Raw genomic sequence first — 576,716 nt, 5'->3', positions numbered from 1 at the left:
TCCAATGGGATAATGCTTATATTTTAATGATGTGTTTTACAGAGAAAGCTGATTCGGGAGAGGGGGGAAGAAGAATGGCTTTATAGAGAGATCTATTGTAGAGAATGTGTTGTAAGGACTTCACTTCTGGTTGTCCCCTGCGCGGCTCACCCATCCCTCCTTGTGTGACATTGAATGATCCTCAATGCAGCTCTTCCCCCTTGAATCTCCCTTATCTTCTGACTAATCTACGAAATGCCGTCCACGGAGAGCTACCGTCAGTATATAATTGCTTTGGCAGCTACCGAGAAGGTTTCCTACCACTTGGGAGACCTTCTGGATGTTTATATGGGGTTTACCCCAAAATAGCGAGATAAAAAAGGCTGAATGCACATTTAGTATGTATTCAGCCTGGAACAAAAGATCGAAGCCCATAATACCGAACAAGCGTTGAGGGGGTGTCCCCCGCCCCTGGTTCAGTATTATGGGCTGTGGTCGTGTCCCCTCATACATTAAGTGCCCAGCGAGGGGCAAATAAACGAAATCCCAAAAGCTTGAATTACAAAATGCTAACAAGTGAGCTTCGCAATTTTGTATTTCGAGCTTTTGGGAATTTTTTAAAAAACTTAGATCCGTTTATTAGTCGATGTTGCACAACTTTAGTGAATTTTATGTTTAACAACTGTAATGTTAGTCAGAACGTTCATATCTGTTGTTACAGGCAAGCTGCAACTACTACCATTATCGACTGTGTAGACAGCATCACTATGCAGGGCTTGACATTAAGATTGGATAAGCAGGAGCTACAAGCGGCTCCAGGGTATCCAACAGTAACAATTCAACAGGAGCGCCACTGGGGAACGAGAAGCTCGTAAATAGTGTTACGCAAATGTAACTTCCACATAAAATGCAAACATATGATTGCATCCATTATGTATGACCCCTTATGCTTTAAATGTCATATAGATGTGTCCTAATGTGTATTTATAGATTGTCTCAAATGCACAGAGTTAAATTCTAATAGTTGTGTTTGTTCGTCATCAGTTGGCCTAGGGAGACAAAAGTAGCTCCTGGTAACTGTTGGTTTTAAGCTAAACAGGCTCTTTTAGGCTACAAGCAGGAGCTAAATAGCTCGAAGCACCCCTCCATTTCGAACCCTGCACTATGTCCTCTGTCATATGTCATAATCCACCCATCCTGACTTCCCTACCCACTTCCCGTAGTCCCTTGTCCCTTACCTGCCTCTTATGGGATGTCAGCTGTTGCCTCTAATTGTCTGTGACCCAGACTGTAAACATACACTCAATTTGTTGTGTTGTGAAGCGAACTACCTATATGATGGATGGAGGTGTTAAGAGATTGTATGTTCTGCAGCCAATATCCATTTTATGGTATCTTCAGAAAACCCCAATAAAATCTGTTTAGCAAAAAAGCTTTCTAACCAGTTTTCCCCACTTGATTATTTAAACGTTTTTAACCATGGACAAATTACTAAATACAAGTACACAGCAATATATTAGACCAAAAAGAGTTATTTTTAGAGGTATGGTCTACTTTGGAACAAGAAGGTCTGGATTATAATCGTGGGCATAGTTCCACTAAAGAATTTTGACACTTATGTTATTGCATGAACCCATTCTGGAATGCTTTGCATCCCCCCTCGGATTTAATCAATCTGATTACTGATGTATGTGATTTCTTTGAAAATATTTCACCTAATTGAGATTTCACTGAATCCATTTCACCGAAAAAAGAAATAAACGTTTTACTTTTTCTACTTTTTTTTATAATGCGGGGGGAGGCCCCTGCAGCCCCCCTCACCCATCTCTACCCTAACTTATACCCTTACCCCATGCCCCACCTATTATGCATTACACATATACCATTTCGCCTACCATTTCGATGAAATAAATTCAGTGAAATCTTATTAGGTGAAATGGTATTCGATGGAATCTACGGTCAATAGTATGCCTTTGGATTTTGGAAGTTTCAATGGTTGGATGTTGGTGCCATTTATCAATCATTGCTCTTTCACATGCTGCAGTGCCAAGTTTGTAATAAATATTGTTTAAACGCATGCACTGTTCCTTAATCGGGTTCAGGCTCAACTGATGCTCCTTCCTGTGACGAGATTGAGGAATCCAAGAGTTATGTGATATCTCTTTCCCTACTTGACAAAAGTGGTTTGTTATTTGGCTTCTCCCTGTGCTAGAGTTCCTTTATTTGCCAAATATTTTGTTTTTCCGACAAAGAAATCTAATTCTTCGTTGCACATTAGTGTGCATAGTTTTATATTTGTTTGCTGGCCTATTTGTTTGATAGCCTGCATATGTTTCCTGTCCATGTCGAGCAATATAACCAATATATGCAAATACTTGCAGACCTAGCCAAACCACACCAATTGGTGCTAGCTAGGCTGCCCCTTCATGTGTTTGATGAAATTTATGGGATGGGAAGTGTGATTTTCATCACTCTGGGTGTGTGCTCATTCGAACCCTTTAATATAAGGATTGCCCTACAAGAAATATTTCCACTATGTGTGGGGAATTTCCCACAAAACTGGTTTCCCAGTTGGGGCACAGTCTGTGCACCTGCTCAGCCTACAATTAGACCAAGCATTGCTTTACTGGAAGGGTTTTTGGTATGAAGCTCTCGGTAGCTCAAGCTCCTACACAACCTACAATGAGTTTAAGCTGTTCCCTACTTGCGTACATTACACATTCCTAATCCTATTACAGCACTTTGTCAAGCTATACTAGGATACATTCCCATGGAACAGTTCTAATCACACATCTGTGGCAAGTCAAAAGAAGGACGCAAACAACCGGAGGACATGGTTCAAAAGATTATTATTAAAGTAAAGGATTAGACCTAACTTTCCCTATTTCTGCGGGTGGTTCCTGCCTATATTCCTAACTAAAGTGCTTGTCAGTCAGTTGTGAATCTCCAAAGGAATAAGTCTGCTGTCCAAAACTATCTGCCAAGGAATGACTCTGCGATGACTATGAATACCTCCGTCCCCAAGCACCGGCCAGGGAGGAACTAAACCCACACCCTAGCCAGTTATTGAAGCCACAGATGACGAAAGCAGGAACACTGCTACCCAGGCAGCTGCAAAGGAAACCATCAATCACACATGAGGCCCCAAAAGTAAGTAATACAATGTATAACCCCACAACTAAGTAAAATGGAATGACACCTACCAGTAGACTGCCTGAGGATGCTATGTGGATGAGGATGATCCCTGTGTCTCCCTCACTGAGATGGAAAGAGGGGGGAACCCAGCAGCAGCAAGGTGATTGCAGCAGGTTGATAGCGATCTGTGATGTTCAAGTTCCTGCAATTTCTGATGTTAGTCACCAGAGCTTGGATAGGTAAGTAACAGGTGTCCAGGATCAAGAAAGGAGTCTTGACAAAACAAAGTCATTGGAAGCCAGAAGCCAGATGTCCATCCAATGTAACTTCGCCAAATGAGTATCCAGATGCAGTCCGTAAGTCCAAATGCCAATTATTGAGAAAAAACCATGAAGACAGTGGGCTGAAGTGTCAGATCCAAAGGAAAAAGCAAGGCAAGGCTGGTAAGCGAAATGCAAAGTCCAAAATACCATGAGACTGAAGATCAGTATTCCAAACACCACTCGCCACAAAAGAAAACAGCGGAGAAGCGCTGTTTAGTGCGGCCGGCGTTCTTTTATGTCCGAGTATTTCCTGATTAGTCACGTGAGCGAGCCCTCACGGGATCACGTGAGCGGAGCTGCGTGGAATCACATGACTGGGAACGAGGAGCGATGACGGACCGCGGCTTGATGCGGATGCCCCTCGAGAACCATGGCAACCACCAACGCCGTCGCGACCACAGCCGCCATGCCCTGGGACACAGTGATCTCTTTACCGACTGATGGCAGTGGCGAGGATTTGCTTGGACACGTTGTTGCTGCTGGGAGGAGACCCGGGTACAGGTATCGTGTCGTGATGTATGTGTTGATGAGGGCATGACACTATCCTATCTGACCTTACAAGTATGAAAATGAACTTGTATGAGGGTACTTCTGGTACCAGTCTGTAGGATTCTTTATCAATATCCTTGGTCCCTCGTGACTTCTTGGATCAGTTTCTGTAATTCTTCCGATGTGCTGTGGGGTTTTCCCCTCTCCTTGGGAGTCCCTCTTGGGGATCTTTTACATGCTCTAGATTCCTGGTTACTTTTTCCAGCGTATCCTGGGAAGACGTTGTTATTTGAATAGCCTTTCTCTCTTGGCCAGTTATCGATTGGTTTGCTTTCGGCTACTTGATTCTTTACTTGGTTCAATTGTCTAGTTCCTCTGAACTCTCCCTCAAAATATTCTTTGCTTTTGATATTACAAAATGTCTAGTGACTTTCCGATTTTCCCTGGGTATTGTTGTCCTCCGCTCTTTTCTCTTAAACTTTAGATTCTCAGTATTACTCTCTCTGATAATGGAGGCAGGCTGAATAATAGGGTGCTTGTGTCACATTGTAATCTAATAACGGCGACCCTGTGCCACTACCTACCGGTAAGATAGCAAGATCTGTATTCAAAACAAGACAATTTCAGCGCCATAAAGCAATGCTTTGAAGTGTGACATGTAGTAGGCTGATCAACAAGAGTCAAGTTCCTGTGTAATACATAAAGCATATTTTACAGAAACAACCTGCGAAAAGATATGTATTACTAAGAATATTCTTTTACACTTGTACGAGTGAAAAAAGATGATAAAGAAACAAAGAAAACTGAATACATGAAGTTTCCAATCAACAAAGATAATGTAGTTGAAGATGAATTATTTTTTTGCACATATTGTGATGGGTTGTTAAATGAATTTCCTCCTGATGAGCGCCTTATAATAGTAACAAAAGACAGAAACACGTTGGCATTGTGACGTTATGAATTTGTCAAAAGTGTATAAACTCCTTCATAATCGTGTGATGGAATAATTCAACTATTGAGGAGTTTTGTAAAATATCAGTAATTTAGGAACTGAAAATGGATGCAACCATGATTGAAGTTTTTAAAGTTTATATATATTTTTGTATGATGTCGTTTTTTTAATATACTGGCTATGTAATAAATAATATTGATATTAATTTGTATATGAATGCAATTGGTTACTATTATTGCCTAAATTGGTTTCCTCCTATAAAAACAACATTGGATGCCAGTACATATTTAGTTCATTTTTAATAAGTAGGTATAGCACTGGCCAACCTACCAGCTTCTGTATGCTCAAGCTTTGCATTAGCCATCTCTAAAGTTGTGTGTAGGTTGGAAATGTTGTATCTCAGTTTAAGATACACAAAGGATCGTTTGTTTAAATGAATCGTTTTTATTATTTGCATTAGGATTTTACAGTTTAAGTATTTAGGGGGTCTTTGTTTGCTATGTGTGTTTTTGAGGCGGGGGAGTAGTAACTTTGTATTGCATGTTGTGGCAAGCCGGAAGGAGGACTCGGATCAGAGAACATGTTTGATTAAACGCTGCACTGACCCTACTACTAAAAGGGAGCTCCCTTCCTGACCAAACTAAACTTGTCTATGGTCAAAAATGAAAAAAATGTCCTTGATCCAAACTTATCCACTAAACTGGCCATCCACTAAACTGGCCATACCCCTAAGCCAAACACAAAAGAAAATAGGTTGAATGCCATGCACTCTCGGTTCTTTTCAACAGTGTCTCTGGCTGTGCCAGGAATCCCTCTTGGGCCTGGATCAAATGATGTGCTGTTATAACAGTTATTGTCAAAGAAAACTGTTCTTATCAGTCTTTCAAAAGTTCCCCAAAGTTCGAACAAAAAGTATCAAGTTCCCGGAAAAACAAAATGTCCATACATTTTTATGTGCAGGGATATTTCCACCAGCTTGGTCAATCCTTCCCCACTTCGACCAACAGTCAGGAGCCTCTGTGCTCCTTCGATACCTGCTTTTCACTCTGTGTATTGTACATCTGGGGCTTCTTTAGGTTCCCCATACCAAATAGTTCACTTAGTTCTTTAAGGTTCCCGTGACACCTCTTTGCTTGTGGCTGTTTTAGTTTTCTTGGGTCCCCGGGATCCTTTGTGAGGTTTATGCTGCTTGGGTGTCTCAGGCCCCTGTAACCCTTTTGTTTGTCTCATGTTCTCTCTTCTCCCAGATCCCTGTGACCCTTGGATGGGCCTAGGGTAGTTGGTCCCCCTTACCCTTTCACTGCTCGCTCTTCAACTTGGACAATTCTCCTCCCTCCAACCTGGGCAACCCGCGTACCTGCTGTGTTGTGGTGCTTGCTCCATTGATGGTCCATCTCATAAGCAGCGGCATCGTTCACCACGGCTTGCCACTCTTCAGCACTGGATGCTAGCATGCTTTGTGTTCATCTTATCTGTGCGTTCTCTCTTTCTCTTTCTCTCTCTCTCTCTCTCTCTCTCTCTCTCTCTCCCTCCCTCTCTCTTGTTGTCTCTCGGTCTGACAGTGGAGGACCCAGTCCCCCCTTTGACCCTGGATTCGGCATCTGTTTGCTGGCTCTGGGCCCACCACGTCCTGTATTTGGTTGCACCTCCAGGTCTGATTTTCTTTGTGTGGCCTCTGCCTCTAAGGCCTTGCCCGCTTCCTCGTCTGCAAGATGGCATCTTCCTCGGGCATCAGCCTCCTTCCGTGCTGCAGCCAACTCCTCTAGTCTGTGCAGATCTCCACCCCTTGCCGATGTTCTCACTGAGTCTCACCTCGGCGTTGAGTTTCGTCACGTCCATTCAAGGGTTGTTGGCCCTTTATTCTTGCTGCAATATTCAAAAGGGGCATATTGTTTACCACTGCCTGTGAAGCATGTGGAAAGTTCAGCATTTCCTTGAGCCAAACACATAGAGGTATTTTAAGTATTTGTTACTCCCATGTACGCAGATATTACTCTAGGTAGATGGAGGTCCGCATGGCAATATGAATCCTTGTCCTCTAAAGGGGAGTCGCACCCAGTGAGGTCCCGCTTTCCCAAGCCCCTACGGTGGGTTTTGCGTAGTGGGCTCCTCTTCCTAGTCTCAAAGGGACGGACAAAGTCTCAGGATTCGTCACAATGTGTAGTGTGCTTTTCCAGGACTGGAAAAAAATATGCCTATTGGTGCATGTAAATTCTTCGACCAACACATGCACAGCACCAATCTCTTCATACTACATACACGTTAATGGCTGCAAAAGAATGGTGTCCCTGATAGTTTCCCTTTCAAAATTGAGACTTTGCTCTACCCCCACCCTCAACCCCAAGACACCAACACAAAACACTTCCCACAAAGTTCTATGCATGGAGTTCACATAGAAAATGATCCCCTTCTAGAACATTTAAGAGGAAAAGACTTGCATATTTTAATTTACTATTCTAACTTCAGTTTTATGAACTTTTCAATATTCAGCTGGAATATATTTAAGAAGCACTACGTCAAGCACTCATTGGAATGGCCATCTACGGCACCAACTCGCTCCGAGTGCTCTCTTCGGCACATAAATCTAATTCGTTCTTTCGGAGCCATGTGACCTGTACACCATACCCCCCAAAACCATATTGTAACCTAATTGTCTATCAGACATACTACAGGAAGGAGCCTGGCCTCCAGACTGCATTCCTGGTATTGAAGCTTTATTTTTCTGAATATTATTGAAATAATTCCCCACTCCCAGCTACAACCATCTCACTGCCGCCACTCTCCCTAACCAACTCTTTGCATCCTCTTTGGAATTCCCACACTGCAATTAAGGTGCAGGAAACCATGACCTGAACCTACCTACAGCCCCAGGTCCATGAGGGCAACCTTGCCCGGTTGCCAAGGGTGATTGATTACTCTTCACTGGCTCTCAAACCTCCCCTGCTTCTCCACACTCCCCATACTCCCTTCCGGCCCAGATATTCTGCCGCCTGACTTCCTGGTGCCACCCGGGACAGTACAAGTCCCTGCGGCCCCGGAAGTCAGGCAGTGGCGGAGAAATGTTTGTCCCCATTCCTGTGGAGTCCCATAGGGACTCGGAAGCACCAGCACTGTTGCTAACGGTGCTGGTGCTTCCATGACAACTCTGCTTTCTGGAAAGCAGAGTTGTAGTCTGCCAGTCTGGAAAGGATGCTGGTACATTGCTACCGGAACCCTTATTTCTGGACCAGGAGACTTGTAATGAGGCTAACAGACCGGTTATCAACCAGGAAAGTATCATAACTTTAAAGCCCCCTTATTCCAGGAATTTTCAAATATATAAATGCTCCTCGATGTGAAATATGTAAGTTGGTGCATCCCACTGTGATATTTTCTCCTACGTTCAGCCCAATGTGATAAATGTCTACTGAGATATTTGCTCCTAGACACAATTCCACTATGATATTTGTCCACTGTGATCTCTGCTCCTCAATACATATCAGTGTAATAACTGTGATAGTTGCTACTATGTACAGCCTACTGTGCATATATGCCCCCACTTTTCACTCTGTGATATTTACTTATCTACGCCCACTTTTTAGTCTGAAATCTGGTCCCTAATTGTCCCTCTTTGATGTCTGCTCCCTCGTAAAGCCCACTATAATACTTACTCCTTAGTATGGCCGACTATGTTATTTGTTCCTTGCTATACTTAATAAAATATTTGCTCTTTGGTATGTAATCCTTCTGCTACTCGCACTGTGGTATTTATTGATATGATCTCTGCTCTTCATCCTGTAATATCTGCTATTCTTTCTGCGAGATTTGCTGTAGTATCTGCTCCTTGGTAGAATACTGGTAAACCCACTCAGTTGCATCTTGGTGAAGTCCATTATAACACTTTCCGCCTGGTAAATTCACTGTAATGTTGGCCTCTGGCTATTCACTGTGTAATATTTGCTTACCACTACTCACACTATGTTATTTGTTGATCTGCTTCCTGCTATTCTCTTTGATATAGTTGCTTCCTGCTAATTACACTATAATAGCTCATCCCCACTTCGCACTCTGTAATAAATATCTGTTCCCGGCTACCTGATTTGTGGCAACAGCTCCCCGATATTTCTGTACTGTGATACTTACTCCTCTATAAGAACCGTAGTCTGTTTACACCCTCCTGGAGCATACTGATGTCTGACCGCTTGCAGGGCACAGCTATTGGGTAAACCAGTCTCTCTGCGATCTTATTTGTTTTACTTTAAGAACAACCACATACCCTCTGCGGGAACTGTGACGAGTCAGAAGGAGGACACAGATTCTGATAAGTCATTTCACTATGAGGTTTATTCAAGAAAAGGAAAAATGCCTATCTTTCCCTATGCTATAAGGCGCCCATACGTAACAAAACTAGCTATGATGATTGTCTGTGTATGCCTTAATCTGTCCTCTGCCCAAACTAAGCCTAACTGACCCTACCACTATAGCAACAACTAAAAACAGGAGAAGGACTCCCTTCTGCTGTTGTCTTTGCTTCTTGCAAAGTTCTGTTTCAATAACTGATTTTCAGATAGTCTTTGGTGACTAGTTTAATCAGTTCATATAGATCATTCAACACTCTACTGTTCTTTTGTTTCCTCTCTCTCTTTGATTCTTACTTTTTATGGTTTTATTATTCTCCTCTTGATTCTCTCTACAAAGAGTTGTTATTCTCTCTTCCCATGATAAAGTTATTCAATGTTTATAAATCTCTCCCTTTATAGTCTCTTTCGTTCCATGTGGTTCATAATATTTGATCCCTTTTTGATGTCTTTCTCTAGACATATAATCTGACTAAGCTTTCTCTTCTGCGTTTTCTCTTGGTCCTTTCCTCTCTCCTTTCATTCTACTTTCTTGGCCTTTACTGATACAAGTATGAATATTCGAATAGTGATTCTCATTTACTTCTTGAGGCTTCACTATTTGGATTTCTTTAGCACAATTGCCCAAATATGCTGCAAGACCCTTCCAAGATGGCTGACGGCTTCCTGCTCGGCATCAAGCCCCTCCTGGGCTCATGCAGCCCACAGAACCAAACCCCCAGCATTTGGGCTTCCGATTGGCCCATTGAAATCACAAGAGCCTCCAATGATGAACTCAGGCAGATGGAGCCAGCGACGTCCCAAGGTCGAGACCTAAGGCTTTTGAAGCCGGTCTAGGCAAGTTCGGGTGTGCCCAGGGCAGCCAGCGCTAACTCATCCTTGACTATGTCCTCCTCAACATCCAGTTCCTCCTCCTACCATCCAATGCTGGTCGCCAGGAATGAGGATGCATTCACTGCAAGACTCAGTCCGCATACACTCGAAGGTAAGGTGTATATCACCCATAATCCCTGTCTGTAGCACACCGTTGTGTTAAAAGCCATTGATGACCCATACCAGTCTCCTTCAAACCTCTTCCTACCCCCGCTTCATAGAACACCTGCATCACATAGTCTACCTAAGATCGCAGTGCTCAAGCCCCCACACATATATACCCCACCGATGCACAGGAACGGCCACACAATACCCCTAAATACTAACCACATCCACCATGCCAAATCTCGTGTCCCCCCTACCGCCAGCACCACTGACAATTGCCGGCAGCCTGACTGTACCTGACTAGAGCTCCCTGCCAATCAGGACTATTCTCAGCCCCCAGCAAAGCTGCTCGTTCTATCCATGGCCAACATCCTTCTGCTACATGCGGACATCCCGCAATCAGCCATTTGCCCAGTGGCCACCTTCCCCCAGATCAACGACAACACCCATGCTAATCCCCGCCTCACAACAACGCCACAGCTAGTCACTGAACCACTGATCACCGGCCCGCGGCTCTGCACAACGGCTACACTCATTTCATTGCCAGGATGGCTCCAGTCCATGTCCATACTCAGCCACCTTACAGTCAGTTTGCGCAACATCCGATTAGTCTGCAGCTGTAGCCCAAGCTCACCCGGCTCCTCAGCAGACTGCATCCCCTGTGTCCGCACAACCGACTGTGAGGTTCCTACGCATCGCCCCATACCATGCCCCCAGGCTGCTCCACGTATCCACGTAATAGTGTGAAGCAGCCTGCAACTGCGCCACACTGCTCTGTCTGGCCACCAAGGAACAAACCTTGGCACACTGTTCCATGTTTAGCCAACATGAGGCGCAATTGCCTCTCTTCTAGGACGCCACCACCTCCTCACCTATCGGCCACCCCCAGCCCAAGTATCACCCCCTACCATGCACCTAGGCTGCTCACTGCATCAGACAAGCACCACACCCCTCTGGTCAGCCAACCATCGACAAGCCATATCATGCTGCTCGATGTCGGGGCAACATGAGGTGCTTATGCCTCTCCTCTAGGACTCCTCCACCTCCTGACCTATCAGCCTGCCCTCTGCCCCAAGTTAACAGCACTAAACACAACAAAACATTCACAGTCAGGAGTTTTATCCACACCTCTCATCAACCTAATCATGATGCCACATCATCCATTCCAACTCTTAAGAGCCAGACAACCACCTCAGACAAGCCTAAGTTCCCACCATTCAATTCCCTTACTATTGCTGCCGGCCCAGCCCTCCCCAAGAACACTATGAACACCACAGTGCTAACTTTAAAAGATGCCCTAATCAACGCAAGATCCACCCCAGCACACGCCTTGGACATTTCCAACTTCATTACAGCCAACAATCTAGACCTGCTAGCCATAACAAAAACCTGGCTGCGGGCCGCATTGGACCTTGCCCTATCCCTAGCCGTGCCTCCCATGTACACTATCTTCAGGAACGACAGATTAGACACCAGGAAATTAGCGTTGCTCTTATTGCCAGAGACTCCTTACTTATCTGGGAACCTACCACTGTCCCACTCCACTCGAGTAAACTCCTCACAGTGAAATTAACTATATCGAGCACAGCCACAATCACCATCCACATAGTCTATTGACCGCCTGGCCCTCCCATCGCCTTTGAAGAGGATATCACAAAGCTCTTTTCCACCAACACCATACCCAACTCGCAGACCATTCTCTTGGGAGACCTTAGCCTGGGCTTCAGGAATAATGCCGACTCAGATGCCATCTCTGTGGCCAGTGCTATCGAAGCCATAGGCTTCTCAAGACGCATCCTTAAACCTACCCACTCCAAATGACGCTTACTAGACTTGCTTTTGGACCTGAACTGCAACATCAAAGTCTCCAACTCGTCCAACCCCTGGTCTGATCATAATGCCATAGTCTTCACCCAGCACCTCACAACCACTACCATGCACAAACCCGCCAACACTAACTAGAAACTCCAGTAACATCACCCCTGCCAGCATCCTGCCCCTGCTAAATAATCTCAAAGACACACTACCCTCTTCCTTTGACCCAGCAGTCCTTGTAGACATCTACAGTTTTGTCCTTACAACAGCCATTGACTCTTGTGGCATCCCTAGTCCACCTATAATCCCTGTCTGTAGCACACCGTTGTGTTAAAAGCCATTGACGACCCATACCAGTCTCCTCCAAACCTCTTCCTACCCCCGCTTCATAGAACACCTGCATCACATAGTCTACCTAAGATCACAGTGCTCAAGCCCCCACACATATATACCCCACCGATGCACAGGAACAGCCACACAATACCCCTAAATAATAACCACATCCACCATGCCAAATCTCGTGTCCCCCCTACCGCCAGCACCACTGACAATTGCCGGCAGCCTGACCGTACCCGACTAGAGCTCCCTGCCAATCAGGACTATTCTCAGCCCCCAGCAAAGCTGCTCGTTCTATCCATGGCCAACATCCTTCTGCTACATGCGCAATCAGCCATTTGCCCAGTGGCCACCTTCCCCCAGATCAACGACAACACTCATGCTAATCCCCGCCTCACAACAACGCCACAGCTAGTCACTGAACCACTGATCACCATGCCCGCGGCTCTGCACAACGGCTACACTCATTTCATTGCCAGGACGGCTCCAGTCCATGTCCATACTCAGCCACCTTACAGTCAGTTTGCGCAACATCCGATTAGTCTGCAGCTGTAGCCCAAGCTCACCCGGCTCCTCAGGCAGACTGCATCCCCTGTGTCTGCACAACCGACCGTGAGGTTCCTACGCATCGCCCCATACCATGCCCCCAGGCTCCTCCACGTAATAGTGTGAAGCAGCCTGCAACTGCGCCACACTGCTCTGTCTGGCCACCAAGGAACAAACCTTGGCACACTGTTCCATGTTTAGCCAACATGAGGCACATTTGCCTCTCTTCTAGGACGCCACCACCTCCTCATCTATCGGCCACCCCCAGCCCAAGTATCACCCCCTACCATGCGCCCAGGCTGCTCACTGCATCAGACAAGCACCACACCCCTATGGTCAGCCAACCATCGACAAGCCATGTCATGCTGCTCGATGTCTGGGCAACATGAGGTGCTTATGCCTCTCCACTAGGACTCCTCCACCTCCTCACCTATCAACCTGCCCTCTGCCCCAAGTTAACAGCACTAAACACAACAAAACATTCACAGTCAGGAGTTTTATCCACACCTCTCATCAACCTAATCATGATGCCACATCATCCATTCCAACTCTTAAGAGCCAGACAACCACCTCAGACAAGCCTAAGTGCCCACCATTCAATTCCCTTACTATTGCTGCCGGCCCAGCCCTCCCCAAGAACACTATGAACACCACAGCGCTAACTTTAAAAGATGCCCTAATCAACGCAAGATCCACCCCAGCACACGCCTTGGACATTTACGACTTCATTACAGCCAACAATCTAGACCTGCTAGCCATAACAAAAACCTGGCTGCGGGCCGCATTGGACCCTGCCCTATCCCTAGCCGTGCCTCCCATGTACACTATCTTCAGGAATGACAGATTAGACACCAGGAAATTAGCGTTGCTCTTATTGCCAGAGACTCCTTACTTATCTGTGAACCTACCACTGTCCCCCTACACTCGAGTAAACTCCTCACAGTGAAATTAACTATATCGAGCACAGCCACAATCACCATCCACATAGTCTATTGACCGCCTGGCCCTCCCATCGCCTTGGAAGAGGATATCACAAAGCTCTTTTCCACCAACACCATACCCAACTCGCAGACCATTCTCTTGGGAGACCTTAGCCTGGGCTTTAGGGATAATGCCGACTCAGATGCCATCTCTGTGGCCAGTGCTATCGAAGCCATAGGCTTCTCACAACGCATCCTTAAACCTACCCACTCCAAATGACGCTTACTAGACTTGCTTTTGGACCTGAACTGCAACATCAAAGTCTCCAACTCGTCCAACCCCTGTTCTGATCATAATGCCATAGTCTTCACCCTACCTATACCCAGCACCTCACAACCACTACCATGCACGAACCCGCCAACACTAACTAGAAACTCCAGTAACATCACCCCTGCCAGCATCCTGCCCCTGCTAAATAATCTCACAGACACACTACCCTCTTCCTTTGACCCAGCAGCCCTTGTAGACATCTACAGTTTTGCCCTTACAACAGCCATTGACTCTTGTGGCATCCCTAGTCCAATGTAAAGCCAAAGCCTCCACACACTGCAGCACCCGGTACACCGACAAACTGAAAACCCTACATGTAAACAAACGTTCAGCTGAAACACACTGGAAAAATAACCCCTCTGCTTTCAACAAAACCAACTTCACCTCTATAGTGACATCCTACAAACGAGCAATACTTTTAGCCAAAAGCTCCACATACAACTCCAGAATCACTAAAGCTAACTCAAACACACAAGAGCTCTTTGCCATCTTACAAGAGCTTGAATCCCTGGTACTGCCTATCACCAACGGCACCAAAGACAGCTTATGGTGCTCCAACATTCAGAATGCCCTCATAAACAAAATTACCTCTCTCCAATGGGAAATTCAACTAAAGAACGACTCCCAGAATAGTCACACTCCCAGCTACTCAGAACCGACAGCTCCCATGCAAAATCACCAGTTGTTCAGCTTCAAGCCAGTACCTATACCTGAAGTCATACAAAGAATCAATGGTCTTAAATCCTAAAAATGCCAAGGAGATATCTGCTCTGCCACTATTATTACAGACTGTGCTGAAGCTCTGGCCCACTTCTTATTCTCACTTATTAACACATCATTTGCATCCAGCTCTGTGCCCACCAGCCTAAAGGATACCTGGGTCCTACCACTACTGATAAAACCCACACTATACCCAGCCATTCCCACCAACTATCGCCCCATTACCACAATCCCATTCCTACTCAACATTTTGGACTGCACAGCATCGCTCCAAATACAGTCTCGCCTAGAATTCACCAACCTCCTAGGCATGCTACAATCTGGGTTTAGACCAGCTCACAGCACTGAGACAGCCCTGCTTGACCTAAAGATTTAAATGGACGAACTCAAAGATGCAGGGAAGGCAGCGCTCCTCCTCCTCGACCTTTCAGCCGCCTTTGGCCTCGTGGACCATCACATTTTATACCAACACCTTAGCTCAGCAGCTCACTTCTCCACCAAAGCCATCTCCTAGATTGCCTCTTTTCTCTCCAACCGATCCATGAGTGTTCTCACCTTCTTCTGCAGCCCCACCCACCCCGGTTACCTGCAGAGTCCGCCAAGGCTTTATCACCCACCCTGTATAACATCTTCACAAAGCCCCTCTTTGATCTTCTAGACTCCTAAGGCATTCCCTATACTAACTACGCCAACAATACACAACTACTCCTTCCTATCACCTGCGATTATGATTCCGGCTCAAACCCACTTCATGCAGTCTACCTAATCAACCAGGCATGGATGGCATCCCACCAACTCTGCCTTAACAATGATAAGACAGAGATCCTCTTTGTCGGCTTGCCTACCACACTTAACAAACTGGACAAAGCATACAAATCCTTTGTCATTGATGACCTCACCATCACAGTCTCAAGCGAGGTTAAGACCCTGTCAGTCTACCTTGACCCTAATCTCTCACTCACGAGACAGGTCAACGCTATCTTATCCTCGGCAGCTTACACCACCAAACTGATTAACGCTTGCAAACCCTTCCTCTCCACTGACAGCTGCCTCAACATCACCAGGGTCCTCATTGGATTGAGGCTGGACTATTGCAATGCACTGTTTGCTGGCACTTCTGGTCGTAACCTTAGCAAGTTACAGGTGACATAGAACAAAGCTCTTAAGTCTTCTTTGAACATATCCAAACATGAACATGTCCCATTGGCTGCCAATCAAGGAGCACATCCTCTTCAAAACATTAGCCATTACACATAGATGCCTGTCAAATTCAGCGCCATTGTATCTGTCACAGAAGTTTGACGAAGCAAAGACCACAAGGCACACCCGCACCACCCACATGCACCATCTTGTCAACCCAAGATTCAGGTGACAGAGATCCGGGAGTATAAGCTTCCCAGTGATTGCCTCAAAAAACTAAAACACGCTGTCACTGCAGCTGAGAAATGAACAGTCACACTGGACATTCCTCAGGCACCTGAAGACCCTGCTGTTCTCACATGAGATAACTAGCAGCCCCTCCTTTCCCAAGTCTGCCTCCCCTGCTCACATGAATACATGAGTCCTAGGGGCCCACACCTGACACTGACTCTCTCGAGCAACTACATTTCGATGTCCTACCCTTCTCAGAACTATGTCCTACTCCTGCAACATGAATGCTTGTAACCCGCGCCTAGATGCCCCCGGGCTTGGTGTGCTATACCAATTAAATAAATAAATGTATCTTGACTGAGATGAGTATAATTGGTTTCATAACTATTCTCATTTACTACTCTGGATTTGAGTATCACAGTCTCTTTACTTTGGCTGGGACGAGTATGATTGGTCCCATAGCAGTTCTGTTACCCTCTGGGTCTCCCTGTTTCCTGGTGCTCTTAGGGATAACGTCACCAGGGCTTCTACTTGCTTGGGGTTTGCACGCTCTGTCACCAACATGATCTCCCGTGTTCTTGCAATGTCATTTCTCTCGTACCGTCGTCTTGGATGGTCACACAGAATGTCTAATACCACTAGATTTCACATCTCAGTATTCCAAGTGGTTGCAGTGTTGTTTATTGGACTCCTGGTTCACCATGAGTCTTTCGTGGTCACACCACCACCTTCTCCGTCTCTCTCTCTCTCTCTCTCTCTCTCAGGACTCCAGGACACTGCACGTCTAATTCTGCTTTGCGTTCCTTTCTGGTCACAAGACATTGCAAATCCAGCTCTCTCTGCATCAGGCAGTTTGCCCGTTTTGTAACTCCCTTTTTGTGCATGACAGAGCATTGGGACTTCCCCGGCGTACGTCCAGGTCTTCCTCTTTCTCTTTCATGTGGTTCCTCTCCTCCTCCATATGTCATCCTCTTTGTCCCAGTTAAATGGGATATATTTACAGTTTCTGGATGACAGTAGCACCTATTAATTTCTTCTTGATACATTTTCCCATATGAGATGTTCAAAGAGGTATTGTTGGGATGTTTCAGCTAGGTGAAAAGTTTGAAAGAAGTGTGCTATTGAGGATAGAAGCATGAAACCTGGGGCACATATACTAAACTTGGAAAGGTTTTATTTTGGCTATGATGCCATCCCAGATTTTCCCCATAACAGTAACCGCAGACATTCAAAATGACAGCCTCGCAAATTTGTTAATCTGCTCTTTTGTATGTTATATGATGCTGTTAATTTCATATTAAATGTGAATTTCCGTGAATTTAACAGCGGGAAATAAACTTTTATTTGTTGGGAAAATTACAGAGGTACTTGGCAGGAGAGTGAACCAAGTCTACCAGATAGACGGAGAAAGCAGAAAGTGCGAGTCTGGGATCTGCACCCCTACAAGTAACAAGAAACATTCTTGTTGCTAGTTACAGTACCCGGCTGGAGAGTAAACCAGACTGACTGTGCCTGGAGAGCTAAGAGAAACCAGGGGAAGAGAGTCATTCCCCCTTGTTTTGATGACCACCACAAGAAAATCCAAGGGAAAGGAAATCATTTCCTTGGCATTTTGAAAAGCCTGAGAAGTCAGGGTAAGAGAGTCATTCCCCCTGGTGTTGATAAAGACTGGAAGAAAAGCCAAGGGAAAGGAAGCAATTTCCTTGGCATTGTGAAAAGCCTGAGAAGGGCCAGAGGAAGGGAGTCATTCCCCCGGGTGTTGATGGATGGTGGGAAATGTACCAAGAGAAGGAAGTCATTCTCTTGGCCCTGTGAAGAGTCAGAGAAAAGCCAGGGAAGGGAATCACCCTGTCCTGGTGTTTGTGAACATTATGTGAGAAGTTATGGAAAGGAAAGTAATTTCCTTGACATTGTGTGAAGACCCAGAAAGACCAGGGGAAGGGAGTCATCTCCCCTGACATTGAGAACTACTCATTAAAGACCAGGAGAAGGAAGTCGTCCTTCCTGGCACTGCAAGAAGCATTAAAGAACACTGAAGAAGGTTAGGATGAGAGGGAGAACCTCCCCCAACACTGCAGGGATATGAAACTTTCTTTGTACATGTGCATTGGTGGAGTGCCAAGTTAAGCTTGATTTTGAGACTTTTTAGTTTGACCCTTTTGAGGTGCCTTTCCTTTTCCCATCACCTCAAAGTGAACTTTGAACTATCCTCCAGAAGACGGGAGCCATTCTTCTGAAGCAAGAAGATCACCCAGTTACTTAGTATAGTTTAGAGTGTAAGGGAAGGAAATAGGTTTGGACACATGACAGTGGACCCTTTTGTTTGATGGACATCCTGACAGAGTCCTTAATATTTTGGTTGAGGCAGGGAAACTCCTTTTAGTAATAGGACCAGATAGGGTTTTCACTTTTATTTTAGTACAATAACCAAAAGATGCCGTCTGTGTGTCAGTCTCCTACTTCTGCACTCTTATATATGGTGTCAGAAGTGCCATCTGACCCAGTTGATACAAACCTGCAGACCCTTAGGTTCACTAAATTGAGTGAATGGGCCACCAGCCCCTCGATAGCCACCAAAGAGTCCACAGGTATCAACCTCTCCAGTAGCCGGGAAGGCATTCTAGAACCAGGAGAGAGGCAGTTAATTCCCGCAGATTTGGTCCTGTCCCCACCCAAAGGGACCTACACAGGATTGGCCTCCAAGTCAGGACTTGCTTGGAACCATTGCCTAGATGTAATGGCCGGGGTGGTAGACCCAGCCTATATAGGGGATGTCAAGGTACTGTTTCAGAACAATAGCAAATACTCCTATCACATCAAAGTAGTGTAAAAGGTTGCGCATGGTATCCTCAAGCACCTTATTTCCTAAATTCGTAGAGATACCTGAAACCGATACTACTTGGAGGGTGAACCACAGGTTTTGGGGAAGCTTATCAAGAACCTGCGACAAACCCGGAGACCCTAAAACCCACCTCTAGTGAAAACAAAACCCAAATCATCCCCGATTTGGCATTCGAAGAACGTAATGAGCCTATGTTGGCAGAGGCATTCCTGAAAGCCACTTCCAAGGATGAAGGGAGTAAAAAAAAGGGTCTGTTTATTTTCATAAGACAGGGATTATTGCACAGGGCAGATACCAGGTCCAGAGGGGACCCCTCATTCTCAAATATTAGTACCCAGAAGCCATCGAAGGATGATGTTGGAAATTGCTCATGCACCTCTTACAGCAGGACGTCTGGGGGGCTACAAAATCCCAGAGACAAGTTGTAAGCCGGTTTTACGGCCAGGTGTATACGCTGACATAAGAAATGTTGTGTAGACATGCACCCACTGTCAGAAAACTGCCCCACACACACCTCCACCAGCCCCCTTAGAACGTCTCCAGCCATTGATGTGCCCTTTTACCAGATTGGGATGGATATCGTGGGACCCTTGGAACCATCCAGGTTGGACAACTGATTTATATTAGTATTTATATTAGTAATATTATAGTATGTCATTCGCTAACCCAAGGCCTTTCCCAATGCAAAACAACACCTCACAACAGACACTCAAACATCTCATCACCTTCTTATCCAGGGTAGGTTTCCCTTTGTAAATCCTAATGGATTAAGGGACAACCGTTAAACAAATCCTTCAGATAGAAAACCCTCAGAATGTCTGTTTACCATCCTCAGAGGCATGGTCTAGTGGAACGATTTAACAAAACACTAAAATGTGCCCTTAAGAAGTTGGTCGAAGCCGATGGGAGGAACTGGGATACCATTACCTCCTGTACCTAATTCGTGATCTGAAAAGCTCCTTAATCCTCCCCAGACTTTGCACCTTTTGAATTTCTTTATGGGCGAGCCCCACGAGAGGTTTTACTTATTTTGAGAGAGACCTGGGAGCTAAGTGTAATGAAACCGATGGAGTCATCGCTGATTTCCAGTGGTGATCTCCTCCCATTTGGCCAGGGGATGGCAGCCGATACCTGATCCTGGGGAGGCTATATGGTGGAGGATCACATGGGGGGAGACAACCTCTGGGGATATGTCATAGCTTCATCGAGTGACATATTCTCTTGAAAATGACCCTCCCGTGTCTAACAGCCTCATGGCCTATTGTTATGCATCCACTCCACTCCTTCTACCATGACGAATAGGGAAATCACACCACCAATCAATCATACAGGACTCATTCACCATTTAAGACTACTGGAAATGTTTATTCAAGTTTTCCAAATCAATTCTCAAAACTGGACTTCCTTTCCCAGAATGACCAAAATACTGAGACGAGGAAGAGCAATGCAGAGCAAAGAAGGCCACAAGCACAACAAGCACTCTAGTGGTTGCTCGCATACACTTGTACCCTGGAAGTTTAAAAGGCAAGTGAAGCAGGGTATCAATGTCTGCTGCTGGCGGGAGAGAGCTGCGTCTCTCCGTGAGGTTGAAGAAACCGAACCAGCATGGTGCAGCCAGGCAGCTCACCAACGAAGAAGGTAGAGGCTGCTGTGTGGGAAGCACACACTGCAGGGATGCCAAGAGCCAGCGTCAGACTCCTGGGCGTTCACAGTGGACAGAGAGCAGCGCTTTACTTACAGAAGCCCGGAACGAAGCAGGCATGTCAAGTGGAAGCCACCACTGATGGTCGGAAACACTTCTCTGGTTGACGGCGGGCGAATCCAGGAACGCCAACAAGAGCCGGTGAGTCCACCCAGAGGTAGCGGGGACCTTGGGGCAGTTGGGTGGGTTTTGTGATCTTTATTCAAGTGATAGGAGTAGTCAATCGACATGTGTAAAATGGGCTGACATCAGACGAGTTGGATAGTGTATGCTGATGACTTGTTATTACTTGATCACTCTCCTACAGGCCTCCAGAACTTGATTTCAGCACTAGGCGAATATGCGGGGGAAAATGGCCTCCTGGTAAACACTGCGAGAAGTAAAATAATGACATTTTCTCCTAAGTATCGACTATCTAAGAACATAGTATGTAAACTAGGTGGCCTACGATTAGAATGTGTTTCTTCGTATAAATATCTAGGGATATATATATACAGAACACTCTGAAGTGGACAACACACTGGGCCCAAAATAAGATTAAATGCAACATAGCTGTTCGCACACTTTGTCTATTTTTAGGCTGGCAAGATGGTATTTCTATAGAAACTATACTCCTGTTATACTTTGGGAAAATACGGCCCATTCTTTTTTTATAGTATTGAAATTTGGGGCCATTGCTATGTTGCAGCACTGAAATGTTTTGAGAGCAAAATTCTGCATATTCTGCTATGTCTGCCTCAAGTGGTACCGATTCAAATGTGTACCTTGAATTTACATTAAATGGGATTGTACACAATCTTATTCGGAAAACTGTCATGTTTTAAGAACACCTTAGATGGTTCCACAATAGAACTATGATGGTTACCTTTTTTAATGCCTTCTTTGACCTGGATAACTGTAACTCGATTGGCACATTAGGATCATTGCTTGCTCTCCATTCAAAGTGGTGTGATGGGTGTCTTCTCTCTACTCGAGATGGTGACATACAACTTGTGAAATCAAGGCTGAAAAACAGACTCACAATGACTAGTAAAGAGCTACACTTGGTAGTATTAAATACTAAACGGAATAGTGCAGAGTTTTGCGCATACATTTCTGCATGCTCCACAAAACCGTTTTATAGTGTGGCATACTCAAATAGCTTCATAGCAAGACAATGGGCCTCATTACAAGGTTGCCGGTCCGGTAAAATTGATGCCGGTATTACCGTACCCGCATTGTTTACCGGACCAGAGTATTATGAGCCGCGATGCCGGTGTCACCGGCATCAGCAGAGACCCGCCGTGGGCGGCTTCACCGTTGCCGTTATCAGCGATGATACGCGGCAGCCGTGCCAGTGACACTGGCATGCTGCTGTCAAGTGCACATTAAGAGGTGCACGGACATGCAAATACCGACATGGACATGCCGGTAACAATGGATACAATGATGCCGTAAACCCGGCATCGCAGTGCAGGCATTAATAGGAATCTGGTGTGCAGAAACCTGCCACAGGTGCCCACAATCAGCCAAGGTGGAGGCAATGGAGTTTGGCACAGCACAAAAGGAGCACTCCCACACACCACACCCCTCCCAAATCAACAAATCCTACAATTTGCACTAGCAGTACTGAAGCTGGAGGACATGCATGCACAGCTACTCCTGTAATCCTGGAGGAGGCAGTGAGCCAGAGCATGCAGCGGATGCGCAGGAAGAGAAGGAGGGCAAGATTGGCCCAGCATATACCCAATGTGCAGGCAGTTGTACCCTGCAGGCAGCCACCAATCCCTCACCTAAGGGCCAGCCCATTCAATCTAACCCCTGCCCAGATCCACACCCTCTACCGGCTGTACAGGGACACCATCACCACAGTAGTGGACCTGATACATGATGACCTGGTGAGCCTAATCAACATCCAGACAGACACCCCCCCTTGCTGAAGGTAGTGTCTGTGCTACACTTTCTTGCGACAGGCACCTATCAGCACACAGTGAGGCAGCTACATGGGATCTCCCAACCCTGTTTCTCCTGTGTGCTCACCCAGGTGCTAGATGCACTCCTGTCCCATGTACGTGGCCACATAAGCCTGCCACGGACTGCAGTCATCGGTGCGCTCGACTGTACACATGTTGAGCTGGTTGTCCGCCATGCTGTCGAGGTAGTGTACTGCAACAGGAAGCTGTACCATTCCCTGAATGTACAGATGGTGTGCGATGCATGCAAAATAATCACCCATTGCTGTGCAAGATTCCCTGGCTCCACACATGACTCCATGGTGCTGCAGAACTCCACGGTGCCCTGCTACATGGCACGACTTGCTGGACAACATACCTGGCTGTTGGGTGGGTCTAAGCACAGGGGCATGATGGGTCTTGATTGGGGGGGGCTGTTAAGAGCATAGGCAACCTGTCTGCTGGGTGAGCCATGAAGGGTGTTGATTGGGGGGGCTGTTAACAGCATAGGCAACCTGTCTGCTGGGTGAGTCTGACCACAGGGCCCGAAGTGTTGTCGGAACATAGCATAGGATAGCATCAATGAGGAGCACAAGTGCATGCATACATCCATCAATACACCTGGAATAACCTGTAAACATTACCAGGAATAAATTGAATTGCAGAGAGACTGGGTAGGGCAATGCAGGGCTAGGTCAGATGAGGAATTCGACCTAGCAACCACATCATTCGCAAACAGCCGGACATGAAACCACACAAATGCAATGGAACTACACCATACAAACCGAACTGGGTGCCTTCAACTGTGACCATTGTAAATAAACAGAATTTGCAACACAACTGAAGCATGCAGATGTGTAAGACCTTCACAGCTGTGTCCACATGCAATCAACAGACACAGTGCACACACCGGCACATGTATCAGGGACATCGCAAAACATGAACCACATGTACCACAATGCACCCCTCTGTAGTGAGAATGCATGAAATACATGATCTCAGCAAAGCTATTCACGAGTCATGCTCCCTTGCCAGAGAGAATACCATGTGCCACACAGAGAAAATCAGTCACTGCACTCAATACACAGGTACACCTCAGATCAGTATGCCTGTCATGTCACCTTAAGGGACACATCCAAGTACAATGGGTCAAGTATGAACATTTGAAAATCCAACATAATTGGCTAGCACCAAGATATGATTGAGAGGTGCAGGACTCATCCAATGTAGCTCGGTTCCACCATACTGACACCCACCCAGCCGTATTACAGTAACGCAACCCTTCACCCGTGAAACATGCCACCAATGCATATCTGACCTAGTCAAATGGGGGAATGTCGATGGATGTGTACATGGAGACCTGTATATGTAGTATGCATACTGGGGATACCACTGTATTGCATGAATCAAATTCGGCATATGTGTTAGTTCCCACTATATATGCACCGTCCATTTGCATTGGTAACACATCAAGTAATATGACACCATTGTGGTCTGTTGTGCTTGAATTGTCCATATTCAACGGGCTTTGTAATGAGGGAGTGGGGTGATTATGTGCCACTGTTCGGCAATGGCGGTCACCAACCTGTTGATGGACTCCAACATGCTCGACATCACACCATTCCCCTCCCGCACATGCCTCGCCACGTGGTAGATGCCCTCTGTGGCCCGGCCAAGCATCCGGCCCATTTTTCGCATGGCGTCCTGCATTGTCTGCCATTGGACTTGCGCCTCAGTGAGGTACTGTGTCATCAGGCTCTACATGGCCTTCTGCCGCCCTTCCATTCGCGTGAGGCACCCCTCAATGTCCCTAATATGTTGGAGTCCTGGCAGTGACAAGGGGAGGTGGGCTCCGAGGGCCTGGGGGAGTGAACACAGCTCTGTCAGAGCCATCTGTTGGTGTAGGATTAATGTTTTCCTGCCTGTTTTCCTGCCTGGGTGCAGGGGATTGTGCCTCCTCCGGCTCACTGGGCACTGGTGTTTGTGCCTACTCCAGCTCACTGGGCACTGGTGTGTGTGCCTCCTCCTGCTCGCTGGACAGTTGTGCTTTTGCCTCCTCTGACTCGCTGGACACTGGTGATTCAGCCTCTTCCACCTGATATACCGCTTAGCCGCAGGTGTTGTGGTCGATTTATGGGGGGCCTCGCTGCCAGATGTTGTGGTTGACTTATGGGGGGGCCTCGCTGCCAGGTATTGTGGTCGATTTACAGGGGGCCTCACTGCCAGGTGTTGTGGTCAACTTACGGGGGGGCTTGCTGGCTGGTTTAGTGGTTTCCTGCCGGGGCTCCATGCTGGCAGGTGTTGGTGGGTGCTCTGGCTGCTGGGCTGTCTGTGTTTCCTGGTGGTGCGGGGGCTGTGCTGTAGATGCTGTGGCACACTCGTGTCTTGCCGTGGAGGTGCCTGCCACCTGGCTGGAGTCGGTGGTTTCGTGGCGGCGGCGACGTGCAGTGGTGGAACAGGGAGTGGTCACTAGTTCACCCTCGCTGTCAGATGAGGTGCCTGTGGGGGGCAGTGAGGCAGGGCATTAGTGATGGGTGTGCATCTGTGAGACCCGTAACACAATTCCTACCATTGTCTATCCCCCTCTTGGGCAACCATGCACGGGTATTGGACAATCTTAGACAATCTCCTAGGGGTGTGTGTATCACTATACCCCCCCTTGCTTTCGTATGTCAGGGCCTTTGTGCACTGTGTTACTTCTAGATTACTCCTAACATACTCCTGTAGACACAATAACATAAGACACAAAGGGCCTCATTACGACCCAGGCGGTAAGGGGTTTACGGCAGCATAAACAGCGCTGACCCTTACCGCCTTATTCCGAGGTCCCTTAGCGCCATGGAGGATTTAACACCTGCTTTTAGCAGGTGTTAAAATCCATGGCGCTAAGGGACCTTGTTGTTAATTACGCCACCGTAATTTACGGTGGCGTAATTAACGCCTTCCCCACTCCCATTATGCCCTATGGGGCAAAAATGGGAATGGGGAAGGGTAAATGGGGATTGGGGACTTACCGCCCCGCCAACCTCGGAATGGGGCGGTAAGTCCGCCAACCACCATGGCGTAAACATAGTTTACGCCATGGTGGTAAAGGTACGACCCAGGCGGTAACTTACCGCCTGGGTCGTAATGAGGCCCAAAGAAAACACATGAATCGATTCAATTATAACAATAGAATACATTTATTTATGCACAGCAAAGCATGATGCAAACAATGCTAAAACTATTTTAAATATCGAATTTGCACCTTTTATAGTTTTGGTGTAAATCTACAATGCAGTGGATAACTATAAGCATTACAGGCTTCTAATGCAAGCCTGTGATTCTAATGCAATATACATATGGCAAGTGTCATATCAGCATTCCTCTCCATTCCACACCATACTTCACACTCACTCTCTAAGACAATCCCTGTCTGATTTCCCCTTTCCCAAACCCAAAGCTCTTTGTGTGAGTGTCTGTTCTAATCAATCAGTTCAGTTTAGGCCATAAACCATACTTCCCATTTGCTCCCCTTGGTCTCCATTTCTGTGTCTCTACTCTCCCGCTACTCTGCAACCAGCCAGTCAGGTCACTCGAACTGCCTCAAGCCTTTGCCAAGCTCTCGATCTCCCAAAGCCATCAGATTCTGCTGCACCAAGACACCTCTCCCTCAATCTCAGAACTGCATCCATACGTCCCTCGATCTAGATCTCAGAGAGCAGCTCCATCCAAAACTCCATCTCCAACATCTAGAACCAGTTTGACCGAACTCCATCAACATCTCAAAACTCCCCTCTCTAGCTCTCTGGTTATACTATTCCATGACGTATAGAAATCCCTATGGTTACATGCATTCTCTAAGCTAAGAATGTCTCTTTCCGTCTGTCATAGTTCCTATATTCAGGCAGTGCCTGAATGTCTGTGTAGCATATACTTTCCTTTGCAATCACTCCGTGTTCTGGTCATGTTCTGTGTCAATGTGACATTGGACATCATATCTCTATCATGGCCTTCTATCTGCAGTGCCTCCCTCCTATTTCTCCATTCATACCCATTCACTCCACTGTTGGCATCACGAAATCCTCTTTCCTCCAGAGAACAAGCCATCTCTCCTCTCATGCAAAAGCACACTCTCCCATTCTCCATGTGGCGCAGCCTCCATGGCCCCCACCTTTTCTCTCTCTGCGAACACCAAGCCATACTGATAAGGCCTCCTTCGCTCTCCTCTCGGAAAAGGGTAGTGTTATCTGTCTCTGCCTCCCAAGCAACTATTTACGAATACCTTCTTTCACACTAATTCATAACAATCTCCGCACAGAGCCCAGTGGCGCTTCTCTGTCTCATTCAGTGGAATGGCTTCATAGGCCTCATGCTTTCAATAGTGCTTACTCTTTCTCTCGCAATGGCAAGCGCTATCTAATATAAACTTATTCAAGGTGCACGGTGTCTCTACAATGCATACATGTATACATGTAACTACAAAACATAACGTGTCTCTAAATGGCTCTACATGGCTCTATAACAAAACAGTGTGTCTCTAAAGCACTACATGGCACTTCAAATACGACAGTGTGTCATTCTATTGAAAATGGCTAATGCATACAAAGTGGCAGTCTAATAATGTAATGTGGATAGTATAATGATGCTATTTCTGCATGTACTAATCAGAATATATGATAGATAACTAAACAGGATGCAATAATGGAATGATTCCATAGCAAAGAGTAATGATTGGGTAATTACGAGTAATGGTTCTGTAATGATGAGTAATGATAACAAATCAGGCCTCTCCAATTATCAGTTTCTACAGATCCATCTGACATTCATGAATGTTAGTACATTCTGAGTCACGTGCATTGTCATGTGCATGTTGGTGGGCCTGGCATGGTGCACACAGGTATGTGTGGGGGATGCAGTGTGGTGGCATCCTTGTGGTACAGCCATGGAGTGTGCAGTGTCTGTTGGCTGGGGTACTGGTGTCTGGTGGCTTGGGTGTTGTGGACATGCCACAGGGGCTATGTGCCATGTGGGGTTTGATTGTCAATGTGATGTAGGCTTGGCGGGTATGGACATGGTGGGTATATCAGGTGTGCGACTGGTGTCATTGATGTGTGCATCTTGCCATGAGGTGGATTGGGCCATGTGGTGGCACAGCGGTGACGGCAGCTGTTGGACAATGATGTGTGTCTGTGCATGCAGATGGCACGTGTGTGTGCATTACAGGGGACATGTGGTGTGTGTCAGTGGGGTTTGCTGCCTGTCTTCCTGGCAAGTACTTACTTGCATGCAATGAGTCTGTCAGTGGGTGGCAAGGCAGCAGGGATCTGGTGGCACTGACCTGTCATTTGGACTTGACCATTGGCATTGGGGATGCTATGTGTGTGATGTGACTTTGGAAATTTAGTTACGGCCACTCACCAGTATCATCAGATGACAATGCTCCTGTCTCTGCATCTCCTACCCCCACGATGGTCTCCATGTGGAGGGTAGTGCTGCAGGTCTCCTCCCATGGCTGGAGTTTTATGGGTGATGGCGGACCAACTCCTGTGGCCATCCCTTGGCTGTGCTCTGCGGCAAGGATGTTGCGGACCTGGTGACGTAAGTCATCCCACCGCTTACAACAGTCTCTGATGGTCCGTGGGGTTGTCCCACTGCAGACACTTTGGTGGCCACTACCACCCATATCACCTTCTTCCTTAAATGGACTTGGCATGGCAGATCTGCTCCAAATACCACATTGGCATGCTCCACTAGTGTGTCAGCTAGCATAATGAGCTCCAGCTCACTGAAGCAGGGTTTGCTCAGTGTCAGTGTACACTTGGTATAGCAGTAGCACTCCTGTAGGATGGGGATTGCAATGGATTGTGATTTTAAAGATGGGTGCCAGTGCATTTCCCATTCCGGCACAATGACGTTGTTTCCGGTGCCTGTATTACCGGTAGCAGTAATTACGGCATCGTGGGTGCCTGAGTCAGTGCCTGCGGCATCGAGGATGCCGGTATCTGGGGTTTGGGGGCTGTTACTGGCATGCCGGTGCTACTGTTTCTGGCATGCGGGAATGCGTGTGCACGCTTACTCAGAATCTACCGTAGATTCTGGCAGCAGTGCTACACGGACACGGTAGGACCGGCATGCCGGTAATTTCTTTTTTTACCTGCAACCTTGTAATGAGGGCCAATATATGCTACTTAAGTTTAACAACAGCAAAGCACTAATCACCCAACGTGCCCACTATGGTATAGCCCGTGAACCTGGACACTGCCGATTATGTGGCACAGTAGCCATTGAAACCATCCAGCATCTGCTGATTGAATGTGAGAGCTTGCAACAACTGAGGAAGAGCTCTTAGATCGTACAATAATAGTGGCAATCCCATTGATCCATCTCTGTTGTGGTCATTGTTCATTGAGGGACACAATCTCAACTTGATATACTACATGACCAAATTTTATTTAAAATGTGCTAACATCCTTAAAGAATTATCATTGGGGGTTTTAATATTGTAAAAACACTGTATCTTAGACTGATGCACCTGAGGTAAGTCTGATTTTATTAACGTCTTCAGTAATTTTATCACATCGAAAAACCCATGTTTTTAGCTAGTATGTGTTTTAATGTCGTATTTAATGTATGTTTTAATTGTTAAAGTTTTAATGTTGTATATACAAAGCCGTCCGCTGTAAGCATATCAATAAATAAATAAATAAACATGTGTTTTGACCTCTCAGGGTCTTCATCAAGGTTGAATACATTTGTGGATATTCGTGCACATAGTGTGATACTTCATGTCAGTGGTTATTCATTCATTCGTGGTTATATATATTTATGAGCATAATAATAATCATAGTCATATAGACATGTATCATTTCACAGAGAATACAGATTATGGGCTGGTATCATGTGTCAAAATAGTTTTGTTGATATGGCAATTCCACATATTTATACGAGCATAGTGGCTTATATACATAACTTGACAGGGTGGAATGGGAGAGATGAAGAGGCAAGAGAGAAGGCAACATATTTAGTTATTGCAGAGTATTAGTCGTGTGGTATATACACTTAAGGAGCCTTGTATAAAGGCTGGAGAGTTGCTTGGCCTGCCACGGACCACCATACCTAATTGGTGGTTCTGTATGGCTATGTGGCGAACATGTAATGGTTATCATCCATTTATTTTGGTGCTGTCTGGTGGTTTCCTTCTGTTTCCTACTGTTCAATTTAGACATGAGCCTGGGTGGGCAGTGGGTGTCTGGAAATAAAGGTGAGGTGAGGGTCAGCACGGGTATGGAAGAAGTTCCATGGTGGTTGGGGACGGTGGGTGTTTGTGGTGAGAGTGCACCACCTGGCATGCACATGGAAATATTATATGGCCTGTGGCATTGTGAGGACCTGTGAAGGGGTCACTGGGTTGAGTTAGTGGGGCAAGGTGCCATCAGGCAGTGATCATGAAGATAGTCATTTACAGTGATTGAGGAGCTTTTTAACAGCCTCTGCTGTATCACTTACCTGGTCTGTTTGTGTCACGTCCCCGGTCCTGCCCTCCTCCCGTCACTCACCAGGCACCATTCGTTCCCATACCCACCACCCACACCAACGGGGAAGACACGGCAGGCGGGATGTCCGAGGGGGCAGAACCGCCTCTTTCCGCCCATTTCCGTGCTGGCGCTTGCCATGGCGTCTCATACATGCCCGACGGCTCCGGCGTCGGCGGCTCCAGCTTCCGCGCACGGGGGAACCTGATCGTGTCTCGCTCAGACGATCACGTGACTGGTCACGGGATCGCTGGTAGCCGACGCTGGCGTCCACATCGGACGAACACCAATCACTGATGGCGTCCGTCCATCACGTGACGCTCCTGTGCGGTCACGTGCCCTGTCACGTGATCTACCTTTCCTTCAAAAAGAGCTGAGAGGAAACACTCAGTGCTTCACAGCTGTTTCCACCAGAGACCTGTTCGGCATTACCCTCGTTCTTCTTGATACACTTTGGAACTCGACCACGGACCGTTACTTGGACTTGTCTTGGATTGCCCTTTTTGTTTCAACGCATCTTCTGGACCCTTGGAACTCTTGACCACCCTTTTTCTGGCCCTGGAATTGCTCTGGATTACCCTTCTGTTTTGGCGAACTTCTACCCACGCTCCTGGCGATCACGTTTTGTCTCCTGAGTCATTTGGGGTTCACCACCTGGACCTTGGATGGACTTGCTATCTGGTCACGCTCTGGCTACCGGTGTGAGTTGGAGGAAGTGCTGTACATCCCCGCCTGCTGTTGGTCTTCCCTCGTTGTCTATTCAGGTTTACTACCTGTCCTGTCATCCCCAGGGTAAGCTTTGTCATTTTTTCCTTGTTTGCTTGCACTGCCATTATTGTTCATAGTATACCTGATCCTAACCTTTGCCTTACAGCACTCAGGGGTCCTTCCGGTGTTCCGGGTATCTGATTGACGACGCCACTCATCACCTGTGGCCTCAAAGATTGCTGGGGCAGTATTCTTTACCTGCTCGAGCGGTACTTGGGGACGGAGGTAGTTTATAGCTGCACGACCATCAAGGCGGATCACCAAGATCAGAACAGACTGTGAAGCCTATTGGTCGTCCAGCTATGGACACCTCAGCCGGGGACCCCGTGACGGCTCTAATGCAGGCAGTGACAGCACTCAGGGTCGACATGGCTACCGCTACTGCAACCCTACGCGCTGATATGACCGCCGCCACCACCGCATTACACCACCGCCTCGACACGGTACTAAGTACACGCCATCCCTTACCTGCAGAAGCCGAATTTGACGAAACCATTCCTCCCCAAAACCCTCCTCCTATCATACCCCCTTCCTTCCCGGGCGCTCCTGTGGTGATCCAAAGCCCTTTCCCCTTGGCTACTCCCGAGCGATACCAGGGCGACCCAAAGAAATACCGTACTTTCATCAATCACTGTAAGCTCCATTTCATGTGTCGCCCTCAGGCTTTCCCCGATTCCGTATCAAAAGCAGCCTTTCTTCTCTCCCATCTATCAGGGGTAGCCGCCACATGGGCCAATCCACTGCTGGAAAACAACCACCCTGCGTTGTACGATTTCGAATTGCTGACCCAAGAGATGGCAAAAGTATTCGACACCAGGCACAAAGCGCAGTCTAGAGACATGGAATTCCTAGATCTCACACAGGGTCGCTCAACCCTCATAGAGTACATCACCAGGTTCAATCAGCTGTCTGCGGAGACCTCCTGGCCAGAAAATAAAAAGGCTGTGGTGTATTACCGGGGTTTATCTGGGGCCATGAAAGATGCCTTGTCCGTAGTGCCTACGCTTCCCACAGTATATGCTGATTTGGTGGACTTAACATTGCAAGTCGATGCCAGACGATCGGAGCGACGCGGAGAAGGTTCATCCTCGTTCCCACTCCCATCCACGGCCGTTGCCACCCCCGAACCCATGCAGATAGGCGGGATCCGCAGCCCTATCTCTCACGTTGAACGAGAGCGCAGGAGAACGGACAATGCCTGTTTTTACTGCGGTCTTAACGGCCATTTCATAAAAGAGTGCCCTCGCCGTCCAAAAAACAGAAACCCGGGTTTTCAGAAGGCTCGCCCCTAAGATCAGAGGTGGGAGCGAGTACTATCCGGAATACCTCTGAACCTACCTTTGGTCCTGTGCGACCCATTATAGTACAGGCCTTTCTGAACCATGCTACTGGTTCTCACGCCGTGTCAATAGTGATAGACTCAGGTGCTATAGGCTGCTTCATCGACATAGCCTTGGCCGGTTCATTGAACCTGCCTTTGGTCACAAAGGATTGTCCCGAACCGGTCCAGGCGGTGGATGGTACGTCTCTTGCCTCTGGCCCGATCCGGCAACAGACCGCTCCCTTAGAGCTGGTTGTTCAGGAAAACCACAAAGAGACGATATAATTCGATCTCATCTCTACCCCTCAGTTCGGAGTAATATTAGGCATTCCTTGGCTAAGACTGCACAATCCCCTCATTAACTGGGGGACGGGTCAGGTTTCATTCGAATCCGAAACATGCCAACACTACTGCCTCCTGGCAACACCTCAGTTCTCCAGTCCAGCGGGCATCCTGGGAAGCGTCACGTCCATGGCTATAGGGGACAATACAGACCACCATGATACGCACACAGTAGGGGCTGTCACGGGGGGGATACCTGCTGTTTACCACGATTTCCAGGCGGTATTCGATAAGGGTTCGGCAGAAGGCCTACCCCCGCATCGACCTTACGACTGTCCTATCGACCTGATACCTGGCGCATCTATCCCGAAGGGTCGTATCTACTCCCTTACTCAGGTGGAAGAGCGGACCTTGCAGGAGTATGTCCAACAGGCTTTACGGCTGGGACATATTCGTCCATCGACTTCTCCGGCCGCAAGCCCTATATTCTTCGTTCCAAAGAAGGAAGGGGACCTCCGTCCCTGTGTCGATTATAGGCGCTTGAACGCCGTCACAGTAAAGAACCGCTACCCCATACCTCTGATCACTCCCTTGCTGGACAAACTCACCCATGCCACAATATACACCAAACTAGACCTCCGCGGGGCATACAATCTTATACGCATGCGTGACGGTGATGAATGGAAAACGGCCTTCTGCTCACGACAAGGCATATTTGAGTATACTGTAATGCCTTTTGGCCTATGTAACGCCCCGGCTACCTTCCAACACTTTATGGACGATGTTTTTAACGACATCTTGAACACTTATGTGATTGTTTATCTAGATGACATTCTGGTGTTCTCCACTTCCCTTGATGAACACATAAAACATGTCAGAGAAGTACTGTCACGACTACAAAGCAACGCCCTTTACGCCAAACCCGAGAAATGTACGTTCCATGCAAATCAAATCGAATTCCTGGGGTTCCATATCACGCCCAAGGGACTCTCTATGAATCAATCCAAGGTACGGGCGATCGACGAATGGCCCACTCCGACCAATCTCAAGCAGCTGCAGTCGTTCCTAGGATTCGCGAACTTCTATCAGAGATTCATATCAGGGTTTTCTTCGGTTGCGGCTCCACTTACGGCACTCACTAGCCCTTCTGTCCCCTATGTATGGTCCACGGCTCAGCAATCTGCTTTCGACATACTGAAAACCCTGTTCACCTCCGCTCCGGTATTACAGCACCCTGATCCCGACCTTCCGTATATTCTGGAAGCAGATGCCTCGTCCTATGCATTAGGTGCGGTGTTATCCCAGACCTGTCCTACCACCAACCGTTTGCATCCGGTAGCATTCCACTCCCGCAAGTTCACGACTACCGAACTACACTACACGGTTACAGAAAAGGAACTACTGGCTATTAAGGATGCACTACAGGTCTGGAGACACCATCTTCTAGGTGCCAAACATCAAACCACGGTGTTCTCCGATCATAAAAATCTCCAGGACCTTGCTTCCTTGAAGTGCACCAACAGTCGCCAGGTTAGGTGGCATCTGTTCTTTGCCGCTTATGATTTTGTGGTCAAACACAGGCCCGGTGTTGGGCACGGTAAAGCCGATGCCCTGTCCCGTTCACCTAGGGGGGAGACCCTTTCCTTTTTCCCGGACACCCTGTTGGGAAAGAATCACGTTATCTGTCTATGCACACCAACTCCCTCCTTGTTGTCCACTATCCGCCAATGGGCCTCTCGGTATCCGCAATCATTGGCGGAATGGGACCCAGTCATGCAAGATGGGTTGCCTTTCGTTCAGGGGGGTAAACTCCTTCTACCCACAAGTGAAACCCGGAACCAAGCGCTGACCTGGTCCCACGACGCTGCCGTCAACGGTCACCCTGGACAGCTTCGCACCTTAGATCTCCTTAAGCATTGGTGCTGGTGGCCTACGATGAAGCGTGACGTACGGGACTATGTCAACACCTGTGCGGTGTGTGCCCAGGGCAAATCGCGCAGGGGTCGGCCTTTGGGTCTGCTCCTTCCTCTCCCAATCCCTCCACGACCTTGGCATACGATCTCCATGGATCTGGTCACTGATCTCCCCCGCACTCATGGGTTTGACACTATTTGGGTCATAGTCGACTCGTATACCAAGTTTGCGCGTTTTATACCCTGTAAGGGAATTCCCTCAGCCCCTGTCTTGGCCAAACATTTCTTCAAACATGTATTCTGCCTTTTCGGATTGCCCCATGTGTTGGTCTCTGACCGTGGTTCCCAGTTCACCTCCCGCTTTTGGCGGGCCCTAACCGCTCTGTTGGGCATAGATGCCCGGTTTTCCTCTTCGTATCACCCGGAGAGTGACGGTCAGACCGAAAGGGTCAACCAAACGATGGAACAGTATCTACGCTGCCTAACACTTCAATACCAGGACACATGGCTCAATCTGCTACAAATTGCGGAGTTTGCCTATAACAATGCTCTGCACTCGGCTACCGGTTACTCACCTTTCTTTTCACTCTACGGTCAGCATCCTCGTGCCCTCCCCATTCCAGACTATTCCTCTTCCGACACCCCAGCCGCATCGGCTTGTGCACGAGACATCGTATCTGTACACGCTCAGACCTTGGTCCACTTACGTGAGGCACAGGCTTCTATGAAGGCCGCTGCTGACAAAAAGAGGGCTGTTCCGCCCGTTTACGGGGTGGGGGATAGGGTTTGGCTGTCCACTCGTCATCTACATATCCCTGGCTGCCGCAAGCTGTTGCCTCGTTTTGTGGGTCCTTATGAAGTAGTCAAGGTTCTGAACCCGGTGGTGTTGCGTCTGGCGGTTCCCCCCGCCTGGCGGATCCACCCGGTATTCCACGTTTCTCTCCTTAAGCCTTGCCCTGGCCCTACCCGCTTGGTTTCTCCTCCTGCTCCCGTCTCTGTCTCTTCTCCCGATGTGTTTGAGGTCCGGGCTGTTTTGGGTTCTCGCGTTCGTCGGGGTGTCCTGCAGTACTTGGTGGACTGGTTGGGTTATGGCCCGGAGGATCGTTCGTGGGTGGCTTCCCGGGATGTTCATGCCCCCCGTTTGTTGGCCCGTTTTCATCATGATAATCCTATGAGCCCACGCGGTCGTGGGCCTTTGGGGGGGGCTCTGTCACGTCCCCGGTCCTGGCCTCCTCCCGTCACTCACCAGGCACCATTCGTTCCCATACCCACCACCCACACCAACGGGGAAGACACGGCAGGCGGGATGTCCGAGGGGGCAGAACCGCCTCTTTCCGCCCATTTCCGTGCTGGCGCTTGCCATGGCGTCTCATACATGCCCGACGGCTCCGGCGTCGGCGGCTCCAGCTTCCGCGCACGGGGGAACCTGATTGCGTCTCGCTCAGACGATCACGTGACTGGTCACGGGATCGCCTGTAGCCGACGCTGGCGTCCACATCGGACGAACACCAATCACTGATGGCGTCCGTCCATCACGTGACGCTCCTGTGCGGTCACGTGCCCTGTCACGTGATCTACCTTTCCTTCAAAAAGAGCTGAGAGGAAACACTCAGTGCTTCACAGCTGTTTCCACCAGAGACCTGTTCGGCATTACCCTCGTTCTTCTTGATACACTTTGGAACTCGACCACGGACCGTTACTTGGACTTGTCTTGGATTGCCCTTTTTGTTTCAACGCATCTTCTGGACCCTTGGAACTCTTGACCACCCTTTTTCTGGCCCTGGAATTGCTCTGGATTACCCTTCTGTTTTGGCGAACTTCTACCCACGCTCCTGGCGATCACGTTTTGTCTCCTGAGTCATTTGGGGTTCACCACCTGGACCTTGGATGGACTTGCTATCTGGTCACGCTCTGGCTACCGGTGTGAGTTGGAGGAAGTGCTGTACATCCCCGCCTGCTGTTGGTCTTCCCTCGTTGTCTATTCAGGTTTACTACCTGTCCTGTCATCCCCAGGGTAAGCTTTGTCATTTTTTCCTTGTTTGCTTGCACTGCCATTATTGTTCATAGTATACCTGATCCTAACCTTTGCCTTACAGCACTCAGGGGTCCTTCCGGTGTTTCGGGTATCTGATTGACGACGCCACTCATCACCTGTGGCCTCAAAGATTGCTGGGGCAGTATTCTTTACCTGCTCGAGCGGTACTTGGGGACGGAGGTAGTTTATAGCTGCACGACCATCAAGGCGGATCACCAAGATCAGAACAGTTTGTCTGTTGAGTGCTGGGGATTCGCCTGCCTGTTGGCCCTGCTTGTGGACACTGGTTCCGGCTCTATTCAAGTCTGTTTGTGAGCTGTAAGTCGTGGGAGACACTATTCCCATTTACGCATGCACGCAATGCCGCGTTTTGCAAGTCATGGTGGTCCGTGTTCCGGACACTTTTCTCTCCCGTGTCCCGGGCACTTTTCTCTCATGGCACGGCACATATGTGCTGATTCTATGGCACGACAGGAGGCTTCATATTATGCATTACAATCTTTACTTCTGAAAGCACAGCAGCAAAGAAAAAACTTTTACAAACAACAATGTTTCAAAACAGAACTAAATAGAGTTCAATGACAATGTTAGGGGAACTCCCCAATCCATCATGGAGGACAGGTCATGCCCTGCAGGAGACCAATGGGCAGTGACCCTCCTCTATATATGTCCTTTACTCAAAACCCAACCCCTCTTTCTTTGCTGCTGATGCCACAGCTAAGTCACTCCTCATAGTCCTTTGATACTGTGCCTTTGCTATTTTGTTTACAGTGTGTTACTTTCTTGGCATAGCGTCCTCTTGTGAGAAAGTGTACTAGTGTTTATATCATTTCCCCAGGGAGACTTTATTGTTTAAGCGCACCCGCGCCGTTACCTCTGAGCAGCTGCCCGCCGTGCGTGCCGTGCCTTTGAAGCCCTCGCTCCAGGCGGTCGCGGGCGGGTGTTGTTTGTTTACCGAGAACACTCGGCCCAGCGTGTTCTTTTTCTTTTCCATAAATTATGACACGCTGCTCGCATGTTGGTTTTCCTGATTCCCTTATCAGCAGCGCGTCACTGTAATTCGGTAATACACGCTGCTCGCGTGTGTGTTTGTTTGTTTGTCTTTGTTTGGATTCCCTTATCAGTGACGCGCACGGCCTGTCAAGAGGATAGGATTCCGGCCTGCAGCGCGTCACTGTAATTTCTTTGGAATACAGAGGGATTTTATTGCACGCTACTCGTGTGTTTGTTTCTTTTGCTTGGCTTCCCTCATCAGTGACACGTGTGGCCTGTCAAGAAGCTAGGCTTCAGGCCCGAAGCGCATCACTGTAATTTTGTAATACAAAGCGAATGTATTGCACGCTACTTGCGTGTTTGTTTGTTTTTAGCTTTCCTTCATTTTTAGTGACGCGGGCGTATAGTTACATATATATGTATATATGTATATATATATATATATATATATATATATATTTTAATGGGTCTTAGGAAGTCTGTGAAGCCTCTCAATATTTTTAGTTTATTTTTATTTTATTTTTATTTTATTTCAATGTATTAATGTGGTTATGGTTCAGGGGTACCAACCACCCCTGCCCCAGGTGCAAGCCTTTCAGAAGCTTTGCTTCAGGTTTCGCACACGGGCGGGGGATTTCTAAAAGCAACATTAGGTCTTGGAAGCAAGACCACACAGTACGACTGGGTGTGAATCCATACCCGCGCGTAGAAACACAAATGGCATGGGTAGGCGCGTTTTTAAGAAGATAAATGTATTTATATCATTATAGCATTTTCTTTCTGGAAGATTATTGGCACAGCTGGTTCGCCTTGCTGTAGGCATTCCATGACCTGCTTGGCTTCAGGCTTTGCCTGATTTATAGTGCGAGGTTACCTCCTCGTTTCCTGCTGAGTGCCACACCCTGCTAGGGGGAGCAGCTTGGATGTGCGCCTGCGCAGTATGTTTTTTCTAAGGTTTTCTCTGTTACAACGAGAATATGAGTGGTGTTGGAGGAACATTAACCCTTACCTGCTGGGGTTGTGCTTATATTAAGTGCAAATAATAACATTTTTTCTTTTCTTTTTCTAATAAAAATGAGAGTTCAACCATTGGTACCGGTGGACACTGTGGGTCAATCCTTGTTTTTCTCACTAGTCTCACCCTTAGGTGCCTATTAAAGAGATTTTTTGACTTAAGCTCTCTTTAAGTACACTAGTTAGCAATCTTGCTACAGGAAAACTCAGTCCTTCTCACATCATCCCCCGCCCCCTCCCCCATAACTCCGCCCCTTTATCTTAAGCAGGGAAATGCGTAGGAGTAATACTGACAATCCCTGTCTGTCACTTCTTGGATCTGATAGCTATTACCCGCAGTTCCTTTTTTCTTCCTTTGATAACCTAGTGGCCTGGGTTTTGCCTCCAGAAAAGGGCTAGTTAAACTTAGATCTCCCATTTGCCTCCACCAAAAGGGCGGGGGGTGACATTGTTCTTCTGTTTTTCTTTATAAGGATGGCCCTCTCCCTGGATTCGAACGCTTCATGGTATCCTTTGGGTCCAAAATAAATGGGACAGACCCCAGAAAAGGGGGGTAAATAATACCTTCAGGATAGTCAGGGAAGGTTATCGAATGTGTTGGGTCAGATCGCCCAGACTTTGGTGCTGGCTTTGCCGGTTGATGTGCGAGTCCTGCGGAGCTGTACCCTAGGGATGGTTTGCCTGCTCGTTATCACTAACGCCTTTATTTCTACAGAATGGAGTAAGTCTTTTTTCTCATGTGACTTCATCCCAATTGGCCATTGGGCAAGGTTGCTTTCATTAAGATGTGTGCCCTTCAGGGGAATAGAGCCTGCTCCTTTCACTGTTTTTCTCCCAGGGCTCTACCCATCCTCATAAAAGCACATCAAGAGGTGCGCACTATTACTCCTCTGCTCGAGGGGATTGAACACAATTTTGTGGCTCCTTTGGAAAGATTGTGCTGGCAGGGGTCCTGCTAGACCTAGGGTATCTCCTGTTATGCCTCTTGGGCTGGTCAGAGTTTTTTTATTGGAGGGCGTTCACCTTCAATCCCCAGGGGTTTAAAGTAAGTTAAATATTTCCTCAGTTTTTCCCATGCCTCCTTCCCCAGGGTTCAGTAGGGCAAGCAGAGTATGATAGTGGAAGTCAGTGACCTTATAGTTTCTAAATTGTGAATGCAATAAATATGCTCCCGCTACATGGGGGGTGGGGGGAGGGGCTTTGCCCAATAATAATAGTTAACTTGCAAGTTCTAACATCTATTTGTTACATCTTCAAAATGGAAGGGTTTATTATTATACTCATTGGCGCCATTCTCCTGGTGGACTGTATGATAAAGTTAGACCTCAGGGATGAGGGCTAGGTGGTTCCTGTTTTTCCTCCTCATCAGGAGTTTCATTTTTAGTTCCTCTGGTGGGTCCACACTTAACAATGTCCCTCCCTTTCGGTTTGCTTTTTTCCCTTCGGCCCTGTGCTTCACCAGGTTAATGAAGGTAGTGATAACTCGGGGTTTTTGGAAAGATTTCTTTGAAGTTAGTTGTCTTGTTATAAATACAAGAGATTAAAGCTCTGCATCTTCATCCTTCCGGATGACAGACTCTCCTTCATAGAATGTAATCCATCTTCTTCCCTTGAAAGGGAGGTTTTCCCTCAGTTAGCTAACATGGATGGGCAGATGGTCAGTTCCAGCCAAGTTATAGTTCCAAATGTCCTCGTAAGAATCTGTCTTTCTCGCAGTTGGTTTCTGTTCCCTAAGGCCACATTGGTGATCCTTCAGTGGCTCAGGCTCATGAATGTCCGGCTCTCTCTTGTTTCGGTTCCTTCTCCGGGTGTCTTACCGGGCTCAGATAACAGCAGATTGGGCTGTAGGTGTCAGGATAGGAGTTTTTTCTTTTCCCAGGCAGAGGTGGTCCACTTTAGGGAAGAAACTGCATGTCAGCAGTCTGGAATTGTTAGCAGACTCTCTTGCAGTCAAGAGCTTTTTTTTCCTAGGTTCAATGCCACACATCTCCAGGACAAGAACACCATAATGTTAGACAGGACTCTCTTTGCCAAGATCTTGTACGTTTGGGTTGCAATTTAGTGGTTCTCTTTCCCGTGTCCCTTATATGCTAGGTTCCCTGGCTCTGCGGTTAGAATGTGGATCCCAGCGCACTACCTTCAGACTGTCTCCTCCAGGATTGGTCGGTTTCCTTGTGGTATCGTTTTTTTCCTCCTTTGCCATGATAGCAAGAGTTTTTGGTTTCGCTACGCATGCAGTTGACATAACTAGTGTGGGATAGTTCCTCTCCACCCGTGACCTATCTCTATTCCGATAAAATCTTTTCTCTTATGAGTGGCCCTTTTGGACCCCTCTCTCTCTTACTTATTAGAACTCTTTTCATATCTTCCTGATACTTCCAAGGGTTTTTCACAAGACTCTAACTGTGTCATCAAGGGCTTTGGGGGCAGCCTTTAATAGTCTGGGTACCTTTCAGCTGGCAATCTCTGAGTTAGTAAGTGTGTGGCTCTATGTTCCCATAACATTACATGTCGATGTATATATTTCACTCAACATTATTTCAATGAGACACAGGGTCATTAAAGGAGTAAATGGAGGATAGGCAAGCCTTGGTCTGCAGGGCCTTCAGGTCCAGTGTCATTGGGGTTTCACCTAAGCTAGGTGTTTTTTCTTCTAGGGGACGTTTACATCATGTGGGTTTAGCGTGTTTGGTTTTCTAAGGAAGGGTTGTCTGGGCTACAACTGTTTTCCAAGTTAACCAGGTGGTATATTTCTTCCTGTTAAAATGTTTTTTCTGTTATCGGTTCATTAGATATGGGCAGTTAATGTTTCTCCCCAAGGGGGAGGGTCATTTTCTTTGTTGCCAGAAGGGGCAGCGTAGGGTTTCCTCCTTCTATTATCCAGGTTTCCAGAACATTTTAATGTATGGGTTATTAAGTGTTTTAAAATGTTTCAGTGGAATAAAGAGGCTCTTAGTCTCCTGATACCTCTCCGCTGCTATTCCTGTGGGAACACTTTTGCGGGGTCCCTTGCCCCTTTCACCATTTGGATTTAGTAAGTTATGCGGAAAGAGGGAGTTAATTACTCCTTTGGTTCTTCAGTTAAAGATACTATGGTGTTTAGGATGTTCTCCTGGGGGTTGGGGGAATTATCAAAGTGTCACACCGCGCGCTCGCTCGCGGGCGCCACTTACCTGTCCTAGGGTCCCGGGTCCACGGCCGCAGCGGTCTCCTCCTTCATGGAGGCTGTACCCGCGGTGGCGTCTTTCCCCACGCCGACCCGCGGTCCGGATAGGCTCCGTGGATGCCGCCATCTTGCGAGGATCTGCGCATGCGCGGATCGTCAGTATCCGACGTCCCGCGCATGCGCAGTGTCGGAACATGCGTTCCAAGCCTCGCTTTGATGCCGGGCTTTAAAAGAGCACCGCATACACAGGGGCAACGCGTCTCAACACGGTTGTTACTGTGTATGCGCTGCTGGAGCCCTGGCGTCCGTGCCTCAGCCTCCCCAGTTCCTTGCTCTGCCTTATCCTGCCTTGTCCAGCCTCTCCTCCTTGTCCTCTCCCTGCTCCTTAGTCCTCCTACCCCTTGCTTCCCAGTTTTACTTGGTCCTTGCCTGCCTCCTGATTAAGGGTAAGGGGAGGTCCTGTCTGGGTTCCTGGATTGCTTCCCTTCTGCTAGGATAGTAGGATTCCCCTGTCTGTTCTGCTTGTCCTTGCAGACCTTCCTCCTTTACTTGTCTTGTGCCCTGCCGGTACCTGTGCCTTGCTGCCTTCTTGGATGTTCCGGAGTTCAGCTTCCACTATTATCGGTGTCTTCATCAAGCCTTCTCTGCCAGTGGAAACACTGTCCCGACGTCACGTAAATACTGAGAAGTGCCACCCGTGGCGTTGGGAGTTGGTTCAGTGCCATCCTGTCATATATCGTCAGGAGGGTATTGGGCTAATTTCTCGCGCTACCCATTCATCGGCAATAGATACTCCGACAGACTGGCAACCTCAACTCCACGGTCTCCAAGAAGAAAAGGTAACCAGCGATCTCGTGAAGACTCGTTTAACACAAAGCAGCTGATTGGTCAAGGGAATAATAATTGGAATCATTTTATTTTTTATCACAAGTGTATTGATCATGTTGGGGTTAAGGTGATGCAAGGGCTTCAAACTTGCATAATATGAAGCCTCCTGTCATGCCATAGAATGACTAATCCCCCGCACTAATGTGAGTCAGGGTTTAGATTCTATTAAAGACAGGAGGCAAGCATTATCCCTCGTGAAGACTCGTTTAACAGATTGAGACGCCTTTCCTTCAGTCCCGACATGGACGACATGCAGGAACTACGCGAAGAAATGCGTGCCATGCGTCTTGAAATGTCCACCCTCCGCCAGGAGAACGACACCCTTCGACAAGCGATGGGCGGAGTTTGGCTAACCCCTCACAACCAACTACACCACCTGAGAACTCCATGGCTTACACTACTCCAATGAAGTATGATGGTGACCCGCGTCGAGTGGCAGAGTGCTGTACACACTGTCGGATCCATTTCCAGTTCAGGTCAAGTCATTTTGGTCAAGACAAGGCTAAGATCGGGTATATCCTTGGAAACCTAACCGGCAATGCACTTGCTTGGGCCGCACCTTTGTTCTCTACCAACAGTCCCCTGTTGGGTGATTTCGCTGCTTTCGAGAAAGCCTTTTTGGATGTCTTTAAACCGCCCAATTTGGGAGCCATGGCCCAGAATCAATTAATGGAGATCAAACAATGATCAGGTGGCATAATCCACTACATCAGTCGGTTTCAACAATTAGCAACCGATTCACAATGGCCCGAAATCACTCAGAAAACCTTGTTTCTCCGGGGACTACGAGAAGAGTACAAAGACAAATTGCTGCACATCCCGGAGCCAGAAACGTTGCCTGCATTGGTGGAACGAGTCTTACGCATTGACCACAGGTTAGCTGAACGACGGAGTGAACGTCGCAGATCTGACAGGTATCACTCGGTCCTTCCGGTACAGAATCCCAGACCAGCTGTCTCTACCGATGTGGGCCCAGAACCCATGCAGTTGGGTGCCATCCGAGGCCCGTTGTCCGAGGCCGAAAAGAAAAGAAGACGACAGCAAAACCTGTGCTTGTATTGCGGTGGTTCTGGCCATTTTCTAGGCACCTGTCCGCTACGCCCTCTGAAGAAACAGGAAAACTAACAGGCCCGTTGTTTGAGGCGAAGGCAGCAGCGGGCCGCCTCTCTGAATCTGACCTTCCTCCTATGAACCCGGTGCCCTTGTTGATCCTGAAAGTCGGTGTTGCCTGGCTAGGGAAGTGTATGAAAACCTGTGCCCTTCTGGATTGTGGAGCATCCGGCAACTACATCGATGCCTCGTTCGCGATTGCCAATGGGATCCGTTTACATTACAAAGAACGACCAACAGTGGTCGAGGTGATCGATGGTTCTGCTTTGTCTTCTGGTCCAGTCTGCCAACAGTCCGATCCCTTGTGGCTCTCTGTGGAAGGGCATCTCGAACGGATTTCGTTGGATGTCATCAAGTCTCCCTCTTTTCCGGTGGTGCTGGGCTTACCTTGGCTGTTATATCACAATCCTCAGGTCGACTGGACCGCTCATTCCCTGGTGTTCTCTTCGACGCGTTGTCCTCGGGACTGTGGACTTCATGAAACCTTTCCTGCAATTTTGGAGTCCCTCAATCCTGCTGACGTATCTGCCCGTTTATGTGCCACTCAGTTGGTACCTCAGGAATATGCCGGATACCACAAGGCGTTCTCCAAGCCTGAGGACATACCATTACCACCCCACCGGCACTTTGATTGTTCCATTGACATCCTGCCCGATGCGGTCATTCCCCATGGCAAGATCTATTCGTTGACTCAACTCGAGAAAGCCGTCCTACAGGAGTACATTAAGGATTGCCTCAACAAGGGCTACATAGTGCCGTCCAAGTCCCCCGCAGGATTCCCGTTATTCTTCGTCAAGAAGAAAGAGGGCACTTTGCGCCCTTGTATCGACTATCGTCAACTAAATGAGATCACGAGGAAAGACAGGTACCCATTACCACTCATCCGGGACATCATCGAATCCCTGAAATCCACACAAATCTTCACCAAGCTGGATCTAAGAGGGGCCTATCACCTGGTGCGGATTAGGAAGGGAGATGAGTGGAAGACGGCCTTCAAAACACCTATTGGTCACTACGAGTACAGGGTGATGCCGTTTGGACTCTGCAACGCCCCGGCCGTCTTCCAGCGGTTCATGGACAATGTCTTTTCGGACCTTATTGGAATATCTGTATGGGTATACCTTGATGACATCCTGGTTTTTTCTGACACTCGTACTGCACACGTTGCGCATGTTCAGGAAGTACTCCGTAGAATAACAGCTAACGGCCTGTATGCCAAGGTAGAAAAATGTCAATTTCATAAGGAAAGCATGGAATTTCTGGGCTATGTGATCAGCAGCACGGGAGTGCAGATGGATCCCGCGAAACTGCAAGCTATACGAGAATGGAAACCGCCACATGGCGTGAAGTCACTTCAAAGGTTCTTGGGCTTCGCCAACTTTTATCGACGCTTCATTCCACGCTTTTCTCAACTTGCCAACAGCCTAACCCGCCTGACCAGTACCAAGGTGCCGTTTCTCTGGGACACGCAGGCCGAGGAGGCATTTCTGGAATTGAAAAAATCCTTCATGTCGGCTCCTGTTCTTAGACATCCAGATGATGAAAAGCCTTTTTTGGTTGAAACAGACGCTTCGGACTACGCAATTGGTGCGGTCTTACTACAGCAAGATTCAGTCACGGGAACAGAGCACCCGGTGGCTTACTACTCACAGAAATTGTCAGCGAGCGAGAGAAACTATGCAGTGATTGAAAAGGAATTACTGGCTATGAAAGCAGCTCTCGAGGAGTGGCGACATCACTTGCTGGGTGGGAGGTACCCGGTGGTGGTTCGCACAGATCACCGTAATCTACAGTTCCTGCGCTCTTTGCAATGCAGAACCTCCCGTCATGCTCGTTGGGCCTTTTTCTTTTCGCAGTTTGATTTCACCGTCACGTACATTCCTTGTTCCCAGAATACGAAGGCTGATGCCCTGTCTCGGTCTCTGGAAAACAACGTTGAAGGTGCCAAGGAACCGGAGCCTCTGATAGCGTCAAAGCATTTTCTATCGATGGTGACTCCCCAGCTCCAACAGTTGATAGAAGCCACACGAACGGATCCCTCAAGATCACAGATACTACAACGCTCTGACATCAGAGAACGTGACGGCTTGTTGTTCTTTAAGGATCGTCTGTACGTTCCCACCTTGGAGCTCCAGAAGATCGTTCTACAGAATTGCCATGATTCCGTCGTTTGTGGTCACCGTGGAGGCCGCACAACACAAGAACTGGTTGCACGGCAGTACTGGTGGCCTGGATGTGCCACGCTGGTAAAGCACTACGTGGATTCCTGCCCTGTATGTGCCCAGACCACGATTCCTCGCAAAAGGCCCATTGGTCTCCTGAAACCCACGCCTACGCCTCCGTACCCTTGGCATACCATCGCCACGGATTTCATTGTTGACCTGCCCCTGTCTGGTGGTTTCACGTGTATAATGGTGGTGGTGGACTGCTTCACCAAGACTGCTCATTTCTTGCCCTTTCCTAAACTGCCCACTGCCTCCCAGATGGCACAACGTTTTCTACACAAGGTGTATCGTCTTCATGGTCTTCCGGAGAAGATTCTATCGGACCGGGGATCTCAATACATCTCATCTTTTTGGGACCAACTGTGTCGGCATTTGGACATTCAGCGAGCCCTGAGTTCCGGCTATCATCCATAGACCAATGGGCAGACGGAGCGCACCAATCAAACCCTTGAGCAATACCTACGTTGTTATGCCAATGCCACTCAAGACAACTGGTCGGAATGGTTGGACACCGCGGAAGCGGCTTACAACAATGCTGTTCATTCTGCTACCGGACTCAGCCCCTTTTTGTGCTCTACCGGTCTTCACCCCAGACTACTGCCAGTTCGTCCTACATCTTCCAGTGCCGTACCATCTGCAGATGCCCTGGTATCCCTGATCCGCAATCAACATCGCCTGGCGGCTGGTACCTTGGCAGTGGCACAAGCACGTATGAAGGAACAGGCTGACAAGAGACGGAGCCCTGAGCCTGTCCTTCATGTTGGGGACAGGGTATGGCTGTCCTCCAAGAATCTACTGGCACGCAATTTACCAGTGAAACTGGCTCCCCGCTTTTTTGGTCCCTTTCGCATCATTGGGCGTGTTTCTTCTGTTGCCTTTCGTTTGTCTCTGCCTCGTTCTTGGAGGGTCCATCCTGTCTTTCATGTCTCTCTTTTGAAGCCCTATGTGCCCGATGTTATGGGTCACACCTGTTCCCGTCCTGCCTCGGTTTTGGTTCGGGGGGTCCCTGAGTTTGAGGTGCAGGAGATATGTGATTCACGGATTTGGCGGGGTGCTCTGTAGCTCCTGGTCAGCTGGAAAGGTTATCCTGCTTGTGACCGCACTTGGGAACCGCGCTCCTTCGTGCATGCACCGCGCCTGGTTCGGGACTTCTATCTCCGCTACCCTTGGAAACCCGGTGCTCCGGGGTTGTCCGGGAGGGGATATGGTGTCACACCGCGCGCTCGCTCGCGGGCGCCACTTACCTGTCCTAGGGTCCCGGGTCCACGGCCGCAGCGGTCTCCTCCTTCATGGAGGCTGTACCCGCGGTGGCGTCTTTCCCCACGCCGACCCGCGGTCCGGATAGGCTCCGTGGACGCCGCCATCTTGCGAGGATCTGCGCATGCGCGGATCCTCAGTATCCGACGTCCCGCTCATGCACAGTGTCGGAACATGCGTTCCAAGCCTCGCTTTGATGCCGGGCTTTAAAAGAGCACCGCATACACAGGGACAACGTGTCTCAACGCGGTTGTTACTGTGTATGCGCTGCTGGAGCCCTGGCGTCCGTGCCTCAGCCTCCACAGTTCCTTGCTCTGCCTTATCCTGCCTTGTCCAGCCTCTCCTCCTTGTCCTCTCCCTGCTCCTTAGTCCTCCTACCCCTTGCTTCCCAGTTCTACTTGGTCCTTGCCTGCCTCCTGATTAAGGGTAAGGGGAGGTCCTGTCTGGGTTCCTGGATTGCTTCCCTTCTGCTAGGATAGTAGGATTCCCCTGTCTGTTCTGCTTGTCCTTGCAGACCTTCCTCCTTTACTTGTCTTGTGCCCTGCCGGTACCTGTGCCTTGCTGCCTTCTTGGATGGTCCGGAGTTCAGCTTCCACTATTATCGGTGTCTTCATCAAGCCTTCTCTGCCAGTGGAAACACTGTCCCGACGTCACGTAAATACTGAGAAGTGCCACCTGTGGCGTTGGGAGTTGGTTCAGTGCCATCCTGCCATATATCGTCAGGAGGGTATTTGGCTAATTTCTCGCGCTACCCATTCATCGGCAATAGATACTCCGACAGACTGGCAACCTCAACTCCACGGTCTCCAAGAAGAAAAGGTAACCAGCGATCTCGTGAAGACTCGTTTAACACAAAGCAGCTGATTGGTCAAGGGAATAATAATTGGAATCATTTTATTTTTTATCACAAGTGTATTGATCATGTTGGGGTTAAGGTGATGCAAGGGCTTCAAACTTGCATAATATGAAGCCTCCTGTCATGCCATAGAATGACTAATCCCCCGCACTAATTTGAGTCAGGGTTTAGATTCTATTAAAGACAGGAGGCAAGCATTATCCCTCCCACCCACCCTTTTTTCTGTTTCTTATTCCACCCACCCACCCTGTACTGTTTCATTTTGTTTCAGCTTTCGGATTAGAGGTCCTATCCAGGGCAACTTCATCATAGCTTCAGATTGCAGAGAATTTGGGATCCCTTCAGTTTCGCTGGATCTTTTTCTCCACGCTACGTAGTTGGATCGTTGCAATGGGTGTCTAGTGCAAGACATCTGCAGAAAGAGGGGTTGGGTTTTGAATAAAGGACATATATAGAGGAGGGCCACTACCCATTGGTCTCCTGCAGGGCATGACCTGTCCTCCATGATGGATTGGGGAGTTCCCCTAACATTGTCATTGAACTCTATTTAGTTCTATTTTGAAACCTTTTTGTTTGTAAAAGTTTTTTCTTTGCTGCTGTGGTTTCAGAAGTAAAGATTGTAATGCATAATACTCGCCTCCTGTCTTTAATAGAATCTAAACCCCCACTCACGTTAGTGCAGTGGATTAGTCATTCACGGGCCTCAGTATAGTGTTCCGGTCGAGCCTGTTTTTTAGACAACCAGCGCGTGCTCTCCTTGATAAGAAAGCGCACCGCGCGTTGCATCTCTGGGATGCTGGTTACAGTATGTTTATACTGTACTATCGTATATTCGAAGCGCGTGTTTGCTTATATCATGAGTAAAATATAGTGACCCATCAGTCTTGCCTCTTTGAACTTGCTGTGCCTATGTTTACAGCACACATTGGAGGTATTTCATGCTTTCAGTATGCCTATACTGTGCTATATTTGATTCAAAGGGTGTGTTTGCTTATAGCATGAGTAAAAAATAAAAATAGAATGACAACCCAGTCAGCTGTGCCTAGCATCTTGGAGATGTCTGTGTCTGTGTGCTGGATGCATAGGGGGTATCTCATGGTCTTGGTCTGGTTCATGGATGGATGTATCCTGGTCCTGTCAGGATCATGCTTATACTGGTGAATAGTAATGGGCTCAGGTAAGATGATTAATATCTATCATAAGCCTCATGTTGTGGGGCACATCCATTTCTGGTGCCGCACGTTGCAACTGGGAAATGTGTGTGCCTCTGTTAGGGGCACATAGGTGGGTCTAAGTCCTTGTTATGATCACGGTAGTGCTTGGCTCAGGGTGAGCTGATTGTTATCAGACTCGGGCCTGATGTTATGGTGCAGATTAGGTGTTACTAGGTTTGATACAACTAAGGCCAATCTATGGTGTGGTAGGCCCAACCGGATAAGACTTGGAGATTAATTGTCTGTTGAGGCAAATATGACAAAATATGGTGGGCATGCAGGGCCATGTCTATGGCTTGATGTCTATGTGGGTAGAGTAGTTCCGTGTCAGGGTCTGCAACTCTCCTAATTTATAGCGTTTTACTCATCCTTTACAAAAATACATTGAATTCATGATCTGAGTTGGCCACACATCTGAACAGGCGAATTAATTGTGCTTCTTGTTGCCTTAACTTTAGTTTGCAGTTGACGCCTTGTCTGCCGCACGTGGCTGTTTGCGGTCCTACAGATGGAATGTACTTTTTGTAGTGGAGCTCGTGTTTTGTTTGCCAATGGCTTGCCAAGGGCAATCTTGAGTCCTTTGATCAAATGTTCTCTGATGTGTGTTCTAAGCTCACGGATGGTGCTGCCTATGTAGATTTTTTCACATAATTCAATTGCACAGGTCACATATTTACTGTGGCAGTTTCTATGCTCTTTGATTGTGAATTTGTTACAGTTTTTTAATTGAACAGTTTGTGTGTTCATTACATGTGAGCCCATTGAGCATGTCCCACATTTTGAGAAGTTTTTGAGTCTTGTGTTAGCCAGTCTGAAGGGGGCTGAGGGCTCTTGGGCATAAATGATGGGCTGAGTAATGTGTGCAGTGTTCGTGGTCTGCAATATGACAAGGATGGATAGCTTTTCCGGGCCTTGTTTGATATCTTCATCCGATTAGTAGAAGTGGCCAGTGTTTTTTAAGTATTCTTTGGAATGTAAAACTGTGGAGTTAAATCTGGTCACAAATCTTACATTTTGTCACTCAGTGTCTTGTTTCTGGTACTAGCAGTGTTTGTCTGCTTAGGTCGCAGGCCATTCCTTCGGCTTCTTCTGGGATGGCTGTCTTGTATCCTATGTTCTACTTTAAAACATTTTCTTTTCAATACATAGCATACAGTGGTGGTAAACATCATCAATCATCCAAATAAATTATTACAATAATACAAACCTAAATATATCTGACATATAATTAACAACAAAAATAAACTACCAAATTATAACTAAAAGAATTCAAGAAGAGAAAAAACAGAATAGAAGGAAGAAAGGGAAAGAAAATGGAAATAGAATAAGGACAGAGAACCATAAAACAATTCTATCAATTAACATTTCCTACAATCATTAAGTCATTAAACAACAACCCTGAAATGGTGAATATAAACGTCTTAGCAATAGTATTAATCATTTCCAAAGGCACTACATTCAAAATAAAAGATCTAAATCATCCGTAGACCTCAAGGAAACTACTCCAAATGTCCCAGAACTTCCTAACGTCACCCGCATTCTTGTAGATGGCTTTCTAGTAGGTTGAAATAGTGAGAAGCTCCTCCACCCATTCATCGACATTAAAGGAGCTGCTTGACTTCCAAGATCTCAATATCATCCTCTTTGCAATCATACTGGCAGGGAGCAGCCAAGTCTTCTGTCCAAAGGTGATGTCATCCATCACAGATACGTCTCCTAGGATTAGTAAGGGGGCTGAGAGGGATTAGTAAGGCAGCTGATAGGTGGACTGTACAGTTCAAGACCAGCCCCAACCTCTCACATACACTCTCCCAGAACTTTCTTGTCTTTGGACAAAACCAAATTAGATGACTGAGGGATCCTTGTGCGCCCTTGCATTTCCAACAGAGTTCATTGTCCATGAGTTGTCTCTTGACTAACCTACCAGGTGTCCAGTAAGATCTCCAAAAGAGCATTTTTGTTTGTGACGCCCTAAGGCCCCAGTCCAGACTCACCAGTCGAGTATTCTCACAGATCAATGTCCTCTCCCAGCTCGGCAGCCTTGGATCAGCTTTTCTGCAAGCTTTTAAGAATCCGTACATCGTAGCAGCCAGGTGAGAGGCACTCGAACATGTCTGTAGAGCAGACCAGGTGACATTCTGACTTGGCAATTGAGGCACACCAAGGCAAGTAGCAACAATCGCCTTCAATTTCCTGTACTCAGCAAATGTACAATCAGCCATGTTATGAGTCTGACTCAGTCGAGTGTAAGAGATCCAAATTCCCCCATCTATCAGATCACGGAAGTATTTCATACATGCCAAGAACAATTCTGACCAGATAAAAACGTTACCATGACATTTCAAGGCCGGATTAAGCGAAATGGAGGCATCCATGTGCAAGTAAGGATCGGCATTCATGCATTTGGAAATATAACACCAGCAGTCTTGTAAAAAACTGATCAAAGGGTTTGCCTCTCTTGATTTATTTTTTTTAGTACTTAACAAAGCTCTGGGTTCCAACTGGGATACAGCGCCACACTCCCATGTCAGACATTGCGAACGCTCATTATCCGAATCAATGATCTTACATGGATGCTGGGTGGAAACTGATAGATGGTAATGAATGAAGTTTGGTAAGTTCATCCCTCGTTTTTTCAATGGGAGTTGTAATTTCCAGATTGTGAGCCTTGGGGGCTTTCCGTCCCAAACAAACTTTTGCATAAGTTTGTCTAATTCTCTGAAAAAATGGCCTGGTATCCTGATTGGTAGCATTGATAAAATTTAATTTACTCGAGGTGCCAGATTCATCTTTATACAATTAATTTTCCCCCATGTGGACAAATTTAAGAGTCCCCACCTCTCCAGGTCAGATCTTAATTTTGGGAAGAGCATTCCAAAATTCATCGCTGGCAGTTTCACCACCTCAGCACCAATCCAGATGCCTAAGTATTTCATTTTTTCACTACACCATCTGAACTGGAAATGAGCACATGTACTATGTTGACACAGATTATTGAGTGGTAAAATTTCAGACTTACCCCAGTTAATTTTATAGCCTGAGACTGTTAAGAATTGCTGAATGTCTTGCATCAAATGGGGTATACCATTAGCTGGTTCCTGGAGGGCAACCAAAAGATTGTATGCATACAACCAAAGCAAATTATCACGATCGCTACCAATTATCGGCTTGAGATTGACATTCGCTCTCAAACACAATGCCAACGGTTCCATTGGTAGGATGAATAACAAAGGAGAGAGGGGACAGCCCTGCCTCGTGCCTCTGCTGAGTATCAGAAATTAGGCCATTAGTAAGCACAATAGCGGATGGATCTCTGTACAGTAGCTGCACCCATTGTTGAAAGTTCTGACCAAATGTCATTCCCTTCAGGCAAGAGAACAAGAAGGCCCATTCCACACAGTCAAATGCATTCTCGGCGTACAGTGAGATAACAGCATTGGCTACTTGCTATGTCCTTTTTCAATTGACAACAGCAGGTGTCTCATGTTATCAGCAACCGCCCTACCAGTAAAAAATCCTACCTGGTTTTCATGTATCAGAGCTGTAATTACTGATTCCAAACGTATAGCCAACATTTTTGCTAGAATTTTACAATCACAATTAATTAGGCTAATCGGCATTTAGTTCTCACATCTTGTGGGGGATTTATCCTTTTTTCTTATCACAGTTATTAATGCATGCCGCATTGTTTTTGGTAACGTGTCCGAATCAAAAGTGTCTTTATAAACATCACATAAGAGCTGTATGGCCAAATCTGGTAGAATTTTGTAAAACTCACTTGGAAGGCCATCCATTCCTGGTGCTTTATCTCCTGCAAGTTTCGAAATTGCCAGTCGTACATCCTCAACTGTAAAATCTCCATCAAGATTTGCTGATTGATCATCTGAGAGTTGAGGTATGTTATAAGTGTTCAGATAATTTTCGATCTCTGTCACATTACAAGTCAGTTCAGATTCATAAAGTTTCTCATTGAAGTCACAAAACAATTTGTTTATTTTTTTTTGTTGAGTCTCCATGGTTCTATTTTGATTCTCAATAGCAGCAATGAAGCGTTCACTCTCTGCCACCTTTAATCTGTATGCCAACAATTTTCCAGCTTTCTCTCCATTTTCGAAGTAGTTTATTTCTGTCTGAAAAGGGCGTAGTGCACCTGGCTCGATATTAGTTTATTCAGTTCGTACTTTGCTCTTCTCAGTTGAGACTTGGTCACTTCATCTCTGCTGACTCCGAATAAGTTGTGAAGTCGCTTAGCTTCAGTGGATAATTTCTGGATTTCTTTTGCCTTTAATTTCCTTTGTTTGTCGGTTTTAGAAATCATTACACCACGCACAAAGCATTTCAGTGCTTCCTATACAGCTGAAATTTTAACATCATCAGTCCTGTTTAGTTGAATAAAGCTTTCAATTTCTTCTATGATCTACTCCCTGCTTTGTTCATCGGCAAGAATGTTTGAATTCATCCTCCATCTTATTGATTTGATTAAAGTATGTTGCAGTGAGAGGATTAAAGACACAGGAGCATGATCCGATAGGGCAATGAGCCCGATTTTGTAGTCAAAACAACTATAGGTCACTGGTCCGGATGTTAAGAAAAAGTCAATGCGGGAGTATGTATCATGACATCGAGAATGAAAAGTATAGTCCCTTTCACATGGGTGTTCCAATCGCCAAATGTCTGCCAGGTTGATCTCTCCCATTTGACTCTCCAATGATCTTTTGCTTTTTTTGGAACTCTTGAACAGGCCCCATTTGAACGATCTGGAGCCGGATCCAACACCTGGTTGAAATCACCTGCCACCACAATTGAATCCACGTTGTAGCTTTGAAGTAAAGTAGCCAATCCATGAAAAAAAATTGGGTCATCCAAATACAGTGCATACACATTACACAAAAGTATTTTTGAATCTTGTACTTTAAGTAAAACACAGACGACTCTCCCTTCTTTATCCGATTTACTAGAGATGATAGATATTGGCAGATGTTTCTTAACAAGTATCGAAACTCCCCTTTTACTGGCTGTATAGGTTGAGAAGAACGTTTCACCAACCCAACCTCATTTCAGTTTTTCAGCTTCAAGAGTGTCTAGATGTGTCTCTTGGAGGAGGGCAATATCACATGAATTAGCTCTCAGGTAAGATAGAATTTTGGTTCTCTTTGTCACAGTTTTAAGTCCATGAGTGCCGAGATGTGAAGGGGAAATGAGATGGGACAGAGGGAGCGGGGTGAGCTATAGTGATTCTAGAGTTTTGGCCATGGTGAGCACGGGCAGGAGTGGAAGTATTGTCAGGTGTGTGTACAAGAGTATGTGTGACACCTACAAAATGGCTTAATCACTGAATCCAAATTCTCAGCTGGAGCCTCTTTGATTTTCATACCTAAAAAAGACATTAAAGCGTTAAGGCTGTGCATTGACTACCGAGGCTTAAATCTGATCCCCATCAAGGACAAATATCCTCTTCCTCTGTTCCCCGATATACTAGAGGCTGTCAGGGGGGCTTCTTTATTCTCTAAAGTAGATCTCAGGGGAGCGTATCCTCTCCTTCACATTCGCACGGGTGACGAATGCAAGACAGCTTTCAGAACTCCTTTCAGCCACTATGAATATTGGGTAATGCCATTTGGATTGGCTCATGCGCTGGCAATTTTACAAAGATTTAGGGATCATCTATTTGCTGACTTGCTATTACATTCCGTTATCATCTATTTAGATGACATCTTGATCTTCTCTAAAACCTTGGAGGAACATTGCAGTCATGTTTCAGAGGTTTTCACCCATCTGCAGAAAAATCATCTGTGCACCAAAGTGGAAAAATGCTCATTCCATCAACCCTCTATTAGCTATTTGGGTTACATCTTGTCCCAAGAAGGTGTTTCAATGGACCCTGGAATAGCAGAAGCCATCCAACACTGAAAGGAGCCATCTTCTGCCAAGCACATTCAGAGGTTTCTCGGCTTCACAAATTTTTACCAGAAGTTAATTCCAAATTTCTCAGCTAAAATCCTACCCTTGACAGCTCTTTTTAAGAAGGGATCACGATTATTCTGGAACGACTCTGCTAGAAAGGCTTTTCAGCTACTCAAGGAGCTCTTTATCAAGGCTCACACTCTTCGTTTGCAGGATCAACAACAGCCTTTCATATTGGAGACTGATGCTTAAAATTCCGATGTAGGAGCAGTTCTGAAACAACTCTTCGACTAGAAGTGCGAACATCCCATTGCCTACATGTCAAAAATTACTGACGCCCTCGGAAACAATATTATACTGTCCTAGAAAATGGGCTCTTGGCAATAAAGAAGGCTTGCACTGAGTGTCAACATTTGCTAAAAGGAGCGAAGCATCAAGTAACTATAAGAACCGATCACTGCAATTTAAGGGTTCTACAACAACAAGAATGCCAAAACAGCCATCAAGCACGCTGGACGTACTTTTTTTTCGCAATATGATCTATTGTTTACATATCTGCCAGGTGTCGAGAATCAGATGGCGAATGCACTCTCTCGATTATTAGATGAGGGGATCCATTTGAACTCTGAAAGAGAAGGAGTTCCTTTTCTTCCTTTTTTTGTTCAATGGCATAATGCGCCATGTTGACATTCTATATAATCAGCTTCAGAAGCGAGATATTGATTCTGTGTATGTGCAGAAAGCTACTGCAACTTGTATAAAGTGCATTGGCAGAGTACGTGAAAGCACTGATAATTTGGAAGCTAAACCTCCACCAGAGGCAACTTTTGCATGCCGCAATAGAAATAGGACCACTTTAAATCATTTGGCAAAAGAAGTATGTAATATCATAGTTACACAAGCCCAAGAACGCTTTGCATTTACTACCACTTGGAGGGTGCCAAATTGTTGCAGAGTTACCTATTTCAAACACATGGACAGTCATTTCCCAATGATGCACTGACTGCAACTGTCCATGCTAACCCCATTTTAAACAAGGAAAGACTGCACACTGAGCTTTCAATTGTTTATAAGAGACCGGAATTCTGTAGTGCAAGTGGGGCAATTTCTTTATTAAAATTGTTAATTGAAAACAATCTCGAAGAAGCATTTTGTGAGACAATGCAGTTATTAAAAATTCTGATTACCACACAGCGGACAACAGCTGAGTCTGAGCGCTGTTTCTCAACCCTCAAGCACGTTAAAACATTCTTGAGAAACACAATGACTGAGTATCGTCTGAATGCTTTGCCATGCTGTCCATGGAAAAAGTACTCATTCAAGAGATCCCTGACTTCAATACACAGACTATTGATACATTTGCCTCTCTGAAAAAAAGACGTGCACAATCTCTGTACAAACTTTCAAAAGGATTGACAGGGGAAGGTTGTTCTGTCATGAGCTATTTTGTAGTTATTTTGTGGGTTATGCCTTCTTTGGTTTAATTGTTTCAATGTCCTTACATGTTAGGATGTTGTGTAAGGTTGCAGTGATCTATTTGACAGAACAGTGAGAAATGTGAAGTGTGTTTAGTTGTTGATCAGATAACAATGTTCTGGTTGTTGGTTGTGATAATAAAAAACTGAAAATAATAAACTTGGTCAACTATTTCTGTTGCATTTTTTTCTCCATGCAATATGTATGTGCTATTTCTGTGACCTGTGCATTCCACGTGTTTCAACTTTGAGCAACTGAAGCAATGGCGACTCATCGACGCAGAAGGCCATTAGAGGTAGGGCACATGTGGCATTAATTAAGTGGTTAACAAGTAATATGTTAGCTTAGTTTCTCCCCTTTCAGAAAAAGCCTAGAATCCCACCTTAGTAAGAGGATGAACGCATATGAATGCCAGTAACAGCATGACAAAATTATATTTTTCCATCATTACTGACTATATAATGAATTTCTTTATGCATACACCATAGTACCAGCTATTCTCAATACAAGCTGCTGTAAAATACACCATCACACTTGCACACATACTATATACCACCATTAGTATGTAAAACCTAATGCTTTTTATGTCATATTTCGGTCGGTTTCGACACTAAATTGCACATTTTGGAGTACATTTTTCAAAAATGTTCACCGGGGAAATGCACGCCCCACCAGCTTTCAAACTCACCAACCGCCACTGGTGGTAAGGTACCACAAAGTAATTACTGTCAGCAAAAGAACATGGAACCCTCCACTTCCCCTTCTGCCCATCTTCCTCTCCCTCTACAATCAGTTTTCTTCTTTTCCGGGCAGTGCCCCCATGCCTTCCGTTTCCTGTCTCCTACTCCTCCACCTGGACTCCCCCACCCACTACCCCTGTGTTGCCCCATCCCCTCCCACTCTTGCCTCATCTAACTCTGGTAGTTACCCATACCCAGGCCACCCCTACCATCTCTTAGCCGTCCTCTCAGTTCTCTTCTGGATGGGGAGGGGGCCGCACCCCCATCTCACCCCATCCTGTCCCCTTGAACTCCACCCCCCCTTCTCAACTTACATGCGTTCCCCCCACCTCACCTTAGATATTTTGGTCCCTGCTGGTTATTAAGGGGTTGATTAGGCAGACAGTACCACACCAGTCCATTGACGACTTCATGACAAGCACATCTCCCAACGATCACTTGGGAGTCGAGCAATTGACCTTTACTAAGAAATCCTGAGCAGCTCATGCTGATTGCTTCTACTTACAAAATAAAAGCACTTAAAACAATATTGCGTTGTCCGAGGGTATTGATTTTTGTTGCAACCTGCCGCGCACCACTTCATTCAAATCCAGGACTGCTGACTTGGTAAGGTGATCCGGCTTGAACAATGGGGGTTTCAATCACTTGGTATGGTTCAAACCACTTGGAGCAGAAGCTCAATGGGGCTCGTTGCAAGTTTTGCAGTAGTGGCGGTCAATCAAAAATACTGTCATTTTTTACCATTCCACCAAACAGGGAGTTTCAACTGAAGCTCTTAAAAACCACCCGCTTTCTGTGAAAGAAATGACCTCCACAAAAAAGCATTACCCATGCAGCAGGTATTAGCATAATTGACCTAAAAACATTTGCCCTGAAACATTTGATCGAATTTTTGTTGACATTTTTTTCGGTCAAATTTAATTAAATATCTGTATGGGGGTGGGTAAGGGCATAGGATAGGTTGAGGGGAAGTGGAGGGTTGAGGGGGTCAAATGTTTTAGGTCAAGTAGACCCAAATCGTGCAGCATTAATCGAGCATGCCCCAATGGAGATTTGAAGGTGCACTAAAACCAGGAACAAAGGAGTATTTGGGTATTTGGGTTTTGTGGTATTTACAGAGAAAATGCCAAACTAATCAGGCAAAAAGAAATGGAAAAACTCAAACCCAAATAGGACCTGTACGCTGAACCCGTCTCAAACATGTGTCACATTTTCTGTTTTAATTGAAATTCCTTTAATGTGTATTGGTTTTACTTGATGTTATGTGAAATGATTCTAAAATCACACCTATGGTTCACATTAATTCAAACCACAAGCAAGATATCTGGGATTTTAAATATCAATTTGAACCCCTTCTCAAGTCGCCTTTATTGAGTTTTGGCTTATTCCAACTAATATTTTTAGGAGTCGTGTAACTCCAGTCCTTACCTCTCACCAGAAAACCCATCACCTCCAGAAGAACCAGGAACAGCAATCATGAACTTTTGGACGATTGGGTTCTCAAAGGATTCTTCTCAGCTTTTCCCTCAAAGGCATGGTTCGAATCCATCGAACCATATCCACAGTAACAGCCAGGTGCCCTCAAGTCTTGAGAGGATAGCTCATGGGCAACGTGCTCGCCTTAGCAGCAAGGCGACGCCGGAGCAACCCAGGTTCGATCCCCGCGTCTGTGCTTAGAAACCTCTGGGTATTAAGCGTTATAAATAACCAATTACAGTTACTGCTAACACTCTTTATACATTTTAACCAATCCTAGAAAATTCGAGCTCTGATCTGTGACCACTCATCCATCTCAAGAACCCATGTGTGTGGCCCTTAGCAGCCACCACAACTAACACAACAACAGCCCTAAGCTGTTCTTATTAACAGCACTCAACTTCCACCCCACTCAGAACACATGGACTACTGATTGCAGCTCTGTGCTCTCACCGCTAGACCACACCTGCCGCTAGGTTGGCCTCATGGCTTCACATCACACTGTCATCACTTTTACAGACCTGGATTCTATTAAAAAGACTGCAGCATTGAGGAAGCTTTAGTACTGATTTGCTTCAACTGCCTCAACTGTACTACTGTAAAATGAAAGCGCAGGACTGGAAAAAGCATCCGGAAGGCATGGTCTCATCTGGCCATACGGTCTATACCTCGCAGCCAGGTCTAAATACCCACGACTCAAGGCTTGCATGCTCAGTCCAAGATCACACTGATCAACTACAACAAGGCTCCTTACTGAACCGCATCGACTCCATGACAGGCAACATGCAGAATACTGCCTGCAAGCACGTATCTTTTTGCATGAGGCCACTCCAGATTCTAGTAAATATAATTGTATCCTGATTGACTCTTGCCAGATCATCGACCTGTTAACACGGCTCTCTCAACATTCATTGTGGCATCCATGGAAAAGTCTGGAGCTAGTCAACAAAGTGTTGTTGCTATTTTCCCCTCACCCACATTGTGATTTATGCATCTCCCTTCACTGCGATTTCCCTAAAGCCCCATCTGATATTTTAAAGTACGTTAATTGTCCCAGGCTTATTATTCCAGTACTACTGATGATGGCTGCGTCCCTTTTGGGTTTTCGGCCCTGGAGGAGGCGACAGAGGCGACAAGGCATGAAACTCGAGGTCTCGCAGGACTAATTAGGGCAAGGCTGGTCGACCTGGCGACTTTGAGGCAAGCCACGCGCATTTCTCAGAAGGCTTTGTGACTGGAGGTGGTGTGTGCCAGTCTACACATCTAGGGTAGCTTTAATGAAGCTGAAATCTGACGAGTATCTTGTGATATAGGCGCACGGCGGGGCCATCTGCAGGGCCACCGTAGCTGCAAGGCTGAACACTGTCAAGACCTGCCTGCCTCCCCCTACCACTGCCCAGTTCGCCCTCTGTCCAGGTGAAGTTTAACCAAGCGTCACATTTAGAGCGAATTGTTAATTTTAGCCATTCGTCACACTTAGATAGAATTGCGATGTTTACACATGCCTCACACTAAGATCGAATTGTGAAGTTTAGCCATGCATCACGCTTAGATAGAACTGTGATTTTCAGACATGCATCACACTTAGATAGAATTGTGAAGTTTAACCATGCGCCACACTTATATAGAATCGCGAATTTCAGCCATGCGTCACACTTAGATAGAATTGTGAAGTTTAGCCATGCGTCACACTTAGATAGAATTGCGAATTTCAGCCATGCGTCACACTAAGACAGAATCGCGAATTTCAGCCATGCGTCACACTAAGATAGAATTGTGAAGCTTAACCATGCGTCACACTTAGATAGAATCGCGAATTTCAGCCATGCGTCACACTTAGATAGAATTGTGAAGTTAAACCATGCGTCACACTTAGATAGAATCGCGAATTTCAGCCATGCGTCACACTAAGATAGAATTGTGGAGTTTAACCATGCGTCACACTTAGATAGAATCGCAAATTTCAGCCATGCGTCACACTTAGATAGAATTGTGAAGTTTAGCCATCCGTCACACTTATATAGAATCGCGAATTTTAGCCATGCGTCACACTTAGATAGAATTGTGAAGTTTAGCCATGCGTCACACTTAGATAGAAGTGCGAATTTTAGCCATGTGTCACACTTAGATAGAATTATGAAGTTTAGCCATACACCAGACTTAGATAGAATTGTGAAGATTAGCCAGGTGTCCCATTCAGATAGAATTGACAAGATTAACCATGCATCACACTTAGATAGAATTGTAAGTTTAACCGTGGGTCACATTTAGATAGAATTATGGAGATTAGTCATTTGTCACAACAGATCATACTGTGTAGATTAGCCACATAGAAGAAGTTAGCGAGTAGCCACAGCACTAACCACCCCACTTCTACTTCCTCAAATACACCACCTAAACACTATACACACCCATTGAGCTAGCCAGCCTATTTCCTAACACACACCCAACAACAGCAACACACACTTACAACAACCAAACTCGGACACTGGACCTTACCCATGCTGACACAACAAGCCAGTGCGCACAACCGTAAACACCTGCCAATCTACAAATAAAACACACATACACACCCCAACATAACATACAATCACATAAAAACATCCCAGGCATTGGATCTTACCTGTACGGAAACAAGCCAGTGCGTACAACCCTAAATATCAGCAATCTACACATAAAACACACAGACACACCCCAACACAACAAACAGCCACACAGAAAAAATCCCAGGCATTGGACCTTACCCGTACGGATACAAGCCAGGCCACGCCACCTGCTGTCATTGAAGCTTTTCATAGATGCAAGGTGTCACAACATGAACTTCAACAAAAAATTACTCTGATTTTCAGGAACACCCCAGTTCATCAGTCCATCCATTTCTTCCTTGGGCTCTGCCCACTGGTGGTCCTAAGAGTCACTGGGCCTCATTACGAGGTTGGCGGTAGCCATGCCATTTATACCGGCATGGGTACCCCCAAACTCGGATCCGGCTCCGGGTCCGGCGAAAGGGGAATTACCAGGCCATTCCAACCTTGGTGGGCCCGGTAATTCCCCTTTCATGGGACCGGAGCCTGTACATCCCCATTCCCATTTGAGGCCCCATAGGGCTCAATGGGAATGGGGAGGATGGTAGCAGCGGTCTGACCAGGCATGCAGAGCGCCACCCGCGAGCAGAATTCGTAATGTGGTGGTACAGTGATAACGGCACTGGCAGCACTACCAGTGCCGTTACCACTGTACCGCCACTGTTGTAATGAGGCTCACTGAGCCTTTGGGGTTTTAAATATACCAACATTTCTTAATTTGCAATTATAGCAGATGGCCAGTCTTTCATTGCCTTTGTTAGGATGTCTTTTCTCCTTAAGATTGAAAGTTGTTGCCCCCACCCTTGTTGTCTGGAAATCTCTGGCCTTGGGCCCACCATTAGGTCTTGGTTAGACTTGGCCAGTGCATTGTCTCCGTCTCTGCTGACTTGCCCCAGGTCCTCGGTCTTAACCACCGAAGTAGAACCCTAGCTGTTGACCTTGCTGTGTCAATCTCCTTCAATATCCTCTCTTCCCCTTGTCAAACCTGACTTAATTTCTTTCCTCCTCAACTTGTCTGCTCCCCCTCTCGCTCTAAAACCTCTGTCCTGCACAAATGCTATAACTGGTTTGCCTCCTTCCCTCCTCCTCTGGTTTCTAGTCACTGTGCAGTCATCGTTCTTATTTCTTCCCTCAGTGTTTGGTCTCGGGCTACTTCTATTGGCCTCCTTCACCTCGGCTGTTTCTCTCATGTCCCCGCCCCCCTTCTCTCTCTCTCTCAACGTCCTCTCTGCAACATTTCTTACTACCTCCTCTATTATATTTCTCACCATTTCTTTCAACATCCCCTCCTCTAACTATTCAGAATATTGCGAGTCTGGGGCCCGCACCCAAAAGGATAGCGTCCATGAGAGGACAAGAGTTTGGCAGGAGAGTAAACCAAGCAGTTCTCGAGTTGGGGACTCGCGCCCAAAGAGAGACAATCCATGAAAGGACAAAGGTTTGGCAGGAGAGCAAACAAAATCTTTTTTAGTACTGCAAGTCTGGGACCCGCACCCAAAGTGAGAGAAGAATAATTAGTAAAAAGGAATCCCATGCTTGGTAGAAGGAGTGTGCCAAGTTACTGAGATTAAAAAGTAGAAATCTTAGAAGCATATTCTTGCGAACTCCCTATTGCCATTCACTTAAGAAAATTCAGGTCTGAGAAGTCCAGAAGGAGAGAAAGTCAAATAAAAAGGAATCTAGGGGAAAGGATTGCGACCCTTCCCTTGGGGTCCTACATTTGTGAACATTTCTTTATTTTCCCCAGTTTGTTACCCGAGAGACTGGGAACTTTTCGGTTGGTTGGATCTACAAAGAACACTTTACTTTGGGAAGAGGTCATCCTTGCACAGTTGCTTTACGTTATTAGCGTTAGGGACAGAGGTAGGCTTTTTTGAGACACGACAGTGACAGGCTTAATAGTTTTGGACATTCTGACAATTGCTTTAGTTTTCTTTGAGGCAGGGCAACCCCTCCTAGTTTTAGGGACAGAGAGGCATGTTTACAACCCATTCTTGAAAAATACAAATCTCTGCCCAAAAACATACCTCCATTGTGTCTGAGTCTTACTTCTGCACCCTCACAGAACGCAGAAATTACTCTGAGACGTTTAATGGAATGGGGAGCCTTGTAAATCCCCTGTGTACCTCCTCCAGGCCCTACATCATGGAGTGGGTAGTGGCACACAGCCCCCGAGATTCATCCCAGTCCTATCACCCAGCCTTCAAGATGGGTTTCCTCACAGTGGGCAGGGGTCGTGAACATAGATTATACAGTGACTTATTTAGCCCTACTCTTTAACTTTGGCAACAACACCAACCAAGTACAAGTTTACAACCAATTATCCAGCTTATTTCTGGATGCATAATGACTCTTGAGCTAATGAAAGTACCCAGGCTGAGTCCCACTAAAAAGGGGAACAAGACGAATCCCAGGGTATCGTCACTGCTCCCATATGGGAAGCTCCTTCCCATGAGGCCAGGGAGGTGAGGCCGATACCCGATAGTCCGACTGGGGGTGGTACTCAGTGGGTGGATCTCATGGGAGGGGAAACCCCTGTGGAACCATTGATCATATTGGCAGAACGTGGTACCCCTGCCACTCACTTAACCCCAAACCCCCTTCCAATTACCTTAACAACAACCCCTTCCCTAAGAGGGTCATGAGTTATAGTCACCTTACCATTTCCCTAGAAAGTACTGGGACTATGAAGAGCATGACGAACCCAAGGGAGATCAAGGGTTGAAAGGCTGGGACAAGGAAGAATAGGGTGGAGTTGAAAGATATACTATTGATAACCACTGAGACGAAGAAGATGAGCGGAGCAATGCAGAGTGCCCCGCGGGACCAACATGAGCGGTCTAGACAACTTGAAATAAGTACAGTCATGAAGAGTACGCCTACGAACCATAATGAGCAGTCTAGTTGTTGCCAGCTGCTCATTGGTCAATGTAGAGTATAAAATGAAGAGAGACTCAGGAAGTAGTTGTCTAGTCCTCTCTGGAGGAGCTGCAGGAGCCAACACGGTGCAGGAAGGTGGAAGGAAGAAGACCAGGATGCCAAGAGGGGAGCTGGAAGGACAAGTGCAAGTCCAGAGTAAGAGGATCAGAAGGCAAGCTGGCAGAGAGAATCTCCTGGTGTTCTAAAAGCCTGGGAAGCATGTAAAGGGAAGACTGTGCTGTCCAGAGGAAGATTGAGACTGCAATCTTCTCAGCTGCACCACAGTCCATTGCAACATTCACAAGGGGTAGGGGAGCAAACAGGCTGGCTGGTGGGAAACTAAGAAGGTGCAGTCAGCATCATCGTAATAGTCACAGTGCCTGGCAAGTGAACCAGGGCTGTCCCGCAACAAGAGAAGCTTAAATGGTCTGGAACCAAAGGGCCCCAAGTATCCTAAGGCAAAGAAGAGGTGTCTGAGACCCACCACTATATGAGTACAACACAAGTCATCTTCCTGGTGATGGTACTTGGGAGGAAAGGCCCCCAAGTATTCAAAGGCTGGGAAGAGGGGTCTGGGACCCACCACTATGTGAGAACAGCACAAGTCATCTTCCTCGTGGTGGTACTTGGGAGAAGAGGGCTCCAAGTACCCGCACACACAAGAGGGGTCCAGGACCCACTACACGAGAACCACATGAGTCATCTTCCTTGTGCTGGTACTTGGGAGAAGAGGGATCCAAATACCCACACACAAATAAGAGGGGTCTGGGACCCACTCCCATGAGAAGATGGGAAACCACAGAGTAATTTACTAAGGACCATACTTGGCTGGGAAGTGAACCAAGTTGGCCCAAGCAGAAAGATAGAGAAGCAGAGGTCTGGGACCTATGAGAGACATTTACTAAGGACCATACTTGGCAGGGAAGTGAACCAAGTTGGCCCAAGCAGAAAGAGACAGAAGCAGCGGTCTGGGTCCTCGTAGATCCTTTTACCAAAGCCCATACTTGGCAGGGAAGTGAATCAAGTTGGCCCAGGCAGAAAGAGAGAGATGTAGAGGTCTGGGACCTCCAAGAGACTTTTTTCTCTGGATCAAACTTGGCAGGTAAGTAAACCAAGTTGGTCTAAGCAGAAAGAGAGAGTAGCAGAGATCTGGGACCCATGAGAGAATGGCCAAGCGAAGGAACCAGGGCAAGGGAGTCCGTGCCCCGGATTGCTGTGTTTCAGGAAACAGAGAATTGCTAAGAGAAGGAACCAGGGCAAGGGATTTGTTGCCCCCGGTTGTTGCGAACCTTGTGTTACAGAGAATTGTCTAAGAACTTTAGGGAACTTTATTTTATATTTAAGAAGTTTGGGTTTGGAACTTATTTTCTTTGGAGCTCCCTTGAAAAGAGGAACAGGGTCCGAAGAAGGGAGACATTCTTCCAGAATGACTCTTCCCCTACTTTGATTGGATCTACAAACTAGTCTTCCGAGTTAAGAAGACCTTTTGTCCTTTGTAGTATTTTCAATAGGGTGAGGGATGGAAATAGGCTTTGGACTTGTAACAGTGGACTATTTAATTTAGACAAAGAAATCCTGACAGTTTCCTTAGTTTTGGTTGAGGTGGGGAAACCCCTCTTCGCTTTAGAGAAAGGTAGATGTTTCCCCAAACCCCACCATTTACGATCAAGAAAAGTTTATTCCAATCAACATGAGCCCACTGTGTCTGAGTCCTACTTCGACACCCTTACACGATCAATTTCAGAAAAAGCATCTCAGCTGGCGGGAACACATTTAAAACCCCAAGAATGGATCTCACCAAATATTCCTGCCACTAAGAGAAATTAACTCAAGCATTTAAATGCCCGTGGACATTTGACCACCAAACAAACTGGTTTAAACTAGCAAGGACTCTGCTTTTTGGAAGGATATTGATATTTTATTTCTATCGCGCTCGTACACAGGTGTTTCAGAGCGCGACAAGGCAAGGGAGGGGAACAGGGGAGAACAAAACAACGATCTTACTAGACCCAGTGACATTGAGAACGCGCAAGGATGCAGTTTGATTTATCAAGCTGAAGGTAACATAAAAGGAGTAGGGAAAGTGATATACCAGCTGCTGATGCCAAAACCCTTTGAATGCATTGTAATAGAAATGGCTCATTCCCACCTCATAGTCTGACGAGAACCCTGGACCTAGCACTTAGCCAATTCATCTTTCCAGGAATATATAGCCAAGGGAAGGAATTTTGTGCTACTTGTCCTATGTGTTAAAAGCCTTCAGAGTTGCAAATGCTTCTAAAGACTCACTTTAGCCACTACTGATTCTCAATGTCGCCTTCAGAAGTATATCCATGACCAATGGAGGCTTGAACTACTGGAACCATCGACTGGAACCATCTCGAATAAGAACCAATATAAACCGCCTCACCTGGACTACGCCACTAAGAAGTAACTCTAGTTAAAACATTCTTAAGGTCTTTGTGCCAAGAGTGTAGTTCCTGACTGAGATCTTAATGGATCAAGAGATGGGGTTCATGTGCAAAGTGATTGGAGAAATTAAAGAACTAGTGAAGATCAATTAAGGTCTTGAGGGCTATGGTTTATCACACCCAAACCAGAGGTTTGGTAGAATAACCTTGAAAAAACACACTACCAATTACTACATAAGTTTTTGTATAAAGATGGCAAAACGGTGGCAAACCTGTTCCTTGGGCCTTGTTCATTATTTGGAAGGCACCTTGGACCTGCACTGGATTTTCACCATTCAAGCCAGCCTACAGTTGAAATCCCAGGGACACCTGAGACATGCTCAAAGAACAATTGGAGGACAATAATGAGTGAACATGGCCTAATTCATTCAGTCTACCCCGGAAAGACTCTTGTATGAGAACTTGTGAAGAAGCATCAGCTAGATGATGGTACTGTTAGCTACCGCCAATAATAAACTGTTAGCCCTATTGCACAAGCCTTACTTTGGCACCGGGGCTTTGGGAGCACTTAAGTATTCAGTTTAACAAAAAGATAAGAGGAAAAAAGAACACATTTGCCACAAAAATTGGCTGAAGGCATGGTGAGACAAAACTAACGACATATGGATGACCTACATTCAGAGTCTGAGAAGGCACTGTGGCTCACTGAACATGGAGGGCTACAGATTCACCAAGAGCAAACTACAGGTAGACTTATATTGATTGTTTTGCTTTCTTGCAAAAGGCATTCTCTGTGAAGTTGATTTCCCATTAGATCCAAACACTCACTGCAAAATGAGTGCTTTTAAGAACATATTTGCTCCCTTTTACAGAAGCCCACGGACAGAGGCTTATACGAGAGCTTAGTGATTCCAGGCTTTAACTCGATGACGGCAACCAAAGTGTTCACAGCAAATAACCTATCACGCAAACTGCAAAGGTAATTTCCATGCGATAGATACCATAGGGATCTTCCACCAGCTCTAAGCTTCCCCTAACTTACTTTTTAATCCTTAGGTACTCGCCCTTCCCCCCACTCCCGTGTGACTACATAAAGCCCCTTTGTTTATTCCCACAGAGATTACCTGAGAACAGGGAGAGCCTTTCAGCCAACAATCCCCCCTCTTACCAGAGACACCATGTCTACCATCAAAGCCTTCGAGGATACACCGTACAATATGTCTGACAACATCATGGTGACAATGGACATAAAGGGCTTATACACTAGTATTCCCCAAGGAGCAGCTCTCGATCATGTGAGGAATCACCTCACACAGCATATGACTCAACGAAGAGTACCTGTGACAGTCATCTATATGGCAGAGTACGAAAAAGCCTATGTCCTTAATGAGATCAACCCATTCCTCAACAACATCACAAAGTGGATGAGGTACATAGATTACATCATTTTTATTTGGAAGGGTTACTCTACGCTCTGAACAAATTCTGTACCTGGCTCAACACCCAAACTCTGCCATCAGCAGTAGCCCTGTAGCCATCAACTTTCTTGACTTAACCATCATGGCTCAAGATGCCAAACTAGTCTGTACCTCATAGGACACAGATCGGAACATACTGCTTCATTGCAGGAGCAGTCACCCACAGAACCTAAAGGATAACTTACCTTATGGTCAATTCCTGAGACTAAGGAGAAACTGTACCGAGACTTCCCAATACAGACTTCACGCCCAGCACCTGGAGTCCAGGATGCAAGCCAGAGGCTACCCTAAAATACTTCTGAAAAACACCCTTAAGAAAGCACTTTGCACCCCAAGGGAAACCAATCAAACACCAGGGTCTCTGACAAAGACATCATTACCTGTGTAACCACCTTCGGCGCGGATACGGCCAAGATTAAACAAATAATCAAGTAGTTCTGGTCACTGGTCCAACTCAGTCTTCCAGCCAAACCCAGCCAGAGTTTGGCTCTTAAGAGATCCAAGATCTCAGTGACTACCTCACCCATGCCAGGCTGACCAAGAAGCCAACCCGAACTTCGTTTTGGAACATCAGAGATATCTCAGGACACCACCCATGTGGGTCATGCTCTACATGTAAATTTACAAAGAATATTAAAGTGTTTGAAGTGGCAGGAAAAGATTGGACCCTGAGACACTTTTCCAAATGTAAAACCATGAACGTCATTTATGTCAAAGAATGCCCATGCGGCCTAAGATATGTGGGCCAAACAACAAGGCAAGTAAATAAGAGGATTGGGGAAGACAGCTCCAGGATACAATTCAAGACACAAGCTGCCCATCTGGTCTCCCACTCCATTGCACCTCAACATAGCCAAGATGACATTAGATGGTGGGTGATCGACAGAGTACAAAACAACACAAACGTCAGCAATGCATTAAACAACAAGGAAGCATGGTGGATGTTTAAACTTCAATCTATCTCTACAGGACTCAATGAGGCAAGGCCATTGTGTCCATACAGATGAACATGACCGTAAATATTCCTCAGCACATTTTAATTCCTTACAGCCATAACGGTCATGCTTTGCTAACATAGACGTTTCGCATTCCCCCTGTCTCTCCCTCTCTCTCTTTTTTCTGTCAGCCCCTTATTAGCCCTGGGGGCCCTTAGATAGGGCCGACCGATGCATGGATAGAAACAGAATTTACACAATTTAGGCACGTCACCCCGAGTTCATGGTACTCGGTCTCTGCTCTTGCTTCTCAACTCTTTTTGACTGTTTACTCTCTGTTCTCCCCTCCTCTCCCTTTCTCCCTTTTCCTATATCCCCCCTCCTCCCCTTACTTTCTTCTATACACTTACTTTATCAGAATTTTCTCTGGACCTAGTATGATAGCAGCCATGTCTGTCTCCTCCCCCCTCCCATTACTTGTTCCCCCCCACCCGCTCCAGCACTATCTGAAATGTCGTCAGGCCTAGTACAATAGTCGCTTGTTTTGTTCCTCCCCTCCCTTTCTGCACCCCTCTCCCTCATCTTTTGTTTTCTCCGGCTCGACCAGAAATGACGTCAGGCCTAGTACGGTAGTCGCCTGTCTGGTATTTCCTTCCCACTCTCCCCCTCCCTTCCTTATTTATGTCTTAGCTCTTGCACTATCTGAAATGTCGTCAGGCCGAGTACGATAATTAATTTCACATCCTTACTGTTCATGGCCTGTAAGAATGTCATTGTATTTTCCCTTGTTCCCTCCCTTGAAGCACTTTGAAACAGATTGTGTATAGGGGTTATTTAAATAAACTATCATATCATGTCATACCGTATTGAAATCCACTCCATACCATCTAGGGATGGTTACTATGGCACCAGCTGAAACAGGGTCCCAACGCCCTCCTACTGGGTTGCGCATGCACGCTTCTCTTGCCTAGTTGCCACTAACGCTAACCCTACACGCATGCACCGCTTTCACCAACAGCTCCTTTTCCGTAGCACTGGTCTCTAGGTGCTCGCTCATAGCCGCCAGCACCTTCTCGCCTCTCCACAACCCTCGTAGAGAAGGTAAACTCTTGCATATTGTACCCTCCAAGGTTGTCCCCCATTAGCCGAGCTACATTTCTACAGCTCTTTGCATTTTTTACAGCAGCCCACGGGCAAAGACTTATACGAGATCTTAGTGATTCCAGGCATTGACTCAACAGCGGTAACAAAAGTGTACACAGCAAACAATTTAGCATGCAAACTGCAAAGGTAATTTCCCCACAACAGATACCATAGCGAGCTTCCACCAGCTCCAAGCTTCTCGTAACTTACTTTTGAATCCTTAGGCACTCACCCTTTCCCCCCGTGTGACTACATAATGCACCGTTGTTTGTTCCCACAGAGATTATCCGAGAACAGTGAGAGCCTTTCACATTCCCCCCGGGGCTACATGTTCTTCGATCTAGCGATAGCGACTATCCGCCCAGCTGCAATGGCTCACTGAAAGCCCCCAGCATCTAATAGAAACAACTCCACGTTCTATCCCTCCCTAAGGGAGAACTCACAAGGTCAGTGATGCTTAATAAGGAAAAAGTGTCTTCCTTACTTTTACTTATATATATGCTCATCCCCCAAGAGCCAGCTTCTTGGGTATTGTCTTGGGTATCGGTTCACTGCATGAAAGTCATGGTTTACAAATGTGGTAAACGGCATGCAAACCTATGCAAACTATAAGTTCACAAAGGTTTACGAGTGTTTCAAACATTTTTGTAAACGTTTGTTTTACATTGCGTTTACACATAGGTAAACCGTGTAGTTATGCAAGTCCATTTGGACTTCATGTTCCAGAGATTTGTAACCCTAAGTTTGCCAGGGTTTACAAATCATGAATACATTGTAAACCTAATGTTCACTTAATGTTTCATGCACAATTGAACATCTCATTCACAAAGAACGTATTTGTAAACCTAGTGTACACCTCAATTTTGTCAATATTAGTAAACATTTGGTTTACAGAATTTACAATGTGTGTAAACCTTTGCAAATATTCAGTTCCGTCTTTTAAGTGCACTTTTACTTTATTAAATAGAAACCCCTTAAAACACAATGTTTTAAAGATTGCGTTTTAGGTGTTTACTAACGAATCCTCGTAAATACAGACCTGGAATCTACTGAAGTAGCTGTTCTCCCCTCTCTGCAGTGACTTAGAAAAGGCACATATGATTTAAAGAAAACAGCTTGATTGTGCATCCCTGGCAGCTCACCTAAAAAAAAGTTATACAAATATTTAAAGCCTCTCAACCGTGTGACTGCATGTTAATATGACATTGGAGACAATCACCAAAGATGTAAATCCATTTGAAAACATACAAAAGAATAACAGGGTTCAAAAATGCCAGGAGCTGGGAGCTATTTAGCTCCTGGTGATAGCCAAGGAGAGCCTGGCTACCTTGAAACCAAGAGCTACCAGGAGCTACTTCTGACACCCCAGGCAAATGGTGCCATACAAACACGGTTATGTTGTAATATTAACTGGGTAGGTTTTGGTATGTGTATAAAAGAGAATCATGGGCAAACTTAAGAGACATTTAAAGCATATTGGATAATATATAAATGGACAAAAAGTTAGAGTTTATGTCTTACGCAAAGGTTACATTTGCTGTACTCTATGCACTAGCTACTGGTTCCCCTGGTGTAGCTCCTGCCTAATTGGCGATGCCCGATACAAAGGGGCTGAATTTTGCTCCTGGTCATGAAATCCTAATTTCAACCCCTGCAATAGTAACCACCAATTTTCTCTAGGACGCTAGACTCTTGCTACACAACACCTACATGTCTTATGAATTGTTGGTTATCCTCCAATTATGGCTCTATACTTGTCTTTTTTAATCTAAATTCACCAGTCGCTCGAATGTCATAAATGTCCTGAGTGTGCTAGAGTACCAAACATAACTTTCACAGGGCAAATTAATGTAAGCAACAGCTACAAATCATGTTTTCAGACATATGAACCAATAGGTTAGTGGGTTTAAAAGTTAAAGAAACTGTTGTATGCTGACCATTAGGCATATGGTGGCCACTGGCAAAAAACACTGATGAAGCCAGATGAGGTCCTACAGCACATAGAAGAGAACTATAGGTGAAGCTAATGTATGCTATATTGGAAACCCACAATAAAAGCATTTTGAAAAACAAGGTTATATATTTAGACAGGTCCAGCAGTTGCTTCTCCTAGCCTGCTAAAGTGCTGGTGTGCACCTCAACCCTGCTTCGACGCAGAGCACCAGCTCTCACCTCACAGAGGTTTAATCAAATGCAATTCTAATCCCAGACAGTAGGCCTCATTACAAGTTCGGCGGTAGCCTTGCCGGTAAAACCGGCAGGCTGCCGGCGAACTTGCAAATTTTTCCGTCGCCTGGCATTGGGGAAATACATGGACATTACAGCCCTGGCGGACCCTGTATTTCCCCATTAACAGGCGCCGGAATTCATTACTCCCCATTCCCATTTGAGGCCCATAGGACTCAATGGGAAGGGGGAGGCCGGATGCACCGGCACCATTCATGAATGGTGTCGATGCATCCGTAGAGGTCCGCTCGCGGGTTCCGGTACGCCCGCCAGGTCAGACCTGGCGGGCGGGAAGGCACCGGCGAGCAGAACTCGTAGGTTGCTGGTCCAGTAACAGCAGTACGGGCAAGCTTACCAGTACCATTGTTACTGGACCGGCAAACTTGTAATGAGGCCCAGTATCCAAGATTATTTCACATCCTTTGATTGTAGTAGGGAAATCTGACTAAAACGCAAGCAACTTACAAGGCACACGCTTTCAAAACAGAATAATGGCAATTACAATGTGTGTGACTGTGGTCAAGTAGTTGAACAAATTAAGCCTTCCAGGTATTGGGGCATGTTGAATGCGGTCATTAGAAATATAGAAACAACCCTATGGGCAGTTAGACTCATCTGCTCTGCCAATTCCCTGCTGCAGCAGCAATATCATCAGCTTAGCTTCGACATCAGTCACTGATGACTTGACATAGTCCATAAAATAGTAATATTAACCACTTACAAAGCAAAAATAGCTAAACATTCCATCTTGAGTCTTAAAGTGTAGAGAGTATTCAAAGGTTTTTCAGAAGAATAGTTCCTGTTTGCAAAGCAACATCATTTGTGGTATAAAAGGCATTAGAGATAGTGATTTGACTAAGATCAGAGTTTTGTCACGTTGGGTACTTATAAATACAGTCTGCTAATTCTCCAGTTTATTGAGGCATGTCACTTAGTCCTTCAGAACCAGGTGTCCACAACAATGTGTTCCCCATACACAATTTGTAAAGTTTGGACTCCCCATTGTGAAGGTCTTACTTCTTTGTGCCCTCATCATGGAGCTATGGTTCCCTTAGCCACTTTGTGAAGCCCTGTATCTCCCTTGTGGACGTGGGTATGAAATGAGCATGGTGTGAATGACCACACACACATGCATAACTCAAATTCTAAATAAGCAAAACGAGGGCTATTAGCTAATTGTGACATACGGTCTAGGCCAATTTTACCGAAAATAAATGGTCACAATGGCCAAAAGTTCTAAAAATACTACCACAAAAGGTTTGAACACCAAAAGTTCGAACCTTTGGTGGTAGCATTGTAAAAAAAAAAAAACAGGGGCTGCGGGGGTGTCCCCCGCATTGCCCCGCTCACTATACTTCATAGTATATTGAGCAGGGGTTGCGGGGTACACCCCCGCAGCCTTCCGTTTAAATAAAAACAAATAAAACGGGGGCTGCAGGGGTGTCCCCTGCATCGCCCCGCTCCCTACACTTCATGGTATAGTGAGCGGGGGTTGCAGGGGACACCCCCCGCAGCCTCCCATTTAAAAAATAAATAAATAAAACAGGGCTGCAGGGGTGTCCCCCGCAAACCCCTGCTCACTATACTCCGGACACGCCCACAGCCTTCTGTTACAAAAGAAAAGAAAATGACCCTGCAGCGCCGGTTCCCGATCACGGAAGTGAAAGGGAACTGGCGCTGCAGGAACCCAGCGTGAAGATGAAGGTAAGTGGGGTTTGTTAATGTTGGGGGTGTGGGTGGGGGTGTGCTGAGGGTGTGGGTGGGGGGGTGTTTTGGGTGTGTTGTTTGTGTGGGTGAGAGTTTGTATGTGTGTTCGCATGAGAAAGGTGCAAACTTTTGGTAGTTCGCACCTTTCTCATGCAAACGTTTCACTCGCGGTACTTTCAACCGCGGGCAAATCACTGCAAATCGTGACTTACTGCTTATAATGAAAAGGAAGGAAGAAAGAGAGAGTGGCAGAAAGAAAAAAGGAGAAAGAAAAAGGCAGATAGAAAGACAACCATTAGCACAGAGTAGCAGACCGCTTTACAGCGAGCGCCTCCTCCATGGCAGATTGTAAGAAAGTAGGCTAACCATTAGCAATGAGTGGCAGACCGCTTGGAGCAAGCGCCTCCACAGTGCCTTTGATTCAAAGAAAGGGAGAAGATGACCATTAGAATAGTGTGAGACTGCTTAGAGACAGATATTTACTTGGGATCCAAGAGAGTGGATGGAGGACAGAGAATCCCAAGCTGGAGGTGAGAGATAATTGCACAAGAGGGCACAATCAAGACCAAGTTTTAAATGCTGGTCTAAATATTTTCACAATTTGAGACAGTGGTGCAGTTTAGGTCACTAAGCCTAAATGCCTATGCATTGTCAGACTTTGAGCAGCCTTGTATTACAATAGCCGTTTATTACTGCTTTGCATGCGTGTGAAGTCTAAAAATGTCTAACACATTCCCCTTAGCCCCTTCATTTCAAGTTAAACATTCTTCAGTGAAAGATGTATTGTGCTTTCAATCAACTATCAAGAAACTCATACCTAAATTCGAACACCCTTCCCAAAATAAAGAGGATTTATTAACAATCCTGGGGTTAGCATTACAATCCATCACCAACATATGTCTGTGTGGTGCTGCTGTTCCCTCTGACCTAATCAGATTTACAGAAACCCAACTCATGCTTGTAAAACACAGCAGGCCAAAACCCTGGCATCTTTTTTCCAAGTACCCATCCTTACACTAGCGGTTGTCTAGCTCTCTTACCGGGAAGCTGGAGTGGCATAGAAGTAACTCTTGGAACACAGACTGGGTTAAAGGCTATCTGGCTTGCAATTCCAGTCATCTGACCATCTTCTACCTGTTATTACCAGCAATGAGGTTATGAGATTGTGAGTGGGGACATGTTCTAATAAAATAAAGATTTGATGGGCAGGAGCAGCTCCAAGGTATCTGGCATCACCTAGTATACAGGAAACATATCTGGAGAACTAGCAGCGAGTATATGGCATGCCACAAATGTAACTATAATTTGAGATCCAAACTATTGTCCATTATATGTGCCTCATTGTAATGTGATTGGAACTGTGTTTGATAATGTTTTTCTTTATTTTATGGAGTGATTGTTTTGTGGGAAGTTTATTTTAAGTTATACACTAGGTTTTATTATTAATATTCTGCATTTTACTTGTAAATGTCATATGTGTCATAATGCTCCTTTATACACATTCCCATAACTGGTTCTTTTCACATAGGTATATTTGAATGGCACCGGATCGACTAGGGAGTCAAATGTAGCTCCTGGTATTGCTTGGTGCCAAGCTAACTGGGCTCTTTGAATCTACAAGCATGTGATAAACAGCTCTTAGCAATTTCACTCGCTGCATTCCATTTGAGGAGGACAAAAGAGGACGAAATGTCCAGTCTTGCACATTCTGCCAAAACTTTTCATATGGCTCAAAGCTTTGCACTTTCCATAATGCAAAATTCATACTTTATTTATGCATTTATTGCTTATTTAAATAGCGCCTATACATCAAATGGAGTTTCAAGGTGCCACGAGACAAAAAAGTGTGTGTCATTCGGATCGAGCAAGTGCAGTAACAAGGATTGCAGGGGGAGGAGATAGGGGAGGGGTGCAGGTAGGGGGAGGGAACATTCTAGGGTAGGAGGGAAGTACGGGGTAGCATACATGTACAATGGGGGAGGAAGGGAATAGGAGGGCCCATTCAACTCGACAAGTAGCAAGGGGAGACCAGGTGGGCAAGTGCCAGGGGATAAGGACCACATGCTAAGTGTGAGGACAGGGTTGGACCAGGCTCGGTAGGGATGCATACTTGTCAGGCTAGTGAGGGGAAGGGGGCCGGGAAGGGCAAGTGCACAGGTTAGGGAGACCGGAGTGCTGAGGAAGACTGGGCGAGGAGGGCCTGGTGCCCTGTAGGACTCAGAATGGACCAGGCAGCCAGTCCATGGGCATAGCGGGGCATTAGCAGGGGAGGGTGAGAGGAAAGGAAGAAGAGAAAAGGAGGGTCTTGAGAAGCTTCTGGAACTGAGATCCATCTCAAGCCTGAGAGGGGCAGAGAGGCACCACAGGGAGGTTCCTGCCGAAGAGAGAGATCTACCCCACTCTCTGCTTAGAAAAGCATCTGATCTCTAGAGAATTGGAGCTAGAAAACAGAAGGGCTCGAGCAGGGAGGTATTTAGGGAGAGCTATTTGGATGTAGGGTGGTCCCATACCCCAGAAAACCTTGTGGATGATGTAGAGAGTCTTGAACTTGATCCTCACAGCCACAGGAGCCAGAGATTGTAGGGCTAGTACTATCCTGGATTAGGCGAAGGTGGTAAGGGAGCATAAAGGTAGATTGAGGAAGAGGCTGTTGCAGTAGTCCAGTTTAGAGAGGACCGGAGCTTGTGTCCGGTACAGAATCTCTTTTTAATCCTAATCCTATTGGCTGTGTCCAGATGATTAGAAGAGATTAAGGAACATTAGCTGCCCAATAATATCTTGCAACTGTCTGTTAGTACTGGGTTAATACCGCTTTTGACATTTACAGGTTCAGAAGACCCCTCGGCTTTCCGAGGGGTATTCTGAACCCATAAATGTCAAAATCTCTTCTAATCATCTGGACACAGCCAATAGGATTAAAAAGAGATTTTGTACAGGATGTGTTTCTTCACTAATGAGAAGAATTTCTTAATAATTACATGCCAAAATACAACGTGCTGATTTGGACATGGTAAACTTTGTTTACAGAGAATACGGCCTTGAGGACGACTAAAAGGGTCGAAACACATGCCGGCTGAATATCTTATTTGGATACCAATAAAGCAACACATTAGTATAATGTGACTGGAAGATTCAATTATTTAATCATATCAGATTACTGGACAATTGTTTGGGAAGAGCACAGATACCCCATACCCAGTGAACGTCTATTGTTCACTAGATTTTAGGCCTGTACGGACGGTCTATGGGTTTGGAGTATGCAGCCTCCCACTGTTGCTAGTTCACAAAGGCCTGAGCGCATTCTAGTGAGCATCATACCCGTATACACTTTGAATTTGAATTTAACTTGTGTACATGGGGACAACAACATCTATCCTAAAATACCAGTACACATAGAAATCCGGGGCAAGACATGTAAAATACCATCAGCCATAATCCCAGGGCTCCCTGAAGAAGTTCTGCTGGGGCGACACTTCTTCATCTTCACTACTCTCCTGCAGGAATCTCTACCTCCCTGTGGAGATTTCCTGTCTCACAGATCCTGACAGGAAAATCACAACTCCCAAAACTCTCCAGTATGGGACTGCGAAAACTCAGAACCCATGAAACCCAAGACAGCCTTTGAAACCCAATTGGTAGGTTACTGTAGAGAGTCAGATAATACCACTTCAACTCTACCTATTAAAACCGATCAGTGGAATATGTGAGAGTGCCTGGACATCTGTCACCCCTGTTCTTTGGTCAGTCTTAAGGACAGGAAATCTAACAAAAAACAGGTTTATCCACCTTGCATAGGGTGGGATATGTGAGAACCCTGAATGTGTCTCCCTGGCTAGTCCCCAGGTATCTGTCATCCAAGTGGCCAGGACACAGCCATCGCTATTGGATCCAGTTCTTGGGGGAGGACCAGTGAGGGAGGATCCCCTGGATGGGGGGTCCTTGGGGGGTGGGAGTGGGACACTGACCGGTGAGACGCGGTATCCCCTTATTTCAACACATTTTCTCCATCCTACCACATAGAATATTCCAAAATACTGCCCCCCCTTTCCGATACGAATACCTTCGCACAACATGAAAGACAACGGACTAACACCAGAGCCGTTTACCTGACATGTCCCAATACCAGAGTAAGGCAAAGTCGGGCAATTGACCAGAACCACACACACCTGACGACCCTTTCCCTTCCCCACAGGGATAAAAGGTGGAGCACGAGAGCACAGGACGAGCAAGGCAGACCGCGCAACATGAGGGCTAACTCAGCACGGCAGTTCAAGAGGAGGCAAAAGACAGCAAATACCGAGAGGGTGGCAAGGAGAGAAGTGACCTTGCCCTGTCCAATTCAGTCCCTTGAAACCTCTGCAAATAGAAACATAAGACCGCGAACAAAGGCCAGCACATGTTGCAGATGTCTATGGTACACGAGACCCTCCTCTGCTGATAACCAAGCCAAGGAGAGATGCGGGTCTCTGTGGTACCAACCTTGACTCGAAGCAGAAGAAAGCCAAGCAGTTCATCACAACCGGTGAGTCGAGGGAAAAAGCGATAAGAAACCGAACTGTGTTGAATGATAAATAGCCAGTAGCCAAATTGAACTTTGAAAAGCTAAATAGGGGGAAAACCAGCAATAGAGGAGGCCGGCACCATGTGGGGTTAAGGCAGGATTAGTCTGGGCGATTACCCAATGGTAGAAAGACTACCGTAACCAGAAGCCCTAGGGAATAGGCGAGAAGAGTACAAAAAAGGTAGCAGGTGCCCCTCTCTTGAAAGAACACGGCATGATAACCTGTTCAGTGGTTATTAACCACTTTGAGAGTTCGCAGCCATCTGCTTTTTGCTCACTGTACCTTTCACAGATGGGAAATATCCATTTGCATATCCGTCTTTGTCCCGCCCACATGGGCAGTCCAGCACCGAAATGCTATGGCAATTCTCTTCTGAACAAGAGTACCAACAGCAACTCCATACACGTGTTTCAGCCTTGTTGGGCCTCATCAGTGAGGTGGAGCTGTGACTCTCTGAGCACAGTGAGCAGGAAGTCCACGTCTGGTTGCCCTCTATGAGTCCAACAGCTGATGCGGAACTGTCGGCTTGTGCTGAGAAGGCTCGAGCATGTGCTGTGCTCCAAGGTCCCACATTGTCCCGTGCTGAAAATGTGGGGAAGGTAGAACACCTCGCAATCACATCCTGACTTATTATTTGGAACACTTCTTTCTTTATTGAAATCCTAGCCTACACTCTATTCTGTAATTAAGGAATTAGCAATTTTGACACAGCGCAACTAGGACTGCCTTATTTTTCATTTGATGGTCGACGCTTGCGCCCATCTTAGATTTAGATTAGGCATTTTTCTACGCTGCATTCTTTGTTCAATAATAATAATAATCATCTGGGTCATTCAGAGTACTAGCCCAAATGAGACTAAGTGAAACTCTTTGCTACGCCAGGTTATCCTATGTCATTGAGTCTTGCATTACAGACCTTCACCCTTTAAATGGTTCCTAGAAGCTTTACGATCTGTAAGCGGTTGGCAAGGGGGCCAGAAGACCTGGGCTGGGCAGGGCAAGGATGGTTTGTTGCAATATAGAGGTGCGCAACGGTGTGCAGTCATAATGTTGAAACAATAATGTCGAATTACAAAAATGTCTAAAACATAATGTTGAAAAAAAAGTCTAATTTTTTATTTTTTTATTTATTTTTTTTGGGTTCCGGGGGTTAAAAAAAAGGGTAAAACAACAAAAATTACAAAAAAGGGGTTTGGGGGAGAACCCCCCCATTTCGAACAAAAAGCAACCAAAAAAAGAAATTCGACATTTTTTTTCGACTTTATTTTTTAGACATTTTGACTTTCGACATTATGACATTCGACATTATGACATTCGACTTTATAACTATAAACCGTGTGCAACATCTGCAAAGATAAGGCTGTCTGTAGTGCGAACATTTTAGCTATTTTGTGACTTGTCTAGAGCATTGGTTAATTTGCAGTCCAGATTGCTAACTTACATTGTGTGTGTGTTGGACTGTGGTGTCTGTCAGAGTGGTGTTTAAAGAGTGTGGGGAGTTGGCTGGTGTATCTGTGGTGGGTTAGTGAGGTATTTAGGCATATTTAGGTAGATATTCAGGGTTGCAACTATACTAAAACATAGGGGGGCTAACCCATCAAATATTGGGAGAGGGGCTAACTTCAGAGTCTCAGAGGGGGTCAAACTTATTTGTGTTGGAGTGTTCTCTGCCAAGGCATGTTTGTGGGATCTAGTATCAAGTTAAGAGCAAATCGTGTAACACACATAGGTCCATTGACACTGCCTCTGATTACCTAAAAGTGTATGCAAACGAGCAGTTGCTAACAATGAAATGCTTAACAGAACTAATTGCATGATATGATATGATAGTTTATTTATAACGTGCTTAATACCCAGAGGTTTCTAAGCGCAGACACGGGATCGAACCTGTGCTTAATACCCAGAGGTTTCTAAGCGCAGACCCGGGGATCGAACCTGTGTTACTCTGCGTCATCTTGCTTCCAAGTCGAGCACATTGCTCCTGAGCTATCCTCCTGAGACGATGCATTTGTTAACAGCGCGTTTATCATCTGTGCCCTGTCCTGTCAGCGCGCTGCAGGCGAGCAAGGTCAGGTTAACCTGACTCAGACTTTTGAGAGCACAACATGGTTGTTAAGCACCTGTAGACATTTATCATCGGGTGGTATCTGTTCCATTGTGAAACCTATGCTGTTGTGCTACTGCAGTCATGTGTCACTATTATTGTTGGGCTGGGAGATGCTATGTCAGGTGTCACTATGCCGTGACACAAATTCAGGGACCGCAGTATCTAGTCAGTTTCCTGGGATCTCCCTTCTAAATGCCCAGTGATACCCCAAAAACACTGCAGCTGCAGATCCTCTGAGTCTTACATCTGGTTATGAAACAATTTAACTGGATACGCATCATGTACTGACAAATGCTACCATGCAACACAACATAACCACAACAATACCACACTTGCATTGAAGAGCTCCTTAAAAGACTTTATGAATTGTAGGAACTGTACATTTATTGTTGCAAGTTTTAATACTTTGTGATTTATGTCATGAATATGTTTTAAATCCTTTCCAAACACGTGAATTTGGTAACTTGAAAGTTCTTCTATTTTTTTTATACTACTGGTCTATTTAAGGTTTTAATTGAAAACCCTTTCACAATAAAAAAAAATACCATGCTGGCAGTTACTATCAAAAAGTGCATTTTGTCTTTAAAACAAATCATGTTTCTGGCCAACATCACTGGCCTCAATGGATATTAAAATGCACCATTGGCTGCTAATTTGACATTAGTTCCCAAAAACATTCCTTTGGGACAACGAAAATAGGGCACGGCATAAGTAAATATGCCCCACCCATACAAAGTCTCTGAAAGTAGCTCCTCCCCACCATTTGACACATTAGTCACTCCCTCCAACCCCCCGCACAACACCACCTAAAGTTACACTCTAGTTCAGGGTTGTCCAACTCCAGTCCTCGAGGTCTGGATCCATGCCAGGTTTTCAGGATACCCCTCATTAATATTCATGAGATACATTTGCATACAATGATTCTAAACGTATGCACGTTTTTCCTCATGAATATTAACGAGGGCTATCCTGATAACCCGTCAGGATTCTGGGTCTCACCCATTGCTGTTTCAATGGTAAGCATTACTTTATTTTTGTTTTTTCTGAGCACAAGATGCCTGTCAGGCTCACATTATTTTCTTGTTTTTAGTGTTTGCTTACTTTTCACCCAGATTGTTTTTCATTGCATGCTGCCACAATACCAGGAACTCCAATGTTGGTTCCATGTCTTTACAACGACACCCTAAATAACGACATACTTTAAAAACGACACCTCAATAACCAAAAAAGTGATTTTAAAAAAAAAACAATTAATGTGGGGATCCCCCAAATCCTTGTTTCTACTGCCTTTTTACCCTCCCCAGCTGCCCCCACCCCTTTTAATCCCTTACCCTACCCCCAAATACACTTTAAATAAAGAATTTGATTTACTTAGGTGTCGTTTAGAAAGTGTGTCGTTATTTGTTTCTGATATAAACACTGCATACCCGATGTTATGATTCTTATCCTTTTGTGTACTCTTTTTGATCAGGATGCAGTCTCTACTTCTCATCTCCACTCCACCAAGGATCGAAGGTCGTAGTGCTGCACTGTAACCAACGACAAAAGCGCTACCTCACAAAAGGCTCAACACACTGCCAACAGATGATACTATGACCAAACTCAATACTACGGATTTTATGAATGTTGTTAAATGAAACGCTGTGTCAGCACGAGCTTGGTGGGTACCTCTGACCTACAGACTGTATGCTTCCTTTGAACGTTACCTCCCCTACCACACACCCAAAGCCAGGCCTATTTAACTGTATTACCTCTATGGCAATGCTATATGCAGACTTCTGGTCATTGGTGTGTGCTGTCGGCACTTATACAAAGGCGGTTGGCAGGGGGCATACAGTAGGACGTTTTTGTTCACAGAATGGGGAATGGATGCCTACAACCAGGGGCGTTGCTAGGGGGGGGCTAAGGGGGCTATAGCCCCTTATCTTTTGGTTGTAGCCCCGGATAGAATCTCAGGAGCTACAGCCAAAAGACTAGCTAGCCCCGAGTCCCAACAGTTCCGACATCAGCGTAGCCCCGGGTCTTTTCCAGACCTAGCAACACCCCTGCCTACAACACCTTCAGTCGAAGCTGTAAAAACAGAAGCAGGAAATGAATTTGCCAATTAATTTTAAAAAGGCCTGGGTCAGATACAAAGGACCAACTGTACTGAAGAAAAAAACGTAAACTCTACAAACCACCTATGCACAGTGTGACAAAAGGAAGCAGAAAAATGTCCAGGCTGGATGTGTATGGGCTCAATAATGAGTAGCAGCGCAGTACTGAGAAAGGGAGGATGAAGCTGGAGACCACCAGGTCAGGGAATGGTCAGGCTGAATGGGCCTGGGAGACAGACACACACGCGAGCAACAGAACAGAGTGCACAGTATGCAGGCCTGTGTGGGCGTGTGGCAGAGCAGTAGCAGGCAAGATGAGGACCATAAAGTCTGGCTAGCAAGTACTCGCTACACAACAGGAAATCTGAAGACTGCGTATGATTGTGTATGAGTCCTGAAACAACCCTGGTGCTCTTTATCCCCCACAGAGTTCTAAGTGAGCGAGAACTAGCGGGATCTGAGTTCCATAAGCCTGGAAGTGCTTCCAGGGTGTAACAGATGACATCAATGACAGTACCATAATGATGAGGCCTGACAACAAAATAGGGTGGAAGAAAATCTGGCCACAAGCTTTACGGTATCATGATCTATGTGCAAAGAAACCCAACCAACAAAAACATAATGAAAACAACACCAATATTTTGGGGAACAAGGGATCGGGTGAGCGGGACCCTACTCCCATGAAGGGCCAACTCGGGCTGATCCCTGCCGCCCTCCGTAGAAAAGCTTGTGACATTCTGTGGACCCAGCGTATGAGCTGTGCCCGGTTTATCTTCATTAGTTCCAAGTGACATTCTCAAATTCCATCTCCATTGCTTTGCAAACGGCATTCATTTTCCTTCAAGGTTTGTTTCAATGTGCCATCCTGGTGAGGCGTTTGCCTTTTTCCTTTCTTTTCTGTGTTTTTCACCATTTTGGTGATAGCATTTTTAGCCTTTCTTTTAATATATACTCCCTTTTTGGGATTGGCCCCGTGAGAGGCGTTATTATTTTCTCACGGTTTCCCGTTTTTTATGATTTTTTCACCATTTTGAGGCATGTATCAGCCTTCCTTTTGATATATAATCCTAATTTAGGATTGGCCCCATGAGAGGGGTTCATTTTTCCATGCTCCTTGATCTGTTTCCTTCAAGTTTCCAAAGGCTCTGTTTTTTATTTGCCTCTTGCGAGGCGTTAGTAGCTAGTTGCTACTTAGCGACTGGCTTTCTCCTTCTGGCCAGTTCGTTATGTCTTAAATGTTTCCGCTTTGTGAGGCGTTTGCCTTTTTGGTTACTTCGTGCCTTTCCTCATAATGGTGGATTACTGGGCTTCCGCTTTCACCCTACTCACCTTAAGTTCGGCACCCTGCCCGTGTGATCTGGCTATTTAAATGCCTCCTGCGAGGCGTATGATAACGTCTTCCCTTGAGTATTTCTGTGAATTATATATTTTTTAATTGGTGCCTGCTCTATTCTGTGAATTATATAGTTCTTAATTGGTGCCTGTCCTATTTCTCTACTTTCCTCTGGTCGGTAGTATGGCTAGGGTTGTTTAAATAGGTGCTACCTATGCCTGCTCCAATTAGAGGGAGGGAGGTGTTGAATTTTGTTCGCCTCTCGCTCAGAGGACAGGGGTGAGCACTTCTCCTGCGAGTACTGGGGAGAGGGGAAAGATGAATGGGGGCTGCCTTGCCCTCCTCAGATATAGGCCAAAATTGGCCTGAGGGCAGGTAGCCCCCCTTTGAAGTATCAAAGGCCCGTTGTCCCCCATCTATGCAGATGGGAGCGGGGCCTTTGATGTGGGTGTCAGAACCCTTTTGTCACAGAGGCCTGATGTCCCACTCTACTCACCTGGGTGCTAATGGGCAGGCACCTTGTAGGTGCTACACATGTCGACTTCCCCTGCAATTCCCACCTCCCATTTTATGCCCCTGGGCCTTCCACCTCCGGGAGGGGGGGGGCCAAGGGGGTTCATGTAAACTACTTTTGTTTTTTACTGTTAATAGTGCCACTACTTTTTAAAACCATTTACGCAGTCCGGCGACTGTCCTTTTTGACCTTCGAAGCATACCTCTTCATTTTACTTGAACTCGTTTTAAAAACCTTCGCTTCATTTAGGCTTCTGCTTAGCTGGCAAGCAGCGAAACAATGTTTAAGGATTGGAAAACTTAAGCGTGGGGGAAAACCAAAAACCCATATGCACATCGAATCTCTCTTGAGCGAAGAGAACAGAAAAACCAAGAAGAAAAAAACCTGGGAACTAGTTTCGTTTGAAAAAGAAAATGGTGTCCTAAGAGGGGGCGCCATTTTCTTGCTCTTCAATTTCTCAACTCCTGTCACGGTTGTTCTACCTCCCCTGCACCCAAGTTTATGTTAAACACTTTTTGAATCTCAATTGAATTTTCTAAAACGGTCACGGTGTGCACTGAGAGTTATACTACTTGTTGTTACACTTCTACCTCTGAGCCGCCATCAAATTGTGTTTTTTAGTCAGAGTACCCCCACACACAGGAATGTTGGTGTGGGCTCCCATCCCCACAGCGGCCGACAATCCCATTCGTGAAGGACCCCAAAAGGATCTTAATGCAGAGGCCTGAGTCAATCTCTTTTCTGGCGCCCATCCTCACCCTAATTAAAAGGAGTGTGTGGTGACGCAGTTTGGTGCACTGGCTATGCCTGGTAGCCTGCATGCTTACCTCCGCCCACTCCACCACCTCCGCTCTCCAGACCTTCAGAAGCTGAGCAAAATGCCAACGCTACACACAGTCTCTGCCGACTGTAATCGCATCAGCATCGAGAAGGAATTTTAATTGGACCCCCAGAGGATGCTTTGTACCTGGCTGCACGCTCCTCTCGGCTCCCTTCCCTCTCTCCGTACCAGGAACACCTGGGCCCTTCCGCCGCACAAGCACCGGCCTAGCAAAGAATAACAAGACTCAGGACGCGTGGTGGCAGCTGCCCGAAAATAGGTGCCGCCATTTTAAGAGAAAAACACCCGCCATTTCTTCCTGTTTCGGGATTTTGGAATCACTATGCATTGGTGCCAGATGGGATTTAGTGCAAATTAGCCCCGCATGTATCTTCAAACTAGGAATTCAATCTCTGTTTGCTGAGTATAGATTGGGATTGGACAGTTCTTAAAGTTTGGAGCGTTTTTTGAAAAAAAAAGTTTTATTTGTTGTTTTCGATTAAAACAAACCTTAAACAGTCTTCAATTCCTTAGTTTAAAGATTTAATTAGATAATTAATGAAATTGATTTTAGTGATGTATTTGAAGATTGATTTGCTGTAAGATTGTTTTATTTATTGGTTTTCTTTTTTCTTGTGTGTTGTAAATTAATGGTTTTCTTTTTTGTTTTGTCGTTTGTGGAAATAAGTCAAATTTTGACTGTGTCACAATAAAAAAAAGTTTCAAGTTCAACTGAGAATAATTTATAACATTCCCATGTCAGTTACAGTGCAAGTTAAATAGGAAAATAGAACAACACACAATACACAAGCGCTTATAAAAACAGAATCCTCCTTTAGAGAGTAAAAAAAAAAGAAAAATAAAAGGTCTCTTTCAAAAAGATAAAACTTTATTCGAAAAGTGGAGTGCCGCACAGCTCCAACCATAGTTACCAGTAGAAATCATAATATGTTGCCACACAATGCTGCTTGAAAGCATTCTAAAAGGTGATTGCCGTGTTTTTTTAAAGTGAAAAAGACTGTATTTCACTCACTTTTTCACAAAAAACCTGTTGATAAAATGCAGGGAAATGTTGAGCCCGTCTATTGATTTGGCAGCATTAATAATACCCAAAACATGCAGCCCGCCTACTTCCGAGAGCAAATATCTTACTCCCCTCCCTGGCACGCCAATAGCATTCTGACCATGCCCCTGTCTAGCACACCCTTCTGCGGGTATCATGGCATCCGCGGCTGCCATCTTCTTTCCCTCTCTTTAGCCTGAGCAGCGTTCCGTTCTAGATCAAGAGCGACGCCAGCGAGCCAGCCGTCCATGGTGCCCCTATCACGGAGTCACCACACTACACAATGATGCACCTAATGCCACCCAATTGTCAGGAAAGGAAGCAAAGCATGACTTTGCCTAGGACAGCACTTATTCTTGCACCCGCACAAGGCCAGAACTTGTGTGTTGCAGTACACGGTCACAGCAGCTAAGTGAACAAGTGTCATTTTGGATGCAGGCATCCTTCGAGCTCCCTGCTCTATCAACTGACCACGATAGTCAAGTACTGAAAATACCAATTCTAGATTCCCGCATAGGCATTCCCCCATCCCTCTTCTGCCGGTCCTCCCTCCCCCGACGAAAGAGGACGATGAAAAAGATGCAGACAAGATGTGGCAATATAAAAAAACATAAGTGCAATTAGCAAACTATCATTATATACGCAATCCATGAATTGACCATGGATACACTCCTAGGAAAGAGAAGGAAATGGAATTTAATATGGAGTTCTCCAACTACTGAGTGTGAGGAGCGACCTTTCACCTTCTCCTCACTCAATTCCCCAGCCCTCTTCCATGGTTCCTGCTTCCCTGTTTTCTACCAACAAACCTTAAAACGATTCCCGTGGGGCCCCCTTTGCCCCATTTCACAACCGCCACATTCTTTTTCATAACAGCACTGCGGAAATTACCCATGAACTTATACCTTCCCTTCTCCATTATGGTTCCTCACCATGGCTTTCTCCTCACCTTCCATTTTATGTTGCATATCTTTATGTCAAACCACACTGTACTTGTCTTGCCTCTCCCTAATTCGCTCCATGACCGACATCCTATTTACCAACGTGCTTATAGCTATCTTAACCAACTAGGCAGTAGCCAAGCACCTGGCCCCCTGCCTTTCTGCCAAACTGAGAGACCCCTGTGGCACATTCCCTGAACAGGCTATTTCACAATCCACTCTTGGCCACCAATACAATTGCCTTACCCTACTTTTCCTCATATTCTTGGCAAAATGCCCTTGCCTTGATGAATAATCTCCACAATTAACCACTGCAATCCCAAAGAAGACAAGGCCCCCCCGCTCCATTTGGCCACCCCTGCAACCACATTTCCTTCCCATGTATCAGCATTTTCTTCATCCTTAGTTCAAGGCATCACCACAAGGTATCACCACAAGCCGTGGCAAACGGCTGCCAAATATACTTCTCCCTTGGTTGATAAACCCCCTCGAAGGAGCAATAGTGATAATGGACTCAACGTACTATCAAGATAGTTGTTTACAACTACTGAGGGATGAAGCTACCAACATCTTGATAGACCATGACCCAATCACTGAGATTAAGACAATTGCACAGACAGTTGTAGACAAGGCATTGGAGAACGCCTGGATCACAGATAAAACAAGGAGGTTCTTCCTAAACCGATTTCCAATCACCCCAGTCTTCTATGGTATCCCCAAGATACATAAAAACAGAACAGCCCCCCTGCTCAGCCGAAAGTAGCAGGCATAGAAAGCATCTTTAACCGCCTGTTCATCTATGTGGACCTAATTCTACAACCGCTGGTCCAAAAGATACCTACCTAGTTACATAACACAAGAGATTTCCTGAACAGTTTTGAGAAGATTGAGAACCTCAATCAATGAAGGCATTGAAGCCATAGAGTGGATATTGTTGAATTCAGAGAATATGAGAGGTAATAAAGTATTAATTATCGAACTGGTCACCATTATCTTGTTTAACAATTACTTCAGATTCCAAGGTAAATTGTATGCCCAAGCTTCAGGAACATCAATGGGGTCAGCAATGTCCCCTGCATATGTGAACATCTTTATGTTCTGGTTCTAAAAATATTTGTCCTGGACAAACTTGAGTGGGGTGACAAAATTGTCATCTGGAAGCGCTACATCAATGACATTTTCAGAATCTGGAAGATGAGTAAACAAGATCTCATAGCCTTCTTTGAACATCTGAATGAAGTGCATTCCCGCATTAAATTTACTCTAGAAATAGGTGACCTATCCCTACACATTTTGGACCTAGAGTTGACCATAAATGACAACAAGCTAATTACAACTGCTTACCAGAAACCCACAGACGTCAATAATTTACTAGATTATACAAGTTTTCACCCTGGGGCTTTGACTAATAGCCGCCTGTACAGTCAGACCCTACGGCTTAAAAGAAATATCCTTGATCCAGAAACACTACATTTGGAATGTGATAACCAGAAGGAACACTTCAAGAAAAGAGGCTATCCTGATGAGGTGCTAAAAGATGCTTCTAGAAGAGCTGAACCACTCTCCAGGTAATCTTTATTAAAGGTTGGACACAAAGAAGCAGACACACCACTTTTATATGTGTCAAAATATTCGAGGCAGAGCTTTCAGATCAATAGAATTTTGAAGAAAAACTGGAATATTTTACAACATGATCCCCAACTGCAAAAAATATTCCCTAAACCTCCAATGATGGCCTACAAACGGGGTACCAACTTTAGGGATAGTCTAGCACGAGCAGAAAAAGCTCCTAAAGACAGACAGACAGCACTGAAAGCTCGTAAGAAGGGCACCTTTCCCTGCTTGGGATGTCAACATTGTAATACTGTAATGAAGGGTGTGATGATTAAGTACCCACACACAGGCAAAGAAATCAAAATCAAAGATTACTCAGATTACTCTACATGTATGACATCAGGGGTGATCTAACTCATAAAATGTCCACACAGCTTACTGTATGTAGGGCAAACAGGAAGAATGGCTAAAGAACGTTGGACAGAACATGAATCAAATGTTCGGGTAGGTAATATGAAGTCTCCAGTGGCAAGGCATTTCAAAGAAATATGCCATACACTTGCACAAATTTTATATTAAATAGTGGAGGTAGTGAAAACACTACCAAGAGGAGGCGAATACAATTTCCGACTTTTCCAAAGAGAAATGTTCTGGATACACTTACTGGGGACGGTTTATATGAAAGGAATGAATGAGGACGTCAGTCTGAACTGCTTCATTTAGCAATAGACGAGGAAATGTAAATATAAAGATGTGTGTTGACTATGTGGTGTCGAGAAATGTGTATTCTATGAAGCACTTGTGGCTATCTGCAAAGTATAAAGATATTGGCTCATAAGGTTGGGAGATTCCAATAGAATGCATAACAATGTCCATAAAAGAGAATGCCCGATACAGAATCAATGTAGTATATGTAAATGAATTGTATGAATATGGGTGCTCCATGAATATGCATTAGGGACAGATTTGTTGAACGATGCATTTATAATTGTTGTAACACAGAACAAGCATACAAGTTCAGGGGAAACGATACACATTCAGGATACATGTAATAAACCGACTAGCAATGTAAAGAGTCACTACCCATGGTTGCTCCTTGAGCCACACGTAGACCGCGTGTTGTTGGAATTGGATCACGTAGCGCTTAGCTCCATACTTAGTGCACACTTCGGTATCAATGAGGTTTATCACTTTAAGTAATAGCGGAAAATATATTTAACGTGAAGGCAATGTAGGTATTGAATCAGTGAAAGGGGCCCAGGTGGCGTTTAAACACTGCATTTTCAAAAAATGTATAAGTGTGGTACATACTGCCATAGAACAACATTCTGAGGGAATAGGGATCTTGAGATTAGTTTTCATAAATCTATTAGATTACATCAATAACCGTGCCTACAAATCCATTCTGTATACAGAGAGGTACCCAGACAAAGATGGCCGCTGAGTTTTCAAACCAGGGCAGTAGATTAGTCCTAGAGTCAGGAACATTCATGTGACCCACGCGCGGGCCTATTTAATTGTATTGCTGCGACATCCCTTCGACTGGAGGTTGGATACAGAGTAAATTGTGGCTTTATATCAGAGAGATATCTTGGAATACCTTAACGTAAGAAAGTCACAACACACTGTTATGCAACACTCAGCTATCTGAGCTACGTGAGTTAACCGATGTAGCTACAAACCTCTATGTCTCTATTGTTTAGAGACTCCGGAAACAGAAGTAGGACTGCATGCACTGAATTGAAGAATGCTAGCCGTGGTTCATCTATCTTTTTGACTTTTCTGATCGATCAGGATACTATCAAAGGTAGGCTTTAAAGATAGATATCCGCATAGGATATGGGTACTAAGGAGTAGACAAGCATACATTGCTTTCTCATTTTACAGTTCCCAGTATAGAGGGAGTTGACTAATCGAATTTAACCACCAATGAATGGAGTGAGCAATGCCTTTCCCCCACGATATCGATAATAGGTACGTGGACAGGGTGGGTCATGCCTACCGTGAATTAGTCTCCACAGGGGGTGGCCTTGAATGTGGTGAGTAGAAAGGCTTTAAGTCACTGTGGTGCACCCAGGTGCCCCCTGTACATTAACATGCAACAAGGCTGTTATACAAATTAGAGAGAAGCAGTGGTGGAGCAATCTGCATGGCGACCCTGATAGATACTTATGAGATTGTACATATATGAGCAAAATCTGCTATTTCTGAACTTAATACTCTGACAGATACAAACTAGATTGTGAACCCGTGGCATATCACTGGATTGTATTCTTACACTGTGGTCATGGATTCTGAAAGTTTGTGGAAGCTTTTGAACGTACGAGTAAAGTCTATCATTTCTTAATTTGATTTAGCTCTTGAAGAAGGGGGATTGACCCCCTAAACACGTTGAGCGACATCCATAAAATGGTGTAAAAATTGTATTTTTGTTTGTAGAATGAAGAGAATATATAAAAGGATATGTGTTTGCATTGAAAAGTACCCATAAGCAAACTATATGACTATACTATTGTTCAAATAACCCCATTTAGCCAGCTATCTGACATTGTGGTGTGCAGGGGATTGGAGGACCCACAGACTGGGCTCTAGTCTCTTTATTTATACTTACTGCTTCATGTCAGGGCAGCCATTTCTCCTCTGCACCCTAATATTCGTAATGTTACAGAATATGATTCTTGCATTTACTTTTCATTTTAAGTGTGCATGGTAACAATCAATGGTGAGTTGTTCGCTGTTGCCCCAGGATTGGAGGAGTTTCTATCCCTTGCATTCTATATGCAGATGATTTAGTTATACTTCTGTTATGATGTGCTTCATGTGTTTGTGGTGTTGTTGGAAAGGAGGGAGATGTGTTATGAAGTACTTGTTCTGTATGGATGGAATGCTGATGTGAGGTAGTGGAATGTTTGGTGTTGAATGTAGTGTCTGGGTTCCAGCTTAGGTCAGTTGAGCCTGGGTGATGGGACCCAGTGGTTCTGTGTCTAACAGCTTGTTGTAACCTGTAATCAAGCCTATGTAAGAAGCTACAGAAGACTACAGAGTTACTTTATTTCAACTTCATCATACCTACAGCGGTGGAAGGGGGATGTTTGGAGCACTTTACTCAGATGTTATGAAAAACTAATTGGTTGTCGAATTGGATAAAACAAAAGTCATGCTGGTTTTAGTCCAGAAGGTCAACTGGCCTATTTTCTCAACAAGTTTGGGAACCCTTGAATATGTGGACACATATCCCTATATGGACCTAGAGATGAGTCCCAGTAAGACCTACACCCATATAATAGAGGATAAAATTAATAAGGCCCGACGTCTGACTAATTTGATGGATATATTCAACAGACAGACGGCTGGTTACTCTATAGAGGGTATAATTATTCTCTATAGACAAAACTATTGTCCTAGGGCCCTTTATGGCCTTGATACAGTTGCAATGGGGGACCTGAAATGGTTAGATAAGATAGAGGGCTACTTTTGGCGAAGGGTGCTAAAATTACAACCCTCGGTTCCAATATAATATCTTAGGCTTGAGTTGGGGCTGGTTTTCCTGAGGAGCTTATTGCATCTTAAACAAGAAGAGCTCCATATGAAAGCCAACTCCAATCCGAAATGCCAACTACTAACTGCGGTAGGGAGGGATAGTAGGTCTGAATTGGAACATGGGGGAAGACAATGTATGCTTATGAATAATAAGATATATGAGACCGTAAATTGGCATCCTAACTTTAGATGGGGCACAAACTATGGTACACTGAAAGCTTTACTCAGGAGGAAACTCGCACAATGGGATCGGTGTAACAATAATGTACGTTTATCGACTTTGCGATCGTACCAATATTTTTCCAATGTCACCCACAGTTACCTAAAAACTCAGTCCTACCTTCGAGAGTGTCCTAGCCGGCCGTGCATAGCCTTATACTTAGATTGTGCACAAATCAACTCCCCCTCTTGGTGTCCAGGGGTGCCTACCTTAAGATCCCACTAACTCAGAGAATATGCCGGATATACAAACTTCCAGGAATGATAGAGACAGCAAAACATGTCTTCACGGAATGAAAACCGCTGGGTCCAATGTACATGAAGATGTTTGGTAGATACCTGTATAGTTATGACTCAATAAAAAGTGAGGCGTTTTGGAACTATTGCCTAAACTCTGAATCAGAAAGTTTGCATATAACGTTGTATTGGTTGTGGCGTCACATAGTAAAACCTTTAGAGCTAAATAGGGAGACTCCTCCTTAATAAGGCTCTTTGGTTAAAACGCTAACAGTACACAAAAGTCTAGCTGTTTGATTTAATGTCGTATATTGCGTTGTGTTGAGTCGATTTCCTTAAGCTTGAGCATCTTAGTGTTGAAATAAGTGTTTATTCCGTTGAACATGGACCATTTTTAATGTCAAATCCCTTTTTAAATTGTTTTAAACTGTCTTAAATTGCTGTAAATTGGTTTCTTAAACTGTTTTATTCGTTTTTAAAACTGGTGTATTTTTCTTAACTTTAACACTTATTCTGAAGCTTGTATTTTTTAAATGTGTGTTATATGTACTGTATAATAACTATTAGGTAAAACGATGAATTGTATCTTTTTAATAGTATTTTATGGAAAGTATTCATTTGAATAAAATATTTTGTAGAGGTTCTTTAAGAATCCAATAAAAAATAAATAGATAATAATAATATTCATATGAGGAGTGAGGGACAGGGAAGCATCCAGGTAAATTCCCAGTGTCTTCACTGTCGGCGAGACGGAGATTGAGATGCCGTCAATGGTGAAAGAGGCATATAGGTGGTTGAGTTTTTTGTAGCACAGCAGGAGGTCCCACAAGGAGTATTTTCAGTTTTTTCATCATTGAGGCAGAGAAGGTGCGTAACCATCCAGGCCTGGATGATCGTAATCTCTATGAGTCGGTCAAACAATTGCCAGAGAGAGGAAGGAGGATTTCCATGCTATTAGCTCGACATACTTCTATAACAATTTAGACATTGTCCAGTTAGTTTAAATGTAATTTGTGCATGTTTTAAGTCACACTATAAAAAAAGTATTATTAAAGCTCATTAATGTTATGTTATGCTACTTTGCATTTATATAGCACTTATGCACCATTGGTATGGTCTGAAGGCGCTGATAGGTTGAACGTCCTTGGGAACCAAAGTTCAAGCAAAGGTGCGTGTGAGCACCGGATATGTGTGCAGCTGGTGTGGCATTTGTGTAATAGCTGCTTCTTAGCGTTAGGTGTGGTGGTTGAGATCAAGAGTATGTGTTCGTTCTGGCAGGATTTATCCAGACCGATAGTGGCTGCATTAGGCCTGAGGAGAACGCCTGGCTGGGGGGGTCTAACCAGCATTGTTTAGTTAGAGTGATGGGGAGTACGCGGTAGATGTTGGTATGAGAACATACCGAATGGTGTCATAGTATCTCTGTGTTCTAGTTGAATGGTGGTGTAAAGAAGAGAGTAAGCCTGGTGTTGTTATTTGATGGGTTACATGCTCTTTCAAACGTTCCATGCACTCCAAACCATTCCATGCGCTCCAGTGCACTCCACGCACTTCAGTCCGCTCCACGCACTTCAGTCCGCTCCATGCACTCCAGTCCGCTCTACGCATTCCAGTCCGCTCCACGCACTCCAATCCGTTCCACGCCCTCCAATCCGTTCCACGCACTCAATCCGTTCCACGCACTTGAATCTGTTCCATGCATTCGAATCTGTTCCATGTACTCCGATCCGTTCCGTGTATTCTAAGTTGTTTTATGCACTCCATCCACGTATTTCACCCATGCCATCCACATTCCCTGTACCTTTCACATATTACACTAATACCTTCCACATACTTCATCCGTTCCACCCACATATTTCACCCGTTCCGTCCGCTCTACGCTCTCAATGGCTCTACGCACTCATCTGCTCTACGCACTCATTCACTCTAGGCACTCATCCGCTCTAGGCACTCATCCGCTCTAGGCACTCATCAGCTCTACATGCTCTTCACACTCATCTGCTCTACGCACTCATGGGCTCTATGCACTCATTAGCTCTACCCACTCATCCGCTCTACACACTCATCTGCTCTACGCACTCATGGGCTCTATGCACTCATTAGCTCTACCCACTCATCCGCTCTACACACTCATCTGCTCTACGCACTCATCCGCTCTACGCATTCATCCGTCCTACACACTCGTCCGCTCTAGGCAATTGTCAGCTCAAGGCACGCGTTTGCTTTATGCCCACGCACGCTCTACGCATTCACCCACTCTCCTCACTCACCCGCTCTACGCACTCACCCGCTCTACGCACTCATCTGCTCTACGCACTCACCCGCTCAATGCACTCACCCGCTCTTACGCACACACCCGCTCTTACGCACCCATCCGCTCATACTCACTCATTCGCTCATACGCACTCATCTGCTCCATATACTCGTCCGCTCTACCCACTAGTCTGTTCTACGCATTCATCAACTCTACACACTCCTCCGTTCTTACACACTCCTCTGCTCTAGACACTCCTCCACTCTGCACACTCTTCCGCTCTGCACACTCTTCCACTCTGCGCACTCTTCTGCTCTGCGCACTCTTCCACTCTGCGCACTCTTCCGCTCTGCGCACTCTTCCGCTCTGGAACACAGTGAAGGGTGGCTTGGCAGAAAGTGCCTGCAACTCACTCACTCTGTGGGCGGAAGTAACCGCAACTAAAAATACAGTTTTAAAGGACAATAGTCTCAATGGACAAGAATGCAAGGGCTCAAACGGAGCTCCCATTAGGAACTTTAAAACAAATTCAAATCCCATCCTGGCACCTGGAAAGGCGACAGTGGAAACACATGAGTTAACCCTTTTAGGAACTGAGAAATCAAAGGGATTTTAAAATAAGAAAATTCCTCAGACAAGCACTTAAATATGGACAGCGCCGCCAGGTAACCCTTAATGGTACCCACATGCAGGCCCTTGTGGGCTAAAGAAAACAAAAAAGACAAAACCAAAGGAATGGAACATTGGAAAGGATCCACATTCTGCACCCTTCACCAGTCGCAGAACTTCTTCCAATGGCAACGGTACAGGGATTTCGTTGCAAGCCTTCTGGCCGAAAGCAACACCTCCATCACGTCTTCAGGGAGGTCCCAATCATTATATCTCAGCCTTTCAGATACCAAGCACGAAGGATGAGAGACTTGACCTCTGGATGGAGAACACAAATGTTAAAAAATATTCATATGAACTAAAGCTGGTAATATATGTAGCCAAGTTCATACATCGCAGACTGGGCCCAAATTGCAGCTTCACCACTTAAACAAAGGGTGTGATCCTGGGCAAATCCTTAAATCTCTTTGAGACTGATCAGAGTCCCTGGAAGTGGTTCAGTTGGCATCTTTTGCAATATTGAGCATTCGTATTGCACACCACAAAGCCATCAGACTCTTGGCTTACTCATGGCAGCTTCTTGCAATGTCACATTTCATGATGTCCTCTATTGCGATAGAGTTTCCATCAGTCTATTGCGGTAGATTGACGACACTAAGTGCAATACCCTTTTCTAATACGTCTGCAAATTAGGCAGGTTGCATGTCCTTAACTTCACAGGCTTATGTGATGCAGGAATTTACTGTGGAGAATACACGGAATGAGGGGCTTTGGAATGCTAATGGCCCTTTCCCAGTGAGCTGTGACTTGTCAGGCAAAGGGGCCATTATCACTCTCCATTTCACACTTGTGCCCCAGGCCAATAATACAAGATAAGACATCAAAGAAACAGACTTGGGGAATCACATGGGCCTGTGAAGCCCAGCTATGGCTCTTACCATCACAGTACTTCAAAGCACTGGTTAGTGCCAACCTGCAGTTTGCTACAAAAACACACCTTTTGTTAGGTTTTCAAAGAGGCAGACCTCCCCGCTTACACTTCCAAACCTTTTTCCACGTTTTTGGGGACGGGGATGCGTACCACAGAGCAGTTTAAGTGCCACCACTGAGCTTCAGGGTCAGGGCCCGCTTTAGGCCCGGGCAACCTGTGCAACCACCCAGGGCCCCACATTACCCCCCCCCCCCGCCACGCCAGCTCCCCCGAGCTGGTGTAGTGGGTGAAGGTCAGCGGGTGCCCTATTGTAATAAAATGTGCCCGCTCTTGTGATGACGCCGGTGTTCCAGCACGAGAGTGGGGCGCATTTAATTACAATAGGGCACTGATGCTTTACCATCGGCACACTATTGCAGTAATTACCCCCTCGCTCCGGCAGGGGAGCGGGGCAGTTTTAATTACAATAGGGCACTGATGCTTTACCATCGGCACACTATTGCAGTAATTACCCCCTCGCTCCGGCAGGGGAGCGGGGCAGTTTTAATTACAATAGGGCACTGATGCTTTACCATCGGCACACTATTGCAGTAATTACCTCCTCCCTCCGGCGTGGGAGCGGGACAGTTTTCATTACAATAGGGCGCTGATGCTTTACCATTGGCATCCCTATTGTAATGTTTGCCTCCCGCTCCAGCACGGAAGCAGGTGGTTTTCATTACAATAGGGTGCTGATATTGCAGTTTGGCATTGAAAGAAAGAAATGTGGCTCTCCCTCTCACTTCCCGGGCCCTGACCAGGGCGGGATCCAAATTCTTTTTCATTGCCCCGTGCCCAGGGCGCTGCCACCACTAAGGCCGGCCCTGGTCACAATGATCCCATTTTTTGGAAGGTTAGGTAAAGAAGGGAATTCGAGGTAAAATGGATTTGCTCATAGGATTGCCACCTGGCCGGATTTGAACCAGACGGACTGTATTTTTCGCGTCTGTCCGGTTGTCCAGTTTAGATGCAATCCAGATCCAGATTTTATGTCTCCTGGGACAGCAGCAATCTGACTTTCAAGAAACAGAAGCCAGAGAAGTTGCAGCAGGAGGTGCCTGTGACCTTTTATTTATTGTTATTTATTTATGTATTGTTCACTTGTTAAGTGCTTATACAGCAAGTAAATTCTGTTTCAAAGCGCCCAAAGGGCAACAGGGAGGGGACATGAGAAAGAGAACACCTTAAAATACATACAAATTAAATACAGTTGAGGGCAAAAAAAGGACAAACCTACTATGCCTAGTGAGTATTCAGAACGTGCAAGTGCAGAAGGGAGGGGGCAGAGGGGGTAGGTGCTGGGGTGCCCGTCCTCGTGGGTGAGCAACAGATGAAGTGCATGGTAAGGTAAGTGCGAGCCTCCAGGATGGAGAGTGTGCCGAGGAAAGTGCAGAGGATAGACAGAAGCTGCTGGCGATTTTGTGTGGGAGGTCAGGGCCCAAAGGATGAACAAGGGCCCCGGTACCCAATCAAAGCAACTGTGAGATTAGCAGAGTAGAGAAGGGGGCAAGGAGGAGGTAAAGAGGAAAATCTTGAGGAGCTTACTGTAACGCTCACCTGATTCCCGTAGAGGCGCCGGTCTTGACTGGGCGTATACCGTATCTTCAAAGGTGATGTGTAACACACGGCTGGCTCTTTGGGCTGGACCTCTGTGCACTGTATGTCTGACTCGAAGGGTAAGATGTCTGCAGATAGAAAATATGGGATTAATGAACTGGGTTATTGAATGTCTCTCTCTTCTTCCCTTTCTCTTCTCCTGTAGAACCCCAAAGGTTAACGCTCTCACCTTAGGTAAGTGAACGCCGTGCTCTCCATCTGCCTCGGGGCAGGGTGCTGTAACCAGTTTCTTCACTGGATAAAGGGAGCAGGCCTCTTGACTTCAGAGGACTGCTGTCCGTCGTTTACTGCACGAACGGTAAGTTTCGAGTAATTCTAATGTCTTTAAAAGTCTTTAGTAATGATGTCTCTTGTTTTGCAGGGTTCCGGCGATGGCAGATGACGGGCTGAAGTGAGTTGAAGATGGAGCCCGTGTGATGAATAGAAGCGCCTGGAAGCACGTAAGTAAGCGCTTGTTGCCTGCTTCACGATGCGCTCTAACTGTCTTTTTATTTTGCAGGTACAAGTTCGGAGCGGCTGCAGGGTGCCGGAATACCCACTGGGTTAGATGTGGAAAGGAGTAATGGCACGTGAGTATTAAAGTTCCCCAATGTCTTTAAACGCACCTTGTTTTGTCTTTCAGATGCGGGATGCAGCGCCGAAGGCCTCCGGAGCGTGCAAAGAGTTGGTAAGCTTTTGTCTTTCAGATGCCGGAATGCAGTGCGAAGACCTCCGGAGCGCACGAAGAGTAGGTAAGCCTTTGTCTTTCAGATGCCGGAATGCAGCGCGAGGCGTTGGTGACAGCCGATGGACCAGGTAAGTGAAGCGCTGTCACTGAAGACCGTAATGCTAACCTGTTCTTTCTTGTCTTTATAGGTGTTGCTGAAGACTGGATTCAGGATGGTAAGCCTTTTTCCTTAGGCCCAGGATCAGATGCAGAAGACACGATGAGCGTTCTGCTGCAGAGGATGCAGAATAACGCAAAGCAAGATTCATCCATCGGGTGTGGTTTAAATAGCCTCCTGTAGTGCTTAGGTGTCTCCTTCCACAGCCGCGCCTAGGTAAGAAAAGAGTTCCTGCTTTCCAGAAGAGTTCCAGTGTTCTGAACCTAGGGAGTGGCTCCTGCCCCACCCAACAGGAAAAGTAGTTCCAAACAGAAGAGGATCAGAGGCTCAACTGGCAGGCAAGTAAGCAGCATGGTCTGCTGCAGGTAAGTCCACCCAAGCATTATGAGCCCGGCGCTTCCAGCGCTGGGACTGGGCATATTTATGAGCCTGGTGCCACTGGCGCCAGGACTGGGTCCAAAAGGTCCCAATTGGGACTGGTTGGCACTCGGAACCTGGGTTATGGATCTGCTTCCAAGGGAGTTGGGAAAACCCTGACCTTTTGGAAGCAGAGATCATGACAGTACCCCCCCTCAAGGCCCCTCCCAAACCGGGCTTCTCCGGGGGTTTTGGCTTGTCAGGAAATGTTCGGTGAAATCTTTTGATTAGGCGAGGAGCGTGGACATATTCAGCAGGTTCCCAGGATCTCTCTTGGGGGCCGTAGCCTTTCCAGTCAATTAGGTAAAATAGTTTAGATTTGGAGATCTTGGAGTCCAGAATGCTTTTGACTTCAAACTCGAGTTCTCCATCAACTAGGATGGGTTTTGGAGATTTAGTTAGTCGGGTTTGAGGTTGCACGGGTTTTAATAGAGAGACGTGGAAGACCGGATGTATCTTCATGTGCGGGGGCAAGTCCAACTTGACCGCTACTGGGTTTACTATGGTAGTGATGGAATAGGGACCAGGGTATCTTGGGTTGAATGTGCGTGGCCCTTTTAGAGGTAGATATTTGGTGGATAACCAGACTTGATCCCCTACTTGATATTGAGGGGCTTCCTTCCGATGTTGATCTGCTCCTTTCTTGTATTGTTCTTTAGCGCTTTGAAGGTGAGAAACAGCTTCCTTAAAGGCTTGGGTGATTGTAGAATGCAGGTAGTCTACTGCTTGTGTTTCAAGATCTTGGAGGGGATCCAACTCCGAGGTTCGAGGGTGACTGCCGTATAAAAGAAAAAACGGGGTTTTCCCAGTTCCCGAATGGACAGAGTTATTGTAGGCATATTCGGCTATCCAAAGGATGTCTTTCCAAGTTTTTTCAGTTTGTTGCAGCATGCAGCGTAAATACTGTTCCAGAGTTTGATTGGTCCTCTCGGTTTGTCCGTCGCTCTGAGGGTGGTGACTGGTCGATAGTCTCACATCAATTTGAGCCGACCGACAGCAACTTCGCCAAAAATGAGAAATAAATTGACTACCTCGATCCGAAATTAGAACCGAAGGAAAAGCGTGCAGTCGGACGATGTTTTCGAGAAATTCTCTGGCCAGAGTTGCTGCTGTTGGCAAGCCTTTGAGCGGAATGAAATGCGCCATCTTGGAGAATAAGTCCACGATTACTAGAATCGTATTGTATCCGGAGCATGGAGGTAGATCGGTGATGAAGTCCATAGAAAGCGTATGCCAAGGGCGAGGTGGGATGTCAATAGGGCGTAAGAGGCCTGCTGGTCTTTCCTTTTGACTCTTGTTTTGGGCGCATACTCCACAGGACATTATAAAGTCTCTGATATCTTTTTTCCAAGACGGCCACCAGAAGTAGCGCTTGATCTTTTCTGAGGTCTTGGCCATACCGGGATGTCCTTCCATTAAAGAATCGTGATAACAAGAGATTACTTTTTTCTGTAAATCTGTGCTGGGCAGGTATAATCATTCTTGGAAATACAATAAGTTTTCCTTTACTGCAAAGTCCTTTCCCTGCAGATGCCAATTCTGTATGTCTGCTGGAGTTACAAGTAGCCTGGCTTGATCCTTAACTTCCTCTATGGATTGTGTGGCGATTACACCCAGAATTCTTTGTTCGGGAATGATTGGTACAGGTTTAGGGTTGATCAAGTGTTCTTCCACTCCCATCCGAGAAAGGGCATCAGCTTTACCGTTTTTTGTACCAGGTCGATAGGTAATTATGAAGTCAAACTCGGCAAAGAATAATGCCCAACGGAGTTGTCTAGAGGATTGGGCTTTTGCGGTTTTCAAATATTGCAGGTTTCGGTGATCCGTAATCACAGTAACGGTGTGTCGGGCCCCCAGCAGATAATGCCACCAAGCCTTAAAGGCAGACTTGATAGCCAGAAGTTCCTTGTCAGTAATCGTGTAATTGATTTCAGGAGGCGAGAATTTGCGGGACCAAAATGCCACGGGATGCAACTGATTGGTTACCGGGTCCTTTTGTGATAGAACTGCCCCCATGGCAAGGCTTGAAGCATCAGTTTCCACGATGTAGGGGAGTTCGGGGCGAGGGTGTTTTAAGATTGGTGCAGAGATAAATTTAGTCTTCAAATCCTGGAAGCTTGTTCCGCCTCGGTAGACCATTCAAAACGTTTGTTTTTCTTTAACAAGGCAGTGATGGGCTGGACTATTCGAGAAAATTCGGGGATAAACCTGCGGTAAAAGTTAGCGAAGCCTAACATGCTTTGCACACCTTTTACGGAGGATGGTGATGGCCATTTGAGAACTGCATCGACCTTCTTTGAATCCATACGCACTCCGCTAGGTGATAATATGAATCCCTAGAATTCAACTTCAGTCACGTTGAAAACACATTTTTCCAACTTAGCGAAAGGTTTGTGTTGACGCAATCTTTCGAGGACCATTTTCACGTGTTTCCGATGTTCAGATTCCGATGAAGAATAAACGAGGATGTCGTCAATGTAAACAACAACACACACATCTATGAGCTCTCTGAGGACATCGTTCATAAAATATTGAAAGGCGGCCGGGGCATTGTAAAGTCCGAAGGGCATGACCTGATATTCAAATAGCCCATATTTGGTGCGGAAGGCCGTCTTCCATTCATCGCCCTCTTTTACTCGTACCAAGTGGTAGGCTCCTCTAAGATCCAGCTTTGTAGATATGCATGCTTTTCTGACTTGGTCCAGGAGTTCAGGGATCAAAGGTAACGGATATCTATTCTTGACGGTGATCTGGTTCAGGGAGCGATAATCTATACAAGTTCTAAGGTCTCCTTCCTTTTTTGGAACGAAGAACAAAGCTGAAGAAGCAGGGGACTTGGAAGGACGAATAAACCCATTTGCCAGGTATTGATCCAGGTATTGTCGAAGGTGAAGGTTCTCAGGCTCGGTGAGGCCATAAATTCTACTACAAGGAGGAGTAGATCCAGGTATCAGGTCTATCTGGCAGTCATAAGACCTATGAGGAGGTAGAGAGTTAGCCTGATCCTTCCGGAAAACATCTTGGTATTCTAGGTATTCGGGAGGTAACTGGGGAGTCTCTGAAGAAATTGCTGCCAGTGCAACACCAGGTGGAGGGTGACAAGTAGAGACACATTCTGGAAACTGGACCGTTCTTGCTCGCCAATCGATCAGAGGATTGTGTTACTCTAACCAAGGTATTCCTAGAATAATCTGAAACTGAGGAGCCTTGATCACATCGAACACGATCTTCTCATGGTGTCCATCTTGACTTACTAGCGTCACTTCTTGAGTGGTATGCGTTACTGGTCCGGAGGCTATCTCCGTTCCATCCACCGTAGTAATGACGTCCTTTACAGCCTTGGGACAAAGAGTTAGATTCATCCTCAAAACCATTTCATGATCCACATAATTGCCGATGGCACCGCTGTCGACGTAAGCTTCAATTGCATGTAATCGATCCGGATTATCAGGGCTAATGAGGACCATAGGTATCACGAAATGCGAGGTCACGGAACTGGTTTTCACGCTCGGCAAGAGGACCTCTATTCTTGTCGGGCGAGGTTGTTTCCCTGCTCAGAGTTTGTAACTTTGGTAACTGCAGCTCCTACTGCCTTCTTGGCAGGTTTCAGTGGACAGTCTCGAAGAAAGTGCCCTGAGTTTCCGCAATATAGGCATAATTGCAACTGTTTTCTCCTTTCCCGCTCCTTTTGTGTTAGAGGACCTTTCAGGCCCCCTATTTGCATGGGTTCCCCGGAGTCTACTCCTTTGGAAGGAGTTGGCGGTTTGGAAAATACTCGAGCATCAAACTTGGAACGATCGGCCTTCCTGTTCTGCAGTCTGTGATCTATTTGAACGACTAAGTCTATATAGTCCGAACAATCTTGTGGGGGATTCACTACTTGGGCTAACACATGTTTGAGCTCTCCACGTAGACCTCTATAAAACAGAGTAATCCTTTTGTCCTCAGGCCATTGAGTTTCCACTATCAGTCTGTTGAAAGACGCAATATAAGCCAAAAGGTCTTGATTACCTTGTCGCAACGAAAGAAGCTCATTGTCCAAGGCCTGCCCCTGTGAATGTCTTGCGAACAGTTTTTCCATACTGAGCTGAAAAGCTTGAAAATCATGGAGGACCGGATCATCTTGATTTACTAGAGGGATCGACCAGTCTGCCGCATTGCCACTAAGGTACGAAAGCACGAAAGCTACTTTAGCTTGATCAGTTGGAAAGGCTGCTGGCCGGCATAAGAAATGCAACCGGCACTGATTGATAAATACTGCAAACCTCTTTGGGTCACCAGAAAATCGTTCGGGCGGAGCCAGAGGTACATTCCCAGGTAGGTTGATCTGCACTGGATTCATAGAGGATGTAGAAGGAAGATTTCCCCCAGATGCGGGTAACGGGGTCTGTCCGGCTTGTGACTGTAGCAATTGTCTAGCGAGATCATCTGTTCACTCCTTGGAAATAATCAGTTCCCTTCTTAGAGCGTTTGTTTCCTGACGGGCTGCATGCACTTCTGCCCTTAGTTCCCCAAGTAACTGGGCTAGCTGGTCGGTATCCGAGGTTTCCATAGCGCCTGGATGGGAGTTTTGCGGTAGTCTTTGCGTTCTGTAACGCTCACCTGATTCCCGTAGAGGCGCCGGTCTTGACTGGGCGTATACCGTATCTTCAAAGGTGATGTGTAACACACGGCTGGCTCTTTGGGCTGGACCTCTGTGCACTGTATGTCTGACTCGAAGGGTAAGATGTCTGCAGATAGAAAATATGGGATTAATGAACTGGGTTATTGAATGTCTCTCTCTTCTTCCCTTTCTCTTCTCCTGTAGAACCCCAAAGGTTAACGCTCTCACCTTAGGTAAGTGAACGCCGTGCTCTCCATCTGCCTCGGGGCAGGGTGCTGTAACCAGTTTCTTCACTGGATAAGGGGAGCAGGCCTCTTGACTTCAGAGGACTGCTGTCCGTCGTTTACTGCACGAACGGTAAGTTTCGAGTAATTCTAATGTCTTTAAAAGTCTTTAGTAATGATGTCTCTTGTTTTGCAGGGTTCCGGCGATGGCGGATGACGGGCTGAAGTGAGTTGAAGATGGAGCCCGTGTGATGAATAGAAGCGCCTGGAAGCACGTAAGTAAGCGCTTGTTGCCTGCTTCACGATGCGCTCTAACTGTCTTTTTATTTTGCAGGTACAAGTTCGGAGCGGCTGCAGGGTGCCGGAATACCCACTGGGTTAGATGTGGAAAGGAGTAATGGCACGTGAGTATTAAAGTTCCCCAATGTCTTTAAACGCACCTTGTTTTGTCTTTCAGATGCGGGATGCAGCGCCGAAGGCCTCCGGAGCGTGCGAAGAGTTGGTAAGCTTTTGTCTTTCAGATGCCGGAATGCAGTGCGAAGACCTTCGGAGCGCACGAAGAGTAGGTAAGCCTTTGTCTTTCAGATGCCGGAATGCAGCGCGAGGCATTGGTGACAGCCGATGGACCAGGTAAGTGAAGCGCTGTCACTGAAGACCGTAATGCTAACCTGTTCTTTCTTGTCTTTATAGGTGTTGCTGAAGACTGGATTCAGGATGGTAAGCCTTTTTCCTTAGGCCCAGGATCAGATGCAGAAGACACGATGAGCGTTCTGCTGCAGAGGATGCAGAATAACGCAAAGCAAGATTTATCCATCGGGTGTGGTTTAAATAGCCTCCTGTAGTGCTTAGGTGTCTCCTTCCACAGCCACGCCTAGGTAAGAAAAGAGTTCCTGCTTTCCAGAAGAGTTCCAGTGTTCTGAACCTAGGGAGTGGCTCCTGCCCCACCCAACAGGAAAAGTAGTTCCAAACAGAAGAGGATCAGAGGCTCAACTGGCAGGCAAGTAAGCAGCATGGTCTGCTGCAGGTAAGTCCACCCAAGCATTATGAGCCCGGCGCTTCCAGCGCTGGGACTGGGCATATTTATGAGCCTGGTGCCACTGGCGCCAGGACTGGGTCCAAAAGGTCCCAATTGGGACTGGTTGGCACTCGGAACCTGGGTTATGGATCTGCTTCCAAGGGAGTTGGGAAAACCCTGACCTTTTGGAAGCAGAGATCATGACACTTACAGGATTTAAGAAAGTCCTGCTCAAGGCGCAGTGGGAGGGGGAGGCCGTTCCATAGAAGGAAGCCAGCTGAGGAAAGAGAACGACCTCCTGCCCTCTGTTTAGCAAAACACTTTACACACAAAGAGTTTGTGCCATAGGAATGCAGAGGTCCAGAGGGGGAATATTTATTAAGAGAGAGTTGCAGATAGTGTGGTCCCCAGCCCCAGACAGCCTTGTGGATGATGCAGAGGGATTTGAATTTAATCGGTGAAGCAACCAGGAGTTAGTAAAGACTTTTTAGGGCAGGAGAGATGTGGTCCCTGGGCTTGAGGCCAAGGATAAGTCTTGCTGCCCTATTCTGGATTAGCTGGAGGGGTCGCAGAGTGGAGAAAGGTAGATTCAGGAGGAGGCTATTGCAATAGTCCAGCCTAGAGAGAACCGGGGCTCGGGTAACATTGAGCTTCTGGGGGAAAGTGAGAAACGGTGGAATTCCTTTGAGAAGGAATAGCTGAAAGTGGGATTTCTTGGCAATGTCCTGAGTGTGAGGGAGGAAGGAGAGAGAGGAGTCGAAAATAACTCCAAGGTTTCTGGCTTCCGAAGAAGGAGAAGGGTGAGAGCCCATGAGAAAGGCCAGCATGAAGGGACGAAGGCGGGAGCAGGGGTCCCAATGGGAAGGTTCTCAGTTTTGGTGGCGTTGAGGCAGATAGGCAGTCAGGGATGATGGAAGAGGGTCAGCAGGAAGTTTAAAAAAAAGTTGTGTGTCATCTGCGTAACACTGGAAGTAGGGGGAGAAGGAGGAGATAAGGAGTATCGCTGAGTAAGATAGATATTAAAGAGCCAAGGGGAGAGGATAGAACACATCGCTGAATGGGCTTTCTGCAGTGTTGCTAGAGCTATGATTTACAGCTCTGGTGTCAGAAAAGGGCAGCTCAGCAGGCAGAAATGAATGGAATCTGGACAACCCACACCACAGTCTAAACAGGTATATAGAAAATCAATGTATAGAGTAATCTTGGGTGCAGGGGAGGAATAGCGGCCATGACACGAAGCTGCTGCTAAATATGAACTCTAAAGTGTCCAATGTATGGACGGGAGTGGCCGTAGATTGGACACTTTAGAGTTCATTAATAGAAAGTGGGTCATGGGGGCAAGTACACCTCCAGTGACCCTTTCACATGCAAAGTGCTAATGCTGGGGCTGTTCATTTTGATGGGCCATATGCATTTTAAAGGCAAGGCCAGACAACAGGTCTCACAAGCTAGCTGTGAAAGAATGGGTCAATCGTATATTTATATAAGATTTACAAGCCTGCCTGCTTGCTTGCTTGAAAGCACACAAAAAGGTTTTGTTTTAAAAATCGTACATTTTACTTGCACTTTTACAAAACTGTATGCTAGATGCCTGTTTTCAAAAATGAAATAAGCAAGAAACCTTTATTAATAATACAACCAACCCACAGCAGACATCAGACGCCTCCTTGTTGCAGTGTCATGCATGAATAGGGCACCCAGGCATGCCTACTTTTTTGCATTTTGTCACTTACAGCTCTGCAATGAGAAGCAAAACTACGACTACCAGAATGCAGAGAAACACTCAGCACTGGATGCACTATTTACACCTGACCTACACGGTGCGACGGAATATGCATCTCTGCTTCACAACCACCAAATAGAATATGGAGGCCGTGGTGGGAAAGAAGCCAACTAGCTGTCAGTGTTTGCTTTTTAGCCAATGCCAATCTGCATTGGCTGTGTGGTACACACATTTGGGAAAAGCTGAACTACAAGTCCCAGAATGCAAACCACTGTTGAATGAACAGCTAGGGCTGGGTGGGAGGTGTCAGACATGTTATGGGACCACTTCTCAATGCTTAAAGCTTTATTGGAATGTAGTCCCTTCTCTGTAGCCCTATCAAGCTAACCAATTTCTAGTGAGAGTGACACCATTCATGGATTCCCGGCCAACATCAACCTTCAGGCCTGCTTCTTGTAGATCTGCGTTCACTATTGTGTAAGGGAGCAAGATTTCTGTAATACTGCTGTATGATATGCTTACCCAGTACAACAACAGAGATAAACTGGGGAGATTTAATAACAGGCAAGGGGGAACGGGGAAAGTCAGTCGCAAGTCAGTGTACCCTGCGCAGCCTCTTATCTCATCTCACAAAATGGATACGATTCTGGTGGAAAATATTATCTGACAGTATTTTATGACTGATTTGTGCCACTGAAATGTTGGTAAGGTTTCAGAATAGTCTGCGTAATGCTAGATGTACCTTAATCCGCATTTAAACATTCTTGCTCCTACAAAATCTGTTTGCTTGGGCAATATTCGCAATATATCTTAAATATGACAGCAGACCATTCTGTCATTGGTGTGTGCTTTATAAAATGGTTGAAGAATTACTCTCACCTTTGCTCGCTTTGGATTTCTTTCGGAATGTTGGCTTGGTTGCTTAACGCATCAGCTTGTGATTTATGTGCAACCTGCAGCTAGATCTCTGCTGCAGGTTCTTAACCCACTGAGCTATTCTAAGGAATTACTGACTTTCAAAGCTTAAAATAAAGCTTCTAGGAATGATTTTACAGCCTGTTCTAAAACGAATTTTATTTTTTTGATATTAAATAATCAATGCCATCTATTGATCTGGCAAGATAGACCAATGGGTTAATGCACAGCTTGATAAAGGCCTGGATTGGACCGGATACATACTTGTCAACACGGCCCATTCCAATCTGTAGGTGTTTATCCAGTCCTGCTTTTTTCTTTGCATTCTGGGACCTGTAGTGCTGAGTTTTATAATGGATAAAATAGAATTACAAGTCCCAGAATGCAAAGAAAAAAACAGGACTGGATTAGCACCTACAGATTGGAATGGGCCATGTTAGCAAGTATGCATATAATTTGTGTATTTCTAGACTTCCTCCAGGGAGGGAGAGAGAGACCTACAGATTTCTGGTGTGCACAGCTATCTCAGTTGGGGTGCAGGGGGATTAAGCTATAAAGCTTGGATCCCCCACCGCCAATCAGAGCATTGCAACGCACAGTGTGATCAGCTCAGTGAGAGGAATGGTCCTATCTCGCACGTTCAATATGACATCAAGTCCTTAAGTGGTAGACTTGTCTCAAATCCTAGCTTCATCTTTTAAATAAACAGTGTGATCCTTAACAAATCAGTTTATACTTCTGTGCCTTATCTGTGGCACATCTAATGTGAACTACATAAGCCCTGTGTTTCCATCAAAAAAAGGAAGATGTAATATATATATATTTAGATTTGCCCAGATGAAATGAATAAAATGTCATGATTATAAGTTACAATTGTTACATTTTTGGCAATGGCAGAACTTTTAACAACTATGAGCGGTGTTAGGCCCACGCCACAAATACCAAGTGTTTGATTTCAACTGTGGGCAGGTCTGGCTTGACAGCAGCGGATCCATTTTTGTTCGATCCAGGTCAGCTTTTCATCATTCCAAGGTAAAAAAACAAGTATGGTATATAATTTTGGGAAATGTAATTTTAGCCATACATAATTCTTTTTTATTTTAATAATGCAGATTGCTTTTAAAGAAACGAATATAGGTCAGTTAAAAACCTATCTGCTAGCATGATTTTTTCTTTACCCTTTCAGTTTTCTAATCTATGAAAGGGGTATGTCAAGTGGTGGGACTTCTGAAATGTGGGCATGGCTAAAAGTCAGGTTTTGCTTCAAACAAAGGTGGCAACCCTATTTGCTCATGAATACAATGTTTGAAACGGGAAGCAGGGATTTGAACTCCGGTTTCACAGTTTACAATTTAGACAGCAGAGTAGTGTGAGGAGCCAGGAATGAGACGTGGACACAGAGGAGTCATGTTTGTTGCTACAAACCTTTATTAAAACAAATGGGGGTTGGAAAATACCTCACTATCCCTAATCTAGGAGGCATTTCCCTACCTCAACGAAAACTAATGGGTCTGTCTGGTGTCAAGATGTCCAACAAAAAGTATGTCCTGTGTCCATAATCTTATTCCGGCCCTCATACTCGAAATATGCTCTACGGTGTTAAGGATATTGCTTCTTGCTTTTCAAAAGTGCCCAAATGTTTAAGTTCAACCCAAAAGTTCAAATCCAAAGAAAAGGTTTCCAATGAACAATGTTCAAAGTTCCAGAGAATAACTTCCTTCCTCAGATTCCTTGTTCCAATACCACAAGTTCAAAAAGAATATCAGGTTCCAAGAAGATTTCTCTCGCCCCTTGGTATCTTTGCTTTTCTTGGGGAACTGTTCCCTTCCCCAGGCTTTGTTTTCACCTTTTAACACATTGCAAATCCTGAGGGGGTGACTCATCCTAAGGACTTTCCTTTCCTTTGTAGCTTTTCACAACAGTTCATAATCCCAAGTGCATTACCTTCCTTGAGATTATTTATTCCTTATTTCTCTATTGATCTTCACCTGGTACACTCTCCTGCTGGGAGTTGTTACACCAACGCTTCATTTTACTATCACCTGGTACACCTTCCCACCAGGACTTTGTTACACAAAATCCTATCCTCACCTGGTATACTTTCTTGCCAGGACTTTGTCACACATATTACTTTCTCTTTAGAGCTAGGGTTCAATGGCCCAATTGGGACTTGTTTTACAAATCCTTTTATTGCTTTCGCAGTTTTGCTTTTGGCCTCTTGTTGTGTTTTCAAGAAGCGACTAACTTTACTGGGCCATCTTTTAACCCACTTGTGCACTCCGGACTCACTGGTATCTTCTGGTTCCCTTCAGTTTCTGTTATTCCTATAGAGCGCTTCACATGCGTTGGCAACCCGGTAACCCTCTTATTCCTCCCTGGGCTTACCGGTTGCCTTCAGCGCTCCTTTGCTCCCGCCTGCTTCAGCGTACCGGCTTTGTGTGAACCCAGTTAAGCAATGTACCCTTGACATCTCTCTTTCTGTGGTGCGCAGATTCCATTGCTCTCTCCCTCTCTCAGCGGCGAGTCGCCCATACCCAGACTTCTCCTTTTCTCGTTCGGATCACCTTCATGTTGTCTGCCATGGCGTGTTCTCTCCCAGCGTGGTACTCAGTGTTACTGCAGGTCACGCTGCGGTTCAGCATCTGCAGCTCTCCTCTCTCCTGCTCATTTTCATTGTCAGGTGTAGCTGGGCCATATTTAAACTTCCCGGCTGCATTATTCATCTTCCAACAACTAGACCACTGCGGGTCTCCTAATCTTCATTACTCTGTGATTCTTTCTCGTGGCAGTGGTCCACATACTATCCCTCATTGGAGTTCTGCTAGTAACAAAAGTATGATCTAGATAGAAGTTGGGGAGGAGGGTAACTGTATGCCATTATGGCATGGGGCATAGATGAAAGGGAACGTGGGGCATGCAACTTTCCCCAAAGATGTCATCTGGTCTCACCGAGAGTCACCTCCCCCAGGTGGTGCTCCCTCATATAGCTGCCCCCACTGTCAGGATCCAGTAGCGACTGCCGTCCCCTGGCCACATAGGGGGAGACTATCTCAGGGAAAGGAGTGGCGACACCATCAGATTCATCACAGGTGACATTTCCTCCTGTTCCAGCTTCAGTTTTAGAACCAACACTTGCTTTCTGCAGAGTTGCTTTTCAAGGGCTAAACTAGTTCCTTCATCAATACCGTTGACTTGCAAAATATCAACTCGCATGATAACCCAACCCGATAGTATACTAGAAATAAAATAAAAATGAGCAGACCTCTATATTAAGATGATGAATGCTCCCACCAATCCTCTCCTAAAAAGTATGGCGATCGATGAACGTAGACAGCAAGAGAATACGCCTTTGAGTAAAAATACGACTGCACTATTCGACGCAATAGGTTGGAATCCTAATTGGGGCGAAGACTACATTAGCATGAAGTTTACAATAGGAAAATATGTTGATCTTTGGGACTGGAATGAAAACTTTCTTTGGCTGGGGCGACTGAAAAGTTGCCAATTTATTCCTGATGTATCATATACGTTTAAAAAAAAACAGATGTATTTGAATGTTTGTCTATCCCTTAGTCTTAGAAGATGTATCTTGTTGTTACGTATTAACCATCTACTGGTATTGGCTGCTGTAGGTCCTGCACGTTCAGTCGAGGAAAAGGAACGCTTGCGTCGTATTTGGCATAATAAAGACCTGCTTGAGACGGCTAAGCATGTTTTGACTGAAGGCCCCTGTTTAGGCAAGACCTATATATTCCATCTTGGCAGATTTGTCCATCAATTGGATACAATCAGGGACCAGTCATTCTGGAAACAGTGCAGACACTCCAAGAATGTGAGTCTCCTCATGGCCTTATACAGGATATGGACGATACTTGAAAGACCTATTATTAAATCTGTATAAATGAAATAAGAACTGTAGTGCTAATCTGAGGGCCAATAAGGCCTTAAAGGATAGTTCCGGGACTTTTTTTTTATTGTCCCTACGGTTCGGCCATGTATTTTTAAGCATAAATCGGTAGATCGTAGAAAACTTTCCTATGGACCATACCCGACTTTTCGTCCATTAACGCACTCGAAATCAGCCGCCATTTTCTGATAATCCTATCACTTGCCACATCGCCCTGGCTCACCTGCTTTTGCGGCACTAAATCAAATCCCCCGCCCCTGAGCCTGACATCAGCAGACGCGTACCGCCCATTTCCCAACGCCAAAGCACGTTTCGTGTCAACAATCGCTGCGCCTCAGCTAATGAAGTGTCGCCATGGAAATGGCAGGACGCCTCTTTCCTCAATAAGTATAAACACACCGTTTCACAACACACAGCAGCAGATTTTCGATTCCATTACTCTCGCTGTGTTACTTTGAGTATTCTGTGACTCGTTTCTGTGCTCTGGTCAGCTACCTTCGCCGCTTCTAGGCCTTGTGAACACCTGTACCATCTCTGTAAATTATTTTACTTTCTTTACCACACAATGGCTACAATAATGCCGTATATGTACGAGCCCGAGTACACCGAGGAAGAACTACTGGAAAGGCAAGCACGCGAAAACGATGGGGATTCGGACGGCAGTTGGGAGGACCAGTCAACGGATGAAGAGCCTGGACCATGTCGCATGGACGGCGTCTCCACCTGATGCACATGCAATCGGTGCGAGCTAATGCCAACTGAGGAGGAGAACTGCTGCTGCCGTGAAAATTCCGGGTGCTTGGCCTACATTTCGGAAGGCGAGCCAAGTCCGCAATGCATCACCGAGCTGCCAGAGTTCAGGGAAGCCTGCCTCTCACGGACCGTGTTGAGGATGATGATGGTGCTTATGCACGAACTTCGCGGCACTGTTCGTCCGCGTAATCCGAGTAACGAGTAAGTATACTCTAGTTGTGATGTCAGTGATGCCACTACTATTTCATGGTCGTCTCCCACATATAAAATTACATCTACATATCATTCGAACGCATGTAAATTGGTTCCATATTGTGCATTTTCTAGATAGAATTTTTTTCAAAGCAGAATGACATTTTTTACCTGAATCGACAGTGATAAGAAAGTTTTGTCATTTTAATACAGTTTGCATCTTTCATTTTCACAGGTGGTACAGGCTGGTGGCCTATCGTTGCTTCACTTGGTGGCTTCACGGGAGGCTCGGACACCGCGTTCGGAGAGTAATACCTGCCTGTGCGGTACTTGCCATTAGACAACATTTCCCCAGCGACAGTGGACAATACCGCGGATTTTCCCTGGATGTGCTGCAACCGGAACTTTACAATGTGTAATGTTTATTATTTATGTTCTATTGAAATTAAGATCTAAAATAAAACCCAACATATATTTTAACAATGGTTGTTTTGATTTTTTAAATGAATCTAGTGTGTCTCCATTGAATAGTCTTCCTGTGCCTTGTCTTGTCACACCACATGTCTCCGGCCAGCATCCTCCCTCACGCTGGCCGCCCACCTTCAATCCACATAACCGTTGAACCCATATGCAGCAGACATACATATGTTATTTTGCGGGTTGGCATCAAGCCTCCCGGCCTTGCCTCCTCCCCCAAAAATACTTACCACACCACTTTGTTCAAGCGTTGGCAATAAAAGGCCGTTGGATTTTATTGATACAAAACATGGTTATAGGTAAATAATCAATATGGTTGATCATAATAAATCATCCTTTTGGGCACCGGGTACAGAGATGACCCCCTCTGGCCCGTGCCGCCTTGCCACCACAGGCCAGCCTGCTGCTGACTAACTGCCTAGGCATCCAGGGTCTCCAGGGTGAACTGCACCCATATATTCTCCTGGGAGGGTGAGGTATTTATAAACTCACCCCCCTGCCTTCCATGTACTAGATCCTGCAGCCTGCCTCTTACATGCAGTTAGATGGCCTCTCCTTGGTGAGGCCCTGCGGCAAACGAGTCTTGTCTGCACGACCACCACCCGAATCCACCCCCCCGCCCTATCAAAGGCAGTTCGCACCGGGGTACTTGTGCTGGCAAGTGGAGCTGTCAGGGAGCGATAAAGGCCAAGAGGTGCCAAAGACCATGTACACTTCAAAGTGGTCTATAGAGCATGGGTTGTTGTTCCCATGTCTACCTCCAGACCCCGTGTCTCCTGCCAAGCATCCCCCCTCACGCTGGACGCCCCCCTGCAATCCACATAAGTGTGTCTCCATTCACGAGTCTTCCTGTGTCTTGTCTGCACGACCACCGCCCCAATCCACCCCCCGCCCTATCAAAGGCAGTTCGCACCGGGGTACTTGTGCTGGCAAGTGGAGCTGTCAGGGAGCGATAAAGGCCAAGAGGTGCCAAAGACCATGTACACTTCAAAGTGGTCTATAGAGCATGGGTTGTTGTTCCCATGTCTACCTCCAGACCCCGTGTCTCCTGCCAAGCATCCCCCCTCACGCTGGACGCCCCCCTGCAAACCGCATAATGCCACGACATATACACGTCATTCATTCACAAACACACCCCTGTTTCGAATTCTTTATAACCCACTTCATATTTCTAATGAGAACTTCTTTGCGCTTTGCTAGTCAACCCGTGAAGGTGCTGGTTATCTGCTCTTCGTCTCTGTGAACTTCCGTGACCACTTCGAGGAAACTTGTCAGTTTGCAACCTGTGAACTGCTCCCTGTTCTACGACAAGAAACTACTCTGATCCCTGCATCTAACTGTTTGTTCGTCAAGGTAAGGCCATGTACCATAATCATTTTGCGTCCAATTTCTTTTCGTTCAAGACAGTACATGCAATGAACTAGTCACATGTTCTGAGTTTACATTGGTATTCATAGAGAATTGTTGATCTTTACTTTTCAGAACTTTCCACAATGCCTGCCTGTTCCATTGGCGGTTGTCCTTCGAAGACCCATAATAAATCTGAAGGTACTATAATGCATGTTTTCCCTAAGACAATAGATCAGATAAGAGAATGGGTCCGATATTGCGGATATCCACCGTCTGAGCTTGAAAGTAGAGTCCTAGAAGTCTTTGCGGACAAGAGGGGTGATCGATACCGCATCTGCAGCAGGCACTTTAGCTCAGACATGTACTCCACATCATTGCTAATAAAGAAGAACACACCGCGAGCGAGGCGAAAATTGCTCTCAACCGCTATTCCCACTCTATTCGTCCACATCCCTCCACTGGTGAGTCAAGTTTATGTATTTATCTCTCGGCCTTGCGGTAGTGTGTAGCATTAGCTAACAATAATTTCCCCATTTATGTATCCACTCAATATGAAGGCGGAAGATTCTCCATCCGTGTCGTTATTGCAGTCATCAGCCACTTCAAGCGCCTATCGGGTAATCTTACTTGGCTATTCTGCCACTGACTTGTTTTAGGCATGTAAATCAATAGTTTAATTTATCGTGTAATTATTTTACCTAATGGTACACCCTTGTACTCGTCCTCTAGTCTTTGTTTTCAGTTATAATTATTGTTATCCAAAATAATGCAAGTACTGTCTTTCAGGGAGATGCTGAGGAGTCCAACGTATTGACGACAACCGTTGATGTCACTCAGATGCTCGAGGTACGTTTCCGGACAGTTCCATCGATGGAGATCATCAGATCTTGCATTCTTGTAGCGTGATTGTTACACACAATGTTTCTTTCGTTTTTAGCCATTGATATGTCCTTCTGTCGTCGCCCTCCTATGTGTCTTCTTTTTTCAATATTGTGTTCATTACTAATGAAAGTCCTATGTTTCAGGGAGTCGATGGAGCATTAGTCCAAGAAGAAGGGGGAGCATGCAGTTACGGGTCGGCGCAACAGCTTGCAGAAGTGTGCACCGCAGTTACATCGTCCCTTGATGTTCTTATGCATTTCGAGGTATGGATACTGACAGTTCGATCAAGCGAAATCATATGACGTGATTACATCCGCTATACTTCCTTCTTTATTAACGCAAGTACTATGTTTCAGGGAGATGACGGAGCTTCTTCTACAAGAACATCACCCCTAGTAGTTGATGCAGATCTCTGGGTGGTGACACTTCCAACGATCGAGCAAATCGAATCATATTTACATATCCATTATTTATTTTAGACAACTGATCATTTGTGCAGGTCTATTTAGATGAGCTGTTGACGCCTGCACAAAGTTTATGTTCTTTTTAACAAAATAGAAAGCCATACTAATGCAATTAATCTGTTTCAGGGAGTTACTGAAGCATCATCTTCAATAATATCATCAATGGAAGTCTATGAGGAGCCCGAGGTATGGATCTTGACAGTTCCATCTAACTAGATCAACTATGCGTGAATAATTGTCGTTTGAATGTTCTACACAAAGCGTTCATTCGTGTTTTGCTATTGAGATGTACGTGGGTATTGGTCCCCAAGTACATTTTGTGTTTTCAATATTATTATACATACTAATGAAAGTTCTATGTTTCAGGGAGTCGATGGAGCGTCAGTGCGTGATGGATGTGCTTATCATGAAAATATAGTCGTTGCAGCGCAAGAGGAAGTGGAGACATGCACACACGAGTCGGAGCAACAGCGTCCGGATGTTGAAGTTCGAGGCAAGAAAGTTTCAAAGAAAAGAAAGCAAAAGAAGGTTAGTGTCCTGGTCACTATAATATGTTGTTTTTCACTGTTATTAGTTCAATACTGTAAGTTGTGTTTAAACTGAACATCCCTTTTCCAATCTGTCCTATAGTTGCGAGTGGGTGTACGAACTAGATCTACACAGACAGTGAAGCGAACGAGAGATGTTGCTTGTCAAACCTTTTGGCAGGGACTTGAGACTGGAGATGCATCGTGCCAATGGGAAGAATATGAAGTGATTGACAACGGAGCTATACCACCACCAGCCATTGATAGTGAATGTCCTCCTGGTAGTTTGGATGCAGTCGGAGATCAATTCACAGAATCCACACCCGCAAAAACTAAGACCGCGAGAAAGTTGAAGAAATTGTTTTATTCACCCATCGACGGAGAAGGAACAGATGTTGCAATGGAAGAGAATGAAGTGGACGACAATGAAACACCATCAATATCACTGAACATAGCGGAAGACGATATCAGAGATTCTACCTTTCATGTGAGTGACATGTCCTCAACGTTACAGGCCGAACCAGCTGGGATGCAGAGTGACAGTATAAGGAAAGAGGCCAAATTCATTGTATTCGATAGTTGTTTGATTGATATTATTATTCGGATGAAATATGGGCATTCGGTTGGTGGGGAAGTATGTGGGGAGCCATTGATTAATGTGACTTGTGCAATTCGAGGCACTAACCTTAAAATACATGCCACCTGTACAAAATATCATCCTTTCTCATGGTCTGCACAACCCATGCTGGGGCAACTGCCAGCAGGCAATCTACTTTGTGCAGCGGCTGCACTTTTTAGTGGTTCAAGTTTTAAAAAGTTAGAGTCTTTCTTTCAGTTTGTGGGAATCCATTTCATTGCGAAAACTCAGTTCTACAAATACCAAACCGATTATCTATTTCCAGCCATTAGCGAAGCTTGGAGAATGGAAAAAATGTCTATTGATAGTACATTCGCGGGCAAACGGTTCAGGCTAGCCGGTGATGGACAGTGCGACAGCCCAAGATTTTCAGCCAAGTACTGCACCTACCACTTTCAGGACATGGAAAGTAAGAAAATTGTGAGTTTGGTGGTCGTGCAGGTGTCACAAAGTACATCCTCAGTGGCCATGGAGAAAGTTGGCTTTGTAGCATCATTGCAAGAACTACAATCGCGGGGAATGGTGATCGACCTGATAGCCACGGACAGACACGTTTCAATTGGCAAGACAATGAGAGAAGAGTACAAAAATATAAATCACCAATTTGACGTTTGGCATCTTGCAAAAACAATCAATAAAAAAATGTCTGCTGCAGGTAAAAAAAAAGAAACGCAAGGTATTTCACAGTGGTCCAAGTCAATCAGCAACCATCTTTGGTGGAGCTCAAAAACATGTGGAGGGTCGTTGGAAATTCTACTGGAAAAATGGCGGTCAGTAATGCTACACTGCACAAACGTTCACCGTTGGAACACAAACCAACATTTCCACAATTGTGAACATGGCCATTTGTCCACAGAGGAGGCACGGAAGAAGAAGTGGTTGATTCCTTCATCACCCACTCACAAAGCGATTGAAAAGATTGTATTTGATAAAACTATAACAAGAGATTTGAGGGGACTCACGGAATTCTGCCACAAAGGAGATTTGGAGGTGTTCCACAATATGTGCCTAAAGTACAGGCCAAATCGATTGCATTTTGGCATGGAGGGCATGATAAATCGGACTCTTCTAGCGGTCTTGGCACATAACCATAATGTTGGACGTCAACAAAGTAGGACGACCGGAACTTTAGGGACGCTTCGCTACAATAAGGCCTTCACTAAAAGAAGTAAACAATGGGTGATCAAACCAGTGTTTGAGGATATGCAATATGAGTTTATTGAGAGACTTATTGTTGACGTCCTAGATAGGCACATAAATGGAGTTGTGAACGAACCTGTGCAGGGGACAACTGCATTGCCACCCAACATTGCCTCTGTTCCATGTCCACCTAAAGAAGAGCTCATTGAGAAATACACATCACGGTTTAAATGATTGTAATTTGATTGTCTGTTCTCTCGAGTCTCCTCATGTCGCAGGCCCATTGAATATGTGTATCTATGTAATGTGTAAATTAAAGTGATTGCTCAGTGTACATGCAATGTGTCTATCCAACCTTGTTCATCTGCGCATAAAATTAAACCAAACAGTATTATAAATCATTTTTCAAAAAATATAGAATGTCTCCATATTTATGGTTCTCTGGGGCTGCAAAGCACGCAGACAAAATGCAAAAATGGAGTGTAAATTTCAAGTCCTGTGAGATGGCCTTACACTGAATGTTGCTAAATAGGAATGTGCGCTCGTTCAAAGTGAAGGTCAGCTGCTTTGATTTTTTGCTCGGGTGCCGGAATGGCCCACGACTCAGTATAAGGTTGTATTGTTATTTGACCTTGACAGGCCGGGACCATCCCGAAAGACTTCTTTTTGGGGGTGTGGGGCAATATTGTAAGAAACGATAATGAAGCCATTTCATGTTCGTTCATTAGAAGAAATAACATCGGCATAGAAGGAGTGGTATTTCGGGGCTGCCCTACGCACAGACACAATGGAACATGCAAATATAATGTAAGTAACTCTTTAGATGAGTTTATACCGCAATTTAATTACTATACAGTAGCTTTAAAGACGGGTTAAGTTGTACTTGTTCGTTCTATGTGGCATATTGTTTTGTACCGCCACTATCTTGAGGAGAACCATCTCCTTTTACGGAAGCACCTCAAAACCTTCCTCTTTGCTTCTGCTTTCTCTCTCCCTCTCCCCTGCTACAACTGGTCCACTGTCTGCAACAGTGGTCCTGGGCCCTTCCACTCTCCACCTGCACTGCCTCCCTGTCAACCCCTGCACTGGGGGACTGTCTCAGTATCCTACAGCCACCCCTTGATGTATAATACCCAGTTGCACTGTCCTAGCTATGAAATAATTTCCCGACCTAATAAATAAAATGAATAATTTTAATAAAGATCTGATGGTGAGACTAATTTCATTTTTTATGTTTTTCAAACAGGTACATCATGCATTACTGCATGTGTCACGAGTACCAGACACCGTTGTTGTATGCTGCATCTACTATGGATGATTTATGTGACTTGCTGACTGTATATATGCAATATGTATCATGTGCTATGTATTATGAATTATTAGTATTTTGTGAGTGTATGCTGTTTTATACATGTATTCCTAGTAATCAAAATTTGTGTATACGTGTAAAGTTTTTTTTAAAACTATATCACATTAAATTTAAAAAAAAATAGTATACTAGAAATAGGATTCACTTGTTCATGAAAAAAAATAAAAGCGGCTGAGTCAGCGGCACACAGATCCAAAAAGGTGCAGGGCAATGCAGGTTACCTACAGATTTCGGGAAGAGCCACTCAACCTTTGTGCCTCTTGTCTCAACCTTTCAAGAATTTATCATCAGAGGTCATCCTGCGATGCCAATATCTCTGCAATGCAAACAGTGCAGTTCCTGTTAACTTAAAAACAACATGGTGTTTAATATCCAGCAACACCAGCAATGTCTAGACTCATTCAGTATGTACAGTCAGAAACAGACAACTGTCCCTGGCAAAGGGAGGCTCCTGTCCCTGTTGCTAAAGACAAAAGGGGGCAGTTGCCCCCCATGTTTGGGTGCTGGCAATTTAAGAGCAATTAAAGAAACAGTTTCATTCAACCCATAAGGTATGAAAAAGTCTAGCTTGGCCCTTTAAAAGTCCAACAATGCTGAATCCATATAAGGCAATGGGGTTTGTTTATTTGTTTGTTTATTTATTTGGTAATGCGCACCAAACCCTTGGGTAACCTGGCGCAGCAATGTACATGAAGACTTAAGCTTGTTACAATATTTGGCATGAATATGGCGAACACAAGGCAAAAAGAAATATATACAGTAATACAATATTTGGCATGAGTATACCGAACACAAGGTAAAAAGAAATATATACAGTAAAGTATACAACATGTGTGCAAGTACAAGACATAGCTTAAAGGAGTACGAAGCATTCTAGCAAGACTGTTTAGTAGCTGAATATATGATTAAGTTTATAGGTCAAACTATAAAGCTAGGTATCATATACTTGTAGGTGGGTGTTAGTCAGGTTATGTGTCATTGGCCCGCAACCAGTTAATTATTTTGTGTCTAAATTTAGCGTACGGTTGTTCAGTTCTAAGGTCGAGAGGTAACTTGTTCCAACAGTGAGCAGCTTTGACTGGGAAGCTAGCTCCTCCCGCGGTCGATCGCTTAAACCGGGGAGTTTCTAGTTTAAAGGTATTGGCCGATCTGATGGGTCGCGTGGAGGTTTTCCTCGTAATTTTTTCCATAAAATACAGGGGGGCTAGGTTGTTCAGACATTTAGAGATGATGGGAGCTGTTTTGAGTAAGATTCTGTCCGTTATTTTTAGCCAATTAACCTCTTTTCTGAAATTGGTGACGTGCTCTCTGTGGGGGATGTTTAGTGCTGCTCTCAAGGCATTGTTCTGCAGTCTTTGAATTTTGTCTGTGATATATTTGTTAGCTCCTGAGTACAGGGCATTACAGTAGTCTAACCTAGACATGATGAGAGCATTAGCTAGAGTGATGCTGCTAGAGCTGGAGAGGTACGGTCTGGCTGCGCGGATGAGTTTGCAGGTGTAGGTGGTAGAGGAGGCCAGGGAGTTGACCTGCTTCTTGAGAGTGAGGGAGGAGTCCAGATAGAATATCCAAGGGTTTTAACCACAGGCATCACTTTGATAGGGTTGTTATCAATGCTGAAGGATGTGTAGTTTGGGCCTAGTTTTTGGATATTAACTTCGGAGCCTAGGATTAGTATCTCGGTTTTATCGTCATTCAGGCAGAGGCCATGTGAGGCCATCCATGCCTGAATGAGGGTGTATATCTTGTTCACCAAGGCTGAGTCTGTCTCGTGGTCGCCCGAAAGGGGTATGAGGATCTGGGTGTCATCTGCGTAGTTCGTGTAGGTGACACCCAGTCTGTCCAACTTGTCAAACAAAGGCTTGGTGAAGATGTTATACATGGTGGGGGAGACACAAGATCCTTGTGGGACACCACAAGTTATTTTGATAGGGTCAGCCGAGTCAGAGGTGGAGAAGACTCGCATAGTGCGATTAGCTAAGAAGGATTGGACCCAAGCAATGGCATCTCCAGTGAAGTTGGCGGCAGATTCGAGGTGGTTGCATAGGACTGCATGGTCTACCAAGTCAAACGCTGTTGACAAGTCCAGTAAGAGGAGCAGGGCTGTTTTTCCAATATCCTTTAGTTCCTCAATTTGTGTCTTGAGGTCTAATAGAGCTGTTTCCGTCCCATGGAGTGGGCGGAAGCCAGATTGCCGTGAGCCAAGCAGGTGGTTGGCTTCCAGGTAGTCCTGGATTTGTATGTAAGCGGCTCTGTCTAAGATCTTGAGTAGAAACGGCACAGTGGTGATAGGTCTGTAGTTGGTAGGGATAGTGGGGGCTAAGGTTTGTTTTTTCAGTAGTGGGAGGACCCATGATTCTTTGAGGTTGGTAGGTACCGTGTTGGATTTAAAGGAGGAGTTTATGAGCTTGGTAATGAAGGGGGCTAAGTCCCTAGCTGCGTCCTTTATTATTTGTGCAGGGCAGGAGTCGCCCTTGCAGTTGGATGGTTTGAGGGACAATATTATTTTTTCTGTGTCAATTATGGAGATAGTCTTGAATCTGAAGGGTGCGGTAGACTTCTTCTCCTGAGGTTGGGGTATTTGTTGGTCAGAGGGTAACAGTGTGGCCTTCTTTTTTGCAATTTTGCTTTGGAGCAAGGACATTTTGTTAGAGAGGGCAGTTTGGATGTTGGTACACCAGATTTTGTTTTTGGGGGCATTGTCTGTGGGTTGAATGGGGGATTCCAATTCGCAGAGGATGGCCAATAGCTCTTTAGTATTAGAGTTAGCTTTCTCAATCCTATCGTTGAAGGTGTTCTTCTTGATTTTGATTATTTCTTTTTTGTAGGCTTTGGCAAATTCAGCTAGAGTATTTTTGTTACTTTCAGTGGGTGAGTGGCGCCAGATAGATTGGAGTTTTCTTTTTTGTAGTCTTAGAGATTTGAGGTGGGGCGTAAACCAGGCATTTAGGTGGGCTTCCTGTTTTGCTTTGCGCAGTTTGAGTGGGGCAGTAGCGTCTAGGGCTTTAATCATAGCACCATTGAAAGTATTTACTAAGGCGTCAGGGTTGTTACTTTCCAGTCCCGATATGGCTGGAAGGAGGAGAGGGATAATATTTTCAGCAGTCATATCCTTCTTGCTTCTAGTTGAGAGAGGAGGAACCGTGTAGTTGATTTTGGGGCTCAGGAGATCTAGTGTGGCGGAGAAAGTTATTAGATAATGATCAGTCCATGTTTGAGGAGCAATATCTGTAATACTGATATTACAATTCAGTTCAGATACCCAATCGAGGGTCCTTCCTTTGATGTGGGTAGGGGAGAGGACTTTTTGATCAAGCCCATGGTCTTTGATCAGGGCTGCGACTGACTCTGCATGTTTATTGTCACTTTCATTAAAGCCAAGGTTGAAGTCTCCCAACAGTAGGGTTTGGGAGTGATCTTTAGTATTGTTGGCTATGAGGTTGGTTAGATCGTCTTCAGAGGTGCCTAGCGGCCCCGGAGGTCTATATATCAGGTGGATTGAGAGCGTACGATTATTAGAGAGGGACATTTTGGCTGTGAGTGTTTCACAGGATGACTAGGAGGCTGGAATGGCGGGTCTGATGGGATGGGTAGATTTGAAGATGATGGCTAGTCCACCGCCTCTGGCATTTGGCCTGTCAGCTCTGAGAATTTGGTATTTGTCGGGCACTGCTAACATTAGTGTTGGTCCTGCTGCATCGTGAAGCCAGGTCTCAGTTATGGCCAGTAGGTCCAGATTGTCATTATTTAGGATGTCAGCAATTTCTGTGGCGTGGGCCACCGCTGATCTTGCATTAATAAGGGATCCTATTAGTGTCAAAGAGTTGTTGTGTTTAGTAGTTTGACAAGTTTTAGGTAGTATGGTCTCTAAGGTTGTGGGTACTTTAGTAGAGGTTTGAGCGCCGGTATAAGTGGATTGCTTGACTAATCGAGGTAGGTTTTTGGGCTGGGTATTAGTACGTCTATTGGCATTATTCGGATGGTTACTTACAGGTTCGTAATAACTGGGCAGTCTGGACCGGAGTCTCAAGTTTCTATCCTTGGGGGGGCTAGTTTTGATAGTAGCGGCCATTATGCTAAGTATAGCGGGGATGAGTGTTAGGATTAAGGTGACTGTGATAAGGCAGGTAGGGGACATTTCTGTCTAAGCAGTGTTGTGTCTTAAATGCTAATGCTTGGGGCACTAATGACTAGGGAGTACAGTGAGCTAGCATACAGTACATTTAAATTGTAGAAATACACTGAGGATGTGCAAGCATACTGGCATCTAGATTCAATTTTAGCGCAAAATGCCTAAAACACTGGCGACTGGACAATTGTAGCTGCAAGGTCCAAGTACAATGTGCAAACAGGTGGGAGCAGCTGTTGCAATCAGCAATAAGCAGGTGTGCTTTTAACTAAGGCAGTGCACAGATCACAATAGGCAGGTTCAAAATCGCAGGCAGTACCCAATCAGCAATAAGCAGGTGTGCTTTTAACTAAGGCAGTGCACAGATCACAATAGGCAGGTTCAAAATCGCAGGCAGTACCCAATCTGCAATAAGCAGGTGTGCTTTTAACTAAGGCAGTGCACAGATCACAATAGGCAGGTTCAAAATCGCAGGCAGTACCCAATCAGCAATAAGCAGGTGTGCTTTTAACTAAGGCAGTGCACAGATCACAATAGGCAGGTTCAAAATCGCAGGCAGTACCCAATCAGCAATAAGCAGGTGTGCTTTTAACTAAGGCAGTGCACAGATCACAATAGGCAGGTTCAAAATCGCAGGCAGTACCCAATCAGCAATAAGCAGGTGTGCTTTTAACTAAGGCAGTGCACAGATCACAATAGGCAGGTTCAAAATCGCAGGCAGTACCCAATCAGCAATAAGCAGGTGTGCTTTTAACTAAGGCAGTGTACAGATCACAATAGGCAGGTACAAAATCGCAGGCAGTACCCAAACAGCAATAAGCAGGTGTGCTTTTAACTAAGGCAGTGCACAGATCACAATAGGCAGGTTCAAAATCGCAGGCAGTACCCAATCAGCAATAAGCAGGTGTGCTTTTAACTAAGGCAGTGCACAGATCACAATAGGCAGGTTCAAAATCGCGGGCAGTACCCACTGAGCAATAAGCAGGTGTGCTTTTAACTAGGCAGTGCACATATCACAATAAGCAGGTTCGAATTCAGTGCGGGCAGTACACAATCAGTAATAAACAGGTGTGCTTAACTAAGGCAGTGCACAGATCACTATCGGCAGGTTCGAGGTCAGCTAGGGCAGTACAATACCAGCATAGAGTAGGTGTGGTTTTAACTATGACAGCACGCAAATAGCAGTGGGCAAGTTCACTATAGTTGAGCCAGTTTAAGAAACAGCAGTAAGCATGTACGAATTGGCCCAGGCAGTACACAGTCAGCAGAGAGCAAGTGATGCTCTCTGGTTGATAGGAGCCTACAAACGACAATTGTAGTACATAGCCGAATAGTTTTGTAGATTGTACTCAAGTGTGCAGGACGACAGTTCAGAGTAACGGATGAAGGATAATAGGCAGGCAGAGGTGTGCACTGACGGAGCTGTGTGGGTCTTTCTTCCTGGCAATTGCAGGGGGGCTCGGAATCAAAACTGAGGTGCATTAGACAGATATGTGTGGCCCTTGCTAATGGAATATTCAGAACTACTCTGAAGCAGGATTGGGTGCAATGGCAGAGCTGTGCGGGTCTCATGAGTGTAAGAGCAGAGGGTGCTCCAGGCTAGGATTGAGGGGCACTGGCAGAGCTGTGTGTGAATTCCAGTAATGGAGTGGCAGGGGACAAGCAGTGTATGTCCCAGTACTTAAATAGGAAGGAGTGCTGCAAATCAGGGTAGAGGAAAATTGACCGAGCTGAGTGTAGGTCCCAGTACCGAAAGTGCATTGCGTGCAGAACATGTGGATAGAGGTACAGTGCTAGACCGTGCTGGTGCCAGTACCAAAAGTGCATTGCGTGCGGAACATGTGGATAGAGGTACATTGCTAGACCGTGCTGGTGCCAGTACCGAAAGTGCATTGCGTGCAGAACATGTGGATAGAGGTACAGTGCTAGACCGTGCTGGTGCCAGTACCGAAAGTGCATTGCGTGCAGAACATGTGGATAGAGGTACATTGCTAGACCGTGCTGGTGCCAGTACCGAAAGTGCATTGCGTGCAGAACATGTGGATAGAGGTACAGTGCTAGACCATGCTGGTGCCAGTACCGAAAGTGCATTGCATGCAGAACATTTGGACAGAGGTACAGTGCTAGACCGTGCTGGTGCCAGTACCGAAAGTGCATTGCGTGCGGAACATGTGGATAGAGGAACATTGCTAGACCGTGCTGGTGCCAGTACCGAAAGTGCATTGCGTGCAGAACATGTGGATAGAGGTACGTTGCTAGACCGTGCTGGTGCCAGTACCGAAAGTGCATTGCGTGCAGAACATGTGGATAGAGGTACAGTGCTAGACCGTGCTGGTGCCAGTACCGAAAGTGCATTGCGTGCAGAACATGTGGATAGAGGTACAGTGCTAGAACGCGCTGGTGCCAGTACCGAAAGTGCATTGCGTGCAGAACATGTGGATAGAGGTACAGTGCTAGAACTGCGCTGGTGCCAGTACTGAAAGTGAATTGCGTGCGGAACATGTGCATAGAGGTACAGTGCTAGACCGCGCTGGTGCCAGTACTGAAAGTGCATTGCGTGCGGAACATGTGCATAGAACTACAGTGCTAGACCGTGCTGGTGCCAGTACTGGAAGTGCATTGCGTGCGGAACATGTGCATAGAGGTACAGTGCTAGAACTGTGCTGGTGCCAGTACTGCCATAGCAGGGGATGCTTGTGGACAGAAGCTGTGCTGGTGCCAGTACTGCAATAGCAGGGGATGCTTGTGGACAGAAGCTGTGCTGGTGCCAGTACTGCCATAGCAGGGGTGCTTGTGGACAGAAGCTGTGCTGGTGCCAGTACTGCAATAGCAGGGGATGCTTGTGGACAGAAGCTGTGCTGGTGCCAGTACTGCAATAGCAGGGGATGCTTGTGGACAGAAGCTGTGCTGGTGCCAGTACTGCAATAGCAGGGGATGCTTGTGGACAGAAGCTGTGCTGGTGCCAGTACTGCAATAGCAGGGGATGCTTGTGGACAGAAGCTGTGCTGGTGCCAGTACTGCAATAGCAGGGGATGCTTGTGGACAGAAGTTGTGCTGGTGCCAGTACTGCAATAGCAGGGGATGCTTGTGGACAGAAGCTGTGCTGGTGCCAGTACTGCAATAGCAGGGGATGCTTGTGGACAGAAGCTGTGCTGGTGCCAGTACTGCAATAGCAGGGGATGCTTGTGGACAGAAGCTGTGCTGGTGCCAGTACTGCAATAGCAGGGGATGCTTGTGGACAGATGCTGTGCTGGTGCCAGTACTGCAATAGCAGGGGATGCTTGTGGACAGAAGCTGTGCTGGTGCCAGTACTGCCATAGCAGGGGATGCTGATGGACAGAAGCTGTGCTGTGCCAGTACTGCAATAGCAGGGGATGCTTGTGGACAGAAGCTGTGCTGGTGCCAGTACTGCAATAGCAGGGGATGCTTGTGGACAGAAGTTGTGCTGGTGCCAGTACTGCGATAGCAGGGGATGCTGATGGACAGAAGCTGCCAGAGCTGTGCCTGCTGTTCGCGTCCTGGCATAACAGGGCGTGCTGCATGTTAGCATTTAAGTGTGTTAGACTTGAAACTGGAAGTTGGGGGGTTGCTAGTTCCGTGTAACCCTCTCCCGCTGTTCTGTCAAGGATGCCCCCTCAGGGCCCACAGCCACCTCTCCACCCACTCCTTTGACTGGTACCCATGGCAACCCATCACCCTGGGTCCCTCTGTGGAGGAGAGTGAAAGCAGGTAGCAGGAGGCAAGCATCTCAATTAATGATAATTACTGGCCCTCCCCCTGCTCTATTCCCCCTTGACCTCCTCCACTCCACCACTGCAGACCTGCTGGAAAAAGAAAGCCCCCGGGAGGGAGCTTCACAAAGATCTAGAACAGGAAGCAGTCTGAGAAGCTGGGTGTGCATCAGTGGGTTACTGTGCCTGTTGCGGAGATCTGTGTATAACCTGCAGCTCACAGATTCTAATCACAGTCATATAGCTCGGTGGGTTAATGCACTTTCTGCAGAGATGTGTACGTTTTCCGCAGCGCACCAGTCCTTGCCTCAGGGAGCATATGCATCCTTCCAAGATTGTACCAATAGCATCAGTTTCAGTGGCATATATATATTTTTTAAAACATGTTTTCATAGTATGCGTTAATTTTTATACTGAAGGCATATTTCAAAAAGAAGAAAGCTGCTTAGAAAAGTCATTGCAAGATCCATGATAGAAATAAAAAGCGGCTATTTTCTGAAACACAAGATACTAATAATGTAATTTTATGCCCGTTTCTTGTACAGCGCGTACTTCTCCCGAAGAAGCGTTAAAACTGTGTGAAGCTACACGAGATGGAATGATTGAAAATAATGCCCTGAACAGCTAGTTATTCTTCATTAAACCTAGCCCTACTCTTCCTCGTCTCAGTGCTTATTCTAGGAAGGAGCTCACCTTCCTGACTACCTTCTGTCAAAGAATTGACTCCACCCCTCAAACCTCAAAGAGGACGGGCACTCACCTGCCAATTCCTGCTAAATATCAAGAAATCCGGGTGCAAACTGTCCTTGCAAGTACTGGGGCGATAAAGAGCAGGTCTAGGAGTAATGAAGATTACCAGTAAATTGTTAAGGGCATTACCACCATCTCCCTCTTCCTCGTCACTTACTCACCTTACTCTATAAAGTATACCAAAAACCAACAGCCAAGATGCTCCGACAGAGAGAAACACAGGACACAATGATGCTGCACACCCAGTAAAACTTCAACACGCTGTGTAGTTGCAGGAAGCAAAACACTGGCCATCCTTCCCCGGAAGTAGGAGCTGAAAGTGTTGTACAAACGTAAAATCATCATCAGGAGCCTAAGCAGGTGCCCTGCAAATACCTAAAATATATGCCCCCCTAGCTTCCGCATAAGAAGCAGGAACCCCCGCTCCCTCCCTCTAGTATACCGACCCATGATACGCAGAGGGTGTTGGGCAACCCTCAGAGTGTAGGCCAAGTGATTGTTTCCTCCAGCCGTCATAGCGGCTTTTCACACAGGCCCGGCTCCATGAATGTTTATTTGGGTGCATCAGGTTTGTGATCAGGAGTGCCCAACTTCCATTGTGTGTGGGCTTCGGAATACCCTAAAAATTAAAAGTGCTTTGTTCTGTCAAAACATTTCTTCCTGGATCTGAAAAACTCAACGAAATTGGAAATACACGTGCATTTGATCCCTCTGTCTTTGGCATGCTGCATCGTATTTGAACTTCTAAATTGTGGACCGTTGTCACTCGCAATTTCCTGGGGATAACCTTCCCTGCAAAACGTTTGTTCGAAAAAATCTGATGACCTCGGCAATAGATGTACACTTCACCAAATTTGCTCCTTGACATTTAGAAAATGTATCATATTCTTAAACTGAATCTCCCTGTTTTATGGCAGGGGTATTCAGTTCCCTCCTTATGGCAGGGAGATTCAGTTTAAGATTGTTATGATAGATCATTTTGTGAAATGTTTAGTGGTATATTTGGAGAAGTGTAGGTCTATTGACGAGGTCATCACGTTTCTGAACAAACGTTTTGCAGGGAAGATTGTCTATGAGGCATACTAGAAGAAGGACTTGGTCCAGAAGATATACTATTAGTACAGGAGTTTTATTTAACTTAAAGAAAATGCCTTAGTGACTCCATTGCTAATAGATCAGTTCCCTACCTAAGCAAGGAAACTAAGGGTGCTTGCGAAAAGTTGCCAAAATAATGAACTTGTCCTGTATCCAAATCCTAACGTCTAAACTGGCCCTATCTCTTAGAAAAACAACTTAAAATGGAAAGCAGGAAATACAGGCTGTGCTCAGTGTTTTTGTCTCTGCTGTCACTCAGTATTTCAAATATCTCCTAGTCTCAGTTCCCACAATAATCTAATAGGAGACAGGTCTCCTGACGTTATCCGTTCTTGTCCATCTTATCAAAGTTCCAAACAAAGAAAAGCTTTTACTCAGGTATATAGCATAAGCTCTCAAGTTCCCAAAAAAGTCATTTCTCTCAGTGGTCATAGATGCAGCAATATCTCCTTACCCCCCCTCCACAAACTACGTGTGTCTCCCCCCACGATTCTCCAGTATTGTTTGATTCTGATTTTCCCTTGGGACGATTCCTTACTTGCTTTATAGGGCCCTCCATACGCCCTTGGCTCTCTTGGTCACAGTTTCTCACTTGATACGTAGGGATATGTGAATCCCCTCCAAATATATCTTTCTCTTGGGTTTTGGGTGTGGCTTGGGCCGTTTGGGTGATTCCAAGTTTCGGGGTTTTAGGGCTCCCATAACCACTCATTATTTATCTCCCTATGTGGACCTGGTAGCCCCTCCCAAGGATTGAGACTCTTGGTTCCTTCTCCAGTTCTCACGGTCTGGTCTCTGTGGCACCCTCTACTGTGAGCAACCCATATACCTTCTCCCTAGGAGGTACTGCCCCAGTGCGGTGCCTTTGACCCAATGACACTGGCATTCTTAGCAACCTCTCCTGAACTGAATGTTTCTCTGCTCATCGCTATGTTGCTTTCTCTCTGGTTTTGGTTTCGCTTAGTGCCTCGCCGACTCTGCACAGCCCTGTGCCTCGTCAACCACGTTTCACGTTCTCTCCCAGTTTCTCTCCGGGTCTCCCCCTGGACCTCCTTCTGGGTCCTTCTCCGTGCCATAGCCAGCTCCGCCTCCCAATGGCGTCGGTACGTTGGAGGCTCACCTCTGCATATCGCTTCTCCTCCATTCAGAGGGGAAGTCCTTTTATTCTTGCTACCAGTTTCCAAAGGGGTGTGTTTAACTGTCAAGCCTATTGAGAGGCTAGCATTGCCTTGAGCCAACTGTTCAAATGCACTTTCTACATTATTTGGAGTTCCATAGCTGATAGCCAGATCCACTTCTGGTATTCCCATGTATGCAGATAATGCCTCAATTAGAGGGAGTTCCTTACCAGAATATGAGCCCCTATCCCCTGGTAGGGAGTCACTCGCAGTGAGGTTTTGTTTTCCCAAAACCCCGAGGGTTTTGCTTAGCGGGTTCACCCCCCTAGACTCAAGGGAGGTTAAGGGGATGGTTACCTCCAAGGAAGAAGGGACGAAACCTCAAAATTCATCACACTAAGGTGTGTTAGGGGCTCAATATTGCTATACCCAACCATTTCCAAGGTTCATCTGGAAGCAGAATTGAGCAGAGACCTTTCTTACTTTTTTTGATTACTTTATCTGTCTGAATTTAAGCACGGCCAACACATTCTCACTGTGCACTCCACAGCCAAGTCAACGCCTGGCCACTGATACTTTTCTGTTAATCTCTCTTGGTTCTTGTATTTTCCGGGTGCCCCTCCTGCGCAAATGGATCAATCTAGTGTGGGAGCAAAAAGTTGTTGGCCGCAAATGACCATTCCCTACTTTACGGATAACTGGTCTTTAACCTCCCAAAATGGGGATACTTCATTACTCACGCTCTTCTGATCTGGCCAACTCTTGCCCATGTACATATTTGGGCTAGTACAGCATGGTTGTATGGGATATTATTGCTGTTGAAACATTGTTTTGTAGAAAAGTCATTGAAAAAATAAAGAGTCCTTAAATATTGTGTACTGATAAAAACAATGGCACATTTAAAAAATCACTCTTAAAATATAATCGGAAATCATTGTTGTACTGGGAAAATCAAATATTGGTTATTTTTCTAAGCCCTTAAGTGAAAACAAGGAAATGTCATACAAAGATGAGCCGAGCAGTGCAGCTGAAAACCGGGTGGAAATGTGTAACTGCTTATTACACACGTGAGATGAGAATCGCGCCACTTCAGCCTAAGGCAGGTCTGCTCTAGGAAGGGAGATCTACAATCCCAGAAACCGCAGCTTTGCAGCCATATTTCCAAAGGCAAGAAGTGATTAGCTTGCATGAAATGCAGAGTTTCCGACCAGTGAAATAAAGCCTGCAGCATTGTGCTTTAAGCTGTGAAGTAGTTCTTTAACATAGTTAATTGGTTTCATGGCAGAAGTAACGGAATGCGAGGCACTCACAGAAAGGAGGGAATGCAGTTGGTCTACTTACCCTTTCAGAGGGGCATTCCCTGAACTCCTGCCCTCCTCACTTAGTCCTTCCCCACCGTCCCTTGGCCATGATGTTGTTTTTTAAACAAAATATAGAACAACATTATGTGCCACTATTATTGAATTCCTTCATTATGTTTGTGTCTCTGTGAACAACATTCTGGGAAAGCGGCTATCACTGGCTACCATACAGCATCACCCTCTAAGTCCTTGCACCATTCATCCATGTACACCACAGCATCGTACTTGTGGTTCATTGTCTTAACTGTGCTTGCTATAACTTCTCAACCTGCATTCCTGTAATCTGAAAGTTAGCCTGAAGATACCTTTTACAGTACCACTTCAATCAGGGACCTGCGGTCAGTGCAGATGTAAAATGGCTTTCCCCAGATGTACCACCTATAATGCTCTGCCCTCATACACAAGCCAACAGCTCCCTCTCTATGACTGAGTATCTTCCTTCTGTTTCCGTCAGCAACCTTGAAGCATAGCAAACGATTCTTTCTCCCCTCTCTGCCACTTCTAAGAGTACCACTCCCAAACCTTTGCTACTAGCATCTACAACAGTGAGTATGGTCAGCTTACTAAGATCAAACGCACCTAGATCGGGGGTCGTGCTTATCTCTTCCTTTATAGTTTCCCAAAGACGTTCACACTGATGATTCCATGAAGATTCTGAATCTTTCTCGAGCAGCATCTGTAAGGAGTAGCTCAACTCTGCAAAGCTTTTTATCAACTTGCTATAAAATTCCACCAACCCTCAGTTCATCTTTATCGGTGCATCTAGGCACCTTCTTAAGAGCTCTCAAGGTATCATCCTTGGGTCTATATCCTTTCCCGCTAATGATGTATCCTAGATACTCTACTTCTGGTGATATGAATTTGCACTTATTAATCTCAACCCACTGTTTCCAAGTTTTTCTAAATCCATATGTAGCCTGAGGTTGTGTTCCTGACCCCTCCACCCCCTTCTCAAATATCAAAATGTCATCCTGATACGCCAGAGTCCCTAGTAATCTCTTCATAACAATTTGGAATACTGCAACTGCTGACACCAATCCAAATGGCATTCTGTGGTGGTGGAAGAGGGTGATGACCCGTGCCCTCAAGGGAATACCAGGAACTCCTTATTTTTCATCCAACAAACTTGCTAAAGGATTCATTAGACCTTCTACTTCTCCCGCAGGAGCCCCAATCCTTTTTATACCCAAATAAGATTATGATGAATTACGACCATTTATAGAGTATAGTCAGATGAATGCATTACGGTCAAAATCCAAAACTCACTACCTCTCATTCCGGTACTCATTGACCAGGACCAGGGAGCTCAGATATACACCAAACTGGATCTAAGAGGTGCCTACAATTTGGTCCAGATCCATCCCGGAGACGAATGAAAGACAGCCGTTCATACATGGACAGGACACTATGAATACCTAGTGATGCCCGTTGGGCCATGTAATACCCCTGCAGTCTTTCAGTTCTTCGTTAATGATATATTCCGGGACATCCTAGACAACTTTGTAGTCATCTATCTGGATGACATCGTAGTGTACTCACAGGACAACCCCCAACATGTCCTACATGTTCTTGAAGTACTCAAGAGATTACGGAAACATTGATTATATGCTAAATTAAGCAAATGCGCCTTTCGTCACGATACAGTCACCGTTTTAGGACACGTTCTTTCTCCTCAAGAAGTGGACATGGACTAAGAAAAGGTCAAGGCTATCCAGACATGGAGTGTTCCCAAGAATATCAAAGAATTACAAAGGTTTCTTGGGTTTGCGAATTACTATCGCTGATTTATCAAGGAATATTCTCATCGAACTCTAGCTCTTACACGCCTACTCAAGAAGGACATTGTCTATCACTGGAACACTCAAGCCGAATAGGTCTTTACCAGTTTTAAAAAAGGCATTTACTAGAGCACCTGTCCAAGTAATGTCTCCAATGGAGGAAGGTTTCCCGAATGGCTAATAATTCTTTATCGAATATGGTGTAGTTAATTTCCAAAGGTGTGAGTTTGCGCGAGTGATATGGGACTGGGTGGATTTCTCTAGTGGTTTCTTGTCGTTGTCAGGTTCAGCGATCCTGGGTCGTGATGCAGGATTGCACCTCCTTTTCTGGTGGGCAGATGCATGACCACAGGCAGCTTGACCGAAGTCGACACTGACAGGCTGAGAAGGTCCGGGTACCAAATCTGCCTCAGCCACGCTGGGGTGATGAGTATTATCCTACATCGGCACTGTTTGAGTTGATTGATAACTCGCAGCAGGACAGGCAATGGAGGGAACACGTACAGAAACAGGCCCCCATGCTCCCCGATTGCTGGAATCCGCTGGCAAGCTTCTGGCACTTGGAGTTCGCCGCCATCGCAAACAGATCGATCTGGGGCCTGCCCCACCTGATAAAGACACAGTCCACCTGGTCCTGCCGAAGTTCCACTAGTTCCACTAGTGGCAGGAGCACAACTTCCTGCTGAGGGAGTCTGCGATGGTGGAGGGAGTCGGCAATAGTGTTCTTGACTCCTGCCAGGTGAAAGGGGATGAGGAACATCTCTTGTCCAATGGCCCAGTGCCACAAGACCTGCGCCTCTTTGGAGAGTGCTTGGAATTGAGTGCCCCCCTGCTTCCTGATGTAGAACATCTTGGTGGTGTTGGCCGTGAAGATCCTCACCACTTTGCCCTTCAGAGACAGAAGAAATTACTTGAGGACCCAGAACACTACCTACAGTTCCAGGATATTGATGTGAAGATCCTTCTCCTCTGCCTGCCACAGGCCTCTGGCGTGTAGATGACCGGTGTGGAAGCATCTGTGGTGACCGTCTCCTGGTACGGGGGGCTTTGGAACCCTATGCCCTGGGTGACATTGGGGTGAACGCTCCACCACCGTATCGCCCGACGGAACTCGAGCACCCAGGAACTCCCGAAGAGGTTGCATCTGTAACCCACAGAGCCGGATAAGGTAGATGCAAGACGACATCATGCCGAGAAGCGACTTGATGATCTGCACCGTGGCGGTCTTCAGTGACAACAGTCATTGCACTTTCCCCAGAATGACTGCTACCCTCTCCTCTGAGGGTGATGCTAGGCAGGAGACTGCATTGAGTCTGGCTGCTAGGAACAGCGCGTTTTGTGATGGCGTCAAGCAAGACTTCGGATAATTAATGGAGAATCCCAGATCTGTCAGCAGCTGGACGGTCGTCTCCATGTGTCCGACGGCCAACTCTCACGAACTGGCCCGAATGAGCCAGTCGTCCAGGTAAGGGTACACATGTATTCCCAGTAGACGCATATGGGCTGCCACCGGTGCCAGGCACTTCGTAAACACCAAGGGGGCCGACTTCAGGCCGAAGGGGAGGGCCTTGAACTGGTAGTGCCATTCCTGCACTATGAAGCTTAGGAGTTATTGGTGCTTCTTGAGAATGGGGACGTGGAAGTAGGCGTCCTCCAAGTCCAGCAACGTCAAAAAGTCTCCTTCCTCTAGTAGGCTGAGCATGAGCTGCAACGTGACCATCCTGAATTTTTGGGACTTCAGGTACTTGTTGAGACGCCACAGGTCTGGAATGGGCCACCAGCCCCCGGTTTTCTTTTTGACTAAAAAGTATGTGGAATAGGCTCTGGAGCCCCGGAGTCATCTTGGAGCCAGCTCTATTGCCCCTTTTTGTAGCATGGCCGTACCTCCGCCAAGAGTTGAGGGATGTGCTGCTCCTGCTGGGCCACCAGAGGTATCCGCGGACACTTGTGCTGAAACTCCAGGGTACGTCCATGGGCGAGAGCGTCCAGTTCCCATCTGTCGGTGGAGATCTTCTCCCACTCAGTGATGAATCCCATCAGCCGGCCTCCCACCGGGGTGCATGGGGGGGGTCCGACATCTTGGCCGGTTCAGTCCTGCTTAGGGGCTGGCGACCTGCCTTGAGGACAATGACGGTGCGCAGCACCTCCACTGTAGGCCTTGGAACGGCCTCTGTAGGCCTCCTGGATCGTGGACTTGGAGGACTGGTGGTACGATGAGGAGAAACCTTTCGTCGACCAGCCCGAGTTTCCTCTGGAGGCACGAAAGAGAGTGGTGTTGCTGGAGCGTGCCCAGGGCACGGGCCGTCTCTGTATCCACCTTCATGGACTACAAGGACTTGTCAACGGCCTTCCCAAAGAGGCTATCCCCGTTGAAGGGCATGTCCAGTACCTTTTCCTGGACCTCCTGGTTGAAATTCGTGGCATTCAGCCAGCCTTGACGACGGAGGCAGACGCTGTTCCCCATCTGCCGGAACCCTGTGTTTGCGATGTCCAGCGCCACTTATGGCATGGTCTGAAGCCACCTCTCCCTCCTTGAAGAGGGCGATTGCCTCCATCCTTTTGTCATTGGGAAGGAACTCCAGAACCGGGCCCAGCTTGTAAATATCCTTCCTACCCATGGCGTCCAACTGCTTCCCCTCACTGTCTGGAAGGACAGAGGATGATGAGGAAGGGTTCAACGACCTCTTCCTTGCGGTTGCCGAAACCACTGAGTTCGTCGATGGTTGCGACCTAAGACACCTGGGTGCGGACTACCGCACCCAGTACTTTTTCTCCAGTCTATCCAGCTTGGCTGGAGCCGTGCAAGGATTCTTCAAGAGGGTCAGGCCCTCCTCCCACACATCGTGCATGAGGGGTACTGCCATGATGGTCTTCCTCTTGGCCTTGCGCTTCTGGTACAGGAAACCCTCCTTCTTGGTTTCCTCGGCCGTAAACTGGAAAAACTCAGAAGCTTTGGCGACCATGGAATGAAATTACCCCACCTCATCCGGTGGGGACTCCCACAGTTGCAGAGATCCGCCCGCCCTGACGATATCGCCATCGGACGGCGCTTCCTATTTTTAGCTGGAGGCTGATCGGGGGCCACAGGGACCCGGGACCTGCGGCATTCTTTTCTGGATTTCTGACACCAACGTGTGTTGGGTCGATAGGATGTCCAGGGATACATCTCTTGGCTGAACTGGTGTGGTCGGAACACTAGGCCCCGCGCCATTGCCGCTGTCCTTCTCCACATCCTTGTCTGTGGACAGAAATTCCAGGGCTTGGGACACAGCCTGTGGATGGCTTGGGACTTCATCACTCCCCCCCCCCCTTTGGCACCGTGAGGGGTCGGGCCGGACTCAGAGACAGCATCCTCTTCTCCAGAGTGCCAGCGCGCTTTGCCACCTCCCCCACTGAGGCCTCCCGCCTCGGAGGCAGGGACACCGTGGCACAGTAGGGGTTACCTTCACGGGGTCAGCCCCTTTGGCCTTTGAGAGAGCAGCTGCCACCAGCTCAATCATTGACAAAGATGTCTATTGCGCCGCCTGGGCCTTCTTGGGCAGGGCAGGGCAGCCGCCTTTTTCTCTGCCCTGGGCTTCTCGGGCTTCTCCCACAGCTTAGCCGGTTTGGACGATTTCCTTTTTGAGGAGTAGCTCGATCGCTGACTGGTGATGTTGATCGCACCCTGCCCATCAAGGGACACGCTTGCGCGGCGTCCCCGATGGAACTGGACTTGCGGTGCTTGGCCTTGTCTTGGGCCCCCACGTATGGCGCGGCCTCAAAGGACTTAGAAGCCTGCTTCTCGGACCAGCCGGTTCTGGGTGAGCCATGACTCTGCTTGGGGCACTGGGCAGAGGCCTTGGCTTTTAGCCACACCGCCAGTCTACTGTGTCGATCCTTCATCGTTTTCTTGGAGAAGCTGAGGCAGATCTCGCACTCTCCTTCTTTGTGATCCGGATGAAGACAGTAGCGGCACTGAAGGTGTTTGTGTGCTCCACAAACACACAAACATGTTCTGTAGTCTGCATCTGGTGCAGAGCTTGAAAAGGGATCTTCCTTCCTTCTTCTCCAGCATGGCCAGAGGTGTGGAGTAGGCCCGGTAGTCTTCTGGAAACTTCGAAGAAACTTCAACGATCCTTGCCCTTTCGGGGCGATGAAATTCACCGACAAACGGGTCACTGCTGTCAACAGATGGAGAGAAGAGCACACAGGCTCTTTTTTGACAAAAATAGAAACTTTTTCTGTCGAAAAATAAAAACAATTTAGAAGTAGCTCACAGAGCAAAACTCGAGGACTCCGAACACTTGAACGTGCAGTAGAAATCTGAAGATGGCTGCCAGAGTAGGGGCTTAGGGTGAGGACAGTCATTGGCTGGGGGCAGTATGACCCGGAGTACAGTGATTGGTTTAGAGGAGAAATACAGTTTGCAAGTGAAAGTGAAACTGATTTTTCTTTTACCGAGGATTCCCAGCCTGACGACGGGGAATATTAATGAGCATGTGAATCCATGCCAGACCCCATGCTGGAGAAGGATGTTAAGGATTATGTCCACGGATGTGAAGTCTGTGTGAGGGCCAAAAGTCTATGGAAAAAACAGTTTGTTTTCTCCAACCTCTCCCCATTACACCATACTCTTGTCACTCTTTCAGCATGGATTTTATCACTGATCTCCCTGAATCCAATAGATAGAACACTATTTGGACTGTAGTAAATTCGTTTACTAAGATGGGTTTCTTTGAACCCATGATAGGATTGCCTTCAGCAGACGAACTTGTCCATATGTTCCTTTCAATATTTAGGCACTATGGACTCCCAGAAATAATCGTTTCAGACTGGGTTCACAATTTACTTCCCACTTCTGGAAAGCTTTACACCAACACCTAGGGGAAAATCTGCATTTATCCATGGCTTATCACCCACAAGGTGATTGGCAGACTGAAAGAATCCATCCAAATATCGAAAAATATTTCTGATGTTATTATGGCCAAAGGCAACAGGACTGGGCTAATTTTCTCCCATTGGTTGAGTTCACATATAATAATACCATTCACTCATCTACGGTGATGTCCCATTTCTTTGGGTATACAGCGTGTCATCCAAAAATCATTCCGTTTGATACGATTGATTCTTCTTCGGTTCCCACTGCAGATGAATGGATAAGAAAGATACAAGAGGAATATATCGTTATCCATGATAATCTCCCTCAGAGTCAACTACAAGCACAGGAATATGCTAATCGCCATAGGCAAAAAGGACCCTCCTAAACCATTGGACAATCCACCAAGAATTTGAACATTCCTGGAATATCCAGAAAGTTCTGAACCCGTTACATAGGACCTTATGTCATTGAAAAAAAACCATCAGTCCAGTGGCGTTTCATTGGATTAAGATACACTCAGTGTTCCATGTCTCGCTACTACAACCCTATCAATAGAAAAGACCTTCACATTTGAATCTTCCTCGCCCACCAACGGTGATTGTTGAAGCAGAAGAAGAATACGAAGTGTTACAAATCATTGATTCCAGGTGGCAAAAGAACAGATTGTATTACTTATTGGACTGGAAAGGATATGGTCCAGAAGACTGTCCCTGGGAACCTTCTTCCTTCATACATGTACCTGATTTACTTCAAGATTACCATCCGCAGAATCCCCACAAACCAGGACCTGGGAAAGGCCCTAGATGGGGACCTACTGTAAGGAACTTGCCAACATCCCCACTCTGTGGTGAGATCAGCTCTGAAGCCTGTGACTCTTCTCCCGCAGGGCGGGCAGTGGCAACAGACATGCTCCCTGCATCACGGGGACCTTCCCTAGCCCTTGACTCCTTCTCGCCAACACCAGCAGCCAACCTGCTTCCTGCAGAGCAGGAAGCTCCCACAGAACAGGAAAAATCCAGGAGCCTGTACTCAAGATGGTGGATTTGGAACAGGGTTAGGCCCGGGATGTTTGCACAAGAGAAAGGGAAGTCCAATCATCCCCGGAAGCAGGTATGAGTATAAAAGAAGCACTCATCCTACATCCTGCGTCCGATCAACTGCCCAGGAGTCAGTATCCAGTGACCACGAGTTTGAAATCAAGTACGTTTATTTAGTTTAGGGAAAGCCAGGCCTACCTTATGGAAAGGTCTCTTAGAGAGTATCCTACACTCCAGTTTTCACCTTGCCCCTTTTAACATCAAGACTCTTCACAGCTAGGTGAGAGGCTAACTTAAGTGCACCACTCATTATGTGTTTTTGTCATTCTAGATCTTGATGAGATGATACAAACCCAGAACACCTCAAAGCACTAGAACCATTTTTCGTAGTTGTGGACTGGACAGGAGAAGGGGGATTCTGAGTGTATTCACTAAGAGCCTCAGACACTCTGTCTCTGGTTGGGTTTACAACAATTACACCCTGCTGTGGGAGGCCCCTGTTGTCTGGGAGGTGCACTCAGCCTGCATGTGCAAAAGACAACGCTTGTTAATTGCATTCCCTGAGCTAGATTCAACTGAGACTTCTTTAGCTTGATGAGGAACCCATCCCCCCTCAAGATCCCCCAGGCCCTGACCACTGTGAGAAACCTGAAGGTGTCTCTCTGACTAGTCCCCGGGGATCTGTCATCCAGGTGGTCAGGCAAGGGCCATCGCTATTGGATCCAGTTCCTGGGGGTGGACCAGTGAGGGAGGATCACATGGATGGGGGGTCCTCACGGAGTGGAAGTGTGACACTGATGGGTGAAATGCGGTATCCCCCTTCTTATAACACCTTTTCCTCATCCAACCACATAGGATACTCAGACACTCTACCCCTACCCCCCTGTTCTGACACGAACACCTTCTTACACCATGAAATAGAACAGACTAACACCAGAGCCGTTTACTTGACATGTCCATATAAGGGGCAGGCAATTGACCAGAATCACACAGACCTGATAGCCCTTTCCCTTCCCCACAGGGATAAAAGGTGGAGCATGAGAGCACACTACAAGCAAGGCAGACCGCACAGTGAGACAGCTATCCTAGTACAGCCGTTCAAGAGGAGGAGAAAGGCGACGAGAACCGAAGAGGCGATAAGGAGAGAAGCAACCTTGCCCTTTCAGGAATTGTAAGACTGCGAACAATAGCCAGCGAGTGCTGCATCAGATGTCAACAGTATACAGAGCCCCCCTAAACTGATAATCAGGACAGGGAGATATGCTTGCTACCGTGTTACCATCCTAGACTCCAGAGACAAGAAAAGCCAAACAGTTCATCACAGCCGGTGAGTCGATGGGAGAACCAATACGAAGTTTGCGAATGGCAAATTAAGGGAAAACCAAAGAACTGTTAACTCCTCAGGGGAAAACCAACTGCAGAGGGGTCCGGCACCACATGGGTGCTCACTCGAGAGACTCTGGTTGATCCCCCTTTTGTTGAAACTACTGATACCAGAAGGCCTTAGGAGAGCCGCATGGAAAAGGTCAAAGTGGTCATACACGGGTCCAGCAAAATCCTCTGTGCAGTCGAAAGTCTTTGACTGACAAACCATTGGAAAATTAAGGGAAGTGAATCCTGCGTAGTGAGAAAGTAGAAGGAACTGTAAGGCTGGCAAACGTGAACCCATCAGTGGGATGCCTGCAAAACAGGGCGAAGTATGAGGCCCCAAGAAACATTGTGTTGACAAGAGTGAACCCAACAGAGGGATGTCCACAGTGGATTGTCTAAAAGGACATTAAGACTTGTGAATGCAACAGGTGGAATTGTTGTGGGAAAAGCTGTACGTAGTGAACCTGATGGAGAGAGGCTAACATTCGAGAAGGGTCTGAGCCCGGAAGAGGGGGTTCCAGGGGTGACAAGTCATCACCCAACGTACATACAGAAAGGAACATTTTGTTTGTTATTTTGAGCACATCAGATCATTGGAGGCAAGAGACTTTTGTAAAAAAGAGACTTAACCACTGAAGGTCCTGACACTTGAGAAGGGAACTATATTCTTGTGCTGGGAAAGCTCGAGCGTGTGCTGTGCTCAGGAGTCCTGCCTTGTCCCATGCTCAAAACGTGGGGAAGGAAGACCCCCGGCTACCACATCCGGACTTATTATTTGTGAACACTTCTTTCTTTCTTGTGAACACTATACCACACACTTTTTTTGTATTTAGTTGTAAGGATTGGCAATAACTTTCTTTTTTAGTATAGGCCCTTTTATTTGACAAGACGCCACTAGGTCTGCCTTATTATTATTTGATGGTCGTAGCTTGCTCCCATCTTAGATTTAAGTTTAGATCAGGCGTTTTTCCAACCTACCTATACAGTTTAATAAACACCTTTGAACTGTGATCCCTTGTGTCTCTCTTTACTGTTGCCACCATGAGTTCCTTACATCACACTGTTCTGTTTCCAGGTGTGAGACCCCTCAATAAACCAATCATGCAGATGAGGGTAAATGCTTATACTTATGCTGCAGCAATACCAATACTCAGAGTAGGCGCTCAATGCCTTACTAGGAACCGGGTGTGTGCACTTTACCTGCTGCGCCATTTCTCCCATACTTGCTCTTACCTTCCATGTCAGACGTAGGCCCTAGCTTTCTGGAGTGGCTTTACCGGCACATGTCTAGGTCCCAATATGCTACGTGATATTTCTCATGCCAACCGTACCATGGTGTGTTTCCTTCTAAAGTTACTCACTGTCATGTAGTGGGTGCTCTGAAATACGTAATCTCGTTTTCTCACTGCACCACCTGCTTTACGCAAATTGCCTGCATCCCACCGGATTTGAGCTTTCAGCCTATGCTGTATTATTAACTTTAACTTGTTTGGAACTTACCTGACTTGACCGGGCAGACGTGTGCTGTACTTGTATGTTTATCTGGTCTCTAATCAACATTCAACATGTTTTGACCTTGTCCAATGTAACAAGCGCCTAGATGCTCTTTGGGTTTTGTCAGCTGGGATAAATACAAAACTAAATAAATAAAGCATCACAATCTTTGTGGGGCTCAGCCAGTACCAGAAGCCTGGTAAATACCCATTGGGCAGAGTGGAGGCCAATGGGTAACACTCAGAAGTGAAAATTCTCTGACCCCACCACAAACCTCAGGAACTTGAAGGATAAGGGGCAGGACATGAAGACAGGCATCAAGGATACGAGAAGAATGATCCTCTGCAGGGTATCCATCTTGAACAGGATCCTCTGATGAACCAGTTGACCTCCTTGATGCTGATCATTAGACAGTGACCCAAGGGCCCTTGCCAAGTAAGAAAACGAGGGAGTAGCAGCCCAAGCCCGGCTCTCCTCTGGGGGACCATCATGATGGCATCCTCGTTAAGAAGTGTCTGGGTATATGTAAGTAAGGCCATATTCTGACTGGATACCTCAAAGTAGGAGTGGCCAGAACTCCACTCCTTCCCAGAGGCACTGCAAACTCTATTCTGTACTCCTTTGGAACTATGTTCAGCACCCATAAGTCTAATACACTGGATTCCCATTGCTGACCAATTTGAAAAAGCCTGGCTCCCACCTGAGGAGTGTCAGCATTGTCAGCAATTCTGAGTCTTATTGAGGGGGGCCATACAATTGGTATGAGGAACTTAAGGACTCCTGCATTTACGTTAGGAAACAGGTGAACCCTCTCGTGCCTCAGCCCTAAAACAGGAGCTACTAGATTGCTTCTTTCTGGATTTCCCAGCATGGTATATAGACTTGCACCTAAGGGCACCCACATGCTTATCTTGCTTGTGCATGTGGTCCACCTTAGCTTCCAGATTGTGCCCACATAGATTAGACGCCAGGAAGAGCAAAAGCAGAGCCATCTTTTTTGAGCATGGTCTGTCTTCCTGGCCAGAGTATGTACACGTCACCTGACTGCAATGGAGTTTCCCATAATCAAGGCCTCAGCTCTGACCCCCATCTTGTCAAATATGACAATCAGCCTGGAGATGCACGCCCTTGATGAACTCTGAGCAGACAGCCTTCTCCTCCATCTGCTTATAAAGAAACCGAAAGTCCTCTAATAAAGACGTGGCTGTATAAGAAGCATAGGCCCCCATACTAAGAGAGAAGAGGGCACCAGCAAGGTTCTTCTTCAGGAAGGCATTAGCCGAGCAATGAATTCGCTCCTTGATGGCAGCGTTCTGGGATACCGTGGAGGACCGTTGCAACAAGCTAGCCAAAAGAGTCCACCTCAATTGAAGTAGATAACTTTGCCTCCTCTACCAAAGGGTACAGTTTATGAATAATCTGAGGCATCCACAGTCCTTCTGAATCTTCACAATCTTTTAAAAGCTTCATCCGAATTGTCGGCATCAGGGGAAGTCGCTTTGTGGACTTTTCTCAAACTGTTGGATTGTGTGATCTTCCTCTACATCCTCTGGGGCTTGGTCTTTAAATTGCATGCAGTTCAGGACCCTTCCCACATTCTTCTAGTCCATGAGTTTACCTCTCAGTTTTCCCTCATCCCCTGATGAGGGGGACATGCTAAAATAGGAAGGTTAGGACGAAGGGGAATCCCTCTTGCGTGCAAGTCCCTCTGTTTGGCTGCCTTTGCGCCTTCTTCCTTAAGGGTAATCTTGATGATCCATTTACTAGACCTGGAACAACCCCTCTTATTCTTCTTAGGAGGGTGGGATCATCAGAATTAGTAGAGGAAGGTTTTACCGATGTCTTCTCATCTGCCTGTGTTTACCCATCATGTGGCTTGAGCACCAGCGTCTACTAGCAGGAGGATCTCAATCTGAACAGTACTCCCATGCAGTGTCCCACCACAAATGATCACTGAAAGCGCTCCATCAAATCCCTAAGCCTTGACAATGTATACTCAGCAAGCCCTACTCCTATAAATCTGAATTGGAGCACACCACCCAATCATAGCACTGCCTTCACAACTGGCAGATGTCCACCCTTGGCGTTGGAAGGTTCCTAAGGCAAGAAGATTGAGTACCTATTGGGCAAATCAAAGCCCCTTTGGAGCCCCCACTGAGCCGCAATGAAGATATGGTCAGAAATTAACTTCCACTGCTACAAGGAAGCAAACCCAGTGGTGCCCCTCTTACCGGCAAGTCCAAGATTTGTGCTGGCCCCCATGTCGCGAGCCACAATGTGCATTTAACTGCCAGTGGTGCCCAGCTGCTGTTGGCTTTATCCTGGGGGAGGGGCGAGGCTCCGTACCACCCACAGATCCTGGATGTGCTCGGAATCCAGAAGGAGCCCCATCTCCCCTGGAAACGCCCCCCCCCGCACCTGAATGTAGGAGTGTCAAACCTCTGCCTCTTAGGTTGGGATTATGAGAGGCACAAAATGGAGGAACAAGCGCAGCAGGACTGCCCACAGCCATCCAGCGGACAGAACTAAAAAGAGGTTGTCTCGTGTGAGTGCCTGCCCTTTATGGGGGTGGGGTGGAAATCAATTATTTAAGGCAAGGTATTACGACGAATTTTGGGAAGGTGATGCTTCACCCTAGAGTGAGGAAGAGGGACATGACGTCACTGTAAAGACTGGAGGGGGGGTCTGTACTTCCGCTCTCTATTGGATAGAGGAGAGACACAGAGACCCCTGCCAAGATTCTCTAGTATTAGTAGTTGTGGTCGAGCAATCAAGGCCTAGCTTCTCAGGAGGTGATGCAAGCTGGTTCTTAAGTACAGTGTAGTCCCCAAGCACCCACAAAGGAATGTCCACACACTGTATCGGTTAAAACACAGTCTTTATATAATTAATATTCAAGGTCATATACACGATCACGATAACTCACTTTGTACTCGGAAATCAACAATGGCAAATATGTACAGTTCTAAAGTGGTACCGCTAACGTTATCATATATCATTAAAGTGCATACGGTCAGAATGACACACAGATCAAAATAAAGAGGAAACCAGCAGTAGAGAGAGGAAGGAAAGCAAGATGGTTGAGCAATTGGCAGAATACTGGGAACTACTGTTAAACACAGTTCTGTGTGGAGATCCCCCCACCTGGGCAACCTGTAGAAGATACAAGCCCAGTCCATATATTGTTCACACTAGAATTTCCAATAGTTCTGCAACCCCAAAGTACCTGGCGTTGTAGCGTTCCGCGTCGGGGAATCAACGCCCCTTCTTGAGTGCCCTCCCTTTCAGGCAGGAGTCACGGGTCATCAAACATCCGATGAAGAACAGGTCGAGCTACGACGGTAAAAGTGACCGCGTCGTTCCTAGTGGTGCTCGTTGACGGGGAAGCGTAAACGTCCTGCAAGGAAGAGGCGTGCGGGGCACCTTGGTGTCGATAGTTCTGGACTGCAAAAGAGTTGAAGAACTGTGGCCCAGCAAGGGCGTCGAGTCATCGGCATCTCTGTGGTCTTTGGGTGGCGGGAAACCCACCGGTGGATGCTCCTCGGCGCGTCGACGGTCAGGCCTTCTCCAGCAGGATACATCGGCGACAAGGCGGACGAGAGCGTCCTTGGATCAATTAAGTTCTTAGGCAACGGGAGCACTGCGGCTCCAGTCGGCGACAGCGGTCGTCGACAGTGGCAGACAACAGTCCGGGCGCTTCTCCTTGGAGTTCCGCAGCGATCCCCGTATCAGGTCGGCAGCCTGTCAAAGGTCTGTCTACCAGGGAGCTTAGGCAAAGATCAGTTGTGCACGATGGTCCCTCGTAGCTCGGAAAGAGGGCACTTTACCAGGTCCTCTCTGGGTCAGTCCTTGGAGGCACAACAGCTTTCAGATTGTGAAGGAGAGCAACAGCAATTCTTCTCGTCCAGCAGGGCTTCAAGGTCAAGCTTCAGTTACTCCAGTTACTCGTCATAGTGGACTTCAGCTTCCGAACACGATTCCTAGCAGTGAGAGGTCCCCAGATATACTGTTGATCTCCCATTCATTCCGCTGGGTCACACTCAAGCATCCAATCACGACTAAGGGCATTCATGCAGGCAGGCAGCCAATCAGGCACAAGGTGCATTCAGGCCATTCACTTCTCTCCAGACACTCACAACAAGTTATGCGTATTGGGAGAAGTACAGAGCCATTCAACACTCCATACTGCATTCATACCGGTTTCGGGCAGGGCTGTCTCAACCATTGTGTCAAACACCAGATACTAGACAGCCACAACATAGAATGCGTATTCGTCACACACTCCATTCACCCAGGCCCCACCCACAGGTGTACCCAGAACATACGGTCATTGAGAAGGCTCCAGCTAGTCTGGTCGGCACTTCCCCACACTACCATATACAGAACTTCCACCCAACAGCCAGTCAGGCGGAAGGGACAGAGGCAGGGCTTGTCGGGACTTCGGGAAGATCAAGGTAACAGGTGATGAAAGGCAAGAGGCCATGGGGGCCATTTTGTCTCCATCAGGAATCTACTGATTCCAGTGACAGGGCCTGGGCATCCCAAAATGGAGGACGCTCAGGGCACCAGTCATTTCAGCACAGAGCTGCCACCAGCCCGTACCCTGCTCTGTGGGTCACACACAGGTGCCCAAAAACATACACTAGGGGCACAGGGTTGTACCCCTACCCATGGGTGCCATAAGGGTATCCCATGGGTCTGTTCACCAAACCAAAAGAGAGAGAGCTGCACCGCCAGGAGTCCCACATGAACTCCTGCGCTCAAAACACGACAGAACACACAATACAAAGCAGTAAAGAACAAGGATACGGAGGCCCTGTCCCTCCGATGCATTTCCAGCATCACAGTCACTATACTTTGTCATTTTAAAACACTGCTCTTTTAGCTTTTTATCTTTTTCTACTTTTAGTTCTTTCCTTCCTCAGCTCTTTACAGTGCCATGATGCAGTAAGTGGTGAAGGTTGCACGCTATAAAAGTTATTAACATAACAACATAACATGCAGGTAATGAACACTCGCTCTGCATAATGCATGTGATGAATAGTGTGGGCGAGCTTGGAGATTGAATGGCGTTTAGTGAACAATAATGGCAGCCTGGATGGACCTGTGGATTGTATGGTTAGTACTAATGCACATGACGGCATGGGTGTAGAGATCCATATATTGCAATGTCATTAATGTCACTGAACAATGCACATAGAAAGTTTCCCTTCCTAATGGCTCCTGTGTTGACTATAGCCAGAGAAACAGTTAAGAACATATTTTTTTTTATTTTCTCTGTAACAGTTTTAATATTTGTACAAAAGGTCTGCCTGAGCAACCATGCTTTAACAGTAGGGACAGGTCAGAAACAGCTTTGTTTGCTTTGCAAGACAAAAGACCAGCTACATCTTCAACTAACAGGAACTGGCCAGTGTGGCCACAACAACCTGAACAGCCCTCCAGGTCTCCCACCATTATAGATCAGATGTCAGATGACTGGTTTCAAAACTAACACTGAAAATCACAAACTAGACCTTCTGGTGGTAAACCTCCTCCATTCCAAATGTTTATAGTCATTCATTCACAGGAGTCCATAGTTGATGCAGACGTTTAGGTGAGGTGTCACACGGCATGGTCCTTCCGTGCACTTACTGCTGAGGAGCTCTTCCACCTCTCCCATTGAGACAACTCCCCTTATCCATTAAACAGTTCCTTTCTTTTTTTTTTTTTTAGCATTTCAACAAATACATTTTATTTCAATATGAAACAAGGGTTTTAAGTTTTTTGTAGAAACATAAACACATTGTTTAACTACATTTCAATAAGTATATAATTCGAAGCATACATTACAATCCAACGCAACCCCCTTAAACACACTAAACACTTTCAGTATATGCAAACAATAACATTTTCTAAAAATATAACCACCACTCCTACCAGAACTCATACACAGACAAACACCAAACCAATACACTAATAAAAAGAGCAAAGAAGAGATGAAAAAGAAAGAGAAGAGAAAGAGGAAAGAGAAAAGAAAAATAAAACACTCCTCAATATCAACCACATCTTAGATATTCAGCCATATAAGGCATTGAATGGCCCCCATATCGAAATGTATTCCTCCTCCTTCTCTTTTGCCTTGACTGACATTTTTTCATAATTGGACAGGGTCTGCAACTCCATTAACCAGTCCTCCACTGAGGGTTTCTTCCTGGTTTTACAAACCCGAAAAATCAATCTCATCGTAACTAACAGAACTTTATCAATCCAATTGTTGTATTTCATAGAATCTGTACATCTTCCTCTATGTAGAAGAAGGATTATATTAACTGCTGATCTCTGTAAGATTACTCTTAGAGTCATTTCAACTCTATCAATCACCTCATTCCAAAAGCTACGAACTCTCGGACAACTCCAAAAAAGGTGCAACAAGGTACCTCTGTCTTTCCCACACCCCCAGCATAAATCATCCATTTGCAATTTCAATTATACATCTTAACCGGTGTCCAGTATACCCTACCTATTATTTTCTGTCTGATCATACGTAGATTTAAGTCCACTCCCAGGTTGGCACTCACTCTAAGAATATCCCTCCAATCTTTATCCGTAAAGTCCATATTCATATCCACTGACCATACCTCTCTCAATTTTCCCCAAGCCTCAACATTTCTACTTTCCAATTGCATAAAGTTCATATATGTACAAGCGTTATACTCTTGTCCCAAAAGTAGTTGACACAAATCCGGTTTAGCTCACATGGAATCATTGAACATGCTTTTACAAAGATTAATTAATGAGACTATATCCACATATCTGTTTCTTTCTCTTGCATTCAGACCATATTTTCTCTGCATCTCCTCAAATGATAGCAAATGGTCCCCATGAAGTATATCTCCTAAAGTGAAAATACCCCTCTTAATCCAACTTTGCCAATTAAGGCATCTATTGTTGAGTTTCAGCACCTCATTATACCACAGTGGAGCATCTTTACTAAATCCATACAACTGTTTATTCTCTCCAAACCACATCCAAAAAACTTGTCTAGTCGCCATTACTGATTTTAGCTTGTCTATTGGCTGACATTTTCCTCATAGTATAGAGGCTTTTTAAATGATACGGACTGCAGATATCCTTTTCCATACGCAACCAAAGAGGTCCTTTAAAATCATCATCTCTGTAATAATAAGATCCTTTCTTAAGTAAGAATGCCTTACAGTATTTTTGTAAGTCTGGATAGCCAAAGCCTCCCTCTTCAACCTTCTGCATCAACATATACTTTGGGATCCGTGGTCTTTTATCCAAACCCCATAAAAAACTTTGGAAAACCTTATCAACCCACAAAATCTGCTTTTTACTGATCAAAAAAGGAATCGACTGAATAATATACAGTACTTCTGGTAATAAGACCATCTTAATGGCGTTGATTTTCGCCCACAAAGAAAGTTTAAATCTTTCCCATCTTCTTATAGAGTAAGACATTTTGTCTAATATCCTATCAATGTTGTATTGCACAATTTTGTTTAAATCATCAATAATATAAATACCAAGATGTTTTAAAACCCTCAGGGGACCATTTACAATTCCCCATATTCAGAATTTCTCTATTATGTATTTTTGATAGCGGGAAAATCTCAGTCTTGTCCCAATTCACTTTATGTCCAGACAACCTACCTACTTCCTCAAACATCTGTTTCAATAATAATCCACAAACTTCCAGGTTTGACAACAGGACTACTGTATCATCTGCATAAAATAGGATTTTAACCTCGATTTTCCCAACACACAATCCCTCAATTTTTTCACATTGCCTAATGTAGGCAGCTAATGGTTCAAGTGCCAGATCAAATAAAAATGGAGATAGAGGGCATCCTTGTCTTGTTCCTTTAGTAAGTGGAAAAGACTCAGTAATCAAACCATTCACAGACACTCTTGCCTTGACCCCATGATGAATACATTTAATCATGCTCATAAAAGTTGGCCCAAAACCCATCCTCAACAAGGTATACTCTAAAAATCACCAATTAACCATATCAAACTCTTTTTCTGCGTCAAAAAACCCTTTGATTCCTTTGGAATCCTTATTATAATGCTTCCCAACAACATTCAATACCGTCCTGATGTTATCATATCCATACCTTCCTGGGATGAATCCTACTTGAGATTCATCTACTAAATCCTCCTTATTTACCATAAGCCTATTTGCCCAAATTCTTGTAAATATCTTAAAGTCCACATTTAGTAACGAAATTGGTCTATAGCTCCCACACTTTTTGTGATCCTTACCAGATTTTGGAATAACAGTTCATTTCTATAAGCGGGACAAAACCAGTTCCATCAGTCACGCAGTCCTACACCATCATGGCACAAAAAAGTGCCAAACAGCAGATTTGCAAATAGTACAACATCTGCACACATCCAAACAAAAGTTGGAGAGAAAATAATCAACAATATTTAATAGGAAAAAAGTCTGCTGAAAAAGATTTGTTAGATCGAAGAAAGGAAAGGCATTACAAAAATCATCGTAAATCTTTTTTTCAAGGTTCAAGAAAATAATGCAGCCGTACAGGTCATACAATTTAAAGATACTGTGTAAACTGATGCTTTTTTAAAACTGGATAACAAGAACTTTATTAATATTTAGTTATTAAAATAAAAGTGGCATAGGTAATTCATTATACAACAGCAATGGTGGCTGGGGACATCGAGAGTAAGCCACTAGACAAGAGGACAGAAAACAACAAACTACTCACTGGGCTCTAAAAGACTACAGGTCATTGAAAATTGACCATTTGTCCTCAGATTTAGCATTGACATTAGTTCAAGCAAACATTTTTGTCTCAGATGTAGAAAGCAGCAGCATGTTTTCTATGCAGCCTTCCACACATTGCTTTTTCCTTGTATTTCACACGGTTGCCTCTAATTAGGCCCCAACTACCCAGCATTGATGTCCATTATGTCCACTCGCTACTTTACCTAGCTAAGAAAACGTTCCTGTCCTGTGGGGTTTAGGTAAGGTCTTTCCCAGAACCATATCCACTCTGGCTCTTCTTACGGTTTAGGACTCTTGCAGAGAGTTCCATTCTCCACCCCAGAGCGAAAACATGTCATTTTCTAGAAACCCCAAGTACTTTTGTTTTGACTGGTGTCCAATGCAGACTGAACAGAACGTGTTACTGAATACATCTCAGTGGAATTTCGAATCTATTGAGATATGTGGCACGATAGGACTTCATCTATACATTCTCTGACTGATCTAAATCTAATAACCCTGAACATTCTAGATTTTCTTTTTAACCCCCTTTTCCTACCAGATAGTTGAAACCCATCCACAATATATTAAAGGAGTGCAATGTAGGTTCTCTCCAAAAACTGTGCAGAGCCTGGGCTTAACATGGTGGGCGTGGTACAGTAAGCCTATAATCATCCCCAAAGATTCTTAATCCCTCACTTTGGAGAAAATGACACCCAACTCCCATTTCATGAAAAGGTAAAATTCCCTTATGCCACCATATATCCTCTAACCTGGAACTCTGCAACATTTGGCTCCCCAGATGTTTTGGACTACAAATCCCATACACCTCAGCCAACATGCTGAATGGTGACGGATCGTGGGAGACATAGTCACAAAACATCTGGATAGTCAAAGGTTGCAGACGGCTGCTTGAACCTAAACATTCCTAGCTTTCAAAACAGCTGATGATTATTGAGATCTATAAATGAGTTGCCCCATTATGACAGTTTCTTGCAAAGAAAACATTGGAAGTGAGTGACCAGGGCAGCACCACCCAACATGCGCTGGCACCATCCCCTCAAAACACCTGCCAGCTCCCATTCTCCCTTACCATCCTCTCTGTGAATATGTGGAATTCTGGGGTGTACCTAAAGGAAGCAGAACTAGCAGTACACATGAAGCCCTATTCCCTTCCTATTGCACATCAAAATCTGGAAACCCAGATGTCCGCTCTGGGAGACCACTATGGCGGCGACAGTATAAATGCTTATTACGTTACAATGGTAGGTTCCCTTTCTCTCACCCTCCTGGGTCATTTACACAGACCCTAGAAGTCATGAATCGATGGATAGATTGGACACAGACGTGTTTTTAATCAAGGCAAGACCAATCTAAGCATCTGATATAGCCAGCAAAAAACACTCAAGAAACATACGGCAGCACTGGTCTGAAGATCACATCTAAGAGGACACTGCAATGGGAGGCCTCCCCACCTGCACTCGAAGGATTCCATCGGACCCCTCGCTTTAAAAGATTGTCCAGTGAGGCAAGAAATATTTGGACACCCACGTTCCTGGAAACGGGGTACAAACGTTTCCAGCAGTCCTTAAAGTTAAAGTCTGGCCAGCAAATGGGATGAAGTACTCTTCCTCATCCCAGTACTTATTTTGAGATGAAGCACCTCCCATAGAGGAACCATTAACCAAATGCAGTTGTCCTGCCCCTGCATCCCTCCTTGTGCAATGCCTCGGTTACCCACAATCCTGTTTTCTGCCTAAACCTCCCCAATGCAGGGTTTGGGGGAGCAATGTTCCTACAAGCTTCCTTCCTGGGTAGGTCCCTTCTAGGCTTGGGCTTGCTAAAGGAGAAGCAGTCTCTCCATGTTGATCTTGCTAGGTAAGGTTAAGGGATGGACCAGGTGGATTCTAAACCAGGCCATTGACAGGGCTAAGGGCCAAGGAGAGCCTTCGAGGGTCAGAACCCTCAGCATTCAGGCAAGGTTAGGCAAAAAAGGGGAAATCCTTTGGCCCATTTTACAATATTGGTAATGGAGTAGGGTTACTGTATTTTTGGTTCCCTGTTATTTCCTGCTGCGGCACGGGGCTTCACTACCATGCTTGTGCTCCAGAATCCTGAGTAGAAGGGACCGGAGCAGGCCTTCGCTCCCACATTTGCCGGGTGTATGATCTCAAGATGCACATATTCTTTGGTCCCCATGCTCAGGCGTATTAATTTACATATGGCCATAGGGGGTGGTGGGTGGGTGCCCTGGCAATGGTGTAGACCTCATTCTTAGTCCAGATTGTGGGGTCTGCCATTGTTTCAACAAAGTAAATTACTTAGCGGTTGCTAACAAGTCAAATTACTTCGAAATGTGTACATGTTTTTAAGTGTTATGGGGCAGGACGGGGGGTTGGGGGTGAAAGGGAAGGAGGGAACAGTGGGGTATGGGACACCTAAACATAGAACCTTGCGCTTACACCATCTTGATTTGGCTCCACCTTCCCCGGAGCCCCCAATGAGCATGCATGGCCCGGCTCTGGAGGGAGTGGAGTGCTTCTGGCAAAAGGGCCTCCAAGAGGAAGCATATTGTAATGCAGGATGTCAGTTCTACATCCCCAGAATTTGAATATTCTTCCTCCACCCAGGAAAAGTAGAGGGAAGGCAAAATAAGGTGTCTGCTGTATCCTCCTACCAGGCTGCTCTCTCCTCCTCCTAGGTGAAAAGGTGTGTTAAGCAGAACTTGTTAGGAAAAGGAGTCAAAATAAGAAAAAGCATGCAAAGTCCTCTTCAGGTCTTTCGTCCTGGTCTTCCAGTGATCCCACCCTTTCAGAGATCATGATCAAACAGTAAAATGTTTCCAGGGAGGCAGAGGTACGAGGAGCTAGCAGGGAGTATGGGTTTCCCCTATTTGGATTCTCTGGAACCAGACAAGGATTCTAAAACTCACTATTTCGACCTTTGTATGAAAAATCTTTCTGCCGGTGATATCCAACATCAAGAAGAGGCTCTTACGAGAACAGAAGGAGCCAGAAAGGACTTCCAATCGCCATTTTTTGTGATAGCAGAAGTCTATGCCTCAGAACGTCCAGGGTGATGGGATTCTGTCCAGCCTAAAAGGGAGGTCCTCCATGGCAGATGAGGCCCCCTGTCCAGGATCCAGTGACCAAGGAGGATGAGTTGATGCAGAACTATGCACAGGCCCAACTATCCCTTGCATCCAGCGCTAAGTCTGCTCCACCTCTAAGGCAGTTTTCACTGGTTTACAGTATCTCCACCCAGGTATCACCGAGGGTTCAGATTGTATGCATACAATGGGGTCCATGTAAAACGCAGGTGGAGTTCCTATTTGTTCTCCAGCATTGGTATCTTTCAGAGATTCACGTGCTGTGAATATTCCCCGTCCTCAGGCTGGGAATCCCGACAGGGAATATTCACAGCATGTCACTCCAGGCAAGATCCAATGGTGGAGAAATGATTTGCAAGACTGCACTTTAACACCAGCGAACACAGGTGTAAACAAATGTTAAAAAGCTAGCGAGGACATGCAATCCAAGGGACCCTCCAGTTGGATCAAGAGCTTTTTCTAAAACTTCTTCCAAAACATCTCAGCCACTTATTACTGTATTGAGGCCAGATTCAGGGGTTTCTGTCTGCTTGCAAAACTTCAGTGGACAATTTCAGAGGTATATATGTTGGTAGCCTGAGGAGACATGACATCAGTTAAGATTTACAAGTGGCAGTTTTTAAAGTTATGAATACAATGCGTTATTAGGGGGTAAAAAGTAATTCCCATTCCAAAGTGAGTAAACATGTTTTAACTTTAAAAGATATCTTTATACTTTTTTGCACCTACGAATCCATGCACATTAAAATACACATTTCTTTACTTAGCTCAAAGTTCATCTTCGTATCAGGCAGTGACAATAGCAGACATCCTTCCTGTGGCACGGCTCTGCGGGTGCTACTGAGCCAAACAAATTAATGCACGTTCACTGGTGTAAGTAGGGAGAGAGTGTATGAGAGAAGGAGCGCGCTTCCCCAATCAAAGTGTATGTTTACTCCTTATTGTTTGTTTAGACTGTCTGCAGGGATTAGAAATGGCTGATGGACCACTTATCTGCATGGATGTGAGTATCCCAGCTCTCTTCTTGAGGATCAGGGTGTAGGACCAGTACTACACAATCATACATGAGCAGAGTTCAGGCACTGCACTAGGCAGGATCACCAACTCACTACACAAAGACCAAGTACCCCAAGTCACCCAGTGGTGGCAGCCACCGGACAAACCATTTCTAGTAGCACCACACGATCTGGCACCCGAGAAATGAGTGCCTGCAACCCCACTCCTCTGATCCCCAGTCTTTCCCCAGGCCTAACAGCACTAAGAAAAACGCACCACAAGCTTCCAACACCAAGAGTAACTCTTCCCTTTGCTGTGACACTCCTACACATCCAGGCTTGGCCTAACACCCGAATAGACCATGGCACCTGCTTTGAGTTCCAACACAGGTCTCCTATGGAAGTGACTCCAAAAGACTCCAAAACCGTGCTAGAGAACAGTGCCCATGTCGAGTCATACACCCGATGTTCGCCACTCATATCCAGTTTACATCCCAAGATCTTAGAAGCCTGTTACTAGCACCAGTCCTAGGACCATAAAATCGCTCTACCTGGTAGAAGGATTTGCTTTGTCGACTTGGACTGCCACCTTTAGATTCCAGCACGGGACAGAGGCAATAGCCAAAGAACGCTGAAGTGTACAGGGACTACATTTTACAAAATACACTGAAATTTGGAAAAGGCCAGAACAGGAAGGAAAAACAAAAGGAAAAAAACCCAATATACCACTGTTTGTTTGTTTATTTATATAGCGCTCCACACCCGGAGGTATCTGGGCACGTTACAAGTTATTTGTGAGTTACAAGTTACATATAGTATCAAGTACATAGTCGAGTAATTACATGGCATTCTTACATTATTTACAGGCTGAGATTAACAATATTATACATAAGTATATACAAGACCAATTTACATAGCTACAAGCAGTCAGTATTCTAGCTAGGAATAATCATGAAATGTTGGTTCCCGTCATAGATCTTTTGCAAGGAGACAGCTTTTAGTATTTTTCCTGAAGCTATAGAAGGACTGGTCAGCTCTTAAGGTGGTAGGTAAGAAGTTCCAGAGCTGGGCTGCCATAACAGGAACTATACTACCCCCTGCTTTTTTCAATTTGTATCTAGGGACACTCAGGCAGAAGGCGTGCAAGGTCCTCATCTGGCGTGTCAATGTATTTCAGACAAGTTTCTCCATTAAGTATATCGGGGCTGAGTACGTTAGGCATTTATGAGTAAGGGAGACAGCTTTAAGCTGTATCCTATCCTTGACTGAAAGCCGGTTATTCTTACGTTTTGCTTCAGAAATGTGTTATCTTCTGGGGATGCTTAATGCAGTTCTAAGTGCATTGTTCTGCAATATTTGAAGTTTGTTGACAATGTATTTGCTTGTGCCAAGGTAAAGTGTGTTGCAATAGTCTAGTTTCGAGAGAATTAATGCTCTCGCTAGGGTGAGGCAAGTGTTGGCCAGTAAAAATGGTTTGCAGGCATGGATCAGCTTGCAAGTGTAGGCTGTCGCTGAGGCCATAGCGTTGACTTGCTTGCGCAGGTTCAGGGCTGAGTCTAAGTAGAAGCCCATGCTTTTGACATCTTTTGCCACTTTAATGTCAATGCAGTTGATGTTGAATGAAGAAATGTGACAGCTGATTTTTTAAAGTCTGGCAGGTGCTCCTAGAAGCAAGAGCTCAGTCTTCTAATCATTCGGGCATAGGCCGTGGGATGCCATCCAGGCCTGAATGATGAGATAGATTTTGTTAACTAGAGCCAGATCAGTCTTATAATCACCAGTCAGTGGTATGAGGATCTGGGTGTCATCCGCATAGTTAGTGTAGGTGACACCCAGATAGTGTAGGTCATCGAACAATGGCTTAATTAATATGTTGTACATAGTCGGAGATACGCATGAACCTTGGGGTACTCCACATGTTATTGGTGTTGGATCTGCTGAGGCTGAACGTGAGAACACTCTCATAGATCTATTATTCAGAAAGGATTGAATCCAGGCTGTTGCTTCCGGGGAGAAGTGGGCAGCCATAGACAGATGTTTGCAAAGCACTTTATGATCCACCAATTCAAATGCGGCCAAGAGGTCTAGAAGGAGTAAGAGGGCAAGTTTCCAATTGTCCTTTAGTTCGTCAAATTAGCCGATTCTTCAAGTCAATCAGTGCTGTTTCTGTACCATGCTTAGGTCTGAAGCCAGACTGCCTGCGCCCTAATAAGTTGTTAAGCTCCAAGTACGTTTGTATCTGGATGTAAGCTGCTTGGTCAATCATTTTTAAAAGAAAAGGGACTGTTGCAATTGGTCTATAATTCGTCAGCATATTAGGGTCCAAGGTGGGTTTCTTTAAGAGCAATAGGTCCCAGGCGTCCTTGAGGTTGGTAGGGACAGTGCACGTTTTAAATGACGAGTTGATGATAGTGGTAATGAACAGGGCTAAGTCTCTAGCCGCTTCTTTAATAATAGAAGCCGGTCAGGTATCTCCCTGACATCTCGACCATTTAAGCGAAGGTATGATGTCTTCTACTTCTTGGATGGATACTTGGGCAAATTAGAATCGCTCGTGAGGTTTAGGCAAGTTAGATTGGGTTCTCTGAGGGATACCTAGGTTAGGAATGTTAAGATTTTTGCTGCTGATTTGTTTTGGAGAAGAGTCATTTTGTTGGACAAGGCATTTTGAATATTGGTTCACCAGGTTTTATCATTGGTGCACCAGGTTTTATCATTGGTGCAGGTGTCCATTGGAGGGATCAGGGCTTCCATTTCTCTTAGGATGACAAAGGGCCTCATTACGACTTTTGCGTAATGGGTTGACGGGCTCCGCTAATGGAGGCGGACCCGTTAAACCCGTTACGCAAAATTACGAGTTCCCCTCGCGGGACCCGGTAAGGACGCCTGGTAAAACCAGGTGTCATTACCGGTCCCGCAAGGGGACCAGGGAGCTAACAACGGGCCGGTCGTAATCAGCCCGTTGTTAGCTCCCTCTCCCATTCCCATTGAGCCCTATGGGGGCTTAAATGGGAATGGGGATGGTCCGGGCCCGGGTTCTCAGAGGGAGGAATTACCGGGCCCTCCAAACTCGGAATGGCCCGGTAATTCCCCATTCTGGGAACCCAGACCCGGTTTTGGTGGCAGCCATGCCGCCTATAGCGGCATGGCTACCGCCAAACCCATAATGAGGCCCAAAGAGTTCTCGGGTGCTAGAGCTAGCTTTGTTGCTCCTATCATTGTATGTATCACGTTTCGTTTGTAAGATCTCCCCTTTGTATTTAGCTGTGATTTTCAGTAAGTTGTCTTTATTTGAGGCTGTTTGTTAGTTTTTCCAAAGGGCCTCAACTTTTCTTTTTTCCACACGTAGGGCTTTAAGATTTAGAGTGAACCATGAATTGAGGTGGGCTCTAGGTTTACCTTTGCACATTTTTAGAGGTGCAATGTTCTCTATCGCTTGGGTGATTGTAGAATTGTATAAGTCAACTAGCGTAGCTGGGTCCGAGATAACAGGCAGATTGTTTAGAATGGGGAGGAGATAGAGCCGTAACTTGTCCACTGTAATGTTACCTTTATTCCTGGTGAGAAGTGGAGGGGCTAGAGGGTTAGTCATGATACTTAGTAGGCTATCTTGGATGGTGACGGTCACTAGATGATGGTCTGTCCACACGTAGGGTTCAATGGAGGTTATTACCGTTTCACAATTTAGGACGGGTACCCAGTCTAGAGTTCTGCCTTTGTCATGAGTAGGCTTATTCATCCTGTGCGTAAAGCCTAATTCTGTTATAGAGTCAGCAAGTGCCAAGGCATGTTGATCGTTAGGGTCGTTGAGACCTAGATTAAAGTCTCCTAGTACTAGAATTTGCGAGGTAGGTTTAGTATTAGCCGATAGAATGGTTGTAATATCTCCATCAAATGAGCCTATGGGGCTGGGAGGTCTGTAAATCAGGTGCATGGTTATAGAAAGTGAGTTAGTCAATGGTAGTTTGACTGTCAGCAGTTCACCTGATGTGGCATAGTGAGGTGTGGAGATTCTGAGTCCAAAGGTAGTCTTGGCAAAAAAAGCAATGCCACCTTCTCTGGAAGATTCTCTATCTAATCTCAAGATTGTGTAGTTATCGGGGATAGCAAGTGCCAGGGTAGGACCCGCTGCTCCATGGAGCCACGTCTCTGTTAGTGCTAAGAAGTCTAATTGTTTAGAAGTGATCAGGTCTGCTATCTCTAGAGCATGGGCTGCCATCTATCTCGCATTAAGGAGGGCACCTTTAATTTGCACTGATTTGTTATTTGAAAGGTTCAGGTCCTGAGGCAAGTTACTCTGACTAGTTTGGTTTTTATTCAAATTATTGATCTTTAATTTAAAGCTTTGTGTAGATTTTTGACAAGGGCTAGTGGTCGATGAGTAGTTTTTGTTGAGACTGGAGCCAAGTCTGTCATTTGTTACCGAGGTTGAGTATGGTTGGTTAGGTAGTGGTCTGGATACAAAGCGCCGAATTCATTGGGTAGGAGTTAAGGTACAATGAGCTCCAGCGGGAGGGAGGATACCTGTAGTTGGGTAATTTGCTCCAGGATTTAACTTAGGAAGGTATTTTGTAGGTCTAATGATTGTTGGTTGAGTCAGTAGTTGAAAGGGTGGCTGGAATTTAGTTGGCTTTTGTTAAGATAGCTTTTGCGACCCAGCCCTGGGGGATATCTCTCAGAGGCCACCCCAGTTAGTGAATGGGGTAATTATCAAATCCTACCAGGGTAACAGACTGAACAGTAAGGCAGACTTTAAATGGTTGGTTTAATAGTACCGTTTGCTACACCGCAGAATACCCAAGCAATACAGGAGTGCAGAATATGCCAACTTATTTGGCAATACATTCTAAGCAGCTAAAAGCTAAGCAGCTATCACTAAAGCACACTATAAATATGGAATACATTACTCACTGTAATCGTATTTCTGATGCTTGTATCTGCTTAGATTCACATGCTTTGCATAGGCCGACATGTAGTGGTAGCTGCGTAGTATTACAGTTGTTGTTTTCGAAACTCGAAAATGGATGTTGAAATAGGGTGTGCCAGTAATACTATCTCTAGTGTGACGTCCCCTGTACCCATGATCCCTCACACGTGTAGGTCCCTCAGATTGTATTTTTTCTGACATGAGGTAGCATGAGGAGTAGCGTCAGTGCAGTTGTATCCAAGCAGATACGTATCAGACAAGCTCATAAGCATCAATGCACCTTCTCTCCAAGGGGAGGACGGGTGGGTCGCATGTGAATCTAAGCAGATACAAGCATCAGAAATATGATTACGGTGAGTAATGTATCCCTTTTGAGGCTTATGGAATCTGCTTAGATCACATGCTGTGCATAGATTAGCAAGCAGTGGAAGAAGGAGGTGGGATGTGAGAAGGTTCATGAGCAAATAAATGTCTTAGAACCCCTTGTCCCACTTGTGTATATGTCTTGGAATGAGTGCCAATGCAGTAGTGCTGAGTGAAAGTATTTTTAGAGCTCCATGTAGCTGCTTTGCAAATACTGTCTAAGGGGACATTTGTGGAGTGGGCCCTTGGTGTAAAAGGCAGTGTTTATCTGAAAGGGAATAGCACAGTTGGATACATCTGACTATCCACCTAGAGATGGCATTTTTAGAGATGCGATCTCCTTCTCTGCCTGGCGCTATGGAGACAAACAGTTGATCTGTTTTTCTTAGCGGACTGGTTTTGTCTACATAGTAGAGGAGCGCCCTCCTCACATCTAGTGTGTGGAGTTTCATCTCAGCAGAGCTTTTGGGTTCCTGGAAGAAAGCCGGTAGCTCAATAGACTGGTTAACATGGAATTTGGAAATGAACTTAGGTGAGAACCTGGGGTGAGTGTGTAAAACCAGTTTATCCTTATGTATAGTAAAGAAAGGATCCTGCACTGACAGAGCTTGGATTTCACTGACCCTTCTTAGGGAAGTGATGGCTACTAAGAAGGCACTTTTATAAGTCAGGTGTTTGAGACGAGACGTGTGCATAGGCTCAAGGGGTGGTCCCATGAGCTTAGTGAGTACCACATTAAGGTCCCAACCTGGCGGTGGGTTAGAAATTGGAGGGTGGAGTCTCTTTACCCCTTCGATAAATGCTTTGACGACTGGTACCTTCCACCATGAGACTTTGTTATGGGAAGTGGTGTAGGCTGACAAAGCCACCAGGTGTACCTTTAGCGAGTTAAACACTAATCCTGCATCCAGTAACTGCAGCATATAGGTTAAAATGTTTGAAGGAGTACAATCGACGGGGTTGATTTGCTTATTCTGGCACCAAATTACAAATCTTTTCCATTTATCATAGTAACAGTGCCTAGTGTTCGGTTTTCTTGATTCTTTTAAGATATCCATACATCTCTGTGGTAGTTTGAGATGTCCGAAATCTGACTTCAGGAGCCATGCTGCCAAGTTCATCCAGTTGGGTTGAGGATGCACCGTTAGCCCCTCGTGCTGGGAGAGTAGGTTGTACCGGCACGGGAGTTGATGGGGTGCACACCGCCAGTCTGCGCACGTGTGGATACCATGGTTGTCTCGCCCACATAGGAGCAACTAGGATGAGCGTCATCGGTTCTCTGTGGATCTTGTTCACCACTTTCCTCTCAGATGGGTTGGTGGAAAAGCGTAGGCAATATCCCTGACCAATTCATCCATAGGGCGTTCCCCTTGGAGCCTGGCTGGGGGAACCTGGATGCAAAGTTTGAGCATTGCCTGTTTTCGCTTGTGGCAAATAGGTCTATAGTGGGGAAACCCCACTGAGAGAAGAGGTCTCCATCGACCTCTTTGTGTATTCGCCACTCGTGTTCCTCTGGGAGGGCATCTCTGCTCAGAGCGTCTGCTAGCGAGTTGCGTTCCCCTGGAACATGTTAGGATGACAGGTAAATCTTCCGTTTGAGTGCCCATTTCCAAATTTGCTGGGCAAGCTTGGACAGATTTTGAGAACGAGTGCCCCCCTGTTTGTTTAGGTAAAACATTGCAGTTGGGCTGTCTGTTAGGATCTGCACTGACTGATTGGATAGGAGGGGTTTGAATGCCCAAAGCGCTCTGAAGACTGCCAGAAGTTCTAGCAGATTGATGTGGTTCTGAGCCACCGTGTGAGACCAGAGACCCTGAGCTGTGTGGTGAGGGTAGAGAGCTCCCCATCCTGCTAGGGCGGCGTCTGTTGTGACAACGGCCTGTATCCCTGGATCGTAGAAGGGTTTCCCCTTCATAAGATTCTCTCTTGTCCACCAGCGAAGACTCTGTACTGGTGTGCAGTCATAATATCGAAACAAAAATGTCGAATTACAATAATGTAAAAAAATAATGTTGAAAACAAAAATGACGAATTTTTTATTTTTTATTTACATGTTTTTTTGGTTCCGGGGGTAAAAAAATGGGTAAAACAAAAAAAAAAATACAAAAAAGTGGGTTTGGGGGAAACCCCCCATTTCGAATAAAAAGCAACCAAAAAAAGAAATGACATTTATTTTCGACATTATTTTTTAGACATTATGACTTTCGACATTTTTACATTCGATTTAATGACTATAAACCCGCTGTACTAGTGTTGGCAAAACAACCACTAGATCGTCCCACTGACCACTTGACCGAGACCACTGGTTCGCCAACCATTCCTGCATGGGTCACATGCGCAGGTGCGCGTGAGGAACCAGGTAAATGCAAGACGCCATCATACCTAGCAAACGCATAGCTTTGCGCACCTTTATTGGGCAACTGGCCTGATATTGAGGAATTTGCAGCAACACATTTCTAATTCTTTCCTCTGATGGGAAGGCCAAACCCTCTTGGGTATTTAGGACAGCTCCTAGGAACTGTTTTGAGGTGCTTGGCACGAGGCTTGACTTTCTCTCGTTGATTGAGAAGCCCAATTGGAAGAGGAGGTCGATGATTCTTTGGATGTTTAGTCTGCAAATTAGGGGGTCTCCCCTGTAATGAGCCAGTCGTCCAGATAAGGGTACACTGGGATTGCCTCCCTGTGTAGGTGCGCCGCCACCACAGCCAGTACCTTGGTGAATACCCTTGGAGCCGAGGCTATTCCAAAGGGCAGCACCTTGAATTGGTAGTGCTGGTTGTCTATCTTGAAATGCAAGAATCTTCTGTGCGCTGGGAACATTGAAATATGAAAATAGGCATCTTTCATATCCAATGTTGCCATGTAATCCCCCTTTTTTAGTAGAGGGATTATCTCTTGTAGTGTAGTCATGCAGAATATTTGTGGCTTGACATACTTGTTTGCAGGGCGCAAATCCAATACTGGGCGCATTGTCAGATCTTTTTTTGGCACAAGGAAGTGCTTTGAATAAATACCCCTGTTTACCTGGTTGACCGGGGCGACTTCTATGGCGACCTTTGCAAGCAGAACGGCGATCTCCTCAAGGAGGATCTTTTGATGTTCCAGCAAGTGTATTCTTTGTCGCAGAGGATTGGCTTGGGGGCGCGCTAGAAACTCTATGCAGTATCCTCCGGAAACTGTGGACAGCACCCATCTGTCCGAAGTGATCCCCTCCCACGCGTGGGTGAAGGTGGAAATGCGCCCCCCTACTGGGGATGCATGGGAGAGGACCTGAAGCGGAACGTCACTGCTTGTTGGGTGGCGTACCACCGATGGCGGGGCTGCCTCTACCCCGTGTGCGACCCCTGCGCTGCCCTCTGGGGTATCCCTGTGAGGATTGGGATTGGTTGTTACCCCATGAAGTTCCCTGGTTTTGGTAATAATTGGAACCCCTTTGGGAATTTTGGCCCCGAAAGCGGCAAAAATTGTTGTAACCTCTCTGTCCAGAGGGTTTGTTGGTGAGTTGGCCAAGAGATTTCAGGGTCTCGTACTCATCCTCAACTGCCTTGTCTAATAGTATATTCGGCTCCAAATGTATATCTATTAGGGCTGCTTGGGTTTGAGATTGAAACCAGTCTTTCTAAGCCAAGCGTGACGCTTGATAACAGTGCCCTTGGCGATTAACCTCCCAGCATTACCCGCTGCATCAAAGTTAGTTTTTAACATGCAGCCAGACACAGATCTCCCTTCTGCTGCCACCGGAGCCAATTGGCTCATTAAGGGGTCAGGTGCGGAGGAAACCAAGGCGGACACTTCCTCCCACTGATGGCAATTGTAGCTTCAAAACCAGGACGAGGGATTTGGACCTAACGGACAGGGAATAGCCGCTTAGTACATTTATTTTTTCATAAATACCAATAAATGTTCAAATTTCATTTCGAAAATTTATTTATTTTTATAAACAATTCATATATAATGTTAAAACATTTAAATAAACAATTCAATATCAATTCAACTCAGACTGATTCACTCCTACCATTCATACTGTTTTTACTTTTTGGAACACACTACTAACATTTATATTTTAGCCTTATATAAAAAGGCCTCTTGTTTTATTAACATAATTCCACAATAGTCCTCCATCCACTGTTCTGATGGTTCCGTCTGTGTGTGTTTATCACGCAGACTTTAGTCTACACGTGTTTCAGTTGTCTAATTTCGGGACGTCAATATTCGTCAACCCTCAATTGATACAACCTTCTTCAGGACAAGATTAATGGGAGCTTGTTTATTCCCACAGTGATCAAGTAGGGTGAGTATCACCACCTAGAATACAATATAAAAGTTTAGAACGCTAAAGACTAACACAGCATTTAAAACAAATTTTAAATCCATTCGATATTGGCTATTCCCTCTTATTTGGAACACAGTAAATGTGAAAATATGATTCTCAAAAGTAATCATAGTGCAATATCCGTGAGTGATTACCTTTCCACCCACTTATATTACTACCTGGATAAATCCTATTTGCATTTTTTAGATTAATGGCCGTCTTGTTCTACCCACCAACCTAGATGCAAACAAACAAACCGTTCTATTTTTAGAACGTGATACTTACTTAACATGGAATCCAAATGGTTCCCTCTATTTATACAATACAATTGGCCCTTTTTCCTCAAGGGGGGTTCTTCACACTTCCGATAGTTGCCTAAAAAGGGAGACCTAAAAAAAGGGGAGATGGGAGAGTGTTACCCGGGAGTGAATATTAGACTATATCTCTAGATGTGCAAGCGGGATGGAACTTACAGGTAGCTAAGGTTAGATTCTAAGTCCGAAGGTATTTCACAGCCAGCAGCTTAGTGTAGTGACCATGATGTCGATATTTTGAACAATTCTGCAATTCAACAAATAAATAAATAAATAAATAAATGTGGACATGGTAGCAAAAAATCTTGCACAAGGCCACACTTTACCTCCCTTCTGTGTTGTCTAGACGTATAGATACAACCGACCCTTTCAAGTCTGCAATTTATTCCCGTGTTTAGATGTTCTATGACACGCCCCTAGTCTACTAGCCAAGCCTATGTTTACCCTCCCATTCACCAGCCACTCCTCGCATTAGGTCAACCTATGGTTAGTTCTTTTGCCCCAGAGTGACAGTCATCGCTCGTGCGATTACCTTGCAGTTCAGTTTGTTACTTCCGAACGTCCGCAGTGTTCGATTTGGTTCTCTCTCCTCCGGCGCTGTTTGTGGTACCGCGACGCGTGTCTCTTAAAGCTTGCGTCATAATCACAATCGCGCTAGAGAGGGGAGTAAAGTAGATAGGTGGATGGCTCACATCGTAGTCATACTGGCAATAGAAAGGGGACTACAGAAAATCAATCGTAGATGCCATACTTCGTTCATGAACCTCGAAGGGGGATTTATTTATCTTTATCATTTTTTCAGATGTTCATAGATGAACGCACTTGCTGTTGTTGTATATGGTGCCTATCCCTTACGGGATCCACCCGCATGATGGATATATATTTATATATACATATGGTATGATAATGCGTGTCTTAGTTTACTCAAATGCGATGATGTCAATTCTTATGCAAAAGTAAAAGTCATCATTAATCAATCACTACAATTCATGCATTGACAGTGAATAAGGAGTGATCCTTTCTCTTTAGGGGGCAAATGCGGTGATATCAATACTTGTGCAATTATTGCATTGAACAATGAATAGGGATTAATCCTTTCTGTTTAGTGTGCAAATGCGGTAATATCGCTACTTGTGCAATTAGAGGGTCATCATCAGTAAGTCACTATAGTTCATGTATTAACAATGGATCTGGGTCAATCGATTCTCCTTAGTGTGTAATGAGGGCTCCCCATTCCACCGAAATATTGAGGCCTTTATTGACTGTATCAAGGCGATATATCCATCGTTGTTCTAGTTTATGGAGCATAGTGGATATATCCCCTCCTCTTTTGGACAATTTTACAGTCTGTAACACAAACCATCTTAGGTCAGTATCTTTGTGTTCTTTCAAATTAAAATGGTCCACAAGTGGCTTATCAGCCACTTTATTCCGTATACAGCTCCGGTGTTCACCTATACGTTGGCGCACCTCTCTAGTCGTTTTCCCCACGTACATCAGTTTGCAAGGACAACTAATAATGTAAATGGCATTCTTAGTACGACAATTAGTATGCGTCTTTAATTGCCATTTTACCGAACCATAATTAAATTCATGTCTGGTCTCTGTCAATGGACAGGACACACAATTGCCACATTTATAGTGGCCAATTATAGGGGGTAAACCCCATTGATTCAGTATAGTTTGCTCAGAATTAGAGTCTCTGTAGGTATGTACCAAACGTTGCCTTAGATTCTGATTTTTCTTAAAGGCAAAAATAGGTTTTTTTGAAAGAGTTCCTGATTGTTTAATTATGTCCCAGTTGCGGTTCACAATCTTTTTAATTTCATTACTAACAGGATTAAAGGTTGTTACGCACACTAATCTATCCTGTTGTTTCTTTTCTTTCAGTAGCAGGCATTCATCTCTGTTCCTATTCAACGCCCTTTTTAAATTGTTCTTAACCAGTTTATGGGGATAGCCTCTGTCCAGTAGCCTAGCTTTCAGAACTTCTGCATGTCTTTTATATTCGTCCTTCTCTGTACAGTTCCTCCGTATCCTCAAAAACTGTCCGTAGGGCAAATTTTGGCGTAGGCCCACCGGATGAAAACTCGAATAGTGCAGGAGGGTATTCTTGTCGGTTGGCTTCCGATAGAGAGTAGTAACAAGTTTGGTATTCGACTTCTTGATAAGTAGATCTAAAAAACTTACTTGCTCTGTGTCCCATTCCATCGTGAATTTAATGTTATTATCACAGGTATTGAGCCATTCATGGAATTGGTTCAGTGTTTCATTTGTGCCCCTCCATATTAGAAACACATCGTCAATGTATCTATGCCAAGCCCGTATACCATTATACAGATCTCCCTGCTGCTTAAGTTGGCTTGATACGCCAGAGATGTATTTCTCTTCATAATCCGCCATGAACAGATTTGCCACATCTGGGGCAAAAGTTGCCCCCATGCTAACTCCCTTTCGTTGTTTGTAGAACGTTTGTTTGAATAGAAAGAAGTTCTCAGTCATAGCTAGACGTGCACATTCTTGTATAAACTTGGTAGGTGGAACATGTGGTTCTAGTCTCTTATTCAAAAATGTGCCTAGAACTTCCAGACACTCTATCTGTGGAATGGAAGTATAGAGGGACTCTACGTCCATGGTGACTAGAATATCATTGTCTTCTATGGTTAGGTTCTGTATTATCCTAATCATATCTCCTGAATCCTTCACATATGATGGCATCTGGCCAACAAAAGGTTTTAGAAAAAATTCAACATACACCGAAAGTGGTTCTAAAAGTGAATCAATCGCCGCCACTATGGGTCTCCCTGGTGGATTATTGATCCTCTTATGGATCTTTGGCAAGATGTAGAAAGCCGCTTTTTTAGGGTGACTTTTTCTTAGGAAACAGCCTTCTTCTCTACTGATCCACTGATCCACAGTTCTCTTTCTGCATACTAATTGTCGTACTAAGAATGCCATTTACATTATTAGTTGTCCTTGCAAACTGATGTACGTGGGGAAAACGACTAGAGAGGTGCGCCAACGTATAGGTGAACACCGGAGCTGTATACGGAATAAAGTGGCTGATAAGCCACTTGTGGACCATTTTAATTTGAAAGAACACAAAGATACTGACCTAAGATGGTTTGTGTTACAGACTGTAAAATTGTCCAAAAGAGGAGGGGATATATCCACTATGCTCCATAAACTAGAACAACGATGGATATATCGCCTTGATACAGTCAATAAAGGCCTCAATATTTCGGTGGAATGGGGAGCCCTCATTACACACTAAGGAGAATCGATTGACCCAGATCCATTGTTAATACATGAACTATAGTGACTTACTGATGATGACCCTCTAATTGCACAAGTAGCGATATTACCGCATTTGCACACTAAACAGAAAGGATTAATCCCTATTCATTGTTCAATGCAATAATTGCACAAGTATTGATATCACCGCATTTGCCCCCTAAAGAGAAAGGATCACTCCTTATTCACTGTCAATGCATGAATTGTAGTGATTGATTAATGATGACTTTTACTTTTGCATAAGAATTGACATCATCGCATTTGAGTAAACTAAGACACGCATTATCATACCATATGTATATATAAATATATATCCATCATGCGGGTGGATCCCGTAAGGGATAGGCACCATATACAACAACAGCAAGTGCGTTCATCTATGAACATCTGAAAAAATGATAAAGATAAATAAATCCCCCTTCGAGGTTCATGAACGAAGTATGGCATCTACGATTGATTTTCTGTAGTCCCCTTTCTATTGCCAGTATGACTACGATGTGAGCCATCCACCTATCTACTTTAGTCCCCTCTCTAGCGCGATTGTGATTATGACGCGAGCTTTAAGAGACACGCGTCGCGGTACCACAAACAGCGCCGGAGGAGAGAGAACCAAATCGAACACTGCGGACGTTCGGAAGTAACAAACTGAACTGCAAGGTAATCGCACGAGCGATGACTGTCACTCTGGGGCAAAAGAACTAACCATAGGTTGACCTAATGCGAGGAGTGGCTGGTGAATGGGAGGGTAAACATAGGCTTGGCTAGTAGACTAGGGGCGTGTCATAGAACATCTAAACACGGGAATAAATTGCAGACTTGAAAGGGTCGGTTGTATCTATACGTCTAGACAACACAGAAGGGAGGTAAAGTGCGGCCTTGTGCAAGATTTTTTGCTACCATGTCCACATTTATTTATTTATTTATTTATTTGTTGAATTGCAGAATTGTTCAAAATATCGACATCATGGTCACTACACTAAGCTGCTGGCTGTGAAATACCTTCGGATTTAGAATCTAACCTTAGCTACCTGTAAGTTCCATCCCGCTTGCACATCTAGAGATATAGTCTAATATTCACTCCCTGGTAACACTCTCCCATCTCCCCTTTTTTTAGGTCTCCCTTTTTAGGCAACTATCGGAAGTGTGAAGAACCCCCCTTGAGGAAAAAGGGCCAATTGTATTGTATAAATAGAGGGAACCATTTGGATTCCTTGTTAAGTAAGTATCACGTTCTAAAAATAGAACGGTTTGTTTGTTTGCATCTAGGTTGGTGGGTAGAACAAGACGGCCATTAATCTAAAAAATGCAAATAGGATTTATCCAGGTAGTAATATAAGTGGGTGGAAAGGTAATCACTCACGGATATTGCACTATGATTACTTTTGAGAATCATATTTTCACATTTACTGTGTTCCAAATAAGAGGGAATAGCCAATATCGAATGGATTTAAAATTTGTTTTAAATGCTGTGTTAGTCTTTAGCGTTCTAAACTTTTATATTGTATTCTAGGTGGTGATACTCACCCTACTTGATCACTGTGGGAATAAACAAGCTCCCATTAATCTTGTCCTGAAGAAGGTTGTATCAATTGAGGGTCGACGAATATTGACGTCCCGAAATTAGACAACTGAAACACGTGTAGACTAAAGTCTGCGTGATAAACACACACAGACGGAACCATCAGAACAGTGGATGGAGGACTATTGTGGAATTATGTTAATAAAACAAGAGGCCTTTTTATATAAGGCTAAAATATAAATGTTAGTAGTGTGTTCCAAAAAGTAAAAACAGTATGAATGGTAGGAGTGAATCAGTCTGAGTTGAATTGATATTGAATTGTTTATTTAAATGTTTTAACATTATATATGAATTGTTTATAAAAATAAATAAATTTTCGAAATGAAATTTGAACATTTATTGGTATTTATGAAAAAATAAATGTACTAAGCGGCTATTCCCTGTCCGTTAGGTCCAAATCCCTCTTCCTGGTTTTGAGTATATGACGCCTGAAGGACCTTGGACTACAAGCAGGCACCCCTTTTGTGTATAAAATAGGCAATTGTAGCTTGCCAAAAGGGTGGCACTGTTGGCAATTCTTGCCTGATAGGCCGCAGTGGAGGCAACATTCCTTCCCAGGCCATAGAGATGTATCAGGAGGAGCTTACGTGGAAGCAAGGGGGTGCCTTCCCTCTTCCTGGTGGTTGTCACGACCAGGGAATCAGGTTTTAATTGACCCCTAATGTACAGGGCATCGGAGGGCGCGGCAGAACAATTTCTCCACCTGCGTATTAACCGCCCGAGTGAGATTTGGGGTTTGTAGCGAAGGGTCGATCCTGCGCTCGATGGACTTTAGCAATTGGATAGCCTGAGTAATAGCTTTTTTATCCCCTAGGATTTCCTCAGCGAAATCCCTGTCTTCCTGTACACCCTGTGTATCGATAGTGAAGTGGGCAGCCACCTTAGCCAGCACCTCATTAAGGAGGGGTTGGTTGTCTACAGGCAAGTCATGCACCGGGGGTCTTTAGGAACTGGGGAGTCAATGTTGTAAGCTTCAGCTTCATCAACCTCCTCCTGGTCTTCGTCATCCCCATAAGGATCACCCGCCTGGTCCTTAACATATTGAGGCTCTGTCTTGTCACAATAGGAATCAGGGTGGTAAGGCTCCACCACGAAGGAGTCTGTGACCAAGCCCTGGAAAGGGGCGTCTGAGCGGAGTTTCCTAGTAGGGGGTTGAGAGGACCCAGGTGTTACCTTGGACCCAGAAGGGGCAGAGGTAGGAGGGGTGCTATAGTAACTACGAAAGTAGTTAGGGTCCTGTTCATAAAAGTTAGCCATGTATGTTAACCTTGTCATGACCCTGTCAATGTCTTCTGAGCTCCATTCTTTAGAGCTAGGAATAATTACTGGTTCTGGTTCCTCATCAGTGCCCATATCCTCAGCAGTGGGAGGAATGAGTTTTGTTTTTGGGGTAGGTTCTGAAACTTTGGACTTCCCTGTTACCTTTGGGGCCTTATGCTTCTCCCTATGAACATGGGGTTCCGTAGATGTCTTTTTCTGTTGTTTATCCCCTCCCCCATGGCTAGAGGAGTGTTTACCAGACTTTTTAGGAGCCTCCGAGGGGTTTGACGCATCGCGTCGAGTTTCGGAGGCGGGATTTGAAGAAGGACGTCGAATCTCGGGTGTACGGTCAGACGCATCGCGTCTAGCCTCTTGAGGGTGCCGGGCGGTATCGTCATCCGACGACCGGGCCTCGGGGACTGTTGATCGGGCGACACCGAAGACGGTTGGGCCTTGCCATGAGGGGAACGCAAACGCCCAGAGGACAAAGATTCATTGGACCACTCTCGTGGTGTCGTCCGATGCCAATCGCTCGACACGCGTGTTGAGTCACGGCCGGGGCTGATGTATTTAGTGGTGGTAGAATGTGTAGCGATTTTGCCGTTGGGTGTTGTCCCCACAACGTGGCCGCTGGCCAGTCCTTTGGGGTCGGGGGCCTGCGCGCAGGTGTCCAAAGTCACCCCTTTTCCCTCGCCGTCCAATTCGGCGGCGTTGCTGCCATCGCTGAATGTCCCTTCTACGTCCCTGGTCTCTAGTTGCCTGGCGTAGTGGGCCCAGCGCTTAGTTGAGCGGTCCTTTAGGGTCTTCAGCTTGAAGAGCTTGCAAGCTCGACAGGTAGCCTCGGGGTGGTCTCATGGGAGACACAGATTGCACATAAGGTGCTTATCCACCCAGGGAAAATTCCTATTGCATTTCGGGCATAATTTGAATGGAGTACTCTCCATATGGTACAATATGGCAGCGGAGCGAATATATATATGAAAGGGGGAATAGAGAGCCTATATGGCCACCCCCCACTCTCCCTACTGTATAGGGCTGAGGCCAGAGGCCTTCCAAGGCCCGTAGTCCGTTGTGGCAGTCCTCGACGGTTGATTTCTCTGATCTTCACCGGCGTCGGTCTTTGGCGTACGGTGGAAGGGGGAAAGGAGAAGTATTAGAGGTAATTGAACTATAAAACGGCTTAGCGCCGAAGGAACGCCACAACATGCGTCTGACTAGTATGGCGGAAAAAAACAATCTAAGGGACCTACACGCGTAAGGGATCACGGGTACAGGGGACGTCAAACTAGGGATGGTATTACTGGCACGCCCTATTTCGACGTCCATTTTCGTGTTTCGAAAACAACTGTAATACTCCGCAGCTACCACTAGATGTCGGCCTATGCACAGCATGTGATCTAAGCAGATTCCACAAGCCTCAGAAATATGGGATACATTACTCACCGTAATTATATTTCTGGTGCTCGTATCTGCTTAGATTCACATGCTCTGCATAGTCCGACATTTAGTGGAAGTCGCAGAGTATTACAAGATTTGTTTTCGAAACTCGAAAACAGACGTCGACAGGGTGTGATTAATAATAATATCCCTGTTGTGATGTGTACTGTACCCATGGTCCTTCACGCGTCGGGGTCCCTCAGATTGTTTGTTTCTGATATGAGGTTGCATGAAGTATAGCATGAGTACAGATGTAAAGCAGAAACAGAAAAATCCAGAAAAAAATATATGCGCCTTCTACTCCAGTAGGGGAGGAACAGTGGGCGCATGTGAATCTAAGCAGATACAAGCACCAGAAATACGATTACAGTGAGTAATGTATCCCTTCTTGTGGATCTGATTAGATCACATGCTCTGCATAGATTAGCAAGCAGTATCTGGAGAAGGAGGTGGGAAGTTAGAAGGTACAGCAGCAAAGAGATGTTTTAGGACTTGTGAATCTGCTTTAGAAAGTGTGTCAATGCAATAATGTTGTGTGAACGTATGGATGGAACTCCATGTAGCAGCTTTGCATTTAGCGCCTAGAGGGACGTTTGCAATGAAAGCTAAGGTAGCCCCTGTATCTCTGGTAGAGTGTGCCCTTGGTGTAAAAGGTAGAACCTTTTTGGATGGGGAATAGCAGAGTTATATGCATTTGACTATCCATCTTGAGATGGCGCCCTTTGATATGTGATCGCCTTCTCTACCAGGCGCTATGAAAACAAAGAGCTGGTCTGTTTTCCTTAGGGGGTTTGTTTTGTTCACATAGTACAAGACCGCCCTCCGTACATCAAGCGTATGGAGGCTTCTTTCTGCTGAGTTTGATGGATTCTGAAAGAAGGTGGGAAGTTCTATGGACTGGTTTACATGGAGCTTTTAAATGAACTTAGGTGAAAACCTAGGATGTTTTCGGAGGACAACCTTGCCCTTGTGCATGATGAAAAAGGGGTCGTGTAACAATAACGCTTGTAGCTCACTGACTCGTCTTGTGGAGGTGATAGCTACCAGAAATGCAGTTTTACCAGTAAGATGCTTTAGGTTGGCCTTGTGCATAGGCCCGAAGGGTGGCCAAATGAGCTTGGAGAGCACAGCATTGGGATCCCTACCCGGGGGAGGGTTGGAAATTGGGGGGTATAGCCTCTTTACCCCTTCCATGAATGTCTTGATGACTGGGCCTTTCCACCAGGACCCCTTGTTCTGTGAAATGGTGTAAGACTATATGGCCGCCATATGTAACTTTAAGGAACTGAATACTAGGCCGGAGTCTAGTATGTTAAGCATGTAGTGTAGAGTGTTAGCTGGAGAACATTCAAATGGGTTTAGTGATTGTGATGTGCACCATATCACAAATCCCTTTCACTTATTAAAATAACGGTGCCTGGTGTTGGGTTTTCTTGCCTCTTTGTGGATATCCATACACCTTTGTGGAAGGTTTAAGTGGACAAAGTTTATCATTGATTCTGGGCGTGGGTGGAGGGATGCCCCTTTGTGTTGTATCAACATGTTGTAGGGGCACGGGAGCTTGATCAGGTAGCACCACGCCAGTTTGAGCAGATGTGGAAACCAAGGCTGTCTCGCCCACATAGGAGCAACCAGGATTAGGGTTACTTGTTCCTGGTGCATCTTGAGCACCATCTTGCTCAGGGGTGGTGTCGGGGTAAAAGCGTAAGCACATTTCCCTGACCAGTTCATCCACAGGGCGTTCCCCTTGCACGCTGGCTGGGGACACCTGGTCTCGAAGTCTGGGCATTGAGCGTTTAGCTTTGTGGCAAACAAGTCTAGTGGGGGGGTGACCCCATAGTGAGAATATTCCATCTAGGGTATCTCTGTCGTGTTGCCACTCGTGTTCTTCTGGTAGTTGGTGTCTGCTTAATGTGTCGGCCAGAGAATTGAGTTCCCCTGGAACATGTTGGGATGTTAGAAACATGTTCCGCTTGTGTGCCCACATTCATATCTTCTGGGATAGTTTGGACAGACTTAGATAGTGTTTGCCTCCCTGCCTGTTCAGATACAACATGGCTGTGGTGCTGTCTGTGAGGACCTGCACTGTCCGAACCTGGAGATGCTGCTGAAAAGCTTGAAGAGCTTTGGGGACTGCCAAGAGCTCCAGGAAGTTGATATGTCTTTGGGCAGTAACGAGTGTCCACTGTCCGTGGGCTGTGTGGTGGAGGTAGTGTGCCCCCAACCGGCGAGTGAGGCGTCTGTAGTTAGGATCGCTTGGGCTGGTGGAGCACGAAAAGGCTTCCCTTTTAATAGGTTGTCCTTGGACCACCAGCGAAGAGCCTGAACCAGGGTTAGGGAAACAACCACTAGATCGTCCCACTGTCCGCTTGCCAGAGACCAGTTTTGCTAAGCATTCCTGCATTGGACGCATGTGCAGGCGCACATGAGGAACTAAATAAATGCAAGAGGCCATCATCCATAGCAAGTGCATTGCTTTGCGTACTGTTATCTAGCGACTGACCTTGTATTGAGGTACCTACAAAAGCATACTTTGTACTCTCTGGTTTGAGGGGAATGCTAGCCCCTCCTTTGAGTCTAGAATAGCCCCCAGAAATTGGTTTGACTGGGGATTAGACGTGATTTCTTCTTGTCGATGAAGTACCCCAATTGAAAAGGAGCTCTATAGTTTTTGGAGTATTTACTCTACTGCTGCGAGCACCTTGGTGAACACTGTTGGTGCTGAGGCAATGCCAAATGGGAGTACTTTGAACTGGTAGTGTACTCCCGCCATCTTGAAACGCAGATATTTTCTGTGAGCAGGGTGCATTGAAATATGAAAGTATACATCTTTCATGTCCAATGTCACCATGTAGTCCCCCCGTTTCAGCAGTAGAATCACATCCTGAAGCGTGGTCATGCAAACTTCTGTGGTTTGACATACTTGTTTGCGGGGCGCAGATCTAGTACTGCGCGCATGGTAAGGTCTTTTTTGGCACAAGGAAGTATGTTGAATAGACACCCTTGTTTACGTGGTTCGCCGGGACGATTTCTATTGCGTCCTTTTCAAGCAGCACCTTTATTTCCTCCAGCAGTATCGCTGTTTCTTCTTCTGTTAGTTTCTTCTGTTTTGGCGGGCAGTAACGTGGTTTCTGAATCAACTCGATGCAGTACCCGCCTACTACGGTAGACAACACCGATTTGTCCGATGTTATCCCTGCCATGCGTGGGGGAATTAAGAGATTCTGCCTCCTACTGGAGTTGCATGGGAGGGGACCTGAAACGGTGTGTCATTGTTTGGGAGGAGCTGAGCCTCTCCCAGGTGAGGTTCTGCCTCTACCTCTGCTTCGTTTATTCCCTCTTTGAAAGCTGGACAAGGAACCTTGGCCTTGAGACTGGTTCCAAGACAAGCACTGTCCTCCCTCAGAGTAGCCTGAGGAACGTTGACTGCTCAGTCCCCAAAGTCGTTTTGAATTTGGGGAACACTGTTGGGAATAAGGTCTGTTAGTCAGTTGCCCAAGGGACTTAAGAGTGTAGTACTTGTCCTTGGCACTCTTTAGGGCGTCCTCTACGGCCTTACCGAACTGGACGTTTAGTTCTACTGGCATGTTCAGGAGGGTTGCTTGGGTCTGTAGCTTAAACCCTAACTGCCTAAGCCAGGAATGCCGCTTAATGAGGATCCCTTCGGATATGATGCGTCCTCCGTTGTCTGCCGCATCAAGGTTGTTCTTCAGGATGCAGCTTGAGACTTGCTTGCCTTCTGAAACTGTTTTAAGCAGTTGGGCCTTCAGTGGTTCTGGGACGGCCTGTATTTGTTGTTCAAGCTCCTCCCATTTGTGGCAGCCATAACTAGCTAACAAGGTTGTATTGTTGGAAATTCCTGTCTGGTACGCTGCAGAGGAAGCTACCTTTTTCCCAAATGTATACATCTTTTTACTCTCCTTGTCTGGCGGGGCCTCTGCCGATGCCAAGGGAGTGCCTGCACTCTTTCTGGTGGTTGTAACTACCAGATAATCCAGTTTGAGCTGGCCCCTAATGTACAAGGGGTCAGTGGGTGCGGGCCTGAACAACATTTCTATTCTTGGGTTGATAGGTCTTGTAAGAGTAGGTGTTAAGAGGGATGGTTGAATACGTCTCGGTATTAATTGCAAGAGAGGAATGAATTGCGTGGCTGCCTTTTTGTCCCCTAGGATGTTTTCCACAAAGCCCTTATCGACTTGTGTCTCCTCAGTGTCAATGTTAAAATGTTGCGTCACCTTCAGTAACATTTAGTTATACTGCAGTTGGTTGTCATCTGGCGAGTCTGCAAGCGGCTGGTCCCGAGGGTCGGGTGACTTTACTACATAAAATGTCATTGTCATCATCATAGTACTGGTCTTGATACTGGTTATAGAGAACCCTCTGAGACCCTGCTTGGTCATAATAATAATATGGGTCTTGCAATGGGTCATGATATTGGGAGCTGTCTTGGGGTGTCGTGGCCAGAGTGTCTAGAGCAGAGGAGCTGGGCTGTGGCTCAAGGCAGGATTTCTTGGCAGGGGTGGCTCTGCTGATGCCCCTGGCTGCGAGGCATCTCTGAGTACTGTTAACTGATCTGGGCGTCTGTCAATAAAGTCCACGAAACAGGACATTCGCCCTAATATCTTGTTAAATTGTTCTGGTGTAAAACAACATTCTGGTGAGAAGCCCAAGATAACAGTGTCCTGGGAAGGGGTGACATCTTTAGTAGGGGTGTTTTTGAGGGAAGGCTGTCTTTACAGCGCATAGCCCCAGAGAGGGTGTCTACGGGAGTGGAAGACTCTGTCTGGGTGGCCTTGGGAGTTAATGGCATATATGCCTACAGACATATATAGTGTACAAGTTGGAGCATAGCAAGTCGGGGCTGCTGATGTTGTTAGATCTATAGGCAGCCTTTGGCTTGCTAGATCATAAAATACTATTAGACTGGGTGTCAACCGTCAGAGGTCTCTCTATGGAGGCCATCATTTGGCTTAGATCATTCCTGGAGGGCCGCCAATCACGGGTGCTCTCGGGTGATAGTGCGTTCGACTCACAAATCATAACGTGGAGTGCCACAGGGGGCATGCCTTTCCACTTTGTTATTCAATATCTACATCCTTCCTCTATGTGGCGATCTAGGACTACTTCAGATATTCTTTTGGCACTATGCTGATGATTTCCAGCTGGTCCTAGATATTACCAGTGACCATGAAAACGATCAGCAGATGTTGAATGTGGTTTACCATTTGATAAAATGCTGGATGTCCACTAATTGGCTCTGTTTGAATGCGGCCAAGAGCGAGCTTATGCTCTTTGGTCCCTGGCAGACCCAAAACAACTTAGACCAGAGATATGCTAACTTCACCATAGATGGCAGTCAAATCAAGGTAGATCAGAAGGTGAAGACGTTGGGCAGATACATGGAAGCAAATTTAGATTGCGAAGCCCACGTATCTGCTATTACTATCAGCACTAACTATCACCTGAAAGTACTTAGGCAGGTAGCACCACTGATTTCAATAGAAAATCGTACCAAACTTGTGAGAGCAGTGATCCTCCAACGTGTCGATTATTACAATGGACTCTTAGGAGGTACAAGTAAGGCTGAAGTCCAACAGTTGCAAAAAATCCAGAATGCAGCCATACGTATCATCTTTCAGATGAAAAGATCAGAGCCAACGACCATAGCAAGGAAAAAGTTAAACTCTATCAACCTAAGAAAAATCTACGATCAGCTGCGGGCTCCCTACTGGAGTTACATCGGGTAAATAGAGCCCAAGGCTTTGGTTGGGCCTTCCATGTTCAAGGGGCCAAGGCATGGAATGCCTTGCCCTTACAACTACGAAAAATGGAAAATCATCTTACTTTTCAAAAGCAACTGAAAAAGATTCTATTTAATTAGCATAAATGCCTGAATCTCTCTTCTCTACACTTTAATTCTCGGCGCCTGGATGCCCATGGGCTTTGGTGCGGTATAAGCTCAATACGAAATAACAATGGCATTAACATTTTGTGTTTTTTCAACGATTTTGCCTTTAGAAGTGAGGCGCTAACATGTTTTTGAATTAGCGCTTATATTTTCAGAGCTTTTTTAGGAGATGCAAGATGCCTTTCGACGCCTGTTCTTTGGCGTGCAAAAGGAGGGACTTTTTATATGCAGTGTCCGAACCAACCTTTTTTTCAGTTTCAGGAGCTGTCAATAGGCAAAAGCGTGCACGATTGCCCAGAGGACAATGAGGAACCTGAGGCGTTATCCCTGGTCACAGCATGGGCCTCGGCACTCTACAGTGTCTTTGAGAGTCGGACGTGGGGTATGTCTTTAGCGTGTTTATGCTTATGTGTGCCATGGTGCCGGGTTTCTTCTCCATCACAGGACCGCCAGCCTGCTTCTCGAAGTCAGGGGCCTGCATTTGGGGTTTGGACGGTTTCCGATCGCCCTCGGCGTCACTCAAGACCGTAACTGCCCTTGCTGAAGTCTTCCGTCACATCTATGGACGCCTCGGCCTGCATAGCGTGAGCTGCCCAGCATTTCGTCTGCCGATCCTTTCGAATTTTCATCCAGAAAAGCAGACAAGATTTACAGTGCTTTTCGGCATGATCCCTTGGGAGACAGTAGTTGCACACGTGCGCGTCTTTCCACAGAAATGTTTGTCGGCAGGAGGGACACAATTTAAATAGGGTTTTGTCCATTATGTATAAACAGGGCAGTTGGGCGAAAAAAGAAAGGGGCTAATATGATAAACATTCTCTAAAAGAAGTAAGTATAGAAAGCCTCCCCCCTCTCTGACTACTGCACTGGGCCGAAGCCCGAAGAGGCCCCTAAGGCCGCGCCTGGGCATCGATCGATCAGTCGTCGGCGATGTGGGTGTTTGTCAGGAGCCGTTGAGTGGATGAGCAGTCGTGCGGTGAGGCGAACAATAAAGGAAAGACAGTCTACCAATATAACTTTAGTAATTCAAAGGCATCAGCCTAGAAGAGAACTCGATGGCGGAAAAAAACAATCTGAGAGACCTTGAAGCTTGAAGGACCATGGGTACAGTACACGTCACACTAGGGATAGTATTACTAATCATGCCCTGTCGACGTCCGTTTTCGAGTTTCAAAAACAAATCTTGTACTACTCAGCGACTTCCACTAGATGTCAGACTATGCAGAGCATGTGATCCAAGCAGATCCACAAGCTCCAGAAATATAATTCCCTTGGAGCAGGTCATAATTCCTGTTGACACTGGACTCAAAACAGATCTACTTGAGGGGTTCCCCAACTGGTGAAGACCTCTAGATGGACTTCCTCAGCCATATCCCACACATGGGAGATCATGCTCTGCCTGCTCAGAGCATCTGCGCCACCGTAGTCTCTTCCCTGGCTAGGTGAACATCTGACAGCAAGATCCCATTTTGTAGAGGCCAAGACCAGAGCTGCATATCCTCTCTGCACAGTGGTAGTGACCCTACACCACCTCTTTTGTTGAGGAAATGCATGGCCATTGTGTTGTTCGTCATTATCAAGACTTTCTTCCCCTGTATGGACAGCAAAAAGGCGATCAGTGCCTGTGTATTCAGGTTTATGTGTAGTCCTGATTCCAATGGGGACCAAAGGCTGCTCATCTTCTGATTGCTCATGTGAGCTCCCCATCTCATGAGGGAAGCATCTGTGACCATTTATCTCCAGCCAAGGTTCCCAAAAAGATTTCCCTATCATCACATTCTCCTTGCAGGCCCACCACAGATTATCGTGTGCAACCTTGCTCGGGACCTGAAAAAGATCCATCATCCTGCCTGAGAACTGAGACCATTGGAATCCAAGGGACCTTAGTCTCTGGCACCAGGACAATGCAGTCTGTCATGAGGCCCGCAACCTCAGAAAATCGAATTCCGGTAGATATTGGACATTCTGAAATCTTGTTACCATCTGCAAGAGATGTGGAGTCCTCAACTCGGGAGGTAAAGCCCTCTCCCAGGAAGAGTTCAGGACTGCTCCAATGAATTAAAGCTTTTCAGACAGTGTCACCTGGGACTTCTTGAAGTTGAGGGAGAAGCCCAGTTTGTGAATTGAGTGGCAGGTGCTGTTGATATGTTCCAGAACCTGTTTGGGAGAAAAAGCTCTGATTAGCCAATCTTCTAGGTAGTAAAAGATGCAAAACCCTTGCCTCCATAGAGGAGGAACCGGAACAACAACCACCATCACCACATTGAAGACCATCAGGCGGAGGAGAGCACAAAAGGCAGTACTCTTAATTGACAGTGAGAACTGCCAATGGCAAACCTAATGGACTTTCTGTGCTTTGGATGCATAGGCGCATGCAAGTAAATATCCTGAAGATCGAGTGAACCCATCCAATCCTGGAGCTGAAAGGCCTGTGAAAGATGAAACCATCTTGAATTTGTTTTTCCTGAGAAACCTGTTCAGGCGTCTAAGGTCCAAGATGTGTCTCAGTCCTACATCTATCTTGGGAGCCAGGTGGAGTACCAACCCTGGTATCGTTTAGTTCCGCTACAGGTACTTTCTCCACAGCACCTTTCTCCAACAGGGAAAGAATCTCCTGTAGAAGAAGCAGATCTGGTTCCAGAAGAGATTGCTCACTCCGGGGACAATCTGGGCGTCTTTGTGCACGTAGGCCACTGTCTGTAGTGGCCATGCATCTGAAATAATCAGATGTTGGGTCAACCTGCCTCCAAACTGCTGTCTGAGCAGGCAATCCTCCACAGCCTCTAGGGGCGCATGAAAACCTTTTCCCTTGCTTCTGTGTAGCTTGACCTCTTCCACCATAGGAGGAGTACAATCCAAAAGGACCACCCTCTCCAAGCCTGTGAGGATGGAGGATGTGGTGGCTGGCAGATGGCTGCTCCCAAAGATTTCACTGGAGCCTTTAAAGCCAATATTTTTTCCAGGGTGTCCTCCACCTTAAGCCCAAATAGGTTGGACCCAGGGCCGGTGCTATCACTAGGCAAGGTTAGGCGCTTGCCTACATGTTGGAAATGTTAGAGCAGCAGAATGCTGTATTAACACCTCCACACTAATTACTGCCTTGCCTGAAGTGATAGCACTGGCCCTGCCCTGTTACACTGTCTGCAGGCTGGCTGCAGCAGTAGCAGACCAGGTGGCGCCATGCCCCCTCGACCGATTGTCGACTCAATGGTATGAGTCAATGAATGCTGCAGTGCACTGTGCAGCCGGGCTGAGCCCCCTGAGCCTGTTAACTTGAAGTGGTCGGGACCGTCAGACGTGGTGGCCGCCTGCGCACCCTGCACTAGCTGCAGGCCTGCAGCAGCCTTTTGCTGTGTGGTGCACCAGGCCAGTGCCCGTAGAAGGCCTCACGAACCATCCTGGTGGTGGCAGCCCCTGCTGTGCTGTGAGAGCAGCCCAGGGCCGGGCCGTGGCTGTGTGTGCTGAGAGAGAGAGAGAGAGAGAGAGAGAGAGAGAGAGAGAGAGAGAGAGAGAGAGAAACTGACCGACGCAGGTGAGGACCGAGATGCCGTGCCGACTACTTCCGACCAACACCATGGTGCATCATCCATGCGGTGCCCCCCAAACCTCTCTCTGTCTTAATTAAATGTTATGCCTATGCCTGGCAGTGGCTCAGGATCTAACAGTACTGTTACTGGGGCCTAGAGTCTGCTGCTGCGGCTTACATCAATATTATGGAAAATGCAATCCGTTTTTTAAGCATTTACTGATAATTTGTTATTGTTATAACACTTTCGCTGTATGAGTTTTTCACATCATTAGCATAGACTGCATAATCTTTCTGCCCTGATCCAAGTGTGTACCTGGATATGACACAACCCCTTGTCCCGCCAGGACACTCAACCACTGCTCTCTTCTCAGTTCCACACTACACGGTCCTCGTCGCCGGCCGGCCGTATTCTTGCATGCAGCATGCCGACTTTCCTGTCACTGCCTGTCTGCCCATTCGGTGCCCTGCTCCTGTATTCTCATCCCAGTCGCCTCTGCTCTTCTTTCACTGTCCCACTCCTCTCCCGTTCTCTGCCGACAATGCATTTTCTTCTTTACTCACACTCTCCCTTGTCCTTGGTACTCACTGCATTCCCCTATGTCGTCTTTCTGTCCACGTGCCTTTGCGGCTTTGCCCTGTCTCTGCCTAACACCATCTGTCTTTCTGCCATGCTCTCTGGCCCGTGTCCAGTCAAAGGATCGGAAAAAAAAGGATTGAATGCCCTTTTTTTCGAAACCAAAAAGACCGGAAAAAAAAGGGTTGAATGCTTTATTTTTTTTATTTATATATTTTTTAGTTTAGTATGCATAAAAAAGTTTTTTTAAAAAAGAAAACGGGCGGTTGGGGGGAGGACCCCCCAATGAAAAATAAATTATAAAAAAATGCATTCAACCCTTTTTTTTCGGTCCTTTTGGTATCGAAAAAAAGGCATTCGATCCTTTTGTTTTAGATCCTTTCACCTATAACCTCTCTGGCCCCATCTTCATGTCCAAAACATTGTGGTTGGGTTGACATCACCCTTTCTCTTGTCTATATGCCCTTCTGTTGCCACTCTTCATCCCTGTGTCCTTTAGTCCACCCCTCTGTCCGGCCCCTTCCTTCTGCCACCACTCACTTGCCCCTATGCCCTATACACATGTTACCATCGGTCTATCCTGGATGTGTGTGTGTGTGTGTCCCTGTCTGATCCCCTCATGTTTCCAATGCGCCCCTTTTCTCTTTCTCTTGTTTCCTGTTGTCCTCTTCTCCCGTTCCGACTGTTTTCTTCCCACATCTCAGAGCAATGCTCCCCCCCCCCCTAAACCGTTTCCCTCTCACCTATTAATCCAATAATCCACTGTCCGGTTAATTTAGTCTCCTCCGTAATGGTCATGTTGGGCGGGCCGAGCTACCTGCGTGAGACATGTGTGCCCATTTGAGCTTCGAGTGCCCCCTCCAACTGCTGCCAAGCTACAAGGAAGGAGAGAGGTGGCTTAGCAATAAGCAAATCTTAGGGTTACCATGGTTCACGGCAACCCACAAGATCCTGTGCAGGGGGGATAGTGGGAAGATACCCAGGTCTACAAATCCCCATGCCCCACCATGCAAAGGGACTGTTCGTGCCTGTTTGCCCTTGTTTTCGAGCCCCAGGCTTTCAGTTAACTGATACGTTCTTGTAACTGTAGATTTGGTTACAATTTTCTAAAGAAACCACCACCTATAATCCGAATTATTGCAACTGAGTGGGGAGCAATGGCGTATGAGGAAAACAAAGGTTGTCAGTGTTGTTTGTTTATTGACCCACCCATTGACTACACAAGGCCGTGTTAATCCATATGGTAATTCCTACCCACTTCCTGCCTAAAATGCGTCCACTCCTGGGATGGCTATTAGCTCACTTTACTCAAGCCTTACCATACAACTTTGCACTTGTAGTGCCTGCCAATGTTTTTTCAAAGCAGTCTTCTGGGATTTATTCACTTAATTTGAGCTGCACACGCACTACTGATATAAAAAAAATGTCTTACCAGGCCTGCCTACAGCCACTCGATTTATAAGCACTATGCTGTCCTTCACTGAAGCCCTGTTAAAAACAAGCACTGACAAAGCCAACAATTTTGACTTGTGTATAGGTATTAGGCATTTGCCAGGCACTGCAGTTATATGCGCAGGTACTCGCACCATTTGCACCTACTACCATCAATGGGTAGTTAATACCACAACGACAATGCCTGGCGAATGCATTTCCCATGTCTACAAAAAGGGACAAACCGTTGGCATTGCCCATGCTTGTTTCTTTTGTTTTGGTGCGGTGGTGCCAAATCTGGCAGGGCTCCTGGAGCTGCTGTTTTGAGCTGCCCCACATTCGTTTGTTGATTTCTTTTTATGCATGCTGACCTAGATGTCAGCCCCTCATGCAGGGCAATTCACACCTCGTGAACACAAGGCTCTGGGGGGTGTGGTTGGTGGGCAGACGGTTGGTTGTGAACGGTCAGGATCTGGAGTGGGCGGTGCCAATCTGAGAATTTGCCTAGGGTGGCAAAATTCCTTGCACCGGCCCTGGTTGGACCCATCAAAAGGGAATATTCTGAAGCCTTCATTGGACGTCAAAGGGGGGCACAAGGGCCAGATTTGCACAGCCATACAAATCTTCCAATTACTGCCCTAGCCCCCATGCCTTTACCCACACAGTCTGATGCATCTAGGCCTGACTGTAGGGATTGACAGGCAGTCTTTTTGCCATCATTAACAGTGTTCTCAAATACTGCTCGCATTTCACTTTCAGGAATGTTCTCCGCAGCTTGCACATTCCTTTAAGGCATAGGTGTATTTTGATAACGCACAAGATGCGTGTTTAACGCCATGCTACCAGCAGATAAAACAAGGGAATCAAAACGCTGATCGTCCTCATCCGGAGGGATGGTTTGATAAGCCCCTGTTTTTTAAGAGTATATTGCAGCTTGTACAACTAAACTTTGTGGAGTTGGATGTCTAAAGAGAAAATCAGGGATCGACAGGACTTCATTTTCCTAACGGAGGCACCAGAGAGACATCCTGTGCAGACCAGTGATCGGCATCTTCGAATCATAGCACATCTTTTGAAAAAAATTTTTGGCCTAGCCATCGTGGGGGAAGGGAAATAATACAACATTAGTGGAAGAGTCACTGAGGTGAGAAAAACCGTTCTGAGAGCATGCTGTGCATACCAAAAAATAGTACGGAAGCAACAAGTGCAGTGAGTTCTATGCATACCATCATCACATATGGATGCAGTAGTGGTAGCAGTCGAGGGACAGACTATGCTGCACTGCTCTCTCCGCTGTCGAAAAACATTCCCAAGACTGCAAATCTAAAATGAGGAATCCGTGGGAGGACGTAATCCATTAATTAGAAAAGGACCTTTTAGACTTGCATTAATTTGCATTTTGGGGCCTGTCATTTTCCATCATGATATGCAATTAAAACCACAATTATTTTACATTAACACGTTTCTCGAAAGATTTACATGGCCGGCTTGCTTTATGATGTCTTTTTTGCAAGCATCACTTTAAAAACAGGATTATAATAATCCTTGAAAGTGAAAACCTAAACATTTGCACCAAGTAAAAGTTGAAAAGTATGTGGTCAGGCACTAAATTGGAGAGTGGGTTTAAACCCTTGATTCAGTGCTTAACCACCGAAGTGTGAGATCAAGGACAAACGATACAAAACTCACTTAAACGGCAAACACTGGTGTCCTTAGAAATTTCGTTCACAATCTCATATGATAAGTCATTTATAAAGCGCCTGTACACAAGTGTTTCAAGGTGCGACATGACAAGGGAGGGGGGGGGGGGCGGCAGAGGGAGGACAAAACAACGATCTTGCTAGGCTTTGTTTCATTCAGATTGCACAAGTGCCAATGGGGGGGGGGCAGAAGTGTCAGGGGGGGGTGTCAGTGGGGCGAGGAAAAAGTGCCAGGGGGGAAAGGAGGCAGGGGAGAAGTGCCATGGGGTGGGGAAGAATCCAGAGGGGGAAGGGAAAGTGTAGGTAGCTCAATAGTGCTGCCGGTAATTGGCTCATAAATGCAGAGTAGGGGGCCTGTAAGGTTACAGATACAGAATCTTAAGTGCTTGTGAGGCCGGATGCAGTGCAAGGGCAACTGGACATGCAGGAGCCTGGACCCGAAGTTCAGTGGGTGGCAAGGTGACCAGTATGCAGAGCAGTCAGGGACATCAGCAGGAAAGAGAGAGAGAGAAAGCGGAAGCAAAAAGGAAGGTCTTGAGTTGCTTCCAGAACCAGAGGTGGTCCTGCTCAAGTTTGAGAGAGGCAGGGAGGCTGTTCCAGAGGGAGGCCCTAGCAGAGGAAAGATATCTACCCGCCACTCTCTGCCTGGAGAACCGTCTGACCATCAGAGAGTTGGAGGTGGATGAGCGGAGGGCTCAAGAAGGAAGATGCTTAGGAAGAGAAAGTTGCAGGTAGTGCAGTCCCTGGCCCCAGAACGCATTGTGGACGATGCAATAGGTCTTGAACGTGATCCTTGCAGCCACAGGGAGCCTGTGGAGAGATTCCAGAGCTGTAGAGATACAATACCTGGGCTTGAGGCCAAGGACAAATCTCACAGTCCTGTTATGGAGTTGTAAAGGGCAAAGAGTAGAGACAGGCAGATTTAGAAAGCGGCTGTAGCAGTGGTCAAGCCTAAGGAGGAACAGGCCTCTAGAGTCAGTGAGCTCCTGGGGGAAAGTGAGAAAAGGAAGAATACCTTTGATGAGGTGCAGCTGAAAGTTCTTCTTAGAGATGTCAGAAATGTGAGGGGAGAGAGTGGAGTCAAAGGCGACACCAAGGTTCTTAGCCTCAAGGGAAGGAGCAGGTAGAGGGCCCATGGTGGGCAGCCAGAGTGAGAGGAAAGGAGGGAACAGGTGTCCAGATGAGGAGGATCTATGTCTTACTCGCATTATGGCAGGGATCATTGGAGGCACACCATTCCTGAGGTGCAAAGCTGATTTATGCGGATCCGAAAAGATGGGGGGGCTTTCTGTGGTGTGTACGTTTTACATCTTTTGGGAGTTGTTAGGAGAACTCATTAAATTACATGCAAGGTTGCCAAATTGTTGTCTGTGGTGTCTCAAGAGAGATGTTTAAGGAGCATGGTGAGTTGCATTGGTCTTTCTGTGGTGAGTTAGTTTGGGATATAGGGACAGTGTTGAAGTGTCTCCAGGTGGTGTACATAGCATTTTGCAACTTGTGTTGTTTTCGGTGCTGGAGTTGGGTGACAAAATGTGTGATCCCATTAGGGTGGGAGGTAGAATAGTTTTGCAATGATTATTGCTACCATGTCTTGCCAAACAAACCACCAATAACTGGAGACAACCTTTTTCACTTGGTAAAACATCACATATGGTCCCATGTATTGGTTTGTATCCATGAAAATCATTCTTTCTCCAGGGGTGTTGCCAGATAATGCCATATTACGTGATGCTATGTCAGGTGACACTAGGCATGGGACAACTCCTTGCCCAGAGTTTCTATTCAGTTGCAAGTGACCTCCCTTCTGACTGCCCACTGACACCTCAAAGACACTTAATCTGCATTCTCTTGTAAGATCGAGTGAAGCTACAGTTGCACATGGACCATGAACTAGCAATTGACAAAGCCGCCATTTGAAACTGTATTCTAACTCCAATCCCAGGTTTTGGTGTAGTTGCATTCCTGACAGACGACATGGCAAATAATTTCACAGAATCTCTCATCTACTCTAAACAAACATCTACTTGGGTGAAGTCAGCCCACAAACTTCCCAACCAGACAAACCCATACTGAACATCCTCTTCATGCCACTCTCACCAAACACATTAGCTACCCCCCCCCCACCCCAGAAGCTGGCAACACCCTTGACTGATTTCCTAAAAGGAATGGTTTCATAGAAAAATCAAAACTGGGTATTGTAATCCTACCACTTTGCGATTCACTTTGGACTCTCTGCCACACAACACCCTCTCCCCCCCAACCTGCCACACACCCTTCCCACTCCCAGCCAGACAAATCAAACATCCCAAAAAACAGCCCACACTATCCCCCTTCACACACCACAATCACCAAAACACTCATCCAAATAGCTCCCTCAAAACACAGAAACCCTGCAAACACCAGTAGCCATGGCTCAATGACTCCATCCTCACAATTAAACAAGACACTGTAGCCCTAGAAAGCCTGGAATAAGAACCCATGTCCCTCCATCAGGACACCTTGCAAAGACTGCATAAACTTCCCTCTACCTCCAAAAGCTCCAATCCACCCGAACCGTATGCATACTTATCACTCCCCAAACCACCAGCTACCCCATAGCACACACCATCAACCGCAGCATGCAAGTTCCTCACAGACTCAACTTCATGTCCAAAGTACACATCAAACAAGCCCATTCTTCCAAACTCGCTAAGACATGGGACAAATCCCACCCAATCGACCAAGACACCCATGTAGCCATAACTCAGCTTAGCTGTCTCTAAATGCATGAACACCCTACCTCCAGACTGTTTCAATATCAACTCATGACTTACACAGCACCATCCCCTCTCCACTCAACAGGTTGAATCTCTCTGCTCAAGAAGCCATCCCTATACTTTATGCACCCATCACAATCCTGACATATCTCACCGAAAGCACGGAATGCTTTGACGAAAGCCAACTCCAAAACCACATCACCACAATCAGCCTCCTCAACCCCTTCCAATCAGGTTTCTGCCCCAGATACAGCACCAAGACTGCCATACTTCACACCCTGATCACTGACAAAGGGTACACAGCCGGTCTAGTCCTCATAGACCTCTTGGCAGCTTTACAAAACATAGCCTCCTAAATATCCTATCCCACGTGATGACTCAAGCACTATTCTTGACCGATTTACCCCCTTCCTAAATGACAGGGTAATACGTCGAGCAACAAGCTTGACACAGTATATCTTGCTGCATTTATTTTCATTTCTGTTATATCAGCAGCCCCAGACACTTGCCCATCTCCACAAGTTTCTTTATTTTCAAACATAACATTCCCTAAGGATCCAATACCATCACACACTCCGTTGTTCCAGAGCTTCCATCACGATGCATTGATATTGATATTTTATTTTGTTGGTTAACATACCATTAGGATCATGAGGCATAACAAATCTCTGTATCTTTATAACTATGTACAAGCCTAAACTAAATACAACACTATAACACACCTCCTCTCCTCTAACTATTAGTACTGGCAGGGACCCCTGCCCACAACACCACTATCCACACTCGTATTTCATCACAACCACTCTCTCCTTGCTCCACCATCACTCAATAAAATTGTGTTACCCAAATCTCTCGCCACTTTCATCGCCAACAAAAATGTTCCCTTTAATTTACCTACCTACCTTCCATTTATAATGTTAACCTCTGTCCCCTCACAACACACAATTTTTTACGCAATTCATTTTATCATATCTCACCTTGGACCTCCTTTGAGCATCCAACATCCTCTCCTGCAACACCTCTGTTTGCACCTCTCCCCGCACTCCGACAAATTTCTTCATCCACCCAGGATGCAAACTAGAATTCAGCACCCTTTTCTGCAGCGCTTCAAACAGCGACAATCCCGTCACTTGATGAGGTGCCACTGTATATTGAACCACCCTCTCCATAACTGCCCGCTCCAAATAACCACCCGACGCAATTGCAATTCTAATCACCTCTAACGTTCTATTTAATCTTTCAACGGGGCATTGCCTATGGGGTTACAGAGGGCCGTGGTAGAATGTTCACTGCCGTTATCATTCCAAAAATTCCTGTATCTCGCTACCCACAAATTAGAGGCCATTATCTGAAACAATTCTCCTGGGAAATCCTTCTCTGCAGAACACAGACTCCAACAATTGTATTTACTTGCGCAAGCTAATGTCCCTCACAATGCACACTTCAGGCCATTTAGATAAGAAATCCGTCATGACAATCAAATACGCACCTCGGGCACCCCTCACTGACACAGGCCCCAAAATATCCACCGCCAAGACATCCGAAACTGAACTGGGCGGTTCCAAAATCCTCATAGGTGCCACTCTGGTACACAGCTATCAAAACAAGCCTCACAAGTCTTCAAAAAACGCACCAATATCGTTGTCCATCCCTGGCCTCCAGAATTCCTGCCGTATCAGACCTTTTGTCCTGCCAACACCAAAATGTCCCTCATGAACGATCTCCAAGACTACTCTCCTCATGCCTTCTGGCAACACTAATTGCTCCCCTTTTGCCAAAACCCCCTTCCCCACAGACGAACTCTTCTTTCACTCTTCTGTAACCCCTCAACTGTTCATCCACCTCACCAACTGGCCAACCCTCTTGGACATATTTAATTGCCATTTTGCATACCGCGTCCTTATCTCCCTCTTCACTCCACTCCTTTTCCTCAGCAACCTTACAGTTCACAAAAACCTCTCCCTCTTCCAACACCATGTCCTCCTTCTCTTCTATGGGATTGCGTGACAACACATCCGCAATGACATTTAGCTGTCCCTTCACAGGCCTCATCTCCATGTCCAATCTGTGAAGACAAGAAATCCACCTAACAATTCTCCTTGAAACTTCATCTAACCCTTTTCTTTCAAAAATGCCCACCAACGGCTTGTGATCCGTTACCACCGCAAATCTTCTCCCCCACAGAAACTGCTGAAATTTCTCAATTCCCAGGTCAAAGCTTCCTTCTCAACAACCGAATATCGCCTCTCTGCATCTTTAAGGACACATGATGCAAAAGCAATTTTTGATCCCCAAGTCCGCGCTTATAAACCTCTGGGTATTAAGCGCGTTATAAATAATCTATAATATAACAACCCATTTCTTTGCATCAGGACACATCTCAATTCATCCTTAAATCCTTTTAATATGGGCGCACTCACTAAGGTATTCCTTACGTACTCAAATTCATTATTGCATCGATCACACCAAATTAATCTTACACCTTTCTTCACCAAGATTGTCATGTTCTTCGTCCTCTCAGCCAAATCTTTCACACATTTTCCATAGAATTCAACCAACCCCAGGTACGACCAAACTTTTTTAAATCTCTCAGTGCACTAATCTCACTGATTGCCTCCAAGGTAGCATGTTTTGGTTTCACCCCCTCCACCGATAATTCATGTCCCACATATTGAACTTTTACAACTTTGAATTTACATTTCTATGGTGAAATAGTTAAGCCTGCATCTGCTATTCTTGTCAATACCTTTTTCAAACGCACATCATGCTCTTCATTCTTTCCCCATACCAATATATCATCGTGGTAGCAGCACGTTCCTGTCAACACTTTTAACAACTTGTTCCCGACTGAAATACACTTGACGCAGACATCAATTCAATTGGCATCCTCATGCATCTGTACAGCCCAAACGGAGTTATAAAAGCAGTAAGATCCATGGAGTCCGCATGTAACAACTTGCTGGTAATCTGCCTTTAAATCAAGGGGGCTAAAAGAATTGCAGCCCCACCGCTTCTGACCAGAAAACCATCTATTTTTGAAAGTGGAAATCTATCTGGTTTCACACTTTTATTAAGCCCCCTGAGGTCAATGCAAAGCCTTAAACCCCTGTTGGGCTTGCGCACTGCCACAATTGGGCATATCCATTCAGCCGCATCCGTTTTCTCAATTATGCCCTCATTCATCATCCTTTTCAACTCATTCTCCACACCCTCCCGTAATACTAGTGGTATGGTGCACGCTCTCGCTTTTATTGGTATAGCCCCAGGTCTCAACTTGATCAAATGGACAAACCCCTTAAGGGACTCCATCCTTTCCGCAAAGACCCCTGGAAACATGTTAACTGGTGACCCCTCAGTCCCTTTCACCTGGACGGATTGCACCAATGCTTGAACCCTCTGCACAACAATTACTTGTGAGGGATGCATGGGGGTCAAGTCTCAACCCCAGGTCAGCCTGGGCATCCCAGGATAGTAAATTCCATCCCTTGGACGTCACCCTAACCATACCTTGGGCACTACTGCCACCATAACTGAATTGGGCCCAAAATTCCCCTATTATGTTGATTGGAACATCCCCATAGGCATGGGCACTCACGTTCGCCTATTGTAATTCACAACAATTACATTTCTCCTTCTACCTTTCCATATTTACTAGTGTATAGTGTGCCCCATTATCTATCAGCAGTTTCACTGGAACTGCACTAACTGATATCTCTGCATGTGGTTTGATTCGTTTAGGCATTCCATTAACAGCATTCACCGCACGCAAGCACTCTCACACACACACACACACACTTCTTCGCCATTATCATTTCCTTCATCTCGCCGAACGGCTTTACAATACTGTACCATTTTAAACGCTGCCAGGCTTATTCCAATGCCTGCAACATCGAGCCATATGCCCCTTTCGTCCACAGTCATTGCATATCACATGGTATGCATAACATTGCTTATCACTAGCTAGATGATCCAGATTTCCACATCTGTAGCATCTCTTGACAAATGATGATCTGCCTTCCATCCGCTGCTTGCGATCCACTCTCTTCCTGTTTACTTGTTTTACTTCTTCTGTGTTATTATATTGTGTACAAACTTTACTTTGATCCACCGCATTTGCACAGCCGACAGCACTCTTGGTACCTTCTGCGCCCAAAGTCTAAATGCATGTCCCTGTTTTCTCCACCATTTTTGCACTGTCGATTGCCCGCTCCAATGAGATGTCTATACCACTCGCACCTTCTCGCCACAAGGCTTCCATTGTCTTGTGGTCGGCATATCGAATCATAATTTGATCTCTAATGTGTTAATCTCCACAATTAGTAGTCACACTTGGTGGCCAACCCGGAAAGGGCGGTTACAAATTCTTCAATTGTCTCTCTTGCTCCCTGATCCCTTTTGGTGAAGTGGTATCTTTCTAAAAATGTGTTTTCCTTAACAACAAAATGTTTGTCCAACTTCAACAAGCTTTGTTCAAATATGTTCAATCCTTCTGCTTCATGACCAGACAACTATGTCAGCTTCTTAAATATTGTCTGACCTTCCTATCGCAGACAATGATATAATAGGGAGTCTTTGCGGTCTACAGCAAAATTGCTTCGATATACCCCATGCAGATACCTCATAAAATCATCTTTCCAGTCCGCCCACTTGACTCTCCTGGGGTCACCAAAATTGAAGGAGGGCCAAGTATGTTCATTTTTACAATGTGCTTATTTTAACTCCACTAGCACACCAGTACACACCATCTGGCTTCTTGCCACCAGTTGCTGTTCAGTACACCCGCATTAGTCGTCAAAGTTTATTGTAGAGATCCTTATTGTGGTATATTTTTATAGCCTGTTGGGTGCCCCAATTAGCAGAATTTGTGCTGAACCACCATTTATCCGGCACGCATGACCTTGCAATAGCGGTGCCCATACAGATGTGTCACAATGTCTTTGCTCTGCCTGGCCTCAAGATGGCGGCCCGAAAAGTCACGAGATTTCCCACGTATTAGGGATCGTTGTCAGCCGTGCTACCCCTGTTTTTACACAGCGTTACGGAAGACCTACTTATTCAGTTCCTTGCCCGCTGTGCGCATGAGTGGGGTTGGTGGGGCTGGCCCCTGGCGTTAGCTTCTCACTCAAAACCCAGACGCTGTCCCCCGCTCGCTTCTCCTTCTCCCCTAGTGCTGGTTGTCCTGCCTTTCTATCCCGTCTTTCAACGGCTTTTGCAGAAAATTGGAGCGCTCCCGGGCACTGTTGTTTCCTACCTTGCCTGTAGTACTCATAGCCTGCACAATGGTGCCTCCTGCTGTTTACTGCCACAGCAAATATTCTCCCTCGTTTCTCCTTCATGGCAATCAGCTAGCTGGGGCTGCTGGAACGTTGCTAAATCCTTGTCGCAAGAATTAAGTCCAGAGACACGCTTGACACAGTAAATCTTGCTGCATTTATTTTATTTCTGTTATATCAGCAGCAGCCCCAGACCCTTGCCCATCTCCACAACAGTTTTTTTTATTTTCAAATATAACATTCCTTAAGGATGCAATATCATCACACGCTCTGTTGTTCTAGAGCTTCCATCACAATGCATGGAATGGCATATTGATTAACATACCATTAGTATCATGAGGCCTAACAAATCCCTGTATCTTTATAACTATGTACATGCCAAAACTAAATACAACACTATACCACAGGATATGCTTTGACTCCATACCGATCAAACCCCAGCCTGATCACATACGGGATATTGCAAGGATCATCTATCTTACTCTTGAATCTTCATGTTAAATCCCTTGAATAGTCATGTAGCAACCACAACATCCAATGCCACCAATACAGACTGCACTCCGATATACTTCCAAATGTCCTTCCCCCCAAAAATTGCCACCACCTAGATGCCCACCCACTTACTCAAACTTCACCCATACATAACACAATACCTACCCCCCTCACCCCTGCGCCCAGCAACAAATCCAACCTCAACCCTGGCGCAAAAAAAAACTCTTCCATAGACCACCATCCACACCCAACCCTCTCCACACCAGTCAAGTCCCTTGCCTTCACAAAAGAAGGCGGTGTGTGAAAATGTAAACAAATTAATGAAGTCAGCCCACACCAAACAATTTTAAAACTATCATAAGTCCTAGTTCTCACTCTGAATTAAAATACAGTTCATAATGTGCTGACAAGTCACATGCCTACTAGTAAATGCCACCATAAATAGCTGGTGGGGTAAACGACTAATCCACAACTTCATAAATAAAGTTGGTGGTGTCAGAGCCAAATAAAAGAAGATTCTTTTTCAACTCTATAGGTCAAGTCTACTCGGTGAGACAACAATTGAAAGGTAGTTGTCTTCTGTATAGAGCTCGTGTAGGAGGCGCTTGTGAAGTAACCACCCCTCTAGTTTTAACGTTTAGGCTGTCTGCAAGTCCCTTGGTTTTCGTCAGGGCATTCAACCCATTATTACCAATTTAATCTGAAAAAATCACACGGACTGCGTATTAGAAGCAACCATTCCACCTAATCCGAAACCTCACTGCATGCAACCCAGTGTGAGCACTAATAAATCAACTTGTTTCATTGGAGCATCTGTAGTACGGAGTCTGCCCATTTGTAATTTTTCAGCATGCTGAAAAATGACAAATGGGCATTCAGATATACTAATCGAATTTAAGCAATTAAAAGAGCACCCTCTTGTGAGTGATATGAAAATTCACACTCACCGTACCCCTAGGTCTTCTGATAGATAGGCTCAATCACAAGATTTAAAACTGGAGGAAAAAGAAACATAATAAAACAAGATCTAGTAACCACGTCATGCAAGATGCTGCTAATATTAAATAAGTACCATGTGCAGCTAAGGCTCCAGGTCTCAGTGAATCTTGTATACTGTATTTGGATTCCAACCTGCAACAAGTGCAGGTGGCATGACCTTTGCATGTGTGTTTGTTTAGGTCTCGAAAATCACCTCACTGCCACTCCTCGGGTGATGGAAAATCCCTTCAAGGAGAAATAACAAGGGGCGCTTTAGTGAGCTTAAATTCGTTTCACTTGAATCAAACTTATCCTCCAATGCATTCAGCACGGTGGTAAATGAAATGGCAAAATAAACATGTGCTAAAATGAGCACATCTCCCATATTAGAAGAGAAGTGCATCGGCTCCATGTCAAAGCGAGAATCTTCTTTGAGACCCTGATCACTGCTCACAATTGTATCCTTAACGACACCCCCTCCTATTTGAACAACAGCATAACCCAAAGGGTTTGAACCCGATCCCCTAGATCATGTACCAGCATACATCTGAACGTTCCCTGCTGTAACAACAAAAGAGCGGCAGCGTCTATCTTCCCAGTAGCCACACCCACGCTTTGGAACACCTTACTGCCACAAATTAGAAATTAGCAATCGCACCAGCGATTCAAAACAATGATTAAAACCTGGTTCTTCGACAAATGTGACTAAGTGAAACCACCCCCGTCATTGTTCTTAATATTCTGCAACTGAATATGTGTGTGTGTAACCTGTATCCAAGTCTGTAATAGGTTAAGCTTCTAAGTAACCAACGCTGTGATACACACTCTGCCGGACGCCGTCACGGAGGGTGAGATAAAAAGACTAAATCATACAATCACATGATGGTTATGTCGCATGACAACTGTTGTGCTAAATGTAAATCTTCTTATGACCAATGTGCAACCCGCTAGTTCCCACTCGACAAATTCAAGAGGCAAAGGCAACCATCAACCCACCCCACTGCATATCCTTCACACAACATATAGCCGCCATCACCAAAATATGCAGCCTTTGGTACACCTAAGCAAGGTACAACATTCTACTGCTGGCATCTCTTGTACTGCAGTCCAGGCACTAGTTCTCGCAACAGCTGGACAAAGCTATTCTCTGCAAAAAAACAACCTTGTCCTCACTGCAAGCCTTAAGAACGCATTAGCCATACTCATTCTACGCCTAACCATACACTTGCACGTCATCCCAACTCTCATAGTTCACTACCAATAAACTAGAGACTGACTTTCAAAGGACTGTGCATCCTATACAAGATCATTCACCAACAAACACCCATCCTATCTTCAACCAATAAACCCATATCCAAACCACACAACCCAACCAAAATCTCATACACATTCTAATCTGACCAGAGGGGGTAAATCAAATTATGAAGGAAAAAGAAAAAAGTTTAATGTGGAAAATCTGTTTCTCCCAATGAGTGGTCAAAGAATTTAGCAGGGCCTAACTAGCCTATATAAGGACATATATATTTTACCAAAATGTAATGGCATTTTATTATTGCAAAATGTAGTGGCATTTTTGTTGCCAGCAGTAATATGGCATATATATATATATATATATATATATATATATATATATATATATATATATATATATATATATATATATATATATATATTTTCTTTTTGCCAGTATGACATGTAAAGTACAGGTTTTACAACACAGCCAAGCCCAAATTGAAACTGCAGAGAATGAAATGCACGCATAGAAAAGATTAGTGCTGCCAGGCCAAATAATGAAGTGCACCATATTTTGTTGGATATCTCATACATGGAGACTACATTAAGTTATATAACTGACTAACATAATTAACATTACTAAAATACTAAATTATAACTTCTCTAACATTATAATGCAGTTTCATATGCAAAATGAGGTGAAAATCCATGTGTTAGTGGCACTGCTGTAATTCATTTTTAATGCCACTGGCATATTTTTTTCTGTATTAGCTTGTGGAGAGCAGAGGGAAAGAGGAAGCAGGAAGCAAAATGAAACACTTATTCAGGGAGGCCTAAAGCTCTCATTGTTCTAAACATGAGGGTTGATACAAGACACATTTTTGTTAACCTGATTGGGGGAAATTATAGGCAGACAAGAAACGTCAAAAGGGGAAGGACAGAAGGTTTCTTGGGACAAGAAATGCGGGGAAAGAGTTAGTTCCTGCTGGGCTGAGAAGACTGACAGGGCCTCATTACGACCCAGGCGGTAAGTTACCGCCTGGGCCGTGACTTTACCACCATGGCGTAAACTATGTTTACGCCATGGTGGTTGGCAGACTTACCGCCCCATTCCGACCTTGGCGGGGCGGTAAGTCCCCAATCCCCATTTACCCTTCCCCATTCCCATTTTTGCCCCATAGGGCATAATGGGAGTGGGGAAGGCGTTAATTACGCCACCGTAAATTACGGTGGCGTAATTAACTCCATGGTCCCTTAGCGCCATGGATTTTAACACCTGAGCAGGTGTTAAAAGCTCCATGGCGCTAAGGGACCTCGTACTCAGGCGGTAAGGGTCGGCGCTGTTTACGCTGCCGTAAACCCCTTACCGCCTGGGTCGTAATGAGGCCCACAGTGTTCCAAGGGGGTCAGAGCGTTGGCTGTGAGAGATATCTCGCCGGTGCTCCCGGTAATCTTGGTAAGACATGTGCCAAGTGAGGATCATTTGAATGCCGTATGTTTGGCTAAGATTTATTACAGTGTAGAAAGGTTAGGAAATCACTGCATGTTTATTTTTCGCCATGTTCAGAATGTGGGAACATTAACCCATGTTTTGCAAAGTTTGGTGATGTTTGGTCCAGAGGGGGAAAAGTTATAGGGGGGTCCCAAAACGTCTTTTTTTCCATAGACTGAATGGGGGAAAAACTTTGCGCACGCCTACAGCCAAACCGCTGGACAGATTTTCCCCAGATTTGCGGCAGCGGCTTGGTCCTGAAAGCATGCTTTTGTAAATTTGGTGAAAATCTGTCCAGTAGTTTCCTTTAAAACGATCAAAAAGTAAGTCAGAAAAATTTAGTGATATCTATGTCCGCTCCGCGGTCACACTTACCCGTTCCCTCCGCGGACAAGAAATCGATTGGCTAATCTGTAGCGTCACGTCCGCGGACATGTGGCGTTTTCACTGATTGGCTGTGGAACAGCGTGAAGTGTGTCACATTTCTTTGCTGCCCCCGCCATCTTACGTTCATGTTTTGGTGTACACGGACATCGCCGGTAACACATACAAAACAAGACACCTATGGACTTGTTATACTTATGACATCCAAATACGCACCTCGGGCACCCCTCACTGACACAGGCCCCAAAATATCCACCGCCAAGACATCCGAAACTGAACTGGGCGGTTCCAAAATCCTCATAGGTGCCACTCTGGTACACAGCTATCAAAACAAGCCTCACAAGTCTTCAAAAAACGCACCAATATCGTTGTCCATCCCTGGCCTCCAGAATTCCTGCCGTATCAGACCTTTTGTCCTGCCAACACCAAAATGTCCCTCATGAACGATCTCCAAGACTACTCTCCTCATGCCTTCTGGCAACACTAATTGCTCCCCTTTTGCCAAAACCCCCTTCCCCACAGACAAACTCTTCTTTCACTCTTCTGTAACCCCTCAACTGTTCATCCACCTCACCAACTGGCCAACCCTCTTGGACATATTTAATTGCCATTTTGCATACCGCGTCCTTATCTCCCTCTTCACTCCACTCCTTTTCCTCAGCAACCTTACAGTTCACAAAAACCTCTCCCTCTTCCAACACCATGTCCTCCTTCTCTTCTATGGGATTGCGTGACAACACATCCGCAATGACATTTAGCTGTCCCTTCACAGGCCTCATCTCCATGTCCAATCTGTGAAGACAAGAAATCCACCTAACAATTCTCCTTGAAACTTCATCTAACCCTTTTCTTTCAAAAATGCCCACCAACGGCTTGTGATCCGTTACCACCGCAAATCTTCTCCCCCACAGAAACTGCTGAAATTTCTCAATTCCCAGGTCAAAGCTTCCTTCTCAACAACCGAATATCGCCTCTCTGCATCTTTAAGGACACATGATGCAAAAGCAATTTTTGATCCCCAAGTCCGCGCTTATAAACCTCTGGGTATTAAGCGCGTTATAAATAATCTATAATATAACAACCCATTTCTTTGCATCAGGACACATCTCAATTCATCCTTAAATCCTTTTAATATGGGCGCACTCACTAAGGTATTCCTTACGTACTCAAATTCATTATTGCATCGATCACACCAAATTAATCTCACACCTTTCTTCACCAAGATTGTCATGTTCTTCGTCCTCTCAGCCAAATCTTTCACACATTTTCAATAGAATTCAACCAACCCCAGGTACGACCAAACTTTTTTAAATCTCTCAGTGCACTAATCTCACTGATTGCCTCCAAGGTAGCATGTTTTGGTTTCACCCCCTCCACCGATAATTCATGTCCCACATATTGAACTTTTACAACTTTGAATTTACATTTCTATGGTGAAATAGTTAAGCCTGCATCTGCTATTCTTGTCAATACCTTTTTCAAACGCACATCATGCTCTTCATTCTTTCCCCATACCAATATATCATCGTGGTAGCAGCACGTTCCTGTCAACACTTTTAACAACTTGTTCCCGACTGAAATACACTTGACGCAGACATCAATTCAATTGGCATCCTCATGCATCTGTACAGCCCAAACGGAGTTATAAAAGCAGTAAGATCCATGGAGTCCGCATGTAACAACTTGATGGTAATCTGCCTTTAAATCAAGGGGGCTAAAAGAATTGCAGCCCCACCGCTTCTGACCAGAAAACCATCTATTTTTGAAAGTGGAAATCTATCTGGTTTCACACTTTTATTAAGCCCCCTGAGGTCAATGCAAAGCCTTAAACCCCTGTTGGGCTTGCGCACTGCCACAATTGGGCATATCCATTCAGCCGCATCCGTTTTCTCAATTATGCCCTCATTCATCATCCTTTTCAACTCATTCTCCACACCCTCCCGTAATACTAGTGGTATGGTGCACGCTCTCGCTTTTATTGGTATAGCCCCAGGTCTCAACTTGATCAAATGGACAAACCCCTTAAGGGACTCCATCCTTTCCGCAAAGACCCCTGGAAACATGTTAACTGGTGACCCCTCAGTCCCTTTCACCTGGACGGATTGCACCAATGCTTGAACCCTCTGCACAACAATTACTTGTGAGGGATGCATGGGGGTCAAGTCTCAACCCCAGGTCAGCCTGGGCATCCCAGGATAGTAAATTCCATCCCTTGGACGTCACCCTAACCATACCTTGGGCACTACTGCCACCATAACTGAATTGGGCCCAAAATTCCCCTATTATGTTGATTGGAACATCCCCATAGGCATGGGCACTCACGTTCGCCTATTGTAATTCACAACAATTACATTTCTCCTTCTACCTTTCCATATTTACTAGTGTATAGTGTGCCCCATTATCTATCAGCAGTTTCACTGGAACTGCACTAACTGATATCTCTGCATGTGGTTTGATTCGTTTAGGCATTCCATTAACAGCATTCACCGCACGCAAGCACTCTCACACACACACACACACACTTCTTCGCCATTATCATTTCCTTCATCTCGCCGAACGGCTTTACAATACTGTACCATTTTAAACGCTGCCAGGCTTATTCCAATGCCTGCAACATCGAGCCATATGCCCCTTTCGTCCACAGTCATTGCATATCACATGGTATGCATAACATTGCTTATCACTAGCTAGATGATCCAGATTTCCACATCTGTAGCATCTCTTGACAAATGATGATCTGCCTTCCATCCGCTGCTTGCGATCCACTCTCTTCCTGTTTACTTGTTTTACTTCTTCTGTGTTATTATATTGTGTACAAACTTTACTTTGATCCACCGCATTTGCACAGCCGACAGCACTCTTGGTACCTTCTGCGCCCAAAGTCTAAATGCATGTCCCTGTTTTCTCCACCATTTTTGCACTGTCGATTGCCCGCTCCAATGAGATGTCTATACCACTCGCACCTTCTCGCCACAAGGCTTCCATTGTCTTGTGGTCGGCATATCGAATCATAATTTGATCTCTAATGTGTTAATCTCCACAATTAGTAGTCACACTTGGTGGCCAACCCGGAAAGGGCGGTTACAAATTCTTCAATTGTCTCTCTTGCTCCCTGATCCCTTTTGGTGAAGTGGTATCTTTCTAAAAATGTGTTTTCCTTAACAACAAAATGTTTGTCCAACTTCAACAAGCTTTGTTCAAATATGTTCAATCCTTCTGCTTCATGACCAGACAACTATGTCAGCTTCTTAAATATTGTCTGACCTTCCTATCGCAGACAATGATATAATAGGGAGTCTTTGCGGTCTACAGCAAAATTGCTTCGATATACCCCATGCAGATACCTCATAAAATCATCTTTCCAGTCCGCCCACTTGACTCTCCTGGGGTCACCAAAATTGAAGGAGGGCCAAGTATGTTCATTTTTACAATGTGCTTATTTTAACTCCACTAGCACACCAGTACACACCATCTGGCTTCTTGCCACCAGTTGCTGTTCAGTACACCCGCATTAGTCGTCAAAGTTTATTGTAGAGATCCTTATTGTGGTATATTTTTATAGCCTGTTGGGTGCCCCAATTAGCAGAATTTGTGCTGAACCACCATTTATCCGGCACGCATGACCTTGCAATAGCGGTGCCCATACAGATGTGTCACAATGTCTTTGCTCTGCCTGGCCTCAAGATGGCGGCCCGAAAAGTCACGAGATTTCCCACGTATTAGGGATCGTTGTCAGCCGTGCTACCCCTGTTTTTACACAGCGTTACGGAAGACCTACTTATTCAGTTCCTTGCCCGCTGTGCGCATGAGTGGGGTTGGTGGGGCTGGCCCCTGGCGTTAGCTTCTCACTCAAAACCCAGACGCTGTCCCCCGCTCGCTTCTCCTTCTCCCCTAGTGCTGGTTGTCCTGCCTTTCTATCCCGTCTTTCAACGGCTTTTGCAGAAAATTGGAGCGCTCCCGGGCACTGTTGTTTCCTACCTTGCCTGTAGTACTCATAGCCCGCACAATGGTGCCTCCTGCTGTTTACTGCCACAGCAAATATTCTCCCTCGTTTCTCCTTCATGGCAATCAGCTAGCTGGGGCTGCTGGAACGTTGCTAAATCCTTGTCGCAAGAATTAAGTCCAGAGACACGCTTGACACAGTAAATCTTGCTGCATTTATTTTATTTCTGTTATATCAGCAGCAGCCCCAGACCCTTGCCCATCTCCACAACAGTTTTTTTTATTTTCAAATATAACATTCCTTAAGGATGCAATATCATCACACGCTCTGTTGTTCTAGAGCTTCCATCACAATGCATGGAATGGCATATTGATTAACATACCATTAGTATCATGAGGCCTAACAAATCCCTGTATCTTTATAACTATGTACATGCCAAAACTAAATACAACACTATACCACAGGATATGCTTTGACTCCATACCGATCAAACCCCAGCCTGATCACATACGGGATATTGCAAGGATCATCTATCTTACTCTTGAATCTTCATGTTAAATCCCTTGAATAGTCATGTAGCAACCACAACATCCAATGCCACCAATACAGACTGCACTCCGATATACTTCCAAATGTCCTTCCCCCCAAAAATTGCCACCACCTAGATGCCCACCCACTTACTCAAACTTCACCCATACATAACACAATACCTACCCCCCTCACCCCTGCGCCCAGCAACAAATCCAACCTCAACCCTGGCGCAAAAAAAAACTCTTCCATAGACCACCATCCACACCCAACCCTCTCCACACCAGTCAAGTCCCTTGCCTTCACAAAAGAAGGCGGTGTGTGAAAATGTAAACAAATTAATGAAGTCAGCCCACACCAAACAATTTTAAAACTATCATAAGTCCTAGTTCTCACTCTGAATTAAAATACAGTTCATAATGTGCTGACAAGTCACATGCCTACTAGTAAATGCCACCATAAATAGCTGGTGGGGTAAACGACTAATCCACAACTTCATAAATAAAGTTGGTGGTGTCAGAGCCAAATAAAAGAAGATTCTTTTTCAACTCTATAGGTCAAGTCTACTCGGTGAGACAACAATTGAAAGGTAGTTGTCTTCTGTATAGAGCTCGTGTAGGAGGCGCTTGTGAAGTAACCACCCCTCTAGTTTTAACGTTTAGGCTGTCTGCAAGTCCCTTGGTTTTCGTCAGGGCATTCAACCCATTATTACCAATTTAATCTGAAAAAATCACACGGACTGCGTATTAGAAGCAACCATTCCACCTAATCCGAAACCTCACTGCATGCAACCCAGTGTGAGCACTAATAAATCAACTTGTTTCATTGGAGCATCTGTAGTACGGAGTCTGCCCATTTGTAATTTTTCAGCATGCTGAAAAATGACAAATGGGCATTCAGATATACTAATCGAATTTAAGCAATTAAAAGAGCACCCTCTTGTGAGTGATATGAAAATTCACACTCACCGTACCCCTAGGTCTTCTGATAGATAGGCTCAATCACAAGATTTAAAACTGGAGGAAAAAGAAACATAATAAAACAAGATCTAGTAACCACGTCATGCAAGATGCTGCTAATATTAAATAAGTACCATGTGCAGCTAAGGCTCCAGGTCTCAGTGAATCTTGTATACTGTATTTGGATTCCAACCTGCAACAAGTGCAGGTGGCATGACCTTTGCATGTGTGTTTGTTTAGGTCTCGAAAATCACCTCACTGCCACTCCTCGGGTGATGGAAAATCCCTTCAAGGAGAAATAACAAGGGGCGCTTTAGTGAGCTTAAATTCGTTTCACTTGAATCAAACTTATCCTCCAATGCATTCAGCACGGTGGTAAATGAAATGGCAAAATAAACATGTGCTAAAATGAGCACATCTCCCATATTAGAAGAGAAGTGCATCGGCTCCATGTCAAAGCGAGAATCTTCTTTGAGACCCTGATCACTGCTCACAATTGTATCCTTAACGACACCCCCTCCTATTTGAACAACAGCATAACCCAAAGGGTTTGAACCCGATCCCCTAGATCATGTACCAGCATACATCTGAACGTTCCCTGCTGTAACAACAAAAGAGCGGCAGCGTCTATCTTCCCAGTAGCCACACCCACGCTTTGGAACACCTTACTGCCACAAATTAGAAATTAGCAATCGCACCAGCGATTCAAAACAATGATTAAAACCTGGTTCTTCGACAAATGTGACTAAGTGAAACCACCCCCGTCATTGTTCTTAATATTCTGCAACTGAATATGTGTGTGTGTAACCTGTATCCAAGTCTGTAATAGGTTAAGCTTCTAAGTAACCAACGCTGTGATACACACTCTGCCGGACGCCGTCACGGAGGGTGAGATAAAAAGACTAAATCATACAATCACATGATGGTTATGTCGCATGACAACTGTTGTGCTAAATGTAAATCTTCTTATGACCAATGTGCAACCCGCTAGTTCCCACTCGACAAATTCAAGAGGCAAAGGCAACCATCAACCCACCCCACTGCATATCCTTCACACAACATATAGCCGCCATCACCAAAATATGCAGCCTTTGGTACACCTAAGCAAGGTACAACATTCTACTGCTGGCATCTCTTGTACTGCAGTCCAGGCACTAGTTCTCGCAACAGCTGGACAAAGCTATTCTCTGCAAAAAAACAACCTTGTCCTCACTGCAAGCCTTAAGAACGCATTAGCCATACTCATTCTACGCCTAACCATACACTTGCACGTCATCCCAACTCTCATAGTTCACTACCAATAAACTAGAGACTGACTTTCAAAGGACTGTGCATCCTATACAAGATCATTCACCAACAAACACCCATCCTATCTTCAACCAATAAACCCATATCCAAACCACACAACCCAACCAAAATCTCATACACATTCTAATCTGACCAGAGGGGGTAAATCAAATTATGAAGGAAAAAGAAAAAAGTTTAATGTGGAAAATCTGTTTCTCCCAATGAGTGGTCAAAGAATTTAGCAGGGCCTAACTAGCCTATATAAGGACATATATATTTTACCAAAATGTAATGGCATTTTATTATTGCAAAATGTAGTGGCATTTTTGTTGCCAGCAGTAATATGGCATATATATATATATATATATATATATATATATATATATATATATATATATATATATATATATATATTTTCTTTTTGCCAGTATGACATGTAAAGTACAGGTTTTACAACACAGCCAAGCCCAAATTGAAACTGCAGAGAATGAAATGCACGCATAGAAAAGATTAGTGCTGCCAGGCCAAATAATGAAGTGCACCATATTTTGTTGGATATCTCATACATGGAGACTACATTAAGTTATATAACTGACTAACATAATTAACATTACTAAAATACTAAATTATAACTTCTCTAACATTATAATGCAGTTTCATATGCAAAATGAGGTGAAAATCCATGTGTTAGTGGCACTGCTGTAATTCATTTTTAATGCCACTGGCATATTTTTTTCTGTATTAGCTTGTGGAGAGCAGAGGGAAAGAGGAAGCAGGAAGCAAAATGAAACACTTATTCAGGGAGGCCTAAAGCTCTCATTGTTCTAAACATGAGGGTTGATACAAGACACATTTTTGTTAACCTGATTGGGGGAAATTATAGGCAGACAAGAAACGTCAAAAGGGGAAGGACAGAAGGTTTCTTGGGACAAGAAATGCGGGGAAAGAGTTAGTTCCTGCTGGGCTGAGAAGACTGACAGGGCCTCATTACGACCCAGGCGGTAAGTTACCGCCTGGGCCGTGACTTTACCACCATGGCGTAAACTATGTTTACGCCATGGTGGTTGGCAGACTTACCGCCCCATTCCGACCTTGGCGGGGCGGTAAGTCCCCAATCCCCATTTACCCTTCCCCATTCCCATTTTTGCCCCATAGGGCATAATGGGAGTGGGGAAGGCGTTAATTACGCCACCGTAAATTACGGTGGCGTAATTAACTCCATGGTCCCTTAGCGCCATGGATTTTAACACCTGAGCAGGTGTTAAAAGCTCCATGGCGCTAAGGGACCTCGTACTCAGGCGGTAAGGGTCGGCGCTGTTTACGCTGCCGTAAACCCCTTACCGCCTGGGTCGTAATGAGGCCCACAGTGTTCCAAGGGGGTCAGAGCGTTGGCTGTGAGAGATATCTCGCCGGTGCTCCCGGTAATCTTGGTAAGACATGTGCCAAGTGAGGATCATTTGAATGCCGTATGTTTGGCTAAGATTTATTACAGTGTAGAAAGGTTAGGAAATCACTGCATGTTTATTTTTCGCCATGTTCAGAATGTGGGAACATTAACCCATGTTTTGCAAAGTTTGGTGATGTTTGGTCCAGAGGGGGAAAAGTTATAGGGGGGTCCCAAAACGTCTTTTTTTCCATAGACTGAATGGGGGAAAAACTTTGCGCACGCCTACAGCCAAACCGCTGGACAGATTTTCCCCAGATTTGCGGCAGCGGCTTGGTCCTGAAAGCATGCTTTTGTAAATTTGGTGAAAATCTGTCCAGTAGTTTCCTTTAAAACGATCAAAAAGTAAGTCAGAAAAATTTAGTGATATCTATGTCCGCTCCGCGGTCACACTTACCCGTTCCCTCCGCGGACAAGAAATCGATTGGCTAATCTGTAGCGTCACGTCCGCGGACATGTGGCGTTTTCACTGATTGGCTGTGGAACAGCGTGAAGTGTGTCACATTTCTTTGCTGCCCCCGCCATCTTACGTTCATGTTTTGGTGTACACGGACATCGCCGGTAACACATACAAAACAAGACACCTATGGACTTGTTATACTTATGACATCCAAATACGCACCTCGGGCACCCCTCACTGACACAGGCCCCAAAATATCCACCGCCAAGACATCCGAAACTGAACTGGGCGGTTCCAAAATCCTCATAGGTGCCACTCTGGTACACAGCTATCAAAACAAGCCTCACAAGTCTTCAAAAAACGCACCAATATCGTTGTCCATCCCTGGCCTCCAGAATTCCTGCCGTATCAGACCTTTTGTCCTGCCAACACCAAAATGTCCCTCATGAACGATCTCCAAGACTACTCTCCTCATGCCTTCTGGCAACACTAATTGCTCCCCTTTTGCCAAAACCCCCTTCCCCACAGACAAACTCTTCTTTCACTCTTCTGTAACCCCTCAACTGTTCATCCACCTCACCAACTGGCCAACCCTCTTGGACATATTTAATTGCCATTTTGCATACCGCGTCCTTATCTCCCTCTTCACTCCACTCCTTTTCCTCAGCAACCTTACAGTTCACAAAAACCTCTCCCTCTTCCAACACCATGTCCTCCTTCTCTTCTATGGGATTGCGTGACAACACATCCGCAATGACATTTAGCTGTCCCTTCACAGGCCTCATCTCCATGTCCAATCTGTGAAGACAAGAAATCCACCTAACAATTCTCCTTGAAACTTCATCTAACCCTTTTCTTTCAAAAATGCCCACCAACGGCTTGTGATCCGTTACCACCGCAAATCTTCTCCCCCACAGAAACTGCTGAAATTTCTCAATTCCCAGGTCAAAGCTTCCTTCTCAACAACCGAATATCGCCTCTCTGCATCTTTAAGGACACATGATGCAAAAGCAATTTTTGATCCCCAAGTCCGCGCTTATAAACCTCTGGGTATTAAGCGCGTTATAAATAATCTATAATATAACAACCCATTTCTTTGCATCAGGACACATCTCAATTCATCCTTAAATCCTTTTAATATGGGCGCACTCACTAAGGTATTCCTTACGTACTCAAATTCATTATTGCATCGATCACACCAAATTAATCTCACACCTTTCTTCACCAAGATTGTCATGTTCTTCGTCCTCTCAGCCAAATCTTTCACACATTTTCAATAGAATTCAACCAACCCCAGGTACGACCAAACTTTTTTAAATCTCTCAGTGCACTAATCTCACTGATTGCCTCCAAGGTAGCATGTTTTGGTTTCACCCCCTCCACCGATAATTCATGTCCCACATATTGAACTTTTACAACTTTGAATTTACATTTCTATGGTGAAATAGTTAAGCCTGCATCTGCTATTCTTGTCAATACCTTTTTCAAACGCACATCATGCTCTTCATTCTTTCCCCATACCAATATATCATCGTGGTAGCAGCACGTTCCTGTCAACACTTTTAACAACTTGTTCCCGACTGAAATACACTTGACGCAGACATCAATTCAATTGGCATCCTCATGCATCTGTACAGCCCAAACGGAGTTATAAAAGCAGTAAGATCCATGGAGTCCGCATGTAACAACTTGATGGTAATCTGCCTTTAAATCAAGGGGGCTAAAAGAATTGCAGCCCCACCGCTTCTGACCAGAAAACCATCTATTTTTGAAAGTGGAAATCTATCTGGTTTCACACTTTTATTAAGCCCCCTGAGGTCAATGCAAAGCCTTAAACCCCTGTTGGGCTTGCGCACTGCCACAATTGGGCATATCCATTCAGCCGCATCCGTTTTCTCAATTATGCCCTCATTCATCATCCTTTTCAACTCATTCTCCACACCCTCCCGTAATACTAGTGGTATGGTGCACGCTCTCGCTTTTATTGGTATAGCCCCAGGTCTCAACTTGATCAAATGGACAAACCCCTTAAGGGACTCCATCCTTTCCGCAAAGACCCCTGGAAACATGTTAACTGGTGACCCCTCAGTCCCTTTCACCTGGACGGATTGCACCAATGCTTGAACCCTCTGCACAACAATTACTTGTGAGGGATGCATGGGGGTCAAGTCTCAACCCCAGGTCAGCCTGGGCATCCCAGGATAGTAAATTCCATCCCTTGGACGTCACCCTAACCATACCTTGGGCACTACTGCCACCATAACTGAATTGGGCCCAAAATTCCCCTATTATGTTGATTGGAACATCCCCATAGGCATGGGCACTCACGTTCGCCTATTGTAATTCACAACAATTACATTTCTCCTTCTACCTTTCCATATTTACTAGTGTATAGTGTGCCCCATTATCTATCAGCAGTTTCACTGGAACTGCACTAACTGATATCTCTGCATGTGGTTTGATTCGTTTAGGCATTCCATTAACAGCATTCACCGCACGCAAGCACTCTCACACACACACACACACACTTCTTCGCCATTATCATTTCCTTCATCTCGCCGAACGGCTTTACAATACTGTACCATTTTAAACGCTGCCAGGCTTATTCCAATGCCTGCAACATCGAGCCATATGCCCCTTTCGTCCACAGTCATTGCATATCACATGGTATGCATAACATTGCTTATCACTAGCTAGATGATCCAGATTTCCACATCTGTAGCATCTCTTGACAAATGATGATCTGCCTTCCATCCGCTGCTTGCGATCCACTCTCTTCCTGTTTACTTGTTTTACTTCTTCTGTGTTATTATATTGTGTACAAACTTTACTTTGATCCACCGCATTTGCACAGCCGACAGCACTCTTGGTACCTTCTGCGCCCAAAGTCTAAATGCATGTCCCTGTTTTCTCCACCATTTTTGCACTGTCGATTGCCCGCTCCAATGAGATGTCTATACCACTCGCACCTTCTCGCCACAAGGCTTCCATTGTCTTGTGGTCGGCATATCGAATCATAATTTGATCTCTAATGTGTTAATCTCCACAATTAGTAGTCACACTTGGTGGCCAACCCGGAAAGGGCGGTTACAAATTCTTCAATTGTCTCTCTTGCTCCCTGATCCCTTTTGGTGAAGTGGTATCTTTCTAAAAATGTGTTTTCCTTAACAACAAAATGTTTGTCCAACTTCAACAAGCTTTGTTCAAATATGTTCAATCCTTCTGCTTCATGACCAGACAACTATGTCAGCTTCTTAAATATTGTCTGACCTTCCTATCGCAGACAATGATATAATAGGGAGTCTTTGCGGTCTACAGCAAAATTGCTTCGATATACCCCATGCAGATACCTCATAAAATCATCTTTCCAGTCCGCCCACTTGACTCTCCTGGGGTCACCAAAATTGAAGGAGGGCCAAGTATGTTCATTTTTACAATGTGCTTATTTTAACTCCACTAGCACACCAGTACACACCATCTGGCTTCTTGCCACCAGTTGCTGTTCAGTACACCCGCATTAGTCGTCAAAGTTTATTGTAGAGATCCTTATTGTGGTATATTTTTATAGCCTGTTGGGTGCCCCAATTAGCAGAATTTGTGCTGAACCACCATTTATCCGGCACGCATGACCTTGCAATAGCGGTGCCCATACAGATGTGTCACAATGTCTTTGCTCTGCCTGGCCTCAAGATGGCGGCCCGAAAAGTCACGAGATTTCCCACGTATTAGGGATCGTTGTCAGCCGTGCTACCCCTGTTTTTACACAGCGTTACGGAAGACCTACTTATTCAGTTCCTTGCCCGCTGTGCGCATGAGTGGGGTTGGTGGGGCTGGCCCCTGGCGTTAGCTTCTCACTCAAAACCCAGACGCTGTCCCCCGCTCGCTTCTCCTTCTCCCCTAGTGCTGGTTGTCCTGCCTTTCTATCCCGTCTTTCAACGGCTTTTGCAGAAAATTGGAGCGCTCCCGGGCACTGTTGTTTCCTACCTTGCCTGTAGTACTCATAGCCCGCACAATGGTGCCTCCTGCTGTTTACTGCCACAGCAAATATTCTCCCTCGTTTCTCCTTCATGGCAATCAGCTAGCTGGGGCTGCTGGAACGTTGCTAAATCCTTGTCGCAAGAATTAAGTCCAGAGACACGCTTGACACAGTAAATCTTGCTGCATTTATTTTATTTCTGTTATATCAGCAGCAGCCCCAGACCCTTGCCCATCTCCACAACAGTTTTTTTTATTTTCAAATATAACATTCCTTAAGGATGCAATATCATCACACGCTCTGTTGTTCTAGAGCTTCCATCACAATGCATGGAATGGCATATTGATTAACATACCATTAGTATCATGAGGCCTAACAAATCCCTGTATCTTTATAACTATGTACATGCCAAAACTAAATACAACACTATACCACAGGATATGCTTTGACTCCATACCGATCAAACCCCAGCCTGATCACATACGGGATATTGCAAGGATCATCTATCTTACTCTTGAATCTTCATGTTAAATCCCTTGAATAGTCATGTAGCAACCACAACATCCAATGCCACCAATACAGACTGCACTCCGATATACTTCCAAATGTCCTTCCCCCCAAAAATTGCCACCACCTAGATGCCCACCCACTTACTCAAACTTCACCCATACATAACACAATACCTACCCCCCTCACCCCTGCGCCCAGCAACAAATCCAACCTCAACCCTGGCGCAAAAAAAAACTCTTCCATAGACCACCATCCACACCCAACCCTCTCCACACCAGTCAAGTCCCTTGCCTTCACAAAAGAAGGCGGTGTGTGAAAATGTAAACAAATTAATGAAGTCAGCCCACACCAAACAATTTTAAAACTATCATAAGTCCTAGTTCTCACTCTGAATTAAAATACAGTTCATAATGTGCTGACAAGTCACATGCCTACTAGTAAATGCCACCATAAATAGCTGGTGGGGTAAACGACTAATCCACAACTTCATAAATAAAGTTGGTGGTGTCAGAGCCAAATAAAAGAAGATTCTTTTTCAACTCTATAGGTCAAGTCTACTCGGTGAGACAACAATTGAAAGGTAGTTGTCTTCTGTATAGAGCTCGTGTAGGAGGCGCTTGTGAAGTAACCACCCCTCTAGTTTTAACGTTTAGGCTGTCTGCAAGTCCCTTGGTTTTCGTCAGGGCATTCAACCCATTATTACCAATTTAATCTGAAAAAATCACACGGACTGCGTATTAGAAGCAACCATTCCACCTAATCCGAAACCTCACTGCATGCAACCCAGTGTGAGCACTAATAAATCAACTTGTTTCATTGGAGCATCTGTAGTACGGAGTCTGCCCATTTGTAATTTTTCAGCATGCTGAAAAATGACAAATGGGCATTCAGATATACTAATCGAATTTAAGCAATTAAAAGAGCACCCTCTTGTGAGTGATATGAAAATTCACACTCACCGTACCCCTAGGTCTTCTGATAGATAGGCTCAATCACAAGATTTAAAACTGGAGGAAAAAGAAACATAATAAAACAAGATCTAGTAACCACGTCATGCAAGATGCTGCTAATATTAAATAAGTACCATGTGCAGCTAAGGCTCCAGGTCTCAGTGAATCTTGTATACTGTATTTGGATTCCAACCTGCAACAAGTGCAGGTGGCATGACCTTTGCATGTGTGTTTGTTTAGGTCTCGAAAATCACCTCACTGCCACTCCTCGGGTGATGGAAAATCCCTTCAAGGAGAAATAACAAGGGGCGCTTTAGTGAGCTTAAATTCGTTTCACTTGAATCAAACTTATCCTCCAATGCATTCAGCACGGTGGTAAATGAAATGGCAAAATAAACATGTGCTAAAATGAGCACATCTCCCATATTAGAAGAGAAGTGCATCGGCTCCATGTCAAAGCGAGAATCTTCTTTGAGACCCTGATCACTGCTCACAATTGTATCCTTAACGACACCCCCTCCTATTTGAACAACAGCATAACCCAAAGGGTTTGAACCCGATCCCCTAGATCATGTACCAGCATACATCTGAACGTTCCCTGCTGTAACAACAAAAGAGCGGCAGCGTCTATCTTCCCAGTAGCCACACCCACGCTTTGGAACACCTTACTGCCACAAATTAGAAATTAGCAATCGCACCAGCGATTCAAAACAATGATTAAAACCTGGTTCTTCGACAAATGTGACTAAGTGAAACCACCCCCGTCATTGTTCTTAATATTCTGCAACTGAATATGTGTGTGTGTAACCTGTATCCAAGTCTGTAATAGGTTAAGCTTCTAAGTAACCAACGCTGTGATACACACTCTGCCGGACGCCGTCACGGAGGGTGAGATAAAAAGACTAAATCATACAATCACATGATGGTTATGTCGCATGACAACTGTTGTGCTAAATGTAAATCTTCTTATGACCAATGTGCAACCCGCTAGTTCCCACTCGACAAATTCAAGAGGCAAAGGCAACCATCAACCCACCCCACTGCATATCCTTCACACAACATATAGCCGCCATCACCAAAATATGCAGCCTTTGGTACACCTAAGCAAGGTACAACATTCTACTGCTGGCATCTCTTGTACTGCAGTCCAGGCACTAGTTCTCGCAACAGCTGGACAAAGCTATTCTCTGCAAAAAAACAACCTTGTCCTCACTGCAAGCCTTAAGAACGCATTAGCCATACTCATTCTACGCCTAACCATACACTTGCACGTCATCCCAACTCTCATAGTTCACTACCAATAAACTAGAGACTGACTTTCAAAGGACTGTGCATCCTATACAAGATCATTCACCAACAAACACCCATCCTATCTTCAACCAATAAACCCATATCCAAACCACACAACCCAACCAAAATCTCATACACATTCTAATCTGACCAGAGGGGGTAAATCAAATTATGAAGGAAAAAGAAAAAAGTTTAATGTGGAAAATCTGTTTCTCCCAATGAGTGGTCAAAGAATTTAGCAGGGCCTAACTAGCCTATATAAGGACATATATATTTTACCAAAATGTAATGGCATTTTATTATTGCAAAATGTAGTGGCATTTTTGTTGCCAGCAGTAATATGGCATATATATATATATATATATATATATATATATATATATATATATATATATATATATATATATTTTCTTTTTGCCAGTATGACATGTAAAGTACAGGTTTTACAACACAGCCAAGCCCAAATTGAAACTGCAGAGAATGAAATGCACGCATAGAAAAGATTAGTGCTGCCAGGCCAAATAATGAAGTGCACCATATTTTGTTGGATATCTCATACATGGAGACTACATTAAGTTATATAACTGACTAACATAATTAACATTACTAAAATACTAAATTATAACTTCTCTAACATTATAATGCAGTTTCATATGCAAAATGAGGTGAAAATCCATGTTTTAGTGGCACTGCTGTAATTCATTTTTAATGCCACTGGCATATTTTTTTCTGTATTAGTTTGTGGAGAGCAGAGGGAAAGAGGAAGCAGGAAGCAAAATGAAACACTTATTCAGGGAGGCCTAAAGCTCTCATTGTTCTAAACATGAGGGTTGATACAAGACACATTTTTGTTAACCTGATTGGGGGAAATTATAGGCAGACAAGAAACGTCAAAAGGGGAAGGACAGAAGGTTTCTTGGGACAAGAAATGCGGGGAAAGAGTTAGTTCCTGCTGGGCTGAGAAGACTGACAGGGCCTCATTACGACCCAGGCGGTAAGTTACCGCCTGGGCCGTGACTTTACCACCATGGCGTAAACTATGTTTACGCCATGGTGGTTGGCAGACTTACCGCCCCATTCCGACCTTGGCGGGGCGGTAAGTCCCCAATCCCCATTTACCCTTCCCCATTCCCATTTTTGCCCCATAGGGCATAATGGGAGTGGGGAAGGCGTTAATTACGCCACCGTAAATTACGGTGGCGTAATTAACTCCATGGTCCCTTAGCGCCATGGATTTTAACACCTGAGCAGGTGTTAAAAGCTCCATGGCGCTAAGGGACCTCGTACTCAGGCGGTAAGGGTCGGCGCTGTTTACGCTGCCGTAAACCCCTTACCGCCTGGGTCGTAATGAGGCCCACAGTGTTCCAAGGGGGTCAGAGCGTTGGCTGTGAGAGATATCTCGCCGGTGCTCCCGGTAATCTTGGTAAGACATGTGCCAAGTGAGGATCATTTGAATGCCGTATGTTTGGCTAAGATTTATTACAGTGTAGAAAGGTTAGGAAATCACTGCATGTTTATTTTTCGCCATGTTCAGAATGTGGGAACATTAACCCATGTTTTGCAAAGTTTGGTGATGTTTGGTCCAGAGGGGGAAAAGTTATAGGGGGGTCCCAAAACGTCTTTTTTTCCATAGACTGAATGGGGGAAAAACTTTGCGCACGCCTACAGCCAAACCGCTGGACAGATTTTCCCCAGATTTGCGGCAGCGGCTTGGTCCTGAAAGCATGCTTTTGTAAATTTGGTGAAAATCTGTCCAGTAGTTTCCTTTAAAACGATCAAAAAGTAAGTCAGAAAAATTTAGTGATATCTATGTCCGCTCCGCGGTCACACTTACCCGTTCCCTCCGCGGACAAGAAATCGATTGGCTAATCTGTAGCGTCACGTCCGCGGACATGTGGCGTTTTCACTGATTGGCTGTGGAACAGCGTGAAGTGTGTCACATTTCTTTGCTGCCCCCGCCATCTTACGTTCATGTTTTGGTGTACACGGACATCGGCGGTAACACATACAAAACAAGACACCTATGGACTTGTTATACTTATGAATTACTGTTTCCGAATGTGAGCTTTAATTAGTTTGGGATGGAAAGCGGCAGCGCAAACTCAAAAAGTGGTGTGTTCTCGCTACCAGATGCATACGTTAAAGTGAAAGTTGTTGCTCAATGTACGGCGCCCAATGCCTGCGTCTGTGTTACAATGTTTTCAGATTAATATTGAAGTCGGACTGGCGTCCTACATTTTGAATTCTGAGCCCGTCACCTGGAGTGTTTGTTGGAAACAGTGGTTCTGGAGGCGTATGGGAGTAGCGCTTCCCATGATTGGATTGTCATATGTTGTTGCAAAGTGAGATTTTATTTGCCTTCTGAGTGAAGGTCAGTTCATTTGCTTTTTTGGTTGCAAGCTCATTAGGCCCACGCAACCAAGTCAATCCATAAGGGGCTATTGTTTTTTGACCTTGAGCAAAAGGAAAACTTCAAAAGCTATGCAAGGAATGAGAGTTTGGAAAAACATATCATTTGATAAGGTTACATTTTTAAATCGTTTGTAAGAAACATGAACTATCAGTTCACAAAGCCTCTTTGCTGCGAACACATTGCTGTCTGACTTTGCGAAAAGTAATGGAGGCTGTGAAGATCAGGTAAGTTTAATTTTGACGACTGTACACCTACCCGCGTTTTAGTTTTATATTAGCCAACACTAATTGTGACAATGTAACTGAAGTATTTTTTTTTGCACATTTATATTTTTCTCCCAATCACAGAGAATGCACATTGTTGGCCTTTGAAGGCTACGAGTAGAGTCTCACTTGTTGACCATTATTTCGTCTTCTTTCAAATGTTATGCTTGCCCACATAGTTTTGTCTATCAGTTTGCACGTTTTTTTTGGTCTTGTGTAACATTAAGACATGTAATTTTTTTTACCTGCCCATTCATTTTGCCTTCATAATTTAATCACCCTCTCACTGTGTAGTTGACGTTTCCTTAAACCCTTACGGCGACTGCTGTTTCTCGGCCTTTCTCCGCTTACACTATATGTACCCATGGTCAATGCCAATAATTCCTTAAAATGTCATGTTTGTCCACTTCCATTTGTGTACTACTTTCCCTAATGTTTGTGTCTGTTTTGAAATGTTTTTCTAAAGGTTGGTTATTGACACATATTTTTTCTTACGTTTTCCGCCTAGCTACATATTGCCGTACTGTGCGTGCCATGGTTTCCAATTACCAAGTGATGGCTTCTTTCCGCGCCAGCTGCAATTGCTTGTCACCGGCTGCCTGTCCATTATAATGTTATGGGATGACAGGCCTGACCCCCTCTGTCCCTACGCTGAACTGTCAATTAGGAGTGACGTAACTTCATTTATGATGGTGTAAGGCAACGATGATGGCGCCGTATTGCAAATACATGTGCAAACAAAGCGGTTACTTTCACAGAAATGCATACTTTGTGTATGCGAAAAGGACAGCGTGTGTCTCACCATAAACATTGTTAATGTTGCAGTTAGACCCATTGTTACAAGTTAATTGGAAATGAAATTAGTCCGTTGGTCTCTGACAGTTGTTTGTTAGATAAAAGTACTTTACAAATTCTTAAATGTTAATGTTTTCTTTTAAAATCTCGATTATTATTTCGATATGTGAGGTACCACATTATACGTCGCTGTATGTTTATTTACAGGTTCTGCTACACGGCACGTACTGTTGGTTTTTGGAGGTTGTCATGGAAAGCGAAGAGGGGCAATGTATATAACAACCGCTTTCCCTTTCTATGGTGGCCATTTTGAAAAAGGATTTTGCTTTGTAATCACTGTATATTTACATACAGGTTCTGCGTCTCGCCACGTACTTTTGCTTTTAGCTTGCTGCCATGGAAAATGAAGACGGCCCATGTATGCAACACCCGCCTTTACTTTCGATGTTGGCAATCTTGAAAAAGGATTTTGTTTTGTGATCCGGGATAACCAGAAATCCTATTTTTTCGTACTATACATTACTTATTTGTGCATCTGTACTATTACTGATAAATGTTATAGTGTCTATATCCTCTGCTGAGAAATTGGAGTGAATGCAATTTTTTTTAAATACATTTACATTGCAAACAGTATTTTTTAACGTAACATTTACTTGGCTAACGGATGGGTTTATTTTTTGGTATGACAGCTAATAAGGCCTTTTGCGAACGGAAATGAGGAAAGACACATCAAACAGTGATATGGGGGGGTGGGAGGCTGGTGTTAAATATTGTGCGCTTGTTATATATAAGGCTGGGGCAATGTTTGTCATGCTCCTTCGTTACAGTAGTGCTGCTGTTTCTTGGGGAGGAGGCATGTCCTTAGCAGATGCCATTTTCACATACCTAAAACTTTTGCTAAAAGTATGTACTGTGTACTACATTGTTAATGGGTGTTGGCGCTGTGCAAGGCAAATGTTGCAGGTGGACGTTCGTACATCAATTTAAAATCTGTTTCCACATTGTCCACGAGGCAAACATCTTACTGTTAAATGTTTAAGCATTCTGGGACACGTTTATGTGCTGTGCACAAGCATATTGTCAAGTGGTATTCTCCACAAGGAGTACAAATAAGTCAGCAGTTGCATTACAATATGGTTACGTGGCACTACTATAAACCGATCATCTTTGCCAAAAAAACTTTGCAAAAGGGACGGTATGGTTAAGTTGTTGTACTGAAAACATGTCCAAATGAGTAAAGAGGAATTTGTGAAAGGGACGTTATGGGCAAGTTACACTACTAATAACCCGTAAAATTCACTAAAAAAAACTTTGTTAAGGGGACGTTATGGTTAAGTTGCGCTACTAAAACCTGTAAAATTCACTAAATAAAGTTTAGAAACGTGACATTATGGTTCAAAGTAAAACCGAACAACCTGTGAAATTTGCCAGTAATGGTAGCCTAAGCCACCATACCTCTCCGCACCACTGTGCACTGCTAACACTAACACCCAGGACATGAAAGATGGCATCACAAATGTCATTGATGACATCACTGATGATATCACATGTGTAGCCCCTTTGTTTTTGTTCACTGCTATATATATGGGATACATTACTCACTGTAATAGTATTTCTGATGCTTGTATCTGCTTAGATTCACATGCTGTGCATAGGCCGACATCTAGTGGAAGCTGCAGAGGATTAGTTTGTTTTTTGAAACCCGAAAATGGGCGTCGACACAGGGCGTGCCAGTAAAACTATCCCTAGTGTGACGTCCACTGTACCCAAGATCCCTCACGCTTCTAGGATCCTCAGATTGTATTTTTTCTGACATGAGGTAGCATGAGGAGTAGCGTGAGTACAGATAATCCAAGCAGATAGATAGAAAGGTAAGACTACAAGCAACCATGCGCCTTATCTCAGAGGGGAGGAAGGGTGGGTCGCATGTGAATCTAAGCAGATACAAGCATCAGAAATACGATTACGGTGAGTAATGTATCCCTTCTGAGGCTTGTGGAATCTGCTTAGATCACATGCTGTGCATAGATTAGCGAGCAGTACCTGAAGAAGGAGGTGGGATGTGAGAAGGGACATGAGCAAATAAGTGTCTTAGAACCGCATGTCCCACTTGTGTATCTGCCTTGGAATGGGTGTCAATGCAGTAATGCTGAGTAAAAGTGTGAATAGAGCTCCAAGTAGCTGCTTTGCAAATGGTGTCAAGGGGTACATTTGCAATGAAAGCCAGAGTGGCCCCAATGCCTCTAGTAGAGTGGGCTCTTGGCGTAAAAGGCAGAGTTCTTTCAGAGAGTGAGTAACACAGCTGGATACAGTTAATAATCCACTTCGAGATGGCACCTTTAGAGACGCGATCCCCCTCTCTGCCTGTAGCTACGGAGACAAACAGTTGATCTGTTTTCCTTAGCGGTCTGGTTTTATTTACATAGTAGAGGACCGCCCTACGCACATCTAGGGTGTGTAGTTTCACCTCAGCCGAGCTTTGAGGGTCCTGGAAGAAAGCCGGAAGCTCGAGGGACTGGTTTACGTGGAATTTAGATATAAACTTAGGTGAGAACCTAGGGTGTGTGCGTAAAACCAGTTTGTCTTTATGGACAGTAAAGAAGGGATCCTGCACTGACAGAGCCTGAATTTAACTGACCCTTCTTATAGAAGTAATAGCTACTAAGAAGGCCGTTTTATAAGTCAGGTGTTTGAGACTGCTTTTATGCATGGGCTCGAAAGGGGGGCCCATGAGCTTAGATAACACCACATTAAGGTCCCACCCTGGTGGTGGGTTTGAAATAGGAGGGTGAAGTCTCTTTACTCCTTCCATGAAGGCTTTAACTACTGGTACTTTCCACCACGAGACCTTGTTATAGGAAGTGGTGTATGCCGACAGGGCTGCCAGGTGTACTTTCAGTGAGTTAAAAACCAATCCTGCGTCTAGCAGGTGGAGCATGTATGTAACAATAGTGGAAGGAGTGCAATCAACTGGGTTGATTTGTCTACTCTGGCACCAGATAACAAATCTCTTCCACTTGTCAAAGTAACAGTGCCTTGTGTTTGGTTTCCTAGATTCCTTTAGGATGTCCATACACCTCTGTGGTAAATTGAGATGTCCAAACTCTATGACCTCAGGAGCCATGCTGCCAGGTTCATTGAGTTGGGTTGCTGATGCACTGTTTGACCTTGGTGCTGGGACAGTAGGTTGTACCAGGCTGGAAGTTTGATGGGCTCGCACACCGCCATCTTGCGTAGGTGTGGGAACCACGGTTGTCTTGCCCACATGGGAGCAACTAGGACGAGCTTCATCGACTCTCTGTTCATCTTGTTGACCACCTTCCTGATGAGAGGAGTTGGTGGAAAATCGTACGCAAACATCCCTGACCAGTTCATCCACAGGGCGTTCCCTGGGAGTCTGGTTGGGGGAACCTGGATGCAAATCCTGGGCATTGTCTGTTTTCGCTTGTGGCAAATAAGTCTATAGTGGGGAAACCCCACTGAGAGAAGATATCTTCTACGACCTCTCTGTGTAGAACCCATTCGTGTTCCTCTGGGAGGGAGTCTCTGCTCAGAGCATCGGCTAGGGAATTGAGCTCCCCTGGAACATGTTGTGATGACAGGAAGATGTTCCGTCTGAGTGCCCATATCCAGATTTTCTGGGCAAGCTTGGACAGATTTGGCGAACGAGTCCCTCCTTGCTTGTTCAGGTAGAACATGGCTGTTGTGCTGTCCGTCCGGATTTGCACTGACAGGTTTAGTAGGTGGGGCTCGAACGCTTGAAGCACTCTGAATACTGCCAGAAGCTGTAGCAGGTGGATGTGGTTCTTGGCCACTGAGGGAGACCAGAGACCCTGAGCTGTGTGATGGAGATGGTGAGCTTCCCATCCCGTCAGACATGCATCGGTAGTGACTACTGCCTGTACTTCGGGATCGTAAAAGGGTTTTCCCTGTGCAAGATTCTCTTGTCCACCAGTGAAGGCTTTGTACTGGTGTTGGCGAAACGACCACTAGATCATCCCACTGACCACTTGCCTGAGACCACTGTTTCGCCAACCATTCCTGCATGGGACGCATACGCAGGCGCGCGTGGGGGACCAGGTAAATACATGACGCCATCATGCCCAGCAAACGCATTGCTTTGCGTACCGTTATTTGGTGACCGGACTGATATTGCGGAATTTGCATTAGTATATTCCGAATTCTTTCCTCTGAAGGAAATGTCAACCCCTCTTGAGTATCTAGGATTGCTCCTAGGAACTGTTTGGAGGTGCTTGGCACCAGGCTTGACTTTTTCTCGTTGATTGAGAAGCCTAATTCGTGGAGGAGGTCGATAGTCCTTTGAATGTTTGTTCTGCAAATTACTGGGGTTACCCCCGTTATGAGCCAGTCGTCCAGATAAGGGTAAACCGGGATTGCCTCCCTGCGTAGGTGTGCCGCCGCCACCGCCAGTACCTTTGTGAATACCCTTGGTGCCGAAGCTATCCCGAAGGGCAGTACCTTGAACTGGTAGTGCCGACTGTCCACCTTGAAGCGCAAGTACCTTCTGTGCGCTGGGAACATGGAAATATGAAAATAGGCATCTTTCATATCCAAGGTTGCCATGTAATCCCCCTTTTTTAGGAGGGGGATTACCTCTTGTATCGTAGTCATACGAAACTTTTGGGGCTTGACATACTTGTTGGCAGGCCGTAAGTCCAATACTGGGCGCATTGTCAAATCTTTTTTTGGCACAAGGAAGTAAGTTGAATAAATACCCTTGTTTACCTGGTGTCCCGGTACGAGTTCTATCACGTCCTTTGCTAGCAGATTGGTGATCTCCTCGAGGAGAATCTTCTGATGTTCTAAAGAGTGTACTCTTTGTCGTGGAGGATGGTTCCGGGGACGCTGCAGTAGTTCTATACAGTACCCTGCGGATACTGTTGACAGCACCCATCTGTCTGATGTGATCCCTTCCCAAGCCTGGGTGAAGTTCGAAAAGCGTCCCCCTACTGGGGTTGCGTGAGAAGGGACCATGAACTGAGCGTCACTGCTTTGGTGGAGGCGTGCCGCCTCCTTTACTGGGGCTGCCTCTGCCTTTACCACGTCCTCTCCTATTACCCCTGCCGTAACCCTGGGTAGACTGTTGGCTGTTGTTGTTCCACTGTGACCCCGCCCCTGGGAATAGTTTGATCCTCTCTGGGAATTTTGGCCGCGTGGGCGACGAAAATTACTATTCCCTCTCTGGTTAGGGGGTTTATTGGTTAACTGGCCAAGGGACTTGAGTGTCTCGTATTCGTCCTTGGCATTCTTCAGCGCGTCCTCGACCGCCTTACCAAACAACAGATCGGCTTCCACCGGTTTGTCCAACAATGATGCCTGGGTTTCTGCCTTAAAACCAGACTGCCGTAACCACGCATGTCTCTTGATAACAGTACCTTCTGCTATCAATCTGCCTGTGTTGTCCGCTGCGTCAAAAGTTGCTTTTAAAATGCAACCAGACACGGCTCTACCCTCTGCGGAAATTCGTGCTAACTGGCCCTTTAAGGGTTCTGGTGCAGAGGCTATGAGTGCCGCGACTTCTTCCCACTGATGGCAGTTGCAGCTGGCCAACAGGGTGGTGGAGTTTGCAATCTTTGCCTGATAGGCGGACGTTGAGGCTACTTTCCTGCCGAAACCATATCGTTTTTTGCTCTCCTTGTCTGGAGGAGCTTCGGACGATGACAAGGGTGTTCCAGCCCTCTTACGAGTGTTAGTGACAACTAGGGAGTCTGGCTTCAGATGTCCTCTTATATAGAGAGGGTCAGACTGGGCTGCCCTGAAGAGTTTTTCAACTGTGGGATTGACTGCTCTGGTGAGGTTCGGGTTCACCAGGGACGGGTCTATTCTTCGCTGAATAGACTTAAGGATAGGGATGGTCTGGGCAACAGGCCTCCTTTCTCCCACTAACTCCTCGGCAAAGTCCCTCTCTTCCTGGACACCGTGGGTGTCAATATGGAAATGTTCTGCTGCTCGTGCGAGAACCTCGTTCAGGAGGGGTTGGTTATCGACAGGGGAGTCGGTAACCGGGGCTTCCTTCTCTACCGGGGAATCTACTCTGTAGGTTTCAGGGTCTTCCTCTTCTTCTTCTTGGTCCTCATCATCCCCATAGTAGCCCGTCCCGGTTTGCTCTTCTACCATGCCAAAATCTTGGTCCTCACCAAAGTTAGTCTCTCCTTGATACAGTGAGTATGGCTGTGAGTATGGTTGTACCTCGAAGTGGTCTGTTGACCTCATTGGTGTCTCAAACCGGGGCTTCTTACTCAGGGGGATAGGATCATTAGAGCCTGAGGGTGTAGCCCCTTGTGGATTATATGAAAGGAAATGGTCTGGATTTTTATCATAAAAGTCTGCCAAAGAAGACATCCTTGACATGACCCTATCTATGTCATCACTCGACCATTTTTTGGAACTGGGAATGACTCTTTCAGAAAGTCTAGGAGATTTATCTTGAGTAGATTTGCTGGTTTTAGAAATATCAGCAGACCTCGTCTTGTCTGTCTGTTTAGGAGGAGTGGAGTGTATCACAGGTGTGGAAGAGTGCAGAGGCTGCTTCTTCTGCCGTTTTCCCCCCTCCCCGGGAGTGGAAAAGTGTTTTCCCTGTCCCTTTGTGGCTCCGGAGGTTTTCGACGCCTGGCGTTGAGGATCGGGGGTAGAGTCCCTGTCCTTCGAACGTGGGGCCTCGCTGATCTTGTCTGCGGGCTCCAAATCCTGGAGAGCGGCCTGGGGGTGGAAGTCGTCTTCGTCCTCCGACGATCGAACTTCTGTTAGCCTAGGGAGCGAGGCACTCTTGGCAAGAGTGGATGATTGCCTGGAGTCATGCGGCAATCTCGATCGAGAACGCCCAGAGGACACCGATTCGGACTGTTCTGTTTGTGCCTCTTTCCGAGAACTCGACGTCGTCGAGTCTCGGTTGGACTTCGTGTGTTTTGTGTGAGTGGTATGTGAAGCGCTTGTGTCGCCGGGGGTCTTCCCCATAGCCGCCCTGTCGGACGACCTTCCAAGGTCGGGGACCTGTGCTCGGCTGTCTTTCGACGCCATAATGCCCTCGCTGTCCGAAAGCACGGCGTCGCTGCCATCGCTGAAGGCGCCCTCCGCTGCCATGGCCGCCTGCCTGGCGTGGTGGGCCCAACTCTTCGTCGAACGGTCCTTAGGTGTCTTAGGTTTAAACCTACTACACGCTCTGCAGTTCGCTTCGGGGTGGTCCCTCGACAAGCAGAGATTGCACGTGGCGTGCCTGTCGACCCAAGGGTATTTGCGATTGCACTTGGGGCAGAATTGAAAAGGGGTACCCTCCATACGCACCTTGAGGCAGCGGGCTGGTAAGTGTAGGAAATGTATAAGGTATACCTATATACCAAGAGTGTAGAGTATGTCCACCCCCACTCTCCCTACTTGCAGGGCTGTGGCCAGAGGCCTTCCAAGGCCCGGGCCGAGGCCAGAGGCCTTCCGAGGCCCAAATCCGTTGTGCAGCAGCCGACGGTCGATTTCTTCTCCAAGCCGGCGTCGAGTGTCGAAGTTCGACGTTGGGAGGGGGAAAGGATGTAAATTAATCAATATTTTAGCAAAAGTAAGGCTAAGGCCAGGGGACTCCGCAAAATGCTTCCGACCAGTATGGCGGAAAAACAATCTGAGGATCCTAGACACGTGAGGGATCTTGGGTACAGTGGACGTCACACTAGGGATAGTATTACTGGCACGCCCTGTGTCGACGCCCATTTTCGAGTTTCGAAAAACAAACTGTAATACTCCGCAGCTTCCACTAGATGTCGGCCTATGCACAGCATGTGATCTAAGCAGATTCCACAAGCCTCAGAAATATATATATATGTATATTCAGTAAAATAAAATTTGTTAAAGGGACGTTATGGTTCACAGTAAAACCGAAAAACACTTGCCATTCGCTAATTATGGTAACTCGCGCCACCTGCGTGCATTGCTAAGACTAACACCCAGCTACCCTAACTGGCGAATTTCAGGGGTTTTTCGGTTTTACTTTGAACCATAATGTCACGTTTCTAAACTTTATTTAGTGAATTTTACAGGTTCTTAGTAGCGCAACTTAACCCGAACGTCCCCTTAACAACGTTTTTTTTAGTGATTTATATATATAAAGTATACAGGGGAGGTTAATTTCTGTTCAGTTGTACATTTGTCAATTTACTACTGCAGGTAAAATAACAACCCAGAAGAAGATAATAATATTCAGTGATAAAGCAGGTTTGTGTGTGTGTGTGTGTGCGTGCGCCTTCCTTGCATGCTGATGGGAAGGAATCTGATATGATATATAGATTCCTGGACGTCCATGAGCCAGTAATGCCTAAGGGCACGCAGATTACTGGATGTAGATAAGCCAGTGATACCAGCCACAAAATGTAGGTGGCGCTCTGAATAAAATTATTGGATTCTAACAGTGCATAAGTCTGGGGATCTCTACAGACAACTAAGAGGTATTCTAATAGAAAACAAAGTTTTGTTTTATGATGGGGTTATAGTATAAAGAAGAAAACCATGCTTACCACTATACCACAGAAATAATTACCGCGAAACAAAATACCACTAAAATTACCATCAATATATAAGCTAACAAGGTTTGGTCACTAAAATAATGTGATGCCAACCCCAATCTAAGTGCAAGACTAATTTTCCACCAAATTACCGCCAATACTTCCAAATTTATCCCAATAAGACAAAAATCTATTACAGATAATGGTGTATTTGCCGGGAAAGTGACTGTAGAGCACCTACTGGGCGTGGCAAGTGTGTCTAACACTACCATACGTGCATTAAAGGGAACCCATTTTATGAGAGCAGTGTGACACTAGTAGTGAATTTCAGAATGTCTCAGATGGAGGCCACATTCCCAGAGTTAGTGCAATATCTGGAGGCAAAGTTATAGGCACATGGAACATGGTCGTCAAATAACGCCACAGAGTGGCATGACCGTATCTATGGTGAAGTGTAGAAAGAACCATTGGACAGCATTTTTGCAGAAGGTAGCATAATCCAGGTCTGTCTTTTGAGATTATTAAATGCTGCAGATAAACATGCAGAGAAAGATTGTCTGATACTGCTATGTGCCAAGACACGGTTCATTTTAAAATGATGCCAAGCTGATTAGCAGATTAAAAGTTGAACTGGACGGAGCTAGTGAACAAAAGGAAAAGTTAAGAGCAGAACTGGAGGTATGTCAAAAGGATATGCAATCAAAATGTAAAGACCTCGACGCTCAATTGTCCCAAACAAAGAAACAGTTTGAGGATAGTGAGCAAGAATTAAAACACTTGAAAGGGTTAGAAGATCATAGTAGACAAGATAACGATGAGGTTATTTTGGAAGACATACATTACTTACCGTAAAAGCATTTCTGATGATTGTATCTGCTTAGATTCACATGCTGTGCATAGTCCGACATCCAGTGCTCACTGCAGAGTATTGCATTTTGTTTTTCGTAGTTGAAAAGCGGACATCGACATAGGCGTGTCTGTAATACTATCCCTATAGTGACGTGCAGTGTACCCACAATCCCTCACGCGTCGAGGTCCCTCTGTTTGTATTTTTTCTACCCTGAGGGAGCCTTCTTAGACATGAGTGAGGACAGAAAAGAAAGAAAGTAATAAGACGTCTATGTTCCTTCCATCCAAGCGGGGAGGAAGTGTGGGTGCATGTGAATCTAAGCAGATAAAATCATCAGAAATGCTTTTACGGTAAGTAATGCATGTCTTCTGATGCTTGTTAATCTGCTTAGAATTACATGCTGTGCATAGACTAGCGAGCAGTACCCGGAGTTGGAGGTGGGTTGTGAGAAGGAACAGTAGAGAAAAGATATCTTAATACTGCTTGTCCCACCTGGGAATCAGATCTAGAATGGGCATCTAGGCAGTAGTGTTTTGTAAAGGTGTGTACAGAACTCCAGGTTGCCGCTTTGCAAATGGACTCAAGAGGGACATTTGCAATGAATGCTATGGAAGCCCCAGTGCCTCGAGTAGAATGTGCTCTTGGCTTGAAGGGTAGTTCTCTCTTAGCAAGGGTATAACAGAGAGTAATGCATTGGACAATCCATCTAGATATAGTGGATTTTGAAACTGCATCTCCTTCTCTTCCTGCTGCCACTGAGACAAAGAACTGATTAGTCTTTCTCAGTGGTCTAGTTCTTTCCATATAAAACATGACGGCTCTGCGTACATCAAGTGTATGCAGGCTTTTTTCTCCCAAATTTGATGGGTTTTGAAAGAACGTTGGTAGTTCTATCGACTGGTTGACATGGAATTTAGAAATGAATTTCGGTGCAAACCTAGGAATGCGTACGTAGAACCACTTTATCCTTGTGAACTTTTACAAAGGGGTCTAGTATAGAGAGCGCTTGTAGTTCACTTACTCACCTAATGGAGGTGATAGCTATTAAGAAAGCAGTTTTAAGAGTGAGGTCCTTAAGTGTTGCCTTGTGCATGGGTTCAAAGGGTGAGCCCATAAGCCTGGTTAGTGCCACATGTATGTCCCATCCGGGAGATGGGTTAGATATAGGAGGGTGGATCCTCTTTACTCCCTCCATGAAGGCTTTAATAACTGGGACTTTCCACCATGACACCTTATGTTGAGACCTGGTGTATGCGGAAAGTGCAGCTAGATGAACTTTTATAGAATTAAAGACTAACCCCGAGTCTAATAAGTGAGTCAGGTAAATAACAATCTGTGTTGGAGAGCAGTCACCGGGGTTGATGCTCTTACCTCTACACCAGATGACAAATCGTTTCCACTTGCTAGAATAGCAGTAACGAGCGTTAGGTTTTCTTGCCTCCCTAAGACTGTCCATGCATCTTTGAGAGAGCTGCAAATGTCCAAATTATATGACCTCAGGAGCCAGGCTGCTAAGTTCAGGGTCTGTGGGCATGGGTGCAGCGCTTTGCCCCTGTCCTGTGACAGCATGTTGTATGGGCAGGGTAGTTTCACCGGTGGAGACAGAGACATCTCCATCAGGTGAGCGAACCATGGTTGCCGGGCCCACATTGGGGCCACCAGTATCATGGTGACTGGTTCCTGGTGCATCTTGTGCACTATCTTGTTGAGAAGGGGAGTCGGGGGGAAAAGCGTAAACTAATTTCGCTGACCATGTTATCCAGACGGTTCCCCTTGGAACGGTTCTGGGGGTACCTGGAGGCGTAGTCTTGGCATTGTGAGTTCTCCAGAGTTGCGAACAGATCTATTTCTGGGAATCCCCATTCTGCAAAAATATTGTAGACAATGTCTTCTTGTAATCGCCATTCGTATTCTGCGGGCAGAGGGAAGTCTGCTGAGTTCGTCTGCCAGCAGATTGAGTTCCCCTGGTACATGTTGTGATAACAGGAACATGTTGTGTTTGAGAGCCCACTTCCAGATGTTCTGGGACAGCTTGGACAGTCCTGGAGAGTGAGTGGCCCCTTGTTTGTTCAGGTAGTACATGGCTGTGGTTCTTTCTGTGAGGACCATCACTGTCTTCCTGTGGAGGTCTGACTGGAAAGCCTTCAATGCTTTGAAGACCGCCAGTAGTTCCAGCAAGTTGATATGTTTGGATGCTACAGTCGGAGTCCAAACTCCTTGTGCAGTCTGAAGCTATAGGTGAGCGCCCCATCCTGTGAGGGATGCGTCTGTGGTTAGAGTGGCTTCCACTGCGGGGGTGGCGAATGGTTTCCCTATTACGAGGTTCTCCTTCGACCACCACCGCAGCGAGAGAACCAGGGCCTGCAAGACTACCACTAGATTGTCCCATTGTCCGCTAGCCTGATACCACTGGCTGTTGAGCCACTCTTGCATTAGACGCATGCGCAGCCGCGAGTGAGGTACCAAATAAATACATGACGCCATCATTCCTAGCAATCGCATGGCTTTGCATACCGTCACCTCTCGACCGGCCACATATTGAGGGATCTGAAACAGCATATTTTGGACCCTCTCGTTGGAGGGAAAGACGAGGCCGTCCCTTGTTCGAATTAGAGCCCCTAGGAATTGCTTGACTTGACTGGGGTCTAGGCTGGACTTCTTCTCGTTGATGGAGAAGCCCAGTTGGAACAAAAGGTCCACAGTCTTTTGGGTATTTGAGAAGCATGTCTCGTTAGAATCCCCTGTTATGAGCCAGTCGTCGAGATAAGGGTATACTGGAACGGACAACCTGCGTAGGTGGGCCACCGCCACTACTTTCGTGAATACCCTCGGCGATGACGCTATGCCGAAGGGTAGCACTTTGAACTGGTAATGTTTGCCCTCTATCATGAACCTGAGGTATTTTCTGTGCACTGGCAACATTGAAATATGAAAGTATGCATCTTTCATGTCCAGTGTTGCCATGTAAATCCCCTGTGAGAGCAGGGGAATTACTTCCTGTAGGGTTAGCATACGAAATGTTTGAGGTTTTACAAATTTGTTCACTGGGCGAAGATCTAGTACAGGGCGCATGGTTAAATCCTTTTTGGGTACAAGGAAGTACACTGAATAAATACGCTCCTTTACCTGTGATAGAGGCACAACCTCTATTGCTCCTTTTTCTAATAGAAGTTCGACTTCTTGAAGAAGGATGGCGAGGTGCTGCGGTGATTGGCGTCGTCCCCTCGGGGGTCTGAAAGTAGGGGCCCGACTGAACTCGATGCAGTAACCGTGGGCTATGGTTGACAGTACCCAGCGGTCTGTGGTTATTCCCTCACATGCTGGTAGAAATGATGTTAACCGGCTCCCGACCGGAGATGCATGGGAGGGGACCCGACTCTTCGGGTCATTTGGTGTTGGTAGCCGGGGAGCCTCTAGGAGTGGGCCCCGGCCTCTTCCCTTGCCACGACGTTGTCCTCTCTGAGCATATTGTGCACTGTTTCCTTGAGTGGAGGACCAGGTGCCTGCTGAAGAGTATTGTTGTTGTTGCTGTTGGTTTTGTTGTTGGCCATGAAAAAAGCATCTGTTGCCGTAACCTCGCTTGTTAGGAGGTCTTGTGATCTGGGCTAGTGTCTTTAAGGTATCAAATTCCTTTTTAGCTGTCTCTAGTGCGTCGTCCACCGCCTTACTAAACAGGTTTGAGTCCTCAATTGGTTTATTGATGAGGGACGCTTGGGTCTCTGTCTTAAACCCTGAGGTCTTGAGCCAGACATGACGCTTGAGAAGTACCCCCTGGACTAAAGACCGGCCAGCTGTCTCTGCAGCATCCAGCGTGTTTTTAATGATACTCTGGTTAACCAGAGTACCTTCTGTCACTGTGATTAACAAATGGGTTTGTAAGGGTTCAGGAACTTCCTCGAGACCTTCACGTAACTTTCCCCATTGGGCATCCGCATAGCTTGCCAGTAAGGTATTGTTATTGGCAATTCTGGTGGAGAAAGCTGCTGAGGATGTAATCCTTTTTCCCAAGCCATAAAGTTTCTTTCCCTCCTTGTCTGGGGGTGCCTCGCTAATAGATAGCGGGACCCCTGCCCTTTTCCTTGTAGTGGTTACTACCAAGGAATCAGGTATTGAGTGACCCCTGATATATAGGGGGTCTGACGGTGAGGGACTAAAAAGCTTTTCAATTCTTGGGTTCACCCCTCTAACCAATGCTGGTGTTGAAAAAGATGGAGTGAGTCGTCTCTTGACTGAGGCAAGAAGGGGGATGGCCTGACTAGTAGGAGGTTTCTCCTTAATTATTTTCTCCACAAAGTCTACCTCTGGAGTAATTTCCCCTGTATCAATATCAAAGAACAAGTTACTTCTTACCGGGTAACGTTCTTTCGATGGGATGTTCCTCCGACGTATTCCTTATCTTTGATAGATCATCTCCAGCCTGCTGGCCTCGGAAAAATTGTTCACTAGAGGGCGCTGCGCGTCGACGTCCCTCGAGCCGATGTCCCTCGACAGCCTCCATATCGGCGCCAACGTCATCACGCGTATAAATAGACTCGCGCAGCGTCCGTTGCTCAGTTCCGTTTTGACGTTAACAGTTGTTTTACATTAATTGGTTATTGATCTTGAAGGAGCGTAAGCTGCAACCACAAGGGAAGTATTACTGCGGGGATGGATGGGAGGGGCGCTAAGGAATACGTCGGAGGAACATCCCATCGAAAGAACGTTACCAGGTAAGAAGTAACTTGTTCTTCAAAGGGATTGTGTCCTCAGACATATTCCTTATCTTTGATAGACTCCCATAGCAGTGGAATGTAATTGGAGGTGGGAGTAAAACGCCATGTTTCCCTTTAGGAATGAACAGAATGTAATACGGCTTTGCCAAACCTAGTCTCTTGACTAGAGGAGGAATCCAGGTTGTAAAATCTTGTGAATGTATGTGCGGACGACCATGTGGCAGCCGCACATATGTCTCGAACCGGAACCCCTCTTTGGAGGGCCGAAGAGGCTGAGATACCCCTGGTTGAATGAGCCCTAAGATTTTGAGGAGGCTCTTTCCCTGCTAGTTTGTAACATTCCTGAATGGCCAAAATAATCCATCTGGAAATGGTCTGTTTTATTATCGGTAGTCCCAATTTGTGCCCTGAGTAACCTACGAACAGTTGATCTGCTTGCCTAATCCTAGCAAATCTGCTGATGTAAAAGCTTAAAGCCCGCCTTGGGTCCAGCCTATGTAGCCTTTCTTCCTCTTTCCCCGGATGGGGAGGAGGATAGAATGAAGGTAAGGTAATTTTCTGAGTGATGTGGAATTCAGAAACCACCTTTGGGAGGAAATTAGGCTTCACCTGTAGGACAACTTTGTCTTTATGAACAATTGTATGAGGGGGTTTACAAGCTAGAGCTTGTAATTCGCTCACCCTTCTAGCAGATGTTAATGCCACTAACAAGACAGTTTTAAGGGTGAGAAATCTTAGCGAACAAGAGTGGAGTGGTTTGAAAGGAGTACCCATCGGGAAATTTAAGACTAAATTTAAGTCCCATAAAGGAACCTGGAACGGTCTTGGAGGGTAGACATTCGTTAATCCCTTTAGAAATTGTATTACTAAGGGTAATTTGAAATACAATGGCTCCTCTGCAGTGCGCTTGAAGATCGATAGCGCTGCGAGATAGCCCTTGATAGTGCCAACTTGAAGGCCTGAATTTGCCAAGTAGAGTAGAAAGGATAACACCGTTGGTGTACCACATAAAAAGGGGTCGATATTCTCTTCTCTACACCAGCTGCAAAATTTGTTCCAACGGCAGCGGTATAAAGACTTTATTGCTGGCCTTCTGGGTGAAAGCAACACCTCCATGACGTCATCAGGGAGGTCCCAATCCTTGTATCTCAACCTTTCAGAAGCCAGGCGTGAAGGTTGAGGGTTCTGATGTCTGGATGGAGAACCTGACCTCCCTTCTGTGAGAGAAGATTCTCCTTGAGTGGAAGACGAATTGGAGGGCAGATGGACATGTCCGGAAGGTCCGGGTACCACGTTCTCCTGGCCCAGTCTGGGGCAAATAGGATCATGGTCCTCTGGAATCTTCTCAACCTCCTGATCATTTGAGGAATGACAGGGACTGGTGGAACTACGAACGCGTCCCCTAGAGCTCCTCTCGGGGGAAATTCCCTTGAACAAAACAGATCGCACTTCCTGTTGGTACTGGTGGCGAACAGATCCACTTGAGGGGTTCCCCAAAGGGCGAAGATCTCCTGAAGGACTTCCTGAGCTAGTTCCCACTCGTGGGAGACTGTGCCCTGCCTGCTCAGAGCGTCCGCCGTCAAGTTCTTCTCTCCGGCTAGGTGAACTGCCGATAGAGAGATTCCTTCTTGAATTGCCCAAAAACTAGAGCTGCATTGTCTCTCTGCACAGTGGCAGTGATCCTACGCCTCCTCTTTTGTTGAGGTAGTGCATGGCCACTGTGTTGTCCGTCATTATCAGGACATTTTTTCCCCTGTACAGATGACAGAAAAGCCTTCAGCGCTAGTCTGATTGCTCTCAGCTCTAACAGGTTGATATGTAATCTGTACTCCGATGGAGACCAACGACCGCTGATGGTCAAGTCGTTGGTATGGGCTCCCCACCCCGTGAGTGAGGCATCTGTGACTACTGTTATCTCCGGCCATGGTTGCCAAAACAGTTCTCCCTTCAGGATGTTTTTCTGGCAGGCCCACCACTGAAGGTCTCGAGCCACCTTGTCCAGAACCTGAAGGAGGTCTGTCATTCTCCCTGAGAATTGCGACCACTGAGTTCTCAGTGCCCACTGAAGAGATCTCATTCTCAGGCGAGCCTCTGGCACAAGGAAGATGCAGGATGCCATGAGGCCTAGCAGCCTCAAAAAGTCAAAGGCTGGGAGACGTTGGGCATTTTGAAACTTGGTGACCATCTGCAGAATATCTTGAGCCCTCACCTCTGGTTGCGAGGCTTTTCCCAGGGAAGTGTCCAGGACCGCTCAAATGAACTGGAGTCTCTGTGATGGTATCATCTGTGACTTCTTTAAATTGAGGGAGAAGCCCAGTTTGTGAAGGAAGTGGCAGACATAATCTAGCTGAATCTGAGCTTGTTCCGGAGATACAGCTCTGATCAGCCAATCGTCCAGGTAGGGGTAGACGTGAATCCCTTCCCTCCTTAGACTTGCAGCCACTACCGACATTAGCTTGGTGAAGACACTCGTGGCGGAGGTCAGCCCAAATGGCAGAACTCGAAATTGATAATGAGAGCCGCCAATTGCGAACCTCAGGTATTTCCTGTGTTTGAGATGGATTGGCACATGGAAATAAGCATCCTGGAGGTCCAGAGATACCAGCCAGTCCTGGAGCTGGAGGGCCTGAAGGATCTGAGAGAGAGTTACCATCTTGAACTTGTCCTTCCTGAGGAACTTGTTCAATTCTCGTGAGTCCAAGATAGGTCTCAGTCCTCCATCTTTCTTTGGTATGAGAAAGTAGGGGAAGTACCAGCCCTTGTTCCTCTCCGGTACAGGTACCGGTTCTATGGCAACTTTCTCTAGCAGGTCTACAATTTCCTGCAAGAGGAGCGGATCTGGAACTTTCAGAGAGCTTTTCCCCGGTGGATGACTCTGAGGGATGCGTAGAAAAGGCAGGCAGTAACCTTGGGCAACTGTCTCCAATGCCCAAGCATCTGACGTAATAGCCTGCCATTCCGTCAGATGTTGAGTTAACCTGCCCCCTACTGGTGTCTTGTGAGGAGTCCTCAGAGCGGTTTGGAGGCGGCTGATGCAGATGCCGAGGGTAAAGAGGCACCTTCTGCTGCTGCGGCTTTTGTATTTTTAACCCGTCCACCTCGGGTGAACTTTTTCTGACCCCTTTGAACCGGCTGTCCTCTGCCTCTTCCGAATGCGGAATAGAAGCGAAAGGACTTACCTCTCCAAGAGGTTCCTGAGGGGCGATATGGTGTCTGACGGATTGCAGCTCCCAGGGATTTTGCTGCTGCCTTTGATGTTTGAAGCTTTTCTAAACTGTCATCCACCTTCTTACCAAACAAGGAAGAGCCGTCAAAGGGCATATTCAAGAATCTGCTTTGCACATCTGGAGAAAAACCAGACTTCCGCAACCAAGCAAATCTCCTGGTTGTTGTACTTGCCGCGATGGCCCTGCTGATGCTGTCAGCAGAATCGATGCCAGTTTGAAAGGATTCGCACATTGCGTCTTTACCATCCTTAATGATGTTTAGAAACGCTTACCCTTTCTTCTCCCTCCGGGAGGCACTCAGCCGCTGATGAAGAACACTCCCAAAGTGTGTGGCTGAACCTTGCGAGCGTACAAATAGCATTGATGGATTTCAACGCCATGCTACATGCAGAAAATACTTTTTTGGCCATAGAGTCACATCTCTTGTCATCCCTGTCCTGTGGAACAGTAGGGTAAGCCGATTTACTACCTGATGAAGTTGCTGCCTGCACAACCAGACTCTCCGGAGTTGGGTGTCTGGATAAATATTCAGGGTCAGCAGTAGACACCCTATACTTGGCTGATAATTTTTTGTTAACCGCCGGGATAACCTCAGGGGTTTCCCAGTTTGCCAATATTTTCCTTTGTAATGCCGCATCCTCCTGTGGACCTTTAACCAAAATGTCTGTGAGGTTGTCTTGCTGAAAAGCAGGTGAGGGTGTAGACCACCCCATAAACTCTATTATCCTTGCCATCAAGGTTCTAAAAGGGGTTTTGGCATGTTCCCCTGGGTCTGGTTTGGCAAATTCCACTTCTGGGGAAGTGTCCAACCCACTTGCTTCATGTAAGGATTCTTGGAGGTCCTTAAACCTACTTTCCTCAGAGGTAAATTCCGCTGGTACATGAGTTGCAGATCCCTGCAACTCAAAAGGTCTCTCCTGATCCGAATTCTCCCCTTCTTCATAAATAGATGCTAAGGCTCTGGAATGATCAGATCTTGGAAATGGTATAAATCCCATTTCCAGAGCAGAAGGGGCCAAATTCGTCATAATTGGCTGAGAAGACGTCGACATCGTCGACGCAGACATTAAAGGCTTCGAAGCCATCGAAAAAGGCGTCGAGAAAGTCGGTAGAGGCCTCGAGGAACTCAAGAGTATCGGAATTCTACTCGAGGTTGTCGACGACATTCTCGTGATCGAGGCTCTGGGCATGGCCACTGGCTTTGGGGTGGCCGTGTGTTTGTCCTTTCTCGGCGTCGATGTCGGCTTTGAAGACGGCGTTGAATCGACTGATCTGTGTGTCGAAGAACCCTTCGATAATGGTGTCGAAGACGCAGATCTATGCGTCGAAGGGATTTTCAATGACGGCGTCGAAGACGCGACCTTGCCTTTACTCGAGGGTTTGTGACGCTCTCGAGTAGCTTCTTTTTTCGCCGGGTGCTGCGACTCGCAGTGTTTTGATTTTTCGGGTCTTTCACCCAGTGTATCACCCTCAGCAGTCTTCGAGGGGGTCGAGGCCGCTTTCTCGAAGACGCTAAGCATCTTTTTCCTGAATTCCTCCCACTCAGCCTGAGAGCTATGTTTTGTGGGGCAGGAGACCCTTTTTGGGGAAACGGAAGAAGAAGAAGACGAGGAAAGGGATCTTCGACATCTCTTTTTTGAATGCTTAGATCTCGAAGAGTGATGGGAACTGCTTGGAGACATAGAACGAGAATGTCTTTTGTGATGGCGAGGAGACGAATGTCTCGACTCCGCCGAGGAAACTTTCGAAGAAGTTTTAACTGCCTTACCTCTCTCGAGCTTCCCCTTACGCTCCTTCAAGGCTTTCGCCGTCATGGACATGCAGTCCTCGCACTCCGAACAATGGTGCTCGACTCCCAGGCACCACAAACAGATCCTGTGAGGATCCGTCAACGACATTTTCTTTCCACAGTCCCAACATTTTGTGATGCCGGACCGTGGAGTCGACGGTTCGGATGAGGAAGCCATCGAATACGAGTCGGTATTCTCGAGGAATAATGAAGTATATTTGACTGAAGAACTGAGCAACGATATTCCGAGGCACCACGAAGCGCGGAAAAACAGAACTGAGCAACGGACGCTGCGCGAGTCTATTTATACGCATGATGACGTTGGCGCCGATACGGAGGCTGTCGAGGGACATCGGCTCGAGGGACGTCGACGCGCAGCACCCTCTACTGAAAAAGTTTTCCGAGGCCAGCAAGCTGGAGATGATCTATCAAAGATAAGGAATACGTCGGAGGACACAATCCCTTCGAAATGTGCTGCTGCTTTACGTAGCAGTGCATTGAAAGTTTATTGGTCATCAAATGGTGATGGGTTTCTGACCAGTGTGGTCTGAGAGGACAGATCGAGAAGGTCAGGGTCTGTAGACGCCCCTGGGGACTGCCAGGGCTGTGACCCACTTATGTCAGGGTCTTCTTCGAAGTCCTTTCCCCCCATGTCTGGGTATTCTTCAAAGCCCTCTGCAGGGTCTTGTAGTTCCTCATTATCTATGAACTAATCATCCTCTTGAAAATGAGTGTCCTCTTCAGTGAGGTCATAAGCCTGAATATCCTCTTGAAGTGTGTCAAAGAGTCTAGGGTATTTGGCCCTAGGGTCTTCATGAGGTATTTCCCTTGGTCTCTTCGGTGTAACGTGTTCAGGGGTGGACATAAACCTATCTAGTTCGTCCATGCACGATTGGAACCTTTCTAAAGTCCATTGGGGTAACCCTGAACGGTCTGGAGTTGGAAAGGGGTGCTCTTACACCTGCAGCCGTCGAGACCTATCCCAAAGCATCGAGGAAATACTCCTGTCACCCTCAGAGAATCCTTCTCGCAGTTGCGACACTGGGGGCGTATTTCTAGGCCTTTCTTTCGGCGGGGGGGATGTGTTCCGGCATACCTTCCGTCTGTTTCGGCGTCTCCCTGGCCTTGTGAGCGGTATTCGCCGTCAGTCTTTGAGCGTCAGTGGAGACTATTCTAGCCAGGCTTTCGACGACTGAACTGTCCGTCGAAGGCTGAATATGCACAAACCTCCTCTGCCGCTCGCTCTCTTACGAGGCGTGTCGTCCAGCGTTTTGGTGATAGCACCCTTAGTTGTCGAGGGCCCGGCCGGTAGACGCGTCTGCGGGGAGGGCTTGCGACCCTTACGGTCGGCGGAGGATGTCGGAAGGTCTGGTGTCTTCATTGGCGCTAGGGCCTTCTTCGACTTAGTCGAAGGAGGACCATTGGTTGTGTGTTTAGTCCTTTGTTTTGTGTGTGCGTCTGCGTCGCCGGGGTGCACATCGCCATGAGTAGGGCGTAAGCCGAACCCATCGGGCCAGCGACGGATGCAGAGGAGCGGGAACACTCCTTAGAGGTCAGCAACCTCCGAAACGGAGGTAGCGTTATCACTGTCCCCCTCGCTACATTCGGCGGCGGGTGAGGAATCAGCCTTTGACATAGCATAGCTGCCCACCTCTTGACCCTGCGGGCCTTTAAAGTTTTTGGGCAAAGGAGTTTACAGGCCGCACAGCCGTCTTTGTTGTGGTCGAGGGGTACGCAGCGGTTACACCGCTTATGCTTATCCTTCCAAGTGAATTTGCCGTTATAGCGCGGGCAAAATCTAAAAGGAGTCCTCTCCATATCTGAGGATACAGTTATAAGTGATAACGAATCCGAAGGAAAGGGGGGTGAAAGAGAAAGGCATTCTTAGAAAGAAAACAGAAGTGTACACGACCCCCACTATCCCTACTATATAGGCCGGCGAGGCCGGACCACGTGTTCGGCAGCGCCGAAGGATCGCCTCCGTCGAGATCACCGCCGTCGAAGATCTGGATCGCGGTGAAACAGCTTAGCTGTCGAACGAGGGTAGGGTTTAACGATAACTTTGAAAAAACGACCAAGGGTCGAATAAATGGTATTGGCAATTTGTCTCTAACGAGCTCCGCATTAAGGCGACCAGTGTTCTGGGTGGAAAAAAACAATCTGAGGGACCTCGATGCGTGAGGGATTGTGGGTACACTGCACGTCACTATAGGGATAGTATTACAGACACGCCTATGTCGACGTCCCCTTTTCGACTACGAAAAACAAAATGCAATACTCCGCAGTGACCACTGGATGTCAGACTATGCACAGCATGTGATTCTAAGCAAATTAACAAGCATCAGAAATGCAGATTTTACAAAAAGAACATTTTGAGAAAGTGATCTTCAAAATGCTGAACAAGAGATAGTTAAAATGTTTCAAGAAAGAGACGAGAGACAAAGAATTCAATGAATGCCAAATGCAAATGAGCGATATGCAAAATGTGATTAATAAGATGGGTGATGAAAACAATTACTTGCGTAAGGAGGCAGATGGACTCCTTAAAACGTGCAAGGATTTGGAACAACAAATATGCATTTCCAGGTCCCAGGACAAACGACACAGCACCACATTCAATGGAGTTGAGGTGAATTCTACTTCTACACTGAGAGATAGTGCCCCAGTGGCTGTGCCGGTGTCTGAACTTGGTTGTAGCGATCTTGGGGGATTTGACACACCCACTGGGCGTCGCCACCAATCCCATACACCTGAAACAAGGGTTCAATCACAAAGTAGTGTAATCCCAAGTATCGCAATAAGTAGCCCTATCAAAATAATGAAATCAATCAAGGCCCTTATCAAATCATTAAAAAAAGGAGGGGAGTGCTGTATAGAGGACCACTTAGAAGCGGTGCACAATATATTTAAAGCCCTCCAGATACCTAAAGAACAATACAGACAATACTTTAATTTAACTCTGGACGCCCCCACAGCCAGTATCATTAGAGGATTAAATGAACAGCAGAACATGACATGGGCAGAGTTTGAAAAAGAGATTAGGCGTCATTTTTCTCCATTCCAGTCATTACAGGAGGCAAAGAAAGTGGCATACACGATTACGGCTGGGTCAAATACGTCCCCTCGCCAATTTTTGCAAACTTAAAAAGAGCTTTTTCTCGCTTTGATGTATCTTTTGACCCCAATTCCAATGAGTTTAAAACTGGCTATTTCTATGGGTTGCAGAAAGACATCATATCAGTTAATCCGTGAATTTGACCGTGACAAGTCCCTTGAGTGGATTGTGTACCAAAGTACAAAACAATATGAAGTGCTATATTGTCAGGGTAGAGAGAGTGATAAAATGAAAGACACAAGACCAAAATCTAAAGAATCCTCGGCAACAGTATTGGAGATCAGGTCAGCTAAAATGTCACTTGAGTCCCCTCAAAGTCCAGGCAAAAATAATGTGATACCCGAACAGAGGGGTAATCAACAGAGGTTGCTGCTCTGTGCACCAATGTTTCAATCACTTGATCCTAGTAATAGGGAGAGCTACATTAGCCCTAGGTACTTAGGAGACAGGCCCCGGGCAGGATATCGGCCTGATATGTCAGGTATGAACAATAATCAGAGACAAAATCAGGAACAAAGAAATAATGGTGTTACACCCAGATTTCGGCATACCACTCTCTGGCATCGTTGGCGGCTACAGCCGCGGATGCGAGTTCATATCACCAACATGGAGCCTCAAGCTCAGAGGAGCGGTCTAGTGGCTCGTGAGAAGGACGAGAGCGAGACTCCTCCCCCACTCCGGAAGTACGATATGAACGAGAGTTGCCAGGAGTACTACGCGTTGCTACGATTCATTACAGCCCCGCTCCGTGAGTTATTGAAACTGCGATACACGTCTCTCATTACAGAACAACCTCCACAACCGGGTTTTTTCCCTCTAAGAGGGTTTCCCGGAGAACCCCTTTTCTGGCACCTGTGTTTGAAGGTTGGGGAAGGGGCCTCTGGTACACTTTCACTCCTTCGGAGATACCGAAGACAAGGTAGGACTTTTCCATTGTTACCTGCAAAGTGCTTCTGTATTGTATTGGCAGTTGTTACAAATGGTCCCTACCCGACATTGGAGACACAGAGCAGATTTGACCCCAACACCATGATATATGGTAATCAGGATAGACCCCTATATGTGGATCGATTTACTGAAAATGGGAATCAGCATAGGGGACAATACTCACAAAATGAGAGACAGGACATGAGGCAGAGTATGAATTATGCCCCACGTCAATACAATCAATCACCGCCACTGGAGTACTACAACCAAAGGATAGGTGCACCCTGCTTCCCGCCCCACATGAATCAAGAGTTCAGAAACAACCCCAGTAGAAATCACTCTCCTGAGAGATATCAGAATATATTCAATCAGGGGCAAAACAACCAATATCGACCTAGGCCACAGAGAGAAGATTCTAGAGAGATGGAAAGATTCCAGTGTCTCGAGTCCCAAGTGAAAATGTTGGCTGAACAAATAGGAAAACTATGTACGGTTCAAAAACAGTCATCAAAGGAGGGGGCAGAAGGCCATAGCAATGACTGGGTGGTTTCTGATAATAAGTGACTAAATATTCATGATACCTGTAATGCATAATGACTCTGAGATGCTTAATGAATTAAAAATGAAAATACCGGCAAATGAACATGTGACAGAAATTGCAAATAAATCTAAAAAAGAAGTTCGGTTTAACCTGGGGTTAAATCAAACATTGGAGATTTGCACAAATGAAAAAGGAAAACATGAAATTCCAAAAGAACAAAGAGACAGATTTAAGAAAGACAACTCATAGATGGGTAATTAGAACGCTCTCCCTAGACAATCAAAACACTAACAAAATACAGACAGGAAGAATAAGTACTCAAAAGGAGGGTACAGATCAGTCACCAGGAGAGTTCTTTGACCACAGATTTTTGAGGAAGTTAAAAAGATTGGTACTATGCCAAATACCCACAAATGCCCGGAATTAGAAAGTGAAAAATTATCAAGTAATATTTCTACGCATATTCAGTTGGAGAATTGTAGTGTGAACTCTGATGATCCCCGGATAGAAGGGAGAACAGTGGCCAAATTCCAAAGGACCTCTGATTATGGGGAAATGAGTAAGGTTTTGCAAACGGAAATGGACAAAAAGGAGGGAAAAATGTCTTTTCATTTACCAATGTGCTTAGCCAAAAGTGAGAAAGGTCTGAGAAAAGTGAATCCTGAAATCAGTAAAAATTCACACTTTTTGTGTGTGTTAGAGGAATTTGAGGACAGATATTATGCTTCCATTATTGTGGAAGAAAAATGCAATACATTTGCCATGATTGACACAGGCGCACAGGCCACAATTATGACCAAAGAATTGGTAAAAAGTATCAATGAAGGGAGATCTCCACAGAATCAGATCACAGTGAGACAGAGTGAAGGCCCAGTGCATACCTTTAACGGTGAGGAGGTGCCTATCGTGGGTGTTACAGAGGTTGACATAAAGATAGGAAAACACAGAATGAAACAGGAAGTGTTGATCACATCTATCTGTGAAATTCCATTTCTAATGGGAACAGATTGCCTGAAAATATTGTCTTCTCTCATAGATGGGATAAATGTAGCACTATGGTCCTTAACCAAAAAACCATTAAGACCTAAAAAAATAAAGTACCAAAACAGCAATGTAAGTGAATGCCATACTGTTGCCAAAACGAATGATGCAGTGGAGGTATACCTACAGAATAGCTGTGTGCCTAGTGTCACTGTCATTTTGATGTGTCAGGATAAAAAGCAAAGTGAAAAAGAAAAACAATCTGCAGATTTATTTGGATCCTAGGAAGAAATGCCAAACTGAAATAGATGAACACGCATTGCGTTTCTATTTAAAAGAGAAGAAATGCAAACAGTTCGCTATTCCTATAGCAGACACATAAAAGCACATCACCACCCTTGCTGAAATACATATGGAAGAATAACAGCCATGGATTCAAATTGATATAAATGACCATTCTAAAGCTACTTTGGCGCTTGAACAGGAAAGGAGTTTTATTAATGAGAAATTACTGCACAGAATAATGGAAAGGGAGGAGATCCCAAAATTTAGAATTAGAAACCAATGTCTCTGGTTTGGACAATCCAGATTTTGAAAATTGAATTGCAGGAAGGTGCATGCTAAAGATTAACAATGGACAAAAAACCATCTACCACAGTGTGTGGATAGTGAGTGGAACACAAAATGATTTTACATGGGCAATGATATCATGCACAGAATGTGTATGGTACTAGATTTCCTTAACCAAAAAGTATGGTCCCAGTTAGGCGGGCCTGCACCTGAATTTGAAGATAAGAGAAAGGCTTATCATTGTGCACAATTGGTACCATATGCAATTGAATGACAGGTGAAGGATATTACTATTCGTGCATTCACTAAGCAGGATGCTAAACCACTAAAGTGCAAGAATGGACAGCAAATGAAAGATTCTGATGCATTTGTGTGCTTGAATGAATCCATGAAACAGCAAGGCCTTGATTATGAATATACCCCAGTGATAGATGTTGGGGAAGGGTCTGTCAAAATGATGGTGAATAATAAAGGATGTCAGGATATTCATTTAGAAGAGAATTCTTTATTAGGAATGGCCATACGAAAATCACATTATACTGCAGATTTCAATAACATGGTAAATGGAAATATCCCTGAGAGATATGTAGATGCACAGGGTGTGTTGCCAGAGTATCTGGATTCTCAGCCCAAAGGGATATTCAAAATTCAATCTGTGTACCCTTATGATTCCAATGAGATAGTGTGCTGTCACCAGGAGAATTGTATAGTATTTAAGTTGAATGAAAATGAAACAGAAAATCACTGCATTGAAATGGAAGCTGATATGCCAAAATATTAACAAATGGTAGCTTTACATAGAGATACAGCCACAGAGTTAGAAGAGAGCACAGAGATTCCTTCACTGGTGGATTTCCTTGAATTTTCAAAAATGGTAGAGGAGCAGATTTTGTTAGCAGATGCATGTGATAGCGAAGAGGATAAGAATGAATTGAGAAAAATATTTATGGAATTTAAAAACGTTTTTGCCAAAGATGCACATGATTGCGGCAGAACTAATTTACATGTTGCCACATTACCGGAGGGGTGTGGTAGAAATCCAGTATTTGTGCGCCAATATCGATTGCAACTGGCATGTTTAGAGTCAGTGGCAGAGATAATTAAAAACTTAGTCTCAGAGAATTATCAAGCCCATTCATAGTACCTCCAACACTCCTTTTTTGGGTGTGTTAAAGCCAAATGGTCAATGGCGTCTGTGTGCAGACTTGAGAGAATTAAATAAAAGAGTACCAGTGTCTAGATGGCCGCTGCTATTCATTGATCAAGGCCTTGCTCAAGTGCATGGGTCAAAGGTGTTTACCACATTAGATCTCACATCTGGATATTGCTGTGTGCCACTGGCAGAGGATATTCAGAATTTATTTTCATTTTCATTTGATAAAACACAATACGCATGGGCTAGAACACCATTCGGGTATGTCAATAGTGGGAGCGAATTTGGCATATTTTTGAGAAAGGCTATGCCAGATGCAGCGGAAAGAGGAACCAAAGTTTATGTGGATGATGTCCTGATAAAAAATTAAAACTTGAAAAGCCATTTTGATGAAATTAGACATGTCCTTGGCCAATTGCAAAAGGCGGGTGCCAAAGTATCTTTGCAGAAAGCCCAATGGTGCAAGAAAAAGGTGAATTTCCTAGGCCATGAGGTAATTGAACATGGGCTAAATCCACAAAAGAAAAAGGTGGAGGCCATACAGAAATTGAAAGATCCTAGAAATGCGAAAGGTTTAAAAAGTTTATTAGGAATGACAGGATATAACAGGAAATTTATTGAAAATTAGGCTGAAATTACTCAACCACTGATTGACTAAACTATTGAAGCTGAATACACCCTGGAAATGGGAAAGGGAGCAATCTGAGGCAGTTGCTAAATTGAAGGAATGTCTCATAAAGTCACTGTGTTTCGCGTATCCCATACAAAACAGAGATTTCTTTATAGAAATAGGTTTCAGTTAACATTGTTTGTCAGCAGTGTTATCTCAAAAACATGATTTGAACCACAAAACCATAGCTTATGCAAGTAAGGCATTTCCCCAGGTTGAGATCAAATTCAGTGAATGTGAAAAGGCTCTTTTGACCACTGTGTGGGCGTTGCACCATTTTCGCCCCATTGTTCAAGGAGAAAAGATAATTATTGAGACAAATCATCAACCATTACAATTTGTACAGAGTAAAAGGATTAGGTCAGGCAATTTAGCACAGTCCAGAATTACTTCATGGACATTGGCATTGCAAGGCTTTCCTGTAGAAGTGAGATATGGCCAAAATAAAAGGAGCCCAGTTGCTCAAGGGTTAGCAGATTTACATGACTGTGCAGCTGAATGTGTATCCAACGAAATAGAAGTAGAATCTGGTTTGCAGGAGTTTGAAAAATCACCACACAAAGCTTTTGATAAAATACATGTAACAATGTACCAACTGTATATGTTGACGGTTGTGCCTTTCACATTGAAAATGACAGAAATAAACAGTTGGTATCAGGGATAGGAAATGTCTGGTTGAAATGTGAAGACATTCCTAGTATAGGGATGAGAATTGGGGCTAGGAGTAGTCAGGTAGCGGAATTGGCAGCCATTTATAAAGCAATTACTACAGCAGTTGATAATACATTCTGTGAAATTGTCCTGGTGACTGATTCTGATTATGCACAAAATAGCTTTGTAGAGTATTTGCCTGGCTGGAAAACAAGAGGCATGCTTACATATGATTAAAAAAAACTCAAACATGGAAAAATGATACAGGCTATAGACAAATCAGTGTCAGAAAATGATTTAACAGTGTACTGGAGGAAAACTTGTGGGCATTTGAAAACTGATAAAGCAGATCAATTTTGCAAGATTGGGGCTGTTATGGGAGAGTTGTTACCCATTGAACACTTAATTGGTGAAATACAGACAGATGCAGTTACACGCTCTAAGGCTCCAAAAGAGGTAGAACAACCAGTAGTGCAATGGAATAATGATACACCAGATCAAGATCTGATTAAAGCGCTAAAAGATGATCCAATATTGGGGATCTATTATAATCATTTGATGGACCTCGAACAAAATCCTTTAACTGAAAATGATTGTACAGGAAAAGAAGAGTTGAGGGTGTTGATAAAGAATAAAACACGAATTAGAATAAAGAATGGACTCATGATCATGAAATCCATTACAGGACAGATACAATGGCTGGTACCCCTTTCATTCAGAGGGCTAATGCTACACCATGCACATGATGCAATTACTGCAGGACACAGAGGTTCACAAAAGACTTTAGAAATACTGAAAGATTATGCTTACTGGCCACATATGTCCCAAGATGTGGAATTATACACTATGGGGTGTCTAGGATCTGCCCAATTTAAACCTGCTTCACTAATGCATAGAGCTCCACTGATGAAAAGAGGCTTAACCCTTCCATGGTCAGATTTGCAAATTGACTAAGTAGGGCCTGTAAAAAGGTCAAGTAGGGGGAACCGTTATCTTTTGACCGTGGTTTGTTTGATGTCGAAATGGGTAGAGTGTATTCCTGCACCAGATTGTAGTGCGCAAACAGCAGCTACATTACTGGTAAATAATATATTTTCAAAATTTGGATTACCACAAAGAATAGTCAGACAGAGGAAGTCATTTCACAAGCACCTTGATGAGTAAGGTGTGGCAGATATTGGCGGTGAAAAGGAAACTGCATATTGCGTACCAACCTGCCTCTTCTGGGAATATTGAACATTGCAACAGGTCTGTTGTGGAGATATTAAAGAGGTTTGTAGCGGAGGCAGGTTCCAGCTGGGATTTAAGATTACCTCTTGTTTTGATGGCAATCAGATCGACTCCTGCCAAAGCAACAGGTATCAGCCCTCATGAGGTGTTGACAGGTAGGAAGATGGTACTGCCACAACATTTATTATACAAGACCCATGAGCAGACACTTGTGAGTGCATCTACAGTTCATGAATATGTGGAAGAATTAAGGAAGCATTTACAACATGCATTTGCATTTGTGCAGCGAAATTTGGAGAGAGCTGCTGACAGTGCAAAGTCATACTATGATAGAAAGACGTCCGTGAAAGAATATAATGTAGGGGATCAGGTATATAAATTTCATTTGGGAAAAAGTAAACATAAAAATTCTAAATTTCTTGCGGCCTGGCAAGGGCCATTTGAAATTGTGGATAAGGTGTCCCCAGTAGTTTACAAAACATTGAAGACAGAGAAACGGTGACAGAGCAATTTGTTTATGTTAACCAAATTAAGCCCTGTCATACCAAACATGAAATCAGGAGGCTTGAGCAAGTAGAAACAGCTTAAGTGCCCTGAATACATGGAAAGAAAGACACAGTAGCTGTCTTCATAGTATCACACACCATAGAAATAAAAATAGATGTGGTCCTTATTGGAAAGATAATTGTAAATGAAAATACCATAGGTGATAAACATTGATATAAGGGGCTGAATTATTATGGTACAATGTTGAAAAACAATATTTTTGATGCTGTCTTATGCATAGTATTGATTTCTCTTTAACATGTGCTTAGTTTCAGAAATCAGGAGACTCCAGCGAAATGTTTTGGACTACATTTCTTTATGGTAGAAAGGGTAGAATTGGTATTGTGCTATGTACTTAATCTGTCTCTTTTCTATTTACTCTTGAAAACTTAATTGATCTTTTTGGGGTCGGAGGTCGCAGGACCGGAGAACACGAGAGATGACGGAGTCCTGGAGTCCACGGGATAAAGCTCCAGTAAAGCCTCCGGACCGAAGTATGGAGGTGAAGACAAAGTAACAGGGACGCCCAAAGAGATGACTTCTATGGAAAAGCATTCAAGGGTGCCAGGATGAAAGAATTCTACCGAATGAACCAGATAACGAAAAGTTGATGATCAGAGAGGTGCAATCATAAAAATGATAAACGTTTTAAAAAAGAACAGTAGTGAATTGAACTTAATTCTACAGCGTTCCTGATGAAGCATAATATTATTCTATGGGGCTGAAAAGGAGGGTGGTGGAGAATGACATGTTTTTTTTATTTTCATTATTTGTTTTAGTTAGTTATATTAGTCATTTATTTTATTTTATTGTTTTATTATCATACATGAAAATGAGATGTTGATGGCGGATACTTCCGTTGAAAAGAAAGTTATACATGCACATGAACATTATGAGGACTTATGGACCCATTTGGATATGTTTTACTGTTATTATGATTAAGCAGTCGTTTATTATGAAAGATTTCAATGTTCATTTTATTAAGTTGCTATTGTTTCAATTGTGATTCATATGATGTAAAGAAAGAAGAACATTTGGGTTTCCGCCAATTGTGGATTTGGGTAGCCAGAATTGTCGGAAAAGGAGGGTATGTAAGGACATATATATTTTACCAAAATATAATGGCATTTTTGTTGCCAGCAATAATATGGCATATATATGAGATACATTACTCACCGTAATCGTATTTCTGATGCTTGTATCTGCTTAGATTCACATGCTGTGCATAGGCCGACATCTAGTGGAAGCTGCAGAGTATTACAGTTTGTTTTTCGAAACTCAAAAATGGGCGTCGACACCGGGCGTGCCAGTAATACTATCCCTAGTGTGACGTCCACTGTACCCATGATCCCTCACGCGTCTAGGACCCTCAGATTGTATTTTTTCTGACATGAGGTAGCATGAGGAGTAGCGTGAGTACAGATAATCCAAGCAGATAGATAGATAAGACTACAAGCATCCATGCGCCTTCTCTCAGAGGGGAGGAAGGGTGGGTCGCATGTGAATCTAAGCAGATACAAGCATCAGAAATACGATTACGGTGAGTAATGTATCTCTTCTGAGGCTTGTTGAATCTGCTTAGATCACATGCTGTGCATAGATTAGCGAGCAGTGTTAGAAGGAGGTGGGATGTGAGAAGGGTCATGAGCAAATAAATGTCTTAAAACCGCTTGTCCCACTTGAGTATCTGTCTTGGAATGGGTGTCAATGCAGTAGTGCTGAGTAAAAGTGTGAATAGAGCTCCAGTTAGCTGCTTTGCAAATGGTGTCAAGGGGTACATTTGCAATGAACGCAAGAGTGGCCCCAATGTCTCTAGTAGAGTGGGCTCTTGGCGTGAAAGGCAGAGTTTTTTCAGAAAGAGAGTAACACAGCTGGATACAGTTAACAATCCACTTAGAGATGGCACCTTTAGAGACGCGATCTCCCTCTCTGCCTGTAGCTACGGAGACAAACAGCTGATGTGTTTTCCTTAGCGGTCTGGTCTTGTTGACATAGTAGAGGACCGCCTTATGCACATCTAGGGTGTGTAGTTTCACCTCAGCCGAGCTTTGTGGGTCTTGGAAGAAAGCCGGAAGCTCGATGGACTGGTTCACGTGGAATTTAGAAATAAACTTAGGTGAGAACCTAGGGTATGTACGTAAAACCTGTTTATCTTTATGAACTGTAAATAATGGATCCTGCACTGACAGAGACTGAATTTCACTGACCCTTCTTATAGATGTTATTGCTACTAAGAAGGATGTCTTATAAGTCAGGTGTTTGAGACTGCTTTTATGCATGGGTTCGAATGGGGGGCCCATGAGTTTAGATAGCACCACGTTAAGGTCCCATCGTGGTGGTGGGTTTGAAATAGGAGGGTGAAGTCTCTTTACTCCTTCCATGAAAGCTTTAACCACTGGTATCTTCAACCACGACACCTTGTTATGGGATGTGGTGTATGCTGGCAGCGCTGCCAGGTGTACCTTCAGTGAGTTAAATACTAGTCCTGCATCCAGCAGGTGGAGCATGTATGTGACAATTGTGGAAGGAGTGCAATTAACTGGGTTGACTTGCTTATTCTGGCACCAGATAACAAATCGTTTCCATTTGTCAAAGTAGCAGTGCCTCGTGTTTGGCTTCCTAGATTCCTTTAGGAGGTCCATACACCTCTGAGATAATTTGAGATGTCCGAACTCTATGACCTCAGGAGCCATGCTGTTAGGTTAATTGAGTTGGGTTGAGGATGCACTGTTTGACCTTGGTGCCGGGACAGTAGGTTGTACCAGCCTGGGAGTTTGATGGGTTTGCACACCGCTAGTCTGCGTAGGTGTGGGAACCATGGTTGTCTCGCCCACATGGGAGCAACAAGGACGAGCGTCATTGACTCTCTGTTCATCCTGTTGACCACCTTGCTGATGAGAGGTGTTGGTGGAAAAGCGTACGCAAACATCCTTGACCAGTTCATCCACAGGGCGTTCCCCTGGGAGTCTGGCTGGGGGAACCTGGATGCAAATCCTGGGCACTGTCTGTTTTCGCTTGTGGCGAATAGGTCTATAGTGGGGAAATCCCACTGAGAGAAGATATCTTCTACGATTTCTCTGTGTAAACACCATTCCTGTTCCTCTGGGAGGGGATCTCTGCTTAAGGCATCCGCCAGAGAATTGAGATCCCCTGAAACATGTTGAGATGACAGGAAGATCTTCCGTCTGAGTGCCCATATCCAAATTTTCAAGGCAAGCTTGGACAGATTTGGCGAACGAGTCCATCCCTGCTTGTTTATGTAAAACATGGCTGTATTGCTGTCCGTCCGATCTGCACTGACAGATTCAGCAGGTAGGGCTTGAACGCTTGAAGCGCTCTGAATACTGCCAGATGCTCTAGCAGGTTGATGTGATTCTTGGCCACTGAGTGAGACCAGAGACCCTGAGCAGTGTGGTGGAGGTGATGAGCTCCCCACCCTGTCAGGCATGCATCGGTAGTGACTACCGCCTGTATCTCGGGATCCTAAAAGGGTTTCCCCTTGGACAGATTTTCTATTGTCCACCAGTGAAGGCTTTGTACCAGTGTTGGCGAAACGACCACTACATCGTCCCACTGACCACTTGCTTGAGACCACTGTTTCACCAACCATTCCTGCATGGGACGCATGCGCAGGCGCGCGTGGGGGACCAGGTAAATACATGACGCCATCATGTCTAGCAAACGCATCGCTTTGCGTACCGTTATCTGGCGACCGGCCTGATATTGCGGAATTTGCAGAAGTATATTCCGAATTCTTTCCTCTGATGGAAAGGTCAACCCCTCTTGCATGTCTAGGATAGCTCCTAGGAATTGTTTGGAGGTGCTTGGCACCAGACTTGACTTCTTCTAGTTTATTGAGAACCCTAATTCGAAGAGGAGGTCGATCGCCCTTTGAATGTTTGTTCTGCAAATTACTGGGGTCTCCCCCGTGATGAGCCAGTCGTCCAGGTAAGGGTACACTGGGATTGCCTCCCTGCGTAGGTGTGCCGCCGCCACCGCCAGTACCTTGGTGAATACCCTTGGAGCCGAAGCATCCCGAAGGGCAGTACCTTGAACTGGTAGTGCCGACTGTCCACCTTGAAGCACAAGTACTTTCTGTGCACTGGGAACATGGAAATATGAAAATAGTCATGAAAAATTTTGGGGGCTTGGCATACTTGTTTGCAGGCCGTAAATCCAATACTGTGCGCATTGTCAAATCTTTTTTTGGCACAAGGAAGTAAGTTGAATAAATACCCTTGTTTACCTGGTGTCCGGGGACGAGGTCTATCGCGTCCTTTGCTAGAAGATTGATGATCTCCTCGAGGAGGATCTTCTGGTGGTCCAAAGAATGTATTCTTTGTCGTGGAGGGTGGTTTTGGGGACACTCTAACAGTTCAATGCAGTATCCTGAGGACACTGTGGACAGCACCCATCTGTCTGAAGTGATCCCTTCCCAAGCTTGGGTGAAGTTGGAAATGCGTCCCCCTACTGGGGATGTGTGAGAAGGGACCCTGAACAGAATGTCACCGTTTTGCTGGAGGTGTGCCGCCGCCTCTACTGGGGCTGCCTCTACCCTTACCACGCCCTCTCTTATTACCCCTGCCATAACCCTGGGTAGACTGCTGGCTGGTGTTGTTCCATTGTGTACCCTGCCCCTGGGAATAGTTAGACCCTCTCTGGGAATTTTGTCCGCGTGGGCGACGAAAATTGCCATTCCCTCTCTGGTTAGGGGGTTTATTGTTTAGCTGGCCTAGGGATTTGAGTGTCTCATACTCGTCCTTGGCATTTTTCAGCGCGTCCTCGACCGCCTTTCCAAACAATAGATCCGGCTGCACCGGTTTGTCTATCAATGAAGCCTGGGTTTCGGCTTTGAACCCAGACTGTCGCAACCAAGCATGCCTTTTGATAACAGTACCTTCTGCTATCAATCTGCCGGCGTTATCCGTGGCATCAAAGGTTGCTTTTAATATGCAACCGGACACGGCTCTTCCGCCGATACTCGTGCCAATTGGCTTTTTAAGGGTTCTGACGCGGAATCTCTGAGTGCCACGACTTCTTCCCACTGGTGGCAGTTGTAACTCGCCAGCAGGGTGGTGGAGTTGGCAATCCTTGCCTGGTAGGCAGAAGTGGAGGCTACTTTCCTGCCTAAGCCATAAATCTTCTTGCTCTCCTTGTCGGGAGGAGCTCCCGACGATGACAAGGGTGTTCCCGCCCTCTTACGGCTGTTAGTAACTAGCAGGGAGTCTGGTTTCAGATGCCCTCTTATGTACAGTGGGTCTGTTTGGGCTGCCCTGAAAAGCTTCTCAACTCTGGGGTTTATCGCCCTAGTGAGATAGGAATTAACAAGGGAAGGGTCTATCCTCCTTTGTATAGACTTAAGGATAGGGATGGCCTGGGCAACAGGTCTCCTTTCTCCCACTAACTCCTCGGCAAAATCCCTCTCTTCCTGAGCACCATGGGTGTCAATGTGGGAGTGTTCTGCCGCTCTGGACAGCACTTAATTCAAAAGAGGCTGGTTATCGACAGGGGAGTCGGTAACCGGGGCTTCTTTATCTACCGGGGAATCTAGCCTGTAGGTTTCTGGGTTGTCCGCCTCCTATTGGTCCTCGTCATCCCCATAGTAGCCTACCCCAGTTTGTTCTTCCAACATGCCCAAATGTGGATCCTCATAAAGGGATGGATCTCCCTGATATAGAGAATAGGGCTGTATACTGAAGGGGTCTGAAGTAGGAGCTTCAACCCGGGACTTCTTACTTGGGGGTATAGGATCCTTAGAGCCTGAGGGAGTTGACCCGTCGGGGGTAAAAGAGAGAAAGTGTTCAGGGTTTTTGGCGTAGAAATCTGCCAATGATGACATCCTTGACATGGCTCTGTCTATGTCATCAGTAGACCACTCTCTTGAACTGGGAATGATTCTTTCTTGAAGGCCTTTCCCTGTTTTATCTAGACTAGACCTACTGGTTTAAACAGGGGTCTTTGGGATAACAGAAGACCGAGACTTGTCCATCTGTTTATGTGGGGTAGAAAGTTTTTTAGGTGTGGAAGGAGGCTGAGCCTACTTGCTCTGTTGTTTTTCCCCTTCCCCGTATGTGGAAGAGTGTTTACCCTGTTTTTTCACCCCCCAGGAGCCTTTCGACGCCTGGCGTCGAGGTTCGTGGGTAGCGTCCCTATCTCTGGATAGTGGAGGTTGGGACTCGGCAGAGTGTGGGGAGCGGCCGAGTGGGGGGAGCGGCTGAGTGTGGAGAGCGGCTGAGTGTGGAGAGTGGCTGATTGTGGAGAGTGGCTGAGTGTGGAGAGCGGCCGAGTGTGCGGAGAGCGGCCGAGTAGCGAACGAGTGTGGGGAGAGCGAACAAGTGTGTGGAGAGCGAACGAGTGCGTGGAGAGCGAACGAGTGCGTGGAGAGCGAACGAGTGCGTGGAGAGCGAACAAGGGTGTGGATAGCGAACAAGGGTGTGGAGCGCGAACGAGGGCATGGAGAGCGAACGAGGGTGTGGAGAGCGAACGAGTGTGTGGAGAGCGAACAAGTGTGTGGAGAGCGAACAAGTGTCTGGAGAGCGAACAAGTGTGTGGAGAGCGAACGAGTGTGTAGAGCGAACGAGTGTGTGGAGCGGATGAACGCATGGAACAAATGAGTGTATAGGTGAATATTGCATAGAGTGGATGAGAAACAAAACACATAGAACGGACCTGACCGCTCAGAATTGCGTGACGTGCATATTTTGTTTTGGAATGCAAGGAGCCTTTGAAAGAGCATACTTCATATCACACCCCACGCTTACTCTCTCCTTACACCACCATTCAACTAGAACACAGAGATACTATGACACCATTCGGTATAACTGTTCTCATATCAACATCTGCCGCTCACCCCCCATCACTCTAAGTAAACATGGCTGGTCTCACACCCCCAGCCAGGCGTTTCTCCTCAGGCCTAACGCCGCCACACTCGGTCTGGATAATTCCGGCCAGACCGAACACATACCCCTGATCTCTCAACCACCACACCTACCGCTAAGAAGCAGCTACCACATGAATTCCGCACCAGCTGCACACATACCGGTGCGCACACGCACCTTTGGACTCTCTCTAATCTCTCCACTGACCCGAACTTCGGTTCCCAAGGGCGTTCAACCTACCAGCGCCTTCAGACCATACCAATGGTATATAAGGCGCTATATAAATGCAAAATAACAATAACAATAACTCGGGAGCAGCCGTTGCGCGGCCTGTTGACACTGACTCCTGGAGTGCGGACTGGGGATAGAGGTCGGTTTCGTCTTCTGACGATCGAACCTCCGTTACCTTGGGGAGCGAGGCACTTCTGGCAACAGTGGATGGTTGCCTGGAGTCATGCAGCGATCTAGATCGAGAACGCCCAGAGGACACTGATTCGGACCGTTCTCTATGTGCCTCTTTCCGAGTACTCGATGTGCGCGTCGAGTCTCGGTTGGACTTCATGTGGTTTGTGGAAGTGCTGTGGGTAGCGCTTGTGTTGCCGGGGGTCTTCCCCATAGCCGCCCTGCCGGACGACCTTCCTAGGTCGGGGATTTACGCTTGACTGTCAATTGACGCCACGTTGCCCTCGCCGTCCGAAAGCACGGCGTCGCTGCCATCGCTGAAGGTGCCCTCCGCTGCCATGGCCTCTTGACGCCTGGCGTGATGGGCCCAACGTTTGATCGAACGGTCCTTGAGTGTTTTCGGTTTGAACCTACTACACGCTCTGCAGTTGGCCTCAGGGTGGTCCCTCGGTAAGCAGAGATTGCACGTGGCGTGTCTGTCAACCCAAGGGTACTTGCGGTTGCACTTGGGGCAAAATTGGAAAGGGGTACCCTCCATACGCACCTTGTGGCAGCGGGCTAGTAAGTGTAGGAATATATAAGAATGTACGTATATACCAAAAGAGTTGTAGAGTATGTCCATCCCCCACTCTCCCTACTTGCAGGGCCGAGGCAAGAGGCCTTCCTAGGCCTGGGCCGAGGCTAGAGGCCTTCCGAGGCCCAAATCCGTCATGCACCTCTCGACGGTCGATTCTTTCTCCGTGCCGGAGTCGAGTGTGGATGTTCGGTGACTCGAAATTGGGGTGGAGAAATGGGGAAATATAACAATATTTTAGCAACAGTATGGCTAAGGCCAGGGAACTCCGCGGAATGCTTCCGACCAGTATGGTGGAAAAAAACAATCTGAGGGTCCTAGACGTGTGAGGGATCATGGGTACAGTGGACGTCACACTAGGGATAGTATTACTAGAACGCCCTGTGTCGACGCCCATTTTCGAGTTTCGAAAAACAAACCGTAATACTCCGCTGTTTCCACTAGATGTCGGCCTATGCACAGCATGTGATCTAAGCAGATTCACCAAGCCTCAGAAATATGACAATGCATTACTTACCGTAAAAGCATTTCTGATGGTTGTATCTGCTTAGATTTACATGCTGTGCATAGGTCCGACATCCAGTGGTCACTGCGGAGTATTGCATTTTGTTTTTCGTAGTCGAAAAGGGGACGTCAACAAGGCGTGTCTGTAACACTATCCCTATAGTGACGTGCGTTGTACCCACAATCCCTCACGCGTCGAGGTCCCTCTATTTGTATTTTTTCTGCCCTGAGGGAGCCTTCTATATGTGAGTGAGTACAGAAAAGAGAGAGATGTATAAAGATGTCTATGTTCCTTCCATCCGAGCGGGGAGGAAGGGTGGGCGCATGTGAATCTAAGCAGATGCAACCATCAGAAATGCTTTTACGGTAAGTGATGCATTGTCTTCTGATGTTTGTTAATCTGCTTAGAATCACATGCTGTGCATAGACTAGCTAGCAGTACCCGGAGTTGGCGGTGGGTTATGAGAAGGAACAGTAGAGAAAAGATATCTTAATACTGCCTGTCCCACCTGGGAGTCAGATCTAGAGTGTGCGTCTAAACAGTAGTGTTTTGTAAAGGTGTGCACCGAACTCCAGATTGCCGCCTTGCAGATGGACTCAAGGGGAACATTTGCAATGAAAGCTATGGATGCCCCCGTGCCTCGAGTAGAATGTGCTCTTGGCTTGAAGGCTTGTTCTCTCTTAGCAAGAGTGTAACAGAGTGATGCATTGAACAATCCATCTAGATATAGTGGACTTTGAAACTGCATCTCCTTCTCTTCCTGCTGCCACCGAGACAAAGAACTGATTAGTCTTTCTCAGTGGTCTGGTTCTTTCCATGTAAAACATGACAGCGGAGTGTATGCAGACTTTTTTCTCCCAGATTGGAAGGGTTTTGAAAGAACGTTGGTAGTTCTATTGACTGGTTCACATGGAATTTCGAGATGAATTTCGGTGCAAACCTTGGGTGTGTGCGTAGAACCACCTTGTCTTTGTGAACTGTTACAAAGGGGTCTAAAACTGAAAGCCTGTAGTTCACTTACTCTCCTAATGGAGGTGATAGCTATTAGGAAAGCAATCTTAAGAGTGAGGTGCTTAAGAGTTGCCTTGTGCATGGGTTCAAAGGGTGAGCCAATGAGTCTGGTAAGTACCACATTTAGGTCCCATCCGGGAGCTGGGTTAGCTATAGGAGGGTGTATTCTCTTTACCCCCTCCATGAAGGCTTTGATGACTGGGATTTTCCACCACGACACTTTAAGTTGGGAAGTGGTGTATGTGTGGGTGAGCAGTCAACCGGGTTGATGCTTTTCCTTCTACACCAGATGACAAATCTTTTCCACTTACTAGAATAGCAGTGACGAGTGTTAGGCTTTCTAGCTTCCCTGAGGATGTCCATGCATCTCTGCGGGAGTTCTAGATGTCCAAACTCTATGATCTCAGGAGCCAGGCTGCTCTGAGGGCATGGATGCAATGTCCTGCCCTTGTTCTGTGACAGCATGTTGTACGGGCAGGGAAGTTTCACTGGGGGAGATAGGGACATCTCCATCAAGTGAGCGAACCATAGCTGCCGGGCCCTCATAGGGGCCACTAGTATCATGGTGACTTGTTCCTGGTGCATCTTGTGCACAATCTTGTTGAGAAGGGGAGTCGGGGGGGAAAGCGTAAACAAATCTCCCTGACCATGGAATCGACAGTCCGTTCCCCTTGGACTGGTTCTGGGGGTATCTGGAGGTGTAACTTTGGCATTGTGAGTTCTCCAAAGTTGCGAACAGGTCTATTTCTGGGAATCCCCATTGTGTGAAGACGTCGAAAACAATGTCTTCTTGCAACCGCCATTCGTACTCTGAGGGCAGTCTCCGCTGAGTTCGTCTGCTAGCAGATTGAGATCCCCTGGTACATGTCGTGACAGTAGGAACATGTTGTGTCTGAGAGCCCACTTTCATATATTCTGGGACAGCTTGGACAGTCCTGGAGAGTGGGTACTTCCCTGCTTGTTGATGTAGTACATGGCTGTGGTGCTGTCCGTAAGGACCATCACTGTCTTCCCTTGTAGATGTTCTTGGAAGGCTTTTAGTGCTTTGAACACCGCCAGTAGCTCCAGTAGGTTTATGTGCTTGGATGCTACGCTCGGAGTCCACACTCCGTGAGCAGTCTGATGGGATAGGTGAGCCCTCCATCCTGTGAGGGATGCATCTGTGGTTAGAGTGGCTTCCACTGCGGGTGTGGTAAAAGGTTTCCCTATTACCAGGTTTTCCTTTGTCCGCCACTGCGAGACCACCACTAGATCGTCCCATTGTCCGCTGGCCTGACACCACTGGCTGTTGAGCCACTCTTGCATTGGGCGCATGCGCAGGGGCGCGTGAGGTACCAAATAAATACACAACGCCATCATTCCTAGCAAGCGCATCGCTTTGCGCACCGTCACCTCTCGACCTGCCACATATTGGGGGATCTGAAACAGCATGTTTTGGATCCTCTCGTTGGAGGGGAAGACGAGGCCGTCCTTTGATCGAATTAGAGCCCCTAGGAATTGTTTGACTTGGCTGCGGTCTAAGCTGGACTTTTTCTCGTTGATGGAAAAGCCCAGTTGGAACAAAAGGTCTACAGTCTTTTGGGTGTTTGAGATGCATGTCTCGTAAGAATCCCGTTATGAGCCAGTCGTCGAGGTAAGGGTATACTGGGATGGATAACCTGCGCAGGTGGGCCGCTGCCACTGCCAGTACTTTCATGAATACCCTTGGTGCAGATGCTATGCCGAAGGGTAGCACTCTGAGCTGGTAGTGTTTGCCCTCTATCATGAACCTGAGGTATTTTCTGTGCGCTGGCAACATTAAAATATGAAAGTATGCATCTTTCATGTCCAGTGTTGTCATGTAATCTCCCTGTGATAGCAGTGGGATCACTTCCTGTAAGGTCACCATACGAAACTTTTGGGGTTTGACAAACTTGTTCGCTGGGTGCAGATCTAATACAGGGCATATGGTTAGATCCTTTTTTGGGTACAAGGAAGTACACTGAATAAATACCTTCTGTTACCTGAGATAGAGGCACGACCTCTATAGCTCGGCACGACCTCTATAGCTCCTTTTTCCAGTAGCTGATCCACTTCTTGGAGAAGGATGGCGAGGTGTTCTGGTGTCATGCGTCGTCCCCTCGGGGGTCTGTATGTTGGGGAACTGTTGCACTCTATACAGTAGCCGAGGATTACGGTTGATAGTACCCACCGGTCTGATGTTATTCCCTCCCATGCTGGAAGAAAGGATGTTAACCGGCCCCCGACCGGCGATGCATGGGAGGGAACCCGAATCTTCGCGTCACTTGGTATTGTTGGTGGCTTGGGAGCCTCTAGGGGTGGAACCCCGGCCTCTCCCCTTGCCACGGCATTGACCTCTCTGATTGTACTGGCCACTATTACCTTGGTAGTTGTTGGCAGAATACTGTTGTTGCTGATTTTGTTGCTGGCGTTGGCCACGAAAAAAGCGCTTGTTACCAAATCCGCGCCTGTTAGGGGGCTTTGAGATTTGGTCCAAGGTCTTTATGGTGTCAAATTATTTTTTCGCATTCTCCAGAGCGTCGTCAACTGCCTTTCCAAAGAGGTTAGACTCTTCAATGGGCTTATTTATGAGGGACGCTTGCGTTTCTGCCTTAAACCCAGAATTGCGAAGCCAGACGTGACGCTTCAGCAAAATTCCCTGTACCAAAGTACGGCCAGCCGTCTCTGCTGCATCGAGGGTATTCTTAACGATGCTTTGGTTGACCAGAGAGCCTTCATTAATTGTAGCCAATAATTGACTTTTTAGGGGTTCAGGGGCCTCTTCGATGTCCTGCTTAAGCTTTCCCCATTGAGCATCAGCGTAGCTTGCCAATAATGTATTATTATTGGCAATTCTAGTTGAGAATGCTGCAGAGGTGGTGATTCTCTTGGCCAGGGCATAAAGCTTTTTCCCCTCTTTATCTGGGGGTGCCTCGCTGGTAGACAGTGGGACCCCAGCCCTCTTCCTAGTGTTGGTCACCACTAAGGAGTCCGGGATTGAATGACCCCTAATATATAGTGGGTCTGACTGAGAGGGTGAGAACCATTTCTCAATTCTCCGATTGACCCCTCTCACCAGTGCCGGAGTGGACAGTGAGGGGGTAATACGTCTTTTAACTGAGGCGAGGATGGGAATTGTTTGGCTAGTGGGAGGTTTTTCCTTGATAATCCTTTCCACAAAGTCAGTATCTGGGGTGACCTCCCCAGTTTCGAGTTCGAAATGTGCTGCTGCCTTCTTCAGTAGCGCATTGAAGGTGGGCTGATCATCAACTGGCGAAGGGTTCCTGACTGGTGTAGTTTCAGTAGACCTGATGACTATACTGTCTGTGTCTGTAGACCTAGCTGGTGACTGCCAGGGATTTGGGTCACCCTCGCCTGTGTCCTCCTCGTACCCCTCCTCACCTATGTTAGTGTCCTCATGAAACCCTTCTTCTTCTTGTTGGTCTTCATCATTAATGAACTCATCTTCCTGCTGGAAGTGAGTGTCCTCCTCAGTGAGGTCGTAAGAGTCCATGTCTTCCTGTATGGGGTTATAGAACCTTGGGTATTTAACCCTTGGACTCTCCTGGGGTGCCTCCCTTGGTCTCTTGGGTGCCCTATTTTCTGGGATGGCCATGAACCTGTCTATTTTATCCATACAGGACTGGAACTTCTCTAAGGTCCACTGAGGTAGGCCAGAGCGGTCTGGGAATGAAAAAGGATTTTCTTTTCCCTGTAGTTGCCTGGTTCTGTCCCATAACGTCGAAGAAAGCGAACCTTCGCCTTCTGAAAAGCCTTCTCGCAGGCTTGGGCTTTCCGTCGATGGCGGGAGTTGTCTTGACCTGTTTTCCTGCTCCTTCGGCGTTTCTCTGGCCTTGTGCTCGGTTTTCGGCATATCGCTCGCCGTCCGTCTCTGGCCGTCTTTAGTGGATATACGTGCGAGGCTTTCGGCGATCATTCTCTCTGCCGAGGGATCGGTCGCCATTGCGCTATGTAACGTCGAGTCTCCGTCCGTCTTTAGTGGATATACGTGCAAGGCTTTCGGCGATCATTCTCTCTGCCGAGGGATCGGTCGCCGTTGCGCTAGGTAACGTCGAGTCCTTACTGGCAACGTGAGCACTCTTACGAGGCGCGTCGCCTGAGGATTTGGTGTTAGCGCCCTTATCTTTTGAATGCCCGAACGCCTGTCACGGAAGCGGTGGCGGGGAGGGCTGACGACTCTTACGGTCGGCGGAAGACGCCGGTGGACCCGACGTCCCCGCTGGCGCTATGGCTGCCTTCGTCTTCGAAGAATGCGTGCCGGGGGTATGTGTTTTTGTGCTTTTTTTGTGTGCGTCCTTGTCGCCGGGGTGTTCATCCCCATAAACTGGGCGTGAGCCGGGCTTGTCGGGGCCGGGGACGGACGACGAGGAGCGTGAACGCTCCTTTGAGAGGTCTACAACCTCCGCTACGGGGGCCGTGTAATCACTGTCCTCATGACATTCAGCGGCGGCGGCAGCAGGCGAGGAGTCAGACCTAGACATGGCGTAGGCCGCCCACCTTTTGACCCTGCGGTCCTTTAAAGTTTTGGGCTTCAGTAACTTACAGGCCACACAGCTGTCCTCCTTGTGATCGAGGGGCAAGCAACGGTTGCACCATTTGTGCTTGTCTTTCCAGGTATATTTACCCTTGCAAAGAGGGCAAAACCTAAAGGGTGTCCTCTCCATAGCTGAGGGCCAGAAGTGTGATTACGATCTCGGAAGAGAGGGAGGGGAAAGAGAAAGACATTCTCAAAGAGAAAAGAAAGACCACACAACCCCACTCTCCCTACTGTGTAAGGCCGGCGAGGCCAGGCCACGTGTTCGGCAGCGCCGAAGTATCTCCTCCGCTCGTCCTTCCGTCGAAGATCTTGCTCGGCGGAGAAAACAGCTCTGCGTCGAGGGAGGGATCTATGTTATTAATATTAATAATAAACGACCAAAGGTCGAAGGAATGATTTGGCAATGTCTCTCGAGGAGCTCCGCATAAAGGCGACCAGTAACTGGGCGGAAAAAAACAATCTGAGGGACCTCGACGCGTGAGGGATTGTGGGTACAACGCACGCCACTATAGGGATAGTGTTACAGACACGCCTTGTCGACGTCCCCTTTTCGACTACGAAAAACAAAATGCAATACTCCGCAGTGACCACTGGATGTCGGACCTATGCACAGCATGTGATTCTAAGCAGATTAACAAACATCAGAAATATATGACAATGCATTACTTACCGTAAAAGCATTTCTGATGGTTGTATCTGCTTAGATTCACATGCTGTGCATAGGTCCGACATCCAGTGGTCACTGCGGAGTATTGCATTTTGTTTTTCGTAGTCGAAAAGGGGACGTCGACAAGGCGTGTCTGTAACACTATGCCTATAGTGACGTACGTTGTACCCACAATCCCTCACGCGTCGAGGTCCCTCTGTTTGTATTTTTCTGCCCTGAGGGAGCCTTCTAGACGTGAGTGAGTACAGAAAAGAGAGAAATATAGAAAAGGATGTCTATGTTCCTTCCATCCGAGCGGGGAGGAAGGGTGGGCGCATGTGAATCTAAGCAGATACAACCATCAGAAATGCTTTTACGGTAAGTAATGCATTGTCTTCTGATGTTTGTTAATCTGCTTAGAATCACATGCTGTGCATAGACTAGCGAGCAGTACCCGGAGTTGGCGGTGGGTTATGAGAAGGAACAGTAGAGAAAAGATGTCTTAATACTGCCTGTCCCACCTGGGAGTCAGATCTAGAGTGTGCATCTAGACAGTAGTGTTTTGTAAAGGTGTGCACAGAACTCCAGGTAGCCGCTTTGCAGATGGACTCAAGGGGAACATTTGCAATGAACGCTATGGAAGCCCCAGTGCCTCGAGTGGAATGTGCTCTTGGCTTGAAGGGTAGTTCTCTCTTAGCAAGAGTGTGACAGAGAGTGATGCATTGAACAATCCATCTAGATATAGTGGACTTTGAAACGGCATCTCCTTCTCTTCCTGCTGCCACAGAGACAAAGAACTGATTAGTCTTTCTCAGTGGTCTGGTTCTTTCCATGTAGAACATGACAGCTCTGCGTACATCTAGTGTATGCAGACTTTTTTCTCCCAAGCTGGAAGGGTATTGAAAGAACGTTGGTAGTTCTATTGACTGGTTTACATGAAATTTCGAGATGAATTTTGGTGCAAACCTTGGGTGTGTGCGTAGAACCACCTTATCCTTGTGAACTGTTACGAAGGGGTCTAGTACAGAAAGAGCCTGTAGTTCACTTACTCTCCTAATGGAGGTGATAGCTATTAGGAAAGCAGTCTTAAGAGTGAGGTTTTTAAGAGTTGCCTTGTGCATGGGTTCGAAAGGAGGGCCCATGAGTCTAGAAAGTACCACATTTAAGTCCCATCCGGGAGCTGGGTTAGCTATCGGAGGGTGTATTCTCTTTACCCCCTCCATGAAGGCCTTGATAACTGGTATCTTCCACCACGACACTTTAAGTTGGGAAGTGGTGTATGCAGAAAGTGCCGCTAGGTGGACTTTAATGGAATTGAACACTAGACCTGAATCCAGTAAATGGGTCAAGTACAGAACAATGTTAGTGGGAGAGCAGTCAACCGGGTTGATGCTCTTACCTTTACACCAGATCACAAATCTTTTCCACTTGCTAGAATAGCAGTGGCGAGTATTAGGTTTTCTGGCTTCCCCTAGGATGTCCATACATCTCTGCGGGAGTTGTAAATGTCCAAATTCTATGATCTCAGCAGCCAGGCTGCTAAGTTCATGGTCTGAGGGCATGGATGCAGTGTCCTGCCCTTGTCCTGTGACAGCATGTTGTACGGGCAGGGAAGTTTCACTGGGGGAGATAGGGACATCTCCATCAAGTGAGCGAACCATGGCTGCCGGGCCCACATTGGGGCCACTAGTATCATGGTAACCTGCTCCTGGTGCATCTTGTGCACCACTTTGTTGAGAAAGGGAGTCGGGGGAAAGGCGTAAACAAATTTCCCTGACCATTGAATCGACAGACCGTTCCCCTTGGACTGGTTCTGGGGGTACCTGGAGGCGTAACTTTGGCATTGTGAGTTCTCCATAGTTGCGAACAGGTCTATTTCCAGGAATCCCCATTGCGTGAAGACGTCTAAGACGATGTCTTCATGCAATTGCCATTCGTACTCTTCGGGCAGGGGGAAGTCTCTGCTGAGTTTGTCTGCTAGCAGATTGAGTTCCCCTGGTACATGTTGTGATAGTAGGAACATGTTGTGTTTGAGAGCCCACTTCCATATATTCTGGGACAGCTTGGACAGTCCTGGAGAGTGAGTGCCCCCTTGCTTGTTGAGGTAGTACATGACTGTGGTGCTGTCTGTGAGGACCGTCACTGTCTTTCCTTGTAGGTGTTCCTGAAAGGCCTTCAGTGCTTTGAACACCGCTAGTAGTTCCAGCAGGTTTATATGCTTGGATGCTAAGCTCGGAGTCCACGATCCGTGAGCAGTCTGATGGGATAGGTGAGCCCCCCATCCTGTAAGGGATGTGTCTGTGGTTAGAGTGGCTTCCACTGCGGGTGTGGCAAAAGTTTTCCCTAATAAAAGGTTTTCTTTTGTCCACCACCGTAGCGAGAGAACCAAGGCCTGCGAGACCACCACTAGATCGTCCCATTGTCCGCTGGCCTGACACCACTGGCTGTAGAGCCACTCTTGCATTGGGCGCATGCGCAGGCGCGCGTGAGGTACCAAATAAATACATGACGCCATCATCCCTAGCAAGCGCATTGCTTTGCGTACCGTCACCTCTCGGCCTGCCACATAATGGGGGATCTGAAACACCATGTTTTGGACCCTCTCGTTGGAGGGGAAGACGAGGCCGTCCTTTGTTCGAATTAGAGCCCCTAGGAATTGTTTGATTTGGCTGGGGGCTAAGCTGGACTTCTTTTCGTTGATGGAGAAGCCCAGTTGGGACAAAAGGTCTACAGTCTTTTGGGTATTGGAGAAGCATGTTTCGTAAGAATCCCCTGTTATGAGCCAGTCGTCGAGGTAAGGGTATACCGGGATGGATAACCTGCGCAGGTGGGCCGCTGCCACTGCCAGTACTTTCGGGAATACCCTTGGTGCAGATGCTATCCCGAAGGGTAGTACTCTGAACTGGTAGTGTTTGTTCTCTATCTTGAACCTGAGGTATTTTCTGTGCGCTGGCAACATTAAAATATGAAAGTATGAATCTTTCATGTCTAGTGTTGTCATGTAATGCCCTTGTGATAACAGTGGGATTACTTCCTGCAAGGTCACCATACGAAACTTTTGGGGTTTGACAAACTTGTTCGCTGGGCGCAGATCTAATACAGGGCGCATGGTTAAGTCCTTTTTGGGTACAAGGAAGTACACTGAATAAATACCTTCTGTTACCCGAGATAGGGGGACAGCCTCTTTTTTCAGTAGCTCTTCTACTTCTTGAAGAAGGATGGTGAGGTGTTCCGGTGTCATGCGTCGGTTCCGTGGGGGTCTGTACTTCGGGGAACCGTTGAATTCGATGCAGTATCCGTGGGCAATGGTGGATAAAACCCAGCGGTCTGACGATATTCCCTCCCATGCTGATAGGAACGATGTTAGCCGGCCCCCGACCGGTGATGCATGGGAGGGGACCCGAATCTTCGGGTCATTTGTTGGTATTGGGCGTGGAACCTTTGGGGCTGGAGCTGCGACCTCTTTCTTTGCCACGGCGTTGGCCTCTTTGACTGAACTGGGTGTTGTTACCCTGGTTAGAGGGCCAGTTGGTAGCAGAGTAAAATTGCTGTTGGTTTTGCTGCTGGCGTTGGCCACGAAAGGAGCGTCTATTGCCATAGCCGCGTCTGTTAGGGGGCCTAGAAATTTGGTCAAGAGTCTTGATGGTATCAAACTCTTTCTTTGCATGTTCTAGGGCCTCATCAACTGCTTTCCCAAACAGATGTGTTTGTTCTATGGGCTTATTTATCAGGGAAGCCTGGGTTTCCGGCTTAAATCCCGAATTGCGCAGCCAGACATGGCGTTTGAGAAGTATTCCTTGAACCAGGGAACGGCCAGCCGTCTCTGCGGCATCTAAGGAGTGCTTTACGATGCCCTGGTTTACAAGAGTTCCCTCTGAGATTATAGCTAACAGGCGTGAACGCAGGGGTTCTGGTGCGTCCTCTGCTTCGCTGCGCAGCTTGCTCCACTGTGCATCTGCGTAGCTAGCTAGTAGGGAATTGTTATTTGCAATCCTAGTTGAGAAGGCGGCGGAGGTCGTGATTCTCTTCCCAAGTGCATAGAGCTTCTTACCCTCTTTGTCAGGTGGTGCCTCACTAGTGGATAGTGGTACCCCCGCTCTTTTTCTTGTATTAGTAACTACGAGGGAGTCCGGAATAGAATGTCCTCTGATGTACACAGGGTCAGAGGACGAAGGGCTGAAGAGCTTTTCTATCCGAGGGTTGACCCCTCTGACTAAGGCAGGATTGGAAAGGGAAGGAGTTATTCTTCTCTTTATAGAAGCCAGGAGCGGAATAGACTAACAGGGGCTTTTTCTTTAATAACTTTCTCTACAAAGTCTATGTCAGGAAGAGTTTCCCCTTTGTCTATTTCAAAATGCGCTGCTGCCTTGCGCAATAGTGCATTAAGTGAAGGTTGGTCATCTATGGGAGAGGTGTTTCCAATAGGTGAATCCTTGGGAGGAGAAGGGTGAAAGGCATCAGGGTCTGAGTGCACTGATGGGGATTGCCAAGGCTGCACTGATGGGGATTGCCAGGGCTGCGAGGTAGCTGTATCTTCTTCAAAAACTCCTGCACAAGTGTAAGGATCTTCTTCAAACCCCTCTTCCTCATGTTCTTCCTCTCCACCCAAACACTCCTCATCTTCCTGGAGGTATTTCTCCTCTTCAGTGAGGTCATATACGTCTGTAGAAGGGGGAAACAGCCTAGGGATCTTGACCCTAGGGTCATCCTGGGGCCATTCTCTTGGTCTTTTGTGTGTGGGTGGGTTTTGGCTTCCCAAATAAGCAGGGCGTGAGCCGAGCCCGTCGGGGCTGGGGACGGACGTCGAGGAGCGCGAGCGCTCCTTCTGGGGGTTAATGACTTCCGTAACGGACGTCGAGTTATCACCCTCCTCGTCACTTTCTGTAACAGCGGCGGTGGGTGAGGAAACTGACTTCGACATAGCGTAGTCCGCCCACCTCTTAACTTTTCGTTCTTTAAGAGTTCTTGGTTTCAAGAGCTTACAGGCCGCGCAGCTGTCCTCCTTATGATCGAGGGGCAAGCAACGATTACATAGCTTGTGTTTATCCTTCCAAGTGTATTTGCCCCTACAGCGTGGGCAAAACTTAAAAGGTGTCCTCTCCATAGCTGAGGCAATAATAACTGGTGATAACAACCCCAAGGGAAAGATAGGGGAGAAAGAAAGACATTCTCAAAGAGAAGATAAAAGCTCGAACCCCCACTCTCCTAACTGTAAACGGAAAGGGGCAGCAGGAAGCAAAATGAAACATTTATTCAGGGAGGCCTACAGCTCTCATTGTTCTAAACATGAGGGTTGATACAAGACACATTTTTGTTTACCTGATTGGGGGAAATTATAGGCAGACAAGAAACGTCAAAAGGGGAATGACAGAAGGTTTCTTGGGACAAGAAATGCGGGGAAAGAGTTAGTTTGTGCTGGGCTGAGAAGACTGACAGTGTTCCAAGGGGGTCAGAGGGCTGGCTGTGAGAGATATCTCGCCGGTGCTCCCCACACAAAATTACAGAATCATTTCGCGCTAACACTGGGCCTGCCTTTGCGAGTGGAGCAAGGATCATTTGAATGCCGTATGTTTGGCTAAGATTTATTACAGTGTAGAAAGGTTAGGAAATCACTGCATGTTTATTTTTCGTCATGTTCAGAATGTGGGAACATTAACCCATGTTTCAAAAGGCTTGTTTGTTCCGTTTTGCTTTCTTTTGTATTTCAGATGATGATGCAATGTATCTATGGTAAGACTTGATGACATTTAAATAAGATTCAATGTAATAAGTATCCATGAAAACAAATGCGATTTAGTGTCATTTTTGCATCAGTGAAGTCATTTATATATATAAAGTATACAGGCGAGGTTCATTTCTGTTCAGTTGTGCATTTGTCAATTTACTACTGCAGGTAAAATAATATTCAGTGATAAAGCAGGTGTGTATGTATGTATAATATTCAGTGATAAAGCAGGGGTGTGTGTGTGTGCGTGTCTGTCTTCCTTGCATGCTGATGGGAAGGAATCTGATATGATATATAGATTACTGGACGTCCATGAGCCAGTAATGCCTAACGGCACATAGATTACTGGCTGTAGATAAGCCAGTGATACCAGCCACAAACTGTAGGTGGCGCTCTGAATAAAATTATTGGGTTCTAACAGTGCATAAGTCTGGGGCTCTCTACAGACAACTAAAAGGTATTCTAATAGAAAGGAAAGTTTTGTTTTATCATGGGGTTACAGTATAAAGAAGAAAACCATGCTCACCACTATACCACAGAAATAATTACTGCGAAACAAAATACCACTAAAATTGCCACCAATATAAGCAAACAAGCTGTGATCACTAAAATAATGTGATGCCAAACCCAATCTAAGTGCAAGACTAATTTACCACCAAATTACCGGCAATATTTTTGCGGTAAGAAAATACAGCCAAATTCCAAATTCATCCCATTAAGACAAAAATCTATTACACTACCAATAAACTAGAGACTGACTTTCAAACGACTGTGCATCATATACAAGGCCATTCACCAACAAACGCCCATCCTACCTTCAACCAATAAACCCATATCCAACACCACACAATCCAACCAAAATCTCAAACACATTCTAATCTGACCAGAGGGGGGAAATTGAACTATGAAGAAAAAGAAAAAAGTTTAATGTGGAAAATCTGTTTCTCCCAATGAGTGGTCAAAGAATTTAGCAGGGCCTAACTAGCCATCTTCGAGGGCTTCCATGCCCCCACTCAGACACATCCTGAAGCACTTTCAGCTGGTGAATTTGTAAAGTGGAAAGGTGTGAAAGTGTTCCCTGAATTGAACTGAGCAAGCAAACCAGAACTATTCTAGTAAGGCTGGTGCCCCCCCACCCGATACATTTTAAATAGGTTGAAATCCTGCTTTTCACAGCAAAAATTTCAGAAAAACAGAGTCATCGTGTAGTATTTACACTTGCTCTGCATGGCACACATGAAATGCACCAACAGATGCCTGGTCACCAACAGCACACAGGAACACTTTGTTAACAGGTGGTGATGCTCCCAGTCCCCAGAGGGAGATAAAAATAACAGGCCTCTCCTAACGGTATATCTCCCAATTTCAAGAAGGTTCTTCCTAAAATAATGAGGTCTGCTCCCCTCACCCCCTCCTTCCATGCTTTGCGTTCAAAGAAAGTAATGAGGCTCCTCTCAGTACATGCTAGCATTGCCCCTGTAAAACATTTTCAAGCAGCCAGTGCCTCCCAAAAACACCTGTCTTCAATATACACTTGTATTGCCCACCTTTCATGCAGCTATTACCAAAATCAAATCCTGCATTCGTCTCACCATTTGCCCATGCTGGCCAAAGGGTTGCACCATGTTAGTTTCAGTGCCGCCAAACTGCACATTTGCCCAAGGTACACCCAAGTACACAAACATTCACAAATGCATACAAAAAAATGTTAATCATACCATTTTTGTCATGAGTCTAAAAGCCAGAAATGGTTAAATATTTCACTCCTGACTGGCAAATTTTCACCTTAAACTGTCCAATATGTCTGAAGTCCAAGACTTATAAACCCACAGAGGATCCTTTGTGAGAAACTCATCTGCTTTTATTAGTCGTTGGACAAAGGTATGCATTGTATGCACAAAACTTGCACATCAAACAATCATCTTACGCCGAGGCAAATGGACACCCGAAGGAAGTTGCTTCTATACCCAAATTAACCCGGAAGTAGTAAACTGGAAGGCGGTGTTTGTTGAATTTCTGTCCAGTGCTCGCTCTACCCAGAGGGTCTCGGAGCACGTTAGGATGTTCTTCAACTGAAGTCCGATTTATACCGATTAAGGCTAGCCCCTCTTATGCCCAATCAGAACCCCTTGCTCATCAGCGAGTCAAGATTATTGCCCCTTTAGTGGCCTCCCCAAATTCTTCAACCTGTCCTTAAACTACTCTCATTAAGGTCTCCAACTTCTTTGCCTCTACTAAGCACTCCAGCCTATCCTCCATCCTAATTCGCCTTGACCGGTCTGCTGCCTATGACCCTGTCGATCACTCAGATCTCCTTAATTCCCTTTCCTTGGGATTTACAATCAAGTCCTTAACTGGCTTCAATCCTCTACCTGTTGGTGTTCCACATTAAGAAAATCAGGCACCTCTTTCCCTTCAACACCACCAAGCATATCTTAAGCATTCTGGTCCCTCTAAAGAAGACTACTGTGCCTGCATCCACTTGGTCTGCCCTCAACAAGATTAACTTTGCTACCAGGACTCGATGCACTCCCTCACTTCGCACCTACTTCCTCATACAATCACCGGACAGGATGGCAAATTATACAAAACATGACAAGATTTAAATGTCTTCTCCTGACTCACAAACCTATCCACTGTAAGGCACCACTGCATCGCTCCTCCTCCAAACTCTACAAGCCTTCTCATAATTTCCACTCTGCCTCCTTAACCACCTCACTCTCCCTGCGCCGCCTCACACTTCTGCACCTTCTCTTTTTGCTCAACTTGCATGCAATTCTCCCCCCCCAGACAGCCAAGAAACAGACCACACAGATTTGTTCAAAACCAGTCTACCTACTCCCCTCAGTTACCCTCTTGACCTGCCGTCTAGGTAACATTTTTCCCCACGCCTCTAACATGCCAGTGTCCCCCACTTTCTCTGCCTCCACACTATTACTTCATCCATCATGGTCACATCCCTAACCCTGCTGGCTGTACCGCGTACCTGCACTTAAACATTTCTACACTTTATCGTCCGTAATCTTTATAAGTCCACCCATGTGTTGTCCTTGGTGACTGTTCCTTTTACACCCCTCAACAGCCTGGTCAGAATGTAGGATTCCAACCCTACCAGAAGTAAGATAAAATGCCAGGGAGAATAATTGGCAACTACACATACTAGTCACAAGGAATTTGTGTTGTTCCCCAACTTACACATTTGTGTTTTGCATCTGCTATTCATTATCACTTTTATGGCGATCTCCGTCTACTGATGTTGCAATAGGCAGACTAGATGGGCCCAACCTGTACTATTCCCCTGCACTGTGCACCCCATTAACAATTCTGCTGACAGACACAGTCAAATTAAATAAATGCACATTTTTACTTACAATATACAATCATTCCATAAAAAATAAAACATAGGAATCTAGAAATGATGATTAGAAGAGGAGAAAGGAGGAAGCAGCGGAGAGGGGTAAAATGTGGAAACATATGGATAGCCATCTTTGCAAAAAAGGCAGGCGGAAAGACCGATGAGCAGGAACAACAGAGATAAGAATTCACACAGTGAAAAGCTGAATGGCACTGCAAACAGCAGACCTTAAAAGTATACAACAGAATTGCATGGAACATTAAAAGCAATGCAAAATTCTCAACTTAAAAAACACACACGAACTGCCCGAAGAAAATTAGTATGACAGCATCTCAAACATGGGCCCGCGCAAGTGGCGTACAAGTTGTAGGTCTTGAACATGCAGTGTGACTCATTTGGCATGGAGAGTGCAGTAGTAGGAATCCTGCAGCAGAAGCACCATGAACGCTTCTGTGGCCTGTAGAGAAGGAAGAGAAGGACTACATAAGTAGCATGCACTGTCAATTAAATACGTCCATACACTCGCATCACTTCCCCCCTAATGCAAGCTTTCCTTATAGGACAAGAAGAGCACATCAACTTTAAACACATTTTTGTTTTGCGTTTGATCTTGTAGCACTGCGGTCAGTCTGGGTGTGCAGTATAGCTTAGTTCTGAGTTTCTCAAAGACTTCCGTACAATTGTTAGGGAGATTTTCCTTAAGCCCTACGGTCAGGGTGTTCAGGTGCATCTTCATGACTTTGGTACTGTTAGGATTCCTCAAGCTCACCAGGTTCTTTAAGTATACTTTTCTTTGTTAATACCCATAAAGAGAATGTCCATACACTAATTTTTTTAATAAAAATATTTTATTTATAAGGCAAGGCAATATATGGGATACATTACTCACCGTAATCGTATTTCTGATGCTTGTATCTGCTTAGATTCACATGCTGTGCATAGGCCGACATCTAGTGGAAGCTGCGGAGTATTACAGTTTGTTTTTCGAAACTCGAAAATGGGCGTCGACACAGGGCGTGCCAGTAATACTATCCCTAGTGTGACGTCCACTGTACCCAAGATCCCTCACGCGTCTAGGATCCTCAGATTGTATTTTTTCTGACATGAGGTAGCATGAGGAGTAGCGTGAGTACAGATAATCCAAGCAGATAGACAGAAAGGTAAGACTACAAGCAATCAAGCGCCTTCTCTCGGAGGGGAGGAAGGGTGGGTCGCATGTGAATCTAAGCAGATACAAGCATCAGAAATACGATTACGGTGAGTAATGTATCCCTTCTGAGGCTTGTGGAATCTGCTTAGATCACATGCTGTGCATAGATTAGCGAGCAGTACCAGGAGAAGGAGGTGGGATGTGAGAAGGGTCATGAGCAAATAAGTGTCTTAGAACCGCTTGTCCCACTTGTGTATCTGCCTTGGAATGGGTGTCAATACAGTAATGCTGAGTAAAAGTGTGAATAGAGCTCCAAGTAGCTGCTTTGCAAATGGTGTCAAGGGGTACATTTGCAATGAAAGCCAGTGGCCCCAATGCCTCTAGTAGAGTGGGCCCTTGGCGTAAAAGGCAGAGTCTTTTCAGAGAGTGAGTAACACAGCTGGATACAGTTAAAAATCCACTTCGAGATGGCACCTTTAGAGACGCGATCCCCCTCTCTGCCTGTAGCTACGGAGACAAACAGTTGATCTGTTTTCCTTAGCGGTCTGGTTTTATTTACATAGTAGAGGACGCCCTACGCACATCTAGGGTGTGTAGTTTCACCTCAGCCGAGCTTTGCGGGTTCTGGAAGAAAGCCGGAAGCTCGATGGACTGGTTTACATGGAATTTTGATGTAAATTTAGGCGAGAACCTAGGGTGTGTGCGTAAACCAGTTTGTCTTTATGGATGGTAAAGAAGGGATCCTGCACTGACAGAGCCTGAATTTCACTGACCCTTCTTATAGAAGTAATAGCTACTAAGAAGGCCGTTTTATAAGTCAGGTGTTTGAGACTGCTTTTATGCATGGGTTCGAAAGGGGGGCCCATGAGCTTGGCTAGCACCACATTAAGGTCCCACCCTGGTGGTGGGTTTGAAATAGGAGGGTGAAGTCTCTTTACTCCTTCCATGAAGGCTTTAACTACTGGTGCTTTCCACCACGGAACCTTGCTATGGGAAGTGGTGTAAGCCGAGAGGGCTGCCAGGTGTACTTTCAGTGAGTTAAAAACCAATCCTGCATCTAGCAGGTGGAGCATGTATGTAACAATGGTGGAAGGAGTGCAATCAACTGGGTTGATTTGTCTACTCTGTCACCAGATAACGAACCTCTTCCACTTGTCAAAGTAACAGTGCCTTGTGTTTGGTTTGCTAGATTCCTTTAGGATGTCCATACACCTCTGTGGTAAATTGAGGTGTCCAAACTCTATGACCTCAGGAGCCATGCTGCCAGGTTCATTGAGTTGGGTTGCTGGTGCACTGTTTGACCTTGGTGCTGGGACAGTAGGTTGTACCAGGCTGGAAGTTTGATGGGCTCGCACACCGCCATCCTGCGTAGGTGTGTGAACCACGGTTGTCTTGCCCACATGGGAGCAACTAGGACGAGCGTCATCGACTCCCTGTTCATCTTGTTCACCACTTTCCTGATGAGAGGAGTTGGTGGAAAAGCGTACGCAAACATCCCTGACCAGTTCATCCACAGAGCGTTCCCCTGGGAGTCTGGTTGGGGGAACCTGAATGCAAATCCTGGGCATTGTTTGTTTTCGCTTGTGGCGAATAAGTCTATAGTGGGGAAACCCCACTGAGAGAAGAGATCTTCATTCGTGTTCCTCTGGGAGGGAGTCTCTGCTCAGAGCATCCGCTAGGGAATTGAGCTCCCCTGGAACATGTTGTGATGACAGGAAAATGTTCCGTCTGAGTGCCCATATCCAGATTTTCTGGGCAAGCTTGGACAGATTTGGCGAGCGAGTCCCTCCTTGCTTGTTCAGGTAGAACATGGCTGTTGTGCTGTCCGTCCGGATTTGCACTGACAGGTTTAGTAGGTGGGGCTCGAACGCCTGAAGCGCTCTGAATACTGCCAGAAGCTCTAGCAGGTTGATGTGGTTCTTGGCCACTGAGTGAGACCAGAGACCCTGAGCTGTGTGGTGGAGATGGTGAGCTCCCCACCCCGTCAGACATGCATCTGTAGTGACTACTGCCTGTACTTCGGGATCGTAAAAGGGTTTCCCTGTGCGAGATTTTCTCTTGTCCACCAGTGAAGGCTTTGTACCAGTGTTGGCGAAACGACCACTAGATCGTGCCACTGACCACTTGCCTGAGACCACTGTTTAGCCAACCATTCCTGCATGGGACGCATGCGGAGGCGCGCGTGGGGGACCAGGTAAATGCATGACGCCATCATGCCCAGTAAACGCATTGCTTTGCGTACCGTTATTTGTTGACCGGACTGATAATGCGGAATTTGCAGTAGTATATTCCGAATTCTTTCTTCTGAAGGAAAGGTCAACCCCTCCTGGGTATCCAGGATTGCTCCTAGGAATTGTTTTGAGGTGCTTGGCACCAAGCTTGACTTCTTCCCGTTGAATGAGAAGCCTAACTAGTGGAGGAGGTCGATAGTCCTTTGAATGTTTGTCCTGCAAATTCCTTGGGTTTCCCCCGTTGTGAGCCAGTCGTCCAGATAAGGGTACACTGGGATTGCCTCCCTGCGTAGGTGTGCAACCGCCACCGCCAGTACCTTGCTGAATACCCTTGGTGCTGAAGCTATCCCGAAGGGCAGTACCTTGAATTGGTAGTGCCGACTGTCCATCTTGAAGCGCAAGTACTTTCTGTGCGCTGGGAACATGGAAATATGAAAATAAGCATCTTTCATATCCAAGGTTGCCATGTAATCCCCCTTTTTTAGGAGGGGGATTACCTCTTGTAGCTTGGTCATACGAAATTTTTGGGGCTTGACATACTTGTTGGCAGGCCGTAAGTCCAATACTGGGCGCATTGTCAAGTCTTTCTTTGGCACAAGGAAGTAAGTTGAATAAATACCCTTGTTTACCTGGTGTCCCGGGACTAGTTCTATCGCGTCCTTTTGTAGAAGAATGGCGATCTCCTCGAGGAGAATCTTCTGATGTTCTAAGGAGTGTACTCTTTGTCGTGGAGGATGGTTCCGGGGACGCTGCAGTAGCTCTATACAATATCCCGTGGATACTGTTGACAGCACCCATCTGTCTGATGTGATCCCTTCCCAAGCCTGGGTGAAGTTTGAAATGCGTCCCCCTACTGGGGTTGCGTGAGAAGGGACCCTGAACTGAGCGTCACTGCTTTGGTGGAGGCGTGCCGCCTCCCTTGCTGGGGCTGCCTCTGCCTTTACCACGACCTCTCCTATTACCTCTGCCGTAACCCTGGGTAGACTGTTGGTTGTTGTTCCACTGTGTAACCTGCCCCTGGGAATAGTTAGATGCTCTCTGGGAATTTTGGCCGCGTGGGCGACGAAAATTACTATTCCCTCTCTGGTTAGGGGGTTTATTGGTTAACTGGCCAAGGGATTTGAGTGTCTCGTATTCGTCCTTGGCATTTTTCAGTGCGTCTTCGACCGCCTTACCAAACAACAGATCGGCTTCCACCGGTTTGTCTAACAATGATGCCTGAGTTTCTGCCTTAAAACCAGACTGCCGTAACCACGCATGTCTCTTGATAACAGTACCTTCTGCTATCAATCTGCCTGCGTTGTCCGCGGCGTCGAAGGTTGCTTTCAAAATGCAACCAGACACGGCTCTACCCTCTGCGGAAATCCGAGCTAATTGGCCCTTTAACGGTTCAGGAGCAGAGGCTATGAGAGCCGCGACTTCTTCCCACTGATGGCAGTTGTAGCTGGCCAACAGGGTGGTGGAGTTAGCAATCCTTGCTTGATAGGCGGACGTTGAGGCTACCTTCCTGCCGAAACGTATAGTTTTTTTGCTCTACTTGTCGGGAGGAGCTTCTGACGAAGACAAGGGTGTCCCAGCCCTCTTACGAGTGTTGGTGACAACTAGGGAGTCTGGCTTCAGATGTCCTCTTATATAGAGAGGGTCAGACTGAGCTGCCATGAAAATTTTTTCAACCCTGAGATTGACTGCTCTGTTGAGGTTTGGGTTCACCAGGGACGGATCTATTCTCCGCTGAATGGATTTAAGGATATGGATGGTCTGTGCCACAGGCCTCCTATCTCCTACTAACTCTTCTGCGAAGTCCCTTTCCTCCTGTACACCGTGGGTGTCAATGTGGAAATGTTCTGCTGCGCGAGCGAGAACCTCATTTAGGAGGGGTTGGTTATCGACCGGGGAGTCGGTAACCGGGGCTTCGTTCTCTACCGGGGTATCTACTCTGTATGTTTCCGGGTCATCCTCTTCTTCCTCCTGGTCCTCATCATCCCCATAGTAGCCCGTCCCGGTTTGCTCTTCTATCAACCCAAATTCTTAGTCTTCACAAAAGGAAGCCTCTCCTTGATACCGTGAGTATGGTCTTGCGTAAGGTTGTACCTCGAAGGGTTCGGACCTCATTGGAGTTTCAAACTGGGCCTTCTTACTTGGGGGGATAGGATCAGTAGAGCCTGAGGGTGTGGCCCCTTGTGGATCATACGAGAGGAAATTATCTTGAGTAGCTTTGCTGGTTGTGGACCTATCAGCAGACCTGGGCTTGTCTGTCTGTTTAGGGGGGGGTGGAGTGTTTCACAGGTGTGGAAGAATGTACAGGTAGTTTCTTCTGCTGTTTTCCCCCCTCCCCGTGCGTAGAAAAATGTTTTCCCTGTCCCTTAGTGGCTCCGGAGTTTTTCGACGCCTGGCGTCGAGGATCGGGAGAGGTGTCCTTGTCCTTCGAGCGTGGGGCCTCGCTGGCTTTAATTGCGGGCTCCGACTCCTGGAGCGCGGCCTGGGGGTGGAAGTCGTCTTCGTCTTCCGACGATCGAACTTCTGTTAGCCTAGGGAGCGAGGCACTCTTGGCAAGAGTGGATGATTGCCTGGAGTCATGCGGCGATCTTGATCGAGAGCGCCCAGAGGACACCGATTCGGACCGTTCTTTCTGTGCCTCTTTCCGAGAATTCGACGTCGTCGAGTCTCGGTTGGACTTAGTGTGTTTAGTGTGTGTAGTATGTGAAGTGCTTGTGTCGCCGGGGGTCTTTCCCATAGCCGCCCTGCTGGACGACCTTCCGAGGTCGGGGACCTGCGCTCGGCGGTCCTTCGACGCCGTAATGCCCTCGCCGTCCGAAAGTACGGCGTCGCTGCCATCGCTGAAGGCGCCCTCCGCTGCCATGGCCGCCTGCCTGGCGTGGTGAGCCCAACGCTTCGTCGAACGGTCCTTAAGTGTCTTAGGTTTAAACCTACTACACGCTCTGCAGTTCGCTTCGGGGTGGTCCCTCGGCAAGCAGAGATTGCACGTGGCGTGCCTGTCGACCCAAGGGTATTTGCGATTGCACTTGGGGCAGAATTGAAAAGGGGTACCCTCCATACGCACCTTGAGGCAGCGGGCTGTTAAGTGTAGGAAATGTATATGGTGTACCTATATATCAAGAGTGCAGAGTATGTACCACCCCCCACTCTCCCTACTTGCAGGGCCGAGGCAAGCGGCCTACCAGGCCCGGGCCGAGGCCAGCGGCCTTCCGAGGCCCAAATCCGTCGTGCAGCAGCCGACGGTCGATTTCTTCTCCAGCCGGCGTCGAGTGTCGAAGTTCGACGTTGGGGTGGGAAAGGATGTCAATAGAATATTATTTTAAATTCTAGCAAAAGTATGGCTAAAGCCAGGGGACTCCGCCAAATGCTTCCGACCAGTATGGCGGAAAAAAACAATCTGAGGATCCTAGACGCGTGAGGGATCTTGGGTACAGTGGACGTCACACTAGGGATAGTATTACTGGCACGCCCTGTGTCGACGCCCATTTTCGAGTTTCGAAAAACAAACTGTAATACTCCGCAGCTTCCACTAGATGTCGGCCTATGCACAGCATGTGATCTAAGCAGATTCCACAAGCCTCAGAAATATATATATGGGATACATTACTCACCGTAATCGTATTTCTGATGCTTTTATCTGCTCAGAAACCGGAATTGCGAAGCCAGACGTGACGCTTCAGCAGAATTCCCTGCACCAAAGAACGGCCAGCAGTTTCTGCCGCATCAAGAGTGTTCTTAATGATGCTCTGGTTGACCAGAGCTCCTTCAGTAACTGTAGCCAATAAGCAAGTTCTTAGAGGTTCAGGGGCTTCTTCAGGGGCTTCTTCGATGTCCTGCTTAAGCTTTCCCCCATTGAGCATCAGCATAGCTTGCCAACAATCTATTATTATTGGCAATCCTAATTGAAAACGCTGCCGAGGCGGAAATCCTTATTTACAGGAAGCCCAGTCGCGGAACCGGTGGCGGGCTTGCGACCCTTACGGTCGGCGGAAGACGCCAGTGGACCCGACGCCTCCGTTGACGCTATGGCTGCCTTCGTTTACGACGAATGCGTGCCGTGGGGTATGTGCTTATGTGTTTTTCTGTGTTCGTCCTTGTCGCCGGGGTTTTCATCCCCATAAGCGGGGCGTGAGCCGGGCTTGTCGGGGCCGGGGACGGACGAGGAGGAGCGGGAACGCTCTTTCGAGAGGTCAACAACCTCCGTTGCGGAGGCCGTGTAATCACTGTCCTCATCACACTCGGCGGCGGCGGCAGCAGGCGAGGAGTCAGACCTAGACATCGCATAGGCTGCCCACCTTTTGACCCTGCGGTCCTTTAAAGTTTTGGGTTTAAGTAACTTACAGGCCGCACAGCCGTCCTCTTTGTGATCGAGGGGCAAGCAACGGTTACACCGTTTATGCTTGTCCTTCCAGGTAAACTTGCCCTTGCAACGCGGGCAAAACCTAGAGGGCGTCCTCTCCATAGCTGAGGGCATGAAATGCGATTACGACCTCAAAAGAGAGGGAGGGGAAAGAGAAAGGCATTCTCAGAGTGAAACAAATAAATGACCAACAACCCCATTCTCCCTACTGGGTTAGGCCGGCGAGGCCAGGCCACGTGTTCGGCAGCGCAGAAGGATCTCCTCCGCTCGTTCCTCCGTCGAAGATCTTGCTCGGCGGAGAACAGCTTGGCAGCTACGTCGAGGGAGGGATCTGTGTGATAGTTAATAATAATAAACGACCAAGGGTCGAGGAAATGATTTCGCAATGTCTCTCGAGGAGCTCCGCATAAAGGCGACCAATAACTGGGCAGAAAAAAACAATCTTGAGGGACCTCGACGCATGAGGGTTTGTGGGTACACTGCACGTCACTATAGGGATAGTGTTACAGACACGCCTTGTCGACGTCCCCTTTTCGACTACGAAAAACAAAATGCAATACTCCACAGTGACCAGTCACTGCATGTCGGACTATGCACAGCATGTGATTCTAAGCAGATTAACAAACATCAGAAATGTTCCGTCTGAGTGGCCATATCCAAATTTTCTGGGCAAGCCTGAACAGATTTGGCGAACGAGTGCCCCCATGTTTGTTTATGTAAAACATTGCGGTCGTGCTGTCTGTTAGGATCTGCACTGACAGGTCGATTAGGTGGGGTTCAAACACCCAAAGCGCTCTGAAGACTGCCAGAAGTTCTAGCAGGATGATGTGATTCTGAGCCACTGTGTGACACCAGAGACCCTGAGCTGTGTGGTGAAGGAGGTGTGCTCCCCACCCTGACAGGGACGCGTCTGTTGTGACTATGGCCTGTATCTCTGGATCGTAAAAGGGTTTCCCCTTTGAAAGATTCTCTCTTGTCCACCAGCGAAGACTCTGTACTAGTGTTGGTGAAGCGACCACTAGATCGTCCCACTGACCACTTGCCTGAGACCACTGTTTCGCCAACCATTCCTGCATGGGACGCATGCGCAGGCGCGCGTGGGGAACCAGGTAAATGCATGATGCCATCATGCCTAGTAAACACATCGCTTTGCGCACTCTTATCTGGCGACCGGACTGATATTGAGCAATCTGCAGTAAGAGATTCCGAATTCTTTCCTCTGATGGAAAGGCCAACCCCTCTTTGGTGTCTATGACAGCTCCTAAGAACTGTTTGGAGGTGTTTGGCACCAGGCTTGATTTTTTCTCTCTCGTTTATTGAGAAACCCAATTAAAAGAGGAGGTCGATAGTTCTTTGAATGTTGAATCTGCAAATTACGGGGGTTTCCCCTGTAATGAGCCAGTCGTCCAGGTAAGGGTACAGTGGGATTGCCTCCCTGCGTAGGTGCGCTGCCACCACCGCCAGTACCTTGGTGAAAACCCTTGGAGCCGAGGCTATACCGAAGGGCAGCACCTTGAACTGGTAGTGCTGGCTGTCTACCTTGAAACGCAAGAACCTTCTGTGCGCTGGGAACATGGAAATATGAAAATAGGCATCTTTCATGTCCAATGTTGCCATGTAATCTCCTCTTTTTAGTAGGGGGATTACCTCTTGGAGTGTAGTCATGCAAAATTTCTGAGGCTTGACATACTTGTTTGCAGGGCGTAAGTTTAATACTGGGCGCATTGTTAGATTTTTTTTGGCACAAGGAAGTAAGTTGAATAAATACCCTTGTTTACCTGGTTGCCCGGGACGAGTTCTATCGCGTCCTTTGCAAGAAGAATGACAATCTCCTCAAGGAGGATTCTTTGGTGCTCCAAGGAGTGTATTTTCTGTCTTGGAGGATGGTTACGGGGGCGTTCCAATAGTTCGATACAGTATCCCGTGGACACTGTGGACAGCACCCATCTGTCCGAAGTGATCCCTTCCCATGCATGGATGAAGGTGGAAATGCGCCGCCCTACTGGGGATGCATTGGGAAGGGACCCGGAGCGGAATGTCACTGTTTGTTGGGAGGCGTAGTTCCTCTACCTGGGTTGCCTCTCCCCCTACCACGGCCCCTCTTTTGACCTCTGGCGAAACCCTGGTTAGCCTGTTGGTTGCCTCCCCATGATGTTCCTTGGCCTTGAAAGTAATTAGACCCTCTCTGGGAATTTTGGCCGCGAGAGCGACGAAAATTATTGTTCCCTCGTTGGTTTGTGGGTTTATTAGTTAGTTGTCCAAGGGACTTTAGGGTGTCATATTCATCCTTGGCTGTTTTGAGCACCTCCTCCACCGCTTTTCCAAACAAGACATATGGTTCCACCAGCATGTCGATGAGGGTGGCTTGGGTCTCGGGTTTAAACCCTGACTGCCTCAGCCAAGCGTGTCTCTTGATTACTGTGCTCTCTGCGATATGCCGCCCTGCATTGTCTGCTGCGTCAAAGTTAGCCTTGAGAATGCATCCGGACACCGATCTTCCTTCCGACGCAATCTGGGCCAACTGGCTCTTTAGAGGTTCAGGTGTGGAGGCAATGAGGGCAGCTACCTGTTCCCATTTGTGACAGTTGTAACTTGCCAGCAGAGTGGTGGTATTAGCAGTTCTTGCCTGGTAAGCGGAAGTAGAAGCTACTTTCCTTCCTAGCCCATATATCCTTTTGCTCTCCTTGTCTGGGGGAGCTTCAGAAGATGCTAGAGGTGTCCCCACCCTCTTCCTGGTGGTTGTAACCACTAATGAGTCAGGTTTTAGCTGACCCCTTATATAAAGTGGGTCGGAGGGGGCGGCCCTGAATAATTTCTCTATTCTGCCCAGGTAAAATTAGGGGTGAGCAGAGAAGGGTCGATTCTGCGTTGAATAGACTTCAGAATTGGTATGGCTTGGGCAATGGATTTTTTATCCCCCATAATTTGCTCTGCAAAGTCCCTCTCTTCTTGAGCCCCCTGAGTGTCTATCTGGAAATGAGCTGCAGCTTTAGCTAAGACCTCATTCAGCAATGGCTGATTATCCACAGGTGAGTCATTCACCGGTGGGTCCTTGGGAATAGGGGAGTCCAGACTATAGGCCTCTGCCTCATCTTCCTCCTCCTCATCCTGGTCCTCATCGTCTCCATAATAGTCGACCCCTGCCTGGTCGTCCAGTGTTTGTATCTCTGGATCCTTACCATACTGCTGGTAAGGTTCAATAGTGAATGGGTCTGAAATCAGCCCCTGAACTGGAGTTTCAGTACGGAGTCTCTTAGTAGGAGGTTGAGGGTCTTTGGATCCCGAAAGGGCAGAGGTAGCAGGGTATTCTGATAGCTCTGGAAGTAATCAGGCTTTTTTTCTTAAAAATTTACCATAAAAGACATTCTCCTCATCACTCTGTCAATGTCTTCCAAGCTCCATTCTTTGGAAGTGGGAATGACCCTTTCCTGCTGTGGTTCCTCTTCTACTCCCATATCCTGGGGAGCGGGAGGTATAACTTAAGGCTTAGTGACAGCGTCAGGGGTCTTGGACTTCTCCAAAGATTTGGGGAGTTTCGGTAAAGATTTGGGGCGTTTCTCCTTCTGAACCTGGTGTTCAGAGGCTTTTTTCTGTTGTTTCTCCCCTTTCCCATGTGTAGAGGCATGTTTCCCTGACTCTTTGGCTTTCCCTGAATCTTTTTACGCCTGGCGTCGAGATTCGGAGCTGGGTTCACAATGTTCTGGAGTCTTAGAGGAGGGATGTCGAGTCTCAGAGGCAGACGTCGAACGAACTGCTGGAGTCGACTTTGAACGTGCTGCTTGGGGGTAGAGGTCGGATTCGTCTTCTGACAAATACCTCTGTGACCTTAGGTAATGTGGCACTCTTAGCAATCGTAGACGGTTGCTGTATGTCATGGGGCGACCGTGACCTGGAACGCCCAGAGGACACCGATTCTGCGGACCGCTCTCTCTGTGCCTTTTTCTGCAGATCACTCGACACGTGTCAAATCTCAGGTGGGGTTAGTGTGCTTAGATGAAGGTGTGTGGGTAGTTATCCCCATAACTGCCCCGCCGGACAGTCCTCCGAGGTCGGGGGCTCTCGCTTGGGTGCCTAACGACACCCCTGTGCCCTCGCCGTCCGATACGGCGGCGTTGCTGCCATCACTGAAGGAACCCACAGCTTCCAGGACCTCGAGCTGCCTGGCGTAGTGGGCCCAACATTTGGTGGAGCGGTCCTTAAGTGTCTTTGCTTTGAAGAGCTTACAAGCTCTGCAATTTGCTTTGGGGTGGTCCCTAGAAAGACACAGATTACAGAGGTTATGCTTATCTACCCAAGGGAACTTACGGTTGCACTTGGGGCAGAATTTAAATGGAGTACTCTCCATATGTTATTATCTGGCAGCGGGCGAGTGTATGTAGGAAAATAAACGAGTGTGAGTATGTCCACAACCCACTCTCCCTACTTGCAGGGCCGAGGCCAGAGGCCTTCTGAGGCCCAAAGTCCGTTGTGCAGTCTCGACGGCTGTTCGTTCTACAAGTACCGGCGTCAATCTTCGGAATCTTGACGTGCAATTTGAGGAACAGGGATTTTTTTGTGAACTTTATGATAAATGGCTAAAAGCCAAGCAACTCCGCAACTATGCTTCCGACAAGTATGGCGGAAAAAAACAATCTGAGGGTCCTACACGTGTGAGGGATCATGGGTACAGTGGACGTCACACTAGGGATAGTATTACTGGCACAACCTAGTTCGACACCTCTTTTCGAGTTTCGAAAAACAAACTGTAATACTCTGCAGCTTCCACTAGATGTCGGCCTATGCACAGCATGTGATCTAAGCAGATTCCACAAGCCTCAGCAATATATATATATTAAAAATATATAAATAAGAAAAGGAAGAGAAAAGCAATACTCCATCCCACTATACTGTGGTATCTTCTGTTTCACTAAGTTACTTACCTGTAGTTAACAGTTTTAAGTTAAGGTTCTTTATTGACAGTCAAAAGGGAGCCCCACTTAGAAAGAAAAAGGCGCGTCAGGGCTGTCCTTTGTCGCCTTTGTTCGATTTATTTATAGAGCTGCTGTGATAAGAGTGCACCAGGGTATAAAGGGCATTCCAAAAGGAGGGGGGGGATTCCAGTAGGTGACTATCTCCTGTTGATCTCAGATCCGGAAAGTTCCTTTGGAGAGTGGATGTCGTCTTTGAAGTTTTTTGGCGAAGTCTCGGGTTACAGTGTTAATCTCTCTAAGACAATGTTCTTCCCAATCTCTTTATCAGGTCTTTTTGATGTAGGGCCAACAGTGGTTTTAAATGGAACAAGTTACTTACCTGTAACTATCCTTCTCCAGCATGGGGTCTGGCATGGATTCACATGCTCATGAATAAAGAATACATAGCAGTACAACATTCCACAACCATTTCCCCTGAAACAAAATGTCGGGCGCGATAACGAAGCTGGCTTCTCCTTGGTTACCTAGCAACCACTCGTTTTAAATTTTGCAAACAATCAGAGCCGGCACACCAAAGGCCCTGTTTGCCCACGACACCTGCCAGCATCTCCTTCTGGGTGGCCAGGGCAGGAGCCTCCACCATCAGCCACTCCTGCACCGAGGATTCAGCTAATGTGAGAGCCGCTGATCACTCCACACAGCCCAGATGCCCCTTCTCTACTTTGTCGTGATGCCCTGAGGCCTATGCCACTAAAGAGGTGAAGAAATACCACTATTGTTGAATTCGCCATATTTTTCACCCACTGGCGGCCCGAGCCCCGCACCTGCATCAGCGCCGACATTTCTCCTGAAACAAAATGTCGGGCGCGATAACAAGGCTGGCTTCTCCTTGGTTGCTTAGCAACCACTCGTTTTAAATTTTGCAAACATCCACCAGCAGGCGGAAGAGCCAGCACACCGAAGGCCATCTAAGGCCCTGCTTGCCCCTCTTCGCACCAGTGCGCACAGGGCTCAAGACGCATAAAGACCCCCACCGTGAAAACGCCTCATGAGTAAGGCAAGGACTACCACCTTATCCTACAAACTAAGACTATGCTAAGTGAGTACACACATGTCTATGCAACCAAACGCAACCTGCAAATTCATTTGCAAGATTAGTGCTATTCTATACTTTAAACCACTGTATGATAAATTTTACCCTCTGTGATCTAGGCCCATATTATGCACATTTACACATGCCTTAAGACTCTATGAGCATTAATACGCTAATTGCCTTCAGTGAACTAAGGGCGTGCCCCACCATATGGCAATGAAATGTCTTATCACACTATGCTAACGATTTCATGAGACTAGTATCAGCACATCCTTTACAAAACTGTGAAACTGTACCACGAAACCTTCATGTTATGCCTGATTTATACAACTCTGTTCTATCACACTAACAAATGGTCCTTGATAAATATTTCACTATATGTTTAGAGAATTCTGCTATGTCTCCATATCTAGCTGCACACTATATAAGCCTACAGTGAATTAGACCTCCAGTTCCTATTGGTGCACACTTATACTTGCTATTATATTTGCCACCAACTGTTCCACAATGATCATGCTATTATAATGTTACCACTTTATTGTCTGACCCGCCCTTTTGTCACACTGAACAATCTGATTTAATACATTATGTACCCCACTTTGTCGACCCGAGCCTATTTGGGCATACTACTCAGCCTAACAGTATTATCTATTATATCCTGGTCCACCAAAATAGTAAACATTGCCGTCGCCCATATTACCATGTCCTCAATACTGTCCTTAGACAATGCAGGCATACCTATGGGGCTACCCATCCGAAAGACCCCTTGCAACACAGCACAGAGAAACCTTGACTCTGTGCACGATTGCCAAAAAACTTTGAACCCCTCACCAGATATGAAATCAACCTAGACCATATTCATCCTAAACCACATCACCCAACAAAGGCCATCTCTCCACCCAACTCCAAGACACATTCTAAAAGACATAAGACCATTACTAATTTACATGCCCCCCTCAACACACTCCAACCACCACAGTCAGGACCAAACCTTAAAGGTGCCCTAACAAATGCTAGATCCCTAGATGCCCAGGCAACAGAAATAGCAGAGGTTATCTTAGCAGATGACTACAACTTCATTGCCATCACAGAATCCTGGCTACATGAAGCAGCAGGCCCTGCACTGACCCTAGCAGTACCCTTTAACTATACTATCCTTAGAGCAGACAGACCTGAAGTACGTGGCGGAGGAATAGCAATCATTGCCAAAACTAATCTCTCTATCAGAATAACCTCCACGTCTAATCTGAAATCTTGTGAGTCACTGTCTATCAAACTACCCACTGCCAACTCCCAAACCTTAAACATTCATCTCCTATACAGACCACCAGGCCTTATCAGTACCTTTAATGAAGACATGTCTACTATAATTTCGGAAAATCTAAAAAACACATCACAAACCCTACTGCTAGGAGACTTCAACTTAGGATTTGATGATATCAATGACCACCAGGCTACCTCTGTAGCCAATATCCTGACTGAACTTGGCTTCACACAGAGAGTGAACACACCTACGGATATTAAAGGGAGAACCCTCGATTGGGTAGCCGACCACAATTGCAACGTCTCCATCTCTCCACAAATTTGGACTGACCACCACCTTATATCCTTCACACTGGATACTAAAAGACCCACTGCACAAACACCATCACCCGTCCCCCTTACACTAACCAGAAACAAGAAAAACATTACAGCAGACAACTTCCTGCCCCATATCTTACCCAAACTTAATTCTCTACCGGACAATTCTGATCCTAGTCTACTAGTAGAAGAATCCAATAACGCTATGACAATTGCTCTTGATAGTATTGCCCATCTAAAATTTAGGAATAGCAAACCTAAAAATCATCTCAACTCTTGGTTCACACCCTACCTAAAAAACCTAAGATTATTGAAAAGATGTGAAACAGCTTGGAAACTACATCCCACAGCAGAAAATAAAACAAACCTAATTAATAACTCAACTCAATACAAGAAGCATATCCTCGTGGCCAAACGAGAAACCTATAATGACAGAATCACACAAGCCAACTCTAGCATGAATGAGCTCTTCACCTTTCTAATCAAAGATAAAACATGGTGCTCCGACATCCAGCATGCATTAGTCTACAAAGTCACCAACCTTCAAAATAAAATAGCTCAAAAGAAAGCCCTACTAACTGCTCAGACTCCCCCAATCAAATACCTCTGCCCAAGACTAAAGACTATACCCAATTTAACTTCTCGAAAGTCTCAATTATTGAGGTTGAGAAAGTTATCCTTGCTCTCAAACCTTCAAACTGTAAAGGTGAACAATGCCCAGCTCAACTAATCAAGGACGCTGCCAGAGACTTAGCTCCTTTCATCACTAAAGTCACCAATGCCTCCTTCACTTCTGGCACCACCCCTAGCAATCTAAAAGAATCATGGGTACTCCCACTTCTGAAAAAACAAACATTAGACCCTAATATACCCACCAACTACAGGTCCATCACCACAGAGCCATTCCTATTAAAATCTTTAAAGTAGTATACACCCAAATTCAAAACTTCCTAGAGCTTAACCTGCTTCTAGGCTCACACCAATCTGATTTCGAGCCACAACATAGCACAGAAACAGCACTTATCGACGTGAAAGCCCAAACAGACACTTTAAAAGATAAGGGAAAATTAGCACTTGTACTCCTTCTTGACCTCTCGGCTGCATTTGACTTGGTGGACCACAAAATCTTATGTAGCCACCTGGACTCAGCAGCCCACTTCTCGAAAGAAGCTATAGTATGGATACAGTCATTCCTCAGTGATAGCACTATGAGGGTCTTCTCTCCTTCGGCAGCAGCAGACCCTATATCTATCACTTGCGGAGTGCCCCAGGAATCATGTATGTCTCCAATTCTGTATAATATTTTCACCAAGCCCCTCTTCGATAATCTTGACCATCTGGGTATCACCTACACAAATTATGCAGATGACACCCAGATCCTCTTACCATTCACTGGGGATTATGAGGAGGATCTGGCTATGGTGAACAGAGTCTACAGCATAATTCAGGCATGGATGGCCAATCACGGTCTATGCCTGAAGGATGACAAAACAGAGGTCATCATCCTTGGCATCACATTTCGCATTATTACCCTTAGCCCTGACTACTCGTCTTTCATCATTGACGAGAACATCATCAATGTCGTCAAAGAAGTAAAAACCCAAGGTTTTTACTTAAACTCAACCCTATCATTTACCAAACAGGTAAACTCCCTGACCTCTTCCACAGCATACACAAGCAAATTAATTAGAGCTGGAAAACTATTTATATCGGCTGCCTGATCTTATCTAGAGCCCTAATTTTATCAAAACTTGATTATTGTAATGCCTTATACATTGGGGTGAATCAATACATTATCAATAAAATACAGGTACTCCAAAATAATGCGCTCAGAGCAGCCCTAAGCATTTCAAGAAAAGAACACATATCTGAAATAAGAAGGAAACATAAATGGCTATCCACTCAAGAAAAAATTAACCTAAAAACTGCTTCCCTCATTCATAAATGCCTTAATAATAAAGCTCCTCGCTACCTAAGGAACAAGTTACTTACCTGTAACTGTTCTTCTCCAGCATGGGTCTGGCATGGATTCACATGCTCATGAATATTCCCCGTCGTCAGGCTGGAAATCCTCGGTAAAGAAAAAATCAGTTTCAGTTTAGTTTCTGAACTGTCTTTCTACTAGTAACCAGTCACTGGTCTCTGGGTCATACTGCCCCCAGCCAATGACTGCTCTCTACCTAAGCCAGCTCCCGACCATGCCTGCATCGCCGGGATCCAGATGCAGGTTAACCCTTCGCAGGCAGGACTCTGAAGACTATGGGCCTCATTACGACCCTTGCGGAAATGGAAAAATGATGGCGGAAATGCAATACCGCCATCGAACACCGCTCGTTGCGATCATGACCCGTCACCGTAAAGTACGATGCCATTAGCGACACCGCAGTGAACGGCAACGCTAACTGCACCAAGTACGCGCACGCGCGCCTTGCAAAACCGGAATCACCGCCATGGCGCAACGGTACGCGAATTCTGACCCTAGCGGACATGTACTGAACGCCATCAAGCACGTCGTAAAGTACCATTCCGCCATGGCGAGAAATACGGCAACGTGAACCAACCGTAAATGGCCCACTGAGTGCCTGTACTCCACTCCCTGGCCTCATTGCACAACTCCTGGCAGGCGCAATGTACTCACATTATGCAACCAGTGAAATCCACAATTCACCCATGCATGCCAACGTAGAAAAGCATGCAGGGGCTCAAAGCGCCCCGTGAGTGGGCATCCATGTACGGCATGTCACCATAGCCGTACTGACGCAGCACAGGCATGTGAAGGTACAATACATCAAAATGAAAATCAAGAACACATGACACAAAACAACAGTAGTCCCCCATCGCTTGCCACCAGCGCAAGGCAACATCCAAAACAGCATCCTGAGGGGGATTGCACCAGCCCTGTACTCATGCCAGTAAACAAACCAACCACCAGCAGAAGCATGTACCACACAAGTCGGCAGAGTGACTGAGCAGCCAGGCTCATCCCAAGAGGGGCCGATGGGAGCTGCAGGGCACAGATGGCATCAATACAGAAGCTATTCCAATGGACATGACCCCAGTCCCCCTCCAACAAACGCACGCAAACACAGTCACCTGTGACCAGCCACATTCTGAACAACCCATCATTCCACCAATCGACCTGGCTGACAGGCACCAGTCGGCCAAAAGCCAATCCCCCGCCCCTGAACAGCACATCATGTAAACAGACACAATGGCAGCCCCTATCCGTGACCATACTGTGCTACGTAGGCAAACGCGGCCAGTACTGTACCACACAACTCAACTCAGAAGGCGGAACACAATGCAGATCATCTCGCAATACATACCGCCACAAAGCGAAAATCGCCACATCACCTGCAAAGAACAACGCAACACGACAAATATCGGAATACAATTTAAATGCACATCCAAATGACAAAGGCCCCACAGCAATTTGCAAAATACCACCAAAACAACCATCATCACCGAGGGCTGCATCTGCAATAATTGACCGGCTTCCACTTGTGTGACGCCCTGTACCATCATGGCACACAGGGCCTACATCAACGTTCCAAAAGGCAACATGGAAGCGGCAAGAACCGCAGGTCCGTCCCATGAGGCAGGCACTAGTCGAGCTGAAAGGCCGAAATGTTGCACCTAGCCACCAGTACAGCGTAAGGGCATGTGGCCCATTGGCGATCGTCCCATAAGATCGAAATGGTGCTCCACTGATTCACCCGAAGCTGCAGGAGTCGAGAGTAAAAACCATCTGGAGGAGTGGCGTAGAGATGGCATCTGCAATAGGGCAGGAGATACCTGTCACCCAAAAGAAACACAAATTAACCGATTGCATTACGGGACTCATGATGCATTACAATCTTCATTCAACACACCAAATCCACACCCATATGCATGCTAGCCCACTCCAAAGGAATATACACACCCCTAAATCAGTATCGAATCATAACGAAACCAATCGAGCTAAATACACCATTGGCAACGTCGGTTACTGTGCATGCGTCCGTCAAGATAGAACCCATGACATGGGATTAGTAACGTGCCTAGACACAAGTGTATGAAGGCGCGTCGAGACAGGGAGGATCCGACAAGGGCAGATAGACGTATGTCCCACTATGGCAGCCTTGCATCACATAACGCAGGGGAAGGGGAGTGAATCAAAAAACCCATGTACATGGCAGACCCTAAACGGAATCATCAGTCCATGCATCCATTCATCATTCCCTCATCCCGCAATGAAAACGCATGAATATTCACTCACATAATATGTGAAACTTCCATCGCGTCTGTGCGTAATGCAGTCCGCAAAAACCACTGTGCCCCTGGCCGGATCTGTAGTGTTGTGAAGCAAGATGGATTTGGGAACGTCCTGCCTTATCGTCCACTACGCTATTGCGCATCCCATTCAATTCATATCATTCATTGCCTGCTCGTTATGGGCCATGTCCCAAGGACATTCTACAATAGAACGTTACATTTCCAGCCAGACCTGTGGGCGTATCCTCGCCGCTACTTCAAAACCCAAAATGCTGGCCTTCGAATTCCTCACTTGCAACATTACGTCGAAAAGGCTTCTGTGAACGCTTGCATTCACAATTACATCAATGTAGTGCGGCTGTGTGTCATGATGCTAACTGGCTGCAATCACAAATGGGACGCCACGCCCGTCGGTGAAGTACGTTACTGTGCTGCATGAGGGTCGGCCATCGATCGAGCCCTACATACCACTGACTCTTCACAGGTATGTAAGCGGCTGCAATCATAGCATGTGTAACAATGGGAGCATACCATGAAGATCAGTCAAAGTACATCACACTGCCATCGGGATTAGATACATGATTCCAATCCCAAGATGCCATGCGGCCAAATGCAGCCTTACGTGCGGGACGTGCTCGGCCAGAAGGGATTGCATCTGCCACAGATTCATTCAATCAGCACAGGTGGAGGCCATACAGGCCAACAGCACATATATTGCAGACCCAAACCCCTCCCACAACCACTCCCACTCCAAAATGCTACCGGCAGGACTAGCGATGTTGGGCCTGGGGGACCAGATAGCACTGCAAGTGCTACAACTACAAGAAGACGACGAACAACAACAGGTACAACAACCGGGCGCACAGGGGAGACGGAGGAGAAGGAGGAGGAGGAGGGCAAGGCAGGGTCAGCAAGGCCCACAAGCACTGCCACTACCACCACGCAGGCGGCCCGCAATCCCACGCCTCCGAGCCGATCCGTTCAACCTCACTGCTGAGCAGATCCACACCCTCTACCGTTTGGACCGGGACACCATAATCGCCATTGTGGACATGACACATGCTGACCTCGTGAGCATGATAGATAGCCCAACCGCCATCCCACCCCTACTGAAGGTGGTGTCTGCACTCCACTTCCTGGCCACAGGCACCTACCAGCACACAGTGGGACAGTTGCATGGCATTTCACAGCCACTGTTCTCACGGACACTCTTCCAAGTGCACGATGCCCTCCTGAAGCACGCCGACGACCACATCACACTACCACGCACGTACCAGGAGATTACCAACGCTAAAGTGGGATTCCATGCACTTGGCGGCATCCCGGGTTGCATTGGTGCCATCGACTGCACCCATGTTGAATTGGTTGTCCCACATGCCATGGAGGTCCAGTACCGCAACCGGAAACAATTTCATTCAATCAATGTGCAAATGGTGTGTGACTCCAACAAGATATTTACGCATTGTTGTGCCAGATTTCCAGGATCTACCCATGATTCTATGGTCCTGAGGAACACAAGAATACCACGCTACATGGAGCGACACGCAGGGCACAGATCCTGGCTACTCGGTGAGTCTCATTCCATGCATGACATCGTGGCCCATTTGATGCGTCAATGACCTTGCAGGGGGGGGGGGGGCTACTTAGCACTATCATTCCACTGACACCCTTTATTCGTCTCATACAGGTGATGCCGGGTATCCACTGAAGAGATGGCTCCTTACACCAATCCGGAACCCACAGAACGAGCATGAGGAGGACTACAACCATGCCCACTCACGTACCCGTGTGGTCATTGAACAGGCATTCGGCCTACTGAAGGCTCGTTTCCGCAGCCTCAGCAGGTCTGGCGGGGCACTCATGTACAGCCATGAGAAGGTTTCTAAGATGGTCATGGCATGTGTCATGCTGCACAACATGTGCATACGTAGGAATGTGCCCATGCCCCCTGACGCTGTACTGCATGCACCTGAAGATGATGATGATGATGAGGGTGGGGATGTGGAGGCACCTCAAGGAGTCCATGAGGCACAGGATGCACGTGCAATCCGACAGAGCATCATAGATGCATGCTTCTAGCAACCACGCATGGTGCCTATTACACGGAAAGGGGACCTGTGGCACTGTGTGTGTGTAGTACAGGCACATTGTGGACTGTACGCCTATGAAGGCCTCGTACGCAAATATCAATGTCCACACATGTCATTGGATGATTATGAGATGCTGTATTGTTAATGTGATTTGATTTATACACCCTATGGACCCGCCACCCAGTGAAGCCCAACACACCCCCTCCACCCTACTACCTCACCCCCCAACACCAGTGTCCAAATATGCATGCTGTCCGTGGTTGGACGCTATTGCAAGCCCCCTCTACGGGTATCAGGGGCACCCCTGCCCGTGGAGCGCAGGTTCCTGCCAGATCTGCGTTGGGGGCTGCCCTGGACGGAACTTGCCACGGATGATGTCTCTGCCTGCTCGCGTCCATGCATGTCTCTGAGGGTTTGTGAGAGCTCCGAGAGCACACGGCGCACAGCAGCAAGTTCAGCACAAACGTCTTTGGACGTCGCATGCAGTTCCCCCCTCAGGCTCTCGGTGCTTTTCTCCATTTGTGCTCTCAGGCTCTCGGTGCTTCTCTCCATTTGTGCTCTCAGGCTCTCGGTGCTTCTCTCCATTTCTCCCCTGAGGCTCTCACTACTTTTCTCTATTTGTGCCCTGAGTGTCTCGGTGGATGTTTCCATGGCTGCCCTGGAACCCCCGCATTCATTTGCATGGTCCTTGAGTAGCGTGGACACTTCCTGCTGTTGCTCGATCAGCAGGTCGAGGGACTGTTGCCTCTGCTGGGCCATGGACATTTGCGGTGGTGTGACAGGGGGGCTGCTCAACACATGTTGCCTTGGCACAGGACTTGTGGGGGTTGGCCAGTCGTCGTCTTCAGGGTGCCCCTGCGTGGTTTCGTCATGGTGTAGGGGATGGAACATGCAGGGGGATTGGGAAAGGTCATGGATGGTACCTACGTCGCCAGCACTGTTTTCCGTGTCGGAGCATGCTGGCATGACAGCTGTGTCACCTATGGTGCTGCTACCACCAGAGGCAGTGCCATCAGATACGTTCTTTGGGGGGACCTGTGGTGCTGGGGTTGTGGACTTGCTGGCTGCTGGGGTGCCTGTTGCAGTCCCCTCCAGTGTGCTGCCACTTGATTCCTGCTGCTGCCGTGTCTTGATCCTTGCACCTGAGGTGGAGGCTCTTGGGACGTTGGTCCTGGCCCTCTTTGCAGGCGTGCTGGTAGGGGTGTCCTGCAGCTCGTCATTGGTATCGGACCCTGTGGTGGAGTAAAGAGGGGCGAGCGTTAGTTATGGGTCTGTCGGATTTGGAATGGCAACGTATCAAATGCATTGGGGTGGTACATGAGGCTGATTTGGGACTGGGCCTTGGAGGTGGTCTCATTTTCGTGTGGATTGAGGATGCATTCATTTGGCTGCCTGCAGTTAGGGGGTGCATGCTGCACATGTAGGGGTTGTTTATGGCTTCTTGATTGATTTGTTTGTTCATTCTGACTTTTAGAGGGCGCTGTCAGGGCAAAGTATGTATTGCACTATGGGGTCACATGGTACTGCACATGTTCGTGGTTTGTGGATTTCGCATTGTTTCTCTTGGCCAACCTACCTGATTCTCCGGATGTCGGCACTCCTTTCTCCATCCCTCCGACTCCCTCTATGCTCTCCATTCCTATGGTGGAGGCGCAGATTTCCTCCCAGGGGGTCAACTTGATGGGCGACTCTGAACCCCCCCCGGTAGCTGTGGCGATGTTCCTGTTCGCAGAAAGTATGCTGCGTACGCGGATCCGCAGGTCGTCCCACCGCTTGCGACATTGCTGTGGCGTGCGGGGTGTTGTCCCCACCGCACTTACGCGCTGTGCCACCAGGGCCCATATGGCCTTCTTGTTGGCAAGGGCCGTCCTGGTCATTTGACTGGAGAAGACGACGGCGGCATTTTCCTGGAGGGTCTCGGTGAGCACGGTCAGTTCCTCTCGGGAGAAGTGTACCTGCCGCTTGCGGTCACACGCTTTCTTGGCTACCTTTCCCATATTTATTTTTTTAACTGGGGTTGCTAACGGGTTGGGATGTGTGTCAGGGTCGGATTTTTAATGGTTGTGTTGGGATTCGGATTTTATAGTTGTGCGGCGTGCTGTTTCCCGTTCCGGCCACATGCTTTTACTTCCGTTTCCGTATATTTACGGTGGCCGTAATTTGCGGTGCCCGCTCGTTACGGTGACCGCTCATTACGGTGACCGCTAAGATGGGTGGCGGTATTGCACCTGGTGCAGCGTACGGCGGCGGTAAGGGCCGTTTTGGGGTCATTTCCGCCATCGCAGCCTTTCGGATTCCGCCATGGCGTAATGCTCGTGCCCGATGGGTCGTGATTAGCCGCACTTTGCTCCTTCGTGCAATGGCGGAAACGCTATTTACGCTGTTGCGGTCCGGTCAGTCACTTTCCGCCTGGGTCGTAATGAGGCCCTATGTCAAACTGACCAGCAAATCTTCATCGCCCCAGAAATCAGAAAATACCCTGATTCCATCTCCCCAAACTGGGATTTGGAGGGGCAAGGCAGGGTGGGCCCAGAGATAGGTGGAAATGACTCACGGCCCGGCCTTCCTTCCATGGCTGACTCCTCTCACCGGTCTTCTGTGGGGAGTCTTCAAGCCAACCCCATCCTCAGAAGCCGAATCTCTACGCCAGTGGATGACATGGGCACTGCTGCATCAGTGACTACCGCCAACTGCAGCCGACTTTTTTCAACTTCTCTCGCTCCAGCCTTCGACCTGGGAATCACCAGATCCCAAAACCCTTGGGAAAAAAAACTATTGAGGATCTGTCCTGCACCAGTGTGTTGTCGCTGGAACCCAATGTGGTTGCCCAACAACGCACACACAACTGCTTTTTCAGTCAAAGGGTGTTGCTTTCCTGACTCTGGGATTGCTGGCGAGCCACTTCCTCCAGGGTCTTCCACTAATCTCTAGTCACCAAAATTCCAGAAACTGCTCCTTCGATACACGTTCACACAATAATGTCCCCAAACTGCACGTCTCCCTTCACTTTAAACGTTATGACCTAGATAGGAAAAGTTGATTTTTTACCTGCTACTGCATTTGGTTTTGTAGAAAAACATTTTTACTGAACTCCAAATCTTGCAACAGTTTCTTACCCGATACATTGTGGATTCTTTTGTTTTACAAAGTTTACTCACCAGTTAGCTTAGCAATTTTTCTCTTTGCCTTTAAAAGAATTACATTTAATGAAAATAGTGCATAGACAACTTAGTGAGTGTGTACTCTATCAGTTCCATCTCCTGAGAGGTAGGCATGGGCTGCTCTGCTACAACTACCACTTAGAGAGCCTGGTGAGCTTGAGGGAATCACTGGCATATCCAGAGTCAGGGAGATACACCTGAAAACCCCACAGGGCTTAAGGAAAATCTTCCTAACTCAGCGGCATCACAAGAGAAAGGTGGGAAGAAAATAATGTTTAAAGATTCAGTCCAAACGGAGGCCAACTGAAGAAAGATCAGACCACAGCAAAACAAACTACTCATTAGCAGAAGCAAAGTACTGCCAAGCAGGAGTTACATGGGAACGTAGATGAGCCTACATGCATCCAGGACTCAATGCAAGTGTGTTAATGCTGTATGAGAGGCAGCCTAGAGGGAGGTTGCCTCAACGCACCAATATATATGAATGCCAGAAAAAAAAGTGAGGCGTTAATACATGGAAGGAACCTTGGAATACAGTCTGGTCTTTTCTTACCTCTCGAAGTGCAAGAAGTGCTTGTGACTGCCACTGGAAATCAAACCCCCCGGGGTACTGAGCGCAGATTTCACGGACCTAAACAGCATATTGGCAGAAGAAAATATTTAAAATGTATTACAGTTCAGTGACTATATGAATCAATAGAGCTCACCACAGGCTAGCAGATACAAGTGAGGGGAGCGTGTGTGTGTGTGTGTAATGATCATCTAGAAAGGTACCCACTTGTAAATATTTTCCTCCAAAATATTTCTTGGAATATGTGAAGTCTTAGGAAATCCAAACTCTTTCAAACAGTTAAAAAAACACACAAACACAGACGTGTCCCTTTTAGAATTTGAGGGGTTTGCAAACACGTGTACATGCACAAATAAATACATTAAAAAATGCAGCATCATTAACAATGTGATAAGGCCTCAAAAGCCTGGTATTTTGGCTGAAATCTAATTCAAGAACTCTCAGCAATCCTGGGGAAGACGCCCAGCAGTCGACCCATGCACTCCCTGGACATCTTACCCAGGCTTTGAAGGGTGGCATCTTCCTAAAAGCACACCCTGCTAGACAAATCCAATATCCAAAGCCCAGGCTACATTTCAGAAGAGCAATATGAATACATTAGAAAGGGTTTGGACAATGTGCCTCCCAGCTTCACTTGATCTCAAGCCTGACAGTGAGGCTCTGTTCTATGTGCTCTTCCCATAGTGTCCCAGAGAAGGTACTCCGTTAGTCCTCTGGCTAGGCTGGTGGTGGCTCTTTCACCTGTGTAATATGGTTCCTATGGGTGGAATCCATTTTACCTGCCTGGATCCTTTTTGATTCCCCCGCCCCCTCCATCTGCTGTCCCGTTTTATGGGACCCCTAGAGTTTCTGCTGTTTCTAGTTGTATTTTCTGTCTCTTTTGCCTTTTTTTGCAGTCAACAGACTTTGTTGCAGTGGCGAATGGACTTCAGAATTAGTGTACGATGGCTACTACTACAGGGCTTTTTAATCACCCCATTCTGTGACCATCACCCGATACGGACGTTGTGGATTAGGCTGGTTGCAGCTGGCATTTAGTTTTGGCTTCACCAGGGGTGTAGTGGTTGGTCCCGCATTAGTAGCCCAATGTACCAGTAGATTATCCATTGGGTGTACTACTGGGGGGTACAAAGATCTACCTGCCACCATTTTGTTTCTGGGCCTTTCGTTGTTAGGCAAGAATGTGTGTAGTCAAACTGGTGTGGGACTACACAAGACTTATCTCTTGGTATTAGGTGACCCACATTTTAATATAGGCCTGCACTACACAAGTTGGTAGTGTGACTGAGCAGCCATGCTTATCTTAAGATGGGTAATGTGAGCTGTAGAGCTGTGTAATGAAATCAGTAAATACAAGTATCCAATACATTAATTATGTATTTATACACAAAGATATTTAAAGCATTCTTTAAAAAGCAGAAATTAGTTGTAACATTAATCCAAAATTAGGATTTAATTCAAAAAGTGAACAATAAAGCAGGTGAATAATTCATTCATATGTTAAACATGTTCCAGCACTCAGAGGTGACGTCATTATAACATTTATATTGGTAATACCTTTTCAGTGTTGAGTTATTTAAGGAATGAACAGTTAGTGTTAGATCAGAACAGACTGATAAGTTATAAGAACAGTTCTCCCAAAGGCATGCAGACAGTCTATTAACCCAGCATTAAAGTGTTGAACATTAAAAACATGTAAGGGAAGCAGCACTGCCAAAGCCAATAGGTTCAGAAGGAGGCCTTTAGGGACCCAGGACAGCCTTAGCCAATGGGCAAAGTCAAAGTTCCGATGCTCTTCTTAGAAACATTTTCTTAAATAGTGAGGGTTCAAAAGAGAAATACCGGCAACTCAAGAGGAGTCACATTTAGAAGGCACAAGCTGTAAAACCAGTGCAGGTAAGTTGAGGTCAACTTAGTGTAGGGTTAAATCTCACTCCCAAAGGTTGGAAGCACCCCAAATGGCGAAACGATAATGTCCCCCAAACTCCACAGTACCTTTGAAATTAAGTTGTTCTAACTGGATGCAATGCTGCAGACCCTTGCTCCTGCTCCTTGGTCGTGGTGAAGAAAGAGAGGATGTCTGGCTCCTGTGGCAGCACGAGAGGGTCTTGGCAGCAATGGATTTCCGTCGATTCAGCAGCTCTTTGTGGTTTGGTGCTTTTTTCTCAGCGCCAAAGAAGAATGAAAAGCTCTGGTTAGGATTTCCTGGATCCCTCCGTCCTGGACTCTGGTGAGGGGACTCTGGAGGCAGATTTCTTGCTTCTGTAGTGCCCTCTGGATGCCCACAAAGATCTGGCCAGATTCGGACTTCGGAAGAAAATGCACTCACAGATGGTCGGGGTAGCCCAGGCATTGGGCTTCTGCAGCCTTGGAAAGTCGCTGTAAGTCAGGGGATGCGCCAAAAAGTGTTTGTCGCGAGGCTAGTTGGTCCCACCAGGCTAAGGAAGTCATCCTTTACGGGTCTTCCCTGTCGATTTGAAAATGGGGTCAGCAGAGCTGCAGGGCTTCACCGGGCACTTCAAGTTCCAGGAGGGTGCTGCTGGCGTCTTCTCTCGTCTTCTGCTTCAGATGTTGTCCTCCAGTGGTCGACTCTCCTCAGCTTCCAGGATCTGACCATTACACAGCAACCCAGCCAATCAAACAGCCTTGTAACATTCAAACCTGGGGGGTTGGAAATCCTTTCAGGACATCCAGCCTCCCAGTTTGAACTGGAATCTCGCAGTCAGGCTGGAAGACAAAGAGCTGCAGAGTTTTGGACTCCTCCCTCACTGTCATCCTTCAGACACTTGGAGCCTGGGCGGGAAGTCCACAGGATTCCTGCCGAAAATGAAAATCACACAAAGTAATTTCCTGCCCTGGGTGTCAGGGGAAGGAACAAGAATGAACAAGTCACTTACCTGTAACTATTGTTCTCCAGCATGGGTCTGGCATGGATTCACATGCTCATGAATATTCCCTACTGCCAGGCCGGGATTCCTTGGTAAAAGAAAAAACAGTTTCACTTTCCCTTACAAACTGTATTTCTCCTCTAAACCAATCACTGTACTCTGGGTCATTCTACCCCCAGCCAATGACTGCCCTCTCCCTAAGCCCCTCCACTGGCAGCCATCTTCAGATTTGGTAGCACGTACAGTGGCAGTATGACCAAGAAGAGCAGCAGAGGGGGAGGAGGGAGGGTTCGCATGTGAATCTATGCCAGACCCAAGCTGGAGAACAATAGTTACAGGTAAGTAACTTGTTCCTTCTCCAGGATGAGGTCTGGCATGGATTCACATGCTCATGAATAAAGAATACATAGCAGGACAACATTACACAACCACGGGAGGTGGCAAGGCTCAACAGAAGCAATTACTATTACCTCCGTAACAGGCTCACCTTCAAGCGAACAGGTTGCGCAGCACGGCTTGGCCAACTCTGGACTCCTCCCTGGAATCCCTGTCGACGCAGTCGAATTTCGTGAAGGTGTGCGTCGACCTCCACGTAGCAGCCCTGCAAATGTCCAGCAGGGGCCCACCAGATAGGAACGCTGTGGTAGCTCTTGTAGAATGGGCTCTCGGACGGCCAGGCAGTGGTCGGTTTGCCTACCGGTGGCAGTGAGTGATACAAGCGGAGAGCAACCTGGAAATGGAAGCTTTGGACAGTGCCTTCCCATGGTTCACAGGACCAAAGTTCACAAAAAACTGAAAAGTTATCCGGAAACTCTTTGTGGGGACCATATAAAAAACTTCAGTGCTCTAGTCACATCCAGCGAGTGCAAAGTCCTTTCAGAAAGCGACAAAGGCGTCGGAAAAAACACAGGTAACACCAAGGGCTCGTTGAGATGAAATTCAGACGGAACCTTGGCCATGAAGGAGGGATGCGTCCGCAGCACCACCCTTGTCTCGTGGAAAGTTAAGTAAGACCGTTTGCAGGACAGGGCCTGGCTCTCACCTACTCTTCTTACAGAGGTGATGGCCACGTGGAAAGCCGTCTTCCACAACAGAAACTTGAGCGGAGCTGAATGCAACGGCTCGAATGGGGGTCCCATGACCCTAGTCAGCACCACGTTGAATTCCCAACCCAGGGCCAGAGCCTTCACCGGCGGGAACGAGCGGAACAGTCCCTTGATGAACTCTTTGACTAGACGGTGCAACCACAGTGAAGACCGTCCCGGAGGTCTTGTGTAGCGGGAGATAGCCGCCAGATGTACCTTGATGGATGCGTGACAGTACTTCAACGTAGACGACGCCCTGGCGTGTACCTCCCTGCAGTCTGCCGGAAGATCGTAGCCACCTAACTCTAATGCTGGAGGAGCCAGGCCTTCAGTTCAGAGAACCCCGGTCGTGGTGTAGAATTGCGCCTCCTTCCCTGGCGAGAAGATCCGCGATCACGGGCAGCTTGACTGGAGGGGACGCTGGCACGCTGAGAAGGTCCGGGAACCAGATCTGCCTCGGCCACCCTGGTGCGAAGAGGATCATCCTGCACCGTACCGTCTGAATTGACTGATGACTCTAAGTAGTAGCGGCAATGGAGGGAACGCATACAGAAACATGCCATCGCAAGGGAATGAGAAGGTGTCCCCCATGCTCCCCGGCTGGGGGAATCTGCTGGCGAACCTCTAGCACTTGGTGTTTGTCACTGACACAAACAGATCAATCTGGGGACTGCCCCATTTGAGGAAAAGGTTGTCCGCTTGATCCTGCCGAAGCTCCCACTCGTGGCAAAAGGGCAGCTCCCTGTTGAGAGAATCAGCAAAAGCAGGTAAAAGGGAATGAGGAACATTCCCTAGGCAAAGGCCCAGTGCCACAAGTCCTGCACCTCTTTGGAGAGCGCTGGGGATCTGGTGCCCCCCTGTTTACGGATGTAAACCATTGTGGTGGTATTGTCTGTGAAGAGACTCACCACTTAGCCCTTGAGGGACGGCAGAAATGGCCCGAAACACTGCCTCTAGTTCCATAACGTTGATGTGTAGCATCTTCTCCTCCGGCAGCCACAGGCCTCTGGCGTGAAGGCGACCGGTGTGGGCTCCCCGTCCCTCCAGGCAAGCGTCTGTCATGACCGTCTCCTGCAGGGGGGGTAGGGGGGCTTCTGGAAATCTGTGCCTCCGGCGATATTGGAGCACACGCCCCAATACCTTATTGCTCGACGGAACTCCTCATCGAGTGCGATCCTGTCTTGGAAGCCTCCGGACACCTGGAACCAACGGGCGTCGAGGAATTCCTGCAGAGGGCGCATCCACAACCTGCAGAGACGAATCTGGTATATGCATGACGACATAATGCCAAGTAGAGACTTGATATGATATGATGTGTTGTCTTGCTTCTGAGGCGAGCACGTTGTCCCTGTGCTATCCTAAGACTTGATGGTCCTCCACCGTGGCACCTTTAGTGCTAACAGCCATAGCACTTTGCCCGAGATGGCCGATATCCTCTCCTACGACGGTGACGCCAGGCAGGACACTGTCGAGCCTGGATCCCAGGAACAGCGCATTCTGCAATGGAGTCAAGCAGGACATTGCATAATTCAGAGAACCCCAGTTCCGTCAGCAGTCGGCCGGTCTTTGCTGTGTGGCCGACGGCGATGTCCTTTGACCTTGCCCGGAGGAGCTAGTCGTCCGGGTAAGGGTACACGTGGATCCCTTGCAGTCGTAGATGGGCCATTCAATGGAGCCAGGCACTTGGTGAAGACTCTGGGTGCTGACTTCAGTTCGAATGGAAGAGCCTTGAACTAGTAATACTTCCCTTGAACGACAGAGCGCAGAAACTTGCGGTGTCCTTTGTGTATGGGGACGTGGAAATACGCGCCCTCTAGATCCAACAACGACAGAAAGTCCCCCTCCTCCAGCTGGCCGAGCACGCGCTGCAGGGTGACCATCGGGAACTTTTAAGAATTTATGTACTTTTTGAGCCATTGTTGGTCGAGGATGGGCACCAGGTCTTCTTTCTTATGAGAAAGTACCTTAAGTAAATTCCGGAGCCCCGGAGTCGCTTTGGAACTAGCTCTATACCCCTTTTTTTTAACATGGCCCAAACTTCCAGCAGCAGCTGAGGTATGTGTTGTTCCTGTCGGTCCACTGGTGGTATTTGCGGGCACTTCAGTTAAAACTCTGAAGTGTGTCCGTGGGCGAGAGCATCCAGCACCCATTGGGCCTCCCACCGGGTTGCAGGGGTGGGGACCATATGCCCTGGCCAGTTCAATCCTGCTTGGCGGTCGGCGCGCCGCCCTGGGAACCTTGACAAGACGGCAGCCACTTCCGAAGGCTTTGGAGCGACCCCTGTTGGCTTCCTGGGTTGAGGAACGGGAGGGTTGGCGGTAAGAGGATGAACCCCCGCCGAAACCTTTTCGAAGACCCGCTAGACTTCCTTCCTGAGGAACGAAAGGACGTCCGCTGTTGCTGCAGAGTACCAAGGCCTGGGCCATCTGTGTCGGTCTTGATGGCCTGGAGGGATTAATCGGCGGCCTTCCCTAACAGGTTGTCTCTGTCAAACGGCATGTCCAGGACCCTCGCCTGGACCTCCTGCCTGAAGTTGGTGGCTTTGAGCCAGCCACGACGGCGAAGGCAAACCCCAATGCCCATCTGGCGGAAACCCGTATCCACAATGTCCAGTGCCACCGTGATGGCGTGGTCTGGCGTCACCTCACCTTCCTGGAGGATCTCCAAAGCCTCGACCCGTTTGTCAGCGGGGAGAAAATCCAGGAGCAAAGCCATCTTGTACCAAAGCTCCCGGTCGTATCTGGGCACGATCGCCAAAGCGTTGGCCGCTTTCACCGTCGTCACCGCCAAGTGAATTACTGTTCTACCCATGGAATACAATTTCTTCCCCTCGTTGTCCAGGGGTACAGATGAAAAAGACGATTAACTCGATGACTTGTTCCTGGCGGCCGCCGAAACCACTGAGTCCGGCGACAGTTGACACAGCACGTACTTGGGCCCAGACTCCGGCACCCAGTACTTTTTCTCAAGCCGGTCTCTCTTCACTGGGGCAGAAGCAGAGTTCTTCAGCAGCGCCAGCTCCTCATCCCAGACGTCGTCCAAGAGCAGTACCGATAGGATTGTCTTCCTCTTCGCCTCCCGGCGTTGGTACAGGAAGCCCTCCTTCTTCTCCTCCGGGGAGAGCTGGAAAAGCTGTGACGCCCGGGCAATCATGGGATTCAAAGATCCCACTTAGTCATGTGGAGAAGTTCTCTGCGCTGGTAATGCAGGATCTCCCATTACTGCATCATCGTCCATATCCGTTGTCACCGTGTCCGTCCCCCTACGGGGGGAGGGCAGCGACGGTTGGAATGGAGGTATAGCATGTCTCCTCCTCTTCTTTGCCAGTGGCATTGGTGGTGCTGCTGGTGCTGGCGCAGCCGTTGGCAATCTCCTCTTAATCTACGACACAAGCGTGTGGAGTGTTGAGAGGATATCCTGAGATAAGTCTCTACGGGGCACCTGGGGGACAGGGCCACTGGGCCCAGCGCCCATGTTGTCGTCCCCGTCGACGGTATCGACGTCCTCTTCGTCGCCTCTGGCGGGCATCTCGTCGACGTTCTTGTCGTCGTCACCACCGTGGATGGTATGGACGGAAAATCTCTCCTCCTCGGACAAAGAAATGTCTGTGCCCTGGAATTCTTCTCCGGCCCCGCACCTCTTTTTTGGGTCCTGGGGGTTCGTTCCGGGCTAAGCTCTGGCATCCTCTTCTCTGGAGTCTTTTCTATCTGCTTGAACGAAGACTCTCGCCTGTCAGGGAGAGACACTCTGGATGCTGCCGGTGGACCCTGGAACGGGTTCAGCCCCTTTTGCCTTTGAAAGGGAGGCCACCACCATCTCGATCGAGGATGATTGAGCCTGGACCACCTGGGCCTTCACAGGCAGGTCTGCCATCTTGGCCTTCTCCTTCACGGGCAGCTCGGACAGCTTGCCCTGCTTGGCCTTCTCCAGTGTTTCCCGCAGCTTCCCCAGGGTAGCTGACTTCCTCTCGGATGAAGAGCTGGAGAGTTGGCTAGAGATCGAGGCAGACAGAGATGAGGAGCGCATCCTGACCGTCGTGGGACCCACTTGAGTGGCTACCCAGACGGAAGCGGAATTGCAGTGCTTGGCCTTGTGTTGGGCTCCCACGGATGGATTGCCCTCAAAGGACGTAGAAGCCCGCTCAGGTATGCCCCTGCGAAACACCTGGGGTAGAGGCCATGGTCTTGAGCCACGCCACCAACCGGACGTGTCGATCATTCATCCTGCGCTTGGTGAAGCCAAGGCAGATCTCACAATCTTCTTCTTTATGCACCGGGTGTAGACAATTCAGGCACTGGGAATGCTTGTCATCCAAAAAACATTCCGCAAACTGCAGCTGGTGCACAGTTTGAAGAGGGAAGCTCCATCCTGCTTCTCCTCCGACATGATCCAGCGTGGTGTAGGACGATGAAAGATGCCGAAAAACGGGCCCCGTTAATCGGAAGCATACGCGATGGAGCACACAGGCTCAATTAAACCGAAAACAGAGTTTTTCTGGCAAAAAACGCAAAAAAAATCTGCAGAAACTTCAAAGATCAAAACGCAAGAACTCCCAACACTTGAACGTGCGGTAAAAACCTGAAGATGGCTGCCAGTGGAGGGGCTTAGGGAGAGGGCAGTCATTGGCTAGGGGCAGTATGACCCAGAGTTCAGTGATTGGTTTAGAGAAGAAATACAGTTTGTAAGTTCAAGTGAGTCCATGCCAGACCCCATGCTGGAGAAGAAGCCCTTCGCCAGCTGCCCGGTTAAGGCTGCCCTGGTCAGATCTTCAATGTGGAGTTCATTATAAATTACTCATGTTAGTGACTAACGTACTCCGAGTCCATAGTCCCCCTTTCCTCCATACTGTATGGGCGTCCCTTGCTAGGAACGGGAACGGAACCTTTTTCACCAGAAACATAGTCTTCCCATTAAATTTAGTTACAATTGCCGAATACCGCTGGTTTTAAGGGGGAGGATGGTGGGACCATGGAGTAGGAGTATGTTAGTCACTACGGTGAGGAACTTATAATTGCTCCTACATCTTGTCCCCTTTCCTCCATACTGTATGGGTGATTGCTACCAATTTGAAGCCCTCGGTGAAGAGATGTGAATCTCATTAGGAAAAGAGGTTTTTAAGGACCGCCTGTCCGAATACCACATCTGACCTGTCACTGGCTTCCATGCAATAGTTCTTGCAGAAGGCCGATGGGGAGGCCCATGGGGCCACTTTGCTGATAGTTTGCCAAAGTACGTGTCTCTGGAATGCCACGGCAGTGGCCTTGGCCCTGACCGCATGAGCGTGCATGTTTGCTGGCAGTTTCATGCGCTGCCCCTTAAGCTCCCTTGATGGCCCGACACATCCACCTTGCTAAAGAGGCCTTGGAGGCTTCACTCCCTGGCTTTGAACCTCCGAAAGTGACAAACAAGGCGTCTGATTTGCAGAAGCCCTTAGTTCTGACAAAATAAAACATAACTGCTCTCTTGACCTCGCGACAGTGCAGGGCACTTTCTGCTTCATCCTGCGGGTTTGGGAATAACATAGGAAGGACTATTTCCTCATTGAGGTGGAACCAAGACACTACCTTTGGGAGAAAGGAAGGGTGTGTCCGTAGTATTACCATTTCCCGATGGAAAATAATATATGGTTCAGAAGCCATGAGTGCCTGGATCTCACTAATCCTGTGGGCAGAGGTGAGGCCTACCAACAGCGCAGTCTTAATGGTCACCAATTTGATGTCTACCAAGGCCCTTGGCTCGAACATCTTATGGGTGAAGGCCGCAAGCACCACATTAAGAACCCAGACCGGGTGTGAACGTTTAACAGGTGGGTACAGTCTGGTTAGTCCTGCAAGATGCCTTTTTACTACCAAGTTGTAGGTGGAAAAAAGATGGTCACCTGAAATCCAGTACGTACCTATGTTTGCAGGTATGGAACGTGGTCCATTTGCTTTTGTACTGGCTCCTGGTAGATGCACTTCCTGCCCCCTGAATGATGTCCGAGGTGTTGGGGGATTACTTGCTCAGGAACCAGGCTGCTAGGGCAAACTTCTCTGGGGAGGGGTGGAGTAACAACCCCCCTTGCAGATATAGTAGTGGATCCAGACCCAGTGGGAGGGGAACTGGAGGCTGACTCGACAGTCGTAGCAGGTCCGAGAACCATGATCTGGCAGGCCACCGTTGAGCTATCAGAATGAGACGCAGTCAAACAGTCTCCCTGACCTTGCATATAACTCTGTGTATCAGAGGGGTGGGTGGGCAATGCGTATGCCCACATGCCGTCCCACCAAATCTGCAGCGCATACCCTAGTGAAGCTGTGCCACGGCCCATCCAGGATGCAAACTGGGGACATGTCCTGTTGAGGTAGGTGGCATACAGGTCTACTTGTGGATGGTCCCATTTGTGGAAGTTCTCTCCCAGTACCCTCTCGTTCAGTTGCCACTCGTAATTGTCTATCCCCAACCTGTTGATTTGGTCTGCTTCTAGGTTGGAGACCCCCAGAGGATGAATGGCAGATCGCGATATGTTGCCCAAATGTCTATTGTCAACCTACACAGGGGCGGAGATCTGGTGCTTCCCTATTTGTTGAGGGGTAGATGCAGGTGGAGCTGTCTGTCTGAATTCAGACCGGGCTGTCGCTGATTACTGGTAGAAAGGCTTTCAGGGGTAGCCATATAGTCATAGTTTCCAGCCAATTTATGTGCCTGACCTTGTCCTGTCTTGACCAGAGGCCGTGGACACTGGTCAAGGTGGCTCCCCAACCCTGGAGGCATGGGTCCGTGGTGATAGTGTAGATCCCGTCTGAATGGTTTGCCTGCCACGAGATTTGAGTCTGTCCTCCACCAAAGGAGGTCCTGGTGGTGGTGGGGGTGGTGGTGGGTTGGTATGGTGGCCAATGCCGCTGGGGAGCCACCTTCTCGATTCCAAGAGGCCAAGAAATATAGCTGCAGCCCCACTTGAGCCTGTGAGGCACTACCAGAATACAGGCCACCATAATACCTAGTAGGTGCTGGTATCACCATGCCAATGTTACCGCTCTGCTCAGGAAATGGCCAGTAGCAGCTTTGATCGCTGCGACCTTGTCCGCGGAGGGGGAATGTCTTCTCTGCATTCATATCCCAAATGGGGCCCTAGAAAGTAAAGGACTGAGTTGGTTGCAGCTGCAACTTCTTGAGGTTGATGGAGAAGCCCAGTTCGTACAGTGTGTGTGTGCCTAAGCCTGGGTGATGTTTTCTCAGCCCCCTCCGGGGAATCATCTTGTACCAGCCAATCATCGAGGTACAGGTATAGGTGGTGGCCCTCTGATCTGAGCCATGCTGCCACTGCGTTCATTAATCTCGTCAATGCCTTCAGGGCTGAATTGAGACCAAATGGGATTACCTTGTATTGGAAATGAAAGCCCATGACCCAGAATCGTAGAAAGGATCGATGGGCCTTCCAAATTGGAACATGCAGATATGCATCTTTTAGATTCCAGGGAGCACATCCAGTCTCTCCTACACTGGGTCTCCGCTATCAATGCTGGTGTAACCATTTTGAATTTTTTAATGGGTAGGAAAATGTTCAAGGTAGAAAGGTTGAAGACAACAGGCCTGCCTGGTTCTCTTCTGTATGGTGAAAATGCAGGAGTAGAACCACGAACCTCGTGGGGTGGTGGAACGTCCTCGACTGCATGACTCGCTATTAGCAAGTGGATCTCCACCATGCCGTGCCACTCTGCGAGAGGTGGGGTTTGGGGGGGAAGAGGGGGAACTTGAGGTATGGGTGGGTGGAACCCCTGGGAAACCACTGAGGGAATCCATGGGTCCGCGAATCTTGTCCGCCAGGATTGATAGTGAAGGGCAAGCCTGTTCCCCACCGGAGAGCTGTGGATCCTGATGAACCTGTCACTGCTTTATTCCCCCTTCAAGGCTGCTGTCTGGGAGGGGGACTGAACAAAGTCTTAGTGTGTGGATTTCTGTGGCTTACGGCAGTATTGGCTGGGAGACCCATCGGGTTGCCTGGTGCGGCACTCGTGGAAGGCCTGAAAACGCTGAAGGTACGACCTCTGTCAGACCTCACATGGCTCTAGCTGAAACCTTTGGCAGCCAGTATGGCCAGTGATTTGGCTGTCTGGGAGCTATTCTTATCCAGTTCCTCGTCCACCTCCCTCGAAAGGCAGGTCGAGGATACGGTCCTGTACATCAGAATTAAACCTAGTGACCTTGAGCCACCCTGTTCTAATGTCTGTAACCACACATTACAGCCCTGCCTGCCGTTTAATGTGCACCACTGATGATTCCATAAGGTCCTGAGCCACTATTTGTGCTTCCACCAGACTGGCCCGGAACCGCGCCTGCCTATGGACGGGGAGATAGGGACGGAAATCAGCTATCTCCCTCCACAGTTTGTGGTTAACGGCAGCTAGCATGTGATCTGCATTTACTTGCCTTAATTGGAGGGTGGTGTTGGAATAGACTTTTTCCATAGGCCTCAAGGACCTTTTCCTACTTGCCTAGTAGGGCTGAAGTGGATGCAGAGGTTTGAGGCTTAGCATACATGGATGCTGCCACAATGACTGAGGAATGTGGCTGGGGGTGCACGGACAGGATGAGCGAATCTCCTTCCGCCTGCATGTATTTGGCATCTAGACGTTTGTTAGTTGGGGGCGTTGTGAGGTTTTGCCCAACTTTTCTTTACTAGGGCCTCTACGTCCTTTTGCAAAGGAATGCCCGACTTGGAGGTAGAGCAGAAGTACCTCTGCCAGGACTCCAGCCTCTGGCTGCTCCTTCTGTGGCACGTTTAGATACTCCACCGATTCCGACAACCTTTCATGGAGAGCCCTTGCAGAGGAGGAAGTATACTGATCCTAGTGGTCATCTGTGTCTCCAGCTGTGTCTTGGAGGTCCTTAAAGTCTGCTGAGGCGTGCTCGAAGGAGCTGCCAGCGGCTGGGCCACGCCAATAGGCTGCGCAGGAGGCTCGGCGGGCTGGGGCAGGGCACTGTGGTGTTTGGAACCGAGGGCTGTATGGTAGTCTGCGGTTGTGATGGAGTGAGGGCCTGTACAGGAAATGGCTGCTGCGGGAGGACAGGTAGGATCATGTCCTGAATGATACACTTAAGTATATTCGACATCTGAGGGGATTTCATTAGGGTAAGGAACTTGTCAAAAAAGCATTCACATGCCGGTGAAGCGCACTCCTGGAATGGTTCAGAGGCGTGTGCCTGTTCGTTCTGCCCAGTCCTCAACGAGGCTTGCCTGCTCTGGGCATAGCCCGCCTCCGTGTAGCGCCACTGGGTTGATGTAGTCATGTAGAAGGTGCACCACTTAACCATAGGCAACCATTCCACCCTTGTTGTGAAACCAGGCCTTTGAGGCTCACTGGAGGTGCACGCCTCCGGACAAGCGGCCATTTTGTCTAGCTGCATGGACATTATCCTGCACTGCGCCACGTGCTTGATGCGTGTCGACTGATGCCCCGGGCCTGGTCCCCGCCTGCCTGCTTGCGAGCGTAGGTTCAGACCTGCCCTGCAACTCAGGTGTGGACCTGGGAGTCAATGGGCCCTTGAATGTGACTCCGGTACTGCTTTTCATACTGCCTGCAGGTGCCCACACAGGTTTGCGCCCAGTAATAGAGCAGAGCCCATCAGGGAATTTCCCAGTACCAGAGCCCTCTGGCCCCTCAGTGCTGGAACCGGGAGGATCCGTGGACCCCTCGACCGTGAGGCCAGTAGCTTGGAGAGCCATGATTCCCTTGCTGGTACTAGTCTAATAGGCCCCTCCCACTTGGTTCCTTCCCTAGAAAGGAGTCGACCTTGCTGGGTGCTTTGGAGAACAATCTACTTACCTTCGGTTTGGTCTTCCGGTGCACATAGTCCTTGATCTGATCTGGTGGTGATCTGGAGAATAACTCCCTCCACCTGGCCAACTGGTTCTTTAGATCATGTGGAGTAAGGAACAAGTTACTTACCTGTAACTGTTGTTCTCCAGCATGGGTCTGGCATGGATTCACATGCTCATGAATATTCCCCGTCGTCAGGCTGGGAATCCTCGGTAAAGAAAAAACCAGTATCAGTTTCGTTTCTGATCTGTCTTTCGTAGTAATAACCAATCACTGGTCTCTGCGTCATACTGACCACAGCCAATGACTGCCCTCTACCTAAGCACCGCCTCTGGCAGCCATCTTCAGATTTGGAAGCACGTGAAGTGGCAGTATGACCAAGTGAAGAGCCGCAGAGGGGTAGGCGGGAGGGTTCGCATGTGAATCCATGCCAGACCCATGCTGGAGAACAACAGTTACAGGTAAGTAACTTGTTCCTTCTCCAGCATGGGGTCTGGCATGGATTCACATGCTCATGAATAAAGAATACATAGCAGTACACTCATGCACAACCACGGGAGGTGGCAAAGGCTCAACATTAAGCATTACATCAAACTCAACATTAAGCATCTTACCTCCTCACCAGGCTCACCTCAGGCGAACAGGTTGCGCAGCACTGCTTGGCCGACCCTGGACTCCTCCCTGGAATCCCGATCGACGCAGTAGAACTTTGTGAAGGTGTGCGTCGACCTCCACGTAGCAGCCCTGCATATGTCCAGCAGGGGCACACCAGAAAGGAACGCTGTGGTAGCTGCGATCGCTCTGGTGGAATGGGCTCTCGGACGGCCAGGCAGCGGTCGGTTTGCCAACCGATGACAGTACATGATACAGCCGGAGAGCCATCTGGAAATGGAAGCCTTCGAGAGAGCCTTCCCCTGATTGACAGGTCCACAGTTCACAAAGAGTTGTGACGTCTTCCGAAAACCCTTCGTGCGGTCCACGTAGAACTTCAGCGCTCTAGCTACATCCAGCGAGTGCAAAGTCCTCTCAGCCGGCGACGAAGGCGACGGGAAGAACATAGGTAACACCAAGGGTTCGTTGAGATGGAAGTCCGACGGTACCTTGGGCATGAAGGAGGGGTGCGTCCTGAGCACTACCCTCGTGTCGTGGAAAGTCAAGTACGGGGCCTTGCAGGAAAGGGCCTGGATCTCTCCCACTCGTCGTGCGGAGGTGATGGCCACAAGAAAAGCTGTTTTCCACGATAGAAACTTCAACGGGGCCGAGTGCAGAGGCTCGAACGGAGGTCCCATGAGCTTGGTCAGCACCACGTTGAGCTCCCACGCCGGGGCCGGAGCCTTCACCGGCGGGAACGATCTGAACAGTCCCTTCATGAACTCTTTCACCAGACGATGAGACCACAAGGACGTCCGCCCCGTGGTTCTGGTGTATCGGGAGATCGCAGCAAGATGAATCTTGATGGACGCGTGTGCCAGACCAGCTTTGGCCAGCGTCAGCAGGTACGGCAGTACTTGGGGGGCCGTAATCCGTAGAGGGTTAATCTTCTGTGCGTGGCACCAGACAGAGAACCTCTTCCATTTGTGTCCGTAGCATTTAAGAGTCGAGGACGCCCTGGCCTTTGCAAGAACCTCTCTGCAATCGGCCGGTATGTCGTATCCTCCAAACTCTAGCGCTGCAGGAGCCAGGCCTGCAAGTTCAGCGACTTCGGGTCGTGGTGGAGGATGGCGCCTCCTTCCCTGGAGAGTAGATCCGCGTCCGCCGGCAGCTTGATCGGCGGGGACGCTGACAAGTCCAGAAGGTCCGGGAACCATATCTGCCTCGGTCACGCAGGTGCGACGAGGATCATCCTGCACCGTGACCTCTTGAGCTGGTTGACGAGCCGGATTAGCAGAGGCAAGGGAGGGAACGCGTAGAGGAACAGGCCCTCCCAGGGGAACGAGAAAGCATCGCCCATGCTCCTCGTCTGGGGAAACCTGCTGGCGAACCTCCGGCACTTGGTGTTCGTCGCCGTCGCGAACAGGTCGATCTGGGGTGTGCCCCACCGTCGGAAGAGGCGATCCACCAGATCCTGCCGTAGTTCCCACTCGTGGCACGAGCGCAGCTCCCTGCTGAGTGAGTCGGCGATGGTGTTTTTTTTTTTTTCCCTGCCAGATGAAACGGCACCAGAAAAATCCCTTGGGCAACGGCCCAATGCCACAGGTCCTGCGCCTCCTTGGACAGCGCTGGGGACCTGGTTCCGCCCTGTTTCCCGATGTAAAACATGGTGGTGGTGTTGTCGGTGAAGATCCTCACCACCTTGCCCTTGAGGGACGGAAGGAAGGACCTGAGGGCCCAAAACACTGCACGGAGCTCCAGGACGTTGATATGCAGGGACTTCTCCGTCGGGAGCCAGAGTCCCCTTGCGTGCAGATTTTGGGTGTGCGCTCCCCACCCTTCCAGGGAGGCATCCGTGGTCACGGTCTCCTGGTGGGCTGGGGTCTGGAAGTCCATGCCCGCCGTCAAATGCCCCACCACCGTATCGCTCGTCGGAAACTCTCGTCGAGCTTGATCCTTTCCTCGAAGCTGCCCGTCGTCTGGATCCAGCGCGCATCCAGGAATTCTTGCAACGGGCGCATCCGGAGCCTGCACATGGGAATGAGGTAGATGCAGGAAGACATCATCCCGAGGAGGGACTTGATGGACCTCACTTTGGCCGCGTCGGCCACCAACATCCGTTGCACCTTGCCCAAGATGGTCCTGGTCCTCTCCTCCGACGGGGAGGCCAGAAGGGACACTGTGTCGAGCCTGGCTCCCAGAAACAGTGCGACTTGCGCGGGCACCAGGTGGGATTTGGCGTAGTTCACGGAGAATCCCAGGTCCGTGAGGAGTTGGACGGTCCTTGCCGTGTGGACCACGGCGAGCTCCCTCGTCTTGGCGCGGATGAGCCAGTCGTCCAGGTAGGGGTAGACGTGAATCCCCTCGCGGCGCAGCTGCGCCGCCACCGGTGCGAGGCACTTGGTGAATACCCTGGGTGCCGACCGTAGTCCGAAGGGAAGGGCTTTGAACTGGTAATGACGCCCTTGGACCACGAATCTGAGGAATTTGCGGTGCCCCTTTAGGATGGGAATGTGGAAGTAGGCATCCTCCAAATCCAACGACGATAGGAAGTCTCCTTCCTCCAGCTGACCCAGGACGTGCTGGAGGGTGACCATCCGGAACTTCTGCGCCTTGATGAACTTGTTCAGACGTCGCAGGTCCAGGATGGGGCGCCATCCTCCCGTCTTCTTCTTCACGAGGAAGTATCTCGAGTAGACTCCGGAGCCCCGAAGCCTCTTTGGGACGAGTTCGATGGCGCCCTTTCTGAGCATCGCCTTTACCTCCAGGAGAAGTTGAGGGACGTGAAGTTCTTTCCTGGCCACGGGGGGGACGCGCGGGCACCTTCTTTGAAACTCGAGCGCGTGGCCCCGGGCCAGGGCGTCCAGCACCCAACGGTCGGTGGAGATGGACTCCCACACGCTGACGAAGCCCGCCAGCCGGCCTCCCACCGGGGTGCTTCGGTGGGGGCCCGACCCCACGGCCGGTTCAATCCTGCTTGGGCGCGGCCTTGCCGCCTTGACCTCCTTGGCGACGACGGCGGGGTCCGCTAGACTTGCCTCGTCCTCTGTAGGCCTCTTGCGACGACGAGCGGGCCGCTTGACGGTAGGAAGCGAAACCGCCGCCGGAACCTTTGGAGGCGCCCTTGCCTCCGCCGCTCCGAAAGGGCGTCCGTCGTTGCAGGACTCCAAGGGCCCGGGCCGTCTCAGTATCCGCCTTGATGGCCTGAAGGGAATCGTCCACTGTCTTCCCAAACAGGTTGTTCCCGTCGAAGGGCATGTCCAGGACTCTGGTCTGGACGTCCTGCCGGAAATCCGTAGCTTTGAGCCATCCACGACGTCGAAGGCAAACGCCGTTGCCCAGCTGGCGGAACCCGGTGTCGGCGATGTCCGTCGCCACGGTGATGGCGTGGTCCGAGGCCACCTCACCTTCCTGCAGGATCTCAAGGGCCTCCGCCCTCTTGTCGTCCGGCAGAAAATCCAGCAGGGGAGCTATCTTGTACCAGACCTCCCTGTCATAGCGGGCCACGATAGCCAAGGCGTTGGCCGCTTTAATCGTCGTTGCTGCCGACGAGATGACTCTACGTCCCATAGCATCCAATTTCTTTCCCTCGCCGTCCGGCGGGGAAGTCGATGTGGAGGCCGCACCCCCCCCGCTTTCTTCCTGGCTGCCGCGGAGACGACGGAGTCCGGGGTAGGCTGCGCCCGGAGGCACAGGGGGGCCGTGTCCGGGACCCGGTACTTTTTCTCATACCAGTCTCTTCTAGCTGGCGTCGTGGAAGGGTTCTTGAGGAGGGAAAGGCCCTCATCCCAAATGTCGTCCAACAGAGGCACTGAGAGGACCGTCTTCCTCTTGGCCTCGCGCCGCTGATAAAGGAAGCCTTCCTTTTTCTTCTCCTCAGGGCAGAGTTGGAAAAGCTCGGAAGCCCTGGAGATCATGGAGTGGAAAGATCCGATCTCGTCGGGCGGAGAAGCCCTGGTGGGAGGCGACGACGGAAAATCCTCGGCGTATGCCTCGTCGTCCGTACCCGTCGCTGCCGTGTCAGTCCCCGTATCATCCCCTTGGGTGGACGGGGAGGAGGGCTGGAAGGGGCGCGACGGTTGAAAAGGAGGTGGTGGATGGATCCTTCTTTTCTTGGTAGGGGGAACACCAGAAGGTCCCGGTTCTGGATCCCCCGACGGGAGAGGTTCCTCCGTCGGTAACGGTAGCCTCGTCCTTATCTCGGAGCATAAGGACTGTATGGCCAACAAAATGGCCGCCGAGTTGTCTTGCGGCGCTGGCAGAGGGGAATCCGACGGGCGAGCAGGGGCCCCGTCGGTATCCTCGACGATGTCGTCGTCGTCACCTGCGTCGGGGTCCATTCCGACGGGCTGGCCTTCTTCCACGCCTAGGCCGTGGCTTAAGACCTCGATCAGCTCCTCTTCTGAGGTTGAGGCCGAATCTCCGACGACGCCGTGCCCCCCCTTCTTCTTCCCCACGGAGGGTTTCACGGGGGTCCTATCGATGGGCACAAAGGAAGACTCCCTCCGAGGAGGCAGGGAGATTCTGGGCCCTGAGGGCGCCACCACTGGTGCAGCCACCACAGGCTGAGCCAGGGCCGCCGCGACCGTTTCGATAGAGGGCTTGGTCGGATGGATCAAGGCCTTCACCACCTTAGGTGCGCTCACCGCCTTATCCTTGAGGGAGGGGGCACTGCCACGCTCCTCCTCTGCCTTAGAGCTCGACCGGGGCCTCTCCAGGAGCTTCGCCGGGTGCTCGGCCTTCCTCTTACCCGACCCAGAGCGTTGGCTCGTGGTTGATGGTGCCGGGGAGGGTGCGCCCTGCCTGGCGCCCGTAGAGCCCGACCGTTCGGCGCTCCCGGTGCCAGCGGACTCGCGGTGCTTGGCCTTATGTTGGGCCCCCGTCGCCGGGGCGCCCTCAAAGGTCTTAGAAGACCGCTCGGATTTCTTCTTCTCGCCAGACGGGCTCTTACCCTCCAGCCAGTTGGCGAGACGTTGATGGCGGTCCTTCATGGTCCGTTCCGACATGTTGCCGCAAAACGCACAGTCCTTCTCCACGTGCGTCTTGTCCTCATGAAGGCAGTAAAGGCAGAAAGAGTGTTCGTCCTCCTTGAAGAAGTTCTGCACCTGGCATCCAGGGCAGACCCTGAACAGCTTTCCGGGCGTCGAGCTTCCCTTCTCCTGGGCCATCTCCGAGACCGGGCCTGAGAAGCTTCTGGATTCCTCCGAAGTGTAGCTCGACGAAATCTTCACCCTTGAGGGGCACAGATGAATCCGACACGGGTCCCCGTTGATCGGATGTAGGATCGGTGGAGCTTGAGGCTCTTTGACCGAAAGAATCGAAGTTTTTTGTGAAAAAAGCGCGAAAAATAGCACTAACGCTCGAGAGCAATAGCACGAGGATCCCAACACATGAACGTGCGGTAAAAATCTGAAGATGGCTGCCAGAGGCGGTGCTTAGGTAGAGGGCAGTCATTGGCTGTGGTCAGTATGACGCAGAGACCAGTGATTGGTTATTACTACGAAAGACAGATCAGAAACGAAACTGATACTGGTTTTTTCTTTACCGAGGATTCCCAGCCTGACGACGGGGAATATTCATGAGCATGTGAATCCATGCCAGACCCCATGCTGGAGAAGGAACAAGTTACTTACCTGTAACTGTTGTTCTCCAGCATGGGTCTGGCATGGATTCACATGCTCATGAATATTCCCCGTCGTCAGGCCGGGAATCCTCGGTATAGAAAAAAATCAGTATCAGTTTCGTTTCTGATCTGTCTTTCTTAGTAGTAACCAATCACTGGTCTCTGGGTCATACTGCCCCCAGCCAATGACTGCCCTCTTCCTAAGCCCCGCCTCTGGCAGCCATCCTCAGATTTGGTAGCACGTAAAGTGGCAGTATGACCAAGTGAAGAGCCGCAGAGGGGTAGGCGGGAGGGTTCGCATGTGAATCCATGCCAGACCCATGCTGGAGAACAACAGTTACAGGTAAGTAACTTGTTCCTTCTCCAGCATGGGGTCTGGCATGGATTCACATGCTCATGAATAAGAGAATACATATCAGTACACAAATGCACAACCACGGGAGGTGGCAACAGGCTCAACATTAAGCAATACAACAACTCAACATTAAGCATCTCTTACCTCCTCACCAGGCTCACCTTAAGCGAACAGGTTGCGCAGCACTGCTTGGCCGACCCTGGACTCCTCCCTGGAGTCCCGATCGACGCAGTAGAATCTTGTGAAGGTGTGCGTCGACCTCCACGTCGCAGCCCTGCAGATGTCCAGCAGGGGCACACCAGACAGGAACGCCGTGGTAGCAGCGATCGCTCTGGTCGAATGGGCTCTCGGACGGCCGGGCAGCGGTCGGTTTGCCAACCGGTGACAGTGCATGATGCAGCCGGAGAGCCATCTGGAAATGGAAGTCTTCGAGAGACCCTTCCCTTGATTCACAGTCCCAAAGTTCACAAACAGCTGTGATGTGTTTCGAAAACTCTTTGTGCGGTCCACGTAGAACTTCAGCGCTCTAGCTACATCCAGCGAGTGCAGAGTCCTTTCAGCCGGCGACGAAGGAGACGGGAAGAAAACTGGCAACACCAAGGGTTCGTTGAGGAGGAAGTCCGATGGCATCTTGGGTATGAAGGAGGGGTGCGTCCTCAGCACCACCCTCGTGTTGTGAAACGTCAAGTATGGCGGCTTGCAAGATAGGGCCTGGATCTATCCCAATCGTCGTGCGGAGGTGATGGCCACGAGAAACGCTGTCTTCCACGACAGAAACTTCAACAGTGCCGAATGCATAGGCTCAAATGAGGGCCCCATGAGCCTGGTCAGCACCACGTTGAGCTCCCACGACGGGGCAGGGGCCTTCACCGGCGGGAATGATCGGAACAATCCTTTCATAAATTCCTTCACCAGTCGATGAGACCACAAGGACGCCCGTCCCGTAGTTCTGGTGTATCGTGAGATGGCGGCCAGATGTATCTTGATGGAAGCGTGAGCTAGTCCAGCCTTGGCCAATGACAGTAGGTACGGCAATACTTGGGGGGCCGTTATCCGCAGAGGGTTAATCTTCTGTGCACGGCACCAGACAGAGAACCTCTTCCATTTATGTCCGTAGCACTTGAGAGTTGAGGACGCCCTGGCCTTTGCAAGAACCTCTCTGCAGTCGGCCGGGATGTCGTACCCTCCAAACTCTAGTGCTGCAGGAGCCAGGCCTGCAAGTTCAGCTACTCCGGGTTGTGGTGAAGAATGGTGCCTCCTTCTCTGGAGAGAAGGTCTGCGTCCGTTGGCAGCTTGACTGGTGTGGACGTTGACAAGTCCAGAAGGTCCGGGAACCAGATCTGTCTCGGCCACGCCGGTGCGACGAGGATCATCCTGCACCGGGACCTCTTGAGCTGGTTGATGAGCCGGAGCAGCAACGGCAGCGGAGGGAACGCATAAAGAAATAGGCCGTCCCAGGGGAACGAGAAAGCATCGCCCATGCTCCTCGGCTGGGGGAACCTGCTGGCGAACCTCCGGCACTTGGAATTCATCGCCGTCGCAAAGAGATCGATTTGGGGTTCGCCCCATCGTCGGAAGAGTCGATCCACTTGATCCTGGCGTAGTTCCCACTCGTGGCACGAGCGCAGCTCTCTGCTGAGTGAGTCGGCGATCGTGTTTTTTATTCCTGCCAGATGAAGAGGAACCAGAAACATCCCTTGGGCGACGGCCCAATGCCACAGATCCTGGGCTTCCTTGGATAGGGCCAGGGATCTGGTTCCGCCCTGCTTCCGGATGTAGAACATCATGGTGGTGTTGTCGGTGAAGATCCTCACCACCTTGCCCTAGAGGGACGGAAGAAAGGACCTGAGGGCCCAGAACACTGCGCGAAGCTCCAAGATGTTGATGTGGAATGACTTCTCCTCCGGGAGCCAAAGGCCTCTCGCGTGAAGATCTCCGGAGTGCGCTCCCCAACCTTCCAGGGAGGCGTCCGTCGTCACCGTCACCTGGTGAGCTGGGGTCTGAAAGTCCGTGCCCGCCGACAGATGAGAGCGGGTACCCCACCACCGGATCGCCTGACGGAATGTCTCGTTGAGAGGGATCCTTGTCCTCGAAGCTGGCGTCGACTGGAACTCTTGTAAGGGGCGCATGCGAAGCTGCAAAGGCGCACCAGATAAATGCAGGAGGACATCATCCCGAGGAGGGACTTGATAGATCTTACCCTGGTCATGTCCGTGGCCAGCAGATGCTGCACCTTGCTCAAAATGGTCCTGGTCCTTTCCTCCGACGGCGAGGCCAGCCGCGCCACTGTGTCGAGCTTGGCTCCCAGAAACAGGGCGACTTGCAACGGAACCAGGTGGGATTTTGGAAAGTTGATGGAGAATCCCAGGTCCGTGAGCAGCTGGACGGTCTTCGCAGTGTGCTCCACGGCGAGCTCCCTTGTCCTTGCCCGGATGAGCCAGTCGTCCAGGTAGGGATGGAACAAGTTACTTACCTGTAACTGTTGTTCTCCAGCATGGGTCTGGCATGGATTCACATGCTCATGAATATTCCCCGTCGTCAGGCTGGGAATCCTCGGTAAAGAAAAAACCAGTATCAGTTTCGTTTCTGATCTGTCTTTCGTAGCAATAACCAATCACTGGTCTCTGCGTCATACTGACCACAGCCAATGACTGCCCTCTACCTAAGCACCGCCTCTGGCAGCCATCTTCAGATTTGGAAGCACGTGAAGTGGCAGTATGACCAAGTGAAGAGCCGCAGAGGGGTAGGCGGGAGGGTTCGCATGTGAATCCATGCCAGACCCATGCTGGAGAACAACAGTTACAGGTAAGTAACTTGTTCCTTCTCCAGCATGGGGTCTGGCATGGATTCACATGCTCATGAGAAAAGAATACATAGCAGTACACACATGCACAACCACGGGAGGTGGCAAAGGCTCAACATTAAGCATTGCATCAAACTCAACATTAAGCATCTTACCTCCTCACCAGGCTCACCTCAGGCGAACAGGTTGCGCAGCACTGCTTGGCCGACCCTGGACTCCTCCCTGGAATCCCGATCGACGCAGTAGAACTTCGTGAAGGTGTGCGTCGACCTCCACGTAGCAGCCCTGCATATGTCCAGCAGGGGCACACCAGAAAGGAACGCCGTGGTAGCTGCGATCGCTCTGGTGGAATGGGCTCTCGGACGGCCGGGCAGCGGTCGGTTTGCCAACCGATGACAGTACATAATACAGCCAGAGAGCCATCTGGAAATGGAAGCCTTCGAGAGAGCCTTCCCCTGATTGACAGGTCCAAAGTTCACAAAGAGTTGTGACGTCTTCCGAAAACACTTCGTGCGGTCCACGTAGAACTTCAGCGCTCTAGCCACATCCAGCGAGTGCAAAGTCCTCTCAGCCGGCGACGAAGGCGACGGGAAGAATACAGGCAACACCAAGGGTTCGTTGAGATGGAAGTCCGACGGTACCTTGGGCATGAAGGAGGGGTGCGTCCTGAGCACCACCCTCGTGTCGTGAAAAGTCAAGTACGGGGCCTTGCAGGAAAGGGCCTGGATCTCTCCCACCCGTCGTGCGGAGGTGATGGCCACAAGAAACGCTGTCTTCCACGACAGAAACTTCAACGGGGCCGAGTGCAGAGGCTCGAACGGAGGTCCCATGAGCTTGGTCAGCACCACGTTGAGCTCCCACGCCGGGGCCGGAGCCTTCACCGGCGGGAACGATCTGAACAGTCCCTTCATGAACTCTTTCACCAGACGATGAGACCACAAGGACGTCCGTCCCGTGGTCCTGGTGTATCGGGAGATCGCAGCCAGATGAATCTTGATGGATGCGTGTGCCAGTCCAGCTTTGGCCAGCGTCAGCAGGTACGGCAGAACTTGGGGAGCCGTAATCCGTAGAGGGTTAATCTTCTGTGCGTGGCACCAGACAGAGAACCTCTTCCATTTGTGTCCGTAGCATTTAAGAGTCGAGGACGCCCTGGCCTTTGCAAGAACCTCTCTGCAGTCGGCCGGTATGTCGTATCCTCCAAACTCTAGCGCTGCAGGAGCCAGGCCTGCAAGTTCAGCGATTTCGGGTCCTGGTGGAGGATGGCGCCTCCTTCCCTGGAGAGCAGATCCGCGTCCACCGGCAGCTTGATTGGCGGGGACGCTGACAAGTCCAGAAGGTCCGGGAACCATATCTGCCTCGGCCACGCAGGTGCGACGAGGATCATCCTGCACCGTGACCTCTTGAGCTGGTTGACGAGCCGGATTAGCAGTGGCAAAGGAGGGAACGCGTAGAGGAACAGGCCCTCCCAGGGGAACGAGAAAGCATCGCCCATGCTCCTCGCCTGGGGAAACCTGCTGGCGAACCTCCGGCACTTGGAGTTCGTAGCCGTCGCGAACAGGTCGATCTGGGGAGTGCCCCACCGTCGGAAGAGGCGATCCACTAGATCCTGCCGTAGTTCCCACTCGTGGCACGAGCGCAGCTCCCTGCTGAGTGAGTCGGCGATGGTGTTTTTTATCCCTGCCAGATGAAACGGCACCAGAAACATCCCTTGGGCGACTGCCCAATGCCACAGGTCCTTCGCCTCCTTGGACAGTGCTGGGGACCTGGTTCCGCCCTGTTTTCTGATGTAAAACATGGTGGTGGTGTTGTCGGTGAAGATCCTCACCACCTTGCCCTTGAGGGACGGAAGGAAGGACCTGAGGGCCCAAAACACTGCACGGAGCTCCAGGACGTTGATATGTAAAGATTTCTCCGTCGGGAGCCAAAGGCCCCTTGCGTGTAGATTTTCGGTGTGCGCTCCCCACCCTTCCAGGGAGGCATCCGTGGTCACTGTCTCCTGGTGGGCTGGGGTCTGGAAGTCCATGCCCGCCGTCAAATGCGCGCGGGTGTCCCACCACCGGATCGCTCGTCGGAAACTCTCGTCGAGTGTGATCCTTTCCTCGAAGCTGCCCGTCGTTTGGATCCAGCGCGCGTCCAGGAACTCCTGCAACGGGCGCATCCGGAGCCTGCACATGGGAATGAGGTAGATGCAGGAAGACATCATTCCGAGGAGGGACTTGATGGACCTCACCTTGGCCGCGTCGGCCACCAACATCCGTTGCACCTTGCCCAGGATGGTCCTGGTCCTCTCCTCCGACGGGGAGGCCAGAAGGGACACTGTGTTGAGCCTCGCTCCCAGAAACAGAGCGTCTTGCGCGGGTACCAGGTGGGATTTGGCGTAGTTCACGGAGAATCCCAGGTCCGTGAGAAGTTGGACGGTCCTTGCCGTGTGAACCACGGCGAGCTCCCTCGTCTTGGCTCGGATGAGCCAGTCGTCCAGGTAGGGGTAGACGTGGATCCCCTCGCGGCGCAGCTGCGCCGCCACCGGTGCGAGGCACTTGGTGAACACCCTGGGTGCCGACCGTAGACCGAAGGGGAGGGCTTTGAACTGGACCACAAACCTGAGGAATTTTCGGTGCCCTTTTAGGATAGGAATATGGAAGTAGGCATCCTCCAAATCCAACGACGACAGGAAGTCTCCTTCCTCCAGCTGACCCAGGACGTGCTGGAGGGTGACCATCCGAAACTTTTGCGCCTTGATGAACTTGTTCAGACGTCGCAGGTCCAGGATGGGGCGCCATCCCCCCGTCTTCTTCTTCACGAGGAAGTATCTCGAGTACACTCCGGAGCCCCGAAGCCTCTTTGGGACGAGTTCGATGGCGCCCTTCCTGAGCATCGCCTTTACCTCCAGGAGAAGTTGAGGGACGTGAAGTTCTTTCCTGGCCACGGGGGGGACGCGTGGACACCTTCTTTGAAACTCGAGCGCGTGGCCCCGGGCCAAGGCGTCCAGCACCCAACGGTCGGTGGAGATGGACTCCCACACGCTGACGAAGCTCGCCAGCCGGCCTCCCACCGGGGTGCTTCGGTGGGGGCCCGACCCCACGGTCGGTTCAATCCTGCTTGGACGAGGCTTTGCCGCCTCGACCTCCTTGGCGACGACGGCGGAGTCCGCCAGACTTGCCTCGTCCTCTGTAGGCCTCCTGAGACGACGAGCGGGCCGCTTGACGGTAGGTGGAGAAACCGCCGCCGGAACCTTTGGAGGCGCCATTGCCTCCGCTGCTCCGAAAGGGCGTCCGTCGTTGCTGCAGAACTCCCAGGGCCCGGGCCGTCTCAGTGTCCGCTTTAATGGCCTGAAGGGAATCGTCCACTGTTTTGCCAAACAGGTTGTTCCCATCGAAGGGCATGTCCAGGACTCTGGTCTGAACGTCTTGGCGGAAGTCCGTAGCCTTGAGCCATCCACGCCGCCTAAGGCAAACGCCGTTGCCCAACTGGCGGAACCCAGTGTCGGCGATGTCCGTCGCAACGGTAATGGCGTGGTCCGAAGCCACCTCACCTTCCTGCAGGATCTCCAGGGCCTCTGTCCTCTTGTCGTCCGGCAGGAAGTCCAGCAGGGGAGCCAGTTTGTACCAGAGCTCCCTGTCGTAGCGGGCCACGATAGCCAAGGCGTTGGCCGCTTTAATCGTCGTCGCTGCCGACGAGATGACTCTGCGTCCCATAGCGTCCAATTTCTTTCCCTCACCGTCCGGTGGGGAAGTCGATGTGGAGGCCGCACCCCCCCCGCTTTCTTCCTGGCCGCCGCGGAGACGACGGATTCCGGGGTAGGCTGCGCCCGGAGGCACAGGGGGGCCGTGTCCGGGACCCGGTACTTCTTCTCGTACCGGTCTCTTCTAGCTGGTGTCGTGGAAGGGTTCTTGAGGAGGGTGAGGCCCTCATCCCAAATGTCGTCCAATAGAGGCACTGAGAGGACCGTCTTCCTCTTGGCCTCGCGCCGCTGATAAAGGAAACCTTCCTTCTTCTTCTCCTCAGGGCAGAGTTGAAAAAGCTCGGATGCCCTGGAGATCATGGAGTGGAACGATCCAATCTCGTCGGGCGGAGAAGCCCTGGTGGGAGGCGACGACGATACATCCTCGTCGTATACCTCGTCGTCCGTACCCGTCGCTGCCGTGTCAGTCCCCGTATCATCCCCTCGGGTGGACGGGGAGGAGGGCTGGAAGGGGCGCGACGGCTGAAAAGGAGGCGGAGGGTGGATCCTTCTTTTCTTGGTAGGGGGAACACCAGAAGGTCCCGGTTCTGGGTCCCCCGACGGGAGAGGTTCCGTCGGCAACGGTAGTCTCGTCCTTATCTCTGAGCATAAGGACTGTATAGCCAACAAAATGGCCGCCGAGTTCTCTTGCGGCGCTGGCAGAGGGGAATCCGACGGGCGATCAGGGACCCCGTCGGTACCCTCGACGATGTCGTCGTCACCTGCGTCGGGATCCATCCCGACGGGTCGGTCTTCTTCCACGCCGAGGCCGTGGCTTAAGACTTCGACCAGCTCCTCCTCCGAGGTTGAGGCCGAATCTACGACGACGCCCTGCCCCCCCTTTTTCTTTCCCACGGGGGATTTCACGGGGGTCCTATCGATGGGCACAAAAGATGACTCCCTCCGAGGTGGCAGGGAGACTCTGAGCCCCGAGGTCGCCACCACTGGTGTAGCCTGCCCAGGCTGAGCCAAGGCCGCCGCGACAGTTTCGATAGAGGGCTTGGCCGGATGGATTAAGGCCTTCACCACCTTAGGTGCGCTCACCGCCTTATCCTTGAGGGGGGGGACACCGCCTCGCTCCCCCTCTGATGGGGCCTTCGAGCTCGACCGGGGCCTCTCCAGGAGCTTCGCCGGGTGCTCGGCCTTCCTCTTACCCGACCCAGAGCGTTGGCTCGTGGTTGATGGTGCCGGGGAGGGTGCGCCCTGCCTGGCGACCGTAGAGCCCGACCGTTCGGCGCTCCCGGTGCCAGCGGACTCGCGGTGCTTGGCCTTATGTTGGACCCCCGTCGCCGGGGCGTCCTCAAAGGACTTAGAAGACCGCTCAGATTTCTTCTTCTTCTTCTCGCCGGACGGGCTCTTCCCTTCTAGCCAGTTGGCGAGACGTTGATGGCGGTCCTTCATGGTCCGCTCCGACATGTTGCCGCAAAACGCACAGTCCTTCTCCACGTGCGTCTTGTCCTCATGTAGGCAGTAGAGACAAAAGGAGTGTTCGTCCTCCTTGAAGACGTTCTGCAGCTGGCATCCAAGGCAGACCCTGAACAGCTTTCCGGGCGTCGAGCTTCCCTTCTCCTGGGCCATGACCGGGCCTGAGAAACTTCTGGAGTCCTCCAAAAGCGTAGCTCGACGAATCTTCACCCTTGAGGGGCGCAGACGAATCCGACACGGGTCCCCGTTGATCGGATAGTGAGTCGGTGGAGCTTGAGGCTCTTTTGACCGAAAAAACGAAGTTTTTGAGAAAAAAAAAACGTGAAAAAATAGCACTAACGCTCGAGAGCAATAGCACGAGGATCCCAACACATGAACGTGCGGTAAAAATCTGAAGATGGCTGCCAGAGGCGGTGCTTAGGTAGAGGGCAGTCATTGGCTGTGGTCAGTATGACGCAGAGACCAGTGATTGGTTATTGCTACGAAAGACAGATCAGAAACGAAACTGATACTGGTTTTTTCTTTACCGAGGATTCCCAGCCTGACGACGGGGAATATTCATGAGCATGTGAATCCATGCCAGACCCCATGCTGGAGAAAGACGTGGATCCCCTGTAGGCGCAGCCGCGCCACCACCGGTGCGAGGCACTTGGTGAACACCCTGGGTGCCGACTTCAATCCAAACGGGAGGACCTTGAAATGGTAGTGCCGCCCTTGGACCACGAAGCTGAGGAACTTTCGGTGTCTTTTTAGAATGGGGATGTGAAAGTACGCATCCTCCAAGTCCAACGACAACAGGAAATCGCCCTCCTCCAGCTGTCCCAGCACATGCTGGAGGGTGACCATCCGGAACTTCTGTGCCTTGATGTACTTGTTCAGTCGTCGCAGGTCCAGGATGGGGCGGCATCCTCCTGTCTTCTTTTTTACGAGGAAGTACCTTGAGTAAACTCCGGAGCCCCGAAGCCTCTTTGGGACGAGCTCGATGGCACCCTTCTTGAGCATCGCCCCTACTTCCAACAGTAGTTGAGGGACGTGATTTTCCTTCCTAGCCACGGGTGGAACACGAGGGCACTTCTTCTGAAACTCGAGGGCGTGCCCTTGGGCCAGGGCGTCCAGCACCCAACGGTCGGTGGAAATGGACTCCCACACGCTGACGAACCTCGCCAGCCGGCCTCCCACAGGGATGCTTCGGCGGGGGCCCGAACCCACGATCGGTTCAATCTTGTTTGGAGGCCGCCTTGCCTCCTTGATCTCCCTGTCGACGACGACAGGCACCACCTGACTTGCCGCGTCCCCTGTAGGCTTCCTGGGACGAAGATCTTGCCGCTTGGTGGTACGTGGAGGAGCCACTGCCGGATCCCTTGGAGGCACCTTGTCTGCCTCTGGAGCTCCGAAAGACGGCCGTCGTTGTTGGAGCACTCTCAGTGCCCGGGCAGTCTCTGTGTCTGTCTTGAGGGGACTCATCAACCGCCTTCCCAAACAGGTTGTTCCTGTCGAAGGGCATGTCCAAAACCTTGGTTTGTACATCCTGGCAGAAATCCGTCGCCTTGAGCCATCCTCGTCGTCTCAGGCAAACGCCGTTGCCCAACTGACGGAAACCAGTGTCGGCGATGTCCGTTGCCACTGTGATGGCGTGGTCCGAAGCAATCTCACCTTCCTGTAGGATTTCAAGGGCCTCAGCCCTTTTGGCGTCTGGAAGGAAGTCCAACAGAGGGGCGATTTTGAACCACAACTCCCTGTTGTAGCGGGCTACGATAGCCAGGGCGTTGGCCGCCTTGATAGTCGTCGCTGCGGATGAGATGACCCGTCGTCCCATCGTGTCCAGCTTCCTGCCCTCGCCGTCCGGCGGGGAAGTTGATGTCGAGGCCGATGCCCCCCCCAGCTTTCTTCTTTGCCGCCGCCGAGACGACCGAATCCGGGGTAGGTTGCGCCCGAAGGCACAAGGGGGCCGTGTCGGGGACCCGGTACTTCTTCTCGTACCGGTCCCTCTTTGCCGGCGCCGTGGCAGGGTTTTTGAGGAGGGCGATCCCCTCATCCCAGATGTCATCAAGAAGTGGTACGGCGAGGACCGTCTTCCTTTTAGCCTCGCGCCATTGGTAAAGGAACCCTTCCTTCTTCTTCTCTTCTGGGCAGAGCTGGAAGAGCTCGGATGCCCTGGAAATCATGGCATGAAAGCATCTAATCTCGTTGGGCGGGGACGCCCGAGCAGGGGGCGACGGGGGACATGTCCCGTCGTCGCCTCTGTCGTCATCTGTACCTGTCTGTACCTGTCGTAGCCGTGTCCGTGCCTGTATCATCCCTGTGGGTAGTAGACCAGGGGGAAGGCAGAGCAGGCCGCAGAGGTGGTGTAGGATGCGTCCTCCTCCTCTTATGCGGTGGACTTTCCGAAGGTCCTGGCTCCGGTTCCCCCGTCGGGTCTGGCTCAGGTACCTCCGTCGGGGGGAGGGGCAACCTTGTCCTTATCTCCGAGCATAAGGACTGAATCGCTGACAAAATGGCCGCCGAAGTGTCCTGCGGCGCCGGAAACGACAGCGCGAGGGCTCTTGAGGAACCTTGTCGGCGACACCGTCGCTCTCGTCGTCGCCCTCGTCGGGATCCCTCCCAATGGGCTGGGCCTCTTCCACGACTTCGATGAGCTCTTCTTCAGAGGTCGTGTCCATATCCACGATGGCCACCGGCCCCTCCCACACCTTTTCTAATGAGGACTTTGTGGGGGTCTTCTCAATGGGCCTGAAAGACGACTCCCTCCGCGGTGGCAGGGAGACTCTGGGTCCTGAGGTCGCCTCCACTGGCGTAGCCTCCACAGGCTGAGCCAGGGCCGCTGCGACATCCTCAATCGAGGTCTTAGCAGGGTGAATGAAGGCCATCGTCACCTTCTGTACGCCTGGGGCCTTCACCTTGGGTGGAGGGTCCGAGCCTCGCTCCCCCTCTGCCGAAATCTTCGAGATCGACCGGGGCCTCTCCAGAAGCTTCGCCGGGTTCTCGGACTTCCTCTTACCCGAGCCAGAGCATTGGCTCATGGTCGATGGAAACGGATCCCCGTTGATCGGATGTAGAAACCGTGGAGCTTGAGGCTCTATTTAACCGAAAAATGAGAAAAATCTCCTGAAAAAGCGCGAAAATGCAGCAAAAGCTCGAGAGCTACAGCACGAGGACTCCCAACACTTGAATGTGCGGTAAAAATGTGGGGATGGCTACCGGAGGCGGGGCTTAGGGAAAGGGCAGTCATTGGCTGGGGGCAGTATGACCCAGAGACCAGTGATTGGTTACTACTAAGAAAGACAGATCAGAAACGAAACTGATACTGATTTTTTTCTATACGGAGGATTCCCGGCCTGACGACGGGGAATATTCATGAGCATGTGAATCCATGCCAGACCCCATGCTGGAGAAGCGCGTTGGACCCTGAGTAGCCGTCCTAGCCGTGGTCTTCTGCCTCCGGTGCCTGGGTGAGCAGTGCAGGTCCGAACTAGGGAAAGATTTGTCGCAGGCTGGGAACCCGCTAACGCCTGCCGCGGCCCACATGCACCGGGGAGGGGCGTAGGCCCTTTATATCTCTAAAACAGAGACAATGTTCGTGAATAGCTAGAATCTAGGGAGAAATCTCCCTGGGGGGAGATGTGGTAGTGTGGGATTTTAAGGACAAAGGGTCTCAACCACAGTTCAGGTGAAGAGGTCTGCTCCCGTCAACGTGGAAAAGAGGACTGGTGTGGCGCCGGTAGGTGGAGGCAAGGGAGTGCATGCTCCCAGGGCCACACCCCCACACACAAGGAAAGGGGAAGTATGGGTCTTGTGACCTGGGGCACTACAAGTGGGCTGCGGCAAGGGTGGGCAGAGGTGGAGCTGACGCTGTGGAGTGCAGCAGGGAAGTATACCCAAAAAAAATACAGACCACTACTATTTAAAATGCTGACCACCAGGACACATTCCCAGTTGGCCATTATAGTATAGTCTGCCCACTTCTTGTATTCCCTCATCCATAAGTATCCATTCACCCACCCTCCTTGACCAGGGGGGCCAAGGAGGACCATGAACAATATTTTTTTTAATAAGAGTGCCGACACCATGAGCACGTTGAGTGCTGCATGTTTTAAAAAGCATGGGGACCAGAACATACTTCTGTCCTCGCCAGTTACTGGATGAGGTTTAAAAAATACATAAGAATCGTTGCTAACGTAAGGGACAGAAGTGGTTATTTTAGTGATGAGATTTCAAACAAAAAGATAGTCCACCTGTGCTATCAAGCAAGTGATTTGGAGATGCACTACTGCATAGAAAGTGGACATTCAGTGAAATTAGAAAAGAAAAACTAGGGCTTGAGGAGACTCTGCCCCCCAGTTACACTTATGCATCTTTTTGTATGTTTCCCAGGAATGTCATTGGTTCGTGGACATCAGCTCCTCAAAGATTACGTTGATTAGTGAAGCGTAATTAAAGCAAACAGTTTCCCATTACAATGCCTCTCCATGTGGTACCACATTTATTCACACCCCACCCAGGAACAACTTATTAGTGCATTTGTGCTGACCGCCGGAACTATAATACACTGTCATTGGACAGCGCCATTGAGAACGGAACACGAGACACCGTGCAGCTGGTGAGAAAGGGGGCATTCACACGAAACCTGTTGGATAATGACCTTCTCAAACTCTGTAGCAGATACTTTGGAGGCAGCTGGCCACCGCCCCAGAGTACCGGAAATAATCGTCTGATTCGTTCTCCCAGGAACGCCACTCCATCCAGTGTTCCTTTGCCACAGCCGCCTGCCGATGGGCATCGACGGTCATGTGACCAGGAAACCACCCTGCCTGTTGCCATTTAGAGCGGCTAGTTGGCTTACCGCCCTGTAATTACATCACGCAGTTCTAGTTATGTTGGCTGTCTCGTGATGAGCAGCTTGAGCCCCCAACCCTCTTTTGCAGATCCCTGCCGTATTGGTCATGTGTTTCAGATCGAGGTTTCCCAGGTCCAGCCAACCTGAAGGATTTCCCATTACGTGAGCTGATGATGGCGCTATTTTTGTCCTTCCCCTTTGTTAATCATAAGCCAGTATCTTGACTGTGATACATCATTACCCACTACCGTTCCCTGTAAAGCCTTTTGTCCGGGGCGTCTGTGGCTTAGAATACCTGTCATTTCCTGTGTAGCTGCCCCCACCGTCTGTTAGGGAGAATTCTCATTTCATGGCTAATTTCCCTTACCTAGTGAGTCCCTCAGCAGCTTTGCTGGATTTCTGGAGTTGTTTCTTTTCCACTTGGTAAGAGTGTGAGCTTTTCACTACTCTTACTTGTATTTTGCTATGTGTTTTAACCTGTTTTTGTGATTGTGGGCTCTGGAGTACACCACTTCAGTAGCCCCCTTCTTTGTGTGTTTCACACAGCACCTTCTGTGCAGTGGCACAGGGTTGTCGTTCAGACTTCCCACCGACTCCATTTCTGAGGTGACTACTGTCCCCCAGAAAAGGGTAAAGTTACCATTAACTTAGTTAAAACTAACCACAGATCAGTATACCCCATCTTACATGGAGTACTGGAAGGGTTAACTCTAAACTCTTTTTATCTGTAACTCCTAGAGCATTGTTTCGCTCTTTTAACATTTAGACATGGCTGGTGGCAGTGGTATCTACCCCAAATTTCTATCGCGGTTATCTTATATAACCGTGGTAATATTGAAGGCTATTGTGTTAGCCTCAAACATAAACCCGCTCTACCAAATCCTTTTTCATTTGGCTCTGGTGCGGTTTATTCGCCATTTCTTGTTGTTAAAGTCCTTCTTGTGTTTTGCTTTACGCGGCAAACTAGGTTTGCCTCCTTTGTTCACTGTCTTTTGGCGGGCTTCTGCCTAGAAGCCCTCCTCAAGGAGCCTGGGTGTCTAGGTGGGCTGTATGTGAGGGAGGGGCGTAGTCACCCCCTGCACAGGAAAACATCAAACAAGCGAGTACACTAACCACTAGCTACCCACCTCTAACACACCAAAGGGGCTACTTATCAGAAATGTTCCTCAAAGTGGAAGTTTCATCAGATTATATCTACCACCACGATCAAGGTAATACATTTAGCATATTTTGATCATTATTTTCTCAAAACATAACACTAAAAAACATAAAACACCATTTAAAGCGTTTGTCATTTATGAAAACCACAATAGAGAGAGAGAGAATACCACTTCACATTTCTGGCTGTTATTGACACCAATGTGTTTACAGTTTATAGGCATTCATTGGTTTGCGTGATGTTAGTAATGGTGTGACTTCATCACATAACAATTATACACACACACAGTATAATGGCGTCAAGGGTATCCTAGGAAACCCAAGTCGCACTTTGTCATGATTGGCCGGGGTGGTTGTCTGAACTGGACAACCCCCCTGCTGGGTGATTGACAGCCAAGCGCTGTGTGAATGGGGATTTTTCCGCATAAAAGGCAGGTCTCTTGGGCTAGAAGTCAGAGAGTCGCCACTGGAACTACACGGAACTGAAGAGAAGCGGAGAGAGGGACGGCTGCTGCAACTACCCCGTCCCGGTGAAGCCCTGCTGCAGTCCTGAGCTATCTACCCTTCAACGACTAAGAGGAGATCCAGTCCGGAGTCTTCTTCCCTTGAGCCTGGTGGGGATAACCAGCTCATCTTCCACAGCCAGAGGATCCTCTTCCTTGGTCGAAATCGCTGCACACAGCTGTAGTGGTTCGGATAGCCATTTGAAGAGCCTCTCCTGTTTTTAAGAAGCGCACCTTTTATTGGTTGTTGCTGCTGCCGGCTTCATCCCTGTTTGGTGCAGACCCCCTTCAGACATCCTCCTTCACAACAAAGCTCCAGGAATCGTGGGTCTGCAGGAAACCAACAGGAACAACTGCCAGGGTACCAGCTGCACCATTGGAATAAGGTACTGTGTTCTGCGGTGGTCAGTGATAATGTTGAATGCTATAATGTCGACAGTCAAAATGTCGAAAAAAATAATGTCGAAAACCAACAATGTCGAAATGTTTAGAAAAAAATAAATAAATAAATATAATTAAAATGTGTTGAGTATGAGGGGTGAGAGGGTGGTGGGGTGGGGTTGCAGGGGGGTGTTTGGTGAGGGGGGTCGGGGGGACCCCCCCTAGTAAATGATATTCTTCTTGTTTATTTATTTATTGAATAAATAAATAAATATATAATTAAAATGTTTTGCGTGTGAGGGTGGCAGGGGGGTGTTGGGTGAGGGGGGTTGGGGGGACCCCCCCTAGTAAATGATACTCTTCTTGTTTATTTATCGAATAAATAAAAAAATATATATATATGGGATACATTACTCACCGTAATCGTATTTCTGATGCTTGTATCTGCTTAGATTCACATGCTGTGCATAGGCCGACATCTAGTGGAAGCTGCGGAGTATTAGTTTGTTTTTCGAAACTCGAAAATGGGCGTCGACACAGGCGTGCCAGTAATACTATCCCTAGTGTGACGTCCACTGTACCCAAGATCCCTCACGCGTCTAGGATCCTCAGATTGTTTTTTTCCGCCATACTGGTCGGAAGCATCTTGCGGAGTCCCCTGGCCTTAGCCTTACTTTTGCTAATTATTGAAGTCTAAAATTATTTATTGACATCCTTCCCCACCCCAACGTCGATCCTCGACACTCGACGACGGCTGGAGAAGACATCGACCGTCGGCTGCTGCACGACGGATCTGGGCCTCGGAAGGCCGCTGGCCTCAGCCCGGGCCTAGTAGGCCGCTGGCCTCGGCCCTGCAAGTAGGGAGAGTTGGGGGTGGTACATACTCTTCACTCTTGGTATATAGGTACACCTTATATATTTCCAACACTTACCAGCCCGCTGCCTCAAGGTGCGTATGGAGGGTACCCCTTTCCAATTCTGCCCCAAGTGCAACCGCAAATACCCTTGGGCCGACAGGCACGCCACGTGCAATCTCTGCTTGCCGAGGGACCACCCCGAAGCGAACTGCAGAGCGTGTAGTAGGTTTAAGCCTAAGACACTTAAGGACCGTTCGACAAAGCGTTGGGCCCACCACGCCAGGCAAGCGGCCATGGCAGCGGAGGGCGCCTTCAGCGATGGCAGCGACGCCGTACTTTCGGACGGCGAGGGCATTACGGCGTCGAAAGACTGCCGAGCGCAGGTCCCCGACCTCGGAAGGTTGTCCGGCAGGGCGGCTATGGGGAAGACCCCCGGCGACGCAAGCGCTACACACCCTACACACACTAAGCACACTAAGTCCAACCGAACTTCGACGACGTCGAATTTTCGGAAAGAGGCACAGATAGAACGGTCCGACTCGGTGTCCTCTGGGCGCTCTCGATCGAGATCGCCTCATGACGCAAGGCAATCATCCACTCTTGCCAAGAGTGCCTCGCTCCCTAGATTAACGGAAGTTCGATCGTCGGAAGACGAAGACGACTTCCACCCCCAGGCCGCGCTCCAGGAGACCGAGGCCGCAGTTAACACCAGCGAGGCCCCACGCTCGAAACACCCAGATACCTCTCCCGACCCTCGACGCCAGGCGTCAAAAGTCTCTGGGGCCTCCAAGGGGCAGGGAAAACATTTTTCCACGCACGGGGAGGGGGGGAAACAGCGGAAAGCACAGCCTTCCACTCCTAAGCAGACAGACAAACACAAATCTACTGGGACATCAACATCCAGCAAGGGTACCCTTGATAAGTCCTCTAAGTTGCCTACTAAAGTCATACCCTGTTCCAAAGAATGGTCCAGTGAAGACATAGACAGGGTCATGTCAAGGATGTCTTCCTTAGCTGATTTTTATGACAAAAACCCAGAACATTTCCTTTCGTATGACCCTCAAGGGGCCACACCCTCAGGCTCCTCTGATCCTATCCCCCTAAGTAAAAAGGCCCGGTTCGAAAGACCTGAACCCTTCGAGGTGCAGCCTTACTCTACTCCATACTCTACTCCACACCCCAGATACCAAGGACAGCCTTTCCCTGAAGGGGACCAGGAGTTTAACATTATGGAGGAACAAACCGGGACTGAGGTAGAAGATGAGCAGGAAATTTACAGAGTAGATTCCCCGGTAGAGAGCGAAGCCCCAGTTACCGACTCGCCAGTTGATAACCAGCCCCTCCTTAATGAAGTTCTCGCTCGCGCAGCAGAACATTTTCACATCGACACCCACGGTGTACAGGAGGAAAGGGACTTCGCAGAAGAGTTGGTGGGAGAGAGGAGGCCGGTCGCTCAGACCATCCCTATCCTTAAATCCATCCAACGTAGAATAGATCCATCCCTGGTGAATCCTAACCTCACCTGAGCCGTCAACCCCAGAGTCGAAAAACTTTTTCGGGCAGCCCAGTCTGACCCTCTTTATATAAGAGGTCATCTGAAACCAGACTCCCTAGTGGTTACCAACACTCGGAAGAGGGCTGGGACACCCTTATCGTCGTCAGAAGCTCCTCCCGACAAGGAGAGCAAAAAACTGTATGGGTTTGGCAGGAAGGTAGCCTCAACGTCCGCCTACCAAGCAAGGATTGCAAACTCCACCACCCTGTTGGCAAGTTACAACTGCCATCAATGGGAAGAGGTCGCGGCGCTCATAGCCTCTGCTCCTGAACCGTTAAAGGGCCAGTTGGCTCGGATCTCGGCAGAAGGGAGAGCCGTGTCTGGTTGCATATTAAAAGCAACTTTCGACGCCGCGGACAACGCAGGGAGATTGATAGCGGAAGGTACTGTTATCAAGAGACATGCGTGGTTACGGCAGTCAGGGTTCAAGACAGAAACCCAGGCTTCATTAATAGACAAGCCGGTGGAACCCGATCTATTGTTTGGGAAAGCGGTCGAAGACGCACTTAAGAATGCCAAGGACGAATACGAGACTCTCAAATCCCTTGGCCAGCTTACCAACAAACCCCCTAACCAGAGGGGGAACAGTAATTTTCGTTGCCCACGCGGCCAAAATTCACAAAGAGGCAACTATGCCCAAGGACAGGGTACACAATGGAACAACAACCAGCTGTCTACCCAAAGTTACGGCAGGGGTAACAAGAGAGGTCGTGGAAGAGGCAGAGGCAGCCCCAACAAGGGAGGTGGCACGCCTCCACCAACGCAGTGACGCTCAGTTCAGGGTCCCTTCTCACGCAACCCCAGTAGGGGGACGCATTTCCAACTTCACCCAGGCTTGGGAAGGGATCACCTCAGACAGATGGGTGCTGTCAACAGTGTCCACAGGATATTGTATAGAATTACTGCAGCGTCCCCAGAACCACCCTCCACGACAAAGAATACACTCCTTAGAACATCAGAAGATCCTTCTCGAGGAGATCACCATTCTGCTAGAAAAGGACGCGATAGAACTCGTCCCAGGACACCAGGTAAACAAGGGTATCTATTCAACTTACTTCCTTGTGCCAAAGAAAGATTTGACAATGCGCCCAGTATTGGACTTACGGCCTGCCAACAAGTATGTCAAGCCCCAAAAATTCCGTATGACCACGCTACAAGAGGTAATCCCCCTCCTAAAAAAGGGGGATTACATGGCAACCTTGGATATGAAAGATGCTTATTTTCATATTTCCATGCTCCCAGCGCACAAAAAATACTTGCGCTTCAAGGTGGACAGTCGCCACTACCAATTCAAGGTACTGCCCTTCGGGATAGCTTCAGCACCAAGGGTATTCACCAAGGTACTGGCGGTGGCAGCTGCACACCTACGCAGGGAGGCAATCCCAGTGTACCCTTATCTGGACGACTGGCTCATAACGGGGGAAACCCCAGGAATTTGCAGGTCAAACATTCAGAGGACTATCGACCTCCTCCACGAATTAGGCTTCTCTATCAACGAGAAGAAGTCAAGTCTGGTGCCAAGCACCTCAAAACAGTTCCTAGGAGCAATCCTAGATACTCAGAAAGGGTTGACCTTCCCTTCGGAAGAGAGAATTCGGAATATACTACTGCAAATTCCACATTATCAGTCAGGTCAACAAATAACGGTACGCAAAGCAATGCGGTTACTGGGCATGATGGCGTCATGCATTTACCTGGTCCCCCACGCGCGTCTGCGCATGCGTCCCATGCAGGAATGGTTGGCGAAACAGTGGTCTCAGGCAAGTGGTCAGTGGGACGATCTAGTGGTCGTTTCGCCAACACTCGTACAGAGCTTACACTGGTGGACAAGAGAGAATCTCGCAAGGGGAAAACCCTTTTACGATCCCGAAGTACAGGCAGTGGTGACTACAGATGCATGCCTGACTGGGTGGGGAGCTCACAATCTCCACCACAAAGCTCAGGGTCTCTGGTCTCACTCAGTAGCCAAGAACCACATCAACCTGCTAGAGCTTCTGGCAGTATTCCGAGCGCTTCGGGCGTTCGAGCCCCATCTGCTAAACTTGTCGGTGCAGATCCGGACGGACAGCACGACAGCCATGTTCTATCTGAACAAACAAGGAGGGACTCGTTCGCCAAATCTGTCCAAGCTTGCCCAGAAAATCTGGATATGGGCACTCAGACGGAACATCTTCCTGTCATCACAACATGTTCCAGGGGAGCTCAATTCCCTAGCGGATGCCCTAAGCAGAGACTCCCTCCCAGAAGAACACGAATGGGTCCTTCACAGAGATATCATAGAAGATCTCTTCTCTCAGTGGGGTTTCCCCACTATAGACCTATTCGCCACAAGCGAAAACAAACAATGCCCAGGATTTGCATCCAGGTTCCCCCAGCCAGACTCCCAAGGGAACGCCCTGTGGATGAACTGGTCAGGGATGTTTGCGTACGCTTTTCCACCAACTCCTCTCATCAGGAAGGTGGTGTACAAGATGAACAAGGAATCGATGACGCTCATCCTAGTTGCTCCCATGTGGGCGAGACAACCATGGTTTCCACACCTACGCAGGATGGCGGTGTGCGAGCCCATCAAACTCCCAGCCTGGTACAACCTACTGTCCCAGCAACAAGGTCAAACAGTGCACCAGGAACCCAACTCAATGAACCTGGCAGCATGGCTCCTGAGGTCATAGAGTTTGGGCATCTCAATTTACCACAGAGGTGTATGGACATCCTAAAAGAATCCAGGAAACCAAACACAAGGCACTGTTACTTTGACAAGTGGAAGAGATTCGTTATTTGGTGCCAGAATAAACAAATCAACCCAGTTGATTGCACTCCTTCCAACGTTGTAACATACATGCTCCACCTGCTGGACGCAGGTTTGGTTTTTAACTCTCTGAAGGTACACCTGGCAGCCCTCTCGGCTTACACCACATCCCATAACAAAGTATCGTGGTGGAAAGTACCAGTAGTTAAAGCCTTCATGGAAGGAGTAAAGAGACTTCACCCTCCTATTTCGAACCCACCGCCAGGATGGGACCTCAATGTGGTGCTAGCTAAGCTCATGGGCCCCCCTTTCGAACCCATGCATAAAAGTAGTCTCAAACACCTGACTTATAAAACGGCCTTCTTAGTAGCCATTACCTCTATAAGAAGGGTCAGTGAAATTCAGGCTCTGTCAGTGCAGGATCCTTTCTTTACTATCCACAAAGACAAACTGGTTTTACGCACACACCCTAGGTTCTCACCTAAATTTATATCTAAGTTCCATGTAAACCAGTCCATCGAGCTTCCGGCTTTCTTCCAGAACCCGCAAAGCTCAGCTGAGGTGAAACTACACACCCTTGATGTGCGTAGGGCGGTCCTCTACTATGTAAATCAAACCAGACCGCTAAGGAAAACAGATCAACTGTTTGTCTCCGTAGCTACAGGCAGAGAGGGGGATCGCGTCTCTAAAAGCGCGATCTCGAAGTGGATTATCAACTGTATACAGCTGTGTTACTCTCTTTCTGAAAAAACTCTGCCTTTTACGCCAAGGGCCCATTCTACTAGAGGCATTGGGGCCACTCTGGCTTTCATTGCAAATGTTCCCCTCGACACCATTTGCAAAGCAGCTACTTGGAGCTCTATTCACACTTTTACTCAGCATTACTGCATTGACACTCATTCCAAGACAGATACACAAGTGGGACAAGCGGTTCTAAGACACCTGTTTGCTCATGACCCTTCTCACATCCCACCTCCTTCTTCTGGTACTGCTCGCTAATCTATGCACAGCATGTGATCTAAGCAGATTCCACAAGCCTCAGAAGGGATACATTACTCACCGTAATCGTATTTCTGATGCTTGTATCTGCTTAGATTCACATGCGACCCACCCTTCCTCCCCTCCGAGAGAAGGCGCATGATTGCTTGTAGTCTTACCTTTCTGTCTATCTGCTTGGATTATCTGTACTCACGCTACTCCTCATGCTTCCTCATGTCAGAAAAAATACAATCTGAGGATCCTAGACGCGTGAGGGATCTTGGGTACAGTGGACGTCACACTAGGGTTAGTATTACTGGCACGCCTGTGTCGACGCCCATTTTCGAGTTTCGAAAAACAAACTGTAATACTCCGCAGCTTCCACTAGATGTCGGCCTATGCACAGCATGTGAATCTAAGCAGATTCCACAAGCCTCAGAAATATATATATATATATATATATATATATAATTAAAATGTGTTGAGTATGAGGGGTGAGAGGGTGGTGGGGGGGTGGTGGCAGGGGGTGTTGGGTGAGGGGGGTTGGGGGGGCTCTTGTTTATGCATTTATTGATAGTGCTAAATTACATTTTTTTCAACTTTTTTTTTCTAAAAATTGACTTCATTATATGTATAAGTTACACCCTGAAAAGGACTTTGATCTACAAAGCGAACGAACCTGCAGTCATCTTGCCGGCACTGCGAGCATTCTAGGGCTCTTGCTGGATTCATTCCGCTTCCTGGAGGAGGCGGAGCTTCCCAGGTCACGTGCCTTATCACGTGACTCTCCCTCGCCGTGAAAAGGCAGAGGCCGTCGCCCGAGCCGAGTGTTTCACCCTGAAAAGGACTTTGATCTACAAAGCGAACGAACCTGCAGTCATCTTGCCGGCACTGCGAGCATTCTAGGGCTCTTGCTGGATTCATTCCGCTTCCTGGAGGAGGCGGAGCTTCCCAGGTCACGTGCCTTATCATGTGACTCTCCCTCGCCGTGAAAAGGCAGAGGCCGTCGCCCGAGCCGAGTGTTTCACCCTGAAAAGGACTTTGATCTACAAAGCGAACGAACCTGCAGTCATCTTGCCGGCACTGCGAGCATTCTAGGGCTTTTGCTGGATTCATTCCGCTTCCTGGAGGAGGCGGAGCTTCCCAGGTCACGTGCCTTATCACGTGACTCTCCCTCGCCGTGAAAAGGCAGAGGCCGTCGCCCGAGCCGAGTGTTTCACCCTGAAAAGGACTTTGATCTACAAAGCGAACGAACCTGCAGTCATCTTGCCGGCACTGCGAGCATTCTAGGGCTCTTGCTGGATTCATTCCGCTTCCTGGAGGAGGCGGAGCTTCCCAGGTCACGTGCCTTATCACGTGACTCTCCCTCGCCGTGAAAAGGCAGAGGCCGTCGCCCGAGCCGAGTGTTTCACCCTGAAAAGGACTTTGATCTACAAAGCGAACGAACCTGCAGTCATCTTGCCGGCACTGCGAGCATTCTAGGGCTCTTGCTGGATTCATTCCGCTTCCTGGAGGAGGCGGAGCTTCCCAGGTCACGTGCCTTATCACGTGACTCTCCCTCGCCGTGAAAAGGCAGAGGCCGACACACTTGCGGCGATAAGCCCGGCGGGGACAAGGCTGCTAGCTGTGCTGTTGTGCGGCTGTTAAGCGGATGGTGGCGAGGACACTCCATTATTGATTCCTATATTGTGACCCAAGTAAGCCCCTTTAAGCCCCCCTTCGCTGCGGCATATTGGTCCACCTAGCAGTTTATCTACTCTTTATTCAGCCCCAACTTAGTAGGTAATTCCTTTATCGTTGACTATGAAACGTAACATGAAATCTCTAACAACCGGTATGCCACCGGTTACTGAGCTGCACAGGTTCAATGGCTCAAGCAGTGCCCAGATTCCTCACTCTGTACCTATAAAAAAACCACGACTTAGTTCCACGCCGAGGTCTTGCACTATGGGCACTATTAAGAGCCGACCTGAGATGCTCTTAGGAATGGATATCCGTCCCTTCTGTAGAAATCCCAGTGGCACTGAAACTAACCCACGCCCTATTGAAAATGCTGTAGAAACTACTTCATATCAGCCAATAATGGCCTCTCTGAGTCAAAAAGATACTACGCATGGGTTGGAGCTGGAATCTGGTATGTCTGCAAAGTATTTAATTTGCCAAAAGGAGCCTCCAGCTACTGAGATAGATGCTAGAATTGGTGAGACTCTAAAAACTGGTACAATATCTGGCCAATTTGTTACTTTTGCGAAAGAAAATGTTTCTCTTACTGATAGTGCCATTCTAACAAATGTTCTAACTGGTGTCGCAGTTTTGCATCCTGATGGCCCATCGACTGCTAATCTACTATTGAATTCAGCTGTTCAGGATATACCTGTAATTAATTTAGATACTATTGCTTCTATTGAGTCATCTCAAGTCTCATCGGTCAATTTGTCAAAATCTCCTGTGCTATTTACAAATGTTAGTGCCTCAAATTCAGTTACAAATCTGTCCTTTATAGCTCCGACTCCCAGAAAAAAGGCTGAAAAAAAACCTGCTACTACTGGCGGCCTTGATTCCCAGACTGTCAGTACTAGCATAGCACTTACATCTATGAATAATGCTATCTTAGCCCTTGCCAAACTGTTTGAAGTGCTAGTTGTAAAGGCAGAAACACAATCAAACCAGCTTGATCTGTTACTTGATAATCAATTTGTACTTTTTAATAGACTTGGGAGCCTGGGTCAGCCTGACGTTGCTACAAATGGTAAGAGGTCTGTATTTTCACAGACCTCTTACCCGGCTGAACCCATGGATCAAGTCTATCAACCTATACCATTTATACCCGAACCCATAGTTGACACAATGGAAAAGGCAGTCGCGACTAAAACTGATCGGCAGAAGAGACCTATGTATTCCCTTTTTGGCACTAAACCCAATGTGCCCGATCCTCAGAATCCCCAGAATCCACTACCAAAAAAGCCTCGTGCGCTAAAACAGGAAAAAAAAACGAAAAACATTAAATCTGCATCACCTCATACTTCCCAAATCAAAGCCTTCATTAGCAAACTCTCATCCCCAGCATCCTCTTGCGTTTTGGCATCTAAAGCCATTACAAGAAAATATTCACAACAATTTGCAAAAAAAGCTAAGTTACAGCCAACTCCCATTGTTCCTTCTTTGGCACACAGTCCTTTAAGCCAACTGATCAGTGTGGCTGAGCAGTTGTCACATACAGATCTCACTAAACCAAGGATGGGCAACTTTAGTGGCGAAGAGGACAGTGTATCTAACCTAACTACAAATAGTCTCGTGGGTAAAACTCCTGTGGCACAGAAATCAGACCATGAGTATATGGGGAAAGAGATACGAAGAGCAGTTGACGAATATCTATCCTCTAAAATAACCCCTAAACATGTGACTTTTGCGCCGTTCATCTCGGCTAGTGAATCATTGCCAGTGGTAACACCAATTCTGAAAAAATCCAGCCCCCCTGTCTTTGTGGACACAGCCACTTCTGGTAATTTTGTGCCTATATGTTCGGGCGGAACTGGTAACGCTAAAACAGAATCACTTGGCGATATAGAACGAATTCTACAATCCACCCTCGCCAAGTTTCTGGAAACCTCTTTCGCCCCTCAATTAGCTCAACAATCTAAAATAGGGACTAGTCCCTGTACAAACTTTAATGAGCTACTGGTACCAGCTAAACAAAAACCAACTACCAAACATTTAAAGCGACCGGCAATTCATTGCCTGACTCTTAGTTGCCAGCCATTGCCGGCTAAGCAGTATAATTTAAATCGGGCTTCTGTTCTCTCGATATTTCGTGAGATTCCAGAGCTTGATGACATTAGTTCCATAGATATAGATCTTGTGGAATTTCCAGACTCTTCTAATCAGTCTGTTGTAAACCTATGGATTAACTCAAGGGTGGTTCTTAACACCATATGGACCGTGAAATCACAAATTGATGAGCTGGGTTTCATGGTGTTTCTCACCCCTGATGTTCCAGATAGAGCTCTTAGGTGTATAGATGCCCCTCAAAATAAACCTCCCAATACCCATCAAGCTTGCCCCGGAAAATCCTGTAGTTGTCAAAATCAGAGCAAGCAATCTTAGCATCCACCCTTCCTCACATCAGAGCTAGTCTTTGCTAGTTGGAACTCTAGAGGGAATCGGTATTTACTGAATAATTACTCTTCTCATCTGCTGAAGTATGATGTCATATTGTTGCAAGAAACATGGTTGGTTACATCACCGTCTTGGAACAATTATGATGTATGTATATTACCTGCTGCAAAGCATCAAATGGGTCGCCCAACCTCTGGCCTGTTAACGGCTGTTAAACAGTCGTCCGGCCTAAAAATCTTCCCATGGTTCTGCCCAAATAACTTCATACAAATGACTAGAATTGTATGTGAAAGCCACATATGTGCCATTATTAACGTTTATTGGAACCCTCTTGGCATTTCGGACGATTCCTTTATGGAAGCTATATCTAAGGCTTTTGATATAATTACGATGGATGGAGCCGTAGATATGATCTATTTAGCGGGTGATCTGAACCTACATTGTTTGGGCCCCTTTCTTAAATCTGAACAAAAACGCTTGGACAAGTGGTTATTATTTACTAAATCACGGAATCTTTACATGTTGAACGGCGCACATTCACAAGACATACCACCTAGAGCTACGTGGCATCGAGCATGTAGTCATGGGATATGTCAAACATGGTCACATCTTTCCAAATAACAGAATCAGAGATGAGCGATCATAACATCCTGTGTACCACCTTCAGTTCGAATATGCTTATCTCTAAACCACATTCTGCCTTTCTTAAGGGAACGTATGAAATAAACCCTGCTAGAAACCGACTAAAGTGGTCGGAGCAGTCTCTGAAGGCCTTTTCGGCACGATACCATGGCGAACTAAACAATAATGACTTAAACCATCTGACGGCAGACACGGTTTTCCATGACCTCATGCAGCTCTTTCAAACAAGCTCTATCACTTATAATCATAAACAAACCTCGCATTTGCATACTCCCAACCATGAAATAAGACTTAGAAAATCCAGGGTTCGTGCGGAAAAAAGGCAAGCGCTAAAATTACCACCAGATCTCCGTGGGGCTGCTCTGCTACATATACAAACTGGTTATAGAAATTGGGTAAGGGGAATAAAAGCCAAACTTTACCAAACAGATGGGAGAAATATGCTAGCATCTCTAGCAGCCAAAAATTCTGCTCAGTCGTGGTATATTATAAACCAATCTACATCAGGCCATCAGGTTGCCTGTCAAACAAACGATGTAACAGAGGATGCGTGGGTACGCTATTATTCGGATCTATTTGCAACTCCGCGACCTCATACCTTTGCTCTGGAACTAAAGCCTAATCACCCGTTTTATTTACATTTTGATAAAGATGATATCTTGTATTACATTAATCATGCAAGTAATTCCCGAGCACCTGGCCCTGATGGCCTATCAAATGCACATCTTAAACAATTCCCCAACATATGGTCAGATATATTGTTTACCATGTTTGAATCAATTAACACGTCACAAAAAATTCCGATATCATGGAGACGATCTGTTGTTATCCCAATATATAAGAAAGGTGATCGTGCCAATCCGTCTAGCTATAGACCTATCTCATTACTCGATGTCTCGGGCAAGATTTACACCCGTCTCATATTGCGAGATCTTAATAATTGGACAAAGAGGAACTTCAAAAGGGATCCGTACCAATCTGGCTTTGTAAGTGGCCTGGGAACGATCCCGAATATTATCACCATTAATATGGAACAAGTTACTTACCTGTAACTGTTGTTCTCCAGCATGGGTCTGGCATGGATTCACATGCTCATGAATATTCCCCGTCGTCAGGCTGGGAATCCTCGGTAAAGAAAAAACCAGTATCAGTTTCGTTTCTGATCTGTCTTTCGTAGTAATAACCAATCACTGGTCTCTGCGTCATACTGACCACAGCCAATGACTGCCCTCTACCTAAGCACCGCCTCTGGCAGCCATCTTCAGATTTGGAAGCACGTGAAGTGGCAGTATGACCAAGTGAAGAGCCGCAGAGGGGTAGGCGGGAGGGTTCGCATGTGAATCCATGCCAGACCCATGCTGGAGAACAACAGTTACAGGTAAGTAACTTGTTCCTTCTCCAGCATGGGGTCTGGCATGGATTCACATGCTCATGAATAAAGAATACATAGCAGTACACACATGCACAACCACGGGAGGTGGCAAAGGCTCAACATTAAGCATCACATCAACTCAACATTAAGCATCTTACCTCCTCACCAGGCTCACCTCAGGCGAACAGGTTGCGCAGCACTGCTTGGCCGACCCTGGACTCCTCCCTGGAATCCCGGTCGACGCAGTAGAATTTCGTGAAGGTGTGCGTCGACCTCCACGTAGCAGCCCTGCATATGTCCAGCAGGGGCACACCAGATAGGAACGCCGTGGTAGCTGCGATCGCTCTGGTGGAATGGGCTCTCGGACGGCCAGGCAGCGGTCGGTTTGCCAACCGGTGACAGTACATGATACAGCCGGAGAGCCATCTGGAGATGGAAGCCTTCGAGAGAGCCTTCCCCTGATTGACAGGTCCAAAGTTCACAAAGAGTTGTGACGTCTTCCGAAAACCTTTCGTGCGGTCCACGTAGAACTTCAGCGCTCTAGCTACATCCAGCGAGTGCAAAGTCCTCTCAGCCGGCGACGAAGGCGACGGGAAGAACACAGGTAACACCAAGGGTTCGTTGAGATGAAAGTCCGACGGTACCTTGGGCATGAAGGAGGGGTGCGTCCTGAGCACTACCCTCGTGTCGTGGAAAGTCAAGTACGGGGCCTTGCAGGAAAGGGCCTGGATCTCTCCCACTCGTCGTGCGGAGGTGATGGCCACGAGAAAAGCTGTTTTCCACGATAGAAACTTCAACGGGGCCGAGTGCAGAGGCTCGAACGGAGGTCCCATGAGTTTGGTCAGTACCACGTTGAGCTCCCACGCCGGGGCCGGAGCCTTCACCGGCGGGAACGATCTGAACAGTCCCTTCATGAACTCTTTCACCAGACGATGAGACCACAAGGACGTCCGGCCCGTGGTTCTGGTGTATCGGGAGATCGCAGCAAGATGAATCTTGATGGACGCGTGTGCCAGACCAGCTTTGGCCAGCGTCAGCAGGTACGGCAGCACTTGGGGAGCCGTAATCCGTAGAGGGTTAATCTTCTGTGCGTAGCACCAGACAGAGAACCTCTTCCATTTGTGTCCGTAGCATTTAAGAGTCGAGGACGCCCTGGCCTTTGCAAGAACCTCTCTGCAATCGGCCGGTATGTCGTATCCTCCAAACTCTAGCGCTGCAGGAGCCAGGCCTGCAAGTTCAGCGACTTCGGGTCGTGGTGGAGGATGGCGCCTCCTTCCCTGGAGAGTAGATCCGCGTCCGCCGGCAGCTTGATTGGCGGGGACGCCGACAAGTCCAGAAGGTCCGGGAACCATATCTGCCTCGGCCACGCAGGTGCGACGAGGATCATCCTGCACCGTGACCTCTTGAGCTGGTTGACGAGCCGGATTAGCAGAGGCAAGGGAGGGAACGCGTAGAGGAACAGGCCCTCCCAGGGGAACGAGAAAGCATCGCCCATGCTCCTCGTCTGGGGAAACCTGCTGGCGAACCTCCGGCACTTGGTGTTCGTCGCTGTCGCGAACAGGTCGATCTGGGGTGTGCCCCACCGTCGGAAGAGGCGATCCACCAGATCCTGCCGTAGTTCCCACTCGTGGCACGAGCGCAGCTCCCTGCTGAGTGAGTCGGCGATGGTGTTTTTTATCCCTGCCAGATGAAACGGCACCAGAAGAATCCCTTGGGCGACGGCCCAATGCCACAGGTCCTGCGCCTCCTTGGACAGCGCTGGGGACCTGGTTCAGCCCTGTTTCCTGATGTAAAACATGGTGGTGGTGTTGTCGGTGAAGATCCTCACCACCTTGCCCTTGAGGGACGGAAGGAAGGACCTGAGGGCCCAAAACACTGCACGGAGCTCCAGGACGTTGATATGCAGGGACTTCTCCGTCGGGAGCCAGAGTCCCCTTGCGTGCAGATTTTCGGTGTGCGCTCCCCACCCTTCTAGGGAGGCATCCGTGGTCACAGTCACCTGGTGGGCTGGGGTCTGGAAGTCCATGCCCGCCGTCAGATGCGCGCGGGTGCCCCACCACCGTATCGCTCGTCGGAAACTCTCGTCGAGCTTGATCCTTTCCTCGAAGCTGCCCGTCGTCTGGATCCAGCGCGCATCCAGGAACTCTTGCAACGGGCGCATCCGGAGCCTGCACATGGGAATGAGGTAGATGCAGGAAGACATCATCCCGAGGAGGGACTTGATGGACCTCACCTTGGCCGCGTCGGCCACCAACATCCGTTGCACCTTGCCCAAGATGGTCCTGGTCCTCTCCTCCGACGGGGAGGCCAGAAGGGACACTGTGTCGAGCCTCGCTCCCAGAAACAGTGCGACTTGCGCGGGCACCAGGCTTTGAACTGGTAATGACGCCCTTGGACCACGAATCTGAGGAATTTTCGGTGCCCCTTTAGGATGGGAATGTGGAAGTAGGCATCCTCCAAATCCAACGACGATAGGAAGTCTCCTTCCTCCAGCTGACCCAGGACGTGCTGGAGGGTGACCATCCGGAACTTCTGCGCCTTGATGAACTTGTTCAGGCGTCGCAGGTCCAGGATGGGGCGCCATCCTCCCGTCTTCTTCTTCACGAGGAAGTAACGCGAGTAGACTCCGGAGCCCCGAAGCCTCTTTGGGACGAGTTCGATGGCGCCCTTTCTGAGCATCGCCTTTACCTCCAGGAGAAGTTGAGGGACGTGAAGTTCTTTCCTGGCCACGGGGGGGACGCGCGGGCACCTTCTTTGAAACTCGAGCGCGTGGCCCCGGGCCAGGGCGTCCAGCACCCAACGGTCGGTGGAGATGGACTCCCACACGCTGACGAAGCCCGCCAGCCGGCCTCCCACCGGGGTGCTTCGGTGGGGGCCCGACCCCACGGCCGGTTCAATCCTGCTTGGACGCGGCCTTGCCGCCTTGGCCTCCTTGGCGACGACGGCGGGGGCCGCCAGACTTGCCTCGTCCTCTGTAGGCCTCTTGCGACGACGAGCGGGCCGCTTGACGGTAGGAAGCGAAACCGCCGCCGGAACCTTTGGAGGCGCCCTTGCCTCCGCCGCTCCGAAAGGGCGTCCGCCGTTGCTGCAGTACTCCAAGGGCCCGGGCCGTCTCAGTATCCGCCTTGATGGCCTGAAGGGAATCGTCCACTGTCTTCCCAAACAGGTTGTTCCCGTCGAAGGGCATGTCCAGGACCCTGGTCTGGACGTCCTGCCGAAAGTCCGTAGCCTTGAGCCATCCGCGACGTCGAAGGCAAACGCCGTTGCCCATCTGGCGGAACCCAGTGTCGGCGATGTCCGTCGCCACGGTGATGGCGTGGTCCGAGGCCACCTCACCTTCCTGCAGGATCTCAAGGGCCTCCGCCCTCTTGTCGTCCGGCAGAAAATCCAGCAGGGGAGCTATCTTGTACCAGAGTTCCCTGTCGTAGCGGGCCACGATAGCCAAGGCGTTGGCCGCTTTAATCGTCGTCGCCGCCGACGAGATGACTCTGCGTCCCATGGCATCCAATTTCTTTCCCTCGCCGTCCGGCGGGGAAGTCGACGTGGAGGCCGCACCCCCCCCCGCTTTCTTCCTGGCTGCCGCGGAGACGACGGAGTCCGGGGTAGGCTGCGCCCGGAGGCATAGGGGGGCCGAGTCCGGGACCCGGTACTTTTTCTCGTACCGGTCTCTTTTCGCTGGCGTCGTGGAAGGGTTCTTGAGGAGGGAAAGGCCCTCATCCCAAATGTCGTCCAACAGAGGCACTGCGAGGACCGTCTTCCTCTTGGTCTCGCGCCGTTGGTAAAGGAAGCCTTCCTTTTTCTTCTCCTCAGGGCAGAGTTGGAAAAGCTCGGATGCCCTGGCGATCATTGAGTGGAACGATCCAATCTCGTCGGGCGGAGAAGCCCTGGTGGGAGGCGACGACGGAAAATCCTCGTCGTATGCCTCGTCGTCCGTACCCGTCGCTGCCGTGTCAGTCCCCGTATCATCCCCTCGGGTGGACGGGGAGGAGGGCTGGACGGGGCGCGACGGTTGAAAAGGAGGCGGTGGATGGATCCTTCTTTTCTTGGTAGGGGGAACACCAGAAGGTCCCGGTTCTGGATCCCCCGACGGGAGAGGTTCCTCCGTCGGTAACGGTAGTCTCGTCCTTATCTCGGAGCATAAGGACTGTATAGCCAACAAAATGGCCGCTGAGTTGTCTTGCGGCGCTGGCAGAGGGGAATCCGACGGGCGAGCAGGGGCCCCGTCGGTATCCTCGACGATGTCGTCGTCGTCACCTGCGTCGGGGCCCATTCCGACGGGCTGGTCTTGTTCCACGCCTAGGCCGTGGCTTAAGACCTCGATCAGTTCCTCTTCTGAGGTTGAGGCCGAATCTACGACGACGCCCTGCCCCCCCTTCTTCCCCACGGAGGGTTTCACGGGGGTCCTATCGATGGGCACGAAAGAAGACTCCCTCCGAGGAGGCAGGGAGATTCTGGGCCCCGAGGCCGCCACCACTGGTGCAGCCTCCACAGGCTGGGCCAGGGCCGCCGCGACCGTTTCGATAGAGGGCTTGGTCGAATGGATCAAGGCCTTCACCACCTTAGGTGCGCTCACCGCCTTATCCTTGAGGGAGGGGGCACTGCCACGCTCCTCCTCTGCCTTAGAGCTCGACCGGGGTCTCTCCAGGAGCTTCGCCGGGTGCTCGGCCTTCCTCTTACCCGACCCAGAGCGTTGGCTCGTGGTTGATGGTGCCGGGGAGGGTGCGCCCTGCCTGGTGCCCGTAGAGCCCGACCGTTCGGCGCTCCCGGTGCCAGCGGACTCGCGGTGCTTGGCCTTATGTTGGGCCCCCGTCGCCGGGGCGCCCTCAAAGGTCTTAGAAGACCGCTCAGATTTCTTCTTCTTCTCGCCAGACGGGCTCTTACCCTCCAGCCAGCTGGCGAGACGTTGATGGCGGTCCTTCATGGTCCGTTCCGACATGTTGCCGCAAAACGCACAGTCCTTCTCCACGTGCGTCTTGTCCCCATGAAGGCAGTAAAGGCAGAAAGAGTGTTCGTCCTCCTTGAAGACGTTCTGCAGCTGGCATCCAGGGCAGGCCCTGAACAGCTTTCCGGGCGTCGAGCTTCCCTTCTCCTGGGCCATCTCCGAGACCGGGCCTGAGAAGCTTCTGGAGTCCTCCGAAGTGTAGCTCGACGAAATCTTCACCCTTGAGGGGCACAGATGAATCCGACACGGGTCCCCGTTGATCGGATGTAGGATCGGTGGAGCTTGAGGCTCTTTTGACCGAAAGAATCGAAGTTTTTGTGAAAAAGCGCGAAAAAATAGCACTAACGCTCGAGAGCAATAGCACGAGGATCCCAACACATGAACGTGCGGTAAAAATCTGAAGATGGCTGCCAGAGGCGGTGCTTAGGTAGAGGGCAGTCATTGGCTGTGGTCAGTATGACGCAGAGACCAGTGATTGGTTATTACTACGAAAGACAGATCAGAAACGAAACTGATACTGGTTTTTTCTTTACCGAGGATTCCCAGCCTGACGACGGGGAATATTCATGAGCATGTGAATCCATGCCAGACCCCATGCTGGAGAAGTTGAAGTCCCAATATGCATCCAGGAAGCAAACTTTATATTTTGCGTTTATTGATTTTAGTTCTGCTTTTGACTCCATAAACCGAAATCTCCTTTTTACCAAACTAAAAGATCTTGGCTGCCCACTCTCGCTTTTGTCTTTAATTATTCATCTACATACAGACACTACCATGAGAGTACGACTCTCAATGCAAGGACTTCTGTCCACCTCCTTCCCTACCTGTACTGGCTTAAAGCAAGGCTGCACATTGGCGGCCTCATTGTTCAATCTTTTCATTTTAGATTTAGGTTTATCATTTCGTGGAATCACAGTAGATGCTCCGGAGCTAGGGGGCCAACGTATCCCTTGGCTGCTCTATGCAGACGATTTGGTACTGATTTCCCAGACCCCGATAGGTCTACAAAATCTTTTAGCTGCATTGGCAACCTATGTGGAGGCAAATGACCTAATAGTAAATCTAACTAAATCTCAGATTATGGTCTGCAGTCCCACCACTAGATGCAAATCCTATAAGGGATTTTGGTCTTTTCAACAACAAACTATGGACATTGTTCTGGAGTATAAATATCTCGGTGTCTTTATACAAAACACGGTTAGTGATGGGAAACTGCTACATATGCTAGACTCGAAACTGTTAAGTCTGACATCCCAAGCGAAAATTTTACTTTATAAGTTTGGGAAATTTACGTTAAAACACATCTTGATGTATTACGAACAAAAGGTTGTTCCCATTTTACTCTACGGTGCTGAATCCAGACTGTATGCCAGGGATAGCATGTGGAATAGATTGGAGGCCACCTTTTGGAAAAAGGTCTTGCGGCTTCCAAATTGCTTACCGCTCCCAATACTACGTTTTGAACTGGGCTTGAACTCTCTTCATAGTAGAGCTAAATGGAGAATGTGTGCCTTTTTTCGCAAAAGCCTCCTCGGCTTGACCAATAATAACATCTTGAGTACGGTCGCTCACCATCTATCTGGGTCTACATCTGGTTTTTCGCTAAAATGGAGAAATACTGTTCTGGACACCTTAGTTGGAGCAAATATCTCTTTACAATTTCTTATTGATCATCCGGCACGAGCAAAAAGGAAGTTCCTCAACTGGGATTGGATTACAAATTACGATCTTTGCGTAACATATAGAGATTTCGATCCTAACCTCTTTGGTATTAAATGTCGAGGCCAAGCGGCAGGCTATCTTATGAAATGCCCATCTGCACATATACGCAACAAATTTTTGCGGACAAGGCTAAATTTATGGCCGACGAGAGAAATCCTGGTTAGACGCAAATCTATCCCAGCGGACCTCCACTTTTGCCGTTTTTGTGAGAAACAAAATGTAAAGGAAACTCTGCAACACATAATTGTGTCATGTCCAAATTTAATGGCCACTCGTGATAGACATTGTAGTAAGCTATTATCTATGTACATGGAGAAGAATGACAATGAGATATGGAGTATTTTATTTAAGGATGTTAGATTTTCAGTAATGAAGGCCATAACTCACTTTTTAGAGGCAGTTTTACCTGACGAGATATCGATCTAAAATAGCCTTCTTGTGAGTATTTACCCCCATACATGTGAATCAGTATCGTTACAACTACTGTTACTAATATGGCTTCTATTCTTCATAGACCTAAGTGTACTTTCACATTGAACTCGATTTTTAGCTCATAGGTATAATTTTAACCTTGCTTCTTTCGGTCATTCTTCTCCATTTTGTTGCTTGTTGATATTGTATGTATGTCTATACTGTGTTAACAATTTTATATTGTAATGATTCTTTTTATATGCCAATTATTTTTGAAAAGCTGATGTCTTCAGCTATATCAAAATAAAAAAAAAAAAAAAAATATGTATAAGTTTGACATTATTGTTTTCGACATTTTTTTTTCGACATTTTTGTAAGTCGACATTTTTTTTTCAACATTATCACTATAAACTGTGTTCTGCTTGAGGAAACTGGGTGAACCCCTTCTCTTCATTTCCAAGGCTTGCCCTAGTCTTCCCTCCTTATAACTTTTGCTTCCGAACATTGACAATATCGAAGTACTCTTGGCTACGTTGAATCGTGAACTATCTGACTGTGCTATCTTCGGCAACAGGCCCCCGGTGTTACTTGGCCCTGGCTCCGGCCCTTTGACTTTTGAATTCTTGTCTATGAGTGTTTCTCAATTCTGTTTGCCTAACCAAAATATTGCCTATGATTTTCGCCTCCAACTCCCCGAGTACCTCAGGTACTAAGTGTGTTTTTGCCCCGGTACCATTTCATCTCACGGATACGTGTTTAATTAGTAGACCAAACTGTCAAAAAGTGATCGCAATCGTATTTGCGGTAACATGTTTTGTGCCTAACACCGGTTCATTAAAACACAGGGTACTTACCTTGAGACATACTGTACAAATTGAATTGGTTAGTTGTAGTATATTCGACGTGTGGTTTGTGTTTGATTTTAATAGAAGTGTTGTGTTTATAACGGATGGTTTAAAAATAAATGTACTCATATTTTTCTACCTGAAACCTTGAGTCAGTGTTTGCTTGAGTCACAGTAATTGTGGTCCCTTTGTGTAATCTCTGCTACTGCTCATATACTCTTGAGATAAGCCTGGCTGCTCCGCTACTGCTAACACTTTAACATAGTAGTACAGGCTTGTACCAAAGGTAAAACTTGTATTGCCACCTGTGGTCTTAATTGTGTGTAGTGGTCCCTAAGGGCACTGCACAGGATTCTGCCTAACACCGTCCCCCGTCTTTACTCTTGCATTTGGTAGGTGCGTCCCCTGTCTGGCACTGAATTAGCACCTTTAATACAAAGGAGTGACCTCCTCAATACGAGGCTATGAAGAATTATTGGGTAGTTGCATCTTTTGGTGTTGGACGCCAAGAAGTCCCAGTGGTGTCTTCAGCAAGGTCAGAACAATATTTATTTTGGCAATTTCAGTAGTCTGTAGTCTCCCAGGCATTTCCTTTTGCACATTTATTCAGCCTGGGGCTGGACACCAAAGAAACTGCAATTTTGACAGCAATGATGATTGAGGATTTGGATGTCAAGAAGCACCATGCCCACACAGCTGAAAAGTATTAAAGGACAAACCAGACAGAGGCAGGATCTTTGATTCAGAGTCATCCCAGCAACAAGGCTACTGGCACGTAGCCCAGGTATGTCCAAGCTGATCACAAAAGATGGCCCAGAGGAAGAGAGACACTTCTAGCTATTACCTAAAGCAGATGATGCAAGGGGTCCTAAAGCGCACTCCACAAAACTGCCAAAGCCTATCCTCTGCAAAAGAATCCAAGTGCTGACAACTCTACCAGTCTCTCAGTCACTGCCACCACAGCCAGACAACCACAAATCTTCCCCTCCACCTCCTGCACCACGCAACTAAAACCCAGCTCTACTCTTGTGCACAGCAAACTGATTCTGCATGAGCCTACTTGTCTACCCCTCTACTCCTTTTTGCCCCTTAAAGTTCTTGCACCCCTTTTCAACCTAGCTAAACCCTCCCTCACCCAGGGGTGGACTGGGAACCAAAAGTGGCCCTGGAAATAATTTTCAAAGTGTTCCCCGTTAGGCAGAATCCTGTGCAGTTCCCTTAGGGAGCACTACAGAAGATTAAGCCTACAGGTGTGAGCAATAAATCCCCTTTGGTATCAGTCTGTACCACAAAGATTTGGTTAGTAGCTGTGGCTAAGCAGTCAGACTTATCTCAAGAGGGAGATGAGCAGTATTCAGGGTTTACACAATAGGGCTACAGTACTATGGTACAAGGAAACACTGACCAAAGTTTTGTATTGAAAAGGAATATTCACAGTTATTAAAGCAAGTTAAAATCAGTCAAGAAAAGCATACACAACTCCCTGGTTAAATTGTAGACAAGTTTGAGCAAGAGTGAAAACTGAGCAAAACGGCACAGTGAAAACCAAACCCAAATGGCACTCTAGCAATTTCTCACAAGGGAGGGAAAGAACAAGTTATACAGGAATATACTCTTAAACACCCTAGCAACACTTCCCAATCAGTTTGTGAACAAGTTTAGGCAAGGCAGTACTTTAGCATGTATAATAAATGAAAATCGAGCAAAATGGCACGTCACAAGTTTTAAAAGTGGGAAGGAAAAGGTGGTTATAAGAGTTAGGTGCATCAACACATTTCTAGGAGAGAAGCAATCTAGAGAAGGCAGTTTTAACAGATTTAGCCAAAGTCAATAGGCATGTGCCAAAGTCAGTGGTACAGGGCGAAAGGGCCCAGGAGCAAAATGTTCTTGTAGCTGCAGTCAAGTCTTTGTTAAACGATTCGAAAAGGTGGATGCAGAAGGTGAAAGACAATGTTAGAGGATAGGGGCGGCCAACCCAGCAGGTAGGTAAAGGATTTAAAACACCTTTAGCACTACCAAACGAAAAGGGAGGCCTGGCGGAATAAAGTACCTTAAAAATGTAGAAGAGGCTCCTGCGGTGGCAGTTGTTCCTGCAGTTCGGGAGATCCAGCAGAGGAAGAGAGACTCTCATTGTGGAGGAAGGTTCGAGTTACTGCACTGCCCAGGGATGAAACCAGCCGCTGTGCTGTCAAACGAATAAAAGGTACGCTCCTTTAAATCGCAGTCCGGGTGGACGGGTGCCTGGCTATCCGGTCTCCGCGTGCAGGGCACTGGCGATTCGACCAAGGCAGGTCCTGGAAGGTGATTGGCAAACTGGTTGGCCCCACCAGCTCAAGGGAAGAAGGCTCTTGCATATGAAGGTCTTCTCTCGTCGTGTGGAGAAAAGTGGTGAGACGCTGCAGCAGGGCTTCACCGGTGGTTCAGTTGGTGCAGATGTCTTTGACTTCTCTCCTCTTCGGCTTCTTAGTTCCAGTAGCAACGTCTTGCCCTTCCAGTTCTCAGGACCCTGCTTTTAAGCAAAAAGATCCCCATTCATACAGCCTAGCTGTCACTCACACAGTGGAGTGGTCATCCTGGCGGGAGACTCTCCAGCCTATCAGGGCAGAGTGCTACATGGGTTGCCGAGGCAACCCTGTCATGGGGTCCTACTCCCCCTCCCACACAGTGGTTCCACCCCAGACTCAGTGGCGCCGAAAGGAGGGCTTCTTGGCAGAAGCACGCCAAAAGGACGAACAAAGGATTCCCGACCTGGGTTAGGAGTTTAGAGAAAGACACGAGAAAGAATTTATATAAATGTTCTGGCAATAAAAACCTACCAGAGTAAAATTAATATAAAAATAACTCGGCGGTATGTTAGAGGCTGTCAGTAAAAGTGGCAGCCTCGAACAATGGGAAAATCCCATAGGGAAATCTTCACGGTCGAATATTTTTGGTAGTAACCAATGCCACCAGCCAGAAACTCTTGAGAGAGACTGTACGGTACCCTCTCGAAAATGAACATAAGGGAAAAACTATTAACCCTTGCCAGTACCTCCATAGTAAGATGGGTTGTACTGGTTTTGTACATAAAGCGTGACTAGTAAAGTCAATGGGGACTTTACATGCCCTGGGAGACAGAAGTCAGTCCCAGGATATGGAGTCTATGTTTGGGGGTCGCTACGACACCCCTGTGTCACTGCACGGAGGGTGCTGCTGTGTAACACATGTGGATAAAGATGGTTTCTATGAGGGTGAGATACACCCCATAGACATTAAATACAAAAAATAGCCTAGAACACACATAGCAAATATGCCTAAGAGTGGGGAAAAAGAGTCACGCTCTTAGCAGGAGAAAAAAGCAAACCCTTAAAATCCAGCAAAGCTGTTGGGGGACTCTATAGGTAAGGGAAATTAGCCATAGAATGAGAATTCTCCCTAACACTCCCATATTACACATTTTCAGAAAGCCCAACCCTTTTCTTATGAGATAATATGGAAATAAATAAATGACTACAAAACATACATTTAGTCCCAGAGTGCAGAGGCCTACACCAGGAAATCCCCAGAGTTCCCTGTAGTCCAGTCCACCCCTGTGCTCTCTTCTCTCTGGGATTACCCTATCCGAACAAAGGTTTCTGCAAATCGCATGAGGGGGGGGGGAGAAAACAGTCATGCATGTTCGTCACGAATGTGCAAAAACAGAGGTCCTTTACTCGAGGACTCGCAGTATTTCTTTTTGGCCTTTTACAGAGTCAGCACTGACTGTTTCTTGCGCACACACCTTCATTTCATTATTCCAGACTACGAAGCTCGTTAGTAGAGGTCAGATTACTAATGCTTGCTTAATTAAATTAATACCCACGCACCTATATAATCAGATTTGATAGCATGCGCACAATCTTTTCTCAGCTCGACTCCAAACGTAACAGATTGCTCCCAAGAGCTTTCTTTATATGTGAGCGAATTACGGAAAAAGGATCAATCTTGCCAATGCTCGCAGTGTCTCCTAGCTGCTGAACTAAAAACAGTTTATTTACACCAACACTGCAGCTTCTGGTTCAAAATAAAAACTTGTTCACTGGAAATAAATTGCTTTGTAGTTGAAGTTCACATGACTTTCTTCCTTTGCTCAATTCACATCATTAAATATGACCCTTTTCTTTTCCTGACATGAATATTCATTGACTTTCTCAGGAGCTCAAAGTTATGTTACCTTCACTTGGTGGATGGATGAATGAAAGGCAGTTTAGAATCTTTGCCAGGATTCCAAACTACCTCACTGCTGCAATCCAACCTACCTGCTCTAAGAATCACCTCCACCATCTTGAGCTGGGATCACACCTGCCTGCTACATTAGAAGTGTTAAGGAAAACTAGGCCTTGATAGTCGTTTCCCAAGAAAACATTTTCAGATTCTAGCATTCTTCCTGTATCTCACCCCTCCATCACGTTTCCAGGATCACTTCCTAGACAGTACTCCCTCTATAATGCCCTGTCCCAGGGCCAGGTTTCTCGTGCTTAAGCTGATTAAATCATTGCACCAACCTGGGAGAATGAACATCTTCTGCCGCCTCCCAAGACCTCTCCCCTGCACCATATGGCTTCCAATCCACTAGATACTGCCAACCTTTCCAGGCACCACCCAGGAACCAAAATGGCCTGCACTTACGATGTATACTCTATAGGTCTACAAGTACTGGAGCTGGGACCCCCAACCACCTAGTTCCCGTCCTGCATGGCTTCAAAAGACTTGCAAAAGACTTTCATGTATTGTGGAATGAACCTTTAACTCTTGCGGTAACCTCAATTTCATTGAAATGGTGAGTGGACTTGCTCAATCTCAAAAGGGCCAATAAAATGTGGGCTAAACTTGTCTTTTCCTTTCAAAGCGATGTTCTTGGTAGAAAGCCACACCAAATCCCCCAACTGATAGTCGGTGGCTAAGAGTCCACAAACTTCTTATAAATTATCTTACATTTTTGCAAAGCTTGTACCGCTCCCTCTAGATTTTGCCCCATAGTTTTGATTCTGCTTTCTACATCGGGAACTTAACCTCTTCCAAGGCCACTCCTCTCAGGAACTGAGGGTGAAACCCCTTACTAACAAAAAATGGAGACATGGAAGAAGACTCCTTGGCGGTATTATTTTAACAGAATTCTGCCAACCATAACAATTCCAACCAACTGTCACCAGACCCCAGATAACATTGCAGATACTTCTCTAACTGCTGGTTCACCCTCTCAGTTTTACCGTTGGCTTCAGTGTGATAGCTAGTCGTTGATTTCCATTTTCAATTCCTTGCAGAAAGCCTGCCAAAACTTGGGAGACAAATTGTGTTCCTCTGTGCCAAATTACCTGACTAAGCAGCCCATGAAGTTTGACCACATTATACAAGAAGGCCTGCGCAAGGGAAGAGGCTGTTGTTGCCCCCTTGAAGGGAATAAAATGACCAGCCTTAGTTAAAACATCCACCACCACCAATATGGTCTTACATCCCTTATCTAGGGGTAGATCGACTATGTAATCCATGGATACATTGTGCCAAAGGCGAGTAGGGACAGGCAATGGAACCAGCATGCCGGCTGGTTTCTGATTTGGTGCGAGCACACACCTTGCAGGTTCCGACATAATTCAAGCCATCTTCTTGCATATTCCTCCACCAAAATTCTCTACTTACTAATTTGAGCATCTTCCTGTAGCCTGGATGCACAGCCAAAGGAGAATCATGAAAAGACTTCAAAGTCTCCTCTCGCAGTTCTTCAGGCGGTAAATACAATCTCGAATTCACATATGGAAAGCCCTCCTTAACTCGCCGTTTTGGGTCATCTTTCTCCCATTCCAAAAGCTGTCTCACAAAGACTAACCTTCTGTACTTATCCAAACACAATATGTTCCTCAGCACAATATATAGACGTAGGAATACTGTGATCAGGTTTTTATTTATTTATTGTTTGCTTTTTAGGTGCTTATACAACAAGACATTACTATTTCAAAGCGCCCACACGGCAGGGAGGGAGCAGGGGAGTCAAATACATTACAAAACAATATTTAAGAACAGAAGGGGGAGGGACAAACCTACTATGCCCTGTGAGTATTCAGAACGTGCAAGTGCAGAAAGGAAGCGGCAAGAGGTGGTAAGTGCTGAGGGGCCCGAGCTCTAGGGGGAGCCGAAGAGAAAGTGCTAGGAATGTTGAGTGCTACACGGCCTGGGCCGCGGGAGATTTTAAGTGTGAGCCTCCAGAGCGGAGGGTGTGCAGATGCTAAGTGGTGTGGATAGACAGGAGCTGGGAAGAATTGGTGAGGGAGGTCAAAGCCCTGAGGATGCGTAACGGCCAAGAACGCTGATTCAGCAACTGTGAGATTAGCAGAGGAGAGAAGGAGGAAAAGAGGAAGGTCTAAAGGAGCTTCTGGAATTTGAGGAGACCCTGCTCAAGGCGTAGAGGGAGGGGGAGGCTCCGAACTTCTTCGAACTTCCTCGAAAACATATGTGCCTTAGCATTCGGACACCCAGGCTTAAATATTATCACAAAACCATACTCAGCAAAAAAGAAGGACCATGTCTATTGCCTAGGTGTCAAGGTTTTGGCTGAGCGTAAAAACTTTCGATGATCGGTTAGCACTGAAACACGATGTCTGGCGCCCATAAGATAATGGGCCTCATTACGAGTCTGACGGAAAAAATCCAGTTTTATCATGATAGTGGTCCCACCGGTTCCGCCAACGCGCTCTGCCGGAAAAGGGTAGTATTACGACTTGTCGATCGCGCGCATCCCGTCTATGTGGAACTGGTGGCACCGCCATCATGGTAACACTGGAGAAGGGTGTAGCGCCACCAAGGTGGGCGGTGCATCTACCTCTGCCGCGTACATGCCGGACGTAGCAGCACCGCGGAAATGGAGCTGGAAACACCGGAACCGGAAATAATGTGAGCGCCGGAACCAGAAAGAGGCCGACCACCATTACAAAAAACACAATCCACTGCAATTGTTCTGGAAGCCATTCACCCCTTCTGAGCGCCTGAACTAATCAAGGAACATGACAGCAAGGATCCCGCAAACCCGCAAGCACAAGCCACGCTTTGGTGAGGCTGAGCTCAACATGCTTGTTGACATCATTGTGGAGCTATTTTCTGCCGACCAGCGCCGCAGCACGCAGCTCCCGATGAAGGGAATCTGGGAGGAAGTTGCCCAGAAGGTGACTGCTGTGGGGTGACACCACGCAGTGTGAAGGACTGTCACAAGCGCTGGGACGACCTGCGCCTGAGGATGCATAGCACTGCCCACATCACCAAAGCCCGACCCAGCACTAGCATTGCCCTCCCCACCTAGTCAATGTGGCGCAAAGAAAGTCACATGCCCTGCCTCCCATGCATGCTCCATACCCAACTACATGACGAGGCACCACACTGTGGCCCACATCCTAAGTGTGGCGGTCCCGAAACAAGGGTGCATGTAAGGTCACCGGCACACATATCACTGGACCGGCACACACATGATTATGCCCCATTACACTGGCTGCCAGTGCTGCAGCGCCCAACAGGCCTGTCCCTGGCGGGTGCTGCGGCACTGGCAGGCTGAGTTGCCATGGAAGCACTGGCACCGCTACCAAAGGTGCTGCTGCTTCAAAGTCACCAATACCATGGAGTTCCATGGGACTCCATGGGAATTGTGACTGCCCAAATATGCCACATGGACACCCGCTTTGCTGGGACTTGCAATGCTGCAACGGTGAGTCAGGCAGCGGATCGAGCGGCACGGGGTCAGCCAGACCCTGCCGGATGCACCAGCGGAATACAGCCAACCACACAATGAGAAGCAGTGTCACCTGCACACTGCATGACACCCACCCCCTTCAGGGACACCAACCCATACACACCTGCAAGAACACCATGGGTACGGCCTTGACCATGCACCAAAGCCCCCATCCCCCCACAATAACCAGCAACTGAGAACTCTGATGAACACCTGATAGGCAGCCTGTACTGCCAAGTGAAAAAAACAATCCCAGACGCAGACACTGAGCACCCTGGCAATGAGTACTGCATGTGTGCCTGCCGTGCTGCCACTGCTACCACAGCACATCACTGGAAGCCCTCACCTATATGGGCACACACCCATCCAATGGGGAGTGCATGTCCCTTACATGACCCTGCCAGCCCTACCACGAAAACCCCACACACATACTGGGCATGCAACCGGGTCACACATCGACTCCAGGCACACACCCGAAGAGGACCCTCCTCAACACCCCTCTCATCACATCCCAACGACCTGCACACGGGCAGACCGACATGCCACTACCCAGAGGCAAATGTCAGTGTACATGGCATCAAGGAGGATAGCTCAGCGGCAGCGTGCTCGACTTGGAAACAAGACGACATGGAGCAACACAGGTTCGATCCCTGGGTCCTCGCTTAGAAACCTCTGGGTATTAAGCACGTTATAAATAACCTATCATATCATATCAATCCTAGCACAGCTTTGTTGCATGTGCTGCCTGCACAGTGGCTGCAGCTGTGGCCACACAACACATGCATGAGTTTGGCATACCATGCAGCACTGCATGCCCCAAAATGTTATGCTGCATGATCACCATGTTGCATGTAACTGGACAATTGTTCGCCAGGCTGGTCACTGACATCATGCCTTTCATTGACCCACAGGCACATCATCTGACACGACCGGTGGCCAACCAGATACATCGAGGGGCACCAGACGTGCAAGGCGGACGCCCGACAACATCCCGTGACAGTTAATCCGGCAATGTGGTCGTCACAACTGCCACGTGCACCATGCAGCCCCTGTGGAGGACACCCAAGCTGCCACTGTGCAGCAGGCAGTCCCTGCGGAGCACACCCCAGCTGCCCCTGTGTAGGCAGCCCCTGTGGAGGAGACCCCAGCTGCCACAGATCTCCTGGCAGTAGCTGCTGTGGCACAAGCACACACAAGGGGAACGGCATGGGGACAGACCCCACCCCCACCCCAGGAGCCAGACTACCATGGCACTGACACCAGTGATGGGGATACAGCTGGAGACGCTGGACTTGACACGGGGGACACCAATCACACCCCGGATGTGGGGGAGCCATTCAACCCCATGGGCCTTTCAAGCCCACAGCGCTAACGCTACCCCTCTGTCAGAGAAATGAATGCGCGTCTCAGACACATGGAGGAGCGTCAGGGCACGCTCACTGCCCTGGTGCAGCAGCACCTGGAGGAATCCCGCCTCCTGGGGGAAAGCAACCAGGCCATTGGACGTCAATGTGCCCGTGCACTTGGCTGGTTAACTGCGGCCACTGTACATATGGCCGGGAGGGTGCGTGAGGGGAACAGCGTACACTCCACAATAGCTGAGACAATGGCACTGGCCCTCCAGGCATGCATGGGCCGAAGCGTCAGCGACCACACACCGTTGGCCTCCACCAGCTCCACGCCTGCGAGCTCCCGACCAGGCAGTCGTAGGAGGCGATTCACGCGCCTGTCTGGCACGGCACACAGGTTTACACATGGTGCCAAGCGTGGGCGCAAGTAGGGCAAAACTATGCACATGCCAAGGATCAGACATGGCCATTGAACACTTGCACCACGTGTCACTATTTGTGAAGGGGGAGTTGGGGACGGGGAGGCGGGAGTGATAGTTGGGAGTAATAGTTGGGTAGGGGAAGGGGGGAGGGAAAGTTGGGGAGGGTGTTAATGGGCCTCCTGCTGTTAAAATACTTCATGTACAATACTCTTCGTTCTGCATACAAATCACAACTGGACTTTCTGTGTTTGCGCGAGTATGACATGCATTACTCACCGTAATAGCATTTCTGATGATTGTATCTGCTTAGATTCACATGCTGTGCATATGGTCTGACATCCAGTGGTAACCGCAGAGTATTGCATCTTGTCTTTCGGGGACCGAAAGGGGACGTCGCCATAGGCTTGTCCGTAACACTATCCCTATTGTGACGTGGAGTGTACCCAAAATCCCTCACGCGCCGAGGTCCCTCCGATTGTATTTTTTCTGCCATGAGGGAGCCCAAGGCTATAGTGAATGAGTACATAAAGAGAGAAAATAGTAAGACGTCTATGTTCCTTCTACCCCGAGCGGGAGGTAGGGAGGGCGCATGTGAATCTAAGCAGATACAATCATCACAAATGCTATTACGGTGAGTAATGCATGTCTTCTGATGCTTGTTAATCTGCTTAGAATCACATGCTGTGCATAGACTAGCGAGCAGTACCCGGACTTGGTGGTGGGTTGTGAGAAGGAACAGTAGAGAAAAGATGTCTTAGTCCTGCTTGTCCCACCTGAGAATCAGACCTAGAATGAGTGTCTAGTGTCTAGACAATAGTGTTTTGTAAAGGTGTGTACAGAACTCCAGGTTGCCGCTTTGCAAATGGATTCTAGGGGAACATTTGCAATGAATGCTATGAATGCCCCAGTGCCCCGAGTAGCGTGTGCTCTAGGCTTGAAGGGCAGTTCTCTCTTAGCAAGAGTGTAACATATTGTGATGCAATTGACAATCTACCTTGAGATGACTGATTTAGAGACAGGGTCCTCTTCTCTACCAGCCGCCACTGAAACGAAAAACTGGTTTGTTTTCCTTGGTGGTTTAGTTCTTTCCAGATAGTACATGACTGCCGTACGCACATCCAGTGTGTGTAGACTTCTTTCTGCCACGTTAGTGGGGTTCTGGAAGAATGTGGGTAGTTCTATTGACTGGTTCACATGGAACTTTAAAATGAATTTAAGAGCAAACTGGGTGAGTGTGCAGAACCACCTTATCTCTGAATTGTGACAAAGGGGTCTAGAATTGAAAGGGCCTGTTGTTCACTGACTCTCCTTATAGAAATGACTGCTACCAGGAAGGCAGTCTTGTAAGTGAGTGCTTTGAGGCTTGCTTTGTGCATAGGTTCAAAGGGAGACCCCATGAGCCTGGTTAATACCACATTTAGGTCCCATCCAGGAACCAGGTTAGAAATACGGGGATTAATTCTTTTAACCCCTTGCATGAAAGCTTTTATTCTGGGATCTTCCACCACAACACTTTTCGCTGGGACGTTGTATAGTCTGAAAGTGCAGTTAAATGGACCTTCAGGGAATTAAAAACTAGACTAGACCTGAGTCTAGTAGGTGAGTAAGGTATAGTACAATATGAGTAGGAGGGCAGTCAATGGGATTGGTATGAGTAGGAGGGCAGTCAATGGGATTGATGCTCTTGGAATTGCACCAGATGACGAAGCGCTTCCATTTATTGGAGTAGCAATGTCTGTGTCACGCTCACCTGGGTCTCTGCGGAAGAGATGGAGTCCTCCGGTTCTCGTCCCTGCTACCCCACTACTCCTGGCTGGTTGGGAAGCTGATCTGCCGAAAGAAAGGGAGATTAGAGTGGCTCTAAGGAAACTGGACAACCCTCCCTGTTCCCATAACCCAGATATAATGGCTGTCTTTTTACTGGGGCTTGGCTCACCTTTCAGTTTAGTGTGGTGCACTCTCCATCCTGCATTTGCAGGGGTGCTATACTCCGGCTGCACAGGAAGTCAATTGCTTCACTCGGTCCAGGGGTTTGCTTTGGTGCTGTTTGTTTTTCTTGGTGGAGAGGGTGGATTGGCAAATGGGTTGCCGTGAGTTCCGCTTTGAGTTCCAATTGCCAGTCTCTCCTGGATGTGCTGAAATGTCCAGTTACTCCACTGGGACTTTAAGGTTGCTCAGGTAAGTGTAAGTTCCTGTGGCTGGTAGTTACTATTGCAGATAAGTCTATAGGGCTTGAAAACAGCCACAGCGTGGGTGGGTTTTAAAGATCCAGTTACTTCACTGGGTGTAGAAAGTTACGTGCTGTGGAGCTGGAGCGGGTACTGCAGCGGAATGCTCTTATCTGGGAAATCTCGGCTCCTAAACTGCTGTTCTTTCTTCCCTACAGGAGTCGCAGAATGGGCGTGGAAATGGAGATATGAACTGGCTCCTGCTCGATTCATGCGGTATCAGAGGTACGTAATCTAAAAGCCTTTGTTGCGCGGGAGGCAGGGATTAGGAGTGCGAATTTACTGTCTGTGTCTTTTCTTCTTTCTGAGGTGTCGGCGTAGCAAAGCGATGAGCCGCGGAAGAAACAGGTAAGTGCGGCAGGGCCCGAACGATGGGCCAGACGTCGGTGAGCGTGTGCTTTAGGCTACAGAGAGCACGCGAAGCATGGACCGGCCTCTGGGCGTGGCTTAAATAGGCAGCCATGCCCAGAGATTAGAGCACGCTGCAAGTTCCTGATTAGCACACAGCAAGTCAGTAACAGGAAGTAGGGAACAATGATATAGTTAAACTGAACCATGATTATAACGGCCTAATGCGCCTATGTTCTGAAGGAGTTTTTTACACGCCAGGCCTCTACCCATATTGCTTTGACCTGCCTTTTTCCCCATACCTTCCCATGTGCTATGGGTGAGAGGGGCTTAAATGTGGGCCACGGGCTAGCACCCATGACAGTCCTCCCCCTCAAAGCCCCACCCACCGATGTGTTATCTGGCCCGGGTTTGGTGGGATTGTCTTGATGAAATTTACGTAATAACCGAAGTGCGTGGATGTTCCTGCTTGGTTCGCATGACCTATCCTGCATCCCATAACCCTTGCAGTCCACTAGGTAGTACAATGTTCTCCTCACCATTTTGGAATCTAGGATTCATTTGACCTCATACTCTGGCTCATCGCCCTTTACTATAACAGTAGCTGGGGGTTGAGATGCTCGGGTTCCTGGGTGTACTGGTTTTAGTAACGAAACATGGAACACCGGATGGATGCGCATGTGAGGAGGCAGAGTTAGTTTCATGGCTACGGGCGTAATTACTGCTTTGATCGTGAAAGGGCCTAAGAACTTAGGTTGGAATTTTCTGGGACCCTTTAGAGTGATGTATTTAGATGCTAACCATACTGAGTCCCCTGCTTGGTAGTTCAGGGATTCTTTACAGTGATGATCAGCATAACTTTTCTGTGTTTCCTTAGCAGTTCTTAGATGTGGCACCGCGTTCTTGGCTGCCTGGGTAATGCGTTCATGAAGGGTCTTGACCGCTGGCATTTCGAGTGCTTCTGGTGAGTCATTACCACAAAGTCTGTGGGTTCCGCCCATATAATGTATAAAAGGGGGTCAACTGTGTGGAAGCGTGCGTTGAGTTGTTGTATGCATATTCCGCCATCCATAGAATATCTACCCAAGCGTGGTCTGTTTGGTGCAGGAGACAACGAAGGTATTGCTCCACTGTTTGGTTTGTGCGCTCCGTTTGCCCATCGGTTTGTGGGTGATGGCTAGTGGACAAACAGATTTCCACTCCTGCTAAAGAGCAACATTTCTTCCAGAACTGCGCCACAAATTGGATGCCCCTGTCGGAGACTACTACACATGGGAAGCCATGTAGCTTTACTATGCGATCAAGGAAGACTTGGGCTAGGGCCTGAGCTGATGGGATCCCTTTTAGTGCAATAAAATGAGCCATTTTGGAAACAAGGAGGTCGACCACCACCAGGATGGTAGTACACCTGGAACTAGGAGGCAGATCCGTGACAAAATCCATCAAAACGGTATGCCAAGGCGCTGGTGGTACTGCTAGAGGTTGTGACAAGCCGGCAGGTTTCTGTCTTGATGCCTTGTTTTGGGCACATATTCCGCACGTGTTAATGAAATCTATGGTGTCTTCCCGCCAAGTTGGCCACCAGTGGGTTCTCTTGATTTTCTCCAGAGTTTTTGTTACACTAGGATGACTTTCCAGGGGTTAACTGATAAGTACCTCTTCTTATAGGGCACACGTTGGAAGGTAAAGTGGATTCCCTTCTTGCCCCATGCTACTATCTCCACTGCTGACAGACTGTTCTTAACACTCCGTCGAAGTGTGTCCAGCGGGGAAGAGTTATCCACGCAGAAGCCCAAGATCTTGTTGCCCGGGATGATGTCTACTGGATCGAAGTTGCTGTAGGCTTCTTCTCCCTTATCGATGAGAGACAGGGCATCAGCTTTGCCATTCTTGACTCAGGGTCGGTAAGTGATCACGAAATCATATTCAGTCAAGAATAGGGCCCAGCGTATCTGTCGAGATGAAAGAACTTTGGCTGATCGTAAGGAACAAGTTACTTACCTGTAACTGTTGTTCTCCAGCATGGGTCTGGCATGGATTCACATGCTCATGAATATTCCCCGTCGTCAGGCTGGGAATCCTCGGTAAAGAAAAAACCAGTATCAGTTTCGTTTCTGATCTGTCTTTCGTAGTAATAACCAATCACTGGTCTCTGCGTCATACTGACCACAGCCAATGACTGCCCTCTACCTAAGCACCGCCTCTGGCAGCCATCTTCAGATTTGGAAGCACGTGAAGTGGCAGTATGACCAAGTGAAGAGCCGCAGAGGGGTAGGCGGGAGGGTTCGCATGTGAATCCATGCCAGACCCATGCTGGAGAACAACAGTTACAGGTAGGTAACTTGTTCCTTCTCCAGCATGGGGTCTGGCATGGATTCACATGCTCATGAATAAAGAATACATAGCAGTACACACATGCACAACCACGGGAGGTGGCAAAGGCTCAACATTAAGCATTACATCAAACTCAACATTAAGCATCTTACCTCCTCACCAGGCTCACCTCAGGCGAACAGGTTGCGCAGCACTGCTTGGCCGACCCTGGACTCCTCCCTGGAATCCCGGTCGACGCAGTAGAATTTCGTGAAGGTGTGCGTCGACCTCCACGTAGCAGCCCTGCATATGTCCAGCAGGGGCACACCAGAAAGGAACGCCGTGGTAGCTGCGATCGCTCTGGTGGAATGGGCTCTCGGACGGCCAGGCAGCGGTCGGTTTGCCAACCGATGACAGTACATGATACAGCCGGAGAGCCATCTGGAAATGGAAGCCTTCGAGAGAGCCTTCCCCTGATTGACAGGTCCAAAGTTCACAAAGAGTTGTGACGTCTTCCGAAAACACTTCGTGCGGTCCACGTAGAACTTCAGCGCTCTAGCCACATCCAGCGAGTGCAAAGTCCTCTCAGCCGGCGACGAAGGCGACGGGAAGAACACAGGCAACACCAAGGGTTCGTTGAGATGGAAGTCCGACGGTACCTTGGGCATGAAGGAGGGGTGCGTCCTGAGCACTACCCTCGTGTCGTGAAAAGTCAAGTACGGGGCCTTGCAGGAAAGGGCCTGGATCTCTCCCACCCGTCGTGCGGAGGTGATGGCCACAAGAAACGCTGTTTTCCACGACAGAAACTTCAATGGGGCCGAGTGCAGAGGCTCGAACGGAGGTCCCATGAGCTTGGTCAGCACCACGTTGAGCTCCCACGCCGGGGCCGGAGCCTTCACCGGCGGGAACGATCTGAACAGTCCCTTCATGAACTCTTTCACCAGACGATGAGACCACAAGGACGTCCGCCCCGTGGTTCTGGTGTATCGGGAGATCGCAGCAAGATGAATCTTGATGGACGCGTGTGCCAGTCCAGCTTTGGCCAGCGTCAGCAGGTACGGCAGTACCTGGGGAGCCGTAATCCGTAGAGGGTTAATCTTCTGTGCGTGGCACCAGACAGAGAACCTCTTCCATTTGTGTCCGTAGCATTTAAGAGTCGAGGACGCCCTGGCCTTTGCAAGAACCTCTCTGCAGTCGGCCGGTATGTCGTATCCTCCAAACTCTAGCGCTGCAGGAGCCAGGCCTGCAAGTTCAGCGATTTCGGGTCGTGGTGGAGGATGGCGCCTCCTTCCCTGGAGAGTAGATCCGCGTCCACCGGCAGCTTGATCGGCGGGGACGCTGACAAGTCCAGAAGGTCCGGGAACCATATCTGCCTCGGCCACGCAGGTGCGACGAGGATCATCCTGCACCGTGACCTCTTGAGCTGGTTGACGAGCCGGATTAGCAGTGGCAAAGGAGGGAACGCGTAGAGGAACAGGCCCTCCCAGGGGAACGAGAAAGCATCGCCCATGCTCCTCGCCTGGGGAAACCTGCTGGCGAACCTCCGGCACTTGGAGTTCGTCGCCGTCGCGAACAGGTCGATCTGGGGTGTGCCCCACCGTCGGAAGAGGCGATCCACTAGATCCTGCCGTAGTTCCCACTCGTGGCACGAGCGCAGCTCCCTGCTGAGTGAGTCGGCGATGGTGTTTTTTATCCCTGCCAGATGAAACGGCACCAGAAACATCCTTTGGGCGACGGCCCAATGCCACAGGTCCTGCGCCTCCTTGGACAGTGCTGGGGACCTGGTTCCGCCCTGTTTCCTGATGTAAAACATGGTGGTGGTGTTGTCGGTGAAGATCCTCACCACCTTGCCCTTGAGGGACGGAAGGAAGGACCTGAGGGCCCAGAACACTGCACGGAGCTCCAGGACGTTGATATGGAGGGACTTCTCCGTCGGGAGCCAAAGGCCTCTCGCGTGCAGATTTTCGGTGTGCGCTCCCCACCCTTCCAGGGAGGCATCCGTGGTCACTATCTCCTGGTGGTCTGGGGTCTGGAAGTCCATGCCCGCCGTCAGATGCGCGCGGATGCCCCACCACCGGACCGCTCGGCGGAAACTCTCGTCGAGTGTGATCCTCTCCTCGAAGCCGCCCGTCGTTTGGATCCAGCGCGCGTCCAGGAACTCCTGCAACGGGCGCATCCGGAGCCTGCACATGGGAATGAGGTAGATGCAAGAAGACATCATTCCGAGGAGGGACTTGATGGACCTCACCTTGGCCGCGTCGGAAACCAACATCCGCTGTACCTTGCCCAGGATGGACCTGGTCCTTTCCTCCGACGGGGAGGCCAGAAGGGACACTGTGTTGAGCTTCGCTCCCAGAAACAGTGCGTTTTGCGCGTGTACCAGGTGGGACTTGGCGTAGTTCACGGAGAATCCCAGGTCCGTGAGAAGTTGGACGGTCCTTGCCGTGTGATCCACGGCGAGCTCCCTCGTCTTGGCTCGGATGAGCCAGTCGTCCAGGTAGGGGTAGACGTGGATCCCCTCGCGGCGCAGCTGCGCCGCCACCGGTGCAAGGCACTTGGTGAATACCCTGGGTGCCGACCGTAGTCCGAAGGGGAGGGCTTTGAACTGGTAGTGACGCCCTTGGACCACAAACCTGAGGAATTTTCGGTGCCCCTTTAGGATGGGAATATGGAAGTAGGCATCCTCCAAATCCAACGACGACAGGAAGTCTCCTTCCTCCAGCTGACCCAGGACGTGCTGGAGGGTGACCATCCGGAACTTTTGCGCCTTGATGAACTTGTTCAGACGTCGCAGGTCCAGGATGGGGCGCCATCCCCCCGTCTTCTTCTTCACGAGGAAGTATCTCGAGTAAACTCCGGAGCCCCGAAGCCTCTTTGGGACGAGTTCGATGGCGCCCTTCCTGAGCATCGCCTTTACCTCCAGGAGAAGTTGAGGGACGTGAAGTTCTTTCCTGGCCACGGGGGGGGACGCACGGACACCTTCTTTGAAACTCGAGCGCGTGGCCCCGGGCCAAGGCGTCCAGCACCCAACGGTCGGTGGAGATGGACTCCCACACGCTGACGAAGCTCGCCAGCCGGCCTCCCACCGGGGTGCTTCGGTGGGGGCCCGACCCCACGGCCGGTTCAATCCTGCTTCGACGAGGCTTTGCAGCCTTGACCTCCTTGGCGACGACGGCGGGGTCCGTTAGACTTGCCGCGTCCTCTGTAGACCTCCTGAGCCGACGAGCGGGCCGCTTGACGGTAGGTGGAGAAACCGCCGCCGGAACTTTTGGAGGCGCCCTTGCCTCCGCTGCTCCGAAAGGGCGTCCGTCGTTGTTGCAGAACTCCAAGGGCCCGGGCCGTCTCGGTGTCCGCTTTAATGGCCTGAAGGGAATCGTCCACTGTTTTCCCAAACAGGTTGTTCCCATCGAAGGGCATGTCCAGGATTCTGGTCTGAACGTCTTGACGGAAGTCCGTAGCCTTGAGCCATCCACGCCGCCTAAGGCAAACGCCGTTGCCCAACTGGCGGAACCCAGTGTCGGCGATGTCCGTCGCAACGGTAATGGCGTGGTCCGAAGCCACCTCACCTTCCTGCAGGATCTCCAGGGCCTCTGCCCTCTTGTCGTCCGGCAAGAAGTCCAGCAGGGGAGCCAGTTTGTACCAGAGCTCCCTGTCGTAGCGGGCCACGATAGCCAAGGCGTTGGCCGCTTTAATCGTCGTCGCCGCAGACGAGATGACTCTGCGTCCCATAGCGTCCAATTTCTTTCCCTCGCCGTCCGGTGGGGAAGTCGATGTGGAGGCCGCACCCCCCCCCCCCCCCCGCTTTTTTCCTGGCCGCTGCGGAGACGACGGAGTCCGGGGTGGGCTGCGCCCGGAGGCACAGGGGGGCCGTGTCCGGGACCCGGTACTTCTTCTCGTACCGGTCTCTTCTAGCTGGCGTCGTGGAAGGGTTCTTGAGGAGGGTGAGGCCCTCATCCCAAATGTCGTCCAATAGAGGCACTGAGAGGACCGTCTTCCTCTTGGCCTCGCGCCGCTGATAAAGGAAGCCTTCCTTCTTCTTCTCCTCAGGGCAGAGTTGGAAAAGCTCGGATGCCCTGGTGATCATGGAGTGGAACGATCCAATCTCATCGGGCGGAGAAGCCCTGGTGGGAGGCGACGACGGTACATCCTCGTCGTATACCTCGTCGTCCGTACCCGTCGCTGCCGTGTCAGTCCCCGTATCATCCCCTCGGGTGGACGGGGAGGAGGGCTGGAAGGGGCGCGACGGCTGAAAAGGAGGCAGAGGGTGGATCCTTCTTTTCTTGGTAGGGGGAACACCAGAAGGTCCCGGTTCTGGGTCCCCGACGGGAGAGGTTCCGTCGGCAACGGTAGTCTCGTCCTTATCTCTGAGCATAAGGACTGTATAGCCAACAAAATGGCCGCCGAGTTGTCTCGCGGCGCTGGCAGAGGGGAATCCGACGGGCGATCAGGGGCCCCGTCGGTACCCTCGACGATGTCGTCGTCACCTGCGTCGGGATCCATCCCGACGGGTCGGTCTTCTTCCACGCCGAGGCCGTGGCTTAAGACTTCGACCAGCTCCTCCTCCGAGGTTGAGGCCGAATCTACGACGACGCCCTGCCCCCCCTTTTTCTTCCCCACGGGGGATTTCACGGGGGTCCTATCGATGGGCACAAAAGAGGACTCCCTCCGAGGTGGCAGGGAGACTCTGAGCCCCGAGGTCGCCACCACTGGTGTAGCCTCCACAGGCTGAGCCAGGGCCGCCGCGACAGTTTCGATAGAGGGCTTGGCCGGATGGATTAAGGCCTTCACCACCTTAGGTGCGCTCACCGCCTTATCCTTGAGGGGGGGGACACTGCCTCGCTCCCCCTCCGCCTTCGAGCTCGACCGGGGCCTCTCCAGGAGCTTCGCCGGGTGCTCGGCCTTCCTCTTACCCGACCCCGAGCGTTGGCTCGTGGTTGATGGTGCCGGGGAGGGTGCGCCCTGCCTGGCGCCCGTAGAGCCCGACCGTTCGGCGCTCCCGGTGCCAGCGGACTCGCGGTGCTTGGCCTTATGTTGGACCCCCGTCGCCGGGGCGTCCTCAAAGGTCTTAGAAGACCGCTCGGCTTTCTTCCTCTTCTTCTCGCCGGACGGGCTCTTCCCTTCCAGCCAGTTGGCGAGACGTTGATGGCGGTCCTTCATGGTCCGCTCCGACATGTTGCCGCAAAACGCACAGTCCTTCTCCACGTGCGTCTTGTCCTCATTAGGCAGTAAAGACAAAAAGAGTGTTCGTCCTCCTTGAAGACGTTCTGCAGCTGGCATCCAGGGCAGACCCTGAACAGCTTTCCGGGCGTCGAGCTTCCCTTCTCCTGGGCCATGACCGGGCCTGAGAAACTTCTGGAGTCCTCCAAAAGCGTAGCTCGACGAAATCTTCACCCTTGAGGGGCGCAGACGAATCCGACACGGGTCCCCGTTGATCGGATGGAGAATCGGTGGCGCTTGAGGCTCTTTTTGACCGAAAAAACGAAGTTTTGAGAAAAAACGTGAAAAAAATAGCACTAACGCTCGAGAGCAATAGCACGAGGATCCCAACACATGAACGTGCGGTAAAAATCTGAAGATGGCTGCCAGAGGCGGTGCTTAGGTAGAGGGCAGTCATTGGCTGTGGTCAGCATGACGCAGAGACCAGTGATTGGTTATTACGACGAAAGACAGATCAGAAACGAAACTGATACTGGTTTTTTCTTTACCGAGGATTCCCAGCCTGACGACGGGGAATATTCATGAGCATGTGAATCCATGCCAGACCCCATGCTGGAGAAAAATGGTAAATTCTGAAGATCAGTTATGATTGTGATGGTGTGTTTTGCCCTGAGTAAGTAATGCCTCCATTCCTTGAGGGCATCTCTGATTGCTAATAAGTCTTTGTCTGTGACCGCGTAGTTCAGTTCTGCAGGAGAGAATTTTTTCGACCAGAATGCCACGGGATGCAAGCGTCCAGTTTCACGATTCCGTTGGGATAGGACCGCTCCCATGGCAACGCTTGAGGCATCTGTCTCCACGATAAGGGGAGATCAGGCTGTGGGTGCTGTAGTACAGGGGCTGAGGTGAATTTGCTCTTCAGGGCACAGAACGCTTCCTCTGCATCGGGTGTCCATTCAAACTTTCTATGTTTACGTAGTAGTGAGGTTATTGGATGCACTAATTGTGAAAAGCCAGGTATGAAACATCGATAAAAGTTTGCAAAGCAGAGGAAACTCTGCACTCCTTTTAGGGACTGTTAGGCAGAATCATATGCAGTACCGTTTTGGAACACCACACACAATTAAGACTACAAGTGTAAGTACAATTTCACCTTTGGTACAAGCCCGTACTACACAGTAAAGTGGTAGCGATGGCGGAGCAGCCAGACCTATCTCAAGAGTAAAGTGAGCAGTATCAACAGTTACACAAAGGACAGCAGTTACTATGGTTAAAAAAAACACTGACTCAAGGTGTCTGAGTAAAAGAATATACATTTATTTACATATCAGTAATTAAACAATTCACTAAGTAAAAGCAGCAGAAGAATCACACTCTTAAAATACGACACACCACCCTATAGATTCTGGACAAGTTAAGCTCAATATGAAGTGTGAGCACAATGGCACTCCAGTAATTAAAAAGGGAGGGAAAGGCAAGGTTTACAAAATTAAGCAGCACCAACAAGTGAATAGTCAGGCAATCTAGTAAAGGCCTCTACAATGAGGATTCAAATCAATAGGCCAGGGCCAATGTTAATGGGCCACAGTCTTTGCTCAGGATCACAAAGTTCAGAGTAGTTTGCGGTTAAGTCTTTGCCAAGAGTTCGAAACTAAGTTGGTCGGAAGAAAAGTTATTCTAAAGAGTAGAGAAGGACAAGCCCTCGGATTGGAGAAAGATTTCAAACACTTTCATTGAGGTCGGACGAAACAAACAACCGGATTTAAACAGTACCTTAAATGAAGAAGGAGGCTGTAGCTGAGACCGACGTTCCTGGCAGATCCTGCAGGCTCACGGTTCCTGAAGCGACTGTCGGACTGACATGAAGGAGGAAGACTGGAGGGTCCTGCACTGTTCATGGAAGAAACCACCAGCAGAGCACAGCGACAAATAAAAAGTGTGTTCCTAAAAAGCCAAGCAGGGTCCGAGCCACCTGGCTATCCGGTTCACTGCAGCTGTGTACAGCAAATTCGATCAGGAGAGGGAGGTCTGGCTTGGAGTTTGGGCAAACTGGTTGGTCCCACCAGCTCAGGGGAAGAAGATTCCTTGCAGATCTTTGTCGTAGAAGTTTGGAGATTCGGACCCGCAGCAGGGCTTCACCGGGAGGTTCAGTCGTGGTAGTTGTCCTCTTTCCTTAGCTTCTCTTTGGTTCTCTCGATCCAGTGGCGACTCTGCCTTCTCAGTCTCAGAGACCTGCTTTTTATGCAGTTTTCCCCAATTCAGACAGCCTGGCTGTCAATCACACAGCAGGGTGGCTGTGCTGGCCGGAAAGTCACCTAGCCAATCAAACAGGAGTGTGTCCTGGGTCACCAAGGAAACCCATGGCAGGGGTCCTAAAACCCCTCCCTCACATCCCGCCTACCCAGACATTCAGGCGCCTAAGGAGGGCTTCTGTGCAGAAGCCCGCAAAAGGACGGTGAACAAAGGAACCAAACCTGGTTTGGCGCGCAGAGTATAACACAAGAAAGACTTTTACAAAAAGAAATGGCAACTAAACCCAGCCGGAACCGAATTAAAGTTAATATGGTCCAGCGGGTTTAAGTTTGAGGCTACCAAGATAGCCTTGGTACTGTTTAAGCCAATTTAATTAAACCGCAGTAGGAAAAATATGGTAGATACCACTGCCACCAGCCAAGTCTTAATGAAAAGGGAACGAAACAATGATCCATGAGACAGACAAAAAGCGATAATTACTAACCCTTTCCAGTATTTTATGTAAAATAGGTTGCACTGGGTCTGTGAGTTTAAAAAGACTAATAAAGTCAATGGCAACTTTACATGTTCTGAGAGACAGTAGTCAGCCTCAGAATATGGAGTTTAAGGTGGGAAGTCTGAAAAAGACAACCCTGTGTCACTGCACTAAAGGTGCTGGGTAACACTTTAAAAAGATGATGCCTATGGAGTAGGTGAAGCTCCACAGCCGATGAACATAAAAATGCTAAACACACACAGCAAAACACATGTAAGAGTGGGAAAAAAGGTTCACACTCTTACCAGGTGAAAAAAATAAATCTGAGAAATCCAGCAAAGCTGCTAAGGGACTTAGTAGGTAAGGGAAATTAGCCCTTTTGGAGAATTCTCCCTAACAGGGATGTGGGTGACGGCCAGGTGAGGATGGCTTCTACTTTCCTGTTGTCCATTCTTATGCCTTGTGGGGACAGCACAAACCCGAGAAACTCCACTTCAGGGACATGAAAAAAAAAACGTTTCAAGCTTGGCGTATAGATGGTTTTCACGCAACTTACGGAGCACTGCCTGTACATGTGACACATGTTCCTGTAGGTTAGCCGAATAGATGAGCATATCGTCGATGTACACTACTGCACACACATCCAGTAGTTCACGTAGTACATTGTTCATAAAGTGTTGAATTGCCGCTGGGGCATTACAGAGCCCAAACAGCATTACCTGATATTCGTAAAGACCGTACCTGGTGCGGAACGCGGTCTTCCATTCGTTGCCTTTCTTTACGCGTACCAGGGGGTAAGCTCCTCGGAGGTCGAGTTTTGTAAAGACATGTCCCTGCCTTACTTGAACAAGTAGTACTGGGATCAATGGTAGCGGGTATCTGTTCTTCACGGTTACCTGGTTTAGTGCATGGTAATCGATGCACGTCCTCAGGTCTCCCTCCTTCTTGGGTTCAAAGAAGAGGGGAGAGGCTACAGGTGACTTCGATGGACGGATTAAACCATTTGCCAAGTATTGGTCGAGGTAGCTCCTTAGGTGGGCGTTCTCCCCTTCTGTCAACACGTAGATCCGGCTACCGGGTATCTGCACTCCAGGTATCAAGTCGATCTGGCAGTCGTAGGAACGATGGGGTGGCAACATTTTAGCTTGGTTCTTAGCAAAAACGTCTTGAAAGTCTTGATATTCAGTAGGCAGGGCTCCTGTTATTCCTAATATGGATGCTGTCTTCTGGGAGGCTAATAGTGGGTGTACAGCTGCATGGTCCTTGTCATAACAGCGGCTGCATTCGCTGGGGAAGGTCAACGTCCTGGCGTGCCAATCTATCTGCAGGTTATGTGTCTCCAACTAGGGTATACCAATGATTTCTTGGAACTGCGGGGCTGTGATGAGATGACATGTATTACTTACCGTAAAAACATTTCTGATGGTTGTATCTGCTTAGATCCACATGCTGTGCATATGGTCCGACATCCAGTGGTAACCGCAGAGTATTGCATCTTGTCTTTCGAGAAACGAAAGGGGACGCCGACATGGGCGCACCTGTAACACTATCCCTACGTGACGTGTAGTGTACCCAAAATCCCTCACGCATCGAGGTCCCTCCGATTGTATTTTTTCTGCCAAGAGGGAGCCTTGTGACTATCGTGAGTGAATACAGAAAAGAGAGAGTGGTAAAATGTCTATGTTCCTGCCATCCAAGCGTGGCGGAAGGGTGGGCGCATGTGAATCCAAGCAGATACAACCATCAGAATGCTTTTACATTAAGTAATGCATGTCTTCTGATGCTTGTTAATCTGCTTAGAATCACATGCTGTGCATAGTCTAGCGAGCAGTACCCGGAGTTGGTGGTGGGATGTGAAAAGGAACAGTAGTGAAAAGATGTCTTAGTACTGCCTATCCCACCCGAGAATCAGACCTAGAATGAGTGTCTAGGCAATAGTGTTTTGTAAAGGCGTGTACAGAACTCCAGGTTGCAGCTTTGCAAATAGATTCAAGGGGAACATTTGCAATGAATGCTATGGACGCCTCAGTGCCTCGAGTGGAATGTGCTCTAGGCTTGAAGGGCTGTTCTCTCTTAGAAAGATTGTAGCAGAGTGTAATGCATTTGACAATCCACCTAGAGATAGTGGATTTGGAGACTGTGGACCTCATTACACGGTAGGCGGTAAACCATGGTGCCATTAGCACCATGGTTGCCGCTGGTACCATACCGGTACCACCATAGAGGAAAGGGGAATTACCACCCCATTCCAAGGTTGGCGGGGCAGTAATTCCCCCTTCCTCCATGGCCCTTCTCCATTCCCATTTTTGCCCCATAGGGTATAATGGGAATGGGGAAGGAGCTAATTACGGTACCGCAAATTGCGGTACCGTAATTAGCACCAAGGTACCTTTGCGGGTCCCAACTTTAACGCCTGGTCTACACCAGCCGTTAAGGTCGGGTCCTGCAAAGGGACCTCGCAATAAGGTGGTAAGGGTTTACCGGTACCGGTGCCCTTACCGGTACCGGTAAACCCTTACCACCTACCGTGTAATGAGGCCCTGTGTCTCCTTCTCTTCCTACCGCCACCGAAACGAAAAACTGATTAGTCTTTTTAAGTGGTCGAGTTCTTTCCATGTAGCACATGACAGCTCTGCGTACATCCAGTTTGTGCATGGTTCTTTATCCCAGGCTTGGAGGATTTTAAAAGAACGTTGGTAGTTCTATTGACTGGTTCACATGAAATTAATTTAGGCACAAATCTAGGGTGAGTGCGCAGAACCACCTTGTCTTTGCTAACTGTTACGAAGGGATCTAGGATCGAGAGCGCTTGTAGTTCACTTACCCTCCTGAGGGTAAGTGAACTACAAGCGCTCTCGATCCTAGAGCTATTAAAAAAGCAGTCTTAAGGGTGAGGTCTTTGAGACTTGCTTTGTGCTTGGGCTCGAAAAGAACCCCCATAAGCCTAGTTAACACCACGTTTAGGTCACATCCGGGAGCTGGGTTAGAAATGGGAGGGTGAATTCTTTTCACTCCCTCCATGAAAGCTTTAATAACTGGTATCTTCCACCACGACACTTTCTGTTGTGATGTTGTGTAGGCTGAGAGTGCAGCTAGGTGTACCTTTATTGAGTTGAAGACCAGGCCTGAGTCAAGTAAATGAGTTAGGTATAACACAATGGGCCTTATTACGACCCTGGCGGTAGAGTGATAACGGCGCCGGTAGTGATAACAGCGCCGGTAGTGCTGCCAGCGCCGTTATCACTCTACCGCCACATTACGAGTTCTGCAAGCGGGGCCGCACTGTATGCCTGGTCAGACCAGACATGCGGCACCCGCTAGCAGAACAGGATGCTAACAACGGTCCTGTCATTAACGGGACTGTTGCTAGCATCCTCCCCATTCCCATTGAGCCATATGGGGACTCAAATGGGGACGTACCGGGTCCGGGTCCCGTGAATGGGAATTACCGGGCCTGCAAAGGTCGGAATGGTCCGGTAATTCCCATTTTTTGGGACCCGGACCCGAGTTTGGGGGTAGCCATGGCAGTAAAAACGGCATGGCTACCTCCAAACTCGTAATGAGGCCCAATGTGTGTGGGAGAGCAGTTAATTGGATTAATGCTCTTTGAGTTGCACCAGATGACAAACTGTTTCCATTTACTGGAACAGCAGTATCTGGTGTTTGGCTTTCTTGCCTCCCTGAGAATGTCCATACATCTCTGAGGGATTTGCAGGTGTCCAAACTCTATGACCTCAGGAGCCAGGCCGCTAAGTTCAATGTCTGCGGGCATGGGTGAAGCGTCTCCCCGCTGTCTTGCGACAACATGTTGTACGAGCAAGGCAGTTTGACTGGAGGAGATAGGGACATCTCCATCAGATGAGCGAACCAGGGTTGGTGGGCCCACATGGGGGCCACCAGTATCATCGTGACTGGTTCCTGGTGCATCTTGTGCACAATCTTGTTGAGAAGGGGAGTCTGGGAAAAAGCGTAGACAAATCTCCCTGACCATGTTATCCAGAGTCTGTTCCCCTTGGAGAGGTTCTTGGGGTTCCTGGAGGCGTAATCTTGGCATTGTGCGTCTCCAAAGTTGCGAACAGATCTAACTCTGGGAATCCCCATTCTGCGAAAACGTTGGAGACAATGCCTTCTTGTAATCGCCATTCGTACTCCCTAGGTAACGGAAAGTCTCTGCTGAGTACGTCTGCCAGAAGATTGAGTTCCCCTGGAACATGTTGTGATAGTAGAAACATGTTGCTTTTGAGAGCCCACTTCCAAATGTTCTGGGACAGTTTGGACAGCCCTGGCGAATGAGTTCCCCCTTGTTTGTTCAGATAGTACATGGCTGCGGTGCTGTCTGTGAGGATGAGGATTGTCTTCCCCTGCAGTTGTGTCTGGAAAGCTTTTAGTGCTTTGAACACTGCCAACAGTTCCAACAGGTTTATGTGGTTGGATGCTATGTCTGACGACCAAGCTCTGTGCGCTGTTTGTTGAAGCAAGTGAGCTCCCCACTCTGTAAGAGACACGTCTGTGGTTAGAGTGGCTTCAACTGCGGGGGTGGTAAAGGATTTCCCTTTCAAGAGGTTCACCCTCGACCACCACTGCAGCGAGAGAACGAGGGCTGGCGAAACGACTACTTTATCGTCCCACTGTCCGCTGGCCTGACACCACCTGCTGTTGAGCCACTCCTGCATTAGGCGCATGCGCAGGCGCGCATGAGGAGCCAAGTAAATACATGACGCCATCATTCCTAGCAGTCGCATGGCTTTGCATACAGTCACCTCTCGACTGGCTACATACTGAGGGATCTGAAACAACATGTTTTGGACCCTCTCGGAGGGGAAGACGAGGACGTCCTTTGTTCAAATTAGAGCCCCTAGGAACTGTTTGACCTGACTGGGGTCTAGGCTGGCTTTCTTCTCGTTGAGAGAATCCCAGACTGAATAAAAGATCTATCGTCTTTTGGGTATTTGACAGACATGTTTCGTAAGAGTCCTGTTATGAGCCAGTCGTCGAGGTAAGGATAGACTGGGATGGATTGCCTGCGCAGATGTGCTGTTGCCACTGCTAGTACTTTTGTAAATACCCTTTGTGCAGATACTATGCCGAAGGGTAGTACTTTGAACTGATAATGCTTGTCTTGTATCATAAATCTGAGGTATTTTCTGTGCGCTGGCAACATTGAAATATGAAAGTATGCATCTTTCATGTCCAGTGTTCCCAGGTAATCCCCCTGTGTTAGCAGTGGTATTACTTCCTGCAGTGTGACCATGCAGAACTTTTGTGGCTTTACAAACTTGTTCGCTGGGCACAGATCTATAACAGGGTGCATGGTTAGATCCTTTTTGGGTACAAGCAAGTACACTGAATAAATACCTTCTTTTACCTGTGCCAGATGTACGATTTGTATGGCTCCTTTCTCCTGTAGAGTTTCTACTTCTTGCAGAAGAATGCAAAGATGGTCTGGTGTCAGTCGTCTTGCTCGTGGAGGTCTGAATGTTGGGGATTGGTTGAACTCTATACAGTACCCGTGGGCCGCGGTCTTTAGCAACCACTGGTCTGTAGTTATCTCCTCCCATGCCTGAAGAAACGATGTTAGCCGGCCTCCAACCGGGGAGGCATGGGAGGGGACCCGAATCTTCGAGTCATTTTGAGCCTGAGGCCGGGGAGCCTCTAGGGGTAGAGAGCCAGCCTCTTCCTTTGCCACGGCATTGACCCCTTTAGTGATACGGGGTGGTATATCCACTATTTCCCTGTGTAGAATTCCAATTGTTTCCCGATGAGTATTGTTGCTGAGGGAAGCGTTGGCCACGAAAAAACCGTTTGGATCCAGATCCTCTTCTCGTAGAGGGTCTCTGTGTGATCTAGTCCAGTGTTTTTAAGGTGTCATGCTCCTTTTTTGCAGTTTCGAGGGCCTCATCTACCGCTTTCCCAAACAGGTTGGATTCTTCCACGGGTTTGTTTATTAGAGATGCTTGCGTCTCTGGCTTAAATCCTGAGTTCTGCAGCCAAGCATGTCTTTTTAGGAGTGTGCCCTGAGCCAGGGATCGACCAACCGTTTCTGCAGAATCCAAAGTATTCTTAAGAATGCTCTGGTTCACCTGTCTGCCTTTAGAGATAGTGGAGAGGAGACGAGTACGTAGTGGTTCATGAACCTCTTGTATGCCTTCCTGTAGTGAAGCCCACTGGGCATCGGCGTAGCTGGCCAACAAGGCATTGTTGTTGGCAATGCGCGTTGAGAACGCGGCCGAAACCGTGATTCTTTTTCCCATGCCGTAAAGTCGTTTACCTTCCTTATCAGGGGGTGCCTCGCCAGTTGACAAGGGGACCCCTGCCCGCTTTCGTGTAGTAGTCACCACCAGGGAATCTGGGGTGGAATTACCTCTGATATAAAGAGGGTCTGATGGAGAAGGGCGAAATAGTTTTTTCTATATGGGGTTGACACCTCTTGTGAGAGAAGGCGTCGATAAGGATGGAGCCAGACGTTTTTTAATTGAATTAAGGAGGGGAATAGCCTGGCTGGCCGGTGGTTTTTCCTTAAGGATATCTTCCACGAAGTCAGCTTTGGGGACCGCCTCATCCATAGCAATCTTACAATGATCAGCTGCATTACGTAACATTACGTTTAAAGTCAATTGGTCATCCACTGGCGATGGTTGTTGCCTAGGGGGAGTGGACTGGGGAGAGTCCAGGGACAGGACATCAGGATCTTGATGATCCGGGCATTGCCATGTTTGGGGGTCACCCCCATCTGGGCTTTCTTCCCAGCCCTCTATGGGCTCATGCATGCCCTCAGGGTTGATGAACACACATCAGAATTCTCAACATTATCACATTGAAGGTAGGAATACTGAATTATATCTGGAGTAAGACAATGCATTACTTACCGTAAAAGCATTTCTGATGGTTGTATCTGCTTAGATTCACATGCTGTACCATAGGTCCGACATCCAGTGGTCACTGCGGAGTATTGCATTTTGTTTTTCGTAGTCGAAAAGGGGACGTCGACAAGGCGTGTCTGTAACACTATCCCTATAGTGACGTGCGTTGTACCCACAATCCCTCACGCGTCGAGGTCCCTCTGTTTGTATTTTTCTGCCCTGAGGGAGCCTTCTAGACGTGAGTGAGTACAGAAAAGAGAGAAATATAGTAGAGGATGTCTATGTTCCTTCCATCCGAGCGGGGAGGAAGGGCGGGCGCATGTGAATCTAAGCAGATACAACCATCAGAAATGCTTTTACGGTAAGTAATGCATTGTCTTCTGATGTTTGTTAATCTGCTTAGAATCACATGCTGTGCATAGACTAGCGAGCAGTACCCGGAGTTGGCGGTGGGTTATGAGAAGGAACAGTAGAGAAAAGATGTCTTAATACTGCCTGCCCCACCTGGGAGTCAGATCTAGAGTGTGCATCTAGACAGTACTGTTTTGTAAAGGTGTGCACAGAACTCCAGGTAGCCGCTTTGCAGATGGCCTCAAGGGGAACATTTGCAATGAATGCTATGGAAGCCCCAGTGCCTTGAGTGGAATGTGCTCTTGGCTTGAAGGGTAGTTCTCTCTTAGCAAGAGTGTAACAGAGTTTGATGCATTGTACAATCCATCTAGATATAGTGGACTTAGAGACGGCATCTCCTTCTCTTCCTGCTGCCACCGAGACAAAGAACTGATTAGTCTTTCTCAGTGATCTGGTTCTTTCCATGTAGAACATGACAGCTCTGCGTACATCTAGTGTATGCAGACTTTTTTCTCCCAAGCTGGAAGGGTTTTGAAAGAACGTTGGTAGTTCTATAGATTGGTTTACATGAAATTTGGAGATGAATTTTGGTGCAAACCTTGGGTGTGTGCGGAGAACCACCTTATCCTTGTGAACTGATACAAAGGGGTCTAGTACAGAAAGAGCCTGTAGTTCACTTACTCTCCTAATGGAGGTGATAGCTATTAGGAAAGCAGTCTTAAGAGTGAGGTATTTAAGAGTTGCCTTGTGCATGGGTTCGAAAGGAGTGCCCATGAGTCTAGAAAGTACCACGTTTAAGTCCCATCCGGGAGCTGGGTTAGCTATTGGGGGGTGTATTCTCTTTACCCCTTCCATAAAGGCCTTGATAACTGGTATCTTCCACCACGACACTTTAAGTTGGGAAGTGGTGTATACAGAAAGTGCCGCTAGGTGGACTTTAATGGAATTAAACACTAGACCTGAATCCAGTAAATGGGTCAAGTACAGAATAATGTTAGTGGCAGAGCAGTCCACCGGGTTGATGTTCTTACTTCTACACCAGATGACAAATCTTTTCCACTTGCTAGAATAGCAGTGGCGAGTATTAGGTTTTCTGGCTCTGAGGGAGATGTAAATGTCCAAATTCTATGATCTCATGAGCCAGGCTGCTAAGTTCATGGTCTGAGGGCATGGATGCAGTGTCCTGCCCTTGTCTTGTGACAGCATGTTGTACGGGCAGGGAAGTTTCATTGGGGGGGATAGGGACATCTCCATCAAGTGAGCGAACCATGGCTGCCGGGCCCACATTGGGGCTACTAGTATCATGGTAACCTGCTCCTGGTGCATCTTGTGCACCACTTTGTTGAGGAGGGGATTCGGGGGAAAGGCGTAAACAAATTTCCCTGACCATTGAATCAACAGACCGTTCCCCTTGGACTGGTTCTGGGGGTACCTGGAGGCGTAACTTTGGCATTGTGAGTTCTCCAGGGTTGCGAACAGGTCTATTTCCGGGAAACCCCATTGCGTGAAGACGTCTAAGACGATGTCTTCGTGTAATTGCCATTCGTACTCTTTGGGTAGGGGGAAGTCCCTGCTGAGTTTGTCTGCTAGCAGATTGAGTTCCCCTGGTACATGTTGTGATAGTAGGAACATGTTGTGTTTGAGAGCCCACTTCCATATATTCTGGGACAGCTTGGACAGTCCTGGAGAGTGAGTGCCCCCTTGTTTGTTGAGATAATGCATGGCTGTGGTGCTGTCTGTGAGGACCATCACTGTCTTTCCTTGTAAGTGTTCCTGAAAGGCTTTCAGTGCTTTGAACACTGCTAATAGTTCCAGCAGGTTTATATGCTTGGATGCTAAGCTCGGAGTCCACACTCCGTGAGCAGTCTGATGGGATAGGTGAGCCCCCCATCCTGTAAGGGATGCGTCTGTGGTTAGAGAGGCTTCCACTGCGGGTGTGGCAAAAGTTTTTCCTAATAACAGGTTTTCCTTTGTCCACCACCGTAGCGAGAGAACCAAGGCCTGCGAGACCACCACCAGATCGTCCCATTGTCCGCTGGCCTGACACCACTGGCTGTAGAGCCACTCTTGCATTGGGCGCATGCGCAGGCGCGCGTGAGGTACCAAATAAATACATGACGCCATCATCCCTAGCAAGCGCATTGCTTTGCGTACCGTCACCTCTCGACCTGCCACATATTGGGGGATCTGAAACAGCATGTTTTGGACCCTCTCGTTGGAGGGGAAGACGAGGCCGTCCTTTGTTCGAATTAGAGCCCCTAGGAATTGTTTGATTTGGCTGGGGTCTAAGCTGGACTTCTTTTCGTTGATGGAGAAGCCCAGTTGGGACAAAAGGTCTACGGTCCTTTGGGTATTGGAGAAGCATGTTTCGTAAGAATCCCCTGTTATGAGCCAGTCGTCGAGGTACGGGTAAACCGGGATGGATAATCTGCGCAGGTGGGCCGCTGCCACTGCCAGTACCTTCGTAAATACCCTTGGTGCAGATGCTATCCCGAAGGGTAGTACTCTGAACTGATAGTGTTTGTTCTCTATCTTGAACCTGAGGTATTTTCTGTGCGCTGGCAACATTAAAATATGAAAGTATGCATCTTTCATGTCTAGTGTTGTCATGTAATCCCCCTGTGATAACAGTGGGATTACTTCCTGCAGGGTCACCATACGAAACTTTTGGGGTTTGACAAAGTTGTTCGCTGGGCGCAGATCTAATACAGGGCGCATGGTTAAGTCCTTTTTGGGTACAAGGAAGTACACTGAATAAATACCTTCTGTTACCTGAGATAGGGGAACAGCCTCTATAGCTTCTTTTTTCAGTAGCTCTTCTACTTCTTGAAGAAGAATGGTGAGGTGTTCCGGAGTCATGCGTCGATTCCGTGGGGGTCTGTATTTCGGGGAACCGTTGAATTCGATGCAGTATCCGTGGGCTATGGTGGATAATACCCAGCGGTCTGATGTTATTCCCTCCCATGCTGAAAGGAACGATGTTAGCCGGCCCCCGACCGGTGATGCATGGGAGGGGACCCGAATCTTTGGGTCATTTGTTGGTATTGGGCGTGGGGCCTTTTGGACTGGAGCCGCGCCCTCTTCCTTTGCCACGCCGTTGGCCTCTTTGACTGAACTGGGTGTTCTGGTTAGCGGGCCAGTTGGTAGCAGAGTAAAATTGTTGTTGGCTTTGCTGCTGGCGTTGGCCACGAAAGGAGCGTCTATTGCCATAGCTGCGTCTGTTAGGTGGCCTAGAAATTTGGTCAAGAGTCTTGATGGTATCAAACTCCTTCTTCGCATGTTCTAGTGCCTCATCAACTGCTTTCCCAAACAGATGTATTTGCTCTATGGGCTTATTTATTAGGGAAGCCTGAGTTTCTGGCTTAAATCCCGAATTGCGCAGCCAGACATGGCGTTTGAGAAGTATTCCCTGAACCAGGGAGCGGCCAGCTGTCTCTGCGGCATCTAAGGAGTTCTTTACGATGCCCTGGTTTACAAGAGTTCCCTCTGATATAGTAGCCAACAGGCGTGAACGCAGGGGTTCTGGTGCGTCCTCTGCTTCGCTGCGCAGTCTGCTCCACTGTGCATCTGCGTAGCTAGCTAGTAGGGAATTGTTATTCGCGATCCTGGTTGAGAAGGCGGCGGAGGTCGTGATTCTCTTCCCAAGTGCATAGAGCTTCTTGCCCTCTTTGTCAGGTGGTGCCTCACTAGTAGATAGTGGTACCCCCGCTCTCTTTCTTGTGTTTGTCACTACCAGAGAGTCCGGAATAGAATGTCCCCTGATGTACAAAGGGTCAGAAGACGAAGGGCTGAAGAGCTTTTCTATCCGAGGGTTGACCCCTCTGACTAAGGCCGGATTGGAAAGGGAAGGAGTTATTCTTCTCTTTATAGAAGCCAGGAGCGGAATGGACTGGCTGACCGGGGCTTTTTCTTTAATAACTTTTTCTACAAAGTCTATGTCCGGAAGAGTCTCCCCTGTGTCTATTTCAAAATGCGCTGCTGCCTTGCGCAATAGTGCATTAAGTGAAGGCTGGTCATCTATGGGGGAGGTGTTCCCAATAGGTGAGTCCTTGGGAGGAGAAGGGTGAAAGACATCAGGGTCTGAGTGCACTGATGGGGATTGCCAAGGCTGCACTGATGGGGAGTGCCAGGGCTGTGAGGTAGCTGTAACTTCCTCAAAAGCTCCTGCGCTAGTGTAAGGGTCTTCCTCAAACCTCTCCTCCTCATGTTCTCCCTCTCCACCTAAACACTCCTCATCTTCCTGGAGGTATTGCTCCTCTTCAGTGAGGTCATATGCATCTGCATCTATAGAAGGGGGAAACAGCCTAGGAATCTTGACCCTAGGGTCATCCTGGGTCCATTCTCTTGGTCTTTTGGGTGTGGGTGGGTTTTGGCTACCCAAGAACCTCTCCATCTTTTCCATACAAGAATGGAGTCTTTCCAGGGTCTCATGGGGAACCCCTGAATAGTCTAGAGGGGGGAAATCAGTGTTTTCATCGTCAAAACGCTTCGAACGCTCCCACAACGTCGACGAAAGGTTTCCGTCGCCCGAAGAAAAGCCCTTCGGTAGTTCAGAAGTGCCTTTAGATGGATTGGGCAGTTCCTGGCTACTCTTGTGCTTTTTCGGCGTTTCTATTTCCTTCGGTGCGGTATTCGACGTCTGTTTCGTCGTCCGCTTACGTTTGTCCTCGGAAACAATTCTCGCCAGACTCTCGACGACGAGTTCGTCAGTCGAGGGTTCTGGAGTCGGCGTTGCCTGCGTTGCGCGTTGTTTTTCGGATGTTTTGAGGTAGCGCCCGTATTAGATGAAAGCCCAATCGCTGGTCGCGGCTGCGTTTGCGGGTGGGGCTTGAGACCCTTGCGGTCTGAGGTTGACGCCGGAGTGCCCTGCGTCCCCTTCGGCGCTGGTGGATCCTTCGTCCTGGACGAAGAAGAGCCGTGGGTTGTGTGCTTAGGCCTATGGGGTCTGTGTGCGCCCTTGTCGCCCTTGTCGCCGGGGTGTTCATCCCCATAAGCAGGGCGTGAGCCGAGCCCGTCGGGGCCGGGGACGGACGTCGAGGAGCGCGAGCGCTCCTTCTGGGGGTTAATGACTTCCGTAACGGACGTCGAGTTATCACCCTCCTCGTCACTTTCTGTAACAGCGACGGCGGGTGAGGAAATTGACTTCGACATAGCGTAGTCCGCCCACCTCTTAACTTTCCGTTCTTTAAGAGTTCTTGGTTTCAAGAGCTTACAAGCCGCGCGGCTGTCCTCCTTATGATCGAGGGGCAAGCAACGATTAAAGAGCTTGTGTTTGTCCTTCCAAGTGTATTTGCCCCTACAGCGTGGGCAAAACTTAAAAGGTGTCCTCTCCATAGCTGAGGCAATGAAAACTGGTGATAACAACCCCAAGGGAAAGATAGGGGAGAAAGAAAGACATTCTCGACGAGAAGGTAAAAGTTTGAAACCCCCACTCTCCCTACTGTATGTTGGCCGGCGAGGCCTGGCCACGTGTTCGGCAGCGCCGAAGGATCTCCTCCGTCTCTTCTCCTCCGTCGAAAACTTGCTCGGCGGAGAAACAGCTTCACAGCTAACGTCGAGGGGAGGGATCTTTAACAATGAGTATATATTAAGGACCGAGGTCCGTAGTAATTGTTTAGCAATGTCTCTCTAGGAGCTCCGCGTAAGGCGACCATAAGCTGGGCGGAAAAAAACAATCTGAGGGACCTCGACGCGTGAGGGATTGTGGGTACAACGCACGTCACTATAGGGATAGTGTTACAGACACGCCTTGTCGACGTCCCCTTTTCGACTACGAAAAACAAAATGCAATACTCCGCAGTGACCACTGGATGTCGGACCTATGCACAGCATGTGATTCTAAGCAGATTAACAAACATCAGAACATTCGTTATCCGATTAAGATTAGACTCGAATACTCACAGAGTTATCTTACATATTTTTTAGGACAACCTCTCTATTTCTGCAAGCAAACACACGCCGAGGTGTAACTAATTGGGTACTGGCCACGAGCCTTCAGAATTGAGGTTTGAACACAGCACTGGCTGTTTCAATTATGTTTCCATAATCTCTCAGAACACAGACGACGTGTAGGGGGACCCAGCGCTACATATAGCGCCTTCTTCCTCTACACACCGCCACCATGTCACACTTAAGACTCATGTCTTATTTTCATATGTCTTCCAGGGACCCACTCAGACCAAAGCCATTGAGAACTTACTTCTGAAAAAGTATGACCTATTACAAGGTTAGTCACACAATGTAAGAGTGGAGTGAATGTATGACGTTATTCAATCTGACCAAAAAGGGGGACATTGAAGAGTAATTCAATGCTTATTTTATTTATATTCCAGAATATCAACCAAAGCACAAGCCCAATACATTAACCTGAAGAAGAGCATAACAGCGCCAGAAGCGCATAATTAGTGATAGGATATCACAGCAATAATCAGCCACATGAACAGACTCATTGGGCCTCATTACGACCCAGGCGGATTTCGCGGTGCTAAATGCACCGCGAAGCATGGCGGAAAGCCGCCGATAGCGCCATGGGGGTTGGCGGATTTACCGCCCCATTCCGACCTCGGCGGAGCGGTAAATCCCCAATCCCCATTCTGCCCTTCCCCATTCCCATTTTTGCCCCATAGGGTATAATGGGAGTGGGGAAGGAGTTAATTACGCCACCGTAAAATACGGTGGCGTAATTAACAACGAGGTCCCGTAGCGCCATGGTTTTCTCCGGCTGGTAAAACCAGGCGGAGAAAAGCTCCATGGCGCTACGGGAACTCGTAGTATGGCGGAGAGGTACGCCATGCACTACGCTGGCGTAATACCCTCTCCGCCAGGGTCCTAATGAGGCCCATTGACTCCTATAAAGCTATTGGGACTTGTTTTAAAAAAATGATTGACATGTCTGTACAGATGGAATTAATATTTTAAAAGAATTGTATGCTGTTGAATTGATTCACTTTTCGGTGAAATGTATTTGTGAATAACATTTGTGTATGAGAATTTATAATGCACGAAAGAATCACAATCAAATGATTTGTATCTTTTTGATTTACTATATATGAATAATCTTGTCAGAGTGTTTGAATTTATTTGCAAAGAAAGTTTGTTTTGTCTTTTGTTGTGCCCTGGTTTGTTCCTAGTTTTTTGACGGTGAACCCTCAACTTCAGCATCTATCTCAGTAAAGGTAGCACTTTACTAACCGGGAGCACCTTGAATTCTGTTTAATCCTGTGCCAAACACAAACAATACTTTGTTTGATATTAGTGTGCACCTCCACACCCACCCAGTTCTTCTCCACTGGCTGTTGAGCCACTCTTGCATGGGACGCATGGGCAGCCGCACGTGAGGAACTAAATAAATGCATGACGCCATCATTCCTAGCAGTCGCATGGCCTTGTGTACCGTCACTTCCCGACTGGCTACATATTGAGGGATCTGAAAAAGCATGTTCTGAACCCTCTCGTTGGAGGGGAAGACAAGGCCGTCTTTGGTCCGATTAGAGCCACCAGAAACTGTTTGACCTGACTGTGGTCTAAACTGGATTTCTTCTCGTTGATAATCCCAGACTGAACATGGTCTATTGTCTTCTGAGTGTTGAAGAGGCATGTTTCGTAAGAGTCCCCTGTTATGAAACAGTTGTCGAGGTAGGAACAAGTTACTTACCTGTAACTGTTGTTCTCCAGCATGGGTCTGGCATGGATTCACATGCTCATGAATATTCCCCGTCGTCAGGCTGGGAATCCTCGGTAAAGAAAAAACCAGTATCAGTTTCGTTTCTGATCTGTCTTTCGTAGTAATAACCAATCACTGGTCTCTGCGTCATACTGACCACAGCCAATGACTGCCCTCTACCTAAGCACCGCCTCTGGCAGCCATCTTCAGATTTGGAAGCACGTGAAGTGGCAGTATGACCAAGTGAAGAGCCGCAGAGGGGTAGGCGGGAGGGTTCGCATGTGAATCCATGCCAGACCCATGCTGGAGAACAACAGTTACAGGTAAGTAACTTGTTCCTTCTCCAGCATGGGGTCTGGCATGGATTCACATGCTCATGAATAAAGAATACATAGCAGTACACACATGCACAACCACGGGAGGTGGCAAAGGCTCAACATTAAGCATTACATCAAACTCAACATTAAGCATCTTACCTCCTCACCAGGCTCACCTCAGGCGAACAGGTTGCGCAGCACTGCTTGGCCGACCCTGGACTCCTCCCTGGAATCCCGGTCGACGCAGTAGAATTTCGTGAAGGTGTGCGTCGACCTCCACGTAGCAGCCCTGCATATGTCCAGCAGGGGCACACCAGAAAGGAACGCCGTGGTAGCTGCGATCGCTCTGGTGGAATGGGCTCTCGGACGGCCAGGCAGCGGTCGGTTTGCCAACCGATGACAGTACATGATACAGCCGGAGAGCCATCTGGAAATGGAAGCCTTCGAGAGAGCCTTCCCCTGATTGACAGGTCCAAAGTTCACAAAGAGTTGTGACGTCTTCCGAAAACACTTCGTGCGGTCCACGTAGAACTTCAGCGCTCTAGCCACATCCAGCGAGTGCAAAGTCCTCTCAGCCGGCGACGAAGGCGACGGGAAGAACACAGGCAACACCAAGGGTTCGTTGAGATGGAAGTCCGACGGTACCTTGGGCATGAAGGAGGGGTGCGTCCTGAGCACTACCCTCGTGTCGTGAAAAGTCAAGTACGGGGCCTTGCAGGAAAGGGCCTGGATCTCTCCCACCCGTCGTGCGGAGGTGATGGCCACAAGAAACGCTGTTTTCCACGACAGAAACTTCAACGGGGCCGAGTGCAGAGGCTCGAACGGAGGTCCCATGAGCTTGGTCAGCACCACGTTGAGCTCCCACGCCGGCGGGAACGATCTGAACAGTCCCTTCATGAACTCTTTCACCAGACGATGAGACCACAAGGACGTCCGCCCCGTGGTTCTGGTGTATCGGGAGATCGCAGTAAGATGAATCTTGATGGACGCGTGTGCCAGTCCAGCTTTGGCCAGCGTCAGCAGGTACGGCAGTACCTGGGGAGCCGTAATCCGTAGAGGGTTAATCTTCTGTGCGTGGCACCAGACAGAGAACCTCTTCCATTTGTGTCCGTAGCATTTAAGAGTCGAGGACGCCCTGGCCTTTGCAAGAACCTCTCTGCAGTCGGCCGGTATGTCGTATCCTCCAAACTCTAGCGCTGCAGGAGCCAGGCCTGCAAGTTCAGCGATTTCGGGTCGTGGTGGAGGATGGCGCCTCCTTCCCTGGAGAGTAGATCCGCGTCCACCGGCAGCTTGATCGGCGGGGACGCTGACAAGTCCAGAAGGTCCGGGAACCATATCTGCCTCGGCCACGCAGGTGCGACGAGGATCATCCTGCACTGTGACCTCTTGAGCTGGTTGACGAGCCGGATTAGCAGTGGCAAAGGAGGGAACGCGTAGAGGAACAGGCCCTCCCAGGGGAACGAGAAAGCATCGCCCATGCTCCTTGCCTGGGGAAACCTGCTGGCGAACCTCCGGCACTTGGAGTTCGTCGCCGTCGCGAACAGGTCAATCTGGGGTGTGCCCCACCGTCGGAAGAGGCGATCCACTAGATCCTGCCGTAGTTCCCACTCGTGGCACGAGCGCAGCTCCCTGCTGAGTGAGTCGGCGATGGTGTTTTTTATCCCTGCCAGATGAAACGGCACCAGAAACATCCTTTGGGCGACGGCCAAATGCCACAGGTCCTGCGCCTCCTTGGACAGTGCTGGGGACCTGGTTCCGCCCTGTTTCCTGATGTAAAACATGGTGGTGGTGTTGTCGGTGAAGATCCTCACCACCTTGCCCTTGAGGGACGGAAGGAAGGACCTGAGGGCCCAGAACACTGCACGGAGCTCCAGGACGTTGATATGGAGGGACTTCTCCGTCGGGAGCCAAAGGCCTCTCGCGTGCAGATTTTCGGTGTGCGCTCCCCACCCTTCCAGGGAGGCATCCGTGGTCACTGTCTCCTGGTGGTCTGGGGTCTGGAAGTCCATGCCCGCCGTCAGATGCGCGCGGATGCCCCACCACCGGACCGCTCGGCGGAAACTCTCGTCGAGTGTGATCCTCTCCTCGAAGCCGCCCGTCGTTTGGATCCAGCGCGCGTCCAGGAACTCCTGCAACGGGCGCATCCGGAGCCTGCACATGGGAATGAGGTAGATGCAAGAAGACATCATTCCGAGGAGGGACTTGATGGACCTCACCTTGGCCGCGTCGGAAACCAACATCCGCTGTACCTTGCCCAGGATGGACCTGGTCCTTTCCTCCGACGGGGAGGCCAGAAGGGACACTGTGTCGAGCTTCGCTCCCAGAAACAGTGCGTTTTGCGCGGGTACCAGGTGGGACTTGGCGTAGTTCACGGAGAATCCCAGGTCCGTGAGAAGTTGGACGGTCCTTGCCGTGTGATCCACGGCGAGCTCCCTCGTCTTGGCTCGGATGAGCCAGTCGTCCAGGTAGGGGTAGACGTGGATCCCCTCGCGGCGCAGCTGCGCCGCCACCGGTGCAAGGCACTTGGTGAATACCCTGGGTGCCGACCGTAGTCCGAAGGGGAGGGCTTTGAACTGGTAGTGACGTCCTTGGACCACAAACCTGAGGAATTTTCGGTGCCCCTTTAGGATGGGAATATGGAAGTAGGCATCCTCCAAATCCAACGACGACAGGAAGTCTCCTTCCTCCAGCTGACCCAGGACGTGCTGGAGGGTGACCATCCGGAACTTTTGCGCCTTGATGAACTTGTTCAGACGTCGCAGGTCCAGGATGGGGCACCATCCCCCTGTCTTCTTCTTCACGAGGAAGTATCTCGAGTAAACTCCGGAGCCCCGAAGCCTCTTTGGGACGAGTTCGATGGCGCCCTTCCTGAGCATCGCCTTTACCTCCAGGAGAAGTTGAGGGACGTGAAGTTCTTTCCTGGCCACGGGGGGACGCGCGGACACCTTCTTTGAAACTCGAGCGCGTGGCCCCGGGCCAAGGCGTCCAGCACCCAACGGTCGGTGGAGATGGACTCCCACACGCTGACGAAGCTCGCCAGCCGGCCTCCCACCGGGGTGCTTCGGTGGGGGCCCGACCCCACGGCCGGTTCAATCCTGCTTCGACGAGGCTTTGCCGCCTTGACCTCCTTGGCGACGACGGCGGGGTCCGCCAGACTTGCCTCGTCCTCTGTAGGCCTCCTGAGCCGACGAGCGGGCCGCTTGACGGTAGGTGGAGAAACCGCCGCCGGAACTTTTGGAGGCGCCCTTGCCTCCGCTGCTCCGAAAGGGCGTCCGTCGTTGTTGCAGAACTCCAAGGGCCCGGGCCGTCTCGGTGTCCGCTTTAATGGCCTGAAGGGAATCGTCCACTGTTTTCCCAAACAGGTTGTTCCCATCGAAGGGCATGTCCAGGACTCTGGTCTGAACGTCTTGACGGAAGTCCGTAGCCTTGAGCCATCCACGACGCCTAAGGCAAACGCCGTTGCCCAACTGGCGGAACCCAGTGTCGGCGATGTCCGTCGCAACGGTAATGGCATGGTCCGAAGCCACCTCACCTTCCTGCAGGATCTCCAGGGCCTCTGCCCTCTTGTCGTCCGGCAAGAAGTCCAGCAGGGGAGCCAGTTTGTACCAGAGCTCCCTGTCGTAGCGGGCCACGATAGCCAAGGCGTTGGCCGCTTTAATCGTCGTCGCCGCAGACGAGATGACTCTGCGTCCCATAGCGTCCAATTTCTTTCCCTCGCCGTCCGGTGGGGAAGTCGATGTGGAGGCCACACCCCCCCCGCTTTTTTCCTGGCCGCCGCGGAGACGACGGAGTCCGGGGTGGGCTGCGCCCGGAGGCACAGGGGGGCCGTGTCCGGGACCCGGTACTTCTTCTCGTACCGGTCTCTTCTAGCTGGCGTCGTGGAAGGGTTCTTGAGGAGGGTGAGGCCCTCATCCCAAATGTCGTCCAATAGAGGCACTGAGAGGACCGTCTTCCTCTTGGCCTCGCGCCGCTGATAAAGGAAGCCTTCCTTCTTCTTCTCCTCAGGGCAGAGTTGGAAAAGCTCGGATGCCCTGGTGATCATGGAGTGGAACGATCCAATCTCATCGGGCGGAAAAGCCCTGGTGGGAGGCGACGACAGTACATCCTCGTCGTATACCTCGTCGTCCGTACCCGTCGCTGCCATGTCAGTCCCCGTATCATCCCCTCGGGTGGACGGGGAGGAGGGCTGGAAGGGGCGCAACGGCTGAAAAGGAGGCGGAGGGTGGATCCTTCTTTTCTTGGTAGGGGGAACACCAGAAGGTCCCGGTTCTGGGTCCCCCGACGGGAGAGGTTCCGTCGGCAACGGTAGTCTCGTCCTTATCTCTGAGCATAAGGACTGTATAGCCAACAAAGTGGCCGCCGAGTTGTCTCGCGGCGCTGGCAGAGGGGAATCCGACGGGCGATCAGGGGCCCCGTCGGTACCCTCGACGATGTCGTCGTCACCTGCGTCGGGATCCATCCCGACGGGTCGGTCTTCTTCCACGCCGAGGCCGTGGCTTAAGACTTCGACCAGCTCCTCCTCCGAGGTTGAGGCCGAATCTACGACGACGCCCTGCCCCCCCTTTTTCTTCCCCACGGGGGATTTCACGGGGGTCCTATCGATGGGCACAAAAGAGGACTCCCTCTGAGGTGGCAGGGAGACTCTGAGCCCCGAGGTCACCACCACTGGTGTAGCCTCCACAGGCTGAGCCAGGGCCGCCGCGACAGTTTCGATAGAGGGCTTAGCCGGATGGATTAAGGCCTTCACCACCTTAGGTGCGCTCACCGCCTTATCCTTGAGGGGGGGGACACTGCCTCGCTCCCCCTCCGCCTTCGAGCTCGACCGGGGCCTCTCCAGGAGCTTCGCCGGGTGCTCGGCCTTCCTCTTACCCGACCCCGAGCGTTGGCTCGTGGTTGATGGTGCCGGGGAGGGTGCGCCCTGCCTGGCGCCCGTAGAGCCCGACCGTTCGGCGCTCCCGGTGCCAGCGGACTCGCGGTGCTTGGCCTTATGTTGGACCCCCGTCGCCGGGGCGTCCTCAAAGGTCTTAGAAGACCGCTCGGCTTTCTTCCTCTTCTTCTCGCCGGACGGGCTCTTCCCTTCCAGCCAGTTGGCGAGACGTTGATGGCGGTCCTTCATGGTCCGCTCCGACATGTTGCCGCAAAACGCACAGTCCTTCTCCACGTGCGTCTTGTCCTCATGTAGGCAGTAAAGACAAAAAGAGTGTTCGTCCTCCTTGAAGACGTTCTGCAGCTGGCATCCAGGGCAGACCCTGAACAGCTTTCCGGGCGTCGAGCTTCCCTTCTCCTGGGCCATGACCGGGCCTGAGAAACTTCTGGAGTCCTCCAAAAGCGTAGCTCGACGAAATCTTCACAATGAGGGGTGCAGACGAATCCGACACGGGTCCCCGTCGATCGGATGGAGAATCGGTGGAGCTTGAGGCTCTTTTTGACCGAAAAAACGAAGTTTTGAGAAAAAACGTGAAAAAAATAGCACTAACGCTCGAGAGCAATAGCACGAGGATCCCAACACATGAACGTGCGGTAAAAATCTGAAGATGGCTGCCAGAGGCGGTGCTTAGGTAGAGGGCAGTCATTGGCTGTGGTCAGTATGACGCAGAGACCAGTGATTGGTTATTACTACGAAAGACAGATCAGAAACGAAACTGATACTGGTTTTTTCTTTACCGAGGATTCCCAGCCTGACGACGGGGAATATTCATGAGCATGTGAATCCATGCCAGACCCCATGCTGGAGAAAGGGTAAACCGGGACGGATAGTCTGCGCAGGTGTGCTGCTGCTACTGCCAGGACCTTCGTAAACACCCTTGGCGCAGAGGCAATGCCGAAGGGGAGAACCTTGAACTGGTAGTGCTTGTCCTCTATCATGAACCCTAGGTATTTTCTGTGCGCTGGCAACATTGAAATATGGAAGTATGCATCTTTCATGTCCAGTGTTGCCATGCAATCCCCCTGCTTCAACAGTAGGATAACCTCCTGCAGAGTTATCATACAAAAGTTTTGGGGTTTGACAAATTTGTTCGCTGGGCGCAAGTTTAGTACAGGGCGCATTGTGAGGTCCTTTTTGGGTACAAGGAAGTACACTGAATAAATACCCTTGTTTACCCACAGAATAGGGATGGCTTCTATGGCGTCCTTTTCCAGAAGTGCTTCCACCTCTTGCATCAGCATCCGCAGATGGTCTGGCGTCACGCGTCTTGTTTTGGGCGGTCTGAATTGTGGCGGTCGGGCGAATTACACACAGTACCCATGGGTGACCATCTTGAGAACCCACTGGTCTGACGTTATCCCCTCCCATGCCGACAGGAAAGATGTTAAGCGTTCACGACCGGGGTGACATGGGAGGGGACCTGGATCCGTAGGTCATTTCTGACCAGAGTCTGCGGCTCCCCTGGAGTTGGGGCCACTGCCTCTACCTTTCCCTCGCCACTGTCCTCTAGGTGGATAGTTGGTGGGGGTGCCGGATGCCTGTCCTGGGTATTTCCCGTATTATACTGATTTTGTGTGGAACGGGATTGGCCCGAAAGGACCGGCGGGAGCCGTCCCCCTCTGGGGGGAGGGTTTTTGTGTGATTTGCTGAAGGGACTTAAGAGTCTCATGCTCCTTCTTGGCAGCCTTGAGGGCATCGTCCACTGCCTTACCTCGACAGGTTTATTAATAAGAGCTGCCTGGGTCACTGGCTTGAAGCCAGAGTTCCTGAGCCAAGCGTGCCGTTTGAGCAGGGTACCCTGTGCCAGGGATCTTCCTGTTGTTTCCACAGCATCCAGGGTATTTTTTAGCACGTTCTGATTGACTTGTCTGCCCTCGGCCACAATGGCGAGTAATTTGGTTTTAGCGGATTCAGGCACCTCCAGGAGACCTTCATGCAGTAGGTTCAACTGTACATTAGCATAATTGGCAAGCAACGTGGTGTTGTTTGCTATACGTGTGGAGAAAGCAGCTGCTGTGTTGATACGCTTTCCCAAAGCATACAGCCTTTTCGACTCCTAATTTGGTTTTAGCGGGTTCAGGCACCTCCAGGAGACCTTCATGCAGTAGGTTCCACTGTACATTAGCATAATTGGCAAGCAACGTGGTGTTGTTTGCTATGCGTGTGGAAAAAGCAGCTGCTGCGTTGATACGCTTTCCCAAAGCATACAGCCTTTTCGACTCCTTATCGTATATTGTGATATCCTCCACAAAATCCTGTTCAGGCAAGGCCTCCTGGGAGGCAATTTGAAAATGGTCAGCCGCCTTTCTCAAAATGGCGTTCAACGCCATTTGGTCGTCCACTGGGGAAGCCTGACGGGCCGGAGTGGAGGGAGGTGAATCCAAACATAGGACATCATGGTCCAGGTCATGAGTAGGGAGCGCCCAGGGTTCTGTCTCAACCTGGCGGCTATCCTCCCAGCTGTCTGTAGGATCCGCCTGTTTGTCCACAGTATAGTGTTCTAAGAAGGTAGTGTCCTCCTAAATGTCCTGATACGTGTCCATGTGGATCTCGTCCTCAGAGAGGACGCAAGTGTAATCTTCCTCAGTGGGTTGTACAGTTCTTCGAAACTTAGAAGCAGGCATAGAAGGAGGGTCCTCCCGAGGTCTCTTGGGGGTAGGGTTCTCTGAAAGCGAGACAAATTTCTCCAATCTATCCACACACCCTTCCAATTTTTCTCTGGTCCATCTAGATGAGCCAGAGGGGTCTAAGGGTGGAATATTTTCATTTTCCTCCCTATGGTGCCGAAATGTGTTCCCAATAAAGCTTGACAACAGCAAAGGGCTCTACGTAGTCCTCATGAGCATTGGGATGCTGTGGCGCGTCTTTCGGCACGTCCGCAACCCGCTCTTTGTGCTTCAACGTCTCCCGAGACCTCTCCTTCAACCCCACTGCCGAAGCAATCCTAGCAATGCTTTCGGAGATGTTCGGCGAAGAAGGGTGATGTGCCGTTTGACTTTAAGGCGTAGCAGTAGATCTTTCTCCTATCGGGGACTTAGGGGACGCCGGAGCGTCAACTAAAGGCGCTTTGACGGCCGCATGGGTTTTGGAGGTAGCGCTCTTTGTTTTAGGAGGCCCATTCGCAAGATGCTGCAGCGGAGGTGGGGAAGGCTACTGATCCTGAGGACCAGTGGATCCCGTCGAAATTTTCTGCGGTTCCGTTGGCGCTTTTGTCCGTTTCGCCGGTACTGTCGAAACCGGGACCGGAGTTGTGTGCTTAGTTCTGCAATCTTGTATGCCCCTGTTTCCGGGTGTTTTCCCCATAGCGTGGCTCGCATCAGGCCTATCGGGGTCAGTGACAGGCGTGGCGGACCTGAAATGGTCAATGGCATCCAACACGGATGCCTGGTCATCACTGGTTCCCCTGTCTCTTTCGGCGGGTGCAGCGGTGGGGGAAGAGGATCCAGCCTGCGACATGCCGTAGGTGGCCATGCGGCGCTCCTTAAGCATCTTAAGGCGCAGGAGTTTACAGGCCACGCACCGCGCTTCGTCGTGGTCAAGGGGTAGACAGTTGTTGCAGTTAGAGTGCTCGTCCTTCCAAGGGTACTGGCCCTGCAAGAGGGGCAAAACCAAAATGGTGTCCTTTCCATAGCGAAAGGCAATAAAGGCGATGACCAGACCTAGGGAGCAAAGAGGGAAATAGGAGAGACATAACTGAAAGCATATGGCCACCCTGACCCCACTCTGCCTACTGTGTAGGCCGGCCAGAGGGACCGCCACGTGGAAGGCTCCGCCGCCGGATCATAGGCGTGGACAGTCCACCGCAGTCTTCGTCGTAGTACGCGAAGCACTGTCAAAAGGACTTTTTAAGGAGATAATCGACAAAGTCCATGAATAAGGTAATAACAATAACAATGGGCCTCATTACGAGTTTGGAGGTAGCCATGCTCCCAAACTCGGGTCCGGCTCCCGCAAAAGGGGACTTACTGGGCCATTCCGACCTTGGAGGGCCCGGTAATTTCCTTTTGCAGGACCCAGAGCCGGTATGTCCCCATTCCCATTTGAGCCCCCATAGGGCTCAATGGGAATGGGGAGGATGGTAGCAACGGGTTGCTACCATCCTGGTCTGCTCGCGGGTGCCGCTCTGCACGCCTGGTCTGACCAGGCGTCCAGAGCGGCACCCGTGAGCAAACTTGTAATGTTGCGGCATGGCAACAACGGCGCCGGTAGCACTACCGGCGCCGTTGTTGCCTTACCGCAACATTTGTAATGAGGCCCAATGTCTCTTATGAAAGAGCTCCGCAAAGGGCGACCAGTTATCTGGGCGGAAAAAAACAATCTGAGGGACCTCTGCGCGTGAGGGATTTTCGGTACACAACACGTCACGATAGGGATAGTGTTACAAACACGCCTATGGTGACGTCCCCTTTCAAGCCTCGAAAGACAAGATGCAATACTCTGCGGTTACCACTGGATGTCGGCCCATATGCACAGCATGTGATTCTATTCTAAGCAGATTAACAAGCATCAGAAACCATGCTGCCAGCTACAGCCATGCAGTACAGAGCCTCCCAACCTTTCCAGGTACTGGAAAATCTCCCACTAAGCTGACCATCAATAGTAGAGAGAGCGTGTGTCCCCCTATGAAGGGCTCCTTTGAATGCTGTGCTCAAGGGCTGGACATTATGATGCCATTTCCGACTGCTTCTGCCATGTCCATAGAACAATTTGTCTGTGAACAATCTATAAAAATGGAGGTAGCTATGGATTCACCTGTGCAAGTCCCTCCAGAATCGATTGATGGAAAAGATGAACATACAGGTCCATTTGATCCTTGTAGCCCTACACAATGGCTGCCTATTAAGGACAGGTTAATCTGAGAGCTGAATGTATGTAAACACTTCAGATTTCTGTGTCTGGATAGATATAATGGATAAACTGGCAGTATAATTTCAGCCAGTGAAAGCACATTAATTCTGCCAATGTGTCAGACTATGGGCAAGAAAGATCAGTTATCCCAGACTGCTTTAAAACAGAATTCTCAAATATCCAGGCCCTTAGCTGAAGGCAGGAAAAGCAACCTTGGACCCTCTTTGGAAGAGAAGAATCAGAGTACAGGGGTGAGTTGTAACAGTACTTGCCTGAACCGCCAACTCCCTTTTAAAAGTTTAATAACTTTCAGTTTAGCTTTGCCATTGCTTGCTCTCACTAGCATTCCAAAAGGGGAGGGACTCTTATTATCTAGTATAACTTGTCCTCTACCCTTTGGAACTCTTCACTGGACCCCAGAAACCCTCATTTTTTCCCGTCTCACAAAACTGAACGTTTGGGCACAAAGCCCCGTACATTTTAGGGATAGACTTTGCAGGTTAGCGTTGCATCTCTGGGGACCGGTAGCGCTGCATACTAATACGTAGCGTCCGTTTACAGAGGTTTGTTATGCGTTTTCCCTACTCCAGTGATAGCGTAGATGTATCTTAATCAGTATTGTGTGATATTACATGCTGGTAGTCATTTCTCGTAGTATTATGGCCATAATCAGAAATATTTTTATAACTGTCCAAGTGTGTTCCTTGACTTTTCACTGTGTGTACTCACTGAGGACCCCTTACCAGGCTCACCCCTCCTGAGACTTAGCCATGACCACTCGTCCAGCTACCTTGAACTGGTTTGGCTACAGCTCCTAGAGTTGTTCCCGTCACTAAACTAGGTTGACCTTCTATACATCTGTCCACCAGATTATAGACAATCATTTCTAACACCAGTGAAAACAGGGAGGATTGCTGAAGCAAAGCCCTACAATCTGCCTACTGCAGAGGAGTGTATTGTGGAGAGGCATTTAGTCCTTCCACTCAGCCATCTTTGGTTAGGGAGACATTTCAGTTTCTGTGCTTAGACCACCCCCCTCCCAGCACTTCTTCAGGCCTCTGGATGTTTTTGATTTCTTCTCCTGGGAGGAACTTTGTAACTCACTCATTCTTTTTTCTGACTGGATTATTATTTTTACTGCTTTTATGGAGTACACTTTCCTCCATGTGTTTAATACAGGCATCCGTTATTGACTTTGACACACCCATCACCCTCTCTGCAGCGTCACTGAGGAGTCCCTTGGACTTCTCTTTATGCTGTAATACATTCTCTTGTGTGAACTACAGTTCCCACGAGTAGTAAGGTAACTTATCTTACTTGCCTTTTCCTGTGTGGGTCCAGCACACACCACCTTATGCGGGGTGCTTGTGGGTTACTGTTATGAAGTGACTTCCAGGCTTTCTTAGTTACTTCTTAGGTTTATTACAGGACTTAAAGACACAGTTACAAGAAGGATAAATACATGAGAGTATGGACTATATCAGCACTGGCCCCATCACCCAGGCAGGGAAGCTCTAACTGCCTCAGTATGGAACCTTCAGATAAACATTCCACCATCCACACAGTGACATTCCATCTGACATCACAGGCTCACAGCAAGACAGCATTACACAGACAGCCACTACACAACACATCTCCTTTCCTTACCAGACACCCACACAGAAGGTCGCTACACAACACATCTCCTTTCCTTACCAGACACACACACAGAAGGTCATTACACAACACATCTCCTTTCCTTACCAGACACACACACACAGAAGGTCATTACACAACACATCTCCTTGCCTTACCAAACACACCCACACACAGAGGCAAAACAATAAAGAGTTCCAAATAGACTCATCCTATCAGGTGTAACCAGATTAGTCAACACGACCAAATACCACAGATCACCATGAGACACTGGCCAGACATCCCAAACCCATCTGCGTACCAGGCATTTGACTACTGATGACCTAAAACAGCACTACAAGAGTACTATACCAAACAGACTGTCTGGAGAAAATGCAGTCTTTGGCACAGGAAAATATAGGAAAAATATAAAAAAACGAAGGCGCTACCTCCTTTAAATATTTGTGGAAACAATCCAACGCGACACTAATCTACTAAGTTACCAGCCCTACTCCATACTGGCAGAGGCGCTACCTCTCGCACAACAGAATGTTCCACACGCTGGAGGCGCTACCTCCCTCGCGTACACTAGGGTCCATGCTCACCAGAGGCGCTACCTCTCTTCAATACAATTCTTCGCATACGCACCGGAGGCGCTACCTCCTTCAACCACCCTAGTGACACGCACATCAGAAGCGCTACCTCACTTCAAAACTTATTTTGCCACATTAACGGGAGGCGCTACCTCCCACTAATACCAATTGAGCCACACTCACCAGAGGCGCTACCTCTCTCACTCGTGACCCACATACCGGAGGCGCTACCTCTGACTACTACTACAATGTCACTCAAGCCGGAGGCGCTACCTCATCTTCATACCAATCGTGACACGCACACTAGAAGCGCTACCTCACTTCAGCACTTATTTTGCCACATTATCCGGAGGCGCTACCTCCCTCAAATACAAATTGAGCCACACTCACCAGAGGCGCTACCTCTCTCACTCGTGACCCAACATACCAGAGGCGCTACCTCTAGTTAATACCAATCGTGACACATTACACAACAGAGGCGCTACCTCATGTTATAACTACAGCGTCACTCACACCATAGGCGCTACCTTTGAGTGACAACCTGCCTCATATTACCTTCATGCCCTTCTTTGTGCATCCATTACTACAGTCAACCTTAACTCCGGCACAAAACATTTTGCATTACACAGCATAAAATGCATTGTTGTGACTGTAGTATAATGTAAATGCAAATTAAACTGTAGAACAACAACAAACGTTTCAACATTTCGTCCTACAAGTCCATGGCCATTTCATGACCCTAAGTAGGGTCACAACATACCTAAAAGTCCATGATGGTCTCTAACCACACCTAGAATGCTTCAAGAAAGTTAGTGCTAAAGCCCCCCCTTTTTTTTTTTTATAATAACCTTAGTACACATCCTGTCAAACACCCAAAGCATATGTAGTAAGATCTATAACCATGTTGTCATTTGCAACGCACCCTAAAATGCCTCAATATGGTTAAATCTAGCACACACATCCAGCACTTCAATCCTCAAAATTGGACATCTCCCTTTTACTCTATAATGCCAACAGTTTCAAAACTATATCGTCCATGAAGTGTTTAAAATGTCCATCCTGAAAATCCTCAAAAGAATTACTTTATACATCACATCAAACAAGGCACCATTCGCATAATCAGCACGTTGTACTAATTAACTGAAAGAAAAAAAACTTTCAATCATAAACAGTGCTGCTGTACAAGGAACAAGTTACTTACCTGTAACTGTTGTTCTCCAGCATGGGTCTGGCATGGATTCACATGCTCATGAATATTCCCCGTCGTCAGGCTGGGAATCCTCGGTAAAGAAAAAACCAGTATCAGTTTCGTTTCTGATCTGTCTTTCGTAGTAATAACCAATCACTGGTCTCTGCGTCATACTGACCACAGCCAATGACTGCCCTCTACCTAAGCACCGCCTCTGGCAGCCATCTTCAGATTTGGAAGCACGTGAAGTGGCAGTATGACCAAGTGAAGAGCCGCAGAGGGGTAGGCGGGAGGGTTCGCATGTGAATCCATGCCAGACCCATGCTGGAGAACAACAGTTACAGGTAAGTAACTTGTTCCTTCTCCAGCATGGGGTCTGGCATGGATTCACATGCTCATGAATAAAGAATACATAGCAGTACACACATGCACAACCACGGGAGGTGGCAAAGGCTCAACATTAAGCATTACATCAAACTCAACATTAAGCATCTTACCTCCTCACCAGGCTCACCTCAGGCGAACAGGTTGCGCAGCACTGCTTGGCCGACCCTGGACTCCTCCCTGGAATCCCGATCGACGCAGTAGAACTTTGTGAAGGTGTGCGTCGACCTCCACGTAGCAGCCCTGCATATGTCCAGCAGGGGCACACCAGAAAGGAACGCTGTGGTAGCTGCGATCGCTCTGGTGGAATGGGCTCTCGGACGGCCAGGCAGCGGTCGGTTTGCCAACCGATGACAGTACATGATACAGCCGGAGAGCCATCTGGAAATGGAAGCCTTCGAGAGAGCCTTCCCCTGATTGACAGGTCCAAAGTTCACAAAGAGTTGTGACGTCTTCCGAAAACCCTTCGTGCGGTCCACGTAGAACTTCAGCGCTCTAGCTACATCCAGCGAGTGCAAAGTCCTCTCAGCCGGCGACGAAGGTGACGGGAAGAACACAGGTAACACCAAGGGTTCGTTGAGATGGAAGTCCGACGGTACCTTGGGCATGAAGGAGGGGTGCGTCCTGAGCACTACCCTCGTGTCGTGGAAAGTCAAGTACGGGGCCTTGCAGGAAAGGGCCTGGATCTCTCCCACTCGTCATGCGGAGGTGATGGCCACAAGAAAAGCTGTTTTCCACGATAGAAACTTCAACGGGGCCGAGTGCAGAGGCTCGAACGGAGGTCCCATGAGCTTGGTCAGCACCACGTTGAGCTCCCACGCCGGGGCCGGAGCCTTCACCGGCGGGAACGATCTGAACAGTCCCTTCATGAACTCTTTCACCAGACGATGAGACCACAAGGACGTCCGCCCCGTGGTTCTGGTGTATCGGGAGATCGCAGCAAGATGAATCTTGATGGACGCATGTGCCAGACCAGCTTTGGCCAGCGTCAGCAGGTACGGCAGTACTTGGGGGGCCGTAATCCGTAGAGGGTTAATCTTCTGTGCGTGGCACCAGACAGAGAACCTATTCCATTTGTGTCCGTAGCATTTAAGAGTCGAGGACGCCCTGGCCTTTGCAAGAACCTCTCTGCAATCGGCCGGTATGTCGTATCCTCCAAACTCTAGCGCTGCAGGAGCCAGGCCTGCAAGTTCAGCGACTTCAGGTCGTGGTGGAGGATGGCGCCTCCTTCCCTGGAGAGTAGATCCGCGTCCGCCGGCAGCTTAATCGGCGGGGACGCTGACAAGTCCAGAAGGTCCGGGAACCATATCTGCCTCGGCCACGCAGGTGCGACGAGGATCATCCTGCACCGTGACCTCTTGAGCTGGTTGACGAGCCGGATTAGCAGAGGCAAGGGAGGGAACGCGTAGAGGAACAGGCCCTCCCAGGGGAACGAGAAAGCATCGCCCATGCTCCTCGTCTGGGGAAACCTGCTGGCGAACCTCCGGCACTTGGTGTTCGTCGCCGTCGCGAACAGGTCGATCTGGGGTGTGCCCCACCGTCGGAAGAGGCGATCCACCAGATCCTGCCGTAGTCCCCACTCGTGGCACGAGCGCAGCTCCCTGCTGAGTGAGTCGGCGATGGTGTTTTTTATCCCTGCCAGATGAAACGGCACCAGAAAAATCCCTTGGGCAACGGCCCAATGCCACAGGTCCTGCGCCTCCTTGGACAGCGCTGGGGACCTGGTTCCGCCCTGTTTCCTGATGTAAAACATGGTGGTGGTGTTGTCGGTGAAGATCCTCACCACCTTGCCCTTGAGGGACGGAAGGAAGGACCTGAGGGCCCAAAACACTGCACGGAGCTCCAGGACGTTGATATGCAGGGACTTCTCCGTCGGGAGCCAGAGTCCCCTTGCGTGCAGATTTTCGGTGTGCGCTCCCCACCCTTCCAGGGAGGCATCCGTGGTCACGGTCTCCTGGTGGGCTGGGGTCTGGAAGTCCATGCCCGCCGTCAAATGCGCGCGGGTGCCCCACCACCGTATCGCTCGTCGGAAACTCTCGTCGAGCTTGATCCTTTCCTCGAAGCTGCCCGTCGTCTGGATCCAGCGCGCATCCAGGAATTCTTGCAACGGGCGCATCCGGAGCCTGCACATGGGAATGAGGTAGATGCAGGAAGACATCATCCCGAGGAGGGACTTGATGGACCTCACTTTGGCCGCGTCGGCCACCAACATCCGTTGCACCTTGCCCAAGATGGTCCTGGTCCTCTCCTCCGACGGGGAGGCCAGAAGGGACACTGTGTCGAGCCTGGCTCCCAGAAACAGTGCGACTTGCGCGGGCACCAGGTGGGATTTGGCGTAGTTCACGGAGAATCCCACGTCCGTGAGGAGTTGGACGGTCCTTGCCGTGTGGACCACGGCGAGCTCCCTCGTCTTGGCGCGGATGAGCCAGTCGTCCAGGTAGGGGTAGACGTGAATCCCCTCGCGGCGCAGCTGCGCCGGCACCGGTGCGAGGCACTTGGTGAATACCCTGGGTGCCGACCGTAGTCCGAAGGGAAGGGCTTTGAACTGGTAATGACGCCCTTGGACCACGAATCTGAGGAATTTGCGGTGCCCCTTTAGGATGGGAATGTGGAAGTAGGCATCCTCCAAATCCAACGACGATAGGAAGTCTCCTTCCTCCAGCTGACCCAGGACGTGCTGGAGGGTGACCATCCGGAACTTCTGCGCCTTGATGAACTTGTTCAGACGTCGCAGGTCCAGGATGGGGCGCCATCCTCCCGTCTTCTTCTTCACGAGGAAGTATCTCGAGTAGACTCCGGAGCCCCGAAGCCTCTTTGGGACGAGTTCGATGGCGCCCTTTCTGAGCATCGCCTTTACCTCCAGGAGAAGTTGAGGGACGTGAAGTTCTTTCCTGGCCACGGAGGGGACGCGCGGGCACCTTCTTTGAAACTCGAGCGCGTGGCCCCGGGCCAGGGCGTCCAGCACCCAACGGTCGGTGGAGATGGACTCCCACACGCTGACGAAGCCCGCCAGCCGGCCTCCCACCGGGGTGCTTCGGTGGGGGCCCGACCCCACGGCCGGTTCAATCCTGCTTGGGCGCGGCCTTGCCGCCTTGACCTCCTTGGCGACGACGGCGGGGTCCGCTAGACTTGCCTCGTCCTCTGTAGGCCTCTTGCGACGACGAGCGGGCCGCTTGACGGTAGGAAGCGAAACCGCCGCCGGAACCTTTGGAGGCGCCCTTGCCTCCGCCACTCCGAAAGGGCGTCCGTCGTTGCAGGACTCCAAGGGCCCGGGCCGTCTCAGTATCCGCCTTGATGGCCTGAAGGGAATCGTCCACTGTCTTCCCAAACAGGTTGTTCCCGTCGAAGGGCATGTCCAGGACTCTGGTCTGGACGTCCTGCCGGAAATCCGTAGCTTTGAGCCATCCACGACGTCGAAGGCAAACGCCGTTGCCCAGCTGGCGGAACCCGGTGTCGGCGATGTCCGTCGCCACGGTGATGGCGTGGTCCGAGGCCACCTCACCTTCCTGCAGGATCTCAAGGGCCTCCGCCCTCTTGTCGTCCGGCAGAAAATCCAGCAGGGGAGCTATCTTGTACCAGACCTCCCTGTCATAGCGGGCCACGATAGCCAAGGCGTTGGCCGCTTTAATCGTCGTCGCCGCAGACGAGATGACTCTGCGTCCCATAGCGTCCAATTTCTTTCCCTCGCCGTCCGGTGGGGAAGTCGATGTGGAGGCCGCACCCCCCCGCTTTTTTCCTGGCCGCCGCGGAGACGACGGAGTCCGGGGTGGGCTGCGCCCGGAGGCACAGGGGGGCCGTGTCCGGGACCCGGTACTTTTTCTCATACCGGTCTCTTCTAGCTGGCGTCGTGGAAGGGTTCTTGAGGAGGGAAAGGCCCTCATCCCAAATGTCGTCCAACAGAGGCACTGAGAGGACCGTCTTCCTCTTGGCCTCGCGCCGCTGATAAGGAACAAGTTACTTACCTGTAACTGTTGTTCTCCAGCATGGGTCTGGCATGGATTCACATGCTCATGAATATTCCCCGTCGTCAGGCTGGGAATCCTCGGTAAAGAAAAAACCAGTATCAGTTTCGTTTCTGATCTGTCTTTCGTAGTAATAACCAATCACTGGTCTCTGCGTCATACTGACCACAGCCAATGACTGCCCTCTACCTAAGCACCGCCTCTGGCAGCCATCTTCAGATTTGGAAGCACGTGAAGTGGCAGTATGACCAAGTGAAGAGCCGCAGAGGGGTAGGCGGGAGGGTTCGCATGTGAATCCATGCCAGACCCATGCTGGAGAACAACAGTTACAGGTAAGTAACTTGTTCCTTCTCCAGCATGGGGTCTGGCATGGATTCACATGCTCATGAATAAAGAATACATAGCAGTACACACATGCACAACCACGGGAGGTGGCAAAGGCTCAACATTAAGCATCACATCAACTCAACATTAAGCATCTTACCTCCTCACCAGGCTCACCTCAGGCGAACAGGTTGCGCAGCACTGCTTGGCCGACCCTGGACTCCTCCCTGGAATCCCGGTCGACGCAGTAGAATTTCGTGAAGGTGTGCGTCGACCTCCACGTAGCAGCCCTGCATATGTCCAGCAGGGGCACACCAGATAGGAACGCCGTGGTAGCTGCGATCGCTCTGGTGGAATGGGCTCTCGGACGGCCAGGCAGCGGTCGGTTTGCCAACCGGTGACAGTACATGATACAGCCGGAGAGCCATCTGGAGATGGAAGCCTTCGAGAGAGCCTTCCCCTGATTGACAGGTCCAAAGTTCACAAAGAGTTGTGACGTCTTCCGAAAACCTTTCGTGCGGTCCACGTAGAACTTCAGCGCTCTAGCTACATCCAGCGAGTGCAAAGTCCTCTCAGCCGGCGACGAAGGCGACGGGAAGAACACAGGTAACACCAAGGGTTCGTTGAGATGAAAGTCCGACGGTACCTTGGGCATGAAGGAGGGGTGCGTCCTGAGCACTACCCTCGTGTCGTGGAAAGTCAAGTACGGGGCCTTGCAGGAAAGGGCCTGGATCTCTCCCACTCGTCGTGCGGAGGTGATGGCCACGAGAAAAGCTGTTTTCCACGATAGAAACTTCAACGGGGCCGAGTGCAGAGGCTCGAACGGAGGTCCCATGAGTTTGGTCAGTACCACGTTGAGCTCCCACGCCGGGGCCGGAGCCTTCACCGGCGGGAACGATCTGAACAGTCCCTTCATGAACTCTTTCACCAGACGATGAGACCACAAGGACGTCCGGCCCGTGGTTCTGGTGTATCGGGAGATCGCAGCAAGATGAATCTTGATGGACGCGTGTGCCAGACCAGCTTTGGCCAGCGTCAGCAGGTACGGCAGCACTTGGGGAGCCGTAATCCGTAGAGGGTTAATCTTCTGTGCGTGGCACCAGACAGAGAACCTCTTCCATTTGTGTCCGTAGCATTTAAGAGTCGAGGACGCCCTGGCCTTTGCAAGAACCTCTCTGCAATCGGCCGGTATGTCGTATCCTCCAAACTCTAGCGCTGCAGGAGCCAGGCCTGCAAGTTCAGCGACTTCGGGTCGTGGTGGAGGATGGCGCCTCCTTCCCTGGAGAGTAGATCCGCGTCCGCCGGCAGCTTGATTGGCGGGGACGCCGACAAGTCCAGAAGGTCCGGGAACCATATCTGCCTCGGCCACGCAGGTGCGACGAGGATCATCCTGCACCGTGACCTCTTGAGCTGGTTGACGAGCCGGATTAGCAGAGGCAAGGGAGGGAACGCGTAGAGGAACAGGCCCTCCCAGGGGAACGAGAAAGCATCGCCCATGCTCCTCGTCTGGGGAAACCTGCTGGCGAACCTCCGGCACTTGGTGTTCGTCGCCGTCGCGAACAGGTCGATCTGGGGTGTGCCCCACCGTCGGAAGAGGCGATCCACCAGATCCTGCCGTAGTTCCCACTCGTGGCACGAGCGCAGCTCCCTGCTGAGTGAGTCGGCGATGGTGTTTTTTATCCCTGCCAGATGAAACGGCACCAGAAGAATCCCTTGGGCGACGGCCCAATGCCACAGGTCCTGCGCCTCCTTGGACAGCGCTGGGGACCTGGTTCCGCCCTGTTTCCTGATGTAAAACATGGTGGTGGTGTTGTCGGTGAAGATCCTCACCACCTTGCCCTTGAGGGACGGAAGGAAGGACCTGAGGGCCCAAAACACTGCACGGAGCTCCAGGACGTTGATATGCAGGGACTTCTCCGTCGGGAGCCAGAGTCCCCTTGCGTGCAGATTTTCGGTGTGCGCTCCCCACCCTTCTAGGGAGGCATCCGTGGTCACAGTCACCTGGTGGGCTGGGGTCTGGAAGTCCATGCCCGCCGTCAGATGCGCGCGGGTGCCCCACCACCGTATCGCTCGTCGGAAACTCTCGTCGAGCTTGATCCTTTCCTCGAAGCTGCCCGTCGTCTGGATCCAGCGCGCATCCAGGAACTCTTGCAACGGGCGCATCCGGAGCCTGCACATGGGAATGCCGACCGCAGTCCGAAGGGAAGGGCTTTGAACTGGTAATGACGCCCTTGGACCACGAATCTGAGGAATTTTCGGTGCCCCTTTAGGATGGGAATGTGGAAGTAGGCATCCTTCAAATCCAACGACGATAGGAAGGAACAAGTTACTTACCTGTAACTGTTGTTCTCCAGCATGGGTCTGGCATGGATTCACATGCTCATGAATATTCCCCGTCGTCAGGCTGGGAATCCTCGGTAAAGAAAAAAAACCAGTATCAGTTTCGTTTCTGATCTGTCTTTCGTAGTAATAACCAATCACTGGTCTCTGCGTCATACTGACCACAGCCAATGACTGCCCTCTACCTAAGCACCGCCTCTGGCAGCCATCTTCAGATTTGGAAGCACGTGAAGTGGCAGTATGACCAAGTGAAGAGCCGCAGAGGGGTAGGCGGGAGGGTTCGCATGTGAATCCATGCCAGACCCATGCTGGAGAACAACAGTTACAGGTAAGTAACTTGTTCCTTCTCCAGCATGGGGTCTGGCATGGATTCACATGCTCATGAATAAAGAATACATAGCAGTACACACATGCACAACCACGGGAGGTGGCAAAGGCTCAACATTAAGCATCACATCAACTCAACATTAAGCATCTTACCTCCTCACCAGGCTCACCTCAGGCGAACAGGTTGCGCAGCACTGCTTGGCCGACCCTGGACTCCTCCCTGGAATCCCGGTCGACGCAGTAGAATTTCGTGAAGGTGTGCGTCGACCTCCACGTAGCAGCCCTGCATATGTCCAGCAGGGGCACACCAGATAGGAACGCCGTGGTAGCTGCGATCGCTCTGGTGGAATGGGCTCTCGGACGGCCAGGCAGCGGTCGGTTTGCCAACCGGTGACAGTACATGATACAGCCGGAGAGCCATCTGGAGATGGAAGCCTTCGAGAGAGCCTTCCCCTGATTGACAGGTCCAAAGTTCACAAAGAGTTGTGACGTCTTCCGAAAACCTTTCGTGCGGTCCACGTAGAACTTCAGCGCTCTAGCTACATCCAGCGAGTGCAAAGTCCTCTCAGCCGGCGACGAAGGCGACGGGAAGAACACAGGTAACACCAAGGGTTCGTTGAGATGAAAGTCCGACGGTACCTTGGGCATGAAGGAGGGGTGCGTCCTGAGCACTACCCTCGTGTCGTGGAAAGTCAAGTACGGGGCCTTGCAGGAAAGGGCCTGGATCTCTCCCACTCGTCGTGCGGAGGTGATGGCCACGAGAAAAGCTGTTTTCCACGATAGAAACTTCAACGGGGCCGAGTGCAGAGGCTCGAACGGAGGTCCCATGAGTTTGGTCAGTACCACGTTGAGCTCCCACGCCGGGGCCGGAGCCTTCACCGGCGGGAACGATCTGAACAGTCCCTTCATGAACTCTTTCACCAGACGATGAGACCACAAGGACGTCCGGCGCGTGGTTCTGGTGTATCGGGAGATCGCAGCAAGATGAATCTTGATGGACGCGTGTGCCAGACCAGCTTTGGCCAGCGTCAGCAGGTACGGCAGCACTTGGGGAGCCGTAATCCGTAGAGGGTTAATCTTCTGTGCGTGGCACCAGACAGAGAACCTCTTCCATTTGTGTCCGTAGCATTTAAGAGTCGAGGACGCCCTGGCCTTTGCAAGAACCTCTCTGCAATCGGCCGGTATGTCGTATCCTCCAAACTCTAGCGCTGCAGGAGCCAGGCCTGCAAGTTCAGCGACTTCGGGTCGTGGTGGAGGATGGCGCCTCCTTCCCTGGAGAGTAGATCCGCGTCCGCCGGCAGCTTGACTGGCGGGGACGCCGACAAGTCCAGAAGGTCCGGGAACCATATCTGCCTCGGCCACGCAGGTGCGACGAGGATCATCCTGCACCGTGACCTCTTGAGCTGGTTGACGAGCCGGATTAGCAGAGGCAAGGGAGGGAACGCGTAGAGGAACAGGCCCTCCCAGGGGAACGAGAAAGCATCGCCCATGCTCCTCGTCTGGGGAAACCTGCTGGCGAACCTCCGGCACTTGGTGTTCGTCGCCGTCGCGAACAGGTCGATCTGGGGTGTGCCCCACCGTCGGAAGAGGCGATCCACCAGATCCTGCCGTAGTTCCCACTCGTGGCACGAGCGCAGCTCCCTGCTGAGTGAGTCGGCGATGGTGTTTTTTATCCCTGCCAGATGAAACGGCACCAGAAGAATCCCTTGGGCGACGGCCCAATGCCACAGGTCCTGCGCCTCCTTGGACAGCGCTGGGGACCTGGTTCCGCCCTGTTTCCTGATGTAAAACATGGTGGTGGTGTTGTCGGTGAAGATCCTCACCACCTTGCCCTTGAGGGACGGAAGGAAGGACCTGAGGGCCCAAAACACTGCACGGAGCTCCAGGACGTTGATATGCAGGGACTTCTCCGTCGGGAGCCAGAGTCCCCTTGCGTGCAGATTTTCGGTGTGCGCTCCCCACCCTTCTAGGGAGGCATCCGTGGTCACAGTCACCTGGTGGGCTGGGGTCTGGAAGTCCATGCCCGCCGTCAGATGCGCGCGGGTGCCCCACCACCGTATCGCTCGTCGGAAACTCTCGTCGAGCTTGATCCTTTCCTCGAAGCTGCCCGTCGTCTGGATCCAGCGCGCATCCAGGAACTCTTGCAACGGGCGCATCCGGAGCCTGCACATGGGAATGAGGTAGATGCAGGAAGACATCATCCCGAGGAGGGACTTGATGGACCTCACCTTGGCCGCGTCGGCCACCAACATCCGTTGCACCTTGCCCAAGATGGTCCTGGTCCTCTCCTCCGACGGGGAGGCCAGAAGGGACACTGTGTCGAGCCTCGCTCCCAGAAACAGTGCGACTTGCGCGGGCACCAGGTGGGATTTGGCGTAGTTCACGGAGAATCCCAGGTCCGTGAGGAGTTGGACGGTCCTTGCCGTGTGGACCACGGCGAGCTCCCTCGTCTTGGCGCGGATGAGCCAGTCGTCCAGGTAGGGGTAGACGTGAATCCCCTCGCGGCGCAGCTGCGCCGCCACCGGTGCGAGGCACTTGGTGAAAACCCTGGGTGCCGACCGCAGTCCGAAGGGAAGGGCTTTGAACTGGTAATGACGCCCTTGGACCACGACGTGCTGGAGGGTGACCATCCGGAACTTCTGCGCCTTGATGAACTTGTTCAGGCGTCGCAGGTCCAGGATGGGGCGCCATCCTCCCGTCTTCTTCTTCACGAGGAAGTAACGCGAGTAGACTCCGGAGCCCCGAAGCCTCTTTGGGACGAGTTCGATGGCGCCCTTTCTGAGCATCGCCTTTACCTCCAGGAGAAGTTGAGGGACGTGAAGTTCTTTCCTGGCCACGGGGGGGACGCGCGGGCACCTTCTTTGAAACTCGAGCGCGTGGCCCCGGGCCAGGGCGTCCAGCACCCAACGGTCGGTGGAGATGGACTCCCACACGCTGACGAAGCCCGCCAGCCGGCCTCCCACCGGGGTGCTTCGGTGGGGGGCCCGACCCCACGGCCGGTTCAATCCTGCTTGGACGCGGCCTTGCCGCCTTGGCCTCCTTGGCGACGACGGCGGGGGCCGCCAGACTTGCCTCGTCCTCTGTAGGCCTCTTGCGACGACGAGCGGGCCGCTTGACGGTAGGAAGCGAAACCGCCACCGGAACCTTTGGAGGCGCCCTTGCCTCCGCCGCTCCGAAAGGGCGTCCGCCGTTGCTGCAGTACTCCAAGGGCCCGGGCCGTCTCAGTATCCGCCTTGATGGCCTGAAGGGAATCGTCCACTGTCTTCCCAAACAGGTTGTTCCCGTCGAAGGGCATGTCCAGGACCCTGGTCTGGACGTCCTGCCGAAAGTCCGTAGCCTTGAGCCATCCGCGACGTCGAAGGCAAACGCCGTTGCCCATCTGGCGGAACCCAGTGTCGGCGATGTCCGTCGCCACGGTGATGGCGTGGTCCGAGGCCACCTCACCTTCCTGCAGGATCTCAAGGGCCTCCGCCCTCTTGTCGTCCGGCAGAAAATCCAGCAGGGGAGCTATCTTGTACCAGAGTTCCCTGTCGTAGCGGGCCACGATAGCCAAGGCGTTGGCCGCTTTAATCGTCGTCGCCGCCGACGAGATGACTCTGCGTCCCATGGCATCCAATTTCTTTCCCTCGCCGTCCGGCGGGGAAGTCGACGTGGAGGCCGCACCCCCCCCGCTTTCTTCCTGGCTGCCGCGGAGACGACGGAGTCCGGGGTAGGCTGCGCCCGGAGGCATAGGGGGGCCGAGTCCGGGACCCGGTACTTTTTCTCGTACCGGTCTCTTTTCGCTGGCGTCGTGGAAGGGTTCTTGAGGAGGGAAAGGCCCTCATCCCAAATGTCGTCCAACAGAGGCACTGCGAGGACCGTCTTCCTCTTGGTCTCGCGCCGTTGGTAAAGGAAACCTTCCTTTTTCTTCTCCTCAGGGCAGAGTTGGAAAAGCTCGGATGCCCTGGCGATCATTGAGTGGAACGATCCAATCTCGTCGGGCGGAGAAGCCCTGGTGGGAGGCGACGACGTAAAATCCTCGTCGTATGCCTCGTCGTCCGTACCCGTCGCTGCCGTGTCAGTCCCCGTATCATCCCCTCGGGTGGACGGGGAGGAGGGCTGGACGGGGCGCGACGGTTGAAAAGGAGGCGGTGGATGGATCCTTCTTTTCTTGGTAGGGGGAACACCAGAAGGTCCCGGTTCTGGATCCCCCGACGGGAGAGGTTCCTCCGTCGGTAACGGTAGTCTCGTCCTTATCTCGGAGCATAAGGACTGTATAGCCAACAAAATGGCCGCTGAGTTGTCTTGCGGCGCTGGCAGAGGGGAATCCGACGGGCGAGCAGGGGCCCCGTCGGTATCCTCGACGATGTCGTCGTCGTCACCTGCGTCGGGGCCCATTCCGACGGGCTGGTCTTGTTCCACGCCTAGGCCGTGGCTTAAGACCTCGATCAGTTCCTCTTCTGAGGTTGAGGCCGAATCTACGACGACGCCCTGCCCCCCCTTCTTCCCCACGGAGGGTTTCACGGGGGTCCTATCGATGGGCACGAAAGAAGACTCCCTCCGAGGAGGCAGGGAGATTCTGGGCCCCGAGGCCGCCACCACTGGTGCAGCCTCCACAGGCTGGGCCAGGGCCGCCGCGACCGTTTCGATAGAGGGCTTGGTCGAATGGATCAAGGCCTTCACCACCTTAGGTGCGCTCACCGCCTTATCCTTGAGGGAGGGGGCACTGCCACGCTCCTCCTCTGCCTTAGAGCTCGACCGGGGTCTCTCCAGGAGCTTCGCCGGGTGCTCGGCCTTCCTCTTACCCGACCCAGAGCGTTGGCTCGTGGTTGATGGTGCCGGGGAGGGTGCGCCCTGCCTGGCGCCCGTAGAGCCCGACCGTTCGGCGCTCCCGGTGCCAGCGGACTCGCGGTGCTTGGCCTTATGTTGGGCCCCCGTCGCCGGGGCGCCCTCAAAGGTCTTAGAAGACCGCTCAGATTTCTTCTTCTTCTCGCCAGACGGGCTCTTACCCTCCAGCCAGCTGGCGAGACGTTGATGGCGGTCCTTCATGGTCCGTTCCGACATGTTGCCGCAAAACGCACAGTCCTTCTCCACGTGCGTCTTGTCCCCATGAAGGCAGTAAAGGCAGAAAGAGTGTTCGTCCTCCTTGAAGACGTTCTGCAGCTGGCATCCAGGGCAGGCCCTGAACAGATTTCCGGTCGTCGAGCTTCCCTTCTCCTGGGCCATCTCCGAGACCGGGCCTGAGAAGCTTCTGGAGTCCTCCGAAGTGTAGCTCGACGAAATCTTCACCCTTGAGGGGCACAGATGAATCCGACACGGGTCCCCGTTGATCGGATGTAGGATCGGTGGAGCTTGAGGCTCTTTTGACCGAAAGAATCGAAGTTTTTGTGAAAAAGCGCGAAAAAATAGCACTAACGCTCGAGAGCAATAGCACGAGGATCCCAACACATGAACGTGCGGTAAAAATCTGAAGATGGCTGCCAGAGGCGGTGCTTAGGTAGAGGGCAGTCATTGGCTGTGGTCAGTATGACGCAGAGACCAGTGATTGGTTATTACTACGAAAGACAGATCAGAAACGAAACTGATACTGGTTTTTTTTCTTTACCGAGGATTCCCAGCCTGACGACGGGGAATATTCATGAGCATGTGAATCCATGCCAGACCCCATGCTGGAGAAGTCTCCTTCCTCCAGCTGACCCAGGACGTGCTGGAGGGTGACCATCCGGAACTTCTGCGCCTTGATGAACTTGTTCAGGCGTCGCAGGTCCAGGATGGGGCGCCATCCTCCCGTCTTCTTCTTCACGAGGAAGCAACGCGAGTAGACTCCGGAGCCCCGAAGCCTCTTCGGGACGAGTTCGATGGCGCCCTTTCTGAGCATCGCCTTTACCTCCAGGAGAAGTTGAGGGACGTGAAGTTCTTTCCTGGCCACGGGGGGGACGCGCGGGCACCTTCTTTGAAACTCGAGCGCGTGGCCCCGGGCCAGGGCGTCCAGCACCCAACGGTCGGTGGAGATGGACTCCCACACGCTGACGAAGCCCGCCAGCCGGCCTCCCACCGGGGTGCTTCGGTGGGGGCCCGACCCCACGGCCGGTTCAATCCTGCTTGGACGCGGCCTTGCCGCCTTGGCCTCCTTGGCGACGACGGCGGGGGCCGCCAGACTTGCCTCGTCCTCTGTAGGCCTCTTGCGACGACGAGCGGGCCGCTTGACGGTAGGAAGCGAAACCGCCGCCGGAACCTTTGGAGGCGCCCTTGCCTCCGCCGCTCCGAAAGGGCGTCCGCCGTTGCTGCAGTACTCCAAGGGCCCGGGCCGTCTCAGTATCCGCCTTGATGGCCTGAAGGGAATCGTCCACTGTCTTCCCAAACAGGTTGTTCCCGTCGAAGGGCATGTCCAGGACCCTGGTCTGGACGTCCTGCCGAAAGTCCGTAGCCTTGAGCCATCCGCGACGTCGAAGGCAAACGCCGTTGCCCATCTGGCGGAACCCAGTGTCGGCGATGTCCGTCGCCACGGTGATGGCGTGGTCCGAGGCCACCTCACCTTCCTGCAGGATCTCAAGGGCCTCCGCCCTCTTGTCGTCCGGCAGAAAATCCAGCAGGGGAGCTATCTTGTACCAGAGTTCCCTGTCGTAGCGGGCCACGATAGCCAAGGCGTTGGCCGCTTTAATCGTCGTCGCCGCCGACGAGATGACTCTGCGTCCCATGACATCCAATTTCTTTCCCTCGCCGTCCGGCGGGGAAGTCGACGTGGAGGCCGCACCCCCCCCCGCTTTCTTCCTGGCTGCCGCGGAGACGACGGAGTCCGGGGTAGGCTGCGCCCGGAGGCATAGGGGGGCCGAGTCCGGGACCCGGTACTTTTTCTCGTACCGGTCTCTTTTCGCTGGCGTCGTGGAAGGGTTCTTGAGGAGGGAAAGGCCCTCATCCCAAATGTCGTCCAACAGAGGCACTGCGAGGACCGTCTTCCTCTTGGTCTCGCGCCGTTGGTAAAGGAAGCCTTCCTTTTTCTTCTCCTCAGGGCAGAGTTGGAAAAGCTCGGATGCCCTGGCGATCATTGAGTGGAACGATCCAATCTCGTCGGGCGGAGAAGCCCTGGTGGGAGGCGACGACGGAAAATCCTCGTCGTATGCCTCGTCGTCCGTACCCGTCGCTGCCGTGTCAGTCCCCGTATCATCCCCTCGGGTGGACGGGGAGGAGGGCTGGACGGGGCGCGACGGTTGAAAAGGAGGCGGTGGATGGATCCTTCTTTTCTTGGTAGGGGGAACACCAGAAGGTCCCGGTTCTGGATCCCCCGACGGGAGAGGTTCCTCCGTCGGTAACGGTAGTCTCGTCCTTATCTCGGAGCATAAGGACTGTATAGCCAACAAAATGGCCGCTGAGTTGTCTTGCGGCGCTGGCAGAGGGGAATCCGACGGGCGAGCAGGGGCCCCGTCGGTATCCTCGACGATGTCGTCGTCGTCACCTGCGTCGGGGCCCATTCCGACGGGCTGGTCTTGTTCCACGCCTAGGCCGTGGCTTAAGACCTCGATCAGTTCCTCTTCTGAGGTTGAGGCCGAATCTACGACGACGCCCTGCCCCCCCTTCTTCCCCACGGAGGGTTTCACGGGGGTCCTATCGATGGGCACGAAAGAAGACTCCCTCCGAGGAGGCAGGGAGATTCTGGGCCCCGAGGCCGCCACCACTGGTGCAGCCTCCACAGGCTGGGCCAGGGCCGCCGCGACCGTTTCGATAGAGGGCTTGGTCGAATGGATCAAGGCCTTCACCACCTTAGGTGCGCTCACCGCCTTATCCTTGAGGGAGGGGGCACTGCCACGCTCCTCCTCTGCCTTAGAGCTCGACCGGGGTCTCTCCAGGAGCTTCGCCGGGTGCTCGGCCTTCCTCTTACCCGACCCAGAGCGTTGGCTCGTGGTTGATGGTGCCGGGGAGGGTGCGCCCTGCCTGGCGCCCGTAGAGCCCGACCGTTCGGCGCTCCCGGTGCCAGCGGACTCGCGGTGCTTGGCCTTATGTTGGGCCCCCGTCGCCGGGGCGCCCTCAAAGGTCTTAGAAGACCGCTCAGATTTCTTCTTCTTCTCGCCAGACGGGCTCTTACCCTCCAGCCAGCTGGCGAGACGTTGATGGCGGTCCTTCATGGTCCGTTCCGACATGTTGCCGCAAAACGCACAGTCCTTCTCCACGTGCGTCTTGTCCCCATGAAGGCAGTAAAGGCAGAAAGAGTGTTCGTCCTCCTTGAAGACGTTCTGCAGCTGGCATCCAGGGCAGGCCCTGAACAGCTTTCCGGGCGTCGAGCTTCCCTTCTCCTGGGCCATCTCCGAGACCGGGCCTGAGAAGCTTCTGGAGTCCTCCGAAGTGTAGCTCGACGAAATCTTCACCCTTGAGGGGCACAGATGAATCCGACACGGGTCCCCGTTGATCGGATGTAGGATCGGTGGAGCTTGAGGCTCTTTTGACCGAAAGAATCGAAGTTTTTGTGAAAAAGCGCGAAAAAATAGCACTAACGCTCGAGAGCAATAGCACGAGGATCCCAACACATGAACGTGCGGTAAAAATCTGAAGATGGCTGCCAGAGGCGGTGCTTAGGTAGAGGGCAGTCATTGGCTGTGGTCAGTATGACGCAGAGACCAGTGATTGGTTATTACTACGAAAGACAGATCAGAAACGAAACTGATACTGGTTTTTTCTTTACCGAGGATTCCCAGCCTGACGACGGGGAATATTCATGAGCATGTGAATCCATGCCAGACCCCATGCTGGAGAAAGGAAGCCTTCCTTTTTCTTCTCCTCAGGGCAGAGTTGGAAAAGCTCGGAAGCCCTGGAGATCATGGAGTGGAAAGATCCGATCTCGTCGGGCGGAGAAGCCCTGGTGGGAGGCGACGACGGAAAATCCTCGTCGTATGCCTCGTCGTCCGTACCCGTCGCTGCCGTGTCAGTCCCCGTATCATCCCCTCGGGTGGACGGGGAGGAGGGCTGGAAGGGGCGCGACGGTTGAAAAGGAGGTGGTGGATGGATCCTTCTTTTCTTGGTAGGGGGAACACCAGAAGGTCCCGGTTCTGGATCCCCCGACGGGAGAGGTTCCTCCGTCGGTAACGGTAGCCTCGTCCTTATCTCGGAGCATAAGGACTGTATGGCCAACAAAATGGCCGCCGAGTTGTCTTGCGGCGCTGGCAGAGGGGAATCCGACGGGCGAGCAGGGGCCCCGTCGGTATCCTCGACGATGTCGTCGTCGTCACCTGCGTCGGGGTCCATTCCGACGGGCTGGCCTTCTTCCACGCCTAGGCCGTGGCTTAAGACCTCGATCAGCTCCTCTTCTGAGGTTGAGGCCGAATCTCCGACGACGCCCTGCCCCCCCTTCTTCTTCCCCACGGAGGGTTTCACGGGGGTCCTATCGATGGGCACAAAGGAAGACTCCCTCCGAGGAGGCAGGGAGATTCTGGGCCCTGAGGTCGCCACCACTGGTGCAGCCACCACAGGCTGAGCCAGGGCCGCCGCGACCGTTTCGATAGAGGGCTTGGTCGGATGGATCAAGGCCTTCACCACCTTAGGTGCGCTCACCGCCTTATCCTTGAGGGAGGGGGCACTGCCACGCTCCTCCTCTGCCTTAGAGCTCGACCGGGGCCTCTCCAGGAGCTTCGCCGGGTGCTCGGCCTTCCTCTTACCCGACCCAGAGCGTTGGCTCGTGGTTGATGGTGCCGGGGAGGGTGCGCCCTGCCTGGCGCCCGTAGAGCCCGACCGTTCGGCGCTCCCGGTGCCAGCGGACTCGCGGTGCTTGGCCTTATGTTGGGCCCCCGTCGCCGGGGCGCCCTCAAAGGTCTTAGAAGACCGCTCGGATTTCTTCTTCTTCTCGCCAGACGGGCTCTTACCCTCCAGCCAGTTGGCGAGACGTTGATGGCGGTCCTTCATGGTCCGTTCCGACATGTTGCCGCAAAACGCACAGTCCTTCTCCACGTGCGTCTTGTCCTCATGAAGGCAGTAAAGGCAGAAAGAGTGTTCGTCCTCCTTGAAGACGTTCTGCAGCTGGCATCCAGGGCAGACCCTGAACAGCTTTCCGGGCGTCGAGCTTCCCTTCTCCTGGGCCATCTCCGAGACCGGGCCTGAGAAGCTTCTGGATTCCTCCGAAGTGTAGCTCGACGAAATCTTCACCCTTGAGGGGCACAGATGAATCCGACACGGGTCCCCGTTGATCGGATGTAGGATCGGTGGAGCTTGAGGCTCTTTGACCGAAAGAATCGAAGTTTTTTGTGAAAAAAGCGCGAAAAATAGCACTAACGCTCGAGAGCAATAGCACGAGGATCCCAACACATGAACATGCGGTAAAAATCTGAAGATGGCTGCCAGAGGCGGTGCTTAGGTAGAGGGCAGTTATTGGCTGTGGTCAGTATGACGCAGAGACCAGTGATTGGTTATTACTACGAAAGACAGATCAGAAACGAAACTGATACTGGTTTTTTCTTTACCGAGGATTCCCAGCCTGACGACGGGGAATATTCATGAGCATGTGAATCCATGCCAGACCCCATGCTGGAGAAACGTGCTCTTCCTGGCGTTGCTGCATCTTCACTTTAACAGACGGCTGCCTTTCATTTCCACGCAACCACGGTGCAGAACAATCCTGCTTCCAAGAATATCTTGGACGTTTTAATTTATTCACCCCAACGTTCCAAGGGGTAGAGGCGCAGTTCCGCATATGTCAACACGTTCAGGCTGACATCTTTTGTCTTCTTTGCTGCTCGCTGCCTCACATCCCACTATATTCAGCTTCTTTATTTCTGCATCTCACCATCAATGAAAACGCTTCCTGAACACTTCCTAGCGTGCACGTCATCACGTTAGGCCACGTACTAAGGGCCATTCCTTAAATGTTTCTCTACTTCTTCCGACAACTACAGCCACAATACGAATGGCTTTATTACAACGTTCGGGACTCTATGTCTTCGGGGATTGCTGAGAACACCTGTTCATCAGCATTCTATGCTCGCCAGCACCCCCGGCACATTCCATTGCGTCATCATTTCACAGGTGAATCTCACGCAGCACTCATCTGTGGAGCTGTGACAATTCTAACGGTCGCAACACGCTCCCAAACCTCCATTCAGAACCAAATATCACTGTAAACTGCAGGCTGCTCCTAGAAACTTGCCGACTTCACGGTCAGTAATCACTTCCATTATGCCACAATGTCAGTAACTGCCAATTGCTGGTTAATGTGGCAATATTCAAATCTAACGTCAATTAATGCGCATGCTTTCATCTCCATCACCACGTTGGGCTGGCACATTTCCCTTACATTACAGTACTTTAGACAAAGCCAGCTGGCTGCCTGCTTGCAAGGAGTCTTGTACTCTGGTGCGCTCCTCATACATTCAAGAGCTAGAACAGTCTTTAATACTTCATAGTAGCTGCTTGCATGCCCAGCATATGACTCAGCCCCAGACAGCCCATTTACAGTACCTTTTCTTTTGTCTGTGAACAAGGGCATTTCCACTCATAACTTCTCTGGCTGCCTGCAAGGGAGAATATGTCTTCCCATCCCCAACAGGACTTATGCCACGTCGAGTTCAGGGAATCATTTTCACCATCAGCCCTCACCAGCTTCACTTCTGTGGGCACTTTTCATAATTTCTGCTTCACCACAGGGCGCCATCACATCACTGGACAGCTTCACTTTTGTTGATGTCTGAAAATGTGGGTCTTCCTTGCTCCTCCCCCGCCTTGGCCCTGGGTGATGGGTCTTACTTGTATGTGGGGGCAGTGCTGACCACCACTTTGTCCTCCTCTCTCCTGCACCCCCCGCAGCAGGCTCCTTCAGACTTCAACTTGTTATTATGTGCGCAGGCTCTTCTTGAAAGCCATCCTCGTCGCCATTGTTATGAAGTGACTTCCAGGCTTTCTTAGTTACTTCTTAGGTTTATTACAGGACTTAAAGACACAGTTACAAGAAGGATAAATACATGAGAGTATGGACTATATCAGCACTGGCCCCATCACCCAGGCAGGGAAGCTCTAACTGCCTCAGTATGGAACCTTCAGATAAACATTCCACCATCCACACAGTGACATTCCATCTGACATCACAGGCTCACAGCAAGACAGCATTACACAGACAGCCGTGTGGGTCCAGCACACACCACCTTATGCGGGGTGCTTGTGGGTTACATTGCAACTCCTTTTCCCACTACTTATGTAGCTTTGTTACATCGACTAACTAACCTAAATGGCTGGTGGCAGTGGATACGCTTTCTACATTTTTGTGCAGGTTACTAGCAGGATGATTTCTCAGCTGCAGTACAGCATCCATGGGTGACCATTTCCCCAAAATGCCCCCCACACCGCCACTCAGTCTTCCCTTTTTGCCATTTCGGCGTGGAAGCTTTATCATTTCAAGTAGGATTGGGTCCTTTGTGAGTTTTGCCTTTGGCGGGATTCACCCCTGAAGCCCGCCCAGGCTGCAGTGTGTCTGGCAAGGCAGGGAGGAAGCGTCCCAAAACATCACTGTCCTTTGTTTGTAGGTGTGCCTGGCTGAAACCAGTTCTAACTGGGCTGCTGGCTGTCCTGCTGGACAGTCAACCCCCAGGTGATTGACAGATCCAGGTGAGTGAATGAATGGGGTCCAGCATATAAGGCGAGGATTTTTGGACTACAGGCAGAGTCGAACACTGAAACAAGGAATCCGGAGCAGAGACGCCAGCAGCATCTTCAACAATCACGGAATTACCGGTGAAGCCCTGCAGCTGTGCTGACCCTATCTTCATATCAACAGGGAAGCTCCGAGGAGGACTTCCTCCCTTGGGCTGGTGGGACCAACTAGCCTCAAGACATTCTTCAATTTGGCCCATTCCCCTCCTTCTCCACCCCTGACGTCCCGCAACATTCCTGGGCTGCAGAACGCCAATACTCGGGGTACCTGGACCATTTGCAAGTGCGTCATCTTACGAATATCGTATCTTGCTGAAACTTTGCAGGCATTTGTGTGGATCTCCAGAGGCAGGAATTCTTCACCAAACGTCCCCTCACCAGAGTTCAGGATCGAGTAATCGAAGAGAATACAACCAGTGATATTAGTTTCTTCTTGGTGCTAAGAAAAAGGCACCAAAACTACAAAGTGCTGTTGAGTGAGCTGAATCCTTTGATGCCGACCCCTTCTCTGAAGTGCTGCTGCAGAAGCCCAACAGTCTTCCCTTTCGTCACCCTGACCAAGGAGCAGGAATCATGGTCTTCATTGTTGCATCCTGAAGGTGAGCAGCTACATTTTCAACTTCACTCTTCAGGTACTATGGGGGTTGGGTTACACTTACCAGAAGCCCTTGGTGCTCCTTTGCTTTGGGAGTGCCGTTTTCTTCAATTGGGAGTTGACCTCAACTCTGCTGTGCAGGTCTTGCAACCTGAACCACAACAGGATGACCCTCTTCAGTTCCTGTGTTTTCTATAAGAACCACTGACTAGTTACCTAACTTTTCTGTGAAGATTTCCATCTGAACTGGTTCTGTCCATTTGACTGTGGCTTTGCTGGTTTCCCAAAGGTCCATCTTCTTGATCCTACTGGCATTGGCAATGCTGGTTCCTCCATAAACTTTAATTGTGAACACTTTTTTTAGTTACACTGTCTAAATCCCTCTGGGAGAGTACATTGTTACTTTACAGTTGCTAGCTGTGTTCTGGCTAACCTTTCCTTCCCCTTAAACTGAATTTTGCAAAGGTGAAACATAGAAGTGCTTTTGCTGACCTTATGTCACTCTGTGTGCGGATACGAAAGATATATGAAAAGTTACTCAGCTGCATTATTGTTCCTTTTATAATCTTATTCCACTTCTTATTGACTGTTATTATTAGTTACTACAATTTAGAATAATTAAATAATAATTTTTAATATAAGTTTAAGTGAGTAAGCGTTTCCTTGGATCTCTGTACGAAATGGTTTCTTTGTACTGCTCTACATCTTGCATAACTCCTTCCTAAGATAAGCCTGGCTGCTCAGCCACTCTACTGACTTGTGTAGTACATTAAGCGTTGGGTCCCTAATACCAAGAGATAAATCTTATGATGTCTAACCCCAGTTGGACTTTGGAAAGAATTACCCAACAGGAAGAAGTTAACGTTTTCCATCCCCCTAGGCAGATCCCAAAAAGCAATGCAGTCACTTCACTACAGAATAAGGGATTTAAACTGTTTATGTGCAAGACCCTGGGAGCCTCCTTGGGAATCCCCAAAATAATCCAGATAACAGGCATCCTGAAGTTGTCAGACAACTTAGTAAGGAACAGTTAATGTGTGCTCCAAAGCTCTAGGGTTGGTGTGCTCCAAGCAAACTTCTTGTCCTTTAGCTAGACCAACCCAAGACATCAAACCCGTGTTTCATCAGAGCCTGACTTGCTTTCAGGTTTTCCTTTGCTTCACCCATCATCTTTGCCATTCTTCTTCTTGGACTAAGGACATGCACGTTTTGACTGGGCAAAAAGGTTTCTCAAACATCTATGGCGTAGGCCAATGGACCTCTCACAGGATGGCCAAAGAGCAATTTATCCAACGCTACTTCAGTCACTTTCTGGAGGCAAAGAGAATGAATGATAAGGGGAAATTCTACTTCTTGGAGGGTTTTTTAAGGCACCCATCACACTCTTAAATGTTTTGTTGAATCTATGAACTAAGCCATTGGTCAGAGGATGGGAAATGGTGTAAATGTGTAGCCTGCCCTGCATCCCTGTCACATAGCTGGTGTAATAAAAGGAACAAGTTACTTACCTGTAACTGTTGTTCTCCAGCATGGGTCTGGCATGGATTCACATGCTCATGAATATTCCCCGTCGTCAGGCTGGGAATCCTCGGTAAAGAAAAAACCAGTATCAGTTTCGTTTCTGATCTGTCTTTCGTAGTAATAACCAATCACTGGTCTCTGCGTCATACTGACCACAGCCAATGACTGCCCTCTACCTAAGCACCGCCTCTGGCAGCCATCTTCAGATTTGGAAGCACGTGAAGTGGCAGTATGACCAAGTGAAGAGCCGCAGAGGGGTAGGCGGGAGGGTTCGCATGTGAATCCATGCCAGACCCATGCTGGAGAACAACAGTTACAGGTAAGTAACTTGTTCCTTCTCCAGCATGGGGTCTGGCATGGATTCACATGCTCATGAATAAAGAATACATAGCAGTACACACATGCACAACCACGGGAGGTGGCAAAGGCTCAACATTAAGCATTACATCAAACTCAACATTAAGCATCTTACCTCCTCACCAGGCTCACCTCAGGCGCAGCACTGCTTGGCCGACCCTGGACTCCTCCCTGGAATCCCGGTCGACGCAGTAGAATTTCGTGAAGGTGTGCGTCGACCTCCACGTAGCAGCCCTGCATATGTCCAGCAGGGGCACACCAGAAAGGAACGCCGTGGTAGCTGCGATCGCTCTGGTGGAATGGGCTCTCGGACGGCCAGGCAGCGGTCGGTTTGCCAACCGATGACAGTACATGATACAGCCGGAGAGCCATCTGGAAATGGAAGCCTTCGAGAGAGCCTTCCCCTGATTGACAGGTCCAAAGTTCACAAAGAGTTGTGACGTCTTCCGAAAACACTTCGTGCGGTCCACGTAGAACTTCAGCGCTCTAGCCACATCCAGCGAGTGCAAAGTCCTCTCAGCCGGCGACGAAGGCGACGGGAAGAACACAGGCAACACCAAGGGTTCGTTGAGATGGAAGTCCGACGGTACCTTGGGCATGAAGGAGGGGTGCGTCCTGAGCACTACCCTCGTGTCGTGAAAAGTCAAGTACGGGGCCTTGCAGGAAAGGGCCTGGATCTCTCCCACCCGTCGTGCGGAGGTGATGGCCACAAGAAACGCTGTTTTCCACGACAGAAACTTCAATGGGGCCGAGTGCAGAGGCTCGAACGGAGGTCCCATGAGCTTGGTCAGCACCACGTTGAGCTCCCACGCCGGGGCCGGAGCCTTCACCGGCGGGAACGATCTGAACAGTCCCTTCATGAACTCTTTCACCAGACGATGAGACCACAAGGACGTCCGACCCGTGGTTCTGGTGTATCGGGAGATCGCAGTAAGATGAATCTTGATGGACGCGTGTGCCAGTCCAGCTTTGGCCAGCGTCAGCAGGTACGGCAGTACCTGGGGAGCCGTAATCCGTAGAGGGTTAATCTTCTGTGCGTGGCACCAGACAGAGAACCTCTTCCATTTGTGTCCGTAGCATTTAAGAGTCGAGGACGCCCTGGCCTTTGCAAGAACCTCTCTGCAGTCGGCCGGTATGTCGTATCCTCCAAACTCTAGCGCTGCAGGAGCCAGGCCTGCAAGTTCAGCGATTTCGGGTCGTGGTGGAGGATGGCGCCTCCTTCCCTGGAGAGTAGATCCGCGTCCACCGGCAGCTTGATCGGCGGGGACCCTGACAAGTCCAGAAGGTCCGGGAACCATATCTGCCTCGGCCACGCAGGTGCGACGAGGATCATCCTGCACCGTGACCTCTTGAGCTGGTTGACGAGCCGGATTAGCAGTGGCAAAGGAGGGAACGCGTAGAGGAACAGGCCCTCCCAGGGGAACGAGAAAGCATCGCCCATGCTCCTCGCCTGGGGAAACCTGCTGGCGAACCTCCGGCACTTGGAGTTCGTCGCCGTCGCGAACAGGTCGATCTGGGGTGTGCCCCACCGTCGGAAGAGGCGATCCACTAGATCCTGCCGTAGTTCCCACTCGTGGCACGAGCGCAGCTTCCTGCTGAGTGAGTCGGCGATGGTGTTTTTTATCCCTGCCAGATGAAACGGCACCAGAATCATCCTTTGGGCGACGGCCCAATGCCACAGGTCCTGCGCCTCCTTGGACAGTGCTGGGGACCTGGTTCCGCCCTGTTTCCTGATGTAAAACATGGTGGTGGTGTTGTCGGTGAAGATCCTCACCACCTTGCCCTTGAGGGACGGAAGGAAGGACCTGAGGGCCCAGAACACTGCACAGAGCTCCAGGACGTTGATATGGAGGGACTTCTCCGTCGGGAGCCAAAGGCCTCTCGCGTGCAGATTTTCGGTGTGCGCTCCCCACCCTTCCAGGGAGGCATCCGTGGTCACTGTCTCCTGGTGGTCTGGGGTCTGGAAGTCCATGCCCGCCGTCAGATGCGCGCGGATGCCCCACCACCGGACCGCTCGGCGGAAACTCTCGTCGAGTGTGATCCTCTCCTCGAAGCCGCCCGTCGTTTGGATCCAGCGTGCGTCCAGAAACTCCTGCAACGGGCGCATCCGGAGCCTGCACATGGGAATGAGGTAGATGCAAGAAGACATCATTCCGAGGAGGGACTTGATGGACCTCACCTTGGCCGCGTCGGAAACCAACATCCGCTGTACCTTGCCCAGGATGGACCTGGTCCTTTCCTCCGACGGGGAGGCCAGAAGGGACACTGTGTCGAGCTTCGCTCCCAGAAACAGTGCGTTTTGCGCGGGTACCAGGTGGGACTTGGCGTAGTTCACGGAGAATCCCAGGTCCGTGAGAAGTTGGACGGTCCTTGCCGTGTGATCCACGGCGAGCTCCCTCGTCTTGGCTCGGATGAGCCAGTCGTCCAGGTAGGGGTAGACGTGGATCCCCTCGCGGCGCAGCTGCGCCGCCACCGGTGCAAAGCACTTGGTGAATACCCTGGGTGCCGACCGTAGTCCGAAGGGGAGGGCTTTGAACTGGTAGTGACGCCCTTGGACCACAAACCTGAGGAATTTTCGGTGCCCCTTTAGGATGGGAATATGGAAGTAGGCATCCTCCAAATCCAACGACGACAGGAAGTCTCCTTCCTCCAGCTGACCCAGGACGTGCTGGAGGGTGACCATCCGGAACTTTTGCGCCTTGATGAACTTGTTCAGACGTCGCAGGTCCAGGATGGGGCGCCATCCCCCCGTCTTCTTCTTCACGAGGAAGTATCTCGAGTAAACTCCGGAGCCCCGAAGCCTCTTTGGGACGAGTTCGATGGCGCCCTTCCTGAGCATCGCCTTTACCTCCAGGAGAAGTTGAGGGACGTGAAGTTCTTTCCTGGCCACGGGGGGGACGCGCGGACACCTTCTTTGAAACTCGAGCGCGTGGCCCCGGGCCAAGGCGTCCAGCACCCAACGGTCGGTGGAGATGGACTCCCACACGCTGACGAAGCTCGCCAGCCGGCCTCCCACCGGGGTGCTTCGGTGGGGGCCCGACCCCAAGGCCGGTTCAATCCTGCTTCGACGAGGCTTTGCCGCCTTGACCTCTGTAGGCCTCCTGAGCCGACAAGCGGGCCGCTTGACGGTAGGTGGAGAAACCGCCGCCGGAACTTTTGGAGGCGCCCTTGCCTCCGCTGCTCCGAAAGGGCGTCCGTCGTTGTTGCAGAACTCCAAGGGCCCGGGCCGTCTCAGTGTCCGCTTTAATGGCCTGAAGGGAATCGTCCACTGTTTTCCCAAACAGGTTGTTCCCATCGAAGGGCATGTCCAGGACTCTGGTCTGAACGTCTTGACGGAAGTCCGTAGCCTTGAGCCATCCACGCCGCCTAAGGCAAACGCCGTTGCCCAACTGGCGGAACCCAGTGTCGGCGATGTCCGTCGCAACGGTAATGGCCGAAGCCCCCTCACCTTCCTGCAGGATCTCCAGGGCCTCTGCCCTCTTGTCGTCCGGCAAGAAGTCCAGCAGGGGAGCCAGTTTGTACCAGAGCTCCCTGTCGTAGCGGGCCACGATAGCCAAGGCGTTGGCCGCTTTAATCGTCGTCGCCGCAGACGAGATGACTCTGCGTCCCATAGCGTCCAATTTCTTTCCCTCGCCGTCCGGTGGGGAAGTCGATGTGGAGGCCGCACCCCCCCCGCTTTTTTCCTGGCCGCCGCGGAGACGACGGAGTCCGGGGTGGGCTGCGCCCGGAGGCACAGGGGGGCCGTGTCCGGGACCCGGTACTTCTTCTCGTACCGGTCTCTTCTAGCTGGCGTCGTGGAAGGGTTCTTGAGGAGGGTGAGGCCCTCATCCCAAATGTCGTCCAATAGAGGCACTGAGAGGACCGTCTTCCTCTTGGCCTCGCGCCGCTGATAAAGGAAGCCTTCCTTCTTCTTCTCCTCAGGGCAGAGTTGGAAAAGCTCGGATGCCCTGGTGATCATGGAGTGGAACGATCCAATCTCATCGGGCGGAGAAGCCCTGGTGGGAGGCGACGACGGTACATCCTCGTCGTATACCTCGTCGTCCGTACCCGTCGCTGCCGTGTCAGTCCCCGTATCATCCCCTCGGGTGGACGGGGAGGAGGGCTGGAAGGGGCGCGACGGCTGAAAAGGAGGCGGAGGGTGGATCCTTCTTTTCTTGGTAGGGGGAACACCAGAAGGTCCCGGTTCTGGGTCCCCCGACGGGAGAGGTTCCGTCGGCAACGGTAGTCTCGTCCTTATCTCTGAGCATAAGGACTGTATAGCCAACAAAATGGCCGCCGAGTTGTCTCGCGGCGCTGGCAGAGGGGAATCCGACGGGCGATCAGGGGCCCCGTCGGTACCCTCGACGATGTCGTCGTCACCTGCGTCGGGATCCATCCCGACGGGTCGGTCTTCTTCCACGCCGAGGCCGTGGCTTAAGACTTCGACCAGCTCCTCCTCCGAGGTTGAGGCCGAATCTACGACGACGCCCTGCCCCCCCTTTTTCTTCCCCACGGGGGATTTCACGGGGGGCCTATCGATGGGCACAAAAGAGGACTCCCTCCGAGGTGGCAGGGAGACTCTGAGCCCCGAGGTCGCCACCACTGGTGTAGCCTCCACAGGCTGAGCCAGGGCCGCCGCAACAGTTTCGATAGAGGGCTTGGCCGGATGGATTAAGGCCTTCACCACCTTAGGTGCGCTCACCGCCTTATCCTTGAGGGGGGGGACACTGCCTCGCTCCCCCTCCGCCTTCGAGCTCGACCGGGGCCTCTCCAGGAGCTTCGCCGGGTGCTCGGCCTTCCTCTTACCCGACCCCGAGCGTTGGCTCGTGGTTGATGGTGCCGGGGAGGGTGCGCCCTGCCTGGCGCCCGTAGAGCCCGACCGTTCGGCGCTCCCGGTGCCAGCGGACTCGCGGTGCTTGGCCTTATGTTGGACCCCCGTCGCCGGGGCGTCCTCAAAGGTCATAGAAGACCGCTCGGCTTTCTTCTTCTTCTTCTCGCCGGACGGGCTCTTCCCTTCCAGCCAGTTGGCGAGACGTTGATGGCGGTCCTTCATGGTCCGCTCCGACATGTTGCCGCAAAACGCACAGTCCTTCTCCACTTGCGTCTTGTCCTCATGTAGGCAGTAAAGACAAAAAGAGTGTTCGTCCTCCTTGAAGACGTTCTGCAGCTGGCATCCAGGGCAGACCATCAACAGCTTTCCGGGCGTCGAGCTTCCCTTCTCCTGGGCCATGACCGGGCCTGAGAAACTTCTGGAGTCCTCCAAAAGCGTAGCTCGACGAAATCTTCACCCTTGAGGGGCGCAGACGAATCCGACACGGGTCCCCGTTGATCGGATGGAGAATCGGTGGAGCTTGAGGCTCTTTTTGACCGAAAAAACGAAGTTTTGAGAAAAAACGTGAAAAAAATAGCACTAACGCTCGAGAGCAATAGCACGAGGACCCCAACACATGAACGTGCGGTAAAAATCTGAAGATGGCTGCCAGAGGCGGTGCTTAGGTAGAGGGCAGTCATTGGCTGTGGTCAGTATGACGCAGAGACCAGTGATTGGTTATTACTACGAAAGACAGATCAGAAACGAAACTGATACTGGTTTTTTCTTTACCGAGGATTCCCAGCCTGACGACGGGGAATATTCATGAGCATGTGAATCCATGCCAGACCCCATGCTGGAGAAATGCAAGTTCTGCGCGGTGAAAAGGTGCGCACATATCAATTGCAAGAGTAGCACTGTAAAAGGGAAGGGGGCTCCTTTTCATTGTTATACAAGCCAAACCCAAAATGAAGGTAATTTACATATAACAGAAATGTAGGGGCACCGTTAAGTTTAACCAAACCTAGAGGTAGGCTAAAACAAGGAAAATAGGCCTTGTAGCATGCCTTGGCAGCCAACGTGTATTAACTTGTATTAATCTGCAACAAAGCCGGAGCGGCTGGTAACACATCGCAGGTCGCACAATCCCAGGCTGGTATGGTAAGAAGCAAAACAGTTATTTTTCAAGGTCCCAGATTAAAACCCATTGGTCCCAACGACAGGCATGGAGAGCATAATCATTTAATAAGTCAAAATAATTTGCGAAACATGATTTCTAGATGGAATTAAGAGAACCACAGAGGTTTCAAATTGCCACTTAGCACATTTTGCCTGGGAAGAAGGCCGTAGACTTCTTAATATGTAACATTTGTATAACTACGTTCAAGGTTCAAGGCTCTAGCAGTGTCATGGAGGGGCGCTCTTCTCACAAGCATTTAGATGAGATGACCGGGGCAATTGAATTAAGTTCTGGTGGTCATCTCAAATGTTTCAATGAATTGTCATTATGATGTGGTGGTTGGATTGTGATGTCACATATTCCAATTGTGGCCGGTGTGGCAAGGTTTGTGGACCCAATTACAGAATATAATGTATGTTTTTCTATAAGGGTCTGATGTGCAAGAACCAATCATCTCGGTATGGGGAGATTTTTTCATGTTGTGAAGTTATGAATGTTAATCAGCTCCATTATTCTAAAAGTCTTAGGGCCTCATTACGAGTAGCGCGGTAAAAACGGGGTCATTACCGGCATGGAGGTACGAGCGGGTCCATGCTCATGACGCCGCTAATAGCGGGTGATTACGAGTGCGCGAGCATGCGCGGACCCCCATGCCGGTAATGGCCATACTGGCATGCCGCTAAGGCCCTCCAACCCCCGATAGCGCCATCACGGCACCTGCCGATACCGTCACCGCCTAGGAGGAACCCCTTAATACGGACCCGGTAATAACAACATGCTAATACCAGGCTCGTAATACCAGACCCGGAAGTAACGGCATTGCGTCGGAATGGGAAATGCGCCGGCGGCCATCTTTAAAAACACAATCCATTGCAATCCTCCCAAACCACCAGTTGTTTCCAGGAGAGCTCAGTGGCAATACTTTCATTATGTCTAAGGCAACTCGGAAGACCACCCCCCACCTGCGGAAACAGCGTTTTTCAGATGCTGAATTAAACATGCTTGCAGACACCCTTGCCGCACATGCTGATGTGATCAAATCTCAGAACCTGAAGCGAGGTGCAGCACCGCAAGAAGGAGATTTGGCAGGAGGTAGCCCGCAAGGTCTCCGCTGTTGGAACCACCCCACGCACTGTTAGGGATTGCAAGAAGAGGTGGGATGACCTCCGCCTCAGGGTCTGTAACATCCTTGCAAGCAACAGGGGGGGAGGCCATGGCCACAGGCGGGGTCCCCACTCTCCTGCCAAACTGACCACCTGGGAGGGATTTGGGGAGGTGGAGACGGGTGCAGCAAAATCACCAGAAGGAGGTGAGTGACCCTGCAGATCCCTGTAGGGGAAACCATGACATAGCATAAGTGATGTGGAAGAGAGTCTAGGGAAGGCAATGCATGTCCCAACACCCACATGAACATATTCAAGTCCAGATGGAGTGCCAAACCCTGCCACACAGAAATGCATGCTGAGTGCCAATCCCATTACCAACACACAGCCAACACACATGGACCGCGCCCATGTAATACATCACACAAACCCCAATACAACAGCATGCCACTTGGCATGCAGCAAATGCCAAAATGACTACCCTGTGTGACACACCTGTAATTCATGAATGCATGATTAATGAAATAATGCACAGCACCATAGTATGCATCTGGCATGTAACACCATCACTGATGTCCTGCATCTCTTCTACCCCCCCAGGCACCGATGGAGAAGATACCAGCCAGGACACCACCACGAGGGCATCCACGTCCCGGCCACAGAAAAGGGCAACCAACACCACTACCTCCCGGGCAGCCTCGCAGCCCACACCTACAGCCAGTGCGCCTGACACTGTCGACACCCAGCTGCCAACACCTACAGCCAGTGTGCCTGACACTGTCGACACCCAGCTGCCCACACCAGTAGAAGGGGAGGCCCTAGAAGCACTGGCCACCACCGAAGATGACTTGGAGGAGTATGTGGACCAGGAAGGAGTCACGGAAGTGGCATGTCCAGGCACCCCAAGACCCGTGTCCACCCCCCTGCCCCAAACTCAGCCCTCACCCACCTACAGCAGTGCTGACCCCTGCCTGCACGATTCTGACCTGAGCCCCTTCCTCGAGGACAGCACTGATAATGCAGGCCCTGTGACAGCACCCCCCACCACTCCTGCTCCGACCAACAGCCTTGAGTCACGGCTGGTGAGGGTGGAGGCCTGACAGGAGTCGATGTTGGGGCTCCTGCGCCAATACATAGCGGATGGCGAGGACACCAGGCGGGAGATAGCCACAGCCATAGCGTGTACCACAGCTGCCATAACAGCCGACACAGCCGCAGTCAATGCCTCGGCAGTGCTGATGAGAGACTGCCTGGGGGCCATCACACAGGTACTGACATCCACCCTGCTGCACATGCAGCGGCCACGACTTGCAGCAGGCGTGGAAATCCCCACCTAACCCTCATCAGCCACCACACCTGCTTCCTCTGTCCCCACCAGCCCTGTACTTCCTACGAGAAGGAGTGTGAGACACACTGAAATGCTGCTCCCGGCCAGCAAGTGTGGGAGGACAATGGGAGTGGCTCACATGGTGTTGGTGTGAATGGGAGCATTTGGGGGAGTTTATTGGGGGGGGATGGGAGTTCACTGGGGGTTTTGGGGGTTGGGAGGGTTGTCACATTTTTGCAGTTTGAACCAATACACCCGTTGTGAGAAAAAACATTAAATGCCTGGACTTAGTTCATTTCGTGTGTATTCATTTAATGTATGACGGTGTTCAGTGCCCAACTCCCAACATTCCCTGTGTGCATGTCCACATGGACCCAGTGTGTCACTGACACATGTCTATCAAATTCCCTGTGGTTCAGAAGTATCCGTGAATCAGTGATTGGTGTACTGCATGGCCATCCATCCTGTGCATCACGTACTGGCAGGGGTGCTGCTTCACCTACATCTCCATCCTCATCATCCTCACCCGGTGCATGCATGTCAATGTCAGGTGGCAGTGGTACATTTCTCCGGACGCACATGTTGTGCAGCATGACACAGGCCATGGTGATCTTTGCCACCTTCTCAGGCCTATAAAGGAGTGCTCCACCAGACCTGCTTAGGCAGCGGAACCGCGCCTTCAACAGGCCAAAGGTCTGCTCAATCACAACACAGGTACGGGTGTGAACCCGATTGTACTCCTCATCATGGCTGTTCTGTGGTTCACGCACAGGGGTAAGTAGCCACGTCTTCAAGGGATGTCCTCCATCACCTGCAAGCAAATACAAATAGGTGTGTGTCACTCTGAGCTGCCACCTTCAGGAATCACAGTCATGCCCGCAGCTATTTGGTGTGGACATGCACATGTCCCTGTACGTATGCACGAATGTTATCTAGATGCATACTATACTGCTATGAGGTGTGGTAGTCTGGATGGCGTTCAATAGATGATGCAGGGTGAAATAATGCATGCTGAGGCGGATGTACTGGTGTTGTACAACAATGTTTAGCCTCCCATTTATGCTGTGTATTCTACACTGTGCATGGTCACACTAGCCACATCGGCACAGTTGCGATCCTGTTTAGTCATGCATTTCTTGACATTCACATGGTGGGCAGGTTGTGCGTCTTACATGTGGTCATTGATATGCGTTAATGGGTCAGATGTGTGCCAATGATGTGTCATGTTGGGGTTGGGAGGTTCAGGTCAGGTGTCATTAGCTCTGCGTGCATTCTCCACTCACGGTCCATTCCCTCCCAGGTGGGGTATGCATCACCCCCCCATTCCCACCCAGATGGAGTATGCATCCCACCATTCCCACCCAGGTGGGGTATGCATCCCCCGCCTTCCCACCCAGGTGGGGTATGCATCGCAACTCATCCCTACCCCAATACACTGCCATGGGCCACTCAGGCAACTCACCAAGCAGCCAGGCACGTGGTCCAGCATGTCGCTCCATGTGACGGGGTAGCGTGGAGTTACGCAGCACAATGGCATCATGTGTTGATCCGGGAAATCTTGTGCAGCAATGTGTGATGATCTTGCTGGAGTCACATACCATCTACACATTGATGGAGTGGTATTGCTTGCGATTGCGATACACCGCCTCTACGGCATGGGGGTCTACCTACATGGGTGCAGTCCAGGGCACCAACACAATTGGGCATGCTTGCCAGTGCATGGAAGCCTACTTTGGTGTCGGCTATCTCCTGGGCAGTCCGTGGTAGGCATATGTGGGTGCTAGCGTGTTTCAGGAGTGCATCCAGCACTTGGTTCAGCATGCGTGAAAAAAGTGGTTGCGAAATGCCATGCAGCTAGCCCACTGTGTGCTGGTAGGTGCCTGTGGCCAGGAAGTGGAGCACAGACACCACCTTTAGTAGCGGGGGGATGGCAGTGCGTATTTCCATCAGGCTGACAATGTCATTGTGTATCATGTCCACTATGGTGGTGATTGTGTCCCGGTCCAACCGATACAGGGTGTGGATCTGCTCAGGGGTTAGAATGAATGGACTGGGTCTGATGCGAGGGATTGGCGGCTGCCTACGAGGAACTACTGGCTGCACTGGTGGTAATTACTGGGCCAGTCTCACCCTCCTTCTCCTGCGTCTCCTCTGTGCTGCCTGTTGTTGCTGCTGTTGTTGCTGTAGTTGTAGCAGTATAGGCATGTCCTCCAGCGCCATGATTGCAACAGCTAGTGGTAGCATTTTGGTGTAGGAAGGGGTGTGGTGTGTGGGTGTACTCCTTTTATACTGGGCCATACTCGATTGAGTCCACCTGTGGTGATTGTGTGCACCTGTGGCAGTTGCCTTGATTGCTGATTGCTGTTTACGGGTGGCCCGCGATGCCTGTATGGCCGCCATCGTGCAGCCCCTAATTACTGCCTTCGGAATACCGCTATTTGCATGCCCGCGTGGGTTGTGATGTCCTCCAATTACCGGCATGCCGGTATTTGCTCCTCGAAGGGGCGTGTGTACGCGCCCATGCTGGTATGAGGGGGCACGGTACGGGCGGTGCCGGTATTGGCGGGTTGTCGGGTCGTAATGACACGGACCCGTTAACAATGCCGCTATTACCATTCCGCCTTCCTTTTTTCATTACCTCCATTCTCGTAATGAGGCCCTTAGAGTTAAAGGAGTTTCTTTGATGGTGCCTTTTCATGCAGTCCAGATCTGCAATATGTTTGAATATAGCTGTCCCAGATGTGTATGGGCCCTTAATAAACCTGCATTACTTCTTGCATGCGTACACTCCTTCGACTACTTTTGTAATTTTCATTGGTGAGTTCCGAGGCGACCCCCTACAACCTGGCATGAGGTTGGATCTCCTTTCAGGGGCAACTTCTTTGGAGAAGAGCCAAACAGAGTAGGAACGGCCTTGACACCACTTAGGCTCACTAAAAGGGAGCCCATCTTCCCAGATGAGTTTCCCCGGGGCCAATCGTTTGGACTAAGAAACCATTTTACGCAGACAAAGCACCACCAGGCTGACCATTAGACTAACAGCCTGTTGGGGTACGCCGACCTTAGGAGTTAAGGATTAAGGCAGTACATACAAAAAAGAGCTACACTGCCGAGCTCGGATTTTCTCCCAACCAGGCTTCAATCAAAGTCCAACAAGTAAAAAGTGAACTTTCTACTACCACTCCTTAGTTGCAATTTTTTGTCAAGGACACACTATTGCTGGCTAAAGGCTAGCGCTGTTAAAGTTACATTAGGATTCAAGGTGCCAGATAACCAAAAGTGGGGATGGGAAGGATAAGACAAAGAGCTGTAGTTTAAATTCCCAGGACGGCAGCATACGTCAACTCTGGGTAAGCATAGTCAACAGAATTTGCAACAGGAGACTCCTCCTAAAGGGGCGAATGATTAGCCAAATGTGCAAACATGCCAAGTAGCTAAAGGGGCTCCAAACCTTCGTGCATTTCAGAGCCAGGAAACATTAGCGGAGTGATCAATCTAGATCAACAAGTTCTTTTTCCTCTAGTCAACCTCAAAAACCAAAGCTTGGATTTCACCACAAAAAATGCAAGGCAACAAGCAAACTCACGCACCAGCTGGAAGAACGGAAGCCTTCGCATCAGGAGGCGCGTGCTCTTCTGATACTTCCGTATCACCTTTCGTGCCAAAATCCCTGTCCGATATCGCCTCATCCTTGCAGCTTCTCTGGAACGTCCTGTAGAGAAAGAACCAAGTGAGGCATAGCACAGGATCTGGTGCAGGCCTTCATGTATGCATTTTCAACTAAATTAATAAAACATTTCAGCAAATATTTGTATGATGTAACCATGCATTGTTACAAGCAAATGACTAAAATAGCTTCCACCATTTGACTATTTCATAACAAAACTGCTTGTGACCCGCTACATCACTCCATGTATGCAATCCATTAACTGCCATAAAGCATCCCAGCGCCATCAATAGCTTACATAATTTGCCAAATAAAGCACACAAAAGGGAGACTGGAAATTGGGCTTATTCGAGATCTGCCAAAACTTCCACAATTACCCAATATAAGAGGTGGAGAAGTTGTGTAAATCTTAAACAGGCAGTTGGATAGGATTGGCAGTGGAATGGTGAGGAAAATAAATAATTATATATTTAATACATTTAAAAAAAATAGATCACACACACCGATGGGAGGAAGGCGTTCCAGGATAGGTTGCAGCAAGAACATTGGCAATGATTACATTTTATTAAACATCTTGTTACAGTATTTTTTCAGGACAACAGAAAATCAAATAGCACAAGTTTGGTTTTATTGCTTCTGTTGTATGCACCCCCCCCCCAAAACCCCATCAAGGATACGAGTTCTTATGTAACACTCTTACCGACTGACTGTAGAGCCGTGAAAGAAGGGAATAGTTTCTTACCTGTAACTCCATTTCTCCAGCATTGGTATCTTTCATGGATTCACATGCTTAGAATATTCCCCGTCGTCAGACTGGGACCCCTCGGTACACATATATAGCCTTTTCCAATCGGAAAACTTCCGGCACTTTTGTGTCCTATCTACGTCCGTTTAGGACCCGCCTACGCATGCTCCGTAGGCCGTCCCCGTATAAGAGGCCCGCCCCCGCGGTTCCCCTTCAGATTTCGGCCCCTCCAAAGTAGGAAGGGTTAAATTTATCAATTAAATACATTACATTCCGGGGAGGTTGGCGGGCGCATGTGAATCCATGAAAGATACCAATGCTGGAGAAATGGAGTTACAGGTAAGAAACTATTCCCTTCTCCAGCATTGGATCTTTCATGGATTCACATGCTTAGAATAGATTGTATAGCAGTAACACTTGAGACGGCGGTGAGAATGTAATGTAATATACCCTCAACATACTACACAATGCATATGTACAGTAGGAATAAGTTACCGCATATAATCTTACCCACCTAAAATAAACTGTCATTAAAAAAGGTAGACAACAGATTCTCCACAGCGTGGAGCTTACCTTACTGAAACAGATGGCGCAGGACAGCTCTTCCCATCTGCACCTCGTCCGCATGCTGCCTGGCAAGGCAGTAGTGGCGAGTAAACGTGTGGGGCACTGACCATGCCGCAGCTTGGCATATGTCCATCAACGGAATTCCTGCCCATAAAGCTGTTGAGGAGGACATCGATCTTGTAGAATGGGCTCTAGGATGTCCTTGCAGTGGCCTTCCGGCCTTAGAGTGACAAAACGCAATCGTCGATGAGACCCATCGAGCCAATCCTTGTTTAGAGATTGCTTTTCCTCTCGTCGACGGACCATATGCGACGAACAGTTGTCTAGTAGACCTGAATTCCTGTGTACGATGTAGGTAAAATTTCAGAGCCCTCTTAACGTCCAGGGTATGAAGAGCTTTTTCTGCTGCCGATGATGGTGTGGCGAAGAAAGTAGGGAGAACAATGTACGAGTGTTTGTGATACACTGTCGGAACTTTTGGGACGAACATAGGATTAGTTGCCAGGACTACTTTGTCCTTAAGATTCTTAGGTATGGCGGGTCTACGACCAGCGCTTGCAGTTCCGAGATTCTTCTAGCTGATGTGATAGCAATCAAGAATGCCAACTTCCACGAAATGAATTTTATGTCGGACGTGGCCATAGGCTCAAAAGGCGGTTTCATTAAGCCTGCCAACACTGTGTTGAGACTCCAAGTCGGGGGGAAACGTTTTTCCGGGGGAAAAGCTCGAAATAAACCCCTCATGAAGTGTTTTACAAGTCTGTCGCTAAATAGAGGAGAAGACTGCCTTTTCCTTGTGAACCTCGAGATGGCCGCCAGGTGCACCTTTATCGATGTGAAGGATAATCCCCTCTCCGCCAAGAGGAGCAGGTAAGGTAGAACTTGTTCCGGCGTCACCGACAACGGTTGTAGGCCCTGTTGTCCCCTACACCATTCACAGAACCTCCGCCACTTATAGGAGTAGGATTTGTTTGTAGAAGGGGCTCTAGCCGCCTGCAGAATTTTTTGACAATCCTCCAAAACGTCTAAAGCACCGAACTCCGAAAAGTCAGGAGCCAGGCTGTAAGGTTGAGACTGTCCGGGTCGTGATGCCACACCGTGCCATTGTCCCGGGATAGTAGGTTCGGGGCTTTCGGAAACCCTATGGGATGTTCCAGCGACAGGTGAAGCAGGTCGGAGAACCACGGTTGCCTTGGCCAGTATGGTGTCACTAGAATTACCCGGCAATTGTATCTGCCTATCCACTGTATTGTCCTCCGTATGAGGGGGAACGGGGGGAAAAGCATAGAGGAACATGTCCGTCCATGGGAAGGAGAATGCCTCCCCCCTGGAGCCCTCTTGAGGCCATCTGCTTGCGAATTACTCGCATTTCTTGTTGTCTTTGGTCGCGAAGGCGTCCAGAGGGGGGTGACCCCATTTCTCGAACACTTTCATCAGGTGAACTGTGTCCAATTCCCACTCGTGTATCTGGGCCATGCTTCTGCTGAGGGAGTCTGCTTGGGAGTTCCTCACTCCTGGAAGGTGATGAGCCACGATGGAAATTTCGTGCTTTAATGCCCAATGCCATGTTTTCTGGGCTTCTATGGAAAGAGTTCTTGATCGCGACCCTCCTTGTTTCCTCAGATAAAACATGGCCGTTGTATTGTCGGTCAGTATTCGTACTCGCGAGCCCTTGATGTGTGGTAGGAATGCCTTCAAGGCCCATCGTACTGCTCTGAGTTCTAACACGTTTATGTGTAGGAGTGACTCCGTTGGAGACCAGCGAGCTCCCCATCCGGTTAGGGACGCATCCGTGACTATGGTTTGCTGAAACTCCGGCTCCTGTAGGGGTACGCCGTTGTTCAGATTGTGGAAACTCTGCCACCACTGAAGGGTCCGAAGCAGCTTGTCGTCGTCGATGGTTATCTTGTCTGACCACGATCCTTGAGCCTGCGTCCATCGGTCCGCGAGGAATTCCTGGACTGGCCTCATGAATAGGCGACAGTTTTCCACCAGATGGATGCAGGATGCCATGGCCCCTAGGACCGAAACGTATTTTCTCACTGAGATCTTGGTGTTTCGCCGTAGTCGGCATGCTTGTTGATTGAGTCTTGAGGTTCTGTCGAGAGAAGGTTTCACTAGCCCTAACTGGGTCTCGAACTGTGCCCCCAGGAATACCAGCGATCTCGATGGCTGCAGAGAGGATTTTTCGAAGTTTATGGCGAATCCCAGCTGTTGTAGAAGCTGCATGGTGGCTTGTAAACTTGTGTTGGTCGACGCTGGGGAGGATCCCCTTACCAGCCAGTCGTCGAGGTATGGGTATACATGGTGGCCTTGCTTCCTTAGCCAGGCCGCTACTGGGGCCAGGCATTTCGTGAACGTTCTGGGGGAGGTCTTGAGCCCAAAAGGAAGAACCGTGAATTGGTAGTGAGTCCGCCCTATTACAAATCTTAGGAATTTCCTGTGTTTCCGACACATTGGAATATGGAAATACGCGTCCTGTAAATCCAGGGACGCTAGAAAATCCCCCTCTTGAACGGCGCGGATCACTTCCTGCAGAGTGTGCATCTTGAATTTTAGGCTCTTCAAAGATTTGTTGAGATCGCGTAAGTCTAAAATGGGACGCCATTTGCCGTTTGGCTTTTTTACGACGAAATATCTTGAGTAGACTCCTTGATCTCTCTGTGATGTTGGAACTAATTCTATCACGCCCTTTGCTAACATGAGTGTTACCTCTTGTTGCAGTATCTTCAGATGGGAATGAGCGGTGAATGCAGGTGGAATTTGCGGAGGGCTGTGTTTGAATTGTAGAGAGTGTCCGTTTCTTATAGTATCCAGCACCCATTGATCCGTCGTTATTCGTTCCCATTCGTCGACATATGCTGAAACTCTTCCCCCCAGAACGGTGTGTTGTATGTCACTGCTGATCTTTATTTTGCTTGTCTCTCGACGACGACGGATATGATGGTCTTTTTCTGGAAGTCTGGAAGTTCCGGCGACGGTTTGCCGTTTGGGAGGCACGTCTGTATCCCTGGGAGGGGTAAGCTGATCTGCCAAAGGATCTGTCTCCAGATGCAGAGAATCTTGAATTACCTGAAGCCCCTCTAAAGGGACGAAAAGACTTGTAGTTTCTGCCACTCTGGAGGGCACCCAATGAACATGCCGTGTCCGAGTCCTCTTTCATTCCCTTTCGGGCTTCGTCCACCTTTTCACCGAAAAGAAGGTCTCCCTCAAAGGGCATATCTAAAACTTTGTATTGTACTTCTGGCCTGAAGTAGGTACACTTAAGCCATGACTGTCGACGTAATACGACCCCATTATTGACTTGCTTGAAGCCTGACTCAGCGAGGTCCACCGCGATGTTTATTGCGTGATTTGAGGCTTCCTCACCTTCTCGGACGAGTAACACCGCTGCCTTCCTATGCTCTTCCGGAAGATGATCAAGCAACGGAGCTAGCCTGTGCCACATCTCCCTATCGTATCTGGCAACAATTGCCAGAGAGTTTGCGGCCTTTACTGTGGTCGCTCCCACGGATAGTACTTTCTTGCCAAAGGCATCTTGGCGTCTCGCTTCGTTCTCAGGAGGAGTCGTGCACTTGTGCTGGGCCTTCGCCTTCCTCGCCGCTGCCGCCGACACCACCGAGTCTGGCGTTGGTTGGGAGGATAAACACTTGGGGGTAGACTCTGGAGCCTTAAACTTTTTTTCCAGGCGTCCTTTCACTGCCGGCTCTGAAAACGGGTGACGCATTGTCTGCAACCCCTCCTTCCATACATGGTCTAGTATCGGTATCGAGAACACAGACCTCCTTCTCTTACCCATGTGGTCGAACAAAAAACAGTCCTTTTTCTGTTCTTCCTGGGACAAACCAAATTCTTTGCATGCCTTCTCCATCATAGAATGGAATGACGCAATGTCGTCTGGAGGGGACGGGTGAGCTGGGCTTCTAGGGGTTTCCAACTCCACCTCTGACTCCCAGGTTGGATCCATGGCTCCCCTGTCAGACTCCGAATCTGGCAGCTCACCTTTCTCTTCTGCCAGTGCTGAGATTGGCGTGCGTAGGTGCGTTGGTTGACGGGACGGGCCCGGCTCGTCGACGGGTGACTGTGGCAGGTTTGCCTGAGGTAGTCTCTGGTCCAACGACTGTAACAACGATTGAAGCGTGGACAGAATTTCCAAAGACACAACAGATTGAAGATTGAGAAGAGGGGCAGATACCGGTATAAAGGATCCCCTCGTCGACGACTTGTCAGCCACTTGTAGCCCTAGGTCTGCTGGGCCAGCTATTCTCTCATTCTCGTCCTCCGAGGACAGCAACACAGCCTGTTCTTGTAGTAAAGTATCCGGGGGGATCGGATCAAAAACTTCAGGCCTCCAGGCCTCCTGTAGAACCCCCGTCGACGAGGACATCGTCGACGTCGTCGTCGGTGGGACGGTGGATGCCACCTGCGTAAGTGGCAGGGTGGAGGCCGATGACTGGGCCGCCGTCGACGACGGTGACTTAGCAGGTGGTTTTGGCGGTCCCGCCTTTTCCACACTTGGCTTGCTTTTACTCGACTCTCGACTCGTGGTCGATCTATGAGGATCGCCCGAGGAGGATTTCCTTTCCTTTGATGAAGATGATTTCTTTGACGAGGAGTCTCTAGTTGAGTGACTTCCAGACGACTCTTTTTCCGTCGGTTGAGATTTCTTCGCCGGTGGCTCCGACGAGGTAGCGCGGCGTGATGTTTTCGCCGATTGTGTGGAGCCTACCTCCAAAGGGGGGTATGCCCCCGCTCCCTCATTCAGCCATGCCACCAGTCGTCGACTGCGGTCTTTGAGGGTTTTTTGAGAAAACCCTTTGCATATGTCGCAGTTATCCGCCGAATGATGAGGGTGGAGGCAATATATACAATCCATATGTCCGTCCCCCTCGTAAACTTTTTTCAAGCCGCACGTCGCGCAAGGGCGAAACAGCGCTTTTCCTGACACGGAGGACATTTTCTGTACTCAAATTCCAGTAACGCAACCTTGTACAAAATAGTAAGACAACGCAAGGAGATCCCACTACTTTGGAGACGGTTGAAATCTGAAGGGGAACCGCGGGGGCAGGCCTCTTATACGGGGACGGCCTACGGAGCATGTGTAGGCGGGTCCTAAAAGGACGTAGATAGGACACAAAAGTGTCGGAAGTTTTCCGATTGGAAAAGGCTATATATGTGTACCGAGGGGTCCCAGTCTGACGATGGGGAATATTCTAAGCATGTGAATCCATGAAAGATCCAATGCTGGAGAAAAGGCATGTACATCAGAACTCCATGGGAAGAAAGGCAGGACAAGTAACACTGTCTAGTCGATAGAATATTAGAGGCTGTAATTCACTGAGGAGCAAGCAGGTGTGTCTTCAACCAGAGGTACTTTCCATGTTACCAGCGTATGCTGCGCTATAGCCATTGGCTTCTGCACATGTGATAGAACCACTCATGTCCCACAGTCCATGAGAGGTTGAATTGTGGACAAATTGGGAAGAGGCCATTAAAATGCCTCTTAACCACAGGATCGGACAACAAAAAGACCCGTTAACGTAGCCACATTTACTGACAAATACATCCTGGAGGAATGCAACTCCACCAGGATCCAGCTTGGTACGACACAGAATACATGGTCAAAATAGGGCGCTAGAATGAGTGCGTTTTAAGCAACACGCGCGTAGCCAAACCATGGCCATTTCCATGTGTGTTCTGACCAGGTACTCTGGTTCCCGGCTGCCTTCATTCGCTCTAGACTTTTGCGTGCAAAACCTGAAGATCAGGACCCTAGGGTCCAAGCTGCTTCAGAGACTGATCGAATGGGTGACAAAACAAAAAACACTGCTGCCAACGTTAGGTCCTCATTGGAACGATCTGCAAGGCTTCCAAAAACCAGACCCTGGTCGGCTGTTAAGATCAATCTTCCTAACCAGCCCCGGGGTGGGTTCCGAGAGGACACCCCAACAGGGAAAGTCTAGCCAAATTCAATAAAGTTAGTGTGACTGAGCAGTAATATTTATTTTAGGCGAATTTGGGGTGGTGTAGTGGTACAATGAGACACGCACACAGGTCCGTCGAATCAGATTAGAGGGGAAATGATAACAATATATTAGGCCATAACATACTCCATGCAATGGAAATAGCAGCCAAGTAGTACTACTCAATCCAAACCTATGCACATATATACATTGACCAAGGGATGACCTCATAGGAAACCAACACTTTACTTTTAAAACAGTTGATAGTTAAAAATACACGTGAATTGCATGCGGTAAAGCAAGTGCAGATAAAATGTAATTTTAGATGTAAAAAGCAGTTATTGAAAGACAGGAACACGGTAGAGCTATGGAAACTACTACATTTTACCTTAAAATAAAGCCTGGATTCTAAAGTCCTTTCCTTCTAAAGTAGGTAGGGCTACTTCCCAAAAAGAGTGACACGTCATAAGCAGATACATCTAGCAGGGAGTCAGAAGTTCCTTAAGTGAAGCAAACACGCACAGGCAAAACCAACAGGCAAGCCAACTATACCAGTGCTGATATAACAAACCTAAGTTCAGTTTTAGGTATTGCTCTCCTAATCCTACCACACTGGGGAACGTTTAGGGGATCCTTGATCAGAACTCCACTGCGCACAACCAGGCAAGGAAGAGGTAGGGTCAGGGCGTTGCGCCTGCACAACCTTATGGCACGGCTGTGAGGGTTGGGGCTGGAAACAGGTATGCAAGGCCCTGCCCCAAACCCCTCCCTTCCCACACGACAGATTTTTCTAGAAACTACCCTGGGGGTGCCTAGACCCATTGGTTCCACTTACTTTGATCATTTGCCTATTGGCAGCAGGTTCTGGGGCCACAGGTGTAGAGGCAATATTCGGTCTAGCTAGTCTGTTCGTACACCGACAAAACATTTGGTGTGACTCCGAAGCTGGACAACTCAGGCACGCAGGCATCCAGACCACCTTGAGTCACAAAGAAAGGCAAACCCAGGGTGGGATGGAAGCAGGCAATAGGGAAGATCACTGTTCTCAAGGGACAGCAGGCAACTCCTGTCGGACACAAAGAAACTGCTCCGGAAAGGCTCCTATTCGGAATGGAGAGCAGCATCACTGGGATCAGCAGGCAGAGGACTGTTCTTATGCCACAAGCTGGAGTCTTGCAGAGTCAAGTCTGAACTCGGAACTGTGACCGGTACACAGCAGAGGCTCTGGACTGAGCTGGTAAAACCACAGAGTGTTCCTGGGAAACTTCCCAAGATTCCAGAGGGCAGAATCGGCATGCACAGTTCTTGCTGGACCCACCAGTCCAAGAGCCCAAGCATCGAGAAGAGTCTTCAGGAGGTTGGTCCAAAGAGGCAGTGCTTCACTGGACTTGACGAAATTAATGCCTTGAGCCCTTCTCTGGTCATCAAAAGGTTGCAACTCTTTGAAGGGGTTTAGTCTAAAAACAAAGGAATCTTTTAACTGGAGACAGAGTCCCCCTGGATTGGTAGCCTTATGAGACTGACCAGAGCCCCCAAACAGATGAGCTAAGCAAGGTAAGAAAAACCAAAAGGCTTTACTTTACTTCAAAAAGTCAGGTGTCAAACAATAGCAACATGTTGGGCGGTTACCATTGAAGCCAATGGGTTGAAAGCTGCAAAAACAAACATTCCTAACATAGGCAACTGAGGTGCTTAGAGTAAGGGGGACAGGTCAAACAGTTTTTCTTTGTGAAGGGCCATGGGCATCAGCAGATAGGAGCCAGTCCGTCTTAAGGAAGGAGAAAGGCATCTCTCCCAATGAATCCATGAAGCCTTAGGAAGGCATTTATTATAGCTCATACTGGCAGACAGTTTGCCACAGGCGATCCCCAAAGTTAGGCAGAAAGCCCACCCACTTTTCACCAAATCGTGTAGCCCCTCATGCAATTGTTTTGCTGACTTTGAGTTTCCTAGCCAGGCTGAACCCAAAACCTAATTGAATCAAAGACCTGGGAGCGTACCTCTGATTTTGTGCTGTGCCTTAAGAGGCTTCCTAATACAGGGGTAAACCCAAAGACTACCAGAGGGTGTACCCTCTAAGTCATATGGTGTTGGGATGGAGATGAGTCTCTCCCACCCCCTAGGCGCTTCCAAATAAGGCGGACGCCATATGAAGCATTGTAACCCACAAGGAGGTGTGGGGGGGGGGGTGTCAGGCATCAATAGGTACCATATATAGACCCTGTAGCGCATAGAAGTAGAAATTGAGCACAATAACTGCCCATACTCCGCAACTCCATTTTGTACTAGGCCCAACAACAGGCTGCAAGCCCACCCTGCTCGCGTTCCCAAGTCACTGAGTCCCGTCTCTGCACAACATGCTAGCTCCAATTGAGCCTTAGTCCCACTGAAGTCCATTTCCTTCCCGTCCCTTCAGTGTAGCGAATATTTATTATCGCCTCCAGGAATGTGCCTGGCCCTGAGCGTGAGACAGTACCAGGGCCCGCCCTGTGTCCATACATCATTCTCCACCCGCCTGCCATCGGGGCTTTTAGCCCCCATCTAGCTTGACCGGTGATGGTCGCACACCACCAACCCAACCCAACCCCCACACCTTTTGCTCTCTGATAAGAACCCAACCCCCAGGTCCTAACCTCCATAAAATACTTGCTACAGATCTAAAGCCCACAGGACTGTATGTTTCTCTAGCAACAACACACGTCTCCAGTGACAAGAGATACTGGGAAGGGTAAATCAAAGGTCAATCCTCTGAGGGATGACACTGGGTGTGGGGTCTGTAGCATCAATGGAACCCTGAATGTATGGGTCAGCATGACTGTATTTTATCCTCCCCTCTCCATAGCACCCTTTTCCTGTGCCGCTCAGGTGCCTGCCACAATGAATAGTCTGTCTTAGCTGTTTAGTTTAGTCAGATTCAGTGTGTTTTATGCATGCCCTGACCTTCACTGCAAGGATGAGCCCAGCTGACCCACGTGGAGCTAGATCGACTGGGAAGAACCAGCCAATTATTGCTAGGCATCCCCTATGGAGCAAGCCCATGTGTAGGGTGCCACCAATCAGCGGCCCAGAGTTGTACTGTATGGTGTGACGTATTTTCGAAGTTAAAAACCATTGTTTGCTAATGTAAGACCAGATCGCTCTCGGTCAGTAGAGTTCTTTGCTGGCACTTCTATTGTGTACGAGTAAACCTTGTTATCCTTGCAATTCTATCTCTTGGCCTATTTCCCTGCGTATGCAGCAGACGTGGTCCTTGTGGGTGCCGTCTTTGCAGAAAACTTCGGCCTGCTTGTTGGTGCCGGGTTCGGCCCCAGGGAGAGGCCCAGACCTGTTGTAGATTACCCGCGCACGCAGACTTTCAGAAGAACGTGGACACGTGAGTATAGACTGCAAGGGATAACAATGTCCGGGTTTGGGTATTGAGCAGTATGACAGAGGGGATCACGCAGTGAATGAAAGTGGATGGACGGATTGATGCTTTGATTGCTGACATTTTTATGGCAATTTTTATTCCGTTTTAGTTTTTTTTTTAAGTTAAACAGAGAATATAAAAGTGGAAGAAAAGGGAGCCTCTCCGTGTGAGGAAAGAAGGTGGCAGCCACAGAGCACTGTCCCGACCAGTACAGGGAAATAAGAATAAAGAAACATTTAGGAGTCCTGTATAATTACAGGGCTTGGGAAGAAGTAGTGGTTGTTGTTTTAGCTTGTTATTTTAGTTTATTTCCAGTGTATCTTTTCATATGTACAGAGGAGGCCCAGGAGGGGCGTGTGTGGAGTGACTGAGAAGAGAGTAGAAGCAGTGTGGAAGAAATTAGTGGGGATGCTCTGGGGGAAGTAAGCATTTAAAAGGTTTGTGTTCTTGATATAAAAAGAATTGTGACCACACTGACTGACAGTTTAATGACAATTGTAATGTGCATGTGACAAAGGGTACTGAACGACACTACACAACACTTTACGACTTCAGGGGTTGGACTGACGGGAAGTATACTGCACGAACATTGTTATGACACACTTTAGACAGACAACAACCATGGGGACAGACACGCCCCTAACCCACATATGTCAGGCTCTAGCCCTGTACAATTACAAAATTAAGAAATATCACAGCCAATGGGTGATGGAAACTAAAGGGGAAGGGATGCCCCACTCCTGGCCGGAGGGGGCTCTTTCGATAGGTGTGCGTTAGACCATGTCTCAACGTACTTGACTGCCAAATACAAAGGGAGACCACTACAGAACCGATGGAAAGTTTTAGATTTGTGGAGGATGTTTGTAGAAACAGATGCACCCGAAATAGGAGGGGCAGCACATAAAGGTGAAGAAGTGACAGACACAGGGGAGGGTGAAAAGGAGGGGGAACAGACGAAGAAACTTTACCCATTATTAACCGAGCCTGCCGAAGGGTATACAAATACAATTTATGTGTCCGGGGAACAACATTAGCAGTTCCAGGTACAGCTCTGCCCCCTCCATATGCTGCACCCCCTGCAGTGGCCACCCACACATGGGTGAGCGTTAGAGACCTCGGAATGGCGCTGTCTACCACACGTACAGTTAGCCAGACTACGAGAAGCATGTAACAGAGCAAGGGCATCAGAAGTCCAGATGCTGCCCCCCGGCACCCCTCCCATACCTCCTGGGGAAGAGTGGAAATCTGGGGTTTTCTGTTCAGGATTGACAGTGCGCCCATAAGAGCGGTACATGTAGAAAGGAAGGGACAAACAGACAGCCTGGGGTACGAGAATGTGGGGTCCATCAGAGGGGATGAGGAATATTGGAGCGATTTTGATGACACGGATGAAGGGGCGGCAGGAGGAGCCGAGGGTGCACCCGCCACCACACCGAGGGTAGAAAGCCTGTGGGAGGGAAGGTTGAGAAAACAGTTCGGCAGAATAGCGTTGGATGAAGAAAAAGGGAAGCGGTCGGAAAACGGGGAAGGTCAAAACAAAGTTACAAATGCCCCTAATTCACCAAGGTGCAGCACACCCTCACTACGTCCCGTGGGCACAGATGGGTAAGAACAATCTTCTTATATCCCTCCCCCCACTTACTGAAGGGGGCAGGTAAATGGATATACACGTTCGAAAAACACACAGCTGGGGTGCCTCTTGCAATAGGAAACATTAAAAGGCTTGGTATCGGCAGTGGGAGACCAAGCAGGATCAGTGTGTTTGAAAGCAGGATACCTAGGAGTAACACTGAGCAATGACGCCCATGATGGGGAGTCATTTAACAATATCAGAGCACGTGTCTGGGATGCGCTGTGAAGGACCTTCCCAGATACTCCCGATTTACAATGGATAATGTAATGCACGATGGGAGACAAGGAAGATGCTGCGCAGTACGTTCTTCGGGTGCAGGAGATGTGGAGGGCAGAGACTGCAGGGCAGCGCGTGGGACAAATCAACGTCGTTATTCTTATTTTATCGTAAAGCGGGGGCTCCCTAAGGAAGTGCAAAAGGCACTCGATAAAATAGCATTGATGGAAGCAAAAGGTTGGCCCGATTAGAGGAGGATCAAAGAGCGTGAACAATAAAATATTCAAAGACGGCAGGCATAGTTCAAAACAAACTTGTGAAAGTAGCAGCAGTGTCTGTGGTAACGCCACCAGAACAGATGGGCGAAGGGTAAGCCTCCTTCGCCACACAGGCGAGGATGGCAACTGTATGGGCAGACAACGGGCAACGACAGTGGGGAGGAAATTAAAAGTATACAGGATCGCAATGGCAAGGAGGGCCACAAAGAGGATGAGGTGGGTTTCGGGGGCAAGGAGGTGGGGAATTTGGGGACAAAGACCAAGAGCAAGGGCGGATCAGGGCAATGTTGGTCATGCGGGAGGTGGGGTCATTTCTCTAGAGAGTGTCGAAACAGATAGGGGGGAATTATGGCTACAATCAACAATCTTACAGGAACGCACACCCAGGAAGCCCACAGGGGCCCGCTCACGGGTCAACAATGATCCCGTACGAAATACAACAAGCATACACTCAGCTGCCTCCCCATATACCCGGCTTACATCGGCCCCCGCCACAACAGGCTATGCAACAGAACCAGGGCCGCCTCCCCCTGCAGGCCAAGGGAAGCAGACACTCTTTTTCCACAACGTCCAATGGTTCTGCAGCTCCGTATCAGGGAGCCAATGTGGTAGGAAGTATCCCCTTTTCGTTTCCAGGGACAGATACCTATCCTGACTAGGACAACCCACAGGGAGCACTTGCATGTCCAGTACTATCAATGACCTTGCACCCAGAAGAGGAACCACTGGTGGGGGCAGAGATAGGAAATAAGCAATTCATCTTCATGGTGGATTCAGGAGCGCAGAAATCATGTGTAAGTAAAGGTGACTTTCCGTTATCAGTGACAACTCTTGACACGCAGGGAATCTCTTGGGCTGTAGTAACATTTCCATACACAGATGATTTAGATGTTAAAATAGGAGGGGAAGTGGTACGCGCACCCCCTGCTCAGCAACTTGAACATAACCATCTCATTTACCAATCGAAGGGTTTTGCCCGACCCCTGGCATGTGCCTCCTCCAGGCCATGCTAGTGATACATGCAGTGCCCAACAAGATGGTAGTGAGAGGGATACCTGTCCAACCAAATATGTTTATTTACGGCATTTGAGTGCTTGCCAGGCCACTGCCCCAACTTATCAGGAAATAGTTGAGTACCTGCTGATTTTATTTTCCGACCTGTGGCACTCCCTGAGGTGGTTGCTGGTACTATCTTGTTCTTAGATTTGGAGGGATTAGAGGTGTCTGCCAAGAGAATTGTGGTACTCAGAACAGATATCCACGGGTGCCAATGGTGCACAGTGTTATGTATTGACCCCACTATACCATTGAGAGAACTAACAGATGAGGATCTGTTTGAGGATGCAACATTGATAGAGAAATAATACTGGAGATTTTCATACCCTGTGATATAATTGTACAATATCGGAAAGTGCACAATCCACTAATGGCAATTTTCAGTGTTCCACCCCCATTTTGTGAATTTACCTGCAACAAGTACCCGCCACAATTATGGACCACAAATCCACATGATGTAGGGATGCTAAAAGAAGTGACACCAGTAAAGTAACACTGAAACCAGGTGCCATACTATCACGAATGAAACAGTACCCCTGTCGAGAGAAGCAGAAGAGGGAATTCAGGAGACATTACAGGCCCTGCTGCAGCAAAGGATTATAGGGCCCTCCGCGTCACCATGCAATACGGCCATCTATCCGATTAACAAAGCAACTGGGGGCAGTTGGAGAATGATACAAGATTTGCACCCTCCTAATGAAATTGTACAGAAAGAGTTTCCTCTTGTTCCTAACCTGGCATCCATCCTGTGCAGAATCCCGAAACAGGCCACCCATTTTACTGTAGTGGACCTGAAAAACACATTTTTATCAGTGCCACTCGCCCAAGAATCACAGTATCTTACAGCATTCACACTGGGAGGAAAGCGATACAAACACCATTGCTTGCCCCATGGGTATTGTGAAAGCCCCAGCATCTTCAACAGAATCTTACATAAAGACCTTAGTAACATCCAGGTGCCCAGCACGATCATTCAATATGTACACGACCTACTGGTCTGTAGTGACAGTGAACAGAACTGTCAAAGGGATTCCATTGCCTTACTCCAGCTCCTAGCACAAAAATGGTACACAGTGGATAAGAAATAACTCCAATATTGCTCACCAGAAGTACCGTACTTGGGCCAGCTCATCTCCAAAGATGGTAAAAGAATAATCCGAGATAGAACTGCCACAGTGCGTGACACTCCCAAGACCACAACCGTGAAAGACATGCAAACATTCTTAGGGCTCTGCAATTACTGCAGGGCCTGGATTCTAGATTATGCAGCATACACAAGACCACTTCTGCAAGGTCTCAAGGAAGCACAAAAAGAGGGAACAACCATTCAATGGACAGCAGAGATGGCAACCGCTTCCAATGATTTAAAAGATGTAATTTCAACAGCTCCAGTTTTGCAACCCTAGATTATACACAGGAGTTCTACTTGTTCTCACATTCACATGGCACCCTCATGACTGCAATGCTTACACAGAAAAGTTCCATGTAACACAAGCCTTTGGCATATTATAGTGGCACACTTCATTCAGTTATGCAAGGACAGTGGGCTTGCGAACAAGCACTTGTTGCCGCAGCCTTCACCAGTGAAAAGAGTTCCACTATCGTCAGGGGCTGCTCAATAACATTGTACGTTGAGCACTCGCTATTCACAATACTGGAACAATCAAAATCCACTCTGACCACACAAAGGGCATCTGCGTATTAAAGAGTGAAAATGGGACGATCCCTTCCCCAGACTTACGTACAAACTATGGCCGACGATGTCACGACCCAAGTACCTCAGCAGGATGAGTTTGCATCTCTGTCCACTGCCTCGGATGTCAATATCCACTGTGACCACGCTCCACCTGCAAAACTTGGCTGCATCCCACCCAGAGCACGAAGTGGGAACCAAGACAGAGCTGAGACTGGTCGCATGGACCAGCTTGACTAAAACGTTTCACAATCTAAGCTGCCATCGTTAGAGATGACACAACGACATAGCCGCAACAGACAAACACATGCGCTGCCACGCACCTGGATCAGACACGCACCAACCCACACGAAGAACACGCTCAGTGGTAAAACGTAGCGGACCGTGTACACTCACAGACGTACATCGTTATTATTTTTCGCATATGACAGCAATCGCTTCGCAGAAACGCAATACGCCACAAGAGTTTGTGTATATGCTTGCAGAGGCATCATGCTACTAACCTCAGAGACAAGACCCTACAACTGGACTAATGTACAAGGAACCACACCGCACCCCCATACCCTATTGCCTTACAGACCTTATACCACGACATACAACCAAGCCAAAGGAGCCCTCAAACCAGAGTCGGCAGCGGAGCAGCTCGTACGGAGCATGCAGAACAGCCCCTGGCTGGAGCCACCACAGCCAAGGTCATGATGTTGCACTCCACATTTCGTGCTCTCCAAGCCAAGGTGACACCTGACACTGCTCCGACTACCCGGAGAAATATACAAATCAAATCCCCATAATTCTGCCTCAGCCACGGTCTCTCAACATGTGACCAGGCCGACCTGATACGATGCCAACTCCTGAAGACTGAAGAAGCATCGGTGTCCCACGTCTGGGACCACGCTCGCAACGAAGTGTAACAACTCAGACACAGGTGGCGATGGGAAAGGAGCGCTCTAATGGCAGTAGCAGGACCTGTCCATTGTCATCCACTGACACATAGTCACACATTGTTGCTACCACCAGGTACATCGCTGGCTGGGAACAACGATGGTCCCAGGCTTGGGGGCTCACTGATGGACCAATCAGGGCACGGGGGCTAATCACTGACGACATTACCATACAACCAATCACTAACTCTCTCCATGTAACCTTTTAGAAGTAACAATTTTTAGGGACGAACCAAGCGTACCACCTGACCTCTACTCTACCAGTAAACTCTTTCACTATATGGTCCTATACTGAACCTAGCACTCAAGGAACCAACCCAAAGTGGCGGTAGGTTTGGGGGTGAGCTTTCGCAGATGACGCACATTGTTACGTCACTCAGATACAAAATGGGCCTGCGAGCCCGATTGCGCTGAGAAGTTGCCTGGAACCTACGCTCTATGTACCTGTCCCTGCCTGTTTTCTTGCAATAAAACAGCAGTAACTATTGCTATTGTGTGGCCTTCTACTTCTTTGGGACGTGGAAGGAGTTAGGGCCTTCCGAGAGCTGGAGGTCCGCAGACCCCGGGTATGGCTCTGTCGACCACCAGAAATTACCTTAACACGTTGGAGGCCCCAGCGAGATCATCTGTGATAAGGTGGCCCGGCAACGCAGCCCCGCCGCCGCTGCCTCCTTGGAGGACTGCAGGACCATCATGGAACTGCGAGATGACCGGACTGTGCAATCCGGAAATTGGCCGTCGGGAGCCGACTTCAGAAATTTCCCACCCGCGGTTGGCGAGTGTCTAGACGCGGTCCAGACGAGGGGAGGTAGCAAGCTGATTGGAGGGGTGCCCGCAGCCGAGCGGCACCGGCAGACGTGAGCCCGATGTGAGTATGGTCCACACAACCAGCAATATTATGTTGTGCGAGTGGGGGGAGGAATTGTAAATAGGGTGGCAGGTGGTTCTACATTGTCGCAAAATTTGGTGCATCAGTGTTGATTGGCATGTGAATTGTAGTAGGGAACGGAGCGGAGGGAGTCCCTTCTTGTGTTGATGGGCATATTGGGTGGGGCGACGAGTCCTCACGTGTTGGACGGAATGTCGTGCTGATTGATCGAGATGGCGAACACATGTATGGGGGTGTGGTATTCCTATGAGTCAGCATTGTAGTTCGATGAGTAGATGAGGATTCCTATTAATTGAGTGTTTTAGCTCAGTGAATAGATGACATATTCCCGCAGGAGGTAGCTAGAGTCTCTCTCAGATTGCAGAAGATAGTTGGCTGGTTAAGTTCCCCTAGTAAGGGGGTGTATCACACGCGAGGCAAAGCAGCGGGTGCAGACCAATTAGTTTGAAAAAGGTGATTAATGGATACTTCACTCCAGCCGTAGTGGGAAGACAGCTGTGGGGATTGTGGGGATTGCTTATGTGAAAATTGGCGCGCATTGCATGTTCAAACTGTGTACATGTAGTACGTTGTGTTAGCTGGTGACGTCACCAATAGGGCTTGCATAGGGCATTGCTTTTTTTTTTTTTTTAAAGATTGGAGCCGCGGCTAGGGCGGGGTGAAGCTGAGCAGGCGGCCGCGCATGGAGAATGCCGGCACATCCTCGAGGGGGGTGTACTGAGCAGCGGTACCACCCTTGTGGGCGGAACAGTACGAGCATACACAGCGCAGACTGTGAGGCATTAGAGGCGAGGAGGGGGTCGAACAACAATACGAGTGTGCCGAGCAGCGGCAGCCCCGAAAAAAGGGTGGGGCGGCCTAAGAGCACGCCGCGCTGGGTGTGAGGTCATAGGGGACTTTTCACACCACGGGTCGAAGGGGACCCTAGAAACGCTGGGGGGGCGTGTCGGAAGACGGCAGCCCAGTGCAAGACAATAGAGAAATAAGTGTAAAAAGTTATTAAGAGAGTTCCAATGCACATTTTTTCCTTCCCACTGACAGTGGAGAGTCGGAAGTCCCCAACTAGGGGCCAGGTAACGGTGGTATATATTTAAAAATGTCATCGTATTATGGGATAGGGACCCATCATGGGTACCTCACGTTAACAACACCTCTACAATACATATGTACAACACTGCTGCCTTACAGAGATAAGCTAGTGAAGTTCAGCATCAAATGGACTAAAGGCACAGGCCAAAAAATAAGGATAGCTTGGCCACCCAATCGTAGCTTCTGCAAGGAGACTCAACATTCATTGTTAGCCTACTTACACAACACATACAAAGAGAAGAAGTTAACAAACCATTTAGAGATTTTTGAGCTTTGGAGGATGTTTCAGGGTTACGGCCCAGGGATGATGAGCATGCAAGAAGTAAAGAAAGGAGAGCGAGGGAGAGGGGTGCGCTCTACCTCAGGCTCCTCCCGGCGGTGTTACAGACAGCGCTGAGGGGAGTGTGGAAGAGACTGAGGGATTATACCCACTAAGAGAACTGAAGGAGGCAGCAAAGCCCCGAGAGTTGACAGCAGCAGAGGGATACTCGAACCCTACACATAACCCACCACCGTATGCACCGGAGGAGCACTACCGGAAAACGTTACTGAAGGGGGAAACGGTAAGCACGGAAGGGACACAGGTGAATGGTGATGGAATAAAGAATACACAGCTTGAATTAGCAGGTATAGGGCCAGACGAATAGATAGCAGCCAGCAAAGGTGCTGTTAAAACTACAGGGGACGGTCACGGGGAAGGAAGAGGAGGTGATACAGGCAATAGACAGATCGGAAGTAGGACGCACGCAGAGGGAGGGTGAGGTAAGTAACAGGGAAGAAGGGAATCCCACGAAAGAAGTAGAGCTGGAGGAAAAGATAGCTGAATTAAAGAAAACACATAGCATACTCACTAAGAAGCTTGAGCTAAAGGAACTGGAGAGACAGGTGCAGCGGGAGAGGGAAAAAGGAGCGAGGATGGAAATTGAACAGCAAGGGGAAGAAGAAAGGAAGCCGGAGGAGGCACGTGTACGGGGTATAGCAGAGAGGGCAGCGCGCATGGAACAACGGGAGAATAGGAGAAGAGTAGAAGAAAGGGAAGAGGTTGACCGGGAAATTACACTCTGGAAGAAAAAGATTCTATCAGAAGGCACACGTAAGTACGAAGAGGGCAGGATACTGGACAGCTTACTAGCAAGGGGTAGTGGAGAAGTGAGTACCAAGGATAGGGACGCGAGAGCCCTGGGCGAGGTGAGTGAGGCCATCAGGAAGGAACTACGCAGGGCCAGGGCGGTGATGGAAAATAAGGATGAACGGCTAGGAGAACGAGCGCAAAGGGAACATGATGGAACTGTGAGGAGTAAGTTGAGTACACACAATATCGAATTGGTGACAGCACCTCAGGAAAGGGCAGACACTACGAATGCAGGTAAGTGCGTAGACATAGATTTGGAAACGGTAAATGTTCGATACCCACGCCCACGTACAAAACTCACATTCTCTGGGGGGTTTTGCAGTGATGAGGATGAGGAGGAATCATGCGGAGGACATAGCGCTGAAAATGGAGAAGGGCTTAGCAAACTTTACAACACGCGTACGGGCACAGGGTCATCATGGGAATGTAGAACACGAGAAGAGACAACAGCTGGACAGGGAGGGACAAGCACACAGAGGGAGGAGACACTACAAACTGTAACACTGTCAGCCACACACACACCATATGTCAACAGGCTCAGGCACCTCCCCGGGTGCAGGAGGGATGGTTCGGCAATAGCGCACAACAAGGGCCACTCACATCAACGCGGGGAGCACAGGGGAACAGGGGACACGCAACACGCACGCAATCTCATTGACCTATTTGACGATTTGTCTGACTTGGAGGACGACACACAGGACGTACAAACACCACAATGTAAATGCACCTTGGAGGAAATGGCAGAATACACGTAGATGCCATTACTGGAAAGAGGGGGGCCAAGGCCACAATATGTACCATGGAAGCATGCAGACAAGGAGAACATTAAATGCAGGGTACCCTACTTAATCGGAGGGGATGGGAAGTGGATATACGAAATGGAAAAGTTGACAGCAGGGCACAGGCTAGCAGTTGGTGACGTCAAGGGGCTCTTGATCTCCATTTTGGGTGACGCTGCGGATGACATCTGGAAGAGGGCAGGGTTTCCTGGGGTGACAATCAGCGACACATCACACGACGGGTCGCCATTTGCAAATAGCAGACACGCAGTATGGCAGGCACTGAGGGTACAGTACCCTGACACATCAGACATAGGGGCAATCACGTCACGCAAAATGTGTGAGAATGAGGACCCTGTTAATTACATCCAAGAAATTCAAGAGAAGTGGCGCTTGGAGACGCGGGAGCTGTGGGACAAAACACTACCTATATTTTATCACATACTGATACAGGGGCTCCCAGAACCAGTGCAGAGGCAATTGAAGAAGTTGGTGGGGATGGAAGCAAAGGCATGGCCGGAGATACAATTAACCATAGTACACCATTGTAGACTATTGCAAGAGAAGATGAAGCAGAAGGAAGAGGACAGGAAGGCAGATTAGGCAAACTTGGTCCAGAAAAAACGATCGAAATATGCCCTAGAAGGAGCGCTCATAACCAGCCCCGCCCCACCGGTACAACCACCGGTACAACAACAGCCTACAATACAGCAACAACAAGTACCCACCATGGCCCAACAATTGCCACCTCCGCCTCCATACACAATACAAAAACAATACGCACAACCTATGGGGGAGGATACATGACAAAGGGCAACGGCTACACAAACAACTACAGAGGGAGAGGAGGTTTCAACAGGGGGGGTTGGACCATCAGCACACCAGCCGGGGGGGAGGGGGGGTTGGAAGATATTCCCAATATGGACAGCAAGGATATTTGGATAGCACACCATGGCAAGCACGGGAACCACCCACTTGCTGGACATGTGGGTTGGTAGGACATGTAGCACGCACTTGCAGGGCAAGGCCGGCACAACCAGGATGGGGTGAACAGGGACAACAGGGCTACTACCAAGGGGGACAAAACAATTACTACCAACAAGGCACACAACAGACGGGTCAGGTGCAGATGGGGCAGCACTGCACCATGCCACAACCACACCAGCAGCAGCAAGGGGTGCCCAACACACAGCAGATATCACACCAACCTGCTCAACAACAGGCACAACAGCAGATGATAGCGACACAACACGTCCACACAGTGCAGCAACTAATACAATTGCAAGACGATGCACAACAACCCATGGACACCACAGTGCCAATAATATCTATGAAGATTCCACACTAACTTCCCTCCCTCACATCCAGAGGGTGTAACAATTCATAAACCATATATAGAAACAGGGAGAAGGGGTTATACTTACACCTTATGCCATGATCAAATACATATTTTAATTATTATTTTGTACAAAAAGACATCATAAAAAACACAATAAAATACATTCACTATTGTGTACCACTGAAAAGTAAATTGAAACAACACATATTTCATCAGACACCCTTCTTTAGTTTTTTGGGGAGGGATAGTGAGGTTAGTATTGGATAGTGCAAGGGGTATGGTCTTCTATCAACCCCTAGTCTACTATCAAACAAGGATATGTGTCAACACTGATTAGTGTTTCTACGTCCACTTAGTAACACAACATGTTCAGATTACTTCTTATCATGTGGTCATGTGGTAATGTGGGCCCGTCTTCAGAACTTTTTCTTTTCTTGTACACTCATTCATGTAAGAATAAACTGTTGCCTCATGTTCATCATCTGAACATGTTGTGTTACTAAGTGGACCTAGAAACACTAATCAGGGTTGACACATAAAAGGATACCTTTTCATCCTTGTTTGATATTAGACTAGGGGTTGATAGAAGACCATACCCCTTGCACTATCCAATAATAACCTCACTATCCCTCCCAAAAAACTAAAGAAGGGTGTCTGATGAAATATGCGATTTCAATTGACTTTTCAGTGGTACACAATAGTGAATGTATTTTATTGTGTTTTTTATTGTCTTTTTGTACAAAATAATAATTAAAATATGTATTTGATCATGGCATAAGGTGTAATTATAATCCCTTCTCCCCGTTTCTATATGTGGTTTAAGAATTGTCACACCCTCTGGGTGCGAGGGAGGGAAGTTAGTGTGGAATCTTCATAGATATTACTGGTCTTTGGCCCTCATCCACCTAGCCGCCGAAAAAAGAGGACTACCAAGCTCACTTGTAGCATTTTTCACCACAGTGGCAATGACACGAATGGGGGGAGTGGCGATCCTGGGGCATAACCCCTACACGGGCAGGTGACAATCATTGTACCCCCAATAGGACTGCCCAGACTTCCTTTTTGTATCCCATCCTGTCGGTAAGACCTAACCCTGCGGAGGAACCATGCATAAAGGTGGCGACAGGTAACAAAACATTCTCTTTCCTAGGCGACACAAGAGCAACCAGATCCTGCATCAGGGAAGGGAAGTTCAAAATGTCAGGCGATGCCATGCACACTCAAGGATTTTCTTGGGCTCGAGGGGTGGTTCCATTTACTGATAACATCTCCTTATCTGTTGGAGATCACAACCTATCTCTGCCCTTGTTATACTCAAAACAAGCGCCGGTAAATATACTCGGGCGTGATATCATGAGCAGGTTGAACATGACCATCTCTTTCACTGACAAAGGCATAGTATGCTCCACACCAGTCATACACATATTCACAGTGAGGCACATACTCCAGGCATATTGTGACAAAACAGTTGCGAGGGCAGAACCAGTGGACGCTGAGATCTTCCAATACGGGACAGATATGGCGATAGCACGGCTACCAGGCATTGAGGGTAAAGTATGGAGAAGACCAGCCACCTACCTTTTCAGACCAGAGAGAAGGGGCAATAATATCAGTGGACATCAAAGGAATAGTAGCTAGACAGGACTGGATCGCTGTTCACGCTCAGGATGAGGAAGGAAAGGCATGAAGAGCTGTAATAGCACTGGCGGAAGGGTGTAGGTTAACACAGGTGTCAGACGAGGAACTGTTCACAGACGAGGATGACGAGATGGTGTTCCAGATGAGTGTCTAGGTCTGGTTGAGAGTAACATACAAGGAGGTAGCACAGAAAATGGCATTAGAGGCACCCCTCCCAGCACCACCTGATTTTTTCGAGGAAGACTTGGCTGCCGTACCTGCCTCACTATGGACGACTAGTCCCTATGATGTGGGTTGGATAAAGAGCATTGGAGGAGTGAAGATTACATTGAAAAAGGGAGCAATACTGCCCAGAGTCAGACAATACCCGCTGTCAAAAGAAGCTGATGAAGGAATTTATGAAACAATAAGCGCACTGATAGAGAGGGGTATATTGGTACCATCAGAATCGCCATGCAACACGGCAGTGTACCCTGTACGCAAGGCCAAGGCAGGGTCTTGGCGCTTCATACAGGATTTGAGACCCCTTAACCACATTGTAGAGGCAGAATATCCGGTGGCAGCTAACCCTGCCACAATATTGTGTGGGATACCAGCAGAAGCATCACGATTCACTGTGATCGACCTCAAGAACGCGTTCTTTTCAATACCACTACACCCAGGCTCACAAGATCTGACCAGCTTCACATACTGCAACAAATGGAAACACACTAGGTTACCCCAGGGATACTGTGAGTCACCATCCATTTTTAACCGGGTCATACAGATGGACCTGGGGAATGTTGAGCTTGAGAGCATGGTGTTGCAATATGTAGATGACATTCTCATCTGCAGCACCGAAAGGACTCGGTGAAAATGCTCACAGTGTTGGCCGAGAAAGGGTACAATGTTGACAGGGAAAAACTGCAATATTGCCAGGAGCAAGTCCTATACATAGGACAGAACATTGCACCACAGAGAGCACAGACAATACTGAACACACCACAGCCACAAAGGATACGAGAAAAGCAGCAATTTCTTGGCCTATGCAGTTACTGCAGAGCATGGGTATTTGACTACAGCACATACACAGGGCCCCTATTGGCAGCTCGCAAAGAAGCGCAGAGGGGGAAAAGGTTGGGGTGGACAAGAGAAATGACTGAAGCATTCAATGAATTAAAGGAGGCCATATCAACAGCACCAGTTCTGAGTACTCTTAATTACAAGAGAGAATTCTACATTTTTTCACATTGTGATGGTGCAGTGATGAAGGCAGTGCTCACCCAAAAGACAAGCATGGGAAACAAGCCTCTCGCATTTTACAGTGGGCACCTAGACCCAGTAATGATGGGACACTTTCCATGTGAACAACACCTGGCTGCTGCAGCATTCGCGGTCTAAAAAGTATCATACATCACCATGGGGTGCTCTACTGCACTCTATGTAGAGCACGCCCTCTTTGCAATTCTGCATGAACCAAAAAGCACACTCACTACCCAGAGAGCAATGGGATATGAGGTAATACTGTCAAGACCAGAATTGAAAATAGTGAGATGAAACAATGTTAACACAGCACAGTTCATAGCAGAAGAGGTAACAGAAGGCAAACATGCACATGATTGCACATACAGCATTGAGTACTACTCGCCCAACCGAAAGTTAGAAGAAAACGCCCTAGAGGGAGGTGATGTTTTGTACATTGATGGGTCCTCAACCATTGATCAGAGTGACGGTATAAGAAGAACAGGTACAGCTGTAGTGCGATTAAGGGAGTACTGGACAAACGAGCCAGTAAAATGTGTCAAACTGCCCCAACAATATTCAGCCAAGGCAGCAGAATTGGTGGCCCTCATATTGGCCCTAAAAGAAAGTAATGGAAAAAGGGTTACAATATATTCTGACAGTGCCTACGTCACATCTACAGTATACTCAGGATTGATAAGGTGGCTCGAAAGGGGTTTTAGAAGAGCAGTTGGTACCCCAGTGCATCATGCTCTCCTCCTGGGTGAACTGATAGAAGTAATAACATACCCACACGAGCAAGCGCTGGTGAAATGTCATGCAAACACAAATGGTGAAGATCCAATTTCTAGGAAGTGACGAAGCTGCAGACTCCCATGCAAAGCATGCTGCATATTTTGGCGAGATGTGGGACCTCCAAGAAAAACAATAAAGAGTTGCGGAGGGTAAGACAGATGTTAATGAAAGAAGGCTACACGCACCTCCCAGAAACACAGATAATGCAGCTGCAGGCGGCAGCACCAATGGCAGAAAAAGAACTGTGGGTAAAAAGAGGATGCACAATGTCCCCAACAGATGCACTATGGAGACAAAATAACACAGGAAAAGTAGTTATGCCCCTGGCCCTACTAAAAACAGCGCTGGCCCAACTGCACCACCCCACTCATTTAGGGTAGGAGGTCATTGCAGCACGAATAAAAGAGTCATGGTTCTGTCCCGATCTAAATGCGCACGTTGCAAACTTCATCAGCAATTGCCTTACCTGCCAACAATTTACGGCCAGTCACACGTTACAAGTGATCAAAGGTACAACACCACGGCCTGAAGGACCCTTCTTACACTTACATCGACTACGTTGATAAGATCAATGTATGCCAAGGCTACCAATACATGATTGCGGTAGTATGCCCCTTCTCAAGGTGGATTGAGGCTGGCCCATGCTCCCATGCCGATGCACTTCGGGCAGCAACATTTCTGGTGAGGGAGGTTTTCCTAAGGTGGGGGGTTTGCGAAACTATTGAGATCAGACAATGGTCCACACTTCGCGAATGAGCTATTCCAGCACATCACTGCACTACTTGGGATTAAACATAAGTTTGCCTGTGCGTACCACCCGCAAGCCAATGGCGTCTGAACGCATCAACGGCCTCTTAAAAGAATCCATTGCAAAAACAAAGCAGGCGACCAAAAAGAGTTGGCTTTACTGCCTTCCTCTGGCTCTGTTTGAGTTGCGAAACAAGCCTGGTTCGGACCACCACCTTACGCCCCACGAGGTGTTGACCGGACGCCAAATGCACCTTCCATTAACACCACCCACAAGAGCAATGTACGACTGTGAAGGAACGGATGTTTTTGGAAGAGAAATGTATGACTACGTCACTTCCTTGGTTACTAGTGCCTCTTTTATCTGTCAACAGATTCAACAGACACAGGGCGGGTCAGAGAACGATCAACAGGAAACAGCCAACAACGAGGATCAAACAGGACAGTGTGCAGTGAAAGAAGGGGATACTGTGCTCCTTAGGAATTTTAGGCGCAAATGGAACACCACTAGATTCACAGGGCCACATATCATAGAGAAAGTGGCACCCAGGGTGGTAAAACACATCCATGACATCAAGCCCTACAAAGCACCGACCACGCCCCACCACAGCAGCGACAGGGCCAACGCATCAGAAACAGCAACGACAGACGATGGAAAAGACACATCACAAGCATCAGATACCCCTAAGGACATAAACGAGTCACGGCCCACGGCCCACCCCATGTCCCCACTGAACAACTGATAGAATTATAAATGTGAAAATCATATTGGAGTAATGCAGATGTTCAGCACAAGTTAATAAACAACTGACATTGAAAGGGGTACTGGCGATAAGCACAACACTATAGGGCCTCATCACGAGTTGGGCGGTAACGCTGGCGCTAAAAGCGCGGGCGTTATTAGTCCTACCGCCAAACCCACCGGCGCTATTAGCGCCGGCTCACGGGTTTGGCGGAACAGGTATTGCCTATTCCCCATTGAGCCCATTCAGGAATTCCCCATTCCCCATTGGGCTCAATGGGGAACTTTCGCGCTCTTAGAGCCGGCGGATTTCCCGCAGGCGGTATGAGCGTGAAATTTCGGCAGATTTCCCCCCAGCTAACAGCTGGGGGGAAATCAGCCGAAGCCATGATTTGGCAGACCATTAAATCCGGCGGTAACAGCGCTACCGCCGGATTTAAGGGTTATCGCCAAACTCGTGGTGAGGCCCTATGTAAACACGTGCATGTTCTCTTTTTGTCTCGCACATGCAGGTCTTGCACATCGTAATTGTTGTATGCAAATATTTGATAAGAAACACATTGATCATTGCCCAGGCTTAAATGTTGCCTCCCATCGACCACCCAGAAGCACTATCACACCTGTTCGTACACAGACTTAGAAGGCCAACACATTTTAGGCCCAGGTGACCACGCGTTTATTACAACGCTTTTATTCAATTCATAGTACGATCAGAGCCACACCTCCATGCGGCCATACCCGCTCTAAGAGACAGGGCAGTTAGGCAGATGTGGGAAGAGCTTTTTGCATGGGCATTGAACGACTATTTGATCCGCAGGGCTTAAGTAACAAGTACTAACAGTAATAACGCAAAACTTTAGATAATTTTCAGGCGGGCACCTATATCATCTCAAATAAATAGCTGCAGGACGGCAGCAAAGGTAAGATCAACATGCCAGTGGTCGCAACAATTGTGATTAAAATGTTGGGGGTATTGTTGACCACTCGGCTGATAACTGCTGCTGTCTGGCAGGCATACTATGCTTTACATGCACCCGCAACACCCTATACTAACATTTCCCCCACTTCAGACGCAAGGAGCACTGTGTCAGGTGGTACGAGTAGCACAGGACAAAAAATAAGAAGAGGTAAACATAGTGTTTCTCTTGATGTACATGGGGTCGACACAGATCTTACAGAGTCCGCACACGTCTCTAACAACATGTGGTATAAACAAATGTTCAAAATTGGTAAGGATACGACAAAGGATAACTGTTACGTTTGCTCGTTGATTCCGTACCCCATGAGCGCCTCCCAAACAATTGTGGCCACTGAAGCACCAGTGTCCACAGCAGAGTGCCTCCTATATCTAGCGCTGTTCGAGACACTAGGACGATTCCAAGGGAAAACGTCAACACTAAGGTGGAAATCAAGGTCCACATACCCATACGAAGATAACTTCATCAAAACACTACCTATATTTGACAACTATTAGCAACTCACTGAAGCACTACAGTACATAACAGATGGGCCAGACAAAGGAGAAACAAAAGAAGTGACGCTGGACTACCTGCCATGTAAATGGAGCGCAAGAGAGATAGGAGGTGAACCTGGGTGCTGGGAAAGACCGCTGATACTGATCTATGGCAAGGTATATACGAAGAACGGCTGGGTAGACAAGAGTAGTGGGAAGCAAAATATTGACGTTGGCGAAATCTCCAGAAGTCACAGTACAAGAAGAAAACGACAAGTGCTACAAGGAGTGGGCAAAGAGTGTGGGACTACTAACATGGTTGGACAAGGAGGAGCCGTTAACAATAATCCCTGTTGCATCCCCCACACTATGTTACTAGCATGATGGTGAGGTTGATGTAGGAATGAATGAAGAATGCAAAATAATAGTAAAGCTTCCTGAGGGGGGTGCTGGAACAGCAGTACTAATGGACCACTACTGGGCCTGCGGAGCCAAAGCATATCACAGTCTACCACAATCATGGGGTGGAGTGTGTACTCTGGTACACATCAATATACCCTCCCTGGTGGTACCACAGAAACACATCAAAATGAAAGACTTACCCAAAATGGACAAAGGAAACAGAAGGTGGTCTCTGGGACAAATTGGCAGCACATCCCAGAGTACCACCCCCACAGAAAAGACACTGACGAGAATAAAAAGACAAGCAGAACCACTCACAGGAAATTACCTCTGGGGTAAATCAGAAACAGCACTCAGCGACATTCCAGCACCTCACAGACTGTTCAGTAGAGCAGCCATGTTCTTCTCATCCATAATACATCCAGGAGTACAAGCATACGCAAATGCCAAGTGGCTGCAGATCACCAGGTGGGAGGTGATGATGACAATAAACTTGCCGGTAAACAGGTTCAACGCCATCAAAGAAGAGTTAAGAGCAATACGTAGGGTAGCACTAAAGAACAGGTACGTCCTGGACCTCGTCACTGCCATGGAAGGAGGAGTTTGCGCACAAATTGGCAGTTCCTGCTGTACGTTAATTCCAGCGAATGATGAAGATAATGGCACGCTATCAGAAGCGGTATCACAACTGGCCAAGATGCACGCCAAGATGGAAGACGAAGCAAAGGGAACTAAGAAGGATGGAAGTTGGTTTTCATACATCTGGTCATGGATGCCATCATGGCTGGCAGATGGTCCTAAGGTGCTAGCGGGATGTACAATACTGGGAATGGCATCGCTGATGGGAATAAAGTTATGGATGGCAAGATCAAAACGTACAGCAGAAGAAATGATCGGTATGCACATCCTCATGCTGGCGGAAGATGAACCTCATACGGAAGTGATCCTCAAGGAACGTGAACGGCTACAACAGCAGATAGTAGAAGCCGACTTGTACCCACCATCTATAAAGGTTGAAATTCCACGATATCCAAAATCATACTTTGGAAAATGGGTCTATTGTAAGCCGGTGGTGGGTGTGTGTACATGTATTGGTCATTTTAGGATCACGTCAACCGCTACAGACACCTGGTGGGGATAACGAAGGTAAGGCGCTTACGTGACAATAAAAGAGTGGATAATTTTGTGTTCGACAAGTCGACCAGAGGGGGGACTAAAGAGGGAAAATGGGACGCTCCCTTCCCCAGACCTACGTACAAACTATGGCCGACGACGTCACGACCCAAGTACCCTCAGCGGGATGAGTTTACACCTCTGTCCACTGCCTCAGATGTCAATTTCCACTGCGACAGCACTCCACCTGCAAAACCTGGCCGCATCCCACCCAGAGCACGAAGTGGGTACCATAATGGAGCTGAGACCGATCGCATGGACCAGCTTGACTAAAACGTTTCACAACCTAAGCTGCCATCGTTAGAGATGACACGACGACATAGCCGCAACAGACAGAAACACATGTGCTGCCACGCACCTGGATCAGACACGCACCAACCTACACGAAGAACACGCTCAGTGCTATGACGTAGCGAACCGTGTACACTCACAGACGTACATCGTTATTATTTTTCACATAGGCCAGCATTCACTTAGCAGAAGCGCAAGACGCCAGAAGAGTTTGTGTATATGCTTGCAAAGGCTTCATGCTACTAACCTCAGAGACAAGACCCTATAACTGGACTAATGTAAAAGGAACCAGACTGCACCCCCAACCCCCATTGCCTTACAGACCTTATACCACAACATACGACCAAGCCAAAGTAGGCCTCAAACCAGAGTCGGCAGGGCGGAGCAGCTGGTACGGAACCACAACGATGGTCCCAGGCTTGGGGGCTCACTGAAGGACCAATCAGGGTATGGGGGGCTAATCACTGACAACATCACCATACAACCAATCACTAACTCTCTCCATGTAACCTTTTAGAAGTAAGAATTTTTAGGGACGAACCAAGCGTACCACCTGACCTCTACTCTACCCGTAAACTCTTTCACTATATGGTCCTATACTGAACCTACCACTCAGGGAACCAACCCGCAGTGGCGGTAGGTTTGGGATGAGCTTTCGCAGATGACGAATATTGTTACATCACTCAGATACAAAAAGGGGCTGCGAGCCCGATTGCGCTGAGAAGTTGCATGGAACCTACGCTCCATGTACCTGTCCCTGTCTGTTTTCTTGCAATAAAACAGCATTAACTGTTGCTCTTGTGTGGCCTTCTACTTCTTTGGGACGCGGAAGGAGTTAGGGCCTTCCGATATAATTAATTTGTAAAGCCCCAACATCCATGTGGTACGATGTAAAACAGTGAACCCAGCCACATTCCTTACAGAACCATGTACCCCTGAGGACATGCAACAACATGACTGTGCCACATATCAAGAGGAGGGGGACAACATTCCCAAAGCCAAAGACAGTGCTCCAGAAGAAGGAGAAGTGTACTTCGTTGATGGGTTGTTAGGGAGAATTCTCATTCTATGGCTAATTTCCCTCACCTAGTGAGTCCTCCAGCAGCTTTGCTGGATTTCTGGAGTTTATTTTTTCACTTGGTAAGACTGTGCCTCTTTATCCCACTCTTACCTGTGTTTTGTCATGGGCATTTCTACTTTTTGTGTGATCTTGGGCTCTGGAGCACACCACTCCCAACTTGTTGTGTGTGTTACACAGGACCTTCGGTGCAGTAACACAGGGTTGTCTCTAAGACTTCCCAATGACTCCTTTCTCTGGGGCTGACTACTGTCCCCCAGAAACAGCTAAAGTTGCCATTAACTTTACATAGTCACTTTAAACTACAGACCCAGTACACCCCATCTTACATGGAGTACTGGAAAGGGTTAATGCCTATCCCTTTTTGTCTGTGCCTCTCTGATCTTTGTTTTGCTTGTTTAACATTTAAACTTGGCTGGTGGCAGTGGTATCTACCCTAACTTTCCTACCGCGATTATAGTATATAAACGTGGTATTGTTTTAGGCTATTATATTAGCTTCGAACATAAACCCGCTTGACCAAATACTCCGGTCAGGTTTATTCGCCATTTCTTTTTGTTAAAGTCCTTCTTGTGTTTTACTTTGCGCAGCAAACCAGATTTGCCTTCTTTGTTCACTGTCTTTTGGCGGGCTTCTGCCAAGAAGCCCTCCTCTGGGCTGCTGGTTGTCTAGGTGGGCTGAATGTGAGGGAGTGGTGTAGTCACCCCCTGCACAGGGTATGCTAGGAAACCCAAGTTGCACTTTGCCATGATTGGCTGAGGTGGTTGTCCAGGCCGGACAACCCCCTTGCTGTGTGATTGACAGCCAGGCTGTGTGAATGGGGGATTTTCGCATAAAAGGCAGGACTCTTGGGCTGGAAGTCAGAGTCGCCACTGGAACTACAAGGAACCAAAGAGAAGCAGAGAAGAAGACGGCTGCTGATACTACCCCGTCCCGGTGAAGCCCTGCTGCAGTCCTGAGCTATCTACCCTTCAACAACCAGAGAAGATCCAGTCCGGAGTCTTCTTCCCTTGAGCCTGGTGCGGTCAACCAGCTCATTTTCCACAGCCAGAGGATCCTCTTCGTGGTCGAAATCGCTGCACCTTGCTGTAGTGGTCTGGATAGCCATCTGAAGAGCCTCTCCTGTTTTAAAGGAGTGCACCTTTTATTCACTGTCGCTGCTGCTGGCTTCATCCCTGAGTAGTGCAGGTCCCCTCCAGACGTCCTCCTTGTCTCCATGATCGAAGCTCCAGGAACCATGGGTCTGCAGGAAACTACCAGGAACAACTGCCGTGGCACCAGCTTCTTCATTGAATAAGGTTTTGTGTCCAGCTTCGAGGAACCAGGGTGAATACTTTTTCTCCTCATCCAAGGCTTGCCCTTGTCTTCCCTCCTTCTTATAACTTTTGCTTCCTCTGTTGACAATATCCAAGTACTCCAGGCAACGTTGAATCTTGAACTATCTGACTTTGTGATCCTCGACAACAGGAAACCGGTTCCACTTGACACTGGCTCCGGCCTATTGACTTTTGTTTTCCTGTCAGCAAGTGTTCTCTGATTCTGTCTGCCTTGACAAAAGTATTGCCTATGATTTTTGCCCCCAACTCTCTTTGGTTAACTCAGGTGCTAAGTGTGTTTTTGCCCCAGTAACATTTCGTTCCACGGATAAGCGTATCTTTCGTAAGACCGAACTGTCATTAGTGTCAAAAAGTGATCGCTTATGTATTCCTGGTAACGTCTTTTGTTTCACAACACTGGTCTGTTAAAACATAGGGTACTTACCTTGAGTTGTTCAGTGCTAAGAGAATTGGTTGTGTGTAGTATATTTTTCGTGTGGTTTTAATTTAATAGAAGTGAAGTGTTTTACCTACAGATGGTTTAGAAATAAATGTACTTTTGCTTTTCAACCAAAAACCTTGAGTCAGTGTTTGCTTGGTCCCTTTGTGTAATTTCTACTACTGCTCATTTGCTCTTGAGATAAGTCTGGCTGCTCCGCTACTGCTACCACTTTAACAGAGTAGTACAGGCTGGTACCAAAGGTGAACTTGTATTACCACTTGTAGTCTTAATTGTCTGTAGTGGTCCCTAAGGGCACTGCACAGGATTCTGCCTAACATGGGTCAGTATCAATTGACCAGGAGACAGGGGAGAAGCATGTTGGGGCAGCTGTTGTGCGGTTGGAAGAGGGGAAATACGAAACACTCATGAAAAGATTGCCTGGACATTATTCCGCCCAAGCAGCAGAACTTGTAGCGCTAATCGAGGCTCTGAGAGCATCAAAAGGATGCTGTGTTACCATTCATTCTGATTCTGCCTACGTAACCACAACGATGCATGCAGGTCTGTCCAGATGGAGGAGGAGGGGGGTTCAGGAGGGCTGATGGTTCCCCAGTACAACATGTAGAGCTACTGAATACCCTGATTTTGGCACTTGCAGAGCCTTCTGTAGTAGTTGTGGTTAACTACTTAGCTCACACTCAATACAGAAATCTCATTAGGAAACGCTGCCGCCGACACAGCAGCTAAACAAGCAGCATACCTACCAACCGAAGCAGGTGCAGATACATCCCAGCTACCTCTGGGACACCCCAAAAGACAGATGCATACACAACAATTCCAATAGCTCAAATTATTGAACTGCAACAAAGGACATCATCAGAAGAACAGGATATATGGCTGAAGCGTAGGTGCATCCAAACGCCCACAGACCTTCTTTGGCGATAGCAAACAATGGGAAAAGTTGTAATGCCCGTCAAGCTCCTGTGTATAGCATTCCAGAAGCTACATTTCCCAGTTCACAGCTCTAAACAACACATTGCCGCCGATCTCCAGGAAGATTGGTTTATTCCCAATCTGCAGGTGCACCTCACTGAGATGGTGATCCAATGTACCACGTGCCAAGTATTTAGCACAGGGATAACGCTAAGAATGCTAAGGGGGACATTGCCCCGCCATGTGGGACCCTTCCATGAACTGCACATTGATTACGCAGACATGGGAGAAAGGTGCAATGGAGCAAGATACCTGATTGCCTCGATGGATGGAAGCAGGTCCATGCGCCCACCCTAAGGCAAGTGTGCCGCGAAGTTCCTTGTTAGTGAAGTCTTCCCCCAATGGGGAGTGTGTGATGTCCTGGGATCAGAAAATGGAACTTGTTTTTTCAATGAGCTGTCAAAGAGGTGACAACCTTATTGGGGATCAAACACAAAATGTGCTCCATTTACCACCCAGAGGCGAATGGAATTGGTGGAGAAAATGAACGCCCTCCTCAAAGGCAAACTGTCCAAATTGTGCAACACCCTCAAGAAAAATTGGGTTTATCGCTTACCCCTGGCACTATTCCAATTGTGCACACAACTCAGCAAGGACCACCACCTGTGCGCCAATGAAATAGTGACTGGTCGACACATGCAAACGCCACTGTCAGGAGAAAGGAGAGCACCTGACGCCCACAGAGCTGCCACTATCTTAGGAGACGAATTCAAGCAATATCTCACGCAGCTCACGCAAGCAATAAGATGCATTTCAAAGCAAATCGCTCCTGCCTACACGGAAAACAGAGACACTACAACCACTACCCTAACTGACACGTCCCCAACCCAACCCCTACTTCCAGCGGATTGGATCTATGTCTGGAAGTGAAACACACCCAGATTCCACGGACCATATGAGTGTCATGACCCTTGCCCCTGGCCCTCACTGGCAAGTCAGGCTTCCAGTTAGGGCCAGGTCAAAGGCCTTAAAACCTCATCCAAGACTCTCTTGGAGTCAGTCCTGCCTTTGGCGCCAGGCTCATAACCATCATGAAGACCAACATTAGAATGGGACTATTTACTTGGGACTATTTAACTTGGGGGGGTTCAGCGAACATGGAGGCACACACATAGCTCAGTTACAAGGAACTGAGCTATGCGGTCTAGTCTTTTGGGTATGGCAGGCCTGGGACTACTTTACCTGGACTACTTTGGGTGTGGCAGGCCTGGGACTATTTTACCTGGACTACTTTACCTGAGACTATTTAAACCGCACCCAAACAGCAGAACATGCTTTGCGTTATTCTGCTGTGGGCAGTGTAACGCTCACCGTGTCCACTTCTTTGATGCCAGCTTACCTGAAACCAAGGACCTGCAGAGAGAGAAAGAACACTACGAAACTTACCTGGAACAGTATCCCGTCTTCAATTCATCGCTGACTTCAGTTCCACTCACCTGAAGGCACGAACTCCATCATCCGGCACCGCATGCATCCTGGAATACCATAACCTGAAAAGAGGAGAAAGAAAGACATCATTAGTAAACGTTTACTCACGTTTCCTCCCGAAGGAAGCAAGCCACACAATTCTTACTTGGGTAGTCATCTCCTGGTCATTATCATTGCTGGAACAGTACGGCGCTCGGGAAGGAACCTCGCAACCTGCAAGGAGAGAAAAGACACAGGTTAGCAATATAAAAGGCGAAACAGCGCCGCGCATGGCGCATTACTCACCGGACAGCATCGCGCACACCGAGCTTTCGCCTACCGGCCCATGCTCATCTTCAAACTGCATGACAACACCAAAATATCTTTCCATACCTAAAAGGAAAGAAGCAAGACATTATTATTCGAACGAAGAGAAACATAAGGACTGCATATAAAGACTGTAAAGCAGCAAATCTACGGAGTCGCAGCAGGCCTGGATTCCCACAGGGGAGCTTGCACCAGTGAAGTTGGTCGCTGCTCGCCCCCACATCTACGCGCCCCTGCCACGAGGAGCAGGATGGAGAATCCACCTTTTAGAATATTAAGGTGAGGAGAAGGCCCAGGGGGGAGGAAGGAGTTGAGGCCAAGGGAGGTGGGAAAACATAAAGACAACCTGGTATTGAATCCAGCTCTCCTATATTGCAGACCCATCTTTAACCATCGGCCTTACCAAGGGACCGGGAGAGAGTTAGAGGAGGCAAATCATCCAACCAGGACTGGGTGGCGTCCCCGTGGATACCAGGTGAGCGTAACAATGTGGTGGTTTTCACTACCTCTCTGGCAGTAAAAGTAAAAGGGTTGAGATACTTGATACATGATACATCTTTCTGATGTCCGCAAAGCCCCCGAATAACACCACACAAGGCAAACTGACTGGTAATGACCAAACTACCTCAACATAAGTAGCCCTACGCTGCCCTCAAATTTGCATGTAAAATGTGCTGAAAAACATGCATTTGCTGCTAGAGCATGGGCTACAAGAAATCAAAACTCTCTCTCTGGAACACACCCTGTTCTTTCCCTTTCCGCAGGTGCAACCATCATGGAGATGACGCCACTGCAAGAGTTATCGAGTGTAGATAGGAGTAGGTATAGAATTAGTTTTACTAGAGCGTTTAGCTATCATTGTGGACTGCATTGTGAAGCTGTCCTATTTCCTATATTAATGTTTGCATTGGGCATTTACTGGGGAACGTCTTTTATCTCGGGTGACCATATAAAAGAAGGGGGGGGGGGTGGGATGGACATGTGATGGATACAAGTGGACCAGGAATGGAAATGTATCTACAAACCTTACAAGTTTACATCGAAATATAACAAGAAAGGTCCCAGATGTTATTATGGCAACAGGAAATGCAACTGAAAAGTCACCAGACACCCCAAATGTCACTTCTGTACCTTCTTTAGGACACAACTTCCAATCATCTACCTCAGCATTTAGCATATTGGTCACCCCAGCCCCTAACATGGGTGCAGGGTTTTCCCCTTTTTAACCAAGTGAAAGAAGGAATGAAAGCGCCCAGGTAAAGAGATTTGACCAAGCCGTTGGAGTAACATAACACGGTGTACAATACCACAAAAACCACATGTAATACCTTACAGTCCACACTTTTCAATAGTCTGATGTTTCAACTACTAAAACCATGTGTACAACGTTCTATGTGTGACACTAGTATTCCTTGCAGAACAGTGCTGGGGGGAGAACGTTCCGCTTGCACAGAAACAGAAGGAAACAACAAACACGCCTGCATAAGTATGATGCATACCATGGCTTAGGATTAGATGAAGTGGAAGACCTTCACCATCCCAAACACTCAAACCGTTGGTACTCGAATATGAGTGCAATGGGAAGATGAACGACTAACGGGAGCTACTATGTTTGTTCATTAATACTGTATGCATCTGGAGCACCCAAAGTTTTAATACCACGAGAGGTACCATTAAATGAAACCCAATGTCTGATTCATCTTGCACTATGTAGACTAAAAGGCACTTTCCAGGCATGAAGTGTGCATTTAACTACTTGAGCCAGACATGAAAAAAATGCAAAACCAGCTCCGCCAACCCCAACTGTTTCAAGGAAGCATTCCCCACTATACAAGGGACAAAATATATGGACAATAAGTGGCAAGAAATAACGTTCATGTGCAAAGCCAAAGAACTTGCCAGGTTCACAGAAAAAACACTAGCCCTTGTAGAACAAGCATGTGCACATATAGGGAAAGACCATGTTGCAAAACTGATGTGGGCCACCGCCATTGAAAAACTAGTGAAAGTGCACCAGGAGGAGGCTATGAACTTCGTTTTTACAGTGAAGGAACTGTCTTGATAGGGTCAAACAAACAGTGTAATCGAACATTACTCATCCCAGATCGCCGAAAAGTAACAGCAGCGCTAATGAACTACTACTGGGTATGTGGCCAAAAAGCGTACTTGCACCTCCCACAATCATGGAGGGGCTACTGTTCGCTTGCGACGCTGCATTCTGCCCTGCTCGTAGTACCCGAAGGACACTTGAATGGGGGAGCCTCGCCAGATGAAAAACAAGGAATGCCTGAAACCACAGTAATAGCACCCACCATTCCGCCTCCAGACTTTCGTATCCTCTAAGAGAAGGAGCATCAGGCACCAGCTATGGAGAAAGAAGCAATCTTCTAACTACTTGTCTCGAGACTCATCTGATCTACTGGCACAAATACCCGACGAATATAAACTGTACAATTCTGCAGAGACATTTTTTGGATCCCTTGTGCCCAGCATGCAGACTAGAGCCAATGCTAAATGGCTTCAGATTGTCAGATGTGAACTGATTCAGCTGGCAAACTATACAGAAGTAGGGTTTAATGTCATCAAAGTGGAACTGAGAACCCTTAGATTAATGACAATGCAAAACAGAAACATCCTCGACCTCCCAACAGCAGTGGAGGGCTGGGTTTGTCATGTTGCACGTTTGTACCTTCTGCAGACACCGAAAATGGGACACTATCACTTGTCATTGCAGCAGTGCATGAACTAGGTGTAAAAATGAAAAAGGAAGCGGGAATCCAGGAGGATGATTGGTTGAACATCGCATTCAGCTGGGTACCATCCTGGCTTGGAACAACTGTAAAGATGCTGGTCCCTATTATCGTGTTCATTTTGGTGATCTTCCGCACGTGCCGATTGGGTCTCCGTTATTGTGCCAAGGCAGTACCTAATAGTGCAATGTTGATGGTGACAATTGGGAAAACAAATAATAAAGTGCCTCGTGGAACACAGAAACTAGAGACCCAAACAGAACAAAATGACAGCCCTAAGAATCATATGGTTGCCATTTATCAGGGACATTGGGACATTGGGACAAAGGTGGACACCCTATAGCACACAACTATTGCGCCTCCCCAGACCCTAAAAATTACACAGAAGATTGGGTAGATTTAGCCAGGGATAGGATAGATATATATATATATATATATGACTAGCACGCCTGAACAATATGCACAACAGGGGGAAAGCTTAAGAAGCGTCTGTCGAGCATTGATGCCTATAAAAGGGACACCGGCATGGAAAAAGCCGAAGGAAGGGCCAATGAACAGAAATATGGGCAGGGTTGAATTCGTTACTGTAGGAGTAACGAAAGGGGGGAATGTTCGGATGGAGATGAGTCCCTCCCACCCCACTAGGCACTTCCAAAATAAGGTGGACACCATATGAGGCAATGTAACCCACAAGGGGGAGCGGCATGCATCACTAGGTACCATATAAAGACCCTGTAGCGCATAGAAGTGGGCATTGAGCACTAGAACTGCCCATACTCTGCAACTCCATTTTGTACTAGGCCCAACCACAACGAGCTGCAGGCCCACCCTGCTCGTGTTCCCAAGTCACAGAGCCCTGTCTCTGCACAACATGCTAGCTCCGCTTGAGCCTTGGTCCCACGGAAAACCATTTCATTCTCGTCCCTTCAGTGTAGCGAATATTTAGTATTGCCTCCAGGAATGTGCCTGGCCCTGAGCGTGAGACACTACCAGGGCCCTCTCTGTGCCCATTCATCGTCACCCGCCTGCCATCGGGCCTCTAACCCCCACCTAGCCTGACCGGTGATGATCGCACACCACTGTTAGGGAGAATTCTCAGAAATGTGCTAATTCCCTCCACCTTAGAGACCCCCAGCAACTTTGCTGGATTTTGAAGACTTGATTTCTTAATACTGTGTTTCTTTTGGTTGTGGAGTCTGACAAACTCCATAGGCATCATATTTTACATTGTGTCACACAGCACCTTCAGTGCAGTGGCACAGGGAAGTCTTTCAGATTTCCCAAAGGTTTAAATACCTTCTCTGGGATAAACTACTGTTTCCCAGAGCAGTAAAGTGAAATTGACTCTACTTACATTTTGTACCTTTCTAGTCCCAGCACACACTATCTTACAATAGGGTGCTGGAGTGGCTTCCTAGTACCCCCTTTGTCTAGCTTCTCGTGTAACCATTTTTTGTAACCCTTTCCTCACTGAATGGCCGGTGGCAGTGGTTTAGTTTTAACTACATGGTGTGCATTTACCGCAGGCTCTGTTCGTCAAAATGGCCACTGGCTTCTTTTTCGCCATTTCTTTGTGGAAAGGTCCTTCTTGAGATTTACTCTGTGCGCCAAACCAGGTTTGGTCCCATTGTTCGCTTTGTCTTTGGCGGGATTCACGAGTGAACCCCGCCTCTGGCTCCAGGGTGTCTGGGGTGGGCAGGAAGTGAGGGAGGTGCCCGAAACTCCCTGTGCTTAGTCTCCTAGGAGACCCAAATGCACTTTGTAGTGATTGGCCGACCGACTGTCCGGCAAGGACAGCCACCCTGCTGGGTGACTGACAGCTAGGCTGGAATGAATGGGAGAGAACTGAATAAAAGGCAAGGCTTTTGGCTTGAAAGGCAGAGTCGACCACTGGACGAAGGAACCGAAGAACTTGAAGAGGACGCCTGCTGCAACTCGTAGACCGTTGGTTTGCCCGGTGAAGCCCTGCTGCTGTGCTGAAACTCCAAATTCGTATCGACAGAGAAGCTCCTGCAAGGACGACTTCTCCCCTTGAGTTGGTGGGACCAATCAACTCTAAAGTAAGCCACCTGGACATTCTCTCTGAGCTGGTTGCTTTTCCACAGAGTTGCTGCTGGAAACCGAATAGCAAGGGAGAGGAACACCAGATTGTGTGCGTTGCTTTTAAGTTGGCCAAGAGTTCCAGGAAGATCCTCCGGACTCCCAGGAAGCAGGACTGACAGAGCCTGAGCCCCCTCAACAGAGTCCAGGACCCCAGAAGCAAGGAAAGTCCATCTCGATAGCCAGGAACCGCGGTGTTGCTATTTGCGGTATTCGCGAGGAGCTGAAACACTGAAGTGCCACTTGTTGGAAAGATTGCCGGTTGCGAGCGGTGACCGTCCCATTGCAGTGCAGGAGTCCCCAGAAGTCCTCCCTCTTGTACCCACGACTGAGGCCTAGGAAGAGTGAGATCTGCAGAGCTGCTTAGGAACAGAAGTCATCTGCTGCACTTTTTCTTCAATACAAAAGTACTGTAAAAGTCTGAGAGAACTTACCTCTCATTGTAGAGTTGCTTGCATCTTCTACCACTCAAGTCTAAACAGCTTGTGGCCCTACATTTGATTCTTCTTTTCTTCAAAGACTTCTAAAACAATGTGCAAAGACCTTTCTACTTACCTACCAGAGGTGCTTTATCCTATATAAGACTTTTGCCCATTGACATTAACCTAGCCTACTTTACTGAATGACTCTGCTTAGGGGATCCAAAAGTATTTGCCTGCTTAAGAATATTTGTGGTATCTTGTTTGTTCTAATAACCTTTTCCTTTTACCAACTTCTAACAGTATTCTAAATGCAAACAGTAAGATATTAATGCCCCGAGCACCCTAGCTATTGAAGTCACCTGAGGGTGTAGGTTGTGTCTGTGGGCCATCCCAAAAGGGTCTTTACTGATTTAGAAACTAAGAGTGTATAGTATTGAAGTATATTTGTGTGTTGCTTTTTATGTTGCTCCCTTCTGAAGAAGGCTTATTCTAACTGACTGATGAATTAATAATTGTTTATTCAAGAAACCTTGTGTGCAAGTGTTTATTTGAATACTTGTCACTGTGAATCTCTGTGTAACTCCCCTATAGCTCACATTGACCCCTCTTGAGATAAGCCTGGCTGCTCAACACGCTAGCAAAATGTGTAGTACAAGCTTATACCAAAGATTGGGTTTCCTATTACCTGTAGTCAGAGTTGTTGTAGTGCACCCTAAGGGTACAACATACAAACTTTGCCTAACAACCACCAACCCAATCCCCAAGCCCTTTGCTCTCTGATAAGAACCCGACCCCCAGGTCCTAACCTCCATAACATGCCTGCTACAGATCTAAAGCCCACAGGAGTGTATTTTTCTCTAGCAACAACACACAGCTCCAATGGCTTTATCACACATGCTAGCACTTGTATTTTGTATGAGTAAACTTGTTAATCTTGCAAAGCTATCTGATGGCCTATTTCCCTAGCGGGGTGTATTTACTCTGGAATGTGCGGAAGCGTGCCTCTGTTTTTTGTGCTGTGCCTTAAGAGGCTTCGTAAAACAAGGGTAAACCCAAATACTACCAGAGGGTGTACCCTCTCAGTCATATGGCTAGGCTGGTGGTGGCTTTTTGACCGTGTACAACGGTTCCACTGGAAGGGCTCCATTTTATATGGCAGCCTCCTTTTTGAACCCACTGAAGTCATTTTGCCTCAAAGACCTGAGGGTTTACATGCCCATCCCTTTATCCTCTGTGCAATCTTTGGCCACTGTGTGCGTTTCTCGCAGGACCGAGGACTGTAGCCAACGTGAAACCAGTTCTGATTGGCATCTAGGACAGTGGGGACCATTCCTTTGTGCAAGAGACCCTTCCATTATGCCAGAGTATGCTTGGAAGGATGATCAGAAAATGGTAGACCAGACTTTGAATTATGCTTTGTGTGTGACTGGGCGCTGTGTTCATTCACTGGTTCAAGAAGGATAAAAACAGACCCCCTTTCTCGCTCCCTCAAGTGGTCTACAGCTGGATCACCAGACCTGCAAACTGGAAGGCCTGAAGCTATGCACCAGCATCCTTTGACATCCATAACAATCAAACGACAAAGCCATCTACCCGGTCAGATAGCACAGCGAGTAGAGCGCTCGCTCTGACATCCGTGCAGAGCCGGCCCACGCAGGTTTGAATCCCGGCAGAGCCAAGCTCAGCCTTTCATCCTTCTGAGGTTGATAAATGAGCACCACACACAGTGGGTAATAAGCAGCACTCAGATGCCTGAGGGTTTGTTGCGCTATATAAAAATACAAATTATTATTATCTCTCCAGTCTGCCCCCTCGGGATTAGGCCTGGGGCTGTTCTCCCACAACTAGCAATTGAAGAGCCTAGTGAACTGAAGAGCATCACCACTAGTTCTGCCGGAGAGTGCAATACATATCCTAGGACCCTGACAGAAGAACCTTTAGAAGAATTTCCCTATCAAGTGGTGCTGAGCTGTGTGGATACCGGTTCCATTACTCAGAGATAACAAAAATAAGAATCACACACAAGAGTAATATTATACAAAACGGAAGTGTTAAATGTATATGTCCTCAAAAGATTCCAAGTAGAGAAACATAGAGAACATGTTGAAACAGAACTTAGTTCAGCTGGCACATAATCTGGGCTGGTAGAAGCCATATTTAAGTACCAAGGCAAGTTCCCTACAGAGGAGCAATCTGAGTCATTCATACCTTGCTCCCCTTTCACCTTCCCCCAATCTTGCTACAGAGGAGTCTGTTAAGCTACAGCAGAATGGAGCTGAAATACAGGGCCAAAGTGACCCAGCAGGAGAAGACCAGGAAAATTGAATGGAAGAGGCTGGAGCACCTCAAACTCAAGGAGGCACAAGATGAGGAGAGAGACAGGCTGGAACAGGAGTAGAGTAGAATGGCAACTCAAGGCCAAGAAGCTGAAGCTCGAGATTGCAAAGCCAAGAGCACCCTTCTTAGCAAGACAGAAGGGTCAAACCCTTTTCTCAGAACTCTCAAGGAGTTTGCAAATGTATACAAGGAGAATGGGGCCTGATCCGACTTTATCCGTGTGACAGACAGGCATATATGAGCCTTTGAACCTGTGTGAACTGCTCGGGAGAGCGTGGGAGCAGAGTGTAGGAAGGCCAGAAGGAGGCGAAGGAGATAAGTTGAGCAAAGCTGGGCTCCCCCTCGGTGCAGTCCGAAAAGTAGATGGCCGACGCAAGATGACCAGGACAAAGGAACATATTGACTATCTGTGGGTTGAGAGTGCCAGCTAACTTCCAGCTCGCAGCAAGGAGCCCTGTGCGACGAGCCGTCTGGGAAGAAAGCGGAGCGTAGCGGATGGCTATAGCTTGCAGCACAAATAACGGGAAGTGACAACTGCGGAGGATCCATACGGCAAACTGCGTGGAGGAGAGCGGCGACAGCTGTTGTGTCGCGAACGGGGGCTCGCGAAAGGTGCTGTCCAGAAGCGGCGTGGGCATTTGGGAGTTGGCTTGGTTGCCCTTTAGTCTTGTGTGCACCAGAGTTAGCTCACTTGCCCGACGCGAGTGAATGTAGAGCGAGGAACGCGCTCTGAAGAATTGGTGAGGATCTAGTGCAGCTCCGGGACTGCACGGAGTAACAGCCCTTGCTGGGTCGTAGAATTCCTCCGGCAACTGGAAACATTGCAAGCGCATGGAGCTGCAGTGTTGATCTCACGGATGCTGGAGAGTGTCTGTGGTGCCCTCTTTAACAGGTACGAGCGCTCAACGGTACGTCGCTCCCCCCCCCGTGTTTAGGGGGCCCAGGTAGTGGACAGCAGGAGGTGCGGCTAAGAGATAAAGACCTGAATCCGGGCACAGGGTAAAAGAAGATAGAAGGCCCAGGCTCAGTAGGAGCTGAAAAGTGGAAATAGAGGAGCCAAGGTGACTGGAAAGTGTTGGGCTTAGAAAATGGGAAGTGACTCGCAGAAATATATAAGACCACGGGCTGCATGGTGATCCTGGGGGCAAGAGCTGAGAGGCATCGGGCCAGAGCAAGGCTTGGCGCAGGAAAATGCAGTGTTGTGTACACCGGATCCTGAGCTGGCGAGCGCGCTGGGAAACCCAGCCACTGGCGAAACAGGTGACCCAGGGCCCAGAATCCACAGAAGAATGGCTGGCGCACATTGGGTTTATGAGAAGCCTGTGTGCAGTCCTAGACAGGGATTGCAGTGCCGCCGCCAGGCGCAGGCATAGTGCATTCATGGGCTGGGGGCAGGGGATACAGACACGAGTGCAGAAGGCTTATTGCCCATACCGGTGGGCAAGAAGGGGAACGAGAGGCCTGGCACCTGAGGTGGTACACAAACGGCATTACGCTCCAGAAGATAACCTGTTCTGAGCCCATACAAAAAGGGCAGTGGAGGTTAGATCCTGCTAGTCTTCGTTTGTGCTCCATGAGACGGCGCATTTTGCAGTTGCCAAGTTCTGGGCTCCTGCGGAGGTGAGGGGCAGCCTGCTGGGAGCTTGGGGATCGAGGAGACTGACATTTGGATGAATGCCCTAGAAGTCAGCCAAAAACAAAGCTACCCAACCAACCTTGGACTCCTTCACCAAATCATAGAATCAAGTACCCAGGAAGGATATAGAGCCGGAGTTGGGGAAGGGAGATGGGGTCCTGAATTTGCACAAGCGGGTGATGCTGGCAATAGCAGATCTAAAAGCATCATTGGGGGCACAAATTGACGCTGTGAAAGTCGATGTGGGTCTCCTACGTCAGGATGTGCGGAGCTTGGCGGAACGAACCACGACTCTGAGGACGCAAGTGAAGGAGCACTCGGGCGCACTCCGAGAAACGCAAGCCGAAGTCCATATTCTAAAGCAGAAAGTCGGCCTACTGGAAAACAAAGTTGAAGAAGCGGAGGGATGAGCCCGGAGAAACAGTATACGCATTGTTAGCCTGACAGAAGGAGAAGAAGGGACTGTCCCAACGACATACATTGAGAATATGCTTCAGGAAATTGGGCCTGGGAACCCACACAGGGCTTCACAATCGAAAGAGCACACAGGGCACTAACCAGTCGGCCCCGTCCGGGGGCTCCCCTGAGAACAATAATCGCCAAAGTCCTGAAATACAAGTACAGGGAAAAGATCCTGGCATTTTCACAGCAAGGGGGAGAATTGAAGAGGGCCTCAGCGAATCTGGTGGTTTACCTGGATTACACGTTTCAGATGCAAAAGAGCATAACACAATTTTCATCAGCAAAGTTTGGGCTCTGTCGGGCTGGTCTGAAATATACGTTGATTTACCTTGCACGACTCAAGATTATTTACAAAAACAAGACCTGTTTTTTTTTTTTATCTCCCGGAAGAGGCACAAGCATGGATGGACAGGGAAAAGATTGGCCTGGGCGAGTGTGAAGGGGAGGATAATAGAGGGACCCATGATAGATGTTCTACCAAGTAACAGTCTGGCCATACATGACAATGACACAACAGGCATGTAGATAGCCTGGGGCAAAGAGGTTGTCAGCATCCTTTAGTGTGGAGATCAGACTCCAAGCAGTAGCAACTGTCTGATTATATAAATGGCAGGAAATACTATGGGTCATTATTGGTAAATGGCTTGTTGCGAAGTGGAGCAGATCAGGCCCATGACCACGTGCATTCTGTTTTGGTTTTTGGGGGCACTTGTTTATGCGCCCACCCACTGTGCTGCAGCCTCATGCAGGATTGCATGGGGCGAATGCGGGAAGTGGGAAGGCTCGAGCAAGGGCAACAATGCCAGTTGTTTTTAGTTGGGGGGTTCAGAAATGGGAGGGTTTGCCTGCATGTATGTTGAATGAGATGAGCGGTATAGCATTTTGGACTGAAATGTTAAAAGGTAGAGGGGTAGAGGGGAGGGAGAGAATGGGGGTGGCTGGTGGAGTGAGAGTGGGCAAACAAAAATGGCGGGAACTTTAACAGTACTTACCTGGAATGTGAGGGGGTTGAACACTTTTGCAAAACGTAACAGGGTGTTTTCATATCTTAGGAGAAGCAGAGTGGATGTAGCCATGTTGCAAAAAACACATCTTGCGGCAGATGAGCAGGTGGTGATAACTGGGAAATGGGGAGGGCAGCTCTTTGGCTCTACGTACTCAGCCTATGCTAGGGGGGTCTTGATATGGATTGCACCCTCGGTTCCCTTCATGGTTACACAGGTGAAACTAGACAATGAGGGTAGGATGGTGCTTGTACAGGGACTTCTCGAGCAAGTCGACACATGTCTGGTAAATACATATGCTCCTAATCATGTTGCTGCAGAGTTTCTTCGGACCTTGTATCCACGGCTAAGCCCTTATAGGGATAGCAATGTGGTATGAGGGGGGGGGGGGTTTAATTGTAGGTTAAACCCAAACTCAGACAGGTCTGATGCTAAATATAATGTTACAGACTCTCCTGGAATCCTTCGCTTAAGAAGATGTATCGAGAGTGCTTCACCCAGCTATCCGACACTACTCGCATTATTCGGCGCCACATGCAGTACAGACGAGAACTGACTACTTCTTTGTGGGAAAGGAACTAGCACATCATGCCACACGTGCCCAATTGAGCAAGTGGACACGTCTGGTAAATACATATGCTCCTAATCATGTTGCTGCAGTTTCTTCGGACCTTGTATCCACGGTTAAGCCCTTATAGGGATAGCAATGTGGTATGGGGGGGGGGGAATTAATTGTATGTTGAACCCAAGCTTAGACAGGTCTGATGCTAAATATAATGTTACAGACTCTCCTGGAATCCTTCGCTTAAGAAGATGTCTGGAGAGTGCTTGACCCAGCTATCCGACACTTCTTGCATTATTCGGCGCCACATGCAGTACAGACGAGAACTGACTACTTCTTTGTGGGAAAGGAACTAGTACATCATGCCACACGTGCCCAATATGAGGGGAGGTACTTGTCCGATCGTGCCCGCTCAATCTGCAGTGGCAATATGTACCTATCAGGGCCCCAATACCCACGTGGAGACTTAGGGGTGAAGCGCTTAGGGACCCCCATTCTGGGATTCCTTGAAGGATTGCATCTCTGACTATCGCACAATCTGGGTAGCGTATCTAGCGCTGGATTGTGTTGGGAAGCATTGAAAGTGGTGATCAGAGGGGCTTCTATAGCGGGGTCTGGTGGCGCCCAAGTAAATTTTAATAGGGAACTGACCGAAGCGGAGGAACTTTTGAGGTCCCTGCAGCAGTCACAGGAGCACACATTAGAAAAGGAGAAGATTAGGGAGTTACAACAGCAATGTATGGACTGCTGGGAGAGGTTAGGCAGGCATAGTTTTGCCAAGTATACAGAGAGACAGCAGATAGAGGAGGACAAACCCGGCTGTTTACTAGCATGGCTGTACAAGAGGGAAGTGCAATAAAGCCCCATAAACGCAATAAATACTGGGCAGGGTGAAATATGCTGCACTCAAAAAGGGGTTAATGAGGTGTTTTGCGAATTCTACCAACAAGTATACAAGGAGGGACCCCGGGTCTCTAGTACCTCCTTGGTGGAGATGTTGGAAGAAATTGATCTGCCGGGATTGTCTCAGGAGGAAAGAGATAAGAGGCACCCATAACGGTGGAGGACATTCACAATATTATTGTCGGTCTGCCAACTGGGACGACGCCGGGTTCGGACAGGCTGCCAAGTGAATTTTACAAAGAATACGCTCAAGTATTAGCCCCTCACTTGCTTAGTACCTTCTATGATGCTTACGCAGAGGGGGTCCTGCCCCTTAGCCTAAGAGAGTCAATAATCATACCCTTGCTGAAGCCCCATAAAACTCAGACGGAATGTACCGTAGCTTCAATGGTGAACCAGGATAATAAGATCTAGACGGCTATTTTAGCGGCGAGGATGAAAAAAGTGATTTGCAAGCTAGTACAGACAGATCAGACGGGACTCATTCCAGGATGTAATATGTCCTGGAACTTGAAAAGGCTGCATTATGTGATGGATAGGACTGTGACCTGGGAGGTGCTGTGCGCCATAGCTACGCTGGATGCAGTGAAAGCATTTGCTTCAGTAAGGTGGTATGGGTTGTATGCGACCCTGCACAGATTCGGATTTGGGCAGGCATACATCAAGTGGGTGCAACTGGTGTACAAGACGGATGGCCCAGGTTAAGACGGGTAGATACATATCGGGAGCATGGGAACTAGAGAAAGGCACGAGACAGGGCTGCATTGCTGTATGTGTTGGATACCTCAGGGCAGAATATCGAGAGGCGGTTATCGAAATAGATGGAGTCAGACACATGACATGCTTGTATGCAGATGATACACTATTGTATATCCAGAACCCTGAAGATAATTTGGAGCTGCTGTTGGAGGCCCTGGCGCTTTTTGCTAAGCTATCGGGGATCACGGTTAGCATAGATAACATAGCATAGCATAGGCTTTAGTCCCAATAGCCAGATTAGGCGGGGTGGAGCGGCGGACGCTGGCTGTGCTGGCTCTGCAGTGGAAAGAGTGCATGTTTAGATATATGGGAATCAGTGTGTATCACGACCCAGGGGTCGAACAAAGACACAAAACGTTGCAGGCTCTGGAGGGCATTAGGGGTTCCATGTGGTTCTGGACTAAATTACCCCTCTCTATGATGGACAGGGCAGCGTTGTTGAAGATGGTAGTGCTGCTTAGACTATTACACTTTTTTGTGAATGTCCCGTTCTATATCACAAGGCTTTTTTTTAAGACCCTAGAAGGCATCCTGCAGAAGGTTCCTGTGGCAAAATGGGAGGAGTCGGATTGCACTAACAACGCTGTATAGACAGCATGAACAGGGTGGCATTCGAAATCCCACATTTTGAATTGTACTATGTGGCGGGACAGCTGCAATTTGTGGTAGATTGGCTGGCTGCAGACCCTGGCCCGGACACAGTGATGTTACAAGCAATTGATAGGTGCTATTACTTGAAGGCGTTATTGTGGCTCAGGAAGCCTTGGGTGGGTCAGAAGTCGCATTTGGTGTCTTTAGGGTTGAAAGTGTGGAATAGAGCCATGGCTATGATGGGGTTGACAGACCCGGTGTCAGAACAGATTGCCCTAGTATCATTGGTTGCATCCTCGCCTCAGGCGAGAATGAACATAAGCAAGTTCTGGAAAATCAGTGGGGTGGCCACCATAGGGTATTTGTTGCAAGATACGGCCTTAATACCCTTCATGGAATTGGCACAACAGATGGGAGTCAATACATGTTACATAACACTCTTAAAAGAGAGATTACAAGTAGGTGGCCTGCATATAGTGAGTTTATGGAGAAACATGCGATTGTGGACATCCTGTACGATATTGCTGAAGGCGGGCATGCCATAATGCGGATATATGACCTCCTACTAAGTAACGGGTTGGCCCCCCCTCTCGAGATAAAAAAGGAACTCGGAGGAGGACTTAGAGGTGTCCTTTACTGAGTCGCAATGGGTGAAGATACTAGGATATCACAAGAAAGTGTCACGCAATGTGAGACTACAGCTTATACAATTGCTGGTGACACATAGGGCTTATCTGACTGATATCTAGATGTACTGGGGCGGTGGCAAGGGGTTGTCCTAGGTGTAAAGAGATGGAAGTGGGAATGCTCCACATGTTCTGGGCAGGGTTCTTCTGGCAGGGGGTAGCGAGCAGGCTACTGAAAGCAGGTGTGGAACTGGATGTGCTCTCTCTTGGTGCATGTTTGCTGCGTTGCTTTACGTGCCGAAAGGGTATGACACATGTTAGTAAACTGAAAGACTTGTCATGTATTTTAGCTAAACCTTGGATAGCCATGCCATGGAAATCGTTTAAGGGCCCAGGGATAGATGAATAGTGGGGGATCTGTCTCGTTGGGGAGCAGCAGAGTAGGCTGCCTGGAAAAGGGCACGGCAACATGACCAGGTGGACATTCCAGGAGGACCCAGAGAGTGGGAGGGCTTATTACACGCCCTGTTTGCCTAAATGTATGTGGCGGAAGGAGACAGGGATTGACTCTGGATATTCGGAATGGGAGGTGCAGGAGGGAGAATGAGAAGCAGGCTGAGGGAGGGGGGAGGGAATCGGGGGAAAGGGGTTTTGAGTGAGGGGGAGGGTTTGTGTGATGTGTATATGTTTATGTTGGAATTTGTTTATGTGGCATTTGTATTTGTGGTGCCATGGTTATTTTGTGTTACGTGAAAAACAATAAAATACATTTTTTTAAAAGGAGGAGAATGAGGTCTTGTTATGGCTGAAAGTGATACAATTCCCTCTCAAGACCTTGCAATGCTTTTTCTCATACCCCCACTCCCAAAACCCCTCCTCAACCCCCCCCCCCCGCATCCATGAAGGGGCAGCATTGGCATTGCCATTCTCTATCACGTTTCATTTACTTTCTCCATCTCCAACTAATCTACCAATTGTTTCTTCATTTGAATGTCAGTACTCTTATCCAAGCCTTTTCCACCCCTTTCTTTTCTTCGGCTCCACTGCTCTCCTGGCCGTTAACTCTTTTTGCAAAGGTCTTGATGCTCTTATGTCCACACTTCTCCCTTTGCCGCCCCCTCCCCTTTGCTCCTAGTTGGAGACTTCAATCCCCATCTTTCCTCTCCTCTATTGCTCTTAAACCTCGACTCAACATCCCTTTTCAGTACCTTTCCATCTCACATTTCTAGTACTTACTTGGATTAAGTTTTTGCCTCCACTCCACCTCAGACTTCAATCGTTATTTTTCATATTCCCTCTTCCGATCATGCCCTTTTCTTCACCGGGATCTACGTAACACCTCGTTATTAACACTATTTCTTCCTCAACATCATCTCTACATTGACTCACTTCCTCTTCTGCAAATTCAGCCTTTGCCTTCTTCTCACCAGTCATTCTCTCTATCCCCCTCTTTCATTTCTACACAAAAAAACCTCAACCCTCGGTGACACCCTCACTTTGTTCACCAAGATCTCTTCGCTGAGCTGCAAACCAGTCTTTTAGATCCTCCCTTAGAGCCAAACACTACTATACTTCTCACCCGCATTGTCTTTGTCAGATTCCTTCTCCCCGCTTCCTGATCCTGCCATCAGTACTTCCCTTTTGGCTTCTGACTTGGCAACTTCCTTCTCTCCCAAAGTTGATCTCTTCCACTCTTCTATGTCTGCCTCTCCTACTCCCCCAACTCCTACTTAGTCTTTCCCTTGCTTTCTCTTCTTTCCTTCCCATTAGACACAGATACAGCTGCCTTTCTTTCCACGGCTCTTCCTACTTCTGTTCACATTGGGCCTCATTATAAGTTTGCTGGTCTGGGAACTACGGTACCAGTGAGCTTGCCGGTACTGTAGTTCCCGGACCGGCAAACTACAAGTTGTGTTTGCGGGTGCCTTTCTGCCCACCAGGTCTGACCTGGCGGGCAGAGCGGCACCCGCAAGCACAGCATGTCGCAGGCACTGGCACCGTTTATAACGGTGCCGGGTGCATCCAACCTCCCCATTCCCATTGAGCCCTATGGGGCTCAATGGGAATGGGGAGCAATCCGTTCCAGCACCCACAAAAGGGCAATTACCGGGTCCGGCAGGGCCGTAATGACATGGTAATTGGCCATTCGCGGGCGCTGGACATGTTCAGAAGCTTGGCGGCAACCTGCCGGTTTTACAGACAAGGCTCCTGCAAACTACTAATGAGGGCCATTGACCCTTTCCCCAGTCTTAATTCATAAAGTTTACCTTATCCTTCCCCATCTCACCCCTCTCTTTAATGCTTCCCTGCAATCTTTGGACTTTCCTGCAATCTTTGGACTTTCCCTTCGATTTCAAGCATGACCAGATTCTCCAGATTCTTTAAAAACCTCACTCTACTCCTCTACCCTCCAATTCCAGACCTAGCACTTTCCTTCCGCATCTTTCCAAGCTCTTCGAGCACATTGTCTACTCTCAGGTTTCCTCTCATATTAATGCCAACTCTCCTTCCACTTATTAATCTGGCTTTCCACCTGGTCACGCCACTGAGGCGGCTCTCCTCAGTCACAAATTCACTTCTCAGCTCTCAACACTCCTGCCTATTGTTACTTTTAGATTGGTTGGCTGCATTCGACACAGTCAATAACTTTCTTCCCTTGGATTTAAAAACTGTTTTCAGTTGTTCCTCTCCCATCTTTCTAATTGCACTCTTGTTTCTTAGGTGGGTGATTCCTCACCAATCTTTCCTCTTCATTGAAAAGTGCCCCAATGCTCGGTCTCGCGCCCCCTCTTGTTCTCCATATGCTCTCCACCTTGCTTCTATAATCTCTTCTTTCGCTCTTTCACATCACTTGTATGCAGATCACATTCCTTTCTCCCCTTTCATCCCTACCATTTAAGATACTATCTCTTCGTATATTCTGGCTATCCAGTCTTAGATGACACCACCATCTACACCTGAATACCTCCAAGACTGAGGTCTTCTTTCCTGGCACTACTATCCCTTCCCTTCTTTCTCCCAATTCTCTGTCTGTTCCTCCCAATTCGCCCTCTAATTTCTTATTTGCCCGAAACCTTGGCGTATACTTTGACCTCAGATTTCCTCTCTTGTTCCTGTCGTTTTAACCTCTTAACATTCACAAAACCAGACTTTATCTCCATGCCTCCTGTATTTTCTCTTGTCTTTTCTATTGCTCCATCCTTCTCCTTAGTCTCCCCATCCATCACATTTGTGCTGTCTATTCTTCAATTTGTCTACTTTCTGGTCGGGAACTTCTCCCACTTCTCTCCATTGGCTTCCTTTTCACCCTTGTCTGCATTTTAACTCTGCAAATCTCTTCACAACTTGGTCACACCCATTTCTCTGCCCGTATTCTTATTCTCCCACTTGCTCCCTACGTTCTGAATCTCAATTTCTTAATGTCCCTCGCACTCCCTGGGCCGCCTCCCATTTTTGCCCCCTCCTCCCCTGTAATGTCCTCCTTCCACTGGAACACTCTTCCCCTTTCGTACTCTTCTTACTGTTTCATTCACGTTTGAGGGATTATCCTCCCTTTTTAATTCCAGCCACCTTTTCATTTTGTTGTACCGTTTTATAACCTTTTGTAAAGCACTAGGCGTAAAGCACTATACAAATCAACAAAACAGACCAGGGAAAGCAAAACCCAATGTTACACTTTATGAATGACAAAGTTATTCTAGGTGGGTAAAACCTAATGCAGACTTATTCTGGACAGGCTAACAGCAAGTCAGGGGAAGCAAGAACCAGTTGGGAAACTAACATACTCATTTTCGGAAAGAAATAGTTAAGTGAAGCCAACATCATTACCTTTGGCCAAGAGGCACAACCAATTCACAGGAGAGTAAAATAACCATATATCTACTTTCCAGAATGGCAGAATATTTCTAAGTTAAGTAATAACTTTCGTAACTGTTCACACTCAGAGTTACAGTTACCGACCAACTCTTTTACAAGTAAGTAACTTTTAAACACGTATTCTCTTTTCTAGGCAAAAGGCCCAATCCTTTAAAAGTCTTTCCCTTATTTTTGGAGCATAAGTGTTCTCAGTGGCAGAAGGGGGGGGGGTCTATTGTCTAACAGGCAGTGTCAGGATAGGTTCTTAAGTAGCAAAAGTCAGAGTTCCTAAGGAAGACTGTTCAAACAGGTGGGTATTTTATAGAGTTAGTGGAGGGTCCAGGGGCTTCACAGAAGACACCCTAGGAGGATTCCAGCGGGGGCCTGGGTGTGCTGGACGAGAGGATTCCCAATCACAGAAAACACCCCAAAACTACACGTAAGTAAATACCCAAACCAGCACAGTACCTCACCACAGAAGAGGATTCAGTATCTGCAGCCAAAAACTCGGTTGGTGGATTCCTTGTCGTGGTGACTGAAAACAGGACCCTGGAAGGGATTTTGCAGAAGGGATCAACGGGGAAGACCCTAGGCAAGGTTTTCATCGTGGTTTGATGTGGCTCTGTGAATTTGGCGCCTTTTCAGGAGCACATAAGCCAGAATATCGCTGGTCGATTCTCGTCGTTTGCAAGGTTCAGCACTCTGGTGAGGGGACTTTTCGGTCTGGAATCGAGCCTCTGGAGACCCAGCAGGATGACCACGAAGTTTCAGCGAGATTCGGAATACAGAAGACTGTGCACCGCGCAATGGCTTGAGGTCCCAGGGTATTGGGTTAGTGCAGTCCGCAAGGTCGCAGCACGGCCTGGGATGGCTCAAAATGCAGGTCTCCTTTAGACTAGTGGGTCCCACCAGTCTCTGGGTCGTCATTTTCAGAGTCCCCAGGTCGAGTGGAAGGAATGGCTACAGCAGACTTCGGTTACACAGCAGGCTCTCTGGTCGCTGCAAATAGTTTCAGCTGTGAATTCTTTATCTTCCTCTTCGGTTTTGGTTCCAGTGGTCGACTACCTCTTCAGCGTCCAGGTTCGGACTCTTATGCAGAGACCCAGCCAATCAAACAGCCTTGCAAAATCCAAACTTTGGGGACAGCCAGCCTTCCGGTTTGTACTGGAATCTCGCACTCAGGCTGGAAGACAAAGGGCTGCAGCGTTGTGGACTCCTCCCTCGCTTCCTGCCTTCACAGACACTCTGGAGCCTGGGCGGGAGTCCACAGGACTGCCACTGAAGATAAAAAAATCACACAAAGGAATATCCCGCCCTGGATGTCAGAGGAAGGAACAAGAAAGGAGAAGAAACACTAAAAGTGGAAAAAAACAAGACAGGTACCATTTTGGTAAAATGAGCACCCATGGGTGCCTTTAACGGGGCTGTGCACACAGCCCACGGTAAAGGTGCACCAAATTAATAAAAGGTTTCACTGCCACCAGCCATTAAAGGTAAGCTTGTCCCTGTAACAGAATTGTTAGTTTTAGTGTCAAAGGGGATACATTGTATCTCCCCAGCACTCCACATAAGGTAGTGTGCTGGTTTCACCAAATAAAATGTAAAAGGGATCCAAAGATCCTTTTTACCCTTGGGAACTGTAGTTAAGGTTGGCCAGAGAAAGTTAAAAGGGGAGCCCCCAGGGCAACCCAGCAACAATAGGCACTTATTGCCAAAATGTTGTCAAAGAGGACACCTTTTAAGTCTATAGAGTCTTAAAAAATGACACCCATAAAAAAGTTAAAGATTCTGTGAGTGTGGGAAAAGGTTCCCACTCACAGAGGTATAAGGAAAAATAATCCACCAGTCAAATCAAATCGTTCTGGGGTTGAAACAGTTCAGGAAGATGTATCATTACTGTGAAAAACTTACCTAAATCGTTCACATAACATCTCCTAGCTCTGATAATCTTCAGTCACAAAATCATAACTAAATAACCATAGAAAACGTAAAACCACTATGGGTTTAAAGATATATTATGCCTATGGTACTGGGACGAGGAAGAGGAACAAAGTTATGATGATCAGTGGTGCTGTTAAGTAGACTGTGCAGTCTAGTGGTTTCACTTCAAATCATCTAAGTGGGACGTTTAAATGTGGAAAGCATCCACAGATGAAAGTGGGAGTAGCAGAGGCATAAGCAGCCAGGAGCGAGGCCGAAAGGACTTTGCACTCGCTGGATGTGGCACGAGCGCTGAAGTTTTATGTGGCCCGCATGAAGAGTTTCCGGAAGACTTCTCAGATTTTTGTGAACTTTGGTCCTGTGAACCATGGGAAGGCTTTGTGCAAGGCTTCCATCTCCAGGTGGCTGTCCGGCTGCATCACTCATAGTCACCGGTTGGCAAACCGACCGCTGCCCGGCTATCTGAGCCCATTCTGCCAGAGCGCTTGCTGCTATGACGGCGTTCCTGTCTGGTGTGCCACTGCTGGACATCTGCAGGGCTGCTACGTGGATGTCTACGCACACCTTCACGAGATTCTACTGCATCAGCAGGGATTTCGGAGAGGAGTCCAGAGTCGGCCAAGCAGTGCTACATAACCTGTTCGCTTGAAGGTGAGCCGGGCGAGAAGGTTAAGAGTAAATGCTTCTGTTGAACCTTGCCGCCTCCCGTGGTTGTGTATGTATGTACTGCTATGTATTCTTTATTCATGAGCATGTATGTGAATCCATGTCAGACCCCATGCTGGAGAAGGAACAAGTTACTTACCTTTAACTGTTGTTCTCCAGCCTGGGTCTGGCATCGAGTTACATGCAAACCCTCCCTCCTCCCCTTCTGCGGCTCTTCTTGGTCATACTGCCACTTTACGTGCTACCGAATCTGAAGATGGCTGCCAGAGGAGGGGCTTAGGGAGAGGGCAGTCATTGGCTGGGGGCAGTATGACCCAGAGCTCAGTGATTGGTTTATAGAAGACAGTTTGTAAGTGAAAGTGAAACTGTTTTTGCTTTTACCGAGGATTCCCATCCTGACGACCAGGAATATTCATGAGCATGGGAATCCATGCCAGAACCCATGCTGGAGAAAACACAGTAACTGTTCATTTCTAGAATAGTGGAACAATTCAATAGTAAATTACTTTGTATACTTTTCAGAATGGCAGTAAGCAATTCACAGCTAAGTAAGAATGTTGTAACTTAATCTATTTCAGAGATAATCTGTTACAGCACCAACACATAGCAAGTAAATACTTATTATATGTTCTATGTTCTACTCGGAGGCCTTATACTTTGGAGGTCCTTCCCTATTCTGAGGCATGAGTGATCTCAGAGGCAGAAGGGAGACATTGGTGGTCCAGTGGTCAACAGTAGGCAGATCAGGAAGGGCACAGATACAGGAAAGTCAGAGTCCCTGGCTCCCTTGATGCGTTCCAGCGATAGGCTTGGGCGAACTCCCAACTACACAAATCTCCACCCTAGCCCCACAGGAGAGACACAAGACTTAAAGTTATTTCCCTCAGCCACACAGTACCTCAACAGTGAAGAGCTTGCAGACTGATGCCTTCACGATGCAGCAGCGCAGGACCCGGTCTCTAGATACTTGGTTGTGGTGACAAAAGAAAGGACACTGGATGGGTACTTGCAGCAGTTGAGAGGAAAGGCCCCCAGCAGAGGATTCTTCTGTGCGTCTCGCGGCTCTGGATTTGGCACCCTATTTAAGGTACCAGATGCTGAACAGTCATCGTCTGATCGATTTGCCTCGCTATCTCGTTCCAGCACTCTGGTGATGGGACTTCAAGTAGAGGAAACTTGCTTCTGGATGTACAGCAGGAGTCCACTGAGGTTTCAGTGAGATTCGTTCACGAGAAAGCATTGCATAACACTAGCCTGGAGTTCCCAGGGTATTATAAGTATGCAGCTCAGGAAGGTCACAGCTTGTCATAGGATGGCTCCAAATGAAAGTCTTCTTGAAACTGGTTGGTGCCACCAGCCAAAGGGTCGAAGTCGTCTTCTTGACTCACAGGTTGCATGAAAGAAGGGCTCAGCACAAGCAGAGGTTACACAGTAGGCAACTCAGTCGCTGGAATTCGCTACAGCAGTCTTCTCTTCTTCCTCCTCATCGGATTCAGCTCCAGTGGTCAATTTATCTTCAGCTTCCAGATCCAGGCCATTTATCTTAGGAATCCAGCCAATCAGCACACATGCTACATTCAAACTTGGGAGGTGGCAGTCCTGGCCAGCCTCACAGTTAGGACTGGTTCAAGGCAGGCATGTCAGAAGACAAAGTGCTGTAGAGTTTCAGACTCCCTCCTCGCTTCCTTTCTTCATATACTCTGGAGCCTCGGCGGGCTACACAACGTGTCCCTGCAGAAGACAGGAATCAAACCAGGACCTCCCCCTCCCATGACGGCACTATAACTGAAAATTACAGGCGCAGTGAGAAAGGGGATACAAAGTAACCCCCTCCCCAGCACTCCACATAAGGTGGGGTCTGCTGATCTCACAATGGAGATTGTAGAAAGGTTAAAAAGTATCCTTTTACCCTTGGGAACAGTAGTCCAACAAGGAACCCAAGAGAAAAATAAGGAACCCAAGAGAAAAATGAAAGGGAAGCACAAGGGGCATGCCCAAAAGGGTTAAAGGAAAGTATAATTCTGAAAATAAAATATGGAATCATAAAAAGGACACCCATAAATAATTGGCAATGCCAACAGTTTGGGCTTTTCTATAGTCATGGAAAAGGCACTTGCCACGTACAGCTGTATTGACATTAACTGTCTATTGATGGTAGCAGGTGCAAAACGGTGCGAGTACCTGGACATCTAATAGCAGTGCCTGGCAAATGCCCAATAGGTATACACAAGCAAAACTGTTCACTTTGCCAATGCTTGTTTAAACAGGACTTCAGTGAAGGACATGCAGAGTGCTTATAAATTAAGCGGCTAAAGGCAGACCTGTTTAAGACATTTTTATTTCACCAGTTGGGTTTACAACTCCAGTTAAGTCACTCTCAGAAGACTGCTTTGAAAACACACTGGCAGGCACCTAAGAGTGCAACGTTTGATGGTAAGGCTTGATTAAAGCAAGCTTAAAGGGGAGGTGGTATGGACGGGCAAGGGAACGAACTGGGTGGGAATGGAAATAGGGATTAGCATGGCCATGGGCAGTCATTGAGTAAGGAAATAACCAAACACCTACAAGCTGTGTGCCCTCAAATGCCATTTCTCCCCATCTGTACTCTAATGCAATAGTTTTGGCTTATAGGTGTCGCAAGTGTTACCCAACAGACCACACTAAAAATGAGTTGGGGTGAGCAAGACTAAGAGATGGAAGCAAGACTAGAAATATAGAAATGGTTGGAACAATGAGCAAGATTAGCAGAGGGGCAGACTGTTTACAGGAGAGGCAATCTTCACTCAAAAGCGAAAGTAACAGAAAGAATACTGTGACTGTGCCCAAAAGCGCTGACCTTCTGGGAGGAGGTCCTGCAACTCATTGAAACCATAACTCAGCACAAACTGCCTATGGACCCGGAGACAATCCTGCTGGGAGTGCCAATCCCGGAATGCTATCCAAAGGCGGGTTGGGTTGCACAGCCAAACTGCTCACTCAGCTGCTTCTGGCAGCCAAGCTAACTCTGGCCCGGAAATGGAAGACACAGGAAGGGCCCCTAATACCTCTATGGTGGATCAAAGTCTGGGAGATCCTGGTGGCTGAAAAACTCACTGCGGCGAAGAAAGGAACATTACACCGCTTCTCGGACTGTTGGGCCCCAGTCCTGGACTTTCATAGCCAGTTCCCGGCATTGACCTTCCAACCACAGCTGATGAATGGTTTTCTCAGACCATAGCGGACACTGGTAGGCCTGAAGACTGGGGGCTGGGGAAGAGCTTGTGGGGGGATTGCTTTAATCTAATTTGTGTATCATATTTACTTGCCTTAGAAAGGTAACTGTCACAACTCTGCTGTATCTGGAAATAAAAATAGTTTTTTTTTAAAAAAGGAATACCATGACCGCAGACATTTCAAGGGTACTTATTGCAGTCCAGACATAATGAAGATTGTTGCGATGAATTAATAACTTTAGACAGAGGGCGGGCTCAGCTGACTAAAATCATTCAAACCTCGTTCTGGTTCAAGAAATGTCATTGCAGTGCAGCATGACCTGGCAGTTTATTATCACACAACACCACCTTCTAAACTGGATATAACTGGTTCTTATATGAAAGCGGCTCATGTGGATGAGATGGATGTAAAGAAAAGTGTTTGCGGTTATTTTCACAAATTAGATGCAACAGCTAAGTGGGACATGATCATTTCACTGTTACCAATCACCTGAAAAGACTGTCATTCGGTCACACCTCCAGCAAAGGAATTTACCAGCAAAAGTAAAGAAGCTACAAAATACTCAGCCTCCTCGACCTTTGCCAATTTCTCTTAAGTACTAGTGCAGTTTTCAAGTTCCTGTAAGTGCCTGCTCTTTGCACTCACTCATCCAGGCAACGTCCCAGGAAATTCTGGAAAATACATCATTCACCCTTGACCCAACCGATAAAACGGAAGGGGGGGTTACGTTTACACTAATATGTACTTACAGAACAGTTTGTGTTACAATAAAATAAATATATGGAAACATGTTCTATAGAATGCATATCTTTTTCCTAGGTGGATGACAACAACTTATTTATTTTTTTAAAGAAATTAAAATATGAGAAATGTTTAAATGTATTTTAATTTCTTTAAAAAAAAAAATAAAACAAGCTCCCAAAATGCAAATTACTTTAGCTATTTCAAACAATGTATCATTTTATTTGGAAGATGCATGGTATATTTACCATTCAAAGATGGCTGGCTTGTTTCCAGAGAGCTTCTTTAGAGACCGTCATCCAAGAGGGCTGCCTCCATGGAAGAGCTCACATAAAATCAAAGTGTTCTGAGATGGGCAGGAATCGGTGGGGTTAGCCACAGGGATTACATTGACTAGGGGCAGGGAACGGGAGGGATTACAACTGTGTATCCCTTCCAAATATCACATCCATTGGAAAAAGCATTACACACCCTAATTCAAAGCCCATATTTGAAGTTCTTATGTTAATGACAATAGCTTTGACTTTAAAGGTAGCGCTTTCAGCGCCACCTATTACCCCAATAAAACACAAAAAGAAAGGATAAGTGAGGGTGGCGGGGGGGACGGATGGGGGGTCTTGGAGATTCCCACTCATTCAGGAACATAGAAAAATAATACACAAATCCAGCAAAAAAGTGCTGGGGGTCTCACAGGCGAGAGATATAGCATACAAATGAAATTCAACTAACAGAGCAATTAGCACGTGAGGGTCAGTTGACCCTCTAAATTATAGCAGAATCTTTACCACCAGAAGAATCAGCATACGTGACTGTAAAAAGATGAAACTAGGCCTGAGCAGGTGATCAATCATAAAAGGAGCAATGTTCACATGCTAAAAACGTACTGTTAAAGTGGGCATACTTAGAATGAATAGGAAATAAATGAGAGGTTAATTCAAAATGTCTCCTTTTAAAGTTTGTAGTGAGAGACTGGAGGAAATTACTTAACCTAAACCTCATCCTTTTCTCCACCACAGAACCCTTAGCACCACTTTTATTTAAGAAACACCACTTTTATCTTAAGGGGTGAGCCGTGTGCGAAGGCACTGACCCTGAAATACCAGCAGCCATGCAGGAGACCCTGAGAAGCGATGCTGGAAATCCAAACCACGACATTGGTATTCTAGAAAATAAACCATCAACCCAGATGGCCACATCCTATCAGACATCGTGGAAGTCCAAGCACCCATCCAAAGGGCAAGCACCCATCCAAAGGGCAACATAACCAACCTGGAAGGCATTGTGAATGCCCGAAGGAATCAGTGATATTGATTTTCCAAATTAAGAGGGCCGGGGGAATAAAGTAGATATCTGAATGGAAAGCTGACCCAGTATAATGAGGCGGGATTCTTCCAATAATGTGTATTCTTACAAATTTGTCAAGATTCAGTTTCCCCATGAGGCACCACATGGGGTTAGTAGTCTTTGAATCCGCAACATGGTACCTGGAGAGAATCCAGGACATCGTGAAGAACGAAAAGGAAGCGTTTCCACAGGCCATAGACAGGCCTCCAAACATACACTCGCCTTTACCTAGTGATATACGACTGGTGGCAAGTAAGAAATGGTATGCTGTATGTGGGGAATTGAGAAGGCAAAAAACGTTTTATGCATGGCTAGTAGTTTGTAGCTTCATTTGAAACATGGTTGTGAATATGAGCAAAGAAACATTCAGTGCAATTCTTCAGAACAAGAAGTATGGATTTAACAATGCAGCAAGTAGAAGTTTCAATACCTGCATTGGCAAAACAGTACTTCCTTTTGAGAGTTTACGCATTTTAAAGTATTAAATATAATGTTTAACAATGCACAGGTCAGTTTTTCATCAACTGCAATATTGACTCTGCTTACTTACTCAGTGAAGAGACTGTGGCTCAGAAGGCTGCCTTCCAATGGATCAATCACCGGGAGAATCACACTCAGTAGTGCACATTAAAATTATTTAAGCAACCATTACATTTACTGCAACTAAAAAGCAGACAATGAATGATCAAGTGCACCAGAGCTCTGACAGTGATAACTAAAGTCAGCCTGTGCAAAGAGGGGGGATGTATATCAGTGATTCTGACTTCATGGAAACAGGCGCTTTGTTCAACAAATTGGGAAATGCATGTGTATGTAAACTGAAGAAATGACAGAGCGGGGGGGGGGGCATGCAGTGATCTGTTCATTCTGGGTGACATCATAACCACTAGGTTTTGCTGACAGGCCAATGCCAGTGGGATGCCAATGAGGGAGCCATGCCAGCTTTACACACAAGGGGATGAGCCCTGGATTTATATCACACAGCTCATTGTGTAACACCATTTTGAGAAGAATAATATGGGATCTAGATCAGTCATTAACGCACAAAGTGGAAAACCTAGGACAAAATGGATACATGGAAAAACAGTTTTAAATGGAGGTAGCCCTGAATAGTAAGACAGAAAATTGGCATAATTCAGGTGCATTTCAAAGCAATAGATGCATCCCTTTAATATCCAATCTCATAGTGGGATTGTACAGATCAAATTATGTTGCACTGCACAGATTGTTTTGGCTTGGGGAAGGAAGGGCTCCGTTTCAAGCAAAGTATTTAGATGAAGTGGGTCCTGTAGTAAGACCAGTGATGGAGAAAAGCACACTTCCATTGGTAAAAATGGGGAAACTAGGGGACTAGAATCATGGCAAAATATCCTGTTTCGAGCTGCAAACCCTCTGTAATGGCGGTTCGATAGAGATAATCACCCCTGCAGGCTACCACTGGAATTCTGCAGAAAACCAGGGCCGTTTGAGCCCCACAACAGTGTACTACGCTGTGCGAGGTGAGTAGAAGCGGCCGTGCGGCAGTGGGGGAGGGGTGGGAACTGGCCCGCCACGCGGCCCAACAGGAGCGGTGCAATCTGGAGCTCCAACCTGCTGCCATAGCCCCGCCAAGGCGGGAGGCGTAAACCCAATCTTGATCATGCAGCAAGGGGCGAACAAAATATTTTTTAAAAGGGAAGGCAGGAATTGGGGCACAACAGAGGCCCTGTGCTCAGACCGGCAGATCCGTACCATCTCAACGGAGGCACGCCAGGTGAGGCGCAAAGGTGTGTGTGTGAAACATCTACGCTGGACGGCCGAGACCAGCGGAATATTCACCTGGGAGTGTCTTCAGGTGGGTTCCCCCCACCCCTCCAACCCTCTCCACCCCAGGAACCACGAGAGCATGCAAGGTCGGGGTGGGGAAGGGGGGGAGGAGAGAGCCCCAAGGCCCCTGAAGACACGCAAGACGTAACAGCCGCACCATAATATGGGCCCACGAAGCCCTGTGGCGCCGTTGCTACATGGGGTAGTGGGTGAATCCCTTGCGTCAGGTCGTCGTACCCGACCGCTCCCTGACATCCCACCTACTGGACCTGTCAGGACTGGGCCCGCGCTGCAGAGCTTTAACGCAATCCAGAAAATATTAAAAGATAAAGGACAGAAGGCAAACGGGCAGCGTTGCTGACCAAATAAAAGGCCCGCTGGTTAATGGCTGTGGGGAGCCCTCGCCACGCTGCGGATGCGGCAGTGAGTCAGCACATGAAGGCGCAATGCACCTGAGAGATCAGAGGCTACCCTGTGGATGGCACCCCGGTGCAACTGGCACCATAACCCCGCTGAACTCCCGGAAGTGAACAACAGCGCAGGAAAGACAACACTCAGTGAGGCGCCTGACAGGGGGACAAGAGACTGACATCCGCTCCTCATTAGCGCTGCCGGAACGTTCCGGGGCACTACCAGAACCGCCTGAATCCCAGGTTCCAAGCTTGGGCAGGTGTCCGACTCCCCCATCTCACTCTAAAAGGGACAGCCTTGCTGACAGTTGCCCTTGAAGACCCATACTTACCCTAGCTATATACCAGGGCCTGAATCATCGCCTCAGGGGCAAGGGCACGTGGGATTGCAACTCCTGAAGAAACACAACAAACCCGAGGCTAAGGTCAAAGACATGCCCCGCAAAGGGCGGCACAGCACAAAATGGACCGGTACACAACGAGTACCCCAGCCAAGGCCTCTGGGGCCAGACAACTTGGGAGAAGAGGTAGCAAATGGGGGTGCCGGTCAGATACCATCACTCACAGACATCATGGCTGCCATTGGAGAATCCTGGACATCAGTGGATGCTAAAATTGACGGACTGGCCTCTGAAGTCTCCTTTCTGCGGCAAGGTCGGCGTAATCTGACGACCCAGGTGGGAGAAACAGAGCAATGAATATCAGATAGCGAAGATGTAAAAAAAACATGCAAAAAAAACATGGAAGAACGCCTGGAACAAATGGCACAGAAGCTCACCACCCTAACGAAACGCGCAGAGGACAGCAAAAGCAGATCCCGCTGCAACAACTTGCGCATACTCGTCCTCCAGAAAAAGAAGAGGGCCCGTCTACGGACCTCTTTTTGGAAGGTTGGTTCTCGGATCTCATGGCACCCAAAAAACTTTCAAACGGGCGCACAGAGTCCCTACCGGCAGGCCAATACCCGGAGCCCCTCCGCGTACAGTGATTGCCCGACTCATGACCGGGACACACTCCTCCACATGGCAAGGGTGACAGGCCCGATCACATACAATGGCAACCACATTGGCTTCTTCTCATACTAAACGAGGGATGTGCAAAGTCTGGTCAATCATACGACTCGTTGAAAAAAAAACTCTCATCCCTCAGCATCAAGTACGCACTGTTTTTTCCGGCTACTCTCAAGCTTTATCACAAGAACACGGACCATGTGGTGCACAATCCGAACAAGGTCTGGGACTGGCTGGAAACGCAAGTTCGCTCATGCCTGCGTCCAAAAGCACTGAGGGACCACACACCCCAAAGGGACACCAACGGAGGGAGTCCGACTCGAGCAGAGACCATGTCGCCACGCCAGGACGACAACAGTGGCGGATTCCCAAGACAGACTGAAAACACCTGAGATGTATTGGTGCACAGCGATCCCAGACCAGGGTCTTGATGATCACAATTGAGAGGACCCCTACCCGCTGAAAGGCTCCAGTTGAACGGCTCCTTCATTTATAAGACTGGCAGCCCCGGCCGGAAGTGTAGGGGGTGTGAGTTAGACTGGCTCCCGGGGACCACCCTGATTATGTTCTCCCAAGTTCAGAGTTTCACGAGTTTGGGCGACAGGTACTTCTAGTTGAGGGGGAGTGCAGGTTGGGAGGTGTTCATGGGGCACTGTTGGTTGGACCGGGGGAGAGGATGCACAGCGGTGCACTACGAAAACCGATGAAAACCCATATTCCGCACCTAATCCACTCGTCAGTAGGTGTAGTAACCCAGGAATGGGGGTTCTGGGAAGTTAATAGTTTATGGTTTAAGTTTGCTGGGCACAAAGCGGCAGCAAGTTCAGAAGAGAGCGACCACGACACTGGCAGTGGAAGCACAGGGAGATGGGGTTTGGGCGGGCCACCTATGGGGTCGGGAAACTTAAATTTCACAATACCCCCTCCAGACCCAACCAGACGTCACATACATATAGATGGCATGTGATGGGCACATATACCTAATGACATGAAACGTCAATGGGCTAGGCTCTAGCATTAAAAGGAAACTGGTGCTACAATATCTCAACGGCCTTTCCCCTGACATCGTCCTCCTCACGTAAACCCACTTAATGGACAAAGAATGCGGTTTCTTTAAGAGGTCCAATTACCCGCAAGCATACCATGCGGGAATCTCAAGAGGGGTCGGGGGAAGATCGTTCTCATTTACAACGGGTGCCATTCCAATTGAGAAAGGTATGTGCCAATCTCCGGGGACAATTTGTGGTGGCGTTGGGTGACATACGGGGAGAAAGCTGGGGCCTTATTGCCGCCTATGCCCCTCCTCCACTCACAATGCAGCTCCTGAATGATCTTCAGACTGTGTTGCTGGCGGAGCGGGCAGACTCGTGAGTCTTGGGAGGGGACTTTAACGAAGTAATGGAGCTTGAAAGAGACAGGTCACATATCGGTAATAGGAAGTGAATCACCCCAACTAAACTGTACACCTTCGTAGGGGCCTTGGGGATGGTGGATACCTGGAGGGGGTTGCCAGACATTTCGTCGAAAAAAATTGGTCGACCAGACAAATGGTCGAACCAATTTGGTCGAAAACCAAATGGTCGAAATTTTTTATTTTTTTATTTTAACCCTTTTTTTTTTTTTGGGGGGGGGGGGCCCCCCAACCCCCTTTTTTTCTCTAAAAACCCCCTTTTTAACTAAACGAAAACCCGAAAAATAAATATATAAATAAAAAAAAATTCGACCATTTGGTTTTCGACCAAATTGCGTAGACCAAATTGCAGTCGACCAGTTTTTTTTCGACGAGTTGACTGGACACCCTGGAGGGCACTACATGCCACTGATGTTGGATTTTCCTTTTGCTCTAACGCACACCGATCACTCTCAAGGATAGACTATGGGCATCATTACGAGTTTGGAGGTAGCCATGCCCTTAATGAGGGCATGGCTACCTCCAAACTCGGGTCCGGGTTCCTTGATTGAGGAATTACCGGGCCATTCCAACATTGGAGGACCCGGTAATTCCCCATTCAAAAAACCCATTCCCATTTGAGCCCCCATAGGGCTCAATGGGAATGGGGAGGGAGCTAATAACGGGCCCGTTATTAGCTCCCTGGTCCCCTTGCGGGACCCGCAAAGGACGTCTGGTCTGACCAGACGTTCAGAGCGGGTCCCGCAAGGGAACCTCGTAATAGGGCGGAATGGGTTCACCGGCACCATTACCGGCGCCGTTAAGCTCATTCCGCCCACCTCGTAATGAGGCCCCATGTCTTAGTTCCCCAAAGTATCTCCCACCGGCTGCTGTCCACAGTATTCCTTGCAAGAGGGATCTCTGACCACTCCCCCCTACTGATAACGCTTAAGGGCAGACAAGACAAACCAGATCCCGTCTGGCGTCTGAACACATACTACCTGGGTATACCTGAGATTGAGGAGGGTGTCGCTCTGAAATCCACTGAATATTGAGTTAAATGAGGGGTCGGTGACCTGTCCAATCACGTTATGGGAAGCCTACAAGACAGTCCTAAGGGGGGAAGCCATTTCCTTAGTGCCGGCTCACCGCAGGCAACACACCCAGGAGGTCGATGAGGCAGAAAGACAGGTGGCTAGAAGGGAGGAACAGCTTCTGTAACTGGGGACCCAGGCTGCACAGGAGGCCCTCGTGACGGCGCAGGAGGCTTTGAGAAATATTGCCTTAGATCATGCACGTGCAGCCCACCGGTCGGTCCGGAGTCAAATATACGAAACGGGACAAGGCAGGTAAAACTCTGGCTTGGCTAGAAAGGCGCGAACGAAGTAAGGGGCACGTAAGAGACATACTATCGAGTGAAGGGGAAATGTTAACTGATGACCTCGACATAGCGGAAGCTTTTGCTGCTTTTTATGAACAGCTCTACTCCCCCCATCGATAGAACCCAAAATAGGCAATCCGCAATTCCTGGACTCCATTGCACTCCCCTGTCTATCCGAACAACAGGCCAGGAACCTTGAGGCCGAGATCACAGAGAAGGAGGTCCGGACTGCCCTGTCACAGGTCCAATCAGGGAAATCTCCTCGGCCCAATGGCTTCCCGGTGGAAATCTGGAGGAGACTAGGGAGTGACAAACCAGGGCACATACAATGCATGTTCCTGCGAAGCAAGAAACTGAGACGACTCCCCTTGCTACATAGGAGGACATGCATAGTAGTGATTTCCAAATCCGGGAAACCCCTGCAATGCTGTGCCTCCTCAAGGCCAATATCACTGATAGACGGAGAAGCTAAACTCCTTGCACGAATCCTAGCCAACAGGCTACTAACAGGGATAGAATCCCTTGTCCACCTGGACCAGTGCGGATTCAGGCCTGGCAAATCTACCCATATGAACTTGCGCAGGGTTCAGCTTGCCATTGATGGAGCCCCTCGAATCTCAGACCCACTGGCACTCCTGGTGGTGGATTTTGAGAAAGCGGTTGATTTGGTGTGGTGGGTTGGCCTTTGGGCAATTATGGGCCAGATGGGATTACGGCACAGGTTCACGTCCTGGGTTAAACATCTCTATGACTCTCCCGAGGCGGTTGTGAGGGTGAACGGCAGGTCCTTTAGGGTTTTCCTGCTGGGCCGTGGAACTAGACAGGGCTGTCCCTTTTTCCCCCCTGTTGTTCCTTCTGACCATCGAACCGCTGGCAATTCGACTTAGAATGGATAAGAACTGAACTGGGTTCTCGTGGCCTTGGTGAGGAGAAGACTGAGTCTCTTTGTATGCTGATGACCTTCTCATCTATCTTAGCAACCACACGATCTCTGCCCGGTAGTGTCCCATACCCTTTTAGAATACCAAACCTTTAGTGGGCTCCAGGTGAATAAACAAAAAACAGTCTACTTCCCACTCAGGGAGGAGAGGCAGCAATCCCAGAACACTGCCTGTATCTCGTATCAATCCTGGGTTTCACCAACCCAGTCTCTGCATCAGCCCAGCCCTAGACGATGTCCTTCAACTCACGATTTGCAGCTGATGTTTCTCACTGGCAATCCCGCCCCCTATCATTAATGGGCAGAGCAGCACTGTTCAAAATGATGACCCTTCCTAGACTGCTATACGTCCTCCGGAACACCCCACTCGCCATCCTCCACAACTTTTGCAGCAATAGTGTCCTACGAGGACTGATATGGGGACAGGGGGACAGCCCAGGATCACCTTCACGACACTACAACGCTTGGTGTGGGAAGGAGGCCTTGGATTGCCATGCCTCTGCACCTATTATTGGGCTACACAAACAGGGGTGGTCAACAAATGGATACACAGAGACCCCGTGCTCCCACATATCGGGAGGGAGTTAAACAACATAGGCTTGGCCACCCCACTCCAGATATTGTAAGACGACATTGAACGGTTGTAGGGAGTGGCTAGAATGACACGGCATATCCGCCGGGTTTGGAGTGAGGCCCATCATCACATTGGGTGGAAATCGAGACCGACACTGGCCCAACCTCTGTGGCATAACAAACATCTTCCTGAAATTCAGAAAATGGGGCACTTCGCAAACTGGGAGAGAAGAGGCATATGCACACTCGCAGACAAAACACAGGATGGGTACCTCCTAGATTTTGAGACTTTAAAGGGGAAATTTGGGTTACAATCTATGGACCAATACAGACACATATAACTTACTCACGCTATAAAGGCCCAATTCCCTACTCTGGACGATATTCCTAACTACTCCCCCCTGGAGACTAATGATCTCCCGGACCGTATCCTGAACAAGGTCACCTCCAGACTTTATCAGGTCATAAACTCCTTTGGAACCCGAGATCTGACCAGACTAAGAAATAAATGGGAAAGAGACGTGGGCCCAATGGAAACAGAAGAATGGGTGGAGGCTTTAATGTTTCCTAGTGATGCATCCTTGTTAGGTATCGATACTAAGCTACGGCTGATCCAGCTCAGGTTATTACACCAATCGTACTACTTTAGAACAGCGATGGCGCGATGGGGAGTGGTGGACAACGCAGAATGACTTAGGTGTAGAAGAGCACAGGGCACCTTCTTCCACATGGTCTGGGATTGCAATGTACTGCAGGGCTTTTGGGCGGAATCCATCGGCAGAATCTCCAGGGTCTTGCGGTCCCCGGTTTCACGAGATCCGAAACTGATACTACTAGGAATCTGGGGGAGGTGGAGTTCACTAAATATGAAAAGTTGTTTCTGGCGGTGGCACTGGGTGAGGGGAAGCGGCAGGTGGCCGCAACCTGGGGATCAGCTGAGAAACTGAGCATAGACCGATGGTCCAACGAGGTGGACAGATGTGCATCCTTAGAGAGGCGAATCTATAAGGCCAGAGGATGCCCTACGAAATTCCAGAAATTCTGGGGGAGTTGGGAGGGTTCCGGATAATCGCCCGCCAAAGAGAGGCGGCCTGGGCGCACCACGATCCTCATCGGGCCAGTAGCCCACACCCGAGAGCCTAAGACACTCCTGTGCTGCCACAACGTAATTCATGGTTAATACCGCTGACTGTACACCTTGTGACCTTGTTGGTTGTTTCATGCTGTTGTGTACTTACAAATAAAACCAATAAACAAAGTTATAAAACAAACAAATGGGGAAACCAGGTTAAGCTTTTACAAGAGTATTCGGCAGGTTGTATTAAGTTTACAGTGGTTGACCCAGGAACTCTGGCGGCTTGCGGATTAGGCCTGCTGGGAAGCCTAGAAAGGGTCAAGGCAGGTCCATGGCTGGAAGCCGCAGCCCATCGGAGGAAGAACGACAGGATTCGTAAAGGCCATTTACACTGCAGTTCCTTAAGCATCCATAGCAACCTGCATTTACACGCTACACAGGGATAAACCATGTAAAAGTTTTAGGAACTGACTGTAGTTGGAAAAATATGGGAGAAGCGGTTATCCTGCACCCCATTAAACAAAATGCACTATTAACTACCTCCTGCCATTGCTAGTAATAATGTCAGCATTAAGACTGTGATGGATAACCTAGGTTCTGGGTGGCAAAATGCTGGAAACCGGAGCAGAAAGTTTGATAGTCCAGTCTTCTCACTGTTTTCTGGCAGTTATCGGGCACCATTGGGTTCAGACTGGTAATGGACAAGCAAGCTTTTACTGTGTTTTTAAACTTTAATTGCATAACATGGAATTTCTTTATTTGCAAATGTGAATTACGCACACATTATTCATTTTTTAAACTATGCAAAAGTGCCCAGTCTTTGTACTTTAAGGCGGCACACATTTGGTGATGGGTTAGTTACCAAGATGCGCAAAAAGTGCTTGCGCTTATCCAACCAGTCTTTTTAAAGCATGTATCTAGATTGTCTGATGGAATGTGGAGCATCACAATGTTAATAATGATAATGATGTGTTATTTATATAGCGCCTTTATCCAAAGCGCTTTGGTTCAAGCTCCCATTCAACACAAGGTTCTCAGTTAAGAGTGCCAACTGTGAGGGATGTTCAGCCCTACAGATAAGGGGTGTATCAGCCACTTGTAATCCCTAAAAATAGGCAAACGCTACCAAAATATACAAATAGGGAGTACAAATACTCCCAATAAAGAAGAGGGAAATGGACACATAGGAATTTGTGTCCCTGATTTCCCCCCAAACAGATCCAGGGTTCATGTAGTACCACGGGAAGAAACGACTATGGAAGAGGTCAAATTTATCTTAATATGCATGAATAACTTCATGCAAAGGAGTATTTCTCACAAAAACATTTCTGTTTTACAGTTCAACATATTTTTACTCATTTATAAAATATTTCAATTTGGAACAGGACTCCTGTTTTTAACTCCCTAAAAATCATTTTACTACCAACTTGCAAAAATAGGGAGTTAAATACTCCCACTTCCAAAATCTTACCTGGAGCACTAGGGAGGTTTAAGCAAAAACACTATTTAAAAAAGGGAATGCACTGCATATTTACGTTGTTGCGTCAGTGCCACAACCATCTACAGGGGAGCGTTGTGATCATTTTGCACTGAGAAGAGCAACTTCCCCAGATCGTTAAGACCAATTGATACAAACCTACAGTGATGTTTTCTGTTCTGCTAGGCTGAACAGCAAGAGTAGGGGTCTTTAGAAGAACCATTCTAGACAATCATAAATTGACACCAAAGTGGCTCTCCCAAAAACCTCCTACCACCCAACAATCTCACAGTTTCTTACTTGCTGGGGGGTTCCGCCTCCGTGGGGAAGTCAAGGGAGGTCTGGGAGATGAGGGCTGTGATGCAGGCTGTTGTTGGTGGTCCGGCACTTTTTCTGGGTCTCTGGCCTTGCGCTTGGAGGCAGACCAGCCGGGCAAGGACTTCTTGTGCCTCATGGATGCAACCATCCTCATCCCAGTCAGACGGGCCTAGGAGAGGAGAGATAGCAGATCCCTGCAAGGGAAACAACAAAACCATTGTATGCACTGATGAAATCAACAAAACACACTGGTCAGAAAGATAATATTCAGTAGGATGGAGTATACTAAAAGGGTTACCCAAATGATGCAAGGGCCTACTTAAGGCACTACTGATCCCCACAGGATTCCCCAATCTAATGTACAGTATGTGTAATATGGCGCCCAGGTTATTCCGCGGATTTTCCCACAAGATAGTTCTTCCTTCTTGCATTGGGTACACGTCAGGCATAGAAATTCTCAACCTCCAGGTCGACCTTCTGGGTAAGGAGTAATACTTTGCAATGTTCTTGTAGCAAGTTTTCCTGGACACTTGCTTTGGGTTTGTCCAGGCTGTAGTACTCTGAACACGTTAGCCATTGTCACCCTCCTGGCAGTGGCGGCCGTCCATAATGGGAGGAGGGGCACCTACCCACCTGAACTCGCTCATCATGGATGAGACGCGCCAGTACAGTGAGGACTCCCTCAGCAGCTTTTTCCATCTGAGGGAGTGTTCCTAAGCTGGCTTTAACTGTCAATGGGCCACTCGGTTCTCCTTTCACAGCTTAGTTCACCAGCACGTATGCCTAATGGGCTGTGCAAGGCCGGTGGCATATTGCTTCCCCAGCTTTGCATGGCACATTGGGGATGCAGGCTGGGGAACTGCATGTTTGCATGTGCAAGGGGGTGCTCCTGGAGGAGTTTGAGGCATAGCCGATTGACAAACTGGACTGCCTGGGTAAGAAAAAGAAGAAGCTCATGCAATGCATGGGACAGGACATTAGTTCAATATATGGGTTTACAAATGGCATGTGCCAATTTTTCCAAATTCAAATTTTTACGGCTTCCTTCCATAAATTGGAGACAAAACTAAAATTACAAGATTTAAATGCTTTGGTAAGAAGCAGCAAACAGCTTTCTGATGCCTTCACCCCAAGACAGTAAATCTGCTTGTGGGTCTAAAACTAGGCACTTTTAGGGTTACAACATTAAGAGACGCAATGATGATTTTTTGTTAGGAAAGCCGAACAACTATTCACGTGCTGGTGAAACACTGGAATTTATAATAATACTATGTTTCGGCACAGCACACAATACCAGGTACCACAGGACGTGCTGCCCCTCCTAGTCCTTTGGCCAGGATTAAGTAGATCCGTCACAGTAATGAGGGCAGAAGAGAGAAATCCATTCCGGGGGGAGGTGGGGAGATTTAAAAGATTAACATGTAACTTTCAAAACCATGACTTTTAGTTAACTGCCCCTAGAAGCCATAGACTTGACAGTTTTGTTTAACCCTTTCCAATTAATGGATTTTACAGGTGTTGGTATTTATAACTGCCCCTGTCTCGCTTATCTTGACAGCACTGAGAAAAAGTTTGTTTTAATGTGCCACAACGACACACATTTTCGATTGGTTGTTTTTACATTTACGAAGTGAGTAAGTGGCCTTAAATAGCACACTTCTACCAACTCGCTGGACAAGCAAGGATGGTGGGGAGGTGTTAGTTGGATAGCAGGCTGAACACCTATGGTATTGATGGGTGCAGGTCAGAAGTACACATTATCTGGGTGCCAATATGAAACCTGTGTACATGTTAGCCAGTAATGGTATTCCCAGGTTGCGAGGCATTTCTGCTTTCCTCAACCAGGGTTCCACGATCAGCCCGCAACAGAGGACCTCACAGTGAGGACCCTCCATGATGACCACCTCGTTTGACGGATGCAGATCGATGCAGCGAGGGCCCGCCTACTTGGCTGCCCACTTCCTTCTTCAGCAACATGCCCCCAAAGCAGGCTGGCATTCGCCAGCCCCCTCAAAGGGCCTCATCTAAAGGCCAGGTCCACCGCCGGTCTGGCACTGTCTGGGCCAGGAGGAGCCAGAGCTCACTTCACCCTTCTACTGGTCTGCAACTACTGGTAAGCATACTTTACCCTGAACTGCCTGTTGCTCCGCCATCCTCACTGATATGGGGTCACCCAGCCCTGCAAGAAAAAGCCCTTCTGGCTGTGTACTTGGTAAGTGCTCCTGACCCGGCATGCATACTGCGCCTCTTTGCACACTTGATTGACTGCCTCCCTCACCCCCTACTATGGCAACTGCCTGGGCCATGCTATCCATCTTCAGATGACACAGATTGCCAGGCTCTCCTAACTCCACTGCTTTTTCACTTGCCGCTTCAACTGTCTCTGCATTAGTTCTCCATCTTCGGTCTATGAGCCATATTGTATTTCCAGCCTAACGCTGCCTCTCACATATGGGCCTGTTAATCATGGATGCCTTTTCTCTTGCATTGCTCTCTGCTGCCCTCTCGTGCCAAACCCTTAATCCCTTTTAAACGTTATCTTTACCCCCCATTTTGTGCTGTAGTAGTGCTTTTGCCAAATTCAAATCTAGGTGTGCTTTGCATTCTGTGCAGTTTGCCTTCCTTTGCACACATCCTCCTCTGTGCCTGCCTGGCTGCTAGGCCAATTGGCAAATTCCTATGCACTGTGCAGCTCCCCTGCATATCTCTCTCCCCCCTACGGCACTCTCCATCTTTCCAATCTACTCTACTGCTATTCCATCACGTATCATTCCTCCCTCGCGAAGTCTGGAAGAAAAAAGCTCTCCTGGGCTGTAGTCCAGACCTACCTATCGCTGACACTTACATCAACGCCGATTTCAGAGTATTAGAGACATCCTCTTCACTATCCCCTCTCCTGACCTATGGATCCCCACCCCAACATGGTCTCCACTCTCTCCCTTTTCTTTCCTCCACACCCATTAATGGTGGCACCAGGTGAGAAGTATTGCTTACTTCTAATCCTCTAGGTCTATCATGTCCATCACAATGGCACTACCACGGCCCAAGGTTCTCAACCCACTCTTCTTCTCGACCAGCACCTGCCTTCTCTCATATACTTTCTCCCTTCTCCTGCCACCCCTGCTTCCTCTCCCCTAATTTCTTCACCTCCACCCATGGGAGTCCACACCCCAGTACACCTCCTCGGAAAACCTTCAAAGGTGGTAACAAGGTTCAGTTCGCTACTCTGAATGCTCGCTATGCTGTCAAACACTCCTCTGACCTCTGTCTCCTTCTCAAAGACTTTGACCTGGACGTCCTTGCTCTTACCGAGACGTGGTTCAATGCCAGCTGTAACTGCTCTTGACACTCCTTCCTCAGGGCTACAAAATCCTTTCCAAACCCAGACCCAACAGGCCTGGAGGTGGAGGGGCCCTGATCTTCCGAGTGGGTCCCTGCTTCCATCATTCCTACTCAATACTACTCCTCTTGAATGCCTTGTCTGTAGGCTTGTAGTCTCGCCACCATATAAAGACCCACTGGACCTATTTCCCTCTTCCTCTCTGAATAGGCTGACCATGTCTCATCCCCCTCAACCTCTTCTTCCAAACTCCTCAATCTTGGTGACCTCAACATCCACTGCGGCTCTTGAGTCATCCACCTCTCAGTTCCGGGTCCTCCGACTCCCCTCTCTCACTATCCTTCCTCCCGGCCCGACTCAGTCGGCCGGCCACACTCTTCCGCCCTCATCTCTGGAGACATTCCTATCTCTAATCCTGTCGCCACCCCCCTCTCCTGGTCAAACCACTGCCTCCTTTCCTCCCACCTGGGGCCCCTTGGCCCCCTATCAGAGCCACCCCCTGCACAGCCAGCCTCCCTCAAAGTCATTTGACGGTTGAAGCCAGTGTCAGTTGCAGTTTTTGCCTCCACCTTCATCCCTTCTCCCACCCTCGCTCCGGACTCCCCCTCGGACTCTGTCCTTGCAAACTTGCACCTTGCCATCTCGAACATGCTTGACATCCTTGCACCTGCCAGGAGGATCTGCCTAAAATCTGCCACTAAAACAACAGCTGGTATGACTCTGATCTAGCATCTCAAACGCAAGTGCAGCGTTGCTCAACGAAAGTGGCAGACCTTGGGTTTACCCTCTGACAAACTGGCCTACCGCCTCCATCAAAGACAGTACATACTCTCCATCTGCTCCAAAAAAGAGGCTTTATTGAAGCCTGCATCTCTGCGGCATCTAATAACACAGCCAAACTCTTCAAAGTCTGCAATGAACTAGCCAATCCTACTGCAGCCTCCACCACCATTGCACTGCACCAACCCAGGCCCTCTGCTCGGCCCTAGCTGCACACTTCACCTCAAAAATACAGGACATCCTATCATCCCCCTCTTCCTTACCACCTCATGCAACAATATCTCCTGTACTGCCCTTGCCCACCCCCCGCCCCTCCCCTTCTTCTCTCTCCCCGGCCACACCTGAGGAGGTCACTAGACAGGTCTGGTCTATGAAAGACTTCTACAAACAGTTGGACCCTTGTCCCTCCAAGACCATCAATGACAACATTGACTCTCTCGCCCCAGCCTTAGCCGACCTCTGCAACCTCTCCTTTGCTGCTGGAGGTTTCCCCACTGCTCTCAAGCACTCCCTTGTACACCCTCTCCTCAAAATACCCACTGCTGACCCTTCGATTCCGGCAAACTATCGTCCGATCTCTATCAATCCTTTCCTGGGAAAACGCTTGGAGTAGTTGGCTATTATTTCTCAGTTTACCCTCAATACTGAATCTGTTGGTTGCTTCCATGACAACCAGTCTGGCTTTAGAGCATCCAGAGGCACAGAAACTGCTCATCTGAACACCCGTGAAGATCTGCTCTCAAATCTTGATTCTAACTCTCCCTCTGTCCTCATTCTACTCGACCTCTCCTCTGCCTTCGATACAGTGAACCACAACACCCTGATCGCATGTCTCTGTGATACCCTGGCAACACTGATCAGGCCCTGGCGTGGCTAACCTCTTTTCTCTCCGACCGCCCATCCTAGGTGGAATTGGGGTCCTTTCTCTCCCCTATCACTCTCTATGTGTGGTGTCCCCTAGGGATCTAACCTATTCCCCTGGTTTTTCAATGGCTGCATGGCCCCCTGGCCCGCATGATAGCCACGTTCACCTCAAACTTTCAGTGTTATGTGGATGACACACAGCTCTCCTTCAGAATACCCTCGGCCTCTTACTCTTGCTCACTCATCCCTGACTGTACGCAATTCAGTCGTGGTGTGCTGCAAGCAACTTCTGCCTCAAATCCAGCAAGACAGAGATTGTCCTCATAGGAACACCTGCTCCCACCTTCCCTCTCTCTCTCTTTCTTGCCGGCCTCCCTATGCCCTGCGCCTCCACCTACCAACGAGGCAATAAATATGGGGGTCATCTTCAACTCCACTCTCTTCTTCTCATCTCATATCGTGGACATCTCGAAAAAGTCCACTACCAACTGCACCTTCTCAGAGGTATTCTACCTTTTCTCACTTTATACCAGAGGCTCGCCGTCTCCAGAGACCTGGTCCTCTCTAGGCTGGACTACTACAACAGCCTCTTTCTCAACCTGCCCTCTTCTACTCTCCGTCCTCTTCAACTCATCCAGAACAGAACTGCAAGACTTATCCTTGGCCTCAAGCCCAGGGACTGCATCTCTCCGGCACTGAAATCCCTTCACAGGCTCCCCATGGCTACAAGGATTAAGTACAAGACCCTTTACATTACCCACAAGGCTTTCTGGGGTCCGCTCTAAATACTCTCCTTTCCGAGCCCTCCGCTCGTCTTCCTCCATCTTTCTGCAGGTGAGCCGCTTCTCCAAGCGGAGACTAGGGGGAAGATCTTTATCCACTGCAGGTTCCTCCCTTTGGAACAGCCTCCCTGCCTCTCTCCTTAAGTTCCAGAAACTCTTCCTTCTCTCTCCCTCTTCCCTGCTAACCATCTCTTTCTGCTCTATCTTTCTCTCTCCTATACTTCTGCTCAGCTTTGCTGACTGGCTGCCTGGTGTACCTTCAGAGCCTCACAGGTCCCAAGCTTTCCTCGCCAGTCTCCTGCACTTGCCCCTGGGCCTTGAACTTCCTGCTGCGCTACTGCACTTAAGTTATGACCCATGAGAGGGATATCTCTCTGCACTTAACCCATGTTCTGGCGGGATTGGGCGCACTTGGTCTCCATTGCCCCCCTCAACCCCACACGCACTTCCTTTTTCCGCAATCTGAATGCACCTTGCCTAGTAAGTTTGCTTGTCTTGTCTTCCTTATGTCTTCCCCTCCCATGCATGGTTGCTCTTTGAAACACTTGTGTATAAGCGCATTATAAACAATCAATCAATGTAAAGAACATTATGGAATCCAAAGACTTGGTTAAGGACAAACCCATAATATGGCACTACGAGCAAGAAAGAGGATGTCTCTTAAAGGGAAACATGCCAACGAGGGGCAAAACTGACTAAGCAGGGAAGCCCCATGCCATGACAGCGTCACAGCTGAGAGAGGTGGAGCCAAGGAGCCCACAACTTTCAAGAGTATTCCAAACTCAAGACTGAAACGCTGCAGGCCCAGTGTTTACATGAACGGGAGAACTGAGGAGACGGGCAGCCAAATCCTGGTGGTGGCGGAACCACCACAAATTTGTGGTGGGCAGTGTGCCCATCCAGTGACACCGAACACCACGTTGGAGAAACAGCTAAATATCTGGCATCCCGCAGCTAAAACAGGTTGCAGAGGAGGAGAAGACCGAGAGCCGGCAGGGTTTAAGAGGGAGCAAACTGCAGACAAGGAGAAGAACCCGAGCGAGAGCTCGACCCGAGGACATTCGCCCACGGATCCAGAGGTAACAGGGAGCACAAGAGAAATGGGAGGCCAACGGGGAATCGTTATACATCAGGAAAAACTCATCCCAGTGAAACTGACGAGATGGGGAATAGAAAGGCGATAAAATGGAACGGTAACAATGTGAGAAAGAGAATCCAAAGTAACCCTGTAAGAGACATATAAGCACTGGGTACAAATAAGCACTGGGTACCATCCACACCAAGATGCCCCATCCCTCCAAACCAACACCTAGATGACCCATGCCACCCTCCAGAACAACAGATGCCCCGTAGCTGTTACAGACCAACACCAATGTGCCCCATCCATTGCATGTCCCCAAGATGCCACCATCACTCCCTCCACAGCAATATGCCCCCACCCTGCCCTCCGGACCCACACCTAGATGATCCATCCATACCAACACTGAGCCCCCATACCTCCCTCCAGACCCACACCAACATGTCCACATCCCGCTCAGACCAATGTTCCCCGTCCCTCCCATCAAACCCCCACCAAGATGCCCCATCCTGCCCTCCAACTTCACACCTAGATGACCCATCCAACCCTCCAGACCCACACTGTGCTTAGATGAACCATCCCTCCCCCAGACCCACAATGTGCCTCCATCCCTCCCCCAGACAAAGACCAGTGTGCCCCATCCCTCCCATCAAACCTACACTAATGTGCCCACATCCCCTCACTGCTGACCCACACCAAAATGATAACCATCCCACCCTCCCAACCCACACCTAGACCCATGCCACCCCCCAGAACAACAGATGCCCCATACCTGTTCCAGGGCAACACCAATGTGCTCCCATCCACCAGTTGCAGACCCCACCAAGATGCCCCCATCCTGCCCTCCAGACTCACCTAGATGACCCATCCAACCCTCCAGACCCACACTGTGCCTAGATGAACCATCCCTCCCCCAGACCCACAATGTGCCGCCATCCCTCCCCCAGACAGACCAGTGTGCCCCATCCCTCCCATCAAACCCACACCAATGTGCCCCCATCCCCTCCCTGCCGACCCACACCAAGATACCCATCCCACCCTCCAGAATCAAACAGATGCCCCATCCCACCCAGACTAAGATGCCCCATCCCTTCCTCCCAACCCACACCTAGATGACCCATGCCACCAACCAGACGAACAGATGCGCCATACCTGTTCTAGTTAGACACCAATGTGCCAGACCCATCCGTTGCAGACCCCACCAAGATGCCACCATTTATTTATTTAATTTAATTTTCTTTTAAACTCGCCCAATACTGTACCTGAGTTCGGTGTCTAGGCGCGGATCTGGGATTCGAACCTCTCTTGCTCTGCGTGGTCTTGCTTCTAAGACCAGCATGTTGCCCCTGTGCCATCCCTCCATCCACACAGCAAGATGCCCACCCCGCCCTCCGGACCCACACACCAAGGTGCCCCATCCCTCCCTCCAGACCCACAACAATGTGCCCCAGACCCACACCAATGTGCCTCATCCCTCTCTAATATGCCCTATCCCTCCCCCCGGGCCCACACCAATATGCCCTGTCCCTCCCATCAAACCCACATTAAATCCACACCAATATGCACCCATCCCTCCCTCCAGACCCACACCAATGTGCCCCATTCCGTCCTCACACACACCAGCATTCCCCTATCCAACCATTCAGACCCCACCAAGATGCCCCATCCCTACCTCTAGTCTAGACCAATATGATAATGCCCCATCCTCCCTCCACATAGCACGATGCCCCATCCCCCTTGCAGACCCACACCAACAAGCCCATGTGCCTCTCCCGAAACACAAAGATATAGCCCCAGCTGTTCCCCTCTAAAACCAGCCATCCCAAACATGCTCTCATCTACCATTAAATTCCCTATTAGCCCCCTTTGATCAGTTAACCACCATCCACTGTCCCTGCACTGTTCCTTTTCTTAGCCCTCCATTTCTTTCACGTTGAACAGATTAACATGATTTTTAAAGTAAATGTAATCTTGCACCCTCCACCCCCTCTCAGTCTGGTGTCTTGCAGGAACGTTCACGGTATGCCGAAAGGAACGTTCACGGTATGCCGAAGAAATTGCAACTTGTAATTTGTATTTTGTAATCCCAGCCACTCAAGAGCACCCTGATTCCTGCTGCTCTTGCAGCCTGAGCCTTCGCGGGTCAGCTCACTAAAATAACGATGAGGGACTATACGCGGTCGGACGCTCCTCTGGTGTCATGCACTGATATCCCGACCCTATCCCCAATAAAATGCACACCATAACCTCAGCCAGCCAAGAACACACATATTCCTGCTGCGCTTGCTGCCTGGCAGCCACAGCCTTCACGGTTTCGCTCACGAAAATGACGATGAGGGACAAGACGAGGTTGGACGTTCCTCTGGTGTCTTGCATTAACTTTCCCGGTCCCCCGAATAAAATACCCACTTTAACGGCAGCCAGCCAAGTGCATGCAGACTCCGGTTGCACTGGCAGCCACAGCCCTCACACTTCCCGCTCACAGAAAACACAGTGTTGAAGTCGGAGGCCACATCCCTCACACTTCCCGCTCTGTTGAAGTCGGAAGCCACAGCCCTCAATTGAAAAATCTGGAGTCTCCCACCTAAATCAGGAGGGTTGGCATGTATGGTATTGACGGCGAGGCCTGGGTGTTGTACCCTTGAGTAGGGTGGACAACTTTTTGATATCCTTTTGCGTGACACTTGCATACATGCCAACATTCAGATGCACCGAGAAGGGAGAGTTCCACAGGGAAATCGGGAGATGCATATTTCCCCATAGGAATGCATTGGGGCTACAGTTATTTTAGGCAGTAAACCGTGAAAAATAGCAACATTTTTCACCTGAAAATAGACTTGCTTTGCATCTGTGCCTCCATCTCTAAAAATCGTTTTGGGTTGGATGTACCTCTATATCTGTGCACCCCTCTACACCCAACCCAAAACGGTGTTCAAGAGGGGTGCACATATGTACAAATACACCCAACCCAAAACGATTTTTAGAAATGGAGGGACAGACTTGCTTTCTAACTATGCCTCCATTTTTAAAAACCGTTTTGGGTTGGGTGTACCTCTACAATACCCCTATTGCCAAGCGGGGCGCACAGATGTTCAAATACACCCAACCCAAAAACATTTTTAGAAATTGAGGGACAGACTTGCTTTGCATCTGTGCCTCCATTTCTAAAAATCGTTTTGGGTTGGGTGTACCTCTACATCCGTGCACCCGGGTGCACAGATGTAGAAGTATACCCAAACCAAAACGATTTTTAGAAATTGAGGGACAGATGCAAAACGAGAGCCTCTTGCTTTGCACCCGTCCCTCTTTTTTTTACCCGGCTTTTACCCGGGCCGCTAAAGAGAGACACAGTATGGATGGAACAAAGGGCCATCCATACTGCGTCTCTTCTCTGCAGGGGGGGGGGGGCAAAGTTCCGACTTCATTCTGCCGGCGGGTGCCTGGGCCCGGAGCACCCGCGTGCGAGGCGCCCCTGCCCCCCTCCCCCACTTTCACGGTATGCCGAAGAAATTGCAATTTGTAATCCCAGCCACCCAAGAGCACCCTGATTCCTGCTGCTCTTGCAGCCGAGTCTTCGCGGGTCAGCTCACTAAAATAATGATGAGGGACAAGACGCGGTCGGACGCTCCTCCGGTGTCATCATGCACCGATATCCCGACCCTATACCCAATAAAATGCCCACCCGAACCACAGCCAGCCAAGAACACGCATATTCCTGCTGCGCTTGCTGCCTGGCAGCCACAGCCTTCACGGGTCCGCTCACGAAAATGACGACGAGGGACAAGGCGGGGTCGGACGCTCCTCTGGTGTCTTGCATTAACTTTCCCGGTCTCCCGAATAAAATACCCACCTTAACGGCAGCCAGCCAAGAGCACGCAGATTCCGGTTGCACTGGCAGCCACAGCCCTCAAGCTTCCCGCTCACAGAAAACACGGTGTTGAAGTCGGAAGCCTTCTTCTTCTTAATTATCGCCACAGCCCTCACGCTTCTCGCTCGCGGAAATCACGACGTCGCACGCAGCCTCCGTGTGCACTGGCAGCCACAGCCCTCACGCTTCCCGCTCGCGAAATCACGACGTCACACGCAGACTCCGTTTGTATTGGCAGCCAGAGTCCCCACGCTTCCCGCTCGCGGAAATCACGATGTTGAAGGACCCACGTGAATGGTAGGGAACGTGCCCAAAGTCACGTGATGAAGAGTGGGTGGGGCATTGCTATGGTCCGTTTATAGGATGGGAACTAGGCCCTACCATTAGAGTAGGTGCCCTTCTCCTAAGGCCGTAAAAATACCGCGAAAACAGTCATAGTGATATACTCAGCACCACGCATCTGTTTATAATAAACTGGCTAGACATTGTATTTTTTTTAATACGTTCTTTTATTAAATTAAATGCATAAAACGGCTAATGCGAGTGCCTTCATATTATCACATTACAACACATTACCACGACCAAGAGGGAACTAGTTCTTATGAATAATTTTTTTTTAAAAGTAAAGTTTGTCGGGCGCTGCTTTTGAACAGCCAGGCCGCGTAGTCTGGGAGCTCCGGTGTTGTATAATTCTTTCAATGAAGACAGGAGCCTGTAATCTGGTGACGATGTATTTATTTGCTTAACCAGCTTAATGCGGAATGCACCCAACGCGCGTGCATCAACTATAATGGCCAACGGGCCTACAGTGGCAGGGAGAATGCAGCCTGGATGAACTGTGTCCAATCTGTCTCAAACGGGCCCCACATAAGGAGCGCTGTGCAGGACGCACCTTGTCGCGTCCTCCGCTCCTTCCATAGTGCCCGCAAAGCGCGCAGGGGCGGAGCTTGCACGGGCCGCGAGATCTCGCGAGAGTACGGGCTCTCGCAATGTCTCTACACATCTCCCTTTTTCAACGCACATCAAATCATTGTAAAACATAGTCATTATATCTCACCGGTCTTCTGTGTTCCCTTCTGGGACGATCAACAGTCCGGGTGACATTCTTTCGTTGCTCCGGATCGGGATCTTCACCCAATGGTTCCGGTTCAACTTCTGTTTCACCCATCTCTCTGTCGTCTCCTTCTGGTTCTCTTTCTTCGCCTGCTCCAAAGTCCCTTTCGTTTTCCGCTGGTGGTCTCTCTGGGGTCTTTGCTCTTTCTCGGTTCTTCTGGTACAATGCTACTCTTTCTAGATTCCACGCTCGCCGTCTTCCGTGCGGATGTGGTTTGTCCCTTTGTGAATCACTTTGATGGGTCGGCTAAACCGAGACCCCGTGCTTTGATCCTTCTTTGGTAACTGGATTTTGACCAAATCTCCCTCTCCGATATCTGACGTCTGCTTGGTTCTTCTTCTTCGGTCGCTCCATTGTTTCATGCGTGTCTTATCGCTTTCAATTTGCAGACTACTTCTGTCATGTCCACCACCTCATCCTCTCGTATTTTCGACAACCAGGGTGGGATCAGCGTGGATGCTGCACTCCTCCCTCTCAACATTTTGAACGGGGATATCTGGGTGATCCCATTGGGTGTGAGTCTGTGGGCTGCTATGGCCTCCTTTGTGGTTTTGAGCGGGTCCATGCCCGAAGCTGTCGCCAGTTGGATGGCGCCTTTTATGAACCTGTTGGCCCTTTCGACAAGCCCATTAGCTTGTGGGTGATATAGGGCCGCTTTCTTTTGTTTTATGTGATTTCTTCTTAAGAACTCCTCCATGTCTTTCGAGACTAGTTGCACCCCATTATCGGTTACTACTTCCTTGGGAAGACCCTCCCTCTGAAAGATGTCTGTCAGCACTTCTATAACGGTTGCCGTGGTTATGTTCGGGACGAACGCGGCCTCCACCCACTTGGATAAGTAGTCAACCAGTACTACCCCATACCGGTGTTCAGGTGCCATTGCTTCCAACGGTCCTATGAAGTCGATGCCGACCTTTGACCACACCGCTTCTGGAATTTCTGTGGGTATGAGGGGTGCTTGGCGAACTTTGAGTCTCTTGTCGCTGTTGAGGCATTCATAACAACGTTCTATCATAGATCGAATTTCCTGGTCCATGGATGCCCACCAGTAGGCTTCTCTCACTCTGCGACGGGTCATGGTGTTTCCCAGGTGGCCCTCGTGTGCTCTAGTTAGGATTATTCTTCTCATTCCTGTGGGAGGAATAATCTGGTCTGACTTCATGATTATTCCCTCCGTTTCCGATAGTTCGTCCGACACCTTACAGTAGGGTCTCATGCCCTCAGGTAACGCCTTTTCGCTTGGCCAACCTTCCTTGGTCCATTTACGAATCATGGCCATGGTGGGGTCTTTTCCATCTTCCTCTTCCCAGTGTCTCTCACTGAGTTCCAGGTACTCTGGCGCTCTCACATCCGTAATCGATGCCACTATGCATTCTCCGTGGAGGAAGGTGGTGGCCTTATCCTTTCCCTCCGGCAGTCTTGACATGCAGTCGGCTTGTGAGTTTTTCCAGCCTGAGATATGCTGGATCTCAAACGTGTACTCTTGTAGCTTGGCTGCAATGCGTGCCAATCTGGGCGTGGATACTTTTGTGCCTCCCGGACTAAGCATATGGATCAGGGGCTTATGATCAGTCACCAGCTTGAATTTGGTGCCCCATACATATGTCCTGAAGTGTTCCACCGCCCATGCACAGGCCAACATTTCTTTTTCTATAGTGGAGTAGTTCTGTTCAGCCTCTGATAATGCCTTCGATGCAAAGGCCACTACTTGCTCTGTGTCGCCTTTCTTTTGTGTTAGAACTGCTCCCAGTCCATAGGCACTGGCGTCGGTGGTGACAACCGTTTCCCACGCGGATTAAACGGTTGGAGCATGGCGCTTCTACGATATGCTGTTTTATCTTCACCATGGCTGTCTTTTCGGGTTCCTGCCATGCAAATTCCGAGCCCTTTTTGAGTATTTCACGAAGGGGTGCCGTGGTTTCGGAAAACTTAGGTATGAACTTCGCATAGTACTCAGCCAGCCCCAGAAATGACCTTACTTCTTCTTTGCTGACTGGCTCCGGTGCTTTAATGATAGCTTGCATGAGATTCTGTTTGGGACTGATCCCTTTTTCTGAAATCTTATAACCTAAGTATTCAACTTCTTTCACGCTGAAGAGACACTTCTCATAGCGTAACCGCACTCCTGCTTCTTGTAGCTTATTTAAAACCACTCTCAATGTGGCGTCGTGCGTCTGTTCATCCTCCGCATACACGAGGATGTCGTCCTGGAAGTACACGACATTTTTAACCTTCTTCAGCAAGACGTCCATCATGCGTTGGAACGCCGACGCTGCCGATGACAGCCCGAATGGCATTTTGGTGAATTGGTATGTGCCAAAGGGAGTGATGAATGCCGTGAGGGGTTTCGATTCGTCATGTAGCTGTATTTGGTGATATGCGTTCCTCATGTCCAGTTTCGAAAATACCTTGGCTTCTTTCATTAACAGAATGAGTTCATTTATGCTTGGAAGGGGGTAGTTATCGGTGATGACTTCCAGGTTTAAGCTGCGTAGGTCTATGCATACCCTGAGTTCCTGTGATTGGGGTTTCTTTATAAGTACGACGGGGCTCAGCCATTCTGATGCTTCTATCTCTTCTATGACACCCTCCCTTTTCATCTTTTCCAGCTGACATCTAAGGGTATCCCTTGCCGTGGCTGGTACTGGCCTCACTCGGTGCTTTACGGGGACAGCATTCTTTTTGAGTATTATCTTGTGGAGAAAACCCTTGATGTGCCCCGGCTCCTCCGAGAAAAGTGTTGGGTAGTCGCCTTTGACCACGTGTCCTCTCGTCACCTTGACTGACAGGACTTGTTCGTCGGTGCTGGGATCCAGTCTGATTTTTAACTTGTCCTGGTCGTCCCACCCTAGCACTGCTGGGCCTTTATGACTGAAATAGACCTTGGTCGTGGTTTCCCTTCCCTTGAATTCAACTTTGGCATTGATGTATCCTAATAGTTCGACTGACGCACCTCCAAACACCGTGGGTTTGTGTTTCGTTGTAAGCACTTGTACCTTTTCCTTTCCCACCATGTCCTTGTACGTGCGAAGGGGAAGGATCGTTAGATCGGACCCCGAATCCGCCATGACCCTGGTTTCTCTTCCATCAATCTTGATCACACAGTGAGGCTTCTCTCTCCTCGCTCTTGTGCTGTTAACCATGATGACCGTGGGTCTCCCTTCATCTTCGGAGGATGACTCATTCTCCGGGTTGCAATCAGCATTGAGGCTGGATACTTTCTTGTTCCTCCACCGACACACGATGGCGAAATGGCCAATGCGTTTGCAAATGGAGCACTCCTTGTCTCTGGCTGGGCACTCTCTGTCAAACGCCAGGTGTTTCGTGCTGGTGCACCTGTGACACTTCAGGGGTTCTTTTCTGTTCCCTCTCCCTCCTTTCGTGTCAGCAACCGGCCTCTCTTTTCTTGCATGGTAACCCACTGCTTGTATTTCTGCCGAACCCTGGGCCCCAGTTAGCTCCTTACGTCTTCCCGCCGTTTCTTCGACTGCCCTGGCGATCTCGATCGCTTTCTCTAACTGCAGTTCTTTTTCGACAATAAACTTATCTTGGACCTTCCGGCTGTTGGTGTGGACGACCAACATATCACAAATGAGGCTCTCCGCGTTGTTGCCAAAGTTACACAGCGCCGCTAGTTCCCTCAGCTTGGTGACGTAATCGTCGACTGGTTCAGATATTTCTTGCTTACGTGTGTAAAACCGTATTCGGTGGAGCACTGTGTTCTCTTTACTAGCAAACCTTTTAATGATTCTCCTGACAGCCTCCTTGAAAACATCGTCATTGTCGCCAGCCACTGGTATCGGAGTGAGACTCTCGAATATTCTCTGTCCTTCCACTCCCAGGGCATTTAATAGCATGGCCCTGCGCCTTGCCGCTGAAAACCCCGCCCCTCCTAGGGCCTCCACGTATGCCGTGAATAGGGGTTGCCATTGTGGCCATGGAATGGCAGGCCTACCTGGAGTTTGTAGAAACGGCGGCGGTGGCGTTGCTCCTTGCATGTTTTCCTGTGGGTTCTGGTGGTGATCCTCGTCGCCAATTTATGTTGTATAATTCTTTCAATGAAGACAGGAGCCTGTAATCTGGTGACGATGTATTTATTTGCTTAACCAGCTTAATGCGGAATGCACCCAACGCGCGTGCATCAACTATAATGGCCAACGGGCCTACAGTGGCAGGGAGAATGCAACCTGGATGAACTGTGTCCAATCTGTCTCTCAAACGGGCCCCACATAAGGAGCGCTGTGCAGGACGCACCTTGTCGCGTCCTCCGCTCCTTCCATAGTGCCCGCGAAGCGCGCGGGGCGGAGCTTGCACGGGCCGCGAGATCTCGCGAGAGTACGGGCTCTCGCGATGTCTCTACATCTGGCTCCGCGAAATCCTGATTTAGAATAAATCCTGCGAATATCCATCAAGACGTATCTAAGGTTGCTGAGTGTATTGGAGCTTGCACTTGCAGCCCAACGCTGATCTGCAGCTTGCGGGCGGTGGGAGGAACATTGGCAAAAGACTCGGCTGTATTGCAGACATGCCAATATTCTGGAGCCCCTGAGTGGGAGATTTCACCACAGGAATCGGGAGACAGTATTTCACCCATAGAATTGCATGGGCTTTATCATTATTTTAGGCCTGGGTGTTGTACCCCTGAGTACGGTGGACAACTTTTTGATATCCTTTTGCGGGACACTTGCCCACAAGGCGGCGATGACATAACAGCGTCATTCACGTTTGGCCCGCCCCATTTGTAATTTAAATTTGTTAATGACTCTTAACACCTGGCTTAATTGCAATGCAAATGGTTTGTTCTTGGGAGGTGATGGTCACGTGTTTTAACTGCAAACATGACCATCACGACTGTTGTGGCCTCAAAGGACGACAGAACGCCCAAGGTAGTTGCAACTGCTTTTATTCAATAACAGAACCCGGGTAGCAATAGTCCATACATGCCAACATTCCGAGGCACCTGGGAGGGAGATTTCATCAGAGAAATCGGGTGACACAAAGTTTCCCATAGGAATGAATTGGGCCTACGATTATTTTAGGCGGGAGAACGTGAAAAATAGCAACATTTTTCACTGAAAAATCGTGAGTCTCCTGCCTAAATCGGGAGGGTTGGCATGTATGATAGTCCTGGAGATGGGACAGGGCGGGTACTCACAGTCGGCTGGGCTGTCCAGTTAACCGCACTGGAAGCGGGTGTGCAGTAGACTGCACGCTGTGTACTTCCAGGGCCCCCAGGAGGCCGCCTGTGGCATTGGACTTACGCCCTGGAAGTGAGCTGGTGTTGACTTGGGCCTTCAGTCACATTGGCCCTCATAAGGAGCAGCGCTGTCCAGACCGACCTGTCTGGCGCTCCACCAGCCTCCTACTGGCGCCAAGAGTTCCCGCTCGCGGAGCGCGGGTCCGCAAGATCACGTTGGGCCGAGATCTCACGAGACCGCGCTCCCGTGATCACGTGATGTCCCCACACACCTCCTTTGCTGGGAAAGAGGACAGAGGGTCATCCCATGACGAAGTCTGCAAACTTGCTGGGTTTTCTTTTCTCCCTTTGCGGTCTGCCTTGGTCTAACCGTGGAGCAGGGTTGTGGGGGTACTCCTGGGGAGGTGCAGGTGATTTGGATCCTCCTTGTCTTGCTTTCTGCTGCAGCTCTCTGAGTGGAGCGGGGGAGCTGCTGCTTGAGGACTCACTGCTGTAGGGTGGCTCCGGGGCATCCCTTTCTGGCTGGCAGGGACTTCCAGGTGGCTCTGGAGGGTCTTGGTCTTCTCTGGTTTCCCAAGGTGGCTGTACGCAAGGTTCTTTGCGGCGGTACATGGCCACCCTTTCTAGGTTCCATTTTCTTCCGTCGCTGGTGCAGATGTGGTTTGGCCCTTTGGCTGCGACTTCTATGGGACTGCTGTACCTGGAGCCTGTCACCGTGTCCTTGTGGGGAAGCTGTATTTTGACCAGGTCGCCTTTGTTGACTGATGTGCATGTCTCTTTGCGTCCTCATGGCTTCCTTGCTCCGCTGCATGCGGAAGACTACGTCTTCCATGTCCACTTCTTCGTCAGCTCTCACTTGTTGGATCCACGGTGGTACCAGTGTGGATGCTGCCCTTCTAACCCTCAGCAGTTGGAAAGGTGACACGCCGGTGACAGCGTTTGGAGTGATGCGGTGGGCTGTGACGGCCTCTTTGACCGTCTTGTATGGGTCCAAGCCCGAGGCATGCGCAAGTTGCAGCGCCCTTTTGATGAAGTGGCTCGCCCGCTCGACCAGGCCGTTGGCCTGAGGATGGTAGAGACTTGCTCTTCGCTGTTGGATGTTGTGTTTGAGAAATTTTTCCATTTCACGAGAGGTAAGCTGGACCCCATTGTCCGTCACAATTTCTTCCGGTAGGCCCTCGCGCTGGAATATGGCGGTGAGTGCTTCAATGACAGTTTTGGTGGTGATGTCCGAAGTGAAATCGACTTCGACCCACTTTGAGAGGTAGTCAACCGTGACTATGCTGTATTTGTGTTCTGAGGGCATGCTGTCCATCGGTCCGATGAAGTCCAATCCCAGTTTTCGCCACACACCTTTGGGGACCTCGGTGGGTAGCATGGGGGCTTGCCTTACGGACAAGCGCTTGTCGCTGTTGGCGCACTCGTGGTACCTCTCAACCATTTGTCGTATGTCCTGATCCATGCCTGGCCACCAGTAGGCATTGCGTATTCTGCGCCTGGTCATGTTGCACCCCAAATGGCCTGAGTGTGCTCTGCACAGTATCACTTTGCGAATTCCGTTAGGCGGGATCACTCGGTCGCCTCTCAAGATGAGACCGTTCATGGCAGTGATTTCTTCGTTCACCTTCCAGTAGGGGCGTAGGCCTTCAGGAATCGCCCTTTCGTCAGGCCATCCTCCGCGGATTCAGGCTGTTACGCACCTTAGGGCATCGTTCTGATCACTCTCCTCCTGCCAGTGGCGCTCACTCATGTCCATATACTCGCCATTCCTTAGGTCGCTTATTGAGGCTACGACACATTCGTCTTCTAGGAATGTGGTCCCTGGAGCGTCTTGTTTCAAGAGCCTGGACATGCAGTCCGCTTGTGCGTTTCTCCAGCCCACAATGTGGGCTATTTTGTACGTGTATTCTTGGAGTTTTGCGGCAATTCTGGCCAGTCTCGGGGTGGCAGTTTTGGTGCCACCTGGGCTCAACATGGGGATGAGGGGCTTGTGGTCGGTGACCAGCCTAAACTCCGTGCCCCAAACGTACGACCTGAAGTAGTCGACGGCCCAGGCACACGCCAACATTCCTTTCTCCACGGTGGAGTAATTCTTCTCCGCTGGCGACAGAGCCTTGGATGCAAAAGCCACAATGTTTTCAGTGTCGCCATTTCTCTGGGTCAGGGTGGCCCCCAACCCGTATGCGCTGGCATCCGTGGTGATGCAGGTGTCCCATTCAGGGTTGAAGGGCTTTAGGCACGGTGCGTGCAGAATTCTGCGTTTGATTTCAGAGAAGGCCCCGTCTTGCTCTGGGCCCCAAGAGTAGGTTGCCCCTTTCTTCAAGAGATCCCTCATGGGAACGTGGTTTCGGAGAACCTAGGGACGAACTTCGCGTAGTACTCCGCTAGGCCCAGGAATGAGCGGAGTTCCTCTCTGGACTTCGGAGCTGGGGCATCCGCTATGGCCTCCATCAGGTTTTTCTTGGGGCTCACTCCTTCGCTCGAGATGCAGTACCCTAGGTATTCTACTTTCCTGACTCGGAAGGCTCATTTCTCGTGGCGAAGATGAACTCCTGCTTCCTGAAGCCTGCTTAGGACTGCCTTGAGGGCCTGGTCATGAGTCTCGTTGTCTCTGGCATATACGAGGATGTCGTCCTGAAAGAATGAGATGTTTGTGAGGTCCTTGAGGAGGGCATTCATCATCCTTTGGAATGCTGACGCTGCCGAGGACAGCCCAAACGGCATGCGGGTGTATTGAAAGGTGCCGCAAGGAGTGATGAAAGCCGTTAGGGGGTGAAAAGACTTGTGCAACGGAATCTGGTGATAAGCGTCACGCATGTCAAGCTTTGAAAAAATTGTTGCTTCCTTCATCATCAAGACAATTCCGCTGATACTGGGGAGCGGGAAGCTATCGGTAACAACCTCTAGGTTTAGACTCCGCAAGTCGATGCATATTCTGAGGTCGCTGCTGGATTTCTTTTTGACTAGAACCACCGACTCAGCCACTCTGAGGATTCCACGGTCTCAATGGTCCCTTCTTCGACCATCTTTCGGAGATGGGCCTCTAACGCCGGTCTTGCTATGGCAGGCACCGGTCTGACCTTTTGTTTCACAGGTACAGCATTTGGTTTCAGCCGGATCTTGTGAACAAAGTCTTTCACTTTCCCTGTTTTCTCCGAAAACAAGCTTGGGAACATCTCCTTGAAGTTTAGCGCTGCTCCTGAGGAGACCATGAGTACCTGTTCCGGAGTGCTGGGGTCTAGTTTGATGCTGAGTCTGTGTTGATCATCCCACCCGAGCACAGCCTGCCCTCTGGTCGAGAAGTACACTTTGGAGTTGGTAGACCTCCCTTTGAATTCAATTTGGGCCCTGATGTAGCCCAGTAGGTCGACGGTTGCGCCACCGAACACCGTCGGTTTTTGTCGGGTCGATCTGATCTCCACTTTGTCCTTCCCCATCATCTCCTTGTATGTATCTATTGGAAGGATGGTGAGGTTTGAACTGGAGTCCGCCATGATGCGTGTTTCCATCCCGTCGACTTTAATGGTGCAGTGGGGCTTTTCCCTCCTGGCGTGAAGAGCGTTGACCATGACGACCATCGGTCTGTCCTGTGACTCGTTCTCATCGCTTGAAGCACGGTCGCCATCGACGCGGGAAACGGTCCTTTCCCGCCACGTGCATGCAGGAGCCACGTGACCAATGCGCCCACACTTCGAGCATTCCTTATCTCTGGTGGGGCAGTCGCGATCGTTCGCCATGTGTTTGGTGCTGGCACACCTGTAGCATTTGGGAAAATCCCTTTGCTTGGGGCTCTTTTCCCCGGGGCTGTCGCGGGACTGCTTGTCTCTGCGCCCTCTCCATTGCAGCGCTGTCAACTCGGGTGCGGGTGAATGACTTCCCGCCTCCTTGCGCCTGCTGGAGGTTTCTTCTTCCGCCCTGGCGATTTGGATAGCCTTGTCGAGGGTTACCTCCTTTTCTTGTATGAGCTTGTCTTGTACTTTTCTAGAGTTTGTGTGGACGACCAGCATGTCGCAGATGACCTGTTCCGTATCTCAACGAAAGCGCATAAGGACACCAGCTCCCTCATCCGGGTGATGTAGTCGTCCACGGGTTCGTTCCCTTCTTGTTTGCGGGTGTAGAACCTCAGCCTGTGTAAGACTATGTTCTCTTTGTTGGTGAACCGCTTTACAATGCGACGGATCACCTCTTTGTAGACGTTGTCGTCGTCATCCACTGGTATGGCTGACAAACTGGCAAAAATGCGCTGCCCTTCGACTCCCATTGCGTTCAGCAGCATCGCCTTCTTCCTGGCAGGGGCGTATCCTGTGCCGCCTACAGCCTCAAGGTACGTGGAGAAAAGTGGCTCCCACTGCATCCACGGAATTGCCGGGGTCCCGGGTGAGGGGAGAAACGCCAGGGGCGGCGTGGCGCCTTGCATGGTGGGCCGTGGGTATTCAGGTATCCTCCTCGCCAGTTATGTTGTGGCCTCAAAGGACGACAGGACGTCCAAGGTAGTTGCAACTGCTTTTATTCAATAACAGAACGTGGGTAGCAATAGTCCTGGAGATGGGACAGGGCGGGTACTCACAGTCTTGGCTGGGCTGTCCAGTTAAACGCACTGGAAGCGGGTGTGCAGTAGACTGCATGCTGTGTACTTCCAGGGCCCCCAGGACGCCTCCTGTGGCATTGGATTTACGCCCTGGAAGTGAGCTGGTGTTGACTTGGGCCTTCAGTCACATTGGCCCCTCATAAGGAGCAGCGCGGTCCAGACCGACCTGTCTGGCGCTCCACCAGCCTCCTACTGGCACCAAGAGTTCCCGCTCGCGGAGCACAGGTCCGCGAGATCACGTTGGGCCGAGATCTCACGAGACCGCGCTCCCGTGATCACGTGACGTCCCCACAACGACCCCAGGAACAAAGCATTTGCATTGGAATGAAGACAGGTGTCAGAGCGTTAGCAGCTCCACCTGCAGGCTCAAAAGGAGCCAAGGCAGCAGAGCTGCCCAGAGAAAGAACACTGCAGACAGCAGCAGGCAGCAGCACTTTGGTGTGTAGACGGCCACTTCAGTTTGCAGAGTGGCTGTGCTGGATGCAGGTTGTCCCTACTTGCTGTCTCCCGAGAGACACACTCCAGGGAACAAAAGAAGTGGGAACAACCTGCGTTCAGCACAGCCACTCTGCAAATTGTGGGACAGAGTCCCCAATTACGGGCCAATCCCACAAAATACGGGACAGTTGTCCACCCTACCCTTGAGGGCTGTCCTCCTATGCTGCACGACTCCACTGCTGGTGCTGCCAGGGGAGTGCTACGTGAGGGATAGCGGCCGTGTCTGCGGCCTGTCGAGGGTCCCTTGGTCTGCCGACACCGATGGCGACCCGGCTGGTGTGCTGAGGCTGGCATGGAGTAGATGCTTCGGAACTCCCCGTAGCCTGCAGGTCGTCATCCTACGGTTTCCAGCTGCGATTGTGCGGATGAGCGCGGCCCAGTGAACATGCAGTCTTCCTGACACAACCCTGCAGTGGGACGCCCGGGCTGGGCGGTGGCTGATATGGCTTGCATTGGCTGGAGCCGTGGCTCTTAATTGCACCAGGACCCGTACCGGGTCTCCCTACCAGCCCGAACGCATACATGCCAACATTCCGACACCCCTGGGAGGGAGATTTCGTCTGAGAAATCGGGAGACAAAAATGTTGCCATAGGAATGCATTGGGCAAAGATTTATTTTAGGCGGGAGAAGCAATATTTTTCACAGAAAAATCGGGAGTCTCCCACCTAAATCGGGAGGGATGTCATGTATGCAAACATTCCTCTGGTTGCCCGGATCGGGGAAGAGATCCTTAAGCTGCTGCAGCGGGCATGGGCCTATCCTGCGTAATGTTATGCGCTATGGACTGTCCTTTGCTTTGGTGACACATCCGTGGGCACTCAGTGCGTGGTTGGACGGGCCTGCGCTGCCGTCCGCTGAGGTTCTTTCCTGGAGGTTCCTGCCTAGCTGCCTGCAGCGACCCGCCCTGTGTCCCGGGTGGGCGATGAAGGAGATACAACATAAGGGCCACCATCAAATCAGCTCTGCCGGCCCCTGTACTACGCCCGGGAGTGGGCTTTGACTTGACATTGTTGGAAACCTCTGCGCCCCTCAGCTACGTATCCGTGCGTGTGAGTGCTGTTGCAGGGCCTACCCCAGCCCCCTTTGTGTACCATCTCAGCCAACTGTGTGCCACTACCTGACACAGGGGGCAACAGGGAGGTGCGCTGCTGCAGCGTCTACCCCATCCCTCTCTCTGACTGGGAGCCGCCAACGAATGCAGTGAGGGCGGTGGGCCTCAGCTCCCTTGTGAGAGACCCTGCTGGTTCTCGCCCCGGCACTCTGAGCAGTTTACATATGGGTTTAGGAGGCCCTGCATAACCGCTATTCTGGCCCACGCCTGGACACCTATGCGCCACCATGAGAGGCACACATTGCTTATAATCATTTGTCGGCCTTACATTGGGGGACAGCACAGCATCCCTGGGGTTTGCACCCTCCCTTCGGTTGCCGGCCCTGGACCACCTCTCTGCCTCTCCTGGCTTGATCTCATGTAAGGGCCATCACCTTGTGCACACGCCAGAGGCTCAGAATGAGTCACTGATGCAGCTTTAACTTTCCGGTATATTTTGTCAGCATCAGTGCTGGAGCGTGCTAATAGCCCTACACAACTGGATCCTATATAGACGCCCATAGAAACCCACACTAGGCCCTGGAGGGTGTGTGGGTATGCGCGGCCCCCTGTCTGTGTGCTGTACATTTTTTAACTGCATTATGGTGGACACTTCTGCTGGCTGTATGAGTGTTCTTCAGGAGGTGCCTTGATCCGAACAATACCTGCTTGGGCCCAGAGAACACTCCTACAAAAATCATGAGGTCCTATATTAAACTCTGTGGAGTGAACAGTGCGTCCTCTACTCATTTTGCTGGCTTCAGGGCCCCACCCGCCACGCTCCAGGGGATACAGTGCCAGAGGGGTGGATAGGTTGACCCTTTTACTGGTAAATAACTGCGGTTTCACCCTCCCAGTCACAGTCTCTTCAATAACACCCCTTGAAACTCACTATCTCCCTGGCCCATACAGCGTATCTCGTCCCAACTTCACAGGGAGACGGAATGACGAAAGGGTCTGGTAACAAGAAGAAAGGCCCAAATGGACTCCTACACCAACACCCCCGTCAAATCCTCTGGTGTCACTGAGCCGGCGGTCGTCGATGAGCAGCCATCGTTCTCCGGTGTTACTAGAAATGACCACTTTCTGGTGACAATGCAAAATGGATTCATGGCGGTCAACATGAAGCTTGACGATAAGCATGATCGTGATATAGCACAACTGCAACAGGAGGTCAGCAAGATTCGCAATAAATGCGAAGATGCTCCAGGTGCAATAATATTGGCATCATCGGGATCCCGGAGGCGGCCTGCAAGGGCCTGATGGAACCCTTAACTGAAAACTTGTTGAAATCATTGTTTGACCCTTCAAAGTTCTCTCAGCATTTTCTGGTGGAGAGGGTGCATTGTGTACTTGCTCCAGCCTCCAGACCGGGGGCTCCCCCCCCCGCACTACCCTGGCTAGACCAATTAACTATTGGGACAGGGATCTCATCTTGCGCCTGGACTTGAGACAAGTCCCCTATGCACTACTGTATCCGGCCAAGTTGTGCATCCAGCATGGTGGACTCGCACACTTCTTCGAGAATCCAGCGGATGCCACGGCCTACATAGAAGCTTCCATTACTATTCCTCTTCTGAGGCGTGATGGTAAGGGTGGCCGCAGCCCCTGCCCATGCAATAACGACCCTGACATGGTGGACAATAACTGATTAACATGGGCGTTGCAATATGCTCCCCTTCATAGCAATGAATATGGATGAATAATTCCTGTGCTCCCTGGACCGGCTGCAGATGCTGCAGGCTTCTTAGTGATAGCAGTCCCTGCTCACAGCACACCCCAGGGGATTTCCAAGTAGTTTTTGTTTCTTATGGGGTCCATCGTCAAGTTGGGGGTGATGATGTGGGCGGTGGGTTGGGAGTGCGTTGAGTTGGGGGTTAGCGATGTACAATGCAAATCAACGCTTGCAGGGGTTCAAATGTTATGTTTTTGCATTACTATGCTTCTCTCTTAAACCAGTGCATACTGTCACTCGATTCCACATTGCAGCATTATCCTATGTTTTCCTGCATGTATGTTTGAGCTTACACTTAAAACAATCATACTGCTATAGACAATAAGATCTCATTCATGACTAGGAACATTCGGGGCCTAAACCATCCTATCAAGTCACGCAAAGTGGTTGCATATATTAACCGCCAGGCCCCAAAGGAGACACATGCCCATGGGGCGATTAATAAGAGGTTTGCCACTAACTGGGGATCGCAACGCTGTTATACTAATTTCTCTTTGCAAGTTAGGGGGGTGATGACGTTAATACATTTTTTGTATTTAAATTTTTTTCATTATTGTGCATTAGTCAAAACACTGACTTTTAACACAGTTAAAAACAATTTAAAACATACATTTTACATAATCTGTTACAGACATTCAATTTTTGCATTTCTCATTACTCATTCAAATGTAAGTCTTTTAGAATCCTGACCACCTCGGTAGTCAGAAATCTTTCTGTTCCGGATGATAACCTTTCCCAAAACTCTTCAGTGTCCAGCCAACAAACATTATGTACACATTTATTCAGTCTCATAGTCCTCATTTCACGAGTTCCAGAACATCTAGATAACAGATGTTTGATAGTCTGGCATTCTTTATCATTGCACTTATCACCACAGACCTTAGTAACTCCTTTATCTGTCGTAGATAAGATGTCCAGGGTGGGGAGTAAATTTAATCTGAATCTTAGAAACAGTGCCCTTGCACAGGAATCTGGAAATTCATGCAGATAGGAAGGTAGTATGGACCTTTGTTTATCCATCGCAGAAAGTGATGCTGACAGCTTAGAATTCCTTATTTTCTCACCAGTTACTATCCAATCTCAACGTTTTAACCGTTCTTTTACTTCAGTTGGATTTTGGATAAGAAGATCTAACGTACAGTCAGCACTAATCAATAATTCGGAACATTTAGATTAACATTTCGAGGAGTCAATTATTACCTTCTTGCACTAATATAGACAGGTCCTCGTACAGGGAGCACTTCGGAGGAGCCAAGCACAGCCTGTATAACTAAATCCACTTCCACTCTATCCATGATCTCAATGAAGAAAGGCCCAATTCATACCGAAGGCATGCAATAGGAACACAATTTGAGTTTTTTTCCAAAGCTTGGACTCTGTTATATCCCAATTCCCGTCCATCGAGACCGGATTTGTGTCCAGTCCAAATAGGACGATTGGGACCACCTTGCCCACGTAGAATTTTATCAGAGGGAGTATAGAGAATTTACAAAACCATGATCTTATCTTTTCATTTGATCTCCCAACGTAATTACCTTTAAATCAATGATGTTAATGAGATGATTTTTCGTTGGATACGATTTGATCGTGGATCCCAAATAAATTAGCTCAGATACAATTTTTACCGGACGATGGTCCAGATGCCAGCTGTAGTTCTTAATTCTCTTGTTCAGTTGTTTAAAGATCAATATCTTAGATTTGGAGGGATTCATCACAAGTTCATTTTCTCGAGCATAAACCTCCAAGGCGGCTAGCAAACGATGAAAACCAACCTGGGAGTGGTCCAAGACCACAACATCGTCGGCATATGCCATCCAGCTGATTTTAGTGTTGCCAATTAGTGGTGATATTAGACCACTCTCATTCAGATTTTATTTTATTTATTTGCATTTGTAAAGCGCCAACTGCCCTTGGGCATCGTGGCACTGTTAAGAAGGCTTACTTAGTTACATAGGTGCGTTTGAAGGCATACAAACATGTTGTTTCATAAAGTTACAATAAGTGCTTCACATTGGATACTTAGATTGGTTTTGCAGGTATATGGTGCCAGCCACATCTTGAATGGCGGCAGCTACATAAGGTTGCATGGTCAAAATCGGTAAGCAAGATCATGGTGCCAACCACATCTTACATGGCGGCAGCTACAAACCACCACAGTTGCGTGGTCAGAATTATTATACATATACAAGGTGCTAGCCACAAGTTGAATGGCAGCAACGACTCATATGTGCAAGGTCATAGTCAATGGGTAAGTACATGGTGCCAGGCACAGGGTACAGAGGAGGCAAGCTACACATGGATGCATGGTTAAAGTCAGCATAGAATAGTATGGGACCAGCCCCCATGTTGCAGGGTGGCAAGTGCATACTGGTACCTAGGTTCAAATCAATGGGCAGTCATATGAGGCAAGTCTCTAGGTATGGCGGGCAGCTACATATTCTTACTAGGATGGGATGGGGGGGTGGTGGCACCCTAAAGGTACACAGGCAACCAACAGAGGGGTGGGGGTTGGTGGAGGTAAGCAGGCACACTGGGTGAGACAGAGGGGTGGGTGGAGGTAAGCAGACACACTGGGTGAATCGGGGTGGAGGGGAGGTAAACAGGCACACTGGGAGAAGCAGAGGGGTGGGGGAAGTAAGCAGGTACACTGGGAGAAACTGAGGGGTGGGGGGAGGTAAGCAGGCACACTGGGAGAAACGGAGGGGTGGGGGGAGGTAAGCAGGCACACTGGGAGAAATGGAGGGGTGGGGGAGGTAAACAGGCACAACTGGGAGATGCAGAGGGCTGGGAGGAGGTAAGCAGGCACACTGGGAGAAACGGAGGGGTGGGAGGAGGTAAGCAGGCACACTGGGAGAAACAGAGGGGTGGGGGAGGTAAACAGGCACACTGGGAGAAACGGAGGGGTGGGGGGAGGTAAGCAGGCACACTGGGAGAAACCGAGGGGTGGGGGGAGGTAAGCAGGCACCCTGGGAGAAACGGAGGGGCAGGGGGAGGTAAACAGGCACACTGGGAGAATCGGAGGGGTGGGGGGGTAAGCAGGTCACTGGGAGAAACAGAGGGGTGGGGGGAAGTAAGCAGGCCCACTGGGAGAAACAGAGGGTCAGGGGAGGTAAACAGCCACAACTGGGAGAAGCGGAGGGGTGGGGGGAGGTAAGCAGGCACACTGGGAGAAATGGAGGGGTGGGGGAGGTAAGCAGGCACACTGGGAGAAACGGAGGGGTGGAGGGAGGTAAGCAGGCACACTGGGAGAAACAGAGGGGTGGGGGAGGTAAACAGGTTGAGTACTGATACACAGAAGCGTAGCCCTCTTCGGTCATGGGGCAGAATCGGCATGTGTGAGCTGTGTCTCCCGTAGCCTGGCATTGAGGGCACACATACTGCCTCAGGACTGGGCACTGCACATTACCATGATGATCTTTCAGGCTGTGCGTGGTGTAGATTCTCTTAGATTCCCCATTATGCTTGCAGATAGCACATAGAGAAAGATGTTGAGCCAGAGCAGCCATAAAAAGATTGAATAGTAATGGCGCTATTAGACATCCCTGGCGGACACCTCTATTCACCCTAATCGTACCAGAAAGTGCGCCTGCACTAGACAGTCTAACTCTCATTGTCTTGTTATGATGTAATTCAATCAATATGGACAACAGATTGTGGGGGATCCCCAGGCTTGTAGTTTCTTCCACAAGAGGTTCCTGTTAACGGTGTCAAACGCCTGGGAGAGATCGATCCAGGCCCAAGAGGGAGGCGCACCACCCCCATGACAGGAGTTAGCGCTTAAACAACTTAGAACCACCCCATTTAGGGAGGTAGAAAGGCCCCTCCTGAAGCCTGTTTGCTGTTTTGGTATAATTCCCCTCAATTTGGCCCATTCCTCCATCTCCCCCAGTCCTAACCCGACAAAGATTTTACTGTCTGCATCCAGCAACGAGATGGGGTGGTAGTTAGATGCCAATAGTCTATCCCTCCTTTTATAAATCAGAATCATTACTGACTGTTTCCATGATTCTGGTAACTCTTTCGACAAGATTATATTGTCAAATAGCCCTTTAAGTAGTCGTGCCCACAGAGGTGGATTCATTTTTAAAGTAGAGTTACTGAGACCATTAGGTCCCACTGCTCTAGAGGATGAGAAATTCTTTATTAGAGATTCAATGTCAGCACAGGTATAAGTTAACAACCATTTAGTGGCAATCTCTAACTGAGGGACCCGCTTGTCCGGGGCTCCATAGACTTTAGAGAAATAGTCAATCCATGTCTGATCCTGTATGATTGTATCCTCACTATAAGTATTGATTCATAGGTAGTACCAATGATAGTCCAGACATTTCTCGAATTACGCTGGCTTAGGGAGCGGAGCATTATTTCTCTGTCATGTTGCAAAATGGTGTACCTATGAAATCGAATCCAGTTTCTATACTTATTAGTAAGGAATCTCAGGGCTGTTCTATAAGTGTTTTCATCAAGTTCTGCTTTCTTTAGAGTTCTTTTTTGTTGCCTTATATTTTCTTTTGTTCTTGAATCTGAGCATCAAAAACATGCTTGTGACGTTGATACACCGTTCACTTCCCTTTCAAGAGTGAAAGCGCTGTATAGACCCACAGGGGAGGTACGTGATCTTATGGGGTAAATTGGCTGGCATAGATATAACACTGGTTAATACATATGGCATAAACCTAGACGACCCTGAGTTCTATGTCCAAGTGAGGGGCATACTGACAGGGGAAGGCTGTTCACATATTATTTGGGGTGGAGATTTCAACTCAATCCTGGACTGTATGCTTGACCGCTTAGAGGCTACCCAGCACGATTTGACAAATGCAGGCTGCTCAATTCTGCATATTATGCAACAACTTGCTCTTTTAGACACATGGAGAGAGCTCAACCGTGGTATATGAGAATAAACCTTCTGCTCGCCGGTGCACAACGCAGAGTCCAGGATCGACTATTGGCTGATCTCGGCCATGCTCATGGCGTAGGTACAGGACTGTAGGATTAACCACCGAACAATTTCTGATCATTCTCTCGTCACTCTGACAGTGATCTGGGATGGGGCTCACTTCCCCTGCCCCCCCTGGCGCATGCCCTCTGCATGCCTACTAGACTCAGTCTTTCATAGGAACAAGGATTCTGTAAGACAATGCTCCACGGTCTGGGAAGCCTTCAAGGTGTGGGTTAGAGGGGAGGTGATCTCTATATCCTCAGATACTCTGAAAGAACCAAGACGTGAGCTGGGTAGAGTTGAAATAGACCTGAGAAAACTGGAGAATGAATACAGCACCACACATAACAGGGCACTACTGGGGCTTATCAAAGGAAACATATTGAAATTCAGCGAACTTGCTGACAGCGAGGTCCGCCTGATGTATTACCCCATTCAGGCAAGGCACTATAGGGAGGCAGATAACCTAGGCCGGCTGCTTGCTGACGCCATTGGATCAGAGAAAAGGGTGCAACACATCGCTGGTATAAAGGGCCGAATGGACTTCTCCTTACCGCACCAGACGCAATTAATGGTGAATTCCTTCAATACTACAAGACACTCTACGCAAACTCTGATGCCTGCACTAGTGCGGAACTGGAGAACTATTTGAACAAGATACCACACCCTACGGTGCCACAGGAGGCGCAGCTGGCACTGAATCAGCCTTTAAGCCTTGAGCAGATCACTGAGGCAATCATGGCACTCCCATCCGGTAAGGCCCCCCAGCCCCGACAGGTTAGGCATTGAATTCTATAAGGAGCTCTGTGACATCATTGCCCCCAGGTTGCTGAAGGTATGGGAGGAATCTCTTCAACTTGGTCGGCTGCCCCCTTCGTTCTCACAGGCTGTAATTACAGTGTTATTAAAGCCCAACAGACCAGCCTCTGAGATGGCCTCGTACAGACCACTATCCCCACTTAATTCGGATACCAAGAATTTTGCTAAATTACTATCCACCCGTCTCCTGCCCTGCATGTCATCTCTGGTCCACCCAGATCAGTCTGGGTTTATACCCAGCCGCTCCATAGCGTTTAATCTCCGTAGATTATTTGGCATTGTCTCCCAAATTAATCTGTGCGCACAGGCCCTGGCTGCCTCGCTCGACGCAGAGAAGTCTGCCCTTTGTCCCCTTCACTATTCACGCTGACGATCGAGCCCTTGCATGCATCATACGCCTTAAACATACCCATAGAGTCCTGCACATAGCAGGCCTGCCACAAATGATATCTCTGTATGTTGACGATACACTGTTGTATATTCAAAACCCGGCACAACATTTGGCTCCACTGTTGGAGGAGTTCCGTATGTTTTCTACTTATTCAGAATATCGAATTAATGAATCCAAATCAGAGCTGTTCCAGCTGACCGATGCCACGTGCGCCCCGACGGACCTGTTGGGATTCCGATGGGTCCCCTATATCTGGCTATAGTGGTTGGCATTGGCGGACAAGCTGAATCTCTGGGCCAAACTCCCTATCTCACTCTATGGTAGGTTCTCAATACTGAAGATGACAGTTGTCCCTAAACTATTGTACTACTTTCACAACATTCCCGTCTGGCCGGGCCGTGCTTCCTTTGACAAATTACGATCCCTGGCAATTGGATATGTGTGGAGAGCTGGAGCCCTGCGGATGAAATGGGAGGGACTGGCCAGGACGTTCGAAGAAGGCAGCCTCCAAGCCCCTGATTGGTATTCCCTTCAGGAGGGCCTGGTTCATACAGCCCTGGAACGGTATAGTGCCTCTGCTTCGAACCTGAAATCCATTGTCCTTGCAAATCAACATTCTGATACTTGCACATTTGACCCTGTCTGCACAGCTGTCAATACGTGGGCAAGATTGTTTAAAAAACTCGGAGTGGCGGCTCCATATTGCGGGGCGCTTCCACTATGGAAATGCCCTGGCCCTCCCCAACATACGACATAGACATTCAGAGAGCATGGGACCCTGGGGAAACACTGACTCTACACAATATATTCCCAGATGGGACTTTCGTCACTCATGAAGACTTTTCAGAAAAACTGGGCAACAACCCAATAAAGTAATTGACGCATTTCAGAATGAGAGCAGCGATCCGGAGGCGATGGCCCTCGTTCCCCGATGAACCCAACGTCTGTGAACCGCAGGGGATGGTCGTGACCAGCAGGGACCCTAAGAGGCTAGTATCCAGACTGTATAAGTCATGTCAGGAAGCACAAACATTCACTCATAATGCTAGAGGGAAGTGGGAAACAGATTTAAATTGCGCAGTAGATGACGGAACATGACTACGGTGGTGCCGATTGGCGAGACAGGTTTCCCTAAATGTTAGGTTCAGGCTGATACAATTCAAGGTACTAAATCAGCTTGATTATACACCTGCAGGTGTGGCCAAGTTTGCACCCACGTCCAATGAGAAGGCCACCCATTCCTGTTTTTTCCTTTCTGGGGCTTGTAGTTTTTTTTCTACACGGTCGAAAATTTAGGAAAGCTACTAGTCCCAGAATTCCAAGCCAAAACAAAACTGTGTGACCTTCTCACGCATTGCCATGGGAACAGGGCTGAACTGGGAACCAAAGGTGGCCCTGAAATTGTTTTTCAAAGTGGCCCCGTTCAGAGGGTAGGGGGGGCACCAAACAGAGACCTTTGAGTGAGCAGCCACGTGACACTGGACCACTCGGTATCTGCTTCCCAATTCCGTTTTACAAAGTTCAATTGTATACAAGTTCTCTTTCTTCATACAATGTTGCTGCTTGCAACCTTAAGCACAACACAGTCTGGACTGCTATGAGTTTCTCCAACCCACCGGCTGTGCTGAACTCGTTGGCGGTGCTCTGCTGTCAGAGTCAAGGACAGTACCATGGTGGCAATCCCTTCTCCCCACCTTGGCTATCAATGCGGGAGGGCCCTGTGTACTTTTGACACATGCTACAACATTCATCAGCTGCAATCCCTGGTCTTAAGTTTCTTTTCCTTGAGGCTTCTTGAAAGTCACGGTTCTGTGTTGAAAAGGGCAAGGGCATTTCCATCCTTGTCGTCCTCTCTGATCTCGCCGCCTTTCTCCTCGGTTTAAACTGCCATTCCCGAAATGCTGCTTCTTCGTGCGTTTTCCCCTGCTCAGAGTGTTCGCCAAAGGAGCGAGCACAGCGCATGAGCCCAACATTCTATGAGGGGTTTTGGAGAATCCATGAAGAAAATGTTGAATAAAATGAGTCAAAATGAGTGCATTTAAAACATGTTTTAAACATATACGAATTATAAAATGCATGTTTTAAATAAGTTCATGATCTCGCAAAGTAGATCTTCAATTATAGAGGGACAAACCACGAGTGCAATATCAGTCTCAATTAAAGTAAGAAACATGTCAAATAGCAAAGCATGGACTGCAACAAATGTAAAGAGCTTAGCAGTATGCGCTTTGAGGAACCTGAGGGCGTCCTCACTTCTTTTTCGTCAGGATCCTCTGCTCAGGTGGCCAGGAAAAAGCCATTGCTTGTGGATCACGACCCTCTGATGGCTATGCGAGGGAGGATCACCTGGGTGGACAGTCCTTGGAGAGTGGGGAGAAGACGTCCTTAGGTGAGACAGGGTATCCTCTTTTCCCTTTTCACAATGAGACCTTTATGCCTAACACATTTGTGGGGTATTGTCAAATCTTCCCCTTTTCCTCCTTCCAGACTGTTTCCCAAAAATCACCCTTTTATACCTGGATGAAGACAGATGTATTGGCGCACAAAGCTAATCATAGTTTGTGCTCAGTGAACCAACAAACAGTATTAGTTTTACTTTCATGTTACACCACACACACACACAGACAGTTCCTGATTAAAAATAGAAGCATTGCAACTTAGTGTCTATAGTTGATCCACAGGATGGCTGCAGAGGCGTATGCAGGATTGTCTAACAAGTGGGGGCTGAAGCTAATGTAGTTGGGCCCACTGCAGTGCCATTAACATCTGTTAACGACCACACAGCACTGAGTGGGCATTTACATATTATTGTCACGCTTACCGGGAGACCGGGGTTCGCCACTCGCGCTCTTCCTTCCTGGCGCCTCTATTCGCGCTTTCGCGCTTGGGGAGGCGCCGGAGGGAGAGCTTCGGGGACCTGGGCTGCAGCTCCTCGGCGCATGCGCGGGAGACCTCGGTCACGGTTCCGCGCGTGCGCCGTGGAGCGGTTGCCCGGGATTGGAGCGGCTTGCTGCCCAAGCCTCGCTCTGGGTCCGCCGGCGCCCGGCTACAATCAGGCTTGCGTTCCAGGCCTCGCGGGCGCCGGCGGCCCATAAAGGGAGAGTGAGGATCGGGAGCAGATCGTGTCTCAACACGTTCTGTTCCGGATCGTGTAACTCGCTCTCCCTTGTGTTCCAGCGCCTGCCTAGTCCTTTTCTTCTGCCTGGGGATTCCCTTCCCTTTCCTCCCCAGCCTGCCTCCAGTTTTCTCCCTTTGGGTTCTCCTGGATCTCCCTTGGTTTCTTTGGATTTAGTTGTGGTTCCCTGCCTGGTAGTTCTCCTTTCCTAGCCTGGTCCCTGTTTGGTTCCCCATCTTTTTCCGGGTTTCCTCTCCCTTTGCCTGACCAGTGCTCCCTGCCTGCCTTAGCCTCTCCTCTCCTCTCCTCCCTGGCGCCAGCCTGTGCCCTGTGGTATCCTGCCAGTGCCTTTCTTAGTGCTTGCTTCCATCTTCTTTGGATTCTCAAGCACCACAGCATCCAGTGTCAGCTTCGGGAGTACGGCTCCCTCTTCCTTGGACTCTCAATCACCAAAGCATTCTGTGTCAGCTTCTGGAGTACGGCTCCTTTGGACTCTCAAGCACCACAGCATCCAGTGTCAGCTTCTGGAGTACGGCTCCCTCTTCTTTGGACTCTCAATCACCACAGCATTCTGTGTCAGCTTCTGGAGTATGGCTCCTTTGGACTCTCAAGCACTACAGCATCCAGTGTCAGCTTCTGGAGTGCGGCTCCTTCTTCTTTGGACTCTCAATCACCACAGCATCCAGTGTCATTCTCCGGGAGTTCGCCCCTGACTTCTTTGGACTCTGGAGCCTCGCCACCTCAAGGACTCGTTCCTTCAACCTCTCCTGTCTGTGCTCGCACAATCCCGACGTCACAGAAACCAGGAGAGAGCAGCTTGTGGCGTTGGGAATCGGTCCATCTTTTACCCAGTACCCATTCTGGGTGGAGGAGAGGCTGGTTTCTTGTGTCATCAATTCTTCTCGTCAGTCTGGCTGCCCCGTCGAGATCAACCAGGTAATCAGGTACGCAACTTTCCCGCGACTCCCACCTTAACAGATTGAGACACCTACCTTCCGATTTGGAAATGGAAGACACACAGGACCTGCGGAATGAGTTACAAGCCCTCAGAGCAGAGATGACTGCCTTACACCAAGAAAACCAAGTCTTACGCCAAATGGTAACTCAGGGGGCAGGGAGTGCTCCGCAGACTGAGAGTTCTTTGGCTCATACTGCCCCAATCAAGTTTGATGGAGACCCACGTCGAGTGGCGGAATTTTGCAATCACTGCCGTATCCATTTTCTCTTCAGGTCGACCTATTTCAATAACGATAAAGCCAAGATCGGATATATTTTGGGAAACTTAACTGGGAATGCCCTAGCCTGGGCAACACCTTTTGTGGCTACTAACAGTCCCATATTGAATGATTTTGCTGCTTTTGAGAAGGCATTCCTGGAGGTCTTTCAGACACCCAACCTGGCAGCCGCTGCACAGAATCAGTTGATGGACATCAAGCAGGGCAGTTCCGACATAATAATGTACATCAGTCGCTTCCGCCTGCTGGCTACAGATTCACAATGGCCTGAAATCACGCAGAAGACCCTATTTCACCGGGGGTTGAGGGAGGAATACAAGGACGAGTTGCTTCACATCCCCGAACCTGAGAGCCTCCAACTCTTAATGAATCAGGTGCTTCGAATTGACCAGAGATTAGCTGAACGAAAGGCTGAGAGACGTCGGTTGGAGAGAGTCGGTCCCAGAACAGCCACCCTTCCCGCCGGGGCTTTTGGGTCGACAGAATCTGGACCCGAACCTATGCAGTTGGGAGCTGTGAGGGGGCCTTTATCTGACGAAGAAAGGAGGCGAAGAAGAACTTTACACCTATGTCTTTACTGCGGTGCAGCCGGGCACTACTTGGGAACGTGTCCTTTACGACCTCAGAAGAAGAAGTTGGGAAACTAGAGGACCTGTCGTGTGGAGGAGAGGCAACGACAGGTCTCACCCCTTTTTCAGACCTTTCCACTTCTTGTTCAATTCTTCTTCCCATGCAACCAGCTATTTTACTAACTTTGAAGGTCCAGATCCAATTGCCCGGTCGGACGCTTGAGGTTTTTGGGCTGTTGGATAGTGGAGCGTCTGGCAATTACATCGATGAAACATTCTCAAACATCAATAAGATTCCCCTTCTACCCAGACACTCTGCCCTTCCTGTGGAGGTTATCGACGGTACTCCTTTATCTTCTGGACCGGTTCGTTTGCACACTGTAGGACTAAATCTTCGGATCGCCGATCATGTGGAAGAGCTTGCTCTGGATGTTATCAGGTCACCCACCTACAAGTTGGTCTTGGGGTTACCTTGGCTCCAGCATCACAACCCAGTTATTAATTGGAGGACTCACACCTTGACCTTCACTTCCACATCTTGCACCCAGAAATGCAGCCTGCCAGTCCAGACTCTGGTTTCTTCGACTGCCTTGGAACTTCGTGGCAAGGGGGCCAGTCTTTGTTCCACTTTTCAGATTCCTCCTGAATATGCCGACTTTGAACAGGTTTTTGTCGAACCAGGTAACATACCCCTGCCACCTCATCGGTCGTTCGATTGTGCCATAGAACTGTCACCTGGTGTTGAGATTCCCCACGGCAGACTGTATGCTTTGTCCCGGGAAGAGAAACGAGTGCTACAGGATTACTTATCAGACTGTTTGAGTAAGGGATACATCATACCATCCAAGTCACCCGCAGGATTTCCTCTATTTTTTGTAGAGAAGAAGGAAGGCACTTTGAGACCCTGTGTTGATTACCGGCAATTAAACGATATTACCATTAAGGACCAGTACCCACTACCTTTGATTCGTAGTATACTAGAAACCCTACACTGGGCTCAGATTTTTACTAAGCTTGATTTACGAGAGGCCTATCATCTGGTTCGCATCAAGAGTGGAGACCAATGGAAGACAGCATTCAAGACACCATTTGGGCACTTTGAATACAGAGTGATGCCTTTTGGCCTGTGCAATGCCCCTGCGGTTTTCCAACGGCTCATGGATCACATCTTCGGAGACTTAATTGGAATCTCTGTCTGGATTTATCTGGATGATATACTAATCTTCTCCAGATCGAGGGAGGAACACATAAGTCATGTACGAGAGGTCCTCCATCGGCTATCCCTCAATCATCTGTTTGCCAAGGCAGAGAAGTGTTCCTTTCATCAATCGAGGATAGAGTTCCTAGGATTCGTGATCAGTCAGGCTGGTATTGAGATGGATCCCAAGAAGGAAGGTCCAGGCTATTCAAGAGTTGAAACAGCCTCATGATGTAATGTCCTTGCAACGCTTTTTGGGATTCGCCAACTTTTACAGGCAATTTATTCCTCATTTCTCTCAGATCTCGGCGCCTCTCACTAGACTGACTAGCAGCAAGATTGCTTTCCTGTGGGACTCTCCTGCCACGCAAGCTTTTGACACCTTGAAGTCGGCCTTTATGGCCGCTCCGATTCTACGTCACCCACAGGACGAATTGCCATTCATCGTCGAAGCGGACGCTTCGGACTTTGCTGTTGGGGCTGTACTTTTGCAGAAGGACCCCACTACTTCGGTTGAACATCCAGTGGCCTACTTCTCTCGTAAGCTGAACCATAGTGAGAGAAACTATGCAGTCATTGAGAAGGAACTGTTGGCTATCAAGACCGCGTTTGAGGAGTGGAGACATCACCTGGTGGGAGCCCGCTTCTCTATTGAGGTCCGTACTGATCACCGCAACCTGCAGTACTTGCGTTCCTTGCAATGGCGAACACCACGACAGGCTCAGAGGGCCTTCTTCTTTTCTCCGTTTGTGTTTCATATTACTTACATCCCCCGATCTTCGAACCTAAGGGCTGATGCCTTGTCTCGGTCTTTGGAGATAGAGAAGGAAGAGGGCAACTCCAGTCGGACTCAACCACTGATCTCTTCTCATCATTTTTTATCGACTTTATCACCACTCTTGCAGTCGATATCAGACGCTACCCGGACTGATTCTTGGAGGTCGGCTTTACTCCAACGGCCCTCAATATCCGAAAATCATGGCCTTCTATTCTTCCGGAGAAGACTGTACATCCCCGAGGGGGAGATTCGTGATGGAATTTTGCACGGCGTCCATGATTCCCCCATTGGAGGCCACCAAGGGATTCGAGCAACACAAGAACTGCTGCCGCGACATTTTTGGTGGCCTGGCTGGGCTGGTGAGGTCCGAAAGTATGTACAGGCCTGTCCGGTTTGTGCTCAATCCAAGGTTCCCAGACAACATCCTTTGGGGTTACTTTTACCTACTGAATTGCCGCCATACCCTTGGCACACCATCGCCACCGGCTTCATTGTTGACCTACCTCCCTCTGAAGGGTACACTTGTATTATGGTCATCGTGGACTGTTTCACGAAGTATGCCCATTTCATTCCTTTCAAGAAGATACCTACTGCTGTCCAGATGGCCACAGCCTTTTTGCATGAAGTTTATCGATTACATGGCCTTCCTGAGAAGATCATTTCTGACCGTGGTGCTCAGTTCCTCTCTTCCTTCTGGAGTAAAGTTTGTGGCCACCTTGGTATTCGCAGAGCCCTGAGCTCTGGTTATCATCCACAGTCCAATGGTCTCACGGAGAGAACGAATCAGACACTGGAAGCATACCTCCGTAGTTTTGCAAATGCCACACAGACCAATTGAATGGCTTATCTAGACCTCGCCGAGGTTCCTACAACAATTCCACTCATTCTTCCATCGGAACCAGTCCTTTCTATTGCTCGGCGGGTCAGCATACGAAATTAATAGCTTTCCATCCTGTACCGACCAGTACGGTTCCTTCCGCTGATGCCTTGATTTCAGCAATCCAACGGCAGCACGAGCTGGCACGCAAATCATTGAAGGCTGCCCAAGACCATATGAAGTCTCAGGCTGACCGGAGGAGGAGAGTGGAACCTGATTTCCGGGTTGGGGATAGGGTTTGGCTGTCCTCTAGAAATCTGCCGCTTCGCAACTTGCCTGTTAAATTGGCTCCCCGGTACTTTGGCCCATTTAAGATTACCAAACGCCTGTCCTCTGTGGCTTTTCGTCTCCAGCTGCCCCATTCATGGCATATTCATCCTGTTTTTCATGTTTCCCTTTTGAAGCCCTATGTTGTGGACCCCTATGGTCGTGCCGGTACTCGCCCAGCTCCTGTTCTAGTACAGGGGGTCCCCGAATTCGAGGTTCAGGAGATATGTGATGCCCGCTATCGCAGGGGGGTGCTCCATTTTTTGGTGGATTGGAAGGGGTACCCGGCCTGTGACCGCACTTGGGAACCTTCTCGACATGTGCACACTCCACGTCTTGTGCGTGAGTTCTATCGCCGGTTTCCTTGGAAACCTGGGGCTCCGGGCCTTCCTGGGAGGGGGTATAGTGTCACGCTTACCGGGAGACCGGGGTTCGCCACTCGCGCTCTTCCTTCCTGGCGCCTCTATTCGCGCTTTCGCGCTTGGGGAGGCGCCGGAGGGAGAGCTTCGGGGACCTGGGCTGCAGCTCCTCGGCGCATGCACGGGAGACCTCTGTCACGGTTCCGCGCGTGCGCCGTGGAGCAGTTGCCTGGGATTGGAGCGGCTTGCTGCCCAAGCCTCGCTCTGGGTCCGCCGGCGCCCGGCTACAATCAGGCTTGCGTTCCAGGCCTCGCGGGCGCCGGCGGCCCATAAAGGGAGAGTGAGGATCGGGAGAAGATCGCGTCTCAACGTGTTCTGTTCCGGATCGTGTAACTCGCTCTCCCTTGTGTTCCAGCGCCTGCCTAGCCCTTTTCTTTTGCCTGGGGATTCCCTTCCCTTTCCTCCCCAACCTGCCTCCAGTTTTCTCCCTTTGGGTTCTCCTGGATCTCCCTTGGTTTCTTTGGGTTTAGTTGTGGTTCCCTGCCTGGTAGTTCTCCTTTCCTAGCCTGGTCCCTGTTTGGTTCCCCATTCTTTTCCGGGTTTCCTCTCCCTTTGCCTGACCAGTGCTCCCTGCCTGCCTTAGCCTCTTCTCTCCTCCCTGGCGCCAGCCTGTGCCCTGTGGTATCCTGCCAGTGCCTTTCTTGGTGCTTGCTTCCATCTTCTTTGGACTCTCAAGCACCACAGCATCCAGTGTCAGCTTCGGGAGTACGGCTCCCTCTTCTTTGGACTCTCAATCACCACAGCATTCTGTGTCAGCTTCTGGAGTACAGCTCCTTTGGACTCTCAAGCACCACAGCATCCAGTGTCAGCTTCTGGAGTACGGCTCCCTCTTCTTTGGACTCTCAATCACCACAGCATTCTGTGTCAGCTTCTGGAGTACGGCTCCTTTGGACTCTCAAGCAGCACAGCATCCAGTGTCAGCTTCTGGAGTACGGCTCCTTCTTCTTTGGACTCTCAATCACCACAGCATCCAGTGTCATTCTCCGGGAGTTCGCCCCTGACTTCTTTGGACTCTGGAGCCTCGCCACCTCAAGGACTCGTAACTTCAACCTCTCCTGTCTGTGCTCGCACAGTCCCGACGTCACAGAAACCAGGAGAGAGCAGCTTGTGGCATTGGGAATCGGTCCATCATTTACCCAGTACCCATTCTGGGTGGAGGAGAGGCTGGTTTCTTGTGTCACCAATTCTTCTCGTCAGTCTGGCTGCCCCGTCGAGATCAACCAGGTATTCAGGTACGCAACTTTCCCGCGACTCCCACCTTAACAATTATGGGCGAGCCTTGCCCGCTCAGGCCCTACCCTGTCTATGCCTCTGTGTTAAGTTATATCACAGCCAATCAAGAACTATTGAAAAACATAATTGTGAGTAACACAAAGTCTTTGTGGTGGAAGCGTAATCTCAAACAAGCAAGTCAAATTAATAAGCAGTCGTCCTGTGTTCCTGAAAATGTTTGGGTGGAGCATTTTTCTTCAAAACTTTGGGTGCAAAATGAAAGTAAATTGGGTGGCATCGATTTTAATTCTCTGGGCGCTTTAAGTTGGGGATATAAATTTGATAGAGATTAAATTGTGAATATCATTAAGAAATAAAAGAATTCGTGAGGCGGTGGACCAGATGGTCTGATGAATAGTGAAAAAGAACCCTATATGTTGCAGTTTTAGATATTTCCTCTGCTTTTGACGATGGGCAGCGTACAATTTTATGGGGAAAACTGCCAAAATGGGGGATGCAGCAATGTTTGTTAAAGATGCTTCAATTTTTCGATGACAAAAACACTGCAAGTGTAAGATTCAATGCTGAGGGAGACCTGTCGAGAAGCATTTTAGTAAATAAAGGGGTAAGACAGGGTTGTGTATTAGCCCTGACACTTTTTAATTTATATATGTCAGATCTTTGGGAATGCTGTAATGATTGGAATGGCTATCAGCCTAAATTGGCTCTTTTAAGAACCAGCTGTATAGTGTATGACGACAATCTGATTATACTTGATTTTACACCGGTTGGTCTTCAGCGATCTTTAGATGGTGTTTCATCCTATTTGAGCATGAATACATTAATTTTAAATCCAATAAAATCAAAGATTTTTAATGATTACTAATAAACGCAGCAGGACAAGCTATACCTGGTTAATCAATAACATTAGAGTGCAGGAGGTTAACACTTTTTGTTACCTGGGTTTTTTATTTACTAATAAAAGAACACAGGAATGTCAGAAAATGAAGGAAAACATAAGAGCCTGCGTCTCAGTGATTCAGATGTTGAGGAGTAGATTTTGTGAATGCTCACTTATCTACAGAGAAAAGAGCACATGTGGTGGCGTGCCACTTGAGGGTCAGCCTAGGGAAAAATAAGACTTACTTGAATAACTATGCAGTAAATGTATTTAATGAGAACTTGGAACATTGCTGGAATGTGAGTACCTATGATTGGAAATGGAGTACTTTTAATGTGGACTCTTTTCATGATTTTTTAAGAGAAATGCTAGATGATGTGGCTGTAGGTACAGGTGCTCATGGGGGAAATAAGCGACAAATGGTACATCATACACATAAATACAATTATAGAATTAAACAATGCATAAAAGCGTCTTAGACAATCTGTGCGTCAAATTCAAGAAGTAAGCCGCCATTTGTGATGAAGATAAGTGAGATAAAAACTGCCAAAGATAAATATAAGAACTGGCTAAAAAGCTGTAGATACATCATGTGGCAGAATGGTGGGGAGGCAATGTTGAGGTTGTTGAAGCAGACTAACACAGCAGTGTTTTGGCAGGTGATTAATGGTCCAGGAAATGCACAGTCCACTCTTCAGCTTAATCTTATCTCGAGGAGGATTGGGGATCCTCCACTAGGCCACTAGCCCTCGTATGACCACTTTGTTCTCAGTTCAACACATTCTCCTTGTTCAGGAGCGGGGCATCCGTCAGAGTCCTTCGATTGAGCGCCCATGTGGCGTCTGACCTCTCTAACTGATACCTATTTTGCTTACAAAAGACCTTTGTGCTTTAATCTTCATTCTTCATACAATGTTGCTCGTCACAACCTTGAACCCAACACAGTCTGATATATTATCAGCTCTTTCCAACACACCGGCTGTGCCGAACTCGGTTGGCGTCTCCTGCCTCTGGAGTCAAGGACGGTACCACGATCGCAACCGCTTCTCCCAGCCCTGGCTATCAGTGCAGCAGGGTTCCATTTACCGCTGACATCCTTTGCACCATTTGCCATCTGCAATTCCCGGCCTTACGTTTCCCTTCTCAGAGGCTCTGTGGGTCTGGGTTGAAAAGGGCAAGGGCAATTGCCTCCTCGTCGTCCTTGGTTGCGGTGCCTTTCTCCTCGATTTGAACTGCTGTCCTGGAATAGCTGCTTCCTCGTGCGCTTGGCCTTGCTCAGAGTGCGCATTCATGCTCCGCCTCTTATCCCTATGGGGAAAGGGAAGGGAAGTCAGGTATGGTAATTCTCGGCAATTGCCTGACTCTGCCTGACCCTTGTGTTGGGACATGTCAGGTATACGGCTCTGGTGTTAGTCCATTGTCTTTCAGGGTAATCGGTCTGTGAGTAAGTGTTTATGTCAAGAAGGGGAGGGGGTTGAGTTTCTAGATATCCTACTGGGTAGGATGAGGAAAAGGTGTCATAAGGAAGGGGGTACCGCTTCTCACCCTTCAGTGTCCCACTTCCACTCCCTGATGACCCCTCACCCAGGTGATGCTCCCGCACTGGTCCACCCCCAGGAACTGGATCCAATAGTGATGGCCGTGTCCTGGCCACCTGGATGACAGATGCCCGGGGACTAGCGAGTGAGACACCTTCAGGTTTATCACATACCTTTCCCCTATGCGAGACGAATATGCCTGTTCTTTCATCAGGTTCTTGTTACGCTCACCTGGTCTCTGCGGAGGCATTGGGGCACGGTTGCAGCCCTCCCAGTGGTTAGATCATCCCCTTCAGGTTTTCTCCCTGCGGACAAGATGCGGGCTGTGACAATTGGTGGCACTGCTCCTGCGTGGATATGAGAAAACGTGAGTGCAATGATTGGTGACTGTTGTACCTCCCAAGCCCTTCGACCCAAGGTGCGATTTCTGTGGGCACGTACCGGCCCATAAGGCTCCCCTGGCAAGTATGGAGGATGAGCTCTCCGTGCTGCTACTTCTAGTTGCTTCACTGATCCCTGATAGGTATAGTCCAGTCAAGCTGCGACTATGCTACTCCTGGTTGATGGTAAGTGTCTCTTAATGTCTCTTGTCTTTTCCACTTTCTATTTTCTGTCTTGGTATTGTTGCTCTCAATGTTGTTAATTCCTGAATAACGTTTTTTTTTTCTTTCTTCCAGATAGGTGGAATTGTGGTCCAACAGCAGCTGTGGAGACGCGGAAGGCGGCCGAAATGAAAATGGATGAAAGTGTCCGACAACTGGTAAGTGATGGCTTAAGGAAAAGCACGAGGTTTGATGGTAGCGCGTCCTTAAACATAATGGGCCTCATTACGAGTCCGGCGTTAACCGAGGCGGTAAAACCGCCTGGTTAACGCCGGACTCGTATTACCATTCCGCCTCCGTGATTCCCGGAATTACCGGGGCATTACAACCCCGGTTTTCCGGGAATCACGGAGGCGGAATGGTGTAAATCCCCATTCCCATTGAGTCCTATGGGACTCGATGGAAATGGGGATCATGGAAACACCGGCAGTATCTCGTAATGCTGCCGGTGTTTCCTCGTCCGCCTGCATGCGGGAGGTGTTAAACCCGCCAGGTCAGACCTGGCGGGAACATCACCTCCCGCCTGCAGGGGTCGGACTCAGGCGGTCCGGAAACAACGGTGGCGGCGGGTTTACCGCCACCGTTATTTCCAGACCGCCTGGGTCGTAATGAGGCCCAATGTCTGTTAAGTGTCTAACCTTGCCTTTCGTTTTATTTACCAGTGCCGCGGTCGCGGTGTAGCGCGTCGTGCTGCAGTATCAGGATGAAGATTCCAGCGTCCCTGAAGAATGTAAGATGAGCCCCGGTGCCAGATGATGATGATGCCTGCGCTCCGGGAGATGTTTGAAGGTGAGCCACGATGCCAAAATGACGATGCCTGTGCTCCGTAAGATGAAGGTAAGCCGCGGTGCCAAGAAGAAGATGTGCAGAGATGACCATGAAGACGCACACAAGTGAGAGCAGGATTCCCCAGGTGGTAAGTATGGAGGCAGATGACTGGACTTCTAAAGGTAAGTGGAATCCCAGGCGGCAGTGAGCGTTACGCTGCATGTAAATGCAGAATAACGCGAAGCATCTGCCTCAGGGATCAAAGCAGCTTATATAGCTGTGCTTGTGGGCACGCCCAATAGGCTTGGCTTGCCTGCCACACCCTGCCACTCCTAGTGAGTCAGCACGTGTCAGACAACCCAATAGCAAGTAGCCCCGTCCAAGTGTGCACGTGGGGCTGCTTTAAAGAGGAAAGTTCCAATGTTAAATACACGGTGCACCCAAAATGAAGTGCTATGTCCATAATAAAGGTATTTTTTGACCCAAATGAATGTCTTGTTTATTGTTCCTTATGAGCCTGGCGCCAAAGGCCAAAGGCGCCAGGACTGTGTCCATCTGGGCCCTCTGTGTGTGTGACCCTGTAAGGTCTGTGTCCTTGGCCCGATGACCATGACAGCACTCCCCCTCAAGGCCCCTCTCAAGGGTGGTCTTCCTTCTGGTCCTGGCTTGGTGGGATTATCGCAATGGAATTGCTTGATTAAACGTGGAGCATGGACGTGTTCGCTGGGTTTCCATGTTCGGTCTCGAGGTCCGTAACCTTTCCAGTCTATAGGGTAATACAATTTGGACCAAACTACCTTGGAGTCCAAGATGGACTTAACTTCATACTCTGTTTCCCCATCTAGTAACTCTGGCTCTGGTGGAGGACTAATCCGTCTATCCGGTTTCATTGGTTTGAGGAGAGGGACATGAAATACTGGGTGAATTTTCATGTGAGATGGTAACTCCTATTTCATGGCGGCAGGGTTGATTATTGCTTTGATAGTATAGGGACCCAAATACCTGGTGCGGAAGGCCTGTGGTCCTTTCAATGGTATGTGTCTGGATGCTAACAAGACTTTATCCCCAATCTGGTAATTGGGAGCTTCTTTTCGGTGCCGGTCAGCAAACAATTTTTGTCTTTCTTTGGCTCGTTGCTTCCTCAAGAACCTGAGTAATGGTTTTATGCAAGGTTTTTAATGCTGGCATTTCCAAAGTATCGGGTGGATCAAACACTGATGTTCATGGATGTCTTCCGTGTAGAGTATAGAATGGGGTTTGCCCAGTACTCGTGTGAACCGAGCTGTTGTATGCATATTCGGCTACCTAGAGTATGTTTTTCCAGGAGTCTTCAGAGTGCTGTAGCATATACCTTAAATAGTGCTCTAACGTCTGATTAGTTCATTCGGTTTGTCCATCGGTTTGAGGGTGATGGCTAGTGGACAACCAGAGGTCAATTTTGGCAATTGTACAATACCTTCTCCAAAAGGCGGAAACAAATTGAGTCCCACGATCCGATATCAATATTGATGGAAATCCATGTAACTGGACAATTTGTTCTAAGACCATTGTAGTGAGAGTCGATGCAGTTGGAAGTCCTTTCAGAGGGATGAAATGGGCCATTTTAGAAAATAAATTCACAACCACTAAGATGGTGTTGTAACCATTGCAGTGAGGAAGATCCGTGATAAAGTCCATTGATAGTGTATGCGAAGGGGCTGGCGGTACCTTCAAGGTATGTAGTAAACCAGCAGGGTTTTGCTTCTGAGATTTGTGTTGTGCACAGACACCACAGGTTACAAAAAACTGGGCAATATCTTTTCTCCAAGTGGGCCACCAGTAGTTTTGCTTTATCTTGCGTCTTGGCTATTCCGGGATGTCCTTCTACTAGTGAATCATGATAGTTTGTGATGATCTGAGTTTGTAGTTTCTTGTCCGGGATGTATAACCGTCCTTGAAAATATGGTAGATTGTTTTCGATGGTATACCGGTCTCCCTTCAAAAGCCATTTCTGTCGTGTTGGCTGATCCATCTGTGATTGCAAACTGGTTTTTAAGTCATCTATACACATGGTAGTAACGATCGTGGTTTGGGATTCTTTCTTCGGGAATGATGGTCACGGGATCGGAAGTTGTAAAGGCCTCTTTTTCTTCAATCATACGTGATAGTGCGTCTGCTTTCCTATTCCGTACTCCAGGTCTATAGGTGATAATAAAGTCGTATTCTTCGAAAAAGAGTGCCCAACGAAGTTGGCGCAAGGATTGTGTCTTGGCAGTCTTCAAGTATTGTAAGTTACGGTGATCTGTGATAATGGTGACTGTGTGTCTTGCCCCAAGAAGATAGTGCCTCCATGCCTTGAATGCTGCCTTCATCGCCAGTAGTTCTTTATCCGTGATCGCGTAGTTCAATTCGCGGGCAGAAGATTTGTGGGACCAGAATGCGACGGGATGTAACTGTCCTGTTTCCGGGTCCCTTTGGGACAACAGCGCTCCCATGGCTATGTTTGAAGCGTCTGTTTCAACCACGTATGGTAGGTCTGGTCGAGGGTGTCGAAGAACTGGTGCTGTGATAAATGCGAGTTTCAGCTTCTGAAAGGCTTCTTCAGCTTCTGTGGACCAATGGAATTTCTTGTTCTTTCACAGCAAGGAAGTGATTGGGTGAGCAATTTGTGAGAACCCAGGTATAAATCGACGATAGAAATTAGCGAAGCCGAGCACACTTTGTACTCCTTTCGTGGATGCTGGAGAGGGCCATTGGAGGATTGCGTCCACCTTCCGTGTATCCATATGTATGCCCTGTGGAGTGAGCATGAAACTGAGAAACTCGACTTCGGTCACATGGAAAAAACATCTTTCCAGTTTGGCATACAACTGGTGTTGTCGAAGTTTCTCTAAGACTGCTTGGACATGACCGACATGTTCTTCCTTGGAATTTGAGTAGATGAGAATGTCATCTATGTAGACAAGTGCGCAAACGTCCAATAACTCACGGAGCACGTCATTCATAAAGAATTACAACACCGAAGGGGCGTTACATAACCCGAAAGGAATGACCTGGTATTTGAACAGGCCATACTTTGTGCGAAAAGCTGTCTTCCACTCGTCTCCTTTTTTGACTCTCACAATATGGTAGGCCCCTCGCAAATCCAACTTTGTATAAATCTGAGCGTGTTTCACCTGATCCAGGAGCTCTGGTATGAGTGGTAAGGGGTATTGGTTCTTTACTGTGATCTGATTGATTGCTCTGTACTCAATACAGGTCCTTAAGTCCCCCTCCTTCTTAGGCATGAAGAAGAGGGGCGAGGAAGCAGGGGACTTGGATAGGCAGATAAAGCCGTTTGCCAGGTACTGGTCCAGGTAGTTTTTTTTTTTTTCAACCAATCTTTTTATTTGATTTTAATAGTAAACAAACATCTCAAGCACATCAATTCACTTATTGGATGATTCATACAGAGATGAACATAACAAACCAAAAGCATAACCAGTAGGGGATAGGGGGGATACTGGGGGAGGGACAATCGGGGGTGCTGTAGGTCTTTGGGGTATTGTTTTGGGCAATTGACTTTTGCAGGGAGGTCTGGCTAGTCATTGTCTGAAGTGGGACGCCTCCGGGGGTTTGCTTTGCACGCCGCTGCTCCTGGTTCTGAGTTAACAGCACTCGGGAGGTGAGTTCGGTGTAGGCCTCGGGACTGGGTTTTGGATTACGTTAGTCGTATTTAGACAGCCAGCGGAGGGACGGTGGTTTCCGTGCCATTCCGGGGAACTGCTCCGCGAAGTCTAGGAAGGGGGCTCAGGTGTCGAAGAACTTGTTCCTATTTCCCAGGCGGATGGCGGTTATTTTTTCCACGACTGCGATGTCCCAGCATTTGGCCCACCACAGGTTCACTGCATGGCCCTCTGGATGTTTCCATAGTTTTGCTATAGCTATCTTTGCCGCGGTGAGACGTTGTGTGCATAAGCTTGGCAAGTTGCCAGTAAGCGGGAATTGGCCATCCCATGTGCTGCCCAGCAGGATTATTCCTGGGTCCCATGGGACCGTCAGGCCTGTGATCTGCTTAATGAGGTCCAGAATCTCCTTCCAGTACTTTGTGGACACTGGGCATGTCCAGAGCAAGTGATACAGCGTGCCTGTGTCTGTGCATCCTCTCCAGCATTGCAGGGAGATCGCTGGGTTACTCTTGTTCAGGGTCTCTGGGGTTAAGTACCATCTGTAGCAAGTTTTGATTGCTCCTTCCTTATTGGTGACGCATTTCAAGCTCTTCTGTATTCTGGTCCAGATGTGCCCCCATTCTTCCATTTCAATTGTTCTGCCAATGTCCCTTTCCCATTTTTCCATGTAAGCCTCCTTTTTGTTGGGGTCTCCTCTGTCCAGTAGTCCGTACAAGACCGATGTTTTCCCTCTGGGGGGAAGTGTTGTGAGCATTTGTTCCAGCGCCGTTAGTTCTCTACAGCCCTGTGATTTCATGGGCTCGTGCGAGAGCCAGTGTCGGATCTCGTTTGACCGAGATTCGGGTTAGCAGAATCTTTCTGTTTCCGGCACCCCAAATTTCCCCTTGCTTTCTTCGAATGTTAGCGGGGCTCCTTCCGCATAGCGGTCTCCCACATGTTTCAACCCTCCCGTTTTCCAGCAATCGAAATTATTGGGTGTCATTCCGGGGGTGAAGTACAAGTTGTCCCAGATCGGGGATAGGGGGCCTATTGTGCTCCCACAGTTCCATCGCTTGGCTGCCTTCCTCCAGCTTTCCACTGTGTTCTTGATTGCGATTAGGGGCCCCTCTTTGGGGGGGTCAATGGGTCTGATGATGTGCGGGAGCGCTTCTGGGGGGCTTCAGCACCAGTCCTCCTCCAGTTTCGCCCAGCGAGGCCTGTTGGTGGTTAGTTTCCAGGTGAAGGCCGGTGAGAGTTGGGCGGCAAGGCAGTATCTCTCTATTGCTGGGGCCCCCAGGCCTCCCGATTCCTTGCTCCTCATCATCACTTTTCTGGCTATTTGCGGCTTCTTTCCCTCCCAGATGAATTTCATGATGTTTGTTTGGAGCTTCTGTAGGTCCTTCCTAGGGATGAAGATTCGGAGGGCCTGGCAATGGTAGAGCAGTCTCGGCACCACTTAAATGTTTACTGCTGTTATTCTTCCCAGCCATGACACTTCTTGCTTTTGCCATCTTACAAGGTCTGACTGGAGCTCCTTGAACAGTGGGGGGAAGTTTAACTTGTACACTTCCTCCATTTTCCGTGGTATCTTTACCCCAGGTAGGTGAAGTGTGAGCTGAGGGTGGCTGGCGGCTAGTGTTTCTATCATGTCTTCTGGGGTGTTAGTCCCCAGGGCTGTGGATTTTTTGGGATTGATGAAGAACCCCGTGGCCGCTCCGAAGCTGGCCAATTCGCTCCACAGCGCCTCCAGGGATAACTTGGACTTGGTCAGGGTTAATAGGACGTCGTCTGCGTACAGAGCTAGTTTGTATGCTTCCCCCCTCACTGTTAGTCTGCTTATTAAGGGGTTTTGGTGAATTCTACAGGGGAACGCCTCCATGGACAGTGCAAAAATGAGCGGGGATAGCGGACAGCCCTGCTGTGTGCCTCTGGTAATATGGATTCTGGATGATTTGGTGCCGTTTATCCTCAGCGCTGTGGTTGGGTGCTGGTAGTTGGCCAGGGTCCATTTCCGGAACCTTGGGCCGATGCCTAGCTGTTTTAGGGCTTCCTCTATGTATCCCCAGTTCAACATGTCGAAAGCTTTATTCGCGTCTAGTGTCAGGACTGCCATTTGTTCGCCTGTCCTGCCTGTGGATTCGATAATGTTTAGGGTGCGCCTGGTGTTGTCGAAGGTGCTGCAGCCTGGGATGAATCCCGTCTGGTCTGGGTGGATTAATTCTGGGAGGTATTTTGCCAGTCTGCTTGCCAGTTGTTGTTCAGTAGCGTGATTGGTCTGTATGAGGAGCAGAGCTCCGGGTTTCTCCCTGGTTTCAATATCACTACCGTCAGGGAGTCCTCCATTGAGGGGGTGATGGAGCGGAGTCTAGAAAGGAGTTGTACAGCGAAGCGAGGTGGGGGGCCAGGATGTGGGAGAACTTTTTGCAGAATTGGGCGGTTAGCCCGTCAGGGCCTGGGGCTGTGTTTCTCAGGGACCGGATTGTCTCTGCTACTTCTTCCGTGGTGATGGGGAGTTCTAAGGCGTCGAGCTGTGGGAGCAGGGGGTCTCGTCGGACTGATCGCAGGTATTGGGCTCGTGCTTCCTTGCTCATGGCGGGGCTGGACATGATCCCCTTATGGTACTTGGTGATAATTTCTATCTTCTCTGCTTCTGTGCAGCAGGGCTAGCCCCCTTGGTCTTGGAGCGTTAGTATCTTGTTCCAGGAATGTAGCTTCTTCAGCCTCTGTACCAGCAGGAGGTTGGCCTTGTTGCTGTTTATATAATAATATTGTTTTGTGTAGTCTAGGGCCCGGGCCGTCCGATCTGCCAGCTGCATTTCGAGCTTTACCTTTGCTTTTTTAAGTTCTCTACATACCTTCAGGGATTGGCATATTTTGTATTGTAATTCTACTTCTCCCACCTCTGCCTCCAGCTTGGAGAGTTGGAGTTGGGTCATCCTCTTATTTGCTGCTGTGCAGTTGATCGCCACACCTCTGATGACTGGCTTCATTGCATCCCAGACCATGGCTTCCGAGGTGCCTTTAGCTGAGTTCTCTGCGAAATAGTTCAAAAGGGAGTTGAAGGCAAGCGTCCCCAGCCAGCACGATCCTCCCCGCAATGAGAGACAATGAAGGACTCTCCCAAGTCGGGAATAAAGCCAAGACAGAGTGCGGGTGAGCTTAAGTGGGAGTTTATCAATCAGAATAGGGCATGCAAAGAACTCTGCAAACTCCGAGAGCGCTCTGTCTGACAATAGCAAAGACAGGCGTATATATTTACAAAAAACGTCATCAGAACCTACATACTATGGGGGGCACAAGTTCGATGGGATTGGGTGGCGATGACTAGCTATAGGTGCTGCTGCGATGTGGTTGGCCTTGGCTGGAGGACGTCACTGGTCAGCCGCGTGGGTTGGGCTGGGCCTGGCAGGTCAGCTGAGTTCATCCGGGCGGTGTTGTTGTGCCATTGTGGCCAGTGTCAGAGATGAATGTCTTTTCCTGACTTGTTTGCCCTATGCCATGCACACCGCAGTCATTCAGTCATTGCAATATTATCTTCTTTAGTAAATCTTTCAATAGGTTATTCTACAGGTTAATGCAACACAGGAGGAATGCACCTTGTGAGGGGTCTGATGGTCATTCGTCAGGGCATGGTTACCAGTGTCCTGTTGACCGGTGCCATAGGTTGAGGGGCTAAGCTTCAGGGCATGGGACGGGCGGTACATGCCTTCCTGTTCTTGTTAGATGTTGTTATGAATGTGCCGCTGTGTGTTGCCACAGTATTGGGTGTCCTGATTGCACAGGGCCATAAGTCTAAGATGATCCGGTGGGTTGTGGGGTTTACGAGGGGGCGCCTTTGAAAGTGTGTATTCAGGCAGAGGTTTACTGCTGTGCTGTAAATAATGCAGGTGGCGGGCCGTGGCCTTGGGTGCTGCAGAGGGGGCTACAAATCTTTGAAGCGGCTCCAGTCTAGTTGGGGAAGGTGGAGCAGCGCGGCGCGGGCCTCTGCTCTCATGTTTGGCAGTCTTCGCAGGGTGGGAGGGGGAATGGCCTTGCACATATTCACAAAGGTATCTTCCTCGTGTGTTTCCGGCTTTTAGAGGTGAAAACATCACAATCATTTGAACACTTTATAATATTTGTTTGAATCACTTGAAAACATACATTTCAACTTTGCTGGATGTGTTTCGATTATATCCAGTTTGAGCACCTTATTCGTACACTATGTTTTAACAACTACAGTATTTAGTCATATGCATATACATTTGCATTAAGTGAGGTAGTAGTGAGGTTGGTGGAGTACATAGAAAATAACCCGCCACCGTACGTGACGGTGGTGGCACATAAGGGGCTTAGACATACACGCATGACAAGTGCATTCTCGCGCATCCTTCACATGAGCCCTCTGTATGGTTACATTCGTCTTCTCGTGTACTCTAGCAGCATTAGTTCGGTTATGGCGCAGAGCCATGGAGTGTAAGTTTTCCAGAGATACATATAACAAATAGACCCCTGGAACGCTCTTTCATTGTTAGTACCCAACTGCAGTGGTGTGGGCTCGTCATCATGGAGGCATGCTTTCTATCATGGTTATACATTTTACAGGTTTTTGTAATAGAAGAGATTTTGTGGAGAAATGCACACTTTGCAAGTGGTCTTGGCATCAATATGTGGGGACTTTCTGCCATCTGATGACCATTTTACCGTTCTTTTCATCGCCCAAGCCCGCTAGCCGGGTCATGCTGGGAGCGATGATACACTGCGGAAGGTGAAATGTTACAATGTTAGTATCTTATGTTAGCTCATGTCCGTCTTGTTCGTGGGAACGGGCTCACAGCGGATCTGCCAGGGTGCTGCGGCAACAGGGATAACTGGAACTTTCCGAGGGTGGGGGCCGCGCTACAGTGCGCTAAGCTCACACCATCTTTATTAGACAAAATGGTTTCTGAGGCCTAGCTAAATTCAACACGTGTGGGCAATGTCTTCAGCAGGTGAGCCATCCACCACCTGGGCCCTGGTGGTAAGGAGGGGACGCCCGATGAGCCATGGCCCTCACCTGGGGTGGAGATGTAGGCAAGGGGGGTCTTTTGGACCACTCCTCCCCTACATTTCCCCCCTTTCGTTACTTAAGTAACGAATACTTTAAGTCCTCCAGTCTTCTACATTCTGCTTCGTCCATCACTGCCTCATCCCATGCAGGTGTGCCTTTTATGGGCATCCATGCCCTGCACACCCCCCTTAAGCTCTCCCCTCTTCTGGCATATTCATCTGGGGTACAAGTCAGGTATATACATCCGCCATCTCCCGCCAAATCTACCCACACCTCCTGGTACCATTCTAGTACACGGGGCTCTCTAATGGTGGTGTGCCATGCTTTATCTAAGATATCCTTGTCGTGATAGATAGGCACTAGCTGATATCTTGGTGTGTCATCTGTTCCTGTTTGTACCTGCACTTCCTGCATGTTTTGCATTGTCCCACGGGTGTTGCCCATTGTCACCATCATCATTGCACCATTTGGTACTGCGTTAGCACAAACTCGAAGACCCACCTGGCACAGGCAAAAAATTAGAAGGAGGAATACCACAGCCGGCATCAAAAATTTCACAGTTGTTCCAAGCCATGAGGGGACCCAGGAGAAGATGTTATCGAACCACGTGCTGTCTTCTGCTCCACCTTCCATTTTCATTTTTTCTCCTAGGTTGTGGACTGCTTCGATCACATGGGACAGGGAGCCGTTCTCTGCGTCTTCAGAAGGTACGAAAGTGCAGCAGGCACTTCCTATTTTTCGGCAAACACCTCCATCCATTGCCGTCAACAGGTCCAAGACATACCTGTTTTGCATGGTCATCAGCCGTAAAGCCCTTAGTTCCACCTTTATTACATTGAACCCTTCTTCAGTGTCATTGGCCAGCTGAATCAATTCCCAGCGTGTTATCTGGAGCCATTTTGCGTTTGCTCTTGCTTGAACACTTGAGATGAGTGAGGCAAAGAATGTTTCTGCTGAGCTGAATAATCGATATCTGTCTGGGATCTGAGCCAACAGTTCTGATGATGCCTTTGATATGTAGTTTGATGCTCGTCTGTTACGGGTCAGCACCTCTCCCTTGCTCCCGGAAGACAGGACATACATTTGTGACTCCGTAGTTGGTTGTGCCGCACTCTGTTGTATGCGTTCCTGTGTCCTTTTGCTCCCATCGATGTGGCTTTCTGGTATTACCATTAGGGCTGAGTGCAGAGTGGCCATTGAGCAGCTGCCACTCCATGACGGGGGGAGGTGCAGGTATGCCTGGTTGCCGCATACCCAGTACGTGTCCATCAGGGCCGCTGTCCCTTTTCTCAGATCTGGGATGGTGAGGGTCTTGTTACAGTTCTTGTTCGTCCCCATGGAGGTTTTCCCCTCTCCTTTAAAACATAATTCATAGTCTATTTCGTTCTGCAGTTTGAAGGGTTTTTCAATGGCGGTTACCCAAGTTAGTTTTGAAATGTGTTCCTTCCACACTGGTGTGCATGTTTCTTCTATCCACTGCAATTTCTCTGGTGCCACACCTCTCAGTGCTTCAGCTTTACACATTACTTCTTCATCCTTCCACTTGTTGTCCGAAAAAAGTGTCCCTTGTATTACAAAAAATGGTTCTTCCAGACATACCACCCCTGCCGTCTTTGGATAGCAAGTTTTCTCGTTCTGCAGCATTCTAAAAGTAACTCCATGTGCCTGGAAGGTGTTCTTAATCCTGCATAACGTGAGATGAAGGAGATATTGGGCATCTATAATTGGCAACTCTTTGGGTAGCAATACTTTGGGTGTACCTGAAGCATGAGGAATTAGGGAGCAGACATAACAGCTCTCATTTGTTGCCTGTTTCGCTGTGGCACTCATATCCGCATACCATTTATTTGTCTGGTGGGGGTGCCGTGGGTCTTCCATTTTATCTAGTCCTAACCCATAGTACTCATCATACTTCCTCCTCCCTGCTTCCCTTTTTCGTCTGTTATTCTTGTTCCTCATGTACTTCCCAGCCTCCTGGGCGAGGGACAAAATAGACCCCCCTTTCTCATTCCCGCCCCCCTTGGCCCATGCATCATATAATATTTCGTGTGTTGCTAGCATCTTTTCTTTTTCGTCCTTGACGTTATCTTGCAGGTCGTTTAATATGGGGGCAGGTTGGCTGGTGGGGGCGTTATATAACCACGATATGGCAGACGGGTTTCGGTCATTTAAACTGCGCGCATTGTACTTAGACATCTTTGGCGGAGGCACTGTGCTATTTTGCAGTCCACCCTGTAGCCCTTTCTTTTCTGATATGACAGCATTGGATGGTGTGGTGTGATAACCCCATACAAGTTTAGTTCCGTCCCATACCAAAAAATCACCTTCCCTAGTATTGACACTTGCAGTTGTATTGGTCCCAGTAGTGCTGTTAATCCCAGTGCTGTTAATCCCTCCCCCCTCGTTCATCTCGATAGAGATGAACGCTACAAACCAATATGTAACCAGGCCAAACATTATTATAAAAAACAATGTAATGCACACAGATAATCCACACTCATACGAATATCTGCATCTCTCATTTAATAATTCTCTCATTCTGCTAATTCTATCCGTTGCAGTCTGCCCGTTAGATGCCATGGTAGCTCCTGTTTGAGATATAAAAGTGCATTAAGTGCATGCATGTAAACATTTTGTTGGCACTATCAGTGCCAATATATATTGACAGGGAACGGAAGCGGGTAGGGTTTGTAGGGACCGGGATGCACAGACAAGGGTGTAAACACTTCATAATTTGATCACTTCATTAATTACATATAGGTTCCACAAGACAAAAAGAAAAAAAATGTTTTTTTTTTTTTTTCCAGTACTATCATAAAAATGCAAGTATACTTATCAGCCATTTGCCCATTCAGGTGCATTACTGCCACACACACAAGTTCATATTCAGACATTCTGCTCAGTTGCATCGTTTGCTGTTGTCTGTGCCTCCTCATCTACCTCCTCTTGCACATTACTATATGCTTTTCGTACATCTGTCAAGTGTACCCAGTATTTCAGGCCCTTTACTTTTACTGCCGTGGGCGTGCAGAACACTACCTCGTATGGGCCATGGAACCGTGGTGCATTCCATCGATGCACAAAACTCCTGACATAAATTAAGTCGCCCGGCATCAGCTGTAGCTGTTGTTCAGGCTCCGTGACAGACCCTGTTATGTTTCCCTCCTCTCTAGTGAAGGGTGGAGAGAGCTGCTTTGATATTGCGCGCGCTGCCCTTGTCAATTTCTTCAAATAGTCTGTGAACTCATCTCCCAATATCGCGGCGCTTCTGTGTGCATCTGAGTGTTTTCGCAGTGGAGAGTGTGCTGTGTACATTCGTCTCCCAGTCACGATCTCGTGCGGGGACAAATGGTGGTCTTTGCTTGGCTGATTTCTCAGCTCAAATAGCGCAAGGGGCAGACAGTAAATCCAATTCTTTTTCAATGAAAAGCATAGTTTTGACAACCTGCCTTTTAACAGTCCGTTCATCTTTTCCACTACGCCATTACTTTGAGGATGATAAATCGAACACAATTTATGTTTTATTCCCAATAATGTAGTAACTTCCTTGAAAAGCTCATTTACAAAGTGAGTGCCGTTATCTGAGCGAATCACGTCACAAATTCCCCAGCGCGGGAACACTTCCCTCACTAGGAACTTTGCAGCGCTTTTGGCATCAGGTTGTGCACATGGGCCTGCTTCTACCCACCTTGAGAATGGGCATACAACCACGATCATGTAACGTGCTCCATTACACCTTTCTCCCATGTCCGCGTAATAAATATGTAGCTCTCTGAATGGGCCAATGGGTTTTGGAATTGTTCCCCGGAGCGTGCGTAATGTCATTCCTGAATTGTATATCTGACATGTTGTGCATTCCATCGCTAATCGAGATACGTGCTCCTGGAGACAGGGCACAAACCATTCTTCCTGTATTTCTGCTGCAATGTGCTGTTTGGTATTGTGTGCAGGGAAGTGTAGTTGTTGAAACGCAATTTCCAATAACTTGATTGGCATTACCACTTTCCCTGAGTTGTTTTGTCGCCACAGTAAGTCTGTCGCCGACTTGCTGCACCCTCGTTTTGTCCACATCAATTTTTCGTCTGCACTAGCTCCTTCCTGTAAGTATTTGTGATATAGGCATCATGTTGTAGCCTTCTGGGAGCTCTTCGTTTGTCTTGTGCTGCAGCATGTATTCACCTGCTTCATATTTCTGAAAATAGGAAGCCTCCTTGGCGGCAGCGTCCGCTGCCGCGTTTCCCAAGGACACAACGTCTGTGTTGGATGTATGTGCTTGGCACTTCACTATTGCTACCGCAGTAGGGTTTTGTAGGGCCTCAATTAACTCTTTCAACAATTCTGCATGCTGTACCGGTGTTCCGTCTGCCCGTCGGAACCCCCTCCGCCCCCATCTTGCTAGACCTCCATGTACTGTCGTCGTCATGTAAGCTGAGTCTGTATATATTGTCACTGCGCAACCCTTTGCTGCATGTAGTGCTTCTATGAGCGCAATCAGTTCTGCTGCTTGTGCGGAGTAATGTGATGTGAGGCGGTACTGCACTAGTGTTTCATACTCACCGTCTTCTAGCCTCACCACTGCCATGCCAACATGTTTCTCTCCCGTGTCCACGTCAATCGATGCAGACCCATCCACGAAGTACACTTCCCCCTCGCTCAGAGCGTTCTCACACACCACTGTGTCCTCCCCTCTTTCTCCTGTGTAAGTTGCACAATCGTGGTCCTGTATGTCCTCTAGTGTGCACGCTTCTGCAATGAATGTTGCGGGGTTCACTGTCTTGCACCTCACCGCATGGATATTGGCGCTAGACAATATGATCTCATAGGCTGTTGCCCGCTGTGTTGTCAGTGTGCTTTTTGACCTCTCAAGTATTGCAAATAATGAATGTTCCACAAACAATGTCACAGGGCATCCCATTACTATTGTGGCACTTTTCTCAATCGCGAACGCGGCTGCAGCGAGTGATTGCTTGCACGCGAAATGGCCTTGCATCACGGCATCTAAAGTACCACTATAGTAAGCCAAAGGCTTGTGTCCTAGGGACGTCTTTTGTGTCAGTACAGCTGTCATGAGTGTTCCCTTGCAGTGTGAGAATAGGTAAAACTCGCGTCCATAATCAGGATTTGCTAGCACTGGAGCGCTTGAAATTAACTCTTTTAATGATTTGAATGACGCGCTCATTTCTTCTGACCATTCTATTTTTTTATTTTCCTGTTGTGCTTCTTTGAGTGCTTGTAGTAGGGGTCTCGTGTATGCTGCATAGTCTAATATCCATGCTCGGCAATAGTTGCACATTCCCAAGAATTTCTGCATGTCTTTCACTGTTGTGGGTTCTCCTACTGATCTTATCGCTTCTACCCTGTCGGGGATTATTCTTTTTCCATCTTTTGATATCAGCTGTCCCAAGTATAAGACCTCTGTCAGGCAGTACTGTAGCTTTTCCTTGTCTACCTTGTACCCCTTATTGGCCAATAGAGTCAGGAGTGTTGTTGAATCCTTTCTGCATGTTTCTTCGTCTTGTGCACACACTAGTAAATCGTCTACGTACTGAATGATCGTACTCTCAACTGATAGGTTTCCCAAGTCTTCATGCAATATGCGGTTGAATATGCTTGGGCTCTCACAGTATCCCTGCGGTAATCTGCAGTGTTCATATCTCTTTCCCCCCAGTGTGAATGCTGTCAGGTATCTACTCTCTTCAGCCAGGGGGATTGAGAAAAATGCGTTTTTCAAGTCGACTACTGTGAAATGTGATGCCGTTTTTAGGATGCTGCATAATATTGATGCAGGGTTCGGGACCAAAGGGAACTCTTTCTGAATTACATCATTTAGGGGGCGTAAATCCTGTATCATCCTCCAAGACCCTCCCTTTGCTTTTTTGATTGGATAAATACATGTGTTACTGTCAGAATGTACCAAAGTATTAACTGAAAAGGATACAACACTTAAAAGGATACAGGAGGTAGGGTCTTCCGGATCCCTGTTCACACGATTTGATAGTTGTGAAGTCAATTGAAGACCTTCCAAATGATACAACCCTCTGGCTGATAAAACAGGCAGAGCGATGGATCACTGGAAAGGGCGTGGGTAAGGATAGAAGGCCAGCCTGGGACAAATTAAAGCATCATGAATAACTGCTCCAACCTGAGTATGATGAATTAGATAATGACAGGAATGTTCACACTGACCTTTAGTTTAGGGTAGAATAATCCAGAAGTCTCTTGATGGATTTGAATGAAGAACAAACGACAAGGAAGGGTAAATTAGTAAGGGAGACTTATCCCGAACGGAACGAGGCTCACGCTAGATACGGGTTGAATTCACCACAGGATAGCGTCCAAAAGTTCAGTTCAATGTCACCTTCCAATAATCCTTGAAAAGCTTCCTTCCCACTATAGGGATCAATCCTTCTGTTAATTCCACAGATGCAGGAGTTAGAAATAGCGTTCTTTTTAAGGAAAAACAAAGTACACGCGGTTATAAACAGCCGCGAAGAAAATAACGTTTGAAGACAACGTGCGCGTGTGGATTTTACACGCGGGCAGGATTCGCGCAGTCTGGGCCAGCCGCGTGTGAAGACAACGTGCGCGTGTGGATTTTACACGCGGGCAGGATTTACGCAGCCATGGCCAGCCGCACTTGAAGACAGAGAGCGCGTGTGGATTTTACACGCGGGCAGGATTTACGCAGCCTTGGCCAGCCGCACTTGAAGACAGAGAGCGCGTGTGGATTTACACGCGGGCAGGATTTACGCAGCCTTGGCCAGGCGCGCTTGAAGACAGAGAGCGCGTGTGGAATTACACGCGGGCGGTGTTCCCGCAGTCCGGAACAGCCGCGTTTAGAGACAACGTGCGCGTGTGGAATTACACGCGGGCAGGATTTACGCAGTCCGGGCCAGCCGCGTATGAAGACAGAGTGTACGAGTGGATGTACACGCGGGCAGGATTCACGCAGTCCGGACCAGCCACGCTTGAAGACAGAGAACGCGTGTGGAATATCACGCGAAGGAATAGCTCCAGGAATCAGCGTGTGGCGGAACACACGCTATTGAAGGCCCAAAAGTAGCTGTAGAAATATGCCAGGATGCAGATCAGAGGTTCAGCTACACAACGCCAATAGATTCAATCAGAAGCAGCGAGTGAAGTTTCTACGCTGCTTAAATAGGTAATACCGTGGTTCACGTGACGAAGCAAAAGTCACGTGAAGTTAGCGACGTGAAAAGTGCAAACGTCGTTTTCCCGGTAACGTATCGAATAACCTCCATTTTGAATAGAACGGTCTAGCTGTTCTACGAGCGTAGCGTCCAGCATGCATGACAGTTACATGGGGAGTTTGAAGGCACTATTATCCCTTGTGCTAGTAGTGCATTTATTGTCTCTTTTATCCCTTGTTCAGCTTCACGGGACAATGGATACTGTTTCACTCGGGGTAGAATTGCTCCTTGCTTTAGTTTTATTATCACAGGTTGTACTCCATGCAACAGCCCTACATCATGGGGGCCTGTTGTCCACAAATTATTTGGTACGAGCCTCATGTCATCATCAAAGAATGACGGCGGTGCTCCTACCACTGCCATCAGTTGAGCGGGGATTTCCCTGGCTTGAATCAAAATGTCACAGGGCATCGCTATTTCCATTACAATTTCACCATCCCCCTCTGCATCTGAAAAGAGATCCTCATCTGTTAAGTCTCTTAGGGCGATGTTGGCATTCGTGCACAGTACTGTACGCCACTCACATCCTTCCATATCTATTCCAATCACCGCAATCCTTTTCGCTGATACCTGTACAGCGTGCAAGTCTAATGATACCACTGACCCTGGTGCTGTGTCGGGGCACACTATGGGGTGGAAGAGGAACTCTGCTGGAATCCTCCAATCCATCTTCCTCAGCTCTGGAATTATGAGGGCCAATGTCTTTAGCCCTTCAATAAACATTTCCTCGTTTTCCGGCAAACCTCGTACTTCTTGTGTGGTTGTGTGGGCCTGTACTACCAACATTGCACTCAATGGGCATATTCCGGGTGTTGAACACACTATACCTCTCTCAGTGAATGATATGGTCATGTTGAGTTTACTCAGGAGATCCCTCCCTAATAAATTTATTGGTGAGTGTTCATAATACAGTAAGGGTGTCTTTACAGTCTTACCCCCCACTGTTACAACCAATGCTTCTGTGTAAGGAACTTCAATTACAGCCCCAGAGAACCCCTGCGTCTCTAACTTCCGGTTAGATAACGGGAACCGGCCCTCTCTAATGCATGATTTCTCCGCTCCTGAATCCACCATGAATATGAACTGCTTGTCTCCTATCTGCGCCCCTACCAATGGTTCCTCTGCTGCATCGTAGGTGGTAGATAGAACTGGACACGCAAGCGTTCTCTGTGGGCTGTCCTATGCGGGGTGTCTCATCGCCCCGCCTTCATTGAAGACACTCCCTGAAACTACTGACACGCCGCTATAGGGTGCTGGTGCGGGGGCCCCGTTTGCTGTTGTCGCAAAAGGGTTGCCTGGCGTGTACTGCACATTGTCATTGTTTTGTGGGTAGTTCTGTGTTCTATACTGGCGCCCCTGTTGTTGCTCATTATTACCTTGGCCTGGGTTTCTCGGTTGTTGTTGTCCCATTGGAAGACCATATGGGCTCCCCGGGTGGGGATGGCCATACTGTTCTACCTCTTGGAACCCGTTGTTGGGTCTGGCTCTGCACTCCCTAGAGTAATGCCCCCATCCTCCGCAGTTCCAGCAACTCCCTTGTGCACCTCTAGGGCCCTGCCATCCATTTCCTCCCATTCCCCCGTATCCCGGTCCACCTCTTCGGCCCCTGTACCCACCTCGTCCTCCTCGAGGGGCCCACTCCTGCCACTGCGACCCTCCGCCTGACTCCTGCTCATTCCACTGCCGCTGTCCTGCTCCAGCCCAACTAGTTGCCATCCTTCCTTGTATTGCTATCAGCCCCTCCTCCCTCTCATCTCCCTCCCTGCTGTGGGGGAGTGCGGCTACAGCCGCTGCGACCTTCACCAACTTTGTCTGTACTAGTTTTGCTTCGTCTGCCAATCTCTTCTGCGCCACCTCCTTCTCCCTTTCCTTTATTCGCTTACAATGGTGCACTATTATGCTCTGAATCTCAGGCCATCCCTTCGCTTCAATACCTGCTATCTTGTCAAGCGCCTTTTGCACTTCCTTTGGGAGCCCTCTTTTTATAATAAAGTAAAATAGGGATGTCGATTGATAGCAGGGCAGGGCGTACCCGTTTCTGCTCTCCACATCTCTTGGACTCGAAAAATGTAATCCATAGCATCTTCCCCGTCATTCATTGTACACTGCATTACTGACTGTAAGTCTGGTGTATCTGGAAACGTTTCCCGTAAGGCATCCCACACCCTTGCACGCACTGTGTTAAAGGAGGCCCCGTCATGGCGGTCGCAGTCTAATGTTACTCCCGGGAAACCGGCCTTGACCCATACTCTATCAGCCTGATCCCCCACTGCTGATACAAGCAAACTTTTCACATCACCTATTGCTAGGGGTACCCCAGCGGTGTGTTTCTCAAAGGCATATATCCATTTACTTGCCCCTCCCGATAACGGGGGCAATAACTTTAATAAATTGGCTTTATCCATCTGAGCCCATGGGATATAATTCGGCCTCCCTCCTCCCCTATGTATCAATGGGAGCTGTAGCCTTCCTTTTGTCGTTGCATCTGCACCTGTTTTGGCTGCTGATGTTCCCAGTGATGCCATTTTCCCCACCCTATTTCTCAATCGTCCCGTCCACTCATCGTCCAGTCTCTCCATCGAATATGCACCATCTAACCTCTCGCTTTCCCCTCCTATTGCCATACTCAACCTGTCGCTTTCTTCCAGGTCGCCCCTCATATCACATAGTAATTCCTCTCTGTCCCCTATAGGCCTTTCTTCATTATCAATACATCCCTCTTGTGCCCCTACTTCTATTATTCGTGTTGGCTCTTCCTCAATTCTGAACAGTATTTCACCTTTTTCCACCCATCTTCAAGTTTTCTGTTCTCACTTGGTGCTCTAGACGTGCGCCCTGATCTTGCTGCATTAAGGGCTGTTCGTTCACATATGTCTTTTATCCTTGAAAGCTCTTCTTTCGCTATCGATAGTCTTGATTCTAAATCATCTGTTAGTTTTGCTATGTCCACCCTCTGGGTACTTGCCTGGGCTCGCTCCCTTGTACTTTCATACGGCGGGGGTGCCGTTGGCCGGTGGGGTGTAGTAGTTGTCGGGGGAGGCACATAAGTGGGGTCACTGTATCCTTCTGCGGGCACAGGCTTGTTTAGTATCGGGTATAAGCTTATTACCTCTATAGGTGGCTCTACATTTGGTGATTCCTTAACATCTTTCTGTATCATCAGTGGATTGTCAGTGGTGGATGGTAGGTCAGCATTTAATGCTGGTGCTTTAGGCGGGGGTATCTCTTCAAATAACCTCCAGAGATCTAATATTTCCCTCCTATTGTGCAACTGTTTCCCCTTGTATTTCAAACAAATGCATGTGGCCACCATATCCAGAACACTTTTGTCAAATGATCCCCCCTCGGGCCATATCTGGGGTAACCCCTCTCCCTTCAGCTCTGTTATCCATTGGTCATGATATTTCTTAATTCGCGTCGCGTACCCTGGTAAGTTCTTACAAATATGTGATAAGGGTGTTTCTGCCCCCATTTTTGTGCCCTCCTAGTACTTGTGTGTCTCTGTATGTCCGCAATTATAATGTAGACGTATTACCAATATGATTTTTCGCCTTCTATTTCACATTCGATAATGGGCTCCTTTATGTTCTTCCTTGCCTGCACAATACAAAACTGGCGGTACACAGTCTCTATTCTATTCTCTTTGGGGGCCACATACAAGAGCAAATCATCAGTGATTTCGACAACATTAACCCGGAAATCAAAAAGGTACACACTCACTTCACCTTGTCATCGTCAAGAAGCCCTATCCGGCCACACTTACCATGACCATTCAATTACTATACATTTATAGCCATTTTACATACTCACAGCACCAAATTGTCTTCTGACGCATACGAGGTGCACACACCTCTCTGTAACACTCAATTCAAGCTGCCCTCCCTTTCCTCCCTAGCCGGCTGTCCCTGTCCGTCTTATTCAGATATATGGATGCGCATATATATATATATATATATTGGTCTGCTCTGCCCTCTTCTAGTGGAACTCTCTCTCTCTTACTTTCTCCCTAACGTTTTGTACTGATCTCACTTTTATTTTTCCCCCCAACCCTAAAGAAAAGAATAGGAAAAAAGAAATAGCAGTCACTAATATATTCTCCGTGTCCCCCTTTGCCAGACACTTTTATCTTATTATCCACTTCTTCATATATTCCCAGTACTAGTCAAGATAGCACTATGCGGCGCCGCCTTCCACCCCCTTTCGGAGCTAGGTTCCCGTCACTTTTATCTCTTATTCACCTCTTAATCCTAATGGCCATGTGCAAAGAAAAAGCAAAGAAAGTTTAGGATGATCCTTAGTAGATCTGCGTACCCCCTTTTCTACCCCTCTTCGTTCTCTGTCCTAGATCCCTTCCTCCATTCCCTTTACGATCGCTCGCACTCAATACTCACGTGCCCGTCTTGAACCGATAGTCTCCGAAACTGGGTCCGTCCAGGCAGTGTTGCCGTCCGCTCAACAGTCAGCCCCGGCTCCAGCGAGCGGTACTCAAAGGGGATTTTTCAACCGGGAATTTGGTGCATGATGCTATATCTGCTAGGACGTAGGCTTGGGGCATGGTCAGATATGACTCTGCGGCCAATTTGTATGTCTTTGATGCAGGGGAAGAGTGCGCTTGTCATCAGCAGAAGATCTATCCTTGAGTAGCCTCTGTGTACATGGGAGTAGAATGTTTAGTCATGTTCTCCCTGGTGAGCCAGTCTCCAGGTCTCAACGATGCCTGTGTCCCTCAGACATTCTGCCATACCCAGCGCCCGGGAAAAGTCCTCCGTGGAGGGCGGAAGCATCTTGTCCATGTTAGGGTCTGGGGTGAGATTGAAGTTTCCACCGATTAGGAGGCGCCCTTCCGTGAAGGAGACAATCGTGGGGAGGATGTTGCTGAGAAAGCGATCCTGTCCGGTGTTCGGGGTGTATATCGCCGCTATGGTGATCGGGAGGTCTATCAAGAGCCCCTTGAGCAGCAGGTATCTCCCCGCCGGGTCTCGTTTGACCGAGATTCGGGTTAGCGGTACCGCCCGGCTGAGAAGTATAGCCATTCCCCTTTTTTTTGGGCCCGAAGGGGCGAAAAGGTTCGTGGGGTATTGTTGGAAATGTACTCTCTTCTCGTCCGATTGCAAAAGGTGTGTTTCTTGGAGGCACACAATGTCCGCTTCTAGGTGGCTCAGTCTATGTTCCACGGACTGGAAAGAGACATTGTGGCCAGGAAAAAGCCATTGCTTGTGGATCACGACCCTCGGATGGCTATGCGAGGGAGGATCACCTGGGTGGACGGTCCTTGGAGAGTGGGGAGAAGACGTCCTTAGGTGAGACAGGGTATCCCCTTTTCCCTTTTCACAATGAGACCTTTATGCCTAACACATTTGTGGGGTATTGTCAAATCTTCCCCTTTTCCTCCTTCCAGACTGTTTCCCAAAAATCACCCTTTTATACCTGGATGAAGACAGATGTATTGGCGCACAAAGCTAATCATAGTTTGTGCTCAGTGAACCAACAAACAATATTAGTTTTACTTTCATGTTACACCACACACACACACACACACACACACACACACACACACACAGACAGTTCCCGATTAAAAATAGAAGCATTGCAACTTAGTGTCTATAGTTGATCCACAGGATGGCTGCAGAGGCGTATGCAGGATTGTCTAACAAGTGGGGGCTGAAGCTAATGTAGTTGGGCCCACTGCAGTGCCATTAACATCTGTTAACGACCACACAGCACTGAGTGGGCATTTACATATTATGGGCGAGCCTTGCCCACTCAGGCCCTACTCTGTCTATGCCTCTGTGTTACGTTATATTAGAGCCAATCAAGAACTATTGAAAAACATAATTGTGAGTAAGACAAATTCTTTGTGGTGGAAGCGTAATCTCAAACAAGCAAGTCAAATTAATAAGCAGTCGTCCTGTGTTCCTGAAAATGTTTGGGTGGAGCATTTTTCTTCAAAACTTTGGGTGCAAAATGAAAGTAAATTGGGTAGTATCGATTTTAATTCTCTGGGCGCTTTAAGTTGGGGATATAAATTTGATAGAGATTCAATTGTGAATATCATTAAGAAATAAATGAATTCCTGAGGCTGTGGACCAGATGGTCTGATGAATAGTGAAAAAGAACCCTATATGTTGCAGTTTTAGATATTTCCTCTGCTTTTGACGATGGGCAGCGTACAATTTTATGGGGAAAACTGTCAAAATGGGGGATGCAGCAATGTTTGTTAAAGATGCTTCAATTTTTCGATGACAAAAACACTGCAAGTGTAAGATTCAATGCTGAGGGAGACCTGTCGGGAAGCATTTTAGTAAATAAAGGGGTAAGACAGGGTTGTGTATTAGCCCCGACACTTTTTAATTTATATATGTCAGATCTTTGGGAATGCTGTAATGATTGGAATGGCTATCAGCCTAAATTGGCTCTTTTAAGAACCAGCTGTATAGTGTATGACGACAATCTGATTATACTTGATTTTACACCGGTCGGTCTTCAGCGATCTTTAGATGGTGTTTCATCCTATTTGAGCATGAATACATTAATTTTAAAACCAATAAAATCAAAGATTTTAATGATTACTAATAAACACAGCAGGACAAGCTATACCTGGTTAATCAATAACATTAGAGTGCAGGAGGTTAACACTTTTTGTTACCTGGGTTTTTTATTTACTAATAAAAGAACACAGGAATGTCAGAAAATGAAGGAAAACATAAGAGCCTGCGTCTCAGTGATTCAGATGTTGAGGAGTAGATTTTGTGAATGCTCACTTATCTACAGAGAAAAGAGCACATGTGGTGGCGTGCCACTTGAGGGTCAGCCTAGGGAAAAATAAGACTTACTTGAATAACTATGCAGTATATGTACTTAATGAGAACTTGGAACATTGCTGGAATGTGAGTACCTATGATTGGAAATGGAGTACTTTTAATGTGGACTCTTTTCATGATTTTTTAAGAGAAATGCGAGATAATGTGGCTGTAGGTACAGGTGCTCATGGGGGAAATAAGCGACAAATGGTACATCATACACATAAATACAATTATAGAATTAAACAACGCATAAAAGCGTCTTAGACAATCTGTGCGTCAAATTCAAGAAGTAAGCCGCCATTGGTGATGAAGATAAGTGAGATAAAAACTGCCAAAGATAAATATAAGAACTGGCTAAAAAGCTGTAGATACATCATGTGGCAGAATGGTGGGGAGGCAATGTTGAGGTTGTTGAAGCAGACTAACACAGCAGTGTTTTGGCAGGTGATTAATGGTCCAGGAAATGCACAGTCCACTCTTCAGCTTAATCTTATCTCGAGGAGGATTGGGGATCCTCCACTAGGCCACTAGTCCTCGTATGACCACTTTGTTCTCAGTTCAACACATTCTCCTTGTTCAGGAGCGGGGCATCCGTCAGAGTCCTTCGATTGAGCGCCCATGTGGCGTCTGACCTCTCTAACTGATACCTATTTTGCTTACAAAAGACCTTTGTGCTTTAATCTTCATTCTTCATACAATGTTGCTCGTCACAACCTTGAACCCAACACAGTCTGATATATTTTCAGCTCTTTTCAACTCACCGGCTGTGCCGAACTCGGT

The 576,716-nt window shown here is 48.4% G+C and overlaps 1 protein-coding gene across 1 annotated transcript; it reads right to left on the bottom strand.

The window, feature by feature from the left end:
• Positions 1–270,776: 270,776 nt before the first annotated feature.
• LOC138520674 (histone H3-like centromeric protein A) lies at positions 270,777–519,688 on the bottom strand. The gene is made up of 5 exons (XM_069632951.1): positions 519,396–519,688; positions 508,684–508,895; positions 436,579–436,700; positions 296,170–296,247; positions 270,777–271,246 (listed from the first exon to the last, which is right to left on the bottom strand). The coding sequence occupies exons 2-5, from the start codon at positions 508,853–508,855 to the stop codon at positions 271,181–271,183; spliced, it is 438 nt and encodes a 145-aa protein (XP_069489052.1). The 5' UTR covers positions 508,856–508,895; positions 519,396–519,688; the 3' UTR covers positions 270,777–271,180.
• Positions 519,689–576,716: the final 57,028 nt, after the last annotated feature.

This window comes from Ambystoma mexicanum, chromosome 13, assembly GCF_040938575.1.
Source record: "Ambystoma mexicanum isolate Mex_15411 chromosome 13, UKY_AmexF1_1, whole genome shotgun sequence".
Lineage (NCBI taxonomy): Eukaryota > Metazoa > Chordata > Amphibia > Caudata > Ambystomatidae > Ambystoma > Ambystoma mexicanum.
Note: the sequence above shows the minus strand (reverse complement) of the source record. Positions and strands in the feature narration are given on the sequence as shown.

What these genes read in the sequence shown, in the direction of transcription:
- LOC138520674 (XM_069632951.1), bottom strand. Translation starts at nt 508,855, where the DNA reads ATGAGGATGGTTGCATCCATGAGGCACAAGAAGTCCTTGCCCGGCTGG. An exon ending in GAGGCGGAACCCCCCAGCAA is followed by an intron (nt 436,701 to 508,683) that starts GTAAGAAACTGT and finishes CTTTCTCTACAG; the next exon opens with GACGTTCCAGAGAAGCTGCA. An exon ending in GGCTTCCGTTCTTCCAGCTG is followed by an intron (nt 296,248 to 436,578) that starts GTGCGTGAGTTT and finishes TATGCTGTTTAG; the next exon opens with GTCCGTGAAATCTGCGCTCA.